This window comes from Mchenga conophoros, linkage group LG3 (assembly GCF_057382185.1).
Source record: "Mchenga conophoros isolate Kocher_MC1m ecotype Shallow Benthic linkage group LG3, M_conophoros_male_GT1.1, whole genome shotgun sequence".
Taxonomy (NCBI): domain Eukaryota; kingdom Metazoa; phylum Chordata; class Actinopteri; order Cichliformes; family Cichlidae; genus Mchenga; species Mchenga conophoros.
The window spans coordinates 21,136,508-21,673,997 of NC_140528.1; the positions used below are offsets into that span (position 1 = coordinate 21,136,508).

Here is a 537,490-nt window from a genome sequence, read left to right on the forward strand (position 1 = left end):
CACTCGCCTGGCTAGTGCGCTGCAGAGAGGACGTGAGTAACATCAGTTCTTTTAAGTGAAGGATGTTTTTGAAAATACTGAGAAAATGTCAGGAGGCGTTGGACAAATGGACATTTTTGATAATGGCAAAGAGGATTGAACAACATATGTGGTGAGAGATGAACAATATTGTCTGGCTAACAAAATAGAGGATGAGAGGAAAGTTGCTGTGTTCCTGAGTGTCATGGGAGGAAAAACATACAACTTGTTGCGCAGCATCAAACAAAAACTAAATGTGCAAAAGAGACCGAAAGCTGCATGAAGTAACTGAGAAAGACTCAAATGATTCTCAGGAGGATTTGGCATGCCTGGAGCTGTACACAATGCAAGAGAAAGACAATGATGCAATATGGCTCACACCAAATATACAAGAGGTTGAGTTACAGATGGAACTGGACACTGGGTCTGCCCTCTCACTGATCTTATATGAAGATTACAGAGACAAATTCCCCAATCTGAAACTGAAACACACCTCGGTGAAACTGAAAACATACACAGGTGAAAGAATAACTCCTCTGGGAAAAGTGAAAGTGGAATATGAGAAAAAGAAACGCAACCTGGAACTTTATGTCAATGAGACTGGAACGAGGCCCGAGTGCACATTCTGTGGATGAAAGACTGAAACAGAAACTTAATAACCGTGCCCAGGTGATCAAAGATGGAATCAGCACCCTGAAAAATATTAAAGCACAGATCATACTGGAGGACAATGCAAAACCAAGATTTCACAAGGCACGTCCTGTACCTTATGCTTTATGCCCCAAAATCGAAGCAGAGCTCCAGCGCTTGGAAGAGCAAGGAATACTCACCAAGGTGGAATGGTCAGATTGGGCTACACCAATAGTGTCAGTAAGCAAGAAAGCAAGTGACAGAGTGCAGATCTGTGGTGATTTTAAGGTTTCAGTGAACCCAGTTCTCCACATAGATCAGTACCCACTTCCGCAGATAGAAGACATATTCACAGCAGTCGCAGGTGGCAAACACTTTTCAAAAACTGACCTTGCCCAGGCTTATCTCCAGTTGGAAGTAGAAGAGACATCCAGGAAATATGTGGTGATAAACACTCACAAAGGCCTATATCAGTACAACAGGCTGGTATTTGGTATCGCCAGTGTCCCAGCAGTATGGCAACGTGCCATGGATCAGGTCCTACAAGGCATTCCAGGAACAGTGTTTTCTGGATGACATAATAGTCACTGGTGTTGATGAGGAGACTCATCTGGCTAACCTAACAGCAGTCCTGGCCAGGCTAGAAAAATATGGATTGAGAGCAAACAAAAACAAATGTGAGTTCTTCAAGGATGCCATTGAGTATTGTGGACACAAGATCGACAGACATGGGCTCCACAAAACCGAGGACAAAGTTGAAGCAGTCCTGAAGGCACCAGACACTAAAAATGTGAGTCAGCTACGTTCATTCTTGGGCTTAATTAATTATTACCACAAGTTTCTACCAAACCTTTCAACAGTCCTGCACCCGCTGAACTCTCTGCTGCAACAAAATGTCAAATGGAAATGGACAAAAAACTATGAAGAGGCATTTAATTTAGTTAAGTTAAGCAGCTCATTACATCAGAGGAGGTTCTGACACACTTTGACCCCAATCTACCACTTCGCCTCGCCTGTGATGCCTCACCATATGGCATTGGTGCCGTGCTATCTCACAAAATGCCTGATAGATCCGAACGACTACTTGCCTTTGCCTCAAGGTCCCTAAATGCAGCCGAGCACAACTATACGCAGATAGACAGAGAAACACTCAGTCTAGTGTGGGGAGTGAAGAAGTTTAATCAGTATTTATATGGACGACACTTCACCCTGATCACAGACCACCGACCGCTGGTTCCATCTTTAACCCTCAGAAAGGTATTCCAACCATGGCTGCGGCACGCTTGCTTGGGCTTTGTTCCTGGGTGCACACACCTACACCATTGAGTTCAAAGGGACAAAGCTACATGGAAATGCAGATGGACTTTCACGTCTTCCACACATGCAACCCACCGAAGAAATGACTGCTCCAGCTACTGTGTTTCATGTTACACAAATGGAACCCCTACCTGTCACAAGTGCTCAGGTGAAAAGAGAAACGAGCCAAAACACAATCTTGTCAAACGATCTTACTGTGAATGGTTGGCCGTCCTGTAGTGACACTCAGTTCTCTGCGTACTCCACCCGCAAAGACCAACTATCCGTTTGCCAAGGATGTGTCATGTGGGGAACTCGTGTCATCCTGCCACCCAAACTACGTACAAAGGTACTGGACTCACTGCACGATGGACATTTGGGTGTTAAGATGAAAGGTCTTGCTAGAAGCTATGTTTGGTGGCCAGGCACTGATTGTGAAATGGAGAATATGGCTAAATCCTGCATTGTTTGCCAGCAGACGCTGCGCCAGCCTCAAACAGCACCTGTACATGCGTGGGAGTGGCCATCTGCTCCATGGCAACGCATTCATATAGACTATGCTGTCCCATTTATGGACTAAATGTTCCAGGTTGTGGTTGATGCCCACTCAAAGTGGCCAGAAATCTTCCCCGTAAAGCAAGCAACAGCTGCCAGCACAATCAATAGTCTTTGGTCACCGTTTGCACGCACAGGTCTGCCACAACAGCTCGTAAGTGACAATGGTCATCAGTTTACTGGAGAGGAGTTCCAGTGTTTCCTTGGGAGTAACGGCATACGACATATCACTTCAGCTCCCCATCATCCTGCAACAAAGCTGAACCAGCCAGTCGCACAGAGGGGAAACCGCTACAACAGAAAATTGACAATTTTTTTACTGTCTTACCACTCATGCAACAACTGGACACACACCTGCAATGCTCTTCATGGGATGAGATCTGAGATCACATCTAGATTTGCTGAAACCAGACATTCGCAAGGATGTCCAAGATAAACAGTCTTCCATGGTGGAAGCAACAAGAAACAAAACCAGGTTCGTCAATGTTGGACAAAAAGTTCTCGCCAGAGACTACAGAGACCCAAGTAAGAAAAGGCATTCTGGCACGATTCGTTCACGGACCGGACCGCTGATATACACCATAAATGTTGGAGCCAACTTAGTCTGGCGTAGACATGTTGATCAGATTCTAGATGCAGAATGTCACGTGGTTCCAGAGCAACCTGAGAGGACACATCTACACCTCAAGATTCAGAAGAGTTTGCCCTCGCTTCACCACCTGAGGTTCAGGGTTTACGTGAAACCACCAATGTTCAAACACCTGAACTTTCCACACAGAGCACTATGGACTCTGACCAAACAGGCAGACATTACCCTGAGAGAAATCGCAGAGCACCTCAGAGACTGAACTTATAGGTTTCCAGTTCATTTTGTAAGGAAAGCGGTTAAAATGTTTAAGAGGAAACAACCTACCTCTATGTTGTAAATCACTGAATAGGTGTCATATTTCAGTTTAAGTACAATTATTGGGTTACGGCATTTACCTGAAAATATCTCGATTGTTTGATACTTAATGTGTTCATCAAAGCTGGATGGGAGGAACTGTGATGTATTTAGTAAAATCAGTTTATATTTTGTGGTAAAGTAGAGAACACCAAGCGTGGTGCATGTGCGCATTGATATGCCTGTGCCTTTCCACAACATGGTTAATAAAGTAAGTTACTAACAACCAAAAATGTGTTGTTACTTTACCAGTTAAGTTATAAGAGAGAACATAACAAACTGGTTGAGATCCTGGATTAAAGAGGGAATGGGAAGGGAAGAGGAGTACAGAGGACTGATTGGTCGGTTCGTGAGGAGAATCACCTGAAACTGAATGTGGCCAAAACAAAGGTGCTGGTGGTGGACTAATTGTAATTTAAAATGTGAACATTTTAGCTGTCCTCCATCATTCTCCCTGAGGAGTCGAGTTACGGTGACTTTGTATCTTCTACAAGAGACGCACAAGAGCAAGTTTAAAAAAAAACTGTAGAGGAAAATATGGCAAAGTCCCAAGACTTACAAAAGGAAGCTTATGCTAGACGAGTCCAGAAGTACAGAAACCTTGTGTACAGCGTTGGAGATGAAGTTCTTCTCTTGAACATGAAACATGGAAGGAAGGGAGGAAGACTTGATCGAGATTTTTCAGGACCCTACACCATTCAAGACATCGCTGGCAAATGTGTGAGATTAAAAAAACACGGAAGGAGCAACTTTAAGAAATCACTACAGCATTGACCATATCAAGCCGTACAGAAGAAGCCACCATGTAAATATCAGTGACAAGTAAAAATACCCAACTCGCAGTCAGACAGTGAACAGCAGCACAGACCTGAAGATGCCTCCCTGCCATCCTACTGCTAACCCTCAGTGCCAGCAAAGTCCAGAGGATTCATTATGCACCCAAAACGGCTGACACAAGGAGTTTAATTGTGTTCCAGGACCAGAAACGCGTGAACAAGAACTTCCCTCCCAGAAACAAAGCTTAGAAGATGAAGGTGACATAGTGAACAACTCTTTTTGACCAGTTGGTCATTTGTTGCCAGTTTGGCGTTGCAACTTAATTGACTGTTGCATGACTTTGTTTGCATTTTGAAGTCTTCAACTCATATTGGATATAAAGAAACATGCAACGTGCACTGAGCTTGTGGAAGTCTGGAAATGGATCTGCCTGTCAGTAATTTTCTATTTTGCCCACCCGCTGTACCTTTCCTATTTCTCTGCGTGTAAATGCATGCCTATTGTGTTGACTTTTTTCCTGTTGTGGCCCGTTGGCCTTTACCAAGCTTATCCACTAGAAATCTCATGCATGCCTGAGCTAACTTATCATATTTTTCTTTTAGTAAAGAGGCTATGGCGTGCAAAGGATACTGGGCGCTTGGAGGCAGCTGTTGGACCATACAAGTTATTGGATTCCTCTTTTCGAACACTGCAGGGGTCACGGTGGTTTCTGATGAGGTAAGAGAACTTATCATTATTGAGTCTGATTTCGAGGTTCTGCTCCTTCTGAAGCATTTGCAGTGCAGAGACCATTAATAGTTTAAAATGTGCGAGTAGGTGGGGGGGGGGGGGTTATATTGCAAAACTCTGATAAGGTTTCACCCATTCACTTCAACAGGAAAAAATGTTATCAACCACAACACAGATGTTGTGACATCTGTGACATCATAATACCCAGTTTCAGTATATGCAGAAAGAACCTTTATCAGCAATTCTATTCCTTTAGATGTTTTTGTGTACAGCACTCAAGCAGTTACTTCAAAAATTGTTGCTGTTGTTGTATAAACTCAGATTTTTCAAAACAGGTCATTGATGCATATCTGCACCGTGTTATTGACAGACGAAAGGTAAGTAAGAAATGTCATTTACCTACTAATTTTGAAATTAAAAAAAAACCCTATTTACTGTTCTATAACATTTTTGTATACTTGTGCACAATGCTGCACACCTGCTCTGTTCAGTAGTTGCAAGCTCGTTGTTTTCTGCGCAGTTCAGATGCCTCAACTGGTATGTTGAAAGCTCAGAAGTGGTCCAAACAGTTGACTCCTTTCTGTTGCTGAGGAAAGAGTTCGGTTCCTTTAAAGAAGACTATATTTGAAAACACCCTGAGACGCATGGTACCTAAGTAAATCCAAATTACTCTGCACTTCCAATCCCACAGATGAAGTTCCCAGTTGAAGACGTGGCTGTGCCCTGTGAACTTTGGTACACACTGGATTCTTGTGGTATGTGTTCATTTTGTTATTAATTTGCGTAATTTGTTGTGAAGCAGTTTCTTGCACAAAGTGTTATTTTTAAATAAGTTTTCAGTGGCACAAACAATTGTAATTTTTAATTTAACTTTTTCTTTAGATTGTCAACATTTCTGCACAGAAAATACTGCTCATAGACCCCATGGGAATGAAGGTGTTTATGACAGGAAAATTCTGCGCAACTTGAGGTATGTATGATACTGAGGTGTTATTCTTAGATTAAAAAAAAAAATCTTGTTTCATTACAAACACTTTTGTTCAACTAGGAATTTTCTGAGGATGAGAGGGCATGAAGACACCATGGAGTGGCAGTTACAGACTATGCAACACAACAAGCGACAGGATTCCAGCAGTTGTGGAGTTTTACTGTTAAAGGTAACCCGTATTCAAATGATTCAGTTTCTTGTTAGCTAGAATTAAGACTTTAAGTGAATTTAAGTGAAGTGAAAGTTATTTCGGTCAACAACAACAAAGATGATCATTTTACATAGAAGTACTTAATCATACAGTAACTGAAAAAGGAATAGGCTGAAGCCTTGTGGCTTATAATTATCCTATCCTTTACCTAATTAAGACTTTACATTCTAATTATGATCAATCTCACAGTTTGCAGAACACTACCTTGATTTTGGAGAGGTCAGTGAGGTGTCAACCACTACAGAGCCAGTTGTGCTGGAGCGAATGCAGATAGCTTGCACCCTACTTGAAAATCGAGGTAAGTCCAGTAAAGTCCTTATCACGTTAGTGCGTACTTCCAATTTAAATAGTGCTTTTCAAACAGCACAGTACAAATAGTGCTCTTCAAACACTTTCAGATAAGACCCTTCTCAAAGTCTAATTTAGACTAATTTTCCAGGAAGTATATTTGGAAAAAATGTACTATTATTTTTTAATTATTCAATAAATAATGTTTGATTAAAACCTAACTATGATTGTGTTTCAGGGAACGCTGAGGACTACTGCATTGTTTGCTCCATGTTAGATGCTAACGCTGACCGCAGCATGATTGAAATGGTAAAACAAAACAAAACAAAAGAAACACATAAGTCTTAGTATCATTACTTGCCAATCATAATTAAAATGTTGAGTAATAGTATTCACCAAACAGAATATGAGCCATTTATTTTTCCTTTCCAGGTGCAGTGTGAATCTTGCCAAAGATGGGCACATTTTGCATGTGAAAAATATAAAGAGAGCAACCAAGAATATAAATGCCAAAAATGTAGCCAGAGTCAGACAGAGACTGTGCAGAGACTGTAGAAGGACAGAGCAGCAGCAGAGCAGTCCAGATACACTGATGATCCTCTGTCAGATCCAGAGGGACACACAGGGATGATGCTGGACTCTACATTGTGTCTGACAGTGGAGCTGTTCTCAGAGCAGTTCACTCTGCAGCACTGACAGTCATCTGCACTTCTTCTCATTCCTCTGTCAGTCACTGCTGGATGAAGCTCTCCTCTCCACCTCCCAGTAACATGGCCCAGTCAGAGCATCTCTACACACAAGCTGCTGCTGCTTCAACCTCTCTGGATCATCAGGACACAGCTCCTCCTCTCTCAGCACACACACCGTCCTGTTTACCATCATCACCACCACCTGCAGAGAGAAGAAGGAAGAGCAGAGGAGATAAACGAGTGTTTCCAGAGACTCTTCATCAGCTGTCAGTCAGTGATGCAGCACATCCAGTATAAAGAGCAGCAGGGACTTCAGTGCTGGGACTGTACTAGGACTCATTGTTGCTTCACTTTTTCTAATCTTTGGATTTTTATTGAAGTTGATGAAAATGTTTTTCCCTCCTAGTTTGAGTTTGGACTTTCATTCATTAGAAGAACCTTGGTGTGTCCACTCTGAGCTCTGTAGGAACCCCAACAACAAGCCCAACAATCCAGATGGACGGTTCCAGCTGTTAACTGGAGGAATTCCATCCAAACATCTGCTCTCACTAAATTCTTCCTCACCTACAGACTGTGTTCTTCACTGCTTTAAACTTGGAAATGAATGCAGTCATTGGTCTGCGTGCTGCTTTGTTCAGAGAGCTGATTGGCTGTTGACAGCGTTTGATCAGAGCGTGTCAGCTGTTACCATGGTGACCATAAAGGTCAGAAACAGGAAGTGTTTGTGTCCAATCCTGAAGCCTGTCACCATTCTCCTCTCACAGCTTCACTGAGAAGCTGCAGCTTTACAGGAAACACTGGATCTTTGTTTCATACTGACTGTGTTTAGTACAATACTGCTGACAGCACCACCCACTCACTCCATCACTCTACTTACTCCAGAGTCTCCAGTCTGTAGTCTGGACTCTGCTGAAGATCAGACAGCTGCTTCACTCCTGAATCCTGCAGGTTGTCGTTGTATCTCAGGTCCAGCTGTCTCAGATGGGAGGGGTTGGACTTCAGTGCTGCTGCCAGATAATCACAGCTGATCTTTGACAAACCACAGCTCATCAATCTGTATAAAGAATGAAAGATGTAAGTTTATTAGACAAAGTGTGAGCTTGAAATCATTCAGTGTTTCATCATCTGTTCAGAGCTGAAGGTTCAGAATGTAGAAGTTTAGAAAATGGAAACTCCAAACAGCTGAAGCCAACAGGAAGCAGCTTCAAACAGGAAACTGTGCAGAGTTTCAGACTATATGTCCTGATGCAGCCAGTTGGATTTTGGAGATTTGAATCTCTGTTCTGTGACTAAGTCCTTGAATCATTTCTTCCAGTTGGTCCAACAAGACAGACTAAGTGTTGGACATGTGTTGTGGCTCCATTAGGGGAGCTTCTAAATGTGATGTGATGGCCCCTCTGGGTCTGTCAGGTCACAGCACTGAAGAGAGCTCAAACTGGGCACACACTTGTTCCAGTCTGGACCAAAGACTCTATACTGGGACTGAGGGACTGCTTTGACTGCACCCACTGGGACTTTTTAACGGCTCATGTTCTCACTTAGATCATCGATTTCTACTTACATCTCTTTCTGGGAAAAATGGGGATTACTTTGGAAACAGGAAGTATTTTCCCCAATAAGCAGCCCTGGATTAGTAAATCACTCCAACATGTTCTCAGGCAGAAGAAGCTGTCTTGTTATGAGGGAGAGAAGAAAAAGATGGAGGCACAGAAACTTGTTGAAAGAGAGATAAAGCAGCTAAAATCAGGTGTAAAAGTAAAGCAGAGGATGAGCTGAATAAAGGACACTCAAGGCTGGCTTGGAAAGGAATGAAGTCCATGGTGGGGATGCAGGACAAGGAGCAAAGATGAATGTGATGCTGAATCAGCAGAAGACTTGGACTCATTTGATTCCAGCTTTGATATCATTGATTTCAATGAAGAGCTTTGTGATTGTAGCAAAGGGCTGGTAGCTCTGAGAGTCCCACTGATGAGGTGTTTGTGTGGAAATCTCTTAGTGGGACCAAAGAGAGAAAAAGCCCTGGTCCTGATGCTGTGGGAGGGAAATGATTGAAGTGTGCTGTGAGGAACTGACTGGGAGATTTTCACACATTTTCCAGTCCTCCTTGGAACAACAGGAAGTTCCCAGCATATGGAAACAAAGGTTAAGTGTCCTATGGCACTCAGTGATGATGGTGCTGTGGCCCCACCACCTCCACCTCTTTGTAAAGGAACTAACTGTCATCTGAAGCTTCAAATGGAACTAAGACTTCCTCCACTAGGTGGCAGTGTCTGATGAGAAAGTGTTAGTGGAGCTGGCCTGGAGTCAGAAACAGGAAGATGCAGGATTTGGGCTGAAATGGGGAAAAGTGGTTCGCACTAGTGCCTTAAAGCAAGAAGGTTGTAGGTTGAAGCTTGTTGGCCTTTCTGTGGAGGTTGGATGTTCTCCCACAGTCCAATGAAATGCTGCTTAGGTTCATTGGTGCTTCTAAATTGGCTGTAGGTGTGGATGTGAGAGAGTGCTTCTCTGTCTCTCTGTTGGCCCTGTGATGGACTGCTCACCTGTGCAGGTGGACCACGCCTCTTGCCCTATGACAGCTAGGGCACAGGCTGCAGCCCTGTGAGCCTAAGCTGAATAAACAGTTAGCAAAAATGATCCATAGATGGCCTGAAATCCCCCAGTTAGCAGTTTGGTAGATAGCTATGACATGCTAATCCCATCCAGCAGCTGTATTCTACCTGTAAGCTGATCCCTGCTGAGCCAAAGCACTTTTTCATATACAAATTACAACCTTTAATAGAAACCTATTGGTCAGCATCTTATTAGCCTGCTGTTAGTTTCTCTCAGTTTTCTGTGGAATGAAGCTAACAGAGTTGATAAAGAATAAAGAGAAATGTGCTGATTTAAAGCCTTTGAAGTGCTTCAGATGATCTCTGTCCACTTCTGTCCACTCATTCATTCATGTAAGCTTTCTAATGCAGCTTTGATCTTCACAGTCTGCTTCATGAAACTCATTCTAACCCTGAATGTCAGAGTGTTCCTCCTTCTCTTTCCCATCATTCATGCTGGCAGTGGAGGAGATTTGGATGTTGGACTGTGTTTTGGATGATGTGTGTATGTTTGTGTTGGACTGCTGTCTGTAAAGCAAACGCACATTTTGCTTTGGATTTCAGTGTCAGACAGACTTTAAGGTGGAATGAAGAGTTGGAGAGTTTCACAGTGAATTATCCAGTGGAGGATTTTTCTTCTTCTTTGAAGGTTTGAAATGTGAACATTGTTCTGCTGCAGTCAATGGACTAAACCAGAGAAGAAGAAAACAGACTTTACCATGAAGATCCTCAGTGTGGATCAGTATAATATCAGCCTGATGTCTGCAGTTTAGTGTCAGCACAACTTTCACATCATATTCATCTCAGCACAACTAAAACATGCTGACTGACCTCAGAGTTTCAAGTCCACATCCTGGACTCTCCAGGAAACCACACAGATGCTTCACTCCTGAATCCTGCAGCTTGGTGTTGCAGCTCAGGTCCAGCTCTCTCAGATGGGAGGGGTTGGACTTCAGTGCTGCTGCCAGATAATCACAGCTGATCTCTGACAAACCACAGTCCCACAATCTGTATAAAGAATGAAAGATGTAAGTTTATTAGACAAAGTGTGAGCTTGAAATCATTCAGTGTTTCATCATCTGTTCAGAGCTGAAGAAGGTTCAGAATGTAGAAGTTTAGAAAATGGAAACTCCAAACAGCTGACAGAGTTCATACGCCTTTGTCAGGGTCAAATTCAAGCAAGACCATGTGAAAATTAAAACACATCATCCTAGGTGAACTTAAACACCTTTGTTCCCCTTTTGTTAAGACATAGAAAAGTACACCACACAAAAATACTGCAAAAGGAAACGGTCGCCTTATATACATAGTGTATAAACTCAAAATGCACATTTCACTTCAAATTAAGATTAAGGCTTTGAACAGATCACATAGTTCAGTTCAACATATAAGACTTTAAGAATGCACAAGCATCTACTTAAAATCTATTTAATTGATCATCCATGATATTATTTTGTACAATTCCAATGTATTTTGTTCATCTCCCTTAAATAAACAGGCAGTCTTAAAGTATGAAATATTCATATACAAACACATATAAATGTGTGTACTGTCTCAGTGGCTGATAGTACCCCACAGGCCTCAGTGTGAGCTTGAAGACATTTATAATGTTTAAGTAGTTTAATGTGCAGGTGCTGACGATAAACACATTTTGAATGAAAGCCGGGGAACTTTGGTAGCACAGAAACAAGTGGCTATTCTTTGTGACTATATGGATCACTCACAATACCATTATTTCACACAAAGGCACCAAATTAATACTCAAAAAAGCTGCAGCAATACACACAAATATAAACAGTACTTGGTGACAACTTTGCTTTTAGCCTTTAACCCTTCTTGACTACTTTTGATGTGGCCTCTATATTTTACCTTTAAAAACAGTTTATCTTGCCAATCTGTTATTTTCTCATTTTGACCAACTGTATCAGCACAATTTATCTAAATTCAGACAAAATTTAAAATACAAGTAGAAAGTGATATTTTTTTTTTTTTTTTTTTTTTTTTAAAAAAAAAAAAAAAAAGAAAGTGATATTTTGACTGTAAAAACCACACACATGTTTAACGAATCATCTTCATAACTTGAAATGCAAATAGAGATTGTACACTTTTAAAAATACGCACACGTTTTGCAAACAACAAAGTTATATGGTACTATTTACCAAAAAATGCAGCCAAGGCTCAGACGTTTTTCATATAATCATTTCAAACTATTTACAGAACAATCAGGTGTCAAACAATAGTTTGTGTCACTCTAACACATATGAGAACAGCACAGGGATAAACCTGCAGGTCTGACAGCAGGTGTGTCACTCAGCGTTTACACTGCAATCTGCCTTTGTTGGCTTTAAGGCAGCAACTGTGACGATCACTAGTAGAACTGACACACAAAACAAAACAACAGCTACACACTAAATACACAAGACAACAAACTAACTTGAGACCAAACACGGTAAACGTCACAAATCTCTCACGTATCAAAACTCTCTCTCTCTTTCGCTCACTCGCTCTCTCTTGCCGGTCACTCCTAAAACTTCCCCCTTTTGCTAAACAACCAAATGTCATGTTTCCATATCATTTTTGATTGGTCGACATGGTACATTTTCCCACCTATAGGGCTTTGGAGCGTGATGTCACGGGAGATGGGCCATGCCCCCTTCCGCCATGACAGTAGGCCAGCCAAAGGATACCATTTCAGCTATGGATCGTACGTGTTGTGTTGTCGGTTGCAACGTTAGATCACACGATCGTGAAGGCAAGAAGCTGGATAACGGGCTCTCTTTTCATCGTTTTCCATCCTGGAGGCAACGTGAGGGATCCCATGTATCCGATATTACTAAACAAAGACGTCAGGCTTGGATTGCAGCGGTGAGACGAGGGGATATCGAGTTCTCTGCAATCCCCAGCTTTTTGTTGGTTTGCTCACGGCATTTTCTTTCCGGTGAGTTCTAAATTAATTCATATCACTCTTGAAAGGCTTTTAGTGTGATTTTCAATGTGCTGAGGTCATAGATAATGAGATAAAACATGCTAATGTGTGATGCTGCAGAACCACATCATGTCGACTGAGTAGCTTATGATTTGGCATTATTGCAGGCAAACCAGCATATGAAATGGATGTAACAAATCCAGACTGGGAACCAACACTGCACATGGGGCATGACGACATACCTGTATCAGACTCGGACCGGCACTCAAGGCGTACGCAACGGAAGCGAAAAAGAGCACCCATCGGAGGTAAACAACCCCCCCCCCTCTAAAAACATACTAAATTGCTATCACTGTACACTAATCCGCACATAACTTCCAGATGAATCACACACCTGTCATTGGAATATTGGTGTACATTTACCTTATGTCTAATTTTATCTTACAGGCTTTCGTTATGCAGCTGCAGAGTCTGAAGGTGTGCCCCGTGCAGAAGTGATTGATGAAGATCTGACAGAAGACCAACAGCAAAATCACAATGTCATGGAGGCAGTGGACAGCAGTTGTGTTGGACAAGTGGAGGTTGAGGTACCAGCTGCAAATGTGGATATACTGAAGAAATGTAAACCTTTTAAAATGATGACAGATTACAAACTCTCAGCTGTGTCTGTAATCAAACCTCTGTAACTTTGCTTCACTTCAGCAGCATCAGCTCATGTTCACATGTTGATTCATGGTTCGCTTCAGTTTTTGATGGACTGCAGAATATTTTGAAGGTTATCTGCTATAAAAAGCCAGAACAGGAAAATCTGCTTCATGTGTTTCTGTTTGATCCTCAGTGACTTTGACACAAAGGCCTCTGCTGTGATGATCACACCTCTGATCAAGTCTCACAGTGTCAGCTTTGTTTTTATACATATGGATATGTGCTGATAAATGATCAGAGTTATAATATTTCCCACTGCCTGCTGTGTGCCGTGACCTTTGACCTGCTAAAGACAGTCAGCTGTGGATTATTCATTGTTGTGTCTGATACTTAGAACTGTGAGGAAGAACACTACACAGTTAATCAGGGTCCCCTCTCTCTGAATCAGGAAAGGTGGGCAGGCCGCGTGTGGGCCGCGGGCCATACGTTGAGTCTCACTGTTTGAAATGTGAACATTGTTCTGCTGCAGTCAATGGACTAAACCAGAGAAGAAGAAAACAGACTTTACCATGAAGATCCTCAGTGTGGATCAGTATAATATCAGCCTGATGTCTGCAGTTTAGTGTCAGCACAACTTTCACATCATATTCATCTCAGCACAACTAAAACATGCTGACTGACCTCAGAGTTTCAAGTCCACATCCTGGACTCTCCAGGAAACCACACAGATGCTTCACTCCTGAATCCTGCAGCTTGTTGTTGGAGCTCAGGTTCAGCACTCTCAGATGGGAGGGGTTGGACTTCAGTGCTGCTGCCAGATAATCACAGCTGATCTCTGACAAACCACAGCCCCTCAATCTGTATAAAGAATGAAAGATGTAAGTTTATTAGACAAAGTGTGAGCTTGAAATCATTCAGTGTTTCATCATCTGTTCAGAGCTGAAGAAGGTTCAGAATGTAGAAGTTTAGAAAATGGAAACTCCAAACAGCTGACAGAGTTCATACGCCTTTGTCAGGGTCAAATTCAAGCAAGACCATGTGAAAATTAAAACACATCATCCTAGGTGAACTTAAACACCTTTGTTCCCCTTTTGTTAAGACATAGAAAAGTACACCACACAAAAATACTGCAAAAGGAAACGGTCGCCTTATATACATAGTGTATAAACTCAAAATGCACATTTCACTTCAAATTAAGATTAAGGCTTTGAACAGATCACATAGTTCAGTTCAACATATAAGACTTTAAGAATGCACAAGCATCTACTTAAAATCTATTTAATTGATCATCCATGATATTATTTTGTACAATTCCAATGTATTTTGTTCATCTCCCTTAAATAAACAGGCAGTCTTAAAGTATGAAATATTCATATACAAACACATATAAATGTGTGTACTGTCTCAGTGGCTGATAGTACCCCACAGGCCTCAGTGTGAGCTTGAAGACATTTATAATGTTTAAGTAGTTTAATGTGCAGGTGCTGACGATAAACACATTTTGAATGAAAGCCGGGGAACTTTGGTAGCACAGAAACAAGTGGCTATTCTTTGTGACTATATGGATCACTCACAATACCATTATTTCACACAAAGGCACCAAATTAATACTCAAAAAAGCTGCAGCAATACACACAAATATAAACAGTACTTGGTGACAACTTTGCTTTTAGCCTTTAACCCTTCTTGACTACTTTTGATGTGGCCTCTATATTTTACCTTTAAAAACAGTTCATCTTGCCAATCTGTTATTTTCTCATTTTGACCAACTGTATCAGCACAATTTATCTAAATTCAGACAAAATTTAAAATACAAGTAGAAAGTGATATTTTGACTGTAAAAACCACACACATGTTTAACGAATCATCTTCATAACTTGAAATGCAAATAGAGATTGTACACTTTTAAAAATACGCACACGTTTTGCAAACAACAAAGTTATATGGTACTATTTACCAAAAAATGCAGCCAAGGCTCAGACGTTTTTCATATAATCATTTCAAACTATTTACAGAACAATCAGGTGTCAAACAATAGTTTGTGTCACTCTAACACATATGAGAACAGCACAGGGATAAACCTGCAGGTCTGACAGCAGGTGTGTCACTCAGCGTTTACACTGCAATCTGCCTTTGTTGGCTTTAAGGCAGCAACTGTGACGATCACTAGTAGAACTGACACACAAAACAAAACAACAGCTACACACTAAATACACAAGACAACAAACTAACTTGAGACCAAACACGGTAAACGTCACAAATCTCTCACGTATCAAAACTCTCTCTCTCTTTCGCTCACTCGCTCTCTCTTGCCGGTCACTCCTAAAACTTCCCCCTTTTGCTAAACAACCAAATGTCATGTTTCCATATCATTTTTGATTGGTCGACATGGTACATTTTCCCACCTATAGGGCTTTGGAGCGTGATGTCACGGGAGATGGGCCATGCCCCCTTCCGCCATGACAGTAGGCCAGCCAAAGGATACCATTTCAGCTATGGATCGTACGTGTTGTGTTGTCGGTTGCAACGTTAGATCACACGATCGTGAAGGCAAGAAGCTGGATAACGGGCTCTCTTTTCATCGTTTTCCATCCTGGAGGCAACGTGAGGGATCCCATGTATCCGATATTACTAAACAAAGACGTCAGGCTTGGATTGCAGCGGTGAGACGAGGGGATATCGAGTTCTCTGCAATCCCCAGCTTTTTGTTGGTTTGCTCACGGCATTTTCTTTCCGGTGAGTTCTAAATTAATTCATATCACTCTTGAAAGGCTTTTAGTGTGATTTTCAATGTGCTGAGGTCATAGATAATGAGATAAAACATGCTAATGTGTGATGCTGCAGAACCACATCATGTCGACTGAGTAGCTTATGATTTGGCATTATTGCAGGCAAACCAGCATATGAAATGGATGTAACAAATCCAGACTGGGAACCAACACTGCACATGGGGCATGACGACATACCTGTATCAGACTCGGACCGGCACTCAAGGCGTACGCAACGGAAGCGAAAAAGAGCACCCATCGGAGGTAAACAACCCCCCCCCCTCTAAAAACATACTAAATTGCTATCACTGTACACTAATCCGCACATAACTTCCAGATGAATCACACACCTGTCATTGGAATATTGGTGTACATTTACCTTATGTCTAATTTTATCTTACAGGCTTTCGTTATGCAGCTGCAGAGTCTGAAGGTGTGCCCCGTGCAGAAGTGATTGATGAAGATCTGACAGAAGACCAACAGCAAAATCACAATGTCATGGAGGCAGTGGACAGCAGTTGTGTTGGACAAGTGGAGGTTGAGGTACCAGCTGCAAATGTGGATATACTGAAGAAATGTAAACCTTTTAAAATGATGACAGATTACAAACTCTCAGCTGTGTCTGTAATCAAACCTCTGTAACTTTGCTTCACTTCAGCAGCATCAGCTCATGTTCACATGTTGATTCATGGTTCGCTTCAGTTTTTGATGGACTGCAGAATATTTTGAAGGTTATCTGCTATAAAAAAGCCAGAACAGGAAAATCTGCTTCATGTGTTTCTGTTTGATCCTCAGTGACTTTGACACAAAGGCCTCTGCTGTGATGATCACACCTCTGATCAAGTCTCACAGTGTCAGCTTTGTTTTTATACATATGGATATGTGCTGATAAATGATCAGAGTTATAATATTTCCCACTGCCTGCTGTGTGCCGTGACCTTTGACCTGCTAAAGACAGTCAGCTGTGGATTATTCATTGTTGTGTCTGATACTTAGAACTGTGAGGAAGAACACTACACAGTTAATCAGGGTCCCCTCTCTCTGAATCAGGAAAGGTGGGCAGGCCGCGTGTGGGCCGCGGGCCATACGTTGAGTCTCACTGTTTGAAATGTGAACATTGTTCTGCTGCAGTCAATGGACTAAACCAGAGAAGAAGAAAACAGACTTTACCATGAAGATCCTCAGTGTGGATCAGTATAATATCAGCCTGATGTCTGCAGTTTAGTGTCAGCACAACTTTCACATCATATTCATCTCAGCACAACTAAAACATGCTGACTGACCCCAGAGTTTCAAGTCCACATCCTGGACTCTCCAGGAAACCACACAGATGCTTCACTCCTGAATCCTGCAGCTTGGTGTTGGAGCTCAGGTCCAGCTGTCTCAGATGGGAGGGGTTGGACTTCAGTGCTGCTGCCAGATAATCACAGCTGATCTCTGACAAACCACAGTCCATCAATCTGTATAAAGAATGAAAGATGTAAGTTTATTAGACAAAGTGTGAGCTTGAAATCATTCAGTGTTTCATCATCTGTTCAGAGCTGAAGAAGGTTCAGAATGTAGAAGTTTAGCAAATGGAAACTCCAAACAGCTAAAGCCAACAGGAAGCAGCTTCAAACAAACACAACAAGAGAAAAAACTCTGAATGTTTCACATTAAAGTCGTACATTTCTCATAAAAACAGGACAAAGACTTGAAAAAGTCGTGTTTTTCCTTCCAGGAACCACAAGGCTTCACTTTTAAAGGTGAAGTGTGAAAGAAATGGACATATTTGAAGTCCAACACCTTTTTCCAGTCACATTATTAAAGCAGACAAACTACAAGCTCATTTTCATTCCAACAAGTCATCTTCTGACCTGGACTAACAACACTGGTCTCTATGTGCAGCTGGCTGTGAGACCAGTGCTCAGGGAGCGTCTACAAAGTGCAACACTGAAAGAACATCACACACTAGCTGTGTCCCAAAACGTCGGCTGCATCCTTCGGAGGACCCGGTATTCACGGCCTACGTGGGCCGGGTCCTTCAAAGATCGAAAAGGCTGGAAGTGCGAGGCTGTGAAATGGGACGGTCTAGCCTTCAGATTTGCGTCACCGCTGTCTTTGTGGAGTTTAATAAACTCGGCCGTCTGCTCCTTGCTATCTAAAATATAACAGGACACTGGCGTAAACTCTCGACCGTCTCACACTTCTGTTTAATCAGTTTCCTGTTTAACGTTTATTCAGCTGTGTGAAAATCCCGGAGGAACTTTGATCTCAGCCAAACCGATTTACTCCGGAACAAATAAAACACAGAAAAAAGGCAAACAATTACATTTTTAAGTTATCCGGGTGACTTATATATCGTGTTTCACCTGAGTAGCGAAAGAGCGGGGTCTGAAAACGATGAAGCCGGGCGTCTGCTGCTCTCGCCGGCTGGAGTGACCATTGAACCCCCCGGCTTGCTAGCGAGCGGGTGGGGAACAGACGTCTCCGAAAACGTCGGCACACTTTTGCAAATATGCGATGTCTTGATAAACCAAGCAGATATTTGAAGTTTACACAGCTACTTTCTCGCCTGAAAATATGTTAAAAGTTTATTTTGTGACCCAGAAAGATTAATAAGAGTAATTTGAAAACTTAGTAGCTGCCGCCATTGTTGGCAGCTGAAATTTGGCTGGGCCGCGCTATGAATTCTGGGATATGGTGGGCCACGAAGGACACACCCGACGAATCCTTCAAATTCGGGGAAATGAAGGACGCATTTGTGCATTTGCATGCGCAAAAGAAGACTTCACACACAACGCGCTCTGTTTAGACCCAGAGCAAAGAATATTGTTTGACAGATGACCCTTAATATGAAGACTTCGGGCTTTACGTTTCCCAATTTTTGCTTTAAGTTATTTTGTTATTTACATAATAATGTAGATAACCTAATAATGATCCTTATTGCTGTTTTAGAGGAGCGGTGCTTCAAAGGATAGCTGCAGATTTCTGTCAGAATCTGCAGATTATACAGTACAAATAAAATGTTCACGTTTCTCCAACGTTGTCTTCCCAACAGTTTCACTGACATCTACACGGGATGGCCAGGAAGCGTTCGCGATGTCTTATCGGGCGCTGATAATTGGCGTCTGTCTTGTGTTGGTGACGTAAAAGACGGATTTAATGCGACATGACCGTTCAAACAGCAGTCGCTTTCTAAAACATCGGATATGTATCGGATTCAGTACCACATACGAAAGTGACCCAGGTCGGATTTGAAAATATCGGATTCGCGACGTTCACACTGTCATAGCATGATCGGATATGGGTCGCATAGGGTCAAAAAAGTCAGATTTATAAAGGTCAGAAAAATCGGATTTGATGCGCTTTCGCCTGCAGTGTGAACGTAGCCTTACTCTCAAATCCTCCCTAATAACAAGAACATAATTACACTTTAGCCACAAGAGGGCAGCAGCATTAATACAAGTCACATGTATATAAAGGTACAGTGATTATATTACAGTGATTTTGACAAAAACAAAACAGAGGTTCATGGCAGTGTGTTTTCCATAACATACCAACCAAATTAAATAATAAAAACTTTATAACTTACAGAGCTTTTTTAGAGACTTTGACCACTGGCAGCAGCCTCAGAAGAGCCTCCTCTGAAGCAAAGTATTTATTCAGGTTAAACACATCCAGATCTTTTTCTGATGACAGTAAGATGAAGACCAGAGCTGACCACTGAGCAGGAGACAGTTTATCTGTGGAGAGACGTCCTGAACTCAGGGACTGTTGGATCTCCTCCACTAGAGAACGATCATTCAGTTCATTCAGACAGTGAAACAGATTGATGCTTTTCTCTGCAGACAGATTCTCACTGAGCTTCTTCTTGATGTACTGAACTGCTTCTTGATTGGTCTTTGAGCTACTTCCTGTTTGTGTCATCAGGCCTTGCAAACGAGTTTGATTAGTCTTCAGACCCAAGAGAAAACGAAGGAACAAGTCCAGGTGTCCATTGGGGCTCTGTAAGGCCTTGTCCACAGCACACTGGTAGAAGTATTTCTTTGAAGATTTTCTTGTTTGAAACACCTTCCAAGTTGTTTCTTGCTCTTCCAGCAGATTGAGTCCAGAGTTGATGAAGGTCAGGTGGACATGAAGAGCAGCCAGAAACTCCTGAACACTGAGATGAACAAAGCAGAACACCTTGTTCTGGTACAGTTGTTTCTCCTCTTTAAAGATCTGTGTGAACACTCCTGAGTACACTGAGGCTGCTCTGATATCGATGCCACACTCTGTCAGGTCTGGTTCATAGAAGATCAGGTTTCCTTTCTGCAGCTGATCAAAAGCCAGTTTTCCCAGTGACTCAATCATCTTCCTGCTCTCTGGACTCCAGTGTGGATCTGTCTCAGCTCCTCCATCATATTTGATACTCTTGACTTTGGCCTGAACCACCAGGAAGTGGATGTACATCTCAGTCAGGGTGTTGGGCAGCTCTCCTCCCTCTCTGGTTTCCAGCACATCCTCCAGAACTGTAGCAGTGATCCAGCAGAAGACTGGGATGTGACACATGATGTGGAGGCTTCGAGCTTTCTTGATGTGGGAGATGATCCTGCTGGCCTGCTCCTCATCTCTGAATCTCTTCCTGAAGTACTCCTCCTTCTGTGGGTCAGTGAACCCTCTGACCTCTGTCACCATGTCGACACACTGAGGAGGGATCTGATTGGCTGCTGCAGGTCGTGTTGTTATCCAAAGGCGAGCAGAAGGGAGCAGGTTCCCTCTGATGAGGTTTGTCAGCAGCTCATCCAATGAGGTGGACTTTCTGGTTTCAGTCAGGATTTTAGTTTTCTTGAAGTCCAAATTAAGTCGACACTCATCCAGACCATCAAGTATGAACACAACCTGGAAGTCTTCAAGCCTGCAGATTCCTGATTCGTTAGTTTGATTAAAGAAGTGATGAACAAGCTCCACCAAGCTGAACTTTTCCTCTTTCAGCACATTCAGCTCTCTGAAAGTGAATGGAAATATGAACTGGATGTCCTGGTTGGCTTTGTCTTCAGCCCAGTCCAGGCTGTATTTCTGTGTTAAGACTGTTTTCCCAATGCCAGCCACTCCCTTTGTCAGCACTGTTCTGATTGGTTCATCTCTTCCTGGTGAGGCTTTAAAGATGTCTTCTTGTCTGATTGTTGTTTCTGGTCTGTCTGGTTTCCTGGATGCTGTTTCAATCTGTCTGACCTCATGTTCATCATTGACCTCTGCAGTCCCTCCCTCTGTGATGTAGAGCTCTGTGTAGATCTGATTCAGGAGGGTTGGGCTTCCTGCTTTAGCGATGCCCTCAAACACACACTGGAACTTCTTCTTCAGTTGGGCTTTAAGTTCTCGTTTACGGAGTGGAGCAAATATTTCTGAAGGTAAGAAATTCAGAAAAAAATATTATATAATAAATATCATAGCCTTTCACTACCCTGAAAGGATGAATGTCTATTGGTCCATTTCTTGAGCTATTAGGAAAGATCAATATTCAGTCTTTAGAGAAATTCTCTTACTGCTCTGCAGATGGTCAGCCATCTCATGCTGCTTAAGTCTCCTCAAGAAGTGGAGTGTGATCTTCAGAAATGCTTCTCTGCAGCTCTTTCTTTCATCTTCATCCTCTCCTTCAAACATCTCCTCATCCTCCATCTGGCTCTTTAAAGTTTCTGGGTGATCTGGACTCAGAAGCTTCTGGATCTTCTTCAGCTCGTTCTTCACAAACATGGTGATGTTGTCCTCCAGCCGCTGGAAAAGAAGACTATATGAATTACCCAGTGGTAAATGGACTGGTTCTTATATAGCTCTCTTTGATACTCTGTGCACACAAAGCATTTATACAACATGCCTCATTCAACCAAGCACATTGTTCTATGCTTAAATACTTTCTTTCACACTCTGATGGATGCATCAGAGGGCAGCTTGGGTTTAGTACGTTACCCAGTACATTTGCCAGCCAGGGTTTGATTCACAAACCTTCTGACTAGTAGCTGACCTGCTCCCCTCCTGAGCTACAGCAGAGGAGGAGCCAGACATTTGAAACACCCGGGGCTTAGCCCTAAAGGGTAGTATGCATGTGGGATTTTTTTTTTTTTGAGGGGGGGGGGGGGGGGGTGTAGAAATGACTGAAAGATTAATAGGCTCTGTTTTGAGTTTTGTTCAAAAAAGAATGACTTCATATAGGGAAATATATATATCACACATGCAGGACACCTTAAACTAGTTTTTTAATTGAGCAGCAAGACAGAACGAAGTCGGGGCTGTATCAACACACAGGGACTAAACCCCAATTCAACCAGACCCAGAACTGATCCAGAATTAAAACAGGACTACAACAGTTCAAAAGCAGGATTACTGAGGACTTAACCAAGACATAACCACAATCAGAACTAGATGATAGTAGCACTAAAAATCATCATAGACCTGCACTACACTTATTTATTTAATTCTACCAAAGTACAATATTTAGATTGAGAAAAGTTTATATAATTATTTAGCCTTGTTGTGCAAACAAGCCTGCAGAACTTAATAAATATAGAATTTGAAAAATAGCAAACCTAAAAAGAAACACTAGGTATGAGATACATGAGTACCTATGATACAGTGATACTTTTAGTAAGCAACCATTTGACTAACATGTCTGTCTCACCTGCTCTTGTTCATCTCTATCTCTGCTCCTCTCTCTCCCTCTTTGTGCTGACAATCATCAAATATACAGTTGAAACCAGATATTTACAAACTCTTCAGATCAAAACACAAACACTTTTTTAATTGTAACATCAAATCAGACTAAATGTTTATTTTTTTAGATTGATAAATATAAAAACATATTTGTTAACTTTAAGAGTAAAGAGAGAAACTGTCTGTGTTTTTTAATTGCAAATGGCACCAAATTGTATTCAAACTGAGCCACACTTATGGAGCTCCACAGTTCTTTTCCTGGTCTTTTGTTGACATCTCTTGATTTTCCCATGTCAAAGAAACAGGCTCTGTGTTTTGCCTTATATGCATCCACTCACATGGACTCTACTAACCTATCAGAAGCTTCTTCAGCTCAGAATGGAATCGTCTGGAGTTTTCTTATTAATTAACAATAAACTTAGTGTACATGTACTCCTAAATTTGATCAAAGTGATAAAAATAGACAGCTCTGTCTCTCTTTATTCTGACATTTAACTAATTCAAAAGATATTTCAATATTTATCTAAAACAAAAGTTTACTCTAAATTGATGTTGTACAGTAAAAATGTTTTATGTTTTCTCCCTAAAGTGTATGTAAATATCTGGTTACAAATGTGAATATCCTGCTGTGTACTGAAATCCCTCTTGTTTTGCATAGAAATATACTGAACAACATACAAAGCATAATATATAAAATAACATTTACCTGAGTTTTTTCTTTGAAAGAACCCTCTAATGTCCATTCTTATATTTCAGTACATAACTGAAACCGATTTAGTCGGGGAGGGTAAGAACTGAAAATATGAAATTAACACACGTAAGATAAGACTCTCTAAAAAATAGCATTTGTTCGGCTTTTCATTTCGCCATTTGTTGATTCACTTGAAGAGCAAGTAAAATAATATTGGTCAAGTGATCAGTTTCATATCAATCTTTCGTGATGCACCGTCATATTTACATTATTTGTACGGTACGAATGATTTTCTTTGGTACCTGGTCAAACTTAAGCTCTCCTTAGTATGGCTGGCTCCGTCTCTCCAACAGCGCACTCACGGGCAGCAGCTCCCCCCGCCCCCTCGCTCAGTCGCTTAGTGCCTGAGCTTGGATCATACCAATATCAGGGGGGGATTCACGCACAGTCGTAAATTCCCACAGTGTGCACTATGTGCTTCGAATATTGTGTGTACTTTTTGTTTTATACAGTTGTCAGCCAGGCATCTAACTATGAAAAAATTACACTCCAAAATACCCCGGGCTTCTGACAAAACAACCCGGGCTTAAGCCCAGTAAGCCACCCCCACGCTCCGCCCCTGAGCTACAGTCACCCCAATCTGACTGAAATCATGGAGCCCAAACTCTGACTTATGTTGGACACACTGACAATCCTCTGGTCCACAAAGTGCAGCATAGAGGTGACTGAAAAGAACAAATGTAAACGTAGTACTACAAACCATAACCACAGAGTCCAGGTGTGTTTGATGTTGCTGTGCAGACTGACCAGTGGAAACCTCTGCTCTCTGCTGGTCCACTCTGTGGAGGAGTAATGTATAATTAGCTCATGTTATGTCTGTCCACACACAGACACAAGCTAAAGGTCCATGAAGTGATGTTTGGATGGGTTCAGTCAATCAGATGACTGTCATGGTGAAGCTTTGCTAGTCCTGCTGATCCCACTGAGAATTAACAACTCAGTTTCCAGATGTCTGTAGTTTTCTGCTCAGTTTCTTTAGTCCCAACAGCTCTTACCATCTCCTGCATAAAGCTTTCCCTCCATGCTCAGATGCCCTGGAACAAGGTGCTCTCTTTATATCAGTGACTGGTTTAAAGTGACAACTCGCCAAACTTTGTGTCAGCAAAAGTAGTTCTAATGTTTCTTACATTTATTACATTTTTACATTTTTACACACACAAATCAATGAACGCAAAAACATGAACTTTCCAGATATTTTGTTTCACAATGTTACAAAACTCAGTTCACAACTCCACAGTCAGATTTACAAGTACAAAATATTTATGACCACAGTTTGAGCCGATGTATGTCCCGAGTCTGTGGACTCAGTGGTTTTGTTTTGATTGTTATTGTCTTTTGTTACAATTTCATTCTGATTAAGATTTTCTAGTTCTGAGGTTTTGGTTTCTGTGTTCCCTCTGTACTGTGTTAGTATTGTGTCTCTGTGTTCACTTCCTGTTTTATTTTGACAGTGCCATGTCCTACGTTAGTGTGTCTACTTTTGCTTCCCCTTGTCTGGTTATGTCCAATGAATCCTGCTGTGTCTCCCTTTTCTCATTCCCTGATGGCTCTTTTGTGTATATGAGCTCTTTGTTTTCTCCTGCTTGTTGCTGGTTCGTCTGTGTTGTCTCCCCGTGTCTCCGTTTAAGGTTTCAGGTTAGTTTTTTAGTTTTTCAGTAGAGGTTATCTTAGCTTCTGCACAGGCCATCTCCACTGCACTTCACCGTTTCAATAAAGCTCACTCACTTCACAGCAGTGTCTGCATCTTGGGTCCTTTATTAAATTCAACATGGCTCGCCCCGCTAGCCGTGACATAAGATGTGAAAACAATATCCAAAAAACACGAGAGACAAACAGGAAATAGTTTTAAGGTGCAGGGCCAACAAACTGAGTCTAGCCATGAACTCAGAGTTGATTGAATTAGCATTTTGAATTGGCTGATCTGAGTTACTTCAATCAAGTCTATGTTCACTTTGAGTTAAGATTATACGTGATTGATGGAAAAGAAAAAAGCCGTCATCAGCAACTGATTCTGATTGAACAGGTTTTCAAATCTAAACGGTACCCATCCCTAGCTGGCTGTAGTTAAACCTTTACTTAAAAAGCATCCCTAGACCCAGCTGTCTTAGCTAATTATAGGCCGATCTCCAACCTGACAATCCTTGAAAGAGTAGTTGGGGGGAGACAATCAGAGGGGCAGTGTGATGATCTTAGGTTACAAACTACTGCAGTCAAGTCATTAAGGGAGACGGGATCAAACTGCTCTAAGACAGCTGAGCACACAGGAGAAAGACTCTGAACTGAGGCAGCAGTCGGCGAGACAAGAGCCCTAATAGACAGAAGCTTGTTGTTAAAAAACGCTAAAAAGAGTGACGCTGAAAAACTAGTTCATGCATTTATTACTTCCAGGCTGGACGACTGTAATTCATTATTATCAGGATGTCCTAAAAACTCAGTGAAAAGCCTTCAGCTGATCCAAAATGCTGCAGCAAGAGTCCTGACAGGGACTAGAAAGAGAGAGCAGATTTCTCCTGTTTTGGCTTCCCTTCATTGACTTCCTGTTAAATCCAGAATTCAAAATCCTGCTCCTCCCATACAAGCAGTGTTGGGACTAACGCGTTATTAACTCATTCACTGCCATTGACATCTATAGCCGTCAATTGCAATGCATGAGTCAATGGGTTTAACTCATTCACTGCCAATGGCTGGCAGTGAATGAGTTAAGTAACGCGTTACAGTAACTACGTTATTATTGTGGTAACGAGCACGGCAACTAGTTATTATGCCAAAATCAGGAACGCGTTAGTCGTTACTGAGATTTAGATAGGGTCGTTACTCGTTACTTCGTGTGGTGGCTATCGCGGAGCTTCCACAGATTCAGTAACATTAGCAAGTGGTGGAGGCCAGCAGGTGGATGAAGGAAAGGGGACGCAGAAGGAAAAGAGACCCGAGGCGGCTGCCGCCGGTCCAAGTGTGAACTGAACTTCAGGTAAGAAGTTATGACCTGCAGTCTCTCTGGGTCAGATATGAACCAAGTTTAGGTGGAGTTTATTTTCGTTATTCTGACTTTTTCCGTACTGCGTGCTAGCTAGCATGACGGAGTTTCTATACAGCTGGGTGGTGCTATGAAGTTAATGATGTTGAACTTTATTTTGTTCATAAGTTATTAGAGTTGCCAACCGTCCCGTCTGGTATTCAGAGAAAATATTACGCGTTTCTTATTGAGGTGAAAAGGATCAGTTTGTCCCGTAATTCAGCTACAATGAAAAAGACACAAAGCTGGAGTTATTCTGTGTCTTTGCTGCACAGCTGCCTCTTCTTCTCTCATTCTCCCCCCTCCCTCTCCCGTTTCTATTTCAATCATGAAAACTGATCAATGATCAGCTGATCGGCTCTCTTGTTTGTTTATCGCTCACTTTGCGCCAGAAAGAGGAAACCAGCGGATGTCGCGGTAAACAACAGCAGCACTTTTAAGCTTGATCAGCTGTTGTTAGAATTTATTTAATATTAATTTCTAGTATCAGCTGATGTTTGATGGAGCCACAGCTGTAAAGCTGCTGGTCATGATATGGTTTGGTTATCTGGTGAGAGGGAAACATGAAGATGAAACCAGGAGACGTCCTTACTGGATCATCAGAGCTGAACAGGTGATGGAGAAACAGGTTTACCTTTTAGGTGACATGAATGAGTTGAAGGGAAGTTATGAACTGTTTCTGAGAGACAAATAACACCAGGATCCTTTTTTAGGTAGCTGACAGCTGGTAACTGTGCAGGTGCGGGTCTAGCAAAGTGTTGCCAGGGGGGCATGTAGGGCATTAACAGGGAGAGGTGGGCACAAGGAAATACTTTTCTTTCTTATTCTCATTTAAAATGTCTAGCTTTTAAAAAATAATTATCTGAATCTTACAACAAACGATTGATAGATTGATGCATATATACCATCAAAACAGTGTACATCACTGTCACAACAGCGTTTGTTTTCATTCAAAGGCTTTATGTTTTTCCTATAATGGTGGGCCGGTCTCTAGTCAAAATGCCCGGACCAATTTTCTGTCCCAGTCCAGCCCTGTAAGCAGCTCATCTGCAGTCTGGTGTTACCTACATCTTCCTAATCAGAAGGCAGAATTTCCAAGTTCTGAGTACAATCAAAGCACCACGGCTGCAGTTTTTGTGTTGGATGTAAAAGGCGCACATGACGCTGTGACGTAGGCTAGAATCATGGCAGCAGTCAACGACGGTCCAGGCGTGGGATTTCTCTCGTGGAAATATGCACATTATCTTTTCCTTTCTATTGGTAGGTGGCACAGTGCACTGTGGCAAGTAAGCAAGCTAGAAGACTGGCAAAGTTATGGAAGCAACACATTAACAAGAGAATTCTGAGTAAAACCAAAGTTACTTTCCCTAGTAACTAGTTACTTTGAAAATAACGAGTAACTTGAAGTAACTGAGTTACTTTTGAGAGAAGTAACTAGTAATGTAACTAAGTTACTATTTTAAAGTAACTTACCCAACACTGCATACAAGGTCTTAAATAATCAGGCCCCATCTTATCTTAATGCTGCACCACAACACCTGATCTCTGGTTTCCTCACCTCTTCAATCCCACTTTAATACTTGACTAAACTCATTTTCCTGTTTAGGTGTTGAGGCAAAGCCGCCCATCTACAATGCAGGCAACAGCAAACGGAGCTATTTTTGATTCCCTTTGGGTTTTTTCTACTTTTGTGCTACAAAATGTTCAAGCTGATTAAATTCATTAGAATAAAAGTTCAGATAATTTTCTCATATTAATGTTGGAGGTAGAAATTCAGGTAACTTTGCACAAAAACTGGCAGAAATTTCCTTCAAAGATGGCGTTTTTACTTTAATACTGTGAGTACATTTCAGAGCCTGGACTCTTTTACCTTTACTTGAGTAAAGAAGCTGAATCAGTATTTCAGCTTTAAGAGGGTATTTTAACACAAACATCAGTCCTTCTACTTAAGTACGTTTGACACTTTGTTTAATCATCATTTTTAATGATCAAATATAATTATGTTTGTTATTTGTGGATTTTAAATGTCCTTGACAGAGACAGATGATGATCATTATCCTGCACTGTGGTCTCAGGTTTGGTCGAGCTAGCACAAAGAATGGCTATGTTGAACTTCCTCCTGGGATCTACAATAAGAAGTGAGTCCAACATTAGCAGGGTCTCTTTCCTTTATCTGGATTCACTTTAGCATTCACAGTCACGTGAAGCTTGTTATTAACTCGATAAGTCAACACAGGGTTTCAGCTGAGCGCTCACATGAAACACATGGTGTTGGCAGCATCTGATCAATCATATTCATGGAGACGTGTATCAGCAACAGAGCAGCTGAGTTTGCAGAAGGACGTCAAACTAAACCACAGGAACAATATGAGGAGATTACACACATAATAAAATACTAGCAGTAACACAGCTGCTGCAGACAAATCAGTCGTGTGATCGTGTGTGAGAGGAGAAGGACTGTAAAGGAGTTTGGTGTTAAAAGCTCTGTATGAATGTGGGAGACTTTGAAGGGCTTTAAAAAGGCCAATATAAAATAAAAGGCAGCAAAACTGCTGAGTGTGAAAGTCACCAGACTTATCAGACCTCTGTGATTAAGACCTGTTAGAACACCTGTTTGTACTTGTTGGCATTATATCAAACACACACGTATATTAAGCCTTTGTTTGAACTCTGGTTGAATTTGTTACTTTCAGACTGTGAAACATCACAGAGGCTGCAGCTGCAGATCTTTTATTCACCTGGAAATTTACTTTAAATGTTAGATGGAAAATGTATTGCTCAGTTTAACCAAAGTAAGAACAAGAATCCATAAACCTTCATAAAGACAAACATCTCCCAGAACATTGAGCTGCTGAAGTGTCACTGAAGGGAAAAACTATTTGTCCTCCTCCATCCAGCAACACCTGAAACACCTGAGTGGAAGCTCCTCCCTTCACTGTGTTTGAAGCAAAGCACAAAGGAGACACCTGCTGGAGCAGCTGGAGTCCTACAGACACTCAGCCTCTTCACTACACAAACACCTCCTACAACATCCACTCTTTCCACTCTGACTGCTGTGTTTGTGGAAACACTCCAACACACACCGCTTCACATACCAACATAGAAATGTGTGTGAAAAAGAGCTGAGCTGATATTAAACATGAGGATTTATTCAAAAATACAGAGTCAGGAACAACATCTAGACACACATTACCTCTCAGCAGCAGAAGAACAGCCTTTAAAGTTTATATCAGCATCCATCGACATGTTGCTCTTTAAGGAAACACAGCTGGGTTCAGGTCCAGGAGATTCTGGCCTCTTATTGATCCTAAAAGAAAAACAATAAATGTAACAGCTTCATGAGACAGGAAGGAAAAACTGGAAATATTAAATTAAAGACATGATGAACAATCTCATAAAAATAATGTACTTACTCTTTGTCACATAACAGTCTTTTGTTAAATTTTACACCAACACCCTTCGACATGTTGCTCTTTAAGGAAACACAGCTGGGTTCAGGTCCAGGCTCTGGATTAGTTTCAGGGTTATGTCCAGCTGAGCCTGGTACGCCCCACAGCTCTGGGCTTTAAAACAACACACACAGAGGTATGAGTGTGAATAATGATGGAGCAGTGATGTGAGTGCTGAGCTGTGACATGGAGAAGAGTCATGGACAGTTAGAGATGGTCATCTCACCTCTGAGCTTTGGTCTGGCTCTCATGTTCCCCACACAGAGTGCTTTTAGAGGGAGGGACTCCCTCCTCTCTGTCCTCACACTGATCCATGCTGCTCAATTCACATCAGCTCACACACACTTTCTACCTTCACCTGCAGAGGAAACACAAATCATTCATGTGCACATCAACTGAGAGCTGCAGAGGTCGTGTCTGATGTGTTGGACTAACATCCATCTGAGACACAGCTTTCATCAGTTCACTACAAAAAGTGTCACAGAGCCCAGTTCAGCCTCCAAATCCTCCATTACTGTAGTCCTACAAAGCAGCAGGTCAAACATGGCTGCAGAGAGCAGCTTTATGTCAGTAACCATGTCCAGGACCGAGCTGACTGCTTACAGAGTTCATACTCTAACTGCTAGCTGCTCTGCTAGCTAAGCTAACTCAGTAACAGTGACTCTGACAGCAGTTACTGTGGAACAGCGGCCGAGCTCAGGACACATTCAGTGTGTTTAGTCTGAGTCCTGGACTCTGATTCAATGGATTCAATCCAGCTCAGAGTTTCATGTGTTCATCAGAATAAAATACATGTACTAATATAACAGAAGTAATGCTCTGAATGCAGGACTGTAATGGAGGATAAATAAGGTTTTTACAGCCTGAAAGAAACAGTTCATATATTTGTAGACAGTGAAGCAGCTTTTAATACTGCAGCTGTTTCCTTCACCTGTGTGTGTGTGAGCCACACCTTCATGTGCTGCTGTAGAAATATGTGGTCTGACTGCTCAGACTGAGTCTAGGAGGAAAGTTCACACGCTGGAGAAAGTTTTGTTCCTAACTTTGTCAGAGTTCGGCTCCAAAGACAAAGAAGACGGAGCTCACAGTCTGTAGATGGTCCTCAGTGTGTGTGTGAAGCACACAGGAGTGTGTTTATGTCAGCAAATCAGTGTGTGTGAAGAGTCTGAGGGAGTGTGTGAATGAGACTAAACACTGAAACCAACAGTCCAAGAAAAGCGTCTGGATTTCTTTAAGTTTAACTTAAAGAAGTCCAGACGCTTTTCTTTTTGTCTCCATAATGTCTCCATAATGCTGCAATGTTATCTGCCCCAGAAACACTGTGCAGAAGCTCTGATGGTGACACAGAAAAGTCACAGTGGAGATACTTCTGTCCACCTTTGATTAGACTCATTATAAAAAGGAAACAAAGTTTGAACACAGTCATGTTTCCAGTTCACTGACTTACATTTATTCCATGGACACTCACTCTAACCTGAAGCACAGCTACAACCCAACATTGTTGAGGCCTCATCTCCTCCTTTCCTGACTGTAGAGGTTAAATATGCAACAACCAACAAATAAAAGAATTTGGTTCATTTCAAAGAAATTCACACGGTGACCAAGTAAAGTAACCGTAGTAAAGGAGACAACATCCCGTTGATGGTGGGATTATTTGAAAGATTTGCTTTAGTCACGTCACCAAATGCAGTTGAACCACCCGTGGATCCATGTTTGACCATTCTACCACTCTGAGCTCTGCTTTTGAATCATTTTATTATTATCATCATTCATTTATTCATTCTTTGGAGGGGGGCTATTTCCTAATGCCGCCCTAATAAGCTGATGTTCAAGGGGAAATATAACAGAAACTCTTTCAGTGTTATTCATTAATAAATTAACAGATAAACTGTGAAGAAGAAAAAACTGAGATTTAAAGGAGAGAGTGAGAAACTTGATCATCCATCCTCATAATACATGTTTATCAGTATCTGCTGTGACCATACTGCAGTAATAACTACAAGTCTACATTTCTGTGACTGTTGATCAATCACAGCAGGAATCTGAGCTCATCTCTGCACACAGAGCAGCTTCAGCTCTGGGATAAACTGCTCGCTTCACGTCCTTCTCAGCTCACAGACACTCATCCTGATATTTTCCTTTAACATTTGATGGTATCTGGAATAGTTGGCAGTAATAAGGATGATTTTCTGTAAAATAATATTGATATGAGCCGTGAATTATTCGTAGATGAGCGTTAGATTAGTTTGATGGGTTAACTCAGAGAGCTGAAGATATGGTGGACATGCTGACCTCGCTCCGTGGTGTACAGGGCCGTTTACCCTCATGATTAATATTCACAATAAAAAAATGAGGCGAACATCATGAAGTCTGTGTGTGTTTCATAGTGTCGAACCACCTTTGTACAGTTAAACCTAACAGTTACTACATGACGGAAACACCAACGTTATTTCTTTTATGTGTTTATCAGGTCACACTGATTATTGAACAAAAACCCAAACATCAGATGTTAATCGAATCTTTTTGCTCTCTCTCCTCCTTAAACATGTTTTTAATGTTAGTTATAATTCAGAATTGGTGACTGGAACACGTATGACACATACGAACATCAGGAAATAAAAACACGATAAATATAACCTCTGTAAATGAAGTCAGTGTGCAGCGGGGGTTATTACAGCTGTGTACCGGCCTGCGCTTTGTCGGTGGTAATAGCAGCTCGATTGCTTGCGAGGCGAGCGGGTCTGTCCCACGCTTTGCCGTGAGACTGGGCTGGGCAGACATCTCCGAAATCATCGAAGCACTTTTGCAAAAAAGCTGTATCTTGACAAACCGACCAGACATCTGAAGATTAAACCGCTACATTCTCGGCTAAAAAATATTAAAACGGTATTTGGTGAGACACAAACTGTCATGGTCCCCGTGTCTGCCCGGCTGACTCAGGTTGGCTACATATGTTTCTTGTTTACATCTACCTCTCTCACGCTAGCTGTGTCTCGCCAGGGCGGAGCTCATTGCGGGCTCCCGCCCCTGGCCCTTGCACCTGAAGTTAATCACACATCTGTGGCTCATCGCCTAAACTCATCCACTACTTAAGGCAGAGGCTGGAAACATCTCGTCGCTGGACTATTGAGTAACCTCGGTAGTAAGCTCCGGAGTACTAGTCTCTTGTTGCCTTTTCGTATCGCTGACCCTTTGGATTAATCACTTGTTGTCTGTAAACAGGAATTCCGTTTCCCTGGAACCCTTGGTGTGCTGTGTTTTTTATGAAGTCCCTCGTGTGTGAAGAGCTCCTTTCCCGGATTTCCCTGTGCCCTGGATTCCCCCTGCCATCTCACTTGTATATATTTGCACCTGGTGTTGTATAGTAAAAAACGGAACTGTATTCTAGCTGCCTTGTCTGCGCTTGAGTCCATCCCACACACAAACACAAACAGGGTTTTTCAAAGTTCAGTTCTGTTAGTTTCCACATGGCAGTTGTTGGTGTGCAGTAACGCCTTCTAAAAACAATGGCCACCAGGCCAAAGCAATGGTTCTGACTCGATCAGCATTAACCCCGCCCCCTGGGTTTGATGGGTGAGGTTGACACATAAAATAAATTTATGGTGAGACCTGAAGGAGTCAACTGTGCCAAAATGAATTAATTAAATACACCATTAAATAATTATTTAAATGTGGCAATAATTAATTAAAACGTGAAATAATTAATTAATTAAATGTGTCAAAAAATGTTTATTTAATTATTTATTTCCCATTTTAATTAATTATTTCAAATTTTAATTAATTATTGTCACATTTAATTTATTATTCAATGGTGCATTTAATTAATTCATTATGGCACTCCTGGCGTTCCATACTGTGGTTGGGTCGACTTTACTATATAGATGTTTCACATGTTTCCATCTCAGCAGCCCCGTTGACAGATCACAGTATTATTACTTTTAAACTTAACCCTGAAAATAAAACGCAGTTTAAAAAAGATTACTGGAAATTAAATGCAGATCTATTAATTGATGACGGGTATGTTAAGATAGTTAAAGAGCTCCTCCATAACATTTACAACAACGTAACAATTGGCAATTACATACATAGATGGGAATTTTTTCATTTAAAGTTAGAGAATTTTCAATTACGTTTAGTAAAATGAAAAGTAGACAACAGAAGGAATTTGAAAGTAAATTACTTTACGATATAAATAACTATTGTAATAGACATTTTATGTCAGAGGCTGATAAGAAATCCCTGTTGTCTTTACTCAATTAGATGATCTATACAAGAAAAAGGCTCATGGAGCTTACATTAGAGCTCGTGCAAAATGGATAGAAGAAGCTGAAAAAGTGCTTCATATTTCTACAATTTGGAGAAACGGAGGCAAGAAAAGAAATCTATTAATACATTAATCATAAATGGGGAGGAATGCACAAATCATAAGACTGTAGCGGAAGAAAAACATAAATTTTACTCAAATTTATTCTCCTCAAAATATTTAATTGCTGATTCATTAACTTTTTGTGATCAGATTGAACCTTATACTCCAAAAATCGATTCTGCATTCAGAGAAATTTGTGATTCTGATATATCACTGGATGACTGAGATCAAGCCTTAAACAAACTGAAAATGACAAAGCTCCTGGTCAGGATGGCTTGACTGCAATCTTTTATAAATTCTTCTGGAAAGAAATAAAATAATTTTTCTTCAAAACTATTACTGAAATCATTAGTAATGAAATGTTAGCAACGACAATGAAACAGGGTCTTATCTCCCTTATTCCCAAACCTGGTAAAGATAAAAGACTAATCGATAATCTACGACCAATAATATTAGATTGGTTGTAGATCTACTGGATTCTAATCACTTAATTGAAGATGATGGTGTGATTCTTTTTTTAGACTTTTATAAGGCATTTGATACGGTCGAACATCCTTTTATTTTAAAAGCTCTAGCCTATTTTGGTTTTGGTAAACAAAACTTCATAGATTTAATTTCTTTATTATACTCTGACTCAATAGTTCTGTTTCTTTACCTTTTGGAACATCTAAACGCTTTAATGTTAGACGAGGAATCGTCAGTTTTTATAGAACATGAATGAAATTTCACTTTTCTCAAAGGCTTCTGGTTTGTACCTGAATATTAGAAAATGCAAATTATTAACTATTCGTGATTGTGACCTAGTAGCTCTCTTAACATAGCTGTTAAAACTGACATTAAATATTTGGGTATTATAATGTCAAAGAACACAAATAATAGAGAAAATCTACATTTTGAGCAAATTACCCAGAAATCAAAAAGATTACAGGCTACAAAGACACCTCTCCATCTTTGGACGTGTCTTGCTTACTAAAACAGAAGGTATCTCTGGATTGATTTATCCATCACAATGTTTATATGTTTCCAATAGTCTAATCAATAATATAAATCAAATTAATTTCAATTACATTTGGAGAAACAAGCAACATTATGTTAGGAAGAATGATATAGTGAAGTCATTTGAAGAAGGAGGTTTGAATGCGATTGATTTTGAAGCAATGATGGTTCCATCAAACTCAAATGGTTGCAATCTTTCATAAATAATTCAAACAGTATTTGGTTTTATTTTCCCAAAGTAATTTTGGAGAAGCTGGGTGGCATTGAATTTCTTATAAAGTGCGACTTTGAAATTTCCAAATTAAATTATCCAATTTTCACAAACAGGTTCTCCAGTACTGGAAAATGATACACAAGCATATTTTTTCTCCACATACAAATTCGATTTGGAACAACAGATGTATACGATAAAAGAAAATCCATCTTTTATAAGGATTGGATGGATCATGGCATTTGGACGGTTTTACACCTTTTAGACAATGACGGAAATGTGTTAACATATAACAAATTCATAGATAATTATGGCATATCATGTACTCAGAGTAAATTCATTAAAGTTGTGAAAGCCATTCCCCCTGCAATGATTCAGATGTCTTCCCCCGACTGAACAACAACCCGTCAACAACATGCTGAGCTGTGACTCTTCTTCCCTCTAAAGTCCTGGTGTTAACACTCACCCTGCATCAGCTTCACCTTTTTTTAATTGTTTTTACTTTTCAAACCGACGGATCATTTGAAGCCAACCATCCAAAAACTGCTTCAGCTGTGTTTGATGTTTATGCTACAGCCTGTTTACCAATATAATCAATATCAGATATCAGAGCAACAGAAACCTCGGTGATCAGGACGCTGGGACTGAGAACAGGAAGTGGCTCAAACGTCACAGTTTCATAACGTCACCCTGAACTCCACTCACGGAGTTTCTGTCGCCATTGTAGTTTTTAAAGTCCCGTGATAAAGGCGGGTCTTTCTGTGAATCCGCACGCTCATTGGCTAATAGCTCGAGATTGACACCTCGTTATCCAATGAGCGTGCGGGAACTTCCGACATAAAGTTGTTTCCTTTGAAAAACCAAAGTCTGATTATTTTTGCCTCCACTGACGGAGCCTGTTGTTCCCGCCACAGAGACACAGTAATGTCAGAGCGGTGTTAACACTCACCCTGCCTCAGCACAGCTCTCACTCTCCTCCTGCTCTCTCACACTAAACGGAGGCTCAGCTAAACTCACTTCCTCTCTACTTACAGGAAACCAGCGCTCAGAGGAGCCGACCGGCCTCACATTTCACCCACAGACACGAACAGCGTGGAATTATTTTATGTCATAAGAAGAAACATATTCATGTTAACACTCACCTGCCTCAGCTCCACCTTCCTCCTCCTGCTGCTCTGAACGGAGGCTCAATACTTTCACTTTCACTGCTGCTCCCTAAACACAGAGGATGCTGGGACTTGTAGTTGTTTCCTTCCGGTGCGGTCTTCATCTTTGTTTGTGTTTGTATTCAAGTTATTTCGATCATGTAAACATCAACAGAACACGTGAAGCCACACAGAGTTTGTATGTCGAGGTGGGTAGGAGGGTTTGAGGGTTTGGGGAGGGGTCAGAGGGAAGAGGTCTCTCAGTCTTGACAATCCACATTGATGGCATTGCATCTTTCAGCGTGTTTGTGGGTCGATTTGGATGCTCCAGGTGTGAGAGCAGCCACTCAGCCTCTACTGCAGATGTGTGTCACAAGTTCATCTAGTAGTAGGCAATGGCACTTGGCCACAGGTGGCAGCAGTGGACTGGCCTCCATGTGAGACTGCTCCAGCTGCTATGTGATAGTCCAGCTGCAAACTGAAGATCATATGCAAGTTTTGGAAATTAAACTGTACAATATAAAGCGCCTTGAGGCGACTGTTGTTGTGATTTGGTGCTATATAAATAAAATTGAATTGAAATTCAGAATATTCTTAACTTAGCTTTAAAACCAACCCAATCTAACTCTCCTCCACACTCAAAAACAAAGACAAACCAACTGACACATCTGAGTCCCTCACTTTCTTCAATCCACTCACTCTCACAAGCTCCACTTAGTCACACTGGCTCTGTTTATTACTAATTACTATTGTCTCCCCAGAAACACTTCTGTTTTCTTTTTTCCTATTTGTGTTTTCGTTTTTTGTATTTGTGTTTTCTTTTTTCCTATTTCAGTTGTGTTTTTTGTGCTTTTGCAGTGGTTTTTTTTATTGCTGGTGTTTTCTTAAGTTGCAGTCCATTTGGCCTCTCAGGTCCACCGTAGATAAGGGCCAAAAATAAATGCATAACATCATTTCAAATCAGTTTAAAGGTTTATTTGCAAGACACAAAAACAGAAAAAATTAAAAGTTACAAATGTATTGTGTGTTTGAGGAAACCTCACAAATGTCACAGATGAAATATTTGGTGTTTATTTGCTGGTTTGTCGGTAGCAGCTCCTTCAAAGTAAGTCTACCACACATCTGTTTGACCAACACCAGTTGATTTGGATCACCGGTCCAAACAATTTGAACGATTGTTGTGTTTCCTTTTGTGTTGAGTTTGACTGATATTTGCTGGATAGCAAATGTTTTAAAGCTGTGCAACCTTTATCTGTACATAGCAGTTAAACTGTTTAGATCAATCTTTATTGATAATATACATTATTTATTTATGAATTACTGTGTACACAAGAATAAGTTAATGTATTAAGTTAAACTGGCTGAAGTTTTTGTATTATTCTTGTGATTTTTTTTATTGGCCCTGTTTAGTTACAGGCCAGGTGACCCTTTAGGGGTTTAAAATGCCGAGCCAATGAACGGCTGGGAGCAGGAATCTTTCTTCACTGAAGCTTCCACTTCCACGGGTCTGGTAGGAAGTTGTCCAAGCCAACAAATCAAACAGACAAAAAAATCCACATATCAATCACCTGGATCACCTGTTGAGAAAGAAAAAAGAGAAAACAAGCAAACAAAAGAGAGCAATATAATAAACAACAGCATCGCGATGATCTATGTGAATATAACTGTAAATGCTAAATATTGAATATTATTGTGCAGCACGTAAGATCGACAGCGCACAGTGTGCTTTGAGGTAGCAGCCAAAATGCAAGGCAAGTTTATTTATATCGCACAATTCAACAACAAGGTGATCCCAAGTTCTTTACAGAACATTAAAAAACAAAAACGGATAAAAAGCATGATTTAAACGTGACGTGCCCGTGAGCTCCGCCGGCAGCCAGCTGTGCCAGAGTGACCGAGCCCCAGGCTGAGAGGCCAAAGGCACCGCACCCTGAAGGAGCCCGAGCGAGCCCCAGGCTCCAGGCCCCGACAAGCAGTACCTGGACGCCCATCCCCAGACACAAAGAACCACCAATGCACCGATGTCTGAAGGCGTCTGCCACTGGCAGGGGGAGTGGTGGGGGGAGATAGGCCTCCATACCTTGGAGGGCCTGAGATGTCCCCAGAGAGGTGGCGTCTGATACCTGACATATGGACACAGACAAACAGGCACACACAGATACAAACATCCATTCCCACCCTCATGCTCTCATATGCAATTACTCAGCAGCAGGTAAGCGCATAGCCCCTCCTGGTAGCCCTCAATGTCTACGTGTATTTAAAATTGAGAGGTGGGCAACGGCGCCAGGGGTGAGGTTGTACACCCTGATGTGATTCTGATCTTGGAAACATTAAAGACATTCATAGCCAGACTGCTGACTTTGTGTTTTTATTCAGTCGCCTAACAGAAGTGCAGTGAGAAACGATTTACCCCATCCTGATTTCTTAGCTATTTGCATATTTGCCACACTTACGTGTTTCAGATCGTGAAGCAAATTTTTATGATAGATAAAGATGACCAGAGTCAGCATAAAATAAAGCTTTTACATGTATTGCTGGGAGGTCGGCAGCTCCCTCCACTGCTTGGCCCTCTGTGAAAAACAACTGGGATCCAGCTTCCCTGTGATGCTGAATTATATAAGTGGACAAAAATAAATAGATAGAAGGATGGATGATTGTATTTTGTGTACAATCGTTGAAGTGTAAAAAGGGTTGGCCCTCCGTGGTGCCCTAAGCAAAGTTTGATTTTTGGGGCCCTTTAATAGTGCCAATAATAGTGATTAATGATCACCTACTATAAATGTATTTCATTTTCTAATGTTGATGTTGTTGTAATCCACAGTGAAAAATGTCATAAAAACAGATAACAAATTTGCAACTTTCATGAAAAATGTTTTCATTAATATTTAAAAAAAAAAAAAACACCTCCCCCTGCTGGCCACACAGAGAAACAATAGATAAAACCTGAGAGCTGCACAGTTGCAGCAGTGTGGTTTACGTCATTCTGTTGTCAGCCTGTTTTACACATCGGTGGTTTCTTATTGACGTGTACAAAGATCTGAAATCGTAGTAAATTCAGCTGCTATTGTGGGCTGCGGATGATTTACACTTAACATTTTAATAACTGGGTATTGAATGTCATAGGCCCAATGTTCCCTCTAATTTTTCAGGTGTCTGAGCGAACACACAAACTCCCTGAGCGGTTCCTTGGACCACTGTGAGCGACAGCAGACGTGTGCACTGTGGTCACACCGGCATCGAATCCATCCAAGTTTCATGGTTTATTAAAATAATCAAATTACAGCATTTACATTTATGTTAGACTACTTTTAATGAACTGCTTCAGCCCATTTACAATGAAAATGTAAAAGAAATCTTGTTCATGACCTGTGTAGTATGTTAACACTATTGGAAGTACAAATAACTTGAACTCCAATTTAGAAAACACAACTTTTTTTTTTTATAAAGCTCTGACTTGTATTATGAGTCCGTGGTCTGGGAGAGAGTCTGTAACTCTCTGTCTCCAAAATACTGTATATAATGACCAAAGCTGGGAAATTAATCAATCAATCAATCTTTATTTATAAAGCACTTTTCATACAAAAAAAGTAGCACAAAGTGCTTTACATGGTTAAAAGCACCCCACCCCGCCCTCCAACTAACCCCCCACACTCTCATTAACATAAACAATCATGAATGCACCCATATCCCCCCCAGCCAGGCTGAGAGGACCCCCAGAGCCCCAGCAGCCACGGTCAATCACAGCCCCGGTGCAGAGAGCCCCCTCCGAGGAAACACTGGAGATATGTCACAATAGGATATATACAGGGTAAAAAGATAAAGTGAATAAGAACGGGATACAATAGAAATAGTAAGAAGATAAAAAATGAGTAAGAATAAAATCAATAAATATTAGGTAAAACCTAAATTAATAAATAGAATAACAGGATAGAATAAATAAGCATAAAATAAATAAACGTTAGGTGAAAGATAAATTAAAAAGGTGGTCTTGAGCCTGTTCTTAAAAACATGTACGTTCTCTGCGGCCCTGAGCTCCTCCGGCAGGCTGTTCCACAGACGAGGACCATACCCCTGAAAAGCTGCCTCTCCATGAGTATGTGTGCTGTCTTTGGGAACAGTCAGAAGGCCAGTACCAGAGGACCTCAAGGTCCGCGAGGGTTCATATGGTAAAAGCAGATCTGAGAGATAAGACGGCCCAAATCAAATTCAAATTCAAATTTTATTTTTCACGCACACAGTCGTACACAGTACGATATGCAGTGAAATGCTTGGACAACTGCTCGTGACCTAAAGAAAAAAAAAAAAGGAAATAAATAGGAAATAAATAGGAAAAATTAAAAAGGGTAAATTTAACTAGGAGGGAATAAGATATAAATTAAGGTTAAAAATGAAATAACTGTACAACACAAATTAGAATGAAGGGTAAATTTAACTGGGAGAATAACATAAAATATATAAATTAAAGTTGAAAATAAAATAACTGTACAACAAAATACACAATATAGAACTATATAAGAATGTATGAAGAAATATAAATAAATAAATATATACACAATAACAGCAGCTGTACAAGTATTAACTGGAAATGAAGAATATAGTGACCAGTGTTGTGCAATCCACATTATGTCTTGTGCAGTGCAAATATGCTTAAAGTGATTTAAGTGATGAAGTGAAAACAATGTCCAGAAAGTCCAGTGTGTGTGTAAGAACCATATGTGTGGGTCAGTACTGTGTGGTGGTGTGATTGAGAGACCGTATCGCCTGCGGGAAGAAGCTCCTCCTCAGTCTCTCTGTGTTGGTCTTCAGGGAGCGGAATCGCTTTCCTGACCTCAGCAGAGAGAACAGTCTGTTGTTGGGATGGCTGAGGTCCTTCACGATCTTCCTGGCCTTGGTCCAGCACCGCCTGCTGTAGATTGAGTGCAGGTCAGGGAGCTCGGAGCGGATGGTGCGCTCAGCTGACCGCACAACCCTCTGTAGAGCTCGTCTGTCCTGCATGGTGCTGTTCCCGAACCAGGTTAAGATGTTTCCCGTCAGGATGGTCTCTATGGTGCAGGAGTAAAAGTTCCTGAGCACCTTGGAGGGCAGTTGGAAGTCTCTCAAGCGTCTGAGGTGGTAGAGACGCTGTCGGGCCTTTTATTATTATTAACCTTTATTTAACCAGGAAAAGTCCCATTGAGATTAAAAACCTCTTTTGCAAGGGAGTCCTGGCCAAGAGGCGACAACACGTTGAAATTACAAAGTTACATACATATTATAAATAACAATTACATTTTAAAAACATTTTTCTCTGGCTCTCTCAATCTGGACTTAAAAGCATTTAATGAAATAAGATCTACTATCTTCCAGTCTTTTTGCATCATGTTCCATGTGAAAGGGGCAGCATAAGTAAAAGCCCTCTTTCCCAGTTCAGTTCTGGCAAATGGAACATTGAGCAATAAAAGATCGCTTGAACGCAGGCTGTAAGAAACAGTACTTCTCCGTGTGAGCAGATCGCAAATGTAGGTGGGCATTTGTCCAAGCAGGGCCTTATAAATAAAGATGCACCAGTGAGCAAACCTCCTGGAGGACAACGAAGGCCATCCCACTCGAGCGTACAGATCACAACAATGGGTCAAGGCCCTACAGTTTGTAATAAACCGTAAGGAGGCATGATAAACTGAGTCAATCTTATGAAGACACTGGGCGGAAGCATTCATGTACAGCAGATCACCATAATCTAAAACAGATAAAAATGTAGCATTTACAAGACGCTTTTTTGTCTCAAAAGAAAAGCAAAATTTGTTTCGAAAGAAAAATCCCAATTTTAGTTTGAGTTTTTTCACAAGATTGTCTATGTGAGGTTTAAAGGTCAGAGAATCATCAATTAAAAAGCCAAGATATTTATACGTATGCACCACTTCTATGAGGTTTCCCTCAAGAGTGGACACCAAGGGGACAGTTTGAGGAAATCTCTTCATGTTTGAAAACAACATTAGCTTTGTCTTTTCAGCATTGAGAACCAATTTCAGCTCCAGAAGTGTGTGCTGAACCACGTCAAAAGCTTTCTGCAACGATTCTATTGCCTTTTCAAAGTTTGAGCCAAAGGAATAAATAACTGTGTCATCAGCATAAAAATGCATACTAGCATTGGACACATTTAGTCCCAAATCATTTATATACATGATGAACAGCAGAGGTCCTAAAATTGAACCCTGTGGCACCCCAGTGTGAATATTCAAAAGTTCTGAGCACAGATTTTCACATTTAATGCATTGAGTCCTGTCACTCAAATAATTAGTAAACCAGGAGACAACATGTCTAGACAGCCCCAAAGAAAGAAGCCTATGCTTTAAAATGGCGTGATCCACAGTGTCGAAAGCTTTTGACAGGTCAATAAAGAGAGAAGCACAGTGCTGTTTTTTATCAAGAGCAACAAGTATGTCATTTATCACTTTTGTGGCAGCCGTGACAGCACTATGCTGTTTTCTGAACCCAGATTGTAGTTTTGAAAGAACTTCATTAGAGTACAAGAACTCTTTTAATTGCTCACTGACGAGAGACTCAAGGACTTTTGCCAAAACACACAAGTTTGATATTGGCCTGTAATTAGTCAAAATGGCCGGGTCGCCTCCTTTTAATATTGGCGTAACAAAAGCAGACTTCCAAACAAGTGGAATTTCTTTATTTTGGATTGAAAGATTAAAAAGGATCGTAAGAGGTTGTGCAATGTAATCAGCTGCTATTTTCAGAAAATAGGGCTCTATTAAGTCTGGCCCTGGGGGTTTCCTGTGATCTAAGGCTTTAAGAGCTTTATGCACTTCCTGGACAGAAAAAGGAGAAAAATCAAAAAGCTCCCCAATATATGTTTGGGGTTCTGTGCAGGGAATCATGGGGGCTGCTCCAACAGAGTTAAATAAAAAACCAGTAGCTACAAAGTGCTTGTTAAAGCTGTTTAAGACCTCAGTTCTGTCATAAACTGGGACAGAATCTTTTAAAATGAATTTTGGAAGAGCCTGTGATATTTTATTTATAGATAAGGACTTAATTACTTTCCAAAATTTCTGAGGGTTATTGAGGTTTTCTGTAGTAACAGATAAATAATATTCTGACTTAGCCTTCTTGATAAGTGTCGTGCATTTGTTTCTTAATTTCCTGAAGTCTAACCAGTCAGTCAGGGAATCGTTTTTCCTAGCTTTTGCCCATGCCACGTTACGCTGATGGATGGACTCTGATAATTCCGATGAAAACCAAGGGTTCTCCCGTCCCTTGACCCTAAAATTTCTGGCAGGTGCATGCTTATTTAAAGTCTTCATAAAAATTTCTTTAAAATAAGCCCAAGCCAGATGGATGTCTGGTATCAGACTCAAGTTTTCCCAATTTACCATAGACAAGTCATAATGAAACGCTTGCTCATTAAATATTTTAAAATTTCTTTTACAGATGATACGCGGTTTACATTTAGGGATTTTAGTGTTCCTACTGGTAGCAACTACACAATGATCACTTAAATCATTACAAAACACGCCTAGAGACAGAAACTTATGAGGGACATTTGTTAGAATTAGGTCAATCAAAGTAGATTTGTCAGGACTCTTTATATTTGGCCTTGTAGGTAGGTTGACCAACTGGCTAAGATTAACAGAGTCACAGAAGGATTTAAATTCATCAGAAGCTATATTCAGCCAGTCCCAGTTCAAGTCTCCGGCCAATAGAAGTTCGTTATATTTTAATTTGGACAGAAGATGCTTTAGAGATAATAAAGTTTCCTTTACAGCAGACGGAGGCCTATAGCACCCAACAACTGTTATAGAAAGAGACTTTACTATTTTAATATCCAAAGCCAAGAATTCCATTTGTTTAGGAATAGATACAGATAAAACAATGGATACTTCATATCTTGATTTAACATAAATTGCTACGCCTCCACCTTTCCTAGGCCTATCTGTGCGATAAAGATTGTATCCCGTTATGTTGATGTCATCATCTGTAATAGATTTGGACAACCAAGTTTCGGAGATAATCACAATATCCGCGTTTGTCGATTTCGCCCAAATTCTGACCAAGTCCATCTTGTGTAATAAGCTGCGTACATTTAGATGAACACATTTTAACCCTGGCTGAGATTTAAAATCGGCAGGGGTCTGGACACTTTTCAATTCAGGTCCAGGATTTGGTTGCACATCTCCGGATATAAGTAAAAGTAAAACAATCATCATTAACCTTCGTTTTATATTACATTTAAAAGCATTTTCGTACTTTGCAGATGTTAACGACAAATACTGCTTTTTCTTAAGTGAAAGTGAAAGATTATACAGAACAAGGGAACCTTGTAATTTGGGTAATACTTCATATCGATTTAAGCTAGCAACCAGAGCCAGATGAATCGTTGGTGACTCCAGGTGCACTGCTACAGTTGACCTAGTGCCACTAAAATAAGTTTCACCCATACTCAGCTCATATTTTGCAGTTCTCACCCAGGAGCACCGCAATGTCCCAAGTCCCAAACCACGAATACACACAATAAAGCTTCGATAAGTGTCCTCGTCTTCATAATGATAGCCCAGAGTCCAAAATGGGGGTGAATACAAAAAGCTCCAACCTATTAGCTCCGAATCCGAGCAGAGGTGGACTAAGCAATCCGGGGATAAGATGGAGGTGCGTCGTAGCAGACTCCAGCCCAGCCTGTTAGCTGCGTGTCCGGACAGTGTAGCAGTTTCCAGCCTGTTAACTCTGCGTCCAGGCAGTATAGCAGGCTCCGTCCTGTTAGCTCCGAGTCCGGGCGGTGTAGCAGACTCCGGCTTCGTTAGCTTCAAAATATGGACAATGTAGCCGGCTCCGGCCTGCCAGCTCCAAGTCCGGGGAATGCAGCGGGCTCCAGGCCTGATTAGCTCCGAGTCTGGGGGACACAACAAGCCCCGACCTGCTAGCTCCAAGTCTAGTAGACGCAGTAGGCACCGGCAGGCTCCGGCCCGTCAATCCAGAGTCCAGGTGGAGGCGGACACGGTAGACACAGGTTTGCCTACCCAGAGTCAGTATTTAGACCGGCCCGCTTTGTCCAAAGCCCTATTTCAGTCCAGAGGGAGACGCTACACCGAGAGTTTACGTGTCGCCATCTTGGATTCCACGGTGTTGATGTGACAGGACCATGACAGGTCCAGCGTGATGTGAACTCCGAGGTATTTGAAGCTGTCCACTCTCTCCACTGGGCACTCGTTGATGACAGGGGTCTGGTAGTTCCTCTCCTGCTTAGTGCTGAAGTCCACTATCAGCTCCTTTGTCTTACTGACGTTTAGAAGGAGGTTGTTCCTCTGGCACCAGTTCTCCAGATTCCTAATCTCCTTCAGGTAGGCCGTCTCGTTGTTATCAGAGATCAGGCCCACCACGACGGTGTCGTCAGCAAACTTGATGATGGTGGTGGAGCTGGTAGTGGCCACACAGTCATATGTGTACAGAGAGTACAGCAGGGGGCTCAGAACACACCCCTGGGGGGCTCCAGTGCTGAGAGTGGTGGAGGCTGAGACATGTCCGCCCATCCTTACTGCCTGTGGTCTGCCAGTTAGGAAGTTGGAGATCCACTGACACATAGATGAGCTGAGTCCCATATGCTCCAGCTTGGTGGTGAGTGTGGAGGGAATTATGGTATTAAATGCAGAGCTGTAGTCTATGAAGAGCATTTTAACATAATTCCCCCTTCTAGTGTCCAAGTGAGTGAGTGATGTGTGGAGGAGATGAGAGATGGCATCGTCTGTGGAACGATTTGGACGGTAAGCGAACTGTAGTGGGTCCAGTGTGTCTGGTAGTGAAGAAATGATGAAGTCTCTGACCAGGCGTTCAAAGCACTTCATCACTACTGAGGTGAGGGCTACAGGGCGATAGTCATTGAGAGAAGCAGACCATTAAGACATTTAAAAACCAATAAAAGAACTTTAAAATCGATCCTGAAATACACGGGGAGCCAATGCAGCGATTCTAAAACCGGTGTACTGTGGGCCCACCCTCTGGTCTTCGTCAGCACACGAGCTGCAGTTTTGTAAAAGTTGTAAGGGTGATATATTCTTTTTGGGGAGACCAGAGAGCAGGGCGTTACAGCAATCAATGCGACTGGTAATAAAAGCATGCATCAACATATATAGCTGAATTTTTTTAATATTTTGTACACAATAACAGAATAATTTCAGAAAAACACAAAATGACTGGTGTCAATATTATTTGCCCCACAAAAAAGGTCGAATATAAAACAATATTGCAAATATTGCACAGTTGAAAAAAAAAAAGCACTACAGCTCAGTTGTTCCCGCCATCCTTTGTCCTCCTGTTTCCCCTCCCTCTCCCCTCCAACGACGAGTTTGATGGTGTTACGGATTCAAATATTGGGGATGGATACAAGAGGAAAAACCACAATAACAACACTGGTCCGACCGGGTTGAGTCAAACGATGATTTTAATGATCACACGCGTGGGAGATGGACACCGTACGTAGACAGCATCAGATCTCAAAATGGTGGAGCATTGATCAAACTCTTATAGCCTCTAGTGGCCCCCACCTTATCATAAAAGCCTAAACATTCACATGCTTTCTCTCACACGGCGCCTAAGCTACGACCTTGGCTCCCTGTTTATCTGCTCCTGCTGAGATGGGGCAGAAAACTCCAGCATGTTCTGTTCTCTTCTAATCAGACAAATAAGGCGATGACTTTCTGCGAACAGTATTTCTTATAACTCAGCAGTATAATGCATCATGAAACAATATCATTCATTCACAATAAATCAGCAGTCTAATGTAATGCAAATCAATCTAACAAATGCAATAGTTATCACCTTCTTCTAATTCAGGAGAATAATGCAAACTAAAACTACATAATAATTCACAATCTTCAATTAGGGGTCTAACGTGGCATAAAATAATATTATAATACCACACTGGCAAACTTCTCCCAATGTTTCCACTGAAGGGGTTGAAAGTTAAAAAGCGCCGAAGGTTAAGTTAGGTTTGGAGTAAATCATGGATGTGCGCACGTGTTTGTGTGCAGCTTGTAGTGAAAAACGTGCGTGCAGAATTCATGCAGACATGTGTAACTGGTCGTTTTGAGGTAGAAAAGAGTGATGCGCGGTCAAGCTGGTAGTTGAAAGTGTCAGTCAGAGTAGAAGAGCATTGTGTAAAAATGCAAGTAATAACAAAAAAGTGCAAGTCATTAATCGCATCACCCTGAAAAACCTGAGTAAGGAGTGCAGCTCCTGATGAAAGGAGGAGCACTGAAAACCAGGAAATGATGTTTCTGGAACAGTCTGATGACTGAAGCTGGATGTTTGAAGTCTCAGTGAACTGCTTGTCTTTTCCCCACAGCTCCTCCCTCAGCGATGTATATGGCTATATGTTATGAACAATGTGCTGATGTCCGTATCAGGTAACAAACAGCGTGACACAAATGGAGAACATTGTGTCCACTCGATAATATGCTGCTCTAAAAAGGCTCCATCCTGCAGGCAAGTCGTCCCAGCTTTACTCGCACAGCCTTCCAGCTCTGTTTGAACAGAAAGGACATCTGCACAAGAAACACAGCAGCCTGTCGCTCAGCACCAACCGCCTCACTGAGCGGATCAGTCTCAGGTACGACACGCCATCACAGATGCAGGGAAACAGGAGCTGTAGGTGCAGCAGTGTTAATAATGTCATGTATGATGCTACCACTTGATTTTGAGGAAGGAGGATACTGTAAACCCAATTTTGTCTGCTTGTTCTGACCTGGATATTCTCTGTTGGCCACAGAAAGTTTACCATATCTGTAAAGATTCCTGACACTAAAGGTTGTAGGAGGTGCAGTGTAGGTAAGCAATGCCGAGTTACTCTGGTCAGTCTGTTTGTTCACAGAGAACAACTGCAGACACTTAGTCCTGCTCTCTCTGTTTCAGCAAGAAACCCATACACAGATAGTACATATCTGTGCGGGGCTGTCCCATCTGGCCTGGTTTTACTCTTGTGGTATGAGCCTCTTCAGAAGTTCATGCATCTAAAGGTTTGTACAGATATGTCGAACTTGCCACCTGAATAAATGTCTTCCTTTCTAACTCTAACCCTATTTCCACAATGCAAACCAGCCATTAGACCTGGATTACATAAAAGTAGACAGACAGCATATCAAAATCTGAAGCTGAAGAATGTAATTGATTTTTTTTAATAACATATGCATACTTTTTATTCAAGCCCAACAAGATTTTAGAGACTAAATAAAAGAAACGTTGTATAAACGCCGTCCAAAAACACCAACAGCACCTTCTCTGGGTCCAAGCTCGTGTAACTGAATGGTTACCATGTGTTTTCTGTGCTACAGGAACAGTGTTATCAGCACACAGTTCAACGCCAGCATGCACCATTAGATCACATAGCACAGATAATTGACAGTTTTTTTGTGAATGTCTCGCACATTTCATAACGATAATGTATGTACTGTGAGAACAGAGCTCTGTGTTAAGCCTGTCTGCAGTCCTAACACAGTGCTGCTTGGAGAAACACGCCTGTGCCACAACATTATGGAAAAGTGGCATCAGTCCAAAGACGTGCAGTTAGGGGATGGATGGATGGATGGATGGATGGATGGATGGATGGATGGATGGATGGATGGATGGATGGAAGGATGGATCGACGGGTGGATGGATGGATGGATGGACGGGTGGATGGATGGATGGACGGCTGGATGGATGGATGGATGGATGGATGGATGGATGGACAGATGGGTGGACGGGTGGATGGATGGATGGACGGGTGGATGGATGGATGGATGGATGGATGGATGGGTGGGTGGATGTTTGGACGAACAGATGGACGGGTGGATGGATGGATGGATGGATGGATGGATGGATGGATGGATGGATGGACGGCTGGACGGATGGACGGGTGGATGGATGGATGGATGGATGGATGGATGGATGGGTGGGTGGATGGATGGATGGATGGATGGATGGGTGGATGGCATCGGTTTATCTTTAATCTCAAGATTTAATAATCATACAAGAATTCTGTTGTGCTGTTTTTGACGGTTGTATGAACAGGTTCAGCTCAGGTTTAACAAGCATCACTTAACCATCCATGAGAATTTATTTAGTTTTTTTTGTTTTCCTTGGTGACTGTTTCACAGCAACTCGCCATCAGACTCCCAGATTCTCTTCTCAGCTGTGTGTTGGAGTGAGAGACTGTAGTAATGATAAACCACCAACCGGCCAACAGCTCAGGTTTGATATTATAGAGCTGAACGGCGCTCCTGTTCCAGTGCCAGGTAGGACCGTTTCTGCGTGTCTCTGCTGACTTCCTGAAGCTTCAAGCTTCAACTTGTTGCAACAAGCTTCCTTCTTTCCGTGCATCAGGAGATAGTGGAGCACTCAGAGTCGTGCAGGTAACCCAGCTGGACCGAGACACTGTTCTCATCACCTTGGAAAGTAAGTCCCCTCGCATATTGTGAATCCTTCAAATGTCTTTCATGCTCATTCTCAATCTGTGTACTGTTTGGACAGGAACTGTAAAGATCGTGAACCTGCAAGGACTTCCATCCAGACAGCTGGCTGCAGAAATAGTCTTTGACTTCCCCATTGAAACACTAGGTAGAAATGATGATGTGACAAAGTGAATGAGAGCTGATGTGTGTCCTGAAAGCTGAGTGACACCTCCTGTTCTGTCAGTCTGCTTGCAGGATAGTGTGCTGGCGTTCTGGAAGCATGGCCTCAAAGGGAGGAGTTTCCATTCAGATGAGGTGATGAACTAGTAAATTCATCCAACGTTGGCTGAGCTCGTATCATGTGCTTATCATATTTGTTCTAAGTCATTACACATGTGAATTTTCACTTTATGTGCAGGTAACACAAGAAATTACAGATGAGAGTCGTGTGTTCAGAGTTCTGGGAACAAACAGGTATGTTAACTGTATGCTGACAAGAGCTATCAATCACTGTGAGAAACTAGTAATCCTAGTACATCATAAGTATTCAGGATAGTATTTTTCTTGATACTATTGTTAATAGACCTGGAAGTGATTTTCAGAGTAGCATGTGGAAGTAGCATGAATACTGCTAGCATTAATGGTAGCATTAAAGCAGGAGTCACACTAGAGTGTTTGTTCTGTTGGTTACTCAGATCCAAGGATTTAGGAAATGCAGCCTATGTGTTTGCATGCAGCCCTCCAAAGAAAAACAGCCATTAAAGTTACCAACTACCGTCTACCTGACACTTTGTACAGAAAACTACTTTCCTTAGTGCTAATTTTCTTTATGCTAGTACCAAATCACAACAATAGTCACTTCAAGACACTGTATATTGTAAGGTAAAGGCCCTGCAATTATGGTGCACAAAGGTGAAAAACTCCCTTTTAGCAGGTGAAAACCTGAACCAGGCTGGGGGAGGGGCGGGCATCTGCTGCGATTGGTTGGGGGGGTGAGAGGAGGAAGACGGGGCAAAGACAATCTGGGGAAGAGAGCCAGAGAATATTCTCAACTAATGATTGAATGCAGAGAGGTGTTTAAACAGATAGTGAGTGAAAAGGGCGACTGAAGAAGAAACACTTGGTGCATCACGGGAACCCGCCAGCAGCCTAGACTTAGGCTAACTAAGGGAGGATTCAGGGAAGAAAGGAAAGTTTGAAGCCTAATGTTAAAAGTAGAGAGGGTGTCCGTCTCCCAAACCCAAACTGGAAGCTGGTTCCACAGAAGTGGTGGCTGTAGTTCAGGTGGGGGAGCAGGTCACCTACTCCCCGTCTACATGCCAGATATCCTGCATGAAAGTTGCTCTTCGGTGCATCCGTCAGAGTATGAATGGGTGTGAACGGGTGAATGAGGCAAGCTTTGAGTGCTCAGAGTAGAAAACCACTATATAAGAACCGGTCCATTTACCATTTACCAAGAGGGGCCTGGAAACCGAAGGGTCTGGCTCCCATTTTACTTTTAAATACTTGGAACGAAGTGCTCTAATGGGGTGATATGGTACTATAAGGTCATTAAGATAAGACAGGGGCTGATTATTCAAAACCTTTTATGTGAGGATTTTGAATCTTTTATTCTGGATAAAACAGGGAGCCAATAAATGTTCTGTTTCTAGTCCCTGTCAGGACTCTCGCTGCAGCATGTTGCTCAGAGCAGTCTGGAATTGATTTTTGACTAAATAATTAAAACTAATAATAATATATTACTATATTATATTACTAACAAATCCAGGACACCCCTGTTGATCCAGCAGCTCTTAATGAAGTTTGTAATAAGAATCGTGGTGAGTTCATTAGAAATATTTCACTTTTCTTTTTTAAATCAGTCATTACTGGAATCATCTGAAGTGCAAAAACAGTGGGATTATATATGAGAAGGACGGACTCAAAGACTGTCGTGTATCACATATGTATTACATCGATGTCCAAAATCAATGCATCATTAATGAAACTGAAACAAAAGTACTGAATTTCATGTGGAAGACCAAACCTCAGCATTCAGGAAAGTCTTATACAGGAGCAAAGATAATGGACGTTACCCGGAGTTTTCCACTGTGAAACCAGGAATAACAGCTTAAAAATGTTTCTGTGATCTAAATCATTGTCAGCCTGGCAGGCAAATAGCGTGGACACCAAAGTTTGTGAACGTGATAACCTGAGAACAAAGACATGTAGGATTTTAAATCGGTACCATAGGTGTGTCTACTGGGAGGCTGAGGCTTAGCGCTGGTGGCTGCCAGTACTAAGTATTATTATACAACCCTTATTTTAGTTGATCTTATCTTCTTTCCTTGTGTTTCAGTTAGTTTTTACTCAAACTGGGTGTAGAAGGAATCCCTGCAAAGGTTTCTTTTTCTTCTGTGTTATGTTTTATGTATTTCTCAGCTCTTTGCTTCCTTTTTTCTACTTTAAACTTGTTTGTATGCTGGTGTGTAAATGTTCACACTTATCATAAAGTTTAAAAAAGTAGTAGGCATGGTGATGAGCAGGAACAGGAGTAAAACTCCAGTAAGTGTACCAGTACTGTACCAGTGTGTAGCATTAAAGTCAAACTACAGTGGTTGTAGTATCAGTAGAGTAGTGTTAGTACTAGAGGTGGGAGGAGTAGAAGCAGGTGGAGGCACTGGCTTTAGGTTAGTACTGCCTTTCTCTGGTTCTCCTTTACAACTCATCTCCTTCTCATTTGCTGACAATGTGCAGAGACATCATCCTTCAGAGCACACCGACTGATGACCCGTCAGCACTGAGCAGCCTGTACATCCTGACAGGACACGAAAGCAGCTACTGAGAGAAGACACGGGGCTCATTCGACGGTGTTACCAAAGAAAAGCACAGCCTGTCTGTAACTGTGGGGTGGAAACGATGCTCTGTTTCACTGAGGCTGTGCCAGGAAACGGTTCAATGCTGGGAATGACAAATGTTAGGAAGGTATCCTGCTGACTGTCCAGCCTTCACCTGTACACAAGACACCTGTCAAGGTCCTCGCTGGGGTTATAGTTGATAAAGCTTTCTAGCTTTTCTTGTCTATTCAGCTTACCTACTTAAATCAGACCTTTCTGTTAAAGCTAATGCAGACTCCACTGATCCGCCCGCTCAGTGTGGACGGGAGAATAACCTGAACATGGCCTCTGGGACATCATCGTACTGATGTTATGAAGCGCTCAGTCAGGTTTTCTTCTTGATCAGACTGAGGGGCAGACTGAGTGTGTTTTGGTGCCTCAACATTCAGTCATATTCTGTAAAGCCATTTTCTGTCTGCATGCTGCACATAACCTCTTTGGACCAGAGTGCTGTGACACCTACACCTTACACCTGCAGGAGCTGCTCGACCATAGAAAGCTGCTCTGTGAAGTGCACGGCTTTTTTGCCAGTGTTGATTTTATGGGTTTAATGTAATAACTAATTTTTCACATCATCGTCTGAGTCGTAATCCCAACGAGGAAACCTGGAATGTAAAACTTGATGGACGCTCCAGCTGAAGAGTGAAGTGTCAGACTTTTAATGGATCTTTCAAGCATTAGCATATTTACAATGGCAGAAACAGTGCCACGTCTAAAGCATAGGAGCCATCTTCATCTCATGCTTCCCATTTCATGCAAGTTTTTTCTCATCCTCAGATGGACAGAATTTGGTTTGCTGACTTCATTCAGTCACACCATACTAGAGCATAAAAAGTGGAAATAAACTGGTCAGTAAGAAAGTGTGATGCTTGAAAGTATAGCGTAAGGACAGCAGCAGCACTGCATTTACAGCTGATATGATGACTTCAGCATCTTTAAAGAACTGTGAAGGAATTATCAGTGCTAACACAACCTTAAGCACGTGATGTGACCGTATACACTGCTTACACTTTCAGTATCCTTACTTAAAGAGAACATCTCAGAAAAAAGTACAGTTAGCAAGAAGCTTTGAGAACAAGGCAGTGTTATTGTATGCTAACCACCGTGGTGGTGTAGCTTGTCCTGATAAAAAGTGAATGTGGTCACATTATACTTGTTAACTAAAATGAAAAAATAAAATAATTCCACTACATGGGTAAAGATATTTATGATATTTATGGAAAGGATACTATAAAAGTAACACTGGCCTTTCCATGAGAGAAAGTTGAAGTACAGTATGCATGTTGAGATTAATGTTTGTTTAATATGTTTTTGCTACTATGTGAAGATGTGATGTTATTAACAACACAGAATAGACAGAAATAAAGATTTTCATATCTCTTGGAGTTTTATGAAGAGTTTGTTGGGTTGTTCTTCTTTGAATGTGTGGATCGATGCTTCTGCGATTTATATCTTAATCCTTCAATTTGTAAAAAACATTTTGAATTCAGTTTGAGAAGATAAATGAAGGTTCTTGCGTTCAAGTGGAGGCTCTAGCAGACTGAGAAAGTAACTGCATAACTGGTCAAAGGAGCTTGTAAAGAAAAGCGTCTGGACTTCTTTAAGTTACTTGAAGACGTTTCACCTCTCATCCGAGAAGCTTCTTCAGTTCTAAGGTCAAATGGTGGAGAGTCCCAGATAACTGCATAACTGTGTTATTCCTGCACCCATAGCAGCAAGTAAGTGAAGGCAGTGATGAGGGCTGATGAGTTCTCAGATCACTCAGTCAGTCTCTGAGCGTCACCTTTATTGTGATCGCGCACTTTAAGCTTTCATGCCTGTATTTTTGCACAATTGTGATAATACTGTATTGAAAGAAATCTGTGCACAGACGAACATGGGGTGGCTTTGCTCAGGTAGTAGAGGAAGGTGCTTCAATCCCCGTCTGCATGCCAAATATCCCTGGGCAAGATACCAACCCAGAGTTGCTCTCCGAATGTGTGTGAACATTACACAGAAAGTGCTTACAGAGAAAAGTGCTTGCGTACACCTGAATGAGGCAAGTTCTTTAAAGTGCTTTGAGTACTATATAAGAACCAGTCCATTTACATCGCCAAAGCACTCAATACTCTCTTTACGAAGTTCTCTGTAGTTTGTTTCTCCAGCACCATATTTGACCGCGGTCAAGTGAGCCCTCACTTACGACCACACAGTCAAGCCAGCCGCACCTAAAATGTTGTTGCACTATTCTTATGCATATTACGGTACGGGTGCCGACTGGCTTAGAAATGCAGTCTTTTGTGTCCTGACCAGAGATGGGCAGTAACGCGTTACTTGTAATCCGATTACTTTTTTCAAGTAACAAGTAAAGTAAGGGATTACTATTGCAAAAACGATAATTAGATTACCGTTACTTTCCCGTAGGAACGCTGCGTTACTAAAACAGTGATTTTTTTGCGAGAATGTCTCATGACAGTGACGTAAGCAAGTGCAACGTCCGTGACAACAGCTGTGTGCAGATCAACAATGGATAATATATCGAGTGCGGGAGAGAGTATGAGCGTGCAGCGTTTAAAGCGTGGAAGTACTGACCTTACTTTAAGTTTGATTCCATAAAAAGTGACAAAAACATTAGTGTCCGTTGTGCGTGGGAAGAAAACTTCTTTTTACGGCGAAAAAACCCCCTAAACTTCCAAGCAAGCACCAAGTGCGCTACGACGTAATGGGAAAGTCACAGAGAAACTCGCGGATTCTTCAACTGACCGCGGCACACCTGCACCAGGGTAAACCTCCGCCTACCCTACTCCTGCTTTACAGGTGAAAATAGAGCCAAAGGACCGCTAGTCTTTGATTTTATTTATTTTCTGCTGTGTTTTACTTGCATCTATTTGAAAGAGTGAGTGTAAACACAAAAAATATTTTATTTTATGTGCTGGAATGGGCAGAAAATACGTTTAAATATTAAACAAATTTCTTCCAGTCAGAGAATGTTACATATAATTCAATTTTTGCTTGATGCATAAAGTTAAAAGATTAAAACTAATTAAACAAGTTTTAAAAAGAGAGACTTTTCCATTTGATTACATTTTATATGATGAATTATGCAGAAAAAGTAGAATTGGGCTGAAAGATCTATCGCTTTATCACCTATTCAGGTTGTAAATCGTGTTTTTAAAATGTAACTAAGTAATTAATTACTTTTGAAAATAAGTAATCAGTAAAGTAACAGGATTACTTTTTGGGGGAAGTAATCAGTAATTAGTTACTGATTACTTTTTTCAAGTAACTTGACCAACTCTGGTCCTGACACTATTGTACTTCACAATCCACTCCCAGTTTTGGTTCATCTCCACTTTTCCACTTTTTCCACTCCACCCTGTGATCCACAGCCCAAATTACTGTACGATTCAGAGAAAATTAACAGTAAAATTTACCCAATTTACTGTACTGTACTCTATATTTTCTCATATTTGAGCTCAGATTACAGGAAAACTGTAAGAGGTGACACTGATATCTCACTAGATTCTGACTCTGGGTGACCCCCACACACCCAAGATTACTGTACGGTTTCTGAGATTGCTTTGTTAACCCTCTCAAGGCAGGCATTGCAGATATGCAACAGTTAAAAGCTAACAACCTGATCACCCCACATACATATTTCATGAGTTTTTTACTCAGAAGTACTACTGCAGGTATTCTTTTGTGCATTAGCAACAAAAACTTAATTTGAGCCTGAGAGGGTTAAGCATGAGTATGACAAAGGCTAAGAAAATATACTGCCTACAATAATATCAAATTTAAACAACAAATTACAAAATTGCCACACCTGCTGTTATTGCCAGGTGTTCGATAGAGCATTATTTAGTCATAAAAAATACATATCACTGAAATATCATCAGTAAAAGAAACACTCTGTCATGGTCCTGGGTCAGTGACCCAGTGCTTTTAGTTATCATTTTCTAGTTTATTATTATGATGATGATGATTATTATTGTTTGAGTTCTATGTGTGATATTCGGTCTGCCTTTGAGTCTGTGTCTCTGTCTGTCTATGGTGTCACCCCATCTGTTTGTGAAGCTGTCTGTTTAGATCTGTGTCTTGTTTGGTTCCCCGTGTCTGAGTTTCCTGTTTTATTGTGAAGGTCTCTGTCTGATGTGAGTATGTTCAGATTACATTTCCCCTGTCCCATCAGCTCTGATTTCTCCCAGCTGTGTTGCCCTCCTGTCTCTCATCCCCTGATTACTGGTGTGTGTGTATTTAAGCCTGTGTGTTCTCCTGCATGTTGCTGGTTCGTCTGTATTACTCAGTGTATCCACCGTGCCTTCTCCTTGCTTTTCATCGTCATTCTCCTCTGCTCGTTTTCAATCAGGATTGTGCTCTGTAGTTTAGTTGTTTCCCAGTTTAGTTTAGTTCGAGCCCCGTTTGCTGTTTGTCCACATTCTTTTTGTGTTCAATAAATCACCTTCACTTCTCCACGACTGCCTGTGATTGGATCCTCATTTATTCCGCACGGCTCGCCTCGGCAGCCGTGACACACTCACTATGTAAGACATGTTAGCAAATTCAGTTAATAAATAATGTATCAAATCTATACAGATGTTTGAAGGTATATTGCAAAGCATGTTTGTTTCTTATGGCTTACAAATGTGTTTGCCTTTAACATAATTTACATTTTATTTATACAGTTTCACAGACGAAACAAAATAGGTTTCCTGAACTGTTCTTCGTGGCCTAATTTTGAATCCTTCTGAGGGGGATGCATTATCCATGAAGGTGGGCAATTTGTTCGTCGATCTCTGACCCTCGCTGACTCTGACGCCTCCTAATTCTGCTTCCAGCCTCGCTGATTAATTTGTTGTCACTGATGCTGTCACCAGTTGTACACAACATCTCTGTTTGTCCACCAGTCTAATCTGTAATTCAGGTGAACCCAGAATTACCTGCATGTTTGTAATGTTTCAGAAAATATACACTATATGTTGATGGGCTTTGTCCCACTTTTCTTTCCTTTATAAGTAAGAATCTCTGTGGTTTTAATGACAATTCATATACAGATTGTGGAGGACATTTTATTCAACACTCAAAAAAGTTCCTCACCAGCAGACTGAAGTACAATTTCAGCCCACCGTTAATAAACCCATCCAATGCAGCGTTATCAGAGAAATTATGCAAGTGTTATGTTTGTATGTACTGGTAATCTATTTATCATTTATCATGATTCCTGCTCTGATGATTACTTTCTTCTCCTTCTGTAATTTTAACAGATAAAGGATGTTGAACATTAAGCTCCAAACAGGATGAATGAGGAAGACCACAGAGGAGAATCGTGGATGTAGTGAAAGAATATATGCAGATGGTTTTTTTCATGGTGGAGGAGCAACTTCTGATACCATCTTAAAGAAAAAACACATAAAATTGAAGAGTAAAAATAATGACAACAATATGTCTAAATTTTTTATTAAGTTTTTAGAGCAAATGCAGTCTTGTCATGGTCAGAGTTGCCCACTCATATTTAACTAATTCAAATACAATTACTCCATTTAAATGCTTATGTTCTAATAAAAGGCATCGTTTAATACTTCTGCCATGACAACCCAAATAAATCAATGAGAGGGAAACGGGAAGATTAGTCGTCAGGCAAGGTTTACTGTTCATTTACCATGCCTTGATAACAGTAAGCTTAACAAAAGAAAAATGTTGGCGACGAGAAAAGGTGTTCTGTCAAAACATCCTACCGTAGCGTAAATTTATAGTCTTGTCTATCAATCCGTGCTAACTTATCAGAATATGCTACCTTACGTGGTTAATGGCTCCGTTGTATAGGTAGCGTGTTCAGATGACCCAATCACACTATTAAAACATGCTTCCTGCTGGGATTTATATAGGTAGCATGTTCAGATGACCCAATCACACTATTAAAACATGCTTCCTGCTGGGATTTATATAGGTAGCATGTTCAGATGGCCAAATCACACTATTAAAACATGCTTCCTGCTGGGATTTATATAGGTAGCGTGTTCAGATGACCCAATCACACTATTAAAACATGCTTCCTGCTGGGATTTATATAGGTAGCGTGTTCAGATGACCCAATCACACTATTAAAACATGCTTCCTGCTGGGATTTATATAGGTAGCGTGTTCAGATGGCCAAATCACACTATTAAAACATGCTTCCTGCTGGGATTTATATAGGTAGCGTGTTCAGATGACCCAATCACACTATTAAAACATGCTTCCTGCTGGGATTTATATAGGTAGCGTGTTCAGATGACCCAATCACACTATTAAAACATGCTTCCTGCTGGGATTTATATAGGTAGCATGTTCAGATGACCCAATCACACTATTAAAACATGCTTCCTGCTGGGATTTATATAGGTAGCGTGTTCAGATGACCCAATCACAGTATTAAAACATGCTTCCTGCTGGGATTTATATAGGTAGCATGTTCAGATGACCCAATCACACTATTAAAACATGCTTCCTGCTGGGATTTATATAGGTAGCATGTTCAGATGGCCCAATCACACTATTAAAACATGCTTCCTGCTTGGATTTATATAGGTAGCGTGTTCAGATGACCCAATCACACTATTAAAACATGCTTCCTGCTGGGATTTATATAGGTAGGGTGTTCAGATGACCCAATCACACTATTAAAACATGCTTCCTGCTGGGATTTATATAGGTAGTGTGTTCAGATGACCCAATCACACTATTAAAACATGCTTCCTGCTGGGATTTATATAGGTAGCGTGTTCAGATGACCCAATCACACTATTAAAACATGCTTCCTGCTGGGATTTATATAGGTAGCATGTTCAGATGGCCAAATCACACTATACATAACATAAGTGGTGGCTCGTCCGGGATCTTTGGACATTTTAGTGGAGACTGAATGTCAGTTTGTTTTGCTTTTAAGTGGGTGAGTGATGGTGTTCAGTGTAATTGAGCAAACTCCCTTTAGTGTGTTTCAGCTGGGTGACTGTGCTGCCCTTCCATCGAAGCACTTGTTGTTTTGCTTTATTGTTTTAGTTTGTGTTTGGTGGCTATCCTGGGTGGGGGTACGCTTCAGAGTTTGGTAGGAGACTATATCTCTGGTCTGCTGCCTGCTCTCGAGTTCGCGTTTAAAGTTGCCTCGAGCCTGGTACACCACTGAAGACTAGGGTAGGGAAAGTAAGGGATTTGTTGTTTTTAGTGTACTTTTGGTTTTGTGTTGTAGCAGGTCAGGTAATCATTTTGGGTTTGACTGTTGTGCTCTTTTGTGTTGGTCACATGTTACTTTTTGTGTGTTCAGTGTGGCAACTTCAGATCCTCATGTAGGGGCATCCATGCTTAAAGATGCCAACTTGCTTCAGAGGAACTTTTAATTTGTTTAGGGGTCCTAGAGGAACCCTTTTAAGGGAGGAGGTGTTACGTCCCTCTGCAGCTTCTAATCGTCTCAGTGTTTTCAGCTGGTGCTAATTGGCCACACCTAGTCAGGTGTGGATAAAAGCATACCTGAGGCAAGCTTCCCGGCAGTGCACTAGTCTTTGCCTTGGTGGCACCAGCCATTTTAGCCAACCTGGTTTTCCATTTTAGGATGAAACCTCTTCTCACCCACACTCTGCTATTCATCTCTGTTTTTATGTTGCGGCTTTTGAGCCGGGTCGTAACACTGAAGATTACAAAGATCAACATTAAGACCAGTCTGTGCATTCAAAGCAGTGACAGAAAAGAGTGTGGGGCATTAACCCCCACTCACTGAAATGGCATCCAAGATGCCTTCATAACTTTAAGAAAAGGAAAGAAAAAAGGCAATAAAATGCAACAGCCTTTAAATTTGGTTTTATTTGTAGAGTAAATGTAATAGCGTACATGTTAAATAAACATTTAATTCCCACGAAACATACTAATGATATGGCAGACATCGAAACAGGTAAAAGAAACAATCATATTTATTCATTTTCATTAATTTAAAATACCCTTTACAAAGTATATATATAGAAACATAATCCAACATATGTGGAAAAAAACAAAAAAAACTGACACCCTGCTTTAAACGCACATATATAAAAGTTACTCTTTTAATAATTTCTACTTTGTTGTCCTGATGACGCAGTCGTTCACCTGCATGTGGTGCAATCCAATTAGGCTGTCAGTAGTACTTCAGGTCTCCCAGCCCTTTGCCAGACAGGAGGAGACACCAACCCCCAGGTAACTCAAACAAAGATGTATTAATATAACATAAAACAGAGCTTTGACCTTGCAAGGTTAATATGTGTGCACGCCATATAAACATTGGAAGGTGTGATGGAAAAATGAATACATTTAATAAAGAAACGATATTGAACAATAAATGGAATATTTTAAAGTAGTGACTGTAAATTAAACTAAAGTGAATCAACGGGTGGTGAGGTGTGGAGCTTACCATGTGTGGCATGCCATCACACATGGCAACTGTCATGATCAACTCAGCGTGGAAACCTGAGATGAACCTAAAAAGTAGAAAACTCAGGGTTTTTTTTTTTAATAATTTCTACTTTTTGTTGGCAGTCGCTGTCCTGATGACGCAGTCGTTCACCTGTGGGGGAGAAAACAAAACAAAATTGTCAAAAATGTTAAAGTTACAGTGAAACTTCAAATCCTTGTACAATTCAGTGGTATTTATACTGTAAACTTAATCCCTATGCTGTAAACTGACATGTAACTCTAGGAATCACTCATTTCAGCCACCTTTGCCACCATTTTCCACATTAATTAGAAGAAGAAATGAAATAAATGAATCGATTAGCTCAAAGAAATTCCACTGCAGACGAGTGTTTTGGTGGTTAAACTGCAAAGCAAGCCACGCACATGGTGCAGGCCACTTCTGTGGGCTCTATCAGGGATTTATGTGACTAGTCGACTAATTGTCACTAGTCTGTATCAGACTTACCAGTCGTTCAATCTAATTGTTAACATTTTAATTGATGCCCAATGCTGGTACATTGTGTTCTAAATGTTAGGCAGCGATCTACCACCAGATGGTGCACTGTTGTTGAGAAACGCCATAAATCTATTAATCTACCCTGATCTTCTTGTTAACACTGAGATCGCAGATACACGCAGAGGAAATTAGTTTCCTGAGAGGTGGAAAACCTCTCCTTTAGGAGAGCAGTTAAGTCAATGGGGGAGGGGCTCAGAGTAGAGTCACTACTCCTTCACATCAAAAGGTGACAGCCACCTTGGCCAGGAGGCTGTTCCAGCTGGGCACGTCCTACCAGTAGGAGGCCCCAGCATCCTTGGTCATGCTAGCCAGTTTACATCTATCAGCTGTGGTCAGGAGTGGTCCTTCCTGCTGCCCCCACAACCTGACTAGAAAACGGCTGTATAATGTATTACCTGAATCATTCTCGCCACACTTAGACGTACTTTTAGATTCTCAAATGATTGTCATATTTTAATAGAACATCTTTTGTAGTAATGCATTTTCATTTGTATTTAACAGAATGTGATAAATGGTTTAAGATACCTCTGCGTCTAGTTTGACAGTTTCTATTAATCAGTTCTGAAAATCAACTCAATATCTGAATGTTCCTTAGTTTTACATTAGTTGGTTAGTCTAATTATTTCCCCCTCGATTAGTCGACTAGTAAATAAGACGCCAGGAACATCCCTACTCTTCAGACAAAATGTGAGTATGAATTACACACCAAGGTATTAAAATGGATATGGAGTATGGCTTTGGTTTACCATAAACAGCTGATGTAAGGACATCATTAATGTACTCTGTCCAATGAACACTGGAAACAAGACTGCACTGACCTTGCTGGCAAACCTCAATGAGTTCAGAGTTTCCCCAAAGCTGTCGGGCTCCGGAGCAATGTTAACAAACATCAAGCTGCAAATAAAGACATCCAAAATTAGTGCCAAAGAATAAACAGTCACAATCTGAAGTGATGAGATCAAACGCTGTTAAATATTTTTGGGGGATAAATTCCTTCAGTTTTATGTGTCGTCATTATAAAGATTTGTGATGTCAACAAACTCACGTTTTGCCGTTTCCCCCCCAAACATCCCTGCAGGAGGTACGTGAGCTTCGAGTTCCTGTAAGCTACGTAAGTCTCCTGGAACACAAAGGCCAAAAAAATCATTAATACTGTAAATGTAAAGAAAGCAGGTGTGACATCTAAGACTACAGAAACTGCAGCTGCAGACCTTTTTGGCCAGAGCGGCGATAACGACGCCCAGGTTGGACAGTGAGCTGTTGATGGCGGTCATCTCTTTGAAACGGTCACCCTGAGACTGGCTCTTCACCATTCGCTCACTGCCAGCCAAGTCCACCAGGCACAGAGTGGCTACACACACAGAGAAAACCAACTCTTATAGGAAGCAGTGATCCGTTTTTCCTTCCATTAAAGGTAGTTTTAATACTTTACAAAACACTTCTTTTAGCGCTCAGGGGCTCAAACATTAACGTTGAGTCATCAGAGCAGATTTTGCACTGGTTACAGTAACAATAACTAACCAGACTAAATATTATAGATCCAAAAAGAAGAAGCCACATTCCTGATGCTGGTACTTCCAGTGTGATTATACTCATGTTACGACCCGGCTCAAAAGCCGCAACATAAAAACAGAGATGAATAGCAGAGTGTGGGTGAGAAGAGGTTTCATCCTAAAATGGAAAACCAGGTTGGCTAAAATGGCTGGTACCACCAAGGCAAAGACTAGTGCACTGCCGGGAAGCTTGCCTCAGGTATGCTTTTATCCACACCTGACTAGGTGTGGCCAATTAGCACCAGCTGAAAACACTGAGACGATTAGAAGCTGCAGAGGGACGTAACATTCAGTATTGATATTTGTAAATGTAAACTATGAGGATTTATTTATTTTTAATTCTTTTCTTTTTTTTCTTTTTTTCCCCTCTTTTTTTCTTTTTCCAAATAAATGTCCCGATTGAGTAATGAAACTAACCCAAAGGAGAATTCTAACAATATTAGACAGGCCATTCAATATGCTTTATCGTGGACAACTCGTGGCTAAAAACCCACACACACACACACACACACACACACAAACCTCTAATCAAACATGAAAACGGATAATCCAGCTGAAGCTTCAGACAGCCGTCAGACAGTGAAACACTGCCATCTGCTGGACTCGAATAACAAAGACGCTGCTTTGACGGGTGAGGGAGTTTCAACAAGTCTGCAACGACTCAAGCATCAAACTACAGAACTATTCTAGCGGACATGGTGCTCTAATGACTGCTTCATTAACGCAGGTCAGAAAGGATCAAACATATCAATAAATCATAAAACACAAAACGTCTCTTATTGCCCAGGGCTCAGGAAGTGAGTGTGTTCCTTATAGCCTATTAAACCTTAGCAGGTTATTTTGATGTGTTACAGATGAAACAGCTATCCAGTAACATTCAGCTACAAAAACGCTTTTTTATAATTACTTTTTTACAGCTTCGCACTTTTACACAAGTTTTATCATCAGTGTCACAATGGCTGCTGCTAAAATTGAGTACAAGATATTTGTTGGCCTGATTAAAAGGTCTTGATGCGTGCTCAATCATCAGGGAAGTAAATCTCCAAAAGTTGATTCTGTTCTTCTGGACGTAGCGTTTTCAGTCAGAGAAACCAGCCGACTGAAGGAACAATGGGCTGGGAGGTCAGTTCCTTAATCATGATTATGCAAATTCTCATGACCATTGATCAACAACCACTGATCAATGGTCCTGAGTACCATTCACAGAGAGTTGGAGAACGGCTGCAATCACAGCATTGTAAGATGGTGACAGATGTACCCTTAGGCCCCCTCCTTGATTCAGAGAGGGTCTTTCCCTTTTCACGTAAATGGCCTCCTTGACTCCGCCCTCAAACCAGCGTTCATTGCAGTTATTGTTGACAATCACATTGTGTCGTGTAACCATCCAGCTCACATATTCAATGTAAATGATTTGTTGAACTGAAGACATGATGAATGTTCCTGCATTAAAACACATCCAGCCTAGTGTTCTCACTCTCCCTAAATGGATCTGTTACATTAGTGATATATGGGAGTTGTGTTTCAGTCTTTTCCACATGAGGACATTTACATTTAGTTTTTGCTTTACTGATGAGTGGCTGGTTAACCTGCAGTGGTTGAAGTATGTGTCGGTCGTCTGGAAGAGTAGGTGTAGAAGACGTCTTTAATGAATGTAATGCTCTGAAGGTGTCAGTGATTACTGTGAATTCATTATAAAAGTGGATTTCAGTGAATAAAGTGAATAAAGACAGGCCCTCATGGTGACGCTCAGGTGTCCATAAAGTGTAACAGGAGAGCTTTGTCATACTTTCAGAGATTTTACATGAGCCAGTCTTTCAAAAATTACATAAATAAATAATTCATTCATTCATCCACAGGAAACACAATGCTCATATCTGAAAGTAAACTCTGATATATATCCCCGACTAGAGTTACTACTAAATAAAGGATCGCCCCAAAATGACTAAATATATAAAGACACTCTCCAGAAGAAGTTAAAGGGATTTTATTTATTGTACAAGCAATATCTTCATAAGAATTACAAATTCTGCAGACATATTACCTTCTTACTGAACCTGAACAACTCACACACAGACGTGTCTGCTGCTTATCTTTGTTCAAACATGATGTTTTATCTTCTCTTCAAAACACATTACTCATCTTTCTGGCATCGTGTTACATGAAAACACCTGCATTCTACCTGTGTCATTGTACCACAAAGACAATGATTGCAACACTGTGCTTGCAAAATAGAAGAAATAAGACGACCAGCAAATACATAAAAGATGGTAAAAGTGATTCCATCTTTGTGTCTCCTCCCATTGTTTCCCCAGTCTGTCTAGTTCCCATATTCCCAGGACACCGCTGGACAACAAGTGGGTATTCCAAGACTGAGAGACAGCCAGAGTTGGCAAAAGATCAGACATTCTCCACTTAAGTAGAAGTAAAAATACTATTGTTCCAGTGAAAGTTAAAGTACTGATTCAACTTCATTACTCAGCTAAAGCAAAAAAGTACAGGCTCCAAGCGCTTACAGAGAAAAGCAGACAACAGAATACAACAGAATGCTGATGGCGGCAGTAACACACACTTGGAGGAGAGGCTCCAGCCGTCCATTCCAGCCCTATCCCTAACATTAACTCTAACCATAACTTTAACCTTAACCCTATCAGGTCTTGTTTTACAAAGCGATTCATGATTAGAACAAAAAACACATTTACACATACCGATGATTTGTCACATAGCATCGTTACCTGTTGGGATGAGAACGTGTTGTTTCCAGAGCACCACAAATTGGGGTGTCTGTAGCTCAGGTAGAGCAGGAAACCTACTAATCAGAAAGTTGCTGGTTCAATCCCCGCCTGCTCCAGCCTGCATGCCAAATATCCTTGGGCAAGACGCTAACCCCAAGTTGCTCTCCGATGCATCCATCGGGAGGATGAATGCGTATTAATGTTAGATAGAAAGCACTTACAGAGAAAAAGCATAGAAAAAAGTGAGTGCATGAATGAGGCAAGTTGTAGAGAGTAGAAAGGTTTTATACAAGAACCAGTTCATTTACCGTTATATTTTAGTTTCATTTTCAGTTCTGTACTTTTTACATGTAATATTGATTCATTAGATTGACTACATGTATTAGACCTAACTTGCTGACAGCAAATTTAAACAACCGTAATAATTTATTTTCAGCGTCTGAAATATTTATTTAGTTTGTTTTTTGTTTTCTTTTTGGCTCCTGATATTAGTCAACTACTATTTGTCAATGTTGAACTAATAATGAATCTAAGAAAAGCTATTTGTCACGGTTGGCCAGCGTCAACCGTGGGGATGTGAGGAAGGAGGAGCCAGGCACGGAGCTCTGAATGCAAGCAGTGCGTTTATTTACAGTGAATGGAAAATAACAATAAATCCGCAGTGCGTTCCCGACTCCCGTGAAATGTCCTCTTCCCAGTGCTAGTGTTCCTTGTCTCCGCTCCTCAGTGTCTGAGCACCCCGTGCTCGCTGCCCTCTCATCTCCACGCTTCTCCTGGGGAGATAACAAACAGGCAGCCGTAAGACACATACAATGCGGCAGACTATCCGTACTGACTGGCCGAGAGACTAACGTGAAGTCACGCAATGATCCAGCGTCAGAGAGAGCGCCACCGCATTCTCAAGTAGCTCCTCTGACAAGGCTTGATCAGCTGTGTGATGGTCTTCAAGTGTGGCCAACCACCTGGCAGGGCCACACCCACCAGGCCTGAAGGTGCCTGTAAACAGGTGCTCTCAGAAACTCCGGCATCCACACACACACACAGATATACCTGCAAGCAGGGAGAACGAGGGACAGCACACCAAAAACACACATGTCCATAACTGCTGGGTCGTTTAGACTCCTGAGCTGTGCACGAGGGGTCGAACACCCACTGGAAGGCCGGGCACTGGTTTTCAACCGTAATATACCTGATGTGCTCAGGTAACCTGTAGCGCCATGAAACCACTGTCACACCAGGGCGCATAAGAAATGATGCTTTAAGAGACTGATGGGATCGGGCAGCAGGGAAAACATCCACAAAATGCTACTTTCAGTTTGACTCCCTAAGACTACCTAAACTAAGTAGAGTCATTACATGCTTGTTAAAAGCAAACCCTCATATAGTTTTTAATGTGCTTCTTTCATTACAATGACTAGATAAAGAATGTGGCCCTGTCTCTATTTAACACTGGCTACCCCAAAATGTTTCCAAACCTACAACCGTAACTTTCACTGAGAGATTTTTAGATACGCTTATTGAAGCTGTGGGGTTAATTTTTTAAGTAACATGAGAGAGAGGCAGCAGCATACTGTTAGATTATAATATTATTTTATGCCATGTTATACCCCTAACTAAAGATTGTGAATTATTATGTAGTTTTAGTTTGCATTATTCTCCTGAATTAGAAGAAGCTGACAACTATTGCATTAGTTAAACTGATTTGCATTAAAGTAGACTGCTGATTTATTGTGGATGAATGATATTGTTTTATGATGCATAATACTGCTGCAGAAAGTCATCGCCTTATTTGTCTGATTAGAAGAGAACAGAGCATGCTGGAGTTTTCTGCCCCAACTCAGCAGGAGCAGATAAACGGGGAGCCAAGGTCGTAGCTTAGGCGCCGTGTGAGAGAAAAGCATGTGAATGTTTAGGCTTTTATGATAAGGTGGGAGAACCAGAGGCTATAAGAGTTTGAGCAATGCTCCACCATTTTGAGATCTGAGGCTGTCTGCATCAGTGTCCATCTCCCACGCGTGTGATCATCATCGTTTGACTCAACCCGACCGGACCAGTGTTGTTATTGTGATTTTTCTCTTGTCTCCATCCCCAGTATTTTGAACCTTAACAGTACCGATTTAAAATCCTACATGTCTTTGTTCTCAGGTTTTCACGTTCACAAACTTTGGTGTCCACGCTATTTGCCTGCCAGGATGACAATGATTTAGATCACAGAAATCCAACAACATTTTTAAGCTGTTATTCCTGGTTTCACAGTGGAAAACTCCGGGTAACGTCCATTATCTTTGCTCCTGTATAAGACTTTCCTGAATGCTGAGGTTTGGTCTTCCACATGAAATTCAGTACTTTTGTTTCAGTTTCATTAATGATGCATTGATTTTGGACATCGATGTAATACATATGTGATACACGACAGTCTTTGAGTCCGTCCTCATATATAATCCCACTGTTTTTGCACTTCAGATGATTCCAGTAATGACTGATTTAAAAAAGAAAAGTGAAATGTTTCTAATGAACTCACCACGATTCTTATTTCAAACTTCATTAAGAGCTGCTGGATCAACAGGGGTGTCCTGGATTTGTTAGTAATATAATATAGTAATATATTATTATTAGTTTTAATTATTTAGTCAAAAATCAATTCCAGACTGCTCTGAGCAACATGCTGCAGCGAGAGTCCTGACAGGGACTAGAAACAGAACATTTATTGGCTCCCTGTTTTATCCAGAATAAAAGATTATTTTTTCTTTTGTGTGTCCCGTTTGGATCTATAGCCATCAGAATTGTTGTCTTAAGGCCAAGAAAGATGCCAAGAGGATTTATTTTACCAAGTGGGTCATCATGGCCTTGCCATATTGGTCCATTTGATTGACCTTTATTATAATTATGAATTTATTTTATTTTCAGTTGCTACAAACGGGACAGACATGACTGTGGGATAGGACAGGGAGAAAGAATGAAAGAAAGAGAGGGAGAGAAAGAAAACCAAAGGGGAGAAGAGACGGTGAGAAGGGGGGGAAGAGAGAAAAAAAAACCAAAACTCCTGGGTCACCTGTATGGAGAAAAAAAAAACAGAAGAGAAAGCAAACAACAAAGAGCAACATAATAAGAAAAAAAAAGCACCATCACAATAAACTAGCTAGCAGTAGATATCAATAGTTACTAAATAATAAACGATATTGTGCAGCACGCAAGATAGACAGCGCACAATGTGCTTTGAGGCAGCAGCCAAGAAAGCTGTAGTCCGCGTCTGTGAATACCCGTGTGTACACCTGTGTGCATACCTGCGTGGATCAGCATGCTTGTATTCCAAAGGTTTCTCCATGTAACGATCTGCTAGGGAGTGTGTGTGTGTGGGGGGGGGCACAGCCCCGTCCTCCAGGGCATGAAGCAGGTATGAAGGAGATCAAAACTCGAGACATCCAGAGGCCCCCAGAACACAAGACACCAAGGAAGACCCACAGAGGGGCAGCCGCGCCACTGTTCCAGTAAGAGCTGAGGAGAGTCCCAGATGAGGGCTCATTCAGCAGCCGCAGAGCAGAAGCCAAGGGGAGTTGCAGTGACGCGCCCGTGAGCTCCGCCAGCAGCCAGCTGTGCCTGAGTGACCAAGCCCCAGGCCGAGAGGCCGGGGGCACCCCACCTCCGAAGTGCCCCAGGCTCCAGGCCCCGACAAGCGGCCGCCAAGGAGTGAGCCGGTGTGTACCCGGACGCCCACCCCCAGACACAAAGAACCACCAACGCACCGACACCTGAGGGAGTCCGCCACCGGCAGGGGAAGTGGTGGTGGGGGGAGATAGGCCTCCAAACCTTGGAGGGCCTGAGATGTCCCCAGAGAGGTGGCGTCTGATACCCAACCTGACATATAGACACAGACATACAGGCACACACAGATACAAACATCCATTCCCACCCTCATGCTCTCATATGCACTTACTCCACACTCAACCGACGTGGAGACAGACATAAAGAGACGCTGTACACACGATCACACTCCCCAAGCGTACTCTACGAACTGGGTCTAGGTACCCTTGCCCCTGGAGGGGGGAACTGCACCCAGACCCAGGTAGTGTTACCCTTTTCCCTGCGGTGGGGAGAGGCAGACCGCCCCGACTCCGCAGCAGCAGGGAGGCCCCACACCCCAGACCGCAGCCGGACGGCCAACTCCTCCTAGCCCCCCCGCTCCAGCAGGCCGCAGAGGATGGGGGTGAGAGAAGACTCCAAACCTCCCTCCACCCGCTCATTGTAGTGTTGATGCATGTGTGTTCTAAGGTGTAATTAAAACCCAGGAGGGCATGGAGCTACCTGCCAGAGAGCAGCAGGTAAGCGCATAGTCCCTCCTGCTAGCCCTCAATGTCTACGTGTATTTAAAATTGAGAGGTGGGCAACGATGCCAGGGGTGAGGTGTACACCCTGATGGTAACTTGGACTCCGTGTATCGTGCCCACCCCCAAGATCCTATATGTATGTGCAATGAGGGTGTGAGTAATGTGAATGTCTAAGTTGTGGGATAAAATTGTCCATCTCCCACGCGTGTGATCATTAAAATCATCGTTTGACTTAACCCGGCCGGACCAGTGTTGTTATTGTGGTTTTTTCTCTTGTCTCTTGTCTCCATCCCCATATTTTGAACCATAACAATACACACAGAGCATCAGTGATAGAAAGCTAGGCTAACATAGGGTAGCTACCTGTTCAAGGAGAAACATGTATAGGCCCATCTCAAGTGCCAGTGAACATCTAAATGATTCAGGGAAGACTTTGGAGAAAGTGCTGTGGGGAGATGAAACCAAATTCCAATTATGTGGCTTTAACTGACCTTTTGAAATACGAGTGTGATGGAAAAAATAGCATCCCCGCAGTCAAGCAGAGAGATGGAAACATTATGATGTGGGCTACAGGACGACTTAGTCGGGGTTCCAAGCAGTCAGGAAATGTGACATCGTCAGACTGCAGGCCACGGATTGGCTCGTCAGTCGCGGCACTCAATGAGTCATGAGACGGTGTCTTTCACTAAAATCAAAACTGCAGTTTTTTAAAAACCCTGCAACAAGGCAAATAGCTGCACAACACCGTGGTTTCCAAGTGTGACAAAAAGCCACAGATACATCATTCACACATTCACACACTGGTGATGGCAGCTACATTGTAGCCACAGCTGCCCTGGGGCGCACTGACAGAACATTGCAGAACCTTCAGCACCTCGTATGAAAAATATTTGACTGTGTGCATGCTTTTAGCACTGTTTGGATTTGAGAAAATCTAAAATAAATCGAAATTTGCTTTTAGAAGTTGTTTTATAAAGTTCAGTGGTATATTATGCATACAATAGGACATCTATTTAGATTTACATCTTCCACAGAAAAAACTGCACATTACTGAAACTTAGTATACTGGACTTTGTTGTTGTCCCACACAGGTTCAATTTCGAGTGGTAGATGGCTCAGTGCTCAGTCAACCAAGATTTTATGATAGTGGGCACAATGAGATAGATAAGCTGCTTGTAAACAGTACTTTTATGCTCTCTTTTTCCATTTGGATAAGAAAGAAAGAACCAGGAAACAAAGGCAAACAAATAATCTGTGCCTTTATCCCAGATTCACATTATAGGAACAGCTGCTCAATGACCACTGTAGTCTTTGCTTACAGCACTTTTATCTAGATCTATGCAAAGTGATCCACTACACCTACTTTTACAGTTAAATCATTTTATGAGCACTGATGCCATTTTAATCTGAGTTTCTACTCAAATACAATCAGTAAAGAAAAACACAGTCTGTGACGTTTGTTTTGAAGGAAAAGGTATTCCCTGCAAATGTTTATCTGTGTGAGACTATTCAGAAAACAGTCATTTTGTTTTATAGGTGAGACACTTGGCCTCTTTTTTCCTTGTTCTACGTTTGTCTTTTGTCCGATTACTCTGGAACACAAGATGGAAAACTGATATTCTCATGTTAAAAATATAGAAAAAGGATTTTATCACCCATAAATGTTAACTTCTCATGCCTCTAAGCACAAGCAGGAGCAGAAGTGCCCTCTGCAGTTTGTGTGTGGAAGTGCAAAAGCTAACAGCACCTGGTTTTCCCAGGCGGTCTCCCATCCAAGTACTGACCAGGCCCGACCCTGCTTAGGTCACGATATCGGGCAAGCAGAGCTGAAGAGGAGGATGCAGGAGGCCTGTGTGTGTTCAGCAGCCTGCTGCATTGGAGTTTGCCTGGTAACAGATGACTCAAACAGCCCACACACCCACTGGACGTGACCGCAAACATGCCCCCCTACACCTTTTACATAGCCCGGCTGCTCGAGTTCTTTTGCTGGTTTTTCCCGCGACCCCCCACCTTCTTCAAATCCAACAAAAGTGGTATCTATCGTTTATGCTACGTTTGTGCTGTAAAAATTTTTGTTTGTGCTGCTATCATTTTAAAGATATTCAAGAAAATTTCTAGAGGTCCCCAGAGGTCAACCAGCCCCCCCCACATTAATTAAATCAAACAAAACTGGTGTCAATCAACTGTGCTACGCTTGTGCTGGTTTGTGCTGCTAAAATTCTCGTTTCTGCTGCTTCTGTTTTAAAGATATTAACGAAAATGTAAAGGTCAAAAGGTCTCTTCAGTATCCTTCCTGATGGCAGCAAACTGAAGACGCTGTTGAAGAGATGAGTGGAGTCACCTGTAATGAAGAGGACCTTTCGAATGAGGCAGGCACAGTAGATCTCCTGGGGAGGGAGGCAAGAGAGGACCCTGCAATCCTCTCCACTGCTCTCACTACCCGTTGTCATATTTTTCCTGCAGGACCCAGTGCAGGAGTCATACCACACAGTGATGCAGTTGGTGAGGATACTTTCAATGGTGCTCTTTAGAAGGTGCTCATAGTGGGGGTTGAATCTCTTGTCAGCAGAGTGAAGAGAATTGTTATGTGCATTATTATTCAGCCCCCTTTGGTCTGAGTGCAGTCAGTTGCCCATAGACATTGCCTGATGAGTGCTAATGACTAAATAGAGTGCACCTGTGTGTAATGTAATGTCAGTACAAATACAGCTGCTCTGTGACGGCCTCAGAGGTTGTCTCAGAGAATACTGGGAGCAGCAACACCATGAAGTCCAAAGAAACACTCTGATGGACGTGTGGACAGCAATGCTGCCTTGAACAGTACCGATGTTTCAGGGCTGGGTGACGTTGTTGGGTGGGACATCTACATCCTGACATATCAAGGTTACTTTACTTTTAGGTCAATTTGCTTTACAGAAAAATAATAGCATTTGTCATCAAGATATTTATATGACTGCACTTGCTCAGGTTTGTCCGGATTTCAAACTGTTCTAAAAGTCTTTTGATTCAAATCTGGGGCTGTGTTATTGAAAGAAGCAGAGAAATCGATGAACTGAAGTCCTTTACTCTCTACATGTTTGACAATCAGGTGAAGTAGAATCAAAAGCACGTCCTCCACTCCTCTATTGGGCTTATGTGCAATCTGCATTGAATCAAGCTGAAGTTCAGTGTCTTCCATAATCACATTTCTGATGATTTTTTCAAAGACTGAGGTGAGGGCAGCAGGCCTGAAGTCATTTAGAACTTTTGGACGACTAGATTTAGGACCAGGAACCACAACAGCTTCTTTCCAAAGAGAGGGCATGAACGATTTATTCAGAATAACCTAAAATATGGGACTGAGTTGTCTGTGACGGTTCTCAGTCATCCAGGTCATTGTAGACTAAGGAGCTTGCAAAGAAAAGCGTCTGGACTTCTTTGAGTTGCTTGAAGACGTTTCACCTCTCATCTGAGAAGCTTCTTCAGTTCTAAGGGTCAGTTGGTGGGGAGTCCCAGATTTAAACCCAGTGGGAGTTTCCCCCCAAAGAGGGACAAAGGACCCCCTGATGATCCTCTACGTAATCACATGAGCCAAGGTGTGAAAGCGGGTGGGGGTCCTAATCAGCCAGGGTTTCGGGTGAGCTCATTGTGAAACCTGGCCCCACCCTATCATGTGATTTCCTGAGGTCAGATGGCCCAGGATGTGAGTGGGCGTTAAGGCGTCTGGGGAGGGAACTCAAAACTGGATTATAGATTATTTATATTATATATTGATATTATTTATCTGAATATTTATTTATCATAACTCTGTTTCTACACTCACTTTATATGAGTGCTTGTTGTTTCTTGTATATTTGCTGCTATGACAACTCAGTTTCCCTCCTGGATTAATAAAGTTTCTCTGATTCTGAAATACAGTGAGCCATTATATTTGTAGTTTCTAACTAACAATATAAAGGCTCTGCAACCGATAGTGCCACAGCACGTCCCACTGGCAGCTGAAGGAGCTTTTATACAAAGGACTTTGTAATTGAAGCTTTATTTATACAGGTCGGCTCATTGAGACTCAATGTCTCATTTACAAGAGAGACCTGTTCCAGACACACATATTAAAATTACAACAATAAGAGAAAAGTTTGTGTAATGTACTCAGTCACATTAAAAACGAGAACAAGTTCCCAGAGATGGTTTCACAAAAACATGTGTACGTCTTTTGAAGTCTGCAAGTGAAATCAACGGAGAGCCTTAAATCCTTCGGTTATGTTTTCCATGAAGACGGAGCAGAAAAGGAGAACGCCTTCTTCCCAAGCTCTGCATGAACTGATGGAACAGTGAATGTAATGATGTCCTGAGACTGCAGGCTGTGACTAAACTGTTTGCCTAACATGTACTCTGATAAATAGGAGGCAGTAACCCAGAAACAGATTGATAGATAAAATGATACTAATGGACCATCCTGTGTAAGACCAATGAGGACCAGTTAACCAGAGAACACAGAGTATAGTGGTGTTCTTCTGTTGTAGAGAAAGATTAAAAATATAAGACACTGGCTCAGCTATGATATTTGCAGCCAAGTGCAAGAAGGAAGGAGAACGATTGTGAGGACGAGTTTCTGGTGTTGGGGCTATTCAAAGCCTTACAAACCTCTTCTACTGCGACAGGTGTGAAGGAAAAGGTATCAGTAAGCAGGAACTACGAGCAGAGTTGTGTGCAAGAGGTTTACCATCAGATACTGTGCTGAACAAAGAACAAGAAGCAACAAAGTGTTTGTTAAAGCAACATTTCAGTTTTGTCTGACACAGGAGTGGAGTCGATATTTAAGTGAGGAGGAAGCTCTGAGGAGTCACAGCTGGCAGAGACACTTTATAGTTTGCCAAAACCTCCTACGGTCGTTTGGACTGTCAGTCGTTAAAGTAAAAAATAGTTACATCTTGATGATGGAGGCAGTAATCCGATTACACAGCTAATGAAAACGTAGCCAATCAGCATCAGAGCCAGACTTCCTGCCCAGGCCTGGTTTCTCTCATGTAGGAGATCGGCCGGTACTGAACCAAACCAGGCCTGTCCCGACCTTTCACCCTGACCTGGCAAAAAGGGGCGTGTCTGTCCACAAAGTAGACACAACTCTCCTGTAAATGTTCCCAAACTGACATTGTCAGCCTGTTTAATACGACCCCAGTTCAAACTGATGCGGGCTCGGAGCGTGAGATTTTAGTGTTTCTCACAGCACCAACTACGCAGTGATCACTCAGGTCGTTGGCAAAAACTGCAGATGTGGAAAACTTACGCAGCATATTAGTTAAAAAAGGTCAATAAGAGCAGATTTATCTGGGTGTTTAGGATCAAGGCGTGTGAGGCTTTAAATAATTTGAGTCAGTTTTAAAAACAAGCAGCGTGCCTTAAAATCATCAGACACAGAAGAAAGCCAGTCCCAATGAAAATCATCCATCTGAAAGACGTCATTAAAATGCAGCTCAGATAAAAGTTGAACCAGAGACGGTGATGTGCTGGGGGAAGCAGGTGGAGGCTGATAGCAGCCAACAACAGTCTGATTTCCAAACAGATCAATAGTTAAGGCCAAGATTTCAAATGGCTGAGGTGCAGATGGAGAGAACAAGACTTGAGCAGCAAGACAGACCTTCACATAAACTTCCAGACCTCCGCCTTTTCTGGGACAGTCTGAGAGCTAAATGTTAAATCCATCAGTTGCTACGTTTTTATCCAGTAAAGATTTGGAAAGTCTCAGAAACAACAATGATACCAGCACCGCTTGAACAGCCCAGATTCCAATCATATCCATGTTAGGAAGCACACGACGTGATGCACGTGTAACCCAGACAGTTTTTAACATCTGCTGGTGTTTCACATTCAGCCAGAGGCCCAGGGTTAGGTTGGATACCAGACAATAATAAAAGCATCGTTATTAGACTCTAGAGCTCGTTTATAGCTGACACCACATGTAGAGTTTAAGTTCACACAGAGACGATGACATTTTTCTACAACCAGCAAACAATAAACAAGAAATGTAACAAGAGTTTCAGAAGAAGCTGTTTTACAGAGAAATGATTCCCTGAAGACAAAATTATTATTATCATCTTTATTTCTCCAGGTGAAAATTTAATTGAGATTAAAAATGTTGTTTTCAAGAGAGACCTGGCATCATGGCAGAAAGAGTCAGAAATACATCATAATTCAAACAAATACAAAATAGGAAAAACATCCTACATAAACTTCATAAAGTTTCATTAACAGACTTTGAACAATGGACTTCAAACTTCCCCCCAAAACAACAGAAACACATTTGAAGACAATGAATGACATTTATCCCTCTAAAGAAGGACTTAGACTACGATTTAATATGAATGAGAACATGTTCATAAATGGATGCAACCAAAGATTTCATCAATCCCTGATTTAGAGACAACAGAACGTTTGGTTTGATTTCACAAGATAAGAATGACGACTGAGTTGGAAGATTGTTTTACGTTTAGTCAAATCTTTCATACATAAAGTCGGATTACAAAATCATCCCCTAAGTTTGTTGTTTTATTCAAGGAATTGAAATTATAGAGAAAATCTGTGAAATGACTTAAAGAAAACAAACCACAAAAACTCTATGATGCTCTAAACCTCCTGGTTTAGGTCGGACACCTTTCTGATGATGAGTGCATCTAACATTTCCTCAGAAGTCAATGTGCCATATGATTGCATTAGCAATAAATCACACACTATATAGAACCACTTCATAGGATTATATTTGTGCACAGATGTTTGCAGCTATCAACGAATATTTATCAGCTATTTTGAAACAAAGAAAGACTTTTTATCCATAACAGCAAATGAACTGTACAACAGAAAATACAAATGCTATTTATGGTCTCCTCACAACAATGATAAGAAAAATAAACTGGGCTAATATGGCATGTTTGTTACTACAGAGACACACATGTTAATGTGATCTCTGGTCTCCTCTGAGTGGGAGTTATTATAACTGACTGTAAAAAGTCAGCACAAGGAAAATAAACTCCACCTAAACTTGGTTTATATCTGACCCAGACAGACTGCAGGTCATAACTTCTTACCTGAAGTTCAGTTCACCTGACACTCGGACCGGCAGCCGCCTCAGGTCTCTGCTCCTCCTGCCTCCCCTTTCCCTCATCCACCTGCTGCCTCTGTGGAAGCTCCGCCAAAGCCACCACCAAACAACTGACTTATTTTTACACATCGACCAGCATCCGGCCAATCCGCCATCTTTCATTGTTTATACCGTTACAAAAAAATAAAAAAACATCATCGGCCCATTAAAAACGAAAAATCACCATCAGTATGCCCGATGGCCAGTCCAGCTATGGTCGTGCCATCAGTTAACCCTTCACGTGGCAGCTGTGACACGCGTGCCCAGGGTTGCCGACCCCTGCTCTAAAGCATCTGATTTGGATTCCTGAGATCAAATATATTTCCCTTTGTGTTTGTTTTCTTCACATTTGTGGCTTTAATGTAGTGTTACATCCTGTTTGTTTGCTTCCATCTGTATACATGTCCAGATTCACTGTTATGTTTCTATTCTTACATTGCTGTGTGATCACTGTTCCCTCTGCTGACTGATGTGACCTTTTGTATCTCACACTGATACTTGTCATATTTGTATCTGCGCCTAAAAGATAAAAAGTTTTCCATGCTAAAACACAGCTCCACCTCCTGCAGTTCTCCCTCTGAACCACTAGATGTCTCTGTTATCTAAATGAAGACGTGCAGCACAGCAACCACAGCAGCGCTCAGATCACACGTGTCCTGTTATTATGTATAAAAGCATGAAACAGGTGAGACAGGTGGGATCAATATTAATGTTGTGGAAATATATGAAAAAGCAACAGAAGAGTGAAAACATTTTGTGTTTCTAGAAAGATCTTTCAGCTCACAGCTGCTCACAGACTGTATTTACAAGTGACAAACTGCAACTCTACAGTACATCTACAGTATATATCAAATATATTCTGTATTCAAATCTATTGAGTGATGTTTGAAAGTCTTTCCAGGTGAGTTTGATCCAGGAGGGTCTGAAGCCAGAGTCAGACAGAGACTGTGCAGAGACTGTAGAAGGACAGAGCAGCAGCAGAGCAGTCCAGATACACTGATGATCCTCTGTCAGATCCAGAGGGACACACAGGGATGATGCTGGACTCTACATTGTGTCTGACAGTGGAGCTGTTCTCAGAGCAGTTCACTCTGCAGCACTGACAGTCATCTGCACTTCTTCTCATTCCTCTGTCAGTCACTGCTGGATGAAGCTCTCCTCTCCACCTCCCAGTAACATGGCCCAGTCAGAGCGTCTCTACACACAAGCTGCTGCTGCTTCAACCTCTCTGGATCATCAGGACACAGCTCCTCCTCTCTCAGCACACACACCGTCCTGTTTACCATCACCACCTCCACCTGCAGAGAGAAGAAGGAAGAGCAGAGGAGATAAACGAGTGTTTCCAGAGACTCTTCATCAGCTGTCAGTCAGTGATGCAGCACATCCAGTATAAAGAGCAGCAGGGACTTCAGTGCTGGGACTGTACTAGGACTCATTGTTGCTTCACTTTTTCTAATCTTTGGATTTTTATTGAAGTTGATGAAAATGTTTTTCCCTCCTAGTTTGAGTTTGGACTTTCATTCATTAGAAGAACCTTGGTGTGTCCACTCTGAGCTCTGTAGGAACCCCAACAACAAGCCCAACAATCCAGATGGACGGTTCCAGCTGTTAACTGGAGGAATTCCATCCAAACATCTGCTCTCACTAAATTCTTCCTCACCTACAGACTGTGTTCTTCACTGCTTTAAACTTGGAAATGAATGCAGTCATTGGTCTGCGTGCTGCTTTGTTCAGAGAGCTGATTGGCTGTTGACAGTGTTTGATCAGAGCGTGTCAGCCGTTACCATGGTGACCATAAAGGTCAGAAACAGGAAGTGTTTGTGTCCAATCCTGAAGCCTGTCACCATTCTCCTCTCACAGCTTCACTGAGAAGCTGCAGCTTTACAGGAAACACTGGATCTTTGTTTCATACTGACTGTGTTTAGTACAATACTGCTGACAGCACCACCCACTCACTCCATCACTCTACTGACCTCAGAGTCTCCAGTCTGTAGTCTGGACTCTGCTGAAGATCAGACAGCTGCTTCACATCTGGATCCTTCAGGTTGTTTACGTACAGGTGCAGCTGTCTCAGATGGGAGGGGTTGGACTTCAGTGCTGCTGCCAGATAATCACAGCTGATCTTTGACAAACCACAGCCCCACAATCTGTATAAAGAATGAAAGATGTAAGTTTATTAGACAAAGTGTGAGCTTGAAATCATTCATTGTTTCATCATCTGTTCAGAGCTGAAGAAGGTTCAGAATGTAGAAGTTTAGAAAATGGAAACTCCAAACAGCTGAAGCCAACAGGAAGCAGCTTCAAACAGGAAACTGTGCAGAGTTTCAGACTATATGTCCTGATGCAGCCAGTTGGATTTTGGAGATTTGAATCTCTGTTCTGTGACTAAGTCCTTGAATCATTTCTTCCAGTTGGTCCAACAAGACAGACTAAGTGTTGGACATGTGTTGTGGCTCCATTAGGGGAGCTTCTAAATGTGATGTGATGGCCCCTCTGGGTCTGTCAGGTCACAGCACTGAAGAGAGCTCAAACTGGGCACACAGTTGTTCCAGTCTGGACCAAAGACTATATACTGGGACTGAGGGACTGCTTTGACTGCACCCACTGGGACTTTTTAAAGGCTCGTGTTCTCACTGAGATCATCGATTTCTACTTACATTTCTTTCTGGGAAAAATGGGGATTACTTTGGAAACAGGAAGTATTTTCCCCAATAAGCAGCCCTGGATTAGTAAATCACTCCAACATGTTCTCAGGCAGAAGAAGCTGTCTTGTTATGAGGGAGAGAAGAAAAAGATTGAGGCACAGAAACTTGTTGAAAGAGAGATAAAGCAGCTAAAATCAGGTGTAAAAGTAAAGCAGAGGATGAGCTGAATAAAGGACACTCAAGGCTGGCTTGGAAAGGAATGAAGTCCATGGTGGGGATGCAGGACAAGGAGCAAAGATGAATGTGATGCTGAATCAGCAGAAGACTTGGACTCATTTGATTCCAGCTTTGATATCATTGATTTCAATGAAGAGCTTTGTGATTGTAGCAAAGGGCTGGTAGCTCTGAGAGTCCCACTGATGAGGTGTTTGTCTGGAAATCTCTTAGTGGGACCACAGAGAGAAAAGCCCTGGTCCTGATGCTGTGGGAGGGAAATGATTGAAGTGTGCTGTGAGGAACTGACTGGGAGATTTTCACACATTTTCCAGTCCTCCTTGGAACAACAGGAAGTTCCCAGCATATGGAAACAAAGGTTAAGTGTCCTATGGCACTCAGTGATGATGGTGCTGTGGCCCCACCACCTCCACCTCTTTGTAAAGGAACTAACTGTAATCTGAAGCTTCAAATGGGACTAAGACTTCCTCCACTAGGTGGCAGTGTCTGATGAGAAAGTGTTAGTGGAGCTGGCCTGGAGTCAAAAACAGGAAGATGCAGGATTTGGGCTGAAATGGGGAAAAGTGGTTCGCACTAGTGCCTTAAAGCAAGAAGGTTGTAGGTTGAAGCTTGTTGGCCTTTCTGTGGAGGTTGGATGTTCTCCCACAGTCCAATGAAATGCTGCTTAGGTTCATTGGTGCTTCTAAATTGGCTGTAGGTGTGGATGTGAGAGAGTGCTTCTCTGTCTCTCTCTGTTGGCCCTGTGATGGACTGCTCACCTGTGCAGGTGGACCACGCCTCTTGCCCTATGACAGCTAGGGCACAGGCTGCAGCCCTGTGAGCCTAAGCTGAATAAACAGTTAGCAAAAATGATCCATAGATGGCCTGAAATCCCCCAGTTAGCAGTTTGGTAGATAGCTATGACATGCTAATCCCATCCAGCAGCTGTATTCTACCTGTAAGCTGATCCCTGCTGAGCCAAAGCACTTTTTCATATACAAATTACAACCTTTAATAGAAACCTATTGGTCAGCATCTTATTAGCCTGCTGTTAGCTTCATTCCACAGAAAACTGAGAGAAACTAACAGAGTTGATAAAGAATAAAGAGAAATGTGCTGATTTAAAGCCTTTGAAGTGCTTCAGATGATCTCTGTCCACTTCTGTCCACTCATTCATTCATGTAAGCTTTCTAATGCAGCTTTGATCTTCACAGTCTGCTTCATGAAACTCATTCTAACCCTGAATGTCAGAGTGTTCCTCCTTCTCTTTCCCATCATTCATGCTGGCAGTGGAGGAGATTTGGATGTTGGACTGTGTTTTGGATGATGTGTGTATGTTTGTGTTGGACTGCTGTCTGTAAAGCAAACGCACATTTTGCTTTGGATTTCAGTGTCAGACAGACTTTAAGGTGGAATGAAGAGTTGGAGAGTTTCACAGTGAATTATCCAGTGGAGGATTTTTCTTCTTCTTTGAAGGTTTGAAATGTGAACATTGTTCTGCTGCAGTCAATGGACTAAACCAGAGAAGAAGAAAACAGACTTTACCATGAAGATCCTCAGTGTGGATCAGTATAATATCAGCCTGATGTCTGCAGTTTAGTGTCAGCACAACTTTCACATCATATTCATCTCAGCACAACTAAAACATGCTGACTGACCTCAGAGTTTCAAGTCCACATCCTGGACTCTCCAGGAAACCACACAGATGCTTCACTCCTGAATCCTGCAGCTTGTTGTTCAGGCTCAGGTCCAGCTGTCTCAGATGGGAGGGGTTGGACTTCAGTGCTGCTGCCAGATAATCACAGCTGATCTCTGACAAACCACAGCCCATCAATCTGTATAAAGAATGAAAGATGTAAGTTTATTAGACAAAGTGTGAGCTTGAAATCATTCAGTGTTTCATCATCTGTTCAGAGCTGAAGAAGGTTCAGAATGTAGAAGTTTAGAAAATGGAAACTCCAAACAGCTGACAGAGTTCATACGCCTTTGTCAGGGTCAAATTCAAGCAAGACCATGTGAAAATTAAAACACATCATCCTAGGTGAACTTAAACACCTTTGTTCCCCCTTTGTTAAGACATAGAAAAGTACACCACACAAAAATACTGCAAAAGGAAACGGTCGCCTTATATACATAGTGTATAAACTCAAAATGCACATTTCACTTCAAATTAAGATTAAGGCTTTGAACAGATCACATAGTTCAGTTCAACATATAAGACTTTAAGAATGCACAAGCATCTACTTAAAATCTATTTAATTGATCATCCATGATATTATTTTGTACAATTCCAATGTATTTTGTTCATCTCCCTTAAATAAACAGGCAGTCTTAAAGTATGAAATATTCATATACAAACACATATAAATGTGTGTACTGTCTCAGTGGCTGATAGTACCCCACAGGCCTCAGTGTGAGCTTGAAGACATTTATAATGTTTAAGTAGTTTAATGTGCAGGTGCTGACGATAAACACATTTTGAATGAAAGCCGGGGAACTTTGGTAGCACAGAAACAAGTGGCTATTCTTTGTGACTATATGGATCACTCACAATACCATTATTTCACACAAAGGCACCAAATTAATACTCAAAAAAGCTGCAGCAATACACACAAACATAAACAGTACTTGGTGACAACTTTGCTTTTAGCCTTTAACCCTTCTTGACTACTTTTGATGTGGCCTCTATATTTTACCTTTAAAAACAGTTTATCTTGCCAATCTGTTATTTTCTCATTTTGACCAACTGTATCAGCACAATTTATCTAAATTCAGACAAAATTTAAAATACAAGTAGAAAGTGATATTTTGACTGTAAAAACCACACACATGTTTAACGAATCATCTTCATAACTTGAAATGCAAATAGAGATTGTACATTTTTAAAAATACGCACACGTTTTGCAAACAACAAAGTTATATGGTACTATTTACCAAAAAATGCAGCCAAGGCTCAGACGTTTTTCATATAATCATTTCAAACTATTTACAGAACAATCAGGTGTCAAACAATAGTTTGTGTCACTCTAACACATATGAGAACAGCACAGGGATAAACCTGCAGGTCTGACAGCAGGTGTGTCACTCAGCGTTTACACTGCAATCTGCCTTTGTTGGCTTTAAGGCAGCAACTGTGACGATCACTAGTAGAACTGACACACAAAACAAAACAACAGCTACACACTAAATACACAAGACAACAAACTAACTTGAGACCAAACACGGTAAACGTCACAAATCTCTCACGTATCAAAACTCTCTCTCTCTTTCGCTCACTCGCTCTCTCTTGCCGGTCACTCCTAAAACTTCCCCCTTTTGCTAAACAACCAAATGTCATGTTTCCATATCATTTTTGATTGGTCGACATGGTACATTTTCCCACCTATAGGGCTTTGGAGCGTGATGTCACGGGAGATGGGCCACGCCCCCTTCCGCCATGACAGTAGGCCAGCCAAAGGATACCATTTCAGCTATGGATCGTACGTGTTGTGTTGTCGGTTGCAACGTTAGATCACACGATCGTGAAGGCAAGAAGCTGGATAACGGGCTCTCTTTTCATCGTTTTCCATCCTGGAGGCAACGTGAGGGATCCCATGTATCCGATATTACTAAACAAAGACGTCAGGCTTGGATTGCAGCGGTGAGACGAGCGGATATCGAGTTCTCTGCAATCCCCAGCTTTTTGTTGGTTTGCTCACGGCGTTTTCTTTCCGGTGAGTTCTAAATTAATTCATATCACTCTTGAAAGGCTTTTAGTGTTATTTTCAACGTGCTGCGGTCATAGATAATGAGATAAAACATGCTAATGTGTGATGCTGCAGAACCACATCATGTCGACTGAGTAGCTTATGATTTGGCATTATTGCAGGCAAACCAGCATATGAAATGGATGTAACAAATCCAGACTGGGAACCAACACTGCACATGGGGCATGACGACATACCTGTATCAGACTCGGACCGGCACTCAAGGCGTACGCAACGGAAGCGAAAAAGAGCACCCATCGGAGGTAAACAACCCCCCCCCCTCTAAAAACATACTAAATTGCTATCACTGTACACTAATCCGCACATAACTTCCAGATGAATCACACACCTGTCATTGGAATATTGGTGTACATTTACCTTATGTCTAATTTTATCTTACAGGCTTTCGTTATGCAGCTGCAGAGTCTGAAGGTGTGCCCCGTGCAGAAGTGATTGATGAAGATCTGACAGAAGACCAACAGCAAAATCACAATGTCATGGAGGCAGTGGACAGCAGTTGTGTTGGACAAGTGGAGGTTGAGGTACCAGCTGCAAATGTGGATATACTGAAGAAATGTAAACCTTTTAAAATGATGACAGATTACAAACTCTCAGCTGTGTCTGTAATCAAACCTCTGTAACTTTGCTTCACTTCAGCAGCATCAGCTCATGTTCACATGTTGATTCATGGTTTGCTTCAGTTTTTGATGGACTGCAGAATATTTTGAAGGTTATCTGCTATAAAAAGCCAGAACAGGAAAATCTGCTTCATGTGTTTCTGTTTGATCCTCAGTGACTTTGACACAAAGGCCTCTGCTGTGATGATCACACCTCTGATCAAGTCTCACAGTGTCAGCTTTGTTTTTATACATATGGATATGTGCTGATAAATGATCAGAGTTATAATATTTCCCACTGTCTGCTGTGTGCCGTGACCTTTGACCTGCTAAAGACAGTCAGCTGTGGATTATTCATTGTTGTGTCTGATACTTAGAACTGTGAGGAAGAACACTACACAGTTAATCAGGGTCCCCTCTCTCTGAATCAGGAAAGGTGGGCAGGCCGCGTGTGGGCCGCGGGCCATACGTTGAGTCTCACTGTTTGAAATGTGAACATTGTTCTGCTGCAGTCAATGGACTAAACCAGAGAAGAAGAAAACAGACTTTACCATGAAGATCCTCAGTGTGGATCAGTATAATATCAGCCTGATGTCTGCAGTTTAGTGTCAGCACAACTTTCACATCATATTCATCTCAGCACAACTAAAACATGCTGACTGACCTCAGAGTTTCAAGTCCACATCCTGGACTCTCCAGGAAACCACACAGATGCTTCACTCCTGAATCATGCAGCTTGTTGTTGGAGCTCAGGTCCAGCTGTCTCAGATGGGAGGGGTTGGACTTCAGTGCTGCTGCCAGATAATCACAGCTGATCTCTGACAAACCACAGTCCATCAATCTGTATAAAGAATGAAAGATGTAAGTTTATTAGACAAAGTGTGAGCTTGAAATCATTCAGTGTTTCATCATCTGTTCAGAGCTGAAGAAGGTTCAGAATGTAGAAGTTTAGAAAATGGAAACTCCAAACAGCTGACAGAGTTCATACGCCTTTGTCAGGGTCAAATTCAAGCAAGACCATGTGAAAATTAAAACACATCATCCTAGGTGAACTTAAACACCTTTGTTCCCCCTTTGTTAAGACATAGAAAAGTACACCACACAAAAATACTGCAAAAGGAAACGGTCGCCTTATATACATAGTGTATAAACTCAAAATGCACATTTCACTTCAAATTAAGATTAAGGCTTTGAACAGATCACATAGTTCAGTTCAACATATAAGACTTTAAGAATGCACAAGCATCTACTTAAAATCTATTTAATTGATCATCCATGATATTATTTTGTACAATTCCAATGTATTTTGTTCATCTCCCTTAAATAAACAGGCAGTCTTAAAGTATGAAATATTCATATACAAACACATATAAATGTGTGTACTGTCTCAGTGGCTGATAGTACCCCACAGGCCTCAGTGTGAGCTTGAAGACATTTATAATGTTTAAGTAGTTTAATGTGCAGGTGCTGACGATAAACACATTTTGAATGAAAGCCGGGGAACTTTGGTAGCACAGAAACAAGTGGCTATTCTTTGTGACTATATGGATCACTCACAATACCATTATTTCACACAAAGGCACCAAATTAATACTCAAAAAAGCTGCAGCAATACACACAAACATAAACAGTACTTGGTGACAACTTTGCTTTTAGCCTTTAACCCTTCTTGACTACTTTTGATGTGGCCTCTATATTTTACCTTTAAAAACAGTTTATCTTGCCAATCTGTTATTTTCTCATTTTGACCAACTGTATCAGCACAATTTATCTAAATTCAGACAAAATTTAAAATACAAGTAGAAAGTGATATTTTGACTGTAAAAACCACACACATGTTTAACGAATCATCTTCATAACTTGAAATGCAAATAGAGATTGTACATTTTTAAAAATACGCACACGTTTTGCAAACAACAAAGTTATATGGTACTATTTACCAAAAAATGCAGCCAAGGCTCAGACGTTTTTCATATAATCATTTCAAACTATTTACAGAACAATCAGGTGTCAAACAATAGTTTGTGTCACTCTAACACATATGAGAACAGCACAGGGATAAACCTGCAGGTCTGACAGCAGGTGTGTCACTCAGCGTTTACACTGCAATCTGCCTTTGTTGGCTTTAAGGCAGCAACTGTGACGATCACTAGTAGAACTGACACACAAAACAAAACAACAGCTACACACTAAATACACAAGACAACAAACTAACTTGAGACCAAACACGGTAAACGTCACAAATCTCTCACGTATCAAAACTCTCTCTCTCTTTCGCTCACTCGCTCTCTCTTGCCGGTCACTCCTAAAACTTCCCCCTTTTGCTAAACAACCAAATGTCATGTTTCCATATCATTTTTGATTGGTCGACATGGTACATTTTCCCACCTATAGGGCTTTGGAGCGTGATGTCACGGGAGATGGGCCACGCCCCCTTCCGCCATGACAGTAGGCCAGCCAAAGGATACCATTTCAGCTATGGATCGTACGTGTTGTGTTGTCGGTTGCAACGTTAGATCACACGATCGTGAAGGCAAGAAGCTGGATAACGGGCTCTCTTTTCATCGTTTTCCATCCTGGAGGCAACGTGAGGGATCCCATGTATCCGATATTACTAAACAAAGACGTCAGGCTTGGATTGCAGCGGTGAGACGAGCGGATATCGAGTTCTCTGCAATCCCCAGCTTTTTGTTGGTTTGCTCACGGCGTTTTCTTTCCGGTGAGTTCTAAATTAATTCATATCACTCTTGAAAGGCTTTTAGTGTTATTTTCAACGTGCTGCGGTCATAGATAATGAGATAAAACATGCTAATGTGTGATGCTGCAGAACCACATCATGTCGACTGAGTAGCTTATGATTTGGCATTATTGCAGGCAAACCAGCATATGAAATGGATGTAACAAATCCAGACTGGGAACCAACACTGCACATGGGGCATGACGACATACCTGTATCAGACTCGGACCGGCACTCAAGGCGTACGCAACGGAAGCGAAAAAGAGCACCCATCGGAGGTAAACAACCCCCCCCCCTCTAAAAACATACTAAATTGCTATCACTGTACACTAATCCGCACATAACTTCCAGATGAATCACACACCTGTCATTGGAATATTGGTGTACATTTACCTTATGTCTAATTTTATCTTACAGGCTTTCGTTATGCAGCTGCAGAGTCTGAAGGTGTGCCCCGTGCAGAAGTGATTGATGAAGATCTGACAGAAGACCAACAGCAAAATCACAATGTCATGGAGGCAGTGGACAGCAGTTGTGTTGGACAAGTGGAGGTTGAGGTACCAGCTGCAAATGTGGATATACTGAAGAAATGTAAACCTTTTAAAATGATGACAGATTACAAACTCTCAGCTGTGTCTGTAATCAAACCTCTGTAACTTTGCTTCACTTCAGCAGCATCAGCTCATGTTCACATGTTGATTCATGGTTTGCTTCAGTTTTTGATGGACTGCAGAATATTTTGAAGGTTATCTGCTATAAAAAGCCAGAACAGGAAAATCTGCTTCATGTGTTTCTGTTTGATCCTCAGTGACTTTGACACAAAGGCCTCTGCTGTGATGATCACACCTCTGATCAAGTCTCACAGTGTCAGCTTTGTTTTTATACATATGGATATGTGCTGATAAATGATCAGAGTTATAATATTTCCCACTGTCTGCTGTGTGCCGTGACCTTTGACCTGCTAAAGACAGTCAGCTGTGGATTATTCATTGTTGTGTCTGATACTTAGAACTGTGAGGAAGAACACTACACAGTTAATCAGGGTCCCCTCTCTCTGAATCAGGAAAGGTGGGCAGGCCGCGTGTGGGCCGCGGGCCATACGTTGAGTCTCACTGTTTGAAATGTGAACATTGTTCTGCTGCAGTCAATGGACTAAACCAGAGAAGAAGAAAACAGACTTTACCATGAAGATCCTCAGTGTGGATCAGTATAATATCAGCCTGATGTCTGCAGTTTAGTGTCAGCACAACTTTCACATCATATTCATCTCAGCACAACTAAAACATGCTGACTGACCTCAGAGTTTCAAGTCCACATCCTGGACTCTCCAGGAAACCACACAGATGCTTCACTCCTGAATCCTGCAGCTTGTTGTTGGAGCTCAGGTCCAGCTGTCTCAGATGGGAGGGGTTGGACTTCAGTGCTGCTGCCAGATAATCACAGCTGATCTCTGACAAACCACAGTCCATCAATCTGTATAAAGAATGAAAGATGTAAGTTTATTAGACAAAGTGTGAGCTTGAAATCATTCAGTGTTTCATCATCTGTTCAGAGCTGAAGAAGGTTCAGAATGTAGAAGTTTAGAAAATGGAAACTCCAAACAGCTGAAGCCAACAGGAAGCAGCTTCAAACAAACACAACAAGAGAAAAAACTCTGAATGTTTCACATTAAAGTCGTACATTTCTCATAAAAACAGGACAAAGACTTGAAAAAGTCGTGTTTTTCCTTCCAGGAACCACAAGGCTTCACTTTTAAAGGTGAAGTGTGAAAGAAATGGACATATTTGAAATCCAACACCTTTTTCCAGTCACATTATTAAAGCAGACAAACTACAAGCTCATTTTCATTCCAACAAGTCATCTTCTGACCTGGACTAACAACACTGGTCTCTATGTGCAGCTGGCTGTGAGACCAGTGCTCAGGGAGCGTCTACAAAGTGCAACACTGAAAGAACATCACACACTCATTTGCTTCCATCATCCAACCTGAAGAGGAAACAGAGACGCCTCCCCTTCAAAGTAAAAGCTGCTCCTTTTGGACACAGTATCAGAGAAAGTCTACAGTATAACATAGAAAAGACAGAACAAAGTTTTGGTTGTTTTAAATTGTGCAGAAATGAAACTACACTAAGCTCAATTATGTGACAGACATTTCATCCCATGTCAGTTTGGCCTCATCCTGGGCCGGATTATCCAGCACACACTCTGACCACAGGCCCAGGGGCCACGCACAGCTGGGCTCCATCCAAGAGACAGCAAACAAACCAACACAATAATAAAAAGCACCATGTGATCTTCTTACATCTTCAAGACAAACATAGTAAAAACATGAGCACATTTGTTTCCTGATAAAATGATGTGACAGGTAGAACAGAGTAAAGTGGTGGTGTTACAGCCTTTCTCCCCTCTGCTGCCGAGGCTGTTAGTCTCTCCCAAACTCAGCTACAGGACTTCCAAATGAATGAAAGCAGCAGAAGTGGCTTTACAAATGAAAGAGGAAGAGGAGAAGAAGAGGAGAGGGAGGCCACCCTGACCATCACTCCAGCTGAAAACATCACACTTCCATTAAAGTTGGTGAGGAAATGTTGAGCAGGATGAGCTGCTGGCTAATCTGGAGGCTGTAGCAGCAGCTCACAGTCACAGTGGGTTTCCACTCATGAAAAAGCTCTGGCTGCTTCATTTCTCATCTCATATCAGAGACTTTAATGCTTCACTGAAGCTGTACTGTGATGCTTCCATATCCCAGTGAGGCCTCCATAATGATTTCAGCTGTTCTGTACACACACTGTGTGCCCTGTATGGCTCAAAGTCTCTGCAGCCTGTTTTTATCTGCTATCATCAGATCTTCATCATCCTCATTCACATCCCTCACACACTCTACAGCCTCATCAGCACTGACTTCATCTTCACTGACTGATGGAGCACAACATGAACCTGTGGAGGCTGAAACACTGTCCTGTCAAACATCTCCCCGTCACCACTCCACTTCTGTCAGCCTTTAAATGAACCCTGCTCAAGTCTGTCACTTCTGTTTGGAGCCAAAAGAGGTTAAAGATTGTGTCACTACATTCTTGTCTAGAAAATATTAAAGTGTATTTGGTGACACACAAAAAAGGGTAAAAGTATAGTTTGGGTCCACACGTGTCCAAACCCTGGTGTGTAGGCCTACTTAGTATTGAGAAAAGCCCACTAAAAGAACGCCCACCAGACCAAAGCAATGGTTTTGACTTGATCAGCATTAACCCCGCCCCCTGACTTTGATGGGTGAAGCTGACAAATAAAATGTATTTATGAACAGCGATGCAGGGCCAGGAGTAGCAACGTGAATTAAATAAATACATCATTAAATAATTCATTAAATGTGTCAGTAAAATAATCAAAATAGAAAACAAACCAACAAAATATGTAATTAACTAATTTGAATTGTACATAAATACATAATGAATTATTTTAAATGAAATTAACTGATAATTAATTATCAATATATTTTTTTTAATTAATTATATACATTTTTAATTAATCACTGAAATAAATAATTCATTAGTGATGTATTTATTTAATACAACCATAAAATTATTGCTAGTTTAATCAAAATAAATTTAAGACATCAATATTAAAGGTTAAATTATGATAATGAATACATGCAACTATAACTGATGACGTAAGAATTTGGATTTTTTAAGCTAAAGCGAAGGTGCTGACTCACTTGGCATGTTAGGCTACGTTCACACTGCAGGTCTTAATGCTCAATTCCGATTCTTTGATCAAATCCGATTTTTCTATCTGCTCGTTCACACTACAAATAAAATGCGACAGCAAACGCGCTCTAGTGTGAACGCTCAAAGCAGCCCGCATGCGCAAAAGAAGATGTCACACACAACGTGCTCTGTTTAGACCCAGAGCAAACAATATTGTTTGACAGATGACCCTTAATATAAAGACTTCGGACTTTACGTTTCCCAATTTTTGCTTTAAGTTATTTTGTTATTTACATAATAATGTAGATAACCTAATAATGATCCTTATTGCTGTTTTAGAGGAGCGGTGCTTCAAAGGATAGCTGCAGATTTCTGTCAGAATCTGCAGATTATACAGTACAAATAAAAAGTTCACGTTTCTCCAACGTTGTCTTCCCAACAGTTTCACTGACATCTACACGGGATGGCCAGGAAGCGTTTGCGATGTCTTATCGGGCGCTGATAATTGGCGTCTGTCTTGTGTTGGTGACGTAAAAGACGGATTTAATGCGACATGACCGTTCAAACAGCAGTCGCTTTCTAAAACATCGGATATGTATCGGATTCAGTACCACATACGAAAGTGACCCAGATCGGATTTGAAAATATCGGATTTACGCCGTTCACACTGTCATAGCATGATCGGATATGGGTCGCATAGGGTCAAAAAAATCGGATTTGATGCGCTTTCGCCTGCAGTGTGAACGTAGCCTTACTCTCAAATCCTCCCTAATAACAAGAACATAATTACACTTTAGCCACAAGAGGGCAGCAGCATTAAGTCGCATGTATATAAAGGTACAGTGATTATATTACAGTGATTTTGACAAAAACAAAACAGAGGTTCATGGCAGTGTGTTTTTCATAACATACCAACCAAATTAAATAATAAAAACTTTATAACTTACAGAACTTTTTTAGAGGCTTTGACCACTGGCAGCAGCCTCAGAAGAGCCTCCTCTGAAGCAAAGTATTTCTTCAGGTCAAACACATCCAGATCTTTTTCTGATGACAGTAAGATGAAGACCAGAGCTGACCACTGAGCAGGAGACAGTTTATCTGTGGAGAGACGTCCTGAACTCAGGGACTGTTGGATCTCCTCCAGTAGAGAACGATCATTCAGTTCATTCAGACAGTGAAACAGATTGATGCTTTTCTCTGCAGACAGATTCTCACTGAGCTTCTCCTTGATGTACTGAACTGCTTCTTGATTGGTCTTTGAGCTACTTCCTGTCTGTGTCATGAGGCCTTGCAAACGAGTTTGATTAGTCTTCAGACCCAAGAGAAAACGAAGGAACAAGTCCAGGTGTCCATTGGGGCTCTGTAAGGCCTTGTCCACAGCACACTGGTAGAAGTATTTCTCTGTCTGAGAGCTTGTTTGTTGTTCTTCCAGCAGATTGAGTCCAGAGTTGATGAAGGTCAGGTGGACATGAAGAGCAGCCAGAAACTCCTGAACACTGAGATGAACAAAGCAGAACACCTTGTTCTGGTACAGTTGTTTCTCCTCTTTAAAGATCTGTGTGAACACTCCTGAGTACACTGAGGCTGCTCTGATATCGATGCCACACTCTGTCAGGTCTGGTTCATAGAAGATCAGGTTTCCTTTCTGCAGCTGATCAAAAGCCAGTTTTCCCAGTGACTCAATCATCTTCCTGCTCTCTGGACTCCAGTGTGGATCTGTCTCAGCTCCTCCATCATATTTGACCTTCTTCACTTTGGCCTGAACCACCAGGAAGTGGATGTACATCTCAGTCAGGGTGTTGGGCAGCTCTCCTCCCTCTCTGGTTTCCAGCACATCCTCCAGAACTGTAGCAGTGATCCAGCAGAAGACTGGGATGTGACACATGATGTGGAGGCTTCGAGCTTTCTTGATGTGGGAGATGATCCTGCTGGCCTGCTTCTTATCTCTGAATCTCTTCCTGAAGTACTCCTCCTTCTGTGGTTCAGTGAACCCTCTGACCTCTGTCACCATGTCGACACACTGAGGAGGGATCTGATTGGCTGCTGCAGGTCGTGTTGTTATCCAAAGGCGAGCAGAAGGGAGCAGGTTCCCTCTGATGAGGTTTGTCAGCAGCTCATCCAATGAGGTGGACTTTCTTGTTTCAGTCAGGATTTTAGTTTTGTTGAAGTCCAAATTAAGTCGACACTCATCCAGACCATCAAGTATGAACACAACCTGGAAGTCTTCAAGCCTGCAGATTCCTGATTCGTTAGTTTGATTAAAGAAGTGATGAACAAGTTCCACCAAGCTGAACTTTTCCTCTTTCAGCACATTCAGCTCTCTGAAAGTGAATGGAAATATGAACTGGATGTCCTGGTTGGCTTTGTCTTCAGCCCAGTCCAGGCTGTATTTCTGTGTTAAGACTGTTTTCCCAATGCCAGCCACTCCCTTTGTCAGCACTGTTCTGATTGGTTCGTCTCTTCCTGGTGAGGCTTTAAAGATGTCTTCTTGTCTGATTGTTGTTTCTGGTCTGTCTGGTTTCCTGGATGCTGTTTCAATCTGTCTGACCTCATGTTCATCATTGACCTCTGCAGTCCCTCCCTCTGTGATTTCTACTTACATTTCTTTCTGGGAAAAATGGGGATTACTTTGGAAACAGGAAGTATTTTCCCCAATAAGCAGCCCTGGATTAGTAAATCACTCCAACATGTTCTCAGGCAGAAGAAGCTGTCTTGTTATGAGGGAGAGAAGAAAAAGATTGAGGCACAGAAACTTGTTGAAAGAGAGATAAAGCAGCTAAAATCAGGTGTAAAAGTAAAGCAGAGGATGAGCTGAATAAAGGACACTCAAGGCTGGCTTGGAAAGGAATGAAGTCCATGGTGGGGATGCAGGACAAGGAGCAAAGATGAATGTGATGCTGAATCAGCAGAAGACTTGGACTCATTTGATTCCAGCTTTGATATCATTGATTTCAATGAAGAGCTTTGTGATTGTAGCAAAGGGCTGGTAGCTCTGAGAGTCCCACTGATGAGGTGTTTGTGTGGAAATCTCTTAGTGGGACCACAGAGAGAAAAGCCCTGGTCCTGATGCTGTGGGAGGGAAATGATTGAAGTGTGCTGTGAGGAACTGACTGGGAGATTTTCACACATTTTCCAGTCCTCCTTGGAACAACAGGAAGTTCCCAGCATATGGAAACAAAGGTTAAGTGTCCTATGGCACTCAGTGATGATGGTGCTGTGGCCCCACCACCTCCACCTCTTTGTAAAGGAACTAACTGTAATCTGAAGCTTCAAATGGGACTAAGACTTCCTCCACTAGGTGGCAGTGTCTGATGAGAAAGTGTTAGTGGAGCTGGCCTGGAGTCAGAAACAGGAAGATGCAGGATTTGGGCTGAAATGGGGAAAAGTGGTTCGCACTAGTGCCTTAAAGCAAGAAGGTTGTAGGTTGAAGCTTGTTGGCCTTTCTGTGGAGGTTGGATGTTCTCCCACAGTCCAATGAAATGCTGCTTAGGTTCATTGGTGCTTCTAAATTGGCTGTAGGTGTGGATGTGAGAGAGTGCTTCTCTGTCTCTCTCTGTTGGCCCTGTGATGGACTGCTCACCTGTGCAGGTGGACCACGCCTCTTGCCCTATGACAGCTAGGGCACAGGCTGCAGCCCTGTGAGCCTAAGCTGAATAAACAGTTAGCAAAAATGATCCATAGATGGCCTGAAATCCCCCAGTTAGCAGTTTGGTAGATAGCTATGACATGCTAATCCCATCCAGCAGCTGTATTCTACCTGTAAGCTGATCCCTGCTGAGCCAAAGCACTTTTTCATATACAAATTACAACCTTTAATAGAAACCTATTGGTCAGCATCTTATTAGCCTGCTGTTAGCTTCATTCCACAGAAAACTGAGAGAAACTAACAGAGTTGATAAAGAATAAAGAGAAATGTGCTGATTTAAAGCCTTTGAAGTGCTTCAGATGATCTCTGTCCACTTCTGTCCACTCATTCATTCATGTAAGCTTTCTAATGCAGCTTTGATCTTCACAGTCTGCTTCATGAAACTCATTCTAACCCTGAATGTCAGAGTGTTCCTCCTTCTCTTTCCCATCATTCATGCTGGCAGTGGAGGAGATTTGGATGTTGGACTGTGTTTTGGATGATGTGTGTATGTTTGTGTTGGACTGCTGTCTGTAAAGCAAACGCACATTTTGCTTTGGATTTCAGTGTCAGACAGACTTTAAGGTGGAATGAAGAGTTGGAGAGTTTCACAGTGAATTATCCAGTGGAGGATTTTTCTTCTTCTTTGAAGGTTTGAAATGTGAACATTGTTCTGCTGCAGTCAATGGACTAAACCAGAGAAGAAGAAAACAGACTTTACCATGAAGATCCTCAGTGTGGATCAGTATAATATCAGCCTGATGTCTGCAGTTTAGTGTCAGCACAACTTTCACATCATATTCATCTCAGCACAACTAAAACATGCTGACTGACCTCAGAGTTTCAAGTCCACATCCTGGACTCTCCAGGAAACCACACAGATGCTTCACTCCTGAATCCTGCAGCTTGTTGTTCAGGCTCAGGTCCAGCTGTCTCAGATGGGAGGGGTTGGACTTCAGTGCTGCTGCCAGATAATCACAGCTGATCTCTGACAAACCACAGCCCATCAATCTGTATAAAGAATGAAAGATGTAAGTTTATTAGACAAAGTGTGAGCTTGAAATCATTCAGTGTTTCATCATCTGTTCAGAGCTGAAGAAGGTTCAGAATGTAGAAGTTTAGAAAATGGAAACTCCAAACAGCTGACAGAGTTCATACGCCTTTGTCAGGGTCAAATTCAAGCAAGACCATGTGAAAATTAAAACACATCATCCTAGGTGAACTTAAACACCTTTGTTCCCCTTTTGTTAAGACATAGAAAAGTACACCACACAAAAATACTGCAAAAGGAAACGGTCGCCTTATATACATAGTGTATAAACTCAAAATGCACATTTCACTTCAAATTAAGATTAAGGCTTTGAACAGATCACATAGTTCAGTTCAACATATAAGACTTTAAGAATGCACAAGCATCTACTTAAAATCTATTTAATTTATCATCCATGATATTATTTTGTACAATTCCAATGTATTTTGTTCATCTCCCTTAAATAAACAGGCAGTCTTAAAGTATGAAATATTCATATACAAACACATATAAATGTGTGTACTGTCTCAGTGGCTGATAGTACCCCACAGGCCTCAGTGTGAGCTTGAAGACATTTATAATGTTTAAGTAGTTTAATGTGCAGGTGCTGACGATAAACACATTTTGAATGAAAGCCGGGGAACTTTGGTAGCACAGAAACAAGTGGCTATTCTTTGTGACTATATGGATCACTCACAATACCATTATTTCACACAAAGGCACCAAATTAATACTCAAAAAAGCTGCAGCAATACACACAAATATAAACAGTACTTGGTGACAACTTTGCTTTTAGCCTTTAACCCTTCTTGACTACTTTTGATGTGGCCTCTATATTTTACCTTTAAAAACAGTTTATCTTGCCAATCTGTTATTTTCTCATTTTGACCAACTGTATCAGCACAATTTATCTAAATTCAGACAAAATTTAAAATACACATAGAAAGTGATATTTTGACTGTAAAAACCACACACATGTTTAACGAATCATCTTCATAACTTGAAATGCAAATAGAGATTGTACATTTTTAAAAATACGCACACGTTTTGCAAACAACAAAGTTATATGGTACTATTTACCAAAAAATGCAGCCAAGGCTCAGACGTTTTTCATATAATCATTTCAAACTATTTACAGAACAATCAGGTGTCAAACAATAGTTTGTGTCACTCTAACACATATGAGAACAGCACAGGGATAAACCTGCAGGTCTGACAGCAGGTGTGTCACTCAGCGTTTACACTGCAATCTGCCTTTGTTGGCTTTAAGGCAGCAACTGTGACGATCACTAGTAGAACTGACACACAAAACAAAACAACAGCTACACACTAAATACACAAGACAACAAACTAACTTGAGACCAAACACGGTAAACGTCACAAATCTCTCACGTATCAAAACTCTCTCTCTCTTTCGCTCACTCGCTCTCTCTTGCCGGTCACTCCTAAAACTTCCCCCTTTTGCTAAACAACCAAATGTCATGTTTCCATATCATTTTTGATTGGTCGACATGGTACATTTTCCCACCTATAGGGCTTTGGAGCGTGATGTCACGGGAGATGGGCCATGCCCCCTTCCGCCATGACAGTAGGCCAGCCAAAGGATACCATTTCAGCTATGGATCGTACGTGTTGTGTTGTCGGTTGCAACGTTAGATCACACGATCGTGAAGGCAAGAAGCTGGATAACGGGCTCTCTTTTCATCGTTTTCCGTCCTGGAGGCAACGTGAGGGATCCCATGTATCCGATATTACTAAACAAAGACGTCAGGCTTGGATTGCAGCGGTGAGACGAGCGGATATCGAGTTCTCTGCAATCCCCAGCTTTTTGTTGGTTTGCTCACGGCATTTTCTTTCCGGTGAGTTCTAAATTAATTCATATCACTCTTGAAAGGCTTTTAGTGTGATTTTCAACGTGCTGAGGTCATAGATAATGAGATAAAACATGCTAATGTGTGATGCTGCAGAACCACATCATGTCGACTGAGTAGCTTATGATTTGGCATTATTGCAGGCAAACCAGCATATGAAATGGATGTAACAAATCCAGACTGGGAACCAACACTGCACATGGGGCATGACGACATACCTGTATCAGACTCGGACCGGCACTCAAGGCGTACGCAACGGAAGCGAAAAAGAGCACCCATCGGAGGTAAACAACCCCCCCCCCTCTAAAAACATACTAAATTGCTATCACTGTACACTAATCCGCACATAACTTCCAGATGAATCACACACCTGTCATTGGAATATTGGTGTACATTTACCTTATGTCTAATTTTATCTTACAGGCTTTCGTTATGCAGCTGCAGAGTCTGAAGGTGTGCCCCGTGCAGAAGTGATTGATGAAGATCTGACAGAAGACCAACAGCAAAATCACAATGTCATGGAGGCAGTGGACAGCAGTTGTGTTGGACAAGTGGAGGTTGAGGTACCAGCTGCAAATGTGGATATACTGAAGAAATGTAAACCTTTTAAAATGATGACAGATTACAAACTCTCAGCTGTGTCTGTAATCAAACCTCTGTAACTTTGCTTCACTTCAGCAGCATCAGCTCATGTTCACATGTTGATTCATGGTTTGCTTCAGTTTTTGATGGACTGCAGAATATTTTGAAGGTTATCTGCTATAAAAAGCCAGAACAGGAAAATCTGCTTCATGTGTTTCTGTTTGATCCTCAGTGACTTTGACACAAAGGCCTCTGCTGTGATGATCACACCTCTGATCAAGTCTCACAGTGTCAGCTTTGTTTTTATACATATGGATATGTGCTGATAAATGATCAGAGTTATAATATTTCCCACTGTCTGCTGTGTGCCGTGACCTTTGACCTGCTAAAGACAGTCAGCTGTGGATTATTCATTGTTGTGTCTGATACTTAGAACTGTGAGGAAGAACACTACACAGTTAATCAGGGTCCCCTCTCTCTGAATCAGGAAAGGTGGGCAGGCCGCGTGTGGGCCGCGGGCCATACGTTGAGTCTCACTGTTTGAAATGTGAACATTGTTCTGCTGCAGTCAATGGACTAAACCAGAGAAGAAGAAAACAGACTTTACCATGAAGATCCTCAGTGTGGATCAGTATAATATCAGCCTGATGTCTGCAGTTTAGTGTCAGCACAACTTTCACATCATATTCATCTCAGCACAACTAAAACATGCTGACTGACCCCAGAGTTTCAAGTCCACATCCTGGACTCTCCAGGAAACCACACAGATGCTTCACTCCTGAATCCTGCAGCTTGTTGTTGGAGCTCAGGTCCAGCTGTCTCAGATGGGAGGGGTTGGACTTCAGTGCTGCTGCCAGATAATCACAGCTGATCTCTGACAAACCACAGCTCTCCAATCTGTATAAAGAATGAAAGATGTAAGTTTATTAGACAAAGTGTGAGCTTGAAATCATTCAGTGTTTCATCATCTGTTCAGAGCTGAAGAAGGTTCAGAATGTAGAAGTTTAGAAAATGGAAACTCCAAACAGCTGAAGCCAACAGGAAGCAGCTTCAAACAAACACAACAAGAGAAAAAACTCTGAATGTTTCACATTAAAGTCGTACATTTATCATAAAAACAGGACAAAGACTTGAAAAAGTCGTGTTTTTCCTTCCAGGAACCACAAGGCTTCACTTTTAAAGGTGAAGTGTGAAAGAAATGGACATATTTGAAGTCCAACACCTTTTTCCAGTCACATTATTAAAGCAGACAAACTACAAGCTCATTTTCATTCCAACAAGTCATCTTCTGACCTGGACTAACAACACTGGTCTCTATGTGCAGCTGGCTGTGAGACCAGTGCTCAGGGAGCGTCTACAAAGTGCAACACTGAAAGAACATCACACACTCATTTGCTTCCATCATCCAACCTGAAGAGGAAACAGAGACGCCTCCCCTTCAAAGTAAAAGCTGCTCCTTTTGGACACAGTATCAAAGAAAGTCTACAGTATAACATAGAAAAGACAGAACAAAGTTTTGGTTGTTTTTAAATTGTGCAGAAATGAAACTACACTAAGCTCAATTATGTGACAGACATTTCATCCCATGTCAGTTTGGCCTCATCCTGGGCCGGATTATCCAGCACACACTCTGACCACAGGCCCAGGGGCCACGCACAGCTGGGCTCCATCCAAGAGACAGCAAACAAACCAACACAATAATAAAAAGCACCATGTGATCTTCTTACATCTTCAAGACAAACATAGTAAAAACATGAGCATATTTGTTTCCTGATAAAATGATGTGACAGGTAGAACAGAGTAAAGTGGTGGTGTTACAGCCTTTCTCCCCTCTGCTGCCGAGGCTGTTAGTCTCTCCCAAACTCAGCTACAGGACTTCCAAATGAATGAAAGCAGCAGAAGTGGCTTTACAAATGAAAGAGGAAGAGGAGAAGAAGAGGAGAGGGAGGCCACCCTGACCATCACTCCAGCTGAAAACATCACACTTCCATTAAAGTTGGTGAGGAAATGTTGAGCAGGATGAGCTGCTGGCTAATCTGGAGGCTGTAGCAGCAGCTCACAGTCACAGTGGGTTTCCACTCATGAAAAAGCTCTGGCTGCTTCATTTCTCATCTCATATCAGAGACTTTAATGCTTCACTGAAGCTGTACTGTGATGCTTCCATATCCCAGTGAGGCCTCCATAATGATTTCAGCTGTTCTGTACACACACTGTGTGCCCTGTATGGCTCAAAGTCTCTGCAGCCTGTTTTTATCTGCTATCATCAGATCTTCATCATCCTCATTCACATCCCTCACACACTCTACAGCCTCATCAGCACTGACTTCATCTTCACTGACTGATGGAGCACAACATGAACCTGTGGAGGCTGAAACACTGTCCTGTCAAACATCTCCCCGTCACCACTCCACTTCTGTCAGCCTTTAAATGAACCCTGCTCAAGTCTGTCACTTCTGTTTGGAGCCAAAAGAGGTTAAAGATTGTGTCACTACATTCTTGTCTAGAAAATATTAAAGTGTATTTGGTGACACACAAAAAAGGGTAAAAGTATAGTTTGGGTCCACACATGTCCAAACCCTGGTGTGTAGGCCTACTTAGTATTGAGAAAAGCCCACTAAAAGAACGCCCACCAGACCAAAGCAATGGTTTTGACTTGATCAGCATTAACCCCGCCCCCTGACTTTGATGGGTGAAGCTGACAAATAAAATGTATTTATGAACAGCGATGCAGGGCCAGGAGTAGCAACGTGAATTAAATAAATACATCATTAAATAATTCATTAAATGTGTCAGTAAAATAATCAAAATAGAAAACAAACCAACAAAATATGTAATTAACTAATTTGAATTGTACATAAATACATAATGAATTATTTTAAATGAAATTAACTGATAATTAATTATCAATATATTTTTTTTAATTAATTATATACATTTTTAATTAATCACTGAAATAAATAATTCATTAGTGATGTATTTATTTAATACAACCATAAAATTATTGCTAGTTTAATCAAAATAAATTTAAGACATCAATATTAAAGGTTAAATTATGATAATGAATACATGCAACTATAACTGATGACGTAAGAATTTGGATTTTTTAAGCTAAAGCGAAGGTGCTGACTCACTTGGCATGTTAGGCTACGTTCACACTGCAGGTCTTAATGCTCAATTCCGATTCTTTGATCAAATCCGATTTTTCTATCTGCTCGTTCACACTACAAATAAAATGCGACAGCAAACGCGCTCTAGTGTGAACGCTCAAAGCAGCCCGCATGCGCAAAAGAAGATGTCACACACAACGTGCTCTGTTTAGACCCAGAGCAAACAATATTGTTTGACAGATGGCCCTTAATATAAAGACTTCGGACTTTACGTTTCCCAATTTTTGCTTTAAGTTATTTTGTTATTTACATAATAATGTAGATAACCTAATAATGATCCTTATTGCTGTTTTAGAGGAGCGGTGCTTCAAAGGATAGCTGCAGATTTCTGTCAGAATCTGCAGATTATACAGTACAAATAAAAAGTTCACGTTTCTCCAACGTTGTCTTCCCAACAGTTTCACTGACATCTACACGGGATGGCCAGGAAGCGTTTGCGATGTCTTATCGGGCGCTGATAATTGGCGTCTGTCTTGTGTTGGTGACGTAAAAGACGGATTTAATGCGACATGACCGTTCAAACAGCAGTCGCTTTCTAAAACATCGGATATGTATCGGATTCAGTACCACATACGAAAGTGACCCAGATCGGATTTGAAAATATCGGATTTACGCCGTTCACACTGTCATAGCATGATCGGATATGGGTCGCATAGGGTCAAAAAAATCGGATTTGATGCGCTTTCGCCTGCAGTGTGAACGTAGCCTTACTCTCAAATCCTCCCTAATAACAAGAACATAATTACACTTTAGCCACAAGAGGGCAGCAGCATTAAGTCGCATGTATATAAAGGTACAGTGATTATATTACAGTGATTTTGACAAAAACAAAACAGAGGTTCATGGCAGTGTGTTTTTCATAACATACCAACCAAATTAAATAATAAAAACTTTATAACTTACAGAACTTTTTTAGAGGCTTTGACCACTGGCAGCAGCCTCAGAAGAGCCTCCTCTGAAGCAAAGTATTTCTTCAGGTCAAACACATCCAGATCTTTTTCTGATGACAGTAAGATGAAGACCAGAGCTGACCACTGAGCAGGAGACAGTTTATCTGTGGAGAGACGTCCTGAACTCAGGGACTGTTGGATCTCCTCCAGTAGAGAACGATCATTCAGTTCATTCAGACAGTGAAACAGATTGATGCTTTTCTCTGCAGACAGATTCTCACTGAGCTTCTCCTTGATGTACTGAACTGCTTCTTGATTGGTCTTTGAGCTACTTCCTGTCTGTGTCATGAGGCCTTGCAAACGAGTTTGATTAGTCTTCAGACCCAAGAGAAAACGAAGGAACAAGTCCAGGTGTCCATTGGGGCTCTGTAAGGCCTTGTCCACAGCACACTGGTAGAAGTATTTCTCTGTCTGAGAGCTTGTTTGTTGTTCTTCCAGCAGATTGAGTCCAGAGTTGATGAAGGTCAGGTGGACATGAAGAGCAGCCAGAAACTCCTGAACACTGAGATGAACAAAGCAGAACACCTTGTTCTGGTACAGTTGTTTCTCCTCTTTAAAGATCTGTGTGAACACTCCTGAGTACACTGAGGCTGCTCTGATATCGATGCCACACTCTGTCAGGTCTGGTTCATAGAAGATCAGGTTTCCTTTCTGCAGCTGATCAAAAGCCAGTTTTCCCAGAGACTCAATCATCTTCCTGCTCTCTGGACTCCAGTGTGGATCTGTCTCAGCTCCTCCATCATATTTGACCTTCTTCACTTTGGCCTGAACCACCAGGAAGTGGATGTACATCTCAGTCAGGGTGTTGGGCAGCTCTCCTCCCTCTCTGGTTTCCAGCACATCCTCCAGAACTGTAGCAGTGATCCAGCAGAAGACTGGGATGTGACACATGATGTGGAGGCTTCGAGCTTTCTTGATGTGGGAGATGATCCTGCTGGCCTGCTTCTTATCTCTGAATCTCTTCCTGAAGTACTCCTCCTTCTGTGGTTCAGTGAACCCTCTGACCTCTGTCACCATGTCGACACACTGAGGAGGGATCTGATTGGCTGCTGCAGGTCGTGTTGTTATCCAAAGGCGAGCAGAAGGGAGCAGGTTCCCTCTGATGAGGTTTGTCAGCAGCTCATCCAATGAGGTGGACTTTCTTGTTTCAGTCAGGATTTTAGTTTTGTTGAAGTCCAAATTAAGTCGACACTCATCCAGACCATCAAGTATGAACACAACCTGGAAGTCTTCAAGCCTGCAGATTCCTGATTCGTTAGTTTGATTAAAGAAGTGATGAACAAGTTCCACCAAGCTGAACTTTTCCTCTTTCAGCACATTCAGCTCTCTGAAAGTGAATGGAAATATGAACTGGATGTCCTGGTTGGCTTTGTCTTCAGCCCAGTCCAGGCTGTATTTCTGTGTTAAGACTGTTTTCCCAATGCCAGCCACTCCCTTTGTCAGCACTGTTCTGATTGGTTCGTCTCTTCCTGGTGAGGCTTTAAAGATGTCTTCTTGTCTGATTGTTGTTTCTGGTCTGTCTGGTTTCCTGGATGCTGTTTCAATCTGTCTGACCTCATGTTCATCATTGACCTCTGCAGTCCCTCCCTCTGTGATGTAGAGCTCTGTGTAGATCTGATTCAGGAGGGTTGGGCTTCCTGCTTTAGCGATGCCCTCAAACACACACTGGAACTTCTTCTTCAGTTGGGCTTTAAGTTCTCGTTTACGGAGTGAAGCAAATATTTCTGAAGGTAAGAAATTCAGAAACAAATATTATATAATAAATATCATAGCCTTTCAGTACCCTGAAAGGATGAATGTCTATTGGTCCATTTCTTGAGCTATTAGGAAAGATCAATATTCAGTCTTTAGAGAAATTCTCTTACTGCTCTGCAGATGGTCAGCCATCTCATGCTGCTTAAGTCTCCTCAAGAAGTGGAGTGTGATCTTCAGAAATGCTTCTCTGCAGCTCTTTCTTTCATCTTCATCCTCTCCTTCAAACATCTCCTCATCCTCCATCTGGCTCTTTAAAGTTTCTGGGTGATCTGGACTCAGAAGCTTCTGGATCTTCTTCAGCTCGTTCTTCACAAACATGGTGATGTTGTCCTCCAGCCGCTGGAAAAGAAAACTATATGAATTACCCAGTGGTAAATGGACTGGTTCTTATATAGCTCTCTTTGATACTCTGTGCACACAAAGCATTTTATACAACATGCCTCATTCAACCAAGCACATTGTTCTATGCTTAAATACTTTCTTTCACACTCTGATGGATGCATCAGAGGGCAGCTTGGGTTTAGTACGTTACCCAGTACATTTGCCAGCCAGGGTTTGATTCACAAACCTAACTAGTAGCTGACCTGCTCCCCTCCTGAGCTACAGTCACCCCAATCTGACTGAAATCATGGAGCCCAAACTCTGATTTATGTTGGACACACTGACAATCCTCTGGTCCACAAAGTGCAGCATAGAGGTGACTGAAAAGAACAAATGTAAACGTAGTACTACAAACCATAACCACAGAGTCCAGGTGTGTTTGATGTTGCTGTGCAGACTGACCAGTGGAAACCTCTGCTCTCTGCTGGTCCACTCTGTGGAGGAGTAATGTATAATTAGCTCATGTTATGTCTGTCCACACACAGACACAAGCTAAAGGTCCATGAAGTGATGTTTGGATGGGTTCAGTCAATCAGATGACTGTCATGGTGGAGCTTTGCTAGTCCTGCTGATCCCACTGAGAATTAACAACTCAGTTTCCAGATGTCTGTAGTTTTCTGCTCAGTTTCTTTAGTCCCAACAGCTCTTACCATCTCCTGCATAAAGCTTTCCCTCCATGCTCAGATGCCCTGGAACAAGGTGCTCTCTTTATATCAGTGACTGGTTTAAAGGGACAACTTGCAGTGCTCGCCAAACTTTGTGTCAGCAAAAGTAGTTCTAATGTTTCTTACATTTATTACATTTTTACATTTTTACACACACAAATCAATGAACGCAAAAACATGAACTTTCCAGATATTTTGTTTTACAATGTTACAAAACTCAGTTCACAACTACACAGTCTGATTTACAAGTACAAAATATTTATGACCACAGTTTGAGCCGATGTATGTCCCGAGTCTGTGGACTCAGTGGTTTTGTTTTGATTGTTCTTGTCTTTTGTTACAATTTCATTCTGATTAAGATTTTCTAGTTCTGAGGTTTTGGTTTCTGTGTTCCCTCTGTACTGTGTTAGTATTGTGTCTCTGTGTTCACTTCCTGTTTTATTTTGACAGTGCCATGTCCTATGTTAGTGTGTCTACTTTTGCTTCCCCTTGTCTGGTTATGTCCAATGAATCCTGCTGTGTCTCCCTTTTCTCATTCCCTGATGGCTCTTTTGTGTATATGAGCCCTTTGTTTTCTCCTGCTTGTTGCTGGTTCGTCTGTGTTGTCTCCCCGTGTCTCCGTTTAAGGTTTCAGGTTAGTTTTGTAGTTTTTTCAGTAGAGGTTATCTTAGCTTCTGCACAGGCCATCTCCACTGCACTTCACCGTTTCAATAAAGCTCACTCACTTCACAGCAGTGTTGGCATCTTGGGTCCTTTATTAAATTCAACATGGCTCGCCCCGCTAGCCGTGACATAAGATGTGAAAAAACAATATCCAAAAAACACGAGAGACAAACAGGGAATAGTTTTAAGGTGCAGGGCCAACAAACTGAGTCTAGCCATGAACTCAGAGTTGATTGAATTAGCATTTTGAATTGGCTGATCTGAGTTACTTCAATCAAGTCTATGTTCACTTTGAGTTAAGATTATACGTGATTAATGTAAAAGAAAAAAGCCGTCATCAGCAACTGATTCTGATTTAACAGGTTTTCAAATCTAAGCGGTACCCATCCCTAGCTGGCTGTAGTTAAACCTTTACTTAAAAAGCATCCCTAGACCCAGCTGTCTTAGCTAATTATAGGCCAATCTCCAACCTGACAATCCTTGAAAGAGTAGTTGGGGGGAGACAATCAGAGGGGCAGTGTGATGATCTTTGGTTACAAACTACCGCAGTCAAGTCATTAAGGGAAACAGGATCAAACTGCTCTAAGACAGCTGAGCACACAGGAGAAAGACTCGGATCTGAGGCAGCAGTCGGCGAGACAAGAGCCCTAATAGACAGAAGCTTGTTGTTAAAAAATGCTAAAAAGAGTGACGCTGAAAAACTAGTTCATGCATTTATTACTTCCAGACTGGACGACTGTAATTCATTATTATCAGGATGTCCTAAAAACTCCCTGAAAAGCCTTCAGCTGATCCAAAATGCTGCAGCAAGAGTCCTGACAGGGACTAGAAAGAGAGAGCAGATTTCTCCTGTTTTGGCTTCCCTTCATTGGCTGCTCCTCACATACAAGGTCTTAAATAATCAGGCCCCATCTTATCTTAATGCTGCACCACAACACCTGATCTCTGGTTTCCTCAGGTCAAACATGGCTGCAGAGAGCAGCTTTATGTCAGTAACCATGTCCAGGACCGAGCTGACTGCTTACAGAGTTCATACTCTAACTGCTAGCTGCTCTGCTAGCTAAGCTAACTCAGTAACAGTGACTCTGACAGCAGTTACTGTGGAACAGCGGCCGAGCTCAGGACACATTCAGTGTGTTTAGTCTGAGTCCTGGACTCTGATTCAATGGATTCAATCCAGCTCAGAGTTTCATGTGTTCATCAGAATAAAATACATGTACTAATATAACAGAAGTAATGCTCTGAATGCAGGACTGTAATGGAGGATAAATAAGGTTTTTACAGCCTGAAAGAAACATTCAGTTCATATATTTGTAGACAGTGAAGCAGTTTTTAATACTGCAGCTGTTTCCTTCACCTGTGTGTGTGTGAGCCACACCTTCATGTGCTGCTTTAGAAATATGTGGTCTGACTGCTCAGACTGAGTCTAGGAGGAAAGTTCACACGCTGGAGAAAGTTTTGTTCCTAACTTTGTCAGAGTTCGGCTCCAAAGACAAAGAAGACGGAGCTCACAGTCTGTAGATGGTCCTCAGTGTGTGTGTGAAGCCAAGAAAGCACACAGGAGTGTGTTTATGTCAGCAAATCAGTGTGTGTGAAGAGTCTGAGGGAGTGTGTGAATGAGACTACTGTGACAACTCGCCAAACTTTGTGTCAGCAAAAGTAGTTCTAATGTTTCTTACATTTATTACATTTTTACATTTTTACACACACAAATCAATGAACGCAAAAACATGAACTTTCCAGATATTTTGTTTCACAATGTTACAAAACTCAGTTCACAACTACACAGTCTGATTTACAAGTACAAAATATTTATGACCACAGTTTGAGCCGATGTATGTCCCGAGTCTGTGGACTCAGTGGTTTTGTTTTGATTGTTATTGTCTTTTGTTACAATTTCATTCTGATTAAGATTTTCTAGTTCTGAGGTTTTGGTTTCTGTGTTCCCTCTGTACTGTGTTAGTATTGTGTCTCTGTGTTCACTTCCTGTTTTATTTTGACAGTGCCATGTCCTACGTTAGTGTGTCTACTTTTGCTTCCCCTTGTCTGGTTATGTCCAATGAATCCTGCTGTGTCTCCCTTTTCTCATTCCCTGATGGCTCTTTTGTGTATATGAGCCCTTTGTTTTCTCCTGCTTGTTGCTGGTTCGTCTGTGTTGTCTCCCCGTGTCTCCGTTTAAGGTTTCAGGTTAGTTTTGTAGTTTTTTCAGTAGAGGTTATCTTAGCTTCTGCACAGGCCATCTCCACTGCACTTCACCGTTTCAATAAAGCTCACTCACTTCACAGCAGTGTTGGCATCTTGGGTCCTTTTTTAAATTCAACATGGCTCGCCCCGCTAGCCGTGACATAAGATGTGAAAACAATATCCAAAAAACACGAGGGACAAACAGGGAATAGTTTTAAGGTGCAGGGCCAACAAACTGAGTCTAGCCATGAACTCAGAGTTGATTGAATTAGCATTTTGAATTGGCTGATCTGAGTTACTTCAATCAAGTCTATGTTCACTTTGAGTTAAGATTATACGTGATTGATGGAAAAGAAAAAAGCCGTCATCAGCAACTGATTCTGATTTAGCAGGTTTTCAAATCTAAACGGTACCCATCCCTAGCTGGCTGTAGTTAAACCTTTACTTAAAAAGCATCCCTAGACCCAGCTGTCTTAGCTAATTATAGGCCGATCTCCAACCTGACAATCCTTGAAAGAGTAGTTGGGGGGAGACAATCAGAGGGGCAGTGTGATGATCTTAGGTTACAAACTACTGCAGTCAAGTCATTAAGGGAAACAGGATCAAACTGCTCTAAGACAGCTGAGCACACAGGAGAAAGACTCGGATCTGAGGCAGCAGTCGGCGAGACAAGAGCCCTAATAGACAGAAGCTTGTTGTTAAAAAACGCTAAAAAGAGTGACGCTGAAAAACTAGTTCATGCATTTATTACTTCCAGGCTGGACGACTGTAATTCATTATTATCAGGATGTCCTAAAAACTCCCTGAAAAGCCTTCAGCTGATCCAAAATGCTGCAGCAAGAGTCCTGACAGGGACTAGAAAGAGAGAGCAGATTTCTCCTGTTTTGGCTTCCCTTCATTGGCTTCCTGTTAAATCCAGAATTCAAAATCCTGCTCCTCACATACAAGCAGTGTTGGGACTAACGCGTTATTAACTCATTCACTGCCATTGACATCTATAGCCGTCAATTGCAGTGCATGAGTCAATGGGTTTAACTCATTCACTGCCAATGGCTGGCAGTGAATGAGTTAAGTAACGTGTTACAGTAACTACGTTATTATTGTGGTAACGAGCACGGTAACTAGTTATTATGCCAAAATCAGGAACGCGTTAGTCGTTACTGAGATTTAGATAGGGTCGTTACTCGTTACTTCGTGTGGTGGCTATCGCGGAGTTTCCACAGATTCAGTAACATTAGCAAGTGGTGGAGGCCAGCAGGTGGATGAAGGAAAAGGGACGCAGAAGGAAAAGAGACCCGAGGCGGCCGCCAGTCCAAGTGTGAACTGAACTTCAGGTAAGAAGTTATGACCTGCAGTCTCTCTGGGTCAGATATGAACCAAGTTTAGGTGGAGTTTATTTTCGTTATTCTGACTTTTTCCGTACTGCGTGCTAGCTAGCATGACGGAGTTTCTATACAGCTGGGTGGTGCTATGAAGTTAATGATGTTGAACTTTATTTTGTTCATAAGTTATTAGAGTTGCCAACCGTCCCGTCTGGTATTCAGAGAAAATATTACGCGTTTCTTATTGAGGTGAAAAGGATCAGTTTGTCCCGTAATTCAGCTACAATGAAAAAGGCACAAAGCTGGATTTATTCTGTGTCTTTGCTGCACAGCTGCCTCTTCTTCTCTCATTCTCCCCCCTCCCTCTCCCGTTTCTACTTCAATCATGAAAACTGATCAATGATCAGCTGATCGGCTCTCTTGTTTGTTTATCGCTCACTTTGCGCCAGAAAGAGGAAACCAGCGGATGTCGCGCTAAACAACAGCAGCATGTTTAAGCTTGATCAGCTGTTGTTAGAATTTATTTAATATTAATTTCTAGTATCAGCTGATGTTTGATGGAGCCACAGCTGTAAAGCTGCTGGTCATGATATGGTTTGGTTATCTGGTGAGAGGGAAACATGAAGATGAAACCAGGAGATGTCCTTACTGGATCATCAGAGCTGAACAGGTGATGGAGAAACAGGTTTACCTTTTAGGTGACATGAATGAGTTGAAGGGAAGTTATGAACTGTTTCTGAGAGACAAATAACCCCAGGATCCTTTTTTAGGTAGCTGACAGCTGGTAACTGTGCAGGTGCGGATCTAGCAAAGTGTTGCCAGGGGGGCATGTAGGGCATTAACAGGGAGAGGTGGGCACAAGGAAATACTTTTCTTTCTTATTCTCATTTAAAATGTCTAGCTTTTAAAAAATAATTATCTGAATCTTACAACAAACGATTGATAGATTGATGCATATATACCATCAAAACAGTGTACATCACTGTCACAACAGCGTTTGTTTTCATTCAAAGGCTTTATGTTTTTCCTATAATGGTGGGCCGGTCTCTAGTCAAAATGCCCGGACCAATTTTCTGTCCCAGTCCAGCCCTGTATGCAGCTCATCTGCAGTCTGGCGTTACCTACATCTTCCTATTCAGAAGGCAGAATTTCCAAGTTCTGAGTACAATCAAAGCACCACGACTGCAGTTTTTGTGTTGGATGTAAAAGGCGCACATGACGCTGTGACGTAGGCTAGAATCATGGCAGCAGTCAACGACGGTCCAGGCGTGGGATTTCTCTCGTGGAAATATGCACATTATCTTTTCCTTTCTATTGGTAGGTGGCACAGTGCACTGTGGCAAGTAAGCAAGCTAGAAGACTGGCAACGTTATGGAAGCAACACATTAACAAGAGAATTCTGAGTAAAACCAAAGTTACTTTCCCTAGTAACTAGTTACTTTGAAAATAACGAGTAACTTGAAGTAACTGAGTTACTTTTGAGAGAAGTAACTAGTAATGTAATTAAGTTACTATTTTAAAGTAACTTACCCAACACTGCATACAAGGTCTTAAATAATCAGGCCCCATCTTATCTTAATGCTGCACCACAACACCTGATCTCTGGTTTCCTGACCTCTTCAATCCCACTTTAATACTTGACTAAACTCATTTTCCTGTTTAGGTGTTGAGGCAAAGCCGCCCATCTACAATGCAGGCAACAGCAAACGGAGCTATTTTTGATTCCCTTTGGGTTTTTTCTACTTTTGTGCTACAAAATGTTCAAGCTGATTAAATTCATTAGAATAAAAGTTCAGATAATTTTCTCATATTAATGTTGGAGGTAGAAATTCAGGTAACTTTGCACAAAAACTGGCAGAAATTTCCTTCAAAGATGGCGTTTTTACTTTAATACTGTGAGTACATTTCAGAGCCTGTACTCTTTTACCTTTACTTGAGTAAAGAAGTTGAATCATTATTTCAGCTTTAAGAGGGTATTTTAACACAAACATCAGTCCTTCTACTTAAGTATGTTTGACACTTTGTTTAATCATCATTTTTAATGATCAAATATAATTATTTTTGTTATTTGTGGATTTTAAATGTCCTTGACAGAGACAGATGATGATCATTATCCTGCACTGTGGTCTCAGGTTTGGTCGAGCTAGCACAAAGAATGGCTATGTTGAACTTCCTCCTGGGATCTACACTAAGAAGTGAGTCCAACATTAGCAGGGTCTCTTTCCTTTATCTGGATTCACTTTAGCATTCACAGTCACGTGAAGCTTGTTATTAACTTGATAAGTCAACCCAGGGTTTCAGCTGAGCGCTCACATGAAACACATGGTGTTGGCAGCATCTGATCAATCATATTCATGGAGACGTGTATCAGCAACAGAGCAGCTGAGTTTGCAGAAGGACGTCAAACTAAACCACAGGAACAATATGAGGAGATTACACACATAATAAAATACTAGCAGTAACACAGCTGCTGCAGACAAATCAGTCGTGTGATCGTGTGTGAGAGGAGAAGGACTGTAAAGGAGTTTGGTGTTAAAAGCTCTGTATGAATGTGGGAGACTTTGAAGGGCTTTAAAAAGGCCAATATAAAATAAAAGGCAGCAAAATTGCTGAGTGTGAAAGTCACCAGACTTATCAGAGCTCTGTGATTAAGACCTGTAAGAACACCTGTTTGTACTTGTTGGCATTATATCAAACACACACGTATATTAAGCCTTTGTTTGAACTCTGGTTGAATTTGTTACTTTCAGACTGTGAAACATCACAGAGGCTGCAGCTGCAGATCTTTTATTCACCTGGAAATTTACTTTAAATGTTAGATGGAAAATGTATTGCTCAGTTTAACCAAAGTAAGAACAAGAATCCATAAACCTTCATGAAGACAAACATCTCCCAGAACATTGAGCTGCTGAAGTGTCACTGAAGGGAAAAACTATTTGTCCTCCTCCATCCAGCAACACCTGAAACACCTGAGTGGAAGCTCCTCCCTACACTGTGTTTGAAGCAAAGCACAAAGGAGACACCTGCTGGAGCAGCTGGAGTCCTACAGACACTCAGCCTCTTCACTACACAAACACCTCCTACAACATCCACTCTTTCCACTCTGACTGCTGTGTTTGTGGAAACACTCCAACACACACCGCTTCACACACCAACATAGAAATGTGTGTGAAAAAGAGCTGAGCTGATATTAAACATGAGGATTTATTCAGAAATACAGAGTCAGGAACAACATCTAGACACACATTACCTCTCAGAGGCAGAAGAACATCCTTTAAAGTTTATAACAGCATCCATCGACACGTTGCTCTTTAAGGAAACACAGCTGGGTTCAGGTCCAGGAGATTCTGGCCTCTTATTGATCCTAAAAGAAAAACAATAAATGTCACAGCTTCATGAGACAGGAAGGAAAAACTGGAAATATTAAATTAAAGACATGATGAACAATCTCATAAAAATAATGTACTTACTCTTTGTCACATAACAGTCTTTTGTTAAAGTTTATAACAGCACCCTTCGAGTAGTTGCTCTTTAAGGAAACACAGCTGGGTTCAGGTCCAGGCTCTGGATTAGTTTCAGGGTTATGTCCAGCTGAGCCTGGTACGCCCCACAGCTCTGGGCTTTAAAACAACACACACAGAGGTATGAGTGTGAATAATGATGGAGCAGTGATGTGAGTGCTGAGCTGTGACATGGAGAAGAGTCATGGACAGTTAGAGATGGTCATCTCACCTCTGAGCTTTGGTCTGGCTCTCATGTTCCCCACACAGAGTGCTTTTAGAGGGAGGGACTCCCTCCTCTCTGTCCTCACACTGATCCATGCTGCTGAAAACATCCAGATGAACAGAATCAACTTTTTGGGGATTTACTGGATGATTGAGCATCAAGACACTTTTTAATATTTTACTAATTTCTGAAGCTTTTTACCAACTTTGTTCAAATTGGTCTGCTGTCATTTTATTGTTGACAAAAAGAGATTTGAGTTTGAGTGTTGACGTTTCCATGTGGGACTGTTGCTGCAACACCAGGATCTTACTACAGAATACATTTTATATTGTGAGCACTTGGATGTTAGTCCAGTGGTCCTAAACTGACACACCTGCACCTGGATTCATTCTGACCAGATTTTAGCCCAACAGTGTTTCATACTTAATACATCAGACACAAACTCTGCAGCTGTCATTGTTTTGATCGAAACTATATGTGACGTAGCAGAAATATATATACACATGCAGCTTGTGATTTTTTTTTCAGAGCTGTGGGTGCATGATAGCGCCTAACAGTTCTCCGTTCCCGGGAATGTAAAATAAAGATCATTTTTTGAGTTTGACCACTTTGAGCCCAGTTTTTCTTCGCTGCCAAAAGAATGCAAAGAACTGAATTTAATAAGACGATCAACTGCGCCACAACATTCACGAAAGCGAAAGTAAAAGCGACGGAAGGAAACGCCCAGAGAGGCGTTTGAGGGACGGTCAGAGTCAGGAACCTCAGAAACGCATCAGGCTGGAGTTTAATTCTGTTTTCATCTTTAGAAACACCTGGAAATAGTTATAAAAACGCTGCGTAATAAAGAAAAATAGTGTAGATTAGTTTGAGTTGTGTTTAGCTGAGCTGTGTCTTTAATCTGAAGTTCATTTTGTGGAGGAGCAGCAAGACTTTCAGTGTTACTCTCAGAGAAAGCCTCCCAAATGTCTGTTGTCTTAATAGTGGAATTATCTGGAAAATGAACCAGTTCTTATGAGCTGCTTTTCTGTATGAGCAGTCAAAGCATTTTATACAGCGTGCTTCATTCACACAAGCACTTCTTTTTCTAACAATGACACTATGATGGATGCATCGGAGAGCAAGTCGGGGTTCCACATCTTGCCCAAGGATACCGTGGCGTGCAGACTGGAGCAGCCAGGGATCAAACCTCCAACCTTCCAGTTAGTAATTCTACCTGCTGAGCTACAGTCTGTACTTCCTGAACAACACACACTCCTTTTGTTTCTTTATTTCCAGTAGCAACCAGGACCATAATGAACCCTGACTCCAACAGACACTCAGGATCCACCTGCCCAGTAAGTCACCCGCTAACTGCAACTATCAGAGCCCTGACCTTCTGCAGAGACGAGTCACACTGAACACAGCAAGTGTCCCTGCTCTCAGATACAAAACCTGCCTTTAAAAGTTCAGAGTAATGAAATCAGCAGTTCTGATTCTAGAATCTGTAGTCTCACACACATGTGCAGAGCACTTTTGTTGTTTTGGTTCACATCAGGTGATATTCTGCTGCAAACAACTAATGAGAACATTTTATGAAAGCTTTGAGTGTCCATCAGGATCCTGTAGAAACAGCTTCCATGTCAAAGATCAATATTCTGAATTCTGTTTTGAAAGAAAAAGATTTCTAGAAAATTCTCTAAAGAATTCACCATCTGTTTTGTTTTCTAAAACAGATGGTGTTTTAGAAGCTACCTGGTTTCTCCACCGGTTTTTCTTTATTTTTTTTAAGGAGGTCTGGTTTCCCCACCAGTTTTTTAATTATTCTAAGGAGGTCTGGTTTCTTCGCCAGTTTTTAAGGAGGGTTAAGGATGGTTGCTCCACCGAAAGGAGGTTTTTCCTCTGCCGCTGAGGGCGTTGAGTGTTTGGTTTATCCACCAATATGTAAGGAGGATAGAGCTCTCATTGGTGGGTAAACGCACGTGTGAGCGAGTGCGGGCCAGACGTGGTCTGTGTGAGTGTGACTGATTGTTGTCTTGTAATGGGGAATAAACTGGGTAATTCTGCCTTGAAAGGGGATGGAATACATTGCAAAGTATTCACTGGGCAGCACGTAGTATGTAGATCATTGAAGGAAGAAAGTAATGAATTTGTGCACAAAGCAGATGGAACAGTGAGTGTGACTGTGTCTGACGTCACTGTGTGTGTGAGACACAGAGAGGTGTGAAAGACAAACATCCAAACTCAGCCTGCAGTTCTGTTCTGTGATTCTACATTTGACTATCCGTTGAGTTTGGTGTGCACTTCTGCTTTGTTCAGATGCATTTAGATACATCACCTCCACTCTGGGTGGCTGTAGCTCAGGTGGCAGAGCAGGTCAGCCACTAATCAGAAGGTCGGTGGTTCGATCCCAGGCTGCACCCTGGCTGCATGCCAAATATCCTTGGGCAAGATACTAACCCCGTGTTTGCCTACTGGTGGTGGTCAGAGGGCCCGGTGGCGCCTGTGTCCGGCAGCCTCGCCTCTGTCAGTGCGCCCCAGGGCAGCTGTGGCTACAATGTAGCTTGCTATCGCCAGTGTGTGAATGTGTGTGTGAATGGGTGGATGACTGAATGTAGTGTAAAGCGCTATACAAATGCAGGCCATTTACCATCTCCTGTCTTTCCTTCTCTACCATTGCCTCCTAACTGCGGATGGGCACCGGTATCTGATGTCATTATGGCACCGGGTCTGACATAAACGGTAGTAACCAGACTGAAAAGCAGTGCACATTTTGGTGCTTTTTTTCCTGAGATGTCATACACTTTGGATTCTAGCCAATCATTTTACCTTTCCAAGGATAGTAGGCGGGCCCCGGTACGTATGTTCTTTTAGAGCAGAGCGACAGATTAAAAATGCCCAAGGCTAAGCGGTCAAAGTCTGGCTGTACTTCACAGCAAAAGATGCAAACTCAGCAGCCTGCAACAAGTGCTTTAAGCTGATACTGTGCAAAGGAGGTAACACCTCGAATCTGGTGAAACAGGGAGGCTGTAGCTCAGGAGGTAGAGCTGGTCACCTACTGGTCGGAAGGCTGATGGTTCGATCCCAGGCTCCTCGTGCCAAGTATCCTTGGGCAAGATACTAACCCCAACTTGCTCTCCACATTCGGAGTGTGAATGTACTTAGAAAGCACTGAGTACAGATAAAGTGCTGGTGTGATTGGGTGAATGTGGCATGTTGAGTACTCTGGGAGAGTAGAAAAGCGCTATATAAGAATCAGTCTGTTTACCATGAAACACCCGGCGACGCATAGTGTTTTTTTTTTAAAGCCGAGAAATGCACCGTATTTGATAGCTTCCTGCAAGACCTCACACCGAGCACAACTACTGCGGGTGTGGTGCCTGTTATCGGACACGGAGTTAGCAACATCCCCCAAGAACCTGAAGAGGAGAGTCCTGGCCCCTAGCCCTGCCAGAGGAGCAGAAATGATGAGGATGATGACGGCAGCAGCAGCCGTTCTTCTCTGCGTGTGTAGCTTAATGTTGTTTGTGTGTAATTTACGTTGAGTAGGCTAACCACGTTATTACATTAATGTAAGGTGAACAAGCAAACACCGTTGTAGTTACATGCTGCTGTCTTCTTGTTTGATAGAGTGATACCATATATGCCCTATAGCTGCACAAAAGGCTAACATTGTTATCTTTTTACAAAAAAAACAACAAAACATGAGCGGTTTCAGGACAAAGTTTGTGTTCTCCATTCTTTAAGCACCGGTTCCAACCAAAGGAGGTATCTTGTATCAACAGAAAAGGCTAACTTGGTTATCATTTTGCAGAAAAAAAGAGACTGCTAAAAATAAAAACATGAGAGGTTTTTGGACAAAGTTTGTGTTCTCCATTCTTTAATCACTGATTCGAGCACCGATTAAGCACAGGCACTGTTTCAAAAGTACCGGTTTGGCACCGGTATCGGATAAAACCTAAACGATACCCATCCCTACTCCTAACATGCCTCCTTCCTCCTCTTCCTTTTCTTTCAGCCATCAGTAGCATGACAGTCTTATTCATTATGATCCACGCATTTTATTTGGTAAAGCTTTAGTTCAGAAGGCCCTTACTAATGCAACACTCCCCATTTACCCAGGCTGGCACTTGGAGTACACTGGCTTGTGGCCCCTTGTGCCAGCATTAGTGCTTTCCTCCTTTCTGCTGCTCACAATTCACCGATCACACTTTGACTATTACCATTAAAGGCTGCAGAACCTGCGTCTGAAGCCTCTGGTTTAAAAGAGTTCAAATAAATAATCCAGCTATAGTTGTCAGTATTTCCACTGCTGCACAGGAAAAAACTTTATTATAAAATAAATAATAAGAAATAAACTTTATTTTTCAAACACAAGCTTTACACAACTTGTACGTTCACACAAGCACTTTTTCCATGTGTCTAAGTGTTTCCTGTCGAACATTCACCAGGACACCATGCAGACTGGCATTAAACCACCAACCTTCTGGTTAGCAGGTGACCTGCTCGACCACCTGAGTTCCAGCCACCTCATCAAAGTGACCAATCACATTAGAATCCTGTCCTGCTTTGGGCTCCGCCTCCAAACCATCCAAAGCGGGTTTATTTGCACCATGTATGCAGGTAAACTTAAACATCCATTCAGCTGCTTCAGAAGGAAAATGTCAGCTTGTGGTTTCAGTCACAGGAAACTCACAGGTTAGAGTCCAGCCAGAGGGCTGCTGTTGTTTATCTGTAAAGTCTTTACATTTACAGAAATAAATAATTATGTGGACACATCTGGATCATCAGCAAACATGAAACCAGGTGACCACCAGGACCAAGCTGACTGCTGACACAGAGTTCATACTCTAACTGCTAGCTGCTCTGCTAGCTAAGTTAACTGATGTTAAAGGTCAGAGTAAAGAAATGACGTGATGCTGCTGGGAGTGACACCACAGACTAGCAGCATTTAGTTACTCAGCATATAATGCAGTTAATCTGAAATCTCTTTTTCTCTCTGAAACAAAGTGACAGCAGACTGAGTCAAAGACAGAAACCTTATTGAAACACCAAATATTCCCCGGCTTCACTTCCTGATCCAGGATTCAAAGAGGACGTTGCACTTACTCAGCTTCTTCCCATGAACGTCTTCCCTCTGCAGCTCTGCTGTCTGGACCAGGTCTGTGTAGAAACAGAGACAATCTTCTGCTTCATCAGTCCTCTGTGTCTGCAGGCTGAAGTCACATTAAACACTTCACACCAGCAAAGAGTCTGAAGCTCAAAGGTCAAAGGTCAGCTGCTGCACCTTGTGTGATATTGTTTGATCAATAATTAACCTGCAGCAGGTTTCTGCTCCAACTCCAACACACTGAACAACCCTGAGAACAAATTAGAGGATGTGGGTGTGTCTGCAAGCTTCAATAGTAAACACCTCACACCAGCAATGAGTCTGAAGCTCGCAGGTCAAAGGTCAAAGGTCAGCTGCCACACTGTATATAATATTTCAATATGTATACAACCTGACTGTGGGTGTGTGTGCAGCCATAAACAGTTTAAACATTAAACACTGAACCATAAAAGAAGCTTAAGCTGCAGCTCACAGGTCAAAGCTCAGCTGCTGCAGCCAGTTATGACTTTACATAAATCATCATGTTTTCCCTCTCAGCACTTGGGCTGTTTTGACTCAGCTACACTATGGCAAATGGCCAATGGTTCCACAGCTGTTCTTGTTGTGTTAGGGCTGAAAAGCCCGACTTGTTCTCCTCTGCAGGTCATCAAATGCACCACAGAAGTTTGTATTTGCAGAAGCCTGTGTATGTTTGATGGCTTTATTATTCTCTGTTCAAAGACAATAAATGTGGAAAATGTCTCATGTAGTATCAGCGTCATTTAAAAATGACTGCAAACATTTAGAGAACATGTGCTGCTGTTTGTCCTTGTAACAGGGCGGCCCTTAGCGGCTGGAAACACAGTGAGACACACCAAGGCAAGTGTAGTGGAACAAAGTATTTATTTGCTATATGGCTCTCCTTACAACAATTAACTTGTCGAGCTTCTTCACAGCACAAAAAATCCACCTCTAATGACAACTGGCAGCCTTAAATATGTTCAGCTGTCACAGACTTAACCATTATTCCACTCTCAGGTAAATTCTTAAATCCCAACCTTCCACCACAGTATACAATATATTAATTAGAATAAATAAATACATAAATACATTTCCACATTTACATATTAATAAATATTTCACACTTAATGTTACACCAAACCCAATATTATAAAAACCCAGAAACCCAAGCACAAAAAGATTCACCACACTCTCTTTACCAATGGTCTCTCCCGGAACCTTTAAATGGTGTCTGGACCCCAGGGGAAACATTTGCCCAAACACCTTGAAGAGGACACAGGCAAGAAAGGTGAGTAATCATTAACTTACAAACACTTATTTGCACCACTTTTATCCCTAGATTTCACACACACGTTTGCATTAGTTTTCCTTACTGGTAAACCTTAATCACAATCTCAATCACCATTCTTCTCTCCTGACAGACAACCACCACATTCCTTGATGAGGAGCAGCTGTGCAGGATCTGAAACAAGGCTACCAACTGATTTTAAAATTCCCAATAAATAGTCAATAAATATTTAAACTTCTTGTGTGCAAATCCATGCTTAAAGTGCAATGCTCATAAAGTGCTTGATAAGGTGCTTTTAATAAAGTGAAAGGTGTGCTCTAAAGTGCTATACATATAATATAAATAAATACAGTCAAGTCTGTCCCGTATTCAGTAAGTGAAAATGAAATGAACAATAAAAGGTGAATCAAATGGACCATTACGGCAAGGCTGGGATGGTCAATTTGGTAAAGTAAATCCGTTGGGCATCTTTCTTTGCCTTTAGACAATAATTCTGATGGCAAAAGAGCCAAACGGGACAGGCACAAAAAAAAAAAAAAATACAGTAAGGGAGTCCTCTTCCTTACATTTCCTCCTCCCTCTCTTGAGCGCGAAGTGCTTCAGTCCTCTGTCATCCTAGATAAACAATCAGCAACCACATTTGACTTCCCTGGCCTATACTGGACCGTAAAGTCATAAAGCTGCAAAGACAAGTACCATCCTGCAATGCGGGCATTTGCATCCCTCATGCGGTTCAACCACTGGAGGGGACGATGATCAGTCTCCAGAGTGAAGTGACGTCCCAGAAGATAATACCTCAAGGCCTCAATAGCCCATTTCATGGCCAAGCACTCTTTCTCCACCGTCGAATACCTCGTCTTCCTGTCGAGTAGTTTCCGACTCAGAAACACCACAGGCCTTCTTTCACCATCCACCTCTTGCTGAAGGACAGCACCAAGGCCAACTCCTGAAGCATCAGTTTGCAAGATGAATGGCTTGTTGAAGTCTGGACTGTGTAGAACTGGATGTGTGCAAACTGCTTCCTTGAGGTCTCTGAATGCTTGCTCACAGTCTTCTGTCCAACGCACTTTGTTGGGGGCTGAGCCTTTTGTGAGGTCATTCAGTACAGTGGATCGCTCTGCAAAAGAAGGTATGAATTTCCAGTACCAGCCTACTAGACCCAGAAAACCTCTCACCTTCCTTTTTGTTGTCGGAACTGGGAAGGACTGAATTGCTTCAATCTTTCCAACCTGCGGCTTTATCTTCCCAGAGCCAACTACAAAGCCCAAGTACTCCACTTCTCTCTTGGCTATGGAGCACTTCTTGGGATTGATAGTCAGTCCAGCCATTCTGATGGAGTGTAGCACCTTCTGTAGGTGAATGACATGCTCTTCCCAGGACTGGCTGTTCACCACCACGTCATCCAGATATGCTGCAGAGAATGCTGACACATCTCTCAGTACATGGTCCATTAATCGTTGGAATGTCGCTGGTGCACCTTGAAGCCCAAATGGCATGACTTTAAATTGGTACATACCAAAAGGAGTTTTGAAGGCTGTCAGCTCTCTCGCTTCTGGTGCCTAAGCCACTTGCCAGTATCCTTTACACATTGCTCAAACTCTTATAGCCTCTGGTGCCTCCACCTTATCATAAAAGCCTAAACATTCACATCCTTTCTCTCACACGGCGCCTAAGCTACGACCTTGGCTCCCCGTTTATCTGCTCCTGCTGAGATGGGGCAGAAAACTCCAGTATGTTCTGTTCTCTTCTAATCAGACCAATAAGGTGATGACTTTCTGCAAACAGTATTTCTTATAACTCAGCAGTATAATGCATCATAAAACAATATCATTCATCCACAATAAATCAGCAGTCTAATGTAATGCAAATCAGTTTAACAAATGCAATAGTTATCATCTTCTTCTAATTCAGGAGAATGATGCAAACTAAAACTACATAATAATTCACAATCTTTAATTAGGGGTATAACATGGCATAAAATAATATTATAATCTAACAATTCCCCCTGATGAGCTCGTTAGAATAATGAGCTCACCAACACCCTATAATCCAGTGTCGCCGGGTTCATCTCTTCTCACTCCTGAGGCCCTTTGTCCCCCTGAGGGGCGAACCATATGTGAGATGACCTCTGTGTTTGCGCAGTTCAGATGCAAGAAAAACTATTATTCCAACAATAGCAGGTACAGATGACACTCCCCAGTTCTCCCACAGCTTTATTTTGGTGCTACCTTATACCCTTCCGACGTACTCAGACTAGAACCTCTGTCCAAGGAGCTTTTAGCCTTTATTTTATTGCTGCAGCTACCAGTGTCTTCCAGTTGGGTGATCCTCTGCTCTTCATTCTTCAACCTCAGGGGTTAGACAACCCTTCAGTCGTGGCACAGATCAGGGGATTATTCTGCCCCGATTTCAAACAACGATCTGTGTATCCTCCAGAAAAAGATCAGGAACGCGTCCCCCTTTTTGCCCAAGAGCCTCTCGAACTTCGTTGGTCTGGTGTTCCTGGATTTCCGCCAACCCCTTCATGGTTATTGCTGTGTTTATGGGATCCATCCTTTTGTGGTGACTAGCTGGAGCCCAAACGCCATGACACTTGGACCCAGTTGATGTCTCGGCAGTCACTGTGTCTGTCTCTGCTGCGGAGGATCCTCGCATATCTGTGACCTCGTCTGGTGTCTGTCCCTTTCTCTGTAAGAGACAGAAAACCAAAACACCTCTCTTCCTAACCCTAATAATCTAATGTTGTTATCTACTGACCTTCTAGTGATTCAGAATTGGTCTAAAACATTCAGAATGTCCCAGGGACTTATTCTAATCATATCCTATGTGTGTGTAAGCGTGTTTGCATTTAGCCCTCTGCACTCAAGGCATTTCCTACACTTTATCAGTCCGGACCATCACGCCGAACGAAGCTTATGACCTTCAAAAGGCCGAGTGCCAACTCATCATAAGCACATTTGCAAGGTGTGTCTGAAACTTATTGAAACCACTCTTTTTAACAAAAGATAAACAAATTAACAAATCTTCTAAACGCTATTCAGTTCATTTCAATGATTGATGCTTACACATGGAAATAATGATTTATGCTTCTCACTGATTCTCTACAAAAGACCGGAAACTTCTCGGGCCGCTATTAGCTTAAGCTTTACCATTCCTAAGTTATTAAAGACACAAATGAAGTTATAAAAATGTTCAAATAATCCTTGTTTGATGTTAAAACTCAACTCCCCCCCCCCCCCCTTTTTTTTGACACATTCCAATGTGTCAAATCAACGGAGCTAGAACATTCAAAGAAAAGGTTAGGCAGCTACAAGGTTTCCCAGACTCTTAAGGTGATCTGCGTATGATGCTCTGACTCAAGTATATAATCTTAAATGAATGTCATTTAATTAACTGCCACTATTTAAAACTTAGCTTAAAGACATAATTGAATAAAAATCACAAAGAATAACATGATATCAATGTTATGTAAGCGCGTGCGGCCCTCTATGCTCGAAGTCACTCCACACCATAGATCAGCCAAACATCGCGTTGACTGTAGCTTTTAACCCTTATTAACTTGAGCACAACTCTATAATGAGCAACAAACTGCAATATGTCTGAAAATGATCATGGTTACACCTGCAATAGAAGATCGTATGATTATCCTGACACCTGTAAATAGAAAATTAACCTGCGGTTATAACAATCACTGGAACACAAATGTTAGTACAATGTCAAAAACTTCAATAAATGTTTAATGCAATGCTAGTTATATGATTCTGATGCAATAATAAAGCTGATGCCAAAATAAGAGTAAAACACCCCCTTTTATCCCGTTTCACTTGACACATAAACATTTATAAATGCCTCTTTTAAATCTTATTTCCCCCTGATCTCCCCTTACTGACCACAGCAGGGGAAACTCCGCTATGAGTCAACCATGAATGCAGCTCACCTGATTCATCACTGAGCTCCACCGTCACTGGCGTCTGACAGGGTGGCGCTGCATACTCTTCCTTTAATGTCACTATTTTCAACCTGTTGATTAGAGTGCTTAAACCTGAAGTCGACTACGTCCACAACAAGTCAATACAGCTGTAAATGTGGCCAATTATCAATCTATTACCAATCAATAACAACAGATAAATTTTATTTTATGCATGCTTTCAGTCAACCACTCACCCAGAGGATCTCCAATCCCAGAAAATTCCTTCTCCTCAGTCAATGAGTCTGTCCTCCTTCCATGGCCTGGTAACTGGTCCATCCAGAGCCATATGATCTCAAAATATACATACAACAAGCCAAACCACACCTTGGTCACACCAACCCTTTTCCGCCCTGAAGATGTTCAACGCCATCTTAGTCTGGACTGTCAAAGGTGACTTTAACGCTGGCTGTTCCGACAATCCATTTTATAACATTTCCTGGTCAGATTCGCCAATCTCTGCACCAGGGTTTTAAACGTTTTGCCATCTTCATTAGTTTTTATTTTTATTTAGCTTCGACTCCAGATTTTCAATTTTTACCAGTTGTAATCAGTTTTTACCAATCAGTCGCTAGTTTAGTCTAGTTTTTATTTTCTGAACATCCTTAATTTCAGTTTAGTTTTGATTAGTTTCAGTTATAGTTTTAGTTTTGTTTTGCAAAAATTAAGTGTAACCAAATCCCAGTTCCATCATATCAATCATGCTCTTCCGCTTATCCTTGGGTATTGAGACTATTAACTCTTGCAGCACCGGGTGTTCCTAATTTTGGTTCAAGTGAATTGATAAACTTTTTGAAGGCGATTGACTCACACAATTATTTAGATGTCCCAGTCCTGTTGTCTCGGGACGCATCACGCTGCCTTATCTGGGGTTAGCTGTTTTCTGGGGATGCTGGTTAAGTGGGGGAGCTCTTCAAGGAGGGGGGGGGGGGGGGGGTGTGCTCCCCCTGATGAGCTCTTCAAGGTAAGCTAGGTTAACCTTCTTGTGTGAGCTTTTCAAGTGCACTTCAAGGTTTGTGGGATTTTTAGTTTTATAAATGTCCCTCATAACCCCCTGATGACCCAGTAATTCATTTTTGCACACTGTAGTACACATTTAGTTTTTTTCTTGTAGCTCTCATACTCTACTTGCCACTCCTCTAAGTCCTGATGTTTCTTAGAGAGGACAACAGTACCTTTAAAATTATATCACATGTGTGGGGGTGTGGCCTTGCCAATTGTTTTCCCACCTTTTCAAAATGGCTGGCATGCCCACCAGCACATTTTAAGGAAGAAAGAAAGGTAAGCTTGATATTTACATTTAAAATGTTTTGTTAAACTCAGATTTTTATTAATTTTCAAAAAATAAACATCTAGTAAATAATTTGAGGGGTCTTTAAGAATTAGGCTTATTGAGTTTCACAGAGAACATGACTAATTTATTAATGTGTACTCTAGTGCACGTCGGGACTTTGTACTTATATTTATTTCACTTTTTCCTAGTAGACAACTCTTTGACAAAGGCAGAGAGAATTCTTAACAGAATAATTGAGCGAGATTCAAACAGAGATTTTTCAGAAGATGAGAGTCATGTGAGCCAGATAGGAGAGGGTGAGAACCCAGGAGGAGCCACACAAAGATTATCGAGATGCAGTGGCAGATGTGATAGAGAAAAACACAGGGCCACCTGAAATCTGTCGTCCTATCTGGTCCAAAACCAACATGTAGGAGAATCTGGAATTTTTGCTTTGAGTTAAAAATAAAATATGGGTAAAATGCAGGAATGATTTCCAGTATAGTAAAAAATAAGAGTCGCATTTATAGCTGAATCCATGACACCTGATTGTTTCTACACGATCACGTCTTTGCTGAAAGTTATCAATGATCTCAATGTGCAAAAAGAACTCCCAGTATCTGGAGTTCAAGCTCCTCTTGGCTGAGAAACCAGGGACAAACATGTGAACAAGACCTGAATAATACCAGTAATGAAGAGTTCTCTCCAAAGATCAAGAAAAGGAGGCCCCAATCAGATGAGAGTGTAGCAAAATATGGTTCACTCCACTTGCCTGAGATGGTTAACAGTCCAAGGCATTTCAGTTGTAGAATGGTTGGGTGCAACAGTAAAACATATGTGAGATGTGGGAAGTGCCAAATGTTGCTTTGTGTCTCCAAATAAAAAAATCACAGTACTTCCTCAGATATCATAAATGAATTGATTTTTGTGAAATAGAAAGCCCAGTGCAATCACTTGTTCCTGAACCAATGGCTTACAGCTAGTGAAGTGTCAGTGACTTCTAAGTTGGTCCCTGATCTACATTTTTATTATTATATTGTTATATAAATAAGTTTTAATATCCTGCTTACAACAAATTCAGTGGAGCTTTTAATTTTCTTAAATAGCTCTTGAATTTTGTTAGTTTCACATTCGTGATCAATGAACTCCCCTTGTGCACTGTAGTGCACATGTTGTAAAATTTAAATAAAATTGGTTAAAAACAATTTTGTTTTTGTAATGTGTTTTTTTTACCGTCCCAACACTTGATTTATCTGAAAAAGAAAAAAAGAAAAAGAAAAAAGGAAAATGCTTTTCCTTTTTTTCTTTTTTCTTCCTCCCTGGGTCTCAGGAGGACATTGTGTCTATCTTACTTTTAAATTGCTGACTATTTCAAGAAAGCACCCAAAAGACGGGGACCAGTGTTTATCATTACATATCTCCATTTTGAGTGTGGCAAGTCTATCATTCCCCTGTTATTCACAGACCTCAGTGGAGGTTTTTGTTTTTTTGTTTTTTTTACCTCTATAAAAGTTAATTGACTCTTTACAGTGACCTGCTATGGTTAATAATAACCTGCTCCGTCATGAGTGGAATCAAACCTTTTCTTCACTTTAGCATTTAACATTCCCAACCATATAATATGATACATTAATCGAACTACAGCTACTAAAAACACAATTTTCTTAATGCAAACATCAGTAACTCAAAATTAGCAACCAAAGGGTTCAGTCTGCAGTTCACACTCATGTGAAGCTACAGCCTCCCCCCTTAGTCTCTATCATCCTTCTGTTCTTGCAAAAACAAAACAAAGCAAGACAAAACATCCACCCTTCTTTTACAGGCTGGGTGAATTGTTGTGGACATTCACTAATCCTAAAGTCGGTACCGTTTTTGTCTCAATATCAAGTCAGTTAAACTTTTAGTCGTCAGTCCGTCACAGTCCAGTCACATGCATACATCCACACACATTCATACCAGATATTGCTGATAATGGAGTCTCACGCGCAACCTATTCGAGCCTCCATCACCAGCAAGATGACGTCATCATTTTGAAGGAAACAGTTCCTTGTTTTTGGACTGGATTGACTCGCTGCAATCCTTTTAGGCTCGGGACTTCTCATTCGATCAGTGTCCCATATAAGTGAATTTCTCCCAAGCTCATTATAATCATGGAGAAAAATACTTTGCGACTGTTTTCAGTAAGAATATTTTATAGCGCTTTAAAGTTCAATCTCTCAGGCCTGGATTAAAGAGCTGATTTGTTAAATCAGGAACTCACAAAATACCAAAATATCACCACCGGTGGATCATACAGTGGGGCAAAAAAGTATTTAGTCAGCCACCGATTGTGCAAGTTCCCCCACTTAAAATGATGACAGAGGTCAGTAATTTGCACCAGAGGTACACTTCAACTGTGAGAGACAGAATGTGAAAAAAAAATCCATGAATTCACATGGTAGGATTTGTAAAGAATTTATTCGTAAATCAGGGTGGAAAATAAGTATTTGGTCAATAACAAAAATACAACTCAATACTCACCAAATACCAAACAGGTAAGGTGTAATTGAGCCATAGTGCTTGGTCTCTTTGTCCGATGTAAATCAATTGCAGTTAGAGGCTACATTAATTTTCTTTCTGTAAGCACTTATTGAAATCATCTGAGCACATTACAAGTACATATTTGCTTACTCTGTATGCTCAAATGTGACCCGTTATGGCCACTAGAAAAAAAGAGGAGGCCCGAAAAACAGGTGGGGGTCCTCCACCACCACCACTCACAGAGCCTGGCCACTTGGCTTCCACATTTGTGATAATGTTGGCAGCATCACATATGATCTTCACAGTGCAGAGAACACAAATTAGCATCCATTACTATAATGAAATGATTTGTTAGTTTGAAATGCTACAGGGAACTATGTACCTGTACATTAATGCTGTGGAACGACTTCCTGTTCACATAGTCTCCTTCATTTACTGAAGGAGCAATGATTGGAATGTGAGTGCCATCTATACAGCCAATCACGCCTGGGAACCGTGAAAATAAATGTAAAATTTAAGTAGTAGTTCAAGTATCACCACACCATGAATTAAATTTTGTTCATCCTGCTACCTGCAATTTTGTGGAATCCCTCTTTGATAAATCTTGTGGGTCTATGACCGGGGAACACCACAAACGAGTACAGGAGACGTTTCAGTGCAACTGTAACATTCCTGACTGCCCGACAGATGGTAGCCTTGGAAACGTGCTCAGCGTCACCAATATTATACAGAAAGCTCCCGTTTGCAAAAAACCGAAGTGCAATACAAATAATATGTACAGAACTGAGAGAATGTCCACGATGTGTCACATGAGCAATATTAGGCCTGAGGATGTTATTCAAATAACTTATAGATTGTGCTGAAAAACGGTAACGTTCACACAGGAAATCATCAGGAAATGATAAAATGTCCGAACGCGCTCTAATCACTCTCTCCCGGCGGAGAGCTCTGCGGAGAATTTGGGCTTCAACATCTACTGGCTCTTCAAGGAAGGAGCACGCCATGTCTGACACTTCCTACAGTCAGGTTTCCGACACAGAGGCGGAGAACGTCAGGGTTAGTTGAAGTAAACCTGCTAGGGAGCAGGTTAGCTTCACGGAGTGTGTCGTCATAGTAACTCACTCAGGATTAATCTAAACTCGCTTTGTGAAACCGAAAACCCAGAGTTTTCGTTAACTCAGGGTATACTTACTCAGAGTTTGCACTAAACCGGCTTCCTGAAATAGGGCCCAGATCTAAATCCAATCAAGAATCTGTGGCAAAATCTGAAAACTGCTGTTCACAAACGCTGCCCATCTAATCTGACTGAGCTGGAGCTGTTTTGCAAAGAAGAATGGGCAAAGATTTCAGTCTGTAGATGTGCAAAGCTGGTAGAGACATAAGGCAAACCGGATTATAAGGAGCACTGTCGATTTCCAGAAAAATCAAAGGACTGATTTTTAGAGTGCCTTATTTTCCGAAAAGCACAGTAATAACATAATAACAACGGCCCGCTAGCATGCTCTTGGTTGCTGAGGGCTATGCTGTGGCTGAGCTGCAAGATTAACTCTGCAAAACCAACTTTCATCAAGTAACAGGGCTCTAGAGTGCAACCAATTTGGTCGCAAATGCGAATCCGTGTAAATGAGAGCAGGTACACTGATTCCACACAAAGACGTAAACACAGAACGGACCGACGCATCAGAATCAACTTTGTCTTTCTCGGCTTTCTCACCCGACGGCTCGTAGACGGACACGCTGTCGGAGCTTAGCGATCCTGATGCGTCCGGTCCGCGCTGCGATTACGTCTTCTTGCGCTGATTCTGAGCTGCAGGTTTTGTCTCTCCAACCAAAATTCACAGAGCCAGCAGCAAAAGAAGCAGCAAACTGCGCTTCACATTTGATCAATGTCATTAATTTTGCTGTTTTGCTTCCACGACTATTAAAATCACACTCCATGCACAGCTAGCTCTCTCTCTATCTCTCTCTGTACTTCAAGAACAGTTTCCCGTCTCCAATCTCTGTTTTCTGTATTATTCATGCGCTTATTACCCACCAGTCTACCGTTGTTTTTTCCCTGCTAATATTAGCATCACACGGCACAGCTTCTGTATCACGTGGTATAAGGCTCCGCCCTTGTCATTTGTTGAGCAGGAAGAGTGAGCACTTGGTTTCATGCAGAGTACGTCCCGGATCAAAATGCGGTACAATCGTCGTCGTCTTTTTCTTTTTCTTTCTTTTAAATCGTCATTTGGAAATGAGATCGCAAATAAGTTTGAATCGAGATCGCGATTTTCTAACGATTAATCGTGCAGCCCTAATCCTATTAGTCGACTAATCGCAAAAATAATCGGTGACTAGTCGACTATCAAAATAATCGTTTGTGGCAGCCCTAATGCACACAGGGAAAAGTTAGAGAGGAAAAGAGAGAGCAGGAAATTACTCTTACTCTTAGGACGTATATGGCCCAACAGGCCTCGCGATACAGATGAGCTACATCCTCCTGGAAAGCAGCTGCCAATACAGTCTCCCCCATCTGCTGGAAGGCAGATGCTTCAAAACAGAGTGAGAAGTAAAGAGAGAGGGAAGGAACTCAAACAAATTAACACTATATTTTATCTTTAATAATCATATATATTGCTTTACCAAAACAGCTTGTTTTTGTGTTTTTTAAACTACCATCTCTCTTAAACCAACTTGAATTGAACAGTGAGCACAGCCACTAAGTTCTATGTAACAAAAATACAGGGATGGAAATAAAGAAATAAAGAACCTTGAACCTTGATGGGAGGGAGGGAGACGGTACCTGCACTGACGTTTAAAAAGAAGGAATAGGAGGAGGAGGGGTGGAGGGGTGGAGCTCTCCGACAGGGGGAAAACTGAGATTTCAGTAAAGCTCAGTCCAAAGCACTTTCCTAATGATTTCCCTGTAACATTAGTCCTCGAGGTCCCCGTCACAGCAGACTACTGTGAGTGCCACCAGACAGTTAATGAGACAAAAACGAGACGCTCTTACAGCCAGGAGGATGCTTCCAGATGACGCTTGATTAATTTGATTGATTATCTGTGAATAAGTCTTGAGCCTCTCCTCAGTTCTTTATATTTTGCCTGTGCTGAGCCAGATGTTCTTCTTCTTCCTTTCTTTAGACTTTCTGAAGGTCATTTAAAGTTTTTCTTTGGACATTAACTGCTTTTTCACCCATTTTCAGTCCAGTCTTTGTACCTGATCGCTTTCAGAGCGATATTTTTGTTTTTTGGGGGGGTTAAACCACTTAACCTAACTCAAGGGGACAAACCCGAGTTGTCAAATACAATACAAAACACACAACTTAGCAAAGAACCAATTTTAAATTTTATCTTTAGGGACTTTGTTACTAGCAACCTGTCACAGAAACACACTATTTAAACGAAGCACTGAAACTTGCACATATTTATTACAGATGCACTGAAGCTAATCGAGATATTTGCTGTCAGTCTGTGGCTGCGATTAAACACTTTACTGGAAACTTTATTAACTAGTAACTTCATCAGTCATGACAGATGATAGGTTTGTAGCTTGAACCTATTCGCTGGAACGTTGAAGACAATATAATTACACAGCAAAGCAAGACACAAGGCACCAAAGTTCTCTGGTTTACTCATGCATGAGGGAGACCTGCCTAGAGCCAAGTGTCGTCCCACCACTTGACCTCCATCAGACTCTCAGCCAGGCTCCCCATAGCACTCCTTTTATTGTGGTTACATGAATATGCATAGGTTCATTAACATATGACGTCTACATACACACAAAGAGTACCTTGCCTGTGTGTGTGTGTGTGTGTGTGTGTACTGCTGATCAAAGGGTCAAACATCCTTGGTCAGGAAGAGGGTAGCCTCCCCCTCACCCTAGATGGTTCACCCTAGATAACACGGTGAGGAAGTCCTGCAGTTCATCTAAACAAAGAGCACTTAGACTAGAACAGACGCAACTACGTTAATCTTACCATAAAACAATAAGACACGGTACGACCTCTCATGCTCCCAGAGTGCTGTCTAATACACACAAAGTTTGCAGACTATCAAGGATCAAACCCTCTACCAATCTACAACTAATTACAAAACTCTAAGCATATATAAGTAAATATTTCTAAGCATAAATAACAATCAACAATACAAATCTAACAACAGAAGCTAATATTTCTGTGCTAACATCGTTTAAACAGTAACAGCTTTACTCCAATATAAGCTAACGTTTACACCGTAACTTTAAGCTAGCACCATAAAGACGGTAAAACGCGTAATAATATCTACAAATGCATCTTAAAGCTGTTATATTAGCACTCGGTGTATTACTAACATAACCACATTAACATTACTGACACTCGCAGACTTTTAATAGTCATTCTATAAATGCTGTCCGTTTAAATCAGTGGTGTCGAACTCCAAGCCTCGAGGGCCGGTGTCCTGCAGGTTTTAGATCTCACCCTGGGTCAACACACCTGAATCAAATGATTAGTTCATTACCAGGCCTCTGCAGAACTTCAAAACATGTTGAGGAGGTAATTTAGTGATTTAAATCAGCTGTGTTGGATCAAGGACACATCTAAAACCTGCAGGACACCGGCCCTCGAGGCTTGGAGTTCGACACCTGTGGTTTAAATGGTCTTACCTGTACACACTGCATATCCACCGGATTCCAGCCAGAGTGGATTCTGGAGTCTTCCACGCTCCTGTTAGTGATCCTCCATCTGGATGGATGATAACAACCTTCTGAACAATCTAGCAGGAGATGGCCCATATCTATGGGACTGATTTGTGCTAATAACGCCCATTGTATGGACTGATAACAGCCGAGCGGGTGAATAAAGTCACCCAGTCGCTAGCTGTGCCATTACCCAGCATACATCACTCCCTCCATAAATGCAATAAACGATACAAAAGCATCGTTCTACCTGTTTTTCAGGTAGTTGTTTACATTATATAATTTATATAATGCGTGGGGGTGGCTTACTGGGCTTAAGCCCGGGTTGTTTTGTCAGAAGCCCGGGGTCTTTTGGAGTGTAATTTTTTCATAGTTAGATGCCTGGCTGACAAGTGTATAAAACAAAAAGTACACACAATATTCGAAGCACATAGTGCACACTGTGGGAATTTAGGACTGTGCGTGAATCCCCCCTGATATTGGTATAGAATATTCTTTATTGTCATTGTCACAAGTACAATGAAATTGAAAGATGTCTCCGGTCAGTGCAACATCACGAAAGATAAATACTTAAAAACTATAATAGATATGATATAAAAGATAGAAATACATATAAAATACAGTGTTCTCATACAGTAAATACACCCAAGCAATCCAGGCCTAAGGCCCCATACAGACACTCAACATACGACCTAGTTGATATATCACTCAAACAATCAATCACTCAATCAATTTGTTAGCGCATCCAACAAAACATGTCTGAAAGCATTCCAACATCAAGGGCACAAATGACAACAGGGGCAATGAAAGTCATCTACTTTTAGTAGCATTGAGACATGATATTGCAATTGGGTAGAAATTGTGTTTGAGTCTGTTAGTCCTTGTGTATGTTGTTCTATACCGTTTACCTGAAGGCAGCAGTTCGAACATGGAGTGTCCAGGGTGTGAGGTGTCCTTTATGATGTTATGGGCTCTTTTGAGGCAGCGGGAACTGTGTAGGTCTTTCAGTTTGAGGAGAGGGCAGCCGATTGTCCTTTGGGCAGCGTTGATTACTCCCTGGAGTGCTTTCCTCTGAGCCACTGTGCAGCTAGCGTACCATATGCCTATGCAGTACGTTAGTATGCTTTCGATGGAGGCTCTGTAGAAAGACACCAGCAGTCTCTGTGTGATGTTGTTCTTCCTAAGCACTCTCAGAAAGTACAGTCTCTGTTGTGTCTTTTTCAGTAGCTCAGAGGTATTCACACTCCAGGATAGGTTTCCCTCTATGCTGACTCCCAAGAAGCGGAAGTCTGCCACCCTCTCCACATAGTCGTCGCTGATGATTAGTGGTTGGATTTCTGTCTTGTGTCTTCTGTAGTCAATTATGAGTTCTTTGGTCTTTTTCGTGTTTAGGAGAAGGTTGTTATCCTTGCACCATGAAGACAGCCGCTCCACCTCATCTCTGTAGGCAGACTCATCTCCCCCAGATATGAGCCCCACCACAGTAGTGTCATCTGCGAACTTTACAATGGTGTTGCTCTGGTGGGCGGGGGTGCAGTCGTGTGTGTAAAGCGAGTAGAGCAGTGGACTAAGCACGCAGCCCTGTGGCGACCCAGTGCTTAGATTTAGGGCTGGAGATGTGTAACGTCCCACTCTCACTCTCTGTCTGCGGTCGGTGAGGAAGCTATTGATCCACTTACAGGTGCTGTGAGGAAGCCCTAGGTCTTTTAGCTTGGCGTCCAGTTTGTATGGAAGAATGGTATTAAATGCCGAGCTATAATCCACAAAGAGCATACGCACATAGCTTCCTTGCCTCCCCAGATGTGTTAATGCTACATTGAGTGCTGTTGCTATGGCGTCCTCTGTCGATCGGTTTGCTCTGTAGGCAAACTGGTGTGGGTCAAGGCTGCTGGGTAGGGCTGCTGTGATGTGGTAACGCACAAGTTTCAAGTATGATCCGAGCTCAGGCACTAAGCGACTGAGCGAGGGGGCAGCTGCTGCCAGCAGTGAGTGCGCTGTTGGAGAAACGGAGCCAGCCATACTAAGGAGAGCTGAAGTTTGACCAGGTACCAAAGCAAATCATTCGCACCGTACAAATAATGTAAATATGACGGTGCATCACGAAAGATTGATATGAAACTGATCACTTGACCAATATTACGTTAATTGCTTTTCAAGTAAATCAACAAATGGCGAAATGAAAAGCTGAACAAGTGCTATTTTTTTAGAGAGTCTTAGCTTACGTGTGTTTATTTCATATTTTCAGTTCTTACCCTCCCCGACTAAATCGGTTTCAGTTATGTACTGAAATATAAGAATGGACATTAGAGGCTTCTTTCAAAGAAAAAACTTGTAAATGTTATTTTATATATTATGCTTTGTATGTTGTTCAGTATATTTCTATGCAAAACAAGAGGGATTTCAATACACAGCAGGATATTCACATTTGTAACCAGATATTTACATACACTTTAGGGAGAAAACATAAAACATTTTTACTGTACAACATCAATTTAGAGTAAACTTTTGTTTTAGATAAATATTGAAATATCTTTTGAATTAGTTAAATGTCAGAATAAAGAGAGACAGAGCAAACGCGCTCCTTTATGGACCCTCAAAGTGGCCCGCATACGCAAAAGCAGACGTCACACACAACGCGCTCTGTTTAGATCCAGACCAAACAGCATTGTTTGACTGATGGCCTTAATATAAAGACTTGTTTCAGACTTTACGTTGTCCAATTTTGCTTTAAGTTATTTTGTTATTTATATATGGCCTAATAATGATCCTTATTGTTGTTTTAGAGAGGAGCGGTGCTTCAAAGGATAGTTGCAGATTTCTGTCAGAATCTGCAGATTATACAGTACAAATAAAATGTTCACGTTGTCTTCCCAACAGTTTCACTAATATCTGCACGGGATGCACACGAAGCGCTCGTGTGTTCTCAATGTCTTCTCCAGCTCTGATAATTGGCATATGTTTTGTGTCAGTGAAATAAAAGACGGATTTAAGGTGACATGACCATTCAAACAGCAGTTGCTTTCTAAAACATCAGATATGTATCGGATTAAGTACCACATACGAAAGTGACCCAGATCGGATTTGAAAATATCAGATTTTGGCTGTTTTTACACCGTCATACCATGATTGGATATGGGTCGCATACGGTCAAAAAAGTCGGATTTGATGCGTTTTCGCGTGCAGTGTGAACGTAGCCAGAGCCTCCACATGTTCTCACTCTAATTTGCACCTCATGAAGGAATTTATGATTGCACTAATTTGAATGTTCGGGAGAAAATCAAACGCATTTTACTCACAGTACCCTACAAACGTCACTGCTGTTTAGTTTTCTGTCTTCATTTATGTTGGAAGTGATAGCAGAGCTGTACGTTTGAATTTGTTTCAGAAATCCCTCATTTAGATGGAAGCTAGCGAGCTAACTTCCTGCTAATTTCTAACTCTGTTAAATGTCATATATTCCGTTTCATTTTCATGGATGCCTGGATGATAAACTCAATTGTTACACATGGTAGAGCAGAACGCTGATCATTTTATTACAGATGAAAGACTTTAGACAGTTTTTCAACTCTCAGTGATGCCACAGTGATCCTGTGATTTATGGACGTGCAGCGGAGTTTGAGCCCAGACACAACTAGTGACATCAGACTTAAAGACCGGATAAAGAGTGATATGAACATATCTATAACTTACGGGAATGAAAATGTCTGGAGCACACCAACAGATACTAACTAGACAATCCTGTATACTCCAACCCAATGCCATATAATACCAATAAATTTAATGTTGGAGGGGTGTACATGATTTTTTTTTTTAAATTTTACTTCATGAGTGGCACTGGCTAATCTCTCTTGAACTTTGACCATACAGTTTTAAAAATGTTCAAATACATAAATAAAGTGAATGCAAAAAGTTGCACAAATCTGGCACTAACTTATCTCACAGTTAGCTGGTACTCTGGCTTTCATACTTAGTGCTCAGCTAAACCTTAAGGGTGTTTTCGCACCTGTCATTTGTTTACTCAGCTCATGGATTTGTAAGCTTGTAGTGTTTTTCTATGGTTTCATTTGACATAGAAAAAACTCCAAGTGAACTAAAAATGCATGACTACAAACCGCATTAGAACATTTAATGTGCTTATTGATCAGATGTGTCTGTGGCAGCAGCGACATATTAAATACAGGAAGAAGGTTCTTTGTTCTCAAAGTTGCAATTGGATTGCATCACATTCCCACTATAAACGCTGGAGTTTGTTTTGAACCGGACAAACATCACCTTCTCCAAAGGGTCTTGGTGCAGTTGTTTTTGTGTGATTACGGCGTTCGCACTTACACAAGTTAACTGCTTCAAAGGGGGGAAAAATTTAGTTTGTTATCAATGGACTAAACACATCTAAAATTGTGTTAAAATTTCTTCAGGAGAATTTCTAAGGCACTATGTGTTTTGTGGGCAGTTTATTTACGTAACAAAAACAAGTCACATGTTCTCATTGTTCTCAACAGCTATCTGTTGGTATTGAAGCTGTGACAGTGCATTAGTCAGCCTGTCAGAGTGCATGATACGGAAGTGTAGAGCTGCCACCCAGGCAAAAGAAAAATACAAGTGTATCACGTTATAACGTGAAAGGTTTATTGTTCTAACAAGATACTTTTCCTGTTTGTACAATATACTTTTCACGTTTGAACAACATAATATCACGTTATTACAATATACATAATTATCACCTTCGTACAATATAATATTTATATTGTACGAACGTGATCCTATATTGTACGAACGTGATAATTATGCCTCTCACCCTATGACAGCTGGGATAGGCTCCAGCGCCCCCCGCGACCCCGAAAAGGATAAGCGGAAGCGAATGGATGGATGGATGGATGGTTTTAATCGTGACCGTTTGAAAGTCAGAGCTAGGTCTGCACCACCACCTGCTACATCCGCCATCTTTCACTCTTTCACTCTTGCTATTGATGCTTGATGTTTCATTCGAAGAAGATTTTAGATTCGGAAATTAGACCTATGAAGCTGTTCACAAAATGTTGTATGAATTGAGTGGACTGATGCAAATATTGAGTGGACCTTTTCTAATATTGCATCTGTTCTTTCCCATAGAAGGTCTATGGATATTAATATATTTCATAAATTAATTATGTACATTTTTTAATTAATTACTGAAATAATTAATTCATTAGTGATGTATGTATTTAATACAACCATAAAATTATTGCTAGTTTAAGTAAAATCAATTTAAGACATTAATATTAAAGGTTAAATTATGATAATGAATACATGCAACTATAACTGATGACATAAAAATTAGGATTTTTTAACATGCCAAGTGCTGACTCACTTGTCATGTTACTCTCAAATGTTTTCCCTAATAACAAGAACATAATTACACTTTAGCCACAAGAGGGCAGCAGCATTAATATAAGTCACATGTATATAAAGGTACAGTGATTATATTACAGTGATTTTGACAAAAACAAAACAGAAGCTGATGGCAGTGTGTTTTTCCATGACAGAATAATTACGCACACCCCACTTTGCAGTTATTTATTTGTAAAAAATGTTTGGAATCACTTATGATTTTCGTTCCACTTTGTGTTGGTCTTTCACGTGGAATTCCAATAAAACTGATTCATGTTTGTGCTGTAATGTGACAAAATGTGGGAAAGTTCAGGGGGGCCAAATACTTTTGCAGCCACTGTAAAGTTCACTGTCAGTAACATCATAGCACCACCCAGCTGTATAGAAACTCCGTCATGCTAGCTAGTAGCAGTACGAGTTATTGTAACTGACTGTAAAAAGTCAGCACAAGGAAAATAAACTGCACCTAAACTTGGTTTATATCTGACCCAGACAGACTGCAGGTCATAACTTCTTACCTGAAGTTCAGTTCACCTGACACTCGGACCGGCGGCCGCCTCGGGTCTCTCCTCCTCCTCCCTCATCTTCCCTCATCCACCTGCTGCCTCTGTGGAAGCTCCGCCACAGCCACCACCAAACAACTGACTTATTTTTAGAAATCAACCAGCATCCAGCCAATCCACCACCTCTCATTGTTTATACCGTTACAAAAAATAAAAAAAACATAAAAAAACATCATCGGTTCATAAAAACGAAAAATCACCATCAGTATGCCCGATGGCCAGTCCAGCTATGGTCGTGCCATCAGTTAACCCTTCAAGTGGCAGCTGTGACATGCGTGCCCAGGGTTGCCGACCCCTGCTCTAAAGCATCTGATTTGGATTCCTGAGATCAAATATATTTTCCTTTGGCTTTGTTTTCTTCCCATTTGTGGCTTTAATGTAGTGTTACATCCTGTTTGTTTGCTTCCATCTGTATACATATCCAGATTCACTGTTATGTTTCTTTTTTTTTTTTTCAATATATTTTTATTGATTTTATAATTGAGCAGTATACAACTATCACCTTCAAAAGAACACAATAGAAGGTGGACGGCAAGTCAACAAGGTGGTAATACAGCATACATAAATGTTAAGACAGAGTATATTTCACTTAAGTTTATCAGGCTAATGACTGGTTGCCAAATCTTATAAAACACACTCTCTCGGTTAGACAAGGTAAACCTGATTTTCTCCAGATGGAGTACATTTCCAAATTCTCTCAACCACATTTCAAAGGTAGGAGGTTTATCAGACTTCCAGCAGAGAAGTATCAGCTTTCTAGCCACAAGTGTGGTCATTGACACAACCTGCGTCTCTGTCTTGTCTCTTGCCCATCCCGGTTCAGACACCCCAAACAATGCTGCAAAGGGGGTACATGGGACCTCCCTGCCAATGGCCTTGGTCAGAAAATCAAACAAATGATTCCAAAAAAGCTGTAGTTTTTGGCATTGAAAGAAAAGGTGAGATAAAGTTCCTCGACCACTTGAACACTTAACACAGAGGGCTGAAACGTTCTTATATATTTTTTCCACTTTAGTGGGAGAAAAATGCAACCTATACACAACCTTAAATTAGATCAGACAATGTCTAGCATTTATAGAACTACAATATATATTCTTAATGCACTCTTGCCAGAGATCATCAGTAACATCCACCCCCAGTTCTTCCTGCCACTGCTCCCTAAAAGTATTAGATGAAGGACTGTATATCTAGTAAGGCCCTGTAAAAGCGAGACACAGCACCTCTAGTATAGGGCTCAACTGATATGAAGCTGTCAAGCACTGAGTTTCGAGGAATCAAATTGTATTGTGGAATAGATGCTTTGATGAAATGTCTTAATTGTAAAAATCTGAAAAAATGTGAATTTGGAAGATTAAATTTCACCCTCAATTGCTGAAAAGATGGAAAATGTCCATCAATGTGAATATCTTTGAGAGAACAAATCCCTCTTCCCTGCCATGTCACAAACATGATGTCCTCCAGCCCAGGCCTGAAGGCATGATTGTTACATATTGGAGCATCCAAATACATTTTAGGAGCCTTTACTGTGCCCAATAGTTGGTTCCAGACCTTAATTGAATTTTGAATCACAGGATTTCTGCCATATAGTGTATTCTTCACTTTTATCGGGCTATTAAGCAGGGCTGGAAGACAAGTTGGTCTACAAGACAGGTGTTCCATCATCAACCATGAAGGTTGTCCTTCCAAATCAGCACCTGGAGTACACCTTCGCCAAAATGAAAAAATATTTAAGTGTGCAGCCATATAATATAATCTAAAATTTGGGAGTCCAAGGCCACCACAAGTCTTATGTTTAACAAGATGCTTTTTGGAAATTCTAGGAACCTTACCCGACCAAACAAAGGAGGATACAATAGATTCCAGCTTTTTAAAATATGACTGGGGAATGCACACTGGGATTGACTGAAAGATGTACAAAAATCTGGGCAAAACTACCATTTTGATGGCATTAATCCGCCCTACCATGGAAATTGGCAATGTGATCCAAAACTCAATATTCTTCTCCAATTGATTAACTTTTCTATCCCAATTTTGCTTTAAAAGTTGTGACACGTTACATGTGACTGTGATACCGAGACATTCAAACTTATCTAGCGCTATTCTAAATGGAGTATTATGCAGATAAGCCATGTCCACCCCATCCGACAGAGGCATAAGTTCACTTTTCGTCCAATTTATCTTATACCCTGAGAGAGAGCCAAATTCGTTAATAAGCTGCAATAGTGGACTGATCGAGGTCTTAGGTTTTGATATGAATAAGACTACGTCATCAGCATAAGTGGAGAACTTATGAGGAATACCCTGATGTATAATCGGTAGTATATCAGAACTTAGCCGTATACGAGCTGCTAAAGGTTCTAGGGCCAGGGCAAAAATAAAAGGAGAAATGGGATCTCCCTTTTCGCGTGCCCCTGTGCAATCGAAAAGGGTTTGATACATCATTATTAGTCCTTACCGAGGCCATAGGTCCTTTGTACAAAATTCTAATCCAATTGATAAAAGAATCACCAAATCCAAATTTGCATAATACAGTAAACTTATACGGCCACCCGACCTGATCAAAAGCTTTTTCAGCATCCAAAGCTATTACCACAGAATCATCTGAACACCTAGCAGAACTATATATAAGATTAAATAATCTACGCAAATTAAAATAAATGTAGCGGTTCGGGATAAACCCTGTCACTGTTATGTTTCTATTCTTACATTGCTGTGTGATCACTGTTCCCTCTGCTGACTGATGTGACCTTTTGTATCTCACACTGATACTTGTCATATTTGTATCTGCGCCTAAAAGATAAAAAGTTTTCCACGCTAAAACACAGCTCCACCTCCTGCAGTTCTCCCTCTGAACCACTAGATGTCTCTGTTATCTAAATGAAGACGTGCAGCACAGCAACCACAGCAGCGCTCAGATCACACGTGTCCTGTTATTATGTATAAAAGCATGAAACAGGTGAGACAGGTGGGATCAATATTAATGTTGTGGAAATATATGAAAAAGCAACAGAAGAGTGAAAACATTTCCTGTTTCTAGAAAGATCTTTCAGCTCACAGCTGCTCACAGACTGTATTTACAAGTGACAAACTGCAACTCTACAGTACATCTACAGTATATATCAAATATATTCTGTATTCAAATCTATTGAGTGATGTTTGAAAGTCTTTCCAGGTGAGTTTGATCCAGGAGGGTCTGAAGCCAGAGTCAGACAGAGACTGTGCAGAGACTGTAGAAGGACAGAGCAGCAGCAGAGCAGTCCAGATACACTGATGATCCTCTGTCAGATCCAGAGGGACACACAGGGATGATGCTGGACTCTACATTGTGTCTGACAGTGGAGCTGTTCTCAGAGCAGTTCACTCTGCAGCACTGACAGTCATCTGCACTTCTTCTCATTCCTCTGTCAGTCAGTGCTGGATGAAGCTCTCCTCTCCACCTCCCAGTAACATGGCCCAGTCAGAGCATCTCTACACACAAGCTGCTGCTGCTTCAACCTCTCTGGATCATCAGGACACAGCTCCTCCTCTCTCAGCACACACACCGTCCTGTTTACCATCACCAGCTCCACCTGCAGAGAGAAGAAGGAAGAGCAGAGGAGATAAACGAGTGTTTCCAGAGACTCTTCATCAGCTGTCAGTCAGTGATGCAGCACATCCAGTATAAAGAGCAGCAGGGACTTCAGTGCTGGGACTGTACTAGGACTCATTGTTGCTTCACTTTTTCTAATCTTTGGATTTTTATTGAAGTTGATGAAAATGTTTTTCCCTCCTAGTTTGAGTTTGGACTTTCATTCATTAGAAGAACCTTGGTGTGTCCACTCTGAGCTCTGTAGGAACCCCAACAACAAGCCCAACAATCCAGATGGACGGTTCCAGCTGTTAACTGGAGGAATTCCATCCAAACATCTGCTCTCACTAAATTCTTCCTCACCTACAGACTGTGTTCTTCACTGCTTTAAACTTGGAAATGAATGCAGTCATTGGTCTGCGTGCTGCTTTGTTCAGAGAGCTGATTGGCTGTTGACACTGTTTGATCAGAGCGTGTCAGTTGTTACTATGGTGACCATAAAGGTCAGAAACAGGAAGTGTTTGTGTCCAATCCTGAAGCCTGTCACCATTCTCCTCTCACAGCTTCACTGAGAAGCTGCAGCTTTACAGGAAACACTGGATCTTTGTTTCATACTGACTGTGTTTAGTACAATACTGCTGACAGCACCACCCACTCACTCCATCACTCTACTGACCCCAGAGTCTCCAGTCTGTAGTCTGGACTCTGCTGAAGATCAGACAGCTGCTTCACATCTGGATCCTTCAGCTTGTTTCCTCTCAGGTCCAGCTCTCTCAGATGGGAGGGGTTGGACTTCAGTGCTGCTGCCAGATAATCACAGCTGATCTTTGACAAACCACAGTCGACCAATCTGTATAAAGAATGAAAGATGTAAGTTTATTAGACAAAGTGTGAGCTTGAAATCATTCAGTGTTTCATCATCTGTTCAGAGCTGAAGAAGGTTCAGAATGTAGAAGTTTAGAAAATGGAAACTCCAAACAGCTGAAGCCAACAGGAAGCAGCTTCAAACAGGAAACTGTGCAGAGTTTCAGACTATATGTCCTGATGCAGCCAGTTGGATTTTGGAGATTTGAATCTCTGTTCTGTGACTAAGTCCTTGAATCATTTCTTCCAGTTGGTCCAACAAGACAGACTAAGTGTTGGACATGTGTTGTGGCTCCATTAGGGGAGCTTCTAAATGTGATGTGATGGCCCCTCTGGGTCTGTCAGGTCACAGCACTGGAGAGAGCTCAAACTGGGCACACAGTTGTTCCAGTCTGGACCAAAGACTCTATACTGGGACTGAGGGACTGCTTTGACTGCACCCACTGGGACGTTTTAACGGCTCATGTTCTCACTTAGATCATCGATTTCTACTTACATTTCTTTCTGGGAAAAATGGGGATTACTTTGAAAACAGGAAGTATTTTCCCCAATAAGCAGCCCTGGATTAGTAAATCACTCCAACATGTTCTCAGGCAGAAGAAGCTGTCTTGTTATGAGGGAGAGAAGAAAAAGATTGAGGCACAGAAACTTGTTGAAAGAGAGATAAAGCAGCTAAAATCAGGTGTAAAAGTAAAGCAGAGGATGAGCTGAATAAAGGACACTCAAGGCTGGCTTGGAAAGGAATGAAGTCCATGGTGGGGATGCAGGACAAGGAGCAAAGATGAATGTGATGCTGAATCAGCAGAAGACTTGGACTCATTTGATTCCAGCTTTGATATCATTGATTTCAATGAAGAGCTTTGTGATTGTAGCAAAGGGCTGGTAGCTCTGAGAGTCCCACTGATGAGGTGTTTGTGTGGAAATCTCTTAGTGGGACCAAAGAGAGAAAAAGCCCTGGTCCTGATGCTGTGGGAGGGAAATGATTGAAGTGTGCTGTGAGGAACTGACTGGGAGATTTTCACACATTTTCCAGTCCTCCTTGGAACAACAGGAAGTTCCCAGCATATGGAAACAAAGGTTAAGTGTCCTATGGCACTCAGTGATGATGGTGCTGTGGCCCCACCACCTCCACGTCTTTGTAAAGGAACTAACTGTCATCTGAAGCTTCAAATGGGACTAAGACTTCCTCCACTAGGTGGCAGTGTCTGATGAGAAAGTGTTAGTGGAGCTGGCCTGGAGTCAGAAACAGGAAGATGCAGGATTTGGGCTGAAATGGGGAAAAGTGGTTCGCACTAGTGCCTTAAAGCAAGAAGGTTGTAGGTTGAAGCTTGTTGGCCTTTCTGTGGAGGTTGGATGTTCTCCCACAGTCCAATGAAATGCTGCTTAGGTTCATTGGTGCTTCTAAATTGGCTGTAGGTGTGGATGTGAGAGAGTGCTTCTCTGTGTCTCTCTGTTGGCCCTGTGATGGACTGCTCACCTGTGCAGGTGGACCACGCCTCTTGCCCTATAACAGCTAGGGCACAGGCTGCAGCCCTGTGAGCCTAAGATGAATAAACAGTTAGCAAAAATGATCCATAGTTGGCCTGAAATCCCCCAGTTAGCAGTTTGGTAGATAGCTATGACATGCTAATCCCATCCAGCAGCTGTATTCTACCTGTAAGCTGATCCCTGCTGAGCCAAAGCACTTTTTCATATACAAATTACAACCTTTAATAGAAACCTATTGGTCAGCATCTTATTAGCCTGCTGTTAGCTTCATTCCACAGAAAACTGAGAGAAACTAACAGAGTTGATAAAGAATAAAGAGAAATGTGCTGATTTAAAGCCTTTGAAGTGCTTCAGATGATCTCTGTCCACTTCTGTCCACTCATTCATTCATGTAAGCTTTCTAATGCAACTTTGATCTTCACAGTCTGCTTCATGAAACTCATTCTAACCCTGAATGTCAGAGTGTTCCTCCTTCTCTTTCCCATCATTCATGCTGGCAGTGGAGGAGATTTGGATGTTGGACTGTGTTTTGGATGATGTGTGTATGTTTGTGTTGGACTGCTGTCTGTAAAGCAAACGCACATTTTGCTTTGGATTTCAGTGTCAGACAGACTTTAAGGTGGAATGAAGAGTTGGAGAGTTTCACAGTGAATTATCCAGTGGAGGATTTTTCTTCTTCTTTGAAGGTTTGAAATGTGAACATTGTTCTGCTGCAGTCAATGGACTAAACCAGAGAAGAAGAAAACAGACTTTACCATGAAGATCCTCAGTGTGGATCAGTATAATATCAGCCTGATGTCTGCAGTTTAGTGTCAGCACAACTTTCACATCATATTCATCTCAGCACAACTAAACATGCTGACTGACCTCAGAGTTTCAAGTCCACATCCTGGACTCTCCAGGAAACCACACAGATGCTTCACTCCTGAATCCTGCAGCTTGTTGTTGCAGCTCAGGTCCAGCTCTCTCAGGTGGGAGGGGTTGGACTTCAGTGCTGCTGCCAGATAATCACAGCTGATCTCTGACAAACCACAGTCCCTCAATCTGTATAAAGAATGAAAGATGTAAGTTTATTAGACAAAGTGTGAGCTTGAAATCATTCAGTGTTTCATCATCTGTTCAGAGCTGAAGAAGGTTCAGAATGTAGAAGTTTAGAAAATGGAAACTCCAAACAGCTGACAGAGTTCATACGCCTTTGTCAGGGTCAAATTCAAGCAAGACCATGTGAAAATTAAAACACATCATCCTAGGTGAACTTAAACACCTTTGTTCCCCTTTTGTTAAGACATAGAAAAGTACACCACACAAAAATACTGCAAAAGGAAACGGTCGCCTTATATACATAGTGTATAAACTCAAAATGCACATTTCACTTCAAATTAAGATTAAGGCTTTGAACAGATCACATAGTCCAGTTCAACATATAAGACTTTAAGAATGCACAAGCATCTACTTAAAATCTATTTAATTTATCATCCATGATATTATTTTGTACAATTCCAATGTATTTTGTTCATCTCCCTTAAATAAACAGGCAGTCTTAAAGTATGAAATATTCATATACAAACACATATAAATGTGTGTACTGTCTCAGTGGCTGATAGTACCCCACAGGCCTCAGTGTGAGCTTGAAGACATTTATAATGTTTAAGTAGTTTAATGTGCAGGTGCTGACGATAAACACATTTTGAATGAAAGCCGGGGAACTTTGGTAGCACAGAAACAAGTGGCTATTCTTTGTGACTATATGGATCACTCACAATACCATTATTTCACACAAAGGCACCAAATTAATACTCAAAAAAGCTGCAGCAATACACACAAATATAAACAGTACTTGGTGACAACTTTGCTTTTAGCCTTTAACCCTTCTTGACTACTTTTGATGTGGCCTCTATATTTTACCTTTAAAAACAGTTTATCTTGCCAATCTGTTATTTTCTCATTTTGACCAACTGTATCAGCACAATTTATCTAAATTCAGACAAAATTTAAAATACACGTAGAAAGTGATATTTTGACTGTAAAAACCACACACATGTTTAACGAATCATCTTCATAACTTGAAATGCAAATAGAGATTGTACATTTTTAAAAATACGCACACGTTTTGCAAACAACAAAGTTATATGGTACTATTTACCAAAAAATGCAGCCAAGGCTCAGACGTTTTTCATATAATCATTTCAAACTATTTACAGAACAATCAGGTGTCAAACAATAGTTTGTGTCACTCTAACACATATGAGAACAGCACAGGGATAAACCTGCAGGTCTGACAGCAGGTGTGTCACTCAGCGTTTACACTGCAATCTGCCTTTGTTGGCTTTAAGGCAGCAACTGTGACGATCACTAGTAGAACTGACACACAAAACAAAACAACAGCTACACACTAAATACACAAGACAACAAACTAACTTGAGACCAAACACGGTAAACGTCACAAATCTCTCACGTATCAAAACTCTCTCTCTCTTTCGCTCACTCGCTCTCTCTTGCCGGTCACTCCTAAAACTTCCCCCTTTTGCTAAACAACCAAATGTCATGTTTCCATATCATTTTTGATTGGTCGACATGGTACATTTTCCCACCTATAGGGCTTTGGAGCGTGATGTCACGGGAGATGGGCCATGCCCCCTTCCGCCATGACAGTAGGCCAGCCAAAGGATACCATTTCAGCTATGGATCGTACGTGTTGTGTTGTCGGTTGCAACGTTAGATCACACGATCGTGAAGGCAAGAAGCTGGATAACGGGCTCTCTTTTCATCGTTTTCCATCCTGGAGGCAACGTGAGGGATCCCATGTATCCGATATTACTAAACAAAGACGTCAGGCTTGGATTGCAGCGGTGAGACGAGCGGATATCGAGTTCTCTGCAATCCCCAGCTTTTTGTTGGTTTGCTCACGGCATTTTCTTTCCGGTGAGTTCTAAATTAATTCATATCACTCTTGAAAGGCTTTTAGTGTTATTTTCAACGTGCTGAGGTCATAGATAATGAGATAAAACATGCTAATGTGTGATGCTGCAGAACCACATCATGTCGACTGAGTAGCTTATGATTTGGCATTATTGCAGGCAAACCAGCATATGAAATGGATGTAACAAATCCAGACTGGGAACCAACACTGCACATGGGGCATGACGACATACCTGTATCAGACTCGGACCGGCACTCAAGGCGTACGCAACGGAAGCGAAAAAGAGCACCCATCGGAGGTAAACAACCCCCCCCCCTCTAAAAACATACTAAATTGCTATCACTGTACACTAATCCGCACATAACTTCCAGATGAATCACACACCTGTCATTGGAATATTGGTGTACATTTACCTTATGTCTAATTTTATCTTACAGGCTTTCGTTATGCAGCTGCAGAGTCTGAAGGTGTGCCCCGTGCAGAAGTGATTGATGAAGATCTGACAGAAGACCAACAGCAAAATCACAATGTCATGGAGGCAGTGGACAGCAGTTGTGTTGGACAAGTGGAGGTTGAGGTACCAGCTGCAAATGTGGATATACTGAAGAAATGTAAACCTTTTAAAATGATGACAGATTACAAACTCTCAGCTGTGTCTGTAATCAAACCTCTGTAACTTTGCTTCACTTCAGCAGCATCAGCTCATGTTCACATGTTGATTCATGGTTTGCTTCAGTTTTTGATGGACTGCAGAATATTTTGAAGGTTATCTGCTATAAAAAGCCAGAACAGGAAAATCTGCTTCATGTGTTTCTGTTTGATCCTCAGTGACTTTGACACAAAGGCCTCTGCTGTGATGATCACACCTCTGATCAAGTCTCACAGTGTCAGCTTTGTTTTTATACATATGGATATGTGCTGATAAATGATCAGAATTATAATATTTCCCACTGTCTGCTGTGTGCCGTGACCTTTGACCTGCTAAAGACAGTCAGCTGTGGATTATTCATTGTTGTGTCTGATACTTAGAACTGTGAGGAAGAACACTACACAGTTAATCAGGGTCCCCTCTCTCTGAATCAGGAAAGGTGGGCAGGCCGCGTGTGGGCCGCGGGCCATACGTTGAGTCTCACTGTTTGAAATGTGAACATTGTTCTGCTGCAGTCAATGGACTAAACCAGAGAAGAAGAAAACAGACTTTACCATGAAGATCCTCAGTGTGGATCAGTATAATATCAGCCTGATGTCTGCAGTTTAGTGTCAGCACAACTTTCACATCATATTCATCTCAGCACAACTAAAACATGCTGACTGACCTCAGAGTTTCAAGTCCACATCCTGGACTCTCCAGGAAACCACACAGATGCTTCACTCCTGAATCCTGCAGCTTGTTGTTGGAGCTCAGGTCCAGCTCTCTCAGATGGGAGGGGTTGGACTTCAGTGCTGCTGCCAGATAATCACAGCTGATCTCTGACAAACCACAGCCCCTCAATCTGTATAAAGAATGAAAGATGTAAGTTTATTAGACAAAGTGTGAGCTTGAAATCATTCAGTGTTTCATCATCTGTTCAGAGCTGAAGAAGGTTCAGAATGTAGAAGTTTAGAAAATGGAAACTCCAAACAGCTGACAGAGTTCATACGCCTTTGTCAGGGTCAAATTCAAGCAAGACCATGTGAAAATTAAAACACATCATCCTAGGTGAACTTAAACACCTTTGTTCCCCTTTTGTTAAGACATAGAAAAGTACACCACACAAAAATACTGCAAAAGGAAACGGTCGCCTTATATACATAGTGTATAAACTCAAAATGCACATTTCACTTCAAATTAAGATTAAGGCTTTGAACAGATCACATAGTTCAGTTCAACATATAAGACTTTAAGAATGCACAAGCATCTACTTAAAATCTATTTAATTTATCATCCATGATATTATTTTGTACAATTCCAATGTATTTTGTTCATCTCCCTTAAATAAACAGGCAGTCTTAAAGTATGAAATATTCATATACAAACACATATAAATGTGTGTACTGTCTCAGTGGCTGATAGTACCCCACAGGCCTCAGTGTGAGCTTGAAGACATTTATAATGTTTAAGTAGTTTAATGTGCAGGTGCTGACGATAAACACATTTTGAATGAAAGCCGGGGAACTTTGGTAGCACAGAAACAAGTGGCTATTCTTTGTGACTATATGGATCACTCACAATACCATTATTTCACACAAAGGCACCAAATTAATACTCAAAAAAGCTGCAGCAATACACACAAATATAAACAGTACTTGGTGACAACTTTGCTTTTAGCCTTTAACCCTTCTTGACTACTTTTGATGTGGCCTCTATATTTTACCTTTAAAAACAGTTTATCTTGCCAATCTGTTATTTTCTCATTTTGACCAACTGTATCAGCACAATTTATCTAAATTCAGACAAAATTTAAAATACAAGTAGAAAGTGATATTTTGACTGTAAAAACCACACACATGTTTAACGAATCATCTTCATAACTTGAAATGCAAATAGAGATTGTACATTTTTAAAAATACGCACACGTTTTGCAAACAACAAAGTTATATGGTACTATTTACCAAAAAATGCAGCCAAGGCTCAGACGTTTTTCATATAATCATTTCAAACTATTTACAGAACAATCAGGTGTCAAACAATAGTTTGTGTCACTCTAACACATATGAGAACAGCACAGGGATAAACCTGCAGGTCTGACAGCAGGTGTGTCACTCAGCGTTTACACTGCAATCTGCCTTTGTTGGCTTTAAGGCAGCAACTGTGACGATCACTAGTAGAACTGACACACAAAACAAAACAACAGCTACACACTAAATACACAAGACAACAAACTAACTTGAGACCAAACACGGTAAACGTCACAAATCTCTCACGTATCAAAACTCTCTCTCTCTTTCGCTCACTCGCTCTCTCTTGCCGGTCACTCCTAAAACTTCCCCCTTTTGCTAAACAACCAAATGTCATGTTTCCATATCATTTTTGATTGGTCGACATGGTACATTTTCCCACCTATAGGGCTTTGGAGCGTGATGTCACGGGAGATGGGCCATGCCCCCTTCCGCCATGACAGTAGGCCAGCCAAAGGATACCATTTCAGCTATGGATCGTACGTGTTGTGTTGTCGGTTGCAACGTTAGATCACACGATCGTGAAGGCAAGAAGCTGGATAACGGGCTCTCTTTTCATCGTTTTCCATCCTGGAGGCAACGTGAGGGATCCCATGTATCCGATATTACTAAACAAAGACGTCAGGCTTGGATTGCAGCGGTGAGACGAGCGGATATCGAGTTCTCTGCAATCCCCAGCTTTTTGTTGGTTTGCTCACGGCATTTTCTTTCCGGTGAGTTCTAAATTAATTCATATCACTCTTGAAAGGCTTTTAGTGTTATTTTCAACGTGCTGAGGTCATAGATAATGAGATAAAACATGCTAATGTGTGATGCTGCAGAACCACATCATGTCGACTGAGTAGCTTATGATTTGGCATTATTGCAGGCAAACCAGCATATGAAATGGATGTAACAAATCCAGACTGGGAACCAACACTGCACATGGGGCATGACGACATACCTGTATCAGACTCGGACCGGCACTCAAGGCGTACGCAACGGAAGCGAAAAAGAGCACCCATCGGAGGTAAACAACACCCCCCCCCCCCTCTAAAAACATACTAAATTGCTATCACTGTACACTAATCCGCACATAACTTCCAGATGAATCACACACCTGTCATTGGAATATTGGTGTACATTTACCTTATGTCTAATTTTATCTTACAGGCTTTCGTTATGCAGCTGCAGAGTCTGAAGGTGTGCCCCGTGCAGAAGTGATTGATGAAGATCTGACAGAAGACCAACAGCAAAATCACAATGTCATGGAGGCAGTGGACAGCAGTTGTGTTGGACAAGTGGAGGTTGAGGTACCAGCTGCAAATGTGGATATACTGAAGAAATGTAAACCTTTTAAAATGATGACAGATTACAAACTCTCAGCTGTGTCTGTAATCAAACCTCTGTAACTTTGCTTCACTTCAGCAGCATCAGCTCATGTTCACATGTTGATTCATGGTTTGCTTCAGTTTTTGATGGACTGCAGAATATTTTGAAGGTTATCTGCTATAAAAAGCCAGAACAGGAAAATCTGCTTCATGTGTTTCTGTTTGATCCTCAGTGACTTTGACACAAAGGCCTCTGCTGTGATGATCACACCTCTGATCAAGTCTCACAGTGTCAGCTTTGTTTTTATACATATGGATATGTGCTGATAAATGATCAGAGTTATAATATTTCCCACTGTCTGCTGTGTGCCGTGACCTTTGACCTGCTAAAGACAGTCAGCTGTGGATTATTCATTGTTGTGTCTGATACTTAGAACTGTGAGGAAGAACACTACACAGTTAATCAGGGTCCCCTCTCTCTGAATCAGGAAAGGTGGGCAGGCCGCGTGTGGGCCGCGGGCCATACGTTGAGTCTCACTGTTTGAAATGTGAACATTGTTCTGCTGCAGTCAATGGACTAAACCAGAGAAGAAGAAAACAGACTTTACCATGAAGATCCTCAGTGTGGATCAGTATAATATCAGCCTGATGTCTGCAGTTTAGTGTCAGCACAACTTTCACATCATATTCATCTCAGCACAACTAAAACATGCTGACTGACCTCAGAGTTTCAAGTCCACATCCTGGACTCTCCAGGAAACCACACAGATGCTTCACTCCTGAATCCTGCAGCTTGTTGTTCCAGCTCAGCTCCAGCTGTCTCAGATGGGAGGGGTTGGACTTCAGTGCTGCTGCCAGATAATCACAGCTGATCTCTGACAAACCACAGCCCCTCAATCTGTATAAAGAATGAAAGATGTAAGTTTATTAGACAAAGTGTGAGCTTGAAATCATTCAGTGTTTCATCATCTGTTCAGAGCTGAAGAAGGTTCAGAATGTAGAAGTTTAGAAAATGGAAACTCCAAACAGCTGACAGAGTTCATACGCCTTTGTCAGGGTCAAATTCAAGCAAGACCATGTGAAAATTAAAACACATCATCCTAGGTGAACTTAAACACCTTTGTTCCCCTTTTGTTAAGACATAGAAAAGTACACCACACAAAAATACTGCAAAAGGAAACGGTCGCCTTATATACATAGTGTATAAACTCAAAATGCACATTTCACTTCAAATTAAGATTAAGGCTTTGAACAGATCACATAGTTCAGTTCAACATATAAGACTTTAAGAATGCACAAGCATCTACTTAAAATCTATTTAATTTATCATCCATGATATTATTTTGTACAATTCCAATGTATTTTGTTCATCTCCCTTAAATAAACAGGCAGTCTTAAAGTATGAAATATTCATATACAAACACATATAAATGTGTGTACTGTCTCAGTGGCTGATAGTACCCCACAGGCCTCAGTGTGAGCTTGAAGACATTTATAATGTTTAAGTAGTTTAATGTGCAGGTGCTGACGATAAACACATTTTGAATGAAAGCCGGGGAACTTTGGTAGCACAGAAACAAGTGGCTATTCTTTGTGACTATATGGATCACTCACAATACCATTATTTCACACAAAGGCACCAAATTAATACTCAAAAAAGCTGCAGCAATACACACAAATATAAACAGTACTTGGTGACAACTTTGCTTTTAGCCTTTAACCCTTCTTGACTACTTTTGATGTGGCCTCTATATTTTACCTTTAAAAACAGTTTATCTTGCCAATCTGTTATTTTCTCATTTTGACCAACTGTATCAGCACAATTTATCTAAATTCAGACAAAATTTAAAATACAAGTAGAAAGTGATATTTTGACTGTAAAAACCACACACATGTTTAACGAATCATCTTCATAACTTGAAATGCAAATAGAGATTGTACATTTTTAAAAATACGCACACGTTTTGCAAACAACAAAGTTATATGGTACTATTTACCAAAAAATGCAGCCAAGGCTCAGACGTTTTTCATATAATCATTTCAAACTATTTACAGAACAATCAGGTGTCAAACAATAGTTTGTGTCACTCTAACACATATGAGAACAGCACAGGGATAAACCTGCAGGTCTGACAGCAGGTGTGTCACTCAGCGTTTACACTGCAATCTGCCTTTGTTGGCTTTAAGGCAGCAACTGTGACGATCACTAGTAGAACTGACACACAAAACAAAACAACAGCTACACACTAAATACACAAGACAACAAACTAACTTGAGACCAAACACGGTAAACGTCACAAATCTCTCACGTATCAAAACTCTCTCTCTCTTTCGCTCACTCGCTCTCTCTTGCCGGTCACTCCTAAAACTTCCCCCTTTTGCTAAACAACCAAATGTCATGTTTCCATATCATTTTTGATTGGTCGACATGGTACATTTTCCCACCTATAGGGCTTTGGAGCGTGATGTCACGGGAGATGGGCCACGCCCCCTTCCGCCATGACAGTAGGCCAGCCAAAGGATACCATTTCAGCTATGGATCGTACGTGTTGTGTTGTCGGTTGCAACGTTAGATCACACGATCGTGAAGGCAAGAAGCTGGATAACGGGCTCTCTTTTCATCGTTTTCCATGCTGGAGGCAACGTGAGGGATCCCATGTATCCGATATTACTAAACAAAGACGTCAGGCTTGGATTGCAGTGGTGAGACGAGCGGATATCGAGTTCTCTGCAATCCCCAGCTTTTTGTTGGTTTGCTCACGGCATTTTCTTTCCGGTGAGTTCTAAATTAATTCATATCACTCTTGAAAGGCTTTTAGTGTTATTTTCAACGTGCTGAGGTCATAGATAATGAGATAAAACATGCTAATGTGTGATGCTGCAGAACCACATCATGTCGACTGAGTAGCTTATGATTTGGCATTATTGCAGGCAAACCAGCATATGAAATGGATGTAACAAATCCAGACTGGGAACCAACACTGCACATGGGGCATGACGACATACCTGTATCAGACTCGGACCGGCACTCAAGGCGTACGCAACGGAAGCGAAAAAGAGCACCCATCGGAGGTAAACAACCCCCCCCCCCTCTCTAAAAACATACTAAATTTCTATCACTGTACACTAATCCGCACATAACTTCCAGATGAATCACACACCTGTCATTGGAATATTGGTGTACATTTACCTTATGTCTAATTTTATCTTACAGGCTTTCGTTATGCAGCTGCAGAGTCTGAAGGTGTGCCCCGTGCAGAAGTGATTGATGAAGATCTGACAGAAGACCAACAGCAAAATCACAATGTCATGGAGGCAGTGGACAGCAGTTGTGTTGGACAAGTGGAGGTTGAGGTACCAGCTGCAAATGTGGATATACTGAAGAAATGTAAACCTTTTAAAATGATGACAGATTACAAACTCTCAGCTGTGTCTGTAATCAAACCTCTGTAACTTTGCTTCACTTCAGCAGCATCAGCTCATGTTCACATGTTGATTCATGGTTTGCTTCAGTTTTTGATGGACTGCAGAATATTTTGAAGGTTATCTGCTATAAAAAGCCAGAACAGGAAAATCTGCTTCATGTGTTTCTGTTTGATCCTCAGTGACTTTGACACAAAGGCCTCTGCTGTGATGATCACACCTCTGATCAAGTCTCACAGTGTCAGCTTTGTTTTTATACATATGGATATGTGCTGATAAATGATCAGAGTTATAATATTTCCCACTGTCTGCTGTGTGCCGTGACCTTTGACCTGCTAAAGACAGTCAGCTGTGGATTATTCATTGTTGTGTCTGATACTTAGAACTGTGAGGAAGAACACTACACAGTTAATCAGGGTCCCCTCTCTCTGAATCAGGAAAGGTGGGCAGGCCGCGTGTGGGCCGCGGGCCATACGTTGAGTCTCACTGTTTGAAATGTGAACATTGTTCTGCTGCAGTCAATGGACTAAACCAGAGAAGAAGAAAACAGACTTTACCATGAAGATCCTCAGTGTGGATCAGTATAATATCAGCCTGATGTCTGCAGTTTAGTGTCAGCACAACTTTCACATCATATTCATCTCAGCACAACTAAAACATGCTGACTGACCTCAGAGTTTCAAGTCCACATCCTGGACTCTCCAGGAAACCACACAGATGCTTCACTCCTGAATCCTGCAGGTTGTAGTTCCAGCTCAGCTCCAGCTGTCTCAGATGGGAGGGGTTGGACTTCAGTGCTGCTGCCAGATAATCACAGCTGATCTCTGACAAACCACAGCTCCTCAATCTGTATAAAGAATGAAAGATGTAAGTTTATTAGACAAAGTGTGAGCTTGAAATCATTCAGTGTTTCATCATCTGTTCAGAGCTGAAGAAGGTTCAGAATGTAGAAGTTTAGAAAATGGAAACTCCAAACAGCTGAAGCCAACAGGAAGCAGCTTCAAACAAACACAACAAGAGAAAAAACTCTGAATATTTCACATTAAAGTCGTACATTTATCATAAAAACAGGACAAAGACTTGAAAAAGTCGTGTTTTTCCTTCCAGGAACCACAAGGCTTCACTTTTAAAGGTGAAGTGTGAAAGAAATGGACATATTTGAAGTCCAACACCTTTTTCCAGTCACATTATTAAAGCAGACAAACTACAAGCTCATTTTCATTCCAACAAGTCATCTTCTGACCTGGACTAACAACACTGGTCTCTATGTGCAGCTGGCTGTGAGACCAGTGCTCAGGGAGCGTCTACAAAGTGCAACACTGAAAGAACATCGCACACTAGCTGTGTCCCAAAACGTCGGCTGCATCCTTCGGAGGACCCGGTATTCGCGGTCTACGTGGGCCGGGTCCTTCAAAGATCGAAAAGGCTGGAAGTGCGAGGCTGTGAAATGGGACGGTCTAGCCTTCAGATTTGCGTCACCGCTGTGTTGGTGGAGTTTAATAAACTCGGCCGTCTGCTCCTTGCTATCTAAAATATAACAGGACACTGGCGTAAATTCTCGACCGTCTCACACTTCTGTTTAATCAGTTTCCTGTTTAACGTTTATTCAGCTGTGTGAAAATCCCGGAGGAACTTTGATCTCAGCCAAACCGATTTACTCCGGAACAAATAAAACACAGAAAAAAGGCAAACAATTACATTTTTAAGTTATCCGAGTGACTTATATATCGTGTTTCACCTGAGTAGCGAAAGAGCGGGGTCTGAAAACGATGAAGCCGGGCGTCCGCTGCTCTCGCCGGCTGGAGTGACCATTGAACCCCCCGGCTTGCTAGCGAGCGGGTGGGGAACAGACGTCTCCGAAAACGTCGGCACACTTTTGCAAATATGCGATGTCTTGATAAACCAAGCAGATATTTGAAGATTAAACAGCTACTTTCTCGCCTGAAAATATGTTAAAAGTTTATTTTGTGACCCAGAAAGATTAATAAGAGTAATTTGAAAACTTAGTAGCAGCCGCCATTGTTGGCAGCTGAAATTTGGCTGGGCCGCGCTATGAATTCTGGGATATGGTGGGCCACGAAGGACACACCCGACGAATCCTTCAAATTCGGGGAAATGAAGGACGCATTTGTCGGGCACATTTGAAGGAGTCGACAAATACGGACAGCCTTCATCGCCTGGCTGTGATGTAATCGGCCTTCAAATGCAGCCTCTGGAGGATGCAGCCGACGTTTTGGGACACAGCTACTAATTTGCTTCCATCATCCAACCTGAAGAGGAAACAGAGACGCCTCCCCTTCAAAGTAAAAGCTGCTCTTTTTGGACACAGTATCAAAGAAAGTCTACAGTATAACATAGAAAAGACAGAACAAAGTTTTGGTTGTTTTTAAATTGTGCAGAAATGAAACTACACTAAGCTCAATTATGTGACAGACATTTCATCCCATGTCAGTTTGGCCTCATCCTGGGCCAGATTATCCAGCACACACTCTGACCACAGGTCCATGTTGAGCAGGATGAGCTGCTGGCTAATCTGGAGGCTGTAGCAGCAGCTCACAGTCACAGTGGGTTTCCACTCATGAAAAAGCTCTGGCTGCTTCATTTCTCATCTCATATCAGAGACTTTAATGCTTCACTGAAGCTGTACTGTGATGCTTCCATATTCCAGTGAGGCCTCCATAATGATTTCAGCTGTTCTGTACACACACTGTGTGCCCTGTATGGCTCAAAGTCTCTGCAGCCTGTTTTTATCTGCTATCATCAGATCTTCATCATCCTCATTCACATCCCTCACACACTCTACAGCCTCATCAGCACTGACTTCATCTTCACTGACTGATGGAGCACAACATGAACCTGTGGAGGCTGAAACACTGTCCTGTCAAACATCTCCCCGTCACCACTCCACTTCTGTCAGCCTTTAAATGAACCCTGCTCAAGTCTGTCACTTCTGTTTGGAGCCAAAAGAGCTTAAAGATTACGCCACTACATTCTTGTCTAGAAAATATTAAAGTGTATTTGGTGACACACAAAAAAGGGTAAAAGTATAGTTTGGGTCCACACATGTCCAAACCCTGGTGTGTAGGCCTACTTAGTATTGAGAAAAGCCCACTAAAAGAACGCCCACCAGACCAAAGCAATGGTGTTGACTTGATCAGCATTAACCCCGCCCCCTGACTTTGATGGGTGAAGCTGACAAATAAAATGTATTTATGAACAACGATGCAGGGCCAGGAGTAGCAACGTGAATTAAATAAATACATCATTAAATAATTCATTAAATGTGTCAGTAAAATAATTAAAATAGAAAACAAACCAACAAAATATGTAATTAACTAATTTGAATTGTACATAAATACTTAATGAATTATTTTAAATGAAATTAACCGATAATTCATTGTGATTTTGTTTTGTGTTTTGATGAGCTAATAATCAGCTCTCTTTTTCTCATTGTTGTTCTAAGCCGCTTATCCAAAGGTAAGGCACTACCTGTTGAATTATTTCCAAAGTGTGCCAAATTGGACATTACAAATTAAAGTCTACTCACTGAAATTACTGGGGAATGTCTGCTTTGATTTTGATGAGAATCTCATGACAGTACTGAGGATTTAATGCAGTTGGACTGCTAAAAATGATTGAATGCGGTTGGACCGCTAAAGGATTTAATACGGTTGGACCGTGGAAAGCAGTTGGACTGCTGAGTGATTTTAGTATATTAGGGAATTTGGTTATTGTTTGGGGTGGAGCCCGTATTGGTTATAAGGTTGGACCTGCTTCAGTCTTACACTTTTTTGGCTGTTTTACTGTTGTTCCAAAGTATTATAAATTATTCAAGAACGTCAGTTGGACTGATAGGAAGCGCAGTGCTCAGAGGTAACGCTTGCCAATGCCAAGGACGCTTAGGCATTGTCCTCGAAGAGGGATAGTCAGTTGGTCACTGTGGAGCTTGGGGCACTCCAGAATAACTAGGAGTTAGAGTCTCCTTACCGTTTGGAACGGTAGTCTGCGCTTTTTTGGCCAGCAGAAGTTGGACTTCGGGCGTGTAACTTTAACTTAAAACTTCAGGGTAAGCCTTGGCTGTGAAATGCCAAAAATAGAGCTTCAGGCAAAGTTTGGGTTGGTTGACGCTTTTAAATTGAGTTAGGGATTTTAGAGATGAGGCCAGAAACTGTTGGACAGATACTGGTTAATTGATCACAAAAAAGTTGGACTTTATCGGTTGGACCGTTAACTTAAATTTGTCGAAATTGTTTAGGCGCTAAAGCTGACAGATGTGACAGTGGTTGTAAATATAAGACGTCTTTGTAATATAAAATAAGAGATCTCTGTGTGAAAGGAGTCTGAGGCAGTGCTGGAGCTATTTTTAGACTGTGTGTGTGTGAGTGTGAAAATGCAAATTAGTCAGCAGTGAACTGTTTAAACCACAGTTGGTTTTACAAATACTGCTGCAAACATTGTTGAGTGTGTGTTTAAGACGCCATTTATGTTCATTAGAGGGCTATAAATAAAGTTTTGAGTTGCCGTAGTGGATGTATAGTAATTGACTGAGTTTTGATATATAAATATAGTGAGTGCACTGTATATATTTAAGACTAACATATTACTTTTAGGAGTAACCTCTCATCAGCAATAAATGCTGGTGTGTTTTATTTTTTCTATTCTATGTGTGTGCTGTGAGAATTAATAGAGGTTTCAATTGTTTTCTTTGACTTGCTCTTTCTGATTATGAAAGGCATGTCTGAAATACTCTTAGGAAAGCGTGTTGTGAGTATATTCCTCAACTCTTGTCACAGTTTAAGTGTGTGAATGCTGTGAGTAGCAGGCTTTGAGTGATTGGGTGTGATTTGTACAAAATAATAAATAATAATAACACTATGAAAGTTGATAGTAGAGTGAGTGCAGAAGTGGAAGTGTGAGAGAAAAGGCGGTGTGTGTGTGAGACGATCTGACAAACGCAAAGAATTTAGTATATTTAGAAGTGTGTGCGTGAAATAAGGGTGAATTGTTTTAGATCAAGACTTAGTAAAACAAGAGTTTTATTAGCCTGTAAAAAAAACAAAACAGGAGAGATAGAAACAGAAAATATGGTTCTGAGCAGCTGCAAGGTTGACAGGAAATGGTGTGTGTGACAGGAACTTTGCATGCCCATAAAAGGAACTGACTGTGACAAGTGAGCACACAGAGAGAGAAACATACGAGTTAAACTCCAGGCAGATGAAGCAAATGGAGGTTTTAAGAAAAGAAATGAAAAGGATATTAATTGTATGCTTTAGTGTGTCAATACAGGTGGACTTCTTTCAACCTAGAATCTTGAGTACAAAACCATTGATTAACAGAATTGGGAGGAAAACAGGCCAGATTTTGGCTTAAAATTTTACAGCTTGACCTCCCACTTGTCCCGATCCTGAGAAGAAGCTCATAGGACAGTTAATCTCCTGATGAAGACCGACAGAACATCGTGGACTTCAAGAATTAACAGCAGGCAAAAGACAGTGCAACTGAAACTACACTGACGATACCAGCAGCAGCATGGAAGAAAAGCACGTGATGGAAAATGCACGGTGAACTGCAGGCTGGTAAGAACAGTGTGACATAACTGTTTAAAGACACTGAATGGGATATTTTGCCAGGCTGGGATTTAATCTAAAAGGAAAATACTGAAAAGAGCAACGGAGAAGAAACAGAGAAGAAACAGACTGTGTTTGCTGGGGATCACAAGACAACAAAGGACACTAAGAGAAGGGCACAGGGGCCAGTGGGAAGGTGAAGCCCAGACGAGTTCGACTGCGAGAATAGAGGGTACAATTGGGTTGAAATTGAAGCCGGAACTCAGGATGGTTTAGGGATGTCCACGTCACAAACAAAGAGGTAAACAAAAAGAAGGTAAAATAAAGAGAGAAAATAACTGACAATTACATTAATGAATAGAAGACACACATACAGATATTACATAGATTTATTTTTAGGATAAAGGGGAGAGCTTATACGTAGAAATGACTTTTTATACATATTGCATTTTGTGCCTTTAAGGGAGTTGTGGCTCAATTCGTCTCTTGTGGGTCACGAGCCTTTGGCTAGCGCTATGATTAGCCAATCTACTGTGAGGATGATATGAGTTATTGAAGGATTGCACACGCTTACAGACACAGAGTCCATAAACACACATGACAGTATTGATTCCAGGCAAAAGGCCTCAAATTAATTTAGCGTTTAACTGAACTTGAGCTGGCCCTGTAACAAGTGACAGAAAAGAGGAACTGAATAGGAGTTTCTTGCTTTAGAGAAGGACCAAAGGAAGGAAAGCATATATTTTGGTTAAGTCTGATAAACTAGAATGAGAAGGTATTGTTACATCAAAGGAGCAAGATGAAATAAAAAGGCTGTACCAAAAACAGGCTATAACATAGGAAATGTGAGTTTTAAAATGAAGTTAGTGTTAACACACAGGAGTTGTTTCAAGGCAGCATTTAGCTGTGATAAAATGTATGCAGGAGTAATTGCTTATATGCTTAAACTTAATTGATTAAAGTGGTTGTTTTTTTTTGGATCTGTTAGTAGAATAGGCGCTTATAATGATTTTCTTGTGAAAGGAGATTCTAGGTCAGAGTGGAGGCCTTGCAGCAGCGAGACTTCTGTGTACAGGATGTTGATGATTAGATAAGGCAAGCGACAGGAAACGCATGCAGGGACGTGAAAGCAGCGTTTTAAGAGTTTTAAAATGATGAGTAACGTTGAAGAATATATATAAATACAAGTCAATAAGTCAAGAAGATAATTAGGATCAGGCTTTTGATTAAAGAGTCCCAAAGATGATAAGTTAGGGAGGTGCAGGAAAAGGTGTTTGGTTTGCTTTACACAAGATCTCGGCGACCACAGGGGGGTGAGGATCCTGGAGGCCCGAGGCATGATGGACCACAAGAGAGGGACGCAGAAAAAACCTAATCTTACGCATGGAGTGTTCTCGAGGGGGAGCTGGTGTTTATTACTGGACCACTTAGATGACATGAGGTTGTCTGATTTGCTGAGCCAGAGGACGGCTAGAGAGGGTCAGAGCGGGAGTGGTGACCCCGATGTCCATGATACCATGGATGGACATGGAAGCAGCTGAGTGGGCCGAGGAGTGACCCAACACAATGTATTGTGACCTCTGGTGTTCCAGAGGTCGAGAGAGGGAGTATTGAGATTGGAGAGATATTTTGCTGCTATTGTTAAAGGCTCATGTTCTCACTTAGATCATCGATTTCTACTTACATTTCTTTCTGGGAAAAATGGGGATTACTTTGGAAACAGGAAGTATTTTCCCCAATAAGCAGCCCTGGATTAGTAAATCACTCCAACATGTTCTCAGGCAGAAGAAGCTGTCTTGTTATGAGGGAGAGAAGAAAAAGATTGAGGCACAGAAACTTGTTGAAAGAGAGATAAAGCAGCTAAAATCAGGTGTAAAAGTAAAGCAGAGGATGAGCTGAATAAAGGACACTCAAGGCTGGCTTGGAAAGGAATGAAGTCCATGGTGGGGATGCAGGACAAGGAGCAAAGATGAATGTGATGCTGAATCAGCAGAAGACTTGGACTCATTTGATTCCAGCATTGATATCATTGATTTCAATGAAGAGCTTTGTGATTGTAGCAAAGGGCTGGTAGCTCTGAGAGTCCCACTGATGAGGTGTTTGTGTGGAAATCTCTTAGTGGGACCAAAGAGAGAAAAAGCCCTGGTCCTGATGCTGTGGGAGGGAAATGATTGAAGTGTGCTGTGAGGAACTGACTGGGAGATTTTCACACATTTTCCAGTCCTCCTTGGAACAACAGGGAGTTCCCAGCATATGGAAACAAAGGTTAAGTGTCCTATGGCACTCAGTGATGATGGTGCTGTGGCCCCACCACCTCCACCTCTTTGTAAAGGAACTAACTGTAATCTGAAGCTTCAAATGGAACTAAGACTTCCTCCACTAGGTGGCAGTGTCTGATGAGAAAGTGTTAGTGGAGCTGGCCTGGAGTCAGAAACAGGAAGATGCAGGATTTGGGCTGAAATGGGGAAAAGTGGTTCGCACTAGTGCCTTAAAGCAAGAAGGTTGTAGGTTGAAGCTTGTTGGCCTTTCTGTGGAGGTTGGATGTTCTCCCACAGTCCAATGAAATGCTGCTTAGGTTCATTGGTGCTTCTAAATTGGCTGTAGGTGTGGATGTGAGAGAGTGCTTCTCTGTCTCTCTCTGTTGGCCCTGTGATGGACTGCTCACCTGTGCAGGTGGACCACGCCTCTTGCCCTATGACAGCTAGGGCACAGGCTGCAGCCCTGTGAGCCTAAGCTGAATAAACAGTTAGCAAAAATGATCCATAGATGGCCTGAAATCCCCCAGTTAGCAGTTTGGTAGATAGCTATGACATGCTAATCCCATCCAGCAGCTGTATTCTACCTGTAAGCTGATCCCTGGTTGGTCAGCATCTTATTAGCCTGCTGTTAGCTTCATTCCACAGAAAACTGAGAGAAACTAACAGAGTTGATAAAGAATAAAGATAAATGTGCTGATTTAAAGCCTTTGAAGTGCTTCAGATGATCTCTGTCCACTTCTGTCCACTCATTCATTCATGTAAGCTTTCTAATGCAGCTTTGATCTTCACAGTCTGCTTCATGAAACTCATTCTAACCCTGAATGTCAGAGTGTTCCTCCTTCTCTTTCCCATCATTCATGCTGGCAGTGGAGGAGATTTGGATGTTGGACTGTGTTTTGGATGATGTGTGTATGTTTGTGTTGGACTGCTGTCTGTAAAGCAAACGCACATTTTGCTTTGGATTTCAGTGTCAGACAGACTTTAAGGTGGAATGAAGAGTTGGAGAGTTTCACAGTGAATTATCCAGTGGAGGATTTTTCTTCTTCTTTGAAGGTTTGAAATGTGAACATTGTTCTGCTGCAGTCAATGGACTAAACCAGAGAAGAAGAAAACAGACTTTACCATGAAGATCCTCAGTGTGGATCAGTATAATATCAGCCTGATGTCTGCAGTTTAGTGTCAGCACAACTTTCACATCATATTCATCTCAGCACAACTAAAACATGCTGACTGACCCCAGAGTTTCAAGTCCACATCCTGGACTCTCCAGGAAACCACACAGATGCTTCACTCCTGAATCCTGCAAGTTGTTGTCGTACAGGTCCAGCTCTCTCAGATGGGAGGGGTTGGACTTCAGTGCTGCTGCCAGATAATCACAGCTGATCTCTGACAAACCACAGCTCCTCAATCTGTATAAAGAATGAAAGATGTAAGTTTATTAGACAAAGTGTGAGCTTGAAATCATTCAGTGTTTCATCATCTGTTCAGAGCTGAAGAAGGTTCAGAATGTAGAAGTTTAGAAAATGGAAACTCCAAACAGCTGAAGCCAACAGGAAGCAGCTTCAAACAAACACAACAAGAGAAAAAACTCTGAATGTTTCACATTAAAGTCGTACATTTATCATAAAAACAGGACAAAGACTTGAAAAAGTCTTGTTTTTCCTTCCAGGAACCACAAGGCTTCACTTTTAAAGGTGAAGTGTGAAAGAAATGGACATATTTGAAGTCCAACACCTTTTTCCAGTCACATTATTAAAGCAGACAAACTACAAGCTCATTTTCATTCCAACAAGTCATCTTCTGACCTGGACTAACAACACTGGTCTCTATGTGCAGCTGGCTGTGAGACCAGTGCTCAGGGACCGTCTACAAAGTGCAACACTGAAAGAACATCGCACACTAGCTGTGTCCCAAAACGTCGGCTGCATCCTTCGGAGGACCCGGTATTCGCGGTCTACGTGGGCCGGGTCCTTCAAAGACCGAAAAGGCTGGAAGTGCGAGGCTGTGAAATGGGACGGTCTAGCCTTCAGATTTGCGTCACTGCTGTCTCGGTGGAGTTTAATAAACTCGGCCGTCTGCTCCTTGCTATCTAAAATATAACAGGACACTGGCGTAAATTCTCGACCGTCTCACACTTCTGTTTAATCAGTTTCCTGTTTAATGTTTATTCAGCTGTGTGAAAATCCCGGAGGAACTTTGATCTCAGCCAAACCGATTTACTCCGGAACAAATAAAACACAGAAAAAAGGCAAACAATTACATTTTTAAGTTATCCGAGTGACTTATATATCGTGTTTCACCTGAGTAGCCAAAGAGCGGGGTCTGAAAACGATGAAGCCGGGCGTCCGCTGCTCTCGCCGGCTGGAGTGACCATTGAACCCCCCGGCTTGCTAGCGAGCGGGTGGGGAACAGACGTCTCCGAAAACGTCGGCACACTTTTGCAAATATGCGATGTCTTGATAAACCAAGCAGATATTTGAAGTTTACACAGCTACTTTCTCGCCTGAAAATATGTTAAAAGTTTATTTTGTGACCCAGAAAGATTAATAAGAGTAATTTGAAAACTTAGTAGCAGCCGCCATTGTTGGCAGCTGAAATTTGGCTGGGCCGCGCTATGAATTCTGGGATATGGTGGGCCACGAAGGACACACCCGACGAATCCTTCAAATTCGGGGAAATGAAGGACGCATTTGTGCATTTGCATGCGCAAAAGAAGACTTCACACACAACGCGCTCTGTTTAGACCCAGAGCAAAGAATATTGTTTGACAGATGACCCTTAATATGAAGACTTCGGACTTTACGTTTCCCAATTTTTGCTTTAAGTTATTTTGTTATTTACATAATAATGTAGATAACCTAATAATGATCCTTATTGCTGTTTTAGAGGAGCGGTGCTTCAAAGGATAGCTGCAGATTTCTGTCAGAATCTGTAGATTATACAGTACAAATAAAATGTTCACGTTTCTCCAACGTTGTCTTCCCAACAGTTTCACTGACATCTACACGGGATGGCCAGGAAGCGTTCGCGATGTCTTATCGGGCGCTGATAATTGGCGTCTGTCTTGTGTTGGTGACATAAAAGACGGATTTAATGCGACATGACCGTTCAAACAGCAGTCACTTTCTAAAACATCGGATATGTATCGGATTCAGTACCACATACGAAAGTGACCCAGGTCGGATTTGAAAATATCGGATTCGCGACGTTCACACTGTCATAGCATGATCGGATATGGGTCGCATAGGGTCAAAAAAGTCAGATTTATAAAGGTCAGAAAAATCGGATTTGATGCGCTTTCGCCTGCAGTGTGAACGTAGCCTTACTCTCAAATCCTCCCTAATAACAATAACATAATTACACTTTAGCCACAAGAGGGCAGCAGCATTAATACAAGTCACGTGTATATAAAGGTACAGTGATTATATTACAGTGATTTTGACAAAAACAAAACAGAAGTTCATGGCAGTGTGTTTTCCATAACATACCAACCAAATTAAATAATAAAAACTTTATAACTTACAGAGCTTTTTTAGAGGCTTTGACCACTGGCAGCAGCCTCAGAAGAGCCTCCTCTGAAGCAAAGTATTTATTCAGGTCAAACACATCCAGATCTTTTTCTGATGACAGTAAGATGAAGACCAGAGCTGACCACTGAGCAGGAGACAGTTTATCTGTGGAGAGACTTCCTGATCTCAGGGACTGTTGGATCTCCTCCACTAGAGAACGATCATTCAGTTCATTCAGACAGTGAAACAGATTGATGCTTTTCTCTGCAGACAGATTCTCACTGAGCTTCTTCTTGATGTACTGAACTGCTTCTTGATTGGTCTTTGAGCTACTTCCTGTTTGTGTCATCAGGCCTTGCAAACGAGTTTGATTAGTCTTCAGACCCAAGAGAAAACGAAGGAACAAGTCCAGGTGTCCATTGGGGCTCTGTAAGGCCTTGTCCACAGCACACTGGTAGAAGTATTTCTCTGTCTGAGAGCTTGTTTGTTGTTCTTCCAGCAGATTGAGTCCAGAGTTGATGAAGGTCAGGTGGACATGAAGAGCAGCCAGAAACTCCTGAACACTGAGATGAACAAAGCAGAACACCTTGTTCTGGTACAGTTGTTTCTCCTCTTTAAAGATCTGTGTGAACACTCCTGAGTACACTGAGGCTGCTCTGATATCGATGCCACACTCTGTCAGGTCTGGTTCATAGAAGATCAGGTTTCCTTTCTGCAGCTGATCAAAAGCCAGTTTTCCCAGTGACTCAATCATCTTCCTGCTCTCTGGACTCCAGTGTGGATCTGTCTCAGCTCCTCCATCATATTTGATCCTCTTGACTTTGGCCTGAACCACCAGGAAGTGGATGTACATCTCAGTCAGGGTGTTGGGCAGCTCTGCTCCCTCTCTGGTTTCCAGCACATCCTCCAGAACTGTAGCAGTGATCCAGCAGAAGACTGGGATGTGACACATGATGTGGAGGCTTCGAGCTTTCTTGATGTGGGAGATGATCCTGCTGGCCTGCTCCTCATCTCTGAATCTCTTCCTGAAGTACTCCTCCTTCTGTGGGTCAGTGAACCCTCTGACCTCTGTCACCATGTCGACACACTGAGGAGGGATCTGATTGGCTGCTGCAGGTCGTGTTGTTATCCAAAGGCGAGCAGAAGGGAGCAGGTTCCCTCTGATGAGGTTTGTCAGCAGCTCATCCAATGAGGTGGACTTTCTTGTTTCAGTCAGGATTTTAGTTTTGTTGAAGTCCAAATTAAGTCGACACTCATCCAGACCATCAAGTATGAACACAACCTGGAAGTCTTCAAGCCTGCAGATTCCTGATTCGTTAGTTTGATTAAAGAAGTGATGAACAAGTTCCACCAAGCTGAACTTTTCCTCTTTCAGCACATTCAGCTCTCTGAAAGTGAATGGAAATATGAACTGGATGTCCTGGTTGGCTTTGTCTTCAGCCCAGTCCAGGCTGTATTTCTGTGTTAAGACTGTTTTCCCAATGCCAGCCACTCCCTTTGTCAGCACTGTTCTGATTGGTTCGTCTCTTCCTGGTGAGGCTTTAAAGATGTCTTCTTGTCTGATTGTTGTTTCTGGTCTGTCTGGTTTCCTGGATGCTGTTTCAATCTGTCTGACCTCATGTTCATCATTGACCTCTGCAGTCCCTCCCTCTGTGATGTAGAGCTCTGTGTAGATCTGGTTCAGGAGGGTTGGGCTTCCTGCTTTAGCGATGCCCTCAAACACACACTGGAACTTCTTCTTCAGTTGGGCTTTAAGTTCTCGTTTACAGAGTGGAGCAAATATTTCTGAAGGTAAGAAATTCAGAAAAAAATATTATATAATAAATATCATAGCCTTTCAGTACCCTGAAAGGATGATTGTCTATTGGTCCATTTCTTGAGCTATTAGGAAAGATCAATATTCAGTCTTTAGAGAAATTCTCTTACTGCTCTGCAGATGGTCAGCCATCTCATGCTGCTTAAGTCTCCTCAAGAAGTGGAGTGTGATCTTCAGAAATGCTTCTCTGCAGCTCTTTCTTTCATCTTCATCCTCTCCTTCAAACATCTCCTCATCCTCCATCTGGCTCTTTAAAGTTTCTGGGTGATCTGGACTCAGAAGCTTCTGGATCTTCTTCAGCTCGTTCTTCACAAACATGGTGATGTTGTCCTCCAGCCGCTGGAAAAGAAGACTATATGAATTACCCAGTGGTAAATGGACTGGTTCTTATATAGCTCTCTTTGATACTCTGTGCACACAAAGCATTTATACAACATGCCTCATTCAACCAAGCACATTGTTCTATGCTTAAATACTTTCTTTCACACTCTGATGGATGCATCAGAGGGCAGCTTGGGTTTAGTACGTTACCCAGTACATTTGCCAGCCAGGGTTTGATTCACAAACCTAACTAGTAGCTGACCTGCTCCCCTCCTGAGCTACAGTCACCCCAATCTGACTGAAATCATGGAGCCCAAACTCTGACTTATGTTGGACACACTGACAATCCTCTGGTCCACAAAGTGCAGCATAGAGGTGACTGAAAAGAACAAATGTAAACGTAGTACTACAAACCATAACCACAGAGTCCAGGTGTGTTTGATGCTGCTGTGCAGACTGACCAGTGGAAACCTCTGCTCTCTGCTGGTCCACTCTGTGGAGGAGTAATGTATAATTAGCTCATGTTATGTCTGTCCACACACAGACACAAGCTAAAGGTCCATGAAGTGATGTTTGGATGGGTTCAGTCAATCAGATGACTGTCATGGTGGAGCTTTGCTAGTCCTGCTGATCCCACTGAGAATTAACAACTCAGTTTCCAGATGTCTGTAGTTTTCTGCTCAGTTTCTTTAGTCCCAACAGCTCTTACCATCTCCTGCATAAAGCTTTCCCTCCATGCTCAGATGCCCTGGAACAAGGTGCTCTCTTTATATCAGTGACTGGTTTAAAGTGACAACTCGCCAAACTTTGTGTCAGCAAAAGTAGTTCTAATGTTTCTTACATTTATTACATTTTTACATTTTTACACACACAAATCAATGAACGCAAAAACATGAACTTTCCAGATATTTTGTTTCACAATGTTACAAAACTCAGTTCACAACTACACAGTCTGATTTACAAGTACAAAATATTTATGACCACAGTTTGAGCCGATGTATGTCCCGAGTCTGTGGACTCAGTGGTTTTGTTTTGATTGTTATTGTCTTTTGTTACAATTTCTTTCTGATTAAGATTTTCTAGTTCTGAGGTTTTGGTTTCTGTGTTCCCTCTGTACTGTGTTAGTATTGTGTCTCTGTGTTCACTTCCTGTTTTATTTTGACAGTGCCATGTCCTACGTTAGTGTGTCTACTTTTGCTTCCCCTTGTCTGGTTATGTCCAATGAATCCTGCTGTGTCTCCCTTTTCTCATTCCCTGATGGCTCTTTTGTGTATATGAGCCCTTTGTTTTCTCCTGCTTGTTGCTGGTTCGTCTGTGTTGTCTCCCCGTGTCTCCGTTTAAGGTTTCAGGTTAGTTTTTTAGTTTTTCAGTAGAGGTTATCTTAGCTTCTGCACAGGCCATCTCCACTGCACTTCACCGTTTCAATAAAGCTCACTCACTTCACAGCAGTGTTGGCATCTTGGGTCCTTTATTAAATTCAACATGGCTCGCCCCGCTAGCCGTGACATAAGATGTGAAAACAATATCCAAAAAACACGAGAGACAAACAGGGAATAGTTTTAAGGTGCAGGGCCAACAAACTGAGTCTAGCCATGAACTCAGAGTTGATTGAATTAGCATTTTGAATTGGCTGATCTGAGTTACTTCAATCAAGTCTATGTTCACTTTGAGTTAAGATTATACGTGATTGATGGAAAAGAAAAAAGCCGTCATCAGCAACTGATTCTGATTTAGCAGGTTTTCAAATCTAAACGGTACCCATCCCTAGCTGGCTGTAGTTAAACCTTTACTTAAAAAGCATCCCTAGACCCAGCTGTCTTAGCTAATTATAGGCCGATCTCCAACCTGACAATCCTTGAAAGAGTAGTTGGGGGGAGACAATCAGAGGGGCAGTGTGATGATCTTAGGTTACAAACTACTGCAGTCAAGTCATTAAGGGAGATGGGATCAAACTGCTCTAAGACAGCTGAGCACACAGGAGAAAGACTCGGATCTGAGGCAGCAGTCGGCGAGACAAGAGCCCTAATAGATAGAAGCTTGTTGTTAAAAAATGCTAAAAAGAGTGACGCTGAAAAACTAGTTCATGCATTTATTACTTCCAGGCTGGACGACTGTAATTCATTATTATCAGGATGTCCTAAAAACTCCCTGAAAAGCCTTCAGCTGATCCAAAATGCTGCAGCAAGAGTCCTGACAGGGACTAGAAAGAGAGAGCAGATTTCTCCTGTTTTGGCTTCCCTTCATTGACTTCCTGTTAAATCCAGAATTCAAAATCCTGCTCCTCACATACAAGCAGTGTTGGGACTAACGCGTTATTAACTCATTCACTGCCATTGACATCTATAGCCGTCAATTGCAGTGCATGAGTCAATGGGTTTAACTCATTCACTGCCAATGGCTGGCAGTGAATGAGTTAAGTAACGCGTTACAGTAACTACGTTATTATTGTGGTAACGAGCACGGTAACTAGTTATTATGCCAAAATCAGGAACGCGTTAGTCATTACTGAGATTTAGATAGGGTCGTTACTCGTTACTTCGTGTGGTGGCTATCGCGGAGCTTCCACAGATTCAGTAACATTAGCAAGTGGTGGAGGCCAGCAGGTGGATGAAGGAAAGGGGACGCAGAAGGAAAAGAGACCCGAGGCGGCTGCCGCCGGTCCAAGTGTGAACTGAACTTCAGGTAAGAAGTTATGACCTGCAGTCTCTCTGGGTCAGATATGAACCAAGTTTAGGTGGAGTTTATTTTCGTTATTCTGACTTTTTCCGTACTGCGTGCTAGCTAGCATGACGGAGTTTCTATACAGCTGGGTGGTGCTATGAAGTTAATGATGTTGAACTTTATTTTGTTCATAAGTTATTAGAGTTGCCAACCGTCCCGTCTGGTATTCAGAGAAAATATTACGCGTTTCTTATTGAGGTGAAAAGGATCAGTTTGTCCCGTAATTCAGCTACAATGAAAAAGGCACAAAGCTGGAGTTACTCTGTGTCTTTGCTGCACAGCTGCCTCTTCTTCTCTCATTCTCCCCCCTCCCTCTCCCGTTTCTACTTCAATCATGAAAACTGATCAATGATCAGCTGATCGGCTCTCTTGTTTGTTTATCGCTCACTTTGCGCCAGAAAGAGGAAACCAGCGGATGTCGCGGTAAACAACAGCAGCACTTTTAAGCTTGATCAGCTGTTGTTAGAATTTATTTAATATTAATTTCTAGTATCAGCTGATGTTTGATGGAGCCACAGCTGTAAAGCTGCTGGTCATGATATCGGTTTGGTTATCTGGTGAGAGGGAAACATGAAGATGAAACCAGGAGACGTCCTTACTGGATCATCAGAGCTGAACAGGTGATGGAGAAACAGGTTTACCTTTTAGGTGACATGAATGAGTTGAAGGGAAGTTATGAACTGTTTGTGAGAGACAAATAACACCAGGATCCTTTTTTAGGTAGCTGACAGCTGGTAACTGTGCAGGTGCGGATCTAGCAAAGTGTTGCCAGGGGGGCATGTAGGGCATTAACAGGGAGAGGTGGGCACAAGGAAATACTTTTCTTTCTTATTCTCATTTAAAATGTCTAGCTTTTAAAAAATAATTATCTGAATCTTACAACAAACGATTGATAGATTGATGCATATATACCATCAAAACAGTGTACATCACTGTCACAACAGCGTTTGTTTTCATTCAAAGGCTTTATGTTTTTCCTATAATGGTGGGCCGGTCTCTAGTCAAAATCCCCGGACCAATTTTCTGTCCCAGTCCAGCCCTGTATGCAGCTCATCTGCAGTCTGGTGTTACCTACATCTTCCTATTCAGAAGGCAGAATTTCCAAGTTCTGAGTACAATCAAAGCACCACGACTGCAGTTTTTGTGTTGGATGTAAAAGGCGCACATGACGCTGTGACGTAGGCTAGAATCATGGCAGCAGTCAATGACGGTCCAGGCGTGGGATTTCTCTCGTGGAAATATGCACATTATCTTTTCCTTTCTATTGGTAGGTGGCACAGTGCACTGTGGCAAGTAAGCAAGCTAGAAGACTGGCAAAGTTATGGAAGCAACACATTAACAAGAGAATTCTGAGTAAAACCAAAGTTACTTTCCCTAGTAACTAGTTACTTTGAAAATAACGAGTAACTTGAAGTAACTGAGTTACTTTTGAGAGAAGTAACTAGTAATGTAATTAAGTTACTATTTTAAAGTAACTTACCCAACACTGCATATAAGGTCTTAAATAATCAGGCCCCATCTTATCTTAATGCTGCACCACAACACCTGATCTCTGGTTTCCTCACCTCTTCAATCCCACTTTAATACTTGACTAAACTCATTTTCCTGTTTAGGTGTTGAGGCAAAGCCGCCCATCTACAATGCAGGCAACAGCAAACGGAGCTATTTTTGATTCCCTTTGGGTTTTTTCTACTTTTGTGCTACAAAATGTTCAAGCTGATTAAATTCATTAGAATAAAAGTTCAGATAATTTTCTCATATTAATGTTGGAGGTAGAAATTCAGGTAACTTTGCACAAAAACTGGCAGAAATTTCCTTCAAAGATGGCGTTTTTACTTTAATACTGTGAGTACATTTCAGAGCCTGGACTCTTTTACCTTTACTTGAGTAAAGAAGCTGAATCAGTATTTCAGCTTTAAGAGGGTATTTTAACACAAACATCAGTCCTTCTACTTAAGTATGTTTGACACTTTGTTTAATCATCATTTTTAATGATCAAATATAATTATGTTTGTTATTTGTGGATTTTAAATGTCCTTGACAGAGACAGATGATGATCATTATCCTGCACTGTGGTCTCAGGTTTGGTCGAGCTAGCACAAAGAATGGCTATGTTGAACTTCCTCCTGGGATCTACACTAAGAAGTGAGTCCAACATTAGCAGGGTCTCTTTCCTTTATCTGATTCACTTTAGCATTCACAGTCACGTGAAGCTTGTTATTAACTCGATAAGTCAACCCAGGGTTTCAGCTGAGCGCTCACATGAAACACATGGTGTTGGCAGCATCTGATCAATCATATTCATGGAGACGTGTATCAGCAACAGAGCAGCTGAGTTTGCAGAAGGAAGTCAAACTAAACCACAGGAACAATATGAGGAGATTACACGCATAATAAAATACTAGCAGTAACACAGCTGCTGCAGACAAATCAGTCGTGTGATCGTGTGTGAGAGGAGAAGGACTGTAAAGGAGTTTGGTGTTAAAAGCTCTGTATGAATGTGGGAGACTTTGAAGGGCTTTAAAAAGGCCAATATAAAATAAAAGGCAGCAAAACTGCTGAGTGTGAAAGTCACCAGACTTATCAGACCTCTGTGATTAAGACCTGTAAGAACACCTATTTGTACTTGTTGGCATTATATCAAACACACACGTATATTAAGCCTTTGTTTGAACTCTGGTTGAATTTGTTACTTTCAGACTGTGAAACATCACAGAGGCTGCAGCTGCAGATCTTTTATTCACCTGGAAATTTACTTTAAATGTTAGATGGAAAATGTATTGCTCAGTTTAACCAAAGTAAGAACAAGAATCCATAAACCTTCATAAAGACAAACATCTCCCAGAACATTGAGCTGCTGAAGTGTCACTGAAGGGAAAAACTATTTGTCCTCCTCCATCCAGCAACACCTGAAACACCTGAGTGGAAGCTCCTCCCTACACTGTGTTTGAAGCAAAGCACAAAGGAGACACCTGCTGGAGCAGCTGGAGTCCTACAGACACTCAGCCTCTTCACTACACAAACACCTCCTACAACATCCACTCTTTCCACTCTGACTGCTGTGTTTGTGGAAACACTCCAACACACACCGCTTCACATACCAACATAGAAATGTGTGAAAAAGAGCTGAGCTGATATTAAACATGAGGATTTATTCAGAAATACAGAGTCAGGAACAACATCTAGACACACATTACCTCTCAGCAGCAGAAGAACAGCCTTTAAAGTCTATATCAATACCCTTCGAGTCGTTGCTCTTTAAGGAAACACAGCTGGGTTCAGGTCCAGGAGATTCTGGCCTCTTATTGATCCTAAAAGAAAAACAATAAATGTCACAGCTTCATGAGACAGGAAGGAAAAACTGGAAATATTAAATTAAAGACATGATGAACAATCTCATAAAAATAATGTGCTTACTCTTTGTCACATAACAGTCTTTTGTTAAAGTTTACAACAGCACCCTTCGACCTGTTGCTCTTTAAGGAAACACAGCTGGGTTCAGGTCCAGGCTCTGGATTAGTTTCAGGGTTATGTCCAGCTGAGCCTGGTACGCCCCACAGCTCTGGGCTTTAAAACAACACACACAGAGGTATGAGTGTGAATAATGATGGAGCAGTGATGTGAGTGCTGAGCTGTGACATGGAGAAGAGTCATGGACAGTTAGAGATGGTCATCTCACCTCTGAGCTTTGGTCTGGCTCTCATGTTCCCCACACAGAGTGCTTTTAGAGGGAGGGACTCCCTCCTCTCTGTCCTCACACTGATCCATGCTGCTCAATTCACATCAGCTCACACACACTTTCTACCTTCACCTGCAGAGGAAACACAAATCATTCATGTGCACATAAACCAAAATCCTCCTTTCCATCATGTGTGCTGTCCAAATATCAGCTGAATGCAGTCAGACAGCAGTGTGAGGCACAGGAAGCTGCCATCAGCTGCTCTACTTCTACTATCAGTCCACTACATGGAGCCATGAAGCACACATGATGCATTCACTGACACACACTGATTCACTGTGACTGGAAGTTTAAGTACATTAAGCCTCCCCTCATCTACATTGTGCTTACAACCCACTGCCCCCCATCTCCCACCCCCATCAACCTCCTGGGGCCAGGAATGACTGGAACTGAATTGGAAACGGGCGTAATCAAACATAAATCTGTTATTCTTATCCAACCTGTCTGCCTGGACACAGTCTGCTGACCAATCATGGAGCCTGTGATTCGCTTGGACAACAACTTCATGAATGTGGAAGTGAAACTGAGTGTCAGCTGAGTGTCGAGCAGAAGAGGAATCAGAGAAAAGTGACAGAGCTGCTGACTTTACAAAGAAAACTAAAACCATGTTGAAGAGATTAAACAGATAATACAAGCTAACAACAACACAGCTGCTGCTGCAGACAAAACACATGTATGAGTGTGTGACAGGAAAAGCACTGAACAGAAGTTTACTATTAAAAATGCAGCATGTTGTAAAAAGTTTGGTCAGTGAGACTGAAAAATAGCTGCATAAGTTACTATTGTGAACAAACCCCTATAAGAACCCTGATATTACCTGAATAAGATCACATCCTGATACGTAGTGCAGACCTTGGTAAGAGATACGGTCCAACTGGAATATAAACCTTTGGTGTGTTTAATCCAGTCAGTCTCTGAGTAACTGCACTCCTCTGCTTTCTGTTGGAAGAGACAAAAGTTTGTAGCACGATCCTTTTCCTCAGAGGCCTGTGTTGAATTTATATTACATCTAAGATAAAAAATAATTCACAAAGTCTGCTCTGTCCTCCTGTCCTCCCTGCAGTCTCTGTGAGCTCCGCAGAGTGATTATAAAGACCCGGAGCTCAGAGTTTCTCCAACACCGTGGTCAAGTGTGAGCCACGCCTGCCACCCGTTATCTGTCAAACTTGAGCTTCAACGCTAAGTTTTACGGTAGTGCTGCTTCTTATCCCTTTTTGCTGATCACACACATAACAACACACATGATTTTCAGGAAGTTAACAGAAATTAAGCCACAGTGTCATTTGTTTTTCACTCAAGTTGTCTTTTCTTCTTAATTTTTCTGGTATGCTTCTTCATTCATGATTCATTCAAATCTAAAATAACTTCAAAAAATGTAAAATATTTCTGAAAATCATCTCTTATAGTTGAAATTCAGTTGTCATTTGGCTCAGCTGCTCTTTCATGCATCCATATTTTCACCTCAAACTGCTGCTTGAGACACGAGAAATTAAAGAACAACTCTGTTCAAACGGAGAAACTTTGAAGGAACTCAATAATGTCATTTAAATGGTTTCAGGTAGGTGTATGAAGGTTCTGTATTCAATCATATATGATAGTTGACATGAAATTCTGAATTCATCTTCTTGGACACCCACACTGCATAATTCTGTAGAAATGAAATTAGTCGTTTCTAATCAATTTCAACATCAAATATCATAACATTGCATCAAAATGCGTAAAAATGATTCTTGATAGCTGACCTTAAAGTCTCTGTGCATTCTTCCTCTGGGTTACCTTCTCTATATATTTGCAGTTTAACCACCAAAAGCTGCAAGGTTTCAGAGAAATAAAAGGAGCGTTCTACTCAAATTTAATAAGATTCATTTAATAAACAATAGAAAAAAAACTTTGACAGTTGTCATAAAATTCTTAACAAACTCCTCTTCTGTCTGTAGCTCAGGAGTTAGAGCAGGGGCCCGTTCTTCGTACGTCACTTACTACATCCAAGACCAAACCATCGCGCTAACCGTGAGCTCGCTAATCCGGTTCTCCGAACACACCTGCTGTTGACGATTAGTACAGCTGGATGAAGTAATGTGAGATCACTGGGTGGCTTAACAGGGGCTACGCATCGATAGTAGAAACATTGATCGGCAACCCTTTGATTGGTCGGCGAAAATGTCGAAGGAGCGCGCTCGGTATTTTTCGGCAGCAGAGCAAGAACTCTTGAGTGAGGGATTTCAGGAGTTTCAGAGTTTAATCAGAACGCAAGGGAACACTGCAAAGGCTGCAAAAGCAAGGAGAGAGGGCTGGCAGAAAGTTGCTGACAAATTAAACTCGTAAGTAATTTCATATCACACTATATTATCCAATATTATATTACATTATATTATATTATAATATGTTATATTATATCCCCTTTCACATTAGAGCCACGACAGGACCCACTAGAACATGGGAACAAGTAAAAGTGAAATATAAGAATATTCTACAGAATGGTAATATTTATCACTTATATTGCTTTTAGTCTCTTGGAAAGAGAACCTGAAATACTCTGTTTGTTTGTTTATAACAGCAACCAAGAAAAGGGCAGAGCAACAAAAGACAGGTGGTGGTCCTGCACCCCCTCGTCAACAAGTTGGTTAAGTGAATAATACCCTCACGGGAAAATCGATATCTCTCTATGAGCACACTGTCGCGCTGAGCTAAAGGATCCTGTCTGTCCCGCAATATACGCTGAATTCTGAAAACTCTCCTTATCAATCTTGCACCTTCCGCAATGGGTGGCTCGCGTATACGGACAGGACATGGCTGCGACAGACTTCCCAAATCCACCTTCGCTTTTATAGCCGTGGTCTCCCATCTTGATTACACGAAGTAATTTACAATTACTACTCTGAAATATGAATTACATCTGTAATAATCACATACATGTAATAGAATGTTAATAGTACATTTCCCTTTTTTAGGAAATGACCTGTATGTATCTGTGTGACATCAATAAAAGGATCAAGTGCTGCATTATCTTTAGTTACATTGATGTTATTTATTTATGGTGAAACAGTGGTGAAATATCGCTGTTGCTTTCGTATAAATGAAGCGGACATACCTGCGTGGCCGCGATCTAATCCTGTTTACATAAAGTAAACCTGCTCCCGAGCAGGTTTACGCTTACGGCTCTGTTGCTACGACAGCAAGTCCCGGATGAGCTTCGGGGAACCGAACGATCCAAGATCACGCGAAATCGTCAACAATCAAATCCAGCTAACTTACTTAGCGAGGTACGAAGAACAGGCCCCTGGTCACGAAATAACTGGAAGGTTGGTTGTTTGATACGAGATACTAACCCCAAGATAGAAAACTCTTCTGCACAGGAAAAGTCCTTGAATGAGTCATTTGTATGAAGCACTTTGAATGCTCAGAGTAGAAAAGCACCATATCAGAACCAGCCTCACCCACTTGTGATGGGTGGGTGGCTGTGGCTCAGGTGGTAGAGCAGATCAGCTGCTGATTGGAAGGTTGGTGGCTCGATCCTTGGCTTCCCCAGCCTGCATGCCAAATATCCTTGGGCAAGATACTAACCCCAAGTTGCCCTCTGATGATTAGTTTGCACTTGTGTTTAGAAGTGCTTGTGTGAATGAGGCCTGTTGTATAGAGCACTTTGAGAACTCCAGGAGAGTAGAAAAGCACTATATAAGAATCAGTCCATTTACTACATGTCCGCAAAGTTTCATCTCCAACCACTGCAATATTATTTGTTAGGATCGCTGTTCTCTCCGGGTACTCCGGCTTCCTCCCACCGTCCAAAGACATGCAGCTTGTGGGGATATTTAGTTGGATAATCCAAATTGCCACTAGGTGTGAATGTGCGAGTGAATGTGAGTGCGAATCGTTGTCTATCCCTGTGTGTTGGCCCTGCGACAGATTGGCAACCTGTCCAGGGTGTACCCCGCCTCTCGCCCTATGACAGCTGGGATAGGCTCCAGCGCCCCCGCGACCCTGAAAAGGAGAAGCGGAAGCTGATGGAGGATCGCTGTTTTTTTCCTCAGGGTTTTGTGATGCCTTTTTGTTTTCGAGAGTCTTTTGTGTTTTAGTTTGGATCTTTGTATATAAGGATGGTTAATAGTTTGCTTTAGGATTTACTATATCCCATGTACCCTGTTTTCATATTGTAGTTTGTCTTCTTGGTTTTGTAACACTAAATATCTGCTTTTGTGATCCCTTTCTGTACTTCAGTTATGTCCCTTTGTCTGTCTTGTCTCTCTGTTTGTCTGTCATTGTCTGATTTCCCCATCTGTCATGTTTCCCATTCACTTATATTTTCCTTTCTGTTTTCTACATGTCTGCGTATGTCTCTGTGTATCATTTCCTCTTTTTTATCGTCTCGTGTCTTGTGAACTTAGCTTTGAGTTTTACTTCCCCCATTTGGTTAATGATTTGTTCCCATCAGTGTCTCAGTCTCGTCTGCATTTATCTATCTCATGTTCCCCTGTCCAGTCTGTTCTCCTCTATGTAATTTAAGCCTTGTTCTCCATGTTTTCCTGTTTTATTGTTTTAACTGTTGCTTCCTGTGACTATTGTAGTTTTCTCCTGCATCATGTCTCTCACCCGTTGCCTCTCGTCTCATTATCCAGTGTGTATTTATTGTCCCCGTCTTCTTGTGTACTTTGTGCTTTCCTTGCTCTGTGTTCCCATGGTTTTGGGGGCGGTGGTGTGGGATTGATTAAGGAAATGGCTGAGTTAATAGGAATGACCAAAATGAGAAAAATAAATCGATCTTCAATAAGAGAAAGGATTATTCTAAGAAGGAATATTTTTGATGGATCAGAATTATATAATGAAATATGAACAAAATCTTTTGTTAATCATTGTTTATTAACTGAACCTTGTTGAATTTGAGTAGAACTGTTTTTTAATTTGGCAGAAACACGGCAGCAGTTTGAAATGAAACTATCCAGGCTGTAGAGTAGACGAGCAAAATCAAGAATCCACTGAGATTTTCATGACAACAACTAAGAAGGATTTCTTAAATGAATTGTTGATACGCTGTTATGATAATCCACTGAGCTTATTGAATTTGGGGAGAAATGTCCTTTAATGTGCAATCACACAGTGGGCTGAGATGAAACTGCACACAGTGTGGGTGTCCCAGAAGAGGAATCAGTTAGAAATTTAGTGTCAGCTAGTAAGCAAGAATTTAAAAAATATTTTTACAGATATCAAATTTGTTCTGTTATATAAAACTCTAATTTATACTAGTCAGGTGGATCATCAACGATCATCAATCAGTGCAGTACCAGCAAAATTCAGACAGACACACAAACACACACATGCACAATTTTACTGTCTTAACACAGTATCATAAATCTAATTAGAATATGCTATAGTCCTTTAAATACCAATTTAAATATATTTCAAAAATATATTACAGATTTTTTCAGTCTGTTGAACAAAAATCCCCAAAGAAGAAGAAGCACTACCATAAAACTTTGTGTAAAAGTGCAAGAAAGTTTAAGAGGCTTACAAATGACGGCTCACATAACTGCGGTGTTACAAGTCAACCTCGTTGATATCTGTCATCATGAACAATGCTATGGTTTGTGCTGGAGCGAAGCTGCACACAGCTGATATTATCAGAAAAAAATACATACTGATTCGATTACCTTCACACGCAGATTCACACAAAGACGACCAGCTGCATCAGCGAAGTTTAGAAGACAGACAGTGAAACTTAAAAAAGGAAACAGACAGATTTGTGGGAATGCTGGGGCTGGGGAACATCAGTAATTAGAAACACAAAATGTTTCTAAGCATTTGTAAATGTTTGTTGGAGGGTTTAGAGGAGCTGAATCATTTTGTGTGAAAGTTAAAGTCAAACACACTCTTAGTGTTTTTAAATCATGCTTTTTATTTGTTCTTGTTTCTAATGTCTCTGTAAAGCACTTTGAATCACCTTGTTGTTGAATTGTGCTATACAAATAAACTTGCCTTGCCTTGCCTTGCCTAGTAGAGAGAGACTGTGTCTGCAGATCAAACAGGTCTCACTGTGATGTCCCTTTAGTCAGACTCTGTCTCTGCTACATTAATGACTGAAAGTTGTCACGTTCTTATTTAGTTAATACTCTTTAAACCAGGTGTACACTTTTAGTTTAATACATTATAGATTCTCTGATGAAGAAATACGGTATATATATGTAACCTGATGAAGCGGTATCTAAAATGTTTTTATGTTTGACATACCAAGACTGTTTCACACTGCAGGAGTTGCAGATGATAAAACAAAGACTGTAAAGCTAAGCAGTTTGTTTGCTGTTTATCACTGCCTGTCCATTAGTCAAATTAATATTACTTTTATCAAAAATAATTTCCCGTCTATATTTGGTCTTCCTCCATAGTCGCCATAGTCACATCATTGTGTTTTGTTGATGTTTCCCCTCCTTGTGATTCATTCAGTGTCCCCATGTCGGTCCATGTGTGTCGAGCCGTGTCTCTTAGTTTGTATCCTGTTTTATTTGGAAAGTCTCGTGTCCTGTGTTCAGTGTGTTCAGTTTTGCTTTCTCCTGTCTCATCACATCTAATTTGTCCCTGCTGTGTCCTCATGTGTTTCCACTTCCCTTATCATCCCTCTGTGTATATATTGTGTGACTTTCCTTTTGTTCATTGTCCCTACATTGTTTAGTTTCACTTTAGCCATGGCATCATTATGTTCATTTCAGTCAGCTGTTCCCCCGTGTGTTTCCACTTCCCCTGATCACCTCCTGTCTGTATTTAAGTCCTCTGTCTTTCTTTATTCAGTGTCAGGTCGTCTGCGTTGCCTCCCTTCAGGTCTTATCACAGTTGATTCAAAGTTATCACAGTTTTGTCACAGTCAGTTAGTTTTCCTAGTTTGGTTTCAGTTTAGTTTTTGCCACTGCTCATGATGCTTTCATTTTGTATTCACGTTTATAGCCTAAATAAACAGCTTGCCTTTTTTTTCAAAACTTAGTTCTGCCTCCTTCCCTGTCTGCACTTGGGTCCACTTCATCATAACACCGGTGTACCCCACCATGACAGTTATGTCCAAGTTTTCCATGTTCCCAGTGTTTAGTTTCCCCACTTTAGTCTTGGTTAGTTTTCCTTTAGTTTGCTCCTGCCTTTTGTTTTGTTTTGCTCACCAGCCTTGAATAAACGGTTCGCTTTTGGTTAAACTTTTGTTTCCACGCGTCTGCTTCTGGGTCCACACTTCAACCTCCACATAGTCCACAGCCCACACTGTGGTTGGGGTCAGGTCACAGAGTTTTGGACTTTAACTGGCATTTTATGCAAGGTTTCATTATTTTCCTGGAATTTACTTCCCATGTTTTGCTGGCTGTGTGTTATGACTCTGGAAATTATTCTAAAAAATATTAATTTGTGATTGTTTCATGACCAGATCCTACAGACTCTTTACAGTCATTATGGGATGGTTTTACAGGTGGGGGACACTGATATTTTTCCTCCTCATACCAGTGTCACTACTGGTATGAGAAGAGACCAGTAACCTGTACTTGTATCTGACAAAACAATCAGAAACAGATTTTATAAGGGTGGCCTGAGGGCCTGATGTCCTCTAGCAGGCCCTGTACTCACTGACTGGAACCATGCATGATTGACATTTGCCATAGAATACCAGAATTATCAGGCCACCACTGGCAGACTGTGTTTTTCACCCTGAACACATATGACAGATATGAAAGGGTCCAGAGAAGTTGTAACATCGTTCTGCGTGGCCAGTTTGATAGTGGGCCAGTAATGACCCAAGAGGCATATCAGTGGAGGGAGGCACAGACATCTATGGGCTGGCAGCATCACCCTGACTGCAATTAGGCATCAGGATGAAGTTTCTGGACCTCTGGACTGATTACCAAACTCTACGCTGGTGCAGTGGTTGCTCCTCCTGCTGCAAGACAATGACACCAAACACACCTCCAGGCTGTGTGAGGGCTGTTTGACCAAGAAGGAGCGTGATGGAGTGCTGACCAGATGGTCTGGCCTCCACAGTCACCTGACCTAAACCCAGTGGAGATGGTTTGGGATGAGATGGAGCTCAGAGTGAAGGCAAAGGACCAACAAGTGCTCAGCATCTCTGGGAACTCCTTCAAGACTGTTGGAAACCATTTCAGGTGATGACCTCATGAAGCTCATGGAGAGAACGCCAAGAGTGAGCAAAGCAGGAATCAAAGCAAACATTAAATTTTAGTAAGCTCTTTGGGATCCACTAAGGTTTTTGAAATTCCGTCATATTTTGTTTGAGATATCTTTTTTCTCTGCTGATCAAACTGGAGAGTCTCACTGTAATGTGCCGGTGAGTCACACTCAATTTTACTTTTAGTTTGGAAACTGAACAGACTTTCAGTAAAAATAATGATTCAGCAATGTACAATGTTGGGAACTAATACATTTATAACTATTTTCTAAAGGATCATTTAATGCCACTACAGGCAAGCTAAAGTCTAGCTATCATTTCATAATTCCCACAGCAAAAGTAAGGTGACAGGTGACCACAATGTGGCAACAAGACTGAATTAAGACTGGAAACCTGCACCATCATCTCATCCATCCTCTCAGTTTGGAAAGTAGACCTACACCATTGTCTCAAAGGTATACTCTTCTGTTGGATAATTTGTTGGTTTGTTAAAAACCGACAGAGGAAGCTGTACAAACACATCACATGTCAGTTTTCAGCAGAAGTGTAGGAGAGGACAAAATGTAAGCGCTGAGAACTTCAGAATCTGAGATTTGTCCAGATTTATAGAGGAACAGATCAGATTTATTTTGTTTATATCATGTTCAGTCTTTCAAAATTAGAAAAGGCAGAATTTGTGCTGTTCAAACACACTGATTCCACAAAAAGACAAAAATGTGAAATTGCCTAGCTAACAGTTACAGAGTGTTACGAGTTCAAAATTGGGGATGGAGACAAGAGAAAAAACCACAATAACAACACTGGTCCGGCCGGGTTGAGTCAAACGATGATTTTAATGATCACACGCGTGGGAGATGGACACTGTATGCAGACAGCCTCAGATCTCAAACTGGTGGAGCATTGATCAAACTTTTATAGCCTCTGGTGCCCCCACCTTATCATAAAAGCCTAAACATTCACATGCTTTTCTCTCACACAGCGCCTAAGCTACGACCTTGGCTCCCTGTTTATCTGCTCCTGCTGAGATGGGGCAGAAAACTCCAGCATGTTCTCTTCTAATCAGACAAATAAGGCGATGACTTTCTGCGAACAGTATTTCTTATAACATCATAAAACAATATCATTCATCCACAATAAATCAGCAGTCTAATGTAATGCAAATCAGTTTAACTAATGCAATAGTTATCAGCTTCTTCTAATTCAGGAAAATAATGCCAACTAAAACTACCTAATAAGTCACAATCTTTACTTAGGGGTATAACATGGCATAAAATAATATTATAATCTAACACTATGCATTGTATAATAGCCAGTGAGGGGACAGACATGGCAAATGGTGCAACATGTCAGACTGTGGGATTATACATTTGTTAGTTTTTCTAATGGCCTCTTCAAAAGGTAAGTTTTATTCCATATTGTCATTTTTGGTTTTTTAAGTTATTTATTGTGACAGGAAAACAAAACAAAACAAGAAGCTCCTAAAAAGGTCATAAATGTGAGAACTTTTCCAAAGAAATCTCATTCAGTTATGCCTGAGATAGAGAGATGATTATAACAGAGTAAAGATAGCATTAAAATGTTGGTGACAGAAGTAATGCTAAAATCTCAACAAGCCAAAGTTACATACATGTTAAAGGGAAAGATCAAACAGTACTGAAATGAAGAAGTGGGCATTACGGGGCTTCCCCAGTGAAATAACTGAACTTGGAGCACAAAATAATAAATAACATACCAGTAATGCGCGGAGGGAAGGCTTCTGAGAAAATGTATAAGTTCACAGGGAATTTCTACAATAGCACGAGTTAGATGTGGGCAGATTGATGCAGTTATCAATAGTATTGATACCAATGCTGGTATTGTTACTGGAGATATACTACTGCAATAGGATTGGTACTTTGTTTCTGTCCTGTAAGTTCAGTATGTACCTCAGTGAATTCTGTTATGTAGTTGTTGTTGTTTTTTTAAATGAAACATAAAACACGGACTATGAAAGCCTCTTATTTTGTTTGTGCAGCTCTAACAATAGTGATACAAGCACAGCAGACTGTGCTGGCTGCAGTGGGAGAAGATGCTGAATTCAGCTGTCAGCTCTCGGAGACTAAATACATCCTTCAGGTCACATGACAGAAAATCTTACAAGATGTGGAGACAAATGTTGACACCTACAGCTTTACTGAATTTTCAAAATGCAGAAAAAAATGATTGAGTTTGCTGATTAAAACACTGATGAAACTCTGCACTGGGAAGTTTTTGTACTTTACTCGGTACAGTTGATCATTCTAACATGCCTTGGAATGTCCCACAAGGAAGGGAGATTCTTCCTTCCTTCGGGGACATTTGAGTTTTCAATAATTTGGCTATTGTACGACGTTGTTTCAATACGTGGTACAATAGCCAGTGGGGACACAGAGACGTGCACCATGTCAGACTGTGGGATTCTGTGTTTGTTTTTTCTTTTTATGGCCTTTTCAAAAGGTAAGTTTTATTCCGTATTGTTGTTTTTGTTTTTTAAAGTTATTTATTGTGACAAGAGAAAAAAAAAGAAAACAAGAACCTTCACTCGTAATAATTAAAAATTGATCCTAAAATGTGAGAACTTTTCTCTGAAGTGACAAAGAGATTTTCTTTAGACAGAATTAGAGGGAGATACAATTACTGAAGAGTTTAGATTTTGTTTGAATGAGTGACAAAACGTTTCTCCCACTGAACACTCAGCCTAATAAAAAAGAACAAAATCAACTTTCTGTGTCATGAGTTGTTCATCATTCAGATTAATGAGACTGTTTTGAGAGCTGTGTGAAAACAGCTTTAGACTGTTTTGTTAAAGGTTGCCCCATGCCTATTCATATTACGATGAAAGCAATAGATAAACCACATGTTTGTGTGTTATGTATGTATGGTTGGTAAATTAACAAAAATTGGGTTGTATGTGGCCTACAATGTAAAAGACGTTTCACAACCCCAATGTAGTTAAAAACAAGAAGGCACTCATTTCCATTAGACAGAGATGGAGTTCAGGTCATAAGTAGTTTACTGACAATTATTTAACATTTGAAATGAAAAGATCCGTCAGTCCATTCACATATATACTGTTCAGAGAAGGAATGTAGTTTAGAGCAAAGTGTAGTAGTGTGAAGTGGCTAAACACACTCACCAATTGTTCTAAAATAAACAATTTATCAAAACATTAACAGTCTTTCACACATACATACGGTTTATACACTATTTTAAAAAGAAGGGGTTGAAGACCTGATTGATTACAAAAAGTCTATTAAAATGTTCTGGGTAACCACAGAAATCTTAGTCAGTTATGTCTGAGAGAGAATGTTTATGACAGAAGTAATGCCAAAATCTCAACAAACCAAAGTTACATACATGCTAAAGAGAAAGATCAAACTGTGCTGAAATTAGGAAGTGGGCAATATAGGGCTTCCCCAGTGAAATAACTGATCTGAAATAATTGAGGCACAAATTAATAAATAACATACTAGTAATCCACAGAAGGGGAGGCCTCTGGGAAAATGTAGAAAATCAATGGGAATTTCTACAGTAGCACGAGTTACCAGTCAATACCAGTCCTGGTATTGGTTATGTTGAAGTGATGGGTTTTATAATTCATTTTTGGTCCACTGAAGGGATTGTTTTGTAACCCCAATATTGATATTTTGTAAATAAAAAATATGACCTCAATTAAACCTTTAAATTCCCTGCACTTGTCATAGATATCTACATGATGTCCAACAAATATACATCAAGTCCAAGGTTCTAATGTTGAACGCCATATTGATGTCCAGCTTAAATCATGGTTGGACCTCCAAATTGTTGGAAAAGTTCAAATGCAGTACAGACCTCCAGAATTGGTCATGGACCAACAGAACCAATATAGACACGATCTGTACATCTATCTGACTTTCTTTGTTTAGTTGGTAGCTAACTGAATTGTCTTATTTTTTTTTTATAGATGAAAGAAAATGTCCCTGAAACATACAGTATGAAACAATGAGTGTCAGGTTTATATTTATAGTCTACATCACATTTAAGTGGTACCCATATGTCAATTTGTTTGAGCCTAAAACACAGACTACTCCATGACCCGAATTATTGTTTAATCCTTCCCATCAATACCTCTCAGTTCCACATCTCTAACTCATGTTATTCTCCATGCAGCTCTAACAGCAGTGGTCCAAACACAGCAGACTGTGCTGGCAGCAGTGGGAGAAGATGCTGAATTCAGCTGTCAGCTCTTGGACACTAAAGACGTCCTTCAGGTCACATGGCAGAAAATCTCACATGATGTGGAGACAAATGTTGCCACCTACAGCAAGTACTATGGTCAGAGAGTGAATGATGGCTTTAACGATAAACTCAAGTTTAAATACACTGGACTACAGAACTGCTCCATAGTCATCAGGAATGTGACGGAGCAGGATGAAGGATGCTATCACTGTCTGTTTAACACTTATCCTGAAGGCTCCTTCACTGGTAGAACCTGCTTCCAAGTCTATGGTAAGAACTTTTGCATTAAAGTGTTTAAATGTGCTAGAAACTGATTTCCTTTCAACAACATATTCCTTGCAATATCTCCTGATCCTTCACAGAGCTGCATGAACCTGTTGTTGATGTCAGAGAGTCAAACTCTGCTGAAGAGTGGGTTGTTTCCTGTTCAGCCACTGGTCGACCTGCTCCCACTGTAACACTCTCACAACAACACCTCAGCTTCTCACAGTACAACACTGTCAGTGTGTCCAACACCAACGCTACATTCACTGTCACCACTACAGCTGTGCTCTCAGGTTCACGTAAACACAGCACACAGGTGGGATGTGCAGCACGAGTGCTCTCTGCTCCTCACAGAGAGGTGATGGAGACGATTCCTGAGGTCCAAAAAACATCTGTTGGTGGTGAGAAACTCTTTCTGTATACCACAGACTAGACTAGAGATGGATGATACTTGGGTAAATTTGTGTCATGATTCGGCCGTGTGGCAGGCAGGATGAGGACCCAAATTGCAAACTCACAGACACGGGGGATAAACTCAAAATGCAGCTTTATTGCTGACAGGTGATAAACAATAACGATGATACAAAAGCAATACAAAACTACACTAAACTGGGAAAAGTTAAAGTAACATATACCGGAAGACACGGGGAGAACCACACACGGCATGAGGGAGAACGCGACGCCAAACAGAGGGAGACTCAGACAGAAATACACAGAGGGTAAACGAGGAAAGTGGGCACACACGGGGAACACAGGTGACACTGATAATCATAACGAGACAGGGCGGGGTGAACTGAACATGACATGTACAGGCACAGAGGTTCAGACAGGAGGAGAGAGAGCACGGGGAAAACACAGACATAACGGGCTGGGGAAACATGAAACAACCACAAAGGGAGACGAGGGCTCATAAATACATAGAGGGCACACAGGGGGGAAAGCCATGAAGGGAAAACACTTAGGGAACAACACAACAGGGCAACTCAGAAAACATGGCCTAAATAAGGAACGAAATACAAAAATACAAGGAACTAAGAATACTGGGCCCACATGGCCCAGGACCATGACATCACCCCCCCCTAAAGGGCTGGCTCCCGACAGCCCAAACCCGAAAAACAAAACAAAAACAGAAAACAACCCACCCAGGGCGGGAGGCGGGGGACCAGGATGGAGGGACCAGAACGGGAAACAAAACAAACAACAGAAAACACAGGAGCACATGACCATAGTCCAAATAAAGACGAAGCACAGGCTGAAGACTCTGAGGCTGGGCCAGACGAGGACGAAGACTCTGAGGCTGGGCCAGACGAGGACGAAGACTCTGAGGCTGCAGAGGATGAAGGCTCTGAGGCTGCAGAGGATGAAGGCTCTGAGGCTGCAGCTGACGAAGCACAGGCTGGAGCTGCAGCTGACGAAGCACAGGCTGGAGCTGCAGCTGACGAAGCAGAGGCGGAGGCAGGACCAGGCGTGGCAGAAGCAGAAGGTGGCTGGATGGGCTCCTCGGGCCCTCCAGCAGACGTGGCATGGTGCTGGACGGGCTCCTCGGGCCCTCCAGCTGACGAGGCGTGAGGCTGGACGGGCGGCTCGGGCCCCCCAGTAGGCGTGGCATGGTGCTGGACGGGCTCCTTGGGCCCTCCAGCAGACGTGGCATGGTGCTGGACGGGCGGCTCGGGCCCCCCAGCTGACGTGGCGTGAGGCCGGATGGGCTCCTCGGGCCCCCCAGCTGACGTGGCGTGAGGCCGGATGGGCTCCTCGGGCCCTCCAGCTGACATGGCGTGAGGCTGAACGGGCTCCTCGGGCCCTCCAGCTGACGAGGCATGAGGCTGGTGCGGTTCTCCTGAACCCCCAGCTGACGAGGAAGGTTGCTGAACGGGCCCCTCGGACCCTCCAGCGGAGACAGGAGGCTGAACGGGCCCCTCGGACCCTCCAGCTGACGTGGCAATAGGCCGGCGGCGTTCACATGACATCTTATAGGTATCAGTCCAGAAACAAACAGGTGTGAGATGTCTTGAGGCAGAGACCAGCCCAGTCACTGCAAGACTCATGTTAGTTGACATAATAGGTTCAGAAACAGAAAGCCCTGTGTCTACATTCCGCCCTTCAGACTCAATCAATGACATAACGTTATGGCACAGGTAAGCAGGGTCAGCCACAGGGAAAACAAGGATTACTATATTACCCACAAAAACATGACTTAAACCTCCAGGGGGAAGTCCCTGGGTGAACATGAGATATTCAGATATGGATCTGGGTGATGAGAATTGACCAGTCTGATAGCGGTAAGTGGTACATTGACTTGGGACCACGCTAGAGGCGGACTGTAACTCAAGGGTGTTATGTAGAGTGTGTGGTGAAATGGGTACGGATAATGCTGTGCTAGCAACCATAGCCGAGACGGGTGACATTTCCGGCTGTGTGCTGGTGTTAACATTAACCTTGGGACTCAAAACCCTGTCCGATAATGTGCTCACAGAAACCTCGGAAAACTGTGTCAAAGTAACTCCGTGAGGGGACGCTACATGGTCATTAATAGTGGAATTGTATCCCCTGGTCTCAGACTCAATCCTCTGAGTAGAGGCGGCAGGGATGGAGGTAAACAGTCCAAAAACACCCTGCTCACGACTATGGGGAAAACAGAATTTAGGTGGGGACATTTCACAGTTCGTGTTACCCTGATTAGAATCCCTGTTGTCACCTTTAAGTCCCAACATGAGGTCATGACCAGCATTCTTATTTTTAAGTTCATTGGACACAGGAGCAGCAGGCAAAACATGATCACACCTCGACTCACCCTCCGTTCTTATATGCTCTGCGACATGACCCTCCTCTAAAAAGTCCTCACTCGCTGTGAAAGCACAAGTGTCTACTTTAAGCACCTCGTAGGTGAGCAGAGCAGACTCAGGAAGGGAGGCGTTAGCCACAGGCAACTCAGCTTTAGATGGAACCCCAGGCGAAGCAACGGACAACGGAGGAAATTCCTCCCCCCCTCTTGTCACACAATTAGCTTTTAGGTCTGTGGAGGTCTCCCTCCCTCTAAGTATTACACCAGAGGTCCCTGCCAAATCACTAGGTCTGTCTACGGGTGTCTTCGGGGCAAAATCTCTGGGCGGCGGCCCGGTTAGCACTGTATTACTCAGCTTACAGTTAGCACTGGCTGTCTCTGAAATAGTGTCATTGTTTTCGCTGCAAGAAAAACACGGAACAGGGGATTCCCCGGTCGGCTCAGAGGCTGGACCGTCAAACTCCTGTTCCGGTGGCGGTGACGAGAACACAGGCTGAGGTTCTCCAGTGCTGGGATTTACAGTCTGTGTGGGTCTTACTCCCTGTTCATGGAAGCCAGACGAACTGACCACATCAGTCACAGTACTGGAGTCCGCCGCCTCCACACTATGTGTCTCCTTTAATGGTGACCCTTGAATCTGTAAACTTGAATCTAGTTCCTCTTCTACGGCTTCAACAGAGGCTGGTGATGGGAGAGTGCGTTCACTCACCTCCGGTTGTCGCGCAGCGCGACGGGGACGCGAACGCCGTTTCTGCTTGACTGCAGCTCCCGATGAACCAGACAACGGCGCTTCATGCGCGCCGGGCGGCGTCGCAGAGGCTGGTGAACTGGGTGCTGATGGAGCGGTAGATGAGAGTTCCTGGAAGCTCAGGGGACCCCCGAGAGCCAGGCGGGTTCCCCGGAAGATCTCCTCATAGTCAGGAGCTAGCCACGGCTTCCACCGGAGCTCTTCATCCAGTTGATCGCATGCTGCACGCTGCCGCTCCTCCAGGTCGAAATCCATGACCTCCCCCGCATCCTCGTGTGGCTCGTTGGAGGGCGAAACATGCCGTAGCGCTGGGCGACGGCGACGCGAACGCCGCTTCCTCTTTGAGGTGGTCGTGGATGAAACTTTGATTTCTGTGGCGACCGGCTCCTCGTCTTCTGACCACATCCGTGCCAGAAAGGAAGCGGAAGACGGGTAGGTCGGTCGAGGCGGTGAGGGTGAACGACTGAGCTGCGACAGCGAAGTGGAAACCGGCGAGTAGAGGGACGGCGCCAGCGTAGAGGAGTGTGGTGCCGTGGCGAACCTCAGCGTGCCGACTTGTATGCTTACAGCAGGCGGAGGGGAGGCTGCGCGGCCACGGGGCTGTGGTAACGCAGTCCGCACACCGGACCGCTGATGCTGCCGAGGGCAGGCTGGGAGGATGGTGCGGAGGAAGTCCGAGATCAGAGGGGGTAGCGCCTCCCATAACCAGGGAAAAACCGTGACGCTTGTCCCCAACGAGTAAAGTAACTCCTCCCTCTCCTCCTCACTAGAGCTTCGGCTCCACTGGTAGCATAACGACTCCACCGCTTGGATTACGTCTCTGCCAGGAGTCGCTGGGTCCGACATGGTCAGGTCGTACTGGAGGTCCGCGGAGGGGTTGTGAACTGCTGGGTCCATATCGTGGTCGCGTTCTTCTGTCATGATTCGGCCGTGTGGCAGGCAGGATGAGGACCCAAATTGCAAACTCACAGACACGGGGGATAAACTCAAAATGCAGCTTTATTGCTGACAGGTGATAAACAATAACGATGATACAAAAGCAATGCAAAACTACACTAAACTGGGAAAAGTTAAAGTAACATATACCGGAAGACACAGGGAGAACCACACACGGCATGAGGGAGAACGCGACGCCGAACAGAGGGAGACTCAGACAGAAATACACAGAGGGTAAACGAGGAAAGTGGGCACACACGGGGAACACAGGTGACACTGATAATCATAACGAGACAGGGCGGGGTGAACTGAACATGACATGTACAGGCACAGAGGTTCAGACAGGAGGAGAGAGAGCACGGGGAAAACACAGACATAACGGGCTGGGGAAACATGAAACAACCACAAAGGGAGACGAGGGCTCACAGATACACAGAGGGCACACAGGGGGGAAAGCCATGAAGGGAAAACACTTAGGGAACAACACAACAGGGCAACTCAGAAAACATGGCCTAAATAAGGAACGAAATACAAAAATACAAGGAACTAAGAATACTGGGCCCACATGGCCCAGGACCATGACAATTTGACTGGGATCTAATGACAATGACTTCAGTACTTCATGAGTGATGTATTATTGTTGGTCAGCGTCACGTTTTTCTGTTTTTTTCACAGATTTTCCCTCAATCACTGTAATAGCTGCAGCAGTGCTGGTGTTGGGGTTTGTCTTTTTCTGTTGCTCCACTATGCTGCTTGAAGAAAAGTTACCTTTTCACTTTCTAGTATGTCGTTTTGTAATGTGTCTTATCTTATTAACATGATAGTGATTTATTGATTCTAACCCTAAATCTATCCAGTAATGTCTGCACATATTTTCAGTACTGATTTTAAAGTGTTTTAATCCTTCTGTCACTCAGGGAACGCAATAAGGATTCAAATACTTCAAAAGTCAACCAATGACATTGATGTGTAAGACTATTTAATAATTATTTATTTTTTATATTTCATTTATTCATTCATTCTTTGCACTGTGATTTAACCCATCTTTGTGTAAAGCAGGGGTGTCCAGGCCTTGAGAGCCAGCGTCCTGAAGCTTTTAAATGTATCTCTGCTGCAACACACCTGAATAAAATTATTAGGTCATTAGCATGACTCTACCCTACTCAAGTAAATTTTAATAAATGTAAGTACATACCACCAGGTAGCTCCACTCGTACCCAGTGTAACGGGAAGTGAGAGGGTTAGGTTTTGGCGCTTTGAATGTTCAGTTGTGTGATGCAGCGATTAACGTTTGAGTAAAATATTGGGCTCCCTCGTGTCTTCCCTACATTCCTCCACAATGTGCGTTTTTGCAAAAATGTACTTCTAGAAGTACTTTTATTGCACGATGTTCATTCACTCATGAGCTGCTGCAACATGAATCAAATGGCTGAACTGCCACCTTGGCGTGCAGTCAAGTTCTACAGTCTGCTAATGATCTAATAATAAGTATTAATATTCCTCACTCACCTTACTAAATGTTTGTGAACACAGCCAGAAACATTTGCATCACAAACACAGACTAGTGTTTATTAGCAGAAGCTTTTGGGTGGTTGCTCTCAAACCTGTGTACAAGTTGAAGCATTAATGGTCCCTTCACTGATTTCCAGGTATCCAATGTCAGGGCTAACAGATGGATTCAGACGCAGGCAGCGTTCTGGCAAGAAGGGAAACCACAGAAGGGAAACCACAGTGATGTGTATATACAGTGCATGGGGCAGGGCTTCAGGGCTCCAGGGGAAGGAATCCACACTCGCTCCCCACTCGGCCCAAACTCCGCCACTCCTCTTCTTACGCACACTCGCTTCTCCACAGCCACTCTCGCTCCAATTTCCACTTATGTTGACACACACAGGGATCACAGGTCAGGGTCCGCCACCAGTTCCGGGGAGATCTAAACACAAAGAGTCCAATTAGATCAATACGCCACACAACACTGAGAGAGTTTGTCTTAGGAGAGCTGAGAGCACGAACATGGGAGGTTCAACGTTCCAGTGCCGAATACTCCATGCCGCAGCGTTAAATAGGCAAGGGGGACGCCGCCTGATCAGCAACAGGTGTAGAAATCACCGCAGATACGTGGGCCAAGGGTGAGAGCCCACAATGAGCTCCACCCAGGGAAGCAGGAGAGAAAACAAAACAAACCTGTGGCCAACATGAGCGAGCCGGAGAGGCACAGGGACCATGACAGCCAATACCAAGTGCACAAGTTCACCCCAGATGGTTCCTCTTCTCTGTAACTTGGAGGATGTGGAGTAGGCTGTATTTTAATCAAAGACATATCAATCAATCAATAACCATGTCTAAAAACAACACAGGTTGACCAAAGTGCTGTACACAGTAAAAGAAAAAGTAAAAAGTAGAAACAAATACACACAATGAACAAAACAAAAAATAATCCCAAATTTCGTTTTTTTTTCCTGAAGGGGTCAAACACTTTTATGCAAGAATGACAGCGAGGTGAAAAACCTTCACCCGCAAGAAAACTCGAGCTGTGACTCATAGTACGAACACACACCTCACAGTAACACACTTTGTTTAATGTGAACTTTTTGCCAAGCTAGCTAATCCTGACCAACACACCAGACACAGAAGATAAAGGAACGATGTTTTACTGTTAGAGACAGAAAGGTTAAAACATTTTGGCAGAGGGCTAAAAGGGGCTAAAATTACCCAAAAAGAAATTCCATTTGACCAAAAACACTTAATTTTTAAAAAATTAAGTATATACTTATGAATAATGAACAAATAATTAACAAACTGGGGTTTATAAATCGTGTAACACATCCTTATGGTAAGAAATTTTACCTTAATGCGTTACATGTGTTAGAAGTCAATGTATCTTTAACAATATGCTCCTTATTTTATATCTCCTGATCCTTCACAGAGCTGCATGAACCTGTTGTTGATGTCAGAGAGTCAAACTCTGCTGAAGAGTGGGTTGTTTCCTGTTCAGCCACTGGTCGACCTGCTCCCACTGTAACACTCAGTGTCTCACAACAAGACCTCAGCTTCTCACAGTACAACACTGTCAGTGTGTCCAACACCAACGCTACATTCACTGTCACCACTACAGCTGTGCTCTCAGGTTCACGTAAACACAGCACACAGGTGGGATGTGCAGCACGAGTGCTCTCTGCTCCTCACAGAGAGGTGATGGAGACGATTCCTGAGGTCCAGCAGACGTCAGATTATCAGTGATGGTGAGAAACTGAGATGCAATAACAATGCATTGTGCTAGTATGCATTTTCTCTTTGATCAATAATTGATGTATTCATTTTGATCAGTGTCACATTTTTCCTGCTTTTTCAAGTTTCCTCCTGGATCATTGTATTAGCTGCAGTATTGGTGATGATGGTGTTTGTCAGTGTTGCTGCTCTGCAGTAGGCTACTCTTTAAAGAAAAAGACCAGATAACTTTCATTTTTCATTTCTTGTCATTTTTTTCTACACCAAAATCTATCCAATAATATCTGCATAACATTTTCTACTTGTGATTTAGTTATTAATTCTTTGCTTCATGATTCAATCGGTCTTTGTCTAGTATTAAATTTTATGTTTCCCATTTAATCCCACTGGCTTTAAAGTGTTTCACCAGATTTTTACGAAGTATTTCCAGTCTTTTGTTGTCTCTGTCCCAAATGTTCTGAAATGTGTTGCATGTATTAAAAGAAGTTGGACCAAAAAATGTACTATGTACTTATAAACTTACATTTATGAAAGCTGAACAAACACTGATGTACTTGACTTTTGTAACAGTGAAAAGGCGATCTGTTTTTATTGATAAATATATATGTTTGCATTACTGTTATTTAGATTGCCATGTTAGAACGTAGCAAACAACATTGTTTGTTCCTCTATGGTTTCTTTATTTTTACAAATCTAAATGTTTTTTGTCAAAAGATTAATAATTTCATATTGAGGTCAGATGGTCAGCAGTTTTGATGTTTTTGCAGAGATTTTATTTTTTGCAAAATAGCACAAGTAAACATTAAAAGTAGTTCCTAAATCAAGGCATTTATTATTAAGGCGGCCATTATTATGGCCCTGTGTGGAAAAAGTGATTGCCCCCTAAACCTAATAACTGGTTGGGCCACCCTGAGTAGAAACATCTGCAATAAAGCGTTTGGGATAACTGGCAATGAGTCCTTTACGAGGTGCTGGAAGAATTTCTGCCCACTCATCTTTGCAAAATTGTTGTAATTCAGCCACACTGGAGGGTTTTTGAGTATGAACCACCTTTCCAAGGTCACAGCACCTCAATCAGATTCACGTATGAACTTTGGCTAAGCCATTCCAAAGTCTTTATTTTGTTTTACTTAAGCTGCTTAGAGGTGGACTTGTTGGTGTGCTTTGGATCAAGTGCACGTCAGCTTGTGGTCGTGAACAGATGGCCAGACATTCTCCTTCAGGATCCCAGAAACTGGATTCTGTTCATCTTGACGTTGCATCTCCAGACTGAGAGATCTCAATTACTTTGTTTCTTATTTGCTTCTGAATTTCCTTGGATTGCGCCATGATGTGTAGTTTTTGAGGATCTTTTGGTCTACTCTACTTTGTCAGACAGGTCCTGTTTAAGTGATTGATTCAGCACAGGTTTGGCAGTAATCGGGCCTGGCTATGACTATGGAAAAATTGTATATTTTCTATTGATAAATGCAAATATTTTATGTCTGTTATGTGCATTGCCGTGTGGAGAATATAAGGAAAACAATTGTGTGGTTTACATTGTTTCTTCCTCTTAGATTTCTTGATTTTTTTTTTTAAATTGCAATAACTTTATGTTAATTTCAGTGCACTTTCACATTTCTTTAAATTCAAACTACAGTCCTGTGAATAACTAGAAACACTTCTAGCAGCACAAATGTGAGCTAATTGTTTTCTGCTTGACTTTATCAGTCTCTCATATTGTTGTGGAGGAATGTTGGCCCACTCTTCATTACAACGTTGCTTCAGTTCTTTGAGCTTTGTGGGCATTTATTTAAGCACAGCTCTCTGAATGTCCCAGGTTGAGGTCTGGACTTTGCTTTTCAGCTATTCTGCTGTAGATTTGCTGCTGTGTTTGGGATCATTGTTCGACTGCAAGACCTAAACTTTACCTATTAAACAGTTAACTCTGTATTTTACACTTTATGTGAATATTGTTGCAGATTTCAATTATTAATGTTTTTATAACTTTGTTCTTTCTTATATTTAATATTATACAATATTTATACTTCATGTCTCTGTCTTCTTTTGAACACTCCAGCACAGCATCACTATAACTTTGTCCTCACTGACAATAAAGCTGTTTTATATATTTCATTGCAAATGTTTCAAGCAATTTGTAGCTGTATCTTAAGATATTTTGTTAATAATATAGTATTTTATATTGTTTTTTTCCCCATATTTGAGAAATATTTAACATGTAAAAGTCTGTTTATGTACAATTTGGTGATATTAGCCCTGATTATTGGAGGAACTTGTACATGAAGCAGATTTCTGAGACTTCAGATTTGAAGGTTGTTGTCATATAATCTAAATGATGGCAGGTTAACGTTCCCTACCTCTGTCCTACAACCACAGGACTCCTTTGCATTCGACTGATAGAAATTTCAAGCTCAGTGTTAATGAAGATTTCAAAGGCCTTAGTGCAGGGGTAGGGAACGTCTAAAACCTGCAGGGACACCGGCCCTCGAAGCCTGGAGTTCCCTACCGCTGCCTTAGTGTGAAAGGAATGAAGCTGTAGCGCCTCCCAGTGGTTGAAAAGAGGTACACAAGAGGTTAGAAATAAGAGGCTGTAGAAATAACATTACAGAAAAGCAGGACATGCTCAAGCAAAACATTATAGAAAGTCTGTCACGGTTCTGGGTCAGTTTGACCCAGTATTTTGAGTTGTCATGTTTTTGCAGGTTTAGTTTAGTTCCATGTGTCATTTTCTGTCTCTCTCTCTATGTCGAGTCTGCGTCTTAGTGTGATGGTTTCTTGTTCCTGTTTTATTGTGAAGGTCTGCGTCTCATGTGAGTGTGTTCAGTTTGACCTCTGTCTCGTCTTGGTGATTATTCCCAGCTGTGTCCACCACCTGTGTGTAATTCCCCTGTGTTTCTCTGTGTATTTAAGTCGTGTCCTCTGTCATTGTAGTTGCTGGTCCGTCTGTGTGTCCACCATGTCGCACCCGTGTGTTTGTGCTCTGTAGTTTAGTTGTTTCCAGTCTAGTTTAGTTCGTGCTCCATTTGCTGTTTGTCCATATTTATTTTTGTGTTCAATAAACCACCTTCACTTCTCCACTACTGCCTGCGATTGGATCCTCATTTATTATTTTCACACGGCTCTCCTCACCCGCCGTGACAGTACGGACCAGCCAGATATGGATCCAGCGGCAGTCACCCCACCTAGGGAGCTTCAGGAGGCCGTTATCGACTCTGCTTCTAAATTGATTTACCAGCTGTTAGAGCATGAGGGAGAAGTGTCTCTTTACACTGTGGAAGCCAACCTACAACACCTTATTTCCAGTTACCCCTGGTTATTGGACTCACTGCTTCCGCTCGTACAGAATTTTGTTCTTCACGAGCTTCACCTACACCCCCCCGCCGCTACCGCTCGCCTGCTCATGCAGTGATATCATCAGTGACAAGTCAGGTGATAGAGGCTAATGCAAAATGGTGTTTCAGTGAGGCAGAATTTATTATGACAATACATTTTTTTAAATACTCAGTATGAATTAAACAGGTTAAAGGTCAATGCTCTGTTGTAATATAAAGACAAAATGATTGACAGCAGCCCAGCAATATCAGTAAAACGCAAATTAGCCACATGGTGCAATGTAAGGAGCTCTGTGATTGGTTAGGAAAGGACAGACTGGCCACCTCGATTTTTCTTCACTGCACATTGATCCATAGCTTTGCTCTGTAAAGGCTAACAAAGTGCTTTTGCTTTACAAAGACATTCAGCGTCGGTATTCACTCTTTTAAAATGCCACTGAACACTGGAGTGAAATGGAGCCCTGATCCTCAGAGTTTTATTGTTGCTAACATTTCTTATAGATAGCACAGATAGTGCCCCACTGCAGTAATCACTCATGTCTAGATATTCCTGTTAAAAATGAGTTTTTCCTCCCCACTGTAACATGGCAAACATAGCAAACGGATAATCCAGCTGAAGCTTCAGACAGCCGTCAGACAGTGAAACACTGCCATCTGCTGGACGCGAATAACAAAGACGCTGCTTTGACGGGTGAGGGAGTTTCAACAAGTCTGCAACGACTCAAGCATCAAACTACAGAACTATTCTAGCGGACATGGTGCTCTAATGACTGCTTCATTAACGCAGGTCAGAAAGGATAATAGAACCTCAATAAATTATGAAATACAAAACTTACTGGTTCACTGCACACACAAAACGTCTCTTATTAGCACAACACTGCTCAGGGCTCAGAGTATATTCCTTATAACCTATTAAACCTTAGCATGTTATTTTGAAGTGTTACAGGTGAAACAGCCAACCAGTGAAGTTACCTGTAATTTCAACATTGAGCTACAAAAATGCTTTTTTTTTAAATTTTTTTTTTTTAAATTTCTTTTTACAGTTTTGCAATTTTACACAAGTTTTATCATCAGTGTCACAATGACTGCTGCTAAAATTGAGTATGAGCTTGTTGTTGGTCTGATTAAAAGGTTAAATGTAAAAGCATAATTTAAACATGTGATGTGAGGTCATTAATTACAGTGCAGGTGTCCTGCTTTAGGATCATAAATTAATACTTCCAAAACAGTAAAGTTGTAGAGAATCTATGTTCATTATCGTTGCTAATCATGGAAAGACAAAGACGTCAGACTCTGCTGAAAAATATTACACCCTCCTACTCTCTGCACACAGCGGTCTGAGGGACCTTCCAGGATCTGGGATTTTATTTATTTTGTTCTTTTTTGGTCTTACTGGTTAGTAGGTGGTGATTTTGTACCTGGTGATCTCACATTTGGAACAAAAATTGCTGTGGAGCAGATTAGGTTCAAAGGATAACTTGGCTCTTGAAGTTAGCCGGATAAGACAGCGTTCTGCTTCACAGTTGAGGCCTCAGAGAGTTGTTGCTAACCAAAGTCTATCTTGTACGGCCATGCAGCATCTTATGACATTTTGTAACCTGAGCAGTGAAATGATTGCTGTTTTAGTGCACATACACAGTGTGGGGATCAGTATCAGGACAATAAAGTTATGGTGCAAAAAGCTGCATCTGGTCAGAAGGAAAAGCACGCACACTTGGAAGACTTGACCATTTGCACAAAATGAATGGCTGACACTGGACAGATGAGAGAATGTGGATGGTCACACCCTCGTGCATTAAAGAGGGCTTTCAGTTCATTGAAAACACAAAACCAAACACACAAAAGACACAATGAGACAGCTGATCAGTTTGCTTCACTAAATCATCGACACAAGCCGTGTTGTAGAGGGTACTGCAGCCGTGGCAGGTTATCATCTTAATGTGGCCCTGACACTCCATCGTACGCCACAAAGCTGTGAATAAATGAAAAGCAAAGAGGCATCATCACTAACATAATAACTGTAGAAGTTATCCCGCTGCATTACATTTATCAGGATATCGTAATAAATGTTCATCATATGTTGCTTTGACCCATCATTGTTGTCATTAATATCGCTACGTGACACTGGACACTTCCTGTCATTCATATGTCCTGACTTTGTGATCAGTGTAGCAGCTTGAAAATAACTGCTTGGTTAACAGCAGGTGTACAGGCAGGTGCTCTGATCAAATAACATGTTTGGCTAAAGAAACAGAAAATAAAAACATGTAAATAGGAACACCCACATCTCTACTTCTTCTTCTATTTTCCATTTCACACTTACAAAAAAGTTCTCCTGCGTAGGTGTTGAGACAAATATATGTCAATTTAATACTTCAGACAGGCCCCAGAGCAGGTCTGAACAATTAGTCCACTTAAAATCAAAACTGCAATTTGAAACCATGCAATTAGCAATTTTGCAAAGAAAACTTGTGTAACCCAGGTCCCACGTAGCTATGGTAAAGCTAGAGTATATAGTACAATGAGACTGGGCCTGGGTTCGTAGTGCTACTAATAATAATACCTGATACCCTCTAATTGCTATAATAAGGACCACCACAACTGTATTTTACACAAATTTATCCCTCACCGGGTATTTATTTAGACAAAAGAAATGAATAAAATAAACAGTTACTTTAATAAAATGGATTGAATTCAAATAAACAAACAAAAATACTGTAAAAATGACTACATGGATTTTAAATAAAAGATTATCAACCCAAAATACCTCCTTTTTAGGTATTTCAACTGTTATTTCAGCTACAACAGCTCACACCTTTAACATGGATGAATTTCAACCTTTGACAATAACTTTGATCAACTATACACTTACTCAATTTAAACCGATTGTGTAACAGTGGGCCCACACACACACACACACTTTAACCTGTCCACACTACACCTGTAGCACGGTGCTTGATGCAGGCCTGATTCGAAGTTCGGGTGCGGTGAGGCCTAAAACTGATGGCCGCTTCACTCAAACTGAGCAATAAACAAAATACGTGCACTTTAGTTCCAGTTAGTACTCACGAGTCCAATGAGTTTGTTAGTGGGGCAATCAGAAACGGGCAGTTAGTTCACCAGTAGTGAAGACAGTCAGGGGTAAGAAAACAACAGTCAGGGGCGAGGAAACAGCAGGGTCCATCCGGGCAGAAACCTCTCTCTCCTTTCAGAGCGTCCCTCGGCTTCTAAACACATTAAAACACTTGAGCTACAATACCAAATGCTATCACATAACGATTTAGCATTAGCATGCTTTGCTGAAAATCACAGAGCTAAACATACAGCATGGTATCACAGCACATAACGCGGTAAGTTGCGCTAATTAGCAAGTCGCTAGTTAGCATCACATATCACGATATTATATCACTATAACGAATAGTTACAGTACAAATGTCAAGGCACACAGTCTCATTTACCTCTTGCAGATCACAAATAAGTACTATCAGGACCACGGGTAGTCGACCTCAATGACACACTTAGATGCAAAATCCACACCACGTTTGCCTTACGACATCTCTCTCTTCGGACTTAGCTTCTGTGTCCGCTCCCACAGATTCACACAAACCTTACCACTTGTCCCGCCCCCATAACAGAGAAGAGTGACATTGACTGGCTCGTCAGCACAACAACCAATGACAATACCATATTGAGATAACTGACACTAGATGGGTAAATAAACTTAGGTTACACCCCAACATATTTAGTGTGCACAGAAAATGAACTCTAAATCATGAAACCCTTTTACTTATTGGACTCTTAACTGTAAATGAAATACATTTGTACCAAAGCATATGATTTTTAAACGTTTTATCAACTATTTATAGTTTAACCATTTTTTATTACAGTACACTTTTTCTTTATACTGCAAGCCCAAATAATTGCAGACAGGGCTACACCCTCCCCCTTCTAACCGTGTAGATGTCCTCATCACACCTCTGACTTCTCTTTAGCTTTACAGGGTGATGGTCATCCTCACTTCCTAAGAACTTCTTCGATGACTTAGAACGTCCCTTTGTTTCACTGACGTCTGGAGGGTTTAATTTTAGTTGAATGACCATACCATGGTGCATGATGGTAACAGGCTCACAAGATGGGTGACCTGGCTTTTCATAGGTCAATCTCAAGGGTGGTTTTGGTTTCCTGAGGGATTTTCGGGATGTGGAGAACTGTTCACTCTCATTTCTTGTACCTCTATGAGAATTGTCACTTCGGGTTCTGTTTGAAAAGGGTGAACTTGTTTCCCGTTCCTCCTCTTGCTCTCCCATAGACTCATTTGTCTCTTGAGCATCATATTCCAGCATAGTAGGTGTATCATCTCCAGATGAGTTTTCACTTTCTCTTACTGGTTGACTTTCTGCTTCTTCAAAATGTTCCTCCTCAGAAGTGTCATCCTCTTCCGAAGTCTGATGTGGCATTGCCAGTTGTCTCCTGACCTCTTGCACACCAAAACTTTGCGGATTATGGACAGCTTCAAACATTTCATCTGAGGATGCTGTGTCACTTTCTTCAACTGGATCAGGCGGTTTAACTGCTTGACTTTTCTGGGCACGATGTGCTCTGGTTACGGGTCTCCTAATGTGTCCTGTGTCATCCGATGGATTAGGCATCCTGACCATATAACCAATGGGCAACAGGTGGTCTCGATGGAGAGTTTTGAGTACACCTGGACCATGTTCTGGTTTTACCTTATAAACAGGCAGGTTAGGCAACTTCTCCACTACAACATACGGTGTAGATTTCCAACGATCCTGCAGTTTATGCTTGCCTTTTATTCCAACATTCTGAATGAGAACCCTGTCTCCCTTCTCCAAAGGCAGATCTCTCACGCGTTGGTCATAATGTGCTTTGTTCTTCAGATGATTTTTCGTAGCTGCATTTGATGCAAGTTTGTATGCGTCCTGCAACTCTTTTCTCATCCGTGAAACATACTGTTGGTAGGAGGACTCACTTTCACCATTTGGCGAGATTCCAAAGCAGACGTCGATGGGCAGTCTAGCTTCTCTCCCGAACATGAGATAATAAGGTGAGTACCCCGTGGCATCACTCCTTGTACAATTGTACGCGTGTACCAGGTGGGTGATATGCTGGCTCCAACACTGTTTCTTTGCAGTGTCCATGGTACCGAGCATTGCTAGAAGGGTTCTGTTGAATCTTTCCGGTTGCGCATCACCTTGCGGGTGGTAGGGAGACGTTCGTGACTTCCGAATCCCCAACATGGACAACAGCTCCTTGATCAGTCGACTCTCAAAGTCTCTGCCCTGATCAGAGTGTATTCGTGCAGGTAGACCGTAGTGCATGAAGTACTTCTCCCACAGGACTTTTGCAACGGTAATGGCTCTTTGATCTTTGGTAGGAAACGCCTGTGCATAACGTGTATAGTGATCTGTCACAACTAACACATTTGCAACACCTTTAGAATCCGGCTCTATCTGTAAGAAATCAATGCAGACCAAGTCTAGAGGGCCATTGCTTGTTATCTGATTCAAGGGCGAGGCACGCTGAGGGAGCGTCTTCCTGGAGATGCACCTTCCACAAGTGCGAATATACTGCTCAATCTCAGCTGCCATACGAGGCCAGTAAAACCTCTCTTTAATCAGTTCTGTTGTTCGCTCTGCTCCCATGTGCCCACACTCATCATGCAGAGACCTTAACACCATAGACCTGTATCTTGCTGGCAAGACAAGCTGCCGGCTTTGTTTTCCAGCCATTTTTTCTTTTACTCTGTAGAGTATTCCATCACTCAACTCCAATTTGCGACTTTCACGGAGGAGCATCACAGTCTCTGGCGAGTCAGTTTTAGAGCGAGCAAACTCTTTATTGCTCTTGATGGCTTTCTTCAATGGCCCAATGGTAGGGTCCATATCTTGTGATGTTTGAATGTCTTTTGGGCTCAGCTGATCGAGGATGTTTACGCTGAGATTCACAGGAAATGCATAGGCTTCTGGTACTGCAGAGGCAGGAGCACCAAGTTGATCCACCAATCTGTCAGGTACAACTGCTCCTTCCCTGATGCAGGCTCGTTTACAGAGAGCTTTAATGCCAGCAGGCGGGATGGAAGTCCATTCTCCAACTTCCTCTTGGGCATACTGTCGGGACAGCAAGTCAGCATCAATGTTGTGGCGCCCAGGGCGGTACTGTATGGTGAAATCATACGTGGCGAGGGCAGCGAGCCAGCGATGCCCTACAGCACTGAGCTTAGCCGAGGTCAATACATACGTTAAGGGGTTATTGTCAGTCCTGACAATGAATTTGGCACCATACAGGTAGTCGTGAAATTTATCCACAACGGCCCACTTTAATGCCAAGAATTCCAGTTGATGAACTGGATAGTTACGTTCTGAGTCTTTGAGCTTTCGGCTTGCGAAAGCTACCGGCCTTAGGCCCTCGGGGTGTTCTTGGTTCAAGACAGCACCTAAACCATTCATGCTGGCGTCCACATGCAGGATGTATGTCTTGGTGGGGTCAGCAAATGCCAATACTGGAGCATTGATCAGACATTCACGGATCTGTTCAAAAGCAGCCTGGCAGGCTGGAGTCCATCGTTCCCCAAACGGCTCGGATGCTTTAAAATAGGTGTGGTTTGGGTCTACACTCTTCTTGGCTTTGGGGTGACTGTATCCACGGCAAACATTTCAGCAATGACAGATCCCACTGGTATGGAGACTGTCTTGGTGGACTCATTTTGGAGGAGTACATTCAAGCTATTGCTGTCTATACCAGCATCTGAGAGCACACCTGGCTGTACCAGCACGCCGGCAGGGAGTAACTGGGTAGAGGGTGCATCAATCAAGATAAGGTCTTTGGAGGGGGCACTGTGCCTGTCTACTTTGCAGGTGGCATAGCAATTTGCTCCTGGGGCGATAGAAAGAGGGCAGGGCCCTTTCCATTTTATCTGTCCCAGCACATCATTTTTTGGCAGTTGCTCCTGTGCCCTAATGGGGGCATACACAGACTGAATTCTCATGGAATGAGCTGTGTTCTGGTCACCTTTCATTTGCACCAAGTCCCATAAGCGGCGGAACAGAGACGTATTGGTGCCCACCAACACGGGGGTTTGTTGCTGGTTTTTCGGGTCAGGACAAATCAATGCGAGCACTTCTACTCGCCCGGAGACACCAGTGATCTCCTTGGTAAACTCCATCTCTACAACAACATAGCCTTTGTAGGGATACTCTGTGTCAGCAAGTCCCCAGAGTCCCAAGCGAGAGAGAGGTTTTATGGGGACATCTTCCAAGTGTTGGTTATACCAGCTTTCAAAGATAATAGTCACGTTAGACCCACTATCAATAAGAGCATCACAGGCCACATCATTGACTTTGACTGTGTGAATAAATGACGGGCCTACAAGACCCTCAGGCAGGCCTGTGTCAGTTTCTGGGACTTCGACCTTGTTGGTCCAAGCAACGCATTGCTCTTCTCCGGTAGGATTTGGGTCCTCCTTGTTAGGACCAGATACTCCTCGTACTAATCGTATGAGTTTTCTTATGACTTTCTGCGGGTTCTCGGGTGCAGTGCACCTTGTAGCTATGTGACCATTTTCTCCACACTTATAGCAGAAATATTCATCACTCTCTCTAGCAGATGATGCTTTAAAAGAAGCAGGCTTGGGGTAAAAAGCTGCTTTGTCTCTGCGAGACTGATTTGAGTGTTCTTGTGGGGGCTCACTTGTAGACTTCACCGCCATCACACTCATTTTATTTTCTAGTGCTTTCACTTGCTTTCTGAGTGCCCGTATTTCGCTCTGCGAATCACTTTTCTGTTTTTGCTTCTCTGTTGGGGGTTTGATGGTGCAATCAGACAGCGGTTGAATTCCTGAGTGGTTTCTTTCCTCTAACTGTGCTCTCAACTCTTGAATCTGAGCTTGCAGTTCACTCTGAGTGACCGCTTCAGACTCTTTCTCCTTTTCCACCTTAACTGTGCGAACCCTTTGGTGACACTTAGATGTGGTCTGGCTTTGTTTGGCTGCTTGACGGCCTTCCTCTTCCATCACCTCTCTTAACAAGTTCAGGAATGAGGGAGGATTTTCCATTCGCTCCCTTATTTTCAACTGAAGCAACATAAGCTCAGAAGTGGATCCTTTAACTAACTGCTCTAACCGAGCTTTGTTAGCAGCACTAACTGGTAAACCACCTCCCTGGACTACTTTAACAAGAGACCTCTCTAATCTTCGCAGAAACTCAGACAGGTGCTCACCAGGCTGTTGGTGAAGGGCTCGGAATGACAGATAGAGCTCCTCTGCGGACTCTACTCTGCCAAAAATGGTCTCTATGGCCTCTATGTAGTCCTGGGAACTAGCATCAGGTTGAGTCAGACGCACGGCCTGAATGATCTCCAAGGCAGGCCCTTTGAGACTTTCCAGTATGCGTCTACGTTTTTCTTTATCGGAGCACTCGCCTTCATCTACTAGGAGTCTCGCTTGCTCCAACCAGGTATCCAAGACTTCTTCCCCAGCTGGGGTGGGAATGACCCCGGAAAATGTCCTTAGACGTCTATATGGATGGCTTTCAGGCTGTTTGTTTGTTCTGACCATTAACTCACCTACTGCACGGATGATGGCTTCAGAATTACCATCCACTTCCCCTCCGTGGGTGCGTAACCCTTGGATATCCTCTAAGGTTTTCCCTTCATTCTGCAGAAAAGTGAGTAACTTTCCCTCAAAGTCATCTGGCTGAGGTTCAATGTAGTACACTGCTTTCCAGCCACTTCCACCACTTATTGGCATTATCTCAGGGGGGATTGTCGTGGGGTTTATCTCCTCACGACACTCACACAACACCATTAATGATTTTAGTTGAGAGTTAAACATTTTTCCCTTAACTACTACTTTTCCCAAAGCTTTGATAGTCCCTGCTGTTTCTTCTATTTCATCTCTCGAAACACCTTCCGGTACCCCATACAATAGTAGAGCATGTTTCAAATCTATTGATTCCCCTTTGCACCAGTTGACCAACTCAAGTTGTGACGGTCTGCTCCTTTGTTGTGTCATCATTGCTATCTGGTTTATTTTTTTGTTGCACGTTTGACTACTTTAACAATTTGACAGTTGTGGGGTCGACCTGTTATCCTCTTGGTCCAAAAATAAATTTAGTTTACTTTAGTTAAATATCCCAGCGGTGCCTCCATTTATGTAACCCAGGTCCCACGTAGCTATGGTAAAGCTAGAGTATATAGTACAATGAGACTGGGCCTGGGTTCGTAGTGCTACTAATAATAATACCTGATACCCTCTAATTGCTATAATAAGGACCACCACAACTGTATTTTACACAAATTTATCCCTCACCGGGTATTTATTTAGACAAAAGAAATGAATAAAATAAACAGTTACTTTAATAAAATGGATTGAATTCAAATAAACAAACAAAAATACTGTAAAAATGACTACATGGATTTTAAATAAAAGATTATCAACCCAAAATACCTCCTTTTTAGGTATTTCAACTGTTATTTCAGCTACAACAGCTCACACCTTTAACATGGATGAATTTCAACCTTTGACAATAACTTTGATCAACTATACACTTACTCAATTTAAACCGATTGTGTAACAGTGGGCCCACACACACACACACACTTTAACCTGTCCACACTACACCTGTAGCACGGTGCTTGATGCAGGCCTGATTCGAAGTTCGGGTGCGGTGAGGCCTAAAACTGATGGCCGCTTCACTCAAACTGAGCAATAAACAAAATACGTGCACTTTAGTTCCAGTTAGTACTCACGAGTCCAATGAGTTTGTTAGTGGGGCAATCAGAAACGGGCAGTTAGTTCACCAGTAGTGAAGACAGTCAGGGGTAAGAAAACAACAGTCAGGGGCGAGGAAACAGCAGGGTCCATCCGGGCAGAAACCTCTCTCTCCTTTCAGAGCGTCCCTCGGCTTCTAAACACATTAAAACACTTGAGCTACAATACCAAATGCTATCACATAACGATTTAGCATTAGCATGCTTTGCTGAAAATCACAGAGCTAAACATACAGCATGGTATCACAGCACATAACGCGGTAAGTTGCGCTAATTAGCAAGTCGCTAGTTAGCATCACATATCACGATATTATATCACTATAACGAATAGTTACAGTACAAATGTCAAGGCACACAGTCTCATTTACCTCTTGCAGATCACAAATAAGTACTATCAGGACCACGGGTAGTCGACCTCAATGACACACTTAGATGCAAAATCCACACCACGTTTGCCTTACGACATCTCTCTCTTCGGACTTAGCTTCTGTGTCCGCTCCCACAGATTCACACAAACCTTACCACTTGTCCCGCCCCCATAACAGAGAAGAGTGACATTGACTGGCTCGTCAGCACAACAACCAATGACAATACCATATTGAGATAACTGACACTAGATGGGTAAATAAACTTAGGTTACACCCCAACATATTTAGTGTGCACAGAAAATGAACTCTAAATCATGAAACCCTTTTACTTATTGGACTCTTAACTGTAAATGAAATACATTTGTACCAAAGCATATGATTTTTAAACGTTTTATCAACTATTTATAGTTTAACCATTTTTTATTACAGTACACTTTTTCTTTATACTGCAAGCCCAAATAATTGCAGACAGGGCTACACCTGGCTAGGCTAAGCTAAGCTAACTGTTAGACAAAGTAGAGGAGTTGGAAGAGTAAAGGATTCTGGTTAACTCCAGTTCAACTTAACATTAAATTAAACTGACAAATATCATGTTTATATTCATATCTTAGTCTTTTGATGAGCTCTATCTTATAAATCTTTTAGACTCAGACGAGGTCGGCACAGGGACAGGCCTCGGGGGTCCAGGCCCACCCGGTGAAGTCCTTCTTCCCCAACATCTTCTGATGTACTTCATTTATACATTTTGGTAATGAAGTACTTAAACTACCACCTCACTGATTAGTTATTGCAGTGTGAGTTCAGTTCAATTAATCAGGTCACAGTAGTTTAGCACTTCTACAGCAATCATGCAACCAGCATGACTGAGGAGGACACTGGGTGGACGGGCTTTGCAGGTCAGACTTTGAAACTATCTTTTATTGTCATTACGCCAAAAGCAGTGAAATTATATGCTGTCCCATTCAGTGCAAATAAAGAATCTGTGTTTACTGACAGGACAAAGCACTGAACATGATTTCATCTGTTAACCTGGACAAATTCCAAAACAATTCCTTATTATTTCTTTTTCTTAAGTAAAACCAGTAAAAGCTTCTACTTCAAAAATATGGACTTAACACTGAGATCCTGATATTTTAGACCAGTTGAATTTAGATGATCTTTTTTAGTTCATTCAGTTTGCTGGTTCTAACGACGACGGTCTTCATCAGTTTTAATGTCACTGTGACTCATATCTCTGCATGGCTGTTTTGTTCTGAGTGCACTGTGACAATGAAGTTAAGATCCGGTGATCAGCACAGCAGCCTGGGAGTGACTGCTTGGTTAACGACAAGGTTTACAAGACCTGATCAAATGTCACACTGGAAATATTTTGCAAGTGAAACAGCAAATGAAAAAATGTAAATATGTTAACTGGACCACCTACATTGTTTCGAGAGCAGGGGTGAACTAAAGAGTGCGACCCATCACTTCAGTTTCAGCATATAATTTCTATTTAACACTCAAAAAAATCTGTTGTACAAGTATTAAAAATATATTCACAAATGAAATTGACATGCCTGAGATGAAAACATTACTCATACAAGTTGTCAGGTAAAGTCTATAGCACTGTTACATCTAAATATGGACACTGAGCTGGGACGATGTCACAGATCTGAGCCTCTGCACCTTCACTATACGTTTGTGTATGTCAGGCCTGTCCTGTATCTCTCCACCACCTGATCCAACACACCACCAAATCCTGATCAGCTGATCATCTCTGCTCCTCTAATCACCTGAATATCCAAGTATCCGAAAGTGTCCATCGATCTGACAATACAATTGTAAAACCGATCACTGACCTGTGCCCTAATGTGTTCTGTGCACTTGTGAACACACTTCCTTATGGAGTACGTTTATTAAGGACACTCTTTCATTAGCACACAGGTTCAATAACACAACAAATAACCTCCAATAAACCTTTTAATAAACTGTCATTGGAGGCTGATGTGTTCTCTCTTGGCTTGTTTTCTTGTTGTGTGCCACACAGAAAATAAATGCATGGTGTCTTAACTCACTGATACGGGGATATCAATGAGCACAGAGTCCAGCCAACGATGGCACAAAGTCAAACCTCCTTCAAGGAAACTGGAGAGTCCAACACTGGCATTGAGGCTGCCCCAACAATATCAATATGGTGTAACTTCCTGCTCTAACTCAGGCTCCTTCCCCACAAGAAAGATGATATTTTATGTACTCGAAGTCAGACCTGGAATCTGCGGGTCAGACTTCCTGGGCCCCCGACCCCTGACCTCTGAGATTTTCATGTCTTGTATTTTATAATATTTATCTTTTGTTCTCCTGCCAAAATTGTAAACACTGTCATCATGCCATATTGCACTGTTGTTCGATCAGCTTCATTAAATATACTTTTATATATACTTTTATCCTTTGTTTTGTTATACATCCATTTAAACCCTCATATGAAATTATTACAACCAACTGGTAGTAAAACAAAAATAAAAAGATTGTTCAACATTTTAACTGCAAATGGTCAAAACATTCACTTTATTTGCCAAAAATTATACTTAAAAAGGGGAAAAAAGAAGTGTTAATAGTTTATTTGAAAGGTCAAAATATACCAACACATCTTTTTATTTTAAATCTATTTGTTTGTGCATTAATTTTTTTTCTAAAGCCAGATGTGGAAAAACAGGCTGCATCTACATGCAGGTTCTTGTGGTCAGTGGTCATCATATTTGCATTATCTTTCTGAGTCACAAGCAGGGAAGTGTTAAAGTTTCCTAGAAGTGGTGGGCCAGTGATGTAGGTGTGGATGCAAAGGATTATTTGAGGTGGTGCTGATCAGAAGTATAAAAATCAAAGTGTCCAGATCCAAACACACTTTGTTCCTCTGTGACAGAAGTGAACTAGAACTCACAGCAGCATCTGAACTGCAGAAGAGATCTCTGCTCATCTCCGTCTGCATTCCTCTTTTGCTAAGAACTTATTATGTATCATTTAAAATGATTTTCCTTTTAAAGCTGGGCAGCAGGCTCACGTTGAACATCTCCATAAACTGTCATAATTCTGCTGCTACACTAAACACTGCATTCGGTGAGCACACTAAACTTACGTAAGCTGTATATTTGCACGGTGAGAGACCTGTTTTTGCTGATTTGTGTTCAAATACAACAAGATCTTATTTAAACTGACTGTCAGATGTTGCCTATCCAGTTATGTAATGAACCCACTATATACATGAACCACAGACCCTTCACCACATCTTCATCACCTGCTGTTCCAGACAACCAACTTATACCTGAACCACTGCAGGTTAATCATCATCATTAGTAAAGGAAAAAAAAGGTGAGTGTCTTATTATTTTTATTTTGCAGTGTGTCATTGTTACTACAGAGCACACTGAAACATGTGACAGGAAAGAATAACTGAGTGCAGAAAGGCTTTTATATTAAATAGGATTTAAACTTTGTTCTTAATGAACCGGATCTATTATGACCTGGACTTTTATCTATAAAATGGGCTTGTGAAACCCAGAGAAAAACTCTCTCAATATATCTGTAGATATAAATATATATTTATCCAAATCACATCAAGTAAAAAAGGCAAAATGACAAAATTAAAAAAAATAATAACAAAAAGTATAAATGAAAACACAAAATTTTAAGGCAAAAACAAATATCTTGATGTCTTAATACGATGAATATAAAATATAAAGTAATACAACAAGGTTAAATATCTAAACATTTAAACTACTTCAGCTTTTCAAAGCTTCTTTTTCCAGTTGAAAATGACATCATCACGCCTGAATCTGCTTCCAGGAGCCGTCCAGATCAGGCTTGTTCAGGATATTTAGAAATCGTCCTAACAGTTGAAAAATAAAAAATAAACAGAGAACAAAGTAATATATATGATTAGAAATAAATAAAAAAGAAAACTATAAATAAAACGACTTCTTTCATTTAAAGAAAAAGGTCTATCAGTCCTCTTGTCGTGTGTGTTTGCAGCTCACAAAGACGACTTACTGAGCTTCAGGATCCAAAAGGATGTATCTGCCAAATTCTTAATGTGGAAAAACGTCCATGTGTTTTCTTCTCCAGGAGGCGATGAAGACACTGTTTGTCTGCATGATGCTCGTGCTGCTCTTTGCTTCCGGATTTTCCAAAGTGAACAATTTTCTACCAAGCGAGCACCGACCTGAAGAAACACCTTATGAAAAGTTTAGAAGACAGCATGTAGATGCTAAGATGACTGAAAAGCTGTGTAACACAGAAATATCAAATAGGAATATCTACAAACTTGACAACAGTTGTAAGGAAACCAACACATTCATCCTCAGCATTCCAGCAAAGGTCAAATCCATTTGTAGAGGTGATGGGAGGTACGATGAAAATAGCGGCATGACGTATAGTACCGCAACGTTTCGCATAATTAAATGTAAGCTAAAGCATCAGGGAGCCAGGAAACCCAGCTGCCAGTATGAAGGCAGGCTTCTCACCAACAGGATCATTGTCGTGAAATGTGAAGGGAAGTTACCTGTGCACTTCGATCGGGACCTTCTACCCTCTGAGCGCAACGATGGCGAGCAACTGTGAGGAAAGAGTGGTGTGGAGGGGGGCGTGGTCTGCGATGCTGCTGCAGGTGAGATGGATGTACCTGCGCTGCATTTGCTATCACGCCTCGCCAACTTAAAAGGCTTTGTGCTGTCTGAGTTGTTGGTGTTGTGGATGTGTTGGCTGGCAGTCCACAGACAGACTGATTTACACAACTGTGGAAAAAATAAAATTAATAAATAAAATAAATTGGAAAACATAGATGTGTCATTATTTCATATAGATTTCAAATAACATACCATTTGATGTCAACATGGTTTAGTTGCATTTGCAGTGCTCGTGCTGTTATATTCTTATGATTCTGTTCATTTTATGAGTGTATCCTTCAGCCTTGCTTCACATATTTACTGCTGCTTGATCAGCTTTAGTCCTGCTAGCATCAGCACAGGTAGAAACAGATCACACATCAGAGAATCGGCCGTGCATCTAAATGCAAATGGAAACTAAAAATGAAAACATAGATAACTGAGCTGAACTTCATAGATCTGAAAGTTGACCAATGCATACATAGTGCTAAAAATCAGGTATCGGGAAAACACATTATTTTATATTATGCTGAAGTCAATTGTTATCCTTTTTTAAAACTATATCATATAATAAAGTCTGTTTTGAAGTTTACTATGGTAAAAAAAATATTTTAAGGCTCTTCAGATATACTGTAACTTCATAGGTATGAACCATCAAAGCATTTTCATCATAAATATAAAACTTCATTAGGTAGATCTGTTCAAATACTCATTAATGCAAATATCTGATCAGCCAATCACATGGCATCAACTCAATGCAGGTGTAAAAGGTGAGGTCTAAAAAGAACCTTTAAGAAAATATGAATCATCTTAATCAGTCTTTAATTATGAAGCAATGCCCTAACTCCCTCTGACAAACAGACCTGTGGCAAAATTTATAAACCACTTTTGACTTTTTCCAAGGTGAACATTGTCTGGCAGCAGGTGCCCTTCCCCTCCCAGATCACGGTTCATATCTGATTTTCAGCTCTAAAGTTTATTTTTCTCTTCATAACAACTGTGCAAAGGATGATTTCTGAGGATGATGACTCATTTAAAATGCTTGGATGCTGACAATTATGCAGAGTCAGGCATGGAAAGGCTGCTCTTTGTGACAGGTGGGTGCTGTCATACATGGGTGTAGCTGCCAGCTGTCCTCGAGGCTTCACCTCTGCTAAACGTGTGTCTCTGAACTTGACCTCGTCTCATAAACTCTCCTGTGATTTTTATTTTGCATCCTTGGTTATTCAAATGAATGATTAATATATTAATATGAATCTATACAGATTTGTCCACACTGGATATGACAGTAAGAGTTAGTAAAGCTCTGTTAACGTGTCCCTCTACAGCCTGTTGTTTCTTAGTTTCACCAGTGAAACTGAATTAAAAACAAAACATAGATGACATATTGTCGCCTAGGCAACCACCAAGCTCCCAGTGCCTACAGACATTCACTAAAACATGCTGGTCATTGGATCGTTTGAATAAATACCTTTAACTAAATATCAATGTTTTCGACATGTCTTAGTTTACATTATTACACAGTTATTATGAGAGAGCATGTCTAATATTTTTCCACTAAACAGTCGTCTTCTCCTTTGGTTTGTTTGTAACAACCATTTATAAAAACTTGTGTTTTGCTTTTGTTTTATTTTTAACTGCAATTCTGGTCGAGTAGCTTTTATAGTGTTAATTCAACATATACTACAAAATAAAATGACTTTTTTTAAAGTACATTTGTGGACATTTTATTTTCAAACTATCCAATCACAGAATCAAATGCACAAAGCCTGTGATGTCATCAAAGGCACAAAGCTTGTGATGTCATCACATTCTGTCATTGGAAGGAGAAATTCAGTCAACTGTAGCAACTCTTTGGTGGCAGAACTACAAAACAACCTGTTTGTTAAAACCAAGATAAGGAAGACACAGAGACGCTGAAGCAGACGCAGACGCAGAAGCAGACGCTGAAGCAGACGCATATAAAATGGCAGAAGCACAGATGGAAGTGGTCGTGAGCCCAAATATAACAGTTTTGCAAAGATCGGAAAATGACCTCAAAAAAGCCCAAACACCAAATCCTGAAACACGTCCTCTGGCACAAGTTCAAACAGAAGTGGTCGTGAAAGGCAAGAAAAAAAGGGGGCAAAAACAGAAAAGAGTGGCTGAAGAACCCAGACGACCGATTACTCGGGCGTATGCTCGGGCTCTTCTAGAAGCCCAAAACAACGTGGCTGATGGAAGCAACCTGAGAAATGAAGAAGTGTCAGGAAACCCTGAAGGAACCTCTGAAAGGGAAAACCCTGAATCCCTCCCTATGTCAGAACCAAAGGACGACGTGAATATGGAGACAGAGGCAAACATGAATAACGCCAGTGGACAAAACCCTGGGCCAAATGGAGGGACGTGGCAACATCAGCCAAATCCCAGATTTATACCCCATCATGGCAGAGTCCAGTATGATTCATGTTGTGAGATTGCTGCTCTCAGGCATCAACTACAAGCTTCCCAAAACCACCAGAACGAGCTTTACTGGAAACTGGTAGCTGCTAATAAGAGGGCTTCTTATTACCAGTCTAAGGTGACCAAACTTCATGCACAGATGATCGCCGACAAAAAACAGCATGAAGAAACAATTAAAGAGCTCATAGAGCAACTGGAGGAGGCTAATGATAATAATAAGCCTGATAAGAGCAAAACAGAGGTTCAAGCAAAGGACAACCAAGCAGTTGTCATGCTGGATGACATGATCCGTGTCCTGCACGAAGACGTCAGCGACCCTACCACAGAGCAGTGTGTGGATTCTTCTACACAAACCACAGAGGCTTCACACACGGACTGTGTAGGTCTGAAGGAGGCTCAATTTGAAGTCCAATACAAGACTCAACAAGAGCAAATAGGAACACTCCAACAACAGCTCCTAGAAGCTCAACACCAACTCAAGGAACAGGAAGACAAACATAGGCAGGACCAGGAGACACTGAACATGGAAATCAGTGAGCTTAAATCCCAGCTCTGCTCCAACAAGGAGCTTCATGACATGAAAGTAGAGACTCTTTATCAAGAGTTGAAAGAAGTCAAAGCGTCCTACATTAAAATCACACAGGAGCAAAATGAACAAAATTCCAACACAGCAAATGGAAAATCTGAGCTTCTGGTGGAAAAAGACACCAAAGAACAGGACAAGGAAGAAGAAGAAGACTCCCTGACATCAACTGAGATGTCTCTGCATGACTCTCTACAACAAACAGAAGACAGAGAGAAAACGATAACTACCAATCCAGCTGAACTCGAAACTGAAGCTAAGACTGTGCCAGAGAAAAAACCCAAGAAGAAGAAGAGGAACTGGCTGCGTCGGCTTTTCAGCTGTACCAGTCCACAGACAGACTGATTTACACAACTGTGGAAAAAATAAATAAATACAAAAAAAATAAATAAATTGGAAAATATAGATGTGTCATTATTTCATATAGATTTCAAATAACATACCATTTGATGTCAACATGGTTTAGTTGCATTTGCAGTGCTCGTGCTGTTATATTCTTATGATTCTGTTCATTTTATGAGTGTATCCTTCAGCCTTGCTTCACATATTTACTGCTGCTTGATCAGCTTTAGTCCTGCTAGCATCAGCACAGGTAGAAACAGATCACACATCAGAGAATCGGCCGTGCATCTAAATGCAAATGGAAAATAAAAATGAAAACATAGATAACTGAGCTGAACTTCATAGATCTGAAAGTTGACCAATGCTTACATAGTGCTAAAAATCAGGTATCGGGAAAACACATTATTTTATATTATGCTGATGTCAGGGCTCTGAGTGCGGGCAGGTGGAAATGTGGATCCAAATGCAGGACTCCGAGACGAAATGTAACTAAAACCACAGCTTTTATTGCTGGCATGAAACAAAAACAGAAACCAAACCATGAAACCAAGCAGGAACACACAGGCAGGGTCTGAGGGTACGACGCGACACCAAGCGTGGGAAAACACAGGGCTTAAATACACAGGGTAGTAATGAGGGAATGGGCCACAGAAGGGAGACACAGCTGGGGGAGCTGAACTTCATAGATCTGAAAGTTGACCAATGCATACATAGTGGCAACACATTATTTTATATTATGCTGAAGTCAGTTTTTATCCAATTTTATAACTATATCATATAATAAAGTCTGTTTTGAAGTTTACTATGGTAACAATGCATCTTTTTAGGCTTTTCAGAAACACTGTAACTTCATAGGTATGAACCAACAAACCATTTTTCATCATGACAATAAAAAATAAATCTAAAGGAGATAAACATCACAACTGTTCAACCAAGCATTAAGTCCATTTTGAAACAAAGAACGATGTACACTCAGCCAATCACATGGCAGCAACTCAATGCAGTGTAAAAGGTGAGATGTAAAATAAAACAATTAAAAATATTAATTAATCTTAATCAATCTTAAAATATGAAGCAATCTTCTAACTCCCCTTTACATACAAAGCTGTGGCCAACCTTACAAACCATTTTGAATTTTTTCCAGCCGAGGCGTTCAAAATAACCAAACTGCTGATAGTCACGGTTTAATTTGGGCAGCTGCCTGCCTAATATAATGTAAAATCATCACAATATTTTACACAAAGAGAGTAAATGTATCCTTGTACTCAGCTAAGACAGCTGGGCTGCTGTGGCTTGTGTTTATGTTCAGAGTGACATCTGATTTAAAAGCAGACTGTCATGGTTGCGGCTGTGTGCAGGCAGGATGAGGACCCAAACGCAAGCTCACGGAGGCAGGAATGAACTCAAAACACAGCTTTATTGCTGGAGAGAGAAACCATACAACCTAAACGAGGAAACTATAACGTAATACACAGAGAAACACACGGCCATGAATGAGGGAGAACGCGACACAGAACTGAGGGAGACGCAGACATAAATACACAGAGGGTTAACGAGGGAAGTGGGAGCACACGGGGAACACAGGTGACACTGATAATCATAACAAGACACGGCAGGAGTGAACGCAACACTGACGGGAGACTGTCAAAGTAAAACAGGAAGTACACGGAGGTTCAGAGAGGAGGAGAGACAGCACGGGGAGAGCACGGACATAACGGGCTGGGAAAACATGGAATAAAACTCAAGGAGGGGAAACGAGGGCTCACAGATAAACAGAGGGGCACACAGGAGGTAATCAAATAAGGAACATCTTAACAGAAACCATGGCATAAATAAAGAACAACACACAAAACATACGAAAACTAAGAATGCTGGGCCAACATGGCCCAGGATCATGACAGACAGCAAAAGACACTGAGCAGCATATCAGTCAGCATGGGAAAAATGCCATAGATTTAAGGAACCAGGCTAAAATAATTGGTTTCTAGTGGGTTCTATTGTAAGTGCTCTATATTTCAGCATGACATACTGTATGCATCCTACACTGAGAACCCTTGAAGCTGATCATCAGGGTATGCTGTGTACTTCTTACACAGAAGATAAAATAACATGCAAAGATTTTAGATGGTTGTGGTTGGTCCTTACACACAGATGTAAGGTCAAAAAAAAAAATCACCCACAATGGATCGTTCACAGACGCTGGTCCAGTGGAACCCACTTCCACAAAGGCTGCACCTGCTCTGGCAGAACAGGAAGCATCAACTACATAGTAGCTATTTTCATAATTAAGACATCAACTATAGGTGTTCCCAAAATGTGCCATGTTGTCTGCACACCTGACAGCTCAATAAGTCCTGTGTTGATTACAGATGGTGGTTGTTTCCAGAAACAGCACTTGCATAAAACAAGTACAGAGCACTTTATGAGCCAACCTGCTTCTTTAATGAGCATTTAGGTTGTTTGTATTCAGTGTTCACAGATAATATGCTCATTAAAAGGGGGGATCCACTATGTCCTTCTTCACAATCCTGTCTGCCAACTTTAAGAAGAAATCAGAGTGACGCAGAAGCTTTAAAACAGTGTTCAGAATAATCAGTGATGCTTTTATCTGAACTGATGACAGATAAAGATGAACGTAAGTGTGGCAGAAGAGTAAGTTCTCCCTCTTTCTTGGAAGTATACAAAAGTCTGTTGTTTCTAAAAAGTTCATAAACAAACAACAAGTTCTTACAGAATGAGACGTGAAGCCTGGAGACGAGCAGTTCAGACACGCTGTTATTAAATTCTACCTGAGCAGGTTATAGTTCACCTCAGTTACGGAAGAACAAATAACACTTGGCTCTGGGAGCTTCAGTTTTCATACACTGTCGTAGCACCACCCTAAGCCATCATTTGCATCAACACCTACATCACTAGCCCAGCAGTTCTAAGAAACTTCTCTGTTTGTGGTTCAGAACCTAATGTGACACCAATGAGCACAACAGCATGCAGCTGCAGGTTGTTGTTCATACCTGGCTTTACAATAAAGAGCCATGTTTGCAGGCAGCTGTTTGAAGTTTTGTGTAAAATATCATTTTTATAGAAATAAACCAAATGTGTCTAAATATATTAAGTAAACAATCAGAATAAGAACATTTTGAAATAAAATCCAAAAACTGCATCTGGCTTAGTTTTTGTTGAATAAATAATGACTCTGTGTAATATGTCATGTGTTGTATATGTAAGTTGTATTTGTACAATGAAGCCAGGCTTTCTTTGTGTTAGCTGCCTGACAAAACCTAAAACTCTAGTCAGAGATTGCAGGTGTCACAACAGACATGATCAGCTTTCTCTGTCGATCCTATCTTTCTGTTTCACACTCTGTGCACTCATAGAAAAAAATCTTTAAAAAAACAATCACATGACTCTTCTTCCACACAACATGATCCCTGAGTGCCGCCTGCTCCAACCAGACATGTTCTCACAGCGACGATGGTGATAATTAAAATCTACAAAGAACGTGATAAACATTATTAAAATGCAGCACTGTTAAAGCAACGTGATTAATGCTGCATTAAAATGAGCCTTTAGCACATAGAGATGATTAAACAGTTTCATTTGACTTCATTGTTTCTAAGGCAGATGCTACACCAGTGAAGGTGCACTTAGTTTTCACACACTGCTTCTGCATTGTGTCTTAGTTTTAGTGGATTAAATAATGACAGTGTTTGTTTGTTTTTCTTTAGTAACAAATGACCTCAGACCAGCTTATAATATTTTATAAACAAATAAGCATAAATGCATAAACTCAGCCTGGAATCACATGGGATAAACATGGGATGTGCATTTTTTTATTTGTTTTGTGTTACTGAGTCTTGCAAGAATGCCAACCTTACCAGCAGCAGCTTGGTTTTTTTGTTTGTTGTTTTTTTAATTGAATGAGTGCTGAAAGTTGAGCAACAGCTGTGACAACGAGAGAAGATGGAGCCAATCAGAAACAACTGTGAAAATGTACAATATGCAAGCTAAGAAAGCAAAGTGTAGCAATGTTGCCATCATTTTTGTTGTTGTGGGATTTTTTTCAACATTCACTGAAAATCACTTCTCTCATATTTCCTCTTTATTATTTTCATCACTGTTTAAGAAACGTAACAAAGTCTTATAAAGCATCTAAACCAGCATCATGAAGTGATGTTTAAAGATGGCAGCAAGCTCACAGGATCTCTCAACTCAAGAGCAACATTCAAAGTGCACAGGCTGAAGGAAAGTATTGATTTTATCACATGCAATTACAATACGCCTTTTCATCTGTATCTGGATGTACAATGGGTATCGTTGTTTGTCCCAGCAGTTTACAATACAGAATGTGCACGTCTGTGGGGCTTTTATAAAGATTTCTATTTGCATTGATACGATTGCTTGGATCACAAATTGTTCTAACTTGATTAAAGTCACCAATGATAAAGGTATTCTTGCGCTTACAGTTACCATTATTATCTCTGTTTGCTATCAGATCATCACATCCCCCTTGTGGGATCATGTTGATGATATGCTGGTTTTCTGAACACGTCCGTTAGTCATGCAGAGCACAGTGCCAGAGAGCGCCACCAGCAGGAACATGGAAGTCTTCATTGTATTTCTATATCGAAAAAGTAAACAGAGTGAATATATAAATCAGTATTATTTCATTTCATTTATTAACTTGTTTATTTTTGTTTCCTAAATGTTAATCGTGCTTAACTATTAAAGTAAAAATACAGATAGATAGGAAACTCTCTGAAAAGTCAAACTGTTTTCAGTGAGTTTATATATTTGCCAGAGGAAAGGTCAGGATCTGCATATCTGACCACTTTGAATCAATTTATATCTAAACAGAAATCAGTAAAAGTTCAAATCATTTTTTTTTTTTTTTTTTTTTTTTTAAATGACATCAGAAACAGCAGTATGCGACATTACGTGATGGCAGAGCTTCAGTTTATCCTTTGTCATTTTTTTTTTTTTATAAATAGAACAGGGGGAATGAATGAGAGAAAGAGGGGGAGAGAAAGAAAGAAAACCAAAGGGGAGAAGAGACGGTGAGAGGGGGGGGGGAAGAGAGAGAAAAAAAAAAAAAAAGAACTCCTGGGTCACCTGTATGGAGAAGAAAAAAACAAACAAAAAAAAAAAACAAACAGAGGAGACAGCAAACAACAAGGAGCAACATAATAATAGAGAAAACAAAGCACCATCACAATAAACTAGCTAGTCATAGATATCAATATTTACTAAATAATAAACGATATTGTGCAGCACGCAAGATAGACAGCGCACAGTGTGCTTTGAGGCAGCAGCCAAGAAAGCTTTAGTCCGCGTCTGTGAATACCCGTGTGTGCATACCTGTGTGGATCAGCATGCTTGCATTCCAAAGGTTTCTCCATGTAATGATCTGCTAGGGAGTGTGGGGGGGCCACAGCCCCGTCCTCCAGGGTGTGAAGCGGGTATGGAGGAGATCAAAACTCCAGACATCCAGAGGCCCCCAGAACACAAGACACCATGGAAGACCAACAGAGGGGCAGCCGCGCCATTGTTCCAGTAAGAGCTGAGGAGAGTCCCAGATGAGGGCTCGCCCAGCAGCCGCGGAGCAGAAGTCAGGGGGAGTTGCAGTGACGCGCCCGTGAGCTCCGCCGGCCCCCAGCTGCGCCTGAGTGACCGAGCCCCAGGCCGAGAGGCCGGGGGCACCCCACCTCCAAAGGGGCCCGAGCGAGCCCCAGGCCCCAGGCCCCGACAAGCGGCCGCCAAGGAGTGAGCCGGTGTGTACCTGGACGCCCACCCCCAGACACAAAGAACCACCAACACACCGACACCTGAGGGAGTCCGCCACCGGCAGGGGAAGTGGTGGTGGGTGGAGATAGGCCTCCAAACCTTGGAGGGCCTGAGGTGTCCCCAGAGAGGTGGCGTCTGATACCCAACCTGACATATAGACACAGACATACAGGCACACACAGACACAAACATCCATTCCCACCCTCATGCTCTCATATGCACTTACTCCACACTCAACCAACGTGGAGACAGACATAAAGAGACGCTGTACACACAATCACACTCCCCAAGCGTACTCTACCAACCGGGTCTAGGTACCCTTGTCCCTGGAGGGGGGAATTGCACCCAGACCCAGGTGGTGTTACCCTTTTCCCTGCGGTGGGGAGAGGCAGACCACCCCGACTCCGCAGCAGCAGGGAGGCCCCACACCCCAGACCGCAGTCGGACGGCCAACTCCTCCCACTAGCCCTCCCGCTCCAGTTTATCAATATCCTCACTTATGAGGATATTGATATCCGTATAACTGGAGTTATTATAGATTTTCATACATGACATTTGTGAAAAAGGCGAGGGTGTCAGGGTCCCTGTGTCTACCCGGTCGCCTCAGTGTGGCTACATGTGTTTTTTTGTTTTGATTTTGTCCCCGCTCTCTCCCTCCCTCCTTCTCTCACTGCCTGGGCGGAGCTCATCTGTGGGCTCCTGCCCTTGGCCCACGCACCTGGTGACACCTGTGGCTCATCACCCAACAGTGTTCCAGTCCCCTTATAAGATGGCAGCCCTGTATTTCTCGTCGCTGGACCGTTGCCGACTCTCGTCAGTGTTAACCCCAGCTCAGTTCGTTCTCGTGTTTCCCTAGCGATCTTCTTACAGTAACCTTTTGCATCTCTGTGAATAGATTTCCCTGGACCTGCCCCTGTGTTACCTGAGCGATCAAGTGTGTGAGGATTGGAGCGAGCTTTTGTGTTTCTTGTGGAGTGTGAAGAGGAGCGTGGAGCGTGGATGGAGTGAGGACTTTGGAGCGTGTGTGGACTGCAAGTGTCTTTCCCCCCTCCTGTTCGTGTGTGGATTCCCGGAACCCGTCTTTTCCCCACTGTGTAAATAGATCACCTGGTGCTTCTGTAAATAAAAAACCTTTATTGTTCCCTACTCAGAGCCTACGCGTGAGTCCGTTCAGTCCCGTTGTGACAGAGGGTAAGGACGTAAATCGACTGGTAAAGAGGGACTGGTGAAGAGTCTGCAGCCGCAGCACCGATCCATCTGTCCACCTCCTGTTCCCTTCTCTGATCACTCGTGAACAAGACTGCGAGTTTTGTAACTTAATAAAAGCAGTAATTTGTTTGCCAGAGTGCCCCTTCCACGTCACACCCTGTTCTTTCCTTCTTGTCTTATATGAAAATTCACTTTGTGTAGCTTTTTGGGAAATTGTTAAACTTCAGGAAGATTCTGAACATGCCCCATCGTTTAGCCAGCTCTTTGGACCTAAGCAGGTTCAGGCCTGTTGTTGTAAGTTTTATAAAACGATCTCATTTAAACGAATAATCCAGCTGAAGCTTCAGACAGCCGTCAGACGTGAAACACTGCCATCTGCTGGACGCGAATAACAAAGACGCTGCTTTGACGGGTGAGGGAGTTTCAACAAGTCTGCAACGACTCAAGCATCAAACTACAGAACTATTCTAGCGGACATGGTGCTCTAATGACTGCTTCATTAACGCAGGTCAGAAAGGATCAAACATATCAATAAATCATAAAACACAAAACGTCTCTTATTGCCCAGGGCTCAGGAAGTGAGTGTGTTCCTTATAGCCCAACACGTTCTCACTCCCAACTCGTCAAACGTGTGACGCATGGTCAGGCTCCCTCTGCTTCACTTATGGACCATATGGACCACCAGGTAAGACCATTTAAACGGACAGCATTTATAGAATGACTATTAAAAGTCTGCGAGTGTCAGTAATGTTAATGTGGTTATGTTAGTAATACACCGAGTGCTAATATAACAGCTTTAAGATGCATTTGTAGATATTATTACGTGTTTTACCGTCTTTATGGTGCTAGCTTAAAGTTACGGTGTAAACGTTAGCTTATATTGGAGGAAAGCTGTTACTGTTTAAACGATGTTAGCACAGAAATATTAGCTTCTGTCATGACTGATGAAGTTACTAGTTAATAAAGTTTCCAGTAAAGTGTTTAATCGCAGCCACAGACTGACAGCAAATATCTCGATTAGCTTCAGTGCATCTGTAATAAATATGTGCAAGTTTCAGTGCTTCGTTTAAACTGTATGATACTTATACTGACCCAGGGTCAGTGTAAAATACAATCCTAGCTGTGTGAACAAAGCCTGGCTGCTTTAATCCTGCATGACAAACCTCAGGATGCAGGTTATTATTACTCTTTCCTGCTGGCACACCTGTCACACCTGAGAGTCAGCTAGAAACTCACAGTGACGTGGACATCATGCAAAGACTGCCAGACTCTGTAATACTGCAAATGATCAGTGACTCAGGTTATCACTAAACTTTAAACGGCACCTCTGTGTCTCTGTGTGCTGAACATCTAGGATTGAGTCAGGCTGCATTGACTGTGGGACTTTAATGTGTTAAAAGCAGGTTGAAGACGGCTCAGAAACATTTGAAGATTAAAATTTAGCATTATGGCTGCTGGTGGTTTGTAAAGCCTCTACTCAGCTGTATTTTTGTTACTAATTTATGTTTGTTGTTGTTTAACACAGATTTCAGAAGAGCAAATATGCTTAATAGTTTAACTAGATTTCATTTGTCAGTGTGGGACTGCTGAGTCACCTGAAGAACTCATTTCATTCATTCTCCACATGATGTTCATTTACAGAAATGTTTCACAGGAACTGATTTCTCCCAAAGGGTGAACTAGTGTGTTTCCATAGATTACCTCTGTATGAATGTACTTCTTAAATGAAGGCAAGTGTTTGTCCTTTTTTGTTCCTCAGGTACAGTACGTGATATCAAGGGCAGGCGGTCATCACTGGGGGTAGACAAGAAGCAGACGTACTTCCAAGAGGGAGCTGCAGTGAGGTCAGAGGTCAGAATCTGAAACAGCTCAGGTTTATATTTTAGAGGTTATAAAAAATCAAAATGTATTATTTAAAGAAACCTTTAAATAATAGTCATAATTATGATTATTATAAGAAATATCAAACATTTAAGTGGATTTTCTGTTACACATATCGTGTTAGCCCTGCAATAAACTGGCAGCCTGTCTTTGTCCTGTATCAGCTGGGATAGGCTTCATCCTCCTGCAACCCTGAATTGGATACATTGTATTCCAATTATGTAATCTGATCATTTACAAACTCAAGGTATCTAATCAAAATGTAAGTGATGCCGCCCTTGACAGACAGGGAGATTTTATTCCTCAAAGACCATCATCCAGTCGAAGTACTAGTTGCCACGTGGTCAGTGTTCTCACAACCATTGATTTTATCTCACAACTTGTTTTCACCAAAGAATTTCAGTAAGTAAATATTCTTCAATCTCTTTTTCCCCCCAGTGTCTGCAGATCAGCATCAGTGTCCACGTGAAGAACCTAGTTATGTTGCCAGTGTCAACCCAACAAAAGGTACTTTACCTTCTTGTATATATTGTGATTCCTTTACTTTTATATTTGTTGTTATAGTTGAGTTAGGCAGGGCTTTTGTGCAGTCCTAAGAAACATACTGCCTAGAGTGTTTTTCACTTTGTGGAAGAGTTTCTTTATTTTTTTTCTGTTAGTGTGTGGAACTGAGGTGCTTCGTCAGGAGCTCCTTCAGTTGTTGGAGGATGGAGAAGAGGACGCAGCCATGACTTGTGAGACGTCGTCTGAGTCAGCTGCTACTCACTGGGCGATCAGAAACATGGTGTCCTTGCTAAAGTGGAAAGAGGCCAGGCCTTGTCTTATAGACAATATGTTAGCTACTCTGGATCCACAGTCACACCGTGTGTGTCAGTGTGGCAAACAAGTAGTTGTGAGGTGTCTGGACTGCCTGCCTCTTCCATTCCTTTGTGCTGACTGTGATATTGCAGTTCACACACGCTTTGTCCTGCACAGCAGAGAGGCAGTAACAGGAGGGTTTTTGCAGCCTTCATCAGAGTTTCACAATCCAATATGTACGGTTTTTAAGTCTTATGCATTTATTGCTATGTACTATGAGTGTGTGCTGTTATTGTATATTTATTGTGTATCATTTAATTTCCAATTCTTTTTATATATATTGTGTGTTTTTAATGTTAGTTCGGCTGTTGCCTGTGCAAAGACCAGACTGTGTGTGACTGCCCAGCAGGTAACGTTGAGGTTTCACCCGGTGCAATTGTGGCTCTTGTAACCATAAATGGTAAGTTGCTCTTTTGTCACACAGTACATACACAATAGATGTGTTTGCAGGTTTTATTGCAAATTGTACATTGCTACATTGTTTTGAATTACCCTCGGCCCGCAGTATATGTGGGCACCTGTCAAAGGTCATTTGGATTTACCAGACCGCTTTGAAAACAACATGGGAAAAAATGAATGTCTTTGTTGAGCCATGACTGGATTTCTCCTTATCCTTCCTAAAGGCCGTTATAACCTTGCACTGCCAGTGGTGAGCTGCACCAGCTGTGGCCTAATGTGGTCCCCCTCAGTTAAGGACTTCCAGGGTGGTGGATATTGGCCTGGCACCTTAAATTTCTGCACCCTGTTTTCAATGGATGTCTTTCAGTCTTTCTATGACATTAAGAAGCTGCAGCAGGGATGTCACTTAAGGCCTTTGTCAAAGTGCTGGATGAACGAACAGCCCATTTTGGAAGGGTGAGTTTCTAAATTTGTCAAGTTTAAGGAAATTGTGCAAATCAATGTTTATGATGACTGTCCGTGAATATTCTGTTGTTTGTCCTCTACTTAAAAGACTGGCCGAATATCAGCTGATGCCTTCAGCAAAAGTTTCTTGGAGTGGAGTGCTGTAAAGTTTGAGGTGGACAGGATGTGCAAGGAGCCATGCTTTAGCTGCCCTGCCTGCACTCCAGACATGCTCGCCGTCTCAGTTGATGGAAACTGCAAGCTTTATCGCTTTCAATCAAATGCAAGGTACGTTATGCATTGTGTACATAAATCAAATATGGATTTGTACAAAAATTGTATTTTGATGTTTCTTTTCAAACAACTGTCACCGTGTTCGTTCAGCACTTCAGAGCAGGGGAACTTTGAAGGTGTCTTCATTGAGAAAGATGAGGAAGTTGCTGAGTTTGTGAAATACATCCAGAGACACACAAATGATGTAAGATACACATATATATCAGTGCTGTCAGCGTTAATCTTGTTAAAATGACGTTAACGCCATAACCATATACTCATACGTGTGTGTGTGTGGATACATATTTGGATGGGTGGATATTTATTTTGTTTTTCTCTTGGTGTTGTCGTAATACTATTTACTTGACTTTATCTTAATGTGTACTTCATTTTGAGTAGCTCACACTTGGATGTGCGAGGTATACTGCAGCTTGTAGTCTTGGATACGTTTAAGACATTTTGTTATAAGGTTGAATGAATTCAGCAGTCATGTATTGTGACCTCCTTTCTATAGATCAAATGGGGAGGTGCGTTTCAGGATGGGGCCGGTTCTACAGTTGGAGAAGAGGTGGAACAAGTAAACAGTTTCCTGTCTAGGGCGGCCATCACAACGAAGTACACGTCTAAAGCAGGTGTGTGTCTGTGTGTGAGATTCCACTCAGTCTCCTGCTCATTCATTCTTATTTGTATACTAACTGAAATGCAGGGCGAACAGACATGCTGAGCCTCCTGGCTTTGGGCTGGAACAAAAGGAAAGTGGAACAACTGGGCCGCACTTTGAGCCAGAGATATCTAAAGGTCATTTTTTCAACACCCATTTTAATGTGTGTGGTAATGGGGCAAAAACACCAGTACTCTAAAAATGTCCATATGAATGACATTTATTAATGTATTCTTAGATCATAAGGATCTTTAGAGAACAAGTGGAGAGCCTGAATGCGAGCAGAAATGAGCTGGGTGTGGATGACGACACACTGCAGCAATGGGCTGAAGGTGAGTCTCAATATAATGCACTCGTGTATAACAACAGGACCCACCATGGCCTCATTAAAGAACTTAGAGTTAAGATCTTTCTGACAGTGTCAACAAACAATGAAAAATAAGCTTGTAAAAGCAGAATTGATGGCAGAGTTGTTGCGTTTGATCAAATTGGATTGGACCTGGGTTGAAGTGATGTTGTACTAGTTGGTTTTATAAAGCTGAACACCAACATACTTGTTATCTCATGATAATGCAGCACATGAAGGCTCCAGATGTCTTATAATGAATATCATCAAGTCAGTGATTACAGAGTCCACTGTAGTTTGGTGACTGTTACTCATCCTGTGTTCTGATTAATATTCCTCTCACTTAGAAACGGATCAAACTGATGGCAGCCTTGGAGCGTTGCAGGCACGAGTAGAGCAGCTTGTCGTCATCATCAGAGTGCGAACACAAAGTCTTTACAGACAAAATGGTGTCACAGTTTCTTTGAAACGGACCGTTTGATGCTCAGTTTGTACAGCTCGTACAGCTACTTTGTAAACAGAATAAAATCAGATCCAGGTTTGTTTAAGCTGGATGTGATTTGTTCTAGCAAACGAATTGATGAGTGTAGATTAAAATGTAAATATATGCATTATGTGAAGGTGTTTCTTTTTATGATTATTTACAGATAGCAACAAGAGGCGACACAGAATTCGCAAGGTCATCTTAGATGAGAAGAAACGCTTGGCGGCTGCTGTTGACGACTACAACAAGGAAACAAGCAACAAAGCAAATCGTATCCAGTGATGCCCTCATGCAGAGCGACGTTTGGCCCTGGCAGAGCACAAGTGAACGTAAGCTCTTGATTTCTAAATATCCTTTTTAAACAAACTCCCAGTATCTGAGCAGCAGTTGAATGTTTTGTTCTTGAATCATAATATGCTGCTATGTTTTCCCATCTGATGTTGTTAAACTGCAGCTGCTGCTGACCTCCGGACAAAGAGAAAGGTCTTTGAGAAGGTGATGGCTGTGAGGCGCCTGAGAGAGGAGGAGATGATCCTTTGCAGGGAGATGCAGCATCACTGGACAGTGTTGCAAATGCGATCTGTGGTGTTGGGGACAATCTCCTCAGACTGTAAGCACATCTTTTATTTATTTATACATTTGGTGATGAATTGATTGAAAATAATAGCAGATGCTAAAGTCTTACTGGATCTTTTACCTATATTTGGGTTGCTAGCTAACACTGCCTTCTCCCTTAAAAAAAGTTTAATTACATGATCCTAACTCCTTGTGTTTATGAGGTGAGTTTTTTTGTCTGTTTGTTTGTTTTACTTATATTTAATAGTTTTGTTGTTTTTACAGCCTCCCTTGTTGGCATGTCGGAGGATGCACAGAAAGGACTCCATAGCCTGGTTTAAAAACAAAGTGAACTGAAAGCTGAAACGCTCAAAGTAAAGGACGTGTACAAGAGAATCCTCAGCCACCAACCACTCCTGGAAATGGACTCGGAGGAGGAGGAGGACGTTCCAGACGATGAGAGTGATTTGAGCACTTCTGATGAAGACTGATTGTGTCATCATTGATGTTATGTTTGCTAGAATAAAAAGTTAATCACATCTGTTTAATGTGATTTTCATAATGTCTGTTTTAGAAATTGCTTATCAACAGACATTTTACATGTTGAGAAGAAAAATGTAATTCCCTTGGTGCAGTTGTTTACCCTGAATCATTCTTTCCCATCTAATTTAATGACTCGTGTACATGTTCAGATACAATAACATAATTGAATTCATGGGATGCTTTCTGGGCTGCTCAAATTACCACAAAATGTAAAAGCACCAGGCAGCACACTCACAAGGACATGTTTTGTTCAGTGTTTTGTTGAAGAAATCAACAAGTACAACTGAGATGTTTGCTGTAGTGGTGTGTTTGTTAAGAAGCATGCCAGCACACTGGTGAACTGACAGTCCCAGAATGCACCCGAGCCAGTGACTCGCCCCAGAACAAATGACATTAATTATCTAGAAAGACAACCGTGATCAAAGACTAAGTAAAAGAGTAGGAAACAAAAGATAAGGAAAGGTACTGTGGGGTAGGAAAGAAAGGCCAGAGCTGTGCAAAATGACCTCCAGCAGGCCACAAATATGCACGTCTGCTCAAACGGTCAGATACTGACTCCATGAGGGTGGTATGAGGGCTCGACGTCCACAGGTGGGGGTTGTGCTTACAGCCCAACACCGTGCAGGATGTTTGGCATTTGCCAGAGAACACCAAGCTTGGCAACTTTGCCACTGGCGCCCTGTGCTCTTCACAGATGAAAGCAAGTTCACACTAAGTACTTGTGACAGAGTCTGGAGACATATTGGAGAACCTTCTGCTGCCTGAAACATCCACCAGCATGATGGTTGGGCAGTGGGTGACTAATGGTGTGGGTGGCATTTCTTTGGGGGACCGCACAGCCCCCCGTGTGCTCGGCAGAGGTAGCCTGACTGCCATTAGGTGCTGAAATTAGATCCTCAGACCCCTTGTGAGACTAAATGCTGGTGCGGGTGGCCCCGGGTTCCTCCTAATGCAAGACAGCGCTAGACCTCATGTGGCTGGAGTGTGTCAGCAGTTCCTGCAAGACGAAGGCATTGATGCTGTGGACTGGCCCGCCCATTCCCCAGATCTGAATCCATTTGAGGACATCTGGGACATCACGTCTCACTCCATCCACCAACTGCACCACAGACTGTCCAGGAGTTGGCAGATGCTTTAGTCCTGGAGTCTGGGAGGAGATCCATCAGGAGACCATCTGCCACTTCATCAGGAGCATGCCCAGGTGTTGTAGTGAGGTCATACAGGCATGTGGAGGCCACACAGACTACAGAGCCTCATTTTGACGTGTTTGAAGGACATTACATCAAACCAGATGAATGATTCTGTATTGCACTGATCAAGGAACCAACCCAATAGGAGCTAAAGGCATCCTCTTCACATTACTTAACATAGTGAGTTTATACTATGTTTAATGTGCATTTTCTTCATCAGTCTAGAACATAACATGTTAGCGCTCCCTGGTTCTTTTTGGAGACAGATCCTGAGACAGCAGGCAGCTTTGGAGAACTCATGCCAGCTGTGGTCATTAAGGAATCCTTTGATTTAATATTGATTTCATGACAACTATCCTCAGGCACATATTCCTGGATATATACAATGACACGAGTAGACACTAACCCCCAGCAGTCTGGTCCTATGACAGCATAACTAAGGGCTGACCTGAACCAGCCCCAACTATAAGCTCTATAAAGAAGTAAAGTCTTATGCCAACTCTTAAAAGTCTTGACCATGTCCACCTCCAAAACTCATAATGGACTTTGGAGGTGGACAGCTATCAAGCTCCTCACAGAGGAGCAGCTTGACAGCTAAAAGCTCCCAATTTAGTTTAGTCCAAATACATGAATTCAAATTGAGGTGATAACTATTTATCAACAGTATGAATGTCTGTTCCCGTCCAACAAAGTTGTTACTACATACCATGTTGAGCAGGGCTTCCACTTGACTTTAACTTCTTCTTTTTCCTGAAAAACATGATATAAACAAACAATTAATTCAGAAAGACATGCAGGTTGCATACAAAAAGGAGCCTACAAACATTTGTGTACTGTTGAATGGCTCAATATATTATACAGTTAGTTTACAAAAATATAAGAACCACTACAATGCTTGTACTGCCAGCATCGAGTGCATGTCAGCAAAGCAACACTGCTTACATTGTGGCTCACAAGCTCCACTCCTTTTCATCAAAACCAAAATTTTATCTACATTCTGTTTTTTACACTTTAAATCCCAGTTAGGTTAAATATTACCAGTAGCTTTTCAGATAAAACAGTAATAAAGTCCTAATGGTTTCATAAATCTTCATATTTTTTTTCATATAAGCATCGGGGACAAGGCTGTCTTGCAACTGTTGAGGTCACTAGTGTGCGCCCTATTTCTTCCAGGATCACTCTTCATTTGTAGGTTTTAGTGGACTCCTACTACTGTGAAGTGGTTTTCATGGGACAGGGGCTTGTATTCCAAGATCTGGGAGATTGTAGAAATGAGCTGTGATGCCCTTCTTGCCATCTTTCCAGAAATATCAGTGATCTGGAAGCTGTTAGGCTGACTTACAGCAGCAGCACTTTCTGCACCTGCAGAAACTCCAGGACACATTTACTAACAGTGTTTGTTGCTGTGTGTGCTGCAGCTGCAGCTTTGAATTTTTTTTGAGAGCTAATATTTTGGCTTTGGTGTCTTGTTATGAAATGTACAAGAGTAAGAGTGTTAGCATGTGTGTCAAAGCTACGTTTGACTGGGAAACTCAAAGCTCAATAACCTGTATCAACAACAATTCACTGCAGCCTGTGTAATATTTGATGCATCATAATTTATTCCAGTCTATCTTGCAAATACATGTTTGCGTTGCAATGTCATGCACAACACACACAACTATTAGAGCCTTAAGATCAAACCTGCGTCATTCTTTTGGTCCACTGCAGTGTAGCAGTCAAACAAGGAGAAGTGAAGTGGCCCCAAATGGCCAGGATAGAGATCAGAGGGTTAATGCGTAAAATGCATAAAAATATTATTGATTACAGGATAATACATTAATGTTAATATCAACAATAAGCTTTTTACTCTGAAGTTACAAGTATAAACAATGCTGTTGTATTTACACTTACATTTTTTACTATAAGTATGGAAACAAGTGAACAGCATTTTATAATAAGTTTAACTGGAATTCTGTACACTGAAAAACAAACAACAGATAAAAAACACAAACAAACAGCCAGTGCCTTCATCTGTCCATTAAATGTCAAACATCGCTTTGACCTGTAGTCTCTGCTCGTCAGCACATGCTTTTAAAAAGAGCTCCATGTCCTCTGCAAACTGAAAAACAAAGAGGAAGAAGTCCCTCTACACAAAAACACTGCAGATGACAGGCCAGGCAAACATCTATTGACCTGTTTGAATGCCTCCTCATCATGTGAGCCTTGAAGTTTTTTTGTAAGAAGACTAAGACCACAGTGAGGACGTTTCATTTTCATGGACTTTCCACAAGCCCCAGTTTCATTTAGCACAGAGGGTGGAGCACATGAATGTTCTACCCAAGATTCAGGAAATGGTTTAGATGCTGGAGACGAGACATCGAGAGGGAGATGGGGCTCCACGGAGAGTTCAGTGGGGAGCAGTCCTGAATGCTGACATGACAATAATTGCCTTGCCATATCCCCACGCTGTATGACTGTCATGTTACAGAAGGGCAGTGAAAGTGCACCGGCACATCATTTTGTCTGTAAGAGAGAAAAAAAGAAAAAACATGTAATTTAAATGTAGTTGTATAGAATGCAGTCAGTTTATCTAACAATCAGATTGTACATATTAACAAAAATATCCAAGCCGTCCTCAATAATGAAAGCAAAATGGTGTGGATCACAAGAGCTGTCAGGAAATGTGGTGAACAGGAAAAATATTTAATGAAAACACTTTTTTCTCTCGCTGATGAATGAACTGAACTGTACAATGTGAAAAATAACTTTTAAGTCAACAAAGACCTGCAGAGGTGCTGAAAAGAAGTGCATATTTATGACTTTAACTATGAGGTATATTTAATACCAACATACCTTTGAAAGGCAAAGCACTTTGAATGTGTCCATTTATATGCTGCCCAATCTTTGCCCTGACAGCAGGGCTGAGAGTGGGGCACAGAGGGCAGTGAAACAGCCAACACGTGGTGCATTCCTGCAACTCTGGCCTGGAGGCAGAACTCCAATTTGATATTTGCATCTAAAACAGAGAGAAAAACAGATAAACACCATATACACATTTAAGTTCAGGTTTTAGCAGAAATAACACGTTACAGTTAGCATGTAAGAGATTTGGGAGAAAATTCTTTACAAAAACATAATTTACAAGAAACTTTTATTTGTGACATACGTATCTATTGACATATAAAAGACAACTGAACAAAGGCTAACTAACATCTGGGCAATAAAACAGAATAAATAGAGAATATTAGTATTTATACATATATAAAACTCTCTGTGACGACCTTTACAATGTTTTTGCAGGTGGAATGAGAGATATGAATAAAGTGCAATATGCAGTAAATGGAACAATGTGCATTGATGTTACAGATCGTGAAAAGTAGTGAAGTGAATTTGTTCATAACAAGCAAAAATCAAATACGTTTGAAACTGACCACTAAATGCTAACCAGAGGTGTCAAAAGTGCACATTCTTACTAAAGTTTAGATACCTCGGGGGTCTGACCGTTGTTGTAGCGCTAACAAAGTGCCAACGTAATCAGTGTAAGCAAACTAGATGATTCCTACAATTATATAATTATTAACGGCAAATTTAGACATGAAAGACTCTGTAACAACCTTTACGATCCACTTGCAAGGTTTCCACAGTCGATGGCTGTATCCCAATTCAGGGTCTGCAGCCTTAAAGTTCGCAGCCTCAACGGTCCATGAACTCTGAACATCTGAACTCTGAAGCATGAACTCTGTGTCAAAGATTCAAGCTGCAGTTATTTATATTTCCTATCACCTTAAATCTTCACTCAAAGACACTCAAGTATCTGTGACAGTGTGTATATAGATGTATCATATATAAGAGAGAAATATTGTTCTTTTAATATGTTGGCATTACTAAATGTGGCTCAGTGCTTACATATATGTGTAAAAAGCAAATGTACGAGCTGTGATAACTGTGTCTGATAGAATGAAGAGTAGACTGATAAATGAAATATTCCTTTATTGGGTGAGAAAATCAGACCATGTCATAACTGCTTTAAGTCATACAGAATAGACATCAGAGCCTTAAACAGGCTGACTTCTGCTAAATGGGTCAAACTGGGCAGAAAGTCTACAAACACATAACATCCTTATAGAAAATGATGTAACACTATAGATCAACTTAGCTCAGAATATATAAAGCATATAAACAATCACAGCAATATGATGCAACAAACACAGCAGTGCTACTGATCCAAAATACTCAAAGCTTCATAGAACTGAAACAAACATTTATTTTTAGCTCCATTCTGCTGCTGATACAGACTTTAGGTTTCTGAACATTAAACTTGTTGCTGCCTTTCATAGTGTGTAACTTGAAGGCCCTGAGTACTTTCTCCCACACTGAAAACACTGGGAGGATAACATTATTTGAACATTACCTAATAAGACTGATTCAGGACAGACAGTTATGTTAAACTTTCCTAGCAGTCCTTCACAAACAGGGAACAGTCTGTCTATTCTCTCCATCTGTCAGCTGCTGCTGGTTCTTCCTCCTCCTCTTCCTCACACACTGTTGAGTTTGTCCTGGTGGATCATCAGGGCTGCAAAGCCTCACAGATGATGTGCAGCAGTGGGTCCCTCAGTCTGTCCTCACTCTGGACACTTGCAGTCGTCACACATGGAAATCAAATGTGTGATAAGGTGCAGGATTCAAACACAAGTGTAACTTATAAACACATGTTCATACTTTTATTCCACAATCAGAGAGAAAGAAACAGAGAGAGAGTGCAGGACCATAGCTGGACTCGCCATCGGGCATACCGGGCATTTGCCCGGTGGGCCGCTGGCGATTTTTTGCTTTTATGGGCCGATCGATTTTTTTTGGAAGGGTATAAATAATGAAAGGTGTTGGATTGGCCAATTGGTCATGATCGACTCTGGGCTGGACCAATTACAGCCGAGGAGGTCGGATGCACCCTCCCCCTTGTTTAGCAATCTTATAGATGAACTAAAGAAAATGGAGAACAAAAAAAGGAAAGAAGGTGCAGAAAAAATTAGGGCCAAAAAGAAACAAGCCCTTCAGGCAGACGCTGCCAAATGTGTAAAAATAACTGAATTGTTTGGCGGTAGCTGTGGCATAGCTTCCACAGATTTAGCAACATCAGCAAGTGGTGGAGGCCAGCAGGTGGATAAGGGAAAGGGGAGGCAAGAGGAGGAGAGACCCGAGGCCGCCACCGGTCATAGTGGCAGAGGAACTGAACTTCAGGTAAGAAGTTATGACCTGCTGTCTATCTGTGTCAGATATAAACCAAGTTTAGTTGTAGTTTGTTTTCATTGTGCTGACTTTTTACAGTCGCTTAGAATAACTGGTACTAGCTAGCATGACGGAGTTTATATACTGCTGGGCGGGTGCTATGAAGTTACTGATAGTAAATTTTATTTTATGCTTAAGGTTAGTTTCTCAAACTCCTCAAAATCTTAACAAATTGTGCCAATCCTTACATGTTGCACCAGGCTGATTTATCATCAAAAGTGGAGAAGTCTGTGACAGAGGAGACAGAAGAGCAGCAGAGAGAGATGGAGCAAGAGAGAGAAATAAAAGAGCAGGAGATGGAGATGGAGAGATGACTTTATGTCATCCATGAGGGATGCATTTGACATATGTTTCACATATTATAGCCCAACAAGTTACTTATAGCAATTTAAATACGAGCAATCACTTTTTGGCAGACAATCACTTTTTGGCACAACACCGGCTATTTTTTGTGTTTCTTTTTATCGCTCTGTAGCTGAGTTCAATTGAAAGCCTGCATGCGCTAGTACCTCTTGCCACAAGTTCCCAGAATCCTTTGCGGTTTTTACCCCTGAATGACGTCACATTTTTGGTGGGCCGGTCTCTAGTCAAAATGCCCGGGCCGATTTTTTGTCCCAGTTCAGCCCTGTGCAGGACAGACAGACAGGTGACAGTCTCAGGTGTACACACTGCTACACAACAGCACCAGAGAAGGAGGATTTAGTGTTTGTGTTATTACGAGTGCTAAACAAGAAGAGTTCCAGATGGTGCAGTGGACACATGTGTGACTGCTGTGATTAAAGCATCTTTCTTTCAGCTTAACGAGTGAACCGTCAGCTCGTTCAAACACACGTTAAAGTCCGTTTGACTCGACACCACCGAACAGAGGCAGCAATATAACATAGCTAACATTAACAGTGCAGTGAATCCTGCTTGTGCCGTGATATTCAGGACTGCAAACCGAGCAGCATCACTGACTTTCAGCTTGTTGTGTTTGTGGATAAATGACTGACTTTAATTATCCACAAAATCATCACATTCTCTGTAGGATTAATAGTTCGATGAGCCGTTTGGAATAATGCCGCCCTCTGCTGGACAGATATCGTGTTGTCCCTGAGTCCTTCTGATCCTCAGCACTTTCTATCAGGAGACAACGCACTCAGGTCCCATCTGACGTTGTTCACTTGATGTTCTGAAGCCCAGTACGGACCTTAACACGGGCTCCATGTGGACATATTAGATTAAATGTTTTTTAAGACCAGTTTCTTGAATTACATGACGGTGTGATTTTTATTTTGTGCTTTTAGTGCAGAGAGAGTCTCTGTGGAGGTTGGATGTTCTCCCCGTGTTTGTGTGGGTCCTCTCAGGGGACTCTGGCTTCCTCCCACAGTTCACACACATTCAGGTAGTGGGGTTAGGTTAACTGGTGAATAAGTGTGAGCGTGAACGGTCGTCTGTCTCCTCACCCTGTGTTAGCTGGGATCCACTCCAGCTCGTACATGCCCGTCAGGCACCGTCCTCATACCTGTTCTGGTAAATCCAGTCCTGGAAGACACAGCTCACCTGGAATCTGTGTTCATGTTATAAAATGTTACATTTCATTAGAAGTTGGTTGTATTCCAGTTTTATGTTGCAGTTTTCACTTTTGAAAGGGAAGGTTAGTCCAGCTCAGTCAGATGCTGAATGCTCTCTTTCAGTACGTTGTTGTATTAAACGATGACGCAGCAGACGACACATTGTAGCCATGTTAAAAATCATGCAACAGACCCTTGGTCACGATGTCGTTGTGGGGATGTCTAAAGGCTGGGTTCCTTCTAATAACCGTAACAAGTGTTTATGGCGCTCCTTGTGATGCTGGGTCAAAGTTCAGCCTCTGAAGACCTCGACGTGTTTGAAGTTATCCACAGGGTGCGAGGTCCACTTCAAAGGTGTTCTATGTTAGATGTTGGTCAGGTTAATCAAAATGGAAACTGTTGAACGTTTCAGAAGTTTACACATTAACCAACATGGTCCAGCACTAAACATCGTAACGCCTTTAGTTTATGGAGAGAGGATGCTGCCATCAAATTCAAAATGGGCTAATATTTTTCTTTAAATGTTTCATTTTCTCACTTTGTTTAAAATACTGGTTTACAGGATTTGCAAATGATTGCATTCTGTTCTTAATCATATTTAACACAGCGGATCAAACGTGGGGAAGTGGGTGTTATATTCAGATTGTGGGATACATTTAGGAAATGTAAAACTTTTGATGTCAATGTTGTTTATTTGCAGGCAGTGGCGGTCCTAGCCTGTTTGGCACCCTGGGCGAACAATCCCTCTGGCGCCCCCCACACACACACACACAGACACAAATCCTTACACACATTAACATAAAGCTGCTGCACACACACACACACACACACACACACACACACACACACACACAGAGAGAGTATGCATTGTATGCAGATGGCTACCAAACAGCCATCATAATTCGTCATACAATGAGAACAGGACAAATCAACAATTGACAAGGACTAATTAATATTTAAATCTGTAACATAATGTATTGTTTGGAGTTTAGTCTGTTACTGTTTGTTTTTTTACCATTTCTTCTTGGAGCAACTGTAACCCACATAATTTCTGACTCACTCTGATTCTGATAGTTTCAGGATGACCTGCCATTATCCAATCACACATCTGCTTACCTGCATCTTTTGCTCGTTTCTCCTCCTCTTCTTTTCTATTTTTTCTAAGTTGAGCACCATGATGGCTTTGAACTTTTCTTGTCCATCTTCCATTGGTTTTAATTTTGCACTCCAGTATGAACACAAATCCCCCAACACAAGGATCACCACAACATGATCTAATAGACCTACACCTTAGTTCACAGATTCACTTCATCTAGGGTGCATTTCTGAGATTTCACACAACCCAGGATTCAAATCATGAATACATAATGGACTTGGATTTACAACATTATAAATGAAATGTGCTCTTTTTGGAAGCAGCAGGGGCCCCCTCCCCTCAAACTGTAAATTTAAATTGTTATTGATCCTTTACCCCTGGTCCTAAAGTGTATATTTATTTTCTTACTCTTCTTATTGTTTGTTTACTTGCACTGCTGTAACTGGAGCCTCGTCATCTCATATCTCTGTATACTGGACTGTCTGTAGCAGAGATGACAATAAAGTTTACTTTGACTTTGGCAGCGAGCAGGCGCACCGAGGGCTCTCGCGCTCACTTTCGTGTATAGAATTTCGAAAAAACATTGGTGCAAATTATAAGTCTGTATCATGATGCCTGGTGTTTTTGTGTTTGTTGGTTTGTTTTTATTTTTCTTTATTTTGTGAGTTGGTTATTAGATGCTGCTCCAGCCGGTCAGACTCATCTGGCTAACCTAACAGCAGTCCTGGCCAGGCTAGAAAAATATGGATTGAGAGCAAACAAAAACAAATGTGAGTTCTTCAAGGATGCCATTGAGTATTGTGGACACAAGATCGACAGACATGGGCTCCACAAAACCGAGGACAAAGTTGAAGCAGTCCTGAAGGCACCAGACACTAAAAATGTGAGTCAGCTACGTTCATTCTTGGTCTTAATTAATTATTACCACAAGTTTCTACCAAACCTTTCAACAGTCCTGCACCCGCTGAACTCTCTGCTGCAACAAAATGTCAAATGGAAATGGACAAAAAACTATGAAGAGGCATTTAATTTAGTTAAGTTAAACAGCTCATTACATCAGAGGAGGTTCTGACACACTTTGACCCCAAGCTACCACTTCGCCTCGCCTGTGATGCCTCACCATATGGCATTGGTGCCGTGCTATCTCACAAAATGCCTGATCGATCCGAACGACTACTTGCCTTTGCCTCAAGGTCCCTAAATGCAGCCGAGCACAACTATACGCAGATAGACAGAGAAACACTCAGTCTAGTGTGGGGAGTGAAGAAGTTTAATCAGTATTTATATGGACGACACTTCACCCTGATCACAGACCACCGACCGCTGGTGTCCATCTTTAACCCTCAGAAAGGTATTCCAACCATGGCTGCGGCATGCTTGCTTGGGCTTTGTTCCTGGGTGCACACACCTACACCATTGAGTTCAAAGGGACAAAGCTACATGGAAATGCAGATGGACTTTCACGTCTTCCACACATGCAACCCACCGAAGAAATGACTGATCCAGCTACTGTGTTTCATGTTACACAAATGGAACCCCTACCTGTCACAAGTGCTCAGGTGAAAAGAGAAACGAGCCAAAACACAATCTTGTCAAACGATCTTACTGTGAATGGTTGGCCGTCCTGTAGTGACACTCAGTTCTCTGCGTACTCCACCCACAAAGACCAACTATCCGTTTGCCAAGGATGTGTCATGTGGGGAACTCGTGTCATCCTGCCACCCAAACTACGTACAAAGGTACTGGACTCACTGCACGATGGACATTTGGGTGTTAAGATGAAAGGTCTTGCTAGAAGCTATGTTTGGTGGCCAGGCACTGATTGTGAAATGGAGAATATGGCTAAATCCTGCATTGTTTGCCAGCAGACGCTGCGCCAGCCTCAAACAGCACCTGTACACGCGTGGGAGTGGCCATCCGCTCCATGGCAACGCATTCATATAGACTATGCTGGCCCATTTATGGACTAAATGTTCCAGGTTGTGGTTGATGCCCACTCAAAGTGGCCAGAAATCTTCCCCGTAAAGCAAGCAACAGCTGCCAGCACGATCAATAGTCTTTGGTCACCGTTTGCACGCACAGGTCTGCCACAACAGCTCGTAAGTGACAATGGTCATCAGTTTACTGGAGAGGAGTTCCAGTGTTTCCTTGGGCGTAACGGCATACGACATATCACTTCAGCTCACCATCATCCTGCAACAAAGCTGAACCAGCCAGTCGCACAGAGGGGAAACCGCTACAACAGAAAATTGACAATTTTTTTACTGTCTTACCACTCATGCAACAACTGGACACACACCTGCAATGCTCTTCATGGGATGAGATCTGAGATCACATCTAGATTTGCTGAAACCAGACATTCGCAAGGATGTCCAAGATAAACAGTCTTCCATGGTGGAAGCAACAAGAAACAAAACCAGGTTCTTCAATGTTGGACAAAGAGTTCTCGCCAGAGACTACAGAGACCCAAGTCAGAAATGGCATTCTGGCACGATTCGTTCACGGACCGGACCGCTGATATACACCATAAATGTTGGAGCCAACTTAGTCTGGCGTAGACATGTTGATCAGATTCTAGATAAGGAATGTCACGTGGTTCCAGAGCAACCTGAGAGGACACATCTACACCTCAAGATTCAGAAGAGTTTGCCCTCGCTTCACCACCTGAGGTTCAGGGTTTACGTGAAACCACCAATGTTCAAACACCTGAACTTTCCACACAGAGCACTATGGACTCTGACCAAACAGGCAGACATTACCCTGAGAGAAATCGCAGAGCACCTCAGAGACTGAACTTATAGGTTTCCAGTTCATTTTGTAAGGAAAGCAGTTAAAATGTTTAAGAGGAAACAACCTACCTCTATGTTGTAAATCATTGAGTAGGTGTCATATTTCAGTTTAAGTACAATCTTATGCTTATGCATAAGCTTATGCTAGACGAGTCCAGAAGTACAGAAACCTTGTGTACAGCGTTGGAGATGGAGTTCTTCTCTTGAACATGAAACGCTGAAGGAAGGGAGGAAGACTTGATCCAGATTTTTCAGGACCCTACACCATTCAAGACATCGCTGGCAAATGTGTGAGATTAAAAAAACACGGAAGGAGCAACTTTAAGAAATCACTACAGCATTGACCATATCAAGCCATACAGAAGAAGCCACCATGTAAATATCAGTGACAATTAAAAATACCCAACTCGCAGTCAGACGGTGAACAGCAGCACAGACCTGAAGATGCCTCCCTGCCATCCTACTGCTAACCCTCAGTGCCAGCAAAGTCCAGAGGATTCATTATGCACCCAAAACGGCTGACACAAGGAGTTTAATTGTGTTCCAGGACCAGAAACGCGTGAACAAGAACTTCCCTCCCGGAAACAAAGCTTAGAAAATGAAGGTGACATAGTGAACAACTCTTTTTGACCAGTTGGTCATTTGTTGCCAGTTTGGCGTTGCAACTTAATTGACTGTTGCATGACTTTGTTTGCATTTTGAAGTCTTCAACTCATATTGGATATAAAGAAACATGCAACGTGCACTGAGCTTGTGGAAGTCTGGAAATGGATCTGCCTGTCAGTAATTTTCTATTTTGCCCACCCGCTGTACCTTTCCTATTTCTCTGCGTGTAAATGCATGCCTATTGTATTGACTTTTTCCTGTTGTGGCCCGTCGGCCTTTACCAAGCGTATCCACTACAAATCTCATGCATGCCTGAGCTAACTTATCATATTTTTCTTTTAGTAAAGAGGCTATGGCGTGCAAAGGATACTGGGCGCTTGGAGGCAGCTGTTGGACCATACAAGTTATTGGATTCCTCTTTTCGAACACTGCAGGGGTCACGGTGGTTTCTGATGAGGTAAGAGAACTTATCATTATTGAGTCTGATTTCGAGGTTCTGCTCCTTCTGAAGCATTTGCAGTGCAGAGACCATTAATAGTTTAAAATGTGCGAGTAGGTGGGGGGGGGGGGGGGTTATATTGCAAAACTCTGATAAGGTTTCACCCATTCACTTCAACAGGAAAAAATGTTATCAACCACAACACAGATGTTGTGACATCTGTGACATCATAATACCCAGTTCCAGTATATGCAGAAAGAACCTTTATCAGCAATTCTATTCCTTTAGATGTTTTTGTGTACAGCACTCAAGCAGTTACTTCAAAAATTGTTGCTGTTGTTGTATAAACTCAGATTTTTCAAAACAGGTCATTGATGCATATCTGCACCGTGTTATTGAGAGACGAAAGGTAAGTAAGAAATGTCATTTACCTACTAATTTTGAAATAAAAAAAAAAACCCTATTTACTGTTCTCTAACATTTTTGTATACTTGTGCAGAATGCTGCACACCTGCTCTGTTCAGTAGTTGCAAGCTCGTTGTTTTCTGGGCAGTTCAGATGCCTCAACTGGTATGTTGAAAGCTCAGAAGTGGTCCAAACAGTTGACTCCTTTCTGTTGCTGAGGAAAGAGTTCGGTTCCTTTAAAGAAGACTATATTTGAAAACACCCTGAGACGCATGGTACCTAAGTAAATCCAAATTACTCTGCACTTCCAATCCCACAGATGAAGTTCCCAGTTGAAGACGTGGCTGTGCCCTGTGAACTTTGGTACACACTGGATTCTTGTGGTATGTGTTCATTTTGTTATTAATTTGCGTAATTTGTTGTGAAGCAGTTTCTTGCACAAAGTGTTATTTTTAAATAAGTTTTCAGTGGCACAAACAATTGTAATTTTTAATTTAACTTTTTCTTTAGATTGTCAACATTTCTGCACAGAAAATACTGCTCATAGACCCCATGGGAATGAAGGTGTTTATGACAGGAAAATTCTGCGCAACTGGAGGTATGTATGATACTGAGGTGTTATTCTTAGATTAAAAAAAAAAAAAATCTTGTTTCATTACAAACACTTTTGTTCAACTAGGAATTTTCTGAGGATGAGAGGGCATGAAGACACCATGGAGTGGCAGTTACAGACTATGCAACACAACAAGCGACAGGATTCCAGCAGTTGTGGAGTTTTACTGTTAAAGGTAACCCGTATTCAAATGATTCAGTTTCTTGTTAGCTAGAATTAAGACTTTAAGTGAATTTAAGTGAAGTGAAAGTTATTTCGGTCAACAACAACAAAGATGATCATTTTACATAGAAGTACTTAATCATACAGTAACTGAAAAAGGAATAGGCTGAAGCCTTGTGGCTTATAATTATCCTATCCTTTACCTAATTAAGACTTTACATTCTAATTATGATCAATCTCACAGTTTGCAGAACACTACCTTGATTTTGGAGAGGTCAGTGAGGTGTCAACCACTACAGAGCCAGTTGTGCTGGAGCGAATGCAGATAGCTTGCACCCTACTTGAAAATCGAGGTAAGTCCAGTAAAGTCCTTATCACGTTAGTGCGTACTTCCAATTTAAATAGTGCTTTTCAAACAGCACAGTACAAATAGTGCTCTTCAAACACTTTCAGATAAGACCCTTCTCAAAGTCTAATTTAGACTAATTTTCCAGGAAGTATATTTGGAAAAAATGTACTATTATTTTTTAATTATTCAATAAATAATGTTTGATTAAAACCTAACTATGATTGTGTTTCAGGGAACGCTGAGGACTACTGCATTGTTTGCTCCATGTTAGATGCTAACGCTGACCGCAGCATGATTGAAATGGTAAAACAAAACAAAACAAAAGAAACACATAAGTCTTAGTATCATTACTTGCCAATCATAATTAAAATGTTGAGTAATAGTATTCACCAAACAGAATATGAGCCATTTATTTTTCCTTTCCAGGTGCAGTGTGAATCTTGCCAAAGATGGGCACATTTTGCATGTGAAAAATATAAAGAGAGCAACCAAGAATATAAATGCCAAAAATGTAGCCAGAGTCAGACAGAGACTGTGCAGAGACTGTAGAAGGACAGAGCAGCAGCAGAGCAGTCCAGATACACTGATGATCCTCTGTCAGATCCAGAGGGACACACAGGGATGATGCTGGACTCTACATTGTGTCTGACAGTGGAGCTGTTCTCAGAGCAGTTCACTCTGCAGCACTGACAGTCATCTGCACTTCTTCTCATTCCTCTGTCAGTCACTGCTGGATGAAGCTCTCCTCTCCACCTCCCAGTAACATGGCCCAGTCAGAGCGTCTCTACACACAAGCTGCTGCTGCTTCAACCTCTCTGGATCATCAGGACACAGCTCCTCCTCTCTCAGCACACACACCGTCCTGTTTACCATCATCAGCTCCACCTGCAGAGAGAAGAAGGAAGAGCAGAGGAGATAAACGCGTGTTTCCAGAGACTCTTCATCAGCTGTCAGTCAGTGATGCAGCACATCCAGTATAAAGAGCAGCAGGGACTTCAGTGCTGGGACTGTACTAGGACTCATTGTTGCTTCACTTTTTCTAATCTTTGGATTTTTATTGAAGTTGATGAAAATGTTTTTCCCTCCTAGTTTGAGTTTGGACTTTCATTCATTAGAAGAACCTTGGTGTGTCCACTCTGAGCTCTGTAGGAACCCCAACAACAAGCCCAACAATCCAGATGGACGGTTCCAGCTGTTAACTGGAGGAATTCCATCCAAACATCTGCTCTCACTAAATTCTTCCTCACCTACAGACTGTGTTCTTCACTGCTTTAAACTTGGAAATGAATGCAGTCATTGGTCTGCGTGCTGCTTTGTTCAGAGAGCTGATTGGCTGTTGACAGTGTTTGATCAGAGCGTGTCAGCCGTTACTATGGTGACCATAAAGGTCAGAAACAGGAAGTGTTTGTGTCCAATCCTGAAGCCTGTCACCATTCTCCTCTCACAGCTTCACTGAGAAGCTGCAGCTTTACAGGAAACACTGGATCTTTGTTTCATACTGACTGTGTTTAGTACAATACTGCTGACAGCACCACCCACTCACTCCATCACTCTACTTACACCAGAGTCTCCAGTCTGTAGTCTGGACTCTGCTGAAGATCAGACAGCTGCTTCACATCTGGATCCTTCAGGTTGTTTCTCCACAGGTCCAGCTCTCTCAGATGGGAGGGGTTGGACTTCAGTGCTGCTGCCAGATAATCACAGCTGATCTTTGACAAACCACAGCCCCACAATCTGTATAAAGAATGAAAGATGTAAGTTTATTAGACAAAGTGTGAGCTTGAAATCATTCAGTGTTTCATCATCTGTTCAGAGCTGAAGAAGGTTCAGAATGTAGAAGTTTAGAAAATGGAAACTCCAAACAGCTGAAGCCAACAGGAAGCAGCTTCAAACAGGAAACTGTGCAGAGTTTCAGACTATATGTCCTGATGCAGCCAGTTGGATTTTGGAGATTTGAATCTCTGTTCTGTGACTAAGTCCTTGAATCATTTCTTCCAGTTGGTCCAACAAGACAGACTAAGTGTTGGACATGTGTTGTGGCTCCATTAGGGGAGCTTCTAAATGTGATGTGATGGCCCCTCTGGGTCTGTCAGGTCACAGCACTGAAGAGAGCTCAAACTGGGCACACAGTTGTTCCAGTCTGGACCAAAGACTCTATACTGGGACTGAGGGACTGCTTTGACTGCACCCACTGGGACTTTTTAAAGGCTCATGTTCTCACTTAGATCATCGATTTCTACTTACATTTCTTTCTGGGAAAAATGGGGATTACTTTGGAAACAGGAAGCATTTTCCCCAATAAGCAGCCCTGGATTAGTAAATCACTCCAACATGTTCTCAGGCAGAAGAAGCTGTCTTGTTATGAGGGAGAGAAGAAAAAGATTGAGGCACAGAAACTTGTTGAAAGAGAGATAAAGCAGCTAAAATCAGGTGTAAAAGTAAAGCAGAGGATGAGCTGAATAAAGGACACTCAAGGCTGGCTTGGAAAGGAATGAAGTCCATGGTGGGGATGCAGAACAAGGAGCAAAGATGAATGTGATGCTGAATCAGCAGAAGACTTGGACTCATTTGATTCCAGCTTTGATATCATTGATTTCAATGAAGAGCTTTGTGATTGTAGCAAAGGGCTGGTAGCTCTGAGAGTCCCACTGATGAGGTGTTTGTGTGGAAATCTCTTAGTGGGACCAAAGAGAGAAAAAGCCCTGGTCCTGATGCTGTGGGAGGGAAATGATTGAAGTGTGCTGTGAGGAACTGACTGGGAGATTTTCACACATTTTCCAGTCCTCCTTGGAACAACAGGAAGTTCCCAGCATATGGAAACAAAGGTTAAGTGTCCTATGGCACTCAGTGATGATGGTGCTGTGGCCCCACCACCTCCACCTCTTTGTAAAGGAACTAACTGTCATCTGAAGCTTCAAATGGAACTAAGACTTCCTCCACTAGGTGGCAGTGTCTGATGAGAAAGTGTTAGTGGAGCTGGCCTGGAGTCAGAAACAGGAAGATGCAGGATTTGGGCTGAAATGGGGAAAAGTGGTTCGCACTAGTGCCTTAAAGCAAGAAGGTTGTAGGTTGAAGCTTGTTGGCCTTTCTGTGGAGGTTGGATGTTCTCCCACAGTCCAATGAAATGCTGCTTAGGTTCATTGGTGCTTCTAAATTGGCTGTAGGTGTGGATGTGAGAGAGTGCTTCTCTGTCTCTCTCTGTTGGCCCTGTGATGGACTGCTCACCTGTGCAGGTGGACCACGCCTCTTGCCCTATGACAGCTAGGGCACAGGCTGCAGCCCTGTGAGCCTAAGCTGAATAAACAGTTAGCAAAAATGATCCATAGATGGCCTGAAATCCCCCAGTTAGCAGTTTGGTAGATAGCTATGACATGCTAATCCCATCCAGCAGCTGTATTCTACCTGTAAGCTGATCCCTGCTGAGCCAAAGCACTTTTTCATATACAAATTACAACCTTTAATAGAAACCTATTGGTCAGCATCTTATTAGCCTGCTGTTAGCTTCATTCCACAGAAAACTGAGAGAAACTAACAGAGTTGATAAAGAATAAAGAGAAATGTGCTGATTTAAAGCCTTTGAAGTGCTTCAGATGATCTCTGTCCACTTCTGTCCACTCATTCATTCATGTAAGCTTTCTAATGCAGCTTTGATCTTCACAGTCTGCTTCATGAAACTCATTCTAACCCTGAATGTCAGAGTGTTCCTCCTTCTCTTTCCCATCATTCATGCTGGCAGTGGAGGAGATTTGGATGTTGGACTGTGTTTTGGATGATGTGTGTATGTTTGTGTTGGACTGCTGTCTGTAAAGCAAACGCACATTTTGCTTTGGATTTCAGTGTCAGACAGACTTTAAGGTGGAATGAAGAGTTGGAGAGTTTCACAGTGAATTATCCAGTGGAGGATTTTTCTTCATCTTTGAAGATTTGAAATGTGAACATTGTTCTGCTGCAGTCAATGGACTAAACCAGAGAAGAAGAAAACAGACTTTACCATGAAGATCCTCAGTGTGGATCAGTATAATATCAGCCTGATGTCTGCAGTTTAGTGTCAGCACAACTTTCACATCATATTCATCTCAGCACAACTAAAACATGCTGACTGACCCCAGAGTTTCAAGTCCACATCCTGGACTCTCCAGGAAACCACACAGATGCTTCACTCCTGAATCCTGCAGCTTGTAGTTGGAGCTCAGGTCCAGCTGTCTCAGATGGGAGGGGTTGGACTTCAGTGCTGCTGCCAGATAATCACAGCTGATCTCTGACAAACCACAGAGCCTCAATCTGTATAAAGAATGAAAGATGTAAGTTTATTAGACAAAGTGTGAGCTTGAAATCATTCAGTGTTTCATCATCTGTTCAGAGCTGAAGAAGGTTCAGAATGTAGAAGTTTAGAAAATGGAAACTCCAAACAGCTGAAGCCAACAGGAAGCAGCTTCAAACAAACACAACAAGAGAAAAAACTCTGAATGTTTCACATTAAAGTCGTACATTTCTCATAAAAACAGGACAAAGACTTGAAAAAGTCGTGTTTTTCCTTCCAGGAACCACAAGGCTTCACTTTTAAAGGTGAAGTGTGAAAGAAATGGACATATTTGAAGTCCAACACCTTTTTCCAGTCACATTATTAAAGCAGACAAACTACAAGCTCATTTTCATTCCAACAAGTCATCTTCTGACCTGGACTAACAACACTGGTCTCTATGTGCAGCTGGCTGTGAGACCAGTGCTCAGGGAGCGTCTACAAAGTGCAACACTGAAAGAACATCACACACTCATTTGCTTCCAGCACTTTCACACAAACATCTACTGTCATTATTGTCACCAAACTCTGTGGATCCTTTATTGCAAATTCAAATGGGATCAAATGGTCAGACAAAAGAGGGTTATGAGGAAATATGATGAAATGTTGTGTATTAGCAGCAAGTTATTGAATCATTTTCCTCAGAAACCAAACAAAATGATTGACAAACACGTTTTTACAAACTCAGTGTTGGACTTGGATCAGCAGGATAAGCTGATGTTTAAAGGCATTTGAGTCTCGCTGTATGAGAGTCCAGTTATTACTCAATATTTATGGATGATGTTCTTTCAGTGTTGCACTTTGTAGACGCTCCCTGAGCCTCACAGCCAGCTGCACATGGACCAGCTGACATTACCCAGCATTAGAGGCGGCTGTAAAAAAATGGATTTTCCTATTTAAATGGTTTTAATTTGAATAAAGCGATGTTGATTCATTCAATCCTGAATCTATTTTTTATATAAATGTATTTTGCCAGAATCTCAGGTTAAAGCTCCCAAAAGTATTTCAACAACAAGCAAACAGACAAAACAGTAAATGAGAGCAGCTAAACACACAAAGATGGAAACACAGAGTGTGGATCGTTCACTCGACGGCACGTACACGGACACGCCGTCGGGGCTGACAGTGGACAGCTCACAGATCCTGAAGCTGCAGGTTTCATCTGTCTCCAACCAAAACTGACTGAACCAGCAGCAGAAGAAGATCCAAACTACGCTTTACGTTTGATGAACATCGTCATGAATTCTCTCTGACTTTGACGTTTACTTCCTGCACAGCTCTCTCTCTCTCAGTGTACTTCAAGAACAGTTTACCTTCAAAAATCTGTTTCCTGCATTATTCACTGCTTATTACGCACCAGTCTGCTGTTGTGTTCACTGCTGTCAGCCTCCCAAAACAAAGCCTCATTTCTGCTGTTCAATACTGAAGAAATGTAAACCTTTTAAAATGATGACAGATTACAAACTCTCAGCTGTGTCTGTAATCAAACCTCTGTAACTTTGCTTCACTTCAGCAGCATCAGCTCATGTTCACATGTTGATTCATGGTTTGCTTCAGTTTTTGATGGACTGCAGAATATTTTGAAGGTTATCTGCTATAAAAAGCCAGAACAGGAAAATCTGCTTCATGTGTTTCTGTTTGATCCTCAGTGACTTTGACACAAAGGCCTCTGCTGTGATGATCACACCTCTGATCAAGTCTCACAGTGTCAGCTTTGTTTTTATACATATGGATATGTGCTGATAAATGATCAGAGTTATAATATTTCCCACTGTCTGCTGTGTGCCGTGACCTTTGACCTGCTAAAGACAGTCAGCTGTGGATTATTCATTGTTGTGTCTGATACTTAGAACTGTGAGGAAGAACACTACACAGTTAATCAGGGTCCCCTCTCTCTGAATCAGGGAAGGTGGGCAGGCCGCGTGTGGGCCGCGGGCCATACGTTGAGTCTCACTGTTTGAAATGTGAACATTGTTCTGCTGCAGTCAATGGACTAAACCAGAGAAGAAGAAAACAGACTTTACCATGAAGATCCTCAGTGTGGATCAGTATAATATCAGCCTGATGTCTGCAGTTTAGTGTCAGCACAACTTTCACATCATATTCATCTCAGCACAACTAAAACATGCTGACTGACCTCAGAGTTTCAAGTCCACATCCTGGACTCTCCAGGAAACCACACAGATGCTTCACTCCTGAATCCTGCAGCTTGTTGTTCCAGCTCAGGTCCAGCTGTCTCAGATGGGAGGGGTTGGACTTCAGTGCTGCTGCCAGATAATCACAGCTGATCTCTGACAAACCACAGTCCATCAATCTGTATAAAGAATGAAAGATGTAAGTTTATTAGACAAAGTGTGAGCTTGAAATCATTCAGTGTTTCATCATCTGTTCAGAGCTGAAGAAGGTTCAGAATGTAGAAGTTTAGAAAATGGAAACTCCAAACAGCTGAAGCCAACAGGAAGCAGCTTCAAACAAACACAACAAGAGAAAAAACTCTGAATGTTTCACATTAAAGTCGTACATTTATCATAAAAACAGGACAAAGACTTGAAAAAGTCGTGTTTTTCCTTCCAGGAACCACAAGGCTTCACTTTTAAAGGTGAAGTGTGAAAGAAATGGACATATTTGAAGTCCAACACCTTTTTCCAGTCACATTATTAAAGCAGACAAACTACAAGCTCATTTTCATTCCAACAAGTCATCTTCTGACCTGGACTAACAACACTGGTCTCTATGTGCAGCTGGCTGTGAGACCAGTGCTCAGGGAGCGTCTACAAAGTGCAACACTGAAAGACCATCACACACTCATTTGCTTCCATCATCCAACCTGAAGAGGAAACAGAGACGCCTCCCTTTCAAAGTAAAAGCTGCTCCTTTTGGACACAGTATCAAAGAAAGTCTACAGTATAACACAGAAAAGACAGAACAAAGTTTTGGTTGTTTTTAAATTGTGCAGAAATGAAACTACACTAAGCTCAATTATGTGACAGACATTTCATCCCATTTCAGTTTGGCCTCATCCTGGGCCGGATTATCCAGCACACACTCTGACCACAGGCCCAGGGGCCACGCACAGCTGGGCTCCATCCAAGAGACAGCAAACAAACCAACACAATAATAAAAAGCACCATGTGATCTTCTTACATCTTCAAGACAAACATAGTAAAAACATGAGCATATTTGTTTCCTGATAAAATGATGTGACAGGTAGAACAGAGTAAAGTGGTGGTGTTACAGCCTTTCTCCCCTCTGCTGCCGAGGCTGTTAGTCTCTCCCAAACTCAGCTACAGGACTTCCAAATGAATGAAAGCAGCAGAAGTGGCTTTACAAATGAAAGAGGAAGAGGAGAAGAAGAGGAGAGGGAGGCCACCCTGACCATCACTCCAGCTGAAAACATCACACTTCCATTAAAGTTGGTGAGGAAATGTTGAGCAGGATGAGCTGCTGGCTAATCTGGAGGCTGTAGCAGCAGCTCACAGTCACAGTGGATTTCCACTCATGAAAAAGCTCTGGCTGCTTCATTTCTCATCTCATATCAGAGACTTTAATGCTTCACTGAAGCTGTACTGTGATGCTTCCATATCCCAGTGAGGCCTCCATAATGATTTCAGCTGTTCTGTACACACACTGTGTGCCCTGTATGGCTCAAAGTCTCTGCAGCCTGTTTTTATCTGCTATCATCAGATCTTCATCATCCTCATTCACATCCCTCACACACTCTACAGCCTCATCAGCACTGACTTCATCTTCACTGACTGATGGAGCACAACATGAACCTGTGGAGGCTGAAACACTGTCCTGTCAAACATCTCCCCGTCACCACTCCACTTCTGTCAGCCTTTAAATGAACCCTGCTCAAGTCTGTCACTTCTGTTTGGAGCCAAAAGGAAAAACTGTTGTTCAGTCGTTTGGAAAGACAACATTTCTGAAAGCACTCAAACTTCTTCACATTTGTCTTCAGACACATCCTGAACATTTAGGAACTAAAGAAAGTTTCAAACATCAATCAAAGACCTGAAATATAGAAAAACAACAACAGCCGCAGTCAGTGAACTCACCTCAGAGTCTCCAGTCGACAGTTTGGACTCTCCAGTCCAGCACACAGAAGCTTCACACCTGAATCCTGCAGCTTGTTCCAACTCATGTCCAGCTGTGTCAGATGGGAGGGGTTGGACTTCAGAGCTGAGGCCACAACTTCACAGTGAGACTCTGAGAGTTGACACCGAGTCAGTCTGTGATGATAGAAAATATAAAATGTGTTATTATAAAAGCAGAAAATCTGCATTATAAACACAGACTGAATGTATATGAAGACAAAACAGAGTGAGGTCATAATCTGATGAATCTGCTCTTCACATCTGTGCTTCAGCTCCTCTTACTGTGTTTGACATGACACAACGATTGAGTCTCTCTCAGACCTGCAGACTTTTAATGAGAATCTTTGTTTGGCTTTAATCTGCAGATGAAGGAGGAAGATGGTGTCACATTTAGGCTTCCATAATGTCCACAGTCTGTCACTGAGATCTGATCCAGAGTCAGAGTGAAGACACACATTTGGACTGTTTCCTGTTTTGACTCCAGAACATTTTGAATGAGTTCAGCTCAGTGAAGAGTTCCAGCTGGAAAGATGATCTCTGTTTGCTACCTGCTGTCAGGTACGACTGTTCACGTCCACACGCAGGAAAAACCTGCTGACTGTTACCAAACGGAGCAGAAATCTCATCACTGGACAATAATGATGAATGAACTCAGAGCTGCTGATATCAGATCTGATTTCAGGGGAACTAAACACAGAAATGATTGGCTCATTTTAGCTTTCTGAGCCATTATCTGCTGCTGTGTCGCTAGTTGGCAGAAAATGATTTGTATTCCTGTTCAGGGCTTCAGTGTTTATGAGTCCAGATCCAGGTGACAGCAAGTCAAAATGATGTTACCTGTCTGTGTCCAGCAGCAGCCTGTATTCACTTTGAATATTGTTATAACCTGACATGGATCAGTTTGTCTTTGATTGGTTTGTAAATGTCACTGTTTCCATTGGACCTGAGTGACGTACAAAGACAGAGAGGGAGAGAAAGGAGAGAGAGGATGGAGACAGCAAAGAGAGAGCAAACACAAACAGGTGAGAGTGGACAGGTGACCAAGGTCAGCAACCAATCAGAGAGCTTCTGTTTGACCCACAGTCACTGATGATGACTGCACATAACCAAGCAGTGTGTTACTCTGATATCAAATATGGATCCTGCTCTTATAATAATGATCATCAGATGATATTATTGTGTTATTTTGTAGCTGAATACGATGTTTGTGTGATTATCAGTGAAAGAAGCAGTGAGGAGGATGGAGAGAGAGAGAGGACAGAGGGTGAAGTTAGAAACACTAAAAGGATTTTTCATGGATTTCATGGATGATTTGAGTGATTTCCAGCAGGACACTTAAACATGTCAGTGGACGTCCTAAAGAACATATTCACTGATATGAAACGTGTCATTGAACAGGATTAATATCAGTGGAAACATGGTGGAAACAGCTGTGACTGCATGGATGTGACACACTTCAAATCTGTTCTCCACTCTTGGATTTGGGATCCATGGAGCTGCTGCTGAGTCTGTACAATAAAGGAATGGTGTGGAAGGTTGCAGCGTACGGACACAAACACTTTGTGGTTACAATCTGATTTTATTTTCAACATTAAACTACTAACCTACACTGATCAATGATGTTAATGATCACATCTGGACTCACCCAGCCTTTCTGCAGTTCCTCACAGCTGGAATCAGTCTCTGTCGTCCCTGCTCTGATGTTTTGTACTTAAGCAGGTCCAACTCATCCAGAACCTCCTCTGACATCTGCAGCATGAAGGCCAGAGCTGAGCACTGGATCTCAGAGAGTTTCTTCTCTGACTTCAGGAACTCTTGGATCTCCTGAAATAATGAGAGGTGGTTCATCTCCATCAGACAGTGGAAGATGTTGATGCTTCTGTCAGGAGAGATTTCATCACTGTTCATCTCCTTCAGGTTGTTGATGACTCTCTGGATGGTTCCTGGACTGATCTCTGTCTGACCCAGCAGACCTACTAAGAGTCTCTGGTTGGACTCCAGACAGAGGCCATGAAGGAAGCGAACAAACAGGTCCAGGTGGCCATTTTCACTCTGGAGGGATTTCTCCATGGCTCTCCTCAGAAATACATCAAGTGATTGGAGATGTTTGTTATCAAAAAGACTGAAAATCATCTTGGTGAAAGATTCTGATTTTAGAAACATCTTCAGCACCTCTGTCTTCCTGTTGGTGAAACAGTGGAACATGTAGACTGCAGCCAGAAACTCCTGAATGCTCAGATGAACAAAGCAGTAGACTGGTTTCTGGAAGATCACACACTCTCTTTTGAAGATCTCTGTACAAACTCCTGAGTACACCGAGGCCTCTGTCACATCCAGACCACACTGCTCCAGGTCTTCTTGGTAGAACATGATGTTTCCTTTCTCCAGATGTTCAAACGCCAGCCTCCCCAGCTTCAGAAGAACTTCCCTGTCAGCCTCCGTCAGCTCCTGTGGACTCGTCTCACGTCCCTCATGGTACTTGTTCTTCTTCCTCTTTGTCTGAACCAGCAGGAAGTGTGAGTACATGTCAGTCAGGGTCTTGGGCAGCTCTCCTCTCTGCTCTGTAGTCAACATGTGCTCCAGAACTGTAGCAGTGATCCAGCAGAAGACTGGGATACTACACATGATGTGGAGGCTCCTGGATGTCTTCATGTGGGAGATGATTCTGCTGGACAGCTCTTCATCACTGAATCTCCTCCTGAAGTACTCCTCCTTCTGGGCGTCAGTGAAGCCTCGTACTTCTGTTAGCCTGTCAACACATGTAGGAGGGATCTGATTGGCTGCTGCGGGTCGGGAAGTTATCCAGACGAGAGCCGAGGGAAGCAGATTCCCCTGGATGAGGTTTGTCAGCAGCTGGCTGACTGATGACTTCTGTGTGACATCAGACAGCAGCTTCCTGTTGGTGAAATCCAATGAAAGTCTGCTTTCATCCAGGCCGTCAAAGATGAACAAAAGCTGAGAGACAGCCAGCTTCTCTGCTGTGACCTTCTGTAATGTTGGATGGAAAACATGGAGCAGCTCCAGAAGACTGTACTGCTCATCTCTGATCAGGTTCAGCTCCCTGAATGAAAGCAGAACCACCACACTGACATGTTGGTTCTCCAAGCCCTCTGCCCAGTCCAGAGTGAACTTCTGCACTGAGAAGGTTTTTCCAACACCAGCCACGCCGTTGGTCAGAACCACTCTGATGGGTCTCTGTTGGTCAGGTAAGGCTTTAAAGATGTCCTGGCACCTGATTGGAGCGTCATGGAGGGCGTCCATCTTGGAAGCTGTCTCCAGCTGCCTCACCTCATGTTGGGTATGAACCTCTTCACTCTGTCCCTCTGTGATGTAGAGCTCAGTGTAGATCCTGTTGAGGAGGGTTCTACTTCCTGTTTCATCACTTCCTTCAGTCACACGTTCACATCTCCTCCTCAGACTGATCTTATGTTCATCTAAAACCTCCTGCAGACCAACATCTGCTGAAAGAAAGAAAAACAATGAGACTAAAGAGAAAGAAAACTCTTCAATGTCTGAACAACACAAGAAGTCCAGTTTTCAGAAATGAGTCCATCAGCAGACAGATGTTCAGTCTTACTTTGTACACAGCTGCTCTGACTGGCTGTCTGCAGTCCAGCTCTGCTTCTGGATCTTTCTCCACACTGTGCAGAAGCTCTGATGGTGACACAGAAAAGTCACAGTGGAGATACTTCTGTGCACCTTTGATTAGACTCATTATAAAAAGGAAACAAAGTTTGAACACAGTCATGTTTCCAGTTCACTGACTTACATTTATTCCATGGACACTCACTCTAACCTGAACCACAGCTACAACCCAACATTGTTGAGGCCTCATCTCCTCCTTTCCTGACTGTAGAGGTTAAATATGCAACAACCAACAAATAAAAGAATTTGGTTCATTTCAAAGAAATTCACACGGTGACCAAGTAAAGTAACCGTAGTAAAGGAGACAACATCCCGTTGATGGTGGGATTATTTGAAAGATTTGCTTTAGTCACGTCACCAAATGCAGTTGAACCACCCGTGGATCCACGTTTGACCATTCTACCACTCTGAGCTCTGCTTTTGAATCATTTTATTATTATCATCATTCATTTATTCATTCTTTGGAGGGGGGCTATTTCCTAATGCCGCCCTAATAAGCTGATGTTCAAGGGGAAATATAACAGAAACTCTTTCAGTGTTATTCATTAATAAATTAACAGATAAACTGTGAAGAAGAAAAAAACTGAGATTTAAAGGAGAGAGTGAGAAACTTGATCATCCATCCTCATAATACATGTTTATCAGTATCTGCTGTGACCATACTGCAGTAATAACTACAAGTCTACATTTCTGTGACTGTTGATCAATCACAGCAGGAATCTGAGCTCATCTCTGCACACAGAGCAGCTTCAGCTCTGGGATAAACTGCTCGCTTCACGTCCTTCTCAGCTCACAGACACTCATCCTCATATTTTCCTTTAACATTTGATGGTATAATTCATCTGAGTTTACACTTTATCTGCATAAATACAGAAAAACAGACCCAAACACCAGAAACCATCAGTTTCACCATGTAGAATATATTGTTGTTTCCTTGCTTTTAATTCAGAGAAAAACTCTGATTTTGATTTTCTCTGTTCTCTTTGCCACAGCCCATCCCAGCAGCAGCTGAAGCAGCTGACTGTCACAACACTGAATAACACTTTAGGAGGAACGTCTTGATGCATTCTTAATCATCCAGGAAAGTAAATCTCCAAAAGTTGATTCTGTTCATCTGGACGTAGAGTAAATGTGGTTATTCCAGCTGGACTTTTGTCAAAGCTGGGATAACCACATTTACCAGCCGCTGCTTAAGCAAAAACCTGTAGTGATCCCGTACGTGTCAGGAGTATCGGAGCAGTTGAGACAGATTTTTTCTAAACACCGGGTCTCTGTGGCTTTTAAACCCCAAAACACGCTGCGCCAAAAACTGGTCCACCCCAAGGATCGGGTCCCCCGACACAAACAGAGTAACATAGTGTAGCTGTTAAGTGCAGGAGGATTGGCAGGATTTATACATCGAGGAAACCAAACAACCTCTGGCTACAACACAGCAGAGCCACCTCGTCAGGCCAGGACTCTGCAGTCTATTTACACCTACAGGCCAGTGGACACTCTTTCAATGATGAGGATGTAAAATCCTGGACAGGGAGGAACGCTGGTTTGAGGGCGGAGTCAAGGAGGCCATTTACGTGAAAAGGGAAAGACCATCTCTGAATCGAGGAGGGGCCTAAGGGTACATCTGTCACCATCTTACAATGCTGTGATTGCAGCCATTCCCCAACTCTCTGAATGGTGCTCATGGACATTGATCAGTGGTTGTTGATCAATGGTCATGAGAATTACATAATTAAGATTAAGGAACTGACCTCACAGCCCATTGTTCCTTCAGTGGGCTGGTTTCAGTTATTATTCAAATGTCCTGTTTATAAGATTGGAAACCTGCAGTCAGCTGAGACTGAAGGAGTCACCTGGATGAGAGACAAAACGTTTCTCCCACTAAACGGGGGGGCGATCGTGGCTCAAGAGTTGGGCGTTCGTCTTGTAATCGGAAGGTTGCCGGTTCGAGCCTCGGCTTGGACAGTCTCGGTCGTTGTGTCCTTGGGCAAGACACTTCACCTGTTGCCTACTGGTGGTGGTCAGAGGGCCCGGTGGCGCCAGTGTCCGGCAGCCTCGCCTCTGTCAGTGCGCCCCAGGGTGGCTGTGGCTACAATGTAGCTTGCCATCACCAGTGTGTGAATGTGTGTGTGAATGGGTGGATGACTGGATATGTAAAGCGCTTTGGGGTCCTTAGGGACTAGTAAAAGCGCTATATAAACACAGGCCATTTACCATTTAAACGCTATGAACAGAAACAACTTTTGGAGAAAGTTGAATCAGTATTTCAGCTTTAAGAGGGTATTTTAACACAAACATCAGTCCTTCTACTTAAGTATGTTTGACACTTTGTTTAATCATCATTTTTAATGATCAAATATAATTATGTTTGTTATTTGTGGATTTTAAATGTCCTTGACAGAGACAGATGATAATCATTATCCTGCACTGTGGTCTCAGGTTTGGTCGAGCTAGCACAAAGAATGGCTATGTTGAACTTCCTCCTGGGATCTACACTAAGAAGTGAGTCCAACATTAGCAGGGTCTCTTTCCTTTATCTGGATTCACTTTAGCATTCACAGTCACGTGGAGCTTGTTATTAACTCGATAAGTCAACCCAGGCTTTCAGCTGAGCGCTCACATGAAACACATGGTGTTGGCAGCATCTGATCAATCATATTCATGGAGACGTGTATCAGCAACAGAGCAGCTGAGTTTGCAGAAGGAAGTCAAACTAAACCACAGGAACAATATGAGGAGATTACACACATAATAAAATACTAGCAGTAACACAGCTGCTGCAGACAAATCAGTCGTGTGATCGTGTGTGAGAGGAGAAGGACTGTAAAGGAGTTTGGTGTTAAAAGCTCTGTATGAATGTGGGAGACTTTGAAGGGCTTTAAAAAGGCCAATATAAAATAAAAGGCAGCAAAATTGCTGAGTGTGAAAGTCACCAGACTTATCAGAGCTCTGTGATTAAGACCTGTAAGAACACCTGTTTGTACTTGTTGGCATTATATCAAACACACACGTATATTAAGCCTTTGTTTGAACTCTGGTTGAATTTGTTACTTTCAGACTGTGAAACATCACAGAGGCTGCAGCTGCAGATCTTTTATTCACCTGGAAATTTACTTTAAATGTTAGATGGAAAATGTGTTGCTCAGTTTAACCAAAGTAAGAACAAGAATCCATAAACCTTCATAAAGACAAACATCTCCCAGAACTTTGAGCTGCTGAAGTGTCACTGAAGGGAAAAACTATTTGTCCTCCTCCATCCAGCAACACCTGAAACACCTGAGTGGAAGCTCCTCCCTACACTGTGTTTGAAGCAAAGCACAAAGGAGACACCTGCTGGAGCAGCTGGAGTCCTACAGACACTCAGCCTCTTCACTACACAAACACCTCCTACAATATCCACTCTTTCCACTCTGATTGCTGTGTTTGTGGAAACACTCCAACACACACCGCTTCACATACCAACATAGAAATGTGTGTGAAAAAGAGCTGAGCTGATATTAAACATGAGGATTTATTCAAAAATACAGAGTCAGGAACAACATCTAGACACACATTACCTCTCAGCAGCAGAAGAACAGCCTTTAAAGTTTGCATCAACATCCTTCGAGTCATTGCTCTTTAAGGAAACACAGCTGGGTTCAGGTCCAGGCTCTGGATTAGTTTCAGGGTTATGTCCAGCTGAGCCTGGTACGCCCCACAGCTCTGGGCTTTAAAACAACACACACAGAGGTATGAGTGTGAATAATGATGGAGCAGTGATGTGAGTGCTGAGCTGTGACATGGAGAAGAGTCATGGACAGTTAGAGATGGTCATCTCACCTCTGAGCTTTGGTCTGGCTCTCATGTTCCCCACACAGAGTGCTTTTAGAGGGAGGGACTCCCTCCTCTCTGTCCTCACACTGATCCATGCTGCTCAATTCACATCAGCTCACACACACTTTCTACCTTCACCTGCAGAGGAAACACAAATCATTCATGTGCACATCAACTGAGAGCTGCAGAGGTCGTGTCTGATGTGTTGGACTAACATCCATCTGAGACACAGCTTTCATCAGTTCACTACAAAAAGTGTCACAGAGCCCAGTTCAGCCTCCAAATCCTCCATTACTGTAGTCCTACAAAGCAGCAGGTCAAACATGGCTGCAGAGAGCAGCTTTATGTCAGTAACCATGTCCAGGACCGAGCTGACTGCTTACAGAGTTCATACTCTAACTGCTAGCTGCTCTGCTAGCTAAGCTAACTCAGTAACAGTGACTCTGACAGCAGTTACTGTGGAACAGCGGCCGAGCTCAGGACACATTCAGTGTGTTTAGTCTGAGTCCTGGACTCTGATTCAATGGATTCAATCCAGCTCAGAGTTTCATGTGTTCATCAGAATAAAATACATGTACTAATATAACAGAAGTAATGCTCTGAATGCAGGACTGTAATGGAGGATAAACAAGGTTTTTACAGCCTGAAAGAAACATTCAGTTCATATATTTGTAGACAGTGAAGCAGCTTTTAATACTGCAGCTGTTTCCTTCACCTGTGTGTGTGTGAGCCACACCTTCATGTGCTGCTTTAGAAATATGTGGTCTGACTGCTCAGACTGAGTCTAGGAGGAAAGTTCACACGCTGGAGAAAGTTTTGTTCCTAACTTTGTCAGAGTTCGGCTCCAAAGACAAAGAAGACGGAGCTCACAGTCTGTAGATGGTCCTCAGTGTGTGTGTGAAGCACACAGGAGTGTGTTTATGTCAGCAAATCAGTGTGTGAAGAGTCTGAGGGAGTGTGTGAATGAGACTCAACACTGAACAGTCCAAGAAAAGCGTCTGGACTTCTTTAAGTTTAACTTAAAGAAGTCCAGACGCTTTTCTTTTTGTCTCCATAATGTCTCCATAATGCTGCAATGTTATCTGCCCCAGAAACACTGTGCAGAAGCTCTGATGGTGACACAGAAAAGTCACAGTGGAGATACTTCTGTGCACCTTTGATTAGACTCATTATAAAAAGGAAAACAAAGTTTGAACACAGTCATGTTTCCAGTTCACTGACTTACATTTATTCCATGGACACTCACTCTAACCTGAAGCACAGCTACAACCCAACATTGTTGAGGCCTCATCTCCTCCTTTCCTGACTGTAGAGGTTAAATATGCAACAACCAACAAATAAAAGAATTTGGTTCATTTCAAAGAAACTCACACGGTGACCAAGTAAAGTAACCGTAGTAAAGGAGACAACATCCCGTTGATGGTGGGATTATTTGAAAGATTTGCTTTAGTCACGTCACCAAATGCAGTTGAACCACCCGTGGATCCATGTTTGACCATTCTACCACTCTGAGCTCTGCTTTTTAATCATTTTATTATTATCATCATTCATTTATTCATTCTTTGGAGGGGGGCTATTTCCTAATGCCGCCCTAATAAGCTGATGTTCAAGGGGAAATATAACAGAAACTCTTTCAGTGTTATTCATTAATAAATTAACAGATAAACTGTGAAGAAGAAACAAACTGAGATTTAAAGGAGAGAGTGAGAAACTTGATCATCCATCCTCATAATACATGTTTATCAGTATCTGCTGTGACCATACTGCAGTAATAACTACAAGTCTACATTTCTGTGACTGTTGATCAATCACAGCAGGAATCTGAGCTCATCTCTGCACACAGAGCAGCTTCAGCTCTGGGATAAACTGCTCGCTTCACGTCCTTCTCAGCTCACAGACACTCATCCTCATATTTTCCTTTAACATTTGATGGTATCTGGAATAGTTGGCAGTAATAAGGATGATTTTCTGTAAAATAATATTGATATGAGCCGTGAATTATTCGTAGATGAGCGTTAGATTAGTTTGATGGGTTAACTCAGAGAGCTGAAGATATGGTGGACATGCTGACCTCGCTCCGTGGTGTACAGGGCCGTTTACCCTCATGATTAATATTCACAATAAAAAAATGAGGCGAACATCATGAAGTCTGTGTGTGTTTCATAGTGTCGAACCACCTTTGTACAGTTAAACCTAACAGTTACTACATGACGGAAACACCAACGTTATTTCTTTTATGTGTTTATCAGGTCACGCTGATTATTGAACAAAAACCCAAACATCAGATGTTAATCGAATCTTTTTGCTCTCTCTCCTCCTTAAACATGTTTTTAATGTTAGTTATAATTCAGAATTGGTGACTGGAACACGTATGACACATACGAACATCAGGAAATAAAAACACGATAAATATAACCTCTGTAAATGAAGTCAGTGTGCAGCGGGGGTTATTACAGCTGTGTACCGGCCTGCGCTTTGTCGGTGGTAATAGCAGCTCGATTGCTTGCGAGGCGAGCGGGTCTGTCCCACGCTTTGCCGTGAGACTGGGCTGGGCAGACATCTCCGAAATCATCGAAGCACTTTTGCAAAAAAGCTGTATCTTGACAAACCGACCAGACATCTGAAGATTAAACCGCTACATTCTCGGCTAAAAAATATTAAAACGGTATTTGGTGAGACACAAACTGTCATGGTCCCCGTGTCTGCCCGGCTGACTCAGGTTGGCTACATATGTTTCTTGTTTACATCTACCTCTCTCACGCTAGCTGTGTCTCGCCAGGGCGGAGCTCATTGCGGGCTCCCGCCCCTGGCCCTTGCACCTGAAGTTAATCACACATCTGTGGCTCATCGCCTAAACTCATCCACTACTTAAGGCAGAGGCTGGAAACATCTCGTCGCTGGACTATTGAGTAACCTCGGTAGTAAGCTCCGGAGTACTAGTCTCTTGTTGCCTTTTCGTATCGCTGACCCTTTGGATTAATCACTTGTTGTCTGTAAACAGGAATTCCGTTTCCCTGGAACCCTTGGTGTGCTGTGTTTTTTATGAAGTCCCTCGTGTGTGAAGAGCTCCTTTCCCGGATTTCCCTGTGCCCTGGATTCCCCCTGCCATCTCACTTGTATATATTTGCACCTGGTGTTGTATAGTAAAAAACGGAACTGTATTCTAGCTGCCTTGTCTGCGCTTGAGTCCATCCCACACACAAACACAAACAGGGTTTTTCAAAGTTCAGTTCTGTTAGTTTCCACATGGCAGTTGTTGGTGTGCAGTAACGCCTTCTAAAAACAATGGCCACCAGGCCAAAGCAATGGTTCTGACTCGATCAGCATTAACCCCGCCCCCTGGGTTTGATGGGTGAGGTTGACACATAAAATAAATTTATGGTGAGACCTGAAGGAGTCAACTGTGCCAAAATGAATTAATTAAATACACCATTAAATAATTATTTAAATGTGGCAATAATTAATTAAAACGTGAAATAAATAAATAATTAATTAATTAAATGTGTCAAAAAATGTTTATTTAATTATTTATTTCCCATTTTAATTAATTATTTCAAATTTTAATTAATTATTGTCACATTTAATTTATTATTCAATGGTGCATTTAATTAATTCATTATGGCACTCCTGGTATTCCATACTGTGGTTGGGTCGACTTTACTATATAGATGTTTCACATGTTTCCATCTCAGCAGCCCCATTGACAGATCACAGTATTATTACTTTTAAACTTAACCCTGAAAATAAAACGCAGTTTAAAAAAGATTACTGGAAATTAAATGCAGATCTATTAATTGATGACGGGTATGTTAAGATAGTTAAAGAGCTCCTCCATAACATTTACAACAATGTAACAATTGGCAATTACATACATAGATGGGAATTTTTTCATTTAAAGTTAGAGAATTTTCAATTACGTTTAGTAAAATGAAAAGTAGACAACAGAAGGAATTTGAAAGTAAATTACTTTACGATATAAATAACTATTGTAATAGACATTTTATGTCAGAGGCTGATAAGAAATCCCTGTTGTCTTTACTCAATTAGATGATCTATACAAGAAAAAGGCTCATGGAGCTTACATTAGAGCTCGTGCAAAATGGATAGAAGAAGCTGAAAAAGTGCTTCATATTTCTACATTTTGGAGAAACGGAGGCAAGAAAAGAAATCTATTAATACATTAATCATAAATGGGGAGGAATGCACAAATCATAAGACTGTAGCGGAAGAAAAACATAAATTTTACTCAAATTTATTCTCCTCAAAATATTTAATTGCTGATTCATTAACTTTTTGTGATCAGATTGAACCTTATACTCCAAAAATCGATTCTGCATTCAGAGAAATTTGTGATTCTGATATATCACTGGATGACTGAGATCAAGCCTTAAACAAACTGAAAATGACAAAGCTCCTGGTCAGGATGGCTTGACTGCAATCTTTTATAAATTCTTCTGGAAAGAAATAAGAATTTTTCTTCAAAACTATTACTGAAATCATTAGTAATGAAATGTTAGCAACGACAATGAAACAGGGTCTTATCTCCCTTATTCCCAAACCTGGTAAAGATAAAAGACTAATCGATAATCTACGACCAATAATATTAGATTGGTTGTAGATCTACTGGATTCTAATCACTTAATTGAAGATGATGGTGTGATTCTTTTTTTAGACTTTTATAAGGCATTTGATACGGTCGAACATCCTTTTATTTTAAAAGCTCTACCCTATTTTGGTTTTGGTAAACAAAACTTCATAGATTTAATTTCTTTATTATACTCTGACTCAATAGTTCTGCTTCTTTACCTTTTGGAACATCTAAACGCTTTAATGTTAGACGAGGAATCGTCAGTTTTTATAGAACATGAATGAAATTTCACTTTTCTCAAAGGCTTCTGGTTTGTACCTGAATATTAGAAAATGCAAATTATTAACTATTCGTGATTGTGACCTAGTAGCTCTCTTAACATAGCTGTTAAAACTGACATTAAATATTTGGGTATTATAATGTCAAAGAACACAAATAATAGAGAAAATCTACATTTTGAGCAAATTACCCAGAAATCAAAAAGATTACAGGCTACAAAGACACCTCTCCATCTTTGGACGTGTCTTGCTTACTAAAACAGAAGGTATCTCTGGATTGATTTATCCATCACAATGTTTATATGTTTCCAATAGTCTAATCAATAATATAAATCAAATTAATTTCAATTACATTTGGAGAAACAAGCAACATTATGTTAGGAAGAATGATATAGTGAAGTCATTTGAAGAAGGAGGTTTGAATGCGATTGATTTTGAAGCAATGATGGTTCCATCAAACTCAAATGGTTGCAATCTTTCATAAATAATTCAAACGTTATTTGGTTTTATTTTCCCAAAGTAATTTTGGAGAAGCTGGGTGGCATTGAATTTCTTATAAAGTGCGACTTTGAAATTTCCAAATTAAATTATCCAATTTTCACAAACAGGTTCTCCAGTACTGGAAAATGATACACAAGCATATTTTTTCTCCACATACAAATTCGATTTGGAACAACAGATGTATACGATAAAAGAAAATCCATCTTTTATAAGGATTGGATGGATCATGGCATTTGGACGGTTTTACACCTTTTAGACAATGACGGAAATGTGTTAACATATAACAAATTCATAGATAATTATGGCATATCATGTACTCAGAGTAAATTCATTAAAGTTGTGAAAGCCATTCCCCCTGCAATGATTCAGATGTCTTCCCCCGACTGAACAACAACCCGTCAACAACATGCTGAGCTGTGACTCTTCTTCCCTCTAAAGTCCAGGGCCCTGTTTCAGGAAGCCGGTTTAGAAAACTCAGAGTGAAAAACGATACGCAGGGTTGAGTAATCCCGAACTGTCCAACTCGGAATATTCGGTTTCAGAAAGGCTGATAACAATTAGTTCAATCAACGCGGAGTTGCTTTAACCCCAAGTGAAGCGCGCGGACGAGGATACATAAAGCCCTGATAAGCGGAGCACAGATTAAGCGAGTCACCATGGAGACGGAGGGAAAGAAGGCGTGATCAATGTATTTTACAGCGCTTGAGGCCGAAATTCTGATGGCAGCATATGCCGATAACACGCAAATTCCGCGGAAAAAAGTAACACAGCCACAGCTGCGAAAGACAGGGAGCATGCATGGCAAAACATAGCCGACAGAGTCAATGCGTGAGTGTTAATATAAACATTGATCTAGGGATTTCCACCCATTTAACACGTTATTTTATCATATGTTATTTTATTTGTTATTTTATACATTTTATTTTGTGATGTGATGTGAGCGCAGGTGCAACCCAACAGGCCCCAAACGTTCCTGGCAGCAAGTAAAAATGAAATATAAAAATATAGTCCAAACAGGTGAGGTGTAATTGTATTATGAGCCATAGTGCTTGGTCTGTTTGTCCCATGTAAATCAATTGCAGTTAGAGGCTACATTAATTTTCTTTCTGTAAGCACTTATTGAAATTATCTGAGCACATTACAAGTACATATTTGCTTACTCTGTATGCTCAAATGTGGCCCGTTATAGCCAACAGAAAAAAAGCGGAGGCCCGAAAAACAGGTGGGGGTCCTCCACCACCACCACTCACAGAGGCTGAGTAGTTGGCCCTCAGCCAAAACAGTGGGCGCCCTGTGGCCGAAGGCATCTCTGCGGGGACATCCTCTGAGTCAATAACCCCGCAAGACACAAGTGCCTACATAAGGGGTAAATTCAAAATAATACATGATGTGCATACATCCTTTCTTCACAGTCACCTTTGCAGTGCTACTCATTCATTTGATAAACTCTTTACCATAATGAATTTGTTTGTAGTGAAGTTATTTTCCTACTGATTTTGCCTTCCCTCAGTCTTGGTTGTCTTTGAGAGCATAATGACAATGAAGTGTAAGGTGATTGGTATGTTTGTTAATTGCCATTTGGTCCCTTGTAAGTTATAAGTGACCTGTATAAACCTCATATTCTATCAGTTGATGGTGGTGGTGTACTGCATCTGGTGCAGCCTCCTGTTGAGCCAGACCAACATGCAGTTGTGAGTAATACTCCACAGATTATATGAGTTTACAGTAGAACAGCAATGTTGTTTATTTCTTTACTACAGGAAAATAATGAAGAAACATTGACAGCTGTTACAGAGGAGGAAGCAACAGAGACACTTTATGAGGTTTACATCTTTTAATACTTTGTGTACAGGAAACACAGGTGACCAATAAAGCCAGTTGAACAAAAAATCTGTTTATTCTTCTTTCAACATGTTGAGGTGATGGGTCAAAAGAAATGATTGTGACATATGGTGTCTCTGACTGCTCTTCCATCTTGTATGTCCGTGGGAGGGTCAGGATGTTCATGGTTTGGATCACTGCTGATGTTTGGTTCAGAAGGACAGTGTTCTCCTCTAATTGTGGCAATGTTGTGAAGAATCACACATGCCACAATAATGTCACATGCCCTTTCTGGGGTGACCCTGAGTCTTTGCAGGCACTGGAACCGGGCCTTAAGCATTCCGATAGTCATTTCAATTCTGGCTCTTGTCCTGCAATTAGCCAGATTATATCGCTGCTGTGGGCCCGGTTCAGGGTCAGGGTAAGGGGTAAGCAAATAGGGTAAACATGGATACCCCCTATCACCAAGCAAGTAGCCAGTGAACTCTCCTAAGACAGAAGGATACACTTCAGTTCAAATGTCCCTGAAGCAATTGGTCTTTATATATTTTAAAGTATTCTCAACTCACCATGTCCAAATTTTGTGCTCAGTGTACATTCACGGAATATTTGTGAGTCATGGACAGAGCCTGGCCACTTGGCTTCCACATTTGTGATAATGTTGGCAGCATCACATATGATCTTCACAGTGCAGAGAACACAAATTAGCATCCATTACTATAATGAAATAATTTGTTAGTTTGAAATGCTACAGGGAACTATGTACCTGTACATTAATGCTGTGGAAAGACTTCCTATTCACATAGTCTCCTTCATTTACTAAAGGAGCAATGACTGGAATGTGAGTGCCATCTATACAGCCAATCACGCCTGGGAACCCTGAAAATAAATGTAAAATTTAAGTAGTAGTCCAAGTATCACCACACCATAAATTAAGTTTTGGTCATCCTGATACCTGCAATTTTGTGGCATCCCTCTTTGATGAATCTTGTGGGTCTATGACCGGGGAACACCACAAACGTGTACAGGAGACGTTTCAGTGCAACTGTAACATTCCTGACTGCCCGACAGACGGTAGCCTTGGAAACGTGCTCAGCATCACCAATATTATACAGAAAGCTCCCGTTTGCAAAAAAACGAAGCGCAATACAAATAATATGTACAGAACTGAGAGCATGTCCGCGATGTGTCACATGCGTAATATATGGCCTGAGGATGTTATTCAAATAACTTATAGATTGTGCTGAGAAACGGTAACGTTCGCACAGGAAATCATCAGGAAATGATAAAATGTCCAAACGCGCTCTAATCACTCTCTCCCGGCGGAGAGCTCTGCGGAGAATTTGGGCTTCACGATCTACTGGCTCTTCAAGGAAGGGACACGCCATGTCCGACACTTCCTACTGTCAGGTTTCCGACAAAGGGGCGGAGACAGTCAGGGTTAGTTGTAGTAAACCTGCTAGGGGGCAGGTTAGCTTCACGGCGTGTGTCGTCATAGTGACTCACTCAGGCTGCAGCTGAACTCGCTTTGTGAAACCGAAAACCCAGAGTTTTCGTTAACTCACGGTATACTTACTCAGTTTTTCCACTAAACCGGCTTCCTGAAACAGGGCCCTGGTGTTAACACTCACCCTGCATCAGCTTCACCTTTTTAAATTGTTTTTACTTTTCAAACCGACGGATCATTTGAAGCCAACCATCCAAAAACTGCTTCAGCTGTGTTTGATGTTTATGCTACAGCCTGTTTACCAATATAATCAATATCAGATATCAGAGCAACAGAAACCTCGGTGATCAGGACGCTGGGACTGAGAACAGGAAGTGGCTCAAACGTCACAGTTTCATAACGTCACCCTGAACTCCACTCACGGAGTTTCTGTCGCCATTGTAGTTTTTAAAGTCCCGTGATAAAGGCGGGTCTTTCTGTGAATCCGCACGCTCATTGGCTAATAGCTCGAGATTGACACATCGTTATCCAATGAGCGTGCGGGAACTTCCGACATAAAGTTGTTTCCTTTGAAAAACCAAAGTCTGATTATTTTTGCCTCCACTGACGGAGCCTGTTGTTCCCGCCACAGAGACACAGTAATGTCGGAGCGGTGTTAACACTCACCCTGCCTCAGCACAGCTCTCACTCTCCTCCTGCTCTCTCACACTAAACGGAGGCTCAGCTAAACTCACTTCCTCTCTACTTACAGGAAACCAGCGCTCAGAGGAGCCGACCGGCCTCACATTTCACCCACAGACACGAACAGCGTGGAATTATTTTATGTCATAAGAAGAAACATATTCATGTTAACACTCACCTGCCTCAGCTCCACCTTCCTCCTCCTGCTGCTCTGAACGGAGGCTCAATGCTTTCACTTTCACTGCTGCTCCCTAAACACAGAGGATGCTGGGACTTGTAGTTGTTTCCTTCCGGTGCGGTCTTCATCTTTGTTTGTGTTTGTATTCAAGTTATTTCGATCATGTAAACATCAACAGAACACGTGAAGCCACACAGAGTTTGTATGTCGAGGTGGGTAGGAGGGTTTGAGGGTTTGGGGAGGGGTCAGAGGGAAGAGGTCTCTCAGTCTTGACAATCCACATTGATGGCATTGCATCTTTCAACGTGTTTGTGGGTCGATTTGGATGCTCCAGGTGTGAGAGCAGCCACTCAGGCTCTGCTGCAGCTGTGTGTCACAAGTTCATCTAGTAGTAGGCTATGGCACTTGGCCACAGGTGGCAGCAGTGGACTGGCCTCCATGTGAGACTGCTCCAGCTGCTATGTGATAGTCCAGCTGCAAACTGAAGATCATATGCAAGTTTTGGAAATTAAACTGTACAATATAAAGCGCCTTGAGGCGACTGTTGTTGTGATTTGGTGCTATATAAATAAAATTGAATTGAAACTCAGAATATTCTTAACTTAGCTTTAAAACCAACCCAATCTAACTCTCCTCCACACTCACAAACAAAGACAAACCAACTGACACATCTGAGTCCCTCACTTTCTTCAATCCACTCACTCTCACAAGCTCCACTTAGTCACACTGGCTCTGTTTATTACTAATTACTATTGTCTCCCCAGAAACACTTCCGTTTTCTTTTTTCCTATTTGTGTTTTCGTTTTTTGTATTTGTGTTTTCTTTTTTCCTATTTCAGTTGTGTTTTTTGTGCTTTTGCAGCGTTTTTTTTTTTTATTGCTGGTGTTTTCTTAAGTTGCAGTCCATTTGGCCTCTCAGGGCCACCGTAGATAAGGGCCAAAAATAAATGCATAACATCATTTCAAATCAGTTTAAAGGTTTATTTGCAAGACACAAAAACAGAAAAAATTAAAAGTTACAAATGTATTGTGTGTTTGAGGAAACCTCACAAATGTCACAGATGAAATATTTGGTGTTTATTTGCTGGTTTGTCAGTAGCAGCTCCTTCAAAGTAAGTCTACCACACATCTGTTTGACCAACACCAGTTGATTTGGATCACCGGTCCAAACAATTTGAACCATTGTTGTGTTACCTTTGTGTTGAGTTTGACTGATATTTGCTGGATAGCAAATGTTTTAAAGCTGTGCAACCTTTATCTGCACATAGCAGTTAAACTGTTTAGCTCAATCTTTATTGATAATATACATTATTTATTTATGAATTACTGTGTACACAAGAATAAGTTAATGTATTAAGTTAAACTGGCTGAAAGTTTTTGTATTATTCTTGTGATTTTTTTTATTGGCCCTGTTTATTTACAGGCCAGGTGACCCTTTAGGGGTTTAAAATGCCGAGCCAATGAACGGCTGGGAGCAGGAATCTTTCTTCACTGAAGCTTCCACTTCCACGGGTCTGGTAGGAAGTTGTCCAAGCCAACAAATCAAACAGACAAAAAATCCATCTATCAATCACCTGGATCACCTGTTGAGAAAGAAAAAAGAGAAAACAAGCAAACAAAAGAGAGCAATATAATAAACAACAGCATCGCAATGATCTATGTGAATATAACTGTAAATACTAAATATTGAATATTATTGTGCAGCACGTAAGATCGACAGCGCACAGTGTGCTTTGAGGTAGCAGCCAAAATGCAAGGCAAGTTTATTTATATCGCACAATTCAACAACAAGGTGATCCCAAGTTCTTTACAGAACATTAAAAAACAAAAATGGATAAAAAGCATGATTTAAACGTGACGTGCCCGTGAGCTCCGCCGGCAGCCAGCTGTGCCAGAGTGACCGAGCCCCAGGCTGAGAGGCCAAAGGCACCGCACCCTGAAGGAGCCCGAGCGAGCCCCAGGCTCCAGGCCCCGACAAGCAGTACCTGGACGCCCATCCCCAGACACAAAGAACCACCAATGCACCGATGTCTGAAGGCGTCTGCCACTGGCAGGGGGAGTGGTGGGGGGAGATAGACCTCCATACCTTGGAGGGCCTGAGATGTCCCCAGAGAGGTGGCGTCTGATACCCGACCTGACATATGGACACAGACAAACAGGCACACACAGATACAAACATCCATTCCCACCCTCATGCTCTCATATGCAATTACTCAGCAGCAGGTAAGCGCATAGCCCCTCCTGGTAGCCCTCAATGTCTACGTGTATTTAAAATTGAGAGGTGGGCAACGGCGCCAGGGGTGAGGTTGTACACCCTGATGTGATTCTGATCTTGGAAACATTAAAGACATTCATAGCCAGACTGCTGACTTTGTGTTTTTATTCAGTCGCCTAACAGAAGTGCAGTGAGAAGCGATTTACCCCATCCTGATTTCTTAGCTATTTGCATATTTGCCACACTTACGTGTTTCAGATCGTGAAGCAAATTTTTATGATAGATAAAGATGACCAGAGTCAGCATAAAATAAAGCTTTTACATGTATTGCTGGGAGGTCGGCAGCTCCCTCCACTGCTTGGCCCTCTGTGAAAAACAACTGGGATCCAGCTTCCCTGTGATGCTGAATTATATAAGTGGACAAAAATAAATAGATAGAAGGATGGATGATTGTATTTTGTGTACAATCGTTGAAGTGTAAAAAGGGTTGGCCCTCCGTGGTGCCCTAAGCAAAGTTTGATTTTTGGGGCCCTTTAATAGTGCCAATAATAGTGATTAATGATCACCTACTATAAATGTATTTCATTTTCTAATGTTGATGTTGTTGTAATCCACAGTGAAAAATGTCATAAAAACAGATAACAAATTTGCAACTTTCATGAAAAATGTTTTCATTAATATTAAAAAAAAAAAAAAAAACACCTCCCCCTGCTGGCCACACAGAGAAACAATAGATAAAACCTGAGAGCTGCACAGTTGCAGCAGTGTGGTTTACGTCATTCTGTTGTCAGCCTGTTTTACACATCGGTGGTTTCTTATTGACGTGTAAAAAGATCTGAAATCGTAGTAAATTCAGCTGCTATTGTGGGCTGGGGATGATTTACACTTAACATTTTAATAACTGGGTATTGAATGTCATAGGCCCAATGTTCCCTCTAATTTTTCAGGTGTCTGAGCGAACACACAAACTCCCTGAGCGGTTCCTTGGACCACTGTGAGCGACAGCAGACGTGTGCACTGTGGTCACACCGGCATCGAATCCATCCAAGTTTCATGGTTTATTAAAATAATCAAATTACAGCGTTTACATTTATGTTAGACTACTTTTAATGAACTGCTTCAGCCCATTTACAATGAAAATGTAAAAGAAATATTGTTCATGACCTGTGTAGTATGTTAACACTGTTGGAAGTACAAATAACTTGAACTCCAATTTAGAAAACACAACTTTTTTTTTTTATAAAGCTCTGACTTGTATTATGAGTCCGTGGTCTGGGAGAGAGTCTGTAACTCTCTGTCTCCAAAATACTGTATATAATGACCAAAGCTGGGAAATTAATCAATCAATCAATCTTTATTTATAAAGCACTTTTCATACAAAAAAAGTAGCACAAAGTGCTTTACATGGTTAAAAGCACCCCACCCCGCCCTCCAACTAACCCCCCACACTCTCATTAACATAAACAATCATGAATGCACCCATATCCCCCCCCCAGCCAGGCTGAGAGGACCCCCAGAGCCCCAGCAGCCACGGTCGATCACAGCCCCGGTGCAGAGAGCCCCCTCCGAGGAAACACTGGAGATATGTCACAATAGGATATATACAGGGTAAAAAGATAAAGTAAATAAGAACGGGATACAATAGAAATAGTAAGAAGATAAAAAATGAGTAAGAATAAAATCAATAAATATTAGGTAAAACCTAAATTAATAAATAGAATAACAGGATAGAATAAATAAGCATAAAATAAATAAACGTTAGGTGAAAGATAAATTAAAAAGGTGGTCTTGAGCCTGTTCTTAAAAACATGTACGTTCTCTGCGGCCCTGAGCTCCTCCGGCAGGCTGTTCCACAGATGAGGACCATACCACTGAAAAGCTGCCTCTCCGTGAGTATGTGTGCTGTCTTTGGGAACAGTCAAAAGGCCAGTACCAGAGGACCTCAAGGTCCGCGAGGGTTCGTATGGTAAAAGCAGATCTGAGAGATAAGAAGGCCCAAATCAAATTCAAATTCAAATTTTATTTTTCACGCACACAGTCATACACAGTACGATATGCAGTGAAATGCTTGGACAACTGCTCGTGACCTAAAGAAAAAAAAAAAAGGAAATAAATAGGAAATAAATAGGAAATAAATAGGAAAAATTAAAAAGGGTAAATTTAACTAGGAGGGAATAAGATATAAATTAAGGTTAAAAATGAAATAACTGTACAACACAAATTAGAATGAAGGGTAAATTTAACTGGGAGAATAAGATAAAATATATAAATTAAAGTTGAAAATAAAATATCTGTACAACAAAATACACAATATAGAACTATATAAGAATGTATGAAGAAATATAAATAAATAAATATATACACAATAACAGCAGCTGTACAAGTATTAACTGGAAATGAAGAATATAGTGACCAGTGTTGTGCAATCCACATTATGTCTTGTGCAGTGCAAATATGCTTAAAGTGATTTAAGTGATGAAGTGAAAATAATGTCCAGAAAGTCCAGTGTGTGTGTAAGAACCATATGTGTGGGTCAGTACTGTGTGGTGGTGTGATTGAGAGACCGTATCGCCTGCGGGAAGAAGCTCCTCCTCAGTCTCTCTGTGTTGGTCTTCAGGGAGCGGAATCGCTTTCCTGACCTCAGCAGAGAGAACAGTCTGTTGTTGGGATGGCTGAGGTCCTTCACGATCTTCCTGGCCTTGGTCCAGCACCGCCTGCTGTAGATTGAGTGCAGGTCAGGGAGCTCGGAGCGGATGGTGCGCTCAGCTGACCGCACAACCCTCTGTAGAGCTCGTCTGTCCTGCATGGTGCTGTTCCCGAACCAGGTTAAGATGTTTCCCGTCAGGATGCTCTCTATGGTGCACGAGTAAAAGTTCCTGAGCACCTTGGAGGGCAGTTGGAAGTCTCTCAAGCGTCTGAGGTGGTAGAGACGCTGTCGGGCCTTTTCACCACGGTGTTGATGTGACAGGACCATGACAGGTCCAGCGTGATGTGAACTCCGAGGTATTTGAAGCTGTCCACTCTCTCCACTGGGCACTCGTTGATGACGGGGGTCTGGTAGTTCCTCTCCTGCTTAGTGCTGAAGTCCACTATCAGCTCCTTTGTCTTACTGACGTTTAGAAGGAGGTTGTTCCTCTGGCACCAGTTCTCCAGATTCCTAATCTCCTTCAGGTAGGCCGTCTCGTTGTTATCAGAGATCAGGCCCACCACGACGGTGTCGTCAGCAAACTTGATGATGGTGGTGGAGCTGGTAGTGGCCACACAGTCATATGTGTACAGAGAGTACAGCAGGGGGCTCAGAACACACCCCTGGGGGGCTCCAGTGCTGAGAGTGGTGGAGGCTGAGACATGTCCGCCCATCCTTACTGCCTGTGGTCTGCCAGTTAGGAAGTTGGAGATCCACTGACACATAGATGAGCTGAGTCCCAGATGCTCCAGCTTGGTGGTGAGTGTGGAGGGAATTATGGTATTAAATGCAGAGCTGTAGTCTATGAAGAGCATTTTAACATAATTCCCCCTTCTAGTGTCCAAGTGAGTGAGTGATGTGTGGAGGAGATGAGAGATGGCATCGTCTGTGGAACGATTTGGACGGTAAGTGAACTGTAGTGGGTCCAGTGTGTCTGGTAGTGAAGAAATGATGAAGTCTCTGACCAGGCGTTCAAAGCACTTCATCACTACTGAGGTGAGGGCTACAGGGCGATAGTCATTGAGAGAAGCAGACCATTAAGACATTTAAAAACCAATAAAAGAACTTTAAAATCGATCCTGAAATACACGGGGAGCCAATGCAGCGATTCTAAAACCGGTGTACTGTGGGCCCACCCTCTGGTCTTCGTCAGCACACGAGCTGCAGTTTTGTAAAAGTTGTAAGGGTGATATATTCTTTTTGGGGAGACCAGAGAGCAGGGCGTTACAGCAATCAATGCGACTGGTAATAAAAGCATGCATCAACATATATAGCTGAATTTTTTTAATATTTTGTACACAATAACAGAATAATTTCAGAAAAACACAAAATGACTGGTGTCAATATTATTTGCCCCACAAAAAAGGTCGAATATAAAACAATATTGCAAATATTGCACAGTTGAAAAAAAAAAGCACTACAGCTCAGTTGTTCCCGCCATCCTTTGTCCTCCTGTTTCCCCTCCCTCTCCCCTCCAACGACGAGTTTGATGGTGTTACGGATTCAAATATTGGGGATGGATACAAGAGGAAAAACCACAATAACAACACTGGTCCGGCCGGGTTGAGTCAAACGATGATTTTAATGATCACACGCGTGGGAGATGGACACCGTACGTAGACAGCATCAGATCTCAAAATGGTGGAGCATTGATCAAACTCTTATAGCCTCTAGTGGGCCCCACCTTATCATAAAAGCCTAAACATTCACATGCTTTCTCTCACACGGCGCCTAAGCTACAACCTTGGCTCCCCGTTTATCTGCTCCTGCTGAGATGGGGCAGAAAACTCCAGCATGTTCTGTTCTCTTCTAATCAGACAAATAAGGCGATGACTTTCTGCGAACAGTATTTCTTATAACTCAGCAGTATAATGCATCATGAAACAATATCATTCATTCACAATAAATCAGCAGTCTAATGTAATGCAAATCAGTTTAACAAATGCAATAGTTATCAGCTTCTTCTAATTCAGGAGAATAATGCAAACTAAAACTACATAATAATTCGCAATCTTTAATTAGGGGTCTAACGTGGCATAAAATAATATTATAATACCACATTGGCAAACTTCTCCCAATGTTTCCACTGAAGGGGTTGAAAGTTAAAAAGCGCCGAAGGTTAAGTTAGGTTTGGAGTAAATCATGGATGTGCGCACGTGTTTGTGTGCAGCTTGTAGTGCAAACGTGCGTGCAGAATTCATGCAGACATGTGTAACTGGTCGTTTTGAGGTAGAAAAGAGTGATGCGCGGTCAAGCTGGTAGTTGAAAGTGTCAGTCAGAGTAGAAGAGCATTGTGTAAAAATGCAAGTAATAACAAAAAAGTGCAAGTCATTAATCGCATCACCCTGAAAAACCTGAGTAAGGAGTGCAGCTCCTGATGAAAGGAGGAGCACTGAAAACCAGGAAATGATGTTTCTGGAACAGTCTGATGACTGAAGCTGGATGTTTGAAGTCTCAGTGAACTGCTTGTCTTTTCCCCACAGCTCCTCCCTCAGCGATGTATATGGCTATATGTTATGAACAATGTGCTGATGTCCGTATCAGGTAACAAACAGCGTGACACAAACGGAGAACATTGTGTCCACTCGATAATATGCTGCTCTAAAAAGGCTCCATCCTGCAGGGAAGTCGTCCCAGCTTTACTCGCACAGCCTGCCAGCTCTGTTTGAACAGAAAGGACATCTGCACAAGAAACACAGCAGCCTGTCGCTCAGCACCAACCGCCTCACTGAGCGGATCAGTCTCAGGTACGACACGCCATCACAGATGCAGGGAAACAGGAGCTGTAGGTGCAGCAGTGTTAATAATGTCATGTATGATGCTACCACTTGATTTTGAGGAAGGAGGATACTGTAAACCCAATTTTGTCTGCTTGTTCTGACCTGGATATTCTCTGTTGGCCACAGAAAGTTTACCATATCTGTAAAGATTCCTGACACTAAAGGTTGTAGGAGGTGCAGTGTAGGTAAGCAATGCCGAGTTACTCTGGTCAGTCTGTTTGTTCACGGAGAACAACTGCAGACACTTAGTCCTGCTCTCTCTGTTTCAGCAAGAAACCCATACACAGATAGTACATATCTGTGCGGGGCTGTCCCATCTGGCCTGGTTTTACTCTTGTGGTATGAGCCTCTTCAAAAGTTCATGCATCTAAAGGTTTGTACAGATATGTCGAACTTGCCACCTGAATAAATGTCTTCCTTTCTAACTCTACCCCGATTTCCACAATGCAAACCAGCCATTAGACCTGGATTACATAAAAGTAGACAGACAGCATATCAAAATCTGAAGCTGAAGAATGTAATAGATTTTTTTTAATAACATATGCATACTTTTTATTCAAGCCCAACAAGATTTTAGAGACTAAATAAAAGAAACGTTGTATAAACGCCGTCCAAAAACACCAACAGCACCTTCTCTGGGTCCAAGCTCGTGTAACTGAATGGTTACCATGTGTTTTCTGTGCTACAGGAACAGTGTTATCAGCACACAGTTCAACGCCAGCATGCACCATTAGATCACATAGCACAGATAATTGACAGTTTTTTTGTGAATGTCTCGCACATTTCATGAAGATAATGTATGTACTGTGAGAACAGAGCTCTGTGTTAAGCCTGTCTGCAGTCCTAACACAGTGCTGCTTGGAGAAACACGCCTGTGCCACAACATTATGGAAAAGTGGCATCAGTCCAAAGACGTGCAGTTAGGGGATGGATGGATGGATGGATGGATGGATGGATGGATGGATGGATGGATGGATGGATGGATCGACGGGTGGATGGATGGATGGATGGACAGGTGGATGGATGGATGGACGGCTGGATGGATGGATGGATGGATGGATGGATGGATGGATGGAGGGATGGGTGGATGGATGGATGGATGGACGGATGGGTGGACGGGTGGATGGATGGATGGACGGGTGGATGGATGGATGGATGGATGGATGGATGGATGGATGGATGTTTGGACGAACAGATGGACGGGTGGATGGATGGATGGATGGATGGATGGATGAATGGATGGACGGCTGGACGGATGGACGGGTGGATGGATGGATGGATGGATGGATGGATGGATGGATGGATGGATGGATGGATGGATGGCATCGGTTTATCTTTAATCTCAAGATTTAATAATCATACAAGAATTCTGTTGTGCTGTTTTTGACGGTTGTATGAACAGGTTCAGCTCAGGTTTAACAAGCATCACTTAACCATCCATGAGAATTTATTTAGTTTTTTTTGTTTTCCTTGGTGACTGTTTCACAGCAACTCGCCATCAGACTCCCAGATTCTCTTCTCAGCTGTGTGTTGGAGTGAGAGACTGTAGTAATGATAAACCACCAACCGGCCAACAGCTCAGGTTTGATATTATAGAGCTGAACGGCGCTCCTGTTCCAGTGCCAGGTAGGACCGTTTCTGCGTGTCTCTGCTGACTTCCTGAAGCTTCAAGCTTCAACTTGTTGCAACAAGCTTCCTTCTTTCCGTGCATCAGGAGATAGTGGAGCACTCAGAGTCGTGCAGGTAACCCAGCTGGACCGAGACACTGTTCTCATCACCTTGGAAAGTAAGTCCCCTCGCATATTGTGAATCCTTCAAATGTCTTTCATGCTCATTCTCAATCTGTGTACTGTTTGGACAGGAACTGTAAAGATCGTGAACCTGCAAGGACTTCCATCCAGACAGCTGGCTGCAGAAATAGTCTTTGACTTCCCCATTGAAACACTAGGTAGAAATGATGATGTGACAAACAAAGTGAATGAGAGCTGATGTGTGTCCTGAAAGCTGAGTGACACCTCCTGTTCTGTCAGTCTGCTTGCAGGATAGTGTGCTGGCATTCTGGAAGCATGGCCTCAAAGGGAGGAGTTTCCATTCAGATGAGGTGATGAACTAGTAAATTCATCCAACGTTGGCTGAGCTCGTATCATGTGCTCATCATATTTGTTCTAAGTCATTACACATGTGAATTTTCACTTTATGTGCAGGTAACACAAGAAATTACAGATGAGAGTCGTGTGTTCAGAGTTCTGGGAACAAACAGGTATGTTAACTGTATGCTGACAAGAGCTATCAATCACTGTGAGAAACTAGTAATCCTAGTACATCAGAAGTAATCAGGATAGTATTTTTCTTGATACTATTGTTAATAGACCTGGAAGTGATTTTCAGAGTAGCATGTGGAAGTAGCATGAATACTGCTAGCATTAATGGTAGCATTAAAGCAGGAGTCACACTAGAGTGTTTCTTCTGTTGGTTACTCAGATCCAAGGATTTAGGAAATGCAGCCTATGTGTTTGCATGCAGCCCTCCAAAGAAAAACAGCCATTAAAGTTACCAACTACCGTCTACCTGACACTTTGTACAGAAAACTACTTTCCTTAGTGCTAATTTTCTTTATTCTAGTGCCAAATCACAACAATAGTCACTTCAAGACACTGTATATTTTAAGGTAAAGGCCCTGCAATTATGGTGCACAAAGGTGAAAAACTCCCTTTTAGCAGGTGAAAACCTGAACCAGGCTGGGGGAGGGGCGGGCATCTGCTGCGATTGGTTGGGGGGGGTGAGAGGAGGAAGACGGGACAAAGACAATCTGGGGAAGAGAGCCAGAGAATATTCTCAACTAATGATTGAATGCAGAGAGGTGTTTAAACAGATAGTGAGTGAAAAGGGCGACTGAAGAAGAAACACTTGGTGCATCACGGGAACCCGCCAGCAGCCTAGACTTAGGCTAACTAAGGGAGGATTCAGGGAAGAAAGGAAAGTTTGAAGCCTAATGTTAAAAGTAGAGAGGGTGTCTGTCTCCCAAACCCAAACTGGAAGCTGGTTCCACAGAAGTGGTGGCTGTAGTTCAGGTGGGGGAGCAGGTCACCTACTCCCCGTCTACATGCCAGATATCCTGCATGAAAGTTGCTCTTCGGTGCATCCGTCAGAGTATGAATGGGTGTGAACGGGTGAATGAGGCAAGCTTTGAGTGCTCAGAGTAGAAAACCACTATATAAGAACCGGTCCATTTACCATTTACCAAGAGGGGCCTGGAAACCGAAGGGTCTGGCTCCCATTTTACTTTTAAATACTCGGAGCGAAGTGCTCTAATGGGGTGATATGGTACTATAAGGTCATTAAGATAAGACAGGGGCTGATTATTCAAAACCTTTTATGTGAGGATTTTGAATCTTTTATTCTGGATAAAACAGGGAGCCAATAAATGTTCTGTTTCTAGTCCCTGTCAGGACTCTCGCTGCAGCATGTTGCTCAGAGCAGTCTGGAATTGATTTTTGACTAAATAATTAAAACTAATAATAATATATTACTATATTATATTACTAACAAATCCAGGACACCCCTGTTGATCCAGCAGCTCTTAATGAAGTTTGTAATAAGAATCGTGGTGAGTTCATTAGAAATATTTCACTTTTCTTTTTTAAATCAGTCATTACTGGAATCATCTGAAGTGCAAAAACAGTGGGATTATATATGAGAAGGACGGACTCAAAGACTGTCGTGTATCACATATATATTACATCGATGTCCAAAATCAATGCATCATTAATGAAACTGAAACAAAAGTACTGAATTTCATGTGGAAGACCAAACCTCAGCATTCAGGAAAGTCTTATACAGGAGCAAAGATAATGGACGTTACCCGGAGTTTTCCACTGTGAAACCAGGAATAACAGCTTAAAAATGTTTCTGTGATCTAAATCATTGTCAGCCTGGCAGGCAAATAGCGTGGACACCAAAGTTTGTGAACGTGATAACCTGAGAACAAAGACATGTAGGATTTTAAATCGGTACCATAGGTGTGTCTACTGGGAGGCTGAGGCTTAGCGCTGGTGGCTGCCAGTACTAAGTATTATTATACAACCCTTATTTTAGTTGATCTTATCTTCTTTCCTTGTGTTTCAGTTAGTTTTTACTCAAACTGGGTGTAGAAGGAATCCCTGCAAAGGTTTCTTTTTCTTCTGTGTTATGTTTTATGTATTTCTCAGCTCTTTGCTTCCTTTTTTCTACTTTAAACTTGTTTGTATGCTGGTGTGTAAATGTTCACACTTATCATAAAGTTTAAAAAAGTAGTAGGCGTGGTGATGAGCAGGAACAGGAGTAAAACTCCAGTAAGTGTACCAGTACTGTACCAGTGTGTAGCATTAAAGTCAAACTACAGTGGTTGTAGTATCAGTAGAGTAGTGTTAGTACTAGAGGTGGGAGGAGTAGAAGCAGGTGGAGGCACTGGCTTTAGGTTAGTACTGCCTTTCTCTGGTTCTCCTTTACAACTCATCTCCTTCTCATTTGCTGACACTGTGCAGAGACATCCTCCTTCAGAGCACACCGACTGATGACCCGTCAGCACTGAGCAGCCTGTACATCCTGACAGGACACGAAAGCAGCTACTGAGAGAGGACACGGGGCTCATTCGACGGTGTTACCAAAGAAAAGCACAGCCTGTCTGTAACTGTGGGGTGGAAACGATGCTCTGTTTCACTGAGGCTGTGCCAGGAAACGGTTCAATGCTGGGAATGACAAATGTTAGGAAGGTATCCTGCTGACTGTCCAGCCTTCACCTGTACACAAGACACCTGTCAAGGTCCTCGCTGGGGTTATAGTTGATAAAGCTTTCTAGCTTTTCTTGTCTATTCAGCTTACCTGCTTAAATCAGACCTTTCTGTTAAAGCTAATGCAGACTCCACTGATCCGCCCGCTCAGTGTGGACGGGAGAATAACCTGAACATGGCCTCTGGGACATCATCATACTGATGTTATGAAGCGCTCAGTCAGGTTTTCTTCTTGATCAGACTGAGGGGCAGACTGAGTGTGTTTTGGTGCCTCAACATTCAGTCATATTCTGTAAAACCATTTTCTGTCTGCATGCTGCACATAACCTCTTTGGACCAGAGTGCTGTGACACCTACACCTTACACCTGCAGGAGCTGCTCGGCCATAGAAAGCTGCTCTGTGAAGTGCACGGCTTTTTTGCCAGTGTTGATCTTATGGGTTTAATGTAATAACTAATTTTTCACATCATCGTCTGAGTCGTAATCCCAACGAGGAAACCTGGAATGTAAAACTTGATGGACGCTCCAGCTGAAGAGTGAAGTGTCAGACTTTTAATGGATCTTTCAAGCATTAGCGTACTTACAATGGCAGAAACAGTGCCACGTCTAAAGCATAGGAGCCATCTTCATCTCATTCTTCCCATTTCATGCAAGTTTCTTCTCATCCTCAGATGGACAGAATTTGGTTTGCTGACTTCATTCAGTCACACCATACTAGAGCATAAAAAGTGGAAATAAACTGGTCAGTAAGAAAGTGTGATGCTTGAAAGTATAGCGTAAGGACAGCAGCAGCACTGCATTTACAGCTGATATGATGACTTCAGCATCTTTAAAGAACTGTGAAGGAATTATCAGTGCTAACACAACCTTAAGCACGTGATGTGACCGTATACACTGCTTACACTTTCAGTATCCTTACTTAAAGAGAACATCTCAGAAAAAAGTACAGTTAGCAAGAAGCTTTGAGAACAAGGCAGTGTTATTGTATGCTAACCACCGTGGTGGTGTAGCTTGTCCTGATAAAAAGTGAATGTGGTCACATTATACTTGTTAACTAAAATGAAAAAATAAAATAATTCCACTACATGGGTAAAGATATTTATGATATTTATGGAAAGGGTACTATAAAAGTAACACTGGCCTTTCCATGAGAGAAACCTGAAGTACAGTATGCATGTTGAGATTAATGTTTGTTTAATATGTTTTTGCTACTATGTGAAGATGTGATGTTATTAACAACACAGAATAGACAGAAATAAAGATTTTCATATCTCTTGGAGTTTTATGAAGAGTTTGTTGGGTTGTTCTTCTTTGAATGTGTGGATCGATGCTTCTGCGATTTATATCTTAATCCTTCAATTTGTAAAAAACATTTTGAATTCCGTTTGAGAAGATAAATGAAGGTTCTTGCGTTCAAGTGGAGGCTCTAGCAGACTGAGAAAGTAACTGCATAACTGGTCAAAGGAGCTTGTAAAGAAAAGCGTCTGGACTTCTTTAAGTTACTTGAAGACGTTTCACCTCTCATCCGAGAAGCTTCTTCAGTTCTAAGGTCAAATGGTGGAGAGTCCCAGATAACTGCATAACTGTGTTATTCCTGCACCCATAGCAGCAAGTAAGTGAAGGCAGTGATGAGGGCTGATGAGTTCTCAGATCACTCAGTCAGTCTCTGAGCGTCACCTTTATTGTGATCGCGCACTTTAAGCTTTCATGCCTGTATTTTTGTGATAATACTGTATTGAAAGAAATCTGTGCACAGACGAACATGGGGTGGCTTTGCTCAGGTAGTAGAGGAAGGTGCTTCAATCCCCGTCTGCATGCCAAATATCCCTGGGCAAGATACCAACCCAGAGTTGCTCTCCGAATGTGTGTGAACATTACACAGAAAGTGCTTACAGAGAAAAGTGCTTGCGTACACCTGAATGAGGCAAGTTCTTTAAAGTGCTTTGAGTACTATATAAGAACCAGTCCATTTACATCGCCAAAGCACTCAATACTCTCTTTACGAAGTTCTCTGTAGTTTGTTTCTCCAGCACCATATTTGACCGCGGTCAAGTGAGCCCTCACTTACGACCACACAGTCAAGCCAGCCGCACCTAAAATGTTGTTGCACTATTCTTATGCATATTACGGTACGGGTGCCGACTGGCTTAGAAATGCAGTCTTTTGTGTCCTGACCAGAGATGGGCAGTAACGCGTTACTTGTAATCCGATTACTTTTTTCAAGTAACAAGTAAAGTAAGGGATTACTATTGCAAAAACGATAATTAGATTACCGTTACTTTCCCGTAGGAACGCTGCGTTACTAAAACAGTGATTTTTTTGCGAGAATGTCTCATGACAGTGACGTAAGCAAGTGCAACGTCCGTGACAACAGCTGTGTGCAGATCAACAATGGATAATATATCGAGTGCGGGAGAGAGTATGAGCGTGCAGCGTTTAAAGCGTGGAAGTACTGACCTTACTTTGAGTTTGATTCCATAAAAAGTGACAAAAACATTAGTGTCCGTTGTGCGTGGGAAGAAAACTTCTTTTTACAGCGAAAACCCCCCCTAAACTTCCAAGCAAGCACCGAGTGCGCTACGACGTAATGGGAAAGTCACAGAGAAACTCGCGGATTCTTCAACTGACCGCGGCACACCTGCACCAGGGTAAACCTCCGCCTACCCTACTCCTGCTTTACAGGTGAAAATAGAGCCAAAGGACCGCTAGTCTTTGATTTTATTTATTTTCTGCTGTGTTTTACTTGCATCTATTTGAAAGAGTGAGTGTAAACACAAAAAATATTTTATTTTATGTGCTGGAATGGGCAGAAAATAAGTTTAAATATTAAACAAATTTCTTCCAGTCAGAGAATGTTACATATAATTCAATTTTTGCTTGATGCATAAAGTTAAAAGATTAAAACTAATTAAACAAGTTTTAAAAAGAGAGACTTTTCCATTTGATTACATTTTATATGATGAATTATGCAGAAAAAGTAGAATTGGGCTGAAAGATCTATCGCTTTATCACCTATTCAGGTTGTAAATCGTATTTTTAAAATGTAAGTAAGTAATTAATTACTTTTGAAAATAAGTAATCAGTAAAGTAACAGGATTACTTTTTGGGGGAAGTAATCAGTAATTAGTTACTGATTACTTTTTTCAAGTAACTTGACCAACTCTGGTCCTGACACTATTGTACTTCACAATCCACTCCCAGTTTTGGTTCATCTCCACTTTTCCACTTTTTCCACTCCACCCTGTGATCCACAGCCCAAATTACTGTACGATTCAGAGAAAATTAACAGTAAAATTTACCCAATTTACTGTACTGTACTCTGTATTTTCTCATATTTGAGCTCAGATTACAGGAAAACTGTAAGAGGTGACACTGATATCTTACTAGATTCTGACTCTGGGTGACCCCCACACACCCAAGATTACTGTACGGTTTCTGAGATTGCTTTGTTAACCCTCTCAAGGCAGGCATTGCAGATATGCAACAGTTAAAAGCTAACAACCTGATCACCCCACATACATATTTCATGAGTTTTTTACTCAGAAGTACCACTGCAGGTATTCTTTTGTGCATTAGCAACAAAAACTTAATTTGAGCCTGAGAGGGTTAAGCATGAGTATGACAAAGGCTAAGAAAATATACTGCCTACAATAATATCAAATTTAAACAACAAATTACAAAATTGCCACACCTGCTGTTATTGCCAGGTGTTCGATAGAGCATTATTTAGTCATAAAAAATACATATCACTGAAATATCATCAGTAAAAGAAACACTCTGTCATGGTCCTGGGTCAGTGACCCAGTGCTTTTAGTTATCATTTTCTAGTTTATTATGATGATGATGATTATTATTATTGTTTGAGTTCTATGTGTGATATTCGGTCTGCCTTTGAGTCTGTGTCTCTGTCTGTCTATGGTGTCACCCCATCTGTTTGTGAAGCTGTCTGTTTAGATCTGTGTCTTGTTTGGTTCCCCGTGTCTGAGTTTCCTGTTTTATTGTGAAGGTCTCTGTCTGATGTGAGTATGTTCAGTTTACATTTCCCCTGTCCCATCAGCTCTGATTTCTCCCAGCTGTGTTGCCCTCCTGTCTCTCATCCCCTGATTACTGGTGTGTGTGTATTTAAGCCCTGTGTGTTCTCCTGCATGTTGCTGGTTCGTCTGTATTACTCAGTGTAGCCACCGTGCCTTCTCCTTGCTTTTCATCGGCATTCTCCTCTGCTCGTTTTCAATCAGGATTGTGCTCTGTAGTTTAGTTGTTTCCCAGTTTAGTTTAGTTCGAGCCCCGTTTGCTGTTTGTCCACATTCTTTTTGTGTTCAATAAATCACCTTCACTTCTCCACGACTGCCTGTGATTGGATCCTCATTTATTCCGCACGGCTCGCCTCGGCAGCCGTGACACACTCACTATGTAAGACATGTTCAGCTCCTTCAGTGGGAGACTGCGGCACCCACGTGTGGGACTAATAAAGGTTATCTTATCTTATCTTATCTTATTTATATAGGTAGCATGTTCAGATGGCCAAATCACACTATTAAAACATGCTTCCTGCTGGGATTTATATAGGTAGCATGTTCAGATGACCCAATCACACTATTAAAACATGCTTCCTGCTGGGATTTATATAGGTAGCGTGTTCAGATGACCCAATCACACTATTAAAACATGCTTCCTGCTGGGATTTATATAGGTAGCGTGTTCAGATGACCCAATCACACTATTAAAACATGCTTCCTGCTGGGATTTATATAGGTAGCGTGTTCAGATGGCCAAATCACACTATTAAAACATGCTTCCTGCTGGGATTTATATAGGTAGCATGTTCAGATGGCCAAATCACACTATTAAAACATGCTTCCTGCTTGGATTTATATAGGTAGCATGTTCAGATGGCCAAATCACACTATACATAACATAAGTGGTGGCTCGTCCGGGATCTTTGGACATTTTAGTGGAGACTGAATGTCAGTTTGTTTTGCTTTTAAGTGGGTGAGTGATGGTGTTCAGTGTAATTGAGCAAACTCCCTTTAGTGTGTTTCAGCTGGGTGACTGTGCTGCCCTTCCATCGAAGCACTTGTTTGTTGTTTTGCTTTATTGTTTTAGTTTGTGTTTGGTGGCTATCCTGGGTGGGGGTACGCTTCAGAGTTTGGTAGGAGACTATATCTCTGGTCTGCTGCCTGCTCTCGAGTTCGCGTTTAAAGTTGCCTCGAGCCTGGTACACCACTGAAGACTAGGGTAGGGAAAGTAAGGGATTTGTTGTTTTTAGTGTACTTTTGGTTTTGTGTTGTAGCAGGTCAGGTAATCATTTTGGGTTTGACTGTTGTGCTCTTTTGTGTTGGTCACATGTTACTTTTTGTGTGTTCAGTGTGGCAACTTCAGATCCTCATGTAGGGGCATCTATGCTTAAAGATGCCAACTTGCTTCAGAGGAACTTTTAATTTGTTTAGGGGTCCTAGAGGAACCCTTTTAAGGGAGGAGGTGTTACGTCCCTCTGCAGCTTCTAATCGTCTCAGTGTTTTCAGCTGGTGCTAATTGGCCACACCTAGTCAGGTGTGGATAAAAGCATACCTGAGGCAAGCTTCCCGGCAGTGCACTAGTCTTTGCCTTGGTGGCACCAGCCATTTTAGCCAACCTGGTTTTCCATTTTAGGATGAAACCTCTTCTCACCCACACTCTGCTATTCATCTCGGTTTTTATGTTGCGGCTTTTGAGCCGGGTCGTAACACTGAAGATTACAAAGATCAACATTAAGACCAGTCTGTGCATTCAAAGCAGTGACAGAAAAGAGTGTGGGGCATTAACCCCCACTCACTTCACAGTTCACAGTTCACGTTCACAGCGAGCTTCGTCGAAATTTACAATGAGACCCTGAGGGACCTTGTGTTCTCCACAATTCTTTCCAATTCCTTCCAATTCTCCCAATCCTCTGCTGTATCATCCATGTGCTCTCTGGCAAACTTCAGACGGGCCTGGACATGCACTGGCTTCAGCAGCGGAACACGTCTGGCACTGCGGGATTTGATTCCCTGCCGTTGTAGTGTGTTACTGATGGTGACCTTTGTTACTTTGGTCCCAGCTCTCTGCAGCTCATTCACCAGGTCCCCCCGTGTGGTTCTGGGATCTTTGCTCACCGTTCTCATGATCATTTTGACCCCACGGGATGAGATCTTGCGTGGAGCCCCAGATCGAGGGAGATTATCAGTGGTCTTGTATGTCTTCCATTTTCTGATGATTGCTCCCACAGTTGATTTTTTCACACCAAGCTGCTTGCCTATTGTAGATTCACTCTTCCCAGTCTGGTGCAGGTCTACAATACATTTCCTGGTGTCCTTCGAAAGCTCTTTGGTCTTGGTCATGGCGGAGTTTGGAGTCTGACTGTTTGAGGCTGTGGACAGGTGTCTTTTATACAGATGATGAGTTCAAACAGGTGCCATTCATACAGGTAACGAGTGGGGGACAGAAAAGCTTCTTACAGAAGACGTTACAGGTCTGTGAGAGCCAGAGATTTTCCTTGTTTGAGGTGACCAAATACTTATTTTCCACCCTGATTTACGAATAAATTCTTTACAAATCCTACCATGTGGATTCATGGATTTTTTTTTCACATTCTGTCTCTCACAGTTGAAGTGTACCTCTGGTGCAAATTACTGACCTCTGTCATCATTTTAAGTGGGGGAACTTGCACAATCGGTGGCTGACTAAATACTTTTTTGCCCCACTGTATATCTGTGTTTGTGTGTGGATGCCGGAGTTTCTGAGAGCACCTGTTTACAGGCACCTTCAGGCCTGGTGGGTGTGGCCCTGCCAGGTGGTTGGACACCAGGGACGTGCAGAGAGGTTTAAAGGGGCGGGTGCTCAAAGTTAAAAAGGGGCACATTGAACCAGGCTGAATAACAACAACACACATTCATCAAGAATCTAATATGGGAAGGGCAGGGCTGTGTTGATCTGAGACTGTAAACATTAAAGAGTCCATAGGAGAGATGGTAGCTGATTAAACAAGGGTCATGAGATAATAACAAAATGCAAAGATTGGTGACAGCGCTTGGAACCATAAGGCAACAAAAAACTGTGAGAAATAATTTAGGCTCTGCCTGTGAATCACTCTTTGCTTCTCTTCTTCCTTCCTTCCCATCATTTCATATATCACTCTCCACTTGCTGTCTATGTGAGAACAAGGCACAACTTGCTATTGCAATAAACTATAATCTAATTATCCACACCTAACAACTCTTGCACTTAATCTATAATAAAATGATGACAGAAAAATGTTATAGCCCTGCCTTTAGTAGCCTCACACAGCTCCTACTGTTTCCTCCTCATGTCCTTACCAGGCATGTCTGGACAATGTTATATCATGAGTAATAATTTAAAAAAATCCATCTAAATAAAACACACACATGCACGCACACACAGTGACATTTTAGACCTTCTTCAGAATACTGTATATACTATGGGCATCATGGTGCCCATAGTATATACAGTGGTCCTGTTGTTGTACATGGTCCTGTTGTAGTCAGACAGCTGGAGCTTTGTGTTCACTGTGTTTGTGTCGATTGTGAGTTGACAGGAATCTAAGTTCAAAATACTTATTAAATATATACATCATTGATTTAATGCCAAATAATTTCATTTCCAACATTTACAATAAATTAAAAATTTAATGATTTTTAAATAAATGTAATTAATCACTTATTGACACATTTAATTAATTATTTAAGAATCTATTTATTTAATTCATTTGGGCCCTTCTAGCCCTGCAGCTGTGCATGTGCTCACATATCCACTGGTATGTGTCCTACAGGTATTCTCACAGCAGTGCTGCTGAACATTAAATGACCAGCAGATGTCAGTTCTTCATAATAAGCAGTTAAACTTTGTGTGATCTGCCTTTGGGTGAAGCAACAAAGCTGGAAAAATTGGACACATTCGCAGAGCTTTACCACACCATCACTAGACAACAATGGAATTATTTTAACTAAAAACAAATAATCAGAAAGTCTTCTGCCTGGTCTCGTACCTCTGTGTTTCTGTAACATGAATAATGAGCTGAAATTCTCCTCACGACACCACCGATCAGCTCGAAGGGCCCTCGAGTTTACCTGCATGCATCCTGTTCACCTGTCAGCTGTTTAACACCTGCTGCTTATTCAGCAAACACGCCCACATTACCTGGTGACAGTCACAGTTTAATGCGGGCCGCTGTTTGTCAATATAAAATAGTTTAGTTCCAATATTGTGCACTTTTGCAAATGCACCATATTTTACAGACCATGAGGCTCACTGGATTATAAGGCGCATTAAGCGAAACAAAAATGTCGCATAAGTCAAACTTTACTCAGCTCATTCTTCTTGCTTCCTCCACTTCCGTACCATTGATTCATTCATGTTTAATTCTCTCACAGCTGCTTTATTCCCATGTTGGGAAGGGCGATGGACACTAAGATAACTACAGAATACTTTATAAGTGAACCTGATGCTTTAATCAGGATTTGGGCTATTTGCATTTAAATTAAATAGATTTATTGACAGACATGAATTAAATAAGTAAACTTGTACCTCAGTAATATAGTTCTGCCACTTATCTGCTCTAATGACTGGAAATCTGATATCCAGTCACCAGCACAGCTCACTCACTTACAGTCACTGACTTCACTGTTTTTGCTCCTGAGCAAATCAGTTTGTTTTAGATTAAAGTTGTTTCATAACTGCATCATTTTACTGAAGTTTAATGTGTCAGCGGAGCACATGTGGAACTGAACCATTCGCTTGTCTTAATTATCTGATGTTTATATGTGTTACACTTTTTTAATCTTTAATTTTAAATTGAAACTAACATTTTCGGGGTGGCTGTAGCTCAGGTGGCAGAGCAGGTCAGCCACTAATCAGAAGGTCGGTGGTTCGATCCCAGGCTGCCTCCTGGCTGCATGCCAAATATCCTTGGGCAAGATACTAACCCCATGTTTGCCTACTGGTGGTGGTCAGAGGGCCCGGTGGCGCCAGTGTCTGGCAGCCTCGCCTCTGTCAGTGCGCCCCAGGGCAGCTGTGGCTACAATGTAGCTTGCCATCGCCAGTGTGTGAATGTGTGTGTGAATGGGTGAATGACTGAATGTAGTGTGAAGCGCTTTGGGGTCCTTAGGGACTAGAAAAGCGCTATACAAAAATGCAGGCCAGGCCATTTAAAAACATTTGGTACAATGTGGAAAGAGGAAGAGTATTTCCAGCAGGAGCAGAAACGTCTGACTCAGCATGACGATGCTGTTGGTGGATACTGAAGAGCTCAGCCTGTCAAGACAGGATTAGGTTATTGTTTTTAAACATGTTTATTCAATTATATTCTGAGGCCAGTTATCTGGTATAATCTTTGGAAGTCTATTAAAATAAAAATGAAATCAGATGTGTGGTCTTTTGGTTGTTTTTGTTTTGTTCAATAAGCAGATGTTGGTGTTTCAGCAATGCAGTAACTTAAGTTTAAAAGGCTTGTTAGAACCTATGAAACACATCATACAGACTTGTGGACATTAGAAGACGACTAATAATCATCATGAATAAGACTAAAGGCAGGAAGGTGTCCTTTATAACTAATAATATTAATAACTAATAATATTAATATCATAGTCTGTCTGCAGCTGAGACATTACAAACTCAAACTGTGGGGAGAAGATTATATCACTTCAGTTTAAATTGACCTTAAGCGCCACATTTTCACAGACTTCTTTATTTACAGCATTTTTTACGTGCTGTATAGATTATACAGTTAGGTCCATAAATATCTGGACAGAGAGAACTTAGTTTCTGATTTTGGTTCTGTACATACACTAAAATCTATTTTAAATGCAACAACTCAGATGTGTTTGAAGTGCAGACTTTCAGCTTTAATTCAGGGGGTTGAACAAAGAGATGCAGAAGAATGTGAGGAACTAAAGCATGTTTGACACAATCCCTTCATTTCAGGGGAAATGTAGAGGAAAAATTAGAAAAATTAAATAACTTAATTAAATTAATTAAATCATAAGATTGTCAGCTGATAACCAGCTTCATGCGACCGCTTATCCTGGTCCCAGTGTTAGTGTCAGTGAATCCAGTTAACAGAAAGATATCCTGGATATACTTGACTGACTTTTTAGACTCAAGATTAATAATCATTATAAAAATTATAGTCTAACATCCAGAAATCTGTACGATGTGTTTCATTATGTCTAACAAGCCTTGTACAGTTAAAGCTAACAGTTACTACATGCATCAGAACATTTCTATATTTTTATATCTATAAAAAGAAATCTGACACTTGCCAGACTTTATCAAAGGTGTGAGCATCACAGCAGAGGCCTTTGTGTCAAAGTAGCTGAGGATCAAACAGAAAAACATGAAGGTTTTCCTGGTCTGGGATTTTATACAAATATTCTGCAGTACATCAAAAACAAAAGAAAACCATTAATGAACATATGAACATTACCTGATGCTGCTGACGTGAAGCAGAGCAAAGTTACAGAGGTTTGATTACAGACACAGCTGAGCGTTTTGCAATTTTGCATCATTTTAAAAAGTTTAAATTTGTTCAGTGTTGAACGGCAGAAATGAGGCTTTGTTTTCAGAAGTAAGTAAAAGAAAAAAAAACAGCGGCCGACAGGCTGTAAGAACGGTAGACTTGTGCGTAACAAGCAAGCGAATAATGCAGAAAACAGATTTTTAGACGGGAAACTGTTCTTGAAGTACAGAGAGAGAGAGAGAGAGAGAGAGAGAGAGAGAGAGAGAGAGAGAGAGAGAGCTGTGCATGAAGTGTGATTTTATCCTGGTGGCAGCAAAACAATCAGAGGGAATTCATGACGATGTTTATGTGAAGCGTAGTTTGGAGCTTCTTTTGCTGCTGGTTTACTCAATATTGTTTGGAGAGACATCAAACCTGCAGCTTCAGAATCAGCGCAAAAAGGGCGTAAACACAAAGCGCGGAAACATCAGAATCAGCGAGCTGTCGGCTTTCAGCTCGTGTCCGTGCCGTCAGGTGAGAAAGTCACATCTCACTGATTCTGATGCGTCGGCGGCTCCGCGCTTTGTGTTTACGTCTTTGTGCAGAATCCGTGTTCCTGCTCTCATTTACTGTTTTAGCTGTTTGGTGGTTGTTGAAACTTTGGGAGGTTTAACCTGAGATTCTGGCGTTTTGGCCAAAATAAATTTATATTAAAAATCGATTCAGGATTTTAATGAATCGATATCACGTTATCCAAGCCAGAATCGATTTTAATCGATAAATCGATAATCAAAACCACCCCTGATGCATATACACGGGTCACACTGCTTATTGAAACTCCCCAAAGATCAGATCTTAATCAGACAGGTTTTTGTTTTTTGTTTTCAAAGTTTAGACTTTGCTTCTATTGGACTTTTTATCAGTAACACGTGCTTACTTTCTGCAGGAACAGTTGAAACTAACATAAATAACTCCAGAGGTGATAGTCAGCAGGGGGTTTACAAGTTGTGGCCGCGTTGTCGGCGGTATAAGCTCGACCACTTGCAAGGTGAGCTGGCAGACATCACTGAACTCATCAGAGATGATTAGGTTCATTTTGACAAAGTGAGCAGATATTTAACCTCCTAGGACCTGGCATCCACATATGTGGACATCACAATTTGGGTTGTTTAGACCAAAATACTACATTTTGCTCTACAAGGGCCTGATATCCACTCACAAGGACGTTATACTGCCACTGTGCTATCGAAATTTTAGACAAATATCCTCATATGTGGCTCTCATTTTTCTCAGAAACAAAAAATGTGGTAATTCTTTGTTTTTACATTCATCAGGTCCCAATCAGCCCAAATATCAAAGAGAAATTAAAAATGAATGGCACGGAGGAGTTTGGGTCTTAGGAGGTTAAAGATTGTGCCACTACATTCTTGTCTAGAAGATATTAAAGTGTATTTGGTGACACACAAAAAAGGGTAAAGTTTAAGTATAGTTTGGGTCCACACATGTCCAAACCCTGGTGTGTAGGCCTACTTAGTTTTGAGGAATTGTCATGGGACCGGGGTCTGGGTGACCCAGGGCCTGTAAGAAGTTATGGACATGTGTGTTTTTGGTGCTGCTGTCTCCTGTTTCCATGTTTGTGTATCTAGGTGTGTGTGTGGGTGTGTCAGCCAGGAGCCTGGCCACACCTGCGGAGGAGAATTACTCACACCTGCAGCTGATCAAGCCTCGTCAGAGGAGCTACTTAGGAGTGTGGTGGAGCTCTCTCCGATGCTGGATCATTGCGTAACTTCACGTTAGTCTCTTGGCGCGTTAGTTAAGGTTAGTCTGCCGCATTGTGGTGTTGCTGACGGCTGCCTCTTTGTTATTCCCCAGGAGGAGTGTGGAGACGAGAGGGCAGCGAGCACGGGGTGCTCAGACACTGAGGAGCGGAGACAAAGAACACTAACACTGGCAAGAGGACATGTCAGAGTCGGGAACGCACTGGGGATTTATTGTTGTTTGGATTATTTAGCATCACTGTAAATAAACGCACTGACCTCATCAAAGAGTCCAGCATTTGGGTCGTCCTTCCCCTCATCATAGTCTGCCACGCAGGCCGTGACAGAAAAGCCCACTAAAAGAACGCCCACCAGACCAAAGCAATGGTTTTGACTTGATCAGCATTAACCCCGCCCCCTGACTTTGATGGGTGAAGCTGACAAATAAAATGTATTTATGAACAGCGATGCAGGGCCAGGAGTAGCAACGTGAATTAAATAAATACATCATTAAATAATTCATTAAATGTGTCAGTAAAATAATTAAAATAGAAAACAAACCAATAATTGATTAAATATGTAATTAACTAATTTGAATTGTATATAAACAAATAATGAAACATTTTAAATGAAATTAATGGATAATCTATTATTAATATATTTATTTAATTGACTATGTACATTTTTAAATTAATTACTGAAATAATTAATTCATTAGTGATGTATTAATTTAATACAACCATAAAATACCATAAAATTGCTAATTTACTCAAAATCTATTTAAAACATCAATATTAAAGGTTAAATTATGATAATGAATACATGCAACTATAACTGATGACATAAAAATGAGGATTTCTTAAGCTGAAGCCAAAGTGCTGACTCATTTTTCATGTTACTCTCAAATGTTTTCCCTAATAACAAGAACATAATTACACTTTAGCCACAAGAGGGCAGCAGCATTAATATAAGTCACATGTATATAAAGGTACAGTGATTATATTACAGTGATTTTGACAAAAACAAAACAGTTGATGGCAGTGTGTTTTTCCATGACAGAATAATTACGCACACCCCACTTTGCAGTTATTTATTGTAAAAAATGTTTGGAATCATGTATGATTTCCGTTCCACTTTGTGTTGGTCTTTCACGTGGAATTCCAATAAAACTGATTCATGTTTGTGCTGTAATGTGACAAAATGTGGGAAAGTTCAAGGGGGCCGAATACTTTTGCAGCCACTGTAAAGTTCACTATCAGTAACATCATAGCACCACCCAGCTGTATAGAAACTCCGTCATGCTAGCTAGTACACAGTATGAGTTATTGTAACTGACTGTAAAACGTCAGCACAAGGAAAATAAACTCCACCTAAACTTGGTTTATATCTGACCCAGACAGACTGCAGGTCATAACTTCTTACCTGAAGTTCAGTTCACCTGACACTCGGACCGGCGGCCGCCTCGGGTCTCTGCTCCTCCTGCCTCCCCTTTCCCTCATCCACCTGCTGCCTCTGTGGAAGCTCCGCCATAGCCACCACCAAACAACTGACTTATTTTTACACATCGACCAGCATCCGGACAATCCGCCACCTTCCATCGTTTATACCGTTACAAAAAAATAAAAAAACATCATCGGCCCATTAAAAACGAAAAATCACCATCAGTATGCCCGATGGCCAGTCCAGCTATGGTCGTGCCATCAGTTAATCCTTCACGTGGCAGCTGTGACACGCGTGCCCAGGGTTGCCGACCCCTGCTCTAAAGCATCTGATTTGGATTCCTGAGATCAAATATATTTTCCTTTGTGTTTGTTTTCTTCTCATTTGTGGCTTTAATGTAGTGTTACATCCTGTTTGTTTGCTTCCATCTGTATACATGTCCAGATTCACTGTTATGTTTCTATTCTTACATTGCTGTGTGATCACTGTTCCCTCTGCTGACTGATGTGACCTTTTGTATCTTACACTGATACTTGTCATATTTGTATCTGCGCCTAAAAGATAAAAAGTTTTCCATGCTAAAACACAGCTCCACCTCCTGCAGTTCTCCCTCTGAACCACTAGATGTCTCTGTTATCTAAATGAAGACGTGCAGCACAGCAACCACAGCAGCGCTCAGATCACACGTGTCCTGTTATTATGTATAAAAGCATGAAACAGGTGAGACAGGTGGGATCAATATTAATGTTGTGGAAATATATGAAAAAGCAACAGAAGAGTGAAAACATTTCCTGTTTCTAGAAAGATCTTTCAGCTCACAGCTGCTCACAGACTGTATTTACAAGTGACAAACTGCAACTCTACAGTACATCTACAGTATATATCAAATATATTCTGTATTCAAATCTATTGAGTGATGTTTGAAAGTCTTTCCAGGTGAGTTTGATCCAGGAGGGTCTGAAGCCAGAGTCAGACAGAGACTGTGCAGAGACTGTAGAAGGACAGAGCAGCAGCAGAGCAGTCCAGATACACTGATGATCCTCTGTCAGATCCAGAGGTACACACGGGGATGATGCTGGACTCTACATTGTGTCAGAAACAGGAAGTGTTTGTGTCCAATCCTGAAGCCTGTCACCATTCTCCTCTCACAGCTTCACTGAGAAGCTGCAGCTTTACAGGAAACACTGGATCTTTGTTTCATACTGACTGTGTTTAGTACAATACTGCTGACAGCACCACCCACTCACTCCATCACTCTACTGACCTCAGAGTCTCCAGTCTGTAGTCTGGACTCTGCTTAAGATCAGACAGCTGCTTCACATCTGGATCCTTCAGGTTGTTTCCTCTCAGGTCCAGCACTCTCAGATGGGAGGGGTTTGACTTCAGTGCTGCTGCCAGATAATCACAGCTGATCTTTGACAAACCACAGAAACTCAATCTGTATAAAGAATGAAAGATGTAAGTTTATTAGACAAAGTGTGAGCTTGAAATCATTCAGTGTTTCATCATCTGTTCAGAGCTGAAGAAGGTTCAGAATGTAGAAGTTTAGAAAATGGAAACTCCAAACAGCTGAAGCCAACAGGAAGCAGCTTCAAACAGGAAACTGTGCAGAGTTTCAGACTATATGTCCTGATGCAGCCAGTTGGATTTTGGAGATTTGAATCTCTGTTCTGTGACTAAGTCCTTGAATCATTTCTTCCAGTTGGTCCAACAAGACAGACTAAGTATTGGACATGTGTTGTGGCTCCATTAGGGGAGCTTCTAAATGTGATGTGATGGCCCCTCTGGGTCTGTCAGATCACAGCACTGAAGAGAGCTCAAACTGGGCACACAGTTGTTCCAGTCTGGACCAAAGACTCTATACTGGGACTGAGGGACTGCTTTGACTGCACCCACTGGGACTTTTTAAAGGCTCATGTTCTCACTTAGATCATCGATTTCTACTTACATTTCTTTCTGGGAAAAATGGGGATTACTTTGGAAACAGGAAGTATTTTCCCCAATAAGCAGCCCTGGATTAGTAAATCACTCCAACATGTTCTCAGGCAGAAGAAGCTGTCTTGTTATGAGGGAGAGAAGAAAAAGATTGAGGCACAGAAACTTGTTGAAAGAGAGATAAAGCAGCTAAAATCAGGTGTAAAAGTAAAGCAGAGGATGAGCTGAATAAAGGACACTCAAGGCTGGCTTGGAAAGGAATGAAGTCCATGGTGGGGATGCAGAACAAGGAGCAAAGATGAATGTGATGCTGAATCAGCAGAAGACTTGGACTCATTGGATTCCAGCTTTGATATCATTGATTTCAATGAAGAGCTTTGTGATTGTAGCAAAGGGCTGGTAGCTCTGAGAGTCCCACTGATGAGGTGTTTGTGTGGAAATCTCTTAGTGGGACCAAAGAGAGAAAAAGCCCTGGTCCTGATGCTGTGGGAGGGAAATGATTGAAGTGTGCTGTGAGGAACTGACTGGGAGATCTTCACACATTTTCCAGTCCTCCTTGGAACAACAGGAAGTTCCCAGCATATGGAAACAAAGGTTAAGTGTCCTATGGCACTCAGTGATGATGGTGCTGTGGCCCCACCACCTCCACCTCTTTGTAAAGGAACTAACTGTAATCTGAAGCTTCAAATGGAACTAAGACTTCCTCCACTAGGTGGCAGTGTCTGATGAGAAAGTGTTAGTGGAGCTGGCCTGGAGTCAGAAACAGGAAGATGCAGGATTTGGGCTGAAATGGGGAAAAGTGGTTCGCACTAGTGCCTTAAAGCAAGAAGGTTGTAGGTTGAAGCTTGTTGGCCTTTCTGTGGAGGTTGGATGTTCTCCCACAGTCCAATGAAATGCTGCTTAGGTTCATTGGTGCTTCTAAATTGGCTGTAGGTGTGGATGTGAGAGAGTGCTTCTCTGTCTCTCTCTGTTGGCCCTGTGATGGACTGCTCACCTGTGCAGGTGGACCACGCCTCTTGCCCTATGACAGCTAGGGCACAGGCTGCAGCCCTGTGAGCCTAAGCTGAATAAACAGTTAGCAAAAATGATCCATAGATGGCCTGAAATCCCCCAGTTAGCAGTTTGGTAGATAGCTATGACATGCTAATCCCATCCAGCAGCTGTATTCTACCTGTAAGCTGATCCCTGCTGAGCCAAAGCACTTTTTCATATACAAATTACAACCTTTAATAGAAACCTATTGGTCAGCATCTTATTAGCCTGCTGTTAGCTTCATTCCACAGAAAACTGAGAGAAACTAACAAAGTTGATAAAGAATAAAGAGAAATGTGCTGATTTAAAGCCTTTGAAGTGCTTCAGATGATCTCTGTCCACTTCTGTCCACTCATTCATTCATGTAAGCTTTCTAATGCAGCTTTGATCTTCACAGTCTGCTTCATGAAACTCATTCTAACCCTGAATGTCAGAGTGTTCCTCCTTCTCTTTCCCATCATTCATGCTGGCAGTGGAGGAGATTTGGATGTTGGACTGTGTTTTGGATGATGTGTGTATGTTTGTGTTGGACTGCTGTCTGTAAAGCAAACGCACATTTTGCTTTGGATTTCAGTGTCAGACAGACTTTAAGGTGGAATGAAGAGTTGGAGAGTTTCACAGTGAATTATCCAGTGGAGGATTTTTCTTCTTCTTTGAAGGTTTGAAATGTGAACATTGTTCTGCTGCAGTCAATGGACTAAACCAGAGAAGAAGAAAACAGACTTTACCATGAAGATCCTCAGTGTGGATCAGTATAATATCAGCCTGATGTCTGCAGTTTAGTGTCAGCACAACTTTCACATCATATTCATCTCAGCACAACTAAAACATGCTGACTGACCTCAGAGTTTCAAGTCCACATCCTGGACTCTCCAGGAAACCACACAGATGCTTCACTCCTGAATCCTGCAGCTTGTTGTTCCTGGTCAGGTCCAGCTGTCTCAGATGGGAGGGGTTGGACTTCAGTGCTGCTGCCAGATAATCACAGCTGATCTCTGACAAACCACAGACACTCAATCTGTATAAAGAATGAAAGATGTAAGTTTATTAGACAAAGTGTGAGCTTGAAATCATTCAGTGTTTCATCATCTGTTCAGAGCTGAAGAAGGTTCAGAATGTAGAAGTTTAGAAAATGGAAACTCCAAACAGCTGACAGAGTTCATACGCCTTTGTCAGGGTCAAATTCAAGCAAGACCATGTGAAAATTAAAACACATCATCCTAGGTGAACTTAAACACCTTTGTTCCCCTTTTGTTAAGACATAGAAAAGTACACCACACAAAAATACTGCAAAAGGAAACGGTCGCCTTATATACATAGTGTATAAACTCAAAATGCACATTTCACTTCAAATTAAGATTAAGGCTTTGAACAGATCACATAGTTCAGTTCAACATATAAGACTTTAAGAATGCACAAGCATCTACTTAAAATCTATTTAATTTATCATCCATGATATTATTTTGTACAATTCCAATGTATTTTGTTCATCTCCCTTAAATAAACAGGCAGTCTTAAAGTATGAAATATTCATATACAAACACATATAAATGTGTGTACTGTCTCAGTGGCTGATAGTACCCCACAGGCCTCAGTGTGAGCTTGAAGACATTTATAATGTTTAAGTAGTTTAATGTGCAGGTGCTGACGATAAACACATTTTGAATGAAAGCCGGGGAACTTTGGTAGCACAGAAACAAGTGGCTATTCTTTGTGACTATATGGATCACTCACAATACCATTATTTCACACAAAGGCACCAAATTAATACTCAAAAAAGCTGCAGCAATACACACAAATATAAACAGTACTTGGTGACAACTTTGCTTTTAGCCTTTAACCCTTCTTGACTACTTTTGATGTGGCCTCTATACTTTACCTTTAAAAACAGTTTATCTTGCCAATCTGTTATTTTCTCATTTTGACCAACTGTATCAGCACAATTTATCTAAATTCAGACAAAATTTAAAATACAAGTAGAAAGTGATATTTTGACTGTAAAAACCACACACATGTTTAACGAATCATCTTCATAACTTGAAATGCAAATAGAGATTGTACATTTTTAAAAATACGCACACGTTTTGCAAACAACAAAGTTATATGGTACTATTTACCAAAAAATGCAGCCAAGGCTCAGACGTTTTTCATATAATCATTTCAAACTATTTACAGAACAATCAGGTGTCAAACAATAGTTTGTGTCACTCTAACACATATGAGAACAGCACAGGGATAAACCTGCAGGTCTGACAGCAGGTGTGTCACTCAGCGTTTACACTGCAATCTGCCTTTGTTGGCTTTAAGGCAGCAACTGTGACGATCACTAGTAGAACTGACACACAAAACAAAACAACAGCTACACACTAAATACACAAGACAACAAACTAACTTGAGACCAAACACGGTAAACGTCACAAATCTCTCACGTATCAAAACTCTCTCTCTCTTTCGCTCACTCGCTCTCTCTTGCCGGTCACTCCTAAAACTTCCCCCTTTTGCTAAACAACCAAATGTCATGTTTCCATATCATTTTTGATTGGTCGACATGGTACATTTTCCCACCTATAGGGCTTTGGAGCGTGATGTCACGGGAGATGGGCCATGCCCCCTTCCGCCATGACAGTAGGCCAGCCAAAGGATACCATTTCAGCTATGGATCGTACGTGTTGTGTTGTCGGTTGCAACGTTAGATCACACGATCGTGAAGGCAAGAAGCTGGATAACGGGCTCTCTTTTCATCGTTTTCCATCCTGGAGGCAACGTGAGGGATCCCATGTATCCGATATTACTAAACAAAGACGTCAGGCTTGGATTGCAGCGGTGAGACGAGCGGATATCGAGTTCTCTGCAATCCCCAGCTTTTTGTTGGTTTGCTCACGGCATTTTCTTTCCGGTGAGTTCTAAATTAATTCATATCACTCTTGAAAGGCTTTTAGTGTTATTTTCAACGTGCTGAGGTCATAGATAATGAGATAAAACAGGCTAATGTGTGATGCTGCAGAACCACATCATGTCGACTGAGTAGCTTATGATTTGGCATTATTGCAGGCAAACCAGCATATGAAATGGATGTAACAAATCCAGACTGGGAACCAACACTGCACATGGGGCATGACGACATACCTGTATCAGACTCGGACCGGCACTCAAGGCGTACGCAACGGAAGCGAAAAAGAGCACCCATCGGAGGTAAACAACCCCCCCCCCCCCTCTAAAAACATACTAAATTGCTATCACTGTACACTAATCCGCACATAACTTCCAGATGAATCACACACCTGTCATTGGAATATTGGTGTACATTTACCTTATGTCTAATTTTATCTTAAAGGCTTTCGTTATGCAGCTGCAGAGTCTGAAGGTGTGCCCCGTGCAGAAGTGATTGATGAAGATCTGACAGAAGACCAACAGCAAAATCACAATGTCATGGAGGCAGTGGACAGCAGTTGTGTTGGACAAGTGGAGGTTGAGGTAGCAGCTGCAAATGTGGATATACTGAAGAAATGTAAACCTTTTAAAATGATGACAGATTACAAACTCTCAGCTGTGTCTGTAATCAAACCTCTGTAACTTTGCTTCACTTCAGCAGCATCAGCTCATGTTCACATGTTGATTCATGGTTTGCTTCAGTTTTTGATGGACTGCAGAATATTTTGAAGGTTATCTGCTATAAAAAGCCAGAACAGGAAAATCTGCTTCATGTGTTTCTGTTTGATCCTCAGTGACTTTGACACAAAGGCCTCTGCTGTGATGATCACACCTCTGATCAAGTCTCACAGTGTCAGCTTTGTTTTTATACATATGGATATGTGCTGATAAATGATCAGAGTTATAATATTTCCCACTGTCTGCTGTGTGCCGTGACCTTTGACCTGCTAAAGACAGTCAGCTGTGGATTATTCATTGTTGTGTCTGATACTTAGAACTGTGAGGAAGAACACTACACAGTTAATCAGGGTCCCCTCTCTCTGAATCAGGAAAGGTGGGCAGGCCGCGTGTGGGCCGCGGGCCATACGTTGAGTCTCACTGTTTGAAATGTGAACATTGTTCTGCTGCAGTCAATGGACTAAACCAGAGAAGAAGAAAACAGACTTTACCATGAAGATCCTCAGTGTGGATCAGTATAATATCAGCCTGATGTCTGCAGTTTAGTGTCAGCACAACTTTCACATCATATTCATCTCAGCACAACTAAAACATGCTGACTGACCTCAGAGTTTCAAGTCCACATCCTGGACTCTCCAGGAAACCACACAGATGCTTCACTCCTGAATCCTGCAGCTTGTTGTTGGAGCTCAGGTCCAGCTGTCTCAGATGGGAGGGGTTGGACTTCAGTGCTGCTGCCAGATAATCACAGCTGATCTCTGACAAACCACAGTCCCTCAATCTGTATAAAGAATGAAAGATGTAAGTTTATTAGACAAAGTGTGAGCTTGAAATCATTCAGTGTTTCATCATCTGTTCAGAGCTGAAGAAGGTTCAGAATGTAGAAGTTTAGAAAATGGAAACTCCAAACAGCTGAAGCCAACAGGAAGCAGCTTCAAACAAACACAACAAGAGAAAAAACTCTGAATGTTTCACATTAAAGTCGTACATTTCTCATAAAAACAGGACAAAGACTTGAAAAAGTCGTGTTTTTCCTTCCAGGAACCACAAGGCTTCACTTTTAAAGGTGAAGTGTGAAAGAAATGGACATATTTGAAGTCCAACACCTTTTTCCAGTCACATTATTAAAGCAGACAAACTACAAGCTCATTTTCATTCCAACAAGTCATCTTCTGACCTGGACTAACAACACTGGTCTCTATGTGCAGCTGGCTGTGAGACCAGTGCTCAGGGAGCGTCTACAAAGTGCAACACTGAAAGAACATCACACACTAGCTGTGTCCCAAAACGTCGGCTGCATCCTTCGGAGGACCCGGTATTCGCGGTCTACGTGGGCCGGGTCCTTCAAAGACCGAAAAGGCTGGAAGTGCGAGGCTGTGAAATGGGACGGTCTAGCCTTCAGATTTGCATCACCGCTGTGTCGGTGGAGTTTAATAAACTCGGCCGTCTGCTCCTTGCTATCTAAAATATAACAGGACACTGGCGTAAACTCTCGACCGTCTCACACTTCTGTTTAATCAGTTTCCTGTTTAACGTTTATTCAGCTGTGTGAAAATCCCGGAGGAACTTTGATCTCAGCCAAACCGATTTACTCCGGAACAAATAAAACACAGAAAAAAGGCAAACAATTACATTTTTAAGTTATCCGGGTGACTTATATATCATGTTTCACCTGAGTAGTGAAAGAGCGGGGTCTGAAAACGATGAAGCCGGGCGTCCGCTGCTCTCGCCGGCTGGAGTGACCATTGAACCCCCCGGCTTGCTAGCGAGCGGGTGGGTAACAGACGTCTCCGAAAACGTCGGCACACTTTTGCAAATATGCGATGTCTTGATAAACCAAGCAGATATTTGAAGTTTACACAGCTACTTTCTCGCCTGAAAATATGTTAAGTTTATTTTGTGACCCAGAAAGATTAATAAGAGTAATTTGAAAACTTAGTAGCTGCCGCCATTGTTGGCAGCTGAAATTTGGCTGGGCCGCGCTATGAATTCTGGGATATGGTGGGCCACGAAGGACACACCCGACGAATCCTTCAAATTCGGGGAAATGAAGGACGCATTTGTCGGGCACATTTGAAGGAGTCGACAAATACGGACAGCCTTCATCGCCTGGCTGTGACGTAATCGGCCTTCAAATGCAGCCTCTGGAGGATGCAGCCGACGTTTTGGGACACAGCTACTAATTTGCTTCCATCATCCAACCTGAAGAGGAAACAGAGACGCCTCCCCTTCAAAGTAAAAGCTGCTCCTTTTGGACACAGTATCAAAGAAAGTCTACAGTATAACATAGAAAAGACAGAACAAAGTTTTGGTTGTTTTTAAATTGTGCAGAAATGAAACTGCACTAAGCTCAATTATGTGACAGACATTTCATCCCATGTCAGTTTGGCCTCATCCTGGGCCGGATTATCCAGCACACACTCTGACCACAGGCCCAGGGGCCACGCACAGCTGGGCTCCATCCAAGAGACAGCAAACAAACCAACACAATAAGAAAAAGCACCATGTGATCTTCTTACATCTTCAAGACAAACATAGTAAAAACATGAGCATATTTGTTTCCTGATAAAATGATGTGACAGGTAGAACAGAGTAAAGTGGTGGTGTTACAGCCTTTCTCCCCTCTGCTGCCGAGGCTGTTAGTCTCTCCCAAACTCAGCTACAGGACTTCCAAATGAATGAAAGCAGCAGAAGTGGCTTTACAAATGAAAGAGGAAGAGGAGAAGAAAAGGAGAGGGAGGCCACCCTGACCATCACTCCAGCTGAAAACATCACACTTCCATTAAAGTTGGTGAGAAAATGTTGAGCAGGATGAGCTGCTGGCTAATCTGGAGGCTGTAGCAGCAGCTCACAGTCACAGTGGGTTTCCACTCATGAAAAAGCTCTGGCTGCTTCATTTCTCATCTCATATCAGAGACTTTAATGCTTCACTGAAGCTGTACTGTGATGCTTCCATATTCCAGTGAGGCCTCCATAATGATTTCAGCTGTTCTGTACACACACTGTGTGCCCTGTATGGCTCAAAGTCTCTGCAGCCTGTTTTTATCTGCTATCATCAGATCTTCATCATCCTCATTCACATCCCTCACACACTCTACAGCCTCATCAGCACTGACTTCATCTTCACTGACTGATGGAGCACAACATGAACCTGTGGAGGCTGAAACACTGTCCTGTCAAACATCTCCCCGTCACCACTCCACTTCTGTCAGCCTTTAAATGAACCCTGCTCAAGTCTGTCACTTCTGTTTGGAGCCAAAAGAGGTTAAAGATTACGCCACTACATTCTTGTCTAGAAAATATTAAAGTGTATTTGGTGACACACAAAAAAGGGTAAAAGTATAGTTTGGGTCCACACATGTCCAAACCCTGGTGTGTAGGCCTACTTAGTATTGAGAAAAGCCCACTAAAAGAACGCCCACCAGACCAAAGCAATGGTGTTGACTTGATCAGCATTAACCCCGCCCCCTGACTTTGATGGGTGAAGCTGACAAATAAAATGTATTTATGAACAGCGATGCAGGGCCAGGAGTAGCAACGTGAATTAAATAAATACATCATTAAATAATTCATTAAATGTGTCAGTAAAATAATTAAAATAGAAAACAAACCAACAAAATATGTAATTAACTAATTTGAATTGTACATAAATACTTAATGAATTATTTTAAATGAAATTAACTGATAATTCATTGTGATTTTGTTTTGTGTTTTGATGAGCTAATAATCAGCTCTCTTTTTCTCATTGTTGTTCTAAGCCGCTTATCCAAAGGTAAGGCACTACCTGTTGAATTATTTCCAAAGTGTGCCAAATTGGACATTACAAATTAAAGTCTACTCACTGAAATTACTGGGGAATGTCTGCTTTGATTTTGATGAGAATCTCATGACAGTACTGAGGATTTAATGCAGTTGGACTGCTAAAAATGATTGAATGCGGTTGGACCGCTAAAGGATTTAATACAGTTGGACCGTGGAAAGCAGTTGGACTGCTGAGTGATTTTAGTATATTAGGGAATTTGGTTATTGTTTGGGGTGGAGCCCGTATTGGTTATAAGGTTGGACCTGCTTCAGTCTTACACTTTTTTGGCTGTTTTACTGTTGTTCCAAAGTATTATAAATTATTCAAGAACGTCAGTTGGACTGATAGGAAGCGCAGTGCTCAGAGGTAACGCTTGCCAATGCCAAGGACGCTTAGGCATTGTCCTCGAAGAGGGATAGTCAGTTGGTCACTGTGGAGCTTGGGGCACTCCAGAATAACTAGGAGTTAGAGTCTCCTTACCGTTTGGAACGGTAGTCTGCGCTTTTTTGGCCAGCAGAAGTTGGACTTCGGGCGTGTAACTTTAACTTAAAACTTCGGGGTAAGCCTTGGCTGTGAAATGCCAAAAATAGAGCTTCAGGCAAAGTTTGGGTTGGTTGACGCTTTTAAATTGAGTTAGGGATTTTAGAGATGAGGCCAGAAACTGTTGGACAGATACTGGTTAATTGATCACAAAAAAGTTGGACTTTATCGGTTGGACCGTTAACTTAAATTTGTCGAAATTGTTTAGGCGCTAAAGCTGACAGATGTGACAGTGGTTGTAAATATAAGACGTCTTTGTAATATAAAATAAGAGATCTCTGTGTGAAAGGAGTCTGAGGCAGTGCTGGAGCTATTTTTAGACTGTGTGTGTGTGAGTGTGAAAATGCAAATTAGTCAGCAGTGAACTGTTTAAACCACAGTTGGTTTTACAAATACTGCTGCAAACATTGTTGAGTGTGTGTTTAAGACGCCATTTATGTTCATTAGAGGGCTATAAATAAAGTTTTGAGTTGCCGTAGTGGATGTATAGTAATTGACTGAGTTTTGATATATATATATATAAATATAGTGAGTGCACTGTATATATTTAAGACTAACATATTACTTTTAGGAGTAACCTCTCATCAGCAATAAATGCTGGTGTGTTTTATTTTTTCTATTCTATGAGTGTGCTGTGAGAATTAATAGAGGTTTCAATTGTTTTCTTTGACTTGCTCTTTCTGATTATGAAAGGCATGTCTGAAATACTCTTAGGAAAGCGTGTTGTGAGTATATTCCTCAACTCTTGTCACAGTTTAAGTGTGTGAATGCTGTGAGTAGCAGGTTTTGAGTGATTGGGTGTGATTTGTACAAAATAATAAATAATAATAACACTATGAAAGTTGATAGTAGAGTGAGTGCAGAAGTGGAAGTGTGAGAGAAAAGGCGGTGTGTGTGTGAGACGATCTGACAAACGCAAAGAATTTAGTATATTTAGAAGTGTGTGCGTGAAATAAGGGTGAATTGTTTTAGATCAAGACTTAGTAAAACAAGAGTTTTATTAGCCTGTAAAAAAAACAAAACAGGAGAGATAGAAACAGAAAATATGGTTCTGAGCAGCTGCAAGGTTGACAGGAAATGGTGTGTGTGACAGGAACTTTGCATGCCCATAAAAGGAACTGACTGTGACAAGTGAGCACACAGAGAGAGAAACATACGAGTTAAACTCCAGGCAGATGAAGCAAATGGAGGTTTTAAGAAAAGAAATGAAAAGGATATTAATTGTATGCTTTAGTGTGTCAATACAGGTGGACTTCTTTCAACCTAGAATCTTGAGTACAAAACCATTGATTAACAGAATTGGGAGGAAAACAGGCCAGATTTTGGCTTAAAATTTTACAGCTTGACCTCCCACTTGTCCCGATCCTGAGAAGAAGCTCATAGGACAGTTAATCTCCTGATGAAGACCGACAGAACATCGTGGACTTCAAGAATTAACAGCAGGCAAAAGACAGTGCAACTGAAACTACACTGACGATACCAGCAGCAGCATGGAAGAAAAGCACGTGATGGAAAATGCACGGTGAACTGCAGGCTGGTAAGAACAGTGTGACATAACTGTTTAAAGACACTGAATGGGATATTTTGCCAGGCTGGGATTTAATCTAAAAGGAAAATACTGAAAAGAGCAACGGAGAAGAAACAGAGAAGAAACAGACTGTGTTTGCTGGGGATCACAAGACAACAAAGGACACTAAGAGAAGGGCACAGGGGCCAGTGGGAAGGTGAAGCCCAGACGAGTTCGACTGCGAGAATAGAGGGTACAATTGGGTTGAAATTGAAGCCGGAACTCAGGATGGTTTAGGGATGTCCACGTCACAAACAAAGAGGTAAACAAGAAGAAGGTAAAATAAAGAGAGAAAATAACTGACAATTACATTAATGAATAGAAGACACACATACAGATATTACATAGATTTATTTTTAGGATAAAGGGGAGAGCTTATACGTAGAAATGACTTTTTATACATATTGCATTTTGTGCCTTTAAGGGAGTTGTGGCTCAATTCGTCTCTTGAGGGTCACGAGCCTTTGGCTAGCGCTATGATTAGCCAATCTACTGTGAGGATGATATGAGTTATTGAAGGATTGCACACGCTTACAGACATATAGAGTCCATAAACACACATGACAGTATTGATTCCAGGCAAAAGGCCTCAAATTAATTTAGCGTTTAACTGAACTTGAGCTGGCCCTGTAACAAGTGACAGAAAAGAGGAACTGAATAGGAGTTTCTTGCTTTAGAGAAGGACCAAAGGAAGGAAAGCATATATTTTGGTTAAGTCTGATAAACTAGAATGAGAAGGTATTGTTACATCAAAGGAGCAAGATGAAATAAAAAGGCTGTACCAAAAACAGGCTATAACATAGGAAATGTGAGTTTTAAAATGAAGTTAGTGTTAACACACAGGAGTTGTTTCAAGGCAGCGTTTAGCTGTGATAAAATGTATGCAGGAGTAATTGCTTATATGTTTAAACTTAATTGATTAAAGTGGTTGGTTTTTTTTTGGATCTTTTAGTAGAATAGGCGCTTATAATGATTTTCTTGTGAAAGGAGATTCTAGGTCAGAGTGGAGGCCTTGCAGCAGCGAGACTTCTGTGTACAGGATGTTGATGATTAGATAAGGCAAGCGACAGGAAACGCATGCAGGGACGTGAAAGCAGCGTTTTAAGAGTTTTAAAATGATGAGTAACGTTGAAGAATATATATAAATACAAGTCAATAAGTCAAGAAGATAATTAGGATCAGGCTTTTGATTAAAGAGTCCCAAAGATGATAAGTTAGGGAGGTGCAGGAAAAGGTGTTTGGTTTGCTTTACAGAAGATCTCGGCGACCACAGGGGGGTGAGGATCCTGGAGGCCCGAGGCATGATGGACCACAAGAGAGGGACGCAGAAAAAACCTAATCTTACGCATGGAGTGTTCTCGAGGGGGAGCTGGTGTTTATTACTGGACCACTTAGATGACATGAGGTTGTCTGATTTGCTGAGCCAGAGGACGGCTAGAGAGGGTCAGAGCGGGAGTGGTGACCCCGATGTCCATGATGCCATGGATGGACATGGAAGCAGCTGAGTGGGCCGAGGAGTGACCCAACACAATGTATTGCGACCTCTGCTGTTCCAGAGGTCGAGAGAGGGAGTATTGAGATTGGAGAAATATTTTGCTGCTATTGTTAAAGGCTCATGTTCTCACTTAGATCATCGATTTCTACTTACATTTCTTTCTGGGAAAAATGGGGATTACTTTGGAAACAGGAAGCATTTTCCCCAATAAGCAGCCCTGGATTAGTAAATCACTCCAACATGTTCTCAGGCAGAAGAAGCTGTCTTGTTATGAGGGAGAGAAGAAAAAGATTGAGGCACAGAAACTTGTTGAAAGAGAGATAAAGCAGCTAAAATCAGGTGTAAAAGTAAAGCAGAGGATGAGCTGAATAAAGGACACTCAAGGCTGGCTTGGAAAGGAATGAAGTCCATGGTGGGGATGCAGAACAAGGAGCAAAGATGAATGTGATGCTGAATCAGCAGAAGACTTGGACTCATTGGATTCCAGCTTTGATATCATTGATTTCAATGAAGAGCTTTGTGATTGTAGCAAAGGGCTGGTAGCTCTGAGAGTCCCACTGATGAGGTGTTTGTGTGGAAATCTCTTAGTGGGACCAAAGAGAGAAAAAGCCCTGGTCCTGATGCTGTGGGAGGGAAATGATTGAAGTGTGCTGTGAGGAACTGACTGGGAGATTTTCACACATTTTCCAGTCCTCCTTGGAACAACAGGAAGTTCCCAGCATATGGAAACAAAGGTTAAGTGTCCTATGGCACTCAGTGATGATGGTGCTGTGGCCCCACCACCTCCACCTCTTTGTAAAGGAACTAACTGTCATCTGAAGCTTCAAATGGGACTAAGACTTCCTCCACTAGGTGGCAGTGTCTGATGAGAAAGTGTTAGTGGAGCTGGCCTGGAGTCAGAAACAGGAAGATGCAGGATTTGGGCTGAAATGGGGAAAAGTGGTTCGCACTAGTGCCTTAAAGCAAGAAGGTTGTAGGTTGAAGCTTGTTGGCCTTTCTGTGGAGGTTGGATGTTCTCCCACAGTCCAATGAAATGCTGCTTAGGTTCATTGGTGCTTCTAAATTGGCTGTAGGTGTGGATGTGAGAGAGTGCTTCTCTGTCTCTCTCTGTTGGCCCTGTGATGGACTGCTCACCTGTGCAGGTGGACCACGCCTCTTGCCCTATGACAGCTAGGGCACAGGCTGCAGCCCTGTGAGCCTAAGCTGAATAAACAGTTAGCAAAAATGATCCATAGATGGCCTGAAATCCCCCAGTTAGCAGTTTGGTAGATAGCTATGACATGCTAATCCCATCCAGCAGCTGTATTCTACCTGTAAGCTGATCCCTGCTGAGCCAAAGCACTTTTTCATATACAAATTACAACCTTTAATAGAAACCTATTGGTCAGCATCTTATTAGCCTGCTGTTAGCTTCATTCCACAGAAAACTGAGAGAAACTAACAGAGTTGATAAAGAATAAAGAGAAATGTGCTGATTTAAAGCCTTTGAAGTGCTTCAGATGATCTCTGTCCACTTCTGTCCACTCATTCATTCATGTAAGCTTTCTAATGCAGCTTTGATCTTCACAGTCTGCTTCATGAAACTCATTCTAACCCTGAATGTCAGAGTGTTCCTCCTTCTCTTTCCCATCATTCATGCTGGCAGTGGAGGAGATTTGGATGTTGGACTGTGTTTTGGATGATGTGTGTATGTTTGTGTTGGACTGCTGTCTGTAAAGCAAACGCACATTTTGCTTTGGATTTCAGTGTCAGACAGACTTTAAGGTGGAATGAAGAGTTGGAGAGTTTCACAGTGAATTATCCAGTGGAGGATTTTTCTTCTTCTTTGAAGGTTTGAAATGTGAACATTGTTCTGCTGCAGTCAATGGACTAAACCAGAGAAGAAGAAAACAGACTTTACCATGAAGATCCTCAGTGTGGATCAGTATAATATCAGCCTGATGTTTGCAGTTTAGTGTCAGCACAACTTTCACATCATATTCATCTCAGCACAACTAAAACATGCTGACTGACCTCAGAGTTTCAAGTCCACATCCTGGACTCTCCAGGAAACCACACAGATGCTTCACTCCTGAATCCTGCAGCTTGTTGTTGTCGCTCAGGTCCAGCTCTCTCAGATGGGAGGGGTTGGACTTCAGTGCTGCTGCCAGATAATCACAGCTGATCTCTGACAAACCACAGTCCATCAATCTGTATAAAGAATGAAAGATGTAAGTTTATTAGACAAAGTGTGAGCTTGAAATCATTCAGTGTTTCATCATCTGTTCAGAGCTGAAGAAGGTTCAGAATGTAGAAGTTTAGAAAATGGAAACTCCAAACAGCTGACAGAGTTCATACGCCTTTGTCAGGGTCAAATTCAAGCAAGACCATGTGAAAATTAAAACACATCATCCTAGGTGAACTTAAACACCTTTGTTCCCCTTTTGTTAAGACATAGAAAAGTACACCACACAAAAATACTGCAAAAGGAAACGGTCGCCTTATATACATAGTGTATAAACTCAAAATGCACATTTCACTTCAAATTAAGATTAAGGCTTTGAACAGATCACATAGTTCAGTTCAACATATAAGACTTTAAGAATGCACAAGCATCTACTTAAAATCTATTTAATTTATCATCCATGATATTATTTTGTACAATTCCAATGTATTTTGTTCATCTCCCTTAAATAAACAGGCAGTCTTAAAGTATGAAATATTCATATACAAACACATATAAATGTGTGTACTGTCTCAGTGGCTGATAGTACCCCACAGGCCTCAGTGTGAGCTTGAAGACATTTATAATGTTTAAGTAGTTTAATGTGCAGGTGCTGACGATAAACACATTTTGAATGAAAGCCGGGGAACTTTGGTAGCACAGAAACAAGTGGCTATTCTTTGTGACTATATGGATCACTCACAATACCATTATTTCACACAAAGGCACCAAATTAATACTCAAAAAAGCTGCAGCAATACACACAAATATAAACAGTACTTGGTGACAACTTTGCTTTTAGCCTTTAACCCTTCTTGACTACTTTTGATGTGGCCTCTATATTTTACCTTTAAAAACAGTTCATCTTGCCAATCTGTTATTTTCTCATTTTGACCAACTGTATCAGCACAATTTATCTAAATTCAGACAAAATTTAAAATACAAGTAGAAAGTGATATTTTGACTGTAAAAACCACACACATGTTTAACGAATCATCTTCATAACTTGAAATGCAAATAGAGATTGTACATTTTTAAAAATACGCACACGTTTTGCAAACAACAAAGTTATATGGTACTATTTACCAAAAAATGCAGCCAAGGCTCAGACGTTTTTCATATAATCATTTCAAACTATTTACAGAACAATCAGGTGTCAAACAATAGTTTGTGTCACTCTAACACATATGAGAACAGCACAGGGATAAACCTGCAGGTCTGACAGCAGGTGTGTCACTCAGCGTTTACACTGCAATCTGCCTTTGTTGGCTTTAAGGCAGCAACTGTGACGATCACTAGTAGAACTGACACACAAAACAAAACAACAGCTACACACTAAATACACAAGACAACAAACTAACTTGAGACCAAACACGGTAAACGTCACAAATCTCTCACGTATCAAAACTCTCTCTCTCTTTCGCTCACTCGCTCTCTCTTGCCGGTCACTCCTAAAACTTCCCCCTTTTGCTAAACAACCAAATGTCATGTTTCCATATCATTTTTGATTGGTCGACATGGTACATTTTCCCACCTATAGGGCTTTGGAGCGTGATGTCACGGGAGATGGGCCATGCCCCCTTCCGCCATGACAGTAGGCCAGCCAAAGGATACCATTTCAGCTATGGATCGTACGTGTTGTGTTGTCGGTTGCAACGTTAGATCACACGATCGTGAAGGCAAGAAGCTGGATAACGGGCTCTCTTTTCATCGTTTTCCATGCTGGAGGCAACGTGAGGGATCCCATGTATCCGATATTACTAAACAAAGACGTCAGGCTTGGATTGCAGCGGTGAGACGAGCGGATATCGAGTTCTCTGCAATCCCCAGCTTTTTGTTGGTTTGCTCACGGCATTTTCTTTCCGGTGAGTTCTAAATTAATTCATATCACTCTTGAAAGGCTTTTAGTGTTATTTTCAACGTGCTGAGGTCATAGATAATGAGATAAAACATGCTAATGTGTGATGCTGCAGAACCACATCATGTCGACTGAGTAGCTTATGATTTGGCATTATTGCAGGCAAACCAGCATATGAAATGGATGTAACAAATCCAGACTGGGCACCAACACTGCACATGGGGCATGACGACATACCTGTATCAGACTCGGACCGGCACTCAAGGCGTACGCAACGGAAGCGAAAAAGAGCACCCATCGGAGGTAAACAACCCCCCCCCCCCCCCTCTAAAAACATACTAAATTGCTATCACTGTACACTAATCCGCACATAACTTCCAGATGAATCACACACCTGTCATTGGAATATTGGTGTACATTTACCTTATGTCTAATTTTATCTTACAGGCTTTCGTTATGCAGCTGCAGAGTCTGAAGGTGTGCCCCGTGCAGAAGTGATTGATGAAGATCTGACAGAAGACCAACAGCAAAATCACAATGTCATGGAGGCAGTGGACAGCAGTTGTGTTGGACAAGTGGAGGTTGAGGTACCAGCTGCAAATGTGGATATACTGAAGAAATGTAAACCTTTTAAAATGATGACAGATTACAAACTCTCAGCTGTGTCTGTAATCAAACCTCTGTAACTTTGCTTCACTTCAGCAGCATCAGCTCATGTTCACATGTTGATTCATGGTTTGCTTCAGTTTTTGATGGACTGCAGAATATTTTGAAGGTTATCTGCTATAAAAAGCCAGAACAGGAAAATCTGCTTCATGTGTTTCTGTTTGATCCTCAGTGACTTTGACACAAAGGCCTCTGCTGTGATGATCACACCTCTGATCAAGTCTCACAGTGTCAGCTTTGTTTTTATACATATGGATATGTGCTGATAAATGATCAGAATTATAATATTTCCCACTGTCTGCTGTGTGCCGTGACCTTTGACCTGCTAAAGACAGTCAGCTGTGGATTATTCATTGTTGTGTCTGATACTTCCCCTCTCTCTGAATCAGGGAAGGTGGGCAGGCCGCGTGTGGGCCGCGGGCCATACGTTGAGTCTCACTTTTTGAAATGTGAACATTGTTCTGCTGCAGTCAATGGACTAAACCAGAGAAGAAGAAAACAGACTTTACCATGAAGATCCTCAGTGTGGATCAGTATAATATCAGCCTGATGTCTGCAGTTTAGTGTCAGCACAACTTTCACATCATATTCATCTCAGCACAACTAAAACATGCTGACTGACCTCAGAGTTTCAAGTCCACATCCTGGACTCTCCAGGAAACCACACAGATGCTTCACTCCTGAATCCTGCAGCTTGTTGTTGGAGCTCAGGTCCAGCTGTCTCAGATGGGAGGGGTTGGACTTCAGTGCTGCTGCCAGATAATCACAGCTGATCTCTGACAAACCACAGCGACTCAATCTGTATAAAGAATGAAAGATGTAAGTTTATTAGACAAAGTGTGAGCTTGAAATCATTCAGTGTTTCATCATCTGTTCAGAGCTGAAGAAGGTTCAGAATGTAGAAGTTTAGAAAATGGAAACTCCAAACAGCTGAAGCCAACAGGAAGCAGCTTCAAACAAACACAACAAGAGAAAAAACTCTGAATGTTTCACATTAAAGTCGTACATTTATCATAAAAACAGGACAAAGACTTGAAAAAGTCGTGTTTTTCCTTCCAGGAACCACAAGGCTTCACTTTTAAAGGTGAAGTGTGAAAGAAATGGACATATTTGAAGTCCAACACCTTTTTCCAGTCACATTATTAAAGCAGACAAACTACAAGCTCATTTTCATTCCAACAAGTCATCTTCTGACCTGGACTAACAACACTGGTCTCTATGTGCAGCTGGCTGTGAGACCAGTGCTCAGGGAGCGTCTACAAAGTGCAACACTGAAAGAACATCGCACACTAGCTGTGTCCCAAAACGTTGGCTGCATCCTTCGGAGGACCCGGTATTCGCGGTCTACGTGGGCCGGGTCCTTCAAAGACCGAAAAGGCTGGAAGTGCGAGGCTGTGAAATGGGACGGTCTAGCCTTCAGATTTGCGTCACCGCTGTGTTGGTGGAGTTTAATAAACTCGGCCATCTGCTCCTTGCTATCTAAAATATAACAGGACACTGGCGTAAACTCTCGACCGTCTCACACTTCTGTTTAATCAGTTTCCTGTTTAACGTTTATTCAGCTGTGTGAAAATCCCGGAGGAACTTTGATCTCAGCCAAACCGATTTACTCCGGAACAAATAAAACACAGAAAAAAGGCAAACAATTACATTTTTAAGTTATCCGGGTGACTTATATATCATGTTTAACCTGAGTAGCGAAAGAGCAGGGGTCTGAAAACGATGAAGCCGGGCGTCCGCTGCTCTCGCCGGCTGGAGTGACCATTGAACCCCCCGGCTTGCTAGCGAGCGGGTGGGTAACAGACGTCTCCGAAAACGTCGGCACACTTTTGCAAATATGCGATGTCTTGATAAACCAAGCAGATATTTGAAGTTTACACAGCTACTTTCTCGCCTGAAAATATGTTAAAAGTTTATTTTGTGACCCAGAAAGATTAATAAGAGTAATTTGAAAACTTAGTAGCAGCCGCCATTGTTGGCAGCTGAAATTTGGCTGGGCCGCGCTATGAATTCTGGGATATGGTGGGCCACGAAGGACACACCCGACGAATCCTTCAAATTCGGGGAAATGAAGGACGCATTTGTGCATTTGCATGCGCAAAAGAAGACTTCACACACAACGCGCTCTGTTTAGACCCAGAGCAAAGAATATTGTTTGACAGATGACCCTTAATATGAAGACTTCAGACTTTACGTTTCCCAATTTTTGCTTTAAGTTATTTTGTTATTTACATAATAATGTAGATAACCTAATAATGATCCTTATTGCTGTTTTAGAGGAGCGGTGCTTCAAAGGATAGCTGCAGATTTCTCTCAGAATCTGTAGATTATACAGTACAAATAAAATGTTCACGTTTCTCCAACGTTGTCTTCCCAACAGTTTCACTGACATCTACACGGGATGGCCAGGAAGCGTTCGCGATGTCTTATCGGGCGCTGATAATTGGCGTCTGTCTTGTGTTGGTGACGTAAAAGACGGATTTAATGCGACATGACCGTTCAAACAGCAGTCACTTTCTAAAACATCGGATATGTATCGGATTCAGTACCACATACGAAAGTGACCCAGGTCGGATTTGAAAATATCGGATTCGCGACGTTCACACTGTCATAGCATGATCGGATATGGGTCGCATAGGGTCAAAAAAGTCAGATTTATAAAGGTCAGAAAAATCGGATTTGATGCGCTTTCGCCTGCAGTGTGAACGTAGCCTTACTCTCAAATCCTCCCTAATAACAATAACATAATTACACTTTAGCCACAAGAGGGCAGCAGCATTAATACAAGTCACATGTATATAAAGGTACAGTGATTATATTACAGTGATTTTGACAAAAACAAAACAGAGGTTCATGGCAGTGTGTTTTCCATAACATACCAACCAAATTAAATAATAAAAACTTTATAACTTACAGAGCTTTTTTAGAGGCTTTGACCACTGGCAGCAGCCTCAGAAGAGCCTCCTCTGAAGCAAAGTATTTCTTCAGGTCAAACACATCCAGATCTTTTTCTGATGACAGTAAGATGAAGACCAGAGCTGACCACTGAGCAGGAGACAGTTTATCTGTGGAGAGACGTCCTGAACTCAGGGACTGTTGGATCTCCTCCACTAGAGAACGATCATTCAGTTCATTCAGACAGTGAAACAGATTGATGCTTTTCTCTGCAGACAGATTCTCACTGAGCTTCTTCTTGATGTACTGAACTGCTTCTTGATTGGTCTTTGAGCTACTTCCTGTTTGTGTCATCAGGCCTTGCAAACGAGTTTGATTAGTCTTCAGACCCAAGAGAAAACGAAGGAACAAGTCCAGGTGTCCATTGGGGCTCTGTAAGGCCTTGTCCACAGCACACTGGTAGAAGTATTTCTTTGAAGATTTTCTTGTTTGAAACACCTTCCAAGTTGTTTCTTGCTCTTCCAGCAGATTGAGTCCAGAGTTGATGAAGGTCAGGTGGACATGAAGAGCAGCCAGAAACTCCTGAACACTGAGATGAACAAAGCAGAACACCTTGTCCTGGTACAGTTGTTTCTCCTCTTTAAAGATCTGTGTGAACACTCCTGAGTACACTGAGGCTGCTCTGATATCGATGCCACACTCTGTCAGGTCTGGTTCATAGAAGATCAGGTTTCCTTTCTGCAGCTGATCAAAAGCCAGTTTTCCCAGTGACTCAATCATCTTCCTGCTCTCTGGACTCCAGTGTGGATCTGTCTCAGCTCCTCCATCATATTTGATCCTCTTGACTTTGGCCTGAACCACCAGGAAGTGGATGTACATCTCAGTCAGGGTGTTGGGCAGCTCTCCTCCCTCTCTGGTTTCCAGCACATCCTCCAGAACTGTAGCAGTGATCCAGCAGAAGACTGGGATGTGACACATGATGTGGAGGCTTCGAGCTTTCTTGATGTGGGAGATGGTCTTGCTGGCCTGCTCCTCATCTCTGAATCTCTTCCTGAAGTACTCCTCCTTCTGTGGGTCAGTGAACCCTCTGACCTCTGTCACCATGTCGACACACTGAAGAGGGATCTGATTGGCTGCTGCAGGTCGTGTTGTTATCCAAAGGCGAGCAGAAGGGAGCAGGTTCCCTCTGATGAGGTTTGTCAGCAGCTCATCCAATGAGGTGGACTTTCTGGTTTCAGTCAGGATTTTAGTTTTGTTGAAGTCCAAATTAAGTCGACACTCATCCAGACCATCAAGTATGAACACAACCTGGAAGTCTTCAAGCCTGCAGATTCCTGATTCGTTAGTTTGATTAAAGAAGTGATGAACAAGTTCCACCAAGCTGAACTTTTCTTCTTTCAGCACATTCAGCTCTCTGAAAGTGAATGGAAATATGAACTGGATGTCCTGGTTGGCTTTGTCTTCAGCCCAGTCCAGGCTGTATTTCTGTGTTAAGACTGTTTTCCCAATGCCAGCCACTCCCTTTGTCAGCACTGTTCTGATTGGTTCGTCTCTTCCTGGTGAGGCTTTAAAGATGTCTTCTTGTCTGATTGTTGTTTCTGGTCTGTCTGGTTTCCTGGATGCTGTTTCAATCTGTCTGACCTCATGTTCCTCATTGACCTCTGCAGTCCCTCCCTCTGTGATGTAGAGCTCTGTGTAGATCTGATTCAGGAGGGTTGGGCTTCCTGCTTTAGCGATGCCCTCAAACACACACTGGAACTTCTTCTTCAGTTGGGCTTTAAGTTCTCGTTTACAGAGTGGAGCAAATATTTCTGAAGGTAAGAAATTCAGAAACAAATATTATATAATAAATATCATAGCCTTTCAGTACCCTGAAAGGATGAATGTCTATTGGTCCATTTCTTGAGCTATTAGGAAAGATCAATATTCAGTCTTTAGAGAAATTCTCTTACTGCTCTGCAGATGGTCAGCCATCTCTTGCTGCTTAAGTCTCCTCAAGAAGTGGAGTGTGATCTTCAGAAATGCTTCTCTGCAGCTCTTTCTTTCATCTTCATCCTCTCCTTCAAACATCTCCTCATCCTCCATCTGGCTCTTTAAAGTTTCTGGGTGATCTGGACTCAGAAGCTTCTGGATCTTCTTCAGCTCGTTCTTCACAAACATGGTGATGTTGTCCTCCAGCCGCTGGAAAAGAAGACTATATGAATTACCCAGTGGTAAATGGACTGGTTCTTATATAGCTCTCTTTGATACTCTGTGCACACAAAGCTTTTTATACAACATGCCTCATTCAACCAAGCACATTGTTCTATGCTTAAATACTTTCTTTCACACTCTGATGGATGCATCAGAGGGCAGCTTGGGTTTAGTACGTTACCCAGTACATTTGCCAGCCAGGGTTTGATTCACAAACCTTCTGACTAGTAGCTGACCTGCTCCCCTCCTGAGCTACAGTCACCCCAATCTGACTGAAATCATGGAGCCCAAACTCTGACTTATGTTGGACACACTGACAATCCTCTGGTCCACAAAGTGCAGCATAGAGGTGACTGAAAAGAACAAATGTAAACGTAGTACTACAAACCATAACCACAGAGTCCAGGTGTGTTTGATGTTGCTGTGCAGACTGACCAGTGGAAACCTCTGCTCTCTGCTGGTCCACTCTGTGGAGGAGTAATGTATAATTAGCTCATGTTATGTCTGTCCACACACAGACACAAGCTAAAGGTCCATGAAGTGATGTTTGGATGGGTTCAGTCAATCAGATGACTGTCATGGTGAAGCTTTGCTAGTCCTGCTGATCCCACTGAGAATTAACAACTCAGTTTCCAGATGTCTGTAGTTTTCTGCTCAGTTTCTTTAGTCCCAACAGCTCTTACCATCTCCTGCATAAAGCTTTCCCTCCATGCTCAGATGCCCTGGAACAAGGTGCTCTCTTTATATCAGTGACTGGTTTAAAGGGACAACTTGCAGTGCTCGCCAAACTTTGTGTCAGCAAAAGTAGTTCTAATGTTTCTTACATTTATTACATTTTTACATTTTTACACACACAAATCAATGAACGCAAAAACATGAACTTTCCAGATATTTTGTTTTACAATGTTACAAAACTCAGTTCACAACTACACAGTCTGATTTACAAGTACAAAATATTTATGACCACAGTTTGAGCCGATGTATGTCCCGAGTCTGTGGACTCAGTGGTTTTGTTTTGATTGTTATTGTCTTTTGTTACAATTTCATTCTGATTAAGGTTTTCTAGTTCTGAGGTTTTGGTTTCTGTGTTCCCTCTGTACTGTGTTAGTATTGTGTCTCTGTGTTCACTTCCTGTTTTATTTTGACAGTGCCATGTCCTATGTTAGTGTGTCTACTTTTGCTTCCCCTTGTCTGGTTATGTCCAATGAATCCTGCTGTGTCTCCCTTTTCTCATTCCCTGATTTCTCTTTTGTGTATATGAGCCCTTTGTTTTCTCCTGCTTGTTGCTGGTTCGTCTGTGTTGTCTCCCCGTGTCTCCGTTTAAGGTTTCAGGTTAGTTTTTTAGTTTTTCAGTAGAGGTTATCTTAGCTTCTGCACAGGCCATCTCCACTGCACTTCACCGTTTCAATAAAGCTCACTCACTTCACAGCAGTGTTGGCATCTTGGGTCCTTTATTAAATTCAACATGGCTCGCCCCGCTAGCCGTGACATAAGATGTGAAAACAATATCCAAAAAACACGAGAGACAAACAGGGAATAGTTTTAAGGTGCAGGGCCAACAAACTGAGTCTAGCCATGAACTCAGAGTTGATTGAATTAGCATTTTGAATTGGCTGATCTGAGCAATCAAGTCTATGTTCACTTTGAGTTAAGATTATACGTGATTAATGTAAAAGAAAAAAGCCGTCATCAGCAACTGATTCTGATTTAGCAGGTTTTCAAATCTAAACGGTACCCATCGCTAGCTGGCTGTAGTTAAACCTTTACTTAAAAAGCATCCCTAGACCCAGCTGTCTTAGCTAATTATAGGCCAATCTCCAACCTGACAATCCTTGAAAGAGTAGTTGGGGGGAGACAATCAGAGGGGCAGTCTTAGGTTACAAACTACTGCAGTCAAGTCATTAAGGGAGACGGGATCAAACTGCTCTAAGACAGCTGAGCACACAGGAGAAAGACTCTGATCTGAGGCAGCAGTCGGCGAGACAAGAGCCCTAATAGATAGAAGCTTGTTGTTAAAAAACGCTAAAAAGAGTGACGCTGAAAAACTAGTTCATGCATTTATTACTTCCAGGCTGGACGACTGTAATTCATTATTATCAGGATGTCCTAAAAACTCCCTGAAAAGCCTTCAGCTGATCCAAAATGCTGCAGCAAGAGTCCTGACAGGGACTAGAAAGAGAGAGCAGATTTCTCCTGTTTTGGCTTCCCTTCATTGACTTCCTGTTAAATCCAGAATTCAAAATCCTGCTCCTCACATACAAGCAGTGTTGGGACTAACGCGTTATTAACTCATTCACTGCCATTGACATCTATAGCCGTCAATTGCAGTGCATGAGTCAATGGGTTTAACTCATTCACTGCCAATGGCTGGCAGTGAATGAGTTAAGTAACGCGTTACAGTAACTACGTTATTATTGTGGTAACGAGCACGGTAACTAGTTATTATGCCAAAATCAGGAACGCGTTAGTCGTTACTGAGATTTAGATAGGGTCGTTACTCGTTACTTCGTGTGGTGGCTATCGCGGAGCTTCCACAGATTCAGTAACATTAGCAAGTGGTGGAGGGCAGCAGGTGGATGAAGGAAAGGGGACGCAGAAGGAAAAGAGACCCGAGGCGGCTGCCGCCGGTCCAAGTGTGACCTGAACTTCAGGTAAGAAGTTATGACCTGCAGTCTCTCTGGGTCAGATATGAACCAAGTTTAGGTGGAGTTTATTTTCGTTATTCTGACTTTTTCCGTACTGCGTGCTAGCTAGCATGACGGAGTTTCTATACAGCTGGGTGGTGCTATGAAGTTAATGATGTTGAACTTTATTTTGTTCATAAGTTATTAGAGTTGCCAACCGTCCCGTCTGGTATTCAGAGAAAATATTACGCGTTTCTTATTGAGGTGAAAAGGATCAGTTTGTCCCGTAATTCAGCTACAATGAAAAAGGCACAAAGCTGGAGTTATTCTGTGTCTTTGCTGCACAGCTGCCTCTTCTTCTCTCATTCTCCCCCCTCCCTCTCCCGTTTCTACTTCAATCATGAAAACTGATCAATGATCAGCTGATCGGCTCTCTTGTTTGTTTATCGCTCACTTTGCGCCAGAAAGAGGAAACCAGCCGATGTCGCGGTAAACAACAGCAGCACTTTTAAGCTTGATCAGCTGTTGTTAGAATTTATTTAATATTAATTTCTAGTATCAGCTGATGTTTGATGGAGCCACAGCTGTAAAGCTGCTGGTCATGATATGGTTTGGTTATCTGGTGAGAGGGAAACATGAAGATGAAACCAGGAGACGTCCTTACTGGATCATCAGAGCTGAACAGGTGATGGAGAAACAGGTTTACCTTTTAGGTGACATGAATGAGTTGAAGGGAAGTTATGAACTGTTTCTGAGAGACAAATAACACCAGGATCCTTTTTTAGGTAGCTGACAGCTGGTAACTGTGCAGGTGCGGATCTAGCAAAGTGTTGCCAGGGGGGCATGTAGGGCATTAACAGGGAGAGGTGGGCACAAGGAAATACTTTTCTTTCTTATTCTCATTTAAAATGTCTAGCTTTTAAAAAATAATTATCTGAATCTTACAACAAACGATTGATAGATTGATGCATATATACCATCAAAACAGTGTACATCACTGTCACAACAGCGTTTGTTTTCATTCAAAGGCTTTATGTTTTTCGTATAATGGTGGGCCGGTCTCTAGTTAAAATACCCGGACCAATTTTTTGTCCCAGTCCAGCCCTGTAAGCAGCTCATCTGCAGTCTGGTGTTACCTACATCTTCCTATTCAGAAGGCAGAATTTCCAAGTTCTGAGTACAATCAAAGCACCACGACTGCAGTTTTTGTGTTGGATGTAAAAGGCGCACATGACGCTGTGACGTAGGCTAGAATCATGGCAGCAGTCAATGACGGTCCAGGCGTGGGATTTCTCTCGTGGAAATATGCACATTATCTTTTCCTTTCTATTGGTAGGTGGCACAGTGCACTGTGGCAAGTAAGCAAGCTAGAAGACTGGCAAAGTTATGGAAGCAACACATTAACAAGAGAATTCTGAGTAAAACCAAAGTTACTTTCCCTAGTAACTAGTTACTTTGAAAATAACGAGTAACTTGAAGTAACTGAGTTACTTTTGAGAGAAGTAACTAGTAATGTAATTAAGTTACTATTTTAAAGTAACTTACCCAACACTGCATACAAGGTCTTAAATAATCAGGCCCCATCTTATCTTAATGCTGCACCACAACACCTGATCTCTGGTTTCCTCACCTCTTCAATCCCACTTTAATACTTGACTAAACTCATTTTCCTGTTTAGGTGTTGAGGCAAAGCCGCCCATCTACAATGCAGGCAACAGCAAACGGAGCTATTTTTGATTCCCTTTGGGTTTTTTCTACTTTTGTGCTACAAAATGTTCAAGCTGATTAAATTCATTAGAATAAAAGTTCAGATAATTTTCTCATATTAATGTTGGAGGTAGAAATTCAGGGAACTTTGCACAAAAACTGGCAGAAATTTCCTTCAAAGATGGAGTTTTTACTTTAATACTGTGAGTACATTTCAGAGCCTGGACTCTTTTACCTTTACTTGAGTAAAGAAGCTGAATCAGTATTTCAGCTTTAAGAGGGTATTTTAACACAAACATCAGTCCTTCTACTTAAGTATGTTTGACACTTTGTTTAATCATCATTTTTAATGATCAAATATAATTATGTTTGTTATTTGTGGATTTTAAATGTCCTTGACAGAGACAGATGATGATCATTATCCTGCACTGTGGTCTCAGGTTTGGTCGAGCTAGCACAAAGAATGGCTATGTTGAACTTCCTCCTGGGATCTACACTAAGAAGTGAGTCCAACATTAGCAGGGTCTCTTTCCTTTATCTGGATTCACTTTAGCATTCACAGTCACGTGAAGCTTGTTATTAACTCGATAAGTCAACCCAGGGTTTCAGCTGAGCGCTCACATGAAACACATGGTGTTGGCAGCATCTGATCAATCATATTCATGGAGACGTGTATCAGCAACAGAGCAGCTGAGTTTGCAGAAGGAAGTCAAACTAAACCACAGGAACAATATGAGGAGATTACACACATAATAAAATACTAGCAGTAACACAGCTGCTGCAGACAAATCAGTCGTGTGATCGTGTGTGAGAGGAGAAGGACTGTAAAGGAGTTTGGTGTTAAAAGCTCTGTATGAATGTGGGAGACTTTGAAGGGCTTTAAAAAGGCCAATATAAAATAAAAGGCAGCAAAATTGCTGAGTGTGAAAGTCACCAGACTTATCAGACCTCTGTGATTAAGACCTGTAAGAACACCTATTTGTACTTGTTGGCATTATATCAAACACACACGTATATTAAGCCTTTGTTTGAACTCTGGTTGAATTTGTTACTTTCAGACTGTGAAACATCACAGAGGCTGCAGCTGCAGATCTTTTATTCACCTGGAAATTTACTTTAAATGTTAGATGGAAAATGTATTGCTCAGTTTCACGAAAGTAAGAACAAGAATCCATAAACCTTCATAAAGACAAACATCTCCCAGAACATTGAGCTGCTGAAGTGTCACTGAAGGGACAAACTATTTGTCCTCCTCCATCCAGCAACACCTGAAACACCTGAGTGGAAGCTCCTCCCTACACTGTGTTTGAAGCAAAGCACAAAGGAGACACCTGCTGGAGCAGCTGGAGTCCTACAGACACTCAGCCTCTTCACTACACAAACACCTCCTACAACATCCACTCTTTCCACTCTGACTGCTGTGTTTGTGGAAACACTCCAACACACACCGCTTCACATACCAACATAGAAATGTGTGTGAAAAAGAGCTGAGCTGATATTAAACATGAGGATTTATTCAGAAATACAGAGTCAGGAACAACATCTAGACACACATTACCTCTCAGCAGCAGAAGAACAGCCTTTAAAGTTTACAGCAGCATCCTTCGACACGTTGCTCTTTAAGGAAACACAGCTGGGTTCAGGTCCAGGAGATTCTGGCCTCTTATTGATCCTAAAAGAAAAACAATAAATGTCACAGCTTCATGAGACAGGAAGGAAAAACTGGAAACATTAAATTAAAGACATGATGAACAATCTCATAAAAATAATGTACTTACTCTTTGTCACATAACAGTCTTTTGTTAAAGTTTGCACCAACATCCTTCGACTCGTTGCTCTTTAAGGAAACACAGCTGGGTTCAGGTCCAGGCTCTGGATTAGTTTCAGGGTTATGTCCAGCTGAGCCTGGTACGCCCCACAGCTCTGGGCTTTAAAACAACACACACAGAGGTATGAGTGTGAATAATGATGGAGCAGTGATGTGAGTGCTGAGCTGTGACATGGAGAAGAGTCATGGACAGTTAGAGATGGTCATCTCACCTCTGAGCTTTGGTCTGGCTCTCATGTTCCCCACACAGAGTGCTTTTAGAGGGAGGGACTCCCTCCTCTCTGTCCTCACACTGATCCATGCTGCTGAAAACATCCAGATGAACAGCATCAACTTTTTGGGGATTTACTGGATGATTGAGCATCCAGACACTTTTTAATATTTTACTAATTTCTGAAGCATTTTACCAACTTTGTTCAAATTGGTCTGCTGTCATTTTATTGTTGACAAAAAGAGATTTTGAGTTTGACTGTTGACGTTTCCATGTGGGACTGTTGCTGCAACACCAGGATGTTACTACAGAATACACTTTATATTGTGAGCACTTGGATGTTAGTCCAGTGGTCCTAAACTGACACACCTGCACCTGGATTCATTCTGACCAGATTTTAACCCAACAGTGTTTCATACTTAATACATCAGACACAAACTCTGCAGCTGTCATTGTCATCAACTGCTACTATGTAAGGAGTTGTTTTGATCGAAACTATATGTGACGTAGCAGAAATATATATACACATGCAGCTTGTGATTTTTTTTTCAGAGCTGTGGGTGCATGATAGCGCCTAACAGTTCTCCGTTCCAGGGAATGTAAAATAAAGATCATTTTTTGAGTTTGACCACTTTGAGCCCAGTTTTTCTTCGCCGCCAAAAGAATGCAAAGAACTGAATTTAATAAGACGATCAACTGCGCCACAACATTCACGAAAGCGAAAGTAAAAGCGACGGAAGGAAACGCCCAGAGAGGCGTTTGAGGGACGGTCAGAGTCAGGAACCTCAGAAACGCATCAGGCTGGAGTTTAATTCTGTTTTCATCTTTAGAAACATCTGGAAATAGTTATAAAAATGCTGCGTAATAAAGAAAATAGTGTAGATTAGTTTGAGTTGTGTTTAGCTGAGCTGTGTCTTTAATCTGAAGTTCATTTTGTGGAGGAGCAGCAAGACTTTCAGTGTTACTCTCAGAGAAAGCCTCCCAAATGTCTGTTGTCTTAATAGTGGAATTATCTGGAAAATGAACCAGTTCTTATGAGCTGCTTTTCTGTATGAGCAGTCACAGCATTTTATACAGCGTGCTTCATTCACACAAGCACTTCTTTTTCTAACAATGACACTATGATGGATGCATCGGAGAGGAAGTCGGGGTTCCACATCTTGCCCAAGGATACCGTGGCGTGCAGACTGGAGCAGCCAGGGATCAAACCTCCAACCTTCCAGTTAGTAATTCTACCTGCTGAGCTACAGTCTGTACTTCCTGAACAACACACCCTCCTTTTGTTTCTTTATTTCCAGTAGCAACCAGGACCATAATGAACCCTGACTCCAACAGACACTCAGGATCCACCTGCCCAGTAAGTCACCCGCTAACTGCAACTATCAGAGCCCTGACCTTCTGCAGAGACGAGTCACACTGAACACAGCAAGTGTCCCTGCTCTCAGATACAAAACCTGCCTTTAAAAGTTCAGAGTAATGAAATCAGCAGTTCTGATTCTAGAATCTGTAGTCTCACACACATGTGCAGAGCACTTTTGTTGTTTTGGTTCACATCAGGTGATATTCTGCTGCAAACAACTAATGAGAACATTTTATGAAAGCTTTGAGTGTCCATCAGGATCCTGTAGAAACAGCTTCCATGTCAAAGATCAATATTCTGAATTCTGTTTTGAAAGAAAAAGATTTCTAGAAAATTCTCTAAAGAATTCACCATCTGTTTTGTTTTCTAAAACAGATGGTGTTTTAGAAGCTACCTGGTTTCTCCACCGGTTTTTCTTTATTTTTTTTAAGGAGGTCTGGTTTCCCCACCAGTTTTTTAATTATTCTAAGGAGGTCTGGTTTCTTCGCCAGTTTTTAAGGAGGGTTAAGGATGGTTGCTCCACCGAAAGGAGGTTTTTCCTCTGCCGCTGAGGGCGTTGAGTGTTTGGTTTATCCACCAATATGTAAGGAGGATAGAGCTCTCATTGGTGGGTAAACGCACGTGTGAGCGAGTGCGGGCCAGACGTGGTCTGTGTGAGTGTGACTGATTGTTGTCTTGTAATGGGGAATAAACTGGGTAATTCTGCCTTGAAAGGGGATGGAATACATTGCAAAGTATTCACTGGGCAGCACGTAGTATGTAGATCATTGAAGGAAGAAAGTAATGAATTTGTGCACAAAGCAGATGGAACAGTGAGTGTGACTGTGTCTGATGTCACTGTGTGTGTGAGACACAGAGAGGTGTGAAAGACAAACATCCAAACTCAGCCTGCAGTTCTGTTCTGTGATTCTACATTTGACTATCCGTTGAGTTTGGTGTGCACTTCTGCTTTGTTCAGATGCATTTAGATACATCACCTCCACTCTGGGTGGCTGTAGCTCAGGTGGCAGAGCAGGTCAGCCACTAATCAGAAGGTCGGTGGTTCGATCCCAGGCTGCACCCTGGCTGCATGCCAAATATCCTTGGGCAAGATACTAACCCCGTGTTTGCCTACTGGTGGTGGTCAGAGGGCCCGGTGGCGCCTGTGTCCGGCAGCCTCGCCTCTGTCAGTGCGCCCCAGGGCAGCTGTGGCTACAATGTAGCTTGCTATCGCCAGTGTGTGAATGGGTGGATGACTGAATGTAGTGTAAAGCGCTTTGGGGTCCTATGGACTAGAAAAGCGCTATACAAATGCAGGCCATTTACCATCTCCTGTCTTTCCTTCTCTACCATTGCCTCCTAACTGCAGATGGGCACCGGTATCTGATGTCATTATGGCACCGGGTCTGACATAAACGGTAGTAACCAGACTGAAAAGCAGTGCACATTTTGGTGCTTTTTTTCCTGAGATGTCATACACTTTGGATTCTAGCCAATCATTTTACCTTTCCAAGGATAGTAGGCGGGCCCCGGTACGTATGTTCTTTTAGAGCAGAGCGACAGATTAAAAATGCCCAAGGCTAAGCGGTCAAAGTCTGGCTGTACTTCACAGCAAAAGATGCAAACTCAGCAGCCTGCAACAAGTGCTTTAAGCTGATACTGTGCAAAGGAGGTAACACCTCGAATCTGGTGAAACAGGGAGGCTGTAGCTCAGGAGTTAGAGCTGGTCACCTACTGGTCGGAAGGCTGATGGTTCGATCCCAGGCTCCTCGTGCCAAGTATCCTTGGGCAAGATACTAACCCCAACTTGCTCTCCACATTCGGAGTGTGAATGTACTTAGAAAGCACTGAGTACAGATAAAGTGCTGGTGTGATTGGGTGAATGTGGCATGTTGAGTACTCTGGGAGAGTAGAAAAGCGCTATATAAGAATCAGTCTGTTTACCATGAAACACCCGGCGACGCATAGTGTTTTTTTTTTAAAGCCGAGAAATGCACCGTATTTGATAGCTTCCTGCAAGACCTCACACCGAGCACAACTACTGCGGGTGTGGTGCCTGTTATCGGACACGGAGTTAGCAACATCCCCCAAGAACCTGAAGAGGAGAGTCCTGGCCCCTAGCCCTGCCAGAGGAGCAGAAATGATGAGGATGATGACGGCAGCAGCAGCCGTTCTTCTCTGCGTGTGTAGCTTAATGTTGTTTGTGTGTAATTTACGTTGAGTAGGCTAACCACGTTATTACATTAATGTAAGGTGAACAAGCAAACACCGTTGTAGTTACATGCTGCTGTCTTCTTGTTTGATAGAGTGATACCATATATGCCCTATAGCTGCACAAAAGGCTAACATTGTTATCTTTTTACAAAAAAAACAACAAAACATGAGCGGTTTCAGGACAAAGTTTGTGTTCTCCATTCTTTAAGCACCGGTTCCAACCAAAGGAGGTATCTTGTATCAACAGAAAAGGCTAACTTGGTTATCATTTTGCAGAAAAAAAGAGACTGCTAAAAATAAAAACATGAGAGGTTTTTGGACAAAGTTTGTGTTCTCCATTCTTTAATCACTGATTCGAGCACCGATTAAGCACAGGCACTGTTTCAAAAGTACCGGTTTGGCACCGGTATCGGATAAAACCTAAACGATACCCATCCCTACTCCTAACATGCCTCCTTCCTCCTCTTCCTTTTCTTTCAGCCATCAGTAGCATGACAGTCTTATTCATTATGATCCACGCATTTTATTTGGTAAAGCTTTAGTTCAGAAGGCCCTTACTAATGCAACACTCCCCATTTACCCAGGCTGGCACTTGGAGTACACTGGCTTGTGGCCCCTTGTGCCAGCATTAGTGCTTTCCTCCTTTCTGCTGCTCACAATTCACCGATCACACTTTGACTATTACCATTAAAGGCTGCAGAACCTGCGTCTGAAACCTCTGGTTTAAAAGAGTTCAAATAAATAATCCAGCTATAGTTGTCAGTATTTCCACTGCTGCACAGGAAAAAACTTTATTATAAAATAAATAATAAGAAATAAACTTTATTTTTCAAACACAAGCTTTACACAACTTGTACGTTCACACAAGCACTTTTTCCATGTGTCTAAGTGTTTCCTGTCGAACATTCACCAGGACACCATGCAGACTGGCATTAAACCACCAACCTTCTGGTTAGCAGGTGACCTGCTCGACCACCTGAGTTCCAGCCACCTCATCAAAGTGACCAATCACATTAGAATCCTGTCCTGCTTTGGGCTCCGCCTCCAAACCATCCAAAGCGGGTTTATTTGCACCATGTATGCAGGTAAACTTAAACATCCATTCAGCTGCTTCAGAAGGAAAATGTCAGCTTGTGGTTTCAGTCACAGGAAACTCACAGGTTAGAGTCCAGCCAGAGGGCTGCTGTTGTTTATCTGTAAAGTCTTTACATTTACAGAAATAAATAATTATGTGGACACATCTGGATCATCAGCAAACATGAAACCAGGTGACCACCAGGACCAAGCTGACTGCTGACACAGAGTTCATACTCTAACTGCTAGCTGCTCTGCTAGCTAAGTTAACTGATGTTAAAGGTCAGAGTAAACTAGCAGCATTTAGTTACTCAGCATATAATGCAGTTAATCTGAAATCTCTTTTTCTCTCTGAAACAAAGTGACAGCAGACTGAGTCAAAGACAGAAACCTTATTGAAACACCAAATATTCCCCGGCTTCACTTCCTGATCCAGGATTCAAAGAGGACGTTGCACTTACTCAGCTTCTTCCCATGAACGTCTTCCCTCTGCAGCTCTGCTGTCTGGACCAGGTCTGTGTAGAAACAGAGACAATCTTCTGCTTCATCAGTCCTCTGTGTCTGCAGGCTGAAGTCACATTAAACACTTCACACCAGCAATGAGTCTGAAGCTCACAGGTCAAAGGTCAGCTGCTGCACCTTGTGTGATATTGTTTGATCAATAATTAACCTGCAGCAGGTTTCTGCTCCAACTCCGACACACTGAACAACCCTGAGAACAAATCAGAGGATGTGGGTGTGTCTGCAAGCTTCAATAGTATTAAACACCTCACACCAGCAATGAGTCTGAAGCTCGCAGGTCAAAGGTCAAAGGTCAGCTGCCACACTGTATATAATATTTCAATATGTATACAACCTGACTGTGGGTGTGTGTGCAGCCATAAACAGTTTAAACATTAAACACTGAACCATAAAAGAAGCTTAAGCTGCAGCTCACAGGTCAAAGCTCAGCTGCTGCAGCCAGTTATGACTTTACATAAATCATCATGTTTTCCCTCTCAGCACTTGGGCTGTTTTGACTCAGCTACACTATGGCAAATGGCCAATGGTTCCACAGCTGTTCTTGTTGTGTTAGGGCTGAAAAGCCCGACTTGTTCTCCTCTGCAGGTCATCAAATGCACCACAGAAGTTTGTATTTGCAGAAGCCTGTGTATGTTTGATGGCTTTATTATTCTCTGTTCAAAGACAATAAATGTGGAAAATGTCTCATGTAGTATCAGCGTCATTTAAAAATGACTGCAAACATTTAGAGAACATGTGCTGCTGTTTGTCCTTGTAACAGGGCGGCCCTTAGCGGCTGGAAACACAGTGAGACAGACCAAGGCAAGTGTAGTGGAACAAAGTATTTATTTGCTATATGGCTCTCCTTACAACAATTAACTTGTCGAGCTTCTTCACAGCACAAAAAATCCACCTCTAATGACGACTGGCAGCCTTAAATATGTTCAGCTGTCACAGACTTAACCATTATTCCACTCTCAGGTAAATTCTTAAATCCCAACCTTCCACCACAGTATACAATATATTAATTAGAATAAATAAATACATAAATACATTTCCACATTTACATATTAATAAATATTTCACACTTAATGTTACACCAAACCCAATATTATAAAAACCCAGAAACCCAAGCACAAAAAGATTCACCACACTCTCTTTACCAATGGTCTCTCCCGGAACCTTTAAATGGTGTCTGGACCCCAGGGGAAACATTTGCCCAAACACCTTGAAGAGGACACAGGCAAGAAAGGTGAGTAATCATTAACTTACAAACACTTATTTGCACCACTTTTATCCCTAGATTTCACACACACGTTTGCATTAGTTTTCCTTACTGGTAAACCTTAATCACAATCTCAATCACCATTCTTCTCTCCTGACAGACAACCACCACATTCCTTGATGAGGAGCAGCTGTGCAGGATCTGAAATAAGGCTACCAACTGATTTTAAAATTCCCAATAAATAGACAATAAATATTTAAACTTCTTGTGTGCAAATCCATGCTTAAAGTGCAATGCTCATAAATTGCTTGATAAGGTGCTTTTAATAAAGTGAAAGGTGTGCTCTAAAGTGCTATACATATAATATAAATAAATACAGTCAAGTCTGTCCCGTATTCAGTAAGTGAAAATGAAATGAACAATAAAAGGTGAATCAAATGGACCATTACGGCAAGGCTGGGATGGTCAATTTGGTAAAGTAAATCCGTTGGGCATCTTTCTTTGCCTTTAGACAATAGTTCTGATGGCAAAAGAGCCAAACGGGACAGGCACAAAAAAAAAAAAAAATACAGTAAGGAGTCCTCTTACATTTCCTCCTCCCTCTCTTGAGCGCGAAGTGCTTCAGTCCTCTGTCATCCTAGATAAACAATCAGCAACCACATTTGACTTCCCTGGCCTATACTGGACCGTAAAGTCATAAAGCTGCAAAGACAAGTACCATCCTGCAATGCGGGCATTTGCATCCCTCATGCGGTTCAACCACTGGAGGGGACGATGATCAGTCTCCAGAGTGAAGTGACGTCCCAGAAGATAATACCTCAAGGCCTCAATAGCCCATTTCATGGCCAAGCACTCTTTCTCCACCGTCGAATACCTCGTCTTCCTGTCGAGTAGTTTCCGACTCAGAAACACCACAGGCCTTCTTTCACCATCCACCTCTTGCTGAAGGACAGCACCAAGGCCAACTCCTGAAGCATCAGTTTGCAAGATGAATGGCTTGTTGAAGTCTGGACTGTGTAGAACTGGATGTGTGCAAACTGCTTCCTTGAGGTCTCTGAATGCTTGCTCACAGTCTTCTGTCCAACGCACTTTGTTGGGGGCTGAGCCTTTTGTGAGGTCATTCAGTACAGTGGATCGCTCTGCAAAAGAAGGTATGAATTTCCGGTACCAGCCTACTAGACCCAGAAAACCTATCACCTTCCTTTTTGTTGTCGGAACTGGGAAGGACTGAATTGCTTCAATCTTTCCAACCTGCGGCTTTATCTTCCCAGAGCCAACTACAAAGCCCAAGTACTCCACTTCTCTCTTGGCTATGGAGCACTTCTTGGGATTGATAGTCAGTCCAGCCATTCTGATGGAGTGTAGCACCTTCTGTAGGTGAATGACATGCTCTTCCCAGGACTGGCTGTTCACCACCACGTCATCCAGATATGCTGCAGAGAATGCTGACACATCTCTCAGTACATGGTCCATTAATCGTTGGAATGTCGCTGGTGCACCTTGAAGCCCAAATGGCATGACTTTAAATTGGTACATACCAAAAGGAGTTTTGAAGGCTGTCAGCTCTCTCGCTTCTGGTGCCAAAGCCACTTGCCAGTATCCTTTACACATTGCTCAAACTCTTATAGCCTCTGGTGCCTCCACCTTATCATAAAAGCCTAAACATTCACATCCTTTCTCTCACACGGCACCTAAGCTACGACCTTGGCTCCCCGTTTATCTGCTCCTGCTGAGATGGGGCAGAAAACTCCAGTATGTTCTGTTCTCTTCTAATCAGACCAATAAGGTGATGACTTTCTGCAAACAGTATTTCTTATAACTCAGCAGTATAATGCATCATAAAACAATATCATTCATCCACAATAAATCAGCAGTCTAATGTAATGCAAATCAGTTTAACAAATGCAATAGTTATCATCTTCTTCTAATTCAGGAGAATGATGCAAACTAAAACTACATAATAATTCACAATCTTTAATTAGGGGTATAACATGGCATAAAATAATATTATAATCTAACAATTCCCCCTGATGAGCTCGTTAGAATAATGAGCTCACCAACACCCTATAATCCAGTGTCGCCGGGTTCATCTCTTCTCACTCCTGAGGCCCTTTGTCCCCCTGAGGGGCGAACCATATGTGAGATGACCTCTGTGTTTGCGCAGTTCAGATGCAAGAAAAACTATTATTCCAACAATAGCAGGTACAGATGACACTCCCCAGTTCTCCCACAGCTTTATTTTGGTGCTACCTTATACCCTTCCGACGTACTCAGACTAGAACCTCTGTCCAAGGAGCTTTTAGCCTTTATTTTATTGCTGCAGCTACCAGTGTCTTCCAGTTGGGTGATCCTCTGCTCTTCATTCTTCAACCTCAGGGGTTAGACAACCCTTCAGTCGTGGCACAGATCAGGGGATTATTCTGCCCCGATTTCAAACAACGATCTGTGTATCCTCCAGAAAAAGATCAGGAACGCGTCCCCCTTTTTGCCCAAGAGCCTCTCGAACTTCGTTGGTCTGGTGTTCCCGGATTTCCGCCAACCCCTTCATGGTTATTGCTGTGTTTATGGGATCCATCCTTTTGTGGTGACTAGCTGGAGCCCAAACGCCATGACACTTGGACCCAGTTGATGTCTCGGCAGTCACTGTGTCTGTCTCTGCTGCGGAGGATCCTCGCATATCTGTGACCTCGTCTGGTGTCTGTCCCTTTCTCTGTAAGAGACAGAAAACCAAAACACCTCTCTTCCTAACCCTAATAATCTAATGTTGTTATCTACTGACCTTCTAGTGATTCAGAATTGGTCTAAAACATTCAGAATGTCCCAGGGACTTATTCTAATCATATCCTATGTGTGTGTAAGCGTGTTTGCATTTAGCCCTCTGCACTCAAGGCATTTCCTACACTTTATCAGTCCGGACCATCACGCCGAACGAAGCTTATGACCTTCAAAAGGCCGAGTGCCAACTCATCATAAGCACATTTGCAAGGTGTGTCTGAAACTTATTGAAACCACTCTTTTTAACAAAAGATAAACAAATTAACAAATCTTCTAAACGCTATTCAGTTCATTTCAATGATTGATGCTTACACATGGAAATAATGATTTATGCTTCTCACTGATTCTCTACAAAAGACCGGAAACTTCTCGGGCCGCTATTAGCTTAAGCTTTACCATTCCTAAGTTATTAAAGACACAAATGAAGTTATAAAAATGTTCAAATAATCCTTGTTTGATGTTAAAACTCAACTTCCCCCCCCCCCTTTTTTTGACACATTCCAATGTGTCAAATCAACGGAGCTAGAACATTCAAAGAAAAGGTTAGGCAGCTACAAGGTTTCCCAGATTGTTAAGTTGATCTGCGTATGATGCTCTGACTCAAGTATATAATCTTAAATGAATGTCATTTAATTAACTGCCACTATTTAAAACTTAGCTTAAAGACATAATTGAATAAAAATCACAAAGAATAACATGATATCAATGTTATGTAAGCGCGTGCGGCCCTCTATGCTCGAAGTCACTCCACACCATAGATCAGCCAAACATCGCGTTGACTGTAGCTTTTAACCCTTATTAACTTGAGCACAACTCTATAATGAGCAACAAACTGCAATATGTCTGAAAATGATCATGGTTACACCTGCAATAGAAGATCGTATGATTATCCTGACACCTGTAAATAGAAAATTAACCTGCGGTTATAACAATCACTGGAACACAAATGTTAGTACAATGTCAAAAACTTCAATAAATGTTTAATGCAATGCTAGTTATATGATTCTGATGCAATAATAAAGCTGATGCCAAAATAAGAGTAAAACACCCCCTTTTATCCCGTTTCACTTGACACATAAACGTTTATAAATGCCTCTTTTAAATCTTATTTCCCCCTGATCTCCCCTTACTGACCACAGCAGGGGAAACTCCGCTATGAGTCAACCATGAATGCAGCTCACCTGATTCATCACTGAGCTCCACCGTCACTGGCGTCTGACAGGGTGGCGCTGCATACTCTTCCTTTAATGTCACTATTTTCAACCTGTTGATTAGAGTGCTTAAACCTGAAGTCGACTACGTCCACAACAAGTCAATACAGCTGTAAATGTGGCCAATTATCAATCTATTACCAATCAATAACAACAGATAAATTTTATTTTATGCATGCTTTCAGTCAACCACTCACCCAGAGGATCTCCAATCCCAGAAAATTCCTTCTCCTCAGTCAATGAGTCTGTCCTCCTTCCATGGCCTGGTAACTGGTCCATCCAGAGCCATATGATCTCAAAATATACATACAACAAGCAAAACCACACCTTGGTCACACCAACCCTTTTCCGCCCTGAAGATGTTCAACGCCATCTTAGTCTGGACTGTCAAAGGTGACTTTAACGCTGGCTGTTCCGACAATCCATTTTATAACATTTCCTGGTCAGATTCGCCAATCTCTGCACCAGGGTTTTAAACGTTTTGCCATCTTCATTAGTTTTTATTTTTATTTAGCTTCGACTCCAGATTTTCAATTTTTACCAGTTGTAATCAGTTTTTACCAATCAGTCGCTAGTTTAGTCTAGTTTTTATTTTCTGAACATCCTTAATTTCAGTTTAGTTTTGATTAGTTTCAGTTATAGTTTTAGTTGTGTTTTGCAAAAATTAAGTGTAACCAAATCCCAGTTCCATCATATCAATCATGCTCTTCCGCTTATCCTTGGGTATTGAGACTATTAACTCTTGCAGCACCGGGTGTTCCTAATTTTGGTTCAAGTGAATTGATAAACTTTTTGAAGGCGATTGACTCACACAATTATTTAGATGTCCCAGTCCTGTTGTCTCGGGACGCATCACGCTGCCTTATCTGGGGTTAGCTGTTTTCTGGGGATGCTGGTTAAGTGGGGGAGCTCTTCAAGGAGGGGGGGGGGGGGGGGTGCTCCCCCTGATGAGCTCTTCAAGGTAAGCTAGGTTAACCTTCTTGTGTGAGCTTTTCAAGTGCACTTCAAGGTTTGTGGGATTTTTAGTTTTATAAATGTCCCTCATAACCCCCTGATGACCCAGTAATTCATTTTTGCACACTGTAGTACACATTTAGTTTTTTTCTTGTAGCTCTCATACTCTACTTGCCACTCCTCTAAGTCCTGATGTTTCTTAGAGAGGACAACAGTACCTTTAAAATTATATCACATGTGTGGGGGTGTGGCCTTGCCAATTGTTTTCCCACCTTTTCAAAATGGCTGGCATGCCCACCAGCACATTTTAAGGAAGAAAGAAAGGTAAGCTTGATATTTACATTTAAAATGTTTTGTTAAACTCAGATTTTTATTAATTTTCAAAAAATAAACATCTAGTAAATAATTTGAGGGGTCTTTAAGAATTAGGCTTATTGAGTTTCACAGAGAACATGACTAATTTATTAATGTGTACTCTAGTGCACGTCGGGACTTTGTACTTATATTTATTTCACTTTTTCCTAGTAGACAACTCTTTGACAAAGGCAGAGAGAATTCTTAACAGAATAATTGAGCGAGATTCAAACAGAGATTTTTCAGAAGATGAGAGTCATGTGAGCCAGATAGGAGAGGGTGAGAACCCAGGAGGAGCCACACAAAGATTATCGAGATGCAGTGGCAGATGTAATAGAGAAAAACACAGGGCCACCTGAAATCTGTCGTCCTATCTGGTCCAAAACCAACATGTAGGAGAATCTGGAATTTTTGCTTTGAGTTAAAAATAAAATATGGGTAAAATGCAGGAATGATTTCCAGTATAGTAAAAAATAAGAGTCGCATTTATAGCTGAATCCATGACACCTGATTGTTTCTACACGATCACGTCTTTGCTGAAAGTTATCAATGATCTCAATGTGCAAAAAGAACTCCCACTATCTGGAGTTCAAGCTCCTCTTGGCTGAGAAACCAGGGACAAACATGTGAACAAGACCTGAATAATACCAGTAATGAAGAGTTCTCTCCAAAGATCAAGAAAAGGAGGCCCCAATCAGATGAGTGTGTAGCAAAATATGGTTCCCTCCACTTGCCTGAGATGGTTAACAGTCCAAAGCATTTCAGTTGTAGAATGGTTGGGTGCAACAGTAAAACATATGTGAGATGTGGGAAGTGCCAAATGTTGCTTTGTGTCTCCAAATAAAAAAAATCACAGTACTTCCTCAGATATCATAAATGAATTGATTTTTGTGAAATAGAAAGCCCAGTGCAATCACTTGTTCCTGAACCAATGGCTTACAGCTAGTGAAGTGTCAGTGACTTCTAAGTTGATCCCTGATCTACATTTTTATTATTATATTGTTATATAAATAAGTTTTAATATCCTGCTTACAACAAATTCAGTGGAGCTTTTAATTTTCTTAAATAGCTCTTGAATTTTGTTAGTTTCACATTCGTGATCAATGAACTCCCCTTGTGCACTGTAGTGCACATGTTGTAAAATTTAAATAAAATTGGTTAAAAACAATTTTGTTTTTGTAATGTGTTTTTTTTACCGTCCCAACACTTGATTTATCTGAAAAAGAAAAAAAGAAAAAGAAAAAAGGAAAATGCTTTTCCTTTTTTTCTTTTTTCTTCCTCCCTGGGTCTCAGGAGGACATTGTGTCTATCTTACTTTTAAATTGCTGACTATTTCAAGAAAGCACCCAAAAGACGGGGACCAGTGTTTATCATTGCATATCTCCATTTTGAGTGTGGCAAGTCTATCATTCCCCTGTTATTCATAGACCTCAGTGGAGGTTTTTGTTTTTTTGTTTTTTTTACCTCTATAAAAGTTAATTGACTCTTTACAGTGACCTGCTATGGTTAATAATAACCTGCTCCGTCATGAGTGGAATCAAACCTTTTCTTCACTTTAGCATTTAACATTCCCAACCATATAATATGATACATTAATCGAACTACAGCTACTAAAAACACAATTTTCTTAATGCAAACATCAGTAACTCAAAATTAGCAACCAAAGGGTTCAGTCTGCAGTTCACACTCATGTGAAGCTACAGCCTCCCCCCTTAGTCTCTATCATCCTTCTGTTCTTGCAAAAACAAAACAAAGCAAGACAAAACATCCACCCTTCTTTTACAGGCTGGGTGAATTGTTGTGGACATTCACTAATCCTAAAGTCGGTACCGTTTTTGCCCCAATATCAAGTCAGTTAAACTTTTAGTCGTCAGTCCGTCACAGTCCAGTCACATGCATACATCCACACACATTCATACCAGATATTGCTGATAATGGAGTCTCACGCTCAACCTATTCGAGCCTCCATCACCAGCAAGATGACGTCATCATTTTGAAGGAAACAGTTCCTTGTTTTTGGACTGGATTGACTCGCTGCAATCCTTTTAGGCTCGGGACTTCTCATTCGATCAGTGTCCCATATAAGTGAATTTCTCCCAAGCTCATTATAATCATGGAGAAAAATACTTTGCGACTGTTTTCAGTAAGAATATTTTATAGCGCTTTAAAGTTCAATCTCTCAGGCCTGGATTAAAGAGCTGATTTGTTAAATCAGGAACTCACAAAATACCAAAATATCACCACCGGTGGATCATACAGTGGGGCAAAAAAGTATTTAGTCAGCCACCGATTGTGCAAGTTCCCCCACTTAAAATGATGACAGAGGTCAGTAATTTGCACCAGAGGTACACTTCAACTGTGAGAGACAGAATGTGAAAAAAAAATCCATGAATTCACATGGTAGGATTTGTAAAGAATTTATTCGTAAATCAGGGTGGAAAATAAGTATTTGGTCAATAACAAAAATACAACTCAATACTCACCAAATACCAAACAGGTAAGGTGTAATTGAGCCATAGTGCTTGGTCTCTTTGTCCGATGTAAATCAATTGCAGTTAGAGGCTACATTAATTTTCTTTCTGTAAGCACTTATTGAAATCATCTGAGCACATTACAAGTACATATTTGCTTACTCTGTATGCTCAAATGTGACCCGTTATGGCCACTAGAAAAAAAGAGGAGGCCCGAAAAACAGGTGGGGGTCCTCCACCACCACCACTCACAGAGCCTGGCCACTTGGCTTCCACATTTGTGATAATGTTGGCAGCATCACATATGATCTTCACTGTTAAAGATATTCTATTATCAAAGTACTCAGATGCAATGAAATATCACTCAGACACTTAGAGCAGTTTTAAACGTGCACGGGTGAGAGACTCAGGGAGAGACTCACACACCTCCTTGGTGCAGTCTGGCTTTATTTATACACATTATGAAGCATACAAAAAAGGAAATATCATCCTTATCTTGTCAAGAAAACAGGTGTGGTTTATCAAAAAACTTCGTGTTCTCTACAAGGTTGTTTCTTACTCGTGGGTGGCGGTTTCCTGCTAGTGTGAAGGCAAACAGTGACAATGTGAAGGCAAAGACTGATAATGTGAAGGCAAGCAGTTTCCGTTATAAAGTAGGGAGCCAGCAATTAAAATATGCAGCTGGTTGAGTACAGAACAGAAATATAAACACTCTTAGCTGATTATTATATGAATAATAAAATCTTAGAAAGCAAAAATACTCTGACATTCCCTCCTGTTGTTTAGATTTCTTACATGACAGTACTGTTATTTTTGTCAGTTCATAACCTCTTGTCTAAACATTTTCGGTTTGAACGTCATAAAACAGTCCTGTGTTCAATTAAACTAAACATTACTGTATGGATCATCTTTCAAAATTTCTTCCATTTGAGACATCATCACATAAGCATTGATAGAAGTTGTCACCATGTTTGATACCATTTTCTTCAGACAGGGTACTACACATGTTGTGAAAACACATAACAGTAAAAGCAAAAATGCAATTCCAACAAGTCCTTTAATCAGTAGGGACTTCCATGAACCACCTAGTAACCATGTCAACCAATCATCAGTGCTTGTGACATAGTCTTGTTGTTCAGCATCTTTAATCTTTCTCAAGGTGTTCAAAGCGTCGGTCATGTTTTGTGAGTGTATGTTGTCTGGGATGTATGTACAACATGTAGTGTCAAACAATACACACAAACCTCCTTTTTCAGCTAGAATCATGTCTAGTGCGACTCTGTGTTGCATCACTACAATGCGTATTGCGTCGAGTTCTTCATTTTGCGCTTTGTTGATTTTCATTGAAGCATTTAGGAACAGTCCAAATCGATAGTCAAGTGTCTCGATCCTCAGCATGTTTTTCCCAACTCCTACCCAAGGGAACAAGGAGTGGAGGACTTTCTGACTATCAGTCCATAGTTTGAAGTTTTTGGGCACATCTGATCCATAGATTGAGTCATGTGGCATTACTTCAGTGACTTCAGCAACTTCACGTTTTGCTCTTGACGTGTGTGTCTCTGCTGTGATCTTGAAGGTGTGGTCTGAAATTAGTACTGGTGCACACAGACCGGTGGAGTTCGGTGGGAGCATGAAGTAGGTTTTAGGCCCGCAGGCCCAAGCGGCTCCCTGGACCCAGAAAGTTCCATTTTTGAAGGTGTGTATTCCTTTGGATTGGGTCAGGTCAAGTGTCTGTGTGCAGTTGCGGTTTCGTCCAAGTTTCCTGTTTCCATCGGAGAAGTTGAAACACATTGGGTGCTGTATGTCCGGCGGCAAAACTATGGCGAATGATTTGTTTTTTGTGTTGTTGGCTTTGACGTTTACCCAATGTTTTTCGTTGCAGGTGTAGTTCCAGTTCGTCAGATTGTAGGCACAAGGGGTTGTCTGTTCAATTAGAATACGTCGTTGTGAAAGTGGTTTCGTGACACGTTTGACGTCTGTGTCACTACACCATGGAATTAGGTCTTCTTTCTTTGTGCTTTGACCTTTTAGGGTCAGTCCTGTTGCCATCAAATCTCTGCGTGTGCAATTTCCAGTTGTTGCTTTGTTGAACACACACATCGCTTCGTCAAGTTCAGGTGCCTTTCCATATATTGTTGCGTGTACGGCTGTTGTTGGCATATGTGAACATACATAGCATTCCGTGCTGTTGTCGGTGCGTGTTCTATCATACACATATCTATACCACGCGTTGTTCATCCATGGGTGGTTATGGTCTTGGTTCAGGTCACGTAGATGCGAATTATCATGTGTCCATCTTTTTTGCAGGTGGTGTTGTTTATTTCCTCTCATCTGGGTGAGTGTTAGTAGGCTCACTAGGAGCGCAATGCTGGCCACTAGGAGGACAAGTGTCTTCATGATGACCAGGCACACCTAGACTTCTGGTGAGTAGACTATTGGCGAGAAGTAAAAAAGGGCGGGATATACCCAATCAGCCCTTCCCTTCACCAATAGATCACCTAGAAGCCAGGGGAGCCGGCGTCTAAGCATCTGGATTGTCACTCACTTTTTTACAGTGGCTGTGGTGGATCCAAGATGGTCTTTCTGCTATTTTGCAGGCGGTGGGTGTGGTAAGTAGGACTTGGTATGGGCCCTCCCACCTTGGTGAACTCCAATTCTTTCTCTGGAGTACTTTGATCAGGATCCAATCACCTGGTTGTAACCTGCAAGACACTGGAGAGAAATCACTCGGCAGTTGGTTGTTTAACACAATCTCTTTATTTTCAAACAGTTTAGTCATCCATTCTGCTAGGGTAGTTTCCCTTATTGATTTATTAATAGGTTCACTGGTAATTGGCAATGGAAACGCTCTCCCGTGGATGATTTCAAAAGGTGTAAGTTTCTGAGAACCTTGTGTTATTCTCATCCACATCTTTACTAGGCCTAGACATTCAGGCCATGGTCTTCCTGTTTCTTCCATGCATTTTCTTAATCTCTGTTTTATTGTGCCGTTAGTTCTTTCCACTAATCCTGCGCTTTGTGGGTGATATGCACAGTGATGTTTGATGCTAAATCCTAGAGCTTCAGAGACTTTGCTGATGATGTCATTAACAAAATGTGTTCCATTGTCTGACCTTATCAGACTGGGAATGCCATATGTGGGGATGAAGTGATTGCATAAACACTTTGCCACTGATATTGCATCTGCTCTTTTGACTGGATAGATTTCTGGCCATTTTGAAAATACATCTATAATTACTAGAGCATATCTTGATGCTTGGCATTCGTTAAGTTCAATAAAATCCATGTGGATTGTATGGAAAACTAGCCTCTCTTAGGTCTTAAGTTTCCTTGTGAGTTGTGTTGTTTTTTTTTTGTTTTTTATTTTTTGACAGAATAGGCATGTTCTTACAAATTATTCGCTAAAGTTTCAAAATTTATAGTGTGTATTGCATTGTTTATCTATACTATATCTCCCTCCTGTTTACACAGGTGTTTACCTCATGTGTCACTACAACCGCTGTCCTGTGTAATGACTCTGTTAATATAGGTTTTCCATCACAGACCATTAAGTCATCTTTCAGTTTACTCCACATTTCAGCCACTTGTTTTGTTCAGTGATTGTTGCAGCTTGTTGTTCGGTTTTTAGTACATCAAGTGGTATTTGTAGGCAGTAGTTGGTTTCTAGTAGCTCTGCCGATTGTTTGCAGCCTGTTTTGCTGCTTGTTCTGCAAAATTATTTCCTTTTGTGACAATATAATTGTCTTTTTGATGTGCTCCACATGTGCACAGTGCCAATTGTTTTGGCAAGGTGATCACTTCCAGCAAGATTTTTTTTTTTTTTTCTTCTCTATAGATGGAACATTACATTCTCACTTGAGGCATTTTTAGATAATTTCTAGTTTTTCAAAGAATTCACACATCTCACACATCTTACATATTTTAAACAAGTATTGTCACGAATTTGTTTCCAAATCAACAAAATAAAATAATCAAACAAAACCGAAAACATACATGAGTCAGGACCCAAAAAGAAAAATGCTGCTACTGAAACAGAGCAGACATGTGAGGGAAAACTGAGCTCACAGACAGCTGCATGTGTTGGCTTTTATGCAGCTTCTGCTCTAAAAACAAATAAATAAAAAATAAAAGAAAATGTGTAACATGCTCATCAACTTAGCGGTGTCCACATATTTAATTCAGCTTCACAATCCTGTAACTTTAGCTGTTGTCTACAGGGTTTGGCTTATTAGTTGTTACTATAGATGTGCTCTATATCTCAGTAATATTTTATCCAGGTTTTCAAGCATGTCAAGTGCCTCTATGCACCTAAGTAGTTTAGATATTTCCTTTATTTTCTTCATCTCCTATGTCATTATACTGAGTTTGAGCAAACCTTAAGCTTGATGCAGACTACTTCATAACAATTGTCCATCTCACATCATACTGACTAGGTTACTTCTTATTATTATCATCTTTTTCTTTCCATATAATAACAACAGTATATTACAACATTTTATCAGTGTATATAAAAGTGTATATTACTATACTACTACTGAGCCAATTTAATAGTTGGGATCATCTTACTCAGCAAACAGATAACTTAGAATTCATCCAATCTGTACAAATTTGCTTCTTCTCTGAACAGGTTTGTGCCTACTTTTTAGACTGGTCTTCTGTTTGCCTCATCTCAGATCCAACCTTCGGTCACTTTCATTCTTTCTGTTGCCTGTCTAACCAAGCAATTTATTATTATATATTTTATATTTTATTTTGTGTCCATCAAGGGCTTCGGGTGATCTGCAGCTTCACCTTTTCCCAAGCTGGAGACATTTACCTTTTCACACACTTTCCTTGGCTGACCAATGACACAGCCATGAACGTCTTGCCAACTATGTTTCATTGTTAATATAAGTTTACAGGTTGTTATCCTTCCTATTATTAGTTTCAATACATTAAAAATAAGTTCTAATGTAATTTTGTCTTTATTTATTTTATTTTTGTACTTCTTATATTTATATCTATTCGTTGAGGTCTGTTTCCAACCTTTTTAAACTACTTTGATCTCTAGTTTTCACTTAATAAGGGTTTTATCAGTCACTGCAGTTTGTCCGGTGCCTGGACATTTTTCTCTAGCCACTGCTCGTCAGCAGTGAGTTTTGTTGATTTATTACCCATTTTTCTTTCTTATTATTTTTATTAGCTCATAGATATATTTACGTTTACACACACACATACACACCCGTGGTGCTTTCTCTGGCACGAGGAATGGGAGAGGCTATTGACACGGCCTTCTACTTTCAAGCTAGCCTTGAAAGCGGTGTCAATTTTATGTGATGAAACACAACCTTTTCCCGTTCCACCAGAACTCGAGCAACCAACGGTAAACAATTCGGTGGAGTAGTTCAGCCTCCTTAATGTGCTGTAAAATCAACTTACTCCACCAACAAAACAGTAAAACAACAGATTATACGCGTAATGAGTTTTTTATTCTGGGCAACACTGTGTCTTTCTACATTGCTCCAAGCCCTCTTTCAGGCGAGCTGCTTCGTAACCTCTACGAGTCCTTTTTCAGACGAGAATGTTACTATCCTGTCGTATTTTGACATTAAACTTGCTCCGAGCCCTTTTTCAGGCGAGCTGTAACCTCTACCAGTCCTTTTTCAGACGAGAATGTTACTTAATTAATCTGTCATACATTGACGGGAAACTATTTAATGTACAGACCACAGGTTGCCTCAGTCGTTTTGCGCAAGATGTGAGTGAGTGCTAAATATTCACCTGAGTTATTGTGTGGTTGCTTTGGTTTCCTTCATCAACCCCTGAAGTCGTGGACCTCTTATAAGAACGCTGGCCAGAACCCGAACGTCACGTCTCTGGACTTTATCCTCTGCCTGGAGAGGAGTCGACAGCGTGGGCTTCTCACGACGTCAGGACTTGACGAAGGTCTCCTATTGGAGCATTGAAAAAATATCAATGTCCAATCCGGCTCGAAGGACCAATTAAATGTTAAAGATATTCTATTATCAAAGTACTCAGATGCAATGAAATATCACTCAGACACTTAGAGCAGTTTTAAACGTGCACGGGTGAGAGACTCAGGGAGAGACTCACACACCTCCTTGGTGCAGTCTGGCTTTATTTATACACATTATGAAGCATACAAAAAAGGAAATATCATCCTTATCTTGTCAAGAAAACAGGTGTGGTTTATCAAAAAACTTCGTGTTCTCTACAAGGTTGTTTCTTACTCGTGGGTGGCGGTTTCCTGCTAGTGTGAAGGCAAACAGTGACAATGTGAAGGCAAAGACTGATAATGTGAAGGCAAGCAGTTTCCGTTATAAAGTAGGGAGCCAGCAATTAAAATATGCAGCTGGTTGAGTACAGAACAGAAATATAAACACTCTTAGCTGATTATTATATGAATAATAAAATCTTAGAAAGCAAAAATACTCTGACATTCACAGTGCAGAGAACACAAATTAGCATCCATTACTATAATGAAATAATTTGTTAGTTTGAAATGCTACAGGGAACTATGTACCTGTACATTAATGCTGTGGAACGACTTCCTGTTCACATAGTCTCCTTCATTTACTGAAGGAGCAATGATTGGAATGTGAGTGCCATCTATACAGCCAATCACGCCTGGGAACCGTGAAAATAAATGTAAAATTTAAGTAGTAGTTCAAGTATCACCACATCATAAATTAAGTTTCGTTCATCCTGCTACCTGCAATTTTGTGGCATCCCTCTTTGATAAATCTTGTGGGTCTATGACCGGGGAACACCACACACGAGTACAGGAGACGTTTCAGTGCAACTGTAACATTCCTGACTGCCCGACAGACGGTAGCCTTGGAAACGTGCTCAGCGTCACCAATATAATACAGAAAGCTCCCGTTTGCAAAAAACCGAAGTGCAATACAAATAATATGTACAGAACTGAGAGAATGTCCACGATGTGTCACATGAGCAATATTAGGCCTGAGGATGTTATTCAAATAACTTATAGATTGTGCTGAAAAACGGTAACGTTCACACAGGAAATCATCAGGAAATGATAAAATGTCCGAACGCGCTCTAATCACTCTCTCCCGGCGGAGAGCTCTGCGGAGAATTTGGGCTTCAACATCTACTGGCTCTTCAAGGAAGGAGCACGCCATGTCTGACACTTCCTACAGTCAGGTTTCCGACACAGAGGCGGAGAACGTCAGGGTTAGTTGAAGTAAACCTGCTAGGGGGCAGGTTAGCTTCACGGAGTGTGTCGTCATAGTAACTCACTCAGGATTAATCAAAACTTGCTTTGTGAAACCAAAAACCCAGAGTTTTCGTTAACTCAGGGTATACTTACTCAGAGTTTGCACTAAACCGGCTTCCTGAAATAGGGCCCAGATCTAAATCCAATCAAGAATCTGTGGCAAAATCTGAAAACTGCTGTTCACAAACGCTGCCCATCTAATCTGACTGAGCTGGAGCTGTTTTGCAAAGAAGAATGGGCAAAGATTTCAGTCTGTAGATGTGCAAAGCTGGTAGAGACATAAGGCAAACCGGATTATAAGGAGCACTGTCGATTTCCAGAAAAATCAAAGGACTGATTTTTAGAGTGCCTTATTTTCCGAAAAGCACAGTAATAACATAATAACAACGGCCCGCTAGCATGCTCTTGGTTGCTGAGGGCTATGCTGTGGCTGAGCTGCAAGATTAACTCTGCAAAACCAACTTTCATCAAGTAACAGGGCTCTAGAGTGCAACCAATTTGGTCGCAAATGCGAATCCGTGTAAATGAGAGCAGGTACACTGATTCCACACAAAGACGTAAACACAGAACGGACCGACGCATCAGAATCAACTTTGTCTTTCTCGGCTTTCTCACCCGACGGCTCGTAGACGGACACGCTGTCGGAGCTTAGCGATCCTGATGCGTCCGGTCCGCGCTGCGATTACGTCTTCTTGCGCTGATTCTGAGCTGCAGGTTTTGTCTCTCCAACCAAAATTCACAGAGCCAGCAGCAAAAGAAGCAGCAAACTGCGCTTCACATTTGATCAATGTCATTAATTTTGCTGTTTTGCTTCCACGACTATTAAAATCACACTCCATGCACAGCTAGCTCTCTCTCTATCTCTCTCTGTACTTCAAGAACAGTTTCCCGTCTCCAATCTCTGTTTTCTGTATTATTCATGCGCTTATTACCCACCAGTCTACCGTTGTTTTTTCCCTGCTAATATTAGCATCACACGGCACAGCTTCTGTATCACGTGGTATAAGGCTCCGCCCTTGTCATTTGTTGAGCAGGAAGAGTGAGCACTTGGTTTCATGCAGAGTACGTCCCGGATCAAAATGCGGTACAATCGTCGTCGTCTTTTTCTTTTTCTTTCTTTTAAATCGTCATTTGGAAATGAGATCGCAAATAAGTTTGAATCGAGATCGCGATTTTCTAACGATTAATCGTGCAGCCCTAATCCTATTAGTCGACTAATCACAAAAATAATCGGTGACTAGTCGACTATCAAAATAATCGTTTGTGGCAGCCCTAATGCACACAGGGAAAAGTTAGAGAGGAAAAGAGAGAGCAGGAAATTACTCTTACTCTTAGGACGTATATGGCCCAACAGGCCTCGCGATACAGATGAGCTACATCCTCCTGGAAAGCAGCTGCCAATACAGTCTCCCCCATCTGCTGGAAGGCAGATGCTTCAAAACAGAGTGAGAAGTAAAGAGAGAGGGAAGGAACTCAAACAAATTAACACTATATTTTATCTTTAATAATCATATATATTGCTTTACCAAAACAGCTTGTTTTTGTGTTTTTTAAACTACCATCTCTCTTAAACCAACTTGAATTGAACAGTGAGCACAGCCACTAAGTTCTATGTAACAAAAATACAGGGATGGAAATAAAGAAATAAAGAACCTTGAACCTTGATGGGAGGGAGGGAGACGGTACCTGCACTGACGTTTAAAAAGAAAGAATAGGAGGAGGAGGGGTGGAGGTGGTGGAGCTCTCCGACAGGGGGAAAACTGAGATTTCAGTAAAGCTCAGTCCAAAGCACTTTCCTAATGATTTCCCTGTAACATTAGTCCTCGAGGTCCCCGTCACAGCAGACTACTGTGAGTGCCACCAGACAGTTAATGAGACAAAAACGAGACGCTCTTACAGCCAGGAGGATGCTTCCAGATGACGCTTGATTAATTTGATTGATTATCTGTGAATAAGTCTTGAGCCTCTCCTCAGTTCTTTATATTTTGCCTGTACTGAGCCAGATGTTCTTTTTCTTTCTTTAGACTTTCTGAAGGTCATTTAAAGTTTTTCTTTGGACATTAACTGCTTTTTCACCCATTTTCAGTCCAGTCCTTGTACCTGATCGCTTTCAGAGCGATATTTTTGTTTTTTGGGGGGGTTAAACCACTTAACCTAACTCAAGGGGACAAACCCGAGTTGTCAAATACAATACAAAACACACAACTTAGCAAAGAACCAATTTTAAATTTTATCTTTAGGGACTTTGTTACTAGCAACCTGTCACAGAAACACACTATTTAATTTCTTTGGATTGGGAAAGTAGAAGACAGAAAAAAAGGGGACAAGCTGAAAAATCTATCTACAGAGGAGGAACAGTACCTGAAAGTCATGTCAAAAAAAATTCAGCAAACACCTGACACAGGACCTGAAAGATGCACTTGGTCCTTCAGTTGATCCATCTAGTGTTCACCAAAGCCTCATCTCATGGTGTCAGTGAAGGGTGGCTGTCAAGAAGCCATTATTAAGGAAGGGAACAGGGAGAAAAGGCTGAGGGATGCCAAATTACACAAGAACTGGACTGAAAATCAGTAGCAGCAGGTCTGATGGAGTGATGAACCAAAATTTGACAGTTCTGGTTCAAATTGTGGTAATATGTCTACAACCACCTGTAAACTACTGTACAGCTCTGCCATAGTTTGGGTCTGCATTTCAGCCAGGGTGTTGGATTTCGTCAAAATTGATGGAATTATGAAAAGTACCACCAGACTTTGATGCACCATGCAATACCATCTGGAAAGCGTCTGATCGGCAGCAGCTTACTAAACACATCGAAACACCATCATTCATGGACTGACCTGAGCCGTGTGGGATCATCTCGGCAGAGAATGGAACAAAACGGCAGCTGATATCGAAAGAAGAGCTCTGAATGTCCTTAAAGAAGCTCGGAGAACTATTCCTGAAGACTACTTAAAGGAATTCCAAAGAAATGTGCCTAAGAGAGTTCAGGGCGTGCTGAAGATAAAGATGCTCAAGCTCATTACCTCATTATATCAACTCTGTTTTTGCCTTTTATATTGTATTTTCATGTAAACTTTTCAAATTTAAACTGTTGCACCCGTTTCCCATTACCCAGCAAGTTATATCTTAGAATTAAGGTGTGGCTCAAACTTTTGCACAGTCCTACATTTCCCATCTATAAAATGATTTGACACCTGATAAACCTTTAAAAGCACTGACCTGCCTCTCCAACTCTCTGTTTTAAACAACACGCACTTACCAGCAGTTGTGTTGCGTTTTCGTCAGGTTAGTGGCTCAGACCTAAAACAGCCCAACATTATCTCTAATTCAGGTCTGGACCCAAGCTGACCCATTAAAGTACGTGGTACTCCTTTTATTTGTACTTGTGTACTCAGGCATAAATTAGACTTTTCAGGTACAAACTAAATAACACAAAGAGGAGCTTATGAATAAGAATGAAACTGAGAGGCCCACTGCAAGAAGATACACACCCAAGTGCTGAGATTGTAAAGATGAAAAGTGAGCAGAGGAAAACGAGCGTTTCAGGACAACCAGGCGGTTTCCTCTTCTTCCCATCTGGCAGCCTCACAGCGGGGAGTTATGAGGTAGCCCCAACCTACCTCACATCTCCCCGCTGTGCAAGAACGAGCTCAGCAACACAAGCATCCTCTCTCTTTCGCGAGTGCATACGTGCACATCTACAGTGCTGCATGCCAATGAACCCATTTTCTTGGAGCACCTACACAAGCTGCAATCTACAGATCGTGTTTCACAGCGCTACAGCGAGAGGCAAACACCTCCCTCTGTTTGTGCTTCATTCTAGCTTCGCCCTTCTCTTCCCAACCACACACACCAACACCTTCCTCTTGTGAATTTTATTTTAATCCTTAACATAAAGACAGCTATAAATTAGGATAATCAAACTTGATTTATTACCTCCTGCACCCCCCCCCCCCCCCCCCCCCCACTGTGTGTTCAACAGGAAGCTAAAGACTGGTGCTGTTAAAGTGTTCAAAAAACAGCAGGAGCTCGGTGTGAGGCTACAGTGGGCCAAAAAACACAAGATGACCTCCAGCAAGGACAAAATGTATCTGGACGTCTCTGTGAGCATCTGTCTCACTGTGTAAGTGTAGCACAGTGTCTGTGTGTGCATGGCTGGGCAACAGAGACAGCACAACTGAAAGCCAGCACTCAGACGAGGACCCGGTGCATCGTCTGTCTCATCTCAGCCAGTTTACTTACAAACTCTTTAAGTTTGAATTTTAAAGCCGACAATGTGCACAGGGCAGTGATATTTAAAATGAAGGTAAACTATTCCAATCTCTGCAGCCCCAATTGTGTATCTCACACACACACACACACAGTCCTGAATTCATTACTGAAGTCTCATCCAGACGTTCAATGTGCTGTGTAATTAAATTGAGACGTGGGGTCAAAATTCCCACCTAGATTGAGTGAGATGAAATAGAAATCGGCTCTCCTCTAACTGACTTTATAGAAATAATTACATAAGCTGCATTTATAACTGTTATTAAATAACAGCAGCACACGAGAACTGAAGTGTAATCCCAGCACATTTCGCTTCGCTTGCACTGATTCTTTAGAGATGACGACCGTGGTGGGTAATTAAGGGCAAACAATATACAAGTGGCGTGAAAAATGGAGGCTGCATTACCTTTCCAAAGCTTCCTTTCCCGATGGCCCGCAGTATCTGGAAGTGGTCAAAGTTCACTGTGGAGAAAATGAGAAGCAGTTAGTGAGAACGTGTCAGTTTGAGCTGAGCTATAAAACAGGGAACATGACATGTACAGCACTGTGCAAAAGTCTTGAGCCATCCCTCATTTGCTTCCAGGGATCCGGACTTCCCTGTAATCTTTAAAGTGGTATTAAGGAATAGCTCTCCAGGCTTTTTAAAGTGTTTCTGATTTTTAATCCAGGGCTTGTATTTGACCACTTTTTGTCTGTTAAGACCCTTCACACTAATCTCTGAAACATTCAAACATAAACAGACACCTAAGTCACGGAAAGGACCAGAAAACTTAACAAAGAACCAATTTTAAATTGTATCTGTACACATTCACTTGCAGCCTATTGCAAAAAAACAAAAGCCCACATCATTTGTTCTCACTTCTTTAGTTGAAGAATGCAGTTAATAACACCGTTAACACAGACTGACCTGGCAAAACACGAAAAAATAAGGGGGTGGTTCAAGACTTTTGCTCGGTACTGTATGAGAAATGGAAATGTGCACTTCACAATGTATCGCTGCACTTCGGCAGTACTGTGAAGATTAAATGTTTTTTCCTTCCCAATGCATGTGAAAGGTTAAGACTTACATCTCCAAATGTACTGGAACTGATTTGAACCAGAGGACTCAGCCACACTGTTACTATGTACTGCATAAACACGTTTACCGATGAAGGTAAATCAGACGCTGTCCTGACTGTGTGGCTAAATTTTGTGCTGAAAGCATCAAATCAATTGAATATGATTAACTTGCTATGAGAGGTTTTTACTCCAAGTGTGACTTTTTCTGGGTTCATACACCTTTCAGGGTCAAATTCAAGCACTTTGTGAGCACGTTTAATGTCCATTTTCAACATTTTCCAGCACATTACCATAAAAAGGATGCATATTTCACTTCGCATCACCTGAATAAGACCACGTGAAAGGCCAAATTAATAAGTCTTCTCATCAGATATTGATGCTTCTTTCTTATGTGACACAAAAAACAGGAGGAGACAGATCTTTGCTTGTGTTGTTTTTTAAGTTCATTCATTCAAAACTAACTGTAAGACGCTTAACTACATTGCAGTCTGTGTTATTGTTGTAGACCTAATTATCACCTTTAAAGTGTTTGTGCTAATAACATCATGTAGAGTAAGACAGGCATAGAGAACAGCACTGACTGGGAGAGGCTTTGAACAGATGACATACTCAGATCAATTCAACACTTTAGACTTTAAAAATGCACAAGCGTCTTTCAAAAACCCATTTATTTAATCTATCATCATTGATATTATTATGTACAGTTATAATGTACTGTTCATCTCCCTTAAATAAACAGGCAGCCTTAAAGTGTGAAATAGTCACTTGTCTACTGTCTCAGTGGCTGATAGTGCCCCACAGGCCTCAATGTCAGCTTGAAGCCATCATGTTTCAATTGTTTAATGAGAAACAGATTTTGAATGAAAGCGAGGAAACTTCGGTAGCACAAAAAAGTGCCTATTCTTTGTTCCCATATGGTTCAGTCATATTACCGTCATTTCCCCCTAAGCTGTTCCCAAAGACACCAGGTTAATACTTGAAAAGGCTGCAGCGATACACAAAAATATCATCAATATTCTGTTTACTTGGTGACAACGTCGCTTTTAGCCTTCAATCAGAAAGCCTGACGTTGGCTAGTTAAGCATCGGGCTAACGTTTAACGCTTTCACTTGAGGGAAGTAACTCGTATTATTTCAGACGTTTTCTGACTCTAAATGTTCTTTTCTCATTTCTTAGGGTTTTCTAATTTACAATTAAAACATTTTCAGCTTTTTTCCAACTTCTTCTTCTGTGTAACCTTCAGCTTTTAGCAGTTCAGCACTGTTGTTTTCAGGTTAAATTCGGTTTTTTTTTCTATCTCATTCAAGATTTTTAACTTAAATTCAGTAATTAATTCATTTCAGTGCATACATTCAGATTCAAGCATTCACACTGCAGTTTCTTCAGAAAATGCACTTTCTAGTTTCTCATTTTTGTCACCGAAAAGGGTGTCTGTGTTACTTCTTGTCTTATATATATTGTCTCTGTTTTCCTCTGTCCTTTGTCAGTGTCTGTTCACCTACCCCTGTGTCTCCATATTCCCAGTGTTCAAGGTTTCCGAGTGTTTTCCCAGTTTAGGTTTTCATGGTTGGTTCTGTTTGCTACTCAGCCAGAATAAACAGCTCGCTCTTTTTAAAAGTAGGCTCCAGAATGGATGATGGCATGTTCGCATGTCTTTATGCAACACTGAGTGTGCTGAACTAAAGGTAGGCCTAGTTTCATTTTCATGGTCATTATTATCATGACAATGATTACGCCTTATTCTGATTATTTCTCCCTTTTGGAGATGTAACATTTACATGAGGGGTGTAGGAACATTTCCCCCTAAATATTTTTAGATACATTTTTGTTGAAGTCACTGTTTTTGTCGTATTGATGATGCAGCTAGAATAAGTGCTTTTAAATAAAAGAATAACCATTCAAAGTGCTCAGTGGTGAAACTGTAACTCTTTCAGAGTTTGACAGCTGGACAAGTGATGCCGTATTTAAAGAAACATGAGATGAGTGCAGCATATTATCTGAACAGAGATCATTCAATGAGCAAGAATAAACACTGAAAGAGAAACACTTCACTGTTGATTATCATATGAAGTCTAATAAAAGCTGTTAATCTGTTAATATCCTGCTAATCTGCATACAGCAAATACAGAACATGCGACTTTAAAGCATCCAGCAAAGTGATAACTGTCCTCTGCCCACTAAGTAGTGACTCTACAAAAGATTATTTTCAATATCATCTTTATATTATATTTAGTTATTCTCCAGCGCAACAATGTAAGGAGCTCTGTGATTGGTTAGGAAAGGACAGACTGGCCACCTCGATTTTTCTTCACTGCACATTGATCCATAGCTTTGCTCTGTAAAGGCTAACAAAGTGCTTGTGCTTTACAAAGACATTCAGCGTCGGTATTCACTCTTTTAAAATGCCACTGAACACTGGAGTGAAATGGAGCCCTGATCCTCAGAGTTTTATTGTTGCTAACATTTCTTATAGATAGCACAGATAGTGCCCCACTGCAGTAATCACTCATGTCTAGATATTCCTGTTAAAAAGGAGTTTTTCCTCCCCACTGTAACATGGCAAACATAGCAAACGGATAATCCAGCTGAAGCTTCAGACAGCCGTCAGACAGTGAAACACTGCCATCTGCTGGACTCGAATAACAAAGACGCTGCTTTGACGGGTGAGGGAGTTTCAACAAGTCTGCAACGACTCAAGCATCAAACTACAGAACTATTCTAGCGGACATGGTGCTCTAATGACTGCTTCATTAACGCAGCTCAGAAAGGATCAAACATATCAATAAATCATAAAACACAAAACGTCTCTTATTGCCCAGGGCTCAGGAAGTGAGTGTGTTCCTTATAGCCCAACACGTTCTCACTCCCAACTCGTCAAACGTGTGACGCATGGTCAGGCTCCCTCTGCTTCACTTATGGACCATATGGACCACCAGGTAAGACCATTTAAACGGACAGCATTTATAGAATGACTATTAAAAGTCTGCGAGTGTCAGTAATGTTAATGTGGTTATGTTAGTAATACACCGAGTGCTAATATAACAGCTTTAAGATGCATTTGTAGATGTTATTACGTGTTTTACCGTCTTTATGGTGCTAGCTTAAAGTTACGGTGTAAACGTTAGCTTATATTGGAGGAAAGCTGTTACTGTTTAAACGATGTTAGCACAGAAATATTAGCTTCTGTCATGACTGATGAAGTTACTAGTTAATAAAGTTTCCAGTAAAGTGTTTAATCGCAGCCACAGACTGACAGCAAATATCTCGATTAGCTTCAGTGCATCTGTAATAAATATGTGCAAGTTTCAGTGCTTCGTTTAAACTGTATGATACTTATACTGACCCAGGGTCAGTGTAAAATACAATCCTAGCTGTGTGAACAAAGCCTGGCTGCTTTAATCCTGCATGACAAACCTCAGGATGCAGGTTATTATTACTCTTTCCTGCTGGCACACCTGTCACACCTGAGAGTCAGCTAGAAACTCACAGTGACGTGGACATCATGCAAAGACTGCCAGACTCTGTAATACTGCAAATGATCAGTGACTCGGGTTATCACTAAACTTTAAACGGCACCTCTGTGTCTCTGTGTGCTGAACATCTAGGATTGAGTCAGGCTGCATTGACTGTGGGACTTTAATGTGTTAAAAGCAGGTTGAAGACGGCTCAGAAACATTTGAAGATTAAAATTTAGCATTATGGCTGCTGGTGGTTTGTAAAGCCTCTACTCAGCTGTATTTTTGTTACTAATTTATGTTTGTTGTTGTTTAACACAGATTTCAGAAGAGCAAATATGCTTAATAGTTTAACTAGATTTCATTTGTCAGTGTGGGACTGCTGAGTCACCTGAAGAACTCATTTCATTCATTCTCCACATGATGTTCATTTACAGAAATGTTTCACAGGAACTGATTTCTCCCAAAGGGTGAACTAGTGTGTTTCCATAGATTACCTCTGTATGAATGTACTTCTTAAATGAAGGCAAGTGTTTGTCCTTTTTTGTTCCTCAGGTACAGTACGTGATATCAAGGGCAGGCGGTCATCACTGGGGGTAGACAAGAAGCAGACGTACTTCCAAGAGGGAGCTGCAGTGAGGTCAGAGGTCAGAATCTGAAACAGCTCAGGTTTATATTTTAGAGGTTATAAAAAATCAAAATGTATTATTTAAAGAAACCTTTAAATAATAGTCATAATTATGATTATTATAAGAAATATCAAACATTTAAGTGGATTTTCTGTTACACATATCGTGTTAGCCCTGCAATAAACTGGCAGCCTGTCTTTGTCCTGTATCAGCTGGGATAGGCTTCATCCTCCTGCAACCCTGAATTGGATACATTGTATTCCAATTATGTAATCTGATCATTTACAAACTCAAGGTATCTAATCAAAATGTAAGTGATGCCGCCCTTGACAGACAGGGAGATTTTATTCCTCAAAGACCATCATCCAGTCGAAGTACTAGTTGCCACGTGGTCAGTGTTCTCACAACCATTGATTTTATCTCACAACTTGTTTTCACCAAAGAATTTCAGTAAGTAAATATTCTTCAATCTCTTTTTCCCCCCAGTGTCTGCAGATCTGCATCAGTGTCCACGTGAAGAACCTAGTTATGTTGCCAGTGTCAACCCAACAAAAGGTACTTTACCTTCTTGTATATATTGTGATTCCTTTACTTTTATATTTGTTGTTATAGTTGAGTTAGGCAGGGCTTTTGTGCAGTCCTAAGAAACATACTGCCTAGAGTGTTTTTCACTTTGTGGAAGAGTTTCTTTATTTTTTTTCTGTTAGTGTGTGGAACTGAGGTGCTTCGTCAGGAGCTCCTTCAGTTGTTGGAGGATGGAGAAGAGGACGCAGCCATGACTTGTGAGACGTTGTCTGAGTCAGCTGCTACTCACTGGGCGATCAGAAACATGGTGTCCTTGCTAAAGTGGAAAGAGGCCAGGCCTTGTCTTATAGACAATATGTTAGCTACTCTGGATCCACAGTCACACCGTGTGTGTCAGTGTGGCAAACAAGTAGTTGTGAGGTGTCTGGACTGCCTGCCTCTTCCATTCCTTTGTGCTGACTGTGATATTGCAGTTCACACACGCTTTGTCCTGCACAGCAGAGAGGCAGTAACAGGAGGGTTTTTGCAGCCTTCATCAGAGTTTCACAATCCAATAGGTACGGTTTTTAAGTCTTATGCATTTATTGCTATGTACTATGAGTGTGTGCTGTTATTGTATATTTATTGTGTATCATTTAATTTCCAATTCTTTTTATATATATTGTGTGTTTTTAATGTAAGTTCGGCTGTTGCCTGTGCAAAGACCAGACTGTGTGACTGCCCAGCAGGTAACGTTGAGGTTTCACCCGGTGCAATTGTGGCTCTTGTAACCATAAATGGTAAGTTGCTCTTTTGTCACACAGTACATACACAATAGATGTGTTTGCAGGTTTTATTGCAAATTGTACATTGCTACATTGTTTTGAATTACCCTCGGCCCGCAGTATATGTGGGCACCTGTCAAAGGTCATTTGGATTTACCAGACCGCTTTGAAAACAACATGGGAAAAAATGAATGTCTTTGTTGAGCCATGACTGGATTTCTCCTTATCCTTCCTAAAGGCCGTTATAACCTTGCACTGCCAGTGGTGAGCTGCACCAGCTGTGGCCTAATGTGGTCCCCCTCAGTTAAGGACTTCCAGGGTGGTGGATATTGGCCTGGCACCTTAAATTTCTGCACCCTGTTTTCAATGGATGTCTTTCAGTCTTTCTATGACATTAAGAAGCTGCAGCAGGGATGTCACTTAAGGCCTTTGTCAAAGTGCTGGATGAACGAACAGCCCATTTTGGAAGGGTGAGTTTCTAAATTTGTCAAGTTTAAGGAAATTGTGCAAATCAATGTCCGTGAATATTCTGTTGTTTGTCCTCTACTTAAAAGACTGGCCGAATATCAGCTGATGCCTTCAGCAAAAGTTTCTTGGAGTGGAGTGCTGTAAAGTGTGAGGTGGACAGGATGTGCAAGGAGCCATGCTTTAGCTGCCCTGCCTGCACTCCAGACATGCTCGCCATCTCAGTTGATGGAAACTGCAAGCTTTATCGCTTTCAATCAAATGCAAGGTACGTTATGCATTGTGTACATAAATCAAATATGGATTTGTACAAAAATTGTATTTTGATGTTTCTTTTCAAACAACTGTCACCGTGTTCGTTCAGCACTTCAGAGCAGGGGAACTTTGAAGGTGTCTTCATTGAGAAAGATGAGGAAGTTGCTGAGTTTGTGAAATACATCCAGAGACACACAAATGATGTAAGATACACATATATATCAGTGCTGTCAGCGTTAATCTTGTTAAAATGACGTTAACGCCATAACCATATACTCATACGTGTGTGTGTGTGGATACATATTTGGATGGGTGGATATTTATTTTGTTTTTCTCTTGGTGTTGTCGTAATACTATTTACTTGACTTTATCTTAATGTGTACTTCATTTTGAGTAGCTCACACTTGGATGTGCGAGGTATACTGCAGCTTGTAGTCTTGGATACGTTTAAGACATTTTGTTATAAGGTTGAATGAATTCAGCAGTCATGTATTGTGACCTCCTTTCTATAGATCAAATGGGGAGGTGCGTTTCAGGATGGGGCCGGTTCTACAGTTGGAGAAGAGGTGGAACAAGTAAACAGTTTCCTGTCTAGGGCGGCCATCACAACGAAGTACATGTCTAAAGCAGGTGTGTGTCTGTGTGTGAGATTCCACTCAGTCTCCTGCTCATTCATTCTTATTTGTATACTAACTGAAATGCAGGGCGAACAGACATGCTGAGCCTCCTGGCTTTGGGCTGGAACAAAAGGAAAGTGGAACAACTGGGCCGCACTTTGAGCCAGAGATATCTAAAGGTCATTTTTTCAACACCCATTTTAATGTGTGTGGTAATGGGGGGGAAACACCAGTACTCTAAAAATGTCCATATGAATGACATTTATTAATGTATTCTTAGATCATAAGGATCTTTAGAGAACAAGTGGAGAGCCTGAATGCGAGCAGAAATGAGCTGGGTGTGGATGACGACACACTGCAGCAGTGGGCTGAAGGTGAGTCTCAATATAATGCACTCGTGTATAACAACAGGACCCACCATGGCCTCATTAAAGAACTTAGAGTTAAGATCTTTCTGACAGTGTCAACAAACAATGAAAAAATAAGCTTGTAAAAGCAGAATTGATGGCAGAGTTGTTGCGTTTGATCAAATTGGATTGGACCTGGGTTGAAGTGATGTCGTACTAGTTGGTTTTATAAAGCTGAACACCAACATACTTGTTATCTCATGATAATGCAGCACATGAAGGCTCCAGATGTCTTATAATGAATATCATCAAGTCAGTGATTACAGAGTCCACTGTAGTTTGGTGACTGTTACTCATCCTGTGTTCTGATTAATATTCCTCTCACTTAGAAACGGATCAAACTGATGGCAGCCTTGGAGCGTTGCAGGCACGAGTAGAGGAGCTTGTCGTCATCATCAGAGTGCGAACACAAAGTCTTTACAGACAAAATGGTGTCACAGTTTCTTTGAAACGGACCGTTTGATGCTCAGTTTGTACAGCTTGTACAGCTACTTTGTAAACAGAATAAAATCAGATCCAGGTTTGTTTAAGCTGGATGTGATTTGTTCTAGCAAACGAATTGATGAGTGTAGATTAAAATGTAAATATATGCATTATGTGAAGGTGTTCCTTTTTATGATTATTTACAGATAGCAACAAGAGGCGACACAGAATTCACAAGGTCATCTTAGATGAGAAGAAACGCTTGGCGGCTGCTGTTGACGACTACAACAAGGAAACAAGCAACAAAGCAAATCGTATCCAGTGATGCCCTCATGCAGAGCGACGTTTGGCCCTGGCAGAGCACAAGTGAACGTAAGCTCTTGATTTCTAAATATCCTTTTTAAACAAACTCCCAGTATCTGAGCAGCAGTTGAATGTTTTGTTCTTGAATCATAATATGCTGCTATGTTTTCCCATCTGATGTTGTTAAACTGCAGCTGCTGCTGACCTCCGGACAAAGAGAAAGGTCTTTGAGAAGGTGATGGCTGTGAGGCGCCTGAGAGAGGAGGAGATGATCCTTTGCAGGGAGATGCAGCATCACTGGACAGTGTTGCGAATGCGATCTGTGGTGTTGGGGACAATCTCCTCAGACTGTAAGCACATCTTTTATTTATTTATACATTTGGTGATGAATTGATTGAAAATAATAGCAGATGCTAAAGTCTTACTGGATCTTTTACCTATATTTGGGTTGCTAGCTAACACTGCCTTCTCCCTTAAAAAAAGTTTAATTACATGATCCTAACTCCTTGTGTTTATGAGGTGAGTTTTTTTGTCTGTTTGTTTGTTTTACTTATATTTAATAGTTTTGTTGTTTTTACAGCCTCCCTTGTTGGCATGTCGGAGGATGCACAGAAAGGACTCCATAGCCTGGTTTAAAAACAAAGTGAACTGAAAGCTGAAACGCTCAAAGTAAAGGACGTGTACAAGAGAATCCTCAGCCACCAACCACTCCTGGAAATGGACTCGGAGGAGGAGGAGGACGTTCCAGACGATGAGAGTGATTTGAGCACTTCTGATGAAGACTGATTGTGTCATCATTGATGTTATGTTTGCTAGAATAAAAAGTTAATCACATCTGTTTAATGTGACTTTCATAATGTCTGTTTCAGAAATTGCTTATCAACAGACATTTTACATGTTGAGAAGAAAAATGTAATTCCCTTGGTGCAGTTGTTTACCCTGAATCATTCTTTCCCATCTAATTTAATGACTCGTGCACATGTTCAGATACAATAACATAATTGAATTCATGGGATGCTTTCTGGGCTGCTCAAATTACCACAAAATGTAAAAGCACCAGGCAGCACACTCACAAGGACATGTTTTGTTCAGTGTTTTGTTGAAGAAATCAACAAGTACAACTGAGATGTTTGCTGTAGTGGTGTGTTTGTTAAGAAGCATGCCAGCACACTGGTGAACTGACAGTCCCAGAATGCACCCGAGCCAGTGACTCGCCCCAGAACAAATGACATTAATTATCTAGAAAGACAACCGTGATCAAAGACTAAGTAAAAGAGTAGGAAACAAAAGATAAGGAAAGGTACTGTGGGGTAGGAAAGAAAGGCCAGAGCCGTGCAAAATGACCTCCAGCAGGCCGTAAATGGTAAATGGCCTGTATTTATATAGTGCTTTACTAGTCCCTAAGGACCCCAAAGCGCTTTACATATCCAGTCATCCACCCATTCACACTCACATTCACACACTGGTGATGGCAGCTACATTGTAGCCACTGCCACCCTGGGGCGCACTGACAGAGGCGAGGCTGCCGGACACTGGCGCCACCGGGCCCTCTGACCACCACCAGTAGGCAGCGGGTGAAGTGTCTTGCCCAAGGACACAAATATGCACGTCTGTTCAAACGGTCAGATACTGACTCCATGAGGGTGGTATGAGGGCTCGACGTCCACAGGTGGGGGTTGTGCTTACAGCCCAACACCGTGCAGGTTGTTTGGCATTTGCCAGAGAACACCAAGCTTGGCAACTTTGCCACTGGCGGCCTGTGCTCTTCACAGATGAAAGCAGGTTCACACTGAGCACGTGTGACAGAGTCTGGAGACGCCGTGGAGAACCTTCTGCTGCCTGAGTTGGCAGATGCTCTAGTCCTGGAGTCTGGGAGGAGATCCATCAGGAGACCATCTGCCACTTCATCAGGAGCATGCCCAGGTGTTGTAGTGAGGTCATACAGGCATGTGGAGGCCACACAGACTACAGAGCCTCATTTTGATGTGTTTGAAGGACATTACATCAAACCAGATGAATGATTCTGTATTGCACTGATCAAGGAACCAACCCAATAGGAGCTAAAGGCATCCTCTTCACATTACTTAACATAGTGAGTTTATACTATGTTTAATGTGCATTTTCTTCATCAGTCTAGAACATAACATGTTAGCGCTCCCTGGTTCTTTTTGGAGACAGATCCTGAGACAGCAGGCAGCTTTGGAGAACTCATGCCAGCTGTGGTCATTAAGGAAAACTTTGATTTAATATTGATTTCATGACAACTATCCTCAGGCACATATTCCTGGATATATACAATGACACGAGTAGACACTAACCCCCAGCAGTCTGGTGCTATGACAGCATAACTAAGGGCTGACCTGAACCAGCCCCAACTATAAGCTCTATAAAGAAGTGAAGTCTTATGCCAACTCTTAAAAGTCTTGACCATGTCCACCTCCAAAACTCATAATGGACTTTGGAGGTGGACAGCTATCAAGCTCCTCACAGAGGAGCAGCTTGACAGCTAAAAGCTCCCAATTTAGTTTAGTCCAAATACATGAATTCAAATTGAGGTGATAACTATTTATCAACAGTATGAATGTCTGTTCCCGTCCAACAAAGTTGTTACTACATACCATGTTGAGCAGGGCTTCCACTTGACTTTAACTTCTTTTTCCTGAAAAACATGATATAAACAAACAATTAATTCAGAAAGACATGCAGGTTGCATACAAAAAGGAGCCTACAAACATTTGTGTACTGTTGAATGGCTCAATATATTATACAGTTAGTTTACAAAAACATAAGAACCACTACAATGCTTGTACTGCCAGCATCGAGTGCATGTCAGCAAAGCAACACTGCTTACATTGTGGCTCACAAGCTCCACTCCTTTTCATCAAAACCAAAATTTTATCTACATTCTGTTTTTTACACTTTAAATCCCAGTTAGGTTAAATATTACCAGTAGCTTTTCAGATAAAACAGTAATAAAGTCCTAATGGTTTCATAAATCTTCATATTTTTTTTCATATAAGCATCGGGGACAAGGCTGTCTTGCAACTGTTGAGGTCACTAGTGTGCGCCCTATTTCTTCCAGGATCACTCTTCATTTGTAGGTTTTAGTGGACTCCTACTACTGTGAAGTGGTTTTCATGGGACAGGGGCTTGTATTCCAAGATCTGGGAGATTGTAGAAATGAGCTGTGATGCCCTTCTTGCCATCTTTCCAGAAATATCAGTGATCTGGAAGCTGTTAGGCTGACTTACAGCAGCAGCACTTTCTGCACCTGCAGAAACTCCAGGACACATTTACTAACAGTGTTTGTTGCTGTGTGTGCTGCAGCTGCAGCTTTGAATTTCTTTTGAGAGCTAATATTTTGGCTTTGGTGTCTTGTTATGAAATGTACAAGAGTAAGAGTGTTAGCATGTGTGTCAAAGCTACGTTTGACTGGGAAACTCAAAGCTCAATAACCTGTATCAACAACAATTCACTGCAGCCTGTGTAATATTTGATGCATCATAATTTATTCCAGTCTATCTTGCAAATACATGTTTGCGTTGCAATGTCATGCACAACACACACAACTATTAGAGCCTTAAGATCAAACCTGCGTCATTCTTTTGGTCCACTGCAGTGTAGCAGTCAAACAAGGAGAAGTGAAGTGGCCCCAAATGGCCAGGATAGAGATCAGAGGGTTAATGCGTAAAATGCATAAAAATATTATTGATTACAGGATAATACATTAATGTTAATATCAACAATAAGCTTTTTACTCTGAAGTTACAAGTATAAACAATGCTGTTACATTTACACTTACATTTTTTACTATAAGTATGGAAACAAGTGAACAGCATTTTATAATAAGTTTAACTGGAATTCTGTACACTGAAAAACAAACAACAGATAAAAAACACAAACAAACAGCCAGTGCCTTCATCTGTCCATTAAATGTCAAACATCGCTTTGACCTGTAGTCTCTGCTCGTCAGCACATGCTTTTAAAAAGAGCTCCATGTCCTCTGCAAACTGAAAAACAAAGAGGAAGAAGTCCCTCTACACAAAAACACTGTGGATGACAGGCCAGGCAAACATCTATTGACCTGTTTGAATGCCTCCTCATCATGTGAGCCTTGAAGTTTTTTTGTAAGAAGACTAAGACCACAGTGAGGACGTTTCATTTTCATGGACTTTCCACAAGCCCCAGTTTCATTTAGCACAGAGGGTGGAGCACATTAATGTTCTACCCAAGATTCAGGAAATGGTTTAGATGCTGGAGACGAGACATGGAGAGGGAGACGAGGCTCCACGGAGAGTTCAGTGGGGAGCAGTCCTGAATGCTGACATGACAATAATTGCCTTGCCATATCCCCACGCTGTATGACTGTCATGTTACAGAAGGGCAGTGAAAGTGCACCGGCACATCATTTTGTCTGTAAGAGAGAAAAAAAGAAAAAACATGTAATTTAAATGTAGTTGTATAGAATGCAGTCAGTTTATCTAACAATCAGATTGTACATATTAACAAAAATATCCAAGCCGTCCTCAATAATGAAAGCAAAATGGTGTGGATCACAAGAGCTGTCAGGAAATGTGGTGAACAGGAAAAATATTTAATGAAAACACTTTTTTCTCTCGCTGATGAATGAACTGAACTGTACAATGTGAAAAATAACTTTTAAGTCAACAAAGACCTGCAGAGGTGCTGAAAAGAAGTGCATATTTATGACTTTAACTATGAGGTATATTTAATACCAACATACCTTTGAAAGGCAAAGCACTTTGAATGTGTCCATTTATATGCTGCTCAATCTTTGCCCTGACAGCAGGGCTGAGAGTGGGGCACAGAGGGCAGTGAAACAGCCAACACGTGGTGCATTCCTGCAATTCTGGCCTGGAGGCAGAACTCCAATTTGATATTTGCATCTAAAACAGAGAGAAAAACAGATAAACACCATATACACATTTAAGTTCAGGTTTTAGCAGAAATAACACGTTACAGTTAGCATGTAAGAGATTTGGGAGAAAATTCTTTACAAAAACATAATTTACAAGAAACTTTTATTTGTGACATACGTATCTATTGACATATAAAAGACAATTGAACAAAGGCTAACTAACATCTTAGCAATAAAACAGAATAAATAGAGAATATTAGTATTTATACATATATAAAACTCTCTGTAACGACCTTTACAATGTTTTTGCAGGTGGAATGAGAGATATGAATAAAGTGCAATATGCAGTAAATGGAACAATGTGCATTGATGTTACAGATCGTGAAAAGTAGTGAAGTGAATTTGTTCATAACAAGCAAAAATCAAATACGTTTGAAACTGACCACTAAATGCTAACCAGAGGTGTCAAAAGTGCACATTCTTACTAAAGTTTAGATGCCTCGGGGGTCTGACCGTTGTTGTAGCGCTAACAAAGTGCCAACGTAATCAGTGTAAGCAAACTAGATGATTCCTACAATTATATAATTATTAACGGCAAATTTAGACATGAAAGACTCTGTAACAACCTTTACGATCCACTTGCAAGGTTTCCACAGTCGATGGCTGTATCCCAATTCAGGGTCTGCAGCCTTAAAGTTCGCAGCCTCAACGGTCCATGAACTCTGAACATCTGAACTCTGAAGCATGAACTCTGTGTCAAAGATTCAAGTTGCAGTTATTTATATTTCCTATCACCTTAAATCTTCACTCAAAGACAAGTATCTGTGACAGTGTGTATATAGATGTATCATATATAAGAGAGAAATATTGTTCTTTTAATATGTTGGCATTACTAAATGTGGCTCAGTGCTTACATATATGTGTAAAAAGCAAATGTACGAGCTGTGATAACTGTGTCTGATAGAATGAAGAGTAGACTGATAAATGAAATATTCCTTTATTGGGTGAGAAAATCAGACCATGTCATAACTGCTTTAAGTCATACAGAATAGACATCAGAGCCTTAAACAGGCTGACGTCTGCTAAATGGGTCAAACTGGGCAGAAAGTCTACAAACACATAACATCCTTATAGAATATGATGTAACACTATAGATCAACTTAGCTCAGAATATATAAAGCAAATAAACAATTACAGCAATATGATGCAACAAACACAGCAGTGCTACTGATCCAAAATACTCAAAGCTTCATAGAACTGAAACAAACATTTATTTTTAGCTCCATTCTGCTGCTGATACAGACTTTAGGTTTCTGAACATTAAACTTGTTGCTGCCTTTCATAGTGTGTAACTTGAAGGCCCTGAGTACTTTCTCCCACACTGAAAACACTGGAATGACAACATTATTTGAACATTACCTAATAAGACTGATTCAGGACAGACAGTTATGTTAAACTTTCCTAGCAGTCCTTCACAAACAGGGAACAGTCTGTCTATTCTCTCCATCTGTCAGCTGCTGCTGGCTCTTCCTCCTCCTCTTCCTCACACACTGCTGAGTTTGTCCTGGTGGATCATCAGGGCTGCAAAGCCTCACAGATGATGTGCAGCAGTGGGTCCCTCAGTCTGTCCTCACTCTGGACACTTGCAGTCGTCACACATGGAAATCAAATGTGTGATAAGGTGCAGGATTCAAACACAAGTGTGACTTATAAACACATGTTCATACTTTTATTCCACAATCAGAGAGAAAGAAACAGAGAGAGAGTGCAGGACCATAGCTGGACTCGCCATCGGGCATACCGGGCATTTGCCTGGTGGGCCGCTGGCGATTTTTTGCTTTTATGGGCCGATCGATTTTTTTTTTTTTTGGAAGGGTATAAATAATGAAAGGTGTTGGATTGGCCAATTGGTCATGATCGACTCTGGGCTGGACCAATTACAGCTGAGGAGGTCGGATGCACCCTCCCCCTTGTTTAGCAATCTTATAAATGAACTAAAGAAAATGGAGAACAAAAAAAGGAAAGAAGGTGCAGAAAAAATTAGGGCCAAAAAGAAACAAGCCCTTCAGGCAGACGCTGCCAAATGTGTAAAAATAACTGAATTGTTTGGCGGTAGCTGTGGCATAGCTTCCACAGATTTAGCAACATCAGCAAGTGGTGGAGGCCAGCAGGTGGATAAGGGAAAGGGGAGGCAAGAGGAGGAGAGACCCGAGGCCGCCACCGGTCATAGTGGCAGAGGAACTGAACTTCAGGTAAGAAGTTATGACCTGCTGTCTATCTGTGTCAGATATAAACCAAGTTTAGTTGTAGTTTGTTTTCGTTGTGCTGACTTTTTACAGTCGCTTAGAATAACTGGTACTAGCTAGCATGACGGAGTTTATATACTGCTGGGCGGGTGCTATGAAGTTACTGATAGTAAATTTTATTTTATGCTTAAGGTTAGTTTCTCAAACTCCTCAAAATCTTAACAAATTGTGCCAATCCTTACATGTTGCACCAGGCTGATTTATCATCAAAAGTGGAGAAGTCTGTGACAGAGGAGACAGAAGAGCAGCAGAGAGAGATGGAGCAAGAGAGAGAAATAAAAGAGCAGGAGATGGAGATGGAGAGATGACTTTATGTCATCCATGAGGGATGCATTTGACATATGTTTCACATATTATAGCCCAACAAGTTACTTATAGCAATTTAAATACGAGCAATCACTTTTTGGCAGACAATCACTTTTTGGCACAACACGCTATTTTTTGTGTTTCTTTTTATCGCTCTGTAGCTGAGTTCAATTGAAAGCCTGCATGCGCTAGTACCTCTTGCCACAAGTTCCCAGAATCCTTTGCGGTTTTTACCCCTGAATGACGTCACATTTTTGGTGGGCCGGTCTCTAGTCAAAATGCCCGGGCCGATTTTTTGTCCCAGTTCAGCCCTGTGCAGGACAGACAGACAGGTGACAGTCTCAGGTGTACACACTGCTACACAACAGCACCAGAGAAGGAGGATTTAGTGTTTGTGTTATTACGAGTGCAAACAAGAAGAGTTCCAGATGGTGCAGTGGACACATGTGTGACTGCTGTGATTAAAGCATCTTTCTTTCAGCTTAACGAGTGAACCGTCAGCTCGTTCAAACACACGTTAAAGTCCGTTTGGCTCGACACCACCGAACAGAGGCAGCAATATAACATAGCTAACATTAACAGTGCAGTGAATCCTGCTTGTGCCGTGATATTCAGGACTGCAAACCGAGCAGCATCACTGACTTTCAGCTTGTTGTGTTTGTGGATAAATGACTGACTTTAATTATCCACAAAATCATCACATTCTCTGTAGGATTAAGGTCGACTATTGAACAGCGTATATTTTAAAGTAAAGGCTTTAAAACCAAGTAAACGCTGAAAGTACAAACATCACTAATGTCACATAACTTTGCCAACATGTGGCCAACAGGAATGTTTTAATGTTCTTCATTATTAAACATTTGCACATAAATAAGTGACATAATATTCAGTACTTACTTCTGAAAGTTTACTCTTCAGCCGCCCCTCTTCTGCCGTTTTCTTTCGGCAACATTATCCACACCCACCGCCGCGCCGTTCTCTCAGAACTGAAGAAACTTCTTGGATAAAACGTCTTCAAGAAATTTAAAGCAGTTCAGACGCTTTTCTTTCCCAGCTCCTCAGACTGTCCACCCTGTTAGCTTGGTTAAGCAGCCATGAAGAGTAGAAGGCCAAGTATGAGTTTCAAACAATAAACACATTTATTTTTAAACCCTGCAAATAAACAACATTAACATCAAAAGTTTTACATTTCCTAAATGTATCCCACAATCTGAATATAACACCCACTTCCCCACGTTTGATCCGCTGTGTTAAATATGATTAAGAACAGAATTCAATCATTTGCAAATCCTGTAAACCAGTATTTTAAACAAAGTGAGAAAATGAAACATTTAAAGAAAAATATTAGCCCATTTTGAATTTGATGGCAGCATCCTCTCTCCAAAAACTAAAGGCTTTACGATGTTTAGTGCTGGACCATGTTGGTTAATGTGTAAACTCAACAGTTTCCATTTTGATTAACCTGACCAACATCTAACATAGAACACCTTTGAAGTGGACCTCGCAGCCTGTGGATAACTTCAAACACGTCGAGGTCTTCAGAGGCTGAACTTTGACCCAGCATCACAAGGAGCGCCATAAACACTTGTTACGGTTATTAGAAGGAAGCCAGCCTTTAGACATCCCCACAATGACATCGTGACCAAGGGTCTGTTGCATGATTTTTAACATGGCTACAATGTGTCGTCTGCTGAGTCATCGTTTAATACAACAACGTACTGAAAGAGAGCATTCAGCATCTGACTGAGCTGGACTAACCTTCCCTTTCAAAAGTGAAAACTGCAACATAAAACTGGAATACAACCAACTTCTAATGAAATGTAACATTTTATAACATGAACACAGATTCCAGGTGAGCTGTGTCTTCCAGGACTGGATTTACCAGAACAGGTATGAGGATGGTGCCTGACGGGCATGTACGAGCTGGAGTGGATCCCAGCTAACACAGGGTGAGGAGACAGACGACCGTTCACACTCACACTTATTCACCAGTTAACCTAACCCCACTACCTGAATGTGTGTGAACTGTGGGAGGAAGCCAGAGTCCCCTGAGAGGACCCACACAAACACGGGGAGAACATCCAACCTCCACAGAGACTCTCTCTGCAGTAAAAGCACAAAATAAAAATCACACCGTCATGTAATTCAAGAAACTGGTCTTAAAAACATTTAATCTAATATGTCCACATGGAGCCCGTGTTAAGGTCCGTACTGGGCTTCAGAACATCAAGTGAACAACGTCAGATGGGACCTGGGTGCGTTGTCTCCTGATAGAAAGTGCTGAGGATCAGAAGGACTCAGGGACAACACGATATCTGTCCAGCAGAGGGCGGCATTATTCCAAACGGCTCCATCCTAGAAACATGATGTGGAACAGCTGACCTGTAGATCTGCTCAAGAACAATCGTCACAGTCTGATCACAGTCAGTCCCACGTCTGCCATGTTCTCAGCTTCCTTTAGTACAGGTAGCTTTAATGATCATTTCAAGTGTGGTTGTTTCATGGAAACAGAGAGCAGACTGCAACATCTGTGACAGCCACCTCTAACACTCTGATGGACGTGTGGACAGCAATGCTGCCTTGAACAGTACCGATGTTTCAGGGCTGATGACGTTTTTGGGTGGGACATCTACATCCTGACATATCAAGGTTACTTTACTTTTACGTAAATTTGCTTTACAGAAAAATAATAGCATTTGTCATCCCTTCACAAACACACACATCGATTTAAACCTGACAGACACATATTTGGAAATTAGACGCGATGAATCAAATCAGAAAAACAGTTATTAGTTATTAAGTTTAGTGACGGCAGCAGGGACAAAGCTGCTTTTATAAGACTTTGTCCTGCATCATTCTCATGATAAAACAGACTCAATGGTCCCAAGATATTTATATGACTGCACTTGCTCAGGTTTGTCCGGATTTCAAACTGTTCTAAAAGTCTTTTGATTCAAATCTGGGGCTGTGTTATTGAAAGCAGCAGAGAAATCGATGAACTGAAGTCCTTTACTCTCTACATGTTTGACAATCAGGTGAAGTAGAATCAAAAGCGCGTCCTCCACTCCTCTATTGGGCTCATGTGCAATCTGCATTGAATCAAGCTGAAGTTCAGTGTCTTCCATAATCACATTTCTGATGATTTGTTCAAAGACTGAGGTGAGGGCAGCAGGCCTGAAGTCGTTTAGAACTTTTGGACGACTAGATTTAGGACCAGGAACCACAACAGCTTCTTTCCCAAGAGAGGGCATGAACGATTTATTCAGAATAACCTAAAATATAGGACTGAGTTCTTGAGCACAAGTGTAGGAGCCATATGAGTTGTTCCTTTTTGTTTTGGATTAAGAGGGTTGGTTTAAATGCACACCTTGTATTGGTGCACGGGTGTGAGGCGTGACTCGTGGGCGTGTTAGGTGATAAATGTGGTTGCACTCACCTGATGAGCAGAAAGGTCGGGTGAGCATGAGGGGAAACCTGTTGACCCCAGCTTGAGTCATTTTGATGCATTTTTGGCTGTAACTTGATGTATGCTTTATGCACTAATTGATGCCATAGGCCGATGTTGTAGTTTGGTGTAGTAATTGGTGTAATTCGTTGTGAGTTGCAGTCATTGTGTTTGTGCAGTCTGTGCATTTGTTTAATAGTTCGATGAGCCGTTTGGAATAATGCTGCCCTCTGCTGGACAGATATCGTGTTGTCCCTGAGTCCTTCTGATCCTCAGCACTTTCTATCAGGAGACAACGCACCCAGGTCCCATCTGACGTTGTTCACTTGATGTTCTGAAGCCCAGTACGGACCTTAACACGGGCTCCATGTGGACATATTAGATTAAATGTTTTTAAGACCAGTTTCTTGAATTACATGACGGTGTGATTTTTATTTTGTGCTTTTAGTGCAGAGAGAGTCTCTGTGGAGGTTGGATGTTCTCCCCGTGTTTGTGTGGGTCCTCTCAGGGGACTCTGGCTTCCTCCCACAGTTCACAGACATTCAGGTAGTGGGGTTAGGTTAACTGGTGAATAAGTGTGAGCGTGAACGGTCGTCTGTCTCCTCACCCTGTGTTAGCTGGGATCCACTCCAGCTCGTACATGCCCGTCAGGCACCATCCTCATACCTGTTCTGGTAAATCCAGTCCTGGAAGACACAGCTCACCTGGAATCTGTGTTCATGTTATAAAATGTTACATTTCATTAGAAGTTGGTTGTATTCCAGTTTTATGTTGCAGTTTTCACTTTTGAAAGGGAAGGTTAGTCCAGCTCAGTCAGATGCTGAATGCTCTCTTTCAGTACGTTGTTGTATTAAACGATGACGCAGCAGACGACACATTGTAGCCATGTTAAAAATCATGCAACAGACCCTTGGTCACGATGTCATTGTGGGGATGTCTAAAGGCTGGCTTCCTTCTAATAACCGTAACAAGTGTTTATGGCGCTCCTTGTGATGCTGGGTCAAAGTTCAGCCTCTGAAGACCTCGACGTGTTTGAAGTTATCCACAGGCTGCGAGGTCCACTTCAAAGGTGTTCTATGTTAGATGTTGGTCAGGTTAATCAAAATGGAAACTGTTGAACGTTTCAGAAGTTTACACATTAACCAACATGGTCCAGCACTAAACATCGTAAAGCCTTTAGTTTTTGGAGAGAGGATGCTGCCATCAAATTCAAAATGGGCTAATATTTTTCTTTAAATGTTTCATTTTCTCACTTTGTTTAAAATACTGGTTTACAGGATTTGCAAATGATTGAATTCTGTTCTTAATCATATTTAACACAGCGGATCAAACGTGGGGAAGTGGGTGTTATATTCAGATTGTGGGATACATTTAGGAAATGTAAAACTTTTGATGTCAATGCTGTTTATTTGCAGGCAGTGGCGGTCCTAGCCTGTTTGGCACCCTGGGCGAACAATCCCTCTGGCGCCCCCCCCCCCCCCCCCCCCCACACACACACACACACAGACACAAATCCTTACACACATTAACATAAAGCTGCTGCACACACACACACACACACAGAGAGAGAGAGAGTATGCATTGTATGCAGACGGCTACCAAACAGCCATCATAATTCGTCATACAATGAGAACAGGACAAATCAACAATTGACAAGGACTAATTAATATTTAAATCTGTAACATAATGTATTGTTTGGAGTTTAGTCTGTTACTGTTTGTTTTTTTACCATTTCTTCTTGGAGCAACTGTAACCCACATAATTTCTGACTCACTCTGATTCTGATAGTTTCAGGATGACCTGCCATTATCCAATCACACATCTGCTTACCTGCATCTTTTGCTCGTTTCTCCTCCTCTTCTTTTCTATTTTTTCTAAGTTGAGCACCATGATGGCTTTGAACTTTTCTTGTCCATCTTCCATTGGTTTTAGTATGAACACAAATCCCCCAACACAAGGATCACCACAACATGATCTAATAGACCTACACCTTAGTTCACAGATTCACTTCATCTAGGGTGCATTTCTGAGATTTCACACAACCCAGGATTCAAATCATGAATACATAATGGACTTGGATTTACAACATTATAAATGAAATGTGCTCTTTTTGGAAGCAGCAGGGGCCCCCTCCCCTCAAACTGTAAATTTAAATTGTTATTGATCCTTTACCCCTGGTCCTAAAGTGTATATTTATTTTCTTACTCTTCTTATTGTTTGTTTACTTGCACTGCTGTAACTGGAGCCTCGTCATCTCATATCTCTGTATACTGGACTGTCTGTAGCGGAGATGACAATAAAGTTTACTTTGACTTTGGCAGCGAGCAGGCGCACCGAGGGCTCTCGCGCTCACTTTCGTGTATAGAATTTCGAAAAAACATTGGTGCAAATTATAAGTCTGTATCATGATGCCTGGTGTTTTTGTGTTTGTTGGTTTGTTTTTATTTTTCTTTATTTTGTGAGTTGGTTATTAGATGCTGCTCCAGCCGGTCAGACTCATCTGGCTAACCTAACAGCAGTCCTGGCCAGGCTAGAAAAATATGGATTGAGAGCAAACAAAAACAAATGTGAGTTCTTCAAGGATGCCATTGAGTATTGTGGACACAAGATCGACAGACATGGGCTCCACAAAACCGAGGACAAAGTTGAAGCAGTCCTGAAGGCACCAGACACTAAAAATGTGAGTCAGCTACGTTCATTCTTGGGCTTAATTATTACCACAAGTTTCTACCAAACCTTTCAACAGTCCTGCACCCGCTGAACTCTCTGCTGCAACAAAATGTCAAATGGAAATGGACAAACTATGAAGAGGCATTTAATTTAGTTAAGTTAAGCAGCTCATTACATCAGAGGAGGTTCTGACACACTTTGACCCCAAGCTACCACTTCGCCTCGCCTGTGATGCCTCACCATATGGCATTGGTGCCGTGCTATCTCACAAAATGCCTGATCGATCCGAACGACTACTTGCCTTTGCCTCAAGGTCCCTAAATGCAGCCGAGCACAACTATACGCAGATAGACAGAGAAACACTCAGTCTAGTGTGGGGAGTGAAGAAGTTTAATCAGTATTTATATGGATGACACTTCACCCTGATCACAGACCACCGACTGCTGGTGTCCATCTTTAACCCTCAGAAAGGTATTCCAACCATGGCTGCGGCACGCTTGCTTGGGCTTTGTTCCTGGGTGCACACACCTACACCATTGAGTTCAAAGGGACAAAGCTACATGGAAATGCAGATGGACTTTCACGTCTTCCACACATGCAACCCACCGAAGAAATGACTGATCCAGCTACTGTGTTTCATGTTACACAAATGGAACCCCTACCTGTCACAAGTGCTCAGGTGAAAAGAGAAACGAGCCAAAACACAATCTTGTCAAACGATCTTACTGTGAATGGTTGGCTGTCCTGTAGTGACACTCAGTTCTCTGCGTACTCCACCCGCAAAGACCAACTATCCGTTTGCCAAGGATGTGTCATGTGGGGAACTCGTGTCATCCTGCCACCCAAACTACGTACAAAGGTACTGGACTCACTGCACGATGGACATTTGGGTGTTAAGATGAAAGGTCTTGCTAGAAGCTATGTTTGGTGGCCAGGCACTGATTGTGAAATGGAGAATATGGCTAAATCCTGCATTGTTTGCCAGCAGACGCTGCGCCAGCCTCAAACAGCACCTGTACACGCGTGGGAGTGGCCATCTGCTCCATGGCAACGCATTCATATAGACTATGCTGGCCCATTTATGGACTAAATGTTCCAGGTTGTGGTTGATGCCCACTCAAAGTGGCCAGAAATCTTCCCCGTAAAGCAAGCAACAGCTGCCAGCACGATCAATAGTCTTTGGTCACCGTTTGCACGCACAGGTCCGCCACAACAGCTCGTAAGTGACAATGGTCATCAGTTTACTGGAGAGGAGTTCCAGTGTTTCCTTAGGAGTAACGGCATACGACATATCACTTCAGCTCCCCATCATCCTGCAACAAAGCTGAACCAGCCAGTCGCACAGAGGGGAAACCGCTACAACAGAAAATTGACAATTTTTTTACTGTCTTACCACTCATGCAACAACTGGACACACACCTGCAATGCTCTTCATGGGATGAGATCTGAGATCACATCTAGATTTGCTGAAACCAGACATTCGCAAGGATGTCCAAGATAAACAGTCTTCCATGGTGGAAGCAACAAGAAACAAAACCAGGTTCTTCAATGTTGGACAAAAAGTTCTCGCCAGAGACTACAGAGACCCAAGTCAGAAATGGCATTCTGGCACGATTCGTTCACGGACCGGACCGCTGATATACACCATAAATGTTGGAGCCAACTTAGTCTGGCGTAGACATGTTGATCAGATTCTAGATGCAGAATGTCACGTGGTTCCAGAGCAACCTGAGAGGACACATCTACACCTCAAGATTCAGAAGAGTTTGCCCTCGCTTCACCACCTGAGGTTCAGGGTTTACGTGAAACCACCAATGTTCAAACACCTGAACTTTCCACACAGAGCACTATGGACTCTGACCAAACAGGCAGACATTACCCTGAGAGAAATCCCAGAGCACCTCAGAGACTGAACTTATAGGTTTCCAGTTCATTTTGTAAGGAAAGCAGTTAAAATGTTTAAGAGGAAACAACCTACCTCTATGTTGTAAATCACTGAATAGGTGTCATATTTCAGTTTAAGTACAATTATTGGGTTACGGCATTTACCTGAAAATATCTCGATTGTTTGATACTTAATGTGTTCATCAAAGCTGGATGGGAGGAGCTGTGATGTATTTAGTAAAATCAGTCTATATTTTGTGGTAAAGTAGAGAACACCAAGCGTGGTGCATGTGTGCATTGATATGCCTGTGCCGTTCCACAACATGGTTAATAAAGTAAGTTACTAACAACCAAAAATGTGTTGTTACTTTACCAGTTAAGTTATAAGAGAGAACATAACAAACTGGTTGAGATCCTGGATTAAAGAGGGAATGGGAAGGGAAGAGGAGTACAGAGGACTGATTGGTCGGTTCGTGAGGAGAATCACCTGAAACTGAATGTGGCCAAAACAAAGGTGCTGGTGGTGGACTAATTGTAATTTAAAATGTGAAAATTTTAGCTGTCCTCCATCATTCTCCCTGAGGAGTCGAGTTACGGTGACTTTGTATCTTCTACAAGAGACGCACAAGAGCAAGTTAAAAAAAACTGTAGAGGAAAATATGGCAAAGTCCCAAGACTTACAAAAGGAAGCTTATGCTAGACGAGTCCAGAAGAAGTACAGAAACCTTGTGTACAGCGTTGGAGATGAAGTTCTTCTCTTGAACACGAAACATGGAAGGAAGGGAGGAAGACTTGATCGAGATTTTTCAGGACCCTACACCATTCAAGACATCGCTGGCAAATGTGTGAGATTAAAAAACACAGAAGGAGCAACTTTAAGAAATCACTACAGCATTGACCATATCAAGCCGTACAGAAGAAGCCACCATGTAAATATCAGTGACAAGTAAAAATACCCAACTCGCAGTCAGACAGTGAACAGCAGCACAGACCTGAAGATGCCTCCCTGCCATCCTACTGCTAACCCTCAGTGCCAGCAAAGTCCAGAGGATTCATTATGCACCCAAAACGGCTGACACAAGGAGTTTAATTGTGTTCCAGGACCAGAAACGCGTGAACAAGAACTTCCCTCCCAGAAACAAAGCTTAGAAAATGAAGGTGACATAGTGAACAACTCTTTTTGACCAGTTGGTCATTTGTTGCCAGTTTGGCGTTGCAACTTAATTGACTGTTGCATGACTTTGTTTGCATTTTGCAGTCTTCAACTCATATTAGATGTAAAGAAACGTGCACTGAGCTTGTGGAAGTCTGGAAATGGATCTGCCTGTCAGTAATTTTCTCTTTTGCCCACCCGCTGTACCTTTCCTATTTCTCTGCGTGTAAATGCATGCCTATTGTATTGACTTTTTCCTGTTGTGGCCCGTCGGCCTTTACCAAGCGTATCCACTAGAAATCTCATGCATGCCTAAGCTAACTTATCATATTTTTCTTTTAGTAAAGAGGCTATGGCGTGCAAAGGATACTGGGCGCTTGGAGGCAGCTGTTGGACCATACAAGTTATTTTTCGAACACTGCAGGGGTCACGGTGGTTTCTGATGAGGTAAGAGAACTTATCATTATTGATTCTGATTTCGAGGTTCTGCTCCTTCTGAAGCATTTGCAGTGCAGAGACCATTAATAGTTTAAAATGTGCGAGTAGGTCGGGGGGTTTGTATTGCAAAACTCTGATAAGGTTTCACCCATTCACTTCAATAGGAAAAAATGTTATCAACCACAACACAGATGTTGTGACATCTGTGACATCATAATACCCAGTTTCAGTATATGCAGAAAGAACCTTTATCAGCAATTCGATTCCTTTAGATGTTTTTGTGTACAGCACTCAAGCAGTTACTTCAAAAATTGTTGCTGTTGTTGTATAAACTCAGATTTTTCAAAACAGGTCATTGATGCATATCTGCACCGTGTTATTGAGAGACGAAAGGTAAGTAAGAAATGTCATTTACCTACTAATTTTGAAATAAAAAAAACCCTATTTACTGTTCTATAACATTTTTCTATACTTGTGCAGAATGCTGCACACCTGCTCTGTTCAGTAGTTGCAAGCTCATTGTTTTCTGGGCAGTTCAGATGCCTCAACTGGTATGTTGAAAGCTCAAAAGTGGTCCAAACAGTTGACTCCTTTCTGTTGCTGAGGAAAGAGTTCGGTTCCTTTAAAGAAGACTATATTTGAAAACACCCTGAGACGCATGGTACCTAAGTAAATCCAAATTACTCTGCACTTCCAATCCCACAGATGAAGTTCCCAGTTGAAGACGTGGCTGTGCCCTGTGAACTTTGGTACACACTGGATTCTTGTGGTATGTGTTCATTTTGTTATTAATTTGCGTAATTTGTTGTGGAGCAGTTTCTTGCACAAAGTGTTATTTTTAAATAAGTTTTCAGTGGCACAAACAATTGTAATTTTTAATTTAACTTTTTCTTTAGATTGTCAACATTTCTGCACAGAAAATACTGCTCATAGACCCCATGGGAATGAAGGTGTTTATGACAGGAAAATTCTGCGCAACTGGAGGTATGTATGATACTGAGGTGTTATTCTTAGATTAAAAAAAAAAAAAATCTTGTTTCATTACAAACACTTTTGTTCAACTAGGAATTTTCTGAGGATGAGAGGGCATGAAGACACCATGGAGTGGCAGTTACAGACTATGCAACACAACAAGCGACAGGATTCCAGCAGTTGTGGAGTTTTACTGTTAAAGGTAACCCGTATTCAAATGATTCAGTTTCTTGTTAGCTAGAATTAAGACTTTAAGTGAATTTAAGTGAAGTGAAAGTTATTTCGGTCAACAACAACAAAGATGATCATTTTACATAGAAGTACTTAATCATACAGTAACTGAAAAAGGAATAGGCTGAAGCCTTGTGGCTTATAATTATCCTATCCTTTACCTAATTAAGACTTTACATTCTAATTATGATCAATCTCACAGTTTGCAGAACACTACCTTGATTTTGGAGAGGTCAGTGAGGTGTCAACCACTACAGAGCCAGTTGTGCTGGAGCGAATGCAGATAGCTTGCACCCTACTTGAAAATCGAGGTAAGTCCAGTAAAGTCCTTATCACGTTAGTGCGTGCTTCCAGTTTAAATAGTGCTTTTCAAACAGCACAGTACAAATAGTGCTCTTCAAACACTTTCAGATAAGACCCTTCTCAAAGTCTAATTTAGACTAATTTTCCAGGAAGTATATTTGGAAAAAATGTACTATTATTTTTTAATTATTCAATAAATAATGTTTGATTAAAACCTAACTATGATTGTGTTTCAGGGAACGCTGAGGACTACTGCATTGTTTTCTCCATGTTAGATGCTAACGCTGACCGCAGCATGATTGAAATGGTAAAACAAAACAAAACAAAAGAAACACATAAGTCTTAGTATCATTACTTGCCAATCATAATTAAAATGTTGAGTAATAGTATTCACCAAACAGAATATGAGCCATTTATTTTTCCTTTCCAGGTGCAGTGTGAATCTTGCCAAAGATGGGCACATTTTGCATGTGAAAATATAAAGAGAGCAACCAAGAATATAAATGCCAAAAATGTAGCCAGAGTCAGACAGAGACTGTGCAGAGACTGTAGAAGGACAGAGCAGCAGCAGAGCAGTCCAGATACACTGATGATCCTCTGTCAGATCCAGAGGGACACACAGGGATGATGCTGGACTCTACATTGTGTCTGACAGTGGAGCTGTTCTCAGAGCAGTTCACTCTGCAGCACTGACAGTCATCTGCACTTCTTCTCATTCCTCTGTCAGTCACTGCTGGATGAAGCTCTCCTCTCCACCTCCCAGTAACATGGCCCAGTCAGAGCGTCTCTACACACAAGCTGCTGCTGCTTCAACCTCTCTGGATCATCAGGACACAGCTCCTCCTCTCTCAGCACACACACCGTCCTGTTTACCATCATCAGCTCCACCTGCAGAGAGAAGAAGGAAGAGCAGAGGAGATAAACGAGTGTTTCCAGAGACTCTTCATCAGCTGTCAGTCAGTGATGCAGCACATCCAGTATAAAGAGCAGCAGGGACTTCAGTGCTGGGACTGTACTAGGACTCATTGTTGCTTCACTTTTTCTAATCTTTGGATTTTTATTGAAGTTGATGAAAATGTTTTTCCCTCCTAGTTTGAGTTTGGACTTTCATTCATTAGAAGAACCTTGGTGTGTCCACTCTGAGCTCTGTAGGAACCCCAACAACAAGCCCAACAATCCAGATGGACGGTTCCAGCTGTTAACTGGAGGAATTCCATCCAAACATCTGCTCTCACTAAATTCTTCCTCACCTACAGACTGTGTTCTTCACTGCTTTAAACTTGGAAATGAATGCAGTCATTGGTCTGCGTGCTGCTTTGTTCAGAGAGCTGATTGGCTGTTGACAGTGTTTGATCAGAGCGTGTCAGCCGTTACTATGGTGACCATAAAGGTCAGAAACAGGAAGTGTTTGTGTCCAATCCTGAAGCCTGTCACCATTCTCCTCTCACAGCTTCACTGAGAAGCTGCAGCTTTACAGGAAACACTGGATCTTTGCTTCATACTGACTGTGTTTAGTACAATACTGCTGACAGCACCACCCACTCACTCCATCACTCTACTTACACCAGAGTCTCCAGTCTGTAGTCTGGACTCTGCTGAAGATCAGACAGCTGCTTCACATCTGGATCCTTCAGGTTGTTTCCCCACAGGTGCAGCTGTCTCAGATGGGAGGGGTTGGACTTCAGTGCTGCTGCCAGATAATCACAGCTGATCTTTGACAAACCACAGTCGATCAATCTGTATAAAGAATGAAAGATGTAAGTTTATTAGACAAAGTGTGAGCTTGAAATCATTCAGTGTTTCATCATCTGTTCAGAGCTGAAGAAGGTTCAGAATGTAGAAGTTTAGAAAATGGAAACTCCAAACAGCTGAAGCCAACAGGAAGCAGCTTCAAACAGGAAACTGTGCAGAGTTTCAGACTATATGTCCTGATGCAGCCAGTTGGATTTTGGAGATTTGAATCTCTGTTCTGTGACTAAGTCCTTGAATCATTTCTTCCAGTTGGTCCAACAAGACAGACTAAGTGTTGGACATGTGTTGTGGCTCCATTAAGGGAGCTTCTAAATGTGATGTGATGGCCCCTCTGGGTCTGTCAGGTCACAGGACTGAAGAGAGCTCAAACTGGGCACACAGTTGTTCCAGTCTGGACCAAAGACTCTATACTGGGACTGAGGGACTGCTTTGACTGCACCCACTGGGACATTTTAAAGGCTCATGTTCTCACTTAGATCATCGATTTCTACTTACATTTCTTTCTGGGAAAAATGGGGATTACTTTGGAAACAGGAAGTATTTTCCCCAATAAGCAGCCCTGGATTAGTAAATCACTCCAACATGTTCTCAGGCAGAAGAAGCTGTCTTGTTATGAGGGAGAGAAGAAAAAGATTGAGGCACAGAAACTTGTTGAAAGAGAGATAAAGCAGCTAAAATCAGGTGTAAAAGTAAAGCAGAGGATGAGCTGAATAAAGGACACTCAAGGCTGGCTTGGAAAGGAATGAAGTCCATGGTGGGGATGCAGAACAAGGAGCAAAGATGAATGTGATGCTGAATCAGCAGAAGACTTGGACTCATTTGATTCCAGCTTTGATATTATTGATTTCAATGAAGAGCTTTGTGATTGTAGCAAAGGGCTGGTAGCTCTGAGAGTCCCACTGATGAGGTGTTTGTGTGGAAATCTCTTAGTGGGACCAAAGAGAGAAAAAGCCCTGGTCCTGATGCTGTGGGAGGGAAATGATTGAAGTGTGCTGTGAGGAACTGACTGGGAGATTTTCACACATTTTCCAGTTCTCCTTGGAACAACAGGAAGTTCCCAGCATATGGAAACAAAGGTTAAGTGTCCTATGGCACTCAGTGATGATGGTGCTGTGGCCCCACCACCTCCACCTCTTTGTAAAGGAACTAACTGTAATCTGAAGCTTCAAATGGAACTAAGACTTCCTCCACTAGGTGGCAGTGTCTGATGAGAAAGTGTTAGTGGAGCTGGCCTGGAGTCAGAAACAGGAAGATGCAGGATTTGGGCTGAAATGGGGAAAAGTGGTTCGCACTAGTGCCTTAAAGCAAGAAGGTTGTAGGTTGAAGCTTGTTGGCCTTTCTGTGGAGGTTGGATGTTCTCCCACAGTCCAATGAAATGCTGCTTAGGTTCATTGGTGCTTCTAAATTGGCTGTAGGTGTGGATGTGAGAGAGTGCTTCTCTGTCTCTCTCTGTTGGCCCTGTGATGGACTGCTCACCTGTGCAGGTGGACCACGCCTCTTGCCCTATGACAGCTAGGGCACAGGCTGCAGCCCTGTGAGCCTAAGCTGAATAAACAGTTAGCAAAAATGATCCATAGATGGCCTGAAATCCCCCAGTTAGCAGTTTGGTAGATAGCTATGACATGCTAATCCCATCCAGCAGCTGTATTCTACCTGTAAGCTGATCCCTGCTGAGCCAAAGCACTTTTTCATATACAAATTACAACCTTTAATAGAAACCTATTGGTCAGCATCTTATTAGCCTGCTGTTAGCTTCATTCCACAGAAAACTGAGAGAAACTAACAGAGTTGATAAAGAATAAAGAGAAATGTGCTGATTTAAAGCCTTTGAAGTGCTTCAGATGATCTCTGTCCACTTCTGTCCACTCATTCATTCATGTAAGCTTTCTAATGCAGCTTTGATCTTCACAGTCTGCTTCATGAAACTCATTCTAACCCTGAATGTCAGAGTGTTCCTCCTTCTCTTTCCCATCATTCATGCTGGCAGTGGAGGAGATTTGGATGTTGGACTGTGTTTTGGATGATGTGTGTATGTTTGTGTTGGACTGCTGTCTGTAAAGCAAACGCACATTTTGCTTTGGATTTCAGTGTCAGACAGACTTTAAGGTGGAATGAAGAGTTGGAGAGTTTCACAGTGAATTATCCAGTGGAGGATTTTTCTTCTTCTTTGAAGGTTTGAAATGTGAACATTGTTCTGCTGCAGTCAATGGACTAAACCAGAGAAGAAGAAAACAGACTTTACCATGAAGATCCTCAGTGTGGATCAGTATAATATCAGCCTGATGTCTGCAGTTTAGTGTCAGCACAACTTTCACATCATATTCATCTCAGCACAACTAAAACATGCTGACTGACCTCAGAGTTTCAAGTCCACATCCTGGACTCTCCAGGAAACCACACAGATGCTTCACTCCTGAATCCTGCAGCTTGTTGTTCCTGCTCAGGTCCAGCTGTCTCAGATGGGAGGGGTTGGACTTCAGTGCTGCTGCCAGATAATCACAGCTGATCTCTGACAAATCACAGCCCCTCAATCTGTATAAAGAATGAAAGATGTAAGTTTATTAGACAAAGTGTGAGCTTGAAATCATTCAGTGTTTCATCATCTGTTCAGAGCTGAAGAAGGTTCAGAATGTAGAAGTTTAGAAAATGGAAACTCCAAACAGCTGACAGAGTTCATACGCCTTTGTCAGGGTCAAATTCAAGCAAGACCATGTGAAAATTAAAACACATCATCCTAGGTGAACTTAAACACCTTTGTTCCCCTTTTGTTAAGACATAGAAAAGTACACCACACAAAAATACTGCAAAAGGAAACGGTCGCCTTATATACATAGTGTATAAACTCAAAATGCACATTTCACTTCAAATTAAGATTAAGGCTTTGAACAGATCACATAGTTCAGTTCAACATATAAGACTTTAAGAATGCACAAGCATCTACTTAAAATCTATTTAATTTATCATCCATGATATTATTTTGTACAATTCCAATGTATTTTGTTCATCTCCCTTAAATAAACAGGCAGTCTTAAAGTATGAAATATTCATATACAAACACATATAAATGTGTGTACTGTCTCAGTGGCTGATAGTACCCCACAGGCCTCAGTGTGAGCTTGAAGACATTTATAATGTTTAAGTAGTTTAATGTGCAGGTGCTGACGATAAACACATTTTGAATGAAAGCCGGGGAACTTTGGTAGCACAGAAACAAGTGGCTATTCTTTGTGACTATATGGATCGCTCACAATACCATTATTTCACACAAAGGCACCAAATTAATACTCAAAAAAGCTGCAGCAATACACACAAATATAAACAGTACTTGGTGACAACTTTGCTTTTAGCCTTTAACCCTTCTTGACTACTTTTGATGTGGCCTCTATATTTTACCTTTAAAAACAGTTTATCTTGCCAATCTGTTATTTTCTCATTTTGACCAACTGTATCAGCACAATTTATCTAAATTCAGACAAAATTTAAAATACAAGTAGAAAGTGATATTTTGACTGTAAAAACCACACACATGTTTAACGAATCATCTTCATAACTTGAAATGCAAATAGAGATTGTACACTTTTAAAAATACGCACACGTTTTGCAAACAACAAAGTTATATGGTACTATTTACCAAAAAATGCAGCCAAGGCTCAGACGTTTTTCATATAATCATTTCAAACTATTTACAGAACAATCAGGTGTCAAACAATAGTTTGTGTCACTCTAACACATATGAGAACAGCACAGGGATAAACCTGCAGGTCTGACAGCAGGTGTGTCACTCAGCGTTTACACTGCAATCTGCCTTTGTTGGCTTTAAGGCAGCAACTGTGACGATCACTAGTAGAACTGACACACAAAACAAAACAACAGCTACACACTAAATACACAAGACAACAAACTAACTTGAGACCAAACACGGTAAACGTCACAAATCTCTCACGTATCAAAACTCTCTCTCTCTTTCGCTCACTCGCTCTCTCTTGCCGGTCACTCCTAAAACTTCCCCCTTTTGCTAAACAACCAAATGTCATGTTTCCATATCATTTTTGATTGGTCGACATGGTACATTTTCCCACCTATAGGGCTTTGGAGCGTGATGTCACGGGAGATGGGCCATGCCCCCTTCCGCCATGACAGTAGGCCAGCCAAAGGATACCATTTCAGCTATGGATCGTACGTGTTGTGTTGTCGGTTGCAACGTTAGATCACACGATCGTGAAGGCAAGAAGCTGGATAACGGGCTCTCTTTTCATCGTTTTCCGTCCTGGAGGCAACGTGAGGGATCCCATGTATCCGATATTACTAAACAAAGACGTCAGGCTTGGATTGCAGCGGTGAGACGAGCGGATATCGAGTTCTCTGCAATCCCCAGCTTTTTGTTGGTTTGCTCACGGCATTTTCTTTCCGGTGAGTTCTAAATTAATTCATATCACTCTTGAAAGGCTTTTAGTGTTATTTTCAACGTGCTGAGGTCATAGATAATGAGATAAAACATGCTAATGTGTGATGCTGCAGAACCACATCATGTCGACTGAGTAGCTTATGATTTGGCATTATTGCAGGCAAACCAGCATATGAAATGGATGTAACAAATCCAGACTGGGCACCAACACTGCACATGGGGCATGACGACATACCTGTATCAGACTCGGACCGGCACTCAAGGCGTACGCAACGGAAGCGAAAAAGAGCACCCATCGGAGGTAAACAACCCCCCCCCCCCCCCTCTAAAAACATACTAAATTGCTATCACTGTACACTAATCCGCACATAACTTCCAGATGAATCACACACCTGTCATTGGAATATTGGTGTACATTTACCTTATGTCTAATTTTATCTTACAGGCTTTCGTTATGCAGCTGCAGAGTCTGAAGGTGTGCCCCGTGCAGAAGTGATTGATGAAGATCTGACAGAAGACCAACAGCAAAATCACAATGTCATGGAGGCAGTGGACAGCAGTTGTGTTGGACAAGTGGAGGTTGAGGTACCAGCTGCAAATGTGGATATACTGAAGAAATGTAAACCTTTTAAAATGATGACAGATTACAAACTCTCAGCTGTGTCTGTAATCAAACCTCTGTAACTTTGCTTCAAACACAACAAGAGAAAAAACTCTGAATGTTTCACATTAAAGTCGTACATTTCTCACAAAGCTCAATTATGTGACAGACATTTCTACGCTGTGTCCCTACGCTGTGTCACTGCATCATTTCATGTCTGGCACTGATCACCACCTGCACTCATGTATATATCTTTCTACGTAGCACTCATAATTCTTATTCTCATGTATATATCTCATGTATATCTCATGCACATATCTTTCTTTCTACATAGCACTTTAATTCTTATTGTTTGCACTGAAGCACCGCAGCAATTTCCTAATGTTGTAAACCTCAACATCTGGCAATAAACCCATTCTGATTCTGATTCTGATTCATCCCATGTCAGTTTGGCCTCATCCTGGGCCGGATTATCCAGCACACACTCTGACCACAGGCCCAGGGGCCACGCACAGCTGGGCTCCATCCAAGAGACAGCAAACAAACCAACACAATAATAAAAAGCACCATGTGATTTTCTTACATCTTCAAGACAAACATAGTAAAAACATGAGCATATTTGTTTCCTGATAAAATGATGTGACAGGTAGAACAGAGTAAAGTGGTGGTGTTACTGTTAAGTCTAATTGTTGAATGTTGCCATTGTGTTTCTTAAATTTGTACAGTCTTAGTTTAAGCAGTAGGATCAAAGCCATTCCTTTGATCCTGACCACCTCTCCAACCACTCTGTGCTGGGGGAGGTTTTATTGTAGATACATCCTATCTGAAAGATCTGTTTCTTTTGATGTAAGCTTCCTGGGTTTATGACCCTTTGGTCAGCAGGAGGTAACACACACACACACACACACACACACACATAACACACACACACACACACACTTACATACAGTGCCTTGTCTATGTAACCAAAGGGGGGTTGCAAGGGGAGGTGCTTTGTAAACTATTGTTTGAAGATTGTCAATAAAAGGCAGCGAGAGGAGGCCACCATTGGGGTCATTGTCGTGCTGGACACAGACGAGGCCTCCCTTGCGCAAGTAATGGATCGATCGACTGTCTTGTTTTCTTCATGATGAATAAGTCTCTAGAATTAGCGGGGTTTGTGGAAACACAGACCCAACATTTATGTGGTCCTTCGGAGCCGGAGCCTAACACATTGCATCCACCGAGGAGAGGGAGAGGACGCCACTGCAACGTCTGGGATGATTGACGTAAAGCCCTGGTGTTTTTGGCTTGCCACCAGGCCGGGAAGTTTGCTCCTGACCTCCCCTCGGGATGGATGACGATTGACGGGATCCAGAGGCTCTTCCCATGAACGTTAACAAACAGTGAGTACAGAAGGCCTTAGAGAGCGGCTACGGGCTGTGCGTTAAACGTGAGTCCGGGAGCGCGCTAGCCGCGTGAGAGAGACGCAGGCTTCTCCGCCATTTGGGGCGTAGAGAGTTCTCCGCCATTTGGGGCGTGGAGATAACCTAGGTTCGGCGTCTCCGCCGTGAAGGAGTCCGGAATCTCCGCCATTTGGGGCGTTAGAGAGTTTTCAACAGAGAGCGCTAGCTGTGCGTGCAGACGCAAGCGATAGGCCTATGTTGTGTGTGTGTGCGGGCCAGACGTGGTCTGCGTGAGTGTGGCTGATTGTTAATGGAGAATAAAATGTGTAAGTCTGCCTTAGAAGGAGATTTAAAATTTATGGAGAAATTTTTACCAGGCAGTACGCAGTATGTAGGTTGTTGGCGTAAGAAATGTGGATTTGAAGGGACATTAGTGGAAGTTCAGTGTAAAATGCTGGTAGAAAGAATAGCTGTAAGTGTAGCTGGTAAAACAGGTAAAGCGAAGCAGAGGAAGGAATTGCAGTTAGCAATTGCTAAGTTGTGGCTGGAGCAGGTTCAGAAGAGGAGAGAAGCAAGAATGTTAGCAGAAAGTAGAGCCAGAGAAGAGCGTGAGAGAGCAGAGGCTGAGTATGGAGAGACATTGGGAGAAGCATTGAGTCCAAGACAGACTGGGCAGGGTAGGAAACAGAAAGTAAAGTTAGTGAACACAAACGTTACAACTACATATCCATCCCTGACACAAAACAAACAAACAAACAAAAAAAACATATGGTGTTTCTGTAACAGAGTGTGAAGATGAAGAAAGTTTTTCTCCTGATCCAGTCCGTGAGTGTGTCTGACGTCATGGTGTGTGTGAAAGGTATCCAGCTGGGGCAGACGTGATTCTGCAGGTCACCTGCCCAGTGGACAAAAAGAAATAAAATAGTTGTGTGGATGAATGATAGCACGAAGAGTGTTTGGTGTTTCTAAGTCTGAAACAGCTGTAATGCTATTTTCTGTTTTGGAGAAAAGTACAGTTAAAGAAAAAAAAACAGAGAGAGATGTGTGTTGTTTTAAGCAGTGATGAGAATAATGAAAGTGTGATGAGAGAAGAACACAAAAACATACTGAAAATGCATTAACTATACTAACCCTACATGCATTTACACATAAATGATACTCATGAAGACCAGACAGCATCTTAAGCATGAGATTCTGTTTGTCATCTTGTCCAAGTCACTAGTAAGATGAAAGTGATACATAGACTAGTGGACTGAATATTATAGGAGGACAGATGGTTGCATCATAGATGAGAGGTCTTAAATGAGTGAGCTGAGTGAGCTGATTGTGAGTTTCTGGTGTGTGAAGAAGTTTTACCATGGCACACATTTAGTTACATGAGAACTAAAACTTATTATGTGCTAAGACAACAGGGTTATGCTGTATGTTGTGTGTATGGCTGATTGGATGAATGTTTGAGATTAAACTGGCTGTTTGATTTGTCTTTTGTTATTTAAGTTGAGCCTGCCAATTGGGTTGTGACGATTTATCCCCCTGGCATGAAGAACACGTGTCATGACTTAAACAAGGCCTTTCTTTCCTTTGATTTCCTTTATTTTCTTTCTTTTATTTTGTTACTTTCATGGTGCACTGAAAGTTTTGTTTGATGATCTCTGTTTGAGCACGATCAGAATCGAAGCGTCGTCGAGAAAACTGTTGCAAAGTGAGCTTCTCCAAAATTAAAATGGGCTCAGGAGAAATCCACTTATTTGAGACAAGTTCCTGTCCAAAAGGATTCAGCGAGAAAATCCAGTCTAAATTATTTTTCTTTTTGAAATGACGTTGTTTTGCTGAGCGTGGAAACGGATGCGACGATAATTTCCACAATTAGCAAAAGAAGGAATCACTGAGTGAATGAGTAAGAGTTTTAAAATAAATGGGAAACTGACTGACTGACAAAAGCTGACAAGACTGACTGACTTAACACCATTGTGTGAAGTCAACCCCCACCTGACAAAGGTGTGGATGTGTCTCTGTGTGTGTCTCTGTTGCAGGAGCAGAAGGAGACCACAGGAGGAAACTTGGGTCACATGACTATGTGAACTCTGAAAATTTAACCTTTTTAGTTTAAATTCTATGTCTGTGAATTTACCATGTGTGTGTCATTCACTACCTTGTGTTGCTCACAGAGATTACTGTGAGAAAGTGTGTACACACCTGCGCAGCGCTAACATTTACATTTCTCTTTACAGCAGATGGTTAATCATGTGATTTGATCATGTGGTTTACAGCAGGACACAACTTAATGATGTTTCTCTACCACAGGATTACTGAGATTTTGTATGAAGAGAACTGTAGTTACAGGCTATATGTTGATGATGAAATTACACTGTGTTTTTGAGAGAATGTTACAGGGAAGAAATGAATGCAGTGTGAGACATACTGTGATGAGACCATTGTTACTTTTTCCACAGCGAGTGTTAACTTTATGACTTTTCACAGCTCCTCTGGAATCTGGATGGCCGACACCTGACAACCGGGATGAACCTTGTGTTTGGCTAATGTTGTTTTTCTTTAAGAGTGCTTGTAAAGGATTCAGCACAGACAGACGAGTGACAATTGAACAGATGTGCAGTGGTTACAGAATAGTTACATCGGGGCCCATTATCTGACCACACTGTTGGGCTCATGGTGAGTAACAAACTTAAGGGACGTCACTGATTACAATGTGGAATGACGGTGAGATGTTAAATAATTTGGAACAAATTATGGGGAAAAGTAGGAGTTTAATGAGTTCAGAATAAACCTGCAATGATACTTGTCTCTGTGATGCTGAATACTTTATTACTCTTATGATCTATAGTTGGTTGCAAATGTGAAGTTGTTTTAATTTTAAGACTTTGTCTTCTAGGATACAGGAGCTGGGAGCTAAACAAGCTGAACATTTCAATGCTGACTAATGTTTTTACACAGGGTTACAGCTTGGAGTGAAGCTGCTCCAAGGGACAAACCTTGGAGATTGTTTTAGGGAGACTGTGCAACACTCTTGTACATGTCTCATTGGGGAGTTGACACATGGCGAAAGCCGTGTGGCGAGAGGAGTGTCATTTTTTAATTTGTAGATATCGTGAGGTGCCATGACGAGAAGGAGTGACTGAGAGGATCGTCCACAAGATGGAAGCTGAGGCCAGGAGAGAGTTTTCAGGAGGATCGGAGATCACCTTCAGCACAGAGAGCTGTGTTACTGGTCTTCCAAAGGATCGTCACGAGGAGACTTTGCACAGCAAATCTTAAATAAGATGAAAGAGTTTCGACGTTGACGTTAAGGAAGACAACTAAGCTGTTTGCGTGTCGAGGAGCCTGTGCCATCACCAGGGAAGTCTCAAATGTCCCAGGAATGGGTGGACCAAAGACCAGCTTTCCAGAGTCATTATTTTGTTTTAGGAGTTTTATTTTTCATTTTGTTAGACATGGCACAGTTGAAAGTAAAAGAAGACCACTCTAATTTGTCATGTGTTGTCATATTTTGATATATTTGATTACTTTTCATTGGTTATATTATATCGGGTAAAAATCACCCGGCATTAGTGATCGTGTTACTATTTATAGCGATAGTGTTCTAGGGTTAAATCTTCAGCAGCGTTGGAAAATGGAACCTGAGGGAGCGTGCCAAGCTCCAGAAAGTGACAGCGCAGAGGAGGTCCAGCGATGGACTTGTGGTTCTGTGAACAGCACAAATGCCAGGTGACTGTAAAATAACTAACAGCACTTTTTCCACAAGTGAAGCCAGTAACTTACTATCCTAAAAGATTAGCTCTAGTTGCTCGTGCTTTACCTCCATGCGTGAGATCAGTATGTGCAGCAGTTTAAGCTGTACAATGTTTCAATAGTTTATTTCACCTTTTGACATTGTTAGTTCCACACGAGGTAGATGTCTACTACTGCAGACTAAACTTACATTTCTGACACCTACAAGACACTTGTCTTTAATGTTACTCTCACAACCACACATATTACCATAAAGTGGTGCACAATTCTGAATCTGTCCAACCCTTTTTGCCAACGGAGGAGGGCACTTCTCATGAGTGTAGAGAGCGCGAGGAGAAGAAGTGTAAGCTGAGGGATGACTTAATAGATGTGCCACTCGTTGAGGGAAAGGTTTGGTTTGCTGATGGTTTGAGTTTTACAACAGCAGAGGGACAGACTAGAACACGTTTTACTGTAGCAGACAGTGAGAGAGAGTTATCTATGTAGGACAACTAGCATGTTTCATATTTGCTTGAGCAGCAGAGATGCTAGCTTTAACGGAAGTGTGTAAAGCTGTAGAGAGACAATATACACTGATAGGCAGTATACATTTGCTACTGTACATTTCTTTGTAGTGCAGTGAGTGAGACGAGGTGTGACAACCTCTACAGGGAAACCTGCAGAACACACCAAACTCTTGCAAAATCTGCTGGAGGCAGTGTTATTAACCAGTAGAATTGCCGTTTGTAAATGTGCAGCACACATGTGAGGGAAAGATCCAGTTGCATTAGGGAAAGTTTTTGCAGATAAGATCACAAAAGAAGCAGCTGTAGTTAAACATGGTGTTAACCTTTTATCAGTACAGCATCAGCAGACATGCAGGCCCACTCACCTACAGCAGGAAAACAGTTGTGACTTACAGAGGGAGCAAGCTTGCAGGATGATTTTTTATCTGTGTGATAAACCAGTACTGCCTGATAATTTGTATAAGACTGCTGCTATTTTGAGCCATTGGCTTTGCCATGTCTCAAACAGGAGGGAAATGAGCAGTCGTTATACTCATTCTAGGATTATTAAATACTTTTTTTAAAAAAAAAAACTTTTGCAGGCAGAGAGAACTAATGGAACAGTAAAGTTAAGATTTAGGAAGACAGGCAGGACATGGTTAGACTGTATAGAATAAGTACATGAGGATTACTCCAACAGAGAATGGTCTGACTCTTTGAGATTACACATGTTAGAGCATTTAGAGTTCCAGTCTTCTGTAGTGATGATAGAAAAGCAGAAGAGAGAGCGTATTAGCAGATTAGATGCTTGAAAATGTTTAAAAGTAAAGTAGTCATGAGAACAAATGATCTGCCAGATGATTCTGTTTCTCCGCAGGAGCAGAGTCTGAAGTCTGGAGATTGGATGTTGATAAGGCCATGGAGAGGAAGTGCTGGTCCAGTCCATGGTGGGAAGGTCCATATCGGATGCTGCTGACGACGACCACAGCAGTGAAGATTGCTGGAAGGAACACTTGGATATATCAAGCGCACTGCAAGAAGGTGACACACATCCAGGCCAGCTCGGAGTAAGTGGCAGGAAGACCGGGAACAAAGGGGGGGGAAAGCCTCCAGGGCCCCTTGTCTCAATCCGGTGAAGAAACCAACTGAGCCACAGGTACTCATCAGAATGGCTGGGAATGTGCTGTGCATCTTCTTGTGCCTGTGGACCCTGAGTGGGATGACAGGGAGCGCACTGGAACAGAGCAAACCACACCCAGTACCAGCATGGGTTTTCAACAACTACTGGTGGCAGTTTAAGAACACAACCGCTCACATAAAGAATGAGACCAATGGTTATGCTTGTGATGCCACTGGCTACACATTCTTCTGGACTGTGGCCCTATAGCATCACTGAGAGCGAGGCAGTTTGTCTGGTTGCTTTAGCAACACATCCGGGAACACTGCCAACTTTTCAACTGCTCTGAACCTGAATGGAAGGTTGATTCACCAGTAGCTGGGAAGGTGAACTGCTCTGGTGAGACAGACCTGCTCGTCTGACTCAAAGAATATGACTTGTTGCAGGACATTGAACAGCTAAACGAACTGGAAACAGGCCAATTGCCTATGTGTATGAAGGACAATGGATTAGCCCAAGTTGGAGATCAACCATGGAACATGGCAACATCACCTATTCTTTTGTCTTCTGCAAGAAGGATGTAAACAGAGAAGCCTTTTGTCTACATTACATCATGAACACTTGAGGTTTCGAGCCAAGAAGTTCAAAACAGCTTGATCCAATTTCCTTTACAAAGCTTTTTCTGTGGTGACAACAGGACAGGAGAAGAGTTGTAAATGCAGATAATTCACCGGTTGACTCTAACCCCCACAGGATGCCTACAGTGAAAAGATTTGGGGGGTTGATAGGAGTCATAAAGAAGGGTGTTGACCAGGCTGCAGCTTTGAAGTTAGCTGAGAGCCATATGGACAAACAATAAAGTCAACTGATGCGTTTAAATACCTATGTCTGTATACAGTTGGATTGTAGTGACATATGATTTTTGAGAATGATGATTCTTCTTGTTTGACCTTTGACATTCAGTTGTTTACTTGAAGAAATACATAATGAATTGCACGACAGGAGTAGATCCGCCACAAGGCTGGATAGCTTGGTTACCGTCTGGTCCTTGGTGGCATCTTCTTTTGAAAAAATTAATTCCTGTTTTTGGACTGTTGATACTGATTTGCTTATGTATAGGATGTAGTTTACTGTGTATGAATGAAATCTATACTGACACTGTCCAAACAAAGGGTGCATAAGTTGAAATTTAAGAACAATGACAAAAAGGAGGGAAATGTTAAGTCTAATTGTTGAATGTTGCCATTGTGTTTCTTAAATTTGTACAGTCTTAGTTTAAGCAGTAGGATCAAAGCCATTCCTTTGATCCTGACCACCTTTCCAGCCACTCTGTGCTGGGGGAGGTTTTATTGTAGATACATCCTATCTGAAAGATCTGTTTCTTTTGATGTAAACTTCCTGGGTTTATGACCCTTTGGTCAGCAGGAGGTAACACACACACACACACACACACATAACACACACACACACACACACACACTTACATACGGTGCCTTGTCTATGTAACCAAAGGGGGGTTGCAAGGGGAGGTGCTTTGTAAACTATTGTTTGAAGATTGTCAATAAAAGGCAGCGCGAGGAGGCCACCATTGGGGTCATTGTCGTGCTGGACACAGACGAGGCCTCCCTTGCGCAAGTAATGGATCGATCGACTGTCTTGTTTTCTTCATGATGAATAAGTCTCTAGAATTAGCGGGGCTTGTGGAAACACAGACCCAACAGTTACAGCCTTTCTCCCCTCTGCTGCCGAGGCTGTTAGTCTCTCCCAAACTCAGCTACAGGACTTCCAAATGAATGAAAGCAGCAGAAGTGGCTTTACAAAGGAAAGAGGAAGAGGAGAAGAAGAGGAGAGGGAGGCCACCCTGACCATCACTCCAGCTGAAAACATCACACTTCCATTAAAGTTGGTGAGAAAATGTTGAGCAGGATGAGCTGCTGGCTAATCTGGAGGCTGTAGCAGCAGCTCACAGTCACAGTGGATTTCCACTCATGAAAAAGCTCTGGCTGCTTCATTTCTCATCTCATATCAGAGACTTTAATGCTTCACTGAAGCTGTACTGTGATGCTTCCATATCCCAGTGAGGCCTCCATAATGATTTCAGCTGTTCTGTACACACACTGTGTGCCCTGTATGGCTCAAAGTCTCTGCAGCCTGTTTTTATCTGCTATCATCAGATCTTCATCATCCTCATTCACATCCCTCACACACTCTACAGCCTCATCAGCACTGACTTCATCTTCACTGACTGATGGAGCACAACATGAACCTGTGGAGGCTGAAACACTGTCCTGTCAAACATCTCCCCGTCACCACTCCACTTCTGTCAGCCTTTAAATGAACCCTACTCAAGTCTGTCACTTCTGTTTGGAGCCAAAAGGAAAAACTGTTGTTCAGTCGTTTGGAAAGACAACATTTCTGAAAGCACTCAAACTTCTTCACATTTGTCTTCAGACACATCCTGAACATTTAGGAACTAAAGAAAGTTTCAAACATCAATCAAAGACCTGAAATATAGAAAAACAACAACAGCCGCAGTCAGTGAACTCACCTCAGAGTCTCCAGTCGACAGTTTGGACTCTCCAGTCCAGCACACAGAAGCTTCACACCTGAATCCTGCAGGTTGTTCCAAGTCATGTCCAGCTGTGTCAGATGGGAGGGGCTGGACTTCAGAGCTGAGGCCACAACTTCACAGTGAGACTCTGAGAGTAGACACTCAGTCAGTCTGTGATGATAGAAAATATAAAATGTGTTATTATAAAAGCAGAAAATCTGCATTATAAACACAGACTGAATGTATATGAAGACAAAACAGAGTGAGGTCATAATCTGATGAATCTGCTCTTCACATCTGTGCTTCAGCTCCTCTTACTGTGTTTGACATGACACAACGATTGAGTCTCTCTCAGACCTGCAGACTTTTAATGAGAATCTTTGTTTGGCTTTAATCTGCAGATGAAGGAGGAAGATGGTGTCACATTTAGGCTTCCATAATGTCCACAGTCTGTCACTGAGATCTGATCCAGAGTCAGAGTGAAGACACACATTTGGACTGTTTCCTGTTTTGACTCCAGAACATTTTGAATGAGTTCAGCTCAGTGAAGAGTTCCAGCTGGAAAGATGATCTCTGTTTGCTACCTGCTGTCAGGTACGACTGTTCACGTCCACACGCAGGAAAAACCTGCTGACTGTTACCAAACGGAGCAGAAATCTCATCACTGGACAATAATGATGAATGAACTCAGAGCTGCTGATATCAGATCTGATTTCAGGGGAACTAAACACAGAAATGATTGGCTCATTTTAGCTTTCTGAGCCATTATCTGCTGCTGTGTCGCTAGTTGGCAGAAAATGATTTGTATTCCTGTTCAGGGCTTCAGTGTTTATGAGTCCAGATCCAGGTGACAGCAAGTCAAAATGATGTTACCTGTCTGTGTCCAGCAGCAGCCTGTATTCACTTTGAATATTGTTATAACCTGACATGGATCAGTTTGTCTTTGATTGGTTTGTAAATGTCACTGTTTCCATTGGACCTGAGTGACGTACAAAGACAGAGAGGGAGAAAGGAGAGAGAGGATGGAGACAGCAAAGAGAGAGCAAACACAAACAGGTGAGAGTGGACAGGTGACCAAGGTCAGCAACCAATCAGAGAGCTTCTGTTTGACCCACAGTCACTGATGATGACTGCACATAACCAAGCAGTGTGTTACTCTGATATCAAATATGGATCCTGCTCTTATAATAATGATCATCAGATGATATTATTGTGTTATTTTGTAGCTGAATACGATGTTTGTGTGATTATCAGTGAAAGAAGCAGTGAGGAGGATGGAGAGAGAGAGAGAGGACAGAGGGTGAAGTTAGAAACACTAAAAGAATTTTTCATGGATTTCATGGATGATTTGAATGATTTCCAGCAGGACACTTAAACATGTCAGTGGACGTCCTAAAGAACATATTCACTGATATGAAACGTGTCATTGAACAGGATTAATATCAGTGGAAACATGGTGGACACAGCTGTGACTGCATGGATGTGACACACTTCAAATCTGTTCTCCACTCTTGGATTTGGGATCCATGGAGCTGCTGCTGAGTCTGTACAATAAAGGAATGGTGTGGAAGGTTGCAGCGTATGGACACAAACACTTTGTGGTTACAATCTGATTTTATTTTCAAAATTAAACTACTAACCTACACTGATCAATGATGTTAATGATCACATCTGGACTCACCCAGCCTTTCTGCAGGTCCTCACAGCTGGAATCAGTCTCTGTCGTCCCCGCTCTGATGTTTTGTACTTCTGCAGGTCCAACTCATCCAGAACCTCCTCTGACATCTGCAGCATGAAGGCCAGAGCTGAGCACTGGATCTCAGAGAGTTCCTTCTCTGATCTGTTCTCTGACTTCAGGAACTCTTGGATCTCCTGAAATAATGAGAGGTGGTTCATCTCCATCAGACAGTGGAAGATGTTGATGCTTCTGTCAGGAGAGATTCCATCACTGTTCATCTCCTTCAGGTTGTTGATGACTCTCTGGATGGTTCCTGGACTGATCTCTGTCTGACCCAGCAGACCTACTAAGAGTCTCTGGTTGGACTCCAGACAGAGGCCATGAAGGAAGCGAACAAACAGGTCCAGGTGGCCATTTTTACTCTGGAGGGATTTCTCCATGACTTTAGTCAAAAAGACATCCAGTGATGTGAAGCTATAAGACTTGAACTTGTTCTTAAAAAAAGATCTGTTTTTGTATTCTTCTCGGAAATTCCCTAGAAAACCTTCTATCACCTCTGTCTTCCTGTTGGTGTGACAGTGGAACATGTAGACAGCAGCCAGAAACTCCTGAATGCTCAGATGAACAAAGCAGTAGACTGGTTTCTGGAAGATCACACACTCTCTTTTGAAGATCTCTGTACAAACTCCTGAGTACACCGAGGCCTCTGTCACATCCAGACCACACTGCTCCAGGTCTTCTTGGTAGAACATGATGTTTCCTTTCTCCAGATGTTCAAACGCCAGCCTCCCCAGCTTCAGAAGAACTTCCCTGTCAGCCTCCGTCAGCTCCTGTGGACTCGTCTCATGTCCCTCATGGTACTTGTTCTTCTTCCTCTTTGTCTGAACCAGCAGGAAGTGTGAGTACATGTCAGTCAGGGTCTTGGGCAGCTCTCCTCTCTGCTCTGTAGTCAACATGTGCTCCAGAACTGTAGCAGTGATCCAGCAGAAGACTGGGATACTACACATGATGTGGAGGCTCCTGGATGTCTTCATGTGGGAGATGATTCTGCTGGACAGCTCTTCATCACTGAATCTCCTCCTGAAGTACTCCTCCTTCTGGGCGTCAGTGAAGCCTCGTACTTCTGTTAGCCTGTCAACACATGTAGGAGGGATCTGATTGGCTGCTGCGGGTCGGGAAGTTATCCAGACGAGAGCCGAGGGAAGCAGATTCCCCTGGATGAGGTTTGTCAGCAGCTGGCTGACTGATGACTTCTGTGTGACATCAGACAGCAGCTTCCTGTTGGTGAAATCCAATGAAAGTCTGCTTTCATCCAGGCCGTCAAAGATGAACAAAAGCTGAGAGACAGCCAGCTTCTCTGCTGTGACCTTCTGTAATGTTGGATGGAAAACATGGAGCAGCTCCAGAAGACTGTACTGCTCATCTCTGATCAGGTTCAGCTCCCTGAATGAAAGCAGAACCACCACACTGACATGTTGGTTCTCCAAGCCCTCTGCCCAGTCCAGAGTGAACTTCTGCACTGAGAAGGTTTTTCCAACACCAGCCACGCCGTTGGTCAGAACCACTCTGATGGGTCTCTGTTGGTCAGGTAAGGCTTTAAAGATGTCCTGGCACCTGATTGGAGCGTCATGGAGGGCGTCCATCTTGGAAGCTGTCTCCAGCTGCCTCACCTCATGTTGGGTATGAACCTCTTCACTCTGTCCCTCTGTGATGTAGAGCTCAGTGTAGATGGTGTTGAGGGGGGTTCTACTTCCTGTTTCATCACTTCCTTCAGTCACACGTTCACATCTCCTCCTCAGACTGATCTTATGTTCATCTAAAACCTCCTGCAGACCAACATCTGCTGAAAGAAAGAAAAACAATGAGACTAAAGAGAAAGAAAACTCTTCAATGTCTGAACAACACAAGAAGTCCAGTTTTCAGAAATGAGTCCATCAGCAGACAGATGTTCAGTCTTACTTTGTACACAGCTGCTCTGACTGGCTGTCTGCAGTCCAGCTCTGCTTCTGGATCTTTCTCCACACTGTGCAGAAGCTCTGATGGTGACACAGAAAAGTCACAGTGGAGATACTTCTGTCCACCTTTGATTAGACTCATTATAAAAAGGAAAACAAAGTTTGAACACAGTCATGTTTCCAGTTCACTGACTTACATTTATTCCATGGACACTCACTCTAACCTGAAGCACAGCTACAACCCAACATTGTTGAGGCCTCATCTCCTCCTTTCCTGACTGTAGAGGTTAAATATGCAACAACCAACAAATAAAAGAATTTGGTTCATTTCCAAGAAATTCACACGGTGACCAAGTAAAGTAACCGTAGTAAAGGAGACAACATCCCGTTGATGGTGGGATTATTTGAAAGATTTGCTTTAGTCACGTCACCAAATGCAGTTGAACCACCCGTGGATCCATGTTTGACCATTCTACCACTCTGAGCTCTGCTTTTGAATCATTTTATTATTATCATCATTCATTTATTCATTCTTTGGAGGGGGGCTATTTCCTAATGCCGCCCTAATAAGCTGATGTTCAAGGGGAAATATAACAGAAACTCTTTCAGTGTTATTCATTAATAAATTAACAGATAAACTGTGAAGAAGAAAAAAACTGAGATTTAAAGGAGAGAGTGAGAAACTTGATCATCCATCCTCATAATACATGTTTATCAGTATCTGCTGTGACCATACTGCAGTAATAACTACAAGTCTACATTTCTGTGACTGTTGATCAATCACAGCAGGAATCTGAGCTCATCTCTGCACACAGAGCAGCTTCAGCTCTGGGATAAACTGCTCGCTTCACGTCCTTCTCAGCTCACAGACACTCATCCTGATATTTTCCTTTAACATTTGATGGTATAATTCATCTGAGTTTACACTTTATCTGCATAAATACAGAAAAACAGACCCAAACACCAGAAACCATCAGTTTCACCATGTAGAATATATTGTTGTTTCCTTGCTTTTAATTCAGAGAAAAACTCTGATTTGGATTTTCTCTGTTCTCTTTGCCACAGCCCATCCCAGCAGCAGCTGAAGCAGCTGACTGTCACAACACTGAATAACACTTTAGGAGGAATTTCAGAGGTCAGTAAAGCTCCAGGTTCAACATCAGTTAATTAATCATAGTTCATCATAAATGTTAACCTGGCTGGCACACATGTTAATGTTAGCCATTTAAATATTAGCAGTTAGCTGAGGCCACAAGAAGAAGAGGCCCTAGAAGAACAATGGATGATAAGATTAGATTTTCAAGACTGGGCAGAGACGTCTTTTCCTTTACTGTCTCTTACAGAGGAGGGAGCAGATACCAGACGAGGTCACGGAGGTACGGGGAGGATTCGCAGCAGACAGCAAGACTGCCACGTCCATGCGAGAGAGCGATGGCTACGATAATCTCTGTTTTTGTCTCCCTATATAATGTTGTACAGCCCATTTGAGGGTTAACACAATCATCAGTCCTTCTACTTCAGTATGTTTGACACTTTGTTTACGCCTAAATTAACTTTACTGTTAACGAGTTTTCATGTTTCTGTAATCCACCAGTGTGCTCATGCTTTTTTAAGTGAAAACATATTTTTAATGATCAAATATAATTATGTTTGTTATTTGTGGATTTTAAATGTCCTTGACAGAGACAGATGATGATCATTATCCTGCACTGTGGTCTCAGGTTTGGTCGAGCTAGCACAAAGAATGGCTATGTTGAACTTCCTCCTGGGATCTACACTAAGAAGTGAGTCCAACATTAGCAGGGTCTCTTTCCTTTATCTGGATTCACTTTAGCATTCACAGTCACGTGAAGCTTGTTATTAACTCGATAAGTCAACCCAGGGTTTCAGCTGAGCGCTCACATGAAACACATGGTGTTGGCAGCATCTGATCAATCATATTCATGGAGACGTGTATCAGCAACAGAGCAGCTGAGTTTGCAGAAGGACGTCAAACTAAACCACAGGAACAATATGAGGAGATTACACACATAATAAAATACTAGCAGTAACACAGCTGCTGCAGACAAATCAGTCGTGTGATCGTGTGTGAGAGGAGAAGGACTGTAAAGGAGTTTGGTGTTAAAAGCTCTGTATGAATGTGGGAGACTTTGAAGGGCTTTAAAAAGGCCAATATAAAATAAAAGGCAGCAAAATTGCTGAGTGTGAAAGTCACCAGACTTATCAGACCTCTGTGATTAAGACCTGTAAGAACACCTGTTTGTACTTGTTGGCATTACATCAAACACACACGTATATTAAGCCTTTGTTTGAACTCTGGTTGAATTTGTTACTTTCAGACTGTGAAACATCACAGAGGCTGCAGCTGCAGATCTTTTATTCACCTGGAAATTTACTTTAAATGTTAGATGGAAAATGTATTGCTCAGTTTCACCAAAGTAAGAACAAGAATCCATAAACCTTCATAAAGACAAACATCTCCCAGAACATTGAGCTGCTGAAGTGTCACTGAAGGGAAAAACTTTTTGTCCTCCTCCATCCAGCAACACCTGAAACACCTGAGTGGAAGCTCCTCCCTACACTGTGTTTGAAGCAAAGCACAAAGGAGACACCTGCTGGAGCAGCTGGAGTCCTACAGACACTCAGCCTCTTCACTACACAAACACCTCCTACAACATCCACTCTTTCCACTCTGACTGCTGTGTTTGTGGAAACACTCCAACACACACCGCTTCACACACCAACATAGAAATGTGTGAAAAAGAGCTGAGCTGATATTAAACATGAGGATTTATTCAAAAATACAGAGTCAGGAACAACATCTAGACACACATTACCTCTCAGCAGCAGAAGAACAGCCTTTAAAGTTTATATAAAAATCCTTCGACCTGTTGCTCTTTAAGGAAACACAGCTGGGTTCAGGTCCAGGAGATTCTGGCCTCTTATTGATCCTAAAAGAAAAACAATAAATGTCACAGCTTCATGAGACAGGAAGGAAAAACTGGAAATATTAAATTAAAGACATGATGAACAATCTCATAAAAATAATGTACTTACTCTTTGTCACATAACAGTCTTTTGTTAAAGTTTACACTGATATCCTTCGACCTGTTGGTCTTTAAGGAAACACAGCTGGGTTCAGGTCCAGGTTCTGGATTAGTTTCAGGGTTATGTCCAGCTGAGCCTGGTACACCCCACAGCTCTGGGCTTTAAAACAACACACACAGAGGTATGAGTGTGAATAATGATGGAGCAGTGATGTGAGTGCTGAGCTGTGACATGGAGAAGAGTCATGGACAGTTAGAGATGGTCATCTCACCTCTGAGCTTTGGTCTGGCTCTCATGTTCCCCACACAGAGTGCTTTTAGAGGGAGGGACTCCCTCCTCTCTGTCCTCACACTGATCCATGCTGCTCAATTCACATCAGCTCACACACACTTTCTACCTTCACCTGCAGAGGAAACACAAATCATTCATGTGCACATAAACCAAAATCCTCCTTTCCATCATGTGTGCTGTCCAAATATCAGCTGAATGCAGTCAGACAGCAGTGTGAGGCACAGGAAGCTGCCATCAGCTGCTCTACTTCTACTATCAGTCCACTAGATGGAGCCATGAAGCACACATGATGCATTCACTGACACACACTGATTCACTGTGACTGGAAGTTTAAGTACATTAAGCCTCCACTCATCTACATTGTGCTTACAACCCACTGCCCCCCATCTCCCACCCCCATCAACCTCCTGGGGCCAGGAATGACTGGAACTGAATTGGAAACGGGCGTAATCAAACATAAATCTGTTATTCTTATCCAACCTGTCTGCCTGGACACAGTCTGCTGACCAATCATGGAGCCTATGATTCGCTTGGACAACAACTTCATGAATGTGGAAATGAAACTGAGTGTCAGCTGAGTGTCGAGCAGAAGAGGAATCAGAGAAAAGTGACAGAGCTGCTGACTTTACAAAGAAAACTAAAACCATGTTGAAGAGATTAAACAGATAATACAATCTAACAACAACACAGCTGCTGCTGCAGACAAAACACATGTATGAGTGTGTGACAGGAAAAGCACTGAACAGAAGTTTACTATTAAAAATGCAGCATGTTGTAAAAAGTTTGGTCAGTGAGACTGAAAAATAGCTGCATGAGTTACTATTGTGAACAAACCCCTATAAGAACCCTGATATTACCTGAATAAGATCACATCCTGATACGTAGTGCAGACCTTGGTAAGAAATACGGTCCAACTGGAATATAAACCTTTGGTGTGTTTAATCCAGTCAGTCTCTGAGTAACTCCACTCCTCTGCTTTCTGTTGGAAGAGACACAAAAGTTTGTAGCACGATCCTTTTCCTCAGAGGCCTGTGTTGAATTTATATTACATCTAAGATAAAAAATAATTCACAAAGTCTGCTCTGTCCTCCTGTCCTCCCTGCAGTCTCTGTGAGCTCCGCAGAGTGATTATAAAGACCCGGAGCTCAGAGTTTCTCCAACACCGTGGTCAAGTGTGAGCCACGCCCGCCACCCGTTATCTGCCAAACTTGAGCTTCAACGCTAAGTTTTACGGTAGTGCTGCTTCTTATCCCTTTTTGCTGATCACACACAGAACAACACACATGATTTTCAGGAAGTTAACAGAAATAAAGCCACAGTGTCATTTGTTTTTCACTCAAGTTGTCTTTTCTTCTTAATTTTTCTGGTAATGCTTCTTCATTCATGATTCATTCAAATCTAAAATAACTTCAACAAATGTAAAATATTTCTGAAAATCATCTTTTATAGTTGAAATTCAGTTGTCATTTGGCTCAGCTGCTCTTTCATGCATCCATAGTTTCACCTCAAACTGCTGCTTGAGACACGAGAAATTAAAGAACAACTCTGTTCAAACGGAGAAACTTTGAAGGAACTCAATAATGTCATTTAAATGGTTTCAGGTAGGTGTATGAAGGTTCTGTATTAAATCATATATGATAGTTGACATGAAATTCTGAATTCATCTTCTTGGACACCCACACTGCATAATTCTGTAGAAATGAAATTAGATTCTAATCAATTTCAACATCAAATATCATAACATTGCATCAAAATGCGTAAAAATGATTCTTGATAGCTGACCTTAAAGTCTCTGTGCATTCTTCCTCTGGGTTACCTTCTCTATATATTTGCAGTTTAACCACCAAAAGCTGCAAGGTTTCAGAGAAATAAAAGGAGCGTTCTACTCAAATTTAATAAGATTAATTTAATAAACAATAGAAAAAAAACTTTGACAGTTGTCATAAAATTCTTAACAAACTCCTCTTCTGTCTGTAGCTCAGGAGTTAGAGCAGGTCACGAAGTAACTGGAAGGTTGGTTGTTTGATACGAGATACTAACCCCAAGATAGAAAACTCTTCTGCACAGGAAAAGTCCTTGAATGAGTCATTTGTATGAAGCACTTTGAATGCTCAGAGTAGAAAAGCACCATATCAGAACCAGCCTCACCCACTTGTGATGGGTGGGTGGCTGTGGCTCAGGTGGTAGAGCAGATCAGCTGCTGATTGGAAGGTTGGTGGCTCGAACCTTGGCTTCCCCAGCCTGCATGCCAAATATCCTTGGGCAAGATACTAACCCCAAGTTGCCCTCTGATGATTAGTTTGCACTTGTGTTTAGAAGTGCTTGTGTGAATGAGGCCTGTTGTATAGAGCACTTTGAAAACTCCAGGAGAGTAGAAAAGCACTATATAAGAATCAGTCCATTTACTACATGTCCGCAAAGTTTCATCTCCAACCACTGCAATATTATTTGTTAGGATCGCTGTTCTCTCCGGGTACTCCGGCTTCCTCCCACCGTCCAAAGACATGCAGCTTGTGGGGATATTTAGTTGGATAATCCAAATTGCCACTAGGTGTGAATGTGTGAGTGAATGTGAGTGCGAATCGTTGTCTATCCCTGTGTGTTGGCCCTGCGACAGACTGGCGACCTGTCCAGGGTGTACCCCGCCTCTCGCCCTATGACAGCTGGGATAGGCTCCAGCGCCCCCGCGACCCTGAAAACTAGAAGCGGAAGTGAATGGATGGATGGAGGATCGCTGTTTTTTTCCTCAGGGTTTTGTGATGCCTTTTTGTTTTTGAGAGTCTTTTGTGTTTTAGTTTGGCTCTTTGTATATAAGGATGGTTAATAGTTTGCGTTAGGATTTACTATATCCCATGTACCCTGTTTTCATATTGTAGTTTGTCTTCTTGGTTTTGTAACACTAAATATCTGCTTTTGTGATCCCTTTCTGTACTTCAGTTATGTCCCTTTGTCTGTCTTGTCTCTCTGTTTGTCTGTCATTGTCTGATTTCCCCATCTGTCATGTTTCCCATTCACTTATATTTTCCTTTCTGTTTTCTACATGTCTGCGTATGTCTCTGTGTATCATTTCCTCTTTTTTATCGTCTCATGTCTTGTGAACTTAGCTTTGAGTTTTACTTCCCGCATTTGGTTAATGATTTGTTCCCATCAGTGTCTCAGTCTCGTCTGCATTTATCTATCTCATGTTCCCCTGTCCAGTCTGTTCTCCTCTATGTAATTTAAGCCTTGTTCTCCATGTTTTCCTGTTTTATTGTTTTAACTGTTGCTTCCTGTGACTATTGTAGCTTTCTCCTGCATCATGTCTCTCACCCGTTGCCTCTCGTCTCATTATCCAGTGTGTATTTATTGTCCCCGTCTTCTTGTGTACATTGTGCTTTCCTTGCTCTGTGTTCCCATGGTTTTGGGGGCGGTGGTGTGGGATTGATTAAGGAAATGGCTGAGTTAATAGGAGTGACCAAAATGAGAAAAATAAATCGATCTTCAATAAGAGAAAGGATTCTAAGAAGGAATATTTTTGATGGATCAGAATTATATAATGAAATATGAACAAAATCTTTTGTTAATCATTGTTTATTAACTGAACCTTGTTGAATTTGAGTAGAACTGTTTTTTAATTTGGCAGAAACACGGCAGCAGTTTGAAATGAAACTATCCAGGCTGTAGAGTAGACGAGCAAAATCAAGAATCCACTGAGATTTTCATGACAATAACTAAGAAGGATTTCTTAAATGAATTGTTGATACGCTGTTATGATAATCCACTGAGCTTATTGAATTTGGGGAGAAATGTCCTTTAATGTGCAATCACACAGTGGGCTGAGATGAAACTGCACACAGTGTGGGTGTCCCAGAAGAGAAATCAGTTAAAACTTTAGTGTCAGCTAGTAAGCAAGAATTTAAAAAAATATTTTTACAATATCAAATTTGTTCTGTTATATAAAACTCTAATTTATACTAGTCAGGTGGATCATCAACGATCATCAATCAGTGCAGTACCAGCAAAATTCAGACAGACACACAAACACACACATGCACAATTTTACTGTCTTAACACAGTATCATAAATCTAATTAGAATATGCTATAGTCCTTTAAATACCAATTTAAATATATTTCAAAAATATATTACAGCTTTTTTCAGTCTGTTGAACAAAAATCCCCAAAGAAGAAGAAGCACTACCATAAAACTTTGTGTAAAAGTGCAAGAAAGTTTAAGAGGCTTACAAATGACGGCTCACATAACTGCGGTGTTACAAGTCAACCTCGTTCATATCTGTCATCATGAACAATGCTATGGTTTGTGCTGGAGCGAAGCTGCACACAGCTGATATTATCAGAAAAAAATACATACTGATTCGATTACCTTCACACGCAGATTCACACAAAGACGACCAGCTGCATCAGCGAAGTTTAGAGAACAGACAGTGAAACTAAAAAAAGGAAACAGACAGATTTGTGGGAATGCTGGGGCTGGGGAACATTAGTAATTAGAAACACAAAATGTTTCTAAGCATTTGTAAATGTTTGTTGGAGGGTTTAGAGGAAATGAATCATTTTGTGTGAAAGTTAAAGTCAAACACACTCTTAGTAGAGAGAGACTGTGTCTGCAGATCAAACAGGTCTCACTGTGATGTCCCTTTAGTCAGACTCTGTCTCTGCTACATTAATGACTGAAAGTTGTCACGTTCTTATTTAGTTAATACTCTTTAAACCAGGTGTACACTTTTAGTTTAATACATTATAGATTCTCTGATGAAGAAATACGGTATATATATGTAACCTGATGAAGCGGTATCTAAAATGTTTTTATGTTTGACATACCAAGACTGTTTCACACTGCAGGAGTTGCAGATGATAAAACAAAGACTGTAAAGCTAAGCAGCTTGTTTGCTGTTTATCACTGCCTGTCCATTAGTCAAATTAATATTACTTTTATCAAAAATAATTTCCCGTCTGTATTTGGTCTTCCTCCATAGTCGCCATAGTCACATCATTGTGTTTTGTTGATGTTTCCCCTCCTTGTGATTCATTCAGTGTCCCCATGTCGGTCCCTGTGTGTCGAGCCGTGTGTAGCCCAGCTAGAAAAAAAGAGCAGTGGAAAGTAGTTTTTTTTTTCATGTATAATGTAAAGAATTTAGTCATTTCTTTTTTCTTTTATGTTTAAAGGAAGATGTGGACCAATAAGATTATCTGTTGTCATTTAACTTGACCAATCAGCAATGAGCTCCCAGTGACCCTTGCTGTTGACCTTGATCACATGATTTCCTGTGTTGCCATTTCGTTCCTGTTCATATAATGCCATGTGCCAGAGAAACTAATGTTCCCGAAGTCGAATCGCTAGGAGTTAAAAGCAAGTCTGCTGCAGTTGTTTTTGGTTGTTCAGAGTTTCACCCTGTCAACGGTGAGTACGAAAAGTGGGGAAAACCTAATTTGTTAAGGATAAAAAGGGCAGACTTAACGGGACGGCGAGTCCGCTAGCCGCTAAGCTAACTGCTAGCGCTCACGCTAGCAGAATTTGACTGTGTTCTGTGTGTGAAATGGCTAGTGACTGCAATCATATTACGTTTAAGAAAAAAAACAAAAGAAATGGTGCTAATCAGTTTTATGTTTAACAAGTTAATCCAATTGTACGCCGATTCTCAGATTTTCAGTTGTGTTCTTTGAGTTGGTTATAATGCACAAGTCTGGTGAGCTACTGTGAGTTGCTGACTGCAGCTACAGTGTTAACTATAGAAGCTGTGTTTTTTTTGAGAACATTGTCAGCCGTCAGGTTGATAAAATTATAGCTCATCTAAGAGGATATGATGCTGCAGTGATATAATTTTGTTGTACAACAGAGCTAGCTGAATTAAGATATAGAGTTACACTAATACTTATTGTTCATTTTTGAATGTTTTAAGTAAGTGTGGCTGTTTCACAACGGTGAATGTGACTATATGGACCTGTGACCTGTTTATAGGTCAGGTTTTTTTGTTATCTGGTAAAAGGATGACTCGACAGACGGACCCAGTCTGAAGCAAGCCCCATCGAGGAGCAGTGATTCCACAGTTCCAGTTAACTGGATGGCGAGCCAGCCAGGAGCCTAAGAATTTTTAAACATCAGTAATGAGAAATTGTGTCTGACATGGATTTTGTCCAGCGCTCAGGTGTAAAAATTCCCAATGCAGTTATTGTGAGTGGGATCACGAAATCAGAGAAAGATGAAGAAGTTTTAGAGTTTTTGAAAAAGTATGGTGGTGTTAAAACCCTTTTGCCAGTGGATGATGCTACCTCAGAGTTTCATCAAAACCTGATTGTTGAGTACTCAAGTGGCTCAGCTGTAGAAGCTTTAGAGCCTCTTATGCCATACAAGTATGTTGCAGAGGGTGAACCAAATGTCTCTTACTGTGTGAGGGCCTTGGCAAGCGTTTACACTGCTAAGGTGGGTGAAGGTGTCACGAAGTCATACTTGGCTGAATTAAAGGGCTTGGCTAAGCTCAGTGGCAAAACCTATGAGGAAGTATTGAAAGAGATGATATCACAAATCTGTGAGACAACTGAGAATACAGATGAGGCACCTTCTGTCTTACATGATAGCATTGTTGATGAGACACCAATACCACAGCCCCAGTTGCTTTCAGGTCCCTCAAGGGTAAGCAGTGACCAAGGTGTCTCAACTCCAGTTCCACCCTTGCGTGTACAGAAGCCTTCAATAGTGATTAGTGATGTAAATCCCCCTGAAGTTCAGAAGGTCGTTGTTGAGCATATTTTAAGGAAGGATGACATTGGATCACAGATCCATTCTTCAATGCGCATCCGTTCCTTCTCAGGGAAAACTCCCAGGCCTAACAATGAGACAGACTATGAGACTTGGCGCTCACACATTGAGCTGCTTTTAAGTGACCCCAGTATGACCCATCTGCAGGTGTCCAGGAAGATTTTAGAGAATTTGCTTCCACCTGCAGTTGATGTGGTGAAGTGCTTGAGTCCCAGCGCACCCCCAGTAGCCTATCTGCAGTTGCTCGATTCAGCCTTCGGCGCTGTAGAGGATGGTGAGGAGCTTTTTGCTCAGTTTATGAATACCCTTCAGGACCCAGGCGAGAAACCATCAGCTTTCCTCCATCGTTTACAGCTAGCACTAAATTTAGCAGTAAAAAGGGGGGGTATTCCACCTGATGATGTAGACAAACATCTCCTCAAGCAGTTTTGTAGGGGGTGTTGGGATAGTGGATTGCTCTCCAGTCTGCAACTTGAACACAAGAAAAACTGTCCACCGTCATTTTCAGAGCTCTTGCTAATGTTGCGTACCGAAGAAGATAGACAAGCTGCAAAGGTTGATAGGATGAAAAAGCACATTGGTTCATCAAAACGAGTATCTGTCCATGCTCAGAGTTCCTGTGTTTGTGCAGGCGTAAGAGAAAGCCCACAGTGTGGTCCGAAAGCTATTGAGGAACTTCAAAAGCAGATAGCTAGCTTGCAGAGTCAGCTAGCCTCATTTGTATCACAGGAAAAGCTAAGTGAGCGTGCCAACAAGAAACCGGTTAAAAAGACAACCTGTAAATCGAAAATGGACAACACACATCAAGAAGTGCATCGATTAGCCGGAGTAAAACAGACAGGCAGGCCCAGGCCTTGGTATTGTTTTCACTGTGGGGAAGATGGGCATATTGCCACTTCTTGTACAAACCCTGCAAATTCTGCACTAGTTATTGAAAAGAAGAAGCAGTTGGAGAGGAGGCAGCACGCGTGGGAAAGTCAAAGTTGTCCCAGCGACTCCAGTTCACCTTTAAACTAGATCCAGTCTCTGTTGTGGGACAGACAGAGGCTGAAGAACATGCGCAGCGTCCCACAGACGTAAAGATTGTCAGCAAAGCAGGCAAGTGTGTGGATCTAGAGCACTCCAGTAGTGAAAAGCAATCCTTCAGGCTTCCAAAGGGTCTGATTGGTACCAGGAGCACTGCTGAAGTGATAATTGAAGGTAAAACATTTAGTTGTCTGCTAGATACCGGCTCGCAAGTGACTACTATCCCCCAATCCTTTTATGAACAACACATGTCAGTGCAGGACATCAAGCCTCTCTATGACCTCTTGGAGGTTGAAGGGGCGAATGGACAGGCTGTACCTTATTTGGGCTACATTGAAACTACTGTCACTTTTCCAAAAGAATTTCTTGGTATGTCTATTGAGGTGCCCACATTAGCTCTCATAGTTCCTGACGTTCGAGCTACCTCAGGGTCCTACTTACTCATAGGGACAAATACACTTGATGTGTTGTATGACATTTATTGCAAAGCTAATCCAGGAGATCCCAAGACATTTCCTCACGGCTACAAAGCGGTCATTAAGGTGCTTGAACTCAGACACAATCAGTCTAACGTCAGTCACCATGGTGTTGTAAAACTGAAGGGCAGAATCTCTCAGGTTGTCCCAGCAGGGGCCACAGTGGTTTTGGAGGGTGTCTCTACTGCCAGCGGTCTTCAGCATGAACAATCAGTTGTTGTTGAGCAGCCTTCCAGTTCCTCTCTACCTGGTGGTCTGCTAGTGAACACTTGTCTGGTTGACCTGTCCAAACAACGACCCTTTAGGCTTCCAGTTGTGATTACCAACCAATCTGAACATGACATTGTCATTCCTGCTAAATGTCAAATTGCTGACATTAGCGCTTACCAATGTATTTTGTCAAAGGAGCAGAGTGTGGTTAACTTGCAAAAGGCAGATCTCACTCAAGAGGCCAATTGTAACTTCAACTTTGGAGAGTCCCCAATCCCTCCCGAGTGGAAGGGTCGTATCACACGACTCCTTAACAACATGCCAGATGTATTTGCGCAACATGACTTGGACTTTGGAAGAACCGACAGGGTGACTCACCACATCAAGCTCTCAGACGAGGCTCCTTTCAAACACCGTGCTCGTCCGCTACACCCTCAAGACATTGAGGCTGTCCGTAGGCACATTCAAGAGCTTCTTGATACAGGTGTAATCAGAGAGTCCGAGTCTCCCTTCTCTTCGCCCATTGTGGTAGTCCGTAAAAAGAATGGCCAGGTCCGGTTGTGCATAGACTACAGAAAACTCAACCTTCAGACAATAAAGGATGCTTACACGCTTCCTAAGCTTGAAGACACCTTCGCGGCTCTCTCTGGTTCCCAGTGGTTTTCTGTGCTTGACCTAAAGTCTGGATATTATCAAATCGAGGTAGATGAAGTGGATAAACCCAAGACGGCCTTTGTCTGCCCTTTGGGCTTCTGGGAATTTAACCGCATGCCGCAAGGCCTGACAAATGCACCAAGCACATTCCAAAGATTAATGGAGAAGTGCATGGGGGATATGCATTTGAAAGAGGTGCTAGTTTTCCTCGACGACTTGATAGTGTTCTCAAAGACCCTGGAAGAACATGAAACAAGGTTGTTGGAGGTGCTCACTCGGTTGAGAGAGTTTGGATTAAAGTTATCACCTGAAAAGTGTGTGTTTTTCCAGACCTCAGTGCGGTACCTGGGACACATAGTGTCCAGAAATGGAGTTGAGACAGATCCAGAGAAAATCTCTGCCCTTCGTACTTGGCCAGTTCCTCAGACCCTCAGGGAATTGCGATCTTTTCTTGGGTTCGCTGGCTATTATCGAAGGTTCGTAAAAGACTATTCCAGCATTGTGAAGCCCCTCAATGATCTGACTCAGGGCTATCCTCAATCAACCAAAAGGGGTAGATCAAGAGACAGCCAAGAGCATTATCACCATCCCAAAGAGCCGTTTGGGAACCGTTGGACATCAGCTTGCCAGCAGGCATTTGAGTCAGTTATTGAAAAGCTGACAACTGCCCCTGTCCTAGGGTTCGCTGACCCTCAAAAGCCTTATGTGCTCCACACTGATGCTAGCACTACAGGCCTTGGTGCTGTCTTGTACCAGGAGCAGGAAGGGCAGTTACGTGTCATAGCCTATGCAAGCAGAGGGCTGTCGCATAGCGAGTCTCGATACCCAGCGCACAAATTAGAGTTTTTGGCGCTTAAGTGGTCAGTAACAGAAAAGTTTAGTGACTACCTATATGGGAATCACTTTACTGTTGTCACTGATAGCAATCCCTTGACGTACATATTGACGACTGCAAAACTTGATGCAACGAGCTACAGATGGCTCGCAGCTTTGTCTACGTTCACATTCAAGCTGCTGTATCGTCCTGGGAAGCAAAACTGGGATGCGGATGGGTTATCCCGTAGACCCCACGGAGCTCTTGTGGATGATCTGAAATCCCAGAAAGAGAGGGAGCGCATTTTCCAGTTCACTCAGGGTCATCTCGCTGATCTTGAAAATCTCGAGGAAGCCAACCAAGCGGTTGTGAAAGCCATTTGTGAAAGACAGTCAGTGTATAGCGCCAGCTCTGTTAATCCGAGTTTGGATGGCTGTGTTACTCTTGTTGAAACTCTTGCTATGTCCTCTGATGCTGTGCCTGACTGCTATGGACAAGAAGATGAGTTTGGAGGATTGCCTGTTATTCCTCAACTGACTGAGGCTGAGTTGATGGATAAACAGAGAGCTGACCAATGTCTAAGGCATGTCATATCCCAACTTGAGCATGGGGTAAGCCCACCGCCTACTTTAAGGGGTGAACTTCCAGATCTTCCACTCCTACTTCGAGAGGTTGGTCGGTTTCAGCTTATAAATGGCATCTTATACCGGAGACGCCAGCTCGGGTCTCGGGTATCTCACCAGCTAGTACTGCCCCCAGAGCTCAGAGAGACTGTTTTGAGCAGTCTGCATGACCATATAGGTCATATGGGCATTGAGCGCACATTAGATCTCGTTAGGGCCAGATTCTATTGGCCCAGAATGGCCTTGGATGTAGAGAGGAAAATAAAGACCTGTGGTAGATGTGTGCGCAGAAAGGCGTTGCCTGACAGAGCTGCACCGTTAGTCAACATCAGTACCACAAGGCCACTGGAACTGGTTTGTATGGACTTCCTCTCTCTCGAACCAGACAAAAGTGGAGCTAAAGACATCCTTGTGATCACTGATCACTTTACTAAGTATGCAATTGCTATACCAACATGCAATCAAAAGGCTCGCACAGTAGCTAAGTGCCTATGGGACAATTTTATTGTGCATTACGGGTTCCCAGAAAAGTTGCACAGTGATCAGGGACCTGATTTTGAGTCTCGCACAATAAAAGAGCTCTGTCAGATGGCTGGCATACAGAAGGTTAGAACTACTCCCTACCATCCCAGAGGAAATCCAGTGGAGCGGTTCAATCGCACATTGCTGGACATGCTAGGCACTCTTCAAAACAAAGACAAGTCTCACTGGCGTGATTTTGTGAAGCCCCTTGTTCATGCTTATAATTGCACCAGGAATGAGGTGACTGGATTTGCACCGTACGAGCTTATGTTCGGTCGCCAGCCTCGCCTGCCGGTGGATTTGGCTTTTGGGCTGCCGGTGAAAGAGGAGCAACAGATTTCACACTCACAGTACGTGCAAAATCTGAAATCCTACTTACAAGAGAGTTACAAGGTAGCTACTGGAAATGCTGCCAAGATAGCAGAAAAGAATAAATCCAGATTTGACAGGCGTGTGACTATTTCAGATCTGGAGGTAGGGGACAGAGTATTAGTCAGAAATGTCCGCATTCGTGGAAAAAACAAGATTGCAGACAAGTGGGAGGCAGCCATCTACATAGTCGTAAGCAGAGCAGGATCCCTTCCAGTGTATACTGTGAGACCTGAGAAGAAAGATGGTCCACTGCGGACATTGCATAGGGACCTATTACTCCCTTGTGGCTATCTCCCCAACGAGAGTAGTGACAAGCCTGTAGGGCAGACACAAAGACGCAGGCCAGCAACACGTCTCAGTCCAGTTGCAGACTCCGATCAATTCTCAGAGGCTGAGGATGAGATTTTCCCCAATTACTGGTTCAGAGACGCCCCCAGTTCTGAGATACCTACGGTCACCATTCATCAAGAAACGCACCCTTATTTATCAGTGTCTTCTGGGGAAGATGCACAACTTCCAGAATTTTGTCCCTCAGTTAAAGGTTCTACTGCTCGATATCCAAGCTGCAATCCACAGACTGACCAGTTATGTAACTTACCTGTTGACAGTCCAGATTCAGCAACTCTTCCAGTATCTGAGAGTCACTGTCATGACACAGAAATCGTGAGCGATGACCAAAATCCACCAGCAGAGATGGAGACCGAAAGGATTGCACCTGGAAGTGATTGTCATGACTTGAATCCCGGGTTATCTTCTCTTGCTCCAAACCTGTCTACGGATGTTGAGGCGGCAGGTCGAACTGAAATGGGATTGTCAAATGAGTCACCAACAGATGAATCTCCTGAAGAGCTCTCAGTAGACCAGACACTGATTGGAAGCCAAGACCAACCTGGTTCTGCTAGACGATCAAATAGGGAGCGAGAACCGCCTAAACGCCTTCAGTATGTGAAACTTGGGCATCCACTTATAGCGGTGGTGCAATCTCTGTTCCAGGGTTTAACCACGGCTTTTACAGACATTTTGGATGAGGGTTATCACCCATTAGATTGCCCTGTCCAGACCCATCAGACAGTAATTACCCAACCATTGCCATGCAACGGGGCGTGCATGAGTTCAGTGGGGGAGGTTGTAGCCCAGCTAGAAAAAAAGAGCAGTGGAAAGTAGTTTTTTTTTTCATGTATAATGTAAAGAATTTAGTCATTTCTTTTTTCTTTTATGTTTAAAGGAAGATGTGGACCAATAAGATTATCTGTTGTCATTTAACTTGACCAATCAGCAATGAGCTCCCAGTGACCCTTGCTGTTGACCTTGATCACATGATTTCCTGTGTTGCCATTTCGTTCCTGTTCATATAATGCCATGTGCCAGAGAAACTAATGTTCCCGAAGTCGAATCGCTAGGAGTTAAAAGCAAGTCTGCTGCAGTTGTTTTTGGTTGTTCAGAGTTTCACCCTGTCAACGGTGAGTACGAAAAGTGGGGAAAACCTAATTTGTTAAGGATAAAAAGGGCAGACTTAACGGGACGGCGAGTCCGCTAGCCGCTAAGCTAACTGCTAGCGCTCACGCTAGCAGAATTTGACTGTGTTCTGTGTGTGAAATGGCTAGTGACTGCAATCATATTACGTTTAAGAAAAAAAACAAAAGAAATGGTGCTAATCAGTTTTATGTTTAACAAGTTAATCCAATTGTACGCCGATTCTCAGATTTTCAGTTGTGTTCTTTGAGTTGGTTATAATGCACAAGTCTGGTGAGCTACTGTGAGTTGCTGACTGCAGCTACAGTGTTAACTATAGAAGCTGTGTTTTTTTTGAGAACATTGTCAGCCGTCAGGTTGATAAAATTATAGCTCATCTAAGAGGATATGATGCTGCAGTGATATAATTTTGTTGTACAACAGAGCTAGCTGAATTAAGATATAGAGTTACACTAATACTTATTGTTCATTTTTGAATGTTTTAAGTAAGTGTGGCTGTTTCACAACGGTGAATGTGACTATATGGACCTGTGACCTGTTTATAGGTCAGGTTTTTTTGTTATCTGGTAAAAGGATGACTCGACAGACGGACCCAGTCTGAAGCAAGCCCCATCGAGGAGCAGTGATTCCACAGTTCCAGTTAACTGGATGGCGAGCCAACCCGAAATTGAAAAGGATTTGCCAAGGTTTTATTGAAGCCAAAGTTTCGTTCCCATTGAAGCTTCAGATACCTGCAGGACTACGAACTTTCTTCCTTCATCGGAGTGTGGTAGGACAAACATTAAACAAACTGAACGGGCCCCAACGATCCATCAGTTATCAGACATTATCCACTCATATAATTGACTCAGAGAAAGCTGTATGCGCGCACTTTTATTTAGTTTGTTATTTTGGGGGAAATATTTTGTATTTTATTTTATTGTTTTTTCATTACATTGTTGCAGCTGCTGTGTGTCAAATATAACAAATTTGTGAACAGTATATTGTGGTGTGGTCTCTTCTTATTGGTGTTTATACCTTGGGCTCCTGCCGATCCTAGATCTTCTGATACTGGCTAGTGGGAGTTCGGTCATTCTTAATAATAATTCACAAGTTGGGTTACACGTGTCTCTTAGTTTGTATCCTGTTTTATTTGGAAAGTCTCGTGTTCAGTGTGTTCAGTTTTGCTTTCTCCTGTCTCATCACATCTAATTTGTCCCTGCTGTGTCCTCATGTGTTTCCACTTCCCTTATCATCCCTCTGTGTATATATTGTGTGACTTTCCTTTTGTTCATTGTCCCTACATTGTTTAGTTTCACTTTAGCCATGGCATCATTATGTTCATTTCAGTCAGCTGTTCCCCCGTGTGTTTCCACTTCCCCTGATCACCTCCTGTCTGTATTTAAGTCCTCTGTCTTTCTTTATTCAGTGTCAGGTCGTCTGCGTTGCCTCCCTTCAGGTCTTATCACAGTTGATTCAAAGTTATCACAGTTTTGTCACAGTCAGTTAGTTTTCCTAGTTTGGTTTCAGTTTAGTTTTTGCCACTGCTCATGATGCTTTCATTTTGTATTCACGTTTATAGCCTAAATAAACAGCTTGCCTTTTTTTTCAAAACTTAGTTCTGCCTCCTTCCCTGTCTGCACTTGGGTCCACTTCATCATAACACTGGTGTACCCCACCATGACAGTTATGTCCAAGTTTTCCATGTTCCCAGTGTTTAGTTTCCCCACTTTAGTCTTGGTTAGTTTTCCTTTAGTTTGCTCCTGCCTTTTGTTTTGTTTTGCTCACCAGCCTTGAATAAACGGTTTGCTTTTGGTTAAACTTTTGTTTCCACGCGTCTGCTTCTGGGTCCACACTTCAACCTCCACATAGTCCACAGCCCACACTGTGGCTGGGGTCAGGTCACAGAGTTTTGGACTTTAACTGGCATTTTATGCAAGGTTTCATTATTTTCCTGGAATTTACTTCCCATGTTTTGCTGGCTGTGTGTTATGACTCTGGAAATTATTCTAAAAAATATTAATTTGTGATTGTTTCATGACCAGATCCTACAGACTCTTTACAGTCATTATGGGATGGTTTTACAGGTGGGGGACACTGATATTTTTCCTCCTCATACCAGTGTCACTACTGGTATGAGAAGAGACCAGTAACCTGTACTTGTATCTGACAAAACAATCAGAAACAGATTTTATAAGGGTGGCCTGAGGGCCTGATGTCCTCTAGCAGGCCCTGTACTCACTGACTGGAACCATGCATGATTGACATTTGCCATAGAATACCAGAATTATCAGGCCACCACTGGCAGACTGTGTTTTTCACCCTGAACACATATGACAGATATGAAAGGGTCCAGAGAAGTTGTAACATCGTTCTGCGTGGCCAGTTTGATAGTGGGCCAGTAATGACCCAAGAGGCATATCAGTGGAGGGAGGCACAGACATCTATGGGCTGGCAGCATCACCCTGACTGCAATTAGGCATCAGGATGAAGTTTCTGGACCTCTGGACTGATTACCAAACTCTACGCTGGTGCAGTGGTTGCTCCTCCTGCTGCAAGACAATGACACCAAACACACCTCCAGGCTGTGTGAGGGCTGTTTGACCAAGAAGGAGCGTGATGGAGTGCTGACCAGATGGTCTGGCCTCCACAGTCACCTGACCTAAACCCAGTGGAGATGGTTTGGGATGAGATGGAGCGCAGAGTGAAGGCAAAGGACCAACAAGTGCTCAGCATCTCTGGGAACTCCTTCAAGACTGTTGGAAACCATTTCAGGTGATGACCTCATGAAGCTCATGGAGAGAACGCCAAGAGTGAGCAAAGCAGGAATCAAAGCAAACATTAAATTTTAGTAAGCTCTTTGGGATCCACTAAGGTTTTTGAAATTCCGTCATATTTTGTTTGAGATATCTTTTTTCTCTGCTGATCAAACTGGAGAGTCTCACTGTAATGTGCCGGCGAGTCACACTCAATTTTACTTTTAGTTTGGAAACTGAACAGACTTTCAGTAAAAATAATGATTCAGCAATGTACAATGTTGGGAACTAATACATTTATAACTATTTTCTAAAGGATCATTTAATGCCACTACAGGCAAGCTAAAGTCTAGCTATCATTTCATAATTCCCACAGCAAAAGTAAGGTGACAGGTGACCACAATGTGGCAACAAGACTGAATTAAGACTGGAAACCTGCACCATCATCTCATCCATCCTCTCAGTTTGGAAAGTAGACCTACACCATTGTCTCAAAGGTATACTCTTCTGTTGGATAATTTGTTGGTTTGTTAAAAACCGACAGAGGAAGCTGTACAAACACATCACATGTCAGTTTTCAGCAGAAGTGTAGGAGAGGACAAAATGTAAGCGCTGAGAACTTCAGAATCTGAGATTTGTCCAGATTTATAGAGGAACAGATCAGATTTATTTTGTTTATATCATGTTCAGTCTTTCAAAATTAGAAAAGGCAGAATTTGTGCTGTTCAAACACACTGATTCCACAAAAAGACAAAAATGTGAAATTGCCTAGCTAACAGTTACAGAGTGTTACGAGTTCAAAATTGGGGATGGAGACAAGAGAAAAAACCACAATAACAACACTGGTCCGGCCGGGTTGAGTCAAACGATGATTTTAATGATCACACGCGTGGGAGATGGACACAGTCAGTTATGCCTGAGATAGAGAGATGATTATAACAGAGTAAAGATAGCATTAAAATGTTGGTGACAGAAGTAATGCTAAAATCTCAACAAGCCAAAGTTACATACATGCTAAAGAGAAAGATCAAACAGTACTGAAATGAAGAAGTGGGCATTACGGGGCTTCCCCAGTGAAATAACTGAACTTGGAGCACAAAATAATAAATAACATACCAGTAATGCGCGGAGGGAAGGCTTCTGAGAAAATGTATAAGTTCACAGGGAATTTCTACAATAGCACGAGTTAGATGTGGGCAGATTGATGCAGTTATCAATAGTATTGATACCAATGCTGGTATTGTTACTGGAGATATACTACTGCAATAGGATTGGTACTTTGTTTCTGTCCTGTAAGTTCAGTATGTACCTCAGTGAATTCTGTTATGTAGTAGTTGTTGTTTTTTTTAAATGAAACATAAAACACGGACTATGAAAGCCTCTTATTTTGTTTGTGCAGCTCTAACAACAGTGATACAAGCACAGCAGACTGTGCTGGCTGCAGTGGGAGAAGATGCTGAATTCAGCTGTCAGCTCTCGGAGACTAAATACATCCTTCAGGTCACATGACAGAAAATCTTACAAGATGTGGAGACAAATGTTGACACCTACAGCTTTACTGAATTTTCAAAATGCAGAAAAAAATGATTGAGTTTGCTGATTAAAACACTGATGAAACTCTGCACTGGGAAGTTTTTGTACTTTACTTGGTACAGTTGATCATTCTAACATGCCTTGGAATGTCCCACAAGGAAGGGAGATTCTTCCTTCCTTCGGGGACATTTGAGTTTTCAATAATTTGGCTATTGTACGACGTTGTTTCAATACGTGGTACAATAGCCAGTGGGGACACAGAGACGTGCACCATGTCAGACTGTAGGATTCTGTGTTTGTTTTTTCTTTTTATGGCCTTTTCAAAAGGTAAGTTTTATTCCGTATTGTTGTTTTTGTTTTTTAAAGTTATTTATTGTGACAAGAGAAAAAAAAAGAAAACAAGAACCTTCACTCGTAATAATTAAAAATTGATCCTAAAATGTGAGAACTTTTCTCTGAAGTGACAAAGAGATTGTCTTTAGACAGAATTAGAGGGAGATACAATTACTGAAGAGTTTAGATTTTGTTTGAATGAGTGACAAAACGTTTCTCCCACTGAACACTCAGCCTAATAAAAAAGAACAAAATCAACTTTCTGTGTCATGAGTTGTTCATCATTCAGATTAATGAGACTGTTTTGAGAGCTGTGTGAAAACAGCTTTAGACTGTTTTGTTAAAGGTTGCCCCATGCCTATTCATATTACGATGAAAGCAATAGATAAACCACATGTTTGTGTGTTATGTATGTATGGTTGGTAAATTAACAAAAATTGGGTTGTATGTGGCCTACAATGTAAAAGACGTTTCACAACCCCAATGTAGTTAAAAACAAGAAGGCACTCATTTCCATTAGACAGAGATGGAGTTCAGGTCATAAGTAGTTTACTGACAATTATTTAACATTTGAAATGAAAAGATCCGTCAGTCCATTCACATATATACTGTTCAGAGAAGGAATGTAGTTTAGAGCAAAGTGTAGTAGTGTGAAGTGGCTAAACACACTCACCAATTGTTCTAAAATAAACAATTTATCAAAACATTAACAGTCTTTCACACATACATACGGTTTATACACTATTTTAAAAAGAAGGGGTTGAAGACCTGATTGATTACAAAAAGTCTATTAAAATGTTCTGGGTAACCACAGAAATCTTAGTCAGTTATGTCTGAGAGAGAATGTTTATGACAGAAGTAATGCCAAAATCTCAACAAGCCAAAGTTACATACATGCTAAAGAGAAAGATCAAACTGTGCTGAAATTAGGAAGTGGGCAATATAGGGCTTCCCCAGTGAAATAACTGATCTGAAATAACTGAGGCACAAATTAATAAATAACATACTAGTAATCCACAGAAGGGGAGGCCTCTGGGAAAATGTAGAAAATCAATGGGAATTTCTACAGTAGCACGAGTTACCAGTCAATACCAGTCCTGGTATTGGTTATGTTGAAGTGATGGGTTTTATAATTCATTTTTGGTCCACTGAAGGGATTGTTTTGTAACCCCAATATTGATATTTTGTAAATAAAAAATATGACCTCAATTAAACCTTTAAATTCCCTGCACTTGTCATAGATATCTACATGATGTCCAACAAATATACATCAAGTCCAAGGTTCTAATGTTGAACGCCATATTGATGTCCAGCTTAAATCATGGTTGGACCTCCAAATTGTTGAAAAAGTTCAAATGCAGTACAGACCTCCAGAATTGGTCATGGACCAACAGAACCAATATAGACACGATCTGTACATCTATCTGACTTTCTTTGTTTAGTTGGTAGCTAACTGAATTGTCTTACTTTTTTTTATAGATGAAAGAAAATGTCCCTGAAACATACAGTATGAAACTGTCATGGTCCTGAGTCTGAGGACTCAGTGTTTTGTGTTTCCTTATGCTTTTGTTCATTCCGAGTGTGTATTCTGTTGTGATTTTGCCATTTGTTAGGTTTCTGTTCTTTGCCTGCCTGCTCCCACTTCTCTGTGTTCCCTCTGTCTGTCCATGGTGTTATTGTGTCTGCTCATGAGTCTGCCTGTCATGTTCAGTGTCCTGTCTGATTCTGTGTCAGTTTCCTGTTTTATTCTGAAAGTTCATGTCTCATGTCAGTGTGTTCAGTTTTACCTCTCCCCTGTCTCGTTAGCCTTATTGCTCCCAGCTGTGTCTCCCTCCTGTGGCCCATTCCCTGATTACTCCCCGTGTACTTAAGCCCTGTGTTTTCCTGTGCTCTCTGTGACGTCGTCCCTCTTGCTGTGTGGATCTCCCTGTGTGTCTCTCTGTGAGTTCTTTGTTTGTGGTTTCCCAGTTTAGTTTAGTTTATATGTTTGTTCTGCCAGCAAATAAAGCTGAGTTTTGAGTTCATTCCCTCGTGCCTGTGAGTCCTGCATTTTGGGTCCTACTCCTGCCTGCCGCACAGCGCTCCGTGACAGTACGACGTCACCAGATATGGACCCAGCAGCACTCAACCCACCTGAAGAACTGCGTCTGGACATTATCTACTCCGTGGAAAGACTCCTGCATCTGTGGCTCGAACATGAGGGAAAGGAATTTCGCCGTGCTGTGGAAACCAAACTACAGCGTTTAATCTCTGGTCTTCCCTGGCTACTCAGTGCGCTCCACCCACTCGAACAGGATTTAATCCGCAACGAGCTCCACCTTCATCCCCCAGCTGCTACTACCCACCTGCCTGAAGGGCCGGATGTGGAGCCGCTCGGCCCGTCAGAGCCATCATCAAAAAAGAAACGGCATTCACGCCGCCGACGCGCCACCCCACAGCCGGACATTCGGCCTTCTAATTCACCTGCTGTGCTACCAGAAGCTCCGTTAGCTCCCTCGCAGCCACCCTCAGTTCAGTTAGCTCCCTCGCAGCCACCCTCAGTTCAGTTAGCTCCCTCGCAGCCACCCTCAGTTCAGTTAGCTCCCTCGCAGCCACCCTCAGTTCAGTTAGCTCCCTCGCAGCCACCCTCAGTTCAGTTAGCTCCCTCGCAGCCACCCTCAGTTCAGTTAGCTCCCTCGCAGCCACCCTCAGTTCAGTTAGCTCCCTCGCAGCCACCCTCAGTTCAGTTAGCTCCCTCGCAGCCACCCTCAGTTCAGTTAGCTCCCTCGCAGCCACCCTCAGTTCAGTTAGCTCCCTCGCAGCCACCCTCAGTTCAGTTAGCTCCCTCGCAGCCACCCTCAGTTCAGTTAGCTCCCTCGCTAGCTCCATTTTCACCTCTACCATCGCTTCAGTCATCAGTTCGGTCTGCCACTCAGTCGCCCTTAGCTCCATCATCCACACTACCACCTGTTTCTCTTCCACCACAACCGTCACTACACCCAGCCACTCAGGCTGCTACTCAGTCCGTCATTCAACCCATAGCCCTGCCGTTACCATACCCTGTAGCTGAGCCACTAGCCGTCCGACCCACAGCCACTTCAGCCACTCCTTCACCCGTTACACCTCCACTACAACCATCACTGCAGTCTCCAGTGTCCCCAGTGCAGTCTCCAGTGTCCCCAGTGCAGTCTCCAGTGTCCCCAGTGCAGTCTCCTGCAGCCCTGCTTTCCCCAGTGCAGCCTCCTTTAGCGCAGTCACCCACTCAACCACCAGCACCACAACCGTCACTACCTCTAGTTCATTCCCCTGTGAAGTCATTAACTCCACCACCTACTCCACTCTCACCACCACCGGTACTACAGACAGCAGCTCAGGTCCCCGAGTGTCCAGCAGCTCAGGTCCCCGAGTGTCCAGCAGCTCAGGTCCCCGAGTGTCCAGCAGCTCAGGTCCCCGAGTGTCCAGCAGCTCAGGTCCCCGAGTGTCCAGCAGCTCAGGTCCCCGAGTGTCCAGCAGCTCAGGTCCCCGAGTGTCCAGCAGCTCAGGTCCCCGAGTGTCCAGCAGCTCAGGTCCCCGAGTGTCCAGCAGCTCAGCTCGCACCTGAACCTTTGGCCCAGTTCCCCGTAGCAGTGCGGTTTTCTAGCCAGCTTAACGTTGAGCCCGGGGTCCCAATCCTCTCTGGCTCTACTTCAGCTCCTGCTGGAACCTCGGATGAGCTCATCCAGGACTCCGCGGCTCCAAAAAACATCTGTTGGTGGTGAGAAACTCTTTCTGTATACCACAGACTAGACTAGAGACGGATGATACTTGGGTAAATTTGACTGGGATCTAATAACAATGACTTCAGTACTTCATGAGTGATGTATTATTGTTGGTCAGCGTCACGTTTTTCTGTTTTTTTCACAGATTTTCCCTCAATCACTGTAATAGCTGCAGCAGTGCTGGTGTTGGGGTTTGTCTTTTTCTGTTGCTCCACTATGCTGCTTGAAGAAAAGTTACCTTTTCACTTTCTAGTATGTCGTTTTGTAATGTGTCTTATCTTATTAACATGATAGTGATTTATTGATTCTAACCCTAAATCTATCTAGTAATGTCTGCACATATTTTCAGTACTGATTTTAAAGTGTTTTAATCCTTCTGTCACTCAGGGAACCCAATAAGGATTCAAATACTTCAAAAGTCAACCAATGACATTGATGTGTAAGACTATTTAATAATTATTTATTGTTTATATTTCATTTATTCATTCATTCTTTGCACTGTGATTTAACCCATCTTTGTGTAAAGCAGGGGTGTCAAACTCCAGGCCGTGAGAGCCAGCGTCCTGAAGCTTTTAAATGTATCTCTGCTGCAACACACCTGAATAAAATTATTAGGTCATTAGCATGACTCTACCCTACTCAAGTAAATTTAAATACCGTATTTCCCGGACTACAGAGCGCACCTGAATATTAGCCACACAAGCTAAAATCAGGCGAAAATCCTGTTTTGTACGTACATTAGCCGCACCTGACTAAAAGCCGCAGGTGTTTCAATGTTGACTTATCATATGTAAGAGAATATGCACAAATCGAATTGTCAGGAAAGAGATGGCTGTTTGGAGACACACCACTTTTATTAATATTTTGAAAAACAAGTTATGGGTACATATTTGCATAACCTTTTAGGGTATATGTACAAGTAGCGGTAATTACAAGTACAAAACATGTACTGTGCTTCATAAATGAGTAACAAATGTAGTACATAACAATAACCTACAGCACACCAGAAAAATAGATTCAGACTACCTTTTAGGCTCAGGTGCAGTGACACGGCTTTAACAAGAAAAGTCAGTCATTCACCATCTTTCTCTTCTTCCTGCGCACTAAAACCACCAAAGTCCTCTCCTCCAGTGTCGGATACGAACAGGCTCAGGGTGGCTTCGTCATCCACTCTCAGCTTCTCTCCTTCGTTGTCACTTGCAAAACCAAACAAATCCTTGTTGTCAGAGTTGAAGAGCCTCCTCTCCATCAGGCAGCAGTCCAGCCCTTCGAAATCCGTTGGTGATCGTGGATGTTTTCACACTTTTCCACGCTGTCATGTCACACAGTCATGCTTACGTTTTTATGTCCTGTATATAAGTTGAATTGCAGGGCCGTGCAGAGAGGTTTAAAGGGGCGGGTGCTCAAAGTTAAAAAGGGGCACATTGAACCAGGCTGAATAACAACAACACACATTCATCAAGAGTCTACTATGGGAAGGGCAGGGCTGTGTTGATCTGAGATTGTAGACATTAAAAAGTCCATAGGAGAGATGGTAGCAGATTAAACAAGTGTCATGAGATAATAACAAAATACAAAGATTGGTGACAGCACTTGGAACCATAAGGCAACAAAAACTGTGAGAAATAATTTAGGCTCTGCCTGTGAATCACTCTTTGCTTCTCTTCTTCCTTCCTTCCCATCATTTCATATATCACTCTCCACTTGCTGTCTATGTGAGAACAAGGCACAACTTGCTATTGCAATAAACTTTAATCTAATTATCCACACCTAACAACTCCTGCACTTAATCTATAATAAAATGATGACAGAAAAATGTTATAGCCCTGCCTTTAGTAGCCTCACACAGCTCCTGCTGTTTCCTCCTCATGTCCTTACCAGCCATGTCTGCACAGTGTTATATCATGAGTAATATTTTTAAAAAATCCATCTAAATAAAACACACACATGCACACACACACAGTGACATTTTAGACCTTCTTCAGAATACTGTATATACTATGGGCATCGCACTGATCCAGAATCCTTACATTATTATTTATTACTAGAGCTACAATAATAAAGCAAAGAGGAGTGGGAAGTAATAAATATGAAATAATGTATTTATGATGATTCTATTTGTTTCACTATCCACTCTGTGCAGGGCAAAGCTTATTACATTTTTAAACTGTAGAGATACAATCATTTTACTGCTGTAAAATCCAAATGTTGTCTTATTTAAAATATAAATCTAATATAATCTGCTTCTTAATGTATGTTTTTTAAAATACAGCGTGTGTTTTTTAAAATATTATAATAATGCATAATTATGTGGACATGCATATTAGATCGTTTTTTAGTGAAATATAATCCCTCCAGAAAGGCAGGAAAAGCCCGGAAACTTACTTTAAAACTAAATATGTTCTAAAACGGTGACAGAGCTACAGACCCATGACAGCCTTACACAGGTAGCCAGCAGCTATGACCAGCACTACTTGTGCAGTTAATAAAAGGACAGGTAATGTTTGTTGCGCTGTTGCACACACAGCACGCTCGTTTGTTTCAGTTCGTCAGTAGCAACAAGACAGCTTACCAACGTGTACGTAATAAGCTGATACTCCTGTGTGCTACACACTACAGTGTACGCTGTACACCTACTTACTGGTTGTGTTGCATCAGTCTGTGTCTCTGAGTTAACTTGTGTTTCTCCTACAGCTCCGGACCGCAACAAATGCGCGTGCTCTTTGTGAGCTCGTTCCCGGTGTTGTGCCAAAAAGTGATTGTCTGCCAGAAACTGATTGCCGTCCGCGGGAGCGCGCGCAGCTTCTTAAAGCTGCAGCGCCCGGATTACTTGCGTTGCCAGCTACTTCCGTGCAACTGATATAACGTGGGGGGAAAAAACCCAAACACTAGTGATGTGCGATACCACTGATTTCCTTTCCGATCCGATACCAAGTAATATTCAGGGTGGTATCGACGATACTGATCCGATACCGATACTTTGTACAAAACGGATTTTATTTATTGTATCTCAAATTATAGCGTCATAATGATTACAGGACATCAGAATACCTTCTTCTTATCACTTAATAATGCAGAGTTCATCATATAGAAATAAAAAAACTAAAGTTGTGTGCTATTTGAACACCTTGCCTGCCTGGAGGACTAAAGGACTCCGTGAGAGACTCTCACCCTAGCAGCACCTGTCCCTCTCCTCCTCTTCAGTTCGCCTCAACATACGCTCGTCATATTTTGTGATATGATTTACTCTGAGGTGTTTGACAAGGTTAGTGATGTTGCCACAACCATACATGCCAACCCTCCCGATTTTTCCGGGAGAATCCCACCTTTCTCCAGATTTTCCACCCGGACAACAAAGTTGAAAAACCATATCGCAGAATTCATAGCGCGGCCCAGCCAATTCCAGTTTCCAACAATGACGGCAGCGACTTAGTTTTAATATTACTCTTATTTCTCTTTCTGGGTCGCAAAAAATCTTTTAACATATTTTCAGGTGAGAATGTGTAAACTTCAAATATCTGAGCCGACCGACACATCGTCTTCAAACCCCCGCGGTCTTTCACCACTCGGGTTAAACATGATGTACAAGTCACTTTGATAACTTAAAAATGTTCTTGTTTGGCTTTTTCAGTGTTTTATTTGTTCGTGAGTAAATCGGTTTGGCTGAGATTAAAGTTATTAGATTAGATTAAATTAAATTAAACTTTATTATTCCCTCGGGAGGGTTCCTCCGGGGTTTTCACACAGCTGAATAAACGTCAAACAGAAAACTGATTAAACAGAAGAGTTTACGTCAGTGTCCGGTTATATTTTAGACAGCAAGGAGCAGACGGCAGAGTTTCACTCCACCGAGGGAGCTCGTGACGTACTACCCGGCTTTCTTTAGACCGCGAAGGCCGGGTCCTCAGGTGGAAGCAGCCTCTGAATTTGGACACCCCCGCTGTTTCCGGGCCGGCCAATAATAACGGTGACATTTAACGTATTTTATCCGATAAATAAACCCTGTAAAATATATTTATCCGCCCAAACAGCCCTTTTGAATGTCTCCCTAATTCTGAGGTCTCAAGGTTGGCAAGTATGGCCACAACACCTCACTTTTTTTGCCACATTTATTGCAAACCACGGCTCAGCTGTTTGTGGAGGTAAAATACATCCGCACAATTACGCTCAGCCATTGTTGTGAGTGCGCACGCCAAGGGGCTGCGAGACATTTATACAGCCGTATTTCGCACATGACTATGAAAGGCAGAAGAGGAAGTAGTTCCTTTGAATGTAGGCAATCCGAATGTTATAGTTTCTTTCCACTGTGTTCCTGTTAATGATAAACTACAAATTTACTCTAAATTACTAAAATATCGATATTTTAATGTGAGAATCGATTCTAGAACATAAATGATTGGTATCGGAGGAATCGATATTTCAGGATCGATCCGCACATCACTAATAAGGAGTAAAGAAGGGAGGTGGGTGAGTGAGTGGATGATAAAAGCTGTACATGACTCATACTGTCAGCTTAGCTACAAACTGCATTTAGGCAAAATTATATATAGGAAAATGCTAAACGTACTGCTGTTTGATTCACCAAAAATAGGCCGAGGTCAAAAGCAATAAGGTATGAGGAGACCTGGGAATAGTATGGGTGAAAAGACATAAGGGAAAAGGGGGTGAAGGGGGAAATATCAACAACTGTGACAGCTGTGTGGATATGGTAAGCTGAACCACAACAGGGAGGCTCCAGGGCAGGAATGCAGAACAGATCAGCCAGACCGGAGCGTGTGCTTAGGTTTGACATGGCGAGGCAGTGGCGAGCCACACCACACAGCAGCTGTCTAATCCCAAACTTCTGCCTTGATACTCCTGTTCTGAAAAGCACAGTCCGTTCTTTGAACTATTGACTTCTTATTTCTTCTAAACCTACTACAGATGCTCTCACTCTTCGGTGTCTATCACTCGCTTGGATTAAACTGACATGCCACATGTCAGCCTCTGGCACGCCACATGTCAGCCTCTGGCACAGGTCGTATCTCACGGTTACGATCTTGACAGGCAACACAATGCAGTCACAGATGAAAAGTATACAGAGCATTTCCTGTATACTTCTTGAGCTCCAGATGTCAAGACCTCAAAAACCAAGGAGTCTTACCTGCTACAGAGTTTGGCCTCGGCATCATGAGGGAAGCTGATGTCTGTGGCGGGTACGCAATGGGTCCCTCAGGTGAGTGACTTGGAGGGTGTGGTGGCCCTGGAGCACCCGCAGATATGTTAGGGTGCTGCTGGTCTGTCCTGGATGGGGTGTCTGCAGGTGTTGCTGTGGCACTGCTGGAGTCTTCTTCGGCCACAGGAGAGCAGGTGTCCGCCCGCACGCTCTGTGCCAGGCCATGGCGACCGCTGCCTCTTAGGCTGCCATCTTTACTCCACTCCAGGCTGGAGCCGCTGCGGTCATCATTCTCTGAAGAACTAGTGATGGTGGCTGAGAGCAGATTTAAATTTAAAAAAAAAAAAAAAAAAGAGAGAGAGAGAGAGAGAGAGAGAAGGGATTTTCAGCAAGTGAGGGAGGTGAAATGAGGGGAAGAGGCACAAGATATATCTGAGTAATGGTCTTTATGTGCGATGAACATTTATCCGTCTTAATCTCTAGTGAGACACCGAGCTGTAATGGAACTTTCAGCTTTGAGTGGCTTGGTGGTTTTGCTGATTGCCCTATCAACAGTTCTCAGAAGCTCATTTTATATTTACAGCGATCGTCTTCCTATACTTGTGAAACTCGGAAAGTAATATTGCACAGATTTATAGAACGTAATGTATTGTTATTGTTAAGAATCAGCGTTTGAATGATTTGGAATCATCCAGTGCAAACAGCAACTGCAACTGCAACAACTAGTCGGAGGGGAAAATGCAAAAGAGCAGGAATAACAATATAAAACCAAACATGGACATTTTTTTTTACCCCTTCAGTTTAGACAGGTGTCTCTTCTAGAAGAAGAACTCCTTTAATCTCCCCTCGAGCCAACACAGCGACCTACCACAATCTTAAAAGCAAAGGAAAGGACTAACTCTCCATGATGACAGGCAGCTGGATACAGGAACATCAGCACTGTTAGTGGACTGGAGCCGGCCAGCCAGCTGGCCATGTTTGCATCACACACTACTAATCTGGATTTCATAATGGCGCAGCACGTTGCATCACCACTAATATTAATACAACAAACACATCTTGGACCCTGTGATTCCTGCGCTGGTTTCCTGGGCAAACATGAAGTCCTCTCATGGCAGCAGTCACGATAAACCCTGCTCGGACCACGGCATTAAAAGTCATCGTGATCTGACTGGCTAAACTACAGGACCTTGCTAAGAAGAATATGTAATTATTTATTCAAGCTTAGTGAAAATTTGAATTTTTATTTTATAAACAACTACATGCAGTCAAGTCCAGGCCCCTCGTGAAGGACCTTCTGAGGGAGCTGTTTTGTAAATGTTAAGACATTGCAAAGTCTCACTAATTCCATCAAGGAGCTTTTAATGCAAAACAAAGCCAAATTAATGTGCTTCTGAAATCAGAGTCAAAGTGAAACTTCAAAGAACAGAGAACATTAATCACAGGCATCAGTCTGACTTGTGGACGCACTGTGACTTTGTTCTTTCTTTTCCTTCCTGCACAATTTTATTAAGGAGTGTGGGTGGGATGTTGTAGACCAGTGGTACTTTACACCCCCTTCCCAAAAACACTCCACCCGCCCACTCAAGTACATAGCAGACTAGCATGCCATAGTCACCGATGTAACAATTTAATTTAACATCACTCTGCTGCAGATTTAAAAGCCCTCTGCTGCAGATACAGCTCAAGAATCTGCTGTTAGCAGTGAAGCAGCCAGTCAGTCACAGCTTCAAAGGATAGCTAAACACAGCTAATTAGACTCGAAAATTACATGCACATGGCATTTCATAGTTTGTAATGGGTGTACAATAAAGGGGTAGTAGAATTAGGGATCAAGAAAGGAAAACAAGCTGACCATAGTTATAGCACATGCTGCATTTCTGCAAAACTGTGTTCTGTCCGTTTCAAAGTTCAGGTGTTTGATAGTTGCTCATAACGTCTTCATTACTGACAGATTTTGATGCACAACTAGTGTTACTTTCTGCATGTCTGTGTGGGTCTGTGGGTTTGAGCAGCTAATGCACCCTCCCAGCAATCTGTCTGTGACCACAGCAAAGAGCTGAGAGAGACGGAGGCACCGATTTCCATTAAGAACTGGGTTTTATGCAGCATGACTTTACTTCATACCAGCTCGTTTCGCTAACTTTCCTGAAACCTGCTTACTGAAGTTAACAACCACACTTGCAGAGATGGCATTCTCTCACAAAACTCATTTTGAGTTAACTAAAGTAACGTAATTGCGTGCAACTGACAGCAACACATTTGGCACCAGTGCACATCTTATCCTGGGTGGTGTCAAAGCTGCAAGCTGGAAGATACTATATCGCAGCTTACATAAATTATTCAGCACGTTAGCAATGATATTGCTTTGGGGGGCAGAATGACTGAATCATGGTAATCATTTATGTCAACTCTGGAGTATTGGAAATCCAAATTGTTGTGTTGGATCTTGCTTTGGCATGCATTACTTTCTCCTGCATAACTATAATTTTCATCAGCAAGTCCGATATTCTTATTAGTTCAAGAATATCAGACAAATATAAGGGCAAGGGAAAAGTTTAAAATCTGGCACCCTGTCCTCTAGTCTAGGAGTGCAGTCAGGGAAAAAAAAAAAAAAGGGGGGGGGTTTCAACAGTGGATAAATACAGCATCATAGAGTTACAATTTGCTATTCATTCCTCACTCAGAATGGAATCCCAGCATTTTTATAGGCACTGGAGGCTTTGTGAGTAGAAACGGCAGTTGAATTAATGCATCAATAGACTATGCCATCTTCCTGTCAGCTTGAGTAAATCCCCTGACGTCTTTTAGGGCTATTACTACAGATACAGCACAACGTCACACTGTGGCAACTGTCACCTTAACGCCGTCTCATGCCGATACAGCTCTGTCTAAACCCAATGACGTACATGGGGAAGGATGAATATAATGTGACACAGATGGTATTCGATCCCAAAAGGTTTCACACAACGAGTAGTGACTGACACTGCACAGGTGTGTTTTCTTTGTTCTAACTCATAGTGCAGATGAAGCAAGTCAGATTGCAAATTAAAATTAGAAGAGCTTCACAGGAAGTGATTAGTGATTATAAGCAATGCTGCAAAGGGGACTGGGTGTCCATGCTAAAGTGCAAACTAATAGACTACTAAGGAATCAGCAGAGCTGTTGGTATTATTAATGTTCTCATCAAACCCAGAAACCAGTGCAGGCACTGGTAAGCTACAAGTGATAAATTGGAGGCTGGTGTTACATTTTTGTCATTGCTATGAGCTGTGCTACTAGTGCATCTCGCACCAAGCTGCTCAGTCATGCAGGACACATGGTTGAAAGGGTGAGGTGGGGACTAATTTGCACAGGTCCATGCAAACTAAATGAAGAGGCAATGGTGAGGCCATATTTCTGAGCTATGCACAAAAGAAATTATTTTCACTGAAAATTTCTTTTTTAGATTTATGTAATTTGGATTAAAAGAGATGATGTGAAAAGTAACAGTTTAATCAAAGACCATTCATTTAAATGAAATTTAAGTGCCACCTACTTCCACCTCTGACCTGTGTATAGCTGCTAGATTATGAACAAAGTAAGACATTTTTAAATGCATACAGCGCAACCCTGAACTTCTGTACACATTACCCCGTAAAGAGTATTCAAATATCCTTCAAAGTCGACATTAAATGTTGTTTAATCTGTCAGATCCTTAGTACAAAGTACAAATGGACCGATCAACTGGCCAGGGATCGGAATCAGACGATATTCAACTTCTCGACATGGAGTAGTGACTGGCTGATCAGCTTCCAGTATGTCTGATTACAAGCCAGCTAGTTTCATATATGTGCACAGTGCCACAGACATATAGGCACACACACTCACAGACACACACTAACCTGTTGTTAGAGGCAAACCGCCTCACTGTGTTTCCAACATCAAACTCCACAGACCCTTAAATCACCCTCACCCAGCTGAACATTGAATATTTTAAAGAAGGTAAGGAAGAAGAAGATGTTGTTAAAGTTAAAGCTATCCAGAGCTCATAGCCAGCCCCAAGCCAGCAGCCTTGGTATGAGTAAAGATCAACACAAAAGAAAAATTCCAGAGATGAGTAAAAAAAAAAAAAAGCGAGAGAGAGAAAGGATCAATGCCCTGTGATCTGGTGAAGTTCCTGACATTTGTTTTGGTATATGAATCTGTTGTACCTGCTTTATTTGTAAAGGTAAAATATGTCAGGCAGTGTGGATGCACAGCAACTCATTATTAGACAATTCTTTGAACTTGTTTCCAATAGACACATCATGCTCATCTGATCTGATCTTCTTTTGCTTCCTTAAAAAACCAGTCAGCTGCAGACCTTTTTGGCCAGAGCGGCGATAACGACGCCCAGGTTGGACAGTGAGCTGTTGATGGCGGTCATCTCTTTGAAACGGTCACCCTGAGACTGGCTCTTCACCATTCGCTCACTGCCAGCCAAGTCCACCAGACACAGAGTGGCTACACACACAGAGAAAACCAACTCTTATAGGAAGCAGTGATCCGTTTTTCCTTCCATTAAATGTAGTTTTAATACTTTACAAAACACTTCTTTTAGCGCTCAGGGGCTCAAACATTAACGTTGAGTCATCAGAGCAGATTTTGCACTGGTTACAGTAACAATAACTAACCAGACTAAATATTATAGATCCAAAAAGAAGAAGCCACATTCCTGATGCTGGTACTTCCAGTGTGATACATTTGCACTTGACATCCCTGCCGGCATTAACTCCCTCAATATCCAGCTGGAAGACTGAGTGGGAGCGAGACGAGCGGTCATTCTGGGCTGTCTGGGCAGTGGAGCGATTCTGATTGGCCAAAGCAATCAGACGGAGAACCTGAGAGGACGAGGGAACGTTTTAAAACATAGAGCATCGATAAAGTTTGATGTATTTTCAAAGTTTGGTAACAATTTGTCAGCAGATTTGAAATTAATTTGTTCTGAGCTACAGATGTCTGTCTGCTGTACCTGATCCTCATTGGAGACCCGCTCATAGGTGAGATTAATGATTGTCAATTCGTTGCTGGCTGTCTTGCGGATCTCATGCTCAGGTCTCTTGCTGGACTTGCCGGTGAACACAAGGTCCCTCAGGGTCTCATTGTAAATTTCGACGAAGCTCGCTGTGAACGTGAACTGTGAAGTGAGTGGGGGTTAATGCCCCACACTCTTTTCTGTCACTGCTTTGAATGCACAGACTGGTCTTAATGTTGATCTTTGTAATCTTCAGTGTTACGACCCGGCTCAAAAGCCGCAACATAAAAACAGAGATGAATAGCAGAGTGTGGGTGAGAAGAGGTTTCATCCTAAAATGGAAAACCAGGTTGGCTAAAATGGCTGGTGCCACCAAGGCAAAGACTAGTGCACTGCCGGGAAGCTTGCCTCAGGTATGCTTTTATCCACACCTGACTAGGTGTGGCCAATTAGCACCAGCTGAAAACACTGAGACGATTAGAAGCTGCAGAGGGACGTAACATTCAGTATTGATATTTGTAAATGTAAACTATGAGGATTTATTTATTTTTAATTCTTTTCTTTTTTTTTCTTTTTTTTCCCTCTTTTTTTCTTTTTCCAAATAAATGTCCCGATTGAGTAATGAAACTAACCCAAAGGAGAATTCTAACAATATTAGACAGGCCATTCAATATGCTTTATCGTGGACAACTCGTGGCTAAAAACCCACACACACACACACACACACAAACCTCTAATCAAACATGAAAACGGATAATCCAGCTGAAGCTTCAGACAGCCGTCAGACAGTGAAACACTGCCATCTGCTGGACTCGAATAACAAAGACGCTGCTTTGACGGGTGAGGGAGTTTCAACAAGTCTGCAACGACTCAAGCATCAAACTACAGAACTATTCTAGCGGACATGGTGCTCTAATGACTGCTTCATTAACGCAGGTCAGAAAGGATCAAACATATCAATAAATTATAAAACACAAAACGTCTCTTATTGCCCAGGGCTCAGGAAGTGAGTGTGTTCCTTATAGCCTATTAAACCTTAGCAGGTTATTTTGATATGTTACAGATGAAACAGCTATCCAGTAACATTCAGCTACAAAAACGCTTTTTCATAATTACTTTTTTACAGCTTCGCACTTTTACACAAGTTTTATCATCAGTGTCACAATGGCTGCTGCTAAAATTGAGTACAAGATATTTGTTGGCCTGATTAAAAGGTCTTGATGCGTGCTCAATCATCAGGGAAGTAAATCTCCAAAAGTTGATTCTGTTCTTCTGGACGTAGCGTTTTCAGTCAGAGAAACCAGCCGACTGAAGGAACAATGGGCTGTGAGGTCAGTTCCTTAATCATGATTATGCAAATTCTCATGACCATTGATCAACAACCACTGATCAATGGTCCTGAGTACCATTCACAGAGAGTTGGAGAACGGCTGCAATCACAGCATTGTAAGATGGTGACAGATGTACCCTTAGGCCCCCTCCTTGATTCAGAGAGGGTCTTTCCCTTTTCACGTAAATGGCCTCCTTGACTCCGCCCTCAAACCAGCGTTCATTGCAGTTATTGTTGACAATCACATTGTGTCGTGTAACCATCCAGCTCACATATTCAATGTAAATGATTTGTTGAACTGAAGACATGATGAATGTTCCTGCATTAAACCACATCCAGCCTAGTGTTCTCACTCTCCCTAAATGGATCTGTTACATTAGTGATATATGGGAGTTGTGTTTCAGTCTTTTCCACATGAGGACATTTACATTTAGTTTTTGCTTTACTGATGAGTGGCTGGTTAACCTGCAGTGGTTGAAGTATGTGTCGGTCGTCTGGAAGAGTAGGTGTAGAAGACGTCTTTAATGAATGTAATGCTCTGAAGGTGTCAGTGATTACTGTGAATTCATTATAAAAGTGGATTTCAGTGAATAAAGTGAATAAAGACAGGCCCTCATGGTGACGCTCAGGTGTCCATAAAGTGTAACAGGAGAGCTTTGTCATACTTTCAGAGATTTTACATGAGCCAGTCTTTCAAAAATTACATAAATAAATAATTCATTCATTCATCCACAGGAAACACAATGCTCATATCTGAAAGTAAACTCTGATATATATCCCCGACTAGAGTTACTACTAAATAAAGGATCGCCCCAAAATGACTAAATATATAAAGACACTCTCCAGAAGAAGTTAAAGGGATTTTATTTATTGTACAAGCAATATCTTCATAAGAATTACAAATTCTGCAGACATATTACCTTCTTACTGAACCTGAACAACTCACACACAGACGTGTCTGCTGCTTATCTTTGTTCAAACATGATGTTTTATCTTCTCTTCAAAACACATTACTCATCTTTCTGGCATCGTGTTACATGAAAACACCTGCATTCTACCTGTGTCATTGTACCACAAAGACAATGATTGCAACACTGTGCTTGCAAAATAGAAGAAATAAGACGACCAGCAAATACATAAAAGATGGTAAAAGTGATTCCATCTTTGTGTCTCCTCCCATTGTTTCCCCAGTCTGTCTAGTTCCCATATTCCCAGGACACCGCTGGACAACAAGTGGGTATTCCAAGACTGAGAGACAGCCAGAGTTGGCAAAAGATCAGACATTCTCCACTTAAGTAGAAGTAAAAATACTATTGTTCCAGTGAAAGTTAAAGTACTGATTCAACTTCATTACTCAGCTAAAGCAAAAAAGTACAGGCTCGAAGCGCTTACAGAGAAAAGCATACAACAGAATACAACAGAATGCTGATGGCGGCAGTAACACACACTTGGAGGAGAGGCTCCAGCCGTCCATTCCAGCCCTATCCCTAACATTAACTCTAACCATAACTTTAACCTTAACCCTATCAGGTCTTGTTTTACAAAGCGATTCATGATTAGAACAAAAAACACATTTACACATACCGATGATTTGTCACATAGCATCGTTACCTGTTGGGATGAGAACGTGTTGTTTCCAGAGCACCACAAATTGGGGTGTCTGTAGCTCAGGTAGAGCAGGAAACCTACTAATCAGAAAGTTGCTGGTTCAATCCCCGCCTGCTCCAGCCTGCATGCCAAATATCCTTGGGCAAGATGCTAACCCCAAGTTGCTCTCCGATGCATCCATCGGGAGGATGAATGCGTATTAATGTTAGATAGAAAGCACTTACAGAGAAAAAGCATAGAAAAAAGTGAGTGCATGAATGAGGCAAGTTGTAGAGAGTAGAAAGGTTTTATACAAGAACCAGTTCATTTACCGTTATATTTTAGTTTCATTTTCAGTTCTGTACTTTTTACATGTAATATTGATTCATTAGATTGACTACATGTATTAGACCTAACTTGCTGACAGCAAATTTAAACAACCGTAATAATTTATTTTCAGCGTCTGAAATATTTATTTAGTTTGTTTTTTGTTTTCTTTTTGGCTCCTGATATTAGTCAACTACTATTTGTCAATGTTGAACTAATAATGAATCTAAGAAAAGCTATTTGTCACGGTTGGCCAGCGTCAACCGTGGGGATGTGAGGAAGGAGGAGCCAGGCACGGAGCTCTGAATGCAAGCAGTGCGTTTATTTACAGTGAATGGAAAATAACAATAAATCCGCAGTGCGTTCCCGACTCCCGTGAAATGTCCTCTTCCCAGTGCTAGTGTTCCTTGTCTCCGCTCCTCAGTGTCTGAGCACCCCGTGCTCGCTGCCCTCTCATCTCCACGCTTCTCCTGGGGAGATAACAAACAGGCAGCCGTAAGACACATACAATGCGGCAGACTATCCGTACTGACTGGCCGAGAGACTAACGTGAAGTCACGCAATGATCCAGCGTCAGAGAGAGCGCCACCGCATTCTCAAGTAGCTCCTCCGACAAGGCTTGATCAGCTGTGTGATGGTCTTCAAGTGTGGCCAACCACCTGGCAGGGCCACACCCACCAGGCCTGAAGGTGCCTGTAAACGGGTGCTCTCAGAAACTCCGGCATCCACACACACACACAGATATACCTGCAAGCAGGGAGAACGAGGGACAGCACACCAAAAACACACATGTCCATAACTGCTGGGTCGTTTAGACTCCTGAGCTGTGCACGAGGGGTCGAACACCCACTGGAAGGCCGGGCACTGGTTTTCAACCGTAATATACCTGATGTGCTCAGGTAACCTGTAGCGCCATGAAACCACTGTCACACCAGGGCGCATAAAAATGATGCTTTAAGAGACTGATGGGATCGGGCAGCAGGGAAAACATCCACAAAATGCTACTTTCAGTTTGACTCCCTAAGACTACCTAAACTAAGTAGAGTCATTACATGCTTGTTAAAAGCAAACTCTCATATAGTTTTTAATGTGCTTCTTTCATTACAATGACTAGATAAAGAATGTGGCCCTGTCTCTATTTAACACTGGCTACCCCAAAATGTTTCCAAACCTACAACCGTAACTTTCACTGAGAGATTTTTAGATACGGTTATTGAAGCTGTGGGGTTAATTTTTTAAGTAACATGAGAGAGAGGCAGCAGCATACTGTTAGATTATAATATTATTTTATGCCATGTTATACCCCTAACTAAAGATTGTGAATTATTATGTAGTTTTAGTTTGCATTATTCTCCTGAATTAGAAGAAGCTGACAACTATTGCATTAGTTAAACTGATTTGCATTAAAGTAGACTGCTGATTTATTGTGGATGAATGATATTGTTTTATGATGCATAATACTGCTGCAGAAAGCCATCGCCTTATTTGTCTGATTAGAAGAGAACAGAGCATGCTGGAGTTTTCTGCCCCAACTCAGCAGGAGCAGATAAACAGGGAGCCAAGGTCGTAGTGTCACAGTTCGGCTGTGTGGCAGGCAGGAGAGGACCCAAACGCAAACTCACAGAGACAAAAGGTAAACTCAAAAAACACAGCTTTATTGCTGGCGTGAAGTGGGACACGAAAAAACAATACAAAATAAACTAAACTGGGAAAACTAAAGCACAAAGAACCACAGGGAAAAATCACACAGCTATGATGGAGACTACGACACTGACAAAGAGAAACACAAGGCTTAAATACACAGAGGGATAACGAGGGAATGAGACACAGAAGGGGAGCAATCAGGCTGGACGAGACAGAGACGCAAAACTAGAAACACTCACATGAGGCATGGACCTACAAAGTAAAACAGGAAACACACTGACTGAATTCTAAACATGCAAACTTAACAGCAACAGGGGAGACATAACATGGAACACAGGGAAGCCGTATGACAAAGCCAAAGAGCAAAACCTAAGATAACCATAACAGATCTAGGGAAACACGAAACAGTACCACAAAGGACTCAAAACATAATCCATAATATAAAAACACGAGATCTCTCCAAAATGAAACAGGAAACATGAGAGGCAGACATGACAACATAAGACAACAGACATGAAACACACGAAGGGCAAGGGAGACTTCACAGGGGTTGAAAACACAAGAGGGAACTAATAAGCAAATGAACATAGGAGACCTGATGAGCTTAACATACTATAAACATCAAAATGAACTAAAACTCAAAACACTGGGTCCTAAGACCCAGGATCGTGACAGAGCCCCCCCTTCAAGGGCGGATTCCAGACGCCCAAAACCACGAAAAACAAAACCAAAAACAACCCACCCAGGGCGGGCGGCGGGGGTCCAGGACGGAGGGCCAGAAACAAAGCCACAAAAACACGTCCATCAAAAACACAGGAGCGCAGGGAACAGTTCACAACTCCTCAGGGGGCCGACCCGGAGGGTGACGGTCCAGAAGTCCATAGTTCATTTGATCAGGGGGCCGGCCCGGAGGCCGACGGCACAGGAGTTCATGGTCAAATAGTTCCGGGGGCCGTCCGTGCGGACGGCAACGGCGGCGACATGGAAACAGTTCAGGGGGCCGACCGTGCGGACGGCAACGGTGTGGAAACAGTTCAGGGGGCCGACCCGGAGGTCGAGAGCACCACAGGTGGAACAGTTCAGGCGGCCGACCCCGATGGCAACGATGTCCAGCTGATGGCCCGGAAAGCGGCTGGCGATTCCGAAGGGCAAAACGTGGCGTGGGCGGCAGCAACACAGCCGCAGGACCAGGCGAGGCAGACACAGAAGCAGAGGCTGAAGCTGGACCAGACGAGGCAGACGCCGGACCAGGCGACGGCAAAGCAGGAGCCGAGGCCGGACCAGGCGTAGCAGCAGCACAGGCAGAGGCCGGACCAGGCGTAGACGATGAGGCAGAGGCCGGACCAGGCGTAGACGATGAAGCAGAGGCGGCCACAGGTGGCGGCTGAACGGTCTCCTCGGGCCCTCCAGCGGAGACGGGTGGCTGGACGGGCTCCTCGGGCCCTCCAGCTGACGTGGCATGAGGCCGGACGGGCTCCTCGGGCCCTCCAGCTGACGTGGCATGAGGCCGGACGGGCTCCTCGGGCCCTCCAGCTGACGTGGCATGAGGCGGCGTGGGAGCCGCGGAGTGCTGAGCAGACTGTTGAGTGGTTGGTTGTTCAGATGATTGGGCCAAAGAAAGGGGTATGGGCGACAAAACTGAAGCCTGACCTGGAGACAAAACTGAAGCCTGAACACACGACTGAGCTAACTGAGCAACAGACTGAACTATGGAAAAAATGAGAGGTTGTAGTGATTGTGGTAGTTGTTGCTGACATATCTCCGAGCCTACAGAACACAAGGACAGGGGCTGGATAGGCTCGTCTGAGACTTCAGCGGACACAGGAATGGGTGCAGGCACCCGCCGAACACGAGCCGCTCCCACCCGAGGAGTAGGTACGGGTGCGGAGGTAGGCTGTGCCCTGGCTGGCCTCACCCTGGGAGCCGGGACAGGTGGTGGAGAGCGGAGCTCAGGAGCGGTCACAGGCGTAGGTAGGTTTGCAAAGGCAGTTTCTGAATAAGCTGACTGGTGAGCAGCAAAGTCCAGGGGTGAGGCCACACCCAAAACAGTCACTTGAGGTGCAGGTTGAACTTGGTCTGACTCTAAAACATGGTGAGTGTGTTTGAACATGGCTGGCTGTGGAACACAAAATTCAACTTGATTCATGAGCTCAGTGGCATCAAGTCCAAGTCTTCTAGCCAGTTTAACTATGGTGGGAGGCACTCTGTTACTGTTTACACCTCCCAGCTGAGGCACAGAAAAAATAACTGCCTGAGATACTGGAAGAGCGTCACGTAGAGTCTCAGACACAGGATTGGAATCATGAAGGTTCGGAGGAGCTGGTTGAAAAACTAAAGTGTTCATAGGAGCAGCATGACTAACAGTGGATGAAATGGCAGAAGGTTTGGAGTCAGAATGTGGCAAACAGTCACTTTTACTCGCAAAAACGGTCTGCTCAGCTGCTGTGGAGCGATGGCAGCGTGAATGCCGCTTTCTCCTGGAAGAGGGAGGAGACGAGTCGGCCCGCAAATCCTCAAGCGGACTCGTCTGAAAAGCCTCCGGCTCTTCACACAGGAGTGGCTGCTCAGTGCAGACACGCACAGTAGAAACAAGGAAGTCCTGGATTAAAGGGTGGAGCATGCCAAATAACCAGGGGAGTCCAGAGATCATCCGTTGTAAGCGGAGAGCTAGTTCCTCCTGGTATTCCTTAAATGGCAGCGCAAACCACTCCTGGCAGAGAAATTCTACCGTGTAGATCATGTCCTCCTGGAGCTCAGCAGAGGGATTGTGAGCTGCTGGGTCCATTGTCGGGTCGTAGTCTTCTGTCACAGTTCGGCTGTGTGGCAGGCAGGAGAGGACCCAAACGCAAACTCACAGAGACAAAAGGTAAACTCAAAAAACACAGCTTTATTGCTGGCGTGAAGTGGGACACGAAAAAACAATACAAAATAAACTAAACTGGGAAAACTAAAGCACAAAGAACCACAGGGAAAAATCACACAGCTATGATGGAGACTACGACACTGACAAAGAGAAACACAAGGCTTAAATACACAGAGGGATAACGAGGGAATGAGACACAGAAGGGGAGCAATCAGGCTGGACGAGACAGAGACGCAAAACTAGAAACACTCACATGAGGCATGGACCTACAAAGTAAAACAGGAAACACACTGACTGAATTCTAAACATGCAAACTTAACAGCAACAGGGGAGACATAACATGGAACACAGGGAAGCCGTATGACAAAGCCAAAGAGCAAAACCTAAGATAACCATAACAGATCTAGGGAAACACGAAACAGTACCACAAAGGACTCAAAACATAATCCATAATATAAAAACACGAGATCTCTCCAAAATGAAACAGGAAACATGAGAGGCAGACATGACAACATAAGACAACAGACATGAAACACACGAAGGGCAAGGGAGACTTCACAGGGGTTGAAAACACAAGAGGGAACTAATAAGCAAATGAACATAGGAGACCTGATGAGCTTAACATACTATAAACATCAAAATGAACTAAAACTCAAAACACTGGGTCCTAAGACCCAGGATCGTGACACGTAGCTTAGGCGCCGTGTGAGAGAAAAGCATGTGAATGTTTAGGCTTTTATGATAAGGTGGAGGCACCAGAGGCTATAAAAGTTTGAGCAATGCTCCACCATTTTGAGATCTGAGGCTGTCTGCATCAGTGTCCATCTCCCACGCGTGTGATCATTAAAATCATCGTTTGACTCAACCCGACCGGACCAGTGTTGTTATTGTGATTTTTCTCTTGTCTCCATCCCCAGTATTTTGAACCTTAACAGTACCGATTTAAAATCCTACATGTCTTTGTTCTCAGGTTTTCACGTTCACAAACTTTGGTGTCCACGCTATTTGCCTGCCAGGCTGACAATGATTTAGATCACAGAAATCCAACAACATTTTTAAGCTGTTATTCCTGGTTTCACAGTGGAAAACTCCGGGTAACGTCCATTATCTTTGCTCCTGTATAAGACTTTCCTGAATGCTGAGGTTTGGTCTTCCACATGAAATTCAGTACTTTTGTTTCAGTTTCATTAATGATGCATTGATTTTGGACATCGATGTAATATATATGTGATACACGACAGTCTTTGAGTCCGTCCTTCTCATATATAATCCCACTGTTTTTGCACTTCAGATGATTCCAGTAATGACTGATTTAAAAAAGAAAAGTGAAATATTTCTAATGAACTCACCACGATTCTTATTTCAAACTTCATTAAGAGCTGCTGGATCAACAGGGGTGTCCTGGATTTGTTAGTAATATAATATAGTAATATATTATTATTAGTTTTAATTATTTAGTCAAAAATCAATTCCAGACTGCTCTGAGCAACATGCTGCAGCGAGAGTCCTGACAGGGACTAGAAACAGAACATTTATTGGCTCCCTGTTTTATCCAGAATAAAAGATTCTTTTTTCTTTTGTGTCCCGTTTGGATCTTTAGCCATCAGAATTGTTGTCTTAAGGCCAAGAAAGATGCCAAGAGGATTTATTTTACCAAGTGGGTCATCATGGCCTTGCCATATTGGTCCATTTGATTGACCTTTATTATAATTATGAATTTATTTTATTTTCAGTTGCAAACGGGACAGACATGACTGTGGGATAGGACAGGGAGAAAGATTGAAAGAAAGAGAGGGAGAGAAAGAAAACCAAAGGGGAGAAGAGACGGTGAGAAGGGAGGGAAGAGAGAAAAAAAACCAAAACTCCTGGGTCACCTGTATGGAGAAAAAAAAAAAACAGAAGAGAAATCAAACAACAAAGAGCAACATAATAAGAAAAAAAAAGCACCATCACAATAAACTAGCTAGCAGTAGATATCAATAGTTACTAAATAATAAACGATATTGTGCAGCACGCAAGATAGACAGCGCACAATGTGCTTTGAGGCAGCAGCCAAGAAAGCTGTATTGTGGTTTTTTTCTCTTGTCTCTTGTCTCCATCCCCATATTTTGAACCATAACAATACACACAGAGCATCAGTGATAGAAAGCTAGGCTAACATAGGGTAGCTACCTGTTCAAGGAGAAACATGTATAGGCCCATCTCAAGTGCCAGTGAACATCTAAATGATTCAGGGAAGACTTTGGAGAAAGTGCTGTGGGGAGATGAAACCAAATTCCAATTATGTGGCTTTAACTGACCTTTTGAAATAGGAGTGTGATGCAAAAAATAGCAGTCAAGCAGAGAGATGGAAACATTATGATGTGGGCTACAGGACGACTTAGTCGGGGTTCCAAGCAGTCAGGAAATGTGACATCGTCAGACTGCAGGCCACGGATTGGCTCGTCAGTCGCGGCACTCAATGAGTCATGAGACGGTGTCTTTCACTAAAATCAAAACTGCAGTTTTTTAAAAACCCTGCAACAAGGCAAATAGCTGCACAACACCGTGGTTTCCAAGTGTGACAAAAAGCCACAGATACATCATTCACACATTCACACACTGGTGATGGCAGCTACATTGTAGCCACAGCTGCCCTGGGGCGCACTGACAGAACATTGCAGAACCTTCAGCACCTCGTATGAAAAATATTTGACTGTGTGCATGCTTTTAGCACTGTTTGGATTTGAGAAAATCTAAAATAAATCGAAATTTGCTTTTAGAAGTTGTTTTATAAAGTTCAGTGGTATATTATGCATACAATAGGACATCTATTTAGATTTACATCTTCCACAGAAAAAACTGCACATTACTGAAACTTAGTATACTGGACTTTGTTGTTGTCCCACACAGGTTCAATTTCGAGTGGTAGATGGCTCAGTGCTCAGTCAACCAAGATTTTATGATAGTGGGCACAATGAGATAGATAAGCTGCTTGTAAACAGTACTTTTATGCTCTCTTTTTCCATTTGGATAAGAAAGAAAGAACCAGGAAACAAAGGCAAACAAATAATCTGTGCCTTTATCCCAGATTCACATTATAGGAACAGCTGCTCAATGACCACTGTAGTCTTTGCTTACAGCACTTTTATCTAGATCTATGCAAAGTGATCCACTACACCTACTTTTACAGTTAAATCATTTTATGAGCACTGATGCCATTTTAATCTGAGTTTCTACTCAAATACAATCAGTAAAGAAAAACACAGTCTGTGACGTTTGTTTTGAAGGAAAAGGTATTCCCTGCAAATGTTTATCTGTGTGAGACTATTCAGAAAACAGTCATTTTGTTTTATAGGTGAGACACTTGGCCTCTTTTTTCCTTGTTCTACGTTTGTCTTTTGTCCGATTACTCTGGAACACAAGATGGAAAACTGATATTCTCATGTTAAAAATATAGAAAAAGGATTTTATCACCCATAAATGTTAACTTCTCATGCCTCTAAGCACAAGCAGGAGCAGAAGTGCCCTCTGCAGTTTGTGTGTGGAAGTGCAAAAGCTAACAGCACCTGGTTTTCCCAGGCGGTCTCCCATCCAAGTACTGACCAGGCCCGACCCTGCTTAGGTCACGATATCGGGCAAGCAGAGCTGAAGAGGAGGATGCAGGAGGCCTGTGTGTGTTCAGCAGCCTGCTGCATTGGAGTTTGCCTGGTAACAGATGACTCAAACAGCCCACACACCCGCTGGACGTGACCGCAAACATGCCCCCCTACACCTTTTACATAGCCCGGCTGCTCGAGTTCTTTTGCTGGTTTTTCCCGCGACCCCCCACCTTCTTCAAATCCAACAAAAGTGGTATCAAACGTTTATGCTACGTTTGTGCTGTAAAAATTTTTGTTTGTGCTGCTATCATTTTAAAGATATTCGAGAAAATTTCTAGAGGTCCCCAGAGGTCAACCAGCCCCCCCACATTAATTAAATCAAACAAAACTGGTGTCAATCAACTGTGCTACGCTTGTGCTGGTTTGTGCTGCTAAAATTCTCGTTTCTGCTGCTTCTGTTTTAAAGATATTAACGAAAATGTAAAGGTCAAAAGGTCTCTTCAGTATCCTTCCTGATGGCAGCAAACTGAAGACGCTGTTGAAGAGATGAGTGGAGTCACCTGTAATGAAGAGGACCTTTCGAATGAGGCAGGCACAGTAGATCTCCTGGGGAGGGAGGCAAGAGAGGACCCTGCAATCCTCTCCACTGCTCTCACTACCCGTTGTCATATTTTTCCTGCAGGACCCAGTGCAGGAGTCATAGCACACAGTGATGCAGTTGGTGAGGATACTTTCAATGGTGCTCTTTAGAAGGTGCTCATAGTGGGGGTTGAATCTCTTGTCAGCAGAGTGAAGAGAATTGTTATGTGCATTATTATTCAGCCCCCTTTGGTCTGAGTGCAGTCAGTTGCCCATAGACATTGCCTGATGAGTGCTAATGACTAAATAGAGTGCACCTGTGTGTAATGTAATGTCAGTACAAATACAGCTGCTCTGTGATGGCCTCAGAGGTTGTCTCAGAGAATACTGGGAGCAACAACACCATGAAGTCCAAAGAAACACTCTGATGGACGTGTGGACAGCAATGCTGCCTTGAACAGTACCGATGTTTCAGGGCTGGGTGACGTTGTTGGGTGGGACATCTACATCCTGACATATCAAGGTTACTTTACTTTTAGGTCAATTTGCTTTACAGAAAAATAATAGCATTTGTCATCAAGATATTTATATGACTGCACTTGCTCAGGTTTGTCCGGATTTCAAACTGTTCTAAAAGTCTTTTGATTCAAATCTGGGGCTGTGTTATTGAAAGAAGCAGAGAAATCGATGAACTGAAGTCCTTTACTCTCTACATGTTTGACAATCAGGTGAAGTAGAATCAAAAGCACGTCCTCCACTCCTCTATTGGGCTTATGTGCAATCTGCATTGAATCAAGCTGAAGTTCAGTGTCTTCCATAATCACATTTCTGATGATTTTTTCAAAGACTGAGGTGAGGGCAGCAGGCCTGAAGTCGTTTAGAACTTTTGGACGACTAGATTTAGGACCAGGAACCACAACAGCTTCTTTCCAAAGAGAGGGCATGAACGATTTATTCAGAATAACCTAAAATATGGGACTGAGTTGTCTGTGACGGTTCTCAGTCATCCAGGTCATTGTAGACTAAGGAGCTTGCAAAGAAAAGCGTCTGGACTTCTTTGAGTTGCTTGAAGACGTTTCACCTCTCATCTGAGAAGCTTCTTCAGTTCTAAGGGTCAGTTGGTGGGGAGTCCCAGATTTAAACCCAGTGGGAGTTTCCCCCCAAAGAGGGACAAAGGACCCCCTGATGATCCTCTACGTAATCACATGAGCCAAGGTGTGAAAGCGGGTGGGGGTCCTAATCAGCCAGGGTTTCGGGTGAGCTCATTGTGAAACCTGGCCCCACCCTATCATGTGATTTCCTGAGGTCAGATGGCCCAGGATGTGAGTGGGCGTTAAGGTGTCTGGGGAGGGAACTCAAAACTGGATTATAGATTATTTATATTATATATTGATATTATTTATCTGAATATTTATTTATCATAACTCTGTTTCTACACTCACTTTATATGAGTGCTTGTTGTTTCTTGTATATTTGCTGCTATGACAACTCAGTTTCCCTCCTGGATTAATAAAGTTTCTCTGATTCTGAAATACAGTGAGCCATTATATTTGTAGTTTCTAACTAACAATATAAAGGCTCTGCAACCGATAGTGCCACAGCACGTCCCACTGGCAGCTGAAGGAGCTTTTATACAAAGGACTTTGTAATTGAAGCTTTATTTATACAGGTCGGCTCATTGAGACTCAATGTCTCATTTACAAGAGAGACCTGTTCCAGACACACATATTAAAATTACAACAATAAGAGAAAAGTTTGTGTAATGTACTCAGTCACATTAAAAACGAGAACAAGTTCCCAGAGATGGTTTCACAAAAACATGTGTACGTCTTTTGAAGTCTGCAAGTGAAATCAACGGAGAGCCTTAAATCCTTCGGTTATGTTTTCCATGAAGACGGAGCAGAAAAGGAGAACGCCTTCTTCCCAAGCTCTGCATGAACTGATGGAACAGTGGATGTAATGATGTCCTGAGACTGCAGGCTGTGACTAAACTGTTTGCCTAACATGTACTCTGATGAATAGGAGGCAGTAACCCAGAAACAGATTGATAGATAAAATGATACTAATGGACCATCCTGTGTAAGACCAATGAGGACCAGTTAACCAGAGAACACAGAGTATAGTGGTGTTCTTCTGTTGTAGAGAAAGATTAAAAATATAAGACACTGGCTCAGCTATGATATTTGCAGCCAAGTGCAAGAAGGAAGGAGAACGATTGTGAGGACGAGTTTCTGGTGTTGGGGCTATTCAAAGCCTTACAAACCCCTTCTACTGTGACAGGTGTGAAGGAAAAGGTATCAGTAAGCAGGAACTACGAGCAGAGTTGTGTGCAAGAGGTTTACCATCAGATACTGTGCTGAACAAAGAGCAAGAAGCAACAAAGTGTTTGTTAAAGCAACATTTCAGTTTTGTGTGACACAGGAGTGGAGTCGATATTTAAGTGAGGAGGAAGCTCTGAGGAGTCACAGCTGGCAGAGACACTTTATAGTTTGCCAAAACCTCCTACGGTCGTTTGGACTGTCAGTCGTTAAAGTAAAAAATAGTTACATCTTGATGATGGAGGCAGTAATCCGATTACACAGCTAATGAAAACGTAGCCAATCAGCATCAGAGCCAGACTTCCTGCCCAGGCCTGGTTTCTCTCATGTAGGAGATCGGCCGGTACTGAACCAAACCTGGCCTGTCCCGACCTTTCACCCTGACCTGGCAAAAAGGGGCGTGTCTGTCCACAAAGTAGACACAACTCTCCTGTAAATGTTCCCAAACTGACATTGTCAGCCTGTTTAATACGACCCCAGTTCAAACTGATGCGGGCTCGGAGCGTGAGATTTTAGTGTTTCTCACAGCACCAACTATGCAGTGATCACTCAGGTCGTTGGCAAAAACTGCAGATGTGGAAAACTTACGCAGCATATTAGTTAAAAAAGGTCAATAAGAGCAGATTTATCTGGGTGTTTAGGATCAAGGCGTATGAGGCTTTAAATAATTTGAGTCAGTTTTAAAAACAAGCAGCGTGCCTTAAAATCATCAGACACAGAAGAAAGCCAGTCCCAATGAAAATCATCCATCTGAAAGACGTCATTAAAATGCAGCTCAGATAAAAGTTGAACCAGAGACGGTGATGTGCTGGGGGAAGCAGGTGGAGGCTGATAGCAGCCAACAACAGTCTGATTTCCAAACAGATCAATAGTTAAGGCCAAGATTTCAAATGGCTGAGGTGCAGATGGAGAGAACAAGACTTGAGCAGCAAGACAGAGCTTCACATAAACTTCCAGACCTCCGCCTTTTCTGGGACAGTCTGAGAGCTAAATGTTAAATCCATCAGTTGCTACGTTTTTATCCAGTAAAGATTTGGAAAGTCTCAGAAACAACAATGATACCAGCACCGCTTGAACAGCCCAGATTCCAATCATATCCATGTTAGGAAGCACACGACGTGATGCACGTGTAACCCAGACAGTTTTTAACATCTGCTGGTGTTTCACATTCAGCCAGAGGCCCAGGGTTAGGTTGGATACCAGACAATAATAAAAGCATCGTTATTAGACTCTAGAGCTCGTTTATAGCTGACACCACATGTAGAGTTTAAGTTCACACAGAGACGATGACATTTTTCTACAACCAGCAAACAATAAACAAGAAATGTAACAAGAGTTTCAGAAGAAGCTGTTTTACAGAGAAATGATTCCCTGAAGACAAAATTATTATTATCATCCTTTATTTCTCCAGGTGAAAATTTAATTGAGATTAAAAATGTTGTTTTCAAGAGAGACCTGGCATCATGGCAGAAAGAGTCAGAAATACATCATAATTCAAACAAATACAAAATAGGAAAAACATCCTACATAAACTTCATAAAGTTTCATTAACAGACTTTGAACAATGGACTTCAAACTTCCCCCCAAAACAACAGAAACACATTTGAAGACAATGAATGACATTTATCCCTCTAAAGAAGGACTTAGACTACGATTTAATATGAATGAGAACATGTTCATAAATGGATGCAACCAAAGATTTCATCAATCCCTGATTTAGAGACAACAGAACATTTGGTTTGATATCACAAGATAAGAATGACGACTGAGTTGGAAGATTGTTTTATGTTTAGTCAAATCTTTCATACATAAAGTTGGATTACAAAATCATCCCCTAAGTTTGTTGTTTTATTCAAGGAATTGAAATTATAGAGAAAATCTGTGAAATGACTTAAAGAAAACAAACCACAAAAACTCTATGATGCTCTAAACCCCCTGGTTTAGGTCGGACACCTTTCTGATGATGAGTGCATCTAACATTTCCTCAGAAGTCAATGTGCCATATGATTGCATTAGCAATAAATTACACACTATATAGAACCACTTCATAGGATTATATTTGTGCGCAGATGTTTGCAGCTATCAGCGAATATTTATCAGCTATTTTGAAACAAAGAAAGACTTTTTATCCATAACAGCAAATGAACTGTACAACAGAAAATACAAATGCTATTTATGGTCTCCTCACAACAATGATAAGAAAAATAAACTGGGCCAATATGTCATGTTTCTTAATACAGAGACACACATGTTAATGTGATCTCTGGTCTCCTCTGAGTGGGAGTTATTATAACTGACTGTAAAAAGTCAGCACAAGGAAAATAAACTGCACCTAAACTTGGTTTATATCTGACCCAGACAGACTGCAGGTCATAACTTCTTACCTGAAGTTCAGTTCACCTGACACTCGGACCGGCGGCCGCCTCGGGTCTCTGCTCCTCCTGCCTCCCCTTTCCCTCATCCACCTGCTGCCTCTGTGGAAGCTCCGCCAAAGCCACCACCAAACAACTGACTTATTTTTACACATCGACCAGCATCCAGCCAATCCGCCATCTTTCATTGTTTATACCGTTACAAAAAAATAAAAAAACATCATCGGCCCATTAAAAACGAAAAATCACCATCAGTATGCCCGATGGCCAGTCCAGCTATGGTCGTGCCATCAGTTAACCCTTCACGTGGCAGCTGTGACACGCGTGCCCAGGGTTGCCGACCCCTGCTCTAAAGCATCTGATTTGGATTCCTGAGATCAAATATATTTTCCTTTGTGTTTGTTTTCTTCTCATTTGTGGCTTTAATGTAGTGTTACATCCTGTTTGTTTGCTTCCATCTGTATACATGTCCAGATTCACTGTTATGTTTCTATTCTTACATTGCTGTGTGATCACTGTTCCCTCTGCTGACTGATGTGACCTTTTGTATCTCACACTGATACTTGTCATATTTGTATCTGCGCCTAAAAGATAAAAAGTTTTCCATGCTAAAACACAGCTCCACCTCCTGCAGTTCTCCCTCTGAACCACTAGATGTCTCTGTTATCTAAATGAAGACATGCAGCACAGCAACCACAGCAGCGCTCAGATCACACGTGTCCTGTTATTATGTATAAAAGCATGAAACAGGTGAGACAGGTGGGATCAATATTAATGTTGTGGAAATATATGAAAAAGCAACAGAAGAGTGAAAACATTTCGTGTTTCTAGAAAGATCTTTCAGCTCACAGCTGCTCACAGACTGTATTTACAAGTGACAAACTGCAACTCTACAGTACATCTACAGTATATATCAAATATATTCTGTATTCAAATCTATTGAGTGATGTTTGAAAGTCTTTCCAGGTGAGTTTGATCCAGGAGGGTCTGAAGCCAGAGTCAGACAGAGACTGTGCAGAGACTGTAGAAGGACAGAGCAGCAGCAGAGCAGTCCAGATACACTGATGATCTTCTGTCAGATCCAGAGGGACACACAGGGATGATGCTGGACTCTACATTGTGTCTGACAGTGGAGCTGTTCTCAGAGCAGTTCACTCTGCAGCACTGACAGTCATCTGCACGTCTTCTCATTCCTCTGTCAGTCACTGCTGGATGAAGCTCTCCTCTCCACCTCCCAGTAACATGGCCCAGTCAGACGTCTCTACACACAAGCTGCTGCTGCTTCAACCTCTCTGGATCATCAGGACACAGCTCCTCCTCTCTCAGCACACACACCGTCCTGTTTACCATCGCCTCCACCTGCAGAGAGAAGAAGGAAGAGCAGAGGAGATAAACGAGTGTTTCCAGAGACTCTTCATCAGCTGTCAGTCAGTGATGCAGCACATCCAGTATAAAGAGCAGCAGGGACTTCAGTGCTGGGACTGTACTAGGACTCATTGTTGCTTCACTTTTTCTAATCTTTGGATTTTTATTGAAGTTGATGAAAATGTTTTTCCCTCCTAGTTTGAGTTTGGACTTTCATTCATTAGAAGAACCTTGGTGTGTCCACTCTGAGCTCTGTAGGAACCCAACAACAAGCCCAACAATCCAGATGGACGGTTCCAGCTGTTAACTGGAGGAATTCCATCCAAACATCTGCTCTCACTAAATTCTTCCTCACCTACAGACTGTGTTCTTCACTGCTTTAAACTTGGAAATGAATGCAGTCATTGGTCTGCGTGCTGCTTTGTTCAGAGAGCTGATTGGCTGTTGACAGTGTTTGATCAGAGCGTGTCAGCCGTTACTATGGTGACCATAAAGGTCAGAAACAGGAAGTGTTTGTGTCCAATCCTGAAGCCTGTCACCATTCTCCTCTCACAGCTTCACTGAGAAGCTGCAGCTTTACAGGAAACACTGGATCTTTGTTTCATACTGACTGTGTTTAGTACAATACTGCTGACAGCACCACCCACTCACTCCATCACTCTACTTACACCAGAGTCTCCAGTCTGTAGTCTGGACTCTGCTGAAGATCAGACAGCTGCTTCACATCTGGATGCTTCAGGTTGTTCCAGCTCAGGTCCAGCACTCTCAGATGGGAGGGGTTGGACTTCAGTGCTGCTGCCAGATAATCACAGCTGATCTCTGACAAACCACAGCTCCTCAATCTGTATAAAGAATGAAAGATGTAAGTTTATTAGACAAAGTGTGAGCTTGAAATCATTCAGTGTTTCATCATCTGTTCAGAGCTGAAGAAGGTTCAGAATGTAGAAGTTTAGAAAATGGAAACTCCAAACAGCTGAAGCCAACAGGAAGCAGCTTCAAACAGGAAACTGTGCAGAGTTTCAGACTATATGTCCTGATGCAGCCAGTTGGATTTTGGAGATTTGAATCTCTGTTCTGTGACTAAGTCCTTGAATCATTTCTTCCAGTTGGTCCAACAAGACAGACTAAGTGTTGGACATGTGTTGTGGCTCCATTAGGGGAGCTTATAAATGTGATGTGATGGCCCCTCTGGGTCTGTCAGGTCACAGCACTGAAGAGAGCTCAAACTGGGCACACAGTTGTTCCAGTCTGGACCAAAGACTCTATACTGGGACTGAGGGACTGCTTTGACTGCACCCACTGGGACTTTTTAAAGGCTCATGTTCTCACTTAGATCATCGATTTCTACTTACATTTCTTTCTGGGAAAAATGGGGATTACTTTGGAAACAGGAAGTATTTTCCCCAATAAGCAGCCCTGGATTAGTAAATCACTCCAACATGTTCTCAGGCAGAAGAAGCTGTCTTGTTATGAGGAAGAGAAGAAAAAGATTGAGGCACAGAAACTTGTTGAAAGAGAGATAAAGCAGCTAAAATCAGGTGTAAAAGTAAAGCAGAGGATGAGCTGAATAAAGGACACTCAAGGCTGGCTTGGAAAGGAATGAAGTCCATGGTGGGGATGCAGGACAAGGAGCAAAGATGAATGTGATGCTGAATCAGCAGAAGACTTGGACTCATTGGATTCCAGCTTTGATATCATTGATTTCAATGAAGAGCTTTGTGATTGTAGCAAAGGGCTGGTAGCTCTGAGAGTCCCACTGATGAGGTGTTTGTGTGGAAATCTCTTAGTGGGACCAAAGAGAGAAAAAGCCCTGGTCCTGATGCTGTGGGAGGGAAATGATTGAAGTGTGCTGTGAGGAACTGACTGGGAGATCTTCACACATTTTCCAGTCCTCCTTGGAACAACAGGAAGTTCCCAGCATATGGAAACAAAGGTTAAGTGTCCTATGGCACTCAGTGATGATGGTGCTGTGGCCCCACCACCTCCACCTCTTTGTAAAGGAACTAACCGTAATCTGAAGCTTCAAATGGGACTAAGACTTCCTCCACTAGGTGGCAGTGTCTGATGAGAAAGTGTTAGTGGAGCTGGCCTGGAGTCAGAAACAGGAAGATGCAGGATTTGGGCTGAAATGGGGAAACGTGGTTCGCACTAGTGCCTTAAAGCAAGAAGGTTGTAGGTTGAAGCTTGTTGGCCTTTCTGTGGAGGTTGGATGTTCTCCCACAGTCCAATGAAATGCTGCTTAGGTTCATTGGTGCTTCTAAATTGGCTGTAGGTGTGGATGTGAGAGAGTGCTTCTCTGTCTCTCTCTGTTGGCCCTGTGATGGACTGCTCACCTGTGCAGGTGGACCACGCCTCTTGCCCTATGACAGCTAGGGCACAGGCTGCAGCCCTGTGAGCCTAAGCTGAATAAACAGTTAGCAAAAATGATCCATAGATGGCCTGAAATCCCCCAGTTAGCAGTTTGGTAGATAGCTATGACATGCTAATCCCATCCAGCAGCTGTATTCTACCTGTAAGCTGATCCCTGCTGAGCCAAAGCACTTTTTCATATACAAATTACAACCTTTAATAGAAACCTATTGGTCAGCATCTTATTAGCCTGCTGTTAGCTTCATTCCACAGAAAACTGAGAGAAACTAACAGAGTTGATAAAGAATAAAGAGAAATGTGCTGATTTAAAGCCTTTGAAGTGCTTCGGATGATCTCTGTCCACTTCTGTCCACTCATTCATTCATGTAAGCTTTCTAATGCAGCTTTGATCTTCACAGTCTGCTTCATGAAACTCATTCTAACCCTGAATGTCAGAGTGTTCCTCCTTCTCTTTCCCATCATTCATGCTGGCAGTGGAGGAGATTTGGATGTTGGACTGTGTTTTGGATGATGTGTGTATGTTTGTGTTGGACTGCTGTCTGTAAAGCAAACGCACATTTTGCTTTGGATTTCAGTGTCAGACAGACTTTAAGGTGGAATGAAGAGTTGGAGAGTTTCACAGTGAATTATCCAGTGGAGGATTTTTCTTCTTCTTTGAAGGTTTGAAATGTGAACATTGTTCTGCTGCAGTCAATGGACTAAACCAGAGAAGAAGAAAACAGACTTTACCATGAAGATCCTCAGTGTGGATCAGTATAATATCAGCCTGATGTCTGCAGTTTAGTGTCAGCACAACTTTCACATCATATTCATCTCAGCACAACTAAAACATGCTGACTGACCTCAGAGTTTCAAGTCCACATCCTGGACTCTCCAGGAAACCACACAGATGCTTCACTCCTGAATCCTTCAGGTTGTTTCCCCACAGGTTCAGCTCTCTCAGATGGGAGGGGTTGGACTTCAGTGCTGCTGCCAGATGATCACAGCTGTTCTCTGACAAACCACAGTCCATCAATCTGTATAAAGAATGAAAGATGTAAGTTTATTAGACAAAGTGTGAGCTTGAAATCATTCAGTGTTTCATCATCTGTTCAGAGCTGAAGAAGGTTCAGAATGTAGAAGTTTAGAAAATGGAAACTCCAAACAGCTGACAGAGTTCATACGCCTTTGTCAGGGTCAAATTCAAGCAAGACCATGTGAAAATTAAAACACATCATCCTAGGTGAACTTAAACACCTTTGTTCCCCTTTTGTTAAGACATAGAAAAGTACACCACACAAAAATACTGCAAAAGGAAACGGTCGCCTTATATACATAGTGTATAAACTCAAAATGCACATTTCACTTCAAATTAAGATTAAGGCTTTGAACAGATCACATAGTTCAGTTCAACATATAAGACTTTAAGAATGCACAAGCATCTACTTAAAATCTATTTAATTTATCATCCATGATATTATTTTGTACAATTCCAATGTATTTTGTTCATCTCCCTTAAATAAACAGGCAGTCTTAAAGTATGAAATATTCATATACAAACACATATAAATGTGTGTACTGTCTCAGTGGCTGATAGTACCCCACAGGCCTCAGTGTGAGCTTGAAGACATTTATAATGTTTAAGTAGTTTAATGTGCAGGTGCTGACGATAAACACATTTTGAATGAAAGCCGGGGAACTTTGGTAGCACAGAAACAAGTGGCTATTCTTTGTGACTATATGGATCACTCACAATACCATTATTTCACACAAAGGCACCAAATTAATACTCAAAAAAGCTGCAGCAATACACACAAATATAAACAGTACTTGGTGACAACTTTGCTTTTAGCCTTTAACCCTTCTTGACTACTTTTGATGTGGCCTCTATATTTTACCTTTAAAAACAGTTTATCTTGCCAATCTGTTATTTTCTCATTTTGACCAACTGTATCAGCACAATTTATCTAAATTCAGACAAAATTTAAAATACAAGTAGAAAGTGATATTTTGACTGTAAAAACCACACACATGTTTAACGAATCATCTTCATAACTTGAAATGCAAATAGAGATTGTACACTTTTAAAAATACGCACACGTTTTGCAAACAACAAAGTTATATGGTACTATTTACCAAAAAATGCAGCCAAGGCTCAGACGTTTTTCATATAATCATTTCAAACTATTTACAGAACAATCAGGTGTCAAACAATAGTTTGTGTCACTCTAACACATATGAGAACAGCACAGGGATAAACCTGCAGGTCTGACAGCAGGTGTGTCACTCAGCGTTTACACTGCAATCTGCCTTTGTTGGCTTTAAGGCAGCAACTGTGACGATCACTAGTAGAACTGACACACAAAACAAAACAACAGCTACACACTAAATACACAAGACAACAAACTAACTTGAGACCAAACACGGTAAACGTCACAAATCTCTCACGTATCAAAACTCTCTCTCTCTTTCGCTCACTCGCTCTCTCTTGCCGGTCACTCCTAAAACTTCCCCCTTTTGCTAAACAACCAAATGTCATGTTTCCATATCATTTTTGATTGGTCGACATGGTACATTTTCCCACCTATAGGGCTTTGGAGCGTGATGTCACGGGAGATGGGCCATGCCCCCTTCCGCCATGACAGTAGGCCAGCCAAAGGATACCATTTCAGCTATGGATCGTACGTGTTGTGTTGTCGGTTGCAACGTTAGATCACACGATCGTGAAGGCAAGAAGCTGGATAACGGGCTCTCTTTTCATCGTTTTCCATCCTGGAGGCAACGTGAGGGATCCCATGTATCCGATATTACTAAACAAAGACGTCAGGCTTGGATTGCAGCGGTGAGACGAGCGGATATCGAGTTCTCTGCAATCCCCAGCTTTTTGTTGGTTTGCTCACGGCATTTTCTTTCCGGTGAGTTCTAAATTAATTCATATCACTCTTGAAAGGCTTTTAGTGTTATTTTCAACGTGCTGCGGTCATAGATAATGAGATAAAACATGCTAATGTGTGATGCTGCAGAACCACATCATGTCGACTGAGTAGCTTATGATTTGGCATTATTGCAGGCAAACCAGCATATGAAATGGATGTAACAAATCCAGACTGGGCACCAACACTGCACATGGGGCATGACGACATACCTGTATCAGACTCGGACCGGCACTCAAGGCGTACGCAACGGAAACGAAAAAGAGCACCCATCGGAGGTAAACAACCCCCCCCCTCTAAAAACATACTAAATTGCTATCACTGTACACTAATCCGCACATAACTTCCAGATGAATCACACACCTGTCATTGGAATATTGGTGTACATTTACCTTATGTCTAATTTTATCTTACAGGCTTTCGTTATGCAGCTGCAGAGTCTGAAGGTGTGCCCCGTGCAGAAGTGATTGATGAAGATCTGACAGAAGACCAACAGCAAAATCACAATGTCATGGAGGCAGTGGACAGCAGTTGTGTTGGACAAGTGGAGGTTGAGGTAGCAGCTGCAAATGTGGATATACTGAAGAAATGTAAACCTTTTAAAATGATGACAGATTACAAACTCTCAGCTGTGTCTGTAATCAAACCTCTGTAACTTTGCTTCACTTCAGCAGCATCAGCTCATGTTCACATGTTGATTCATGGTTTGCTTCAGTTTTTGATGGACTGCAGAATATTTTGAAGGTTATCTGCTATAAAAAGCCAGAACAGGAAAATCTGCTTCATGTGTTTCTGTTTGATCCTCAGTGACTTTGACACAAAGGCCTCTGCTGTGATGATCACACCTCTGATCAAGTCTCACAGTGTCAGCTTTGTTTTTATACATATGGATATGTGCTGATAAATGATCAGAATTATAATATTTCCCACTGTCTGCTGTGTGCCGTGACCTTTGACCTGCTAAAGACAGTCAGCTGTGGATTATTCATTGTTGTGTCTGATACTTAGAACTGTGAGGAAGAACAGGAATCAGGAAAGGTGGGCAGGCCGCGTGTGGGCGTACGTTGAGTCTCACTGTTTGAAATGTGAACATTGTTCTGCTGCAGTCAATGGACTAAACCAGAGAAGAAGAAAACAGACTTTACCATGAAGATCCTCAGTGTGGATCAGTATAATATCAGCCTGATGTCTGCAGTTTAGTGTCAGCACAACTTTCACATCATATTCATCTCAGCACAACTAAAACATGCTGACTGACCTCAGAGTTTCAAGTCCACATCCTGGACTCTCCAGGAAACCACACAGATGCTTCACTCCTGAATCCTGCAGCTTGTTGTTCCAGCTCAGGTCCAGCTGTCTCAGATGGGAGGGGTTGGACTTCAGTGCTGCTGCCAGATAATCACAGCTGATCTTTGACAAACCACAGCTCCTCAATCTGTATAAAGAATGAAAGATGTAAGTTTATTAGACAAAGTGTGAGCTTGAAATCATTCAGTGTTTCATCATCTGTTCAGAGCTGAAGAAGGTTCAGAATGTAGAAGTTTAGAAAATGGAAACTCCAAACAGCTGAAGCCAACAGGAAGCAGCTTCAAACAGGAAACTGTGCAGAGTTTCAGACTATATGTCCTGATGCAGCCAGTTGGATTTTGGAGATTTGAATCTCTGTTCTGTGACTAAGTCCTTGAATCATTTCTTCCAGTTGGTCCAACAAGACAGACTAAGTGTTGGACATGTGTTGTGGCTCCATTAGGGGAGCTTCTAAATGTGATGTGATGGCCCCTCTGGGTCTGTCAGGTCACAGGACTGAAGAGAGCTCAAACTGGGCACACAGTTGTTCCAGTCTGGACCAAAGACTATATACTGGGACTGAGGGACTGCTTTGACTGCACCCACTGGGACTTTTTAAAGGCTCATGTTCTCAATTAGATCATCGATTTCTACTTACATTTCTTTCTGGGAAAAATGGGGATTACTTTGGAAACAGGAAGTATTTTCCCCAATAAGCAGCCCTGGATTAGTAAATCACTCCAACATGTTCTCAGGCAGAAGAAGCTGTCTTGTTATGAGGGAGAGAAGAAAAAGATTGAGGCACAGAAACTTGTTGAAAGAGAGATAAAGCAGCTAAAATCAGGTGTAAAAGTAAAGCAGAGGATGAGCTGAATAAAGGACACTCAAGGCTGGCTTGGAAAGGAATGAAGTCCATGGTGGGGATGCAGAACAAGGAGCAAAGATGAATGTGATGCTGAATCAGCAGAAGACTTGGACTCATTTGATTCCAGCTTTGATATCATTGATTTCAATGAAGAGCTTTGTGATTGTAGCAAAGGGCTGGTAGCTCTGAGAGTCCCACTGATGAGGTGTTTGTGTGGAAATCTCTTAGTGGGACCAAAGAGAGAAAAAGCCCTGGTCCTGATGCTGTGGGAGGGGAATGATTGAAGTGTGCTGTGAGGAACTGACTGGGAGATTTTCACACATTTTCCAGTCCTCCTTGGAACAACAGGAAGTTCCCAGCATATGGAAACAAAGGTTAAGTGTCCTATGGCACTCAGTGATGATGGTGCTGTGGCCCCACCACCTCCACCTCTTTGTAAAGGAACTAACTGTCATCTGAAGCTTCAAATGGGACTAAGACTTCCTCCACTAGGTGGCAGTGTCTGATGAGAAAGTGTTAGTGGAGCTGGCCTGGAGTCAGAAACAGGAAGATGCAGGATTTGGGCTGAAATGGGGAAAAGTGGTTCGCACTAGTGCCTTAAAGCAAGAAGGTTGTAGGTTGAAGCTTGTTGGCCTTTCTGTGGAGGTTGGATGTTCTCCCACAGTCCAATGAAATGCTGCTTAGGTTCATTGGTGCTTCTAAATTGGCTGTAGGTGTGGATGTGAGAGAGTGCTTCTCTGTCTCTCTCTGTTGGCCCTGTGATGGACTGCTCACCTGTGCAGGTGGACCACGCCTCTTGCCCTATGACAGCTAGGGCACAGGCTGCAGCCCTGTGAGCCTAAGCTGAATAAACAGTTAGCAAAAATGATCCATAGATGGCCTGAAATCCCCCAGTTAGCAGTTTGGTAGATAGCTATGACATGCTAATCCCATCCAGCAGCTGTATTCTACCTGTAAGCTGATCCCTGCTGAGCCAAAGCACTTTTTCATATACAAATTACAACCTTTAATAGAAACCTATTGGTCAGCATCTTATTAGCCTGCTGTTAGCTTCATTCCACAGAAAACTGAGAGAAACTAACAGAGTTGATAAAGAATAAAGAGAAATGTGCTGATTTAAAGCCTTTGAAGTGCTTCGGATGATCTCTGTCCACTTCTGTCCACTCATTCATTCATGTAAGCTTTCTAATGCAGCTTTGATCTTCACAGTCTGCTTCATGAAACTCATTCTAACCCTGAATGTCAGAGTGTTCCTCCTTCTCTTTCCCATCATTCATGCTGGCAGTGGAGGAGATTTGGATGTTGGACTGTGTTTTGGATGATGTGTGTATGTTTGTGTTGGACTGCTGTCTGTAAAGCAAACGCACATTTTGCTTTGGATTTCAGTGTCAGACAGACTTTAAGGTGGAATGAAGAGTTGGAGAGTTTCACAGTGAATTATCCAGTGGAGGATTTTTCTTCTTCTTTGAAGGTTTGAAATGTGAACATTGTTCTGCTGCAGTCAATGGACTAAACCAGAGAAGAAGAAAACAGACTTTACCATGAAGATCCTCAGTGTGGATCAGTATAATATCAGCCTGATGTCTGCAGTTTAGTGTCAGCACAACTTTCACATCATATTCATCTCAGCACAACTAAAACATGCTGACTGACCCCAGAGTTTCAAGTCCACATCCTGGACTCTCCAGGAAACCACACAGATGCTTCACTCCTGAATCCTGCAGCTTGTAGTTGTCACTCAGCTCCAGCTGTCTCAGATGGGAGGGGTTGGACTTCAGTGCTGCTGCCAGATAATCACAGCTGATCTCTGACAAACCACAGCCCCTCAATCTGTATAAAGAATGAAAGATGTAAGTTTATTAGACAAAGTGTGAGCTTGAAATCATTCAGTGTTTCATCATCTGTTCAGAGCTGAAGAAGGTTCAGAATGTAGAAGTTTAGAAAATGGAAACTCCAAACAGCTGACAGAGTTCATACGCCTTTGTCAGGGTCAAATTCAAGCAAGACCATGTGAAAATTAAAACACATCATCCTAGGTGAACTTAAACACCTTTGTTCCCCTTTTGTTAAGACATAGAAAAGTACACCACACAAAAATACTGCAAAAGGAAACGGTCGCCTTATATACATAGTGTATAAACTCAAAATGCACATTTCACTTCAAATTAAGATTAAGGCTTTGAACAGATCACATAGTTCAGTTCAACATATAAGACTTTAAGAATGCACAAGCATCTACTTAAAATCTATTTAATTTATCATCCATGATATTATTTTGTACAATTCCAATGTATTTTGTTCATCTCCCTTAAATAAACAGGCAGTCTTAAAGTATGAAATATTCATATACAAACACATATAAATGTGTGTACTGTCTCAGTGGCTGATAGTACCCCACAGGCCTCAGTGTGAGCTTGAAGACATTTATAATGTTTAAGTAGTTTAATGTGCAGGTGCTGACGATAAACACATTTTGAATGAAAGCCGGGGAACTTTGGTAGCACAGAAACAAGTGGCTATTCTTTGTGACTATATGGATCACTCACAATACCATTATTTCACACAAAGGCACCAAATTAATACTCAAAAAAGCTGCAGCAATACACACAAATATAAACAGTACTTGGTGACTGTTAAGTCTAATTGTTGAATGTTGCCATTGTGTTTCTTAAATTTGTACAGTCTTAGTTCAAGCAGTAGGATCAAAGCCATTCCTTTGATCCTGGCCACCTCTCCAACCTCTCTGTGCTGGGGGAGGTTTTATTGTAGATACATCCTATCTGGAAGATCTGTTTCTTTTGATGTAAAATTCCTGGGTTTACGACCCTTTGGTCAGCAGGAGGTCTGACACACACACACACACACACACACACACACACACACACACACACACACACACACACACACACACACACTCTTACAGAAGTTCACACATATACATAAAATGCTTTGTCTTAGAACAAAGGGGGCGTGGCTTTGTTCTGACGTGTTTTGTGTGAACTGTCTCCCAATAAAAGGTAGCAGCAGGAGGTCAGATCTGTGGTCATTTTCGTGGTGGACACAGACGAGGCCTCCCTTTCGCAAATAATTGATCGATCGACTGTCTTGTTTTCTTCATGATGAATAAGTCTCTAGAATTAGCGGGGCTTGTGGAAACACAGACCCAACAGTGACAACTTTGCTTTTAGCCTTTAACCCTTCTTGACTACTTTTGATGTGGCCTCTATATTTTACCTTTAAAAACAGTTTATCTTGCCAATCTGTTATTTTCTCATTTTGACCAACTGTATCAGCACAATTTATCTAAATTCAGACAAAATTTAAAATACAAGTAGAAAGTGATATTTTGACTGTAAAAACCACACACATGTTTAACGAATCATCTTCATAACTTGAAATGCAAATAGAGATTGTACACTTTTAAAAATACGCACACGTTTTGCAAACAACAAAGTTATATGGTACTATTTACCAAAAAATGCAGCCAAGGCTCAGACGTTTTTCATATAATCATTTCAAACTATTTACAGAACAATCAGGTGTCAAACAATAGTTTGTGTCACTCTAACACATATGAGAACAGCACAGGGATAAACCTGCAGGTCTGACAGCAGGTGTGTCACTCAGCGTTTACACTGCAATCTGCCTTTGTTGGCTTTAAGGCAGCAACTGTGACGATCACTAGTAGAACTGACACACAAAACAAAACAACAGCTACACACTAAATACACAAGACAACAAACTAACTTGAGACCAAACACGGTAAACGTCACAAATCTCTCACGTATCAAAACTCTCTCTCTCTTTCGCTCACTCGCTCTCTCTTGCCGGTCACTCCTAAAACTTCCCCCTTTTGCTAAACAACCAAATGTCATGTTTCCATATCATTTTTGATTGGTCGACATGGTACATTTTCCCACCTATAGGGCTTTGGAGCGTGATGTCACGGGAGATGGGCCACGCCCCCTTCCGCCATGACAGTAGGCCAGCCAAAGGATACCATTTCAGCTATGGATCGTACGTGTTGTGTTGTCGGTTGCAACGTTAGATCACACGATCGTGAAGGCAAGAAGCTGGATAACGGGCTCTCTTTTCATCGTTTTCCATCCTGGAGGCAACGTGAGGGATCCCATGTATCCGATATTACTAAACAAAGACGTCAGGCTTGGATTGCAGCGGTGAGACGAGCGGATATCGAGTTCTCTGCAATCCCCAGCTTTTTGTTGGTTTGCTCACGGCATTTTCTTTCCGGTGAGTTCTAAATTAATTCATATCACTCTTGAAAGGCTTTTAGTGTTATTTTCAACGTGCTGAGGTCATAGATAATGAGATAAAACATGCTAATGTGTGATGCTGCAGAACCACATCATGTCGACTGAGTAGCTTATGATTTGGCATTATTGCAGGCAAACCAGCATATGAAATGGATGTAACAAATCCAGACTGGGCACCAACACTGCACATGGGGCATGACGACATACCTGTATCAGACTCGGACCGGCACTCAAGGCGTACGCAACGGAAACGAAAAAGAGCACCCATCGGAGGTAAACAACCCCCCCCCCCCCTCTAAAAACATACTAAATTGCTATCACTGTACACTAATCCGCACATAACTTCCAGATGAATCACACACCTGTCATTGGAATATTGGTGTACATTTACCTTATGTCTAATTTTATCTTACAGGCTTTCGTTATGCAGCTGCAGAGTCTGAAGGTGTGCCCCGTGCAGAAGTGATTGATGAAGATCTGACAGAAGACCAACAGCAAAATCACAATGTCATGGAGGCAGTGGACAGCAGTTGTGTTGGACAAGTGGAGGTTGAGGTACCAGCTGCAAATGTGGATATACTGAAGAAATGTAAACCTTTTAAAATGATGACAGATTACAAACTCTCAGCTGTGTCTGTAATCAAACCTCTGTAACTTTGCTTCACTTCAGCAGCATCAGCTCATGTTCACATGTTGATTCATGGTTTGCTTCAGTTTTTGATGGACTGCAGAATATTTTGAAGGTTATCTGCTATAAAAAGCCAGAACAGGAAAATCTGCTTTATGTGTTTCTGTTTGATCCTCAGTGACTTTGACACAAAGGCCTCTGCTGTGATGATCACACCTCTGATCAAGTCTCACAGTGTCAGCTTTGTTTTTATACATATGGATATGTGCTGATAAATGATCAGAGTTATAATATTTCCCACTGTCTGCTGTGTGCCGTGACCTTTGACCTGCTAAAGACAGTCAGCTGTGGATTATTCATTGTTGTGTCTGATACTTAGAACTGTGAGGAAGAACACTACACAGTTAATCAGGGTCCCCTCTCTCTGAATCAGGGAAGGTGGGCAGGCCGCGTGTGGGCCGCGGGCCATACGTTGAGTCTCACTGTTTGAAATGTGAACATTGTTCTGCTGCAGTCAATGGACTAAACCAGAGAAGAAGAAAACAGACTTTACCATGAAGATCCTCAGTGTGGATCAGTATAATATCAGCCTGATGTCTGCAGTTTAGTGTCAGCACAACTTTCACATCATATTCATCTCAGCACAACTAAAACATGCTGACTGACCCCAGAGTTTCAAGTCCACATCCTGGACTCTCCAGGAAACCACACAGATGCTTCACTCCTGAATCCTGCAGCTTTTTGTTCCAGCTCAGGTCCAGCTGTCTCAGATGGGAGGGGTTGGACTTCAGTGCTGCTGCCAGATAATCACAGCTGATCTTTGACAAACCACAGCTCCTCAATCTGTATAAAGAATGAAAGATGTAAGTTTATTAGACAAAGTGTGAGCTTGAAATCATTCAGTGTTTCATCATCTGTTCAGAGCTGAAGAAGGTTCAGAATGTAGAAGTTTAGAAAATGGAAACTCCAAACAGCTGAAGCCAACAGGAAGCAGCTTCAAACAGGAAACTGTGCAGAGTTTCAGACTATATGTCCTGATGCAGCCAGTTGGATTTTGGAGATTTGAATCTCTGTTCTGTGACTAAGTCCTTGAATCATTTCTTCCAGTTGGTCCAACAAGACAGACTAAGTGTTGGACATGTGTTGTGGCTCCATTAGGGGAGCTTCTAAATGTGATGTGATGGCCCCTCTGGGTCTGTCAGGTCACAGGACTGAAGAGAGCTCAAACTGGGCACACAGTTGTTCCAGTCTGGACCAAAGACTATATACTGGGACTGAGGGACTGCTTTGACTGCACCCACTGGGACTTTTTAAAGGCTCATGTTCTCACTTAGATCATCGATTTCTACTTACATTTCTTTCTGGGAAAAATGGGGATTACTTTGGAAACAGGAAGTATTTTCCCCAATAAGCAGCCCTGGATTAGTAAATCACTCCAACATGTTCTCAGGCAGAAGAAGCTGTCTTGTTATGAGGGAGAGAAGAAAAAGATTGAGGCACAGAAACTTGTTGAAAGAGAGATAAAGCAGCTAAAATCAGGTGTAAAAGTAAAGCAGAGGATGAGCTGAATAAAGGACACTCAAGGCTGGCTTGGAAAGGAATGAAGTCCATGGTGGGGATGCAGAACAAGGAGCAAAGATGAATGTGATGCTGAATCAGCAGAAGACTTGGACTCATTTGATTCCAGCTTTGATATCATTGATTTCAATGAAGAGCTTTGTGATTGTAGCAAAGGGCTGGTAGCTCTGAGAGTCCCACTGATGAGGTGTTTGTGTGGAAATCTCTTAGTGGGACCAAAGAGAGAAAAAGCCCTGGTCCTGATGCTGTGGGAGGGAAATGATTGAAGTGTGCTGTGAGGAACTGACTGGGAGATTTTCACACATTTTCCAGTCCTCCTTGGAACAACAGGAAGTTCCCAGCATATGGAAACAAAGGTTAAGTGTCCTATGGCACTCAGTGATGATGGTGCTGTGGCCCCACCACCTCCACCTCTTTGTAAAGGAACTAACTGTCATCTGAAGCTTCAAATGGGACTAAGACTTCCTCCACTAGGTGGCAGTGTCTGATGAGAAAGTGTTAGTGGAGCTGGCCTGGAGTCAAAAACAGGAAGATGCAGGATTTGGGCTGAAATGGGGGAAAGTGGTTCGCACTAGTGCCTTAAAGCAAGAAGGTTGTAGGTTGAAGCTTGTTGGCCTTTCTGTGGAGGTTGGATGTTCTCCCACAGTCCAATGAAATGCTGCTTAGGTTCATTGGTGCTTCTAAATTGGCTGTAGGTGTGGATGTGAGAGAGTGCTTCTCTGTCTCTCTCTGTTGGCCCTGTGATGGACTGCTCACCTGTGCAGGTGGACCACGCCTCTTGCCCTATGACAGCTAGGGCACAGGCTGCAGCCCTGTGAGCCTAAGCTGAATAAACAGTTAGCAAAAATGATCCATAGATGGCCTGAAATCCCCCAGTTAGCAGTTTGGTAGATAGCTATGACATGCTAATCCCATCCAGCAGCTGTATTCTACCTGTAAGCTGATCCCTGCTGAGCCAAAGCACTTTTTCATATACAAATTACAACCTTTAATAGAAACCTATTGGTCAGCATCTTATTAGCCTGCTGTTAGCTTCATTCCACAGAAAACTGAGAGAAACTAACAGAGTTGATAAAGAATAAAGAGAAATGTGCTGATTTAAAGCCTTTGAAGTGCTTCAGATGATCTCTGTCCACTTCTGTCCACTCATTCATTCATGTAAGCTTTCTAATGCAGCTTTGATCTTCACAGTCTGCTTCATGAAACTCATTCTAACCCTGAATGTCAGAGTGTTCCTCCTTCTCTTTCCCATCATTCATGCTGGCAGTGGAGGAGATTTGGATGTTGGACTGTGTTTTGGATGATGTGTGTATGTTTGTGTTGGACTGCTGTCTGTAAAGCAAACGCACATTTTGCTTTGGATTTCAGTGTCAGACAGACTTTAAGGTGGAATGAAGAGTTGGAGAGTTTCACAGTGAATTATCCAGTGGAGGATTTTTCTTCTTCTTTGAAGGTTTGAAATGTGAACATTGTTCTGCTGCAGTCAATGGACTAAACCAGAGAAGAAGAAAACAGACTTTACCATGAAGATCCTCAGTGTGGATCAGTATAATATCAGCCTGATGTTTGCAGTTTAGTGTCAGCACAACTTTCACATCATATTCATCTCAGCACAACTAAAACATGCTGACTGACCTCAGAGTTTCAAGTCCACATCCTGGACTCTCCAGGAAACCACACAGATGCTTCACTCCTGAATCCTGCAGCTTGTTGTTGTCGCTCAGGTCCAGCTCTCTCAGATGGGAGGGGTTGGACTTCAGTGCTGCTGCCAGATAATCACAGCTGATCTCTGACAAACCACAGTCCATCAATCTGTATAAAGAATGAAAGATGTAAGTTTATTAGACAAAGTGTGAGCTTGAAATCATTCAGTGTTTCATCATCTGTTCAGAGCTGAAGAAGGTTCAGAATGTAGAAGTTTAGAAAATGGAAACTCCAAACAGCTGACAGAGTTCATACGCCTTTGTCAGGGTCAAATTCAAGCAAGACCATGTGAAAATTAAAACACATCATCCTAGGTGAACTTAAACACCTTTGTTCCCCTTTTGTTAAGACATAGAAAAGTACACCACACAAAAATACTGCAAAAGGAAACGGTCGCCTTATATACATAGTGTATAAACTCAAAATGCACATTTCACTTCAAATTAAGATTAAGGCTTTGAACAGATCACATAGTTCAGTTCAACATATAAGACTTTAAGAATGCACAAGCATCTACTTAAAATCTATTTAATTTATCATCCATGATATTATTTTGTACAATTCCAATGTATTTTGTTCATCTCCCTTAAATAAACAGGCAGTCTTAAAGTATGAAATATTCATATACAAACACATATAAATGTGTGTACTGTCTCAGTGGCTGATAGTACCCCACAGGCCTCAGTGTGAGCTTGAAGACATTTATAATGTTTAAGTAGTTTAATGTGCAGGTGCTGACGATAAACACATTTTGAATGAAAGCCGGGGAACTTTGGTAGCACAGAAACAAGTGGCTATTCTTTGTGACTATATGGATCACTCACAATACCATTATTTCACACAAAGGCACCAAATTAATACTCAAAAAAGCTGCAGCAATACACACAAATATAAACAGTACTTGGTGACAACTTTGCTTTTAGCCTTTAACCCTTCTTGACTACTTTTGATGTGGCCTCTATATTTTACCTTTAAAAACAGTTTATCTTGCCAATCTGTTATTTTCTCATTTTGACCAACTGTATCAGCACAATTTATCTAAATTCAGACAAAATTTAAAATACAAGTAGAAAGTGATATTTTGACTGTAAAAACCACACACATGTTTAACGAATCATCTTCATAACTTGAAATGCAAATAGAGATTGTACACTTTTAAAAATACGCACACGTTTTGCAAACAACAAAGTTATATGGTACTATTTACCAAAAAATGCAGCCAAGGCTCAGACGTTTTTCATATAATCATTTCAAACTATTTACAGAACAATCAGGTGTCAAACAATAGTTTGTGTCACTCTAACACATATGAGAACAGCACAGGGATAAACCTGCAGGTCTGACAGCAGGTGTGTCACTCAGCGTTTACACTGCAATCTGCCTTTGTTGGCTTTAAGGCAGCAACTGTGACGATCACTAGTAGAACTGACACACAAAACAAAACAACAGCTACACACTAAATACACAAGACAACAAACTAACTTGAGACCAAACACGGTAAACGTCACAAATCTCTCACGTATCAAAACTCTCTCTCTCTTTCGCTCACTCGCTCTCTCTTGCCGGTCACTCCTAAAACTTCCCCCTTTTGCTAAACAACCAAATGTCATGTTTCCATATCATTTTTGATTGGTCGACATGGTACATTTTCCCACCTATAGGGCTTTGGAGCGTGATGTCACGGGAGATGGGCCATGCCCCCTTCCGCCATGACAGTAGGCCAGCCAAAGGATACCATTTCAGCTATGGATCGTACGTGTTGTGTTGTCGGTTGCAACGTTAGATCACACGATCGTGAAGGCAAGAAGCTGGATAACGGGCTCTCTTTTCATCGTTTTCCATCCTGGAGGCAACGTGAGGGATCCCATGTATCCGATATTACTAAACAAAGACGTCAGGCTTGGATTGCAGCGGTGAGACGAGCGGATATCGAGTTCTCTGCAATCCCCAGCTTTTTGTTGGTTTGCTCACGGCATTTTCTTTCCGGTGAGTTCTAAATTAATTCATATCACTCTTGAAAGGCTTTTAGTGTTATTTTCAACGTGCTGCGGTCATAGATAATGAGATAAAACATGCTAATGTGTGATGCTGCAGAACCACATCATGTCGACTGAGTAGCTTATGATTTGGCATTATTGCAGGCAAACCAGCATATGAAATGGATGTAACAAATCCAGACTGGGCACCAACACTGCACATGGGGCATGACGACATACCTGTATCAGACTCGGACCGGCACTCAAGGCGTACGCAACGGAAGCGAAAAAGAGCACCCATCGGAGGTAAACAACCCCCCCCCTCTAAAAACATACTAAATTGCTATCACTGTACACTAATCCGCACATAACTTCCAGATGAATCACACACCTGTCATTGGAATATTGGTGTACATTTACCTTATGTCTAATTTTATCTTACAGGCTTTCGTTATGCAGCTGCAGAGTCTGAAGGTGTGCCCCGTGCAGAAGTGATTGATGAAGATCTGACAGAAGACCAACAGCAAAATCACAATGTCATGGAGGCAGTGGACAGCAGTTGTGTTGGACAAGTGGAGGTTGAGGTAGCAGCTGCAAATGTGGATATACTGAAGAAATGTAAACCTTTTAAAATGATGACAGATTACAAACTCTCAGCTGTGTCTGTAATCAAACCTCTGTAACTTTGCTTCACTTCAGCAGCATCAGCTCATGTTCACATGTTGATTCATGGTTTGCTTCAGTTTTTGATGGACTGCAGAATATTTTGAAGGTTATCTGCTATAAAAAGCCAGAACAGGAAAATCTGCTTCATGTGTTTCTGTTTGATCCTCAGTGACTTTGACACAAAGGCCTCTGCTGTGATGATCACACCTCTGATCAAGTCTCACAGTGTCAGCTTTGTTTTTATACATATGGATATGTGCTGATAAATGATCAGAATTATAATATTTCCCACTGTCTGCTGTGTGCCGTGACCTTTGACCTGCTAAAGACAGTCAGCTGTGGATTATTCATTGTTGTGTCTGATACTTAGAACTGTGAGGAAGAACAGGAATCAGGAAAGGTGGGCAGGCCGCGTGTGGGCGTACGTTGAGTCTCACTGTTTGAAATGTGAACATTGTTCTGCTGCAGTCAATGGACTAAACCAGAGAAGAAGAAAACAGACTTTACCATGAAGATCCTCAGTGTGGATCAGTATAATATCAGCCTGATGTCTGCAGTTTAGTGTCAGCACAACTTTCACATCATATTCATCTCAGCACAACTAAAACATGCTGACTGACCTCAGAGTTTCAAGTCCACATCCTGGACTCTCCAGGAAACCACACAGATGCTTCACTCCTGAATCCTGCAGCTTGTTGTTCCAGCTCAGGTCCAGCTGTCTCAGATGGGAGGGGTTGGACTTCAGTGCTGCTGCCAGATAATCACAGCTGATCTTTGACAAACCACAGCTCCTCAATCTGTATAAAGAATGAAAGATGTAAGTTTATTAGACAAAGTGTGAGCTTGAAATCATTCAGTGTTTCATCATCTGTTCAGAGCTGAAGAAGGTTCAGAATGTAGAAGTTTAGAAAATGGAAACTCCAAACAGCTGACAGAGTTCATACGCCTTTGTCAGGGTCAAATTCAAGCAAGACCATGTGAAAATTAAAACACATCATCCTAGGTGAACTTAAACACCTTTGTTCCCCTTTTGTTAAGACATAGAAAAGTACACCACACAAAAATACTGCAAAAGGAAACGGTCGCCTTATATACATAGTGTATAAACTCAAAATGCACATTTCACTTCAAATTAAGATTAAGGCTTTGAACAGATCACATAGTTCAGTTCAACATATAAGACTTTAAGAATGCACAAGCATCTACTTAAAATCTATTTAATTTATCATCCATGATATTATTTTGTACAATTCCAATGTATTTTGTTCATCTCCCTTAAATAAACAGGCAGTCTTAAAGTATGAAATATTCATATACAAACACATATAAATGTGTGTACTGTCTCAGTGGCTGATAGTACCCCACAGGCCTCAGTGTGAGCTTGAAGACATTTATAATGTTTAAGTAGTTTAATGTGCAGGTGCTGACGATAAACACATTTTGAATGAAAGCCGGGGAACTTTGGTAGCACAGAAACAAGTGGCTATTCTTTGTGACTATATGGATCACTCACAATACCATTATTTCACACAAAGGCACCAAATTAATACTCAAAAAAGCTGCAGCAATACACACAAATATAAACAGTACTTGGTGACTGTTAAGTCTAATTGTTGAATGTTGCCATTGTGTTTCTTAAATTTGTACAGTCTTAGTTCAAGCAGTAGGATCAAAGCCATTCCTTTGATCCTGGCCACCTCTCCAACCTCTCTGTGCTGGGGGAGGTTTTATTGTAGATACATCCTATCTGGAAGATCTGTTTCTTTTGATGTAAAATTCCTGGGTTTACGACCCTTTGGTCAGCAGGAGGTCTGACACACACACACACACACACACACACACACACACACACACACACACACACACACACACACACACACTCTTACAGAAGTTCACACATATACATAAAATGCTTTGTCTTAGAACAAAGGGGGCGTGGCTTTGTTCTGACGTGTTTTGTGTGAACTGTCTCCCAATAAAAGGTAGCAGCAGGAGGTCAGATCTGTGGTCATTTTCGTGGTGGACACAGACGAGGCCTCCCTTTCGCAAATAATTGATCGATCGACTGTCTTGTTTTCTTCATGATGAATAAGTCTCTAGAATTAGCGGGGCTTGTGGAAACACAGACCCAACAGTGACAACTTTGCTTTTAGCCTTTAACCCTTCTTGACTACTTTTGATGTGGCCTCTATATTTTACCTTTAAAAACAGTTTATCTTGCCAATCTGTTATTTTCTCATTTTGACCAACTGTATCAGCACAATTTATCTAAATTCAGACAAAATTTAAAATACAAGTAGAAAGTGATATTTTGACTGTAAAAACCACACACATGTTTAACGAATCATCTTCATAACTTGAAATGCAAATAGAGATTGTACACTTTTAAAAATACGCACACGTTTTGCAAACAACAAAGTTATATGGTACTATTTACCAAAAAATGCAGCCAAGGCTCAGACGTTTTTCATATAATCATTTCAAACTATTTACAGAACAATCAGGTGTCAAACAATAGTTTGTGTCACTCTAACACATATGAGAACAGCACAGGGATAAACCTGCAGGTCTGACAGCAGGTGTGTCACTCAGCGTTTACACTGCAATCTGCCTTTGTTGGCTTTAAGGCAGCAACTGTGACGATCACTAGTAGAACTGACACACAAAACAAAACAACAGCTACACACTAAATACACAAGACAACAAACTAACTTGAGACCAAACACGGTAAACGTCACAAATCTCTCACGTATCAAAACTCTCTCTCTCTTTCGCTCACTCGCTCTCTCTTGCCGGTCACTCCTAAAACTTCCCCCTTTTGCTAAACAACCAAATGTCATGTTTCCATATCATTTTTGATTGGTCGACATGGTACATTTTCCCACCTATAGGGCTTTGGAGCGTGATGTCACGGGAGATGGGCCACGCCCCCTTCCGCCATGACAGTAGGCCAGCCAAAGGATACCATTTCAGCTATGGATCGTACGTGTTGTGTTGTCGGTTGCAACGTTAGATCACACGATCGTGAAGGCAAGAAGCTGGATAACGGGCTCTCTTTTCATCGTTTTCCATCCTGGAGGCAACGTGAGGGATCCCATGTATCCGATATTACTAAACAAAGACGTCAGGCTTGGATTGCAGCGGTGAGACGAGCGGATATCGAGTTCTCTGCAATCCCCAGCTTTTTGTTGGTTTGCTCACGGCATTTTCTTTCCGGTGAGTTCTAAATTAATTCATATCACTCTTGAAAGGCTTTTAGTGTTATTTTCAACGTGCTGAGGTCATAGATAATGAGATAAAACATGCTAATGTGTGATGCTGCAGAACCACATCATGTCGACTGAGTAGCTTATGATTTGGCATTATTGCAGGCAAACCAGCATATGAAATGGATGTAACAAATCCAGACTGGGCACCAACACTGCACATGGGGCATGACGACATACCTGTATCAGACTCGGACCGGCACTCAAGGCGTACGCAACGGAAACGAAAAAGAGCACCCATCGGAGGTAAACAACCCCCCCCCCCCTCTAAAAACATACTAAATTGCTATCACTGTACACTAATCCGCACATAACTTCCAGATGAATCACACACCTGTCATTGGAATATTGGTGTACATTTACCTTATGTCTAATTTTATCTTACAGGCTTTCGTTATGCAGCTGCAGAGTCTGAAGGTGTGCCCCGTGCAGAAGTGATTGATGAAGATCTGACAGAAGACCAACAGCAAAATCACAATGTCATGGAGGCAGTGGACAGCAGTTGTGTTGGACAAGTGGAGGTTGAGGTACCAGCTGCAAATGTGGATATACTGAAGAAATGTAAACCTTTTAAAATGATGACAGATTACAAACTCTCAGCTGTGTCTGTAATCAAACCTCTGTAACTTTGCTTCACTTCAGCAGCATCAGCTCATGTTCACATGTTGATTCATGGTTTGCTTCAGTTTTTGATGGACTGCAGAATATTTTGAAGGTTATCTGCTATAAAAAGCCAGAACAGGAAAATCTGCTTTATGTGTTTCTGTTTGATCCTCAGTGACTTTGACACAAAGGCCTCTGCTGTGATGATCACACCTCTGATCAAGTCTCACAGTGTCAGCTTTGTTTTTATACATATGGATATGTGCTGATAAATGATCAGAGTTATAATATTTCCCACTGTCTGCTGTGTGCCGTGACCTTTGACCTGCTAAAGACAGTCAGCTGTGGATTATTCATTGTTGTGTCTGATACTTAGAACTGTGAGGAAGAACACTACACAGTTAATCAGGGTCCCCTCTCTCTGAATCAGGGAAGGTGGGCAGGCCGCGTGTGGGCCGCGGGCCATACGTTGAGTCTCACTGTTTGAAATGTGAACATTGTTCTGCTGCAGTCAATGGACTAAACCAGAGAAGAAGAAAACAGACTTTACCATGAAGATCCTCAGTGTGGATCAGTATAATATCAGCCTGATGTCTGCAGTTTAGTGTCAGCACAACTTTCACATCATATTCATCTCAGCACAACTAAAACATGCTGACTGACCCCAGAGTTTCAAGTCCACATCCTGGACTCTCCAGGAAACCACACAGATGCTTCACTCCTGAATCCTGCAGCTTTTTGTTCCAGCTCAGGTCCAGCTGTCTCAGATGGGAGGGGTTGGACTTCAGTGCTGCTGCCAGATAATCACAGCTGATCTTTGACAAACCACAGCTCCTCAATCTGTATAAAGAATGAAAGATGTAAGTTTATTAGACAAAGTGTGAGCTTGAAATCATTCAGTGTTTCATCATCTGTTCAGAGCTGAAGAAGGTTCAGAATGTAGAAGTTTAGAAAATGGAAACTCCAAACAGCTGAAGCCAACAGGAAGCAGCTTCAAACAGGAAACTGTGCAGAGTTTCAGACTATATGTCCTGATGCAGCCAGTTGGATTTTGGAGATTTGAATCTCTGTTCTGTGACTAAGTCCTTGAATCATTTCTTCCAGTTGGTCCAACAAGACAGACTAAGTGTTGGACATGTGTTGTGGCTCCATTAGGGGAGCTTCTAAATGTGATGTGATGGCCCCTCTGGGTCTGTCAGGTCACAGGACTGAAGAGAGCTCAAACTGGGCACACAGTTGTTCCAGTCTGGACCAAAGACTATATACTGGGACTGAGGGACTGCTTTGACTGCACCCACTGGGACTTTTTAAAGGCTCATGTTCTCACTTAGATCATCGATTTCTACTTACATTTCTTTCTGGGAAAAATGGGGATTACTTTGGAAACAGGAAGTATTTTCCCCAATAAGCAGCCCTGGATTAGTAAATCACTCCAACATGTTCTCAGGCAGAAGAAGCTGTCTTGTTATGAGGGAGAGAAGAAAAAGATTGAGGCACAGAAACTTGTTGAAAGAGAGATAAAGCAGCTAAAATCAGGTGTAAAAGTAAAGCAGAGGATGAGCTGAATAAAGGACACTCAAGGCTGGCTTGGAAAGGAATGAAGTCCATGGTGGGGATGCAGAACAAGGAGCAAAGATGAATGTGATGCTGAATCAGCAGAAGACTTGGACTCATTTGATTCCAGCTTTGATATCATTGATTTCAATGAAGAGCTTTGTGATTGTAGCAAAGGGCTGGTAGCTCTGAGAGTCCCACTGATGAGGTGTTTGTGTGGAAATCTCTTAGTGGGACCAAAGAGAGAAAAAGCCCTGGTCCTGATGCTGTGGGAGGGAAATGATTGAAGTGTGCTGTGAGGAACTGACTGGGAGATTTTCACACATTTTCCAGTCCTCCTTGGAACAACAGGAAGTTCCCAGCATATGGAAACAAAGGTTAAGTGTCCTATGGCACTCAGTGATGATGGTGCTGTGGCCCCACCACCTCCACCTCTTTGTAAAGGAACTAACTGTCATCTGAAGCTTCAAATGGGACTAAGACTTCCTCCACTAGGTGGCAGTGTCTGATGAGAAAGTGTTAGTGGAGCTGGCCTGGAGTCAAAAACAGGAAGATGCAGGATTTGGGCTGAAATGGGGGAAAGTGGTTCGCACTAGTGCCTTAAAGCAAGAAGGTTGTAGGTTGAAGCTTGTTGGCCTTTCTGTGGAGGTTGGATGTTCTCCCACAGTCCAATGAAATGCTGCTTAGGTTCATTGGTGCTTCTAAATTGGCTGTAGGTGTGGATGTGAGAGAGTGCTTCTCTGTCTCTCTCTGTTGGCCCTGTGATGGACTGCTCACCTGTGCAGGTGGACCACGCCTCTTGCCCTATGACAGCTAGGGCACAGGCTGCAGCCCTGTGAGCCTAAGCTGAATAAACAGTTAGCAAAAATGATCCATAGATGGCCTGAAATCCCCCAGTTAGCAGTTTGGTAGATAGCTATGACATGCTAATCCCATCCAGCAGCTGTATTCTACCTGTAAGCTGATCCCTGCTGAGCCAAAGCACTTTTTCATATACAAATTACAACCTTTAATAGAAACCTATTGGTCAGCATCTTATTAGCCTGCTGTTAGCTTCATTCCACAGAAAACTGAGAGAAACTAACAGAGTTGATAAAGAATAAAGAGAAATGTGCTGATTTAAAGCCTTTGAAGTGCTTCGGATGATCTCTGTCCACTTCTGTCCACTCATTCATTCATGTAAGCTTTCTAATGCAGCTTTGATCTTCACAGTCTGCTTCATGAAACTCATTCTAACCCTGAATGTCAGAGTGTTCCTCCTTCTCTTTCCCATCATTCATGCTGGCAGTGGAGGAGATTTGGATGTTGGACTGTGTTTTGGATGATGTGTGTATGTTTGTGTTGGACTGCTGTCTGTAAAGCAAATGCACATTTTGCTTTGGATTTCAGTGTCAGACAGACTTTAAGGTGGAATGAAGAGTTGGAGAGTTTCACAGTGAATTATCCAGTGGAGGATTTTTCTTCTTCTTTGAAGGTTTGAAATGTGAACATTGTTCTGCTGCAGTCAATGGACTAAACCAGAGAAGAAGAAAACAGACTTTACCATGAAGATCCTCAGTGTGGATCAGTATAATATCAGCCTGATGTCTGCAGTTTAGTGTCAGCACAACTTTCACATCATATTCATCTCAGCACAACTAAAACATGCTGACTGACCCCAGAGTTTCAAGTCCACATCCTGGACTCTCCAGGAAACCACACAGATGCTTCACTCCTGAATCCTGCAGCTTGTTGTTGGAGCTCAGCTCCAGCTCTCTCAGATGGGAGGGGTTGGACTTCAGTGCTGCTGCCAGATAATCACAGCTGATCTCTGACAAACCACAGCCCCTCAATCTGTATAAAGAATGAAAGATGTAAGTTTATTAGACAAAGTGTGAGCTTGAAATCATTCAGTGTTTCATCATCTGTTCAGAGCTGAAGAAGGTTCAGAATGTAGAAGTTTAGAAAATGGAAACTCCAAACAGCTGACAGAGTTCATACGCCTTTGTCAGGGTCAAATTCAAGCAAGACCATGTGAAAATTAAAACACATCATCCTAGGTGAACTTAAACACCTTTGTTCCCCTTTTGTTAAGACATAGAAAAGTACACCACACAAAAATACTGCAAAAGGAAACGGTCGCCTTATATACATAGTGTATAAACTCAAAATGCACATTTCACTTCAAATTAAGATTAAGGCTTTGAACAGATCACATAGTTCAGTTCAACATATAAGACTTTAAGAATGCACAAGCATCTACTTAAAATCTATTTAATTTATCATCCATGATATTATTTTGTACAATTCCAATGTATTTTGTTCATCTCCCTTAAATAAACAGGCAGTCTTAAAGTATGAAATATTCATATACAAACACATATAAATGTGTGTACTGTCTCAGTGGCTGATAGTACCCCACAGGCCTCAGTGTGAGCTTGAAGACATTTATAATGTTTAAGTAGTTTAATGTGCAGGTGCTGACGATAAACACATTTTGAATGAAAGCCGGGGAACTTTGGTAGCACAGAAATAAGTGGCTATTCTTTGTGACTATATGGATCACTCACAATACCATTATTTCACACAAAGGCACCAAATTAATACTCAAAAAAGCTGCAGCAATACACACAAATATAAACAGTACTTGGTGACTGTTAAGTCTAATTGTTGAATGTTGCCATTGTGTTTCTTAAATTTGTACAGTCTTAGTTCAAGCAGTAGGATCAAAGCCATTCCTTTGATCCTGGCCACCTCTCCAACCACTCTGTGCTGGGGGAGGTTTTATTGTAGATACATCCTATCTGGAAGATCTGTTTCTTTTGATGTAAACTTCCTGGGTTTACGACCCTTTGGTCAGCAGGAGGTCTGACACACACACACACACACACACACACACACACACACTCTTACAGAAGTTCACACATATACATAAAATGCTTTGTCTTAGAACAAAGGGGGCGTGGCTTTGTTCTGACGTGTTTTGTGTGAACTGTCTCCCAATAAAAGGTAGCAGCAGGAGGTCAGATCTGTGGTCATTTTCGTGGTGGACACAGACGAGGCCTCCCTTTCGCAAATAATTGATCGATCGACTGTCTTGTTTTCTTCATGATGAATAAGTCTCTAGAATTAGCGGGGCTTGTGGAAACACAGACCCAACAGTGACAACTTTGCTTTTAGCCTTTAACCCTTCTTGACTACTTTTGATGTGGCCTCTATATTTTACCTTTAAAAACAGTTTATCTTGCCAATCTGTTATTTTCTCATTTTGACCAACTGTATCAGCACAATTTATCTAAATTCAGACAAAATTTAAAATACAAGTAGAAAGTGATATTTTGACTGTAAAAACCACACACATGTTTAACGAATCATCTTCATAACTTGAAATGCAAATAGAGATTGTACACTTTTAAAAATACGCACACGTTTTGCAAACAACAAAGTTATATGGTACTATTTACCAAAAAATGCAGCCAAGGCTCAGACGTTTTTCATATAATCATTTCAAACTATTTACAGAACAATCAGGTGTCAAACAATAGTTTGTGTCACTCTAACACATATGAGAACAGCACAGGGATAAACCTGCAGGTCTGACAGCAGGTGTGTCACTCAGCGTTTACACTGCAATCTGCCTTTGTTGGCTTTAAGGCAGCAACTGTGACGATCACTAGTAGAACTGACACACAAAACAACAGCTACACACTAAATACACAAGACAACAAACTAACTTGAGACCAAACACGGTAAACGTCACAAATCTCTCACGTATCAAAACTCTCTCTCTCTTTCGCTCACTCGCTCTCTCTTGCCGGTCACTCCTAAAACTTCCCCCTTTTGCTAAACAACCAAATGTCATGTTTCCATATCATTTTTGATTGGTCGACATGGTACATTTTCCCACCTATAGGGCTTTGGAGCGTGATGTCACGGGAGATGGGCCATGCCCCCTTCCGCCATGACAGTAGGCCAGCCAAAGGATACCATTTCAGCTATGGATCGTACGTGTTGTGTTGTCGGTTGCAACGTTAGATCACACGATCGTGAAGGCAAGAAGCTGGATAACGGGCTCTCTTTTCATCGTTTTCCATCCTGGAGGCAACGTGAGGGATCCCATGTATCCGATATTACTAAACAAAGATGTCAGGCTTGGATTGCAGCGGTGAGACGAGCGGATATCGAGTTCTCTGCAATCCCCAGCTTTTTGTTGGTTTGCTCACGGCATTTTCTTTCCGGTGAGTTCTAAATTAATTCATATCACTCTTGAAAGGCTTTTAGTGTTATTTTCAACGTGCTGCGGTCATAGATAATGAGATAAAACATGCTAATGTGTGATGCAGCAGAACCACATCATGTCGACTGAGTAGCTTATGATTTGGCATTATTGCAGGCAAACCAGCATATGAAATGGATGTAACAAATCCAGACTGGGCACCAACACTGCACATGGGGCATGACGACATACCTGTATCAGACTCGGACCGGCACTCAAGGCGTACGCAACGGAAGCGAAAAAGAGCACCCATCGAAGGTAAACAACCCCCCCCCCTCTAAAAACATACTAAATTGCTATCACTGTACACTAATCCGCACATAACTTCCAGATGAATCACACACCTGTCATTGGAATATTGGTGTACATTTACCTTATGTCTAATTTTATCTTACAGGCTTTCGTTATGCAGCTGCAGAGTCTGAAGGTGTGCCCCGTGCAGAAGTGATTGATGAAGATCTGACAGAAGACCAACAGCAAAATCACAATGTCATGGAGGCAGTGGACAGCAGTTGTGTTGGACAAGTGGAGGTTGAGGTAGCAGCTGCAAATGTGGATATACTGAAGAAATGTAAACCTTTTAAAATGATGACAGATTACAAACTCTCAGCTGTGTCTGTAATCAAACCTCTGTAACTTTGCTTCACTTCAGCAGCATCAGCTCATGTTCACATGTTGATTCATGGTTTGCTTCAGTTTTTGATGGACTGCAGAATATTTTGAAGGTTATCTGCTATAAAAAAGCCAGAATAGGAAAATCTGCTTCATGTGTTTCTGTTTGATCCTCAGTGACTTTGACACAAAGGCCTCTGCTGTGATGATCACACCTCTGATCAAGTCTCACAGTGTCAGCTTTGTTTTTATACATATGGATATGTGCTGATAAATGATCAGAATTATAATATTTCCCACTGTCTGCTGTGTGCCGTGACCTTTGACCTGCTAAAGACAGTCAGCTGTGGATTATTCATTGTTGTGTCTGATACTTAGAACTGTGAGGAAGAACACTACACAGTTAATCAGGGTCCCCTCTCTCTGAATCAGGGAAGGTGGGCAGGCCGCGTGTGGGCCGCGGGCCATACGTTGAGTATCACTGTTTGAAATGTGAACATTGTTCTGCTGCAGTCAATGGACTAAACCAGAGAAGAAGAAAACAGACTTTACCATGAAGATCCTCAGTGTGGATCAGTATAATATCAGCCTGATGTCTGCAGTTTAGTGTCAGCACAACTTTCACATCATATTCATCTCAGCACAACTAAAACATGCTGACTGACCTCAGAGTTTCAAGTCCACATCCTGGACTCTCCAGGAAACCACACAGATGCTTCACTCCTGAATCCTGCAGCTTGTAGTTGTCACTCAGCTCCAGCTGTCTCAGATGGGAGGGGTTGGACTTCAGTGCTGCTGCCAGATAATCACAGCTGATCTCTGACAAACCACAGTCCCTCAATCTGTATAAAGAATGAAAGATGTAAGTTTATTAGACAAAGTGTGAGCTTGAAATCATTCAGTGTTTCATCATCTGTTCAGAGCTGAAGAAGGTTCAGAATGTAGAAGTTTAGAAAATGGAAACTCCAAACAGCTGAAGCCAACAGGAAGCAGCTTCAAACAAACACAACAAGAGTAAAAACTCTGAATGTTTCACATTAAAGTCATACATTTATCATAAAAACAGGACAAAGACTTGAAAAAGTCGTGTTTTTCCTTCCAGGAACCACAAGGCTTCACTTTTAAAGGTGAAGTGTGAAAGAAATGGACATATTTGAAGTCCAACACCTTTTTCCAGTCACATTATTAAAGCAGACAAACTACAAGCTCATTTTCATTCCAACAAGTCATCTTCTGACCTGGACTAACAACACTGGTCTCTATGTGCAGCTGGCTGTGAGACCAGTGCTCAGGGAGCGTCTACAAAGTGCAACACTGAAAGAACATCGCACACTAGCTTTGTCCCAAAACGTCGGCTGCATCCTTCGGAGGACCCGGTATTCGCGGTCTACGTGGGCCGGGTCCTTCAAAGATCGAAAAGGCTGGAAGTGCGAGGCTGTGAAATGGGACGGTCTAGCCTTCAGATTTGCGTCACCGCTGTGTCGGTGGAGTTTAATAAACTCGGCCGTCTGCTCCTTGCTATCTAAAATATAACAGGACACTGGCGTAAATTCTCGACCGTCTCACACTTCTGTTTAATCAGTTTCCTGTTTAACGTTTATTCAGCAGTGTGAAAATCCCGGAGGAACTTTGATCTCAGCCAAACCGATTTACTCCGGAACAAATAAAACACAGAAAAAAGGCAAACAATTACATTTTTAAGTTATCCGAGTGACTTATATATCATGTTTAACCTGAGTAGCCAAAGAGCGGGGTCTGAAAACGATGAAGCCGGGCGTCCGCTGCTCTCGCCGGCTGGAGTGACCATTGAACCCCCCGGCTTGCTAGCGAGCGGGTGGGTAACAGACGTCTCCGAAAACGTCGGCACACTTTTGCAAATATGCGATGTCTTGATAAACCAAGCAGATATTTGAAGTTTACACAGCTACTTTCTCGCCTGAAAATATGTTAAAAGTTTATTTTGTGACCCAGAAAGATTAATAAGAGTAATTTGAAAACTTAGTAGCAGCCGCCATTGTTGGCAGCTGAAATTTGGCTGGGCCGCGCTATGAATTCTGGGATATGGTGGGCCACGAAGGACACACCCGACGAATCCTTCAAATTCGGGGAAATGAAGGACGCATTTGTGCATTTGCATGCGCAAAAGAAGACTTCACACACAACGCGCTCTGTTTAGACCCAGAGCAAAGAATATTGTTTGACAGATGACCCTTAATATGAAGACTTCGGACTTTACGTTTCCCAATTTTTGCTTTAAGTTATTTTGTTATTTACATAATAATGTAGATAACCTAATAATGATCCTTATTGCTGTTTTAGAGGAGCGGTGCTTCAAAGGATAGCTGCAGATTTCTGTCAGAATCTGCAGATTATACAGTACAAATAAAATGTTCACGTTTCTCCAACGTTGTCTTCCCAACAGTTTCACTGACATCTACACGGGATGGCCAGGAAGCGTTCGCGATGTCTTATCGGGCGCTGATAATTGGCGTCTGTCTTGTGTTGGTGACGTAAAAGACGGATTTAATGCGACATGACCGTTCAAACAGCAGTCGCTTTCTAAAACATCGGAAATGTATCGGATTCAGTACCACATACGAAAGTGACCCAGGTCGGATTTGAAAATATCGGATTCGCGACGTTCACACTGTCATAGCATGATCGGATATGGGTCGCATAGGGTCAAAAAAGTCAGATTTATAAAGGTCAGAAAAATCGGATTTGATGCGCTTTCGCCTGCAGTGTGAACGTAGCCTTACTCTCAAATCCTCCCTAATAACAATAACATAATTACACTTTAGCCACAAGAGGGCAGCAGCATTAATACAAGTCACGTGTATATAAAGGTACAGTGATTATACTACAGTGATTTTGACAAAAACAAAACAGAAGTTCATGGCAGTGTGTTTTCCATAACATACCAACCAAATTAAATAATAAAAACTTTATAACTTACAGAGCTTTTTTAGAGGCTTTGACCACTGGCAGCAGCCTCAGAAGAGCCTCCTCTGAAGCAAAGTATTTATTCAGGTCAAACACATCCAGATCTTTTTCTGATGACAGTAAGATGAAGACCAGAGCTGACCACTGAGCAGGAGACAGTTTATCTGTGGAGAGACGTCCTGAACTCAGGGACTGTTGGATCTCCTCCACTAGAGAACGATCATTCAGTTCATTCAGACAGTGAAACAGATTGATGCTTTTCTCTGCAGACAGATTCTCACTGAGCTTCTTCTTGATGTACTGAACTGCTTCTTTATTGGTCTGTGAGCTACTTCCTGTCTGTGTCATCAGGCCTTGCAAACGAGTTTGATTAGTCTTCAGACCCAAGAGAAAACGAAGGAACAAGTCCAGGTGTCCATTGGAGCTCTGTAAGGCCTTGTCCACAGCACACTGGTAGAAGTATTTCTCTGTCTGAGAGCTTGTTTGTTGCTCTTCCAGCAGATTGAGTCCAGAGTTGATGAAGGTCAGGTGGACATGAAGAGCAGCCAGAAACTCCTGAACACTGAGATGAACAAAGCAGAACACCTTGTTCTGGTACAGTTGTTTCTCCTCTTTAAAGATCTGTGTGAACACTCCTGAGTACACTGAGGCTGCTCTGATATCGATGCCACACTCTGTCAGGTCTGGTTCATAGAAGATCAGGTTTCCTTTCTGCAGCTGATCAAAATCCAGTTTTCCCAGTGACTCAATCATCTTCCTGCTCTCTGGACTCCAGTGTGGATCTGTCTCAGCTCCTCCATCATATTTGATCCTCTTGACTTTGGCCTGAACCACCAGGAAGTGGATGTACATCTCAGTCAGGGTGTTGGGCAGCTCTCCTCCCTCTCTGGTTTCCAGCACATCCTCCAGAACTGTAGCAGTGATCCAGCAGAAGACTGGGATGTGACACATGATGTGGAGGCTTCGAGCTTTCTTGATGTGGGAGATGATCCTGCTGGCCTGCTCCTCATCTCTGAATCTCTTCCTGAAGTACTCCTCCTTCTGTGGGTCAGTGAACCCTCTGACCTCTGTCACCATGTCGACACACCAAGGAGGGATCTGATTGGCTGCTGCAGGTCGTGTTGTTATCCAAAGGCGAGCAGAAGGGAGCAGGTTCCCTCTGATGAGGTTTGTCAGCAGCTCATCCAATGAGGTGGACTTTCTTGTTTCAGTCAGGATTTTAGTTTTCTTGAAGTCCAAATTAAGTCGACACTCATCCAGACCATCAAGTATGAACACAACCTGGAAGTCTTCAAGCCTGCAGATTCCTGATTCGTTAGTTTGATTAAAGAAGTGATGAACAAGTTCCACCAAGCTGAACTTTTCCTCTTTCAGCACATTCAGCTCTCTGAAAGTGAATGGAAATATGAACTGGATGTCCTGGTTGGCTTTGTCTTCAGCCCAGTCCAGGCTGTATTTCTGTGTTAAGACTGTTTTCCCAATGCCAGCCACTCCCTTTGTCAGCACTGTTCTGATTGGTTCGTCTCTTCCTGGTGAGGCTTTAAAGATGTCTTCTTGTCTGATTGTTGTTTCTGGTCTGTCTGGTTTCCTGGATGCTGTTTCAATCTGTCTGACCTCATGTTCATCATTGACCTCTGCAGTCCCTCCCTCTGTGATGTAGAGCTCTGTGTAGATCTGGTTCAGGAGGGTTGGGCTTCCTGCTTTAGCGATGCCCTCAAACACACACTGGAACTTCTTCTTCAGTTGGGCTTTAAGTTCTCGTTTACAGAGTGGAGCAAATATTTCTGAAGGTAAGAAATTCAGAAAAAAATATTATATAATAAATATCATAGCCTTTCAGTACCCTGAAAGGATGAATGTCTATTGGTCCATTTCTTGAGCTATTAGGAAAGATCAATATTCAGTCTTTAGAGAAATTCTCTTACTGCTCTGCAGATGGTCAGCCATCTCATGCTGCTTAAGTCTCCTCAAGAAGTGGAGTGTGATCTTCAGAAATGCTTCTCTGCAGCTCTTTCTTTCATCTTCATCCTCTCCTTCAAACATCTCCTCATCCTCCATCTGGCTCTTTAAAGTTTCTGGGTGATCTGGACTCAGAAGCTTCTGGATCTTCTTCAGCTCGTTCTTCACAAACATGGTGATGTTGTCCTCCAGCCGCTGGAAAAGAAGACTATATGAATTACCCAGTGGTAAATGGACTGGTTCTTATATAGCTCTCTTTGATACTCTGTGCACACAAAGCATTTATACAACATGCCTCATTCAACCAAGCACATTGTTCTATGCTTAAATACTTTCTTTCACACTCTGATGGATGCATCAGAGGGCAGCTTGGGTTTAGTACGTTACCCAGTACATTTGCCAGCCAGGGTTTGATTCACAAACCTAACTAGTAGCTGACCTGCTCCCCTCCTGAGCTACAGTCACCCCAATCTGACTGAAATCATGGAGCCCAAACTCTGACTTATGTTGGACACACTGACAATCCTCTGGTCCACAAAGTGCAGCATAGAGGTGACTGAAAAGAACAAATGTAAACATAGTACTACAAACCATAACCACAGAGTCCAGGTGTGTTTGATGTTGCTGTGCAGACTGACCAGTGGAAACCTCTGCTCTCTGCTGGTCCACTCTGTGGAGGAGTAATGTATAATTAACTCATGTTATGTCTGTCCACACACAGACACAAGCTAAAGGTCCATGAAGTGATGTTTGGATGGGTTCAGTCAATCAGATGACTGTCATGGTGAAGCTTTGCTAGTCCTGCTGATCCCACTGAGAATTAACAACTCAGTTTCCAGATGTCTGTAGTTTTCTGCTCAGTTTCTTTAGTCCCAACAGCTCTTACCATCTCCTGCATAAAGCTTTCCCTCCATGCTCAGATGCCCTGGAACAAGGTGCTCTCTTTATATCAGTGACTGGTTTAAAGGGACAACTTGCAGTGCTCGCCAAACTTTGTGTCAGCAAAAGTAGTTCTAATGTTTCTTACATTTATTACATTTATTACATTTTTACACACACAAATCAATGAACGCAAAAACATGAACTTTCCAGATATTTTGTTTCACAATGTTACAAAACTCAGTTCACAACTACACAGTCTGATTTACAAGTACAAAATATTTATGACCACAGTTTTGAGCCGATGTATGTCCCGAGTCTGTGGACTCAGTGGTTTTGTTTTGATTGTTATTGTCTTTTGTTACAATTTCATTCTGATTAAGATTTTCTAGTTCTGAGGTTTTGGTTTCTGTGTTCCCTCTGTACTGTGTTAGTATTGTGTCTCTGTGTTCACTTCCTGTTTTATTTTGACAGTGCCATGTCCTATGTTAGTGTGTCTACTTTTGCTTCCCCTTGTCTGGTTATGTCCAATGAATCCTGCTGTGTCTCCCTTTTCTCATTCCCTGATGGCTCTTTTGTGTATATGAGCCCTTTGTTTTCTCCTGCTTGTTGCTGGTTCGTCTGTGTTGTCTCCCCGTGTCTCCGTTTAAGGTTTCAGGTTAGTTTTTTGTTTTTTTCAGTAGAGGTTATCTTAGCTTCTGCACAGGCCATCTCCACTGCACTTCACCGTTTCAATAAAGCTCACTCACTTCACAGCAGTGTCTGCATCTTGGGTCCTTTATTAAATTCAACATGGCTCGCCCCGCTAGCCGTGACATAAGATGTGAAAACAATATCCAAAAAACACGAGGGACAAACAGGGAATAGTTTTAAGGTGCAGGGCCAACAAACTGAGTCTAGCCATGAACTCAGAGTTGATTGAATTAGCATTTTGAATTGGCTGATCTGAGTTACTTCAATCAAGTCTATGTTCACTTTGAGTTAAGATTATACGTGATTGATGTAAAATAAAAAAGCCATCATCAGCAACTGATTCTGATTTAACAGGTTTTCAAATCTAAACGGTACCCATCCCTAGCTGGCTGTAGTTAAACCTTTACTTAAAAAGCATCCCTAGACCCAGCTGTCTTAGCTAATTATAGGCCAATCTCCAACCTGACAATCCTTGAAAGAGTAGTTGGGGGGCGACAATCAGAGGGGCAGTGTGATGATCTTAGGTTACGAACTACCGCAGTCAAGTCATTAAGGGAGACGGGATCAAACTGCTCTAAGACAGCTGAGCACACAGGAGAAAGACTCGGATCTGAGGCAGCAGTCGGCGAGACAAGAGCCCTAATAGACAGAAGCTTGTTGTTAAAAAATGCTAAAAAGAGTGACGCTGAAAAACTAGTTCATGCATTTATTACTTCCAGGCTGGACGACTGTAATTCATTATTATCAGGATGTCCTAAAAACTCCCTGAAAAGCCTTCAGTTAGTCCAAAATGCTGCAGCAAGAGTCCTGACCGGGACTAGAAAGAGAGAGCAGATTTCTCCTGTTTTGGCTTCCCTTCATTGGCTGCTCCTCACATACAAGGTCTTAAATAATCAGGCCCCATCTTATCTTAATGCTGCACCACAACACCTGATCTCTGGTTTCCTCACCTCTTCAATCCCACTTTAATACTTGACTAAACTCATTTTCCTGTTTAGGTGTTGAGGCAAAGCCGCCCATCTACAATGCAGGCAACAGCAAACGGAGCTATTTTTGATTCCCTTTGGGTTTTTTCTACTTTTGTGCTACAAAATGTTCAAGCTGATTAAATTCATTAGAATAAAAGTTCAGATAATTTTCTCATATTAATGTTGGAGGTAGAAATTCAGGTAACTTTGCACAAAAACTGGCAGAAATTTCCTTCAAAGATGGCGTTTTTACTTTAATACTGTGAGTACATTTCAGAGCCTGGACTCTTTTACCTTTACTTGAGTAAAGAAGTTGAATCATTATTTCAGCTTTAAGAGGGTATTTTAACACAAACATCAGTCCTTCTACTTAAGTATGTTTGACACTTTGTTTAATCATCATTTTTAATGATCAAATATAATTATGTTTGTTATTTGTGGATTTTAAATGTCCTTGACAGAGACAGATGATGATCATTATCCTGCACTGTGGTCTCAGGTTTGGTCGAGCTAGCACAAAGAATGGCTATGTTGAACTTCCTCCTGGGATCTACACTAAGAAGTGAGTCCAACATTAGCAGGGTCTCTTTCCTTTATCTGATTCACTTTAGCATTCACAGTCACGTGAAGCTTGTTATTAACTCGATAAGTCAACCCAGGGTTTCAGCTGAGCGCTCACATGAAACACATGGTGTTGGCAGCATCTGATCAATCATATTCATGGAGACGTGTATCAGCAACAGAGCAGCTGAGTTTGCAGAAGGAAGTCAAACTAAACCACAGGAACAATATGAGGAGATTACACACATAATAAAATACTAGCAGTAACACAGCTGCTGCAGACAAATCAGTCGTGTGATCGTGTGTGAGAGGAGAAGGACTGTAAAGGAGTTTGGTGTTAAAAGCTCTGTATGAATGTGGGAGACTTTGAAGGGCTTTAAAAAGGCCAATATAAAATAAAAGGCAGCAAAATTGCTGAGTGTGAAAGTCACCAGACTTATCAGACCTCTGTGATTAAGACCTGTAAGAACACCTGTTTGTACTTGTTGGCATTATATCAAACACACACGTATATTAAGCCTTTGTTTGAACTCTGGTTGAATTTGTTACTTTCAGACTGTGAAACATCACAGAGGCTGCAGCTGCAGATCTTTTATTCACCTGGAAATTTACTTTAAATGTTAGATGGAAAATGTATTGCTCAGTTTAACCAAAGTAAGAACAAGAATCCATAAACCTTCATAAAGACAAACATCTCCCAGAACATTGAGCTGCTGAAGTGTCACTGAAGGGAAAAACTATTTGTCCTCCTCCATCCAGCAACACCTGAAACACCTGAGTGGAAGCTCCTCCCTACACTGTGTTTGAAGCAAAGCACAAAGGAGACACCTGCTGGAGCAGCTGGAGTCCTACAGACACTCAGCCTCTTCACTACACAAACACCTCCTACAACATCCACTCTTTCCACTCTGACTGCTGTGTTTGTGGAAACACTCCAACACACACCGCTTCACATACCAACATAGAAATGTGTGAAAAAGAGCTGAGCTGATATTAAACATGACGATTTATTCAGAAATACAGAGTCAGGAACAACATCTAGACACACATTACCTCTCAGCAGCAGAAGAACAGCCTTTAAAGTTTAGAGCAACATCCTTCGAGATGTTGCTCTTTAAGGAAACACAGCTGGGTTCAGGTCCAGGAGATTCTGGCCTCTTATTGATCCTAAAAGAAAAACAATAAATGTCACAGCTTCATGAGACAGGAAGGAAAAACTGGAAATATTAAATTAAAGACATGATGAACAATCTCATAAAAATAATGTACTTACTCTTTGTCACATAACAGAGTTTTGTTAAATTTTACACCAACACCCTTCGACATGTTGCTCTTTAAGGAAACACAGCTGGGTTCAGGTCCAGGTTCTGGATTAGTTTCAGGGTTATGTCCAGCTGAGCCTGGTACGCCCCACAGCTCTGGGCTTTAAAACAACACACACAGAGGTATGAGTGTGAATAATGATGGAGCAGTGATGTGAGTGCTGAGCTGTGACATGGAGAAGAGTCATGGACAGTTAGAGATGGTCATCTCACCTCTGAGCTTTGGTCTGGCTCTCATGTTCCCCACACAGAGTGCTTTTAGAGGGAGGGACTCCCTCCTCTCTGTCCTCACACTGATCCATGCTGCTCAGTTCACATCAGCTCACACACACTTTCTACCTTCACCTGCAGAGGAAACACAAATCATTCATGTGCACATCAACTGAGAGCTGCAGAGGTCGTGTCTGATGTGTTGGACTAACATCCATCTGAGACGCAGCTTTCATCAGTTCACTACAAAAAGTGTCACAGAGCCCAGTTCAGCCTCCAAATCCTCCATTACTGTAGTCCTACAAAGCAGCAGGTCAAACATGGCTGCAGAGAGCAGCTTTATGTCAGTAACCATGTCCAGGACCGAGCTGACTGCTTACAGAGCTCATACTCTAACTGCTAGCTGCTCTGCTAGCTAAGCTAACTCAGTAACAGTGACTCTGACAGCAGTTACTGTGGAACAGCGGCCGAGCTCAGGACACATTCAGTGTGTTTAGTCTGAGTCCTGGACTCTGATTCAATGGATTCAATCCAGCTCAGAGTTTCATGTGTTCATCAGAATAAAATACATGTACTAATATAACAGAAGTAATGCTCTGAATGCAGGACTGTAATGGAGGATAAATAAGGTTTTTACAGCCTGAAAGAAACATTCAGTTCATATATTTGTAGACAGTGAAGCAGTTTTTAATACTGCAGCTGTTTCCTTCACCTGTGTGTGTGTGAGCCACACCTTCATGTGCTGCTTTAGAAATATGTGGTCTGACTGCTCAGACTGAGTCTAGGAGGAAAGTTCACACGCTGGAGAAAGTTTTGTTCCTAACTTTGTCAGAGTTCGGCTCCAAAGACAAAGAAGACGGAGCTCACAGTCTGTAGATGGTCCTCAGTGTGTGTGTGAAGCACACAGGAGTGTGTTTATGTCAGCAAATCAGTGTGTGTGAAGAGTCTGAGGGAGTGTGTGAATGAGACTAAACACTGAAACCAACAGTCCAAGAAAAGCATCTGGACTTCTTTAAGTTAAACTTAAAGAAGTCCAGACGCTTTTCTTTTTGTCTCCATAATGTCTCCATAATGCTGCAATGTTATCTGCCCCAGAAACACTGTGCAGAAGCTCTGATGGTGACACAGAAAAGTCACAGTGGAGATACTTCTGTCCACCTTTGATTAGACTCGTTATAAAAAGGAAAACAAAGTTTGAACACAGTCATGTTTCCTGTTCACTGACTTACATTTATTCCATGGACACTCACTCTAACCTGAAGCACAGCTACAACCCAACATTGTTGAGGCCTCATCTCCTCCTTTCCTGACTGTAGAGGTTAAATATGCAACAACCGACAAATAAAAGAATTTGGTTCATTTCAAAGAAATTCACACGGTGACCAAGTAAAGTAACCGTAGTAAAGGAGACAACATCCCGTTGATGGTGGGATTATTTGAAAGATTTGCTTTAGTCACGTCACCAAATGCAGTTGAACCACCCGTGGATCCATGTTTGACCATCCTACCACTCTGAGCTCTGCTTTTGAATCATTTTATTATTATCATCATTCATTTATTCATTCTTTGGAGGGGGGCTATTTCCTAATGCCACCCTAATAAGCTGATGTTCAAGGGGAAATATAACAGAAACTCTTTCAGTGTTATTCATTAATAAATTAACAGATAAACTGTGAAGAAGAAAAAACTGAGATTTAAAGGAGAGAGTGAGAAACTTGATCATCCATCCTCATAATACATGTTTATCAGTATCTGCTGTGACCATACTGCAGTAATAACTACAAGTCTACATTTCTGTGACTGTTGATCAATCACAGCAGGAATCTGAGCTCATCTCTGCACACAGAGCAGCTTCAGCTCTGGGATAAACTGCTCGCTTCACGTCCTTCTCAGCTCACAGACACTCATCCTGATATTTTCCTTTAACATTTGATGGTATAATTCATCTGAGTTTACACTTTATCTGCATAAATACAGAAAAACAGACCCAAACACCAGAAACCATCAGTTTCACGTTCAACGGGAAGTGGCTCAAACGTCACAGTTTCATAACGTCACCCTGAACTCCACTCACGGAGTTTCTGTCGCCATTGTAGTTTTTAAAGTCCCGTGATAAAGGCGGGTCTTTCTGTGAATCCGCACGCTCATTGGCTAATAGCTCGAGATTGACACATCGTTATCCAATGAGCGTGCGGGAACTTCCGACATAAAGTTGTTTCCTTTGAAAAACCAAAGTCTGATTATTTTTGCCTCCACTGACGGAGCCTGTTGTTCCCGCCACAGAGACACAGTAATGTCAGAGCGGTGTTAACACTCACCCTGCCTCAGCACAGCTCTCACTCTCCTCCTGCTCTCTCACACTAAACGGAGGCTCAGCTAAACTCACTTCCTCTCTACTTACAGGAAACCAGCGCTCAGAGGAGCCGACCGGCCTCACATTTCACCCACAGACACGAACAGCGTGGAATTATTTTATGTCATAAGAAGAAACATATTCATGTTAACACTCACCTGCCTCAGCTCCACCTTCCTCCTCCTGCTTTCACTTTCACTGCTGCTCCCTAAACACAGAGGATGCTGGGACTTGTAGTTGTTTCCTTCCGGTGCGGTCTTCCTCTTTGTTTGTTTGTGTTTGTGTTCAAGTTATTTCGATCATGTAAACATCAACAGAACACGTGAAGCCACACAGAGTTTGTATGTCGAGGTGGGTAGGAGGGTTTGAGGGTTTGGGGAGGGGTCAGAGGGAAGAGGTCTCTCAGTCTTGACAATCCACATTGATGGCATTGCATCTTTCAGCGTGTTTGTGGGTCGATTTGGATGCTCCAGGTGTGAGAGCAGCCACTCAGCCTCTGCTGCAGATGTGTGTCACAAGTTCATCTAGTAGTGAGACGGTGGTGCAAGATGGCGAGTTGAGCAGTCGCACGAATTAGGAGCTCGTTGAACTTGTCCCAGAATTTACTTTGTGTTCGTTATTGTTTCCACTCGAAAGTAGTAAAATGACTGCCCCAAGTATAGTTAAACCTGCTAAATTCAAACTCGACCTCAAAAAACAAGAAACAACATCGCCATGTGATGGAAAGGAAGACAGCAGAGAAGGAACGGATCATGACTACGAAGAAAAAACCTTGAAAAAAGAGTGGACGAGCAGCTAGCTGACCTGAGTGTGCAATGCAAGCAAGCTAGTACGATGCTAGCCAGCCTAGCCAAAGCGGTTCAGTTCAACTCGGAGGAGGTGAAAGAATGTAAACAAAAGGTTAAAGAGTTGGAGAGACGAAACGAGCAGTTGACCAAAGATAACTACGATCTCAAGGAGAGAGTGTGAGAGCAAGAAAGGTACAAAATGAGGTGGTGCCTCCGGATTAAAGGATTAGAAGAGAAAAGAGATGAAGGTGTCAGATCGCTGGTTATTGGAATTCTTGGCAAGATCGCACCTGATATGATATCAAAGCTTGAAGAATCTGTGGATGTGGTGCATAGAGTTGGGAAGAAGATTGAGAACAAGGTCCGACATATCATCATTCTGTTTGCTCTGAGACACGTGAAAGAGGAGATTTGGCGTCGCACCAAAGATTCGGCTGTCTGTAAGAACGGCGGTTTCCACTTCGCTGAGGTACTGCCGCGGGAGGACTGGGAAGAGAGGAGGCGGCTGTGGCCGCAAATTGAACAAGCCAGACGGGCTGGGAAACGGGCCCTTTTCCGGGGTCCTCATGGATACATCGAAGGACGGAGGATCATCGACGTTGAATGAAAGACTTGATGTAAGACTGTATACAGTGGAATATTATTAATGGGACAAAAGAGTTCTACTTAAAGTTAAAGGTTATTAGTCACTGAGTTGGTGACAAGTGTTACAATTTAAACTCATGTTTATATATTTTTCTTTTCTTTTTAAAAAAAAGTTATTTTCTTAGCATACTCTTATTATGGTTCACTCAAAAATTTCTTTTGGTTCATTAAACGTTCGGGGTTTGAAGGAAATTGTTAAGAGAAAGGCACTTTTTTTATTTTGCAAGGGGCAAAAATGTCACTGTCTGTTTTTACAAGAGACTCACTCTGTGGATGCCGATGTTACCTTTTGGGCTAATCAGTGGGGAGACAAGATTCTTTTCAGTCGTGGATCTAACAGATCTGGAGGTGTGGCGATTTGTTTTAATAAGTTCCCAGGGGAGATTATAACATATAAAGCTGATAGTGAGGGTCATTGGTCAACTGCAGCTTGAAGAGCGAAGGTATATTTCTAATTGTTACAAATCTTTATGGACATAATAACGAAGGTCAAAATAAACATCTATTGGAAAATCTAACAAATGTTATTTCAGAGTTTAAAGTTATGTACCCCACAGATTACATCCTAGTAGGAGGAGACTGGAACATGACCTCAGATGAATGGATGGACAGATGGCCTCCTCGCTTAGGAAGGAGGCAACAGAATAACATTATTGAGAACTTTTCTAGTGATAATAATTTTACAGACATTTGGAGAAGTTTGAATCCTGGAGTTAAGAATTATTCATGGTTTAAACCTAATGGAGAAAGCAGGTCAAGAATTGATTATTGGTTAGTGAGCGATGACATTTTGAGGTGTACTTCACCATCTAAAATCTCCAAAGCACCCCTATCTGATCACTGTTTCATTGATCTTGTCTAGAGCTGGGCGATAGAACGATAACGATATGTATCGCGATATAACTTTTACTCGATAGAGAAATTAAGCTATCGCGATAGACCTCGCCGCTCTTGTCCTCTTTAAAAAAAAAAAAAAAAAAAAAAGGTCAGCCAATCCAAATTAAGTAACGCAGAGCCGAACCAATCACAGCCGCAGCGTCACGTCGCGTGACTTGTTACGTACAGCACAAGTGCCAAGCCGCACGTGTGTTTGTTTGGGAAGCAGCCAGCGGGTAATGGAGGAAATAAGTGTGCCGACTAGAAAAATCAACCGAGCGTGACCGAAGAGAAAACAGATGATGGTTCCAATGCCGGAGAGATTGTCGAACGGAAGAGCCACAGAAGCTCCGTAGTGTGAAGGTATTTCGGCTATTTCAAGTCTGACAAAAAACAGAGTAGCGTGCACTGTAAATTGTGCCGAAAGCAAGTCTGGAAATACAATAAACTGGTGCATGCGTCACACTGTGCGCCACGTTATTGTTTCGGTGAAATGAATTTCTACAATACTGTTAATTCTACTCTCTGCAGTGTTTAAATGCTTACATATACACACAGTTACTGTCCGTCCACACATACGACTCGGTTCTGCTTCTATGCCCCAGCTTTGTTTACTTTTTCCCACCGAGGCTTCTAGACTTCTGATTGGCCAACATTTCTGCACGGTTAGGAATCTAGCGCCACCTGCTGCTTTGGCATGTTCATAGCAGCGTTTTCCTTCATTTCTGCCTTTATGTGTGGACGGGATTATTTTTTAAAACGAAAACGGAAAATCTCCGTTTTCAAAAATACCCGTGTACGTGTGGACGTAGCCTCAGTCTCTGACTGGAAGCGCTAATTCGTCATTCGGCTTTTGTCAGACTAAAGTAACTGTTAAAATTGTTTGAAAAGCTCAGCTATACAACAAGGAGAGATTGAGAATTTCCTTTTAGTTCTCAGTTTATTTGATATTGACAAAAGTTAGTCAGTTTTGTCTGTTCTTCTGTAAAACAAACTAAGATTTATTTTTAGAATTAATATTTTGTTTCTAAGTGGAATTGACAATTTAGTCTGTTTCGTTTGTCCTATTTTGAAACTTAAACGCTTTAGCGGCTGCCTTTTGTGTAGTTTGCAATATTTGCCTTTATTTATCTGAAAAAGTCTCATGTTCCTTAAGTACATCTACCCTGTTGAACTTATTATGGGAAATAAATATTTAAATAAAAACAAGCTGCTGATTATTTCACATTTTACTTGTGAGCAACGGCACATTTAAATCTTACAAATATAGTTATTTGGCTTATATCGTGATAGATATCGTTATCGCCTGAAATAAAAAAAACATATCGTGATATGAAAAAATCTTATATCGCCCAGCTCTAATCTTGTCTTAGAACCAACAAGGATGAAACGTAGTAGCAGGGGATATTGGAAATTTAATGCCAGCCTTTTAAATAAGGACAAGTATTGTGATAAAATTAGACATAAAATTACAGATATAAAAAATGATGACTCAGTAGTGGGTAATATACAGAAATGGGAACTTATTAAATTCAAAATCAGAGAATTCACTATAAAATTCTGCAAAGAACTGAACAGGGAAAAACGGGAATATGAAAGTAATTTACTTCGTGAAATAACTCAGTGCTGTAGTAAAGAAAAACTAAACGTGCAAGAAAAGAATAAATTGATGGAGTTACAAACTAAATTAGACGATCTTTACCTAGAGAAAGCCCAGGGTGCCTTTATAAGATCGAGAGCCAAGTGGATTGAGGCAGGTGAAAAGAACTCATCATATTTTAGTAAGCTGGAAAAGTGCAGACAGCAGAGAAATCTAATCTCAAGCTTGTTGATAAATGGGACTGAATGTAAAGATTTCAGAAAGATTGGAAAAGAAGTCTTCACTTTTTATTCCAAATTGTACTCCTCAGAATATTCAGCAGCTGATTCTGATAGTTTCTTTGATAAGATTCATAATCTCATCCCATGTATTGACAAGCCGTTCAAAGATCTGTGTGATTCAGAGCTTAAAATTGAGGAACTGGATTTGGTGGTCATGAAAATGGCATTAAACAAGTCCCCAGGGACAGATGGACTCACTACTAATTTTTATCAATTCTTCTGGAAGGACCTAAGAACTTTATTGTTTGATGCATTAAAGGAATCGATAGAGAAAAAAGAAGTGATGCCGAGCACGAAACAAGGGCTGATAACCCTGATCCCTAAATCAAGTAAGGATAAAAGAATTTTAGACAATTTAAGACCCATCACCTTACTAAACACTGACTATAAGATCCTGTCTGGAGCTGTAGCTGAGAGGCTAAAGAAAGGCATCTCAAACATTATCAGTGAAACACAATCAGGTTTTTTGAAAGGAAGACTAATTCATAACAATATTAGGCTGGTTTTGGATCTCCTTGAATACAGTGAATTAATCCAAGAGAGAGGGTACATCCTGTTCTTGGATTTTTACAAAGCATTTGACTCAGTTGAACATACGTTCATATTAAAAACTCTGCAGTCTTTTGGTTTTGGAGAGGAATTTATCAATGTTATAGAGATGCTATATAATGACATTAACAGCTCTGTTTTGCTAGAACATGGTACATGTTCAAGGTTTGAGGTTAATAGAGGGATAAGGCAGGGATGTAGCAGCTCACCACTTCTGTTCATCATGGTTGCTGAGCTGTTGTCTATTTTCATCATCATCATCATCAACTTTATTTATAAAGCACTTTAAAACAACCACAGCTGACACAAAGTGCTGTACATTGGAACTGTAAAATAAAATTACATGAGATATAAATAAAAAACAAATAAAAGAGTGAAATCATTAATTAAATAACTACTGCATTAAAAAAGAAACTAAGTCTCACTGAGGTTAAAAGCCAAGGAATAAAAGTGGGTTTTAAGACGTGATTTAAAAGTGGACAGTGAAGGGGCCTCTCTAACATGCATGGGCAAATTATTCCATAATTTTGGAGCCACAATAGAGAAGGCCCTGTCCCCTCTGAGCTTCCTCCTGGATCTCGGTACCTCCAGGAGCAGCTGGTCAGCTGACCTGAGAGACCGACAGGGTATGTGGGGATGAAGAAGCTCAGAGAGGTAAGGCGGGGCAAGACTGTGTAGACATTTAAAAACAAACATAAGAATTTTAAAATTAACTCTAAAAGACACAGGCAGCCAGTGCAGAGAGGCCAGCACGGGGGTTATATGCTCTCTTTTTCGAGTTCCTGTTAGGAGTCGTGCAGCCGCATTTTGAACCAGCTGCAGACGTGAGAGCAATGACTGACTGACCCCCACATAAAGTGAGTTACAGTAGTCCAGGCGGGAAGAAATAAAAGCATGGATCACTGTTTCAAGGTGCTGCCTCGAAAGAAAAGATTTTAGTCTTGCCAGTCGCCTTAAATGATAAAAACTGGACTTCACCACTGCTCTGATTTGGTTGTCCAATTTAAAATCACTGTCCAACTTAAAACCAAGGTCAGTAACAACAGATTTAAAATAGACTTCCAGGGATCCTAAAACAACAGAGGAGGACTCACAGGGACCACTGGGTCCAAACACCAACACTTCTGTTTTCTTTTTATTAAAATTTAAAAAGTTTCGAGCCAACCAAGCTTTAATGTCATCTAGACATGTCAAGAGAGGTTTTATGGAGATGGCATCCTTGCGTTTTAGTGTCAAATAAATTTGGCAGTCATCGGCATAACAGTGAAATGAGATCCCATGCCTTCTAAGGATAGAACCCAGAGGCAGTAGATACAGAGAAAAGAGCAGTGGCCCTAAAATTGAGCCCTGTGGGACACCACATGACAGAGGAGCAGAAGACGATTCGTAACCGAGAAGGCTGACAAAGAAAGTTCTATCTGACAAATAAGACCTAAACCAATTGAGTGCAGTGCCACCAATACCCACTACATCATGTACAGAGACAGAGGGGTCAGAGTCAGGAGCTGTGATAAGAGCCCTGATGGTGACAACCTTTTCAATAAAAAAGTTCAGAAAATCATTGCAAATCTCAGGAGAAACTTCCAAACAGACATTCAAAGGAGTATTAAGAACAGTGTCAATGGTCCTAAATAACACACGTGGGTTATGACAGTTGGAAGAAATAATATTTGCAAAATATTCCCTTTTTGCCTCTTTAACAGTGTTCTGGTAGCGATGCCAGCAGTCTTTGAGAATTTGAAATGATACATGCAGTTTATCCTTTTTCCACCTCCGTTCTGCTCGACGACATTCCCTCTTAACAGCACGACTGCTCTCATTAAACCAAGGCTCAGGTTTAGCCTTAAGCTGCCTGGTTTTTAAAGGAGCCACAGAGTCCATGATTTTTTGACAGCAAGAATTAAACCAGGAATGTAGGTCTTCTGTGTCAGAGGAATTATTTTGATTAAAAACAGTCACATTAAGGGGTTAACTGTGATGGGTGAACAGATAATAATCAGTCAGCTGGCAGATGATACCACCCTGTTTCTAAAAAATGAGGACCAGATTCCTTTAGCCTTGCAGGCGATCAACCATTTCTCCAAAGCTTCTGGCCTACAGCTGAATATTAATAAATGCAAAATTCTAGCTCTGCATGAGTGTCCCCTGCAAGCAATAAATAATATGCAGATCAAAAAAGAGGTGAAGTATCTGGGCATTGTAATTTGCAAGGATAAGACATCAACAGAAAATAAGAATATCTGTACCAATATAGAAAAGTGTAAGTCAATTTTAAACATGTGGCTGCAAAGGGACATAACTCTGTTTGGGAGAAGCTTGCTAACCAACATGGACAGTCTGTCCAGACTCATCTATCCAGCCTTTTCTCTGCCCATATCTCCAAAACTAATTAAATCTATAAATACTCTTAATTTTAGGTTCATATGGAGGAACAAATGTCATTATATAAAGAAAAATGATGTGATTAAGAATTATGAAGAGGGTGGGGCTAATGCCACTGACTTTGATGTTATGAATGGTGTACTAAAATTGAAATGGTTAAGATCTTTCATTAGGAACAAAAATTCCTTTTGGAACATTATTCCCAATGTGATTTTTGGCAAAATGGGTGGAATAGACTTTTTGTTACGTTGTGACTTTGATTGCAGTTCGTTACCTGTTAAACTCTCAGCTTTCCATCAGCAGGTCCGTCTCTACTGGAAATTAATCTATAAACATAGCTTTACTCCTCACAACACCCCTATATGGAACAACAGGTATATCCGTTTGTGTAGGAAATCTGTGTACGTGGATGAATGGAGATCTAAAGGGATTTGGGCTGTAGCTCATTTTATGGATGATAATGGGGTCTTACTAAAACATGAGACGTTTTGTGAGAAATTTGATGTAAGATGTACTGCTAAGAGATATAAATCCCCAGTGAAAGCCATCCCAGTCCCTTTGAGATCAATGATAAAAGAAGATATTGTGCACTCTAAAATTTCTCCTGGACTGAGGCAGCTCTGCATAGCTGGAGTTGAATTTGGTGACAGCAGGTTTACAAACAAAGTGATCAGGAATATTTTGATAAATGAAATTTGCCCTAATCCGGTTAAAAGAAATTATATCCTGAAAGAATTTGAGACCATGGAGGTTAAGGCGATAAGACAAAAGTCTACAGGGAGAGCAGAATTATTAGGCAAATGAGTATTTTGTCCACATCATCCTCTTCATGCATGTTGTCTTACTCCAAGCTGTATAGGCTCGAAAGCCTACTACCAATTAAGCATATTAGGTGATGTGCATCTCTGTAATGAGAAGGGGTGTGGTCTAATGACATCAACACCCTATATCAGGTGTGCATAATTATCAGGCAACGTCCTTTCCTTTGGCAAAATGGGTCAAAAGAAGGACTTGACAGGCTCAGAAAAGTCAAAAATAGTGAGATATCTTGCAGAGGGATGCAGCAGTCTCAAAATTGCAAAGCTTCTGAAGCGTGATCATCGAACAATCAAGCGTTTCATTCAAAATAGTCAACAGGGTCGCAAGAAGCGTGTGGAAAAACCAAGGCGCAAAATAACTGCCCATGAACTGAGAAAAGTCAAGCGTGCAGCTGCCAGGATGCCAGCATAGGAAAATTGGGTTGAACAGTGAGACTGCATTTGTGGGGTTTAGAAACATCCAGAGCATCGCAACAGAAAGGTAAATAAAAAAAGTAAGAGAGAGAGAGAGATAAAGAAATAAATGAACTAATAATACATAAATGAATAGAAAAATATAAAACACACATGTAGAAATTGTCACATGTGAAATTGTTTTTGGAGAGAATCAGAAGTGAGACAGTTTGAATCCACAGTTCAGCGCAAAGATGCAGGAATTAAATCTGATTATAAAAACACATCGAGGCAACGAAGACCAGCTTACACTCAATATTAATATGAACACACAACATACACGCAATGAAGACATGCTTACACTCATGAATGTGAATACATGACATAAATGCTGAATGGTGTAGATTTAACACACTTAAAGGCTGAAGCTGAGGAATAACTCAGGAAGTTGCAGGACAATAGAGCGACTTTTGTGACAAGGAAAAAGAGACTGGGAGGACCAACCAGGGATTAGAAGCTTAAAGCAGGTTTAAAATAGTGAATTAGAAGTGGTTTCCAGCTGATTGAGCAAAAGAAGTGACGACTGTAGAAACAAAAATAAAAGACTAATAATTGAATTACGCAGCAATGTTTTGAATATGCATTTCTGTTGTCAGGGCAACTTCTCGAGATGTGACTCAATATGCAAATTAGTTGAATGAGTGGGGACAGAAAAAAAAGAAAAACTCAAGTTTCCTGTCTGAGACATGAGTGAAGTTTGCATTGAGAGAAATATATCTGTGACTGTGTGAGAAGAACTGTTTGGTAAAATATATGATAGCAGCCGCAGGACAATTAAATAAAGTCTGTGACTAAGTGCAGTCGTGCAGATCTGGAGAAGAAGTTTATAATTTAGTGATGACACATTGTTATAAAGTGTTTAGAAAGGGCTTAATGGGAATATTACTGTTGGGCAAACTGTGCGGCTTTAACAAGATTTTCTGTGTATTTAGCAGGTGAAACTCTGTCAGCTGACTTCAGACTGTCAGGAAGCTGAAGAACCTGAGGCCAACCACTGAAACATGATGTGGGCAAAATGAACAGAGGGAGGGATTTTAAAGGTGAACATTTAGGACTTACTGCAAATGTTACTATGTCAAAGTTACTGTGACTCAAACAGAGGAAATTCTGATTTTTTTCTTTCCACACCCAGCATGTTTTGGGTGTTATATGCTATTAAATACTTTTAAATAAATTAAAAAGTATTTAATAGCATATAACACCCAAAATATGCTTCGGTTCACATTTAACTCCAGAAAATCATCAATCAAAACATGGATATTACCTGACCACAGATTCGTGGTGACGTCACTGCTCTTTTAACTGTTCGGTGTCTTTGTTTGTTTGCTGGTTGTAGAAATGGTTTATATGAGCTTTGAGCTGAGAGTCAGAGGTTTCTGTGGACGCTGCTCATGTCGGCACTTATATTTCTGACCTTTTCTTATAACCGATTAAACATGATCTCCTCCCTTTTGCCCCCATTTTTGGTGGTGTAGGTACAAATGATCAGGCATGACATTCTCATAATAAATAAGATACTGCAAATAATTATTTCTGCATTTGTGCGATTGAAGTGAATTGAAAATGTGTATGAAATGACACTGTTTTAAAGATTTGGCCTAAATAATTTTGGAGTGAATGAGTCTAAACATGATGACCTAACTAGTGATATCCTGACACACACACACACACACACACACACACACACACACACACACACAGCATGTTATGCCAGTTTCAGCTGAAACTATGTTTCAAACCATGTTCCGGGTTTTTAGTTCACCATTTATGAGGCTTCAAGAAGAAAATAAAAGACAGATCTGAATGTTTGAAAATGTTTTGGAAAGATTCTGTAAAGATGAGATGAAAAATACTCAAAGGATAAATTTAATTGGTTTATTATTTAGATAAGTTGAAAAAAGTTAAACAAGCAAGTAAATGAAGAAACAAGGTAAAATGAAGTAATAATGAAAAAAGTTAAACAAGTAAATGAAGAAACAAGGCAGAGGAGAGAAAAGCCCAACAATCCCCTCTGAGCAAGCAGTTGGCGACAGTGGGGAGGAAAAACTGCCTTTAAACGGGCAGGAACCTCCGGCAGAACCAGGCTCAGGAGGGGACAGTCAACGGCCGGGACTGGTTGGGGGGGTTAACAGAGGTGGAGCAAGACGAGGCTACATCAGGTGAGGAAGCAGTAGCGTCTCTCCTCCGGAACAAGTGGAACCATTTTTTCTTTTTTTTCATGCACTTTTCCACGAGCGCTTTTTTCTCCAGGATGAGATTTCTCAGCTCATCGATGGTTTCTGCGTTTTGTTCTTCAAGTTTCTCACATCTTTGTTCCACCTCTTCCAATGTTGCTTGTTGTTCTTCAAGCTTGTCTTTGAGTTGTTTGGATGTTGCCTCCTGTATCAGCTTGTCCTTGTGCATGTCTGCATTTCTCTGTTGGACCTCTTTGTGCTTGTCTTCTAACTGCTCGTTTCTTTTCTGGATTTCTTGGAGCGTGAGCTGCAGGTCTTCATGTATTTTGTCTTCTTGTTGTTTTTGCGCCTGCATTTGAGTGTTTTCACGCTTCAAGTTATTGAATTCCACCAAAATCCCCTTAACGAGCTCGGAGTTGTTTCTCGCTATCTGATCGATCCTTCTCTGCATCTGTGAGCAGCGTTTCTCCAGTTTGTCCTTTTCTTCTTCCACTTTAGTTGCTTTGTCCTCCAGCTGATTACAAAACTCTTGCAGTTTTAGATTTTTAGACTCAAAGTCCTGGACGATACGTTTTCCTTCTTTCAGTCTTTCCTGCTGTTGCTCTTTCTGTTGAAGAAGGTCTTTATTTTGGCGCAGTGTTTCATCCAGGCTTTCTTTCAGCATGCGGTATTTTTCCTGCATGCTCTTCAGTTCGTGCTGCATGTCTCGTTGCTTTTTGTCCTGCTCTTCCTTCTGTTGGAGGAATTCTTTCTTTTCTTCCACAGCTTCATGGAGCTGTCTTTGGAGGAGCCGATTTTTTCGGTCCATGTATTGGAGATCCCGTTGTATCTTATCAGTCATCGTTTTCTTGTCTTGGAGCTGGTTGGTCATTTCTTTTAGTTCTGCACTCTTTTGCCTGTTTTCTTTAATGAGGTGCACAATCTGCTCTCGGGTCTGAGCAAACTTGATTCCCCAGCCCTCATTAATAATTTTTATGTCCGGCTGGCGCTGTTGTCTGTCTTCCAGCTCTTTATTTTGGGCTTCCATTCGTCTACATTTGTCCTCCAGTTGAAGTTTCTCTTCTTCAATTTGTTGCATTTTTTTCTGGAGAAGGTAGTTTTCCTTCCTACTCTCCTCTAACGCCCTTTGGAAGGATGACACGCCATTTGGGGAAATTGGCCGGCCACGCCAGGAAGGAGAGGCGGCGTAATCTTTTTGAATTGGTTGTTTTTTTCTTGGAAACATGTTGGAGTTTCTATACGATGACTTTGAAGAGCTTGTGGTGAACGTTTTGTAGGCTGCAAACACAGATGCTGCTGAAACGAACTAAAACTTGCTGTTTCTCACCCCTACTTAAGGAAAAACATCAAAGGACTTAAGATTCTTAAGATCTATGACATCATCACTCCCTAAGCCAATGAGATTGTCACAAGACATTTTGGAATGGGGTATTTTTTTTTAAACTGTTTTCAAACTTAACGTAAAATTTCAGTGTTTCCTGGTTGTGGACTATTGGTTAGTCCAGCCGATTAAGAAATTAATTGTCACAAACATCCCTAATATTATATAACAGACGACAGAAAACAAGACAGTTTTTTTTCTACGCAATAGAGGTATAATAAAAGTTTTTTTAATTATCCTACTTTTTATAAAAGAGAACATTTATTAAAGATTATGTATTTAATTAAAAAACTCTGTTCATCTAAAGCAGGGGTCAGCAACCTTTAAGACCCAAAGAGCCAAAGAGCCATAATTGGCCTATCTGGGGTTGAAAGGCTCGATAAATGCACGGCGTTTCGCCGGGTACACCGGCTTCCGCGAGTGTGACGCTTATTTTGAGCGATGAAAAAATAAGAAAATATAATTTTATTTGTATATTGCAAAATCACAATAATCTTCCAATTTAGAACTACAAGTTAAAAAAAGAACTAACATAAATAAAATACACTTCAGCTAATTTATTTCCCCAAACCACGCGGAGCCGCACTATAAGGACTAAAGAGCCGCAGGTTGCCGACCCCTGATCTAAAGGGTTTAACAAAAAGGGGGAGCTTCCTGCTGGAAATTGAAATGTCCCCATGTCCCCACTGGGCGATCGTGGCTCAAGAGTTAGGAGTTCGCCTTGTAATCGAGCCCCGGCTTGGACAGTCTCGGTCGTTGTGTCCTTGGGCAAGACACTTCACCCGGCAAGACACTTCACCCGGCAAGACACTTCACCCGTTGCCTACTGGTGGTGGTCAGAGGGCCTGGTGGCGCCCCAGGGTGGCTGTAGCTACATCACCAGTGCGTGAATGTGTGCGTGAATGGGTGGATGACTGAACGTGGGTGCTTAACTAGTTAAAAAGACAAAACAAACATCTGTCTCTTATTTTTTATGTCACACAGGAAAGAAGCTTCAATGTCTGATGAGAAGACATTAATTTGTTGGTGTTTGTGGTGTTTGGTGCAGTTTTCTTGTTCTCTGGCTTGTTGTTTATTTACAGTGGAGATGAAGATCTCTAACAAGTTGATTTGTTCACATTTACACATCTTAATTTTTAAGAGGAATGTGTTTTTTTGAGTTTGTACACTATATGCATGTAAGGCAACCGTTTCCTTTTTCTGTATTTTTGTGTGCTGCTCTTTTAACAAAAGGGGAACAAAAGACATTTAAATCGACCTCAGATGATTTGTTTAAATTTTTACAAGGTCTTACTGAGGTGATGCAAAGTGAAACATGCTTCTTTTTTGGTAATGTGCTGGAAAAGCTTGAAAATTGACCTTGAATGTGCTTAAAAAGTGCTTGAATTTGACCCTAAAAATGTGTATGAACCCTGCATATATTGCAGTATTTACAGTTTATAGTAGGAATTTCATGGCAACAGCTAATCTTTATTTTGTTTACTGGGAAATGAAATGCTGCCAATTCACAAAGCTGTGCTTCAGCTGCACTTCCTGTTGTAGACTTGTGATGCACACAGGCTCTGTTCCAGCACTCAGCATGTTCTTCCTTATTTGCTCCACCAGGGGGAGCTCCTAAACTATGACATCCTGATAGGAGTGAACCAGGGAGAGGGGCTGAAGTTTGTGGACGACAGTGAGGACAACGACGGCATCTCAGCTGCGGCGTTCGACTACACCATCTCCAGCTTTGTTGACAACCTCTACGGCTACCCAGAGGGTGAGGACGCCACCTCTGTACACTGCCACTTTTTCAGTTATTCCATTTTACAGCCTCCTCTCACTTAACTGCATTTTGCAGCATCATCAGGTTTTGTCTCATTAGGAGCCGCGTTTGTTGATTTGTTCGTTTTTTTCTGTTTGCTGTATTCATTAAAATAAATGGATAATCGTCAAAATGACAAATGTGGACAATTATCAAAGCTTACATTACAATTCTGACAGCTTGAGTTCACATGAATTTTCAAAAGAATATCAAAACCTGTGAAAGTGCTTTAAGCGTTTAAAACATGCGAGTAAAGAATGGAATCAGTAACATGTGAGCCCAGTGAAGTGCATCAAACAAGACAAGCGTGCTAAAGAGAGCCACTCATCCACATCACGGCGTGTCTGCGCCTTAACCTTTGAGGCTCTGTGGGCAGTAATGCTATCATCCCCCAGGTAGTGGGCTCCCAATCTCAGTGTCGGTGTTTCTGACAGATCGGCCTGCGAACTAGAGCAGGGCGATATGGCCAAAAATATTTATCACGATATATATTTGAAAATTTGCGATAACGATATAACCGACGATATAATTGATGCGAGACAAAATACAACTCCACAACATTACTAGCGCAAAAAGACAACCTTCCATTTATTTTCACTTAAACAAGAAGCTGGTTTTTATGTACATTAAAGCTTTATAAAAATGTAACAGTGCAAATGCAAATTCCTTGCTGAAAGTTTAACCAAAAGGCATTTCCAGTAGAAATGGGCTGACATATCCTGAGCATAACCATGTATAATATCCACTGAAGTTAAAAAGAGGTGCTTTGTAACATTAAACTGCAGTGTGCAGTACGTATTTTTCGGACCATAAGGTGCACAGGATTATAAGGCACATTAAGCGAAACAAAGCAGTCAGATAAATCAAACTTTATTAAACTCATTCTTCTTGCTTCCTCCACTTCTATACCATTGATTCATTAATGTTGAATTCTCTGGCAGCTGCTCTATTCCCATGTTGTTGCAGTATATTAATGACTAACCTCGTATTGTGGATGGATTATCTCAGTTGTTCTCCTGACTGAAGTTTGGTCCGTTTACAGCATCCTGCCATGCGATTGCATTTGTTTCTAACCATGAAGAACCTTCACGTTAACTTTTATAAGTGGAAAAGTGTTAGTGTTCGTCCTCCAGCTTCACTGTTTATGTTATGCTAACATAGCTGTGTCGCTAGCGATCACGTAGCACATCATTATATACCAGCTAGCCCAACTTCAGTAACCCTACAAACGTCACTGCTGTTTAGTTTCCTGTCTTCATTTATGTTGGAAGTGATAGCAGAGCTGTACGTTTGATTTTTTTCAGAAATCTCTCAGTCAGAACATGCAATATCATGCTTAGGTAACTAGCGAAACTAGCGAGCTAACTTCCGCTAGCTTCCTGCTAACTTCTAACTCCGTTAAATGTAATAACTTTTGTTTTCATGGATGCCTGGAAGTTAAACTTCATAGTTACACCTGGTAAAGCAGCAATGCTGATCGTTTTATTAAAGATGAAAGAATTTAGACAGTTTTTAACTCTAAGTGATGCTGCAGTGTTGTTTGACCTGAAGAATACGGAGTTTAGGACCCAGATTACTCCCAGATTTAAGAGCATCTTAGTCCGACAAATATGACAATAACGACGGCCGCTTGCATGTTCTGCAAAAAAATGTGCTTTGTTGTGTATCTGACGGACAAACACCAAACCAGTTCCACATCACGGAAGTTGCACCATTTTTACAAACCAATTCTGGTTCATCTGTTTCACTCAACAATCGGCCATGTGCGTATGAAAACAAAGGCACTGCGCATGCGCGTTTTACTCCCATTCTATCGCGATATTTCATTTTCCTATCGTTGCCTAACATTATACCGGTATTACCGTGAACGGTATAATATGGCCCAGCCCTACTGCGAACCCCTCACAGCCGGACCACAGTCACAGTACAGACATGTTTGGATAATGCAGTCATGCTTCCTCTCTGCTGCCTGTCACTCCTTCTGTTATCTGAAAGACTTTTTTTCCTCTCTAGATTTCTCACTCGCTTCCTGGCTCTTGGTTCATCTCACCAACATTTGCTTTGGTTTCATATCTGTTGATCAGACCGATCTCTTAAAAAATGTCTTGCACTGCTGTTACTTTACTCTTAGCAGTTTTCACTTTTATCTTTCTTCCCCCTCCTTTTGTCCCCTCCTGTGCTTCTTCACCAGGCAAAGACATCCTGAGGGAGACCATTAAGTTCATGTACACAGACTGGGCGGACAGGGACAACGGCGACATGCGGCGGAAGACTCTGTTGGCCTTGTTTACGGACCACCAGTGGGTGGCACCAGCTGTGGCCACTGCCAAACTCCATGCTGAGTTTCAGTCCCCAGTTTACTTTTACACGTTCTACCACCACTGCCACACCGAGACGCGGCCCGAGTGCCGACGCCGCGCACGGAGACGAGATACCTTACGTGTTCGGCGTACCGATGATCGGTGCCACGGACCTGCTCCCGTGCAACTTCTCCAAGAACGATGTGATGCTGAGCGCTGTGGTCATGACTTACTGGACTAACTTCGCAAAGACTGGGTAGGCCTCATGTCACAGTAGTGTAAACTGTACACGTTACTGTATGTTCACTGATAGCCTTCTAGTCATCTTGAATACTTGAATCTGGGTTGCTAGTTTAATTTCCGTGTGGCTTTGAAGAATTGAACATACTGGTTCACCAAAAGCATCCAGATCCCAGAGCAGCCGGTTGGTCTTAGATAGTTTAAAGGTTGCACAGAGAATGGGCCTCCTGTCTGTATTCAGTGTATTGATTCCACATGTTACTTATAATGGAGACTGAATATAACTTTGAACTGAAACGTTTAACCTTTATGCTCCACCAGGGACCCCAACCTGCCCGTCCCTCAGGACACCGAGTTCATTCATACCAAGCCCAACCGCTTCGAGGAGGTCATCTGGACCAAGTTCAACTGGAAGGACAAGCAGTACCTTCACATCGGTTTGAAACCTCGTGTCAGAGACAACTACAGAGCTAACAAAGTGGCCTTTTGGCTGGAATTAGTCCCTCATCTTCACAGCCTGCACGACGTGCTCTTTCCCACCACTACGCGCTCCCCCGCAGGCCGTGACCCCGGCACCATGAGGCCCAGAAACAACGTTCCTCGAACCACTCGTCATCCTTACCCTACCTTCCCATCAGATCCTGAGCCCGAGGGCTCAGAGCGCCCGCCCCAGGACCTCTTTCCCAGACACACCCGCGACTACTCCACCGAACTGAGCGTGACAGTTGCAGTTGGAGCGTCGCTCTTCTTCCTCAACATCCTGGCCTTCGCCGCCCTTTACTACAAGCGTGACAAGCGGCACGAGATGCGCCGGCACCGGCTGTCCCCTCAGCGGGGCGGCCCCGCCAACGACCTGGCTCACAGGCAGGAGGAGGAGATCATGTCCCTGCAGATGAAGGACTGGGAGCACGACGCTCACCACGACATGGAGCCCCTGCGACCCCACGACATCCTGCGGCCCGCCTGCCCTCCCGACTACACCCTGGCGCTGCGCCGCGCCCCCGACAACGTGCCGCTGATGAAGCCAAACACCATCACCGTGATCCCCAGCACAGTAAGTACTGCTGTGTTTCATTTCTCATCGAGGGAGAAGAAAAGAAAGAAAAATAGAGTTTCGCTATTTACCGTCAACTAACAGAGTTCTGTCATGTTCTCATGACAAAGTGCCAAACTGGCCTCAGTCGTGATTTTCTTTCTTCCATCTTCTCTCTTTTTGTTGTTTTGTTTGAAGCATTTGTTTAATTGTTGTTTTTTATTGTGTGGAAAGAATTTTTCTGAAAATATAGATATAGAGAAATGATATTATATATAGTTCTATATAAAATGTGTACAAAGGAGAAAGTATATAAAAGGGTTTTCTCAGTGGGGGATCTATGCATGAATTATTTTTAAAGACGCGGGGAAAAGGACACTGTACCTGTCGATGCACGTTTCCCAAAATCTAAACGAGTCATATCGCTCCATGTTTGCTACTTTTGGTTTTTGGTTTTCTCCCGCAGAGTAAGAGCATCGCAGGAGCATCGCAGGAGCATCGCAGGAGCTCCTGAAGTCAAACGACGCCTCCCAGCACTCATTTATTAAAACGGAGTCGATGCCAAAAGTCTTAAACGTTAGAATCAAAGCAACAGCTGTGAACTCAGTCATGGTGTCATGTGCAGCCTCCATCTTACTGTCACTACTTTTTCATTTTAGGGTACGTGAGGTAAAGCGTCCGTCGATGTAGCTTGATTGTACAAAATTATTTTTCTACGTTATTAACAAAACAGAGCAGAGACTGATGCTGCTCCTGTCTGACCCCCTTATGTCTGCCACATGTGTATTCTGACTTCATATCATCACTGCTCCCTCCCTCCTCCTCTCTCCATCCTACACCGCCTTTGTTATTTAACACCGACCCCCCCAAACTGATAATCAGACAAATTCCCAAATAGCTGACTTCACTGTGTCGACACCGTTCCTGACTATTTCTGACCTCAGCTCAGCTCTGCTATTATCCTCACATTAAGGGTTCGTTCACCTGCCTGCAGATGATCTGTGAGCGTCGGTTGTAAATTAAACTCTAAGCACACTGAGGGTAACCGGGAGGCGTTCAGGGCCTGCAGTGCAGAGCTGCAACATGAAAAAAAGGGATGGGGGCTCAGATCTCCTGAACAGGGTGGAAACAACACGGTGGGTTTGTGCTGTTTGTGATTCCTGCTCCGTCACTCTGGTGGAGACCACTGCAGTTCAGCAGCGCTCCCTGCTGACCCTCTGATGAAGATGTCAACAGTATGTAAACTGAGCTGATGTGCTGCTGTTTGAGCCCACGTGGTAGCGTACGTCCAGTATGGGAGAACTTAGTCACCGGTGCTGTCTTTGCTTGTGCTCTAGCTTTAGCCTGTTTGATTGTTTGTTTTCTATTTTATTACTGCCTAAAAGGGGAGGTGGGGGAAACACATGCCTGACTTCTCCTGTCAGAGGTTTTGTAAGCTCAGTGGAAGGGAAACGTGCACAATGTAAATCATAAAACAACTGAGTGGGGCTGTGCTGCAGGTGGATCAGTGCTGTGGACAGTAGCTGTGGAAAAGAGACTGGACAAAGACTCTCAGCCTTAAATACAGGACAGAGGATGATCCGATCATCTTTCAGCTAACAGTGTCGAGCAGAAGGACGGCCGGCTGATGCGTCCGTACGAACCCTTTTGTACTCATTCCTGTGTATAAGGAGGTGGCGAGGGGTTGTGTAGTTAACCTCAGTGATAGGTTTGTAGCATAAACCTATTCGTTGGAACGTTAAGGACAATTTAATTACATAGCAAAGCAAGACACGAGTAGGCAAAGTTCTTCATGTTTCCCGTGCACGGGAGAGAACCGGACAAACGCCGTTCCTTCGCTTCACCCCAGTTGCTCTCGTCCGCTCCCCCGTAACACTGCTCTTTTATTGAGGTTACATGAATATACATATGACGTTCATTAACATATGACGTCTACATACAAACAAAGAGTACCTTGCCTGTGTGTGTGTGTGTGTGTGTGTGTGTGTGTGTGTGTGTGTGTGTGTGTGTGTGTGTGTGTGGTGGGGGGGGTCAGAGTGTGACCCCATAAAGACTTCCCTAAACCTGCTGGTCTGGAAGTCCAGCAGTTCATCTAAACAAAAGGCACTTAGCCTAAATCAGATATAGATACATTTATCCTAAATGAACAGAGGGAGTGACTTTAAGTCTGATTTCAGACTATGTCAGTATTAGTTAAGCCAAGAGTCGGGCAAAAGCTTTATGACCCGGAAAGTTCTAATTCCCACAACATATTGTTCGATTAGTAAGCAAAACTTTTCTGTGATGAAGATTTTTGGGGTCGTTGTTTTAGTGATGGGTTCATTCTGTCAGTTAGCTTTGGCTTGTTTTCTTATTTCAATAGAGGGAGTTTTACTAAACATGGACATGTCGAGGAGCGGCTCATTATTTCTGTAACAGTGCACTTAGAGAAAACTGTCAGGTGTCGCCCCCTTTGGTGATGATGTTTTGTGCTCTGATGAGCTAATAATCAGCTCTCTTTTCCTCCTTCTTTGTTCTAAGCAGGCCTGCAAGATTGAATTAACAGCGCTGTAAAACATTGTTGTGAGAGCAAATATAAGGTGAGCTTTTCCAGATTACAATGGGCTGAGGGAAAGGTCACCTGTGGGAACCTGCGAGTTCCTGTCTAAAAGGATTGCAGCGAGTCAATCCAGTCCAAGATCATAAAGAACTCTTTTTCTAAAAACAAAAGAAAGAACAAATAAATGAGCTCATATTGATGAGGGTGGAGACTCTGATGCTTTGTGCGTGAGGCTCCACTATCAGCAAGATCTAGTGTGAATGTGTGTGCATGATGTGTGTGACTGGACTGTGACTGGACTGACCATGTGGACTAAAGTGTTGACTGACTTGACACTGAGACAAAGACTGGACCAACGTTAGGATGAGTAGATGTTGACAAACAATTCACGACGCCGGTAAGAAAAGGGTGGATGCTTTGCTTTGCTTTTGGCAGGAGCAGGAGCACAAGAGAGAGAGGGAGACCGAAAGGTATCGATTTGTCACATGGCATCGGTTTGTCACATGGCATCGGTTTGTCACATGGCATCGATTTGTCACATGGCATCGGTATGTTAGGTTTTGGGATGAGAACGTGTTGGATGGTTATCTGTCTTGGTCTGGTGGAGGTCTCTTCCCATAAGAAGACTGATGACTTTTTCATTAACACTGAAGTGTTTCTTTCTTCTCTCTCCCCTCAGATGACTTCACACTATAACCAAGGACACCTCATAGGGGATCATCTGATTGTGGCTTCTCTAATAATCTTTCTAATAGTAATATTGTTCACTGTTATGTTACAGAGTGAAGTGAGATTAGTGCTGTAAAACTTCCACAACACTGAACAGATGCCACCACAGATATGTTGAAATCTCAGTCAAAACTAGCAAAAACAAATGAAATCCATGAATCAGAAATGCTGATTGTTGAACAGATAATTCAGTCTGTGCATGAGGAGGATCCACTTTAGACTAAACTACATACAGAAACACAGGAACCAGGGCACAGTGTAAATCCAGGAGCTCTGTGTGCAACAGCTGACCTGTATGAACACAAAACACTGATTGAAGTCCACGTTGATGCTTTCTGTCTGTTTAACTTTTACATTTGAAGCAACACATTTTACTTCAAACACACAGATCAGGTAGAAAACTGTGGATTAGAAAACAAATTCATCAAGAAGGTCCTGAAGCAAGAAGTTCATCATTGCATAGAGTAAGAAAAAGGACATGAATCATCCCACGGGTCTGTGCAGTCGTTATGTTATCATCACCTAAATCATGTCTGCATACTGTGTGTGTGTGTGTGTGTGTGTGTGTGTGTGTTGCTTTTTTAAATCTTCTACTTAGAGTTCAAACTTGGATAGTGATAAAAACATTGCACTGCTTCATTTAATATCTAATTGAACACATCTGTGGTTGAATTTGAATCTTAAATGTTTTGATTTCAAAGATGTGGTTCTGATATGAAGGAACAGGAAGTAAATTGTTGCCATGGATACAGTGAGACAGACGCCTCAGACCCTTATTTTTTATTTCTTTGACTTTTTATTTTATTGATTCATTTCTTTATTTTTACATTTTAAAAAGTGTATTTGTCTGAATGAACTAATCCCCATTTCCCATGCTTTGTATCACTGGTCATACTGGGAACAGCCATAGAAAATGTTTGTAAAGAAGAAATCTTAAACATGAGCAGATTCTCAGGCGATTTCTGTTTCCTAACCATTGTTTCAGTGCACATGTCCCATCACTACATGTGTGTTAAAGATTTCTTTGGGATCAAAATCATCCACTGACAGTTATCAGTACAAACAGGATGCAAAAATCCAAAGTTCAGACTTCAGAGTTACTAAAACAGAGATCTGAGGAAAACTGGTTCTTCACACGACGTTTCATGTGTGAACAGTAGAGGTGGTTTCATTTTCACATGTAGGTGTTGCAGTGAGGATTGCAGGGAGACATTTGCTGAATAGCTGCAGCTCTGCTCCTGTAGACTGCCTCTGAATGTGTGTGTGGTGATAAAGTCACTTTAATTAAATGTCACCTGTCAGGGAAAACTTTGTGTTGACTGAAGAAAGTTCACTTCTCTTTCATTGCAGCTCCACTCTTATTTTTGATGCACTCATTTGTTTCATAAATGATTTCAATGATTTTGCCACAGCTCTGCATTGTCAGGTCGGAGCATGTGTGCTTTTGATGAAATGCTGATATGATGACGCTTGATTGGGGAAAGATTTCCACAGGTGGTGTTGTTGGTCTCCTTCTTCCAGTTTTCTTGTTGCTGCCTCTCTCCTCGCCTCAGTTGCTGCAGCTGTATCATGTATGTTGTTATGTTACATACAAAGAGGAATTTGTGACATTAAAGAGTAAAGATTCTTCTAATTGTTTTCCATCTCATCTCCTACTGCTTTAGTCTGCGTGGACAATATATGAGTAAATCATTACCAAGCCAGATTATATTTGGAATATTTCAAACAGAGGACATTACAGTGAAATCTGCTTTCAATGTGACATTTACTTTGATCCTTTAAGACACAGTTTATACATCAGACAAGCTGTTTGCAGAGCGATTAAATGTTTGATATTGTTGTTAAAGTTGTACAGATGAGCGTTAATCACCAACAGCTTCATTCATGTGGATGAACTGGACGGTTCCAGGGAAACTATCAGGATCACACGCCTCCAGTGGTCACTGTGAGTAACTACAACTCTGCACATACAATAATTAAGATGAAGAAATGTTTTTATTGTAGAAAGATGAACCAAATGTAGTTTGACTCTCTGACAAACGATGGCAAGATAAAAGTAGTTTGTTAAAAAAGACACAAAAATGGTAACAATGCAAACAAATACAAACAACAGCATATCCTGATATGAGGCTCACAGATCAGGATCAGTACAATACGTAGCAACCGACATTGATGTTGCCATGGTGACCGCTGCTATATATAGTGTTTCTGTTACCTCACTTGTCTTAAACATCAACGCTGGCTGTTTTTCATTTTACTAATGAGTCCACTCTCTTCCCTCACTTTCGTCTCTTCCTCGTGTTTGAGCTCCTCTCAGGGAGGATTTAAGAAAGAGCTTTGATGATGGCTGTAGCTCAGGAGACAGAGCAAGGCATCTAATGATCAGAAGGTTGGTGGTTCAATCCCTGACTGCTCCAGCTGGCACACAAAGTATCCTTGAGCAAGACACTAACCCTCTCCGATGCATCCATCAGAGTATGAACGTGTTAAACAAGAATCAGTCCATTCACCATGGAAATATCAAAGTAGAAAGTGATGGCAGTTATGATTGGCTGCACAGCTGGATCACATGACCAGGTGAGTGGTACAAATAACAGGAAGCTTCTCTTGTGGCTTTAATAATCATTTGAATTGATAACTTGTGATTTACAGACTGTTCTTTATCTTTTCATTGTCGTCTGAAACACAGAAAAATATCAATGTTGGAAAATATGACATTTATATCTAGTTTCTACAGGATGGTTTAATTCTCCAAAGGCCAGCACAGACATGACAAAGTTATTTCATCATTATAATGCACAAAAACAAAAAGCAGGATGAGCCCTGCTGCTCACCAAACTTGTGTTGAATAATAATTTGTGAATCATTTAGTTTAAAACATCAACTGACTGAATCCATGAATCTCATCATGTGTTTCTGAGTGAAAGACACAGACATGTACAGACTGAACTGTTTCTCTAACAGGTAAGACTAACTACAAAGAGTCAATTCATACCTAAGTGTGCCAAAAAAGTCTGAAATACCCTTCATGAAACCAGTCGATGGATCCCAGAACCCAAATCCAGGATAAAGAGGTTCAGTGAATGTGGTGTGGAAGGTGTGGAGGTGGATCAGAGAGTCAGAGGAGACTCTGTAGAAGGACAGAGTGCCAGCAGGACAGTCCACATACACTGCTACTCTGTTAGAGACAGAGGAGGAGGAGGAGGAGGAGGAGGAGGAGATGGGTGTTTCTCTGTTATTGTGCCACACAGAGGAATAATGATCAGAGCAGCAAAGACTCCAGGACTGATCATTTCCACCAAACACACACTCATCACTCCTTCCTTTCCTTTTGATTCCTCTGTAACTCACTGATATCCAAGCCCTCCTCGTCCACTCGACCTCCCAGTAACAGCGACCAGTCAGACCATCTCTACACAGCAGCTGTTCACAAACATCAAATCTGTCTGGATGATCAGGATGTGACTGAAGCTCCTCCACATGTGTCACCTTCCTGTTGTTGTCAGACAGTTGGAGCTTTGTGTTCACTGTGTTTGTGTCGATTGTGAGTTGACAGGAATCTAAGTTCAAAATACTTATTAAATATATACATCATTGATTTAATGCCAAATAATTTCATTTCCAACATTTACAATAAATTAATTAAAAATTTAATGATTTTTAAATAAATGTAATTAATCAATTAATAACACATTTAATTAATTATTTAAGAATCTATTTATTTAATTCATTTGGGCCCTTCTAGCCCTGCAGCTGTGCATGTGCTCACATATCCACTGGTATGTGTCCTACAGGTATTCTCACAGCAGTGCTGCTGAACATTAAATGACCAGCAGATGTCAGTTCTTCATAATAAGCAGTTAAACTTTGTGTGATCTGCCTTTGGGTGAAGCAACAAAGCCGGAAAAATTGGACACATTCACAGAGCTTTACCACACCATCACTAGACAACAATGGAATTATTTTAACTAAAAACAAATAATCAGAAAGTCTTCTGCCTGGTCTCGTACCTCTGTGTTTCTGTAACATGAATAATGAGCTGAAATTCTCCTCACGACACCACCGATCAGCTCGAAGGGCCCTCGAGTTTACCTGCATGCATCCTGTTCACCTGTCAGCTGTTTAACACCTGCTGCTTATTCAGCAAACACGCCCACATTACCTGGTGACAGTCACAGTTTAATGCGGGCCGCTGTTTGTCAATATAAAATAGTTTAGTTCCAATATTGTGCACATAATTTGCAAATGCACCATATTTTACAGACCATGAGGCTCACTGGATTATAAGGCGCATTAAGCGAAACAAAAATGTCGCATGAGTCAAACTTTACTCAGCTCATTCTTCTTGCTTCCTCCACTTCCGTACCATTGATTCATTCATGTTTAATTCTCTCACAGCTGCTTTATTCCCATGTTGGGAAGGGCGATGGACACTAAGATAACTACAGAATACTTTATAAGTGAACCTGATGCTTTAATCAGGATTTGGGCTATTTGCATTTAAATTAAATCAGTAATATAGTTCTGCCACTTATCTGCTCTAATGACTGGAAATCTGATATCCAGTCACCAGCACAGCTCACTCACTTACAGTCACTGACTTCACTGTTTTTGCTCCTGAGCAAATCAGTTTGTTTTAGATTAAAGTTGTTTCATAACTGCATCATTTTACTGAAGTTTAATGTGTCAGCGGAGCACATGTGGAACTGAACCATTCGCTTGTCTTAATTATCTGATGTTTATATGTGTTACACTTTTTTAATCTTTAATTTTAAATTGAAACTAACATTTAAAAACATTTGGTACAATGTGGAAAGAGGAAGAGTATTTCCAGCAGGAGCAGAAACGTCTGACTCAGCATGACGATGCTGTTGGTGGATACTGAAGAGCTCAGCCTGTCAAGACAGGATTAGGTTATTGTTTTTAAACATGTTTATTCAATTATATTCTGAGGCCAGTTATCTGGTATAATCTTTGGAAGTCTATTAAAATAAAAATGAAATCAGATGTGTGGTCTTTTGGTTGTTTTTGTTTTGTTCAATAAGCAGATGTTGGTGTTTCAGCAATGCAGTAACTTAAGTTTAAAATGCTTGTTAGAACCTATGAAACACATCATACAGACTTGTGGACATTAGAAGACGACTAATAATCATCATGAATAAGACTAAAGGCAGGAAGGTGTCCTTTATAACTAATAATATTAATAACTAATAATATTAATATCATAGTCTGTCTGCAGCTGAGACAATACAAACTCAAACTGTGGGGAGAAGATTATATCACTTCAGTTTAAATTGACCTTAAGCGCCACATTTTCACAGACTTCTTTATTTACAGCATTTTTTACGTGCTGTATAGATTATACAGTTAGGTCCATAAATATCTGGACAGAGAGAACTTAGTTTCTGATTTTGGTTCTGTACATACACTAAAATCAATTTTAAATGCAACAACTCAGATGTGTTTGAAGTGCAGACTTTCAGCTTTAATTCAGGGGGTTGAACAAAGAGATGCAGAAGAATGTGAGGAACTAAAGCATGTTCAACACAATCCCTTCATTTCAGGGGAAATGTAGAGGAAAAATTAGAAAAATTAAATAACTTAATTAAATTAATTAAATCATAAGATTGTCAGCTGATAACCAGCTTCATGCGACCGCTTATCCTGGTCCCAGTGTTAGTGTCAGTGAATCCAGTTAACAGAAAGATATCCTGGATATACTTGACTGACTTTTTAGACTCAAGATTAATAATCATTATAAAAATTATAGTCTAACATCCAGAAATCTGCACGATGTGTTTCATTATGTCTAACAAGCCTTGTACAGTTAAAGCTAACAGTTACTACATGCATCAGTACATTTCTATATTTTTATATCTATAAAAATAAATCTGACACTTGCCAGACTTTATCAAAGGTGTGAGCGTCACAGCAGAGGCCTTTGTGTCAAAGTAGCTGAGGATCAAACAGAAAAACATGAAGGTTTTCCTGGCCTGGGATTTTATACAAATATTCTGCAGTACATCAAAAACAAAAGAAAACCATTAATGAACATATGAACATTACCTGATGCTGCTGACGTGAAGCAGAGCAAAGTTACAGAGGTTTGATTACAGACACAGCTGAGCGTTTTGCAATTTTGCATCATTTTAAAAAGTTTAAATTTGTTCAGTGTTGAACGGCAGAAATGAGGCTTTGTTTTCAGAAGTAAGTAAAAGAAAAAAAACAGCGTCCGACAGGCTGTAAGAGCGGTAGACTTGTGCGTAACAAGCAAGCGAATAATGCAGAAAACAGGAAACTGTTCTTGAAGTACAGAGAGAGAGAGAGAGAGAGCTGTGCATGAAGTGTAATTTTATCCTGGTGGCAGCAAAACAATCAGAGGGAATTCATGACGATGTTTATGTGAAGCGTAGTTTGGAGCTTCTTTTGCTGCTGGTTTACTCAATATTGTTTGGAGAGATCAAACCTGCAGCTTCAGAATCAGCGCAAAAAGGGCGTAAACACAAAGCGCGGAGCCGCCGAAACATCAGAATCAGCGAGCTGTCGGCTTTCAGCTCGTGTCCCTGCAGTCAGGTGAGAAAGTCACATCTCACTGATTCTGATGCGTCGGCGGCTCCGCGCTTTGTGTTTACGTCTTTGTGCAGAATCCGTGTTCCTGCTCTCATTTACTGTTTTAGCTGTTTGGTGGTTGTTGAAACTTTGGGAGGTTTAACCTGAGATTCTGGCGTTTTGGCCAAAATAAATTTATATTAAAATCGATTCAGGATTTTAATGAATCGATATCACGTTATCCAAGCCAGAATCGATTTTAATCGATAAATCGATAATCAAAACCACCCCTGATGCATATACACGGGTCACACTGCTTATTGAAACCCCCCAAAGATCAGATCTTAATCAGACAGGTTTCTGTTTTCAAAGTTTAGACTTTGCTTCTATTGGACTTTTTATCAGTAACACGTGCTTACTTTCTGCAGGAACAGTTGAAACTAACATAAACAAATAACTCCAGAGCTGATAGTCAGCAGGGGTTTACAAGTTGTGGCCGCGTTGTCGGCGGTATGAGCTCGACCACTTGCAAGGTGAGCTGGCAGACATCACTGAATTCATCAGAGATGATCAGGTTCATTTTGACAAAGTGAGCAGATATTTAACCTCCTAGGACCTGGCGTCCACATATGTGGACATCACAATTTGGGTTGTTTAGACCAAAATACTACATTTTGCTCTACAAGGGCCTGATATCCACTCACAAGGATGTTACACTGCCACTGTGCTATCGAAATTTTAGACCAATATCCTCATATGTGGCTCTCATTTTTCTCAGAAACAAAAAATGTGGTAATTCTTTGTTTTTACATTCATCAGGTCCCAATCAGCCCAAATATCAAAGAGAAACTAGAAAGTGCATTTTCTGAAGAAACTGCAGTGTGAATGCTTGAATCTGAATGTATGCACTGAAATGAATTAATTGCTGAATGTTAAGTTAAAAATTCTGAATGAGCTGGAAAATACAGAAATTTTCACCTGAAAACAAAAGTGCAGAACTTTTGAAAGCTGATGTTCACACAGAAGAAGTTGGAAAAAAGCTAAACATGTTTAAAATGTAAATAATAAAAAGATGAGTAATGACAAAAGAAAATTTAGAGTCAGAAAACCTCTGAATGAATATTAAAAGTTCAAATTCTTCTAATTGAAATGAACTTAAAAGATGAACAAAAATTCTGGAGAAAATACAAACTTTAATATACAGCATAATGTTTTTCAGACATATACACATGTGTATATCATGTTTAATAGTATTACATACATCAATTTGTTTTGTATGTCATAGAAAATAACATAAAAATCTTAAGTCATATTTTACAGCTTCTTTCTGAAAAGGACTAGTAGAATAAATAAAAATAACTAAATTAAATAACTAAATAAAAAATAATAAGCAAGATATGAAATACATGAAAATTCAACTTTTAAAACCACAATCCTGAACCTTTAAATTGTGTTGGTTTCTTAGAACATGGCTGAACAGCTGTTTCTATCGGTCTACTTAATCTGTCTACACATCTTTTTATTACTCATTCTTCTTTATGTTTTAATGTAAACAGAGTCCACACAGTGGTAAAAGAGAACTGTATAGAGATTTTTGAGTAAAGTCAAATGAAAGCGTAAGGTGGTGACACAGTTTAACACATGCAAATAATCAAATAAACACATTAGTCCTTTTTGTGAACATGGATAAATAAGTATCAATACAGCATTGTTCAGCCATGCCACTAAATGCTTTTTTACACATTGTTTTAACCTGGGCTCAGACACAAAGTCCCAAAATTAGTTAGTCCCTGACTTTGAGTTGTGGTTATGACTAATTATTATACACAAGGCTTTATCTATCTGAACTCTAAGGACACAAATATGAAAAAAAAAACCTATACTTACCAGCTGATACCCCACACTACACACTAGGTGTGCCATGTGACCTGAAACTTTGGTACAAAATCATCATAATCATTCTGTTAACACTGTTTTTTAACGCTGTTTGTGTTGCTGTTCAGCAGTTTAAAATGTTTTAGATTGGATTACATGGAATGAATTTGAATTTTCTTGGGGGGTTTTGTGTGTGTTTTGTTCTTAGCAGATTTTTTCTTCCATACTGTTGAATTCCAGTTACCACATTTCTGGTCATATGACATCCCGAGTGCCCACTTAAAAAAAATCCCCACAGTTAATTCAACATTAGAACAAAATAAAAATATCCATCCATCCCTCCATTCGCTTCCGCTTATCCTTTCCAGGGTCGCGGGGGGCGCTGGAGCCTATCCCAGCTGTCATAGGGCGAAAGGCGGGGTACACCCTGGACAGGTCGCCAGTCTGTCACAGGGCCAACACACAGGGACAGACAACCATTCACACTCACATTCACTCGCACATTCACACCTAGTGACAATTTGGATTAATCAATTAACCTATCCCCACAAATAAAAAAATAAAAATATGTTAAAGAAAAAAAGGTTTGCTCTGTGATGAAATACTAAATAAGCATACATTGTACAGAGCACTAACAATGACAACAATCCTTTAGCCTGTTGATCAGAGAGAGGCAGTCATTATGTCCATTTAAAACCTGTAATCACAGAGCACATCGTTTCTGTGAAACTATAAAGTCCCATATGATCCTCATCATGTCCAGTGACTTCAGAGTGGATCCTCCCTGTCATCCGGCCAGTGTTTGATGTGTGGCAAGCAGCACAGAAGCAGGATAGCTGAGGACTTTAAAAGAAGAGCAGAAAACAGGAATATGTAGTTGTAAATGTAAATATCAGTGATACTTGTCTTGTCAAAGGGAATAAAATAATGAAAATGTTAACTTACACACTCATTTAGGGAGGATCTTGACACTGCACAGAGGAGGCACAGTCAGTCTGACAATGATGGTGATCTCCAGGGATGTTTTCCTGCAGCAACATTCCTGCCAACTGGCCATATGATCCAGAGTAGTGGGTTTGTAATGAACAGAAAGGTGTATATGTTAGGTAGTGTGCACTCAGAGCTGGTCTTAAGAAACAAACACATCCTGTAATAAACTGAATACCTGTAGTAGTGCTGCTGCAAATATGAAGCCCTTCTATCATGAGTGGTTTCAAAGAAGGTGTTTTGGAGGCTCAGTCACAGAAACTGTGCCGTCTGTTCAGTCCTGAGTGTCTCAGCTCTGAAGGGGATGGATCACAGAGGGAAACACCTGAGTACAGACATTACAATACACTCTAACACTCCTAAGGTCAAGTGAAAACACAATTTAAACACTTCACAAAGAATGAATACATGTTTTCATGGAAATTATGTCATTAACCCTTTTTGTTGTGAGTAAATCTCACCGGCTGCTTGTGGGACAAGCTAGAAGGAGGACTTATCACAGAATCTCTCCTGTGCTCCAGATGTGAAGTCTCACGCTCTGATCGTATGGCGATGAAGATGGTGATCATGAAGTTTCTCTGATCTGTGGCATTACAGTTTCTAGCTGCTATGTGCTTCACATTGTTGGATTTTACATGTGAAGCTTGGAGAAGACACAGGAGGACTGTGTCTTGCTTTAAAAAAAAGGAAACCTAACAGGAAAGGAAACCCCCCCCCTCAACTCCCACCGTACCCTCCCCCCCCCTCCCACTCAACTCCCCAACCTCACACCATCCAATGTCTATACAAATGTAGGGTATCAGCTGGTAACAGAAAGCAAGTGTAACATATGCACTACATATGTAACACTGCTGAAACATTTCTGGCCAGAAATGTGCAGTTATCAACCCAGACCCACCCTGATGATTGCACTGGCCAGAAACATGATAAAAGCTCATAAAAATTTATGTTTCATAGTAAAATTGGTCCAAAAATATAATCGTATACTTTTGAAAAAGTTTAAAGTTTATAACAAACCAAAATAATAACATTTTTGTAAATGGTATTTCAAAATAGAGGCACACATAAAGTGGCTTAACTGTCATTATTGCTGTAATTAGGTTTGTTTGTTTTTTTAAAAAGCAACCTTTAGTCATTATTGTTCTCTCAGAAACAATGAAGAAGCTGTTGAACATTTATGTGTTGTGTAGGCAATCCTCTGGTCCACCCTCCCTCCCTCCCAGCCACAGTGAGACTGGGGCAGCCTGGCAGGATGTTGAAGCCTGGCTGCAGAGAGGATATGCCTACACTATTCATTTTAAACTGCTATATTTGATTTTTCTGACATTTATAGGTTACTGTTAGTGAATTTTAGATTTTCTGTAATAAATAAAATTGTCATCTTTTACTGATATCATTACTTAATTCATGTAATTGTATTTTATGTAAACAATTCAAACATTATACTGCAATGCAGGGCGTCAACTTTTAAATATCGCTCTACTTTATGTCTGTGAAGGTTCTCAGTCATCCAGGTCATCGTAGTCAAAGGAGCTTGCAAAGAAAAGCGTCTGGACTTCTTTCTGGAGTTCAAGCATCGCTCTACTTTCTTAAGTCATTCAAAAATATAGATATTACTTACTGTATTCAAAGATCTAGATCATGACTCATCACAGGACAATACACAGTATACTGGGTCATGGTAACTATGGTAGGTCTTCATGACTCCAGAATGGAGACATCGATCTGACTGAGAAATGAAAATTAGGTCAAGCAGTGTGTTCTTCTCTGTGGTAGGGGCAGTGATGACCTGTGCGTATCCCCTAGACTCAAACAGCTCCAGGATTGGTTTGTTTGCACTGGATAAAACATTCTCATTAAAATCACCACAAACTATGATGGGATGACAGTCCATGATCTCCAATGAGTCTAATAGGCTTACCAGGTTTTTCAGGAATGGCCTCAGAGTGTAGTCTGGAGGTCTGTATACAACTGCAATCAGAGCACTGACTGGTGCTTCAACCTTTAAAGCCAGAAATTCAAGGTCAGTTACATTATGGATGTACTGTTTTTCATGCACTTGAATGTCACTTTTCACATAAACAGCAACTCCACCACCACTTCTGTTTGCCATCTGGGGAAAGTTTGTGTAGGACAGGTGTCTGTTGCGTTTGAACAAATTGTAATTTTCCAAGTGGAGACTCTCTGCGACAAAAGAGCCCCGCAGGTGTGTTTCTGTTAGGCACAAAACATCTGCTAGACACAATTCATGGTGACTTTTGATGTCATTAATGTGAGCTGGCAGTCCCTCTGTATTATGATGAACAATGGTGAAAACCTCTGACCTGCTCAGTGTTTGCCTCACGTGTAGAAGAGGCATCATGTCATCAAGGTTGGCTTGTCTCATGTTCTCAAGCGCTGCAGTGATTTCTGGGTTGGTGAATATTTTTTTCTCCTCCATATCAAGAAGATACAGTCCACTGAGAGACGTCACTCTACTGACAGCTACGTAGGCCATGCCGGGCTCAAAAATGCTCTTAAGAGAGACAACAGCTGATGTAGTTGTCATACCCTGTACCTTATGTATTGTACATGCAAAGGCCAGCTTCACTGGGAACTGTCTTCGTACCACTCCTTTCTGCTTCAGATTCTCCTCTGCTCTCTCAATGTACACCATGTCGTCTGCTGGTGTGCGGTTATTCTTTCCAGATGTCTCATTATCCATTTTAAGTCCAAGCTTGATGATGTGTTGGTCGTTTTCAGAGTGAACTACTCTAAGTAGTATTCCAAAAGCTCCATTAACCAAACCATTTTGTATGTCAATGTTTCTGGTGAGCATGACACGAGCTCCTTCTGCAACTTTCAGTGTGTCTGGTAACTCGTTTTTACCTCCTTTCAATGGTCTGTCTTGAAGTGCCATTCTGCCAGTTCTAGGATCTTTTCTATAATCATCTGCATGGATGTCAATGATATGAGTGTGGAGCAGAGCCAGTGTTGCAGAGTTGTGTGCATCCACTTCTTTATTAGTTGCAAAAATGTGCAACGCATCAGTTGGACAAAGGGCTGCTTCAGTTATGGCCTGTGACAACAAATTTCTATCTGCTTCGCAAAGCTCATCCAACTTTCCTTTCACACGAATTCTGTTCAGCATCTCTGCAAAGACAACATCATCTTTCTGACGCATAATCTCAGTCAGAGTGATCATCTGAAAATGCTCCCGCCACAGGTCGATCTCGGACGGGTCGTGCACACAGAGAGGTTTAGACTGTCGCACTGGGGGTAGCTGATAGAAGTCTCCGACAGCAATGACTGACATGCCTCCAAAGGGTCTCCGAGTCCCTTTGATCTGTTTGAGTCTTGCATCTACATATGCAAACAGATGTCTTGACACCATAGACACTTCGTCAATGACGATTATTTCAGCATTCAAAAGTTCTGATCTGACTTCATCCAGCTGATTGCCAAGTCCCTGAATGGGAGGTTTTAAGCTTCTAGGCAGCTTGAGAAGAGAATGCAGTGTTGTTCCAGAAATGTTAAATGCTGCAGTCCCAGTGAAAGCAGTTAACAGGACAGTGGGTTTTGATATGTCAACGTCGTCTGCATATCTGGGCACTTTGCTCAGTATCTTAGATGCTTCTGAGTAGATGCATTTGATAAGATGTGATTTTCCTGTTCCAGCACCACCATTAATATAAAAGAAAAACTGCTCTGGATTTAGAGCACAGACTCTTTTAATGCACCAGTCTCTAACTGCATAAAATATGCAGGCTTGCTTCTTGTTCAGATTCTGAAACATCTGACGTAACAATGTGGGATCAATAGCAGGGGGTTCCCTGATGGCTCTGACTTCTGTTGAAGCATCAGCCTGACGGCTGTAGTCGGGCACATCTTCCTGTTCATTTTCATTGTCTCGCTCTCTTTCTTGTTCAACAAGTGGCAACCTTACGAGATCTGATTCAGGTGCCAGATTACACCATTCGTCAGTCACACCTCTGTTCTGCTCATATTCCTCAACAGCGCTCTCGATCTCCTCACTGTTTTTCTCATATTTTTCTCTGTTTCTTTTGACAATGTGTTGCACGTACTCAAGACGGTCAGTACCTGGCAGCTGTACACAGCCAGCACCATAGAAAGCCTGATAGGTTGGCAACGATGGTGTTTTCAGTTCGTGGTCTGAACGATGAGGAAGGTACAGTTTAAGCAGTCTTCCGTAATATTGCTCTGGATGTTTTTCTTGTGAGCAGCGGTGAAATCTGATGATAGCAGGCTTATTGTTTTTGCGCCTTTGCACAAACCCCATCTCATTGAGAAGGGGCAAAACATCTTTACCTTTTTTCTGTTGGCCATAGACAATCCTGCAAGTAGCAGCAAAGTCTGCCATGCACATCTCCTCATACTCTGGTGTTTCAGGTCTGGCTTTGTATTTGTCATTCAAAGATGTCATCCAAACATTGGAAGACTCAGGTGTTGTGTTGTCCAGAACTGACAGGGGACGACTCATTTTCACAGGATTATCATCAGTTGGAATGAATATTACAGCACGTGAGCATTGCTTCATGTGAAGACCACATGCACGAGCAACACACTCCTGTGCACTGATCTCTCGCTTCTTTGAATATGCCTGCATGACGGCTCTCATTTCATCGCACTCATTTACACTGTCCTTATGGGAGTTCTCAATGACAGTTTTCAGGTACTCAGATAGCCCGCCCTCTTTTTTTGATATATATTTCATTAAATAATTTGCAGCACCAAAAGCATCTAAAACAAAGCTTATGTCGATATTACTGTTCCAGGCTTCAAGCAGATGTGGATTATAGCCGTTTATCCAAGAGTCTTTTGGATCACGCTTTAGTATGATCGTACTCCTCATGTTCATTTTATTCAGGTATCTCTCATATTCTGCATGTGTCAACTTGCATCTTTCCAAGAGCTGCTCTAAACTCATGGAAGCAGTTTCAGGTTCATTCAGCAGCTGGTTCAGTGGTCTGAGCTTGTTCTTTGCCGTTTCTACTTCCAGTGCATCATCCTCACTGGGTCTTGTGATCATTGTCTCATTGCAGGGTGGTTTGGGAAAACCAAAACGGCACCCGGAGCTTAAACTCCTAAAGCACGTCTTTGTGTGGTTCTTACTGTGTTTTTGCACTTCTGTTACTTTTTTGTACAGTTCAGGTTGTTTATGTGGATCAGGCAGCTGAGCTGTGATGTATTTGTTTATAAAATCAAGAACAGTTTGCTCATCATCCTCCTCAAACACAGGAGCACCTTCTACCCACAGGAGGCAGTGTATGTGTGGGCTTCCTCTGTGCTGAAACTCAACTCTGTAAAAGTAGTCAATGACTTTGCCAAGTGGCTCTGCGGGAGATAAGAGTAAATCTCTGAATAATGCTTCAACTCTCTTGTCAAACATGCGCATTGTTGTGACAGGATTGCTTCTCAGGATGTCACACTTTGCTGACCAGTCGAGTCCTTCAAAATTCACTTGTTCACCTTGCTGCCTTGTTATTGCCTCGATCACTTCAGGCCAGCGCATTTCAGCAGCTGAAAATGTGCAAAAGAACGTGGGAGTTCCCAACTGTCTGATCATGGCAAAAAGATCTCTTGTTGTTTTCTCCCAATAGGCTGGGGTTCCTCTCAGAGGCTGCATGAATCTCACTGCATCTTTATTTCGCACCAGTTTCTCCACCTCATGTTTATCTTGTAACATGCCTGAGGTTATTTTTCTACCATCTCTGGTCAGAGGCTTTGCCTTCCTTAACTGTACTGTCATGCTGGATGTAGCCAAGTGTATTTCAGTCACAAACTGTGCAAAGAATAAATAGTTTGTGTCTTTGGCAAAACGATCATCAATGCAGAAAAGTCTTGATTTGAAATACCCACTGGGGGATACTTTGATCAGCCTTCTTTCATCAAGTGTGTTTTGGCCTGTAGGAAACTGCACAGGGAAGGCCATGGCCTCCAGTTTAGGTGTTTTGAAAAAACTTATTGGATTGTTTCTCTCTGCAGGAGCAACAGAGTAGATTCCTTCACTGAAACATAATATCTCCTCAGCCACATCAGGGGGCTGCAAACAGGACTCGAGTGCAAAACCACCATTAGTCAGTCCATCTGCTTGCTCTGAATCATCTCTCATCTGTTCATGCGATTGTTCACCATCACAGGGTAACATGTCAATGTCCTGTTCATTTATATTTTGTGCTTCACTCAGTGCATTTTTCTCACAGCTGTCAATTTCCATTAAATCAGCCTCATCATAATCGTCCTCATTCATGTTTTCATCATCATCATCATCCTCATCATCTTCATCAGGAAGAGTTGGATCACACAGCTCAGCATCATCTCTGATGCTCACATCCTTATACTGTGGATGAATCTGCTTGAGTTTATGCAGTGCTTGCACAAGTTTAGACCAGCTTACAGTCTGAAACAGCTGATGACCTTTGTAAGACAAGCGTCTCTTCAGTTTTACTCTCATGACCTGAGAATTAATTCTCAATCGAGGTAGTGTTTCAACAGTTTCCTGTACCTCTGATGGGACACAGACCACATTTCCTCTAATTGCTCTTTGTCTGCCTTTGGGAAGAGGAATGATCTTGGCAAATGGTATGCACTTGGCTATGAGATGTCTCTCCAGTATGTTGAGATCAGAAAGTTCAGCTGGAATATCAGCAAGATCCAACTTATTGGCAACAGCAAGTGCTGGCATGGATCCATTTTTAAGATGATCGTGGCAGGTGTGACATATCCACTCTCTCTTTCTCTCATCAGGCACTTTGCACTGCTCATTTCTGCAGTTTTCATCACAAACATGAACAAACTTTCCTGTCAAACATGTTGCAACTACATGTGGGTTTTTGACATACTTTGACCTTGTGCAGGGTCGCACTTGGTTTGGAAATGAAGCCTTGAAGCATACAGTACATGGGTATGATGGTCCAGCTTTGATTTGTGATTTGAACACAGATATGGCCTCGTTGATCACACTGTTGTCACTCTCTTGGGTTTGTCTGTTCACCCATCTGTATTTCCTTTTTATTTTCATTGCACATCTCATGTTGTGCATAATCGTGAATGCAAGATTACTTTGATACCTGTCTCGCATTAGTTGTTTCATTAGTTGTCTGTGTCTTACTCTGAATGCATTGTCACGTGCATAACGCTGAGTCACTCGAGATCTCTGTCTCTCTCTGAATTCAGGGTTTTCTTGATACCTTTTAGTTATATAGTTTTTTTGTTTTTGTCTAAATTCAGCATTGTCACAGTAGCGTCTTTTAATATATTGTTGTTGTTTCTTTCTGAATTCATCGTTCTCACAGTAGCGTCTTTTAATATATTGTTGTTGTTTCTTTCTGAATTTATCGTTCTCACAGTAGCGTCTTTTAATATATTGTTGTTGTTTCTTTCTAACTGTAGCATTCTCAGAAAAACGTTTTTTAACATATTGTTTTTGTTTCTTTCTGAATTCATCATTTTCACAGTAACGTCTTCTAATATATCTCTGTTGTTTCTGTCTCAATTCATCATTCTCACAATAACGTCTTTTCATATACTGTTGTTTTTTCTGTCTGACTTCAGGATTGTTTTTATATGCCTCGCTTGTGCAAGACTTTTTCTTTTCTTTGTACTCTTTGTTTGAAGCATACTTTTGTCGTTCTTTCCTTTTTTGGTTTTCTTTTCTCTGATTTCTGGGTTTCTCTGATGCCATTAATCTTCTTTTCATTTTGTTCCTTTGTTGTTTATTAACTTTTTTCAGTTTTTGTAAAACTATATCAGAAAGGTCACAGGCAGCAACATTTGTTATGGCAGCATTTGATTGACATGAAAAAGCATCACTTGATGGAAGGAAACTTAATTCACTGCATAGTTCTTCAGTTGGTATATTAGGAGGTTCATTCTGATCTTCATATGATGTGAACTGAGTCACGTGAACTTCTTTTTGTTTCACCGGTGGCGTACAAATGGACATTTGACAAAAGATGTTCTCAGTCAGATCAGTCGTTGTGTTTCTCCTTGGAGTAGAGGAGTTTGCTTCATCAACAGTTGTATCAGAGTGAGTAGATGCCACAGCAGTGGCAGCTGTTGGTCTGCAGACTGTGTCTGTGATAGTATCACTCAGGTTGACTGTGCTCATACTGTAGAACTGCACAGGCTTCAGTTCATAGTTACAAGAGGGTGATATCTCCATCATTTCATAAGAATCTTGGATCCTCTTAATCATGTCACTGAGGAGTGTGAATTTCAGCATCACTGCTGTACCACGATTACGTGACTGTAGTAATAGAGGAAGACCACTGGGTGTTCTGGAGTGTGGATCAAAGAAACCATATTTGCCTGATGTGGATCTGAACACTGCGATACACAATCCACTCATAATCAATAAGGCATACTGCACATCTGACAACAGGCAGCTCAGTCCTGCTTCTAAGCTGAGAAAGGTATCTACTGCCTCCTCTGGAGGTTCTTCAAATGTCCCATACCGGGAAGGCTGTGTCATGTCGACATCATACATAGACCAGCGAGCATCAACTTTGTCTGGCAGCTCATCGGTTGCCAAATGAATATTTTTAGGAAATCTTTTCTTGGCCTCTTTGTACATCACATCACCTTTATCCAAGACCAGATTAAGGTCAGCTGTAGTCATGTTTTCATTCTCATGAAGGAATGCAAGAAATGTGAGTGAGTTGCATGTGCACTGCTTGTTTCTGGAGTCTCCATATTTAGGATGTGCCTGGCTGTGAGATGCACAGACAAGTGTAATAGAGGGCTGGTTTTCAAGGTTCACTCTTTCTGCATGAGATGGTCCTGCCACATCACTGTGACAGCCTCTTTTCAAAAAGTCAGCATAACCCACCTGTGGGGCACTTGACACCTCATGTTGTTCATTAACTTTATGCTGCAGTCCACTCTTTACAGCATCAGCATAAGATACCTGTTGTACATGTGCAGGAACATGTTGACCTGCCTGTTTGACACTGTCAGAATTGGTCTTTGTAGACACACTGTCTTCTGCAGAGCTCTGAGGAAAATCAAACTCAGCTTGTTCACATGTTGGTATTTTGTGAAACTCATGAAACTTCTTCCAGCGTTGTTTTGCAGCTTGTGACTTTTTCTGCTTCCTTGGCATTTTCACACACCTGCAAGTGTTTCTTAGTCTTTAGAAAATATGTTCACAAGATAAGAGTGGCACACACCAGGAGATGTTGTCTTTGTTTTTATATTTCAGTTTTTATTTGTCTTAAACAGTTGTCTTTCGTTTGACAGTTTGTTCTTCAGTTGAGAGAATATTATGCACTCTCTTTATTGGCTTGGCATTTTTCAGCAGCAAGCCAAGAGTGAAAAACAGGTAGAGAGAAAATTTAGAAGAGAGAACAGGCAGAGCAGGAGAGACACGGCTGGGAAATCACAATCAAACCGTGAATTAGTTTTCTTTGTTTGTTCAGTTTGTTCTCAGGTAGAGGCAATATATGCACTCTTTATTGCTTTAATGGCTTGGCGTTTTTCAGCAGCAAGCCAAGAGTGAAAAACAGGTAGAGAGAAAATTTAGCAGTGAGAACAGACAGAGCAGGAGAGACACGGCTTTAAATCAAACCGCAGATTTTTCTTTGTTTGTTCAGTTTGTTCATAGGTTGAGGCAAAATATGCACTCTTTATTGCTTTGTTGGCTTGGCGTTTTTCAGCAGCAAGCCAAGAGTGAAAAACAGGTAGAGAGAAAATTTAGCAGAGAGAACAGACAGAGCAGGAGAGACACGGCTTTAAATCAAACCGCAAAAGGATTGTTGGTTTGGCAAAATTTCTCACAAACCACAGAGTGAAATACAGATGGAAAGAAGGCAGAGACAATAGGTGGAGCAGGACAGAGGATAGAGGGGTTGGGGGGTTGGGATGTGAGAGAGAAGACTGGAGATCTGGTCCTTGTTCTTCTTCTACACACTCTGAACAAAAAACAAGAAAAAAAAATAATTTTATTAAAATTATATCACATGGTAATTGTATGAACTAAATGTGACTACTGCAAAAGGACAAAACAAATATTCAAGCTAAACTGTTGTCGGCTGCCATGTGCAAAAAGTTGCATAATTGGGCACTTTTTAAAAGAATAAATATTTAATTAAATTCAGCAATAATATTTTTAAATACAAATATGATTGAGTGAATCATTAATTAATCACATGTAGTGTGACTACAAAAATGTACGAAAAAAATATTTTAGCCCAATTGTTAAGCTGCACTTATGTGTATTTATTATAAAATTGTGTTTAAAAGGTCTAGCACAAAGTTTGAACCCATCACTTTACAGCTTATATTAGTCATATAATTTTTTTATTTTGGTCTACTTCTCTTACAGTATGTGCACACCTACCAGGCAAAGCACAGTGTCAGTCAGGTTCCTGAAAGAAACGAGAAATAATACGTTAGTTGTCTGTACAGTGTTATCAGACTAACAGAAATACAAAGCCCACACGACATGATACACTGAACTTCTAGTCAGCAGGGTAATTATAGAGTAATATAGCACACCAACTGATAAAGCAGTCATTTTACAATTCAAACTAGTTAACTGAAGTATTGCCACTTATGTAAGGCTACTGTTAGACTGTTACTAGCCTTAGCATTGCTGCTAGCGCTAGCATTCCGGCTAGCATTAGCACTTCAGTTAGTGTTAGCATTGCAGCTAGCGTTAGCATTGCAGCTAGCGTTAGCATTGCAGCTAGCGTTAGCAATGCTGCTAGCGCTAGCAATGCTGCTAGCGCTAGCACTCTTACTGTTAAAACTGAGCCACAATGGCAATAATAAAGCTAATTTCTTACTTTTGTCTCACTGACCGGCAAGAAATATCACAGGAATATTATTTTTGTCAGTTAACAACTGCTAAGGCTAGTGTTAGCACTATAGCTAGCGTTAGCATTGTTGCTAGCATTAGCATTGAAGCTAGCGTTAGCACTGCTGCTAACAGCAAAACGTAATAAACGTATATAAATGATAGCGAAGGTTATTCTTTTTTCTTTCTTTCTTCTTTGAATTGTTTTTAACTCTGTTGGACTTGATATGTGAGTTTAAATGTCAAACATGTATTTTTTCCATCATAAAAATAAAACACTGCAGTACTGAGTGTACTGTACTTACCACAGCAGAGAGCAAAGCGCAATGACGACAGTTGGTCCAGTGATAGGTTAAAAACAGATGAGGCGTTCAGGTGGTGCTTGGAAATTTGACCATCAGTTTGAACAGCAATAATGAGCATATACATGTCTGTGTGTTGGTCTCTGTGTGTGACAGACATAGAGAGATAGAGGGGAAAAATACACTATACTAGTGTAAAAATTGGTCCTTTTTGCCCAAGTATAAGCGAATGAGTGACATACAGAAAAACAGGGCAACTGGCATTAAATGAGCAAATAAAAAGTATTAAATCTTGAACTGTTTTGTGGGTTTTATTTTAAGACTACTTTGAGTGTATTCGTGGGGAGATAAACTATACAGACTATAAACAGAGACATTAAATGAGATTAGGTTAGTTAAACGTTAGTTAAAAGGTGGGGAAATTAACTACAGACCGATAGATGCTGAGAGCTTTAATTATCCAGTCAGAAAGGATGATTTTGAAGTCATCAACTGACTCCAACTGCCCAGATCTGAAAAACCTTTGTGCCAATCACAATGCTCTACTTAGTTGGCATATACTAACTAGTGACAAACTATTAATCTGTGGCAAAACCCTGTCAAATCTGTCTTATTGTACTTTTGAAAAAGTTAATCTTACTACAATCTAACATTTTTAGGTTTAACCTTGGCAGAGTGAGAGAGAGCTCTTAAGCAGGCAGGTGTGAGCCTGGTTGCTATAGTGACAATGGCTCCATACACACGACACAGACATGCACCTCACTTTTGCTGCTTAAAATGAACAGAAAAGTCAGGCCGAAACAAATCGTTCCCATATGAAAAGTACAAGTCGTATTGACGAAATTCTTTCACCGTGAGCGACAGCAGCTTCTAGTCTACTGAATTCTCAGTTTTCATGCCTGTGGAGTTTATTATATGGACGTGGTGATGCTTTTAAATTGAGTTAGGGATTTTAGAGATGAGGCCAGTTGGACAGATACTGGTTAATTGATCACAAAAAAGTTGGACTTTATCGGTTGGACCGTTAACTTAAATTTGTCGAAATTGTTTAGGCGCTAAAGCTGACAGATGTGACAGTGGTTGTAAATATAAGACGTCTTTGTAATATAAAATAAGAGATCTCTGTGTGAAAGGAGTCTGAGGCAGTGCTGGAGCTATTTTTAGACTGTGTGTGTGTGAGTGTGAAAATGCAAATTAGTCAGCAGTGAACTGTTTAAACCACAGTTGGTTTTACAAATACTGCTGCAAACATTGTTGAGTGTGTGTTTAAGACGCCATTTATGTTCATTAGAGGGCTATAAATAAAGTTTTGAGTTGCCGTAGTGGATGTATAGTAATTGACTGAGTTTTGATATATAAATATAGTGAGTGCACTGTATATATTTAAGACTAACATATTACTTTTAGGAGTAACCTCTCATCAGCAATAAATGCTGGTGTGTTTTATTTTTTCTATTCTATGTGTGTGCTGTGAGAATTAATAGAGGTTTCAATTGTTTTCTTTGACTTGCTCTTTCTGATTATGAAAGGCATGTCTGAAATACTCTTAGGAAAGCGTGTTGTGAGTATATTCCTCAACTCTTGTCACAGTTTAAGTGTGTGAATGCTGTGAGTAGCAGGCTTTGAGTGATTGGGTGTGATTTGTACAAAATAATAAATAATAATAACACTATGAAAGTTGATAGTAGAGTGAGTGCAGAAGTGGAAGTGTGAGAGAAAAGGCGGTGTGTGTGTGAGACGATCTGACAAACGCAAAGAATTTAGTATATTTAGAAGTGTGTGCGTGAAATAAGGGTGAATTGTTTTAGATCAAGACTTAGTAAAACAAGAGTTTTATTAGCCTGTAAAAAAAACAAAACAGGAGAGATAGAAACAGAAAATATGGTTCTGAGCAGCTGCAAGGTTGACAGGAAATGGTGTGTGTGACAGGAACTTTGCATGCCCATAAAAGGAACTGACTGTGACAAGTGAGCACACAGAGAGAGAAACATACGAGTTAAACTCCAGGCAGATGAAGCAAATGGAGGTTTTAAGAAAAGAAATGAAAAGGATATTAATTGTATGCTTTAGTGTGTCAATACAGGTGGACTTCTTTCAACCTAGAATCTTGAGTACAAAACCATTGATTAACAGAATTGGGAGGAAAACAGGCCAGATTTTGGCTTAAAATTTTACAGCTTGACCTCCCACTTGTCCCGATCCTGAGAAGAAGCTCATAGGACAGTTAATCTCCTGATGAAGACCGACAGAACATCGTGGACTTCAAGAATTAACAGCAGGCAAAAGACAGTGCAACTGAAACTACACTGACGATACCAGCAGCAGCATGGAAGAAAAGCACGTGATGGAAAATGCACGGTGAACTGCAGGCTGGTAAGAACAGTGTGACATAACTGTTTAAAGACACTGAATGGGATATTTTGCCAGGCTGGGATTTAATCTAAAAGGAAAATACTGAAAAGAGCAACGGAGAAGAAACAGAGAAGAAACAGACTGTGTTTGCTGGGGATCACAAGACAACAAAGGACACTAAGAGAAGGGCACAGGGGCCAGTGGGAAGGTGAAGCCCAGACGAGTTCGACTGCGAGAATAGAGGGTACAATTGGGTTGAAATTGAAGCTGGAACTCAGGATGGTTTAGGGATGTCCACGTCACAAACAAAGAGGTAAACAAAAAGAAGGTAAAATAAAGAGAGAAAATAACTGACAATTACATTAATGAATAGAAGACACACATACAGATATTACATAGATTTATTTTTAGGATAAAGGGGAGAGCTTATACGTAGAAATGACTTTTTATACATATTGCATTTTGTGCCTTTAAGGGAGTTGTGGCTCAATTCGTCTCTTGTGGGTCACGAGCCTTTGGCTAGCGCTATGATTAGCCAATCTACTGTGAGGATGATATGAGTTATTGAAGGATTGCACACGCTTACAGACATATAGAGTCCATAAACACACATGACAGTATTGATTCCAGGCAAAAGGCCTCAAATTAATTTAGCGTTTAACTGAACTTGAGCTGGCCCTGTAACAAGTGACAGAAAAGAGGAACTGAATAGGAGTTTCTTGCTTTAGAGAAGGACCAAAGGAAGGAAAGCATATATTTTGGTTAAGTCTGATAAACTAGAATGAGAAGGTATTGTTACATCAAAGGAGCAAGATGAAATAAAAAGGCTGTACCAAAAACAGGCTATAACATAGGAAATGTGAGTTTTAAAATGAAGTTAGTGTTAACACACAGGAGTTGTTTCAAGGCAGCGTTTAGCTGTGATAAAATGTATGCAGGAGTAATTGCTTATATGTTTAAACTTAATTGATTAAAGTGGTTGTTTTTTTTTGGGATCTTTTAGTAGAATAGGCGCTTATAATGATTTTCTTGTGAAAGGAGATTCTAGGTCAGAGTGGAGGCCTTGCAGCAGCGAGAGTTCTGTGTACAGGATGTTGATGATTAGATAAGGCAAGCGACAGGAAACGCATGCAGGGACGTGAAAGCAGCATTTTAAGAGTTTTAAAATGATGAGTAACGTTGAAGAATATATATAAATACAAGTCAATAAGTCAAGAAGATAATTAGGATCAGGCTTTTGATTAAAGAGTCCCAAAGATGATAAGTTAGGGAGGTGCAGGAAAAGGTGTTTGGTTTGCTTTACACAAGATCTCGGCGACCACAGGGGGGTGAGGATCCTGGAGGCCCGAGGCATGATGGACCACAAGAGAGGGACGCAGAAAAAACCTAATCTTACGCATGGAGTGTTCTCGAGGGGGAGCTGGTGTTTATTACTGGGCCACTTAGATGACATGAGGTTGTCTGATTTGCTGAGCCAGAGGACGGCTAGAGAGGGTCAGAGCGGGAGTGGTGACCCCGATGTCCATGATGCCATGGATGAACATGGAAGCAGCTGAGTGGGCCGAGGAGTGACCCAACACAATGTATTGTGACCTCTGGTGTTCCAGAGGTCGAGAGAGGGAGTATTGAGATTGGAGAGATATTTTGCTGCTATTGTTAAAGGCTCATGTTCTCACTTAGATCATCGATTTCTACTTGCATTTCTTTCTGGGAAAAATGGGGATTACTTTGGAAACAGGAAGTATTTTCCCCAATAAGCAGCCCTGGATTAGTAAATCACTCCAACATGTTCTCAGGCAGAAGAAGCTGTCTTGTTATGTGGGAGAGAAGAAAAAGATTGAGGCACAGAAACTTGTTGAAAGAGAGATAAAGCAGCTAAAATCAGGTGTAAAAGTAAAGCAGAGGATGAGCTGAATAAAGGGCACTCAAGGCTGGCTTGGAAAGGAATGAAGTCCATGGTGGGGATGCAGAACAAGGAGCAAAGATGAATGTGATGCTGAATCAGCAGAAGACTTGGACTCATTTGATTCCAGCTTTGATATCATTGATTTCAATGAAGAGCTTTGTGATTGTAGCAAAGGGCTGGTAGCTCTGAGAGTCCCACTGATGAGGTGTTTGTGTGGAAATCTCTTAGTGGGACCAAAGAGAGAAAAAGCCCTGGTCCTGATGCTGTGGGAGGGGAATGATTGAAGTGTGCTGTGAGGAACTGACTGGGAGATTTTCACACATTTTCCAGTCCTCCTTGGAACAACAGGAAGTTCCCAGCATATGGAAACAAAGGTTAAGTGTCCTATGGCACTCAGTGATGATGGTGCTGTGGCCCCACCACCTCCACCTCTTTGTAAAGGAACTAACTGTCATCTGAAGCTTCAAATGGAACTAAGACTTCCTCCACTAGGTGGCAGTGTCTGATGAGAAAGTGTTAGTGGAGCTGGCCTGGAGTCAGAAACAGGAAGATGCAGGATTTGGGCTGAAATGGGGGAAAGTGGTTCGCAGTAGTGCCTTAAAGCAAGAAGGTTGTAGGTTGAAGCTTGTTGGCCTTTCTGTGGAGGTTGGATGTTCTCCCACAGTCCAATGAAATGCTGCTTAGGTTCATTGGTGCTTCTAAATTGGCTGTAGGTGTGGATGTGAGAGAGTGCTTCTCTGTCTCTCTGTTGG

At 41.7% G+C, this 537,490-nt stretch overlaps 16 protein-coding genes and 2 pseudogenes across 21 annotated transcripts; 4 read left to right on the plus strand and 14 right to left on the minus strand.

Moving 5' to 3' along the window:
• Positions 1-17,230: 17,230 nt before the first annotated feature.
• On the minus strand, positions 17,231-30,248 carry LOC146577656 (protein NLRC3-like). Of its 2 annotated transcripts, XM_085268296.1 has the most exons (5): positions 30,158-30,248; positions 29,898-30,000; positions 24,178-24,250; positions 21,559-21,733; positions 19,622-21,417 (listed from the first exon to the last, which is right to left on the minus strand). In XM_085268296.1, exons 1-5 carry the CDS (start codon positions 30,246-30,248, stop codon positions 19,622-19,624), a joined length of 2,238 nt encoding a protein of 745 aa, XP_085124422.1. The 2 variants fall into 2 exon arrangements, with proteins under 2 accessions (XP_085124421.1, XP_085124422.1); XM_085268295.1 differs by lacking the exons at positions 24,178-24,250; positions 29,898-30,000; positions 30,158-30,248 and adding an exon at positions 17,231-17,511 and having other exon boundaries at positions 19,626-21,417; positions 21,559-21,766.
• A 15,244-nt stretch (positions 30,249-45,492) lies between these two features.
• On the plus strand, positions 45,493-53,408 carry LOC146577657 (mitogen-activated protein kinase kinase kinase kinase 2-like). The gene is made up of 11 exons (XM_085267693.1): positions 45,493-45,633; positions 47,975-48,035; positions 48,115-48,238; positions 48,398-48,456; positions 48,541-48,644; positions 49,718-49,901; positions 49,990-50,061; positions 50,137-50,223; positions 50,302-50,372; positions 50,476-50,531; positions 52,794-53,408. The coding sequence occupies exons 1-11, from the start codon at positions 45,493-45,495 to the stop codon at positions 52,879-52,881; spliced, it is 1,047 nt and encodes a 348-aa protein (XP_085123819.1). The 3' UTR covers positions 52,882-53,408.
• An 8,025-nt stretch (positions 53,409-61,433) lies between these two features.
• Positions 61,434-433,476, minus strand: LOC146577658 (carboxy-terminal kinesin 2-like; annotated as a pseudogene).
• On the minus strand, positions 78,215-101,509 carry LOC146577659 (NACHT, LRR and PYD domains-containing protein 12-like). Its single transcript, XM_085269747.1, has 7 exons — positions 101,503-101,509; positions 92,211-93,564; positions 88,862-89,038; positions 85,493-85,669; positions 82,124-82,300; positions 79,581-79,754; positions 78,215-78,905 (listed from the first exon to the last, which is right to left on the minus strand). The coding sequence occupies exons 1-7, from the start codon at positions 101,507-101,509 to the stop codon at positions 78,893-78,895; spliced, it is 2,079 nt and encodes a 692-aa protein (XP_085125873.1). The 3' UTR covers positions 78,215-78,892.
• On the minus strand, positions 102,438-104,588 carry LOC146577660 (protein NLRC3-like). Its single transcript, XM_085268357.1, has 2 exons — positions 104,354-104,588; positions 102,438-104,212 (listed from the first exon to the last, which is right to left on the minus strand). Exons 1-2 carry the CDS (start codon positions 104,559-104,561, stop codon positions 102,438-102,440), a joined length of 1,983 nt encoding a protein of 660 aa, XP_085124483.1. The 5' UTR covers positions 104,562-104,588.
• On the minus strand, positions 163,181-167,607 carry LOC146577661 (protein NLRC3-like). Its single transcript, XM_085268307.1, has 3 exons — positions 167,400-167,607; positions 165,488-167,258; positions 163,181-163,373 (listed from the first exon to the last, which is right to left on the minus strand). The coding sequence occupies exons 1-3, from the start codon at positions 167,605-167,607 to the stop codon at positions 163,181-163,183; spliced, it is 2,172 nt and encodes a 723-aa protein (XP_085124433.1).
• Positions 184,560-194,609, plus strand: LOC146577662 (OX-2 membrane glycoprotein-like). Its single transcript, XM_085269748.1, has 4 exons — positions 184,560-184,691; positions 186,384-186,722; positions 194,109-194,412; positions 194,537-194,609. Exons 1-4 carry the CDS (start codon positions 184,637-184,639, stop codon positions 194,607-194,609), a joined length of 771 nt encoding a protein of 256 aa, XP_085125874.1. The 5' UTR covers positions 184,560-184,636.
• On the minus strand, positions 200,614-206,563 carry LOC146577663 (uncharacterized). The gene is made up of 4 exons (XM_085269750.1): positions 206,323-206,563; positions 204,552-206,235; positions 201,201-204,396; positions 200,614-200,969 (listed from the first exon to the last, which is right to left on the minus strand). The coding sequence occupies exons 1-3, from the start codon at positions 206,561-206,563 to the stop codon at positions 201,675-201,677; spliced, it is 4,647 nt and encodes a 1,548-aa protein (XP_085125876.1). The 3' UTR covers positions 200,614-200,969; positions 201,201-201,674.
• LOC146577664 (protein NLRC3-like) lies at positions 252,158-325,212 on the minus strand. The gene is made up of 5 exons (XM_085268346.1): positions 325,168-325,212; positions 324,948-325,061; positions 255,778-255,854; positions 253,846-255,661; positions 252,158-252,335 (listed from the first exon to the last, which is right to left on the minus strand). Exons 4-5 carry the CDS (start codon positions 255,459-255,461, stop codon positions 252,158-252,160), a joined length of 1,794 nt encoding a protein of 597 aa, XP_085124472.1. The 5' UTR covers positions 255,462-255,661; positions 255,778-255,854; positions 324,948-325,061; positions 325,168-325,212.
• Positions 276,111-282,674, plus strand: LOC146577665 (mitogen-activated protein kinase kinase kinase kinase 2-like). 2 transcript variants are annotated; one of them, XR_014891407.1, is made up of 6 exons: positions 276,111-276,593; positions 276,673-276,796; positions 276,956-277,014; positions 277,099-277,202; positions 278,318-278,777; positions 278,860-278,907. XR_014891407.1 is itself a non-coding variant. In XM_085268402.1 (6 exons), exons 1-6 carry the CDS (start codon positions 278,269-278,271, stop codon positions 281,438-281,440), a joined length of 561 nt encoding a protein of 186 aa, XP_085124528.1. In that variant the 5' UTR covers positions 278,045-278,268; the 3' UTR covers positions 281,441-282,674. The 2 variants fall into 2 exon arrangements, 1 of the variants encoding a protein (XP_085124528.1); XM_085268402.1 differs by lacking the exons at positions 276,111-276,593; positions 276,673-276,796; positions 276,956-277,014; positions 277,099-277,202 and adding exons at positions 279,034-279,089; positions 281,353-282,674 and having other exon boundaries at positions 278,045-278,455; positions 278,544-278,615; positions 278,691-278,777; positions 278,860-278,930.
• Positions 311,238-401,806, minus strand: LOC146577666 (protein NLRC3-like). Of its 3 annotated transcripts, XM_085268232.1 has the most exons (7): positions 401,540-401,806; positions 401,278-401,427; positions 401,058-401,171; positions 398,225-398,301; positions 396,269-398,108; positions 394,585-394,758; positions 311,238-311,433 (listed from the first exon to the last, which is right to left on the minus strand). In XM_085268232.1, exons 1-7 carry the CDS (start codon positions 401,626-401,628, stop codon positions 311,238-311,240), a joined length of 2,640 nt encoding a protein of 879 aa, XP_085124358.1. In that variant the 5' UTR covers positions 401,629-401,806. The 3 variants fall into 3 exon arrangements, with proteins under 3 accessions (XP_085124358.1, XP_085124361.1, XP_085124360.1); XM_085268235.1 differs by lacking the exons at positions 394,585-394,758; positions 396,269-398,108; positions 398,225-398,301; ... (1 more) ...; positions 401,278-401,427; positions 401,540-401,806 and adding exons at positions 316,885-318,676; positions 318,818-319,025; XM_085268234.1 differs by lacking the exons at positions 311,238-311,433; positions 394,585-394,758; positions 396,269-398,108; ... (2 more) ...; positions 401,278-401,427; positions 401,540-401,806 and adding exons at positions 314,574-314,769; positions 316,885-318,676; positions 318,818-319,025.
• Positions 339,976-345,957, minus strand: LOC146577667 (uncharacterized). Its single transcript, XM_085255258.1, has 2 exons — positions 345,307-345,957; positions 339,976-342,258 (listed from the first exon to the last, which is right to left on the minus strand). Exon 2 carries the CDS (start codon positions 341,941-341,943, stop codon positions 340,432-340,434), a length of 1,512 nt encoding a protein of 503 aa, XP_085111384.1. The 5' UTR covers positions 341,944-342,258; positions 345,307-345,957; the 3' UTR covers positions 339,976-340,431.
• A 48,965-nt stretch (positions 433,477-482,441) lies between the features above and the next one.
• On the minus strand, positions 482,442-489,116 carry LOC146577668 (protein NLRC3-like). The gene is made up of 6 exons (XM_085268278.1): positions 489,047-489,116; positions 488,766-488,859; positions 488,546-488,659; positions 484,983-485,061; positions 484,358-484,586; positions 482,442-484,216 (listed from the first exon to the last, which is right to left on the minus strand). Exons 1-6 carry the CDS (start codon positions 489,114-489,116, stop codon positions 482,442-482,444), a joined length of 2,361 nt encoding a protein of 786 aa, XP_085124404.1.
• Positions 489,117-502,030: 12,914 nt separating this feature from the next.
• On the minus strand, positions 502,031-503,168 carry LOC146577669 (uncharacterized; annotated as a pseudogene).
• A 1,755-nt stretch (positions 503,169-504,923) lies between these two features.
• On the plus strand, positions 504,924-509,215 carry LOC146577670 (neuroligin-2-like). Its single transcript, XM_085267694.1, has 4 exons — positions 504,924-505,083; positions 507,320-507,684; positions 507,990-508,722; positions 509,168-509,215. The coding sequence occupies exons 2-4, from the start codon at positions 507,464-507,466 to the stop codon at positions 509,213-509,215; spliced, it is 1,002 nt and encodes a 333-aa protein (XP_085123820.1). The 5' UTR covers positions 504,924-505,083; positions 507,320-507,463.
• Positions 509,216-514,742: 5,527 nt separating this feature from the next.
• On the minus strand, positions 514,743-515,551 carry LOC146577671 (stonustoxin subunit beta-like; the record flags this gene model as incomplete). Its single annotated transcript, XM_085268426.1, has 1 exon — positions 514,743-515,551. A coding segment is annotated over one exon (612 nt), but the record flags the coding sequence as incomplete, so codon positions are not given.
• A 5,318-nt stretch (positions 515,552-520,869) lies between these two features.
• On the minus strand, positions 520,870-524,418 carry LOC146577672 (uncharacterized). Of its 2 annotated transcripts, XM_085268364.1 has the most exons (4): positions 523,302-524,418; positions 521,559-521,675; positions 521,339-521,442; positions 520,870-521,236 (listed from the first exon to the last, which is right to left on the minus strand). In XM_085268364.1, the coding sequence occupies exons 1-2, from the start codon at positions 524,277-524,279 to the stop codon at positions 521,670-521,672; spliced, it is 984 nt and encodes a 327-aa protein (XP_085124490.1). In that variant the 5' UTR covers positions 524,280-524,418; the 3' UTR covers positions 520,870-521,236; positions 521,339-521,442; positions 521,559-521,669. The 2 variants fall into 2 exon arrangements, with proteins under 2 accessions (XP_085124490.1, XP_085124489.1); XM_085268363.1 differs by lacking the exons at positions 520,870-521,236; positions 521,339-521,442; positions 521,559-521,675 and adding an exon at positions 523,037-523,218.
• On the minus strand, positions 524,308-530,082 carry LOC146577673 (uncharacterized). The gene is made up of 6 exons (XM_085267695.1): positions 528,443-530,082; positions 527,582-527,752; positions 525,689-525,841; positions 525,161-525,532; positions 524,482-524,722; positions 524,308-524,311 (listed from the first exon to the last, which is right to left on the minus strand). The coding sequence occupies exons 1-6, from the start codon at positions 529,998-530,000 to the stop codon at positions 524,308-524,310; spliced, it is 2,499 nt and encodes an 832-aa protein (XP_085123821.1). The 5' UTR covers positions 530,001-530,082.
• Between the last annotated feature and the right edge of the window lie 7,408 nt (positions 530,083-537,490).

Excerpts from the sequence above, each read along its gene's own strand:
- LOC146577659 (XM_085269747.1), bottom strand. Across the intron at positions 89,039-92,210 it reads AAAGCCTCTAAAAAAGTTCT|ATTGATGGACTGTGGTTTGT; the intron begins GTAAGTTATAAA and ends TTCTTTATACAG. Across the intron at positions 79,755-82,123 it reads TGTGGACTTGAAACTCTGAG|ATTGTGGGGCTGTGGTTTGT; the intron begins GTCAGTCAGCAT and ends TTCTTTATACAG.
- LOC146577664 (XM_085268346.1), bottom strand. The coding sequence starts at position 255,461 with ATGGACGCCCTCCATGACGCTCCAATCAGGTGCCAGGACATCTTTAAA. Across the intron at positions 252,336-253,845 it reads AGGAACTGCAGAAAGGCTGG|ACTGACTCGGTGTCAACTCT; the intron begins GTGAGTCCAGAT and ends CTATCATCACAG.
- LOC146577661 (XM_085268307.1), bottom strand. The coding sequence starts at position 167,607 with ATGTTTGTGAAGAACGAGCTGAAGAAGATCCAGAAGCTTCTGAGTCCA. Across the intron at positions 167,259-167,399 it reads GGCTGACCATCTGCAGAGCA|AAATATTTGCTCCACTCTGT; the intron begins GTAAGAGAATTT and ends TCTTACCTTCAG. Across the intron at positions 163,374-165,487 it reads AAAGCCTCTAAAAAAGCTCT|ATTGAGGAGCTGTGGTTTGT; the intron begins GTAAGTTATAAA and ends TTCTTTATACAG.
- LOC146577660 (XM_085268357.1), bottom strand. The coding sequence starts at position 104,561 with ATGTTTGTGAAGAACGAGCTGAAGAAGATCCAGAAGCTTCTGAGTCCA. Across the intron at positions 104,213-104,353 it reads GGCTGACCATCTGCAGAGCA|AAATATTTGCTTCACTCCGT; the intron begins GTAAGAGAATTT and ends TCTTACCTTCAG.
- LOC146577672 (XM_085268363.1), bottom strand. The coding sequence starts at position 524,279 with ATGGCACTTCAAGACAGACCATTGAAAGGAGGTAAAAACGAGTTACCA. Across the intron at positions 523,219-523,301 it reads GGCCATTCCTGAAAAACCTG|TGCAAACAAACCAATCCTGG; the intron begins GTAAGCCTATTA and ends TGTTTTATCCAG.
- LOC146577670 (XM_085267694.1), top strand. The coding sequence starts at position 507,464 with ATGCTGAGTTTCAGTCCCCAGTTTACTTTTACACGTTCTACCACCACT. Across the intron at positions 507,685-507,989 it reads ACTAACTTCGCAAAGACTGG|GGACCCCAACCTGCCCGTCC; the intron begins GTAGGCCTCATG and ends ATGCTCCACCAG. Across the intron at positions 508,723-509,167 it reads TCACCGTGATCCCCAGCACA|AGTAAGAGCATCGCAGGAGC; the intron begins GTAAGTACTGCT and ends TTTCTCCCGCAG.
- LOC146577673 (XM_085267695.1), bottom strand. The coding sequence starts at position 530,000 with ATGACTACAGCTGACCTTAATCTGGTCTTGGATAAAGGTGATGTGATG. Across the intron at positions 527,753-528,442 it reads AATGCGAGACAGGTATCAAA|CACTGCATAAACTCAAGCAG; the intron begins GTAATCTTGCAT and ends AACTTGTGCAAG. Across the intron at positions 525,533-525,688 it reads CTATGGCCAACAGAAAAAAG|ACCACGAACTGAAAACACCA; the intron begins GTAAAGATGTTT and ends CTCATCGTTCAG.
- LOC146577662 (XM_085269748.1), top strand. The coding sequence starts at position 184,637 with ATGTCAGACTGTGGGATTCTGTGTTTGTTTTTTCTTTTTATGGCCTTT. Across the intron at positions 186,723-194,108 it reads AACCTGCTTCCAAGTCTATG|AGCTGCATGAACCTGTTGTT; the intron begins GTAAGAACTTTT and ends GATCCTTCACAG. Across the intron at positions 194,413-194,536 it reads GAGGTCCAGCAGACGTCAGA|TTCCTCCTGGATCATTGTAT; the intron begins TTATCAGTGATG and ends GCTTTTTCAAGT.
- LOC146577656 (XM_085268296.1), bottom strand. The coding sequence starts at position 30,248 with ATGGATCAGTGTGAGGACAGAGAGGAGGGAGTCCCTCCCTCTAAAAGC. Across the intron at positions 24,251-29,897 it reads AGACTGTTATGTGACAAAGA|AGTGGACCAGCAGAGAGCAG; the intron begins GTAAGTACATTA and ends ACTCCTCCACAG. Across the intron at positions 21,734-24,177 it reads AAACACACCTGGACTCTGTG|AAGCTTCTGAGTCCAGATCA; the intron begins GTTATGGTTTGT and ends AAGAAGATCCAG.
- LOC146577665 (XM_085268402.1), top strand. The coding sequence starts at position 278,269 with ATGAGAATTTATTTAGTTTTTTTTGTTTTCCTTGGTGACTGTTTCACA. Across the intron at positions 278,456-278,543 it reads CGCTCCTGTTCCAGTGCCAG|GAGATAGTGGAGCACTCAGA; the intron begins GTAGGACCGTTT and ends TCCGTGCATCAG. Across the intron at positions 279,090-281,352 it reads AGAGTTCTGGGAACAAACAG|AGACATCCTCCTTCAGAGCA; the intron begins GTATGTTAACTG and ends GACACTGTGCAG.
- LOC146577666 (XM_085268232.1), bottom strand. The coding sequence starts at position 401,628 with ATGGATCAGTGTGAGGACAGAGAGGAGGGAGTCCCTCCCTCTAAAAGC. Across the intron at positions 398,109-398,224 it reads TCAGAGCAGCTGTGTACAAA|CAGATGTTGGTCTGCAGGAG; the intron begins GTAAGACTGAAC and ends TCTTTCTTTCAG. Across the intron at positions 311,434-394,584 it reads TGTCGACTGGAGACTCTGAG|ATTGATGGACTGTGGTTTGT; the intron begins GTGAGTTCACTG and ends TTCTTTATACAG.
- LOC146577657 (XM_085267693.1), top strand. The coding sequence starts at position 45,493 with ATGCAGCGGGCTCCAGGCCTGATTAGCTCCGAGTCTGGGGGACACAAC. Across the intron at positions 48,239-48,397 it reads ACTGAGCGGATCAGTCTCAG|AAAGTTTACCATATCTGTAA; the intron begins GTACGACACGCC and ends TGTTGGCCACAG. Across the intron at positions 50,373-50,475 it reads GGAGTTTCCATTCAGATGAG|GTAACACAAGAAATTACAGA; the intron begins GTGATGAACTAG and ends CTTTATGTGCAG.
- LOC146577667 (XM_085255258.1), bottom strand. The coding sequence starts at position 341,943 with ATGAAGACACTTGTCCTCCTAGTGGCCAGCATTGCGCTCCTAGTGAGC.
- LOC146577668 (XM_085268278.1), bottom strand. The coding sequence starts at position 489,116 with ATGGATCAGTGTGAGGACAGAGAGGAGGGAGTCCCTCCCTCTAAAAGC. Across the intron at positions 488,860-489,046 it reads TCTGTGTGGGGAACATGAGA|AACCTGGACCTGAACCCAGC; the intron begins GCCAGACCAAAG and ends AAACTAATCCAG. Across the intron at positions 484,587-484,982 it reads ACCTGGACTCTGTGGTTATG|CGGCTGGAGGACAACATCAC; the intron begins GTTTGTAGTACT and ends CTTCTTTTCCAG.
- LOC146577663 (XM_085269750.1), bottom strand. The coding sequence starts at position 206,563 with ATGGTGTTGTGTGAGTGTCGTGAGGAGATAAACCCCACGACAATCCCC. Across the intron at positions 206,236-206,322 it reads AGCCATCATCCGTGCAGTAG|CTGGGGAAGAAGTCTTGGAT; the intron begins GTGAGTTAATGG and ends TTCCCACCCCAG. Across the intron at positions 204,397-204,551 it reads ATTGATGCACCCTCTACCCA|TCACCCCAAAGCCAAGAAGA; the intron begins GTTACTCCCTGC and ends CCGTGGATACAG.